Source organism: Acanthochromis polyacanthus, chromosome 3 (assembly GCF_021347895.1).
Source record: "Acanthochromis polyacanthus isolate Apoly-LR-REF ecotype Palm Island chromosome 3, KAUST_Apoly_ChrSc, whole genome shotgun sequence".
NCBI lineage: Eukaryota > Metazoa > Chordata > Actinopteri > Pomacentridae > Acanthochromis > Acanthochromis polyacanthus.
The window spans coordinates 2,291,669-2,868,384 of NC_067115.1; the positions used below are offsets into that span (position 1 = coordinate 2,291,669).

Consider the following 576,716-nt stretch of genomic DNA (forward strand, 5'->3'; position numbering starts at 1 on the left):
ATTTTGGGCTGAGCTGCGTCTACATATGGCACTGCATTTGAAAAGTAACATCTTCTAACTTTTATCTCGCAGCATAAAGTCGCATTCCTGCTTCCAGACGTGCCGGAGAGAAGTCACAGATGATCGTGTCACCATGTCAGAAAAAGGTCTCCATCTGCTCTGATGTCAAACTATCCGAATTAAAACCTGCCTCAGCGTGACGAAGCCGAGGGTTTGTGACATGAACATACTAGCAACAAAGTAAGAATGATGGATTTTTTTATTAGCAGCTGCTTGATGATCAGTATAAAATCATTTTCAAAGTATATTAACATATCGGCAGAAACAAGAAGGTTACACTTATTGCACGTCAGGCAGTAAGAGTTGGCACAGATCAAGTATAAAAAAGGATTTTCTGTGTATCAAAAATGAATGTGCTGCAAAACAAACAATAAAAACTCCACAAAACTGTTTCTGGGTGTGCGGTTGGATGATGTTTTGTACATTCTGTGCATCTTAAGTGAGGCTCATGTGCAGACAGTCAGTCCTAAAAAAGCATCTCACAATCCAGTTTGCTTTCTGTTGCTGTAAAGTTAGAAATAACATGATCCTGATGTGATTCTGGAATCCCTGCTCAGGCTTGTCACTCACTCCTGCAGCATGAATGCAGCCTCTTATTTTTTATACACAGAACCCTTTTCGTCCTTTTTTTTTTAAATACGTGCACATTTCCAAACAGTCCTTATTGCTCAAATCAACTCAAGCAGGATGCCACACAAACTTCATTACACTGATAATTTGCTGTTCATCTGAAGCGTGTGATTGGCTATCTGAGGTGGACTCTGAGGAGGAAGGTTCGGATCTCCATGGGCCTCAAGGTCACCTCCCACGTGGAAGGGTCTTCAAATGTTTTCAGCAGGGGCTTCTCACCTGAAAAACAGCTACAGTGAGTAAAAATGACCAGAAATGGCACTTTTTCCCCCCAATAATTATCCAAAAGGCCCCTCACAGAAGATATAACCAGCCAGAGGAGTCTTAGTAAGGCACTAAAATAGCCCGTAGTTTACGATGAATCCATGCACCATAACAATGCATTTATGACTCATTATACTACACCGTCTGCTTAATCAGGCGCCTGCAGGGAGACGGCCTGAACCCTTAGGTTGGCTGTAATGGAGAGCTGATTACCACCACTGCAGATTTAAAGGCGTCAGTGGATTTCTCTTTTAAATCTACAGTTTAACACGAGCGGACAACTTCCAGCCAAGCGCTCCATCAGTGACTGGCAGGCGGCCGGAGCTGGTGAGCTGCCAGGCGAGACAAGTTCTCCAACATATGGCTGCCTGCTGGTCATCTGTGGTGATTTGTCAGCTGGATTCAAAGCACAGAATCTCTTCTGATCCCCTTCAGCAGGAGGCTAAAGGCCGGAGTTAGAAGTCGCTTCGGGAGCTCAGCTGGTCTTTGAAACGCAGCCAGGTGATGTATCCGGACAATCAGCAGCGATGCAGAGTTTTGGAATGAAATCATTAAAACTGCGTCAGAAAATACAGAAAAGAATATTTTCACAAGAGACCTGAACCCACTGAACACAAATCTAGTTTAAACGCTTCATTCTTCTTGCCAAAGCTGCTGGGAAATGTGCATTTTTGGGATTGGAAGTCTGAATCCCCTCCCTCACACAGAAAATGAGTTTATCTTAAAACTCCCAAACCTTTTATTTACACTTAAAGGTTTTTTGGTTTAAAGCGAAGTGCAGAAAAGGAAACCAAATACACATTTTGGGTTTGTTTTTTCTTTTATCCTTTCACTTCATTTACTTTTGCTGTATTTTTCACCATTTTTTTTTTTGATTGTGTTCTTCCTGCTATACTTTCGCCAATAAAACATCAATTTTGCCCACAAGATGCTGCATGTGGTACCTGATAACACGCTTATATTAACATATTACTGATGAGCAGATTCAGATACAAAAATACATATGCGTATTTTAAAAATAACACTTTAGATTGAGAAATATATATAATAGCTCTAAAAATATTTTTCTTTTTACAAATACTTCTGTTTCTTCAGCAAACAAAGCCACATTATTGGGAAAAATTCAGATTAAAATCAGCAACTATGTGACCAAGTAAATATGTCAACAATGTTTGGGATCTGACCGCTTGTTTTTGATGCTTGGTTGAGCATTTGTCTTGTACTTCAGCCGTCTTCTAACCCTGCTGCAAGCTTTTAAACCGGTCTCTCCTTGCACTCATTAAAAACAACAGCACGTTTCAGAGCTTCTACAAGGAACTTAATGATGGATTTGAGCGTCCTGTACCTTTCTGAGGTGTCCAGTCAAAGCGCTTCATCTCGTCTTTCCACTGATTGGCCGACAGGTTTAGCTCAGACACGCCCAGAACATCCAGAGTGGAAAACAGCTTCTGCAAGCACAGAAAAGATACGGTTAAGAAGATAAACACTTTAAGCTCATACCAGGAAATGACTGGATAAAGCCATCAAACTGGCTGGAGCAGCTGTAGCGTGCATTTGAACGCCTCACCTGCAGGTTGACGGTGACGGGTCGCGAGTTCACTTTGCTCTCCCAGCTCTGGAACTGATGCTCCAGCCTCAGCAGCACCGAGTCTTTGTCCCACTGACTGAGTGTCAGGAGGTGGACAGCAGGGGGCAGCGCAGCCTGAAGCCCTGAGAACTGCACAAAGAGAGACCACCAATTCATTGTGAGCCCGGTCGGACGTGCCACTCGGTCCGTTCACAGCCCGTTCCATTTTGATTGATCTGTTTGCGTGGCGTATTTTGATCACCTTCTCTGTGTAATTACCATGAACAGGTTAATATTATGTTCAGCTAATTGCCGGCTCTGAAAACATGTCAGTGCAAGCTGGAGCTAAAGGCAACTCAGCTCCCCGGAGATTCAGTAAAATGATGCCTGAATATGCAAATAAATACACAACAGGAGAGAAAAGGGACGGAACCAGCAGCTGAACAGGAGTTCATGCACAGGACAGATGGAGACAAGGACTGAAACAGACAGTAGACGGTCACAAATGCTGCCTTTAGTGTCTATAATCCAGATCACAGCAGCAAACCAAACTATTCTTCAACCATAAACAGTTTAAAGATGCCCCGTGGCGTCTTTACACGCCGTGTTGCTGTCATGGATGCATTTGTAAAGCTGATTTTTTGTGTACCATCAATCACTCGTCGTCTTTCCTGTTTTTCCTGGAACATTTGAATGAATGTGTGTCCACAACAAGCACCAAACAAACAAAAAAGATGCACACTCACACAAGAAAAGCTCCACAGCACTTCCAGAATCCACAAAAGAGCTTCAAGTTACCTCAATTTCATGTTAGCCGGTGCAGCTTTTTTCTTGATTAATCACGATAATCAAATGCCAGTGCTAGTAGCAGCTTTCAAATGGGTGTTTTTGTGTTTTACATTCTTTTGGTCTGCTACGAATAATGAATTAATCATTGCAGTTCTACTGGGTTTCAGGTCTCAAAAAGGTCTGCACACTTCTAGGCTTCAAAAACGTGATTTTATTTTATTTTTAAAGGCATGTTTCGCTCTAAAAGATCAAAACATCGCAGCTGCTTTATTTGTAGCGCAGCACCTTGAAAACATTTGTTTGGATATGCTCATATTTGTGACCTCTCTCTACTATTTTTAGTATTTTATAAACATATGTAGACGCCATTTGTGAAGCAAATACAAACTAGGAAGCAGAATTTAAATTTCTATCGCTATTCTTAAATACTTGACTTGTACAAACAACTAAAGCATATGTTTTTTCCCTCCTCCTTGCCAAGGCTGCACACAACCTAACAGTTGCTGACGCTGAGTCGACTCACCTCCAGTCGAGTGTTTGGGTTCAGATCTCCATCGGTAAACGTCAGAAGGGGCTGTAGCACGACTTCCTGGGCCAGGGGACGGTGTGCGTCGGCGGCGTGGGGTGGGCGATCCAGAGAAAGCAGCAGGCGGCCACGGACCACAAGACCCTCAGGGAAGATGTCCGAGGTCTCGTTGAGAGGCTCAGCAACGCCGCGGACGTCATCGTACAGCAGCCGGCGGTGGAGCTGAGGCCGAGCAGAGAAACGGCATTAAAGCGAGCAGAGCGTTCACGGGCCGTACGGGTTTGTGTCCCAACACGCTGACGGGCGAATTTATGCGTCTCACCATGATCTCCAGAGAACCGTTGCGGATGCTGCCTCCTCCTTGAGAGCGATCCGTCACCACGGTCAGCTGGTCCACGTCATCCTGAAGACACACAAACACACAATGAACCAGGAGGAGGTACACACTTTACACCCCAGGGTCACACAGGCCGCCTGGATGGTTTTATTTGGGATGTAAAAGAGTCAACCTCAGCTTTCAATATCTGACAAACTATGACTTTAGACAATGCAACAATAGTTTAAAGTGGGGAAAAAAACTGACTTGGATTTTTCAGGATTTTACTAAATTAGGAAATGGAATTGAACAAAATATTAGACAACAAAAATGCAAAATATGAACTATAATAAATACTTCCAAAGTTTTCTATTTTTACTTGTAAAAAGCGGTGCTGCAACCCGTGGGATTTGTGATGGACGTCGTTGCACGCGATTCCTTTAACATACCATAATACCCCGTAAAGTGCATCTTCTCTTCTTTTAGGACCAGATTGAATTTTCTCTCCGGTGCAAATGGTTGAGCGGTTACGGTAGTTTAACCCTCCTGTTGTCCTCATTTACGGGTACCGAAAAATATCGTTTCCTTGTCTGGAAAAAATCCAAAAATTCAGCAAAAACAATTCCCCAAATTTCTGAAAATTTGCAAAATCTTTAGGAAGAAAATTCCAATAATTCCTTAGAATTTCCCTTAAAAGTTTTATTTAAAAAAAAAAAATCCCCTAAATGTGGAAAGATAACTGTAAATATTTTCAAAAAATGAGTAAAAATCTTCCCAAAAAATATCTAAAATGATTACAGATATATCAGTAAAACTTCTATTTTTTTCAAGAACATTCTCAAAAAAAAAAAATCCAGAGAATTTCGTTGGACTTTGATTGTTTTTTTTGTGAATGTTCTTGATGAAACATTTTTAACATTTCTTTTTTTCCCCACCAAAAAACGCTCTGAGGTTTCCCAAAAAAGTTGAAAATGTGGACATCAGAAGTTTCACTGTGAAAATTTATATATTTTCCCACATTTTCAAACTTTAAAGCGGGTCAGGACGACAAGGGTTAAAGAGCGCTCGATAAACGGGAGCAGCGCCGCTCCCGTGGGGTTTACAGGGTTAAAGTCTCTCTCTAGTCACTGGTTTAACCTCCAACAACTCATCTCAGTTTCATCTACCTTTCTCTACTCCTCGTTCAAACTCACAAACTAACTTGTGGCTCTGCTGAAACACAAAGGCAGCTTGTACGATTGGAGTGAGTCCGCCATACATCTTAGAACACTGAAGATACACCAAGCACTTAACCAAACTAGAAAAGCACTTGGAGAGCGCCTACCTCCGCCAGGCCATCTGTCTGTCCGTCTGTCTGTTAACAGCATAACTCAAAAAGTCATGGACGGATTGTATTGAGTTTCAACAGTTTGTGCAGAAAGCATAACATGCATGCACAGTGTAACAGCACAGTGTTTTGCATGCGGCGCCGCTGCACGCACGTACCGTTGCGCGCGACGGTACCGTACGCGTCGCCGCCGCTTCGTTTCATCGGTCCCGACTCGCCCAGGAAGCCCGAACCTGCCGCGGGGGATTCGGCCGTCGCCTGGGATCGTTGCAGCGACCTCTGTCTGTACAATTGAGAGATGGCCGGCGGCCGCCTGGCGGCCATATCTCAATTGTCCTTCGACCTTCAAAACATTCCTGGATCCAGACGGTGATTCAGATCACCTCCAAAATCTAATTGATTCTTACTCGTGCTCTTCCGGACATCCTGTAAAAATTTGGTGAAAATCCGTCCATGACTTTTTGAGTTATGCTGTTAACAGACAAACACACACACAGACGGACAGACAAACAAACTCCGGTGATTACATATCCTCCTGGCGGAGGTAATAAACGAACGAAGAAAACAGCCCACTAGAACGCTTTTTGCTCTCATCTTCCCCAAGAGAGAGACAAAAAACATTACACTTTAAATAATCCAAAGAATTTAGACTTTCATTTGGAATGCTTCTTTCCTACAGGTCAGTAATCATTCCCTCATTTAGAAAGAAAACACACACCTTAATAAAAGCACGAGAGTTGACTGGGTAGTAGTTTCCAGCGACGGGCTCGGACTGTCTCAGCTGCCAGGTGGGCCGGAAGTCTTTCCTGTTGAGGGAAAAAATAAAGATAAAATACACTGAGCTACATGAGTGTCCTTATGGCATTTCCTCTGATTATTAATCAAAACACAAAACTTAAAATGGTTTTACCAGTAGTTATATTTTAAACAACACTGCATCTAACCTCCACCAGATTTTCAAACGGTAACATTTACGTTGCTTACTTCCTCTGCAGTATTTCTCTGCCGTTGGAATCTGTGTAGAAATATTCACCGGTTTGGATGCTGGTGTCCAGACGAGTGATCACCTCCTTGCCCAGGCTGTCACTGAGCAACAAAGAGAGGAAGAGTGAGATGAAGCGATGCGTTTAATCTAGGGCTGGACCCGAATATCCCGAATACCCGGATATTCGTATCCGGATACGTTTCCTACCACCATCCGAATGGCCGGGTGGCTGCTGACTCTGACGTCACGCTTCACTTTGTTGCATAAACACAAGACAAGATGCTGAAGACCTCCGCTGTTTGGGAATTCTTCAGTTTAACTGAAGACAAAACGATGGCTAAATTTGGACCCGGGAGACCAGACGAACGGATCCGACGGACGTTACGGGGCGGAACGAATAGTCGTCTTTAATAGGGCCCGAATATTCGGAGGCCAGAAACCACTGTTCGGGCCAGCCCTAGTTTAATCCATAACAGTCAAAATCAATCAGACGTAGAACCAGACTCACTCTATGGGCACCGGTCCGACGGTCCACTCCAGCTCCAGAGCTCTGCTGTCGGCATACAGACGAACCACCTGAGACACCCACGGAGAAAACCACTGCCTCACCTCCTGCACCACTGAGCCCTGGGGTTGAAGGGAGTAGAACGGAAAATTATTAACATAATATAATCAGATTTTAGCAAGGTAACTATTGAAAGCAGCAATTTAAAATATTTGTTCATGTTTCAAGCATCTTTCTGACACACACAAGTGCCAATTAACGGATCTGAAGTTAAACTAGCTCGTCATTCTCAGTGTCACAGCCGACACAAACAGATGTGACACGGCAGCCTGTTGTTCATTTATGAGCTTGTCAAAATAAAGCTACGTAATTACCGACATGTCGTGTTTTAATTAAACATTTAAAGAAGTCAGGGTTGTTGATTTAAGAGTGACATGAAGAAAGCAGAAAAGCACGTGGAGGGCTGCTCATTCCCACATATTGCACTGTCAGAAATGGAGCATTTTATTATTATTGATGATCAGAAATCACTATAAAAGGTGGCCATTTGATATAGATGTAGCCACAAAGAAAATGAGCCAAACGCAGGCGTGTGGTAACCCCTCATTTACCAAAAAATATTGTTTCCTTGTCTGAAAAAAAAAAATCCAAAAATTCACCGAAAATTTGCAAAACCTTCAGAAAGAAAATTCCAATAATTCCTTCAAAATTTCCCTTAAAAGTTTTATTTTAAAAAAAAAAACTAAATTTGGCAAGAAAATTGTTGTAAATATTTTCAAAAAATGACTAAAAATCTTCCTAAAAATATCAAAAGTGATTCTATGTAGATCAGTAAAATTTGTAATATTTTCTTTAAGAACATTCACATAAAAATCAACCAAAATCCAGCAAATTTTGTTGGATTTTGGTTGATTTTTATGTGAATGTTCTTCAGAAAAAATTTTTTTTTTCTCCTACCAAAAACTATTCACAGATTTCCCAAAAATGCTGAAAATGTGGACATCAGAAGTGTCACTGTGAAAATATAGCTTTTTTTCCCCCCACATTTTTAAAGTTTAAAACGAGTCAACATGGACACAGGACAACACGAGGGTTAAACATGCGTACGTTATGTACACATATCAAACCGTATGACCTATATATGTGTAAACGACTCTTATAAAGGCCTGTTGATCAATTCATCCCTTTTTGCAAGGCTTTGTTTTGCTAGTCTAAAATAACCGTTCCCTCCATGCATTTATTTTGAAGGAACATTTTTTTTCCAATATATTTTTGGCAGCACTCCCGTGGCACAGGAAGTGTTTATCTAGGAAGCAGTTTCTTGACATGACGAAGACTCTGCCAAAAAGTCCAAAAATTCATGTACGGAAAACTCGGAAACAACCCCACAATTTAATCAGTTATTTCTTGTATCATTTCCGACAGGGAAGTCAGTCGTGGGATCGCAATCATGCCGCTGATGTAGCGTTCACGTGTTGTCATGGTTACAGTGATGCCATGCCGCTATCTCGTAATGATACAGAAATCTTAAACGAAGCCGTGGATCCAGACTATAAGCCACATCACTGCTAAAATCTAATCACTTGGTCCTCGTGTCATTTCTGACCTTCCCTCAAAGTTTCATCCAAATCCGTCAGTCTGTTTTTGAGTAATGTTGCTGACAGACGGATTCACAGACAAACGTACGCCAATCGTTGCTGCTTCTCTCTGTACCTGAATGCTCTCTGTCTTGGCTGTGCTGCTGATGATGAACGGGGTAGAGGAGTTGGGTCTGAAGATGTAGGCTCCAGAGGGCTGGATGCTCAGAAAGTTGTTACCGGCGCTGGCATTGTACCTGGAAGGAAGGAAAGAAGGAAGGAAGGCAAGATGGAAAGAAGGAAGGAAAGAAGGAAGGAAGGAAAGAAGGAAGGAAGAAAGAAGGAAGGAAGGAGACAAAGATGGAAAGAAGGAAGGAAGAAAAGAAAGAAAGATGGAAAGAAGGAAGGAAGGAAAGAAGGAAGGAGAGAAGGAAGGAAAGAAGGAAGGAGAGAAGGAAGGAAGGAGAGAAGGATGGAAAGAAGGAAGGAAGGAAAGAAGGAAGGAAAGAAAGAAGGAAGGAGAGAAGGAAGGAAAGAAGGAAGGAGAGAAGGAAGGAAGGAGAGAAGGATGGAAAGAAGGAAGGAAGGAAAGAAAGAAGGAAGGAAAGGAGGAAGGAAGGAGAGAAGGAAGGAAGGAAGAAGGAGAGAAGGAAGGAAGGAAGGAAAGAAGGAAAGAAAGAAGGAAGGAAAGGAGGAAGGAAGGGAAGAAGGAAGGAAGGAAGGAAGGAAGGAAAGAAGGAAGGAAGAAGGAAGGAAGGAAGGAGAGAAGGAAGGAGAGAAGGAAGGAAGGAGACAAAGATGGAAAGAAGGAAGGAAGAAAAGAAAGAAAGATGGAAAGAAGGAAGGAAAGTAGGAAGGAAAGAAAGAAGGAAAGAAGGAAGGAGAGAAGGAAGGAAGGAAGAAGGAGAGAAGGAAGGAAGGAAAGAAGGAACGAAGGAAGGAAGGAAAGAAGGAAGGAGAGAAGGAAGGAAGGAGAGAAGGAAGGAAGGAGAGAAGGATGAAAGGAGAGAAGGATGAAAGGAGAGAAGGATGAAAGGAGAGAAGGATGGAAAGAAGGAAGGAAGGAAAGAAAGAAAGATGGAAAGAAGGAAGGAAGGAAAGAAGGAAGGAAAGAAGGAAGGAGAGAAGGAAGGAAGGAGAGAAGGAAGGAAGGAGAGAAGGAAGGAAGGAAGAAGGAGAGAAGGAAGGAAAGAAAGAAGGAACGAAGGAAGGAAGGAAAGAAGGAAAGAAAGAAGGAAGGAAAGGAGGAAGGAAGGAAAGAAGGAAGGAAGGAAAGAAGGAAGGAAGGAAAGAAGGAAAGAAGGAACGAAGGAAAGAAGGAAGGAAATAAGGAAGGAAATAAGGAAGGAAATAAGGAAGGAAAGAAGGAAGGAAGGAAGGAAGGAAGAAAGAAAGGAAGGAAAGAAGGAAGAAAATAAGGAAGGAAAGAAGGAAGTAAGTAAGACATGCACGTGTCTCGGCTCAGGTTCAGTGTGTTTACTTTCTGTAATTTAGAATCTTATTGTTTTTTTGTTGGTTTTTTGTTTTTTTACACTCACCAATAGAAATTCTGTGCGAGTTTAATGCTCTGTTGGGTCTCCAGGTTGCTCAGGCTGCTCAGAAGGCCAGTGTCAGGGTCAAAGGTCACTTTTAGGAACTGGAACACAAAGACACGCAAAGTTTTCAAAGAGGAACACAAATCAAACAATCACGATCTGCCTTTCTGTTTCTGGTTTTGTTTTTCACACTTAAAATTTTTCATTTTCTTGTCCATAAACTAATATCCAACATGAGGCCCGTGGGCCAAAACCGGTCCTCCAGAGGGTCCAATCCGGTCCTCAAAGTGTAAAAATTCCAGAGAAGACATTAACTGCAGATTATAAATTATTAAAACTATAAATTTAGAATAGTTTCTGTGACAAGTTGTTTTGATCATAAAACACTAGATTTCTCATTGTTCTGTTGTAGTTTTGTCTCATTTTTGTGATATTTTGTCCTGTTCTGATTGTTTTTTTTGTCAATTTTGACTTACTTTTGTTGTTCGTTTCATGTTTTTGCTGTTTTGTTTCTCATTTGTCATTTTGAGTTTCCTTTTTCACTTCGCTTGTGTTTTTTGTCGTTTTGTCAATCTGTGTTTTGCTTTATTTGTTTGGTTTTGGGGTTTTTTGTCTCATTTGTGTCATTTGTGTAATTTTTGTCTTGTGTTTGTAATTTTTTGACAACATTTTTTGTCTTTTTGTGTCTCATTTTTGTAATACGTTGTCTTGTTCTTATTGTTTTATGTCTTTTTTGTCAGATTTGCTGTTCGTTTCTTGTTTTTGTCATTTTGTTTCTCGTCTTTGTCGTTTTGTGTTTACTTTTTGTCCTGCTCGTGTTTTTTGTTTTATTGTCATTTTTTGTTTTGCTTTATTCATTATGTGTGTTGTTTTTGTTGTTTTGTTTCTATTTTGTCTCGTCATCTGTGTAATTTTCTGTCTTGTTTTGTCTGTTTTTTGAGGCTTTGTAACTTTTTCATCTAATTTTTTTTGTGATTTAGTTTCATGTCGTTTGTCCTTTTGCACTTTTTGTTTCTTGCTTTTGTCGTTTTGTCTCATTTGTGTAATTTTGCATTTCATTTTTGCAATTTTTGTCTCGTTTTTGTCTATTTTTACCGCCTGGAAAAACTGCGTTTTCCGGAAGGTATTGTTTTCAGCTGCATGGTCTTGCTTGCTTGTTTGTGTGCTTGTTTGTAACAATTTGGTTTCCGTGCGATACACACGTGGACAAAATTGTTGGTACCCCTCAGTTAAAGAAGGAAAAACCCACAATTCTCACTGAAATCACTTGAAACTCACAAAAGTAACAATAAATAAAAATTTATTGAAAATTAAATAATCAAAATCAGCCATCACTTTTGAATTGTTGATTAACATAATTATTTAAAAAAACAAACTAATGAAATAGGGCTGGACAAAAATGATGGTACCCATAACTTAATATTTTGTTGCACAACCTTTTGAGGCAATCACTGCAATTAAACGATTTCTGTATTTGTCAATGAGCGTTCTGCAGCTGTCAACAGGTATTTTGGCCCACTCCTCATGAGCAAACAGCTCCAGTTGTCTCAGGTTTGATGGGTGTCTTCTCCAAATGGCATGTTTCAGCTCCTTCCACATATGTTCAATGGGATTCAGATCTGGGCTCATAGAAGGCCACTTTAGAATAGTCCAACGCTTTTCTCTCAGCCATTCTTGGGTGTTTTTGGCTGTGTGTTTTGGATCGTTGTCCTGTTGGAAGACCCATGACCTGCGACTGAGACCAAGCTTTCTGACACTAGGCAGCACATTTCTCTCCAGAATGCCTTGATAGTCTTCAGATTTCATCGTACCTTGCACACTTTCAAGACACCCTGTGCCAGATGCAGCAAAGCAGCCCCAAAACATTACTGAGCCTCCTCCATGTTTCACCGTAGGGACAGTGTTCTTTTCTTCGTATGCTTGGTTTTTGAGTCTATGAACATAGAGTTGATGTGCCTTACCAAAAAGCTCCAGTTTGGTCTCATCTGTCCAAAGGACATTCTCCCAGAAGCTTTGTGGCTTGTCAACATGCATTTTTGCAAATTCCAGTCTGGCTTTTTTATGAGTTTTTTTCAGCAGTGGTGTCCTCCTCGGTCGTCTCCCATGAAGTCCACTTTGGCTCAAACAACGACGAATGGTGCGATCTGACACTGATGTACCTTGGCCTTGGAGTTCACCTTTAATTTCTTTGGAGGTTGCTCTGGGCTCTTTGGATACAATTCCAACGATCCGTCTCTTCAATTTGTCATCAATTTTCCTCTTGCGGCCACGTCCAGGGAGGTTGGCTACTGTCCCGTGGGTCTTGAACTTCTGAATAATATGAGCCACTGTTGTCACAGGAACTTCAAGCTGTTTAGAGATGGTCTTATAGCCTTTACCTTTAAGATGTTTGTCTATCATTTTTTTTCGGATGTCCTGGGACAATTCTCTCCTTCGCTTTCTGTTGTCCATGTTCAGTGTGGTACACACCTTTTCACCAAACAGCAGGGTGACTACTTGTCTCCCTTTAAATAGGCAGACTGACTGATTATGAGTTTGGAAACACCTGTGATGTCAATTAAATGACACACCTGAGTTAATCATGTCACTCTGGTCAAATAGTTTTCAATCTTTTATAGAGGTACCATCATTTTTGTCCAGGCCTGTTTCATTAGTTTGTTTTTTTAAATAATTATGTTAATCAACAATTCAAAAGTAATGGCTGTTTTTGATTATTTAATTTTCAATAAATTTTTATTTATTGTTACTTTTGTGAGTTTCAAGTGATTTCAGTGAGAATTGTGGGTTTTTCCTTCTTTAACTGAGGGGTACCAACAATTTTGTCCACGTGTGTAACTCCATAAAATACTGATGTAGCCTCACCATATTTGGTACACAGGTGTACCATAATAAGACACAGGTCAAGTGCGCATTTGGTGACCGTGACCTAATTTTCAAGGTCACAGGGGTCATCTTTGTCGCTGGGCGGTCCAAGTTTGGCAAAACTTCTTGTCGTCATTTTGTAACTTTTTAAATCAAATTTTGTCTTTGTTTTGTTTTGTTTTATGTCCCGTCTCATTTTTTTTCTTGCTTTTTTGGTCTCATTATTGTCGTTTTGTGTCTTATTCTTGTAATATTTCGTCTTGTTTTGTCTTTTTTTGTTTGACTTTTGTCATTTTGATCACAAAGTAAAATATATCATTCAGTTCCTGATACCTGCAACTAAAACTTTTGGGACTTTTTGTCGAAACAATGAGTTGTAATGGCTGAACGACGCCCTGAGCTAAAATGACTTTGCCATCCCTGATCTTATGATCCTACTGATATGTTCAGACCTTGTTCTGGATCACTGTGGGGGTGCGATGCTGTGTGGAGGCGGGACGAGATCCATCCTGAAGCAGGGACACAGAGTAGGTGCTGTAGCCCAGAGGAGGAGCTTGAACCTGGAACACCAGCTCGTTGACGGCGAAGCCTCGGTTCCTCCTCACGTCCTGTGTGGCTTTGGACACTGGAACCACCTTCAACACAGACACAGAGGAGCTGGTAACTGGTTCTGTCTTTTTACATTCACATTATTACATAAACAGTGTACAAAAATATCAGTCCTTAAAGGGAATAAAAGACAACAACTTAGGCAGAGTGGCCAGAGGACTAGATATGTTAAAAACACAGGCTCATGAAGGCTAATCATCCACTGCAGCACCTTGTACCGTCTGCATCGCGTGTCACCATCTGACCTCACAACTGTACTGACCTGGCAGTCCACAGGTTTGCCGTTAGCATCCGATACGGTGTACGCTGTTCCGTTAACCGGCAACCTGACGGGCCAAGTGACGGGCCGAGCGAGAGGGTTGTACACACTGACTGAGAACTGAAAGAGAGCGACAGACAGAGAGACTAATGAGGGGCTGAGCATCGTTCAAGTGTAAAACAATCCTAATTAAGACCAATAGGTTTGTCTGTATTTACGCAGCATGTATTGTAACGTAGCTACAGTGCATTTTTTCAGGTCATACACTGGAAAAAATGCCCCTCTCAAAACAAGAAAAAATAATAATTTCAAGGAACTTTTACCTTGAAATAAGTGAAAAATCTGCCAATAGAACAAGTGAAAAATGGCTAAAAATAAGATATGATATTTAGAACATTGAGATCTTAAAATTAGCTGGAAAAATTTATTTTAATCTATATTTTACCAGGATTGTCAAGATTAGGTGCCTTAACCCTCCTGCTGTCCTCATTTACAGCACCCAAAAATATTGTTTCCTTTTCTGAAAAAATCCAAAAATGCATAAAAATTTGCAAAATCTTCAGGAAGAATATTCCTTAAAAGTTTCCCTGAAAAGTTTTATTTTAAAAAAATCTAAAAATTGCAAATATTTTCAAAAAATGAATAAAAATCTTCCAAAAAAAATCCTAAAAATATCTAAAGTTCTAATATTTTCTTTAAGAACATTCAGGGGGAAAAAAAACAACCAAAATTAAATTTTGGTTGATTTTTGTCTGAATGTTCTTCAAGAAATTTTTTTTTTTAACATTTCGTTTTGTCCCACCAAAAAATGCTCAAAAATTTCCCAAAAATGTTGAAAATGTGGAAGTTTTCACTGCGAAAATATTTTTTTTCCACATTTTTACACTTTAAAACGGGTCAATAAGACCTTCAGGATGACACGAGGGTTAAAACAAGATAATTTCCAGATTGTTTGACTTAAGATATCTAAGATGCATTCTCTTAAAACAAGTCCATCTGCTGAAATGTCTCTTTAAAGTGAATTTATCTTAACTCGAGTGGGATGAGATATTCTGACTAAAAATAAGACAAACAGACTTGGTAAGATTTGGAGTTTTGGCAGTGTTGTATTTCAAACAACCTGGCAGCATCAAGAAAACATAAATAAATCAATCAACTCGTTTACTCTGGGGGTGAGAAGTGCTTTTCAGGTCACAGTGCTCTGAATCAGATTCATGCTTATTCTGTGTGAGAGTGTGTTTTTGCTTCACCTTTTTGCTGGATGCAGTGAGAGGACACACACTGATGTTGAGGTTATCACAGTAGATTCGCTGAGAGGACGAGCCGCTGAGAGCAGCCAGGCTGTTACTGACCAGGACCTGGCAGGGAAGTGAAAGAGAAGCTACGAAGTTACAGGCATGTGACAAATTAAAAGAAAAAAAATATCACATTTAAAGTGTCCTAAGGTAAGTAAAGTGTCCCACCGGAACAGCTTCAGTCTCTGGAACTCTACCAGAAGGTTAAAACATTATTTTCCAAAAGATATTTCCTCATTTGGTATTTGGATGATGGACAAAAGTGACCATTCCTTCTACAGCAGGAGTGTCAAACTCATCTTAGCTCAGGTTCCACATTCAGACCAATTTGATTTCAAGTGGTCCGGACCAGTAAAATCACAGCTGAACAACCTATAAATAACGATGAATTTTTTTCCTGTGTTTTAGTGCAAAATAGCACATTCTGAAAATGCTCACATTTAAGGAATCATCTTTTTACAAAACATTATGAACAAACTGAAATTTCTGAAGAAAATTAAATTCAATTTCAACAACATTCAGCCTCAGTTTATCCTTTACACATTAAATCATCCAGATCACAGTGGATCTACAAAGAAACAACATTTATTCATCTGTATTTTTAGTATCTGGAGGTGAATGATATGGTATTTTACTTTAAAAAAGTCCAAAAACAACAAAAACAAGACAAGATATTATAAAAATGAGATACAAAATGACAAAACATGAGACAAACGACAAGAAATTACAAGAGCGTGAAACAAAATGACAAAAATGAAGCACAAAACAACAATTAAAGAAATACACAAAATGACAATAATGAGGCAAAAAACACAAGAGAGACAAAAAGGAAACAAAGTGACAAAAACAGGAAACAAAACGACAAAAACGTGAGACAAATGGTGAAAATCAGACAAAACAACAGGAAGAAGACAAAATATTACAAAAATGAGACATAAAAAGACAAAAGAACAATGAGCAATCCAGTATTTTACTTTATGGAAAACAATTATGGTCTGGGAATGATTAGAAACTTACAGTTTTACTAATTTACAATTTGCAGTTAATGTCTTCTCTGTAATTTTTACACTTCACAAAGTCATCTCGTGGGCCGGATGGGACCCCCTGAAGGGCCAATTTTGGCCTGTGGGTCGCATGTTTGACACCCCTGTTCTAATGGGAAAAGCGGCATATTCTAATGGCACCCAAATTATGCCCCGTTGTGTCGGCTGAAGAACTTGAAAACGTTACAGCCATTGTGCATATTTACAGCTGTTTATTATGGAGTCATAGGAGTGCCACATCAAAATATAAATAAAATATAAAATATAAAAATGAAAATATAAAGAGAAATAAATAAATAAATAAATGTGGAAATATAAAGCGAAATAAATAAATAAATAAATCTGGAAATATAAAGCGAAATAAATAAATAAATAAATCTGGAAATATAAAGATACATAGATAAGATACATAGATTTATTTATTTAGATTTTGATGTGGCACTCCTGTGACTCCATACTTTATGGACTTCTATTGAGAAATATTTTCAACCAAACATAAAAAAAAAACATGGAAATAGTTCACATTTCCATAGACGTAAATATTATTTTGTAAACATAAAGGTAAACTCTTGCGAGGCTTTGGAATACCTGACAGTGCTGCCAGCCGTCAGCGAGCTTCCTGGCGTAGTCGTTGGCCACGTGCTGCTTCTCTGTGCCCGACACGGCGTCGTGGTGCTGAGCCACAGCCATTGCTTTCTCTGTTAAAAAAAAACAAAAAAAACATACACAAACAAGGAGTCTGTCTGTTTTTTCAATAGGACTGATTAACAGGAACATAGTAATTACACTTAAATGTCTGGCGTCATTTTCTTTACGCAGTGTTTTTAATTTTATGATGGAGGCACCACATAGCTTCAGTAAAACAATAAAAAACAAATCTCACTCAGGGTCTGGCTGTCACCCTCCCCAAAGGGTCCCTTCCTGGAAACTGGACCACCCAGCACCTCCAGCTGGTCACAGGTCTGTGAATGAAACAAAGCCACACCGTTACAGAACCCGACTACCCGCCTTGAAATGCCAACATCCCATCTGAGCGGACAAACAGGTTGAGAAACAGAGCCCTGAACTCAAAACACCTGAACGTCACTGATGCTGCTTACGTGCAGCTTCCTGAGCATATTTGTTCTATTTTATTGGTTTTTATTTCATTTCAGTTACCTCCAATATTGTATATATCTGGCCTCCTGTGCATATGTTGTCAATGTTTTTAACAATGTCTTGTTAACCACGCCTGACGAATGTCAGCGGGGTTACTGCATTCAGTGCGGTATCTGGCTGGGTAAGTATGTATGTATGTGGCTATGTCCGGTCCGATATCTCTGCAACTGCTGAAGTCAGGATAATCAAACTTGGCACTGAAGATCAGTCTAAGGTCCCCTGCTCAGTTGTGGAATTACAGGTCAGCAGATCAAGTAGGAAGGGATATACGTAGGATGATCAAAATTGATACATATTGCATCATTTGTATAGGAAGGACAGGGTTTTCACCAGTAGAGGGCGTGGTTCTGCCCTCTACTGAGGGCTCGTCTAGTTTTATATGTACATTTTATTTTATTGTATGATGACAATGAAGATATTCCATTCTATAACTTTACAACAAACAGAAGTTATTCATTCAGCGTAATGTTGTGAATGCTTCTAAAGTAACTTGCCATATGTGATGTGAATTTTGGATTTGACTCTTCGTACCTTAAAAATCACCAGTGTGTTTAAAATGCATGTATCCGTTTAAAAATAATAATAATTAAATCACTGTAATTATAACATTATCAGAGCCAGATGGTCTTTGTGTGACATCATGTTCCTTTTTGGAAATTAATCCAACTTTAAGAAAACATTGAACCAGATTCTGGAACAAATTCTGCACTTATCAATGCAACTCATAGACACGTGATGAAAATGTAAGCGGCAAAATATCTTTTTTCCCAGTTATTTACAGCATTATAACTTGTCTTGTAGCTTTATATAACAGTGTCTTACAGCTTTGGAGTTGTCTGTTTACTTGTAGCCAAGGCTGTGCCGTTTCTACAGAGGCACTGGACTTTAAGTTGCGGTAAAAAACCACCCTACAGTGAGTAAAAATCTCAGCCCACCTGCAGGTTGCTGTTGCTGATCCTCTCATAACGTTTCAACGCCGGCCGGCTCGTGAAGTAGCCGGTCCAGAAATCGTGAGCACTGTCCGCATAAGGGAAGAAATCATCCGTCTTCAAAGCCCTGGGCAGAACAGAGGACGAGGTCAACATCAGAACACACAAGACAGGTCTGTAGACAGTAATTCTGTGACACTATTAGCCCAAAAACAAGTTTCAAGCTCATGCTACCAGGTGAGGTTAGCTCGGTGCAGCTCCTGGAGGTAACAGGAAGGAGTGGAATAGAGCACGTTGACTTTGCTGCCGTTCGACTGCAGACCGTTGACGTAGCGGATCAGCTTGTCCAGGTTCTTGTACCACAGGTTGGCGTTCTCGTACTGGAAGTCTGAGCCCATGGTCATGATGATGTGGTTGGTTTTATACACCAAAGCCTGAGAGGGAGAAAGAATGAACGCTTACAAAAGACCAGAAAGAGAATGGTCTGTTGTGAGCCTGCTTTTGAATCCTTGAGTATAAATATGAGATGTCAGATATATTGATAAGAAAACTGACTTTTTAGTACGTTGTGTGGACCACTCTTAATTTTGTATTCGTTTGCCTCACAGTAGGGCTGGGCGATACGGCAAAAAAAAAAAAAAAAATCTCGATTTTTTTTTTAGTCATCTTGGACGATTACGATTTTAATAGATTTTTGTTGTTTCTCTGCGGTCTGTTTGCTATGGCTAGTGCTAGCCATGCCGCACTCCCGTAGCTGCAGCACTCTTCCCATTCTTTAGGATGCCTCTGTCCGAGGTGCTGAAAGAGGTTAGTTGTGCTGCTTCTTTTCGTTTTCACAGTACTTTTGCAAACCTTGCACATGACTGTAGTTTGCTCTGCGTCAGTCTTATCAAAGCCGAACCACTTCCATATAATCGATGTAACATGAGGCCCTTTTCTCGCGACCAACTCTTCGTCTGCTGTTCTGTCCGCCATGACGGGGGGGTGAGTGTTTTGGTGGAAGGAGATGAGAGGCGGAAGCAAACGCCAGTGCACAAGTCGTGAAAGGCAGAAGAAGAATCTGTATTGGTATATATTTAAGCTCGCCTCGATTTTACGATTTGGCAAATTTTCAAATCGTCAGGTTTTAAAAAGGCGAATTCATCGAATTAATTTGATTTATCGCCCAGCCCTACCTCTCAGTAGGATAGTGGTAAAAGGAGTGACGGATACTCTCTCAAGACAGCTTTTTGTGCGCCATCATGAGATACTTCTGCGCAAAAGAGCAACGTAACAAGTTAGAATGACTGACATCAACATGAAGCTGCCCAAATATATGCCAACATCAGCTACAGAATGGCTGCGTATGCTATGAATTTCTGAGAGTGGTCACGTTCATGCTAGTGGATGACGATCAGTAGGCTGTTCTGGAAGCAGCTACTGTGTGAGCAATTATGCACTGAAAGGAGCACTTTTCTTCTTCACCGGATCAGTCGGTCTGCCCCTACCTGCACTCACACTGCCTGACGTGCAAAACAATCCAATTACCCGCTCCTGTGTTCCAAAGACGACGCGGTCTATGGCTCATTATTTCAGAAAACAAAACGAGGAGAGAGAGCAAGAGGCTGAGGAGAGGGAGAGCTCACGGGAGGTCCTGACTCGGAGAACGCTGATGATGGCAGACGGGGGCAGGAAGATAGAAAAACTACTACTTTCTATCCCAACAGCTCACTCAGTAATCATGGTTACAGCACGAGGGGAATGCTACAATGCTAACACAGGTTTAGCTTGAAACTCTAAATCTGCAAGACAACATTAAGAAACAACGTCTGCAGAGAACCGAGCATCATCTATAACACAGAGCCCCTCCTCACTTCTTAGTGGGTAACAGAGGAGAATAAAATAGTCATTAAGTTTATCACTGCGTACAACAAAACAGTCATTTCCTTTCATAAAATTCTAACCGCACACTGATGAAGAGGAATGGGTTGAACGTAAATCCTGAGCTCACTTTATGGGAGTGATGCAAGACAATCTCTGGGAGAGGGAAGCTGAGAAAACACAGACATGCTGTTACACCTAATAGATGATCAAAAAAGGCAATGATTCGGGTACGGATAAACCATGAGCTGCTACGATCAGCTGAGACGTTTTAAAGGGTTTGTCTCAAGCCCTGATTAGAAACAGATGCACATCTTTCCTCAGTCAGAAACTAGATTGTTTTCTAATATCGGCAGAATTCTGTTATTTCATTTCATTTGTGATAAAAACCTTCTTTTTATATTAAATCTGTAAAAGACGCTGGTTTAAGTAAAGTGAGCCATTGGATGATAATTTTTTCACGCTGTTATTTTTCGCTAAGCTGTGATGAGTTTATAGAAAGATGCACGATTTTTGCTTATATATAATAAGTTACATTGCACAGAACATCGAGTCCATCCTGCAGTGGAATTAACATGTGTCTGCTTTTATTGTGAAGTCTAACTGGCTGGTGCTATTAACCTTGTAAGACCCAAATACAGAAAAAAAATGAGCAGATAAATAAATAAAATGACCAAAAGAAATAAAATAACACACTAAATAAATAAAAAAATAGACAAATAAATAAATATAGATAAATAAAAAAACAAAAATTGATGTATTTTTGCAACGGTGGGTTTTACCGGGTTAAATCTAATGCTTCCTTAATGTTTACATTCACTTGGCAAAGCAAAAAAAACTACTCTGATGTGTACAGTATGCCATATTTATTTCCATGGAACATTTTCAAACAAAGCTTTTATTCTGAAAGGTGTCCTCTGTTGTCTGAGTTGATATTTAATTTCAAAGCCTTTATTGGCTGATGCTTACGATGATGCTGACATTATAGTGCATTCCTGGCTTATAAATAGATGAGCGAGGGGTGTGAATGCGAGTCAAACCTGATTTTCGGCGATGGCAACGAAGCGCTTCACCACGTCATCGACATTATAGTCTTCCAGATCAGGGTCGTCTCTGATTGGGGGGTCATTGCAGGACTGGTCCCAGCAGAAGCCCTCAGGGGGGTTGTATCCGTTGGGAAGGATTCCTGTTTGTGAAGGAAGCGGAGATTAAAAATAAAATCATTCATGTTATTTACTCAAAGCGGGGCCTGGTGCTGAATGCTGAAGTGTCCCAGCATGCAAAGCGTTTGTTGTTACCAGTAAAGAGGTCAGCCACCGGTGGGGTGAGACTGTCAGAGGCTCTCCACAGAAGCTCCTGCTCCTTCGCCATCATCCTGCGATCTCGGTCCTGGTAGTCCAGACGACCGAAGAAGAAGCCATCGTATCCCATCTGCAGCGACACACACAGGTAATGGTTTGAGCATGTTTTACTGCAAAACTGCATTTCTGTCCCATACATTGTGCCTTATAATGCTGTATTGTAGAGAAAAATATACATTTTCTGTTTGATGGACATCCCCAGAGGTCCTGCCTCCATGCCCTGCTGGATCAGAGGAGTTTTAGTAGAATAAAGCAGACATATCGCCATATTACCAGCCAGGCTGGTGACGTCATATCCCTTATGACTTTAACTGCAACAAGGATTATTCTGCTCTGCTAGAAGAAGCAATCTCCCCTGTTACGGGCGTTGCTGTATTTGGGGTTTCACCTCGTCCTCTGAGTGCTTGTGTGCTGTGTGAATGTGTGGTGTGTGTGTGCATGTCCTGTCACTCTCAGGCTGATGACAATCCGTTTCACCTGGAGCTGGAGTAATTATGAGCAGCTGCTGCACGAGAGCCAGCCAATCCGGTGCCACGGTGGACCAGCATAAAGACGCCAGCCAGCCTGAGGACGAGGAGCTCGCCGCTGTAACCAGCCCTGCTCCTGTGCCTTCGATCAGTGGAAACTCTGCTAGAACTTGGAACTCTGTTGTACTTTAGAACTCTGTTAGGCTTCGGCATTCCGTTAACTCTTTTGACACCTTGTGGATTTGGAGGCACTAGTTTTTCGTTGGTTTTGTCACACACAGTTAGTGTTAGGATTTATATTTGGATTTTGCGTCGACATAACTCTACTTCAGAGTCTCTTTTTGTTGACGTTTGTATTTCATTTTTACATTTATTAATTGTTGCCTCTTTTTTGTTCATTATTGTACCTTTTATTTTATATACATTAAAATCTTTAACGCAGAATTCCATCTGGGCGTATTATGTTGCCATCCTTACCCACACAACGAGCCGGGGTCGTAACATCCCCGTAAATTTACAAGATGTATAAGGGACACTGTGTACTTTCTGAAACTACAGAAAATTAAACATACACTCAGAAAAACAAAACAATATTTCATAAAGACCTGTACTATCGAGATTTAAGTATACCTTCTACGGACCAGGATGAAGAGGATAATAATGAATAATGTTTTTTTTTAATTGTTTTGAATTATTTCTTTCTTTCTTGATTGATTGATTTCTATTCTAAATTATTATTATGGTTCTCACTGATCATCGTTTGGTGTTTTTTTCCTGTTTATTTAGTTTTTTCTTCTTTCTCTATCTTCCTATACTTCCGTATATTTTGCTTTGTCAATTCTTTTTATTATTCTTATGATTCAATATATAATATACATATTTCATATGAGGAGGTTCACTACTGACTATCTCAGGACTTTGCGCATGTATATTCTCTATATCTGTATACTTCACATGAGTCCGTGGATATTCTGTCTGTTAAAGAACAATAGAATAAAGTAGACCAACACAGTATTAGGCAAGCAAAGCTACCTGTGCAAACATGGAGGCGTGTTCACGAGCGTGGCCGAAGGGGTCGATGTGCCAGGCGACGCGAGGACGACCACAAGCTCCAAAAGTCTCGTTGAGGAACCTCAGACCGATGGTCATCTGGTCAATGACGGCGCTGTAGTGGGTGGTGGCCTCGTCGCTCATACACCAGCCGCCGTTTACAAACTCCAGACGCCCTGGAGGAAGAAGAAGAGTTCAGTCAGGAAGCAGCGAAGGCCTCCCAGTGTCACCGCAGCTGTACAGGACGAGTTCATGTACCTTCGTTAACCAGCTGTTTGACCGTCTGCTGCATGCCCGAGTCCTGCCGCTTCCACCAGCGGTAGAAGAAGGCCGTCTCCACGTAGATAAACCTCCTGTCTGGATTCTTCAACAGCTGATCCACCACCGAGTCCAGGATGTACTGAACCCCCGCATGCTGGATGTCATTACGATCTAAGCACGAAACATACAAACTGAGCACTTTACTTTGTAATGGAGGAATCAGAACTTCAAGAAGTTACGAGGATTTAGTCTCTGCAGTAAAAACCTAAAGTTGTGTCGCAGTTTTCCTTCTATATTTATACTTAATCACCATTTCTGAACCTTTTTTCGTTGGGAGAACACTTGTATAAAGAAGCTTTCATGACAACAAAATTGTTTTCTAAATTCTAATCCCTGTGCACTGGAAAAAAATCAAAATCTTACCAAGTCTGTCTTATTTTTAGTCAGAATGTCTCATCCCACCTGATTTCCGATAAATTCACTCAACAAGTGACATTTCAGCAGATAGAGGGACTTTTTTTTAAGACAACGCATCTTAAATAGCTTGTCAAGTCAAACAATCTTAAAATGATCTTGTTTATATTCACAGTGAAAACTTCTACATTTTTAAATTTGTTGGGAAATATTCGAACATTTTTGGTGAAAAAAAGAAATGCGAAAAAAATGTTTCTTTAAGAACATTCAGAAAAAAAAAAAAAAAAATCAATCAAAATCCAGCGAATTTCACTGGATTTTTCCTGAATGTTCTTAAAGAAAATATTTGAAGTTTTACCGATATATATGTAATCACTTTAGATATTTTTAGGATTTTCTTGGAAGATTTTTATTCATTTTTAAAAAATATTTACAATTTTCATTTTTTTATTTTTTAAGTTTATTTATTTTTTAAGTTTTATTTCTTGCCAAATGTGGGGATTTTTTTTAAATAAAACTTGTAAGAAATTTTCTTCCTGAAGGTTTCGCAATTTTTTATAAATTTGGGGAATTTTTGCTGAATTTTTGGATTTTTTTCAGACAAGGAAACAATATTTTTCAGTGCCGTAAATGAGGACAACTAGAGATTTAAGACACCTAAGCTTGACAATCCTGGTAAAATAGAGCTTAAAATAAGTTTTTCTAGCTAATTTTAAGATCTCAATATTCTAAAGAAATCTTACCAAGCCATTTCCACTTGTTCCATTTGTGGATTTTTTTCACTTATTTCAAAGTAAAAGTTCCTTGGAATAAGTTTTTTTCTTGTTTTGTGAGGGGCATTTTTTGCAGTGTGCAAACAACAGTTGTACTGTATAGCAAAATATAATGAAGGAAAAGGTGGATTCATGCAGTATCACACAGATACTGGCTACACAATAACAAGCCACCAGCAGCACAGATGACCTCTGCTCACATATCAATGAAGAACCGATGACAGTCACCTGCACGTTCACGCTAGGCATAAAAAACATGTGATTCCAAGATCTGCAAGCTGGTCACTCAGTAGCACTAAAGCTATAAAACTGTTACTGCTAGTGAAGACCACTGACGGAAAACAGTTCTGCTGATTCAACGAGACAAACTGTTGACCTGCAAATCTTTATGCAACACGGCTAAAATTCAGAAGATTAAGTTAAACTGGGACAGCTGCATTTTCTATGAAGACAAAACGAGTTCTTCAGGTTTCACGGGCAAAATATAAAACACATTTTGTTTTTAATAACGTCTTCATTGTTTTTGTCAAAAGGAACACAGCAACACTGCTCAGTTACAGTATTTGTTTAAGCATCAGATGAGGTGGCCAATGTCTAAATGGCTATAATGTACGTCACAGTATAACTGCAGACTGCTGCAGCTTTTATTGCATGGCATCCCCTAGTGTTCCTGTCTATCCTCAGTGGAGCCATCTAATGAGGGACAAAAATCTAGCAGTTTTAAGCATTAGATTAAAAAAAAAAAAACATCCATTTCTCATCAAGAAGCTGTTCAGCATTTTCTAGATTATACTTCCGTAAGCCTGGACACATCACAAGTTAAATAAGCACACAGTGTCACCATGTCATGAAACTGCAGCGTACCGCCAACAACCTCAAACACAAGAATTCTGACTATCTCACAAAACAATCCAAGAAACCAGTTCTGTCAGCTTGCAGTGTGGGACTTCCTGTATCGCTTCATCATGCTTCTTCTTCAGAATCTTTTTCTTATGTGAACACGTCTGGCTGAAGTTCTCCAATACTGCAACTTTCCGTCGTGCAGTGCGGAGTAATTTTACAGTGTTTGAGCAGAGCTGTAGCTGCAGCAAACGGCGAAGGGGAGGCGCAGACATTTTAAAGGAAGCAGTCGTGTGGAGTTACGTCTAAGCCATTTTATTATGATCAGTTTATTTAAAAAGGGACCATTTACAATATTAAACATAAATGTTTCCATTTGATGCATTGTACCAGAGTTAGATCTAAGCCAATTTTCATCTGCAGTCCCTCAGCAGGTCACAATAAAAACATCACAATATTACAAAGTTATAATAAAAAGTAGATGACACAGTGAAACAAAATATTCCACACACACACTCTCTTAAAAGCACAGACACTCACACAAAAATGCCAATTAAAAGAACATTGCTAGACTAAAATACATGACAGTGAATCAAAACATTACACACACACACACACACGTACACACAGTCACACATAAATGACAATTAAAAAGACATTAATGGTTGCAGTTCTGAGTGCTCTTAAGCAGGGTTTTCAGTTTGTTTTTAAAAACTGCTGATAGAACTTCAGGTCTTAATGTCATCAGGCAGAGCATTCCACTGAGCCGTAGCTTTTACTGAAAAAGATGACTGTCCAAAGGTGGTGCGTCGAAAAGGTATTGCACAGTCAGTGGTGGAAGATATCCTTGTGGATTTAACAGATTGTGCCGAGCGATACTGAACGAACTGTTGCAGCGGAGGAGGGGCCAAACCATTTAAAATTTTAAAGACAAGACACGTATTTGAAAACAACTTAAAATTTTCAAAACTCAGAAGACGATGCTTATCTAAAAGACGATGCTTGTCTATTTCAAGACAGGAAAGGATGAGATTCCTGAAAAAAATCTAAATATGTAGAACTTTCTACACAGAGATGAGTTTTAAGAGATTTTACCAATGACACGCGAGATACAAAAAGACTTCATGAGATTTTTAGTCGGCAGCATTACAGCATTGTTGTTTTAAAAAGGAGGATGCCTGGTAGTAAAACAAGGCTTCAATAAAACTGATTCAGAGGGATCAATACATTGAACCTGAAACAACAGACAATCAACACACAACCTCTTTTCAATATCCTGTCCACCTTCACCTCGTATGTATAGAATATTTGCACTACTTCACTTTGACTTATAAATTTATTTTGCTCATATCTACCCATCTATATATCTGTGTGTATATATGTATACATACATATTTATTGTGTGTTTTTATTTCGTTATTCTTAATGTTTCCGTCTGGAACAGCTGCACAATGCATTTCATGGCACTTTATACTATTTATAACTGCGTTTGTGATAAATAAAAGTCTTGAATCTTCAGTACAAATGTAAGCGGAAACATAAAGCAGATATGTGCATTTTCTTCGGGTGCATTACAGAGAATACAGATTACATGAGAACAGTTGGGAAGTACCGTAAAGTAAATACAGTACTGGTGTCTGTGTGTCTGACCTCCATAGAAGTACTGGTCCACAGTCTTGAGCCAGCCCACGTCGTCATGTGTGTGAGGGACCAGGTGGACATTCAGCATGTCGGGTTTGGTGGCATGACATGACTGCACACACACACAAATACACACTCCATGAACACATACACGACACTGCTCTATTGTTAAGGACAACACTAAAAAATAACAAGTATACGCAGAAATAATCCCTCTTTCAGTCTCCAGGACAGTAACTTCCTCGTTGTTAGAAGTGAAAGTAGCTGCAGCAGCTTTGGCTACTTGCTGCTGTTCTGTTTTACTCATAAACCGAAGCACAAAACTGTAAACAAAGTGTAAAAGCAGCAAAAACCTCGTATCCGCAGGTGACCGTGTCTTTTCTCTCCTGGCCGAGAGGAAAACTTAAAACCCCACCGAGGACAAACAGGAGAGAAACAGCCAGCTTCTGCGCCCCGGCCGCCATGTTGGAAAACAACCCGCAAATCATATGACATGTGTTTATATCAGCTGGGCTCACGTGACAATAATTCCGCTGGGTGGAAACCACATGGACGTGGACGCCATGGGGAGTTCACAGCCCTCAGCTCGGACTGTCAGGCACCACAGAACAGGCAAGGAGGACTGTCTGTGCAGAGAGATGAGTCACTTCAGGAGCAGGAAGCTGGTCGGAAAAAATATGTTTCACATTTTTGAGTTATGAATTTATGTATTAACCCTCCTGTTGTCCTCATTTACGGGCACCAATAAATATCGTTTCCTTGTCTGAAAAAAAAAATTCAGCAAAAAATTCCCCAAATTTCTGAAAATTTGCAAAACCTTCAGGAAGAAAATTCCAATAATTCCCTAAAATTTCCCTTCAAAGTTTTATTTTAAAAAAATCCCCTAAATGTGGAAAGAAAACTGTAAATATTTTCAAAAAAAAAAAGAAAAGCCTTCCCCCAAAAAATCATAAAAATATCTAAAATGATTACAGATATATCAGTAAAACTTCAAACATTTTTTTCAAGAACATTAAAAAAAAATCAACCTAAATCCAGTGAATTTCGCTGGACTTTGGTTGATTTTATTGTGAATGTTCTTAAGAAACACTTTTAACATTACTTTTTTTTCCCACCAAAAAATGTGCAAGGATTTCCCAAAAAAGTTGAAAATGTGGACATCAGAAGTTTCACTGTGAAAATAGATATATTTTAAACTTAAAAGTTTTATTTAAAAAAAATCCCCCAAATGTGACAAGAAACTTCTTGTAAATATTTTCAAAAAATTGTAAAAATCTTTTAAAAAATCCTAAAAATATCTAAAATTATTACACATATCAGTAAAACTTCTAACATTGTCTTTAAGAACATTCACATAAAAAAATCAAGCGAAATTTGCTGGATTTTTTTATGTGAATGTTATTAGAAACATTTTTAACATTCCTTTTTTTCCACCAAAAAATGTTCAGGGATTTCCCCAAAATGATAAAAATGTGGACAACAGACGTTTCACTGTGAAAATATATGTATTTTTCCCCCCACATTTTCAAACTTTAAAAAGCGTCATATATATATATATATAATCACTTCAGTTATTTTTACTCACTTCTTGGAAGATTTTTACTATTTTTTTGAAAATATTTACAAGAATTTTCCTGCTGAATTTGGTGGATTTAAAAAAAAACGTTTAAGGGAAAAAATTTTTAAGGAATTATTGGAATTTTCTTCCTGAAGGTTTTGCAAATTTTGAGAAATTTGGAGAATTTTTTTGCTGAATTTTTGGATATTTTTTTCAGACAAGAAAACAATATTTTTTGGACAACAGGAGGGTTAAATGAACTCTTAAGAGCACCCCCATTTTCAATGCTGTGTAATTCGTTTAGATAACGAGGCATAGATCTTCATATGGAGCTGGTAAGAGACACGAGGATATTGGATTTCTCGGAGCTGAGGCTTGTGGTTTCTTTGCTAAGGGGTTCCTGGATGGTTGTCTGCTACAAATTGATCTTTCTGTTCTGTCTGCTCAGAGCTACAGAGAGGAAATAGAATAAAAATATCAAATATAAAAAAAAAACAAGGCCACAGATGTAGTGCTATCCACTCTTTTCAATGTGTGGTATAAGTTTGCTGAGCCTTGGGCGCTCACAGTGAATCAGATCTGGTGCTGATGTTGTATTTAGAGTAAATTAACTCAGTTACATCTAGTGAGTAGATGTTTCTGATTGGCTACTTCTGTCCCTTTTCACTACAATCCCGTTTTTGTAAAGAAACACAGACAGTCCTGGCTAAAACGAGCCATAACTGTCCAGCCAAGGACAGACTATAAATGACGTGTGCATGGAGAAAACAAAGGAGCCTAAAATACCAGAGGTCTCTGTGGAGTTGTGTATTCAGAGGAGGATAGCTGAGGCAGTTGGTGCTGCATCTTAAACATCATTCACATTCTTTGAGCAGCTGAGAAGCTGTATTTCCAAGAAGTAAGCATCAGTTGTGTGAGGTGCTGTGCCAGCCTCTATAAATAGGTCCATTTAGCAGACACGTCTATTTGAACTCAGCCTTCTAATGTGGACCGTAAATATTGCTAAAGATTAAAAAAAGTAAATGCGAGAATAGATTAAACCATTTAAAAATAGCTGATGGGAGTTGATTTCCTGAAACAGATGCTGAATTACTCAAATATAAATAACTGCAGTACAAAAACATTAAGAAAAATGGTAAAATATGGAAACTGCAAATAAAATTCTGTCCACTTTAGGTGTAGGTCAAGACATTTTAAAAGAAGGGACGTCATAAAACGCGAATTTACTGCACAAATACAAAGTGTGCCTGGAACAAGAAGCAACTGCAATCAATCACTGGATGAAGTCTTCCTGAATAAATAATTTTTCACAAGCATTAATGCTCCCACTCATAAAATAAACCCTGCAGACTGCCAGTATTCAGACCTCCATGGATCACTTTATTGCCAGTAAATGTGAAACAAACTCATGTTTGAAAAAGCAACACTCAGACAAATACAACATATTTTACAAACACACGAACAACAACAGAAGCGCAGTGAGCTAACAGGTGGACAAAAATGATATTTTACAGAGAGTTCACTTCATGTTGTCGTCCTACAGTTTGTGAAATAATGCACTTCATGGCAAACATGTTAGCAGTACACGTAGTATGGTTTCTGTTTGGAAGAATGTTGATAATCTGATGCAGCTGTATGATTTCGTTGTGTCTTTGGAGTTGATACATTTTCACTTTTTAAACAGGTCGGTTTAAAGGCCTCACACAGTGATCGGTCAAGTGATCATAATCATCTGGAAAAGCACCTTTTAAAAAGAAAACGCCAGCACAACAGCGGCTTAATGCAAGGAAGGCAGTGGCTACAATGGCATCCATTCGTAGGGAAGGCAAGGTCACGCTCACACTTGAAATTAATAAAAGTTCCAAGTGGATCCTTGCCCCTTGCCATGCTACAATCAAACTGTTTCCAGAAGGACACAGGAGTCAGGAGTTGAAGATGGCAGAATCAGTGGCACTTAAAATTTAGTGTTTAACCCACATCTGATGTGAAAGTCTTTATGTTCCAAATCTACCTTGACAGAACGGATGTGAAGTGGATATGAAGTACTGACAGGACTAGATGTGAGTAGATATGACTGGATATGCTAAAAAAAAATGATTTGGAAGCTTGCAACGTACATTTATCTGATAGTTTCCTGCTCAGTGCTGCAGTGATAGTATGCATGGTACTGTGCAAACGTTTAGGCACTTAGATGTTTAGATTTCATCCATCACACAGTACAGTTAGGAAAGGCATCTGATCGGTCCCAAATTCATTCTGCAGCATGACAGTGACCCCCAGATACTCAGCCAGAGTCTCAAAGAAGTGTTTTCAGCAAGAAGGAAAACAAGCAGTCCTGCTACAGATGGTATGGAGCGCTGAGATCAGGTTACTGGAGTCATGGAGTTGGTGAAGAAACAGAGACGACTGGGACAGATTAAGTCCACAACAAACGAGCCAAGAACCAAAATCTAGTGCTGGCCATGGGTGATCACACAAAATATTGACTGAAATGTTTTGGTGGGAAAAAAATGTTAAGAACATTCACAAAAAAGATTAACCAAAATCCAGCAAAATTCGCTGGATTTTGGTTGATTTTTTGTGAATGTTCTTAAAGAAAATATTAGAAGTTTTGCTGATATACATGTAATTACTTTAGATATTTTTAGGATTTTTTTGGGAAGATTTTTTTTAAATTTGGGGGAATATATATATTATTTTATATATATTTTTTTTCATTATATTTTTTGTTTGTAACAGATCTGAACTTGCTGGTTCCCCCTGTTTCCAGTTTTTATGCTAACTTAAGCTAACAAACAGGAGAATTGTAGCAATATTCTTCTCCAACTCTAACAAGAAAGCAAAAAAGCACGTCTCTTCTACGTACATCAAACTGTTCCTTTCATTCGCAGTAAACCTCCAATGCGAGGAACACGCATATAAAGGAAAATGATGTCAAACGGCCTAAAAACACGTGACTAACATCACCTAAAGAAAAAAATGCTTTCTACAAAGCTACAATATGGCATTTCATTTGTCTGAATCTGCAGCTGAGGTCACTTTTGCAGGTTCGTGATGAAAAATGGTGTGAGGTTTGGTATGTCACGCCATGTCAGAGCGGGAGATAAAAAAAGAGGAAAAAAAAGAAGCGTCTTTCACAAAAAATGTAGAGTTATTTTCAGCTCAATAAAACCAGTATAAATATTGAGTAGTGTCTTTATATTGTTGATTCAGACTAAAGAAATATGTGAGAACTATTAGCCCGCTCATACCGCTTCAGATCAAGAAAAGAATGCCCACCGGCACAAATCAGAAACCTGTCCCTCTGTCCTCGGACTCTCGCTTTTTTCCTCAGTGACTCTTTGGAATGGACCTTTTTCTCAGCAGACACTTTGACATGGCACAGTTGGAAAAGCATAGGTACAAATATGTAAATGACAATAATAAGGTCAGCATATTGATGTTTTGGATATTGGCTCTTTGACCCAGTGCTCATGTTGGTGACACCGGTGCTTTTCCTGTCATGATGAGTCATAATGAACGCTGTGAAAAATACCAAATGTTTAAAACTCAGCTGTAGTATTCTTTGTACAGCTCAGCCTGACAGTGATCCCAACAGAGCATTTTTCAATTAGAGGAAATAAACGCAGAAAAGACAGAAGAAGAGACCAAACAAAAAGGAAAGGGTTTGATTCCTGACTGAGTCCTGCACAATCATCCCCCTCAGTTGTATTTTTAGAGTTCATATCCGTTATCGGACAGAACAGCCCTTTCCTGCAGCAGATAAATGAAGAGCCCTGGCTGAGGAGGGGGTCACGCTCAGGTCGGATTCCCATTGGCTCTGTCATGGGGGCAGATGAGCAGGGTGGAGTCCAGGTCCAGACGGAAGGCCGGGTACAGCGGCTGAGAGAAGGGGCAACGAAAAGTGTGCAGGAGCAGCATGGTGTCCGACACGCTGTAGAAGGACAGCGCTCCTTTCTGGCGCTCCAGGAACACGCCGATCCTGGGGCAGGGCGGTGCGGCCACAGTGGTCTTACGGTTATCGTGCCACGCGGCGTATCCAGCATGAGTACACCTCAGCCGCCAAGAGTTCTCATTGCGACCGAGCAGGCAGGGCTTTCCACCGCCTTTGCGCCCGATGCCTCGGTAGGTGACGCCTATGTCGACCCATCCCCCGCCCCTCCACTCCACCTCCCAGTAGCTGGCGCCACCAAACTGGCCCTCCCTGCATAGGACTTGTGCCACTGAATCAAAGCGCTGGGGATGAGGGGGGTAGGACTGCGGCTCCTCGCCACAATGGGCACCTTGGGGACCCTCCAGGAGAACCAGTGTGGGGTGGGCTGTATCGGGGTCCAAGGAGAGACGACATGAAACTGGACAGAGCACAGAGAAAAGAAAGAGGACAGTTTAAGGGGCAGAAAAAAGGACAAAACAATCGTGATGGTAAATGGTCTGTATTTATATAGCGCTTTACCTGCAAGGTACCCAAAGCGCTTTACATGATACGTCACATTCACCCATTCATTCACACGCTGATGGCGGAAGCTGCCATGCAAGGCACTAACCATGACCCATCAGGAGTTAGGTGTCTTGCTCAGGGACTCCTTAACATGAGCACGACGGGCCGAGGATCGAACCGGCCACTCTTCGGTTGCAAGACGGCCACTCTACCCACTGAGCCATGTGTTCTGCGTTACACTGATGGAGTTGTTGATTTGTAGTCTGGGCGTTCTCCTTCAGAAGTTCAGAGTTGAGCAGCCAGACTGGATCGTAGCCCCGTCCCAGGAGGGAAGTCTGTTTTGAGCAGGCAGCTGTTTAGCTGGCAACCGGCTCCAGGGCAACCATATGCTATGTCTGAAGTGATCAGCTGTTTGACTGATTAGCATGTGGACCAAAAGGGGTCAACTTTGATTATCACTTCTTTTTTCTCCTTACGCAAACCAAAAGAAAAGAAAAGAAAAATGTGATCTTGTGACTTGACTAATCTTTCACAACCAAATATTCGCTGGTCCTTCCATTTCGAATTTTAAAATGACTTTTTTATTTTACAGTGGCTTTTATTGTGTGAATTAAATACCTAGGCTGCTATGAAAGAAGCTATTTAAAGCTGTAGCCTTGGGCCTTTGGGAAACTGCAAATGCTACTTTTAAGTTCATTCTTGTAATACACTGACCAAAAACATGCAAATATCAAGAGTGTTTTATGTTTAATGCTAATGCTGGGGCATTTTAAGACTGAACAAATGATAAAATTAGACAAATAGGATGTGTAAATCAAATTTAAGAGCTAACAAGGATAAGATTGGGAGACCTAACGTACCAACTGAAGTTATGAGTACACTAAATAATCCTGTGGAAACCCAACTGAAGCCTATGGAGCCCAAATAAGGCATGAGATAGGAAGTTCATGTTCTCTCTACGTCTGCTCTTGTGAGTTGAAACCTAGAGCACGCCGAGCTAAGCAGAAATAATGCCAGCCTAGCAGAAATAAAAAGAGGAGGTGGTCTAACTTTTGATACGACTCCATCATGGGCATCCTAATCTTAAGACGATGGGTTGTGGCTTTCCAGAACGGGAGAGTTGAGTTTAGAATGAATTTGCATAGGTACAAAAGACGATGTAACGCTTTGTGTAGTCAGTTAAAATCTCCAGATTTTTGTTCTTACAGCCTCTGTATTGAATAAACATCACTCGCATCAGATTCTGAGGACTGCTTGAACTTTTTTGAAGACTCCAATCTATTGATCTAGAATAGATTTTTGACAATATGTGTGACAAAGCTGCCTGATCATCACTGACCTTTAGCCGGCAGACTGAGCCACAACACTAACCGGAGATGTTACACAAACACGGTAAACATTACACTTGGATTACATCAGCATGTTAGCGCTCTTATGTTTGCTCTAAGCTCAAATAACTGCTGTTGCCTAACTGCAGCCTCACAGAACTGCTAATTTAGCTGCAGTCTCTTCTGCCTCTGTCCTCCACCACAATGGATTGGAAATGACGAAGATGTTATTAAAAGTTTACGAGAACTGCATGCAGTCTAAAGACGTGTCAATGTAAGCAAGGGATGCCGTCACTAGGCTGAAAAAGCAAAACAGCCCTATCAGACTGATCAGGAGTGGCAAAATCTACAGTTTTAAACATTCCTGAAAAGAAGGAATGCACTGATGAGATCAGCAACAACAAAATGCCTGGAAGACAACTGAAATGGATGACTGTAGAACTCTTTCCTTGGAGAAGATAAACCCCTTCACAAGCCAAGAACACTGTCAAGGAGGTGGGTATATCACTGTTAAAGTCTACAATCATAAGACCCTTTCATGAATGTAAATACAGATGGCTTACATCAAGACACTAACCAGTGGTAACAGTCAAGAACAGAGTGCACAGATCAGACTCTACCAGAGAACTTGTTCTGGTTCTGGAACAAAGTTCTTTGGACAAACGATACCAAGACGAACTTGAAGCAGAATGACGGAGAGAGACAAATACTGAGAAGGAAAAGAGGAGCTCATGATCCAAAGCAGACCACGTCATCTGTCAGACATGGTGGAGGCAGTGGTATGGTATGGGCTATGTATATCTGCCAATGGAACAGGCTCACTGCTGCTTACTGATGAAGTGGTCGCTGATAGAGGCAGCATGATGAAATCTTAGAGCTCTACTTTCTGCTCAGAATCACTCACATGCTGATAAACTGTTAGGACAGACGGACAAAGACGAGAAAACATGCCACCTAAGGGCTTCTTAAGGCAAAATAAAGAGCCTAGTCTTAAAGAGGAAGCTGGTCTGGACCCAACTTTATTGCTTTTCACTGCAAAAAGAGACAAACAAGCAGCAACTGAAATCAGCTGCAGTGAGGACCTGGCAGAGCATCTCAAGGGAGGGAACTCAGCATTTGGTGACATGCTTGGGTTCAAAATGTCAGCCATCATTGATCGCAAAGGATTTGTATTGTAAAAAACTTGCTATTGTGCTAGTTTGCCCAATTACTTCTAAAGAATGTCGCAACGAAGGGACTATGTGACAAAATGACTTTAATTCCTAAACAGTTAATGCAGCGTTTTGTTAATCCCTTCAGTTACAGCTTTGTTTACTTCATTTCAAATTAACTTAGTTAGGCGGATAAGACCGAAATTTGGGGTCGATAGTTCACTTTTTCAGGAAAGCACCAAATTTGGTACAGACATAGTATATGACCATACAATTGATTTAAGAGGAGTACCCCAAAAATCTAAGCCCCCTGGTGGCCACCATCTTGAATTCAAATATGGTCGCCTTGCTAAACCTATTTATGTAATATCTCCCTTAATACGGCAGATACAAAGTTACTTTCAAGATCTACCCCCATTGTTTAAGGGTCTGCAGATTCAATAAAGCCATTTATAACAGTGTTATATATAACAGCCACCAGGGGGCTTAGATTTTTGGGGTACTCCTCTTAAATCAACTGTATGGTCATATACTATGTCTGTACCAAATTTGGTGCTTTCCTGAAAAAGTGAACTATCATTTGACTTATCCACCGAACTAACTGCTGTGCAGCACAATCAACTGCCACAGTCCAAATACTTACAGACCTGAATGTTACCACTGAATACTTTACATACTTCCACAAATACGCAACTCAATTTAAGGAATGGACCAAACACCAGGGGTAAAGATGTGATATCACTTTTTTCCTTGATAGTGTCTACAGATACGGACCCGTACCCGTAGCCTGTGGCCTACGAATACAGCACTTTCCATTTGCCAGACAGATATGGACCCGTACGCGAGTCAAGAAGCTGCTAACCACTGCAAACTGTTGAAAGGTAAGCAAAGGTTAGGGTTAGTGTTAGGGTCCGTACCTGTAGTACCGATGCTACGGGTCCGTACCTCTAGCACAGGGGTGTCAAACTCCATTCCTGGAGGGCCACTATCCTGCATGTTTTAGATGTTTCCCTCTTCCAACACACCTGATTCAAATGATCAGGCTCGTTATCAGGCTTCTGCTGAGCTTGATGATGAGCTGATCATTTGAATCAGGTGTGTTGGAAGAGGGAAACATCTAAAACATGCAGGATAGTGGCCCTCCAGGAATGGAGTTTGACACCCCTGCTCTAGCGTCTACCGGGAGTCACGTGACCAGATCTCGCGTATCTGATTGGCAAATGGAAAGTGCCGTATCCGTAGGCCACAGGCTACGGGTACGGGTCCGTACCTCTAGCAACTACCTTTTTCCTAATGGTTTCCCAGGACTGTCTAACAATTAAACTGGCTCCTCTCAGCTCTGTCACTTTGTCAGGTGTTTCTGTTTTTCCACGTTTCAGAGTCAAGTAGGAGGCAGACTGACAAACAGATGTAAAGACATCCAGTAATTCAGGCAACATTTTGGCACAAAGGAGACAACTGGCACATAGAGCCTTTATCGCCCTCTGACCACATGAATTATTAACAGCTAACAAGGTGCTGGCGCGCTGTCATCCTGTCAGCCGGCTCCTTTGTGTCGAGACGAGGCCCTGTTCTTAATGACTGACCAGGATGTCATAAATACAGTATGACTGCCATCCATCATTGATGAGCTTGTAGGCCGTGCTCTCGGATTTCCCAGCAAGATTCTCATTATCTGTCGAACTCGGAGCAAGAAGAGAAGAAGGAGAAAAGGAAGAGGAGGACAGAGGGTCAAAGAATGAGAGGAGAAAGAGAGAGAGCGTGATAGGCAATGACATGCAGTAAATGGGTGCACCAGAGAGTGGGGAGAAGCGATGCAGAGAGAAGGAAAATTGAATTAAGCGGTGGAGAGTGGAGGAAGTCGAGGAGACGGAGGGGTAGGCTACACGTGAAGAAGCTTCTAGAAAGAATACGCACACTTACGAGCCAAACCCGCTGGAAGAAGGACGAATTACTTACACCTGAGAAAAGCTGCCCTCATCCTCTGATCAGCCAGTTGAAGAGACAAAGAGGACAGTGGGAACGACACTGGCACTGCTGTAAAGGGACAAAGGAAAAAAGAGAGAAGGTGGAGCTGAAAACATTTGACTGCATTATGAAAAACAAAGCTTTATTTTCATGAATTTGAAGTGAAAGGAGCAGTAGTGAGGAAAAGACAGAAGCAAAAAACGATAAGTATGCATGGATGTAAAGGAGCTGAAACACAGTAAAAAGGATGTTAAAGCTTATTATGCACCATAAAACTTGTCGAGGTAATAAAAAAAACACATTAGAGCTTTTACAGGGATGTTCTGAATCAGTAGCCAACCAGCTGCCAGGAAAAGAAAACAATCAAGAACAGCGAGATTTATTCCCCGTTACATGCACAGAAGAAACCAGGGTATCGGATGAAAGGACAACTCATGTATGCTGTTGTCCCTCCATCTTCCAGGCAACAGTGTTAGTGAAAGTTACAGACAGACACGGATAAAGATAAATCCGACCGACTTTCTGCCCAGTTAATTCACACCGTACTGATGAGCAAATCTAGAATGTGTAGAAGTGTTACGACTTAAGCCACTATGAGTAGAGGAAGACTTACTCAGCAGAAATGAGTACACCCCATCGCTGGAATGTCAAATGATTTAAAGCAGCAATAAAGATACTTCTAAGAGGAACAATTAAGTGTCGGTTCTCATGACAAATTCAAAATGAAAATTTCAGGTTTGCTATATTAAAAATACGGACCCTACAGTGGGAAACCAACGCAACAAAAGTCAGTACGTTACTGAGACTCACATCTGTTGGATCTGCGTCGTACACAAACGCCGTCTCCACAGTACTGTTTGCATCCATGCAGCCTTGTGCCATGAACGTCCCACCTCTGAGCTTCACTGTCAGGACTATGCGTTCACTGTGATACTCCTAACCAGGTTCATGCCATAAAATCCAATGAAACACCCCTAAAATTTATGAGGCTTCTTTTAAAGCATTTTGGAGAAGTTTTACCAATCTTCCTGGATCCTTTGAATTTTTACAGTCACACAATCAGATTTCTCAGTTCCCCTGGCAGTTCTTTTCCATGGGGTAGCCATGATGCAGACATGCAAACAGATACATCTTGTAGGTCTTTTAGACTGACTGGAAATCACAGGTATGATTCATTTTTCTAACCTGTGTATCAGTGAACACAGGTGTACTGACTTTTATTGCACAGAGTTCCTACTTAGGGGCCTATATTTTCTATACAGTATTTGTTTTGATAGTTTATAAGAGACTCTCCACTCGTCAGCATCTCATTAGAATCCACACATGGCAGCAAATTAATAAAACTTCAAATCCTACACATAGTGGCTTCAATGCTAATACTGCCCAACTCGCTAAATGTGTCTTTTGGTTAGCTACGGAAGTGACAAAGTTAAATGGTCGATCCTGGTTTGATTTTTCCACTTACCCCTATGGAAATGTTGCCCTGCAGATAGTGTTGGTTGCAGAGGTTTGGAATTCTCCACACTGTGACTTTGGCCACCTCCCCAATGCAATAGATATGAATTATATTTTTTATATATATATATATATATATATATATAGTTTTAAAACAATAATGAACAGCAATAACATGACAACTATTAATTAGCCATTTAGTTAGGAAAATCTGACATCTGGACCTAGAGCAGATATATCCATTAAGCTTTTCCTTTACATGTTCAGCACAAAACATAAATGTGTCAGAATTAGTGCTGCTAAAAAAACAAATGCATGAATTATATAGTGACACTAAACGGGAAGTCTACGGTGCACCAAAGTTATCTGGAGCCATCCTTTGGGGACCATGAACGTCTGTGTAACTTTCACAGCAATCCATCCAATCGTTGTTGAAATATTTCAGTCTGAACCAAAGTTGAGGACCGCTGACTGAACACTGCTGTGCCTAAATGGAGCTGCATCGATTCATGGACTGAGTGTGAACTATTTACATGAATAGTGTGATAATTTATTTGTAAAATCCTTTGAAGAAAAAAATCAACATTGATTCCAGCTTCTTATATTTACATTTTCTTCTGGTTCATGGAATATCTTCGTCACCAAACCACACCATTTTTAATTGCGCCTTGGAGACAAATAAAGTTTTCTGAATTGAATTGAACTGAGGATGTCATCTTTGGTTTTGGGAAGCTGACTGACACATTTCCCCATTTCCTGACATTTTATAGAACAAACAACTAACTGCTTAATCGAGGAAAAATTCAATTCAACAAATTATTTAACGATGAAACCAGTTGCTACCTGCAGCCCTCGTGGCTAACTGTGAAAATGAGAAAACAAACCGGCTTTAATTTAACGTGCTACACAGCCAGCACCTCTCCAAATTAGATCCTGTGGCTGTCAAAGAAAAGCCTCCATAAAACTAAATTGATTAGCACTGAGTTTGATGTCTTCCAGTTAAACTAAAGTGGACAGATTAGGATGCAGCAGAACTGGAGACGAGCCAGAGTGTGTTGTATCACACATCGCTCTGTCCTCCTCAGCATCAATTATTAACACGCCGACTGTCCATGGCAGTGTTAAATGTCATGTCAAAACCTGCAGCCCGCTAAAAATGGGTCACCTCAGACCTGACTCTGCCACAGAGGGCGTGTGTGTTTGTGTATCGTGTTTCTTATGCTTACCTTTCACACACTCTCCACCAGCCACGTAGTTCTCATTAACTGGAAGAGAAACGCAGTCATAGTGTGAAAATGAGCACACATACAGCATAAATGTACTTTATCCAGCTTGAAGCATCATCATGGTGTACGCTCAGAGTTGAAATCGTAACGCTCAGTGTTCATCCTCATGTCTGTGGGCCGTCTGGTGTACCTGCACGACTGATCTTGTCGACCTCCTCCCTGCAGACCTCCTCCATGTGGCTGCGGAGGTGACACAGTGCTCTTCTGGCGCCGCTGAAGGCCTCTGTGGGCAGGCTGAGGGCTCTGGAGTGCCGACCAGTGGTGAGAGGGACGCAGAGCAGTGGAGCCGCCTGAGCCGATAAAGACAAGAGAGTGGAAAATACACCCAGGAGCTCCAGCCCTCCCTCCCTTCTTAATTCCTTGTACAATTGAATTTGAAAATAGTGCTTAGGCAGACGCCGTCTTTTTCCACGAGTCACTGCTGACTCATTCTCTCCTTTCCCCCATTCTTCCTCCTCCATCCTTCATCTGTCGACTAACATCTCCGAGTCTTTCTGGGTTCGCGCTCAGGAGAGTTCTTCTGGCCTCCAGGAGGCACTAACCCTAACGGGTGAATAGGGCTGGGAGATAAATCGAATTAATTCAATTCATTCGCCTTTTTAAAACCTGACGATTTGAAAATTTGCCAAATCGTAAAATTGAGGCGAGCTTAAATATATAACAAGACAGATTCTTCTTCTGTCTTTCACGACTTCTGCGCTGGCGCTTGCTTCCGCCTTTCATCTCCTTCCGCCAAAACACTCACACCCCCGTCATGGCGGACAGAACAGCAGACGAAGAGTTGGTGTCGAGAAAAGGGCCTCATGTTACATCGATTATATGGAAGTGGTTCGGCTTTGACAAGACTGACACAGAGCAAACTACAGTCATGTGCAAGGTTTGCAAAAGTACTGTGAAAACGAAGAGTAGCAGCACAACTAACCTCTTTCAGCACCTCGGACAGAGGCATCCTAAAGAATGGGAAGAGTGCTGGCAGCTACGGGAGTGTGGCATGGCTAGCACTAGCCATAGCAAACAGACCGCAGAGAAACAAGAAAAATCCATTAAAATCGTAACTGTCCAAGATGACTAAAAAAAAATCGAGATTTTATTTTTTGGCCATATCGCCCAGCCCTACGGGTGAATATCAAATGGAAAAGCTGCTCATGTGTTGCTCGTATTGAGAGAGTAAACTTCTAAATAGAGGCTCAAAGTATGTGATACTTCAGTGTCTGTTTGAGCAGGACTTCAATAGTTAGCTGATTTAATTAAGAAATTGATTAAATGACAATCTGCAATGATTTAGATTTTTTTTTTAAACTTTAGGAACAATGATGGTCGCATGCTCTCAAATATCAGAAACTTGTGATTTGTTTTGGTTTTACCTTGTAGTAAGTTTAAGATTTTACGAGTTTCGCACACATATTCACAAAAACAATGTTCTTGCCGAGACCAAATGATTCATGAAACAAGTAATATCTGAAATAATTTCTACTTGCACTTCTAACTACTTGGAGTTTTTGTTAAACTTGGTAACCTGTCTCTATGATGTTTTATATGCAAGCAATAATGACTGAGTATTTCCTCATCGAAACTGCAAAAACATGGATCTAGACAATCCCAGCATAATCTGATTCTAACATGATTTATTCCAACTTTACAACTTGCCAGTGCATACAGTAGAGCAGTTTTACAGTGTCTGAGCAGAGTTACAGGTGAGCTGGTGTGCTTTAGCTGCAGTGGGTGGTGGATGGGTGGTTTACCACAGTCAAAATATTGAGGACCCCTCACTTGGATAATTTTCCTGTTGCCATTTGTTCATACAGACTGATTAAAACCCACATGTTATCCCCTTTGTTCCTCTTCACCTGTAAGAAATGGGCGTTGTCCTCGGACTGCAGCAGCTGGCTGATCTCCTCATCCCTCCTCCTCAGCTCCTCCAGGTCCTTCTCCAGCATCTCGATGTCTCGTTCAGCTCTCCCCACCACCGCTCGCTCCTTCGCCTCTAGCCTGGCTCGAACCTACGAAGATAAAATCGCCACTTTTCACACCGACATGAAACTTATTGCTTTGCTAGCATCGCTAACATCGAACAATTCTCTTAAACCTCCTTTGGGCTGCTCACGTTTTTAAACATTACATCTAACACCTGTAGCTCTTTCTCCTCACCTCTGCCTTGGTTTTCTCTAGACGGAGAGCCATGTCAGCAAACAGAGCTTCACTGTCCTCTAGAACAGCCGACGCTGACACCTGCAACGCACAGACAGAGCAACAACACAAGAGATTAAACACTTAAAGACACCACGGAGCAGAGAATTAAATCCTTTGGAAAAATGTCAGGCAGATCTGTCAAGAAAATCTTTTTTTTTCTTTAATTTTTTAATATCTCTTTGTGTTCACTTTAAAATCAAATCAGACTGTGTTTCCTCATGTCCCACAGTGATGTCCTTTTTCTAAAGAAATCACTGGATGTTTCATAAAGTGAGAAAAGTTGTCATTTCTCCAGGACTTAGTTCCATATGGTCAAACATCATGTAACACCATCAGTAGGAATGCAGAAGACAAAAACTTTAAATTCAGTGTTTACACAAGTGAGGTTTGCTAAAGTTAAGAAATACTTATGATGGCCCAGAATAAGCTGCAAGTTCATATTTTTAGTAGGTCTTAAGGCTGAAAAAGATTCAGATCGACATAGTCGGGAATGAACCTCCACGGCAGAACGAAAAGACAACCAAAATCTCAGCTGATGGTTTAGTGTGCTGATAGAGTGATTTTCCAAGACGCTCGAGCAGCGGCGGGCCTCATGGAAGATGATGATGCTCCAGGGAAGGAGGAGGCTTTCCTGGGAGATGTACTGACTAGCAGACAAAATGGAACATAAATTGGTTTTGCATTGGAATCTGATGCAACAACTCCTCTAAGGCAGGATGTTTGTGTGTGAGGTCTGTGGACGGCTGTCTTCAGTCTCAACAGCTTCAATGTTTTTCAGTCAGGTTTTCGACAGCACCACATCACTGAGACGGCTCTTATTAAGGTAATTAATGACATCCGCTTAAATGCAGACAGCGGCAGGATGTCGGTCCTAGTCCTGCTGGATCTGAGTGCTGCGTTTGACACAGTCGACCACAATATGCTACTTAACCGACTGGAGAACTGGGTGGGACTATCCAGCACAGTACTCAACTGGTTCAAATCTTAGCTAAAGAATAGGAATTACTTTGTGTCTATAGGTAACTTCACATCTGAGCAGACAGTAATTACATGTGGAGTTCCCCAAGGTTCCATTCTGGGGCCTCTTCGGTTTAACATCTATAAACTATTTTAAATTATTTTAAATCTAATTTTACGACAGTTACTTTTAACAGTTATTTTATGACAGTTATTTTAAACAGCCCTTGTTTTCTGACTTCTGTGTTTGATCTTTTTACTGTTCTGACCTTTTCTTTCAATGATTTCATAAATGTTTTCTTTTAATAATTGTTGTCATCTTCTATCTTAATGTCTCTGTAAAGCACTTTGAATCGCCTTGTTGTTGAAATGTGCTATATAAATAAATTTGCCTTGCCTTGCCTCATACTTTACTTAATGAACACACTGTTAACTCCACAGTAACTAAAAATAATGCACACACAGCACCCTCCATAATTATTGGCACCCCTGGTTAAGATGTGTTGAAACTTTTAAAATAAATTAAATTTTTATTGCAGAAGCATACTCACACTGAAATTTGTACAAAAGTGTATTATAGGAGAAGATTAGGTGTTGTTTTATTGGCAAAAGGGGGTTGTACAAAGTTCTAACATCAGGGGTGCTGATAATTGTGGCACACATGATTTGATGTAAAAGAATTATTTCTTAATGTGTGATTTTTTCCCCCACTGAATAAATGCACTTGAATTAAAGGTTGGATTTTCCTCTTTTTTCATCGTGGTCCTACACCATTTAGGAAAAAAAAACAGTTTTATTATTAGAAGCTAAATTACACAAACACAGCAATAATAAAGTTATTTCAAATAGTGATGGAGCCTCGTTTGTGGTTCTTGAAGAGAAGTTGGGTTGATGGTGCTGGGTAACAATTCTATTATATTCCAGGTAAATTCCAGGTGGAGCCACTGATTTAACACCGAGGATTCTCAGCTTTCTGTAGATGATGGGTTTGTTCTCTGGGACTCTTGGCCCATGATGGCATTCAGATAACCAGTGGACAAACACTGACTGTGAGTGTGTCACCTTGAGAGACTCCAAGTTCTGCTGAAACTCCTCCAGCTCTCTCTCTCCAGTCCGGATCCTCCCTTGGACCATCTTCTGAGACTCCTGGAGCTGGAGCTGACAGATGGACGGACAAACGACGACAGACAGACCCAAGACGTGGACAGATGGAGAGACAGACAGCGAGAGAATAAGAAACTCAGATATTTGGAAGGAGCATTTTTACTGAATGAATCTCCATACGGTGAAACCTATGATGACTACATCATGCAATATTAGCGTTTTGCTTTACTGTGGTTGAACTGCAATTACATAACCATTAAAATTACAATAAGCAGTATCTAGAATTAAAGTTTTGACTCATTATTGTAGATTCTCTCTGAAGCATGGCTGCTCTTCCATTCAATTTTTATTTGACACAATCATAAATCAGACAAGACACGATTTTGTATGATTTAACTCCTTCTACATCACCACCTCTTCTCACATTTCATATTTATTGACCATTAGTGGGAAAACAGGCTCCGTCTTCTAGCATGGGCCTGTCAGAGTGTAATTACAGAATCCCTTGAGTAATTAATCACTCTGGATTTTATTTGATTGTAAAAGAAGCTGGCTGATGCGTTCATCTCTAGTAGACTGCATTACTGGAATGGAAAAAGAGCATCAAACAGCCGCAGCTCATCCAGAATGAAAGTTTTCACCAGGACTAAGAGATCTGAGCTCATCAAACCACTTCTCAAACTTCGACACTGCCTTCCAGTCGGTCACAGAATAGATTTTAAAACCCTACTGATCGTTTACAAATCCCAGAATACACCTGTGATATGTTCAGAGAATGTAAACCTATAGACTCAGGTCAGCTAGTCCAGGACTAAACACGGAGAAGCAACTTTAGGTGCAAACAAGTGGAACAATGGGAGATTAAACTTTCACCAAATGTGTAGGGAAAGTTTCATATATGACATAAAAAGGTCATGTTTTAACCCAAACCAAGTCATTTTGGTGCTGAATCTTAACAAAAAAGTGAAGGAAAACTACAAGTAAATCAAAGAAAACCAGAAAAAGAAACTTAAGCTTGAGTTTTGTGGGTTTTGTGGTTGGTGCCACAATCCAACATGGACCTTCTTGGTTTTTCCATCAAAAATTACATGAATTCCAAAACTAAATTACTCTCCCTTCGAAACATAATTAAGAACACAGCTTAGTTCTGACATTTTGTGGAAACTATGTTGTTGATCGTCAAATTTACATCACAGCTTTTTAAACTCACACGTTTGGTTAGTTTTAGCTGCAAAACATCGACTTTAAGCGATTAATAAGCGAATTTCACTGGATGTTGGTTGATTTTTTTGTGAATGTTCTTAAAGAAAATATTGAAAGTTTTATTGATATATATGTGGAGTTACTTTAGATATTTTTAGGATTTTTGGGGGAAGATTTTTGCTAATTTTTTGAAAATATTTACAAGAATTTTCTCGCCAAAATTGGGGGATTTTTTTCAATGTAAAACTTTCAAGGTAAACTTTGAAGGAATTATTGGAATTTTCTTCCTGACGGTTTTGCAAATTCTCCGAAATTTGGGGAATTATTTTTGCTGAATTTTTGGATTTTTTTTCAGACAAGGAAACAATATTTTTCGGTGCCTGTAAATGAGGACAACATTATGTTTGATCTGCACCTCACTGTAATGCTCTTTCACTTGTCTTGGACATGAAGGGCGCCATACAAATAAACTTGCCTTGCATTGATGAATCACATAAAAGTTGATGTTTTTTGGTAGTTTGCGAAGCCTCCCAACTGATATAAACTACGTGAGGCTCAGAATGTGGATTATTAGTCGACAGTAAGTTTGGGAGTCCCCAGTGAAGCCTCCACAGTGTGTCCCGGTACCTGTCTCCTGGCTCTCTGCGCGTCCATGTTGTGCGCTTCTTCCTGGTCGGCTTCGCACAGCAGGCAGTCCCCGCTCCACTCCACCGCGGCCTCCGCCTCCGAGCCGCCCCCCGCCGGCTCCAGCCCCAGCCGGTGCTGAGCGCACAGCCTCTCCGCCAGACTCTCCACCGCCGCCACCAGCTTGTGCCGCCGCAGAGTGCCGACGTCCCGGTGCGGCAGGACGTGGACCTCGCAGAAGGACGCCAGGCACACCAGGCACGACTTCTCCGCCCTCAGCTTGCTCTCCGCCGGGCAGAAGTCGCACGGCACCTCCCCGACTCCCCCCAGGTAGAGCTCCGGCGCCGCGACCATCTCGCTCAGCTTGAGTTTGTCGACGACTTCCGCCAGCACCGTGTTCCTCCGCAGCACCGGCCGAGGGCTGAACGTCTCCCGGCACTGAGGGCAGCTGAAGTGGCCCGACTCCGCCTGGTCCCAGTAGTTGTTGATGCACGCCATGCAGTAGGTGTGTCCGCAGGGGATGGACACCGGGTCCTTGAGGATGTCCAGGCAGATGGGACACCTGAACTGGCTCTCCGTCACCGAGATGTTGGCCTGAGCCATCTCGGGATCTCCGCCGTCCTCGGATGGCTTCCGATGCGCCTGTTGCCTCCGCTCCTGTTGATAAGAAGCTATTTCTGCCTCCAGTGTTGTTGTGAGGGGAGGGTTGGGAGGATCCAGGAATAGCCCTTCCGCAATGTCATACAGCACATCATCGTTGTCACCGTGCCGCCCTCAGTACTGTCTGGCAGGCATGTGTGGCCTCTAAAGGACCAGTTCGCCCTAAAAAGCATCTTTATCAATGCAAACAGACTCCAGCAAACTCTTAATGACTTCTCAGAGATATTTATTTAGCCGTGGAAGATATATTTATTTACTGTTATCTTTCTGTGTCACTGAAGTTTATTATTCTGACATGGACAGACAAACTGTTTAGTCAACTTTTTTGAACCAAGTTTTTATTTAAATTGCTTGTTTTTATACATATTTATATGCAACTCAAAATGGACCAACAAGAACACGTGATAAACACAAACAAATATATAATTCGGCAACACGACAAACTCATGGCATCGTCTCAACCCACATAAAGACGAGAATTACGTTTACGAAAGAATTAGAGAGCAGCAGAGGGTTTTGAGGGTTGTGAAACATGTCAAAATATACATTCCAGATACCAGTATAATTCAAACAAAAACATGTCTACTAGTCTGTTAATTATGTTAAATCAAATTAAATTAAAGCAAGCAATAGCAGGAGCCCATGAATTCATGAAGGAACCAACTTCAAATGGAGTTTTGCTGTTATTTTTTCCATTGAGTACACTTTCTTTAATATCTCTCTCCATTGGTGAAGGGTAGGAGGTAATGGGCTGAGCCAAGACACAGTAATCATTTTCTTTGCCACCATTAGTAGGATATGTAGTAGATATGCCTTTTTATTATCCATTGCTTCCTCAGGAATAGAACCGATTGTATAGTGCAATGGCTCAAGTGGCAAATCCACACCTTAGTCAACTTTTAGTACATTGTCAAGCACTAAATTAAAGTAAGAGGGGAGATGTCTGTTAAGATCTCTCTACAGTCATTGATCAACCTCCTGCAGCTCATCTCTGTGCATCAAAGCTACACATTTAGAAATATTTTCCAGTCTGAAAATGGCCGAGATGTAACTCTGCATCGTTGCTTCCTCTAGAATAATCAGATCTATGAAGTCCCTGTTTCCCTCCATCCTACCCTTCCTGCTAGCTACAGCTCAAGCACACCAGCTCACCTATTACTCTGCTCAAACACTGCAAAAGTACTCTGCACTGCGTAATGGCAGCAGGTTGCATTGTTGCAATAGTTCAAAAATACATGTTGGAACGTGAAACCGATTCTGAAGGATAATGAGAGCGCACCCTGCCAGCTGACGGGACTTTTCTCCCCTTGGTTTGTTAAAACTTGGAAGCCTAAATCTGTGTTTTGACAAGTTAAAAACACAGATATTCATCAGAGTATGTGTGTAACATTGAAATAATCTGAATATATGGAATTTGAAAGCGACACTAGTGTATCTTATGAAGTGTTTTTAGCAGCAGCCTTAACTAAAGCATAAAGCCCCCAGTTCAGTTCAGATCAGTTCAAAAGGAACAGTAATGGATGGCAGTTTGAACACTAACACAGCAAGACCACTGGCCACTTTATGAGATTCTTCTGTTCAATGTCCTGTTAACACAAACAGCTGATCAGCCAATCACATGGCTGCAATTCAGTGCATTTGTTCATTTAGACGTGGTCAAGACAACCTGCTGAAGTTCAAACTGAGCATCAGAATGGGGGAGAAAGGGGATTTAAGTTACTTTGAACGTGACATGGTTGGTTTGAGTATTTCAGAAACTGCTGACTGGGATTTTCACGCACAACCATCTCTAGTTGATACAGAGAATAGTCTGAGAAAGAGAAAGCGATGGATGTGTGGACCAGCATGCCTTGTTGATGTGAGAGGTCAGAGGGGAATGGGCAGACTGGTTGGAGATGATGGAAAGGCAACAGGAACTCAAATAACCACTTGTTACAACCAAGGAATGCAGAATACTATCTCTGAACCACAACATGTCCAGCTTGGAAGAAGATGTTCTACAGCAGCCGAAGACCACATCAGGGTTCCTGTCAGCTAAGAATAGGTTCATCAAAAACTGGACAATAGAAGATTGGAAAAAATGTTTCCTAGTCTGACGAGTCTCCATTTCAGCTGTGACACTCAGATAGTTAGAACTTGGCTAAAACACCATGAAAGTATGGATCCATCCTGCCTTGTATCAACTGGTCAGGCTGCTGGTGGTAAAATGGTGTGGAGGATATTTTCTTGGCACACTTCGGGCCCCTTAGTATCAATTGGGCATCATTTAAACACTGTAAGGTACCTGAATGTTGTTGCTAACCATGTCCATCCTTTTATGACCACAGTGGACCATCTTCTGATGATACTTCCAGCAGGATAATGCTTCATGTCACAAAGCTCAAACCATCTCAAACTGGTTTCTTGTACATAACAATGAGTTCCATGTACTCCACTGTCCTCCACAGTCACCAGATCTCAGTCCAGTAGAACCTTTAGATGTGGTGGAATGGGAGATTCACATCATAGACTTGCAGCCAACAAATCTGCAGCAACTGCATCACGCTATCGACTAAAACCTCTGAGGAATGTTTCCAACACCTGGTTCAAAGTATGCGACTAAGAATTAAGACACTTCTGAAGACAAAAGAGGTTTCAGCCTTTTGCTAGCAAGGTGTACCTAATAAAGTGGCCAGAGAGTGTGTATTGCTTACATATGTACAGTAGATCATAGATTAGAGATGTTGTCAAATTCAAACCAGCGCCCACCAAAAACATAACCGAACACTGATTCTCATTTTCTCATTTTTGTACAATTAGACTGACTATTTAATTATCTAAATGCTGAAGTGTTTGTCCATTTACAGCTGGTTCTAACAGTAGAACTGCTGACAGACACTGGACAGTGGAACATCTTCACTCCAGTTCTTAACCACTTATTTTGTACCTGGACCTGTCAGGTTAGAGAATGTGTTTGTTCCAAACAAAGGACTTTTATTGTTTTAGCTCAAACCTTCTGGAAAAGCTTCCCCTTGCAGTCAGAACCACTCAGACAGTGCTTCAATTAAAAAGCTTTTAAAAACCCCACTTGTACTGACTGCCATTATTTTTTTACAATAATCATATGTTTTCTGCTTCTTTGTTGTCCCCTTTAATGTTTTAATGCTTTTTCTAATATTTTACTGTTGCTCTTTTCTAATGTTTATTTTTTGGTCTTTCCTAAATCTTAATAATCTTTATTGTTGCCCATTTCAGAGGTTTTACTGTCTTTTCTAACATTTTACCATATATTTTTAATGCGTTATCTTTGTAGAATTGTTCTTGTCTTTTCAAATCTATACTTTTGCTTTTTTTTGTGGTACGTAGATACAGTCATTCTCTGAGGAGTCTTTTTTAATTCTGAGAGCTCGTTTAGATCTCTAAAATCTGAAATTACAGGATGGAACCTGGAAAAGTAAATGAGACACTTCATTTTGTGTTTTGCGTGTCTGTCTGTGTCGGCCTCACCTGTCCAGCAGGAGCTACATCTTCTGTTTTGTGTTGCTGTGTTTTGTTTTGTTTTATTTATTTTTGTGTGTGTGACATTCTGCTAAATCAGAATCTGTTTTTAGTGCAGGCAGCATTCTAATCTATGTTTAGCTAGTTTAGTTAGCTGGGCTTAGCTTTTAGGCTGCAGGGTGTTTATAGAGCTGGATTTCAGGTGATAAAATTAATTATTCCTAACTATATTAATAATAAGGCGTTTGTTGATGTTTTTTCTGTGCACATTTAAGTCTAGAATTCTGGGTGTAAACATTCTGGTGTGCGCTTGACCAGCTAGCTATTATGCAGATCTTATGTTCACTGTCTCAGGTTCTTCAGTTTGTTGCCATGGTGACTTACAGTATACAGAACGTGGCTGACAGTGACATCTAGTGGCAACATGCTGTAAGAGAAGACAGCTACACAGCCCCATAACACAGTTTAAACAGAGATGAAGTGATGCAAGTCAAAGATATCCTTTAAATTCAATTTGAACAAGACTTTTTTCCTCTGATCAGCCTGATTCCATTTATCGTGGCGTCTACTGAAAATGCTTTTTAGCATAAAGAATGATGAAGTCATTAAAGAAAAATAGAATTGTTTTTTTTTTCGGTATGTTTTATTGTTTTTTTACAATTATTTTCCCATAGAGACATAAATGAGAGAACAAATGCAAATCACTTCAATTAATACACTCATCCCCGGAATGTAACAGAGCTTTGTTCAGCAAATGCAATAGAAATAATAAATTCACCATTCCCATCCCTCTATGCTACCCACCCACCCCAAGGTTTACATGATGTAAAGCACATTTGAGGAGTAATAAAACACAACTAAGGAAAGGAAAGCAAAAATAGAGCGGATAAAATAACAGATGGGTAAATTTAAAAAATAAATTTGAGAAAAAAAATCTATTAAAAGCTTTTTTGAGACTTTTAACAGGTCCAAGAGGATACAGAAGGTTTATAGCGACCTCTGCTGACCATTTGCTATAAAACAGCCACATCACCTGCTATATATGCACCAATAAAAGCAACTCTGTAATACCTATAAGCCACATTTTAATCCATAATTATAGCCAAAACATGAAAAATATTCTTCTTAACACATTTTTATTGTACATTCTTATTATTTTGAACCACAAATCCGATGTAAAGGCTTTAAGTGAATCAATAGACACAACGGTTTTTACCAAAAGTAGATTCTTTTGCTTTCCAACATGTGTCAGATCCAGTGTCAATAAAATCCATGAAGATGTTTAACATGTTATAATGGATTCCTGTTTTAGCTGGACTGGTTTCAGCTGATGCCTCAAAGACACTAAAGACAGCATGGCCCTCTGACTGGCATTTCTACTCATAAACTCTCTGCAGGGCTTTCTAAAGAATATTCCACTTTGTAGTTTCCATTCATGATGTTTAATTATCGTCGTGTATCATAATAACTGCACCCTAAGATTAGATCAGCCTGGAGCAAAGCAGTCTGGTTTAGAAGAACGACTTTCATGTTATCAATTAAAGGTTGAAATGTCTTATCTTTTTAAATAAATTGCATCTTTAACCTCCTTAGCTTGCAGAGATTGAAGCATTTTTTTCACAGTTTCAAACCCCGATGTGCTCTCTCATTCTGAGAATTGAATTTCAGCAGAAGATTGAAGGTTAAGAGGGGGATTTTCAGGTACTTAAGCTTTGCTCTGACTGGGGCATATCAGAGACACACACACACACACACACACACACACACACACACACACACACACACACACACACACACACACACACACACACACACAGAGGTCATTTTACCTGCCGGTGGAGTTAAGTGGTTTCCTCTTTGGGGTTTAGTCTGTCACCGGGACCCAAGATTAGCGCTCCACGTCTCCTAAAATGCACTGATACAAGATGATTTCCAGCAGGTAAAATGAGGACAGAAACGTCTGTCCCGGTGAGCCCTGCTTTTTGATTTGCTAGAAAAATGACATGCAGACATCTTTGCAGACATTTCACAAAATTTTGTTGAAATATTCGTGTCATAAGGAGATAAACGGCCATTAAAGCATCGGTTACATCTTACAATAAAACAAAACAAAATGAAAAATGCATGTTCAAGCAACTTCTGTCAAGTTTTAATGGTAAATTAATGCTTATTCCACCCTCACAGACTTATTTCCATTATGACTGCTGTTTTCAAAGTTTGCAGCGCTTGATCTTATGACTTCCTCACTTTGTGCATCTGTAATGTTTCTTCAATCCCAGTTCTTGAGTGCGGTCCAAGTCCCTGTCTGACTCAGAGCTCAGAGAGGCAGACAGACAAAGCCCTGAAAGGGGGTCTGGTCCCTCGACTCTCCCTGGCCCTTTGTTCAAAGTGGGGCCAGGATGTACTCGCTGTTTCAGAAAGAGGACTTTTCAGCTAGGCCGTAAGGCGATCCTGGGCCTTTCCTAGCCAGGGTGTGCCCCGGGCGTCTCTGGTTTACCTGCGGGACCAGGAGGGGCGGGGCGGGGCGGGCTGGGGAATAGTGGGGATGAGGAAAGCAGCTGGTCAGTGGAAGAGGGAGAGGAAAGGGGAGGGAGGGATGGATTGTAAGGCGAGAACGCTGAGAAAGGACAAATAAACAAAGGTGGCGATGAGGGTCTGAGGTGAATTAATTGTATCAAGCTCTTTCTCTCTTTGGTGACGGTCTCCAGAGACGGCAGCTCAGGGAACAGGAGACAGAACTGGGCTGCTATCAGCTGAGAGAGACCTGCAGATTCATAAAAGGACACATTCCACGCTTCCTCCCTGAAAGTTCAAGTCCAATGCACAGCTAAACAGTTTGCAATCGTAGATGATGTCATGTCTGGATGATGCCAATGGGTTCCCGAAGCAGGTAGAGTTAAATTTGACAGAGCAGATTTATTCAGAATTCTCCAACTTTAAGACTGTACATTAGATTAGAACCAAACAAACAGCAGTCCAGACAGATTTCTTTAGAGACACGTTGTTTGTGGGATGTGAAATGTTCTGCCTGTGCACCATCAGCCCATCTTTATTCACCTTATTATCGACTGTAACAACTTACTGTGTTCTGCCTTAACCCTCGTGTCGTCCTGCGGGTCAAAATTGACCCGTTTTAAAGTTTGAAAATGTGGAGGAAAAAAAAGATGTTTTCACAGTGAAATTTCTGATGTCCACATTTTCATTTTTTGGTGGAAAAATGAAATGTTAAAAATGTTTCTTAAGAACATTCACAAAAAAAATCAACCAAAATCCAGCGAATTTCACTGGATTTTGGTTGATTTTTTTTGTGAATGTTCTTAAAGACAATATTGGACGCTTTGCTGATATATCTGTAATCACTTTAGATTTTTTTGGAAGATTTTTATTAATTTTCTGAAAATATTTACAAGAATTTTCTTGCCAAATTTGGGGATTTTTTTTAAAATGAAAACTTTTACAGAATTATTAGATTTTTTTTCCTGAAGGTTTTGCAAATTTTTAGAAATTTGGGGAATTTTTTTTGCTGAATTTTGGGATTTTTTTCAGACAAGGAAATTATATTTTTTGGCGCCTACAAATGAGGACAACAGCAGGGTTAATACATCTGAAATTAGAAGGTTACATGAAAGCAAAAATCTATTTTTGAGTGAAAAACTGCTTCTTTTTTTTTTTAGCATGTTTGTCTTATTTTCAGACACTTATGACAATCCTGGTAAAATAGAGCTTAAAATAAGTTTTCCCAGCTAATTTTAAGATCTCAATATTCTAAATATCGTATCTTATTTAAAGAAATCTTACCAAGACATTTTCCACTTGTTCTTTTGGCAGATTTTTCACTTATTCCAAGGTAAAAGTGTCATTTCTTGTTTTGGGAGGGGCATTTTTTTTCCAGTGTACTCTCCAGTTCTCTCAACTCACTGAAGTCATGAAACACCATTTTTAGCCCCTCAGGAGGGGTTTAATGATGCTGATGGAAAGCACTGGCAAACATTTTGCATTAAACTCTCCCCACAGGTGTTTGATTGGGTTGAGTTCTGAGTCATAATGAAACCGTTCAGTGAGCCTTTGTGTCCTGTTGATGGGGGCATCGTTGAGGGATCAGAGAAATGTTTCATCGCTGGATAAAGGTGATTATTCAGAAGTACTTTTTACTGTTTTTACTAGCCACTGGTTCCTTTAATTCCTCACCAGCCTGTAACACACCTTTTTCTCCTTTCAGTTTATTCAGACTGTCGTTATCACTACTTCCTGTAAATCTCACATCAAGCCAGCTGCTTACAAATAAAAAATGTAATTAGATTGTTTGTTCACCTCTTGAAATTGACCCTCCCCATTTCACTCCAGCCTCACGACTGTTCTGAAACTTGCAGAGACACACGAGAGTCGGTCTACTGTCGGGTTTAATCCTGGCAGACAGCTCCCTTTCAAAATTACCACCATTAGGAAAAACCAACATGAAGATATGAGTCATCCCTGTTGCTTTACTTTCAAACTAGCTACGTTTTTGAGGACATTATCTGCTTTAAATGCTTACTGACTGATTTCAGGAAGCGTTTTTGCTGTTTTTGCATAACAGAAGATGAAACTTTAATGACCCCCAAATAAAGCAACCTGTACTTTTGTTTTGGAAACGAAACCCTGCTATTGCAAAGTCGTAATTTTAAACTTCCTATACAGCAGTTTTGCAGTGTTTTTGGGCACAGAGAACCTTCAGAAAGCTGTGTAACGGTGAGTGTGAGCGCCGAAGAGGAAGGAAGAAGGCGGAGAGTTTTGCTGCGGTTTGCTGTTTCTGGCTGAGTGAACAGATGACACCAGACTCACTGGGCTGTGATAAGTTGTCTGCTGTAAGGTTTGTGATTGATTCTTACGCTATGAATTTTTGCCAGATCTTCACACACACGTGCACACACACACACAGACAGACAGACAGACAGCACACTGAGATGAGATAATAAGAGATAAGAAACAGACTGATTGAAGTGAAGTAGCTGAAAAAAGAAGAAAATATCAGCTGGGTAAAATTTTTTGACCTGTTGGTGGTGCCAGGTGTAAAGTTAGCTTCAGGATTCATCCTCTGGGAGAACAGGAGCGCCCAGTCGCTATTGCAGACAGTATATTTTGATTTGTGTGAAATAAATTAAACAAAACACTCACAGTCTTTGTTAAAAATGTTGAGCTTCACAGTCCTACAAACAAGCAGTTGAACAAACGTGTATGGTGAAAGACCAGACAACACGTTGTACATAAACCATCAGATTAAGGTAAGTGTTGGTCCTTAACAAGCGTTGCACGATCAGACTAAAGCTGCTTATCAATGAGAAGCAATATTACAGAGTGTGTACAGTTGTGGCAGACCATGTGTTGTGGTCTTCAGTGAATGTGTGCCATCATCTCCACTGGCTCCCTGTCAAATCCAGACCAGAATTCAAAATCCTCCTGTATACATTCAAAGCCATCCACTACCTCACCCCTCCCTATCTGTCTGATCTCCTCCCCATCGCCTCCTCCACCCGCTCTCAGATCCTCTTCCTCCATCCACCTCACAGTGCCCTCCTAACCCTCAGCACCACGGGGAGCTTTCAGCCGCTCTGCTCCCAAACTCTGGAACTCACTCCCACCGGACATTTGAAATATCGATTCTCTGCCTCGCTTCAAATCCAAACTCATCTGTTCAAGACTATTTATTCACTCTAACCGCCTCTTTCTTTAATTATGTTTTTTAATCTCTTTTTGAATGGTTTTTCCTGTAAAGTGACCTTGGGTGGGCTGTAAAGGCACTTACAAATAAAATGTATCACTGCTATTATCTTGTTCTTTGGGTGGATTCCTTCTTGTCTTCTTGTATGTATGGGTCCAGATGTTTGGGAGCATGATGAGTCTGGAGTAGAAGACCTTGATCTCCCCGCCTCCCGACACATTGGATTGGTCCACCACCACAACTCCTCCTCCCAGAAGGTCCCAGCAATCACCACACACAGCTATAAAACTGCAACCAAGCTCTCAGTCAAGGCGGCTGGTATTTATTTGTGACCAGTTAGCTCTGGCGACTTTGTGTGAGTTGTGTTTGTATTCCTGTGCGGGCCGTCAGTTCCGTAGTCACTAAAGGGTGACTGTGGACAATTTAGAGCTTCTGCTCATGGAGCCTCAAGTCTTAGTGGCTCCAGTCAGCAGTCCACCAACTTCATGAAGAAGCTATTTGGTAATTTGAGACTTCATGTACAGTGTGTTGAATGTATGTAAGGGACCGGTTTTGTTTCGTTCTGTGCATTATTCACTGTTTGTATTAGTTTCTGTTACTTGTGTGAGGTGTTTTGTTTGTGCTAGCTAGGTTAGATACTCTGTTAGCCTTCATTTGGTTTTATTTTGTTCTTTGGATTGGCGACATCCACCGATCTTGCGTGTCTTTCTGATCAGTTTTGTGTTAATTTGCAACTGAGCAATAAGTTCCTTTTCCTAAACCAATTACGTCTGGTTGTTCTGTTACATCCCGCTGAGGTTCGATCGTAACGCCATGTTACTTCTTGCACATTTAAAATCCTGTAAAGTTAATTTTAAATAATAAAACTAACATCCTCCCAAGGAATTTACACTCAGTACCTCACAACATCATAGTGAAAATGGATTCTTAAAAAAATTTCCAAATGCAAAAGTTAGTATCTGTCGCTTGCACCCTAGTGGTGTCTTGGGTACACGGCGAAAAGTAAAGTTGGTTCAGCTAAAATGACGAATGTACTTGAAAATATCAGTTTTTACTCTGCTCAACAAACGTCTTTAGTTGGAGTTCAGGCAACAAAGACTTTTTAGTTGACTATTTATTATTAGAAACCTGCAAAAATGCGTAGACAGCTAATAGAAATCGTAGGTGTTAATGGTCAACTGTTAACTGATTACTTGTCACTAATGAGATAAACATAGTAAAAATTTATAAACCAATAAGGCAGATGTTGATGGACATGTCAAACAATTGAATGCAGACCTCAAAGTTGTGTGAGCAAATTTCAAAGCACAAATTTATGAATTAACTTAACATTTTAGCTTCGGTGAAATACGTTGGATTTGCTTATTTCTACAGCTCAAAATATCAGTTGTTGATTTTGGGAATGATTTTATGTTGTCTCAGCTGGGACTTGGCACTTGAAATATCTTGTATCACAAAAAACCCCAAAGAAACAACAACAAAAGTTATTGAGTTAATGGGAGTATTGTATTAGTTTCGCATTCGTCACCTCAATTATTTATTTTAAATGAGGTGCTTTGATGTAAGTGCAAACCCATAGAAATTTCGTAGCTTAACCTTGCTATCCGAATGTTTTGTTGAGGCTGAACATTCTTGTTTGCTTTTTAGAGACCAAAAGTATAACATGGAACTTCTAAGTTCTTAATTCAGGATCTGGCCAACTTGGCAAATTAGATCTTTAAAAAAAAATAATAATAATTTGAAAATTTCTACAAATATGTTTCATGTAATTTTTATCTGGTCATTTTACATAAATGAATGACGATTGGTGGGAAGATTTATTGATTTAAAATTAAATCTCTACACCACAAGAAAGTAAAGTGATCTACTGAGTTAATTGTATATGTAGGTTACATATAATGTCCTGCCCAGTGCTTGTGCCCCATATTATGTGATTCAGCCTCGAGTAAAGATTTTAACCGGATGTGTTTCACGGTTCCAGCTGCTGTGCTTTATTTTGAAAGCGTCAGGAGGAAGTCGTCCTACTTGAATCCGTGTAACTTGACCGCAGAGAGGGCAGAGCTGCGACAGTAAAGTCAAATATATCGTAGTGGCAGTGGTTTCTATTCAGAAAATGAGAGGAAATCCGTGTAGCTGTGCTTTCACAACAGGCTAAATTCTAAAAACCGGATCAGCTTTATGATTAAAATCACTCTGATAACCGATAATCAATCATGGAGATCATAAAGTAATTAGTGAGGAACTTTGACGACAGCGTTATAAAGAAGGAAGAAGAAGAAGTGATGGAGGAACCGCTACGAAATTAGACCAAAATTAATTAAAAAAAAAACCACGAGGATGACTTTAAAAACGGGGACCAAGAAGATGATTTTAACGCTCTGTGGGATGTAAAGAACTTTTTCTGTTCTACCATGCATAAGAGATGGATACGCCGGAGCTTGCCCCTCTTGATTTTCACCTTCTTCATCATCCTCTACGTGGATTTTCAGCTGCGCGCCACCAGCCTTCCCAGAGTCGCTCATCATCCTTCAACCCGTGCGCCCCTGCGCTCCATCCAGCAGGCTCCGTCCAGTGCCAAGGACGCGCACAGCCCGGCTGGCAATAGCAGCAGCAGCAGTGGTGGTGGCGAAACACGTTTTACTGACGTGAAGGGAGGAATCTCTGAGAGTGCACATGTAACCGAGTCAAAACTGGAGCTGGAGGACATCTACATCGCTGTGAAAACCACCGGGAGGTTCCACAAGACGCGCCTTGCGCTTCTTTTGGAGACTTGGATCTCCAGAACCAAGGCGCATGTAAGTGTTCGTGCTCCCAAAACTGTCACACTTCAGAGTTTCAGCTGCCGTTCTTATCCAAAGTCACCATCCTCACTAAGATAACGGAATATTCCTCAGTGGCACATCATCAGGCTGCATTTGAGCTGGTCATCTTCTGCTGAATCAAACCAAATTACTGATATCACCGTGATTAAAACAGTGATCACGACAGAAAAATCCTGAGAAAAGAGACTGACTTAAACAGTTACACATGTTCTTATTTCACAATCAAACCACAGTTTCTCTGTTTATATAGTTTCACAGACAGTGGCTTTACAGCAGTTAGAGGTCATGCGAGAACACATGAACTCATTTAAAGTGAGCATTTCATTCCTTTACTTAAAAAAGCCCATCTGACTCATCAGGCACTGTGCTGTAGGCCTAATGATGACATGAAAACACTCGCTTCCTTTCTGCTGTGAAGCTGTAGGTCTGCTGACTGACTGATGATTAGTTCTTGAGTGACTGTCTGTTGTGTGGACAAATGTCAATTTACTGGGGGAAGAAATGCAAAAAGCTCAGAGACTAAACCTTTTCTTAATTCCAGCCTGGGGATAGAAACATGTTTGCAATTTTGCAGTGTGTTTGACTTCATCTTAAACATTTAGGGATTGATTTGCAAACTAAAAAGTGCATCTGACGTGACAGTTTCAGGGCTTTAGTTTGATTTAACGGCTGCAGTGAAGATGCAAACACATATTTTAGTGAAAGCGGAGGCTCACACAGAAAGTAGGAAACTAAAAGCCTTGTCTTTGGAGGTATCTAGAAGTAATTTTAAAATATTTTACGACAGATAATCCAATATTTTAAACATGCAAGAGCTGTGGTAGTGGATGCAGAATTTCTGAGAAGCACTGGTCCCTTATTTTGAATTGCAAATAACAGAGTCAAAAAAAAAATTTTTTTTCTCTCTCTCTGTCATAAACACACAAACACACTCTTGATGGTGTTTTACTTGTCCCTTCACTGTCCTCTCAATGAGCAGCATGTTAAAGCACTTGAGGAGGAACATCTGTTTATCTCATAGCGCAGCATCTCTAATCTGCAGAGAGTCCATTTGTCCAGCCTGGCTCCAAATCAGACTTGAGTTAATCTCTGGAAACAACGTGTGTCATTTTGAGTTGGCACAGAAATTATCATTGGCTTACGTGGTTCACAGACACGGCATCTTCAGGTAAAAAGGCTTGTTTTTCAGATAGCTGTATTTAAATACATACCACATATACTTTGTAACAAACATATCTTGTAAATATACTCTCTAAATACAGAAGATTACATTTGGTTCTGTGCGGTGCTTCTTTATTCCTTTCATGAAACAGGTGAAACTGATGATGAAGCATTCATCTGAGAGGTTCCTGTTTTCTGTTCCACAGGCCACACAGCCCTTTTCGAGAAACACAGATAGAAAATGAGACTCTGTTGTACGGCTGAAAGAGGACGATACTTCCTGAGAGTTTCTCGCTCTTCTTAGTGCAAACGCAAAATGCAAGATTTGTTTCCCTTCCTTTCCACACACACACAAAAAAACCAGAGGACCTAATATATATTTAGTCGCATGAACACACAAAAACGCAAGCATGGAGCCTGTAACGCAAAAACGCACACAAACAGACACACAGGAAGCCGTGCAGGCAGGTTGTCTCGGCTGAGGGGAAGCCGCCTCCGAGTAGTGACTCCGTTAACAATACTGAAACGGAAGCTGGTCATAGAACAGGAAGTGGAGAGGCCGATTGCAGAACAGAATGAACCTCATCTCACTCAGACACACACACACACACACACACACACACACACACACACACACACACACACACACACACACACACACACACACACACACGCACGCACAGAGGCAGACACAGGGTGAAAAGTCATTTCTCACCAGCTTGGCAACTGCTGTCACTAAATATTGTCTCTAATCTGCTTAGAGCTGGAAACAGTTTATCATTTCCACATTACAACTTCCAGATCACAGAGTGTCTACAAAGGAACACAACATTTAGTTACAGGTATCTGGAGCTGAATGACACAGTGTTTTACTTTATGATAAAAATGACAAAAGTCAGACAAAAAAACTAAACACGACAAAATTTACAACAACCTGATGCAAAATGACAAAAACAAGACACGAAACGACAAAAAAGGAGACAAGTGACATGAAACAAAACAAAAAAGAGACAAAAAATTAGACAAAAAAATCACAAAGTGACAAAAAAATGCACAAATGCCAAAAACAAGACAAAAAATTACACATATGACACAAACAAGACCAAAATTACAAGAAACAAAATGACAAAAAAGTAGAGTAGCAACACAAGCGAGACAAAAAATCCCACAAAATGACAAAGATGATACAAAAAAGACAAGCAAGACAAAAAGGAGATACAAAACGACAAAACGGGAAACAAAATGACAAAAACATGAGACAAACGGCAAAAGTCAACAAAAAAAACAACAAAAACAAGACAAAATATTACAAAAATGATACAAAAAATGACAAAAGACTAATGAACAATCTATTATTTTACTTTATGATCAAAAAAACTTGTCATGGTCTAGAAATTATTTTAAATTTATAGTTTTACTAATTTACAATCTGCAGTTAATGTCTTCTCTGTCATTTTTACTTTTCAAACGTATCCTGTGGGCCACATTGAACCCTCTGGTGGACCAGTTTTGGCCCGCGGGCCTCATGTTGGACACCCCTGGTCTACAGCAATGCCACGAGGATACTTCAGAAAGTCACACCAGAAAACATCCAGGACGCGTTCTCCTTTAACTTCAGTGCACTTGGTCCACTGATGTTTGTTTACTTTTCATCCTTAATTTTCTTAAGTTTTACTGCTTACGCTGTGGTTTATCATCAGAGGTTTAACTCAGCCTTAGTGGACTGAGCTAAGAGCATCAGAAGTAGATTATTTATCACCAAGATAAAATGAGCTAAATTGCCCGGCTAACACAGCTGTACTCACCACGCATCTTATCAAGGCCCATGTGTGAAAATCTTGTTTGGAATCAGCTTTTGTTGCTTCAAGAAAGTTTGTTTCCCGGTTTGCTGCATTCTGAAAACTTTCCTGACAGATATAAAAGGCACAGGCATCTTTTAGTCTCCAGTGAACCGTCTGCTTCAGAGTTACAGCTCTCCTGGTTGTACAGAGCTAATAAAACGCTGCAGAACGGCAGTGTCAGAGGAGCAGTTACTTATTGAACGGGACAGTTCTTCATGAGGAAAAGCCTTCTCTCAGCACTTGTCAGTTTGAGGTTTAAGGTAGTTACACATCAAAGTAATCAGTCTGTTTAACAGCACTTTGTTAGCCTAGCCGCGCTAGACCCATGTTCTGAAGGCACAAGGGTCTGGGACCGCTCGACAGGGAGGGAGGCGGACTAAAAGGTTGTCTTTCAAATCACTCTGCAGCAATTGGGTAGGTATACAACCAGTCAGCGCAATGAATAGGCTGACGGAGTTCCTAGAGCACCGGCGGATTGTGGCTAAGTCCCATTAGCTTCCCAACCACCGGAGCCAACTGGTATATTAAGGATTTGCCATATCCCGTTGGCATAAGTCCAAATACGTCTTTCTTCTCAATGAAACACTTCAGTGCCGTCCTTTGTTTATCTTTCAAGTTGAATTTTAGCTTCAAATCTTTAAGGGCTGTGGCCAAAGCCGAGTCGAAAGATAACTGTTTATTGTGCGCCGGTTGTTTCTGTCAGAATCGTCGCGCCTCTGTCGTCACTTAGTTACGCCCGCCTTCTGACTCTACACTTCATGGTGATTGGTCCGGCCAGTTTTAGGAGAATCCAGCCTCGAGCCTTATGGAGGGTAACTAGACCCACCCGGGCAGAGAATTAAATTCGTTGCCGTGGGTTGTCTAGCGCGGCTAGGCTAGCACTTTGTTTCTGTGTAGTTTAAAAAAAAAATTGAGACTAAACTCAAAGATTTTATTTGAAAAGAAGACAGAAAAAGAGCACAAAAGCATATTTGGTTTAAGGAAATCTTGGAATCATTGCAGATTTGAATTTACTTCTGCACACGAAGGAAAAATATAAAAAAGCTGAGAGAACTGGCTCTTTAAATATGTGATATGAACATGTACTTGAGCACAATATCTGTCAGTTTCACAACAAATTCTTACAGATGTTATATAGAGTTCACATATTCTTTGGATATTAGAAAGGTTGCTTATAGTTATATAGCTTCCATTTTATGAAGTAAAATTTGTCCTCAATAGCTCAGACTGACTGAGTTATTGAGAACAAATGGAAAAAAATGTAGAAGACAGTTTTCTAAACGTGACAAAAACTAATTATGGATAAAAGAAAGTCGTTAAATTTAAACTACCAGTCAAAAGTTGGTATTGCTGAAAATACTAATAAAGTTAGCAGCTAAAACAATGTAAATAACTTCTTGTGACTGTCAGGATTGATTGAATCCAGTGAGCTACAAGATACTTTTGCGTAGTTGAAATTAAGAAATCATGGAACAATTTTCTCTCAGCACCTTCCTCAGTGGGACACAGGGAGGGTCCAAATGGCAGATTCCCCACCATGCTGCTCAGGAATCACTAAAATATTGATCTTTATTGAGATATATCACAGTCATTTGCTGTTACGGGGTAGTGCAAATCTTACTTAATGGCCCTTTAACAGCGTGAAAAACAAGTTGAGATTTATGCATTCCCACCTGACCTCAGTGAAACGTCCTCGCAAACTATGTTTACGAGCCGCTTCAAGCCCACGCTCTGCCATTTTTGTTCCTGAGCGCCAGGTTGACTGATTTCAGTGCAGGTACTTTGCTGTGAGTTATGACCAGAGGAGAGGAAACTAACTGTGACGGCAGCTTTTTGTCAAGGGGATTCAGAGGCGTAGGTGTTGGCAGTTGTTGTGGTGATAGCGGAGGGGAGGATTGATCCAGGTATCTCGTTACTCCACCTTCTGGTTCAGTGACGGAGGGATGTTTGGGAGGAATGGAAAATGACAAAAAAGTAAATAAACGGGGCCTTCGGGAGAGCAAGTGAGGGAGGGGAGAGCTTCATCGTTATTAAAATGACCAAAGTGAGACAGAATCAAGACCTGATGGATGACTTGGGCTGCTACAGTAAAACGATGTGCTAAACAACACCATAGACTGTATATAAAGATGGACGTAGCATCTGGCTCCAGAATTGAAGCCCACCCGGAAGTGTCAAAAACTTGCAATATCCCGCCGTCCGCTAGGGTTGGCTCCAAAAAGCTTTTGCTCCATAGACCCCAATTCATTTTTGGAAAAAATAAAATTTGATAGACTGATGTTCTACAGCTCAGGATTTTTTTCCCGTTAGTTTTCATGGTCAAAATGAGAGATCAGGTGGCCGATCTTAAAATAAATCAATACTGAATTTTACATAAATCGTTAAAGTTGGCGGAGCCAGGGGGCGTGGCTATACTTGATAGACAGCAACGGAAGCCTCTGCGGTAAAATGTTGGCGGGATAAGAGAGTCCTCAGCTCTCAGTCTGGTCCGCCCATAGACTGGTCCTGCCCCTAGTTGCTCTCCGGTCCAGTCTGTTTGATGACGCTTTTTACATCACTGGCTCCAAAAAATCCAAAATGTCGACCAGGAAGTAGCAAAATCCGGGCTTCATTTTCTCGGCGTTGAAACCAGAGGTGGACAGAGTAGCCAAAAAATCGTACTCAAGTAAGAGTAATGTTACTTCAGAATAATATTGCTCAAGTAGAAGTAAAAAGTAGTCATTCAAAAAATTACTCAAGTAAGAGTAAAAAGTATTTGGTGGAAAGACTACTCAAGTACTGAAAGTACTGAGTAACTGTTTGACTGTAATGTCTGATTTATATCTTTAGAAACGATGTGATCAGACAGACAAAATTTAAAATAATGTGCAAATTCTGGTATTTCCAAATAATAAAATAAAAAATAGCAAAAAAAAAAAGCATACAGCCAGTCAAACAGTTACTCAGTACTTTCAGTACTTGAGTAGTCTTTCCACCAAATACTTTTTTACTCTTACTTGATTAATTTTTGAATGACTACTTTTTAGATCAGGGGTGTCAAACACGCGGTCCACAGGCCACAGCTGGGCCTCCAGAGGGTCCAGTCTGGCCTGTAGGACGACTTTGTAAAGTGTAAAAATGACAGAGAAATTAACTGCAGGTTGTCAATTAATAAAACCGTAAATTTAAAATAATTTCTAGACCATGACAAGTTGTTTTGATCAGAAAGTAGAATACTCGATTGCTTGTTCTTTTGTTGCTTTGTGTCTTATTTTTGTGATATTTTGCCTTGTTTTTTTGGTTTATTGTCTGACTTTTCTTTCACGTTTTTGGCGTTTTCCTTTTCCTTTTTGTATTGCTTGTGTTTTCTGTCTTTTTTAATCATTTTGTGTTTTGCTTTATTTGTTATTTTGTGCATTGTTTGTGTTGTTTAGTGTTTTTTAATCTGGCTTTTGTTGTTTGTCTCGTTTTTTTGTCATTTTGTTTCTTGCTTTTGTCATTTTTGGTCTCGTTTGTGTAATTTCTGTCATTTTTTGTCTCGCCTTTGTCCATTTTTTTGTCACTTTGTAATTTTTTGGTCTCACTTTTTGTCTCTTTTGTTTTGTTCCGTGTCGTTTGTCTCATTTTTTCTCGTTTTATGTCTCATTTTTGTAATATTCTGTCTTGTTTTTGTTGAGTTTTTTGTTTTTGTCTTTTTTGTCTGCGGTTGTCTGTTGCCGTTAGACAGGAAGTGGCCAGCAGCATCACTTCCGGTGTCACACCAAAATAAACCAGACAGTGTCAAACCGTCACAACAAAATAAAGTCCCTATGAACAAATTTTAACTCACAAAAGGAAATATAAGTGGCTCTTACGGAGCCAGAACAGTTTTGAATAGGTGAAATGACTTTACAAATATCTGTAGTTCCATCAGGAGCTGCTCAAGTTGGAAATGGAGACGAATGCAACTTGCTTTTTGCAATGTGAATATTTCACATCAGTTTTCACTTCTGCAAAATTGCCCAACTGGAAGCCTTGCATAACCAACTCCCATTCTCTGATGAACCAAATAGGAAGAATTGTTGTCGTTTTTGACAAATCTAGTTGTAAACTTCATCCTAGAGCTGAGTATAAACTTCAGTTATCAAAGTTACGGGGACTGTTTTTGTTTTTGACAGAGACATTAAATGCGTCACATAATGTAACCTTTTCAGCAAATTAATGGATCAAATATCTCACAATTTTCAGGTCAGAATGCTGCAGAGATGGTTCAGTTATTAGAACTGTGTAACCCTTAATTTTAGCTCTGTTCCAGTGTCTGATGCTGCTGCGCACAACTTCACTGCAGTTGTTGTCTGACAACAGAGGAAGAACAATATATGGGAATTAGGCTGTATTAAAATGTAGTACATGTGAGAGGAGGAGGCAGGGAAATGGATCTAAACACCAGCTGATTTTAGATTGCAGTGAGCCAGAACAATCAACAGGAAAATGCTGTAACCCATTCATTCCTTGTTTATCGGTTTCACAGTGTTGTCTCTGAATGTCCTTCATTTCCCTCTGGCCTGTAGGGATACAATCAAAGCTAATGCTAACGTTAGCCAAACTGGCCACACAGTGCACCGACGCTAAGGATATTTCTGGTGGTGTTGTGTGGTGTGAGAGTGCCTTAAGACTCTTGTGTTCACTCTTGCAGTCAACCACAGACCATTTGGTGTGCTTTAGTGGTGGCTGAGACTTTTCAAAACTAGCAGAAACAGCTCTAGAAAGTAAATAAATGTGGTGGACTGTTGGAGCTGGATGACTGTTGTGGTACTTTGTTGGCTCAGATTGCTTGTACAGCTAGGAGGCTATCTAGTTGGGCTGGGGGAGGAGGTGACTTTATATCTTAATAGCTCCGACCACAAAACACAATAAAAATCCACCATATCGGACCATTAAATCCAGTCAGTGTTAGTGGGTAAGCAGGTTTTTGTCGCCATAATACCCCTACACACAGACACGTCTACATTTAGATATATGTAAGGAACCACTGACATAATGCCTTCTATTGCACTTAAAGATTAACCCAACCCTGACCTAAACATACACAAAACCTGAGGCAAAAGAACACATACGCTACCATTCAAAAGTTTGGGGTCACCCAGACAATTTCAGCTTTTTCAAGAAAATTTCCACTTTTATCCATGTGCTAACATAACTGCTACAAGGGTTTTCTGATCATCAATGAGCCTTTCAGCACCATTAGCTAACACAATGTAGCATTAGAACACAGGAGTGATGGTTGCTGGAAATGTTCCTCTGTACCCCTATGGAGATATTCCACTAAAAATCAGCCGTTTCCAGCTAGAATAGTCATTTAGAACATTAAAAATGTCAACACTGGATTTGTGATTAATTTGTTTTATCTTTATTGACAGAAGACATTTCTACATGACCCCAAACTTCTGAACAGTAGTGTACATCTGGATCACACATTCGCTCTGTCGCCCTCTGCTGGCCTCCATCAAAACACTTCTCAGTCACAAGTTCATTCTCTTCTGGTCTTTAACAATCAAAGACGTATTAAATCAGAAATATTTCAGTCTCACAGATAAAACAGCACATCGTCATCTTTTTTGAAAAGACATCCATGGGTTATGTTTCTGTAATCTCATCATGTAATCCAGGGATTAGCTGGTAGTGCCTGTCAGCAGTCTGGGAAGCTTCTCTTTCACTGCACATCTCTGATTCACACACACATGCTGACACACAAACTGTATACTTAGTGTCTGTCTATGGTGGGAAATTTAGTTTCGCACCACGATCACTTCACACTCTAACCTACTATCTCTTAATGCCACATAACACATATACAGCCCCTGTCAAAAGTTTTGAGACGCTTTCTCATTCAGATAAATTAGAACCCGTCTCAAAACTTTTGACAGGGGGTGTACACGCACTATTCTGCCTGTGGAAAGTCACTTATCTTGTCTTCATATTCTCAAATCCCTCATTTATGTTGTGGAAAAGTATATTAATTTCAATTTTATACATATTTGTGCTGCATTCAGGTTATTTATAGTCTTAAATTATGCTTCTGTAATTGCAAATTATGGCTGAAAAATGACAATTTCCTCTGTTGGACACTAGGGTTGCACCTTTTTCACACTCTGAACTCACTTTTTTGAAAATGCTTTTGATGCACCAAAATATCACCCTCACCTTTAAGTGTGAAAATGTGAAAAGCAAATTTTTCTTGTGAACAAAATGCTGCTTGGAAACAACCGGGAATAGACAACCTTCTGCCTCCTTTAAGTTCCTCTGTGATCACTCGTTTTGAATTTGAATATATGAAATGCAAGTTTTGGTATTTTAATATTTTATCCAACACATGTAAACATTTCTAGGATTTGACAAAAAAGGAATTATGATTTGTGTTTGTCATATTTAAAGGGTTAGCTGTCCCTCTCTGAGGTTGTTTAGTGCCTTACTGGCAGAGGAAGCCGAACACGCTGCTCGTTCAGCCTGAGGGGCTGTGGAGATGGAGTGAGCTGCTTGTTGATTGTTCAGACCCCTTGGTGCAAACCTCCCCAGACTCAGTGACTCATGCAACACACAGATTTGAATCTTTCCAGCCAAGAGTCTGCTAGATGAGACTGGTGCAGAGCTCCAACCGTCTGTGGAATTTATAAAATGTTCAATGAATTTAAAGAAATGTTCAATGATGACATTTGAATAGAAAAAGAAAGGAATATGATGCATTTTTCTAAGAAGTGAACAAATCTGTGTTTTTTTTTCAATCCCACAAGAACAAACAGACAACGATATACAAATACAGTGCTGTGATAGATTTATGCAGATTAGTAATAGATTCATAGATTTCACGTTTGTTTTTGATGACACGACACACAAATGTGACAATTGTAGCTTTACACCACTAGATGTCAGCATCTATCCATCTATCTATCCATCTATCTATCCGTCTATCTATCTATCCATCCATCATCCATCCATCCATCATCCATCCATCTATCTATCTATCATCCATCCATCCAACCATCCATCCATCCATCCATCTATCATACATCCATCCATTCATCTATCTATCATCCATCCATCCATCCATCCATCTATCTATCATCCATCCATCCATCCATCTATCATCCATCCATCCATCCATCCATCCATCCATTCATCCATCCATCTATCTATCATCCATCCATCCATCCATCTATCATCCATCCATCCATCCATCCATTCATCTATCCATCTATCTATCTATCAGCTGTGATAGCAGTAAGATCGAGGTGTTGTGATTTCAGATGTGCTTGACTGATGTATCTGCCAGAGAGCAAATTGACTCAGCCATGCAGTGCTTCTCTGACCACTATGGACCATAAATGTGTGCGTGCTGGTGTGTGTGTGTGTGTGTGTGTGTGTGTGTGCGTGTGTGTGTGCGCGTGTGTGTGTGTGTGTATGTTGTGATGTGTGTGTGTTTGTTGGTGTGTGCTGCCTCTGTGTGCAATGACTCATTGTTTTAGCTCACAGTGGGAAACCTTGTTTTTGTCACATCGAATTTGCTGCATCCAAAACGATATTGATCTCACGACTGTATGACGTGTGTGTGTGTGTGTGTGTGTGTGTTTTCACTCTCTAATGAGAACGCTTTCAGGACAATCTGCCACAGATGTGCAGAAGACTAAGGGTGCAGCCTCATCAGAGTGTGTGTGTATAAATCCCTGTATTTTACTTTGTTTTTTCTGTGTCGTCTGTTCAGACGTTCATTTTCACAGACACCGAGGATGAGGACTTAAGCTCAGAAGGTAAGCAGCGAGGTTTGATCTTATTTACATGTAAAGTCTGAATTTTAGATTTAGACTGAGATCCTAATACTGCGTGGGCAAAAGTATGTGGACATATCACGTGTGTCTACTATCTTTTCACCCAAAACGTCCTCTCAGGTTGCAGCATTCAGCCATAACGTTCCACCATGACGATGACCCACAGAACACATTCAGGCCTTTTGACATTTGGAACAGATTCCCTGGGATGTTCACACTGATGGGATGAGCTGACCCCTAAGCCTTGAACACTACTGCCTCAGCTTTGCATTCTGACTGTGCACACATTGTGCTTGCAACGATGCAGCAGCAGATTTACCACTTGACATTCATAGTAATATCTGAAACAGTGGACGGTCTAAGCAGGTTTCTCATTTCCAGCCGGCTTCTCATTTCTAGCTGAGAAGCCGGCTGATGAATGGCAAATTTAAACGTAGACTCCAAGCCAGAGCTTATCAGCCCACATCAGCGGCAGACCTCATGAATGCTCTTGTGTGCAAATAGCGGCAAATTCCTGCAGTCAGAGTCCAGCAGAAGAATCAAATTCGATTCAGCAAAAGAAAGAAGAAAAAACTGCTTCATGTCCTAGTGTCCACAAACTTTTGATCATGTAGTTTTCTCTGTTTCCAGAACATCTTTTCCCTTCACTCTCACTGTTTTACACACTCAGTCCTTACTACATTCATCTAACTTTCCATTTTTCTGTTTTTGCATCATTTCCCTTCTCTTGTGTCCTTTAATTGACTCTCTCTCATCTCTCTCCTATTTCCTCTCCCCTTTTGTCCTCCTGTTTCCATCGTCGCAAACATTGCTCAGGAGATATAGATAAACAGAGTATTATACAAAGTAATCATCAATACCTGCAACCATGTGCAACACCTTGGATATTGATGGCATCCAACTGTATAAATAAAACAAAAGCCTCTCTCTCTCTCCTTCAGGTTACAACATGGTGGTAACAGACTGCCAGTCAGATCACAGTCAGCAGGCTCTCTCCTGCAAGATGTCTGCCGAGTATGACGGTTTCATGGCCTCCAACAAGAGGTGAGACGGATTATGGTCCATCTATCACACTGCCCACACCGGCTTTAAAGATCAGATGAAGATTACAAACTTTCCTGGTCACCGGTGGGGAATCCGGCTGTTGCAGCAGGAGGTAGTGCAGAAAGAACTCAAAGAAGTAAGTGATCTTTCTGGTGAGAAAGATCACTTACAGGTGAGAAATACTGCAGCCACACTTATTACAAGAACACCTTCACGTTGGATTTATTGACTTTTACTCACACCGGAACAGTAGAACATCAATATTACGTGTTTTTCTGTTAGCTATAAATGCATGCATGTAATTTGTGATGGATAACATAATTAACTGAATAGGCAATCAGTGGCTGTAAAAGTAATCAGAGCTTCTGCATTCACCGTCATTTCTCAGTCATGTAAGTGAAGCATTTTCTGGACTGCCTCAGGCTACGTTTACACGAGGACCATCTTAACAGAAAACGCAAAAGTGGCGTCTTGTCTTCACTTTTTATTTCACGTTTAGACGAGCGGTTTTGAAGGAAATCTGCGTATATACGGTGACTCTATAGTGTGTGGAATTCGATTGGATATGCATGCCAGGCAGCTAGGTGGCGCTGTGATAAAACTCCGCCATGTCTACGCGCATGCGTACTATCTCCCTTTTCGGATCTCCGCCGCGGTAAATGTCAGATGGTGACTAGTAAGAAGAACTTTGTTTGGACAGACGAAGAGGCTGAACTACTGCTTTGAACCACTTTGGACTACAGAGCCACAAAAACATCTTTGTTTACTTCCTTGTACCGGCCGGCAAACCAAAGCACTAGGGCACGTATGTGACGTAATTACGTACACGACGTGGTCAGATCTTGGCGAAGTTTTTTTTTTTTCGGCACAGTTTTGCGTTTTGCTGTTTAGACGGAAACGTAACGGCGGAGAGTTTTCAGCTTTTCCACTCTGGAGGCCGGTTTCAAATTTTTGCTTTTTTACGGCCCCAAAACGCCGTCCTCATATACACGATAGGGTGTTTTGTTGAAATATTTTGAGGTTTTTACCTGCAAGCGTCCTCGTGTAAACAGGGCCTCAGTTTGAACCTTTGCTCCTTAATTGTCGACTGACATGTTCAGGTTCCTTCTTCCTCTTTACAAACAGAAATTATTTAGACCACACCGGTGCTTGACAGCTATTCATAACACATTATAAATACGCTGAGAGTTGAGGGTGATAAGGCAGCCTTAAAACGCTGTGATATCTTGTTTTAAATAACCCAAAATGAAGCCATTAGGGCTGGCCTGAATAGTGGTTTCTGGTCTCCGGATATTCAGACCCTATTAAAGACGAATATCCGAATATTCGGATACCAAAATTAATATCCGGATACCGCGAACGAATATTCAGATATTCGGGATATTCGGGCCCAGCCCTAGAAGCCATTGTACATCCTTATCTGCTTAGTACCAGACAACATTATATCTACATTTTAAAGGTCCTTATTACACCATTTTTTATTAAGTTAATGTGTGTGTCACATGCTGCCAGAATGCTCAAGTTTCACGTCATAATAGTGCACAGATCAGAGCTTGTAACTGCCAAACATACCCCATTGTCCTGTTACATTTTTGTCATGACATCAACTAGGCTAAATGACAAAGCAACTGCAGGATGTAAATATGGAAAATCAGGGAGGGAAAATCAATGTTTGCTCATGATTACAGCCTGATTACGATCAAGTTTTGTGCCTTACTGATGTGTCTGTATTGTGTGTTCTATATGGCAGAAGACATTTAATGAACATAATAAGCCGTTCACACCAATCTGTTTCCAACATAAAACTGCAGTATGCTGATGACAGCCCCAAAAATGAGGGTTCAGACTTCCTGTGTTTCATATGGAAAAAAATCTGAACAACCAATCCTGTCAGCCTGGTTAATGCTTTCTATGTCATTAGTGTTCTTTAGAAGATGTTAGACTGAGTTACTGAGTGTAGAGCAGTTTTATAGTATTAGAGAGAGGGGCAGGGACTTTGTAGATCTGCACATTCTAGCAGGAAGGAGTCATTTTCAAGGGCAAACTACATATGTAATTTTAATAAACAGAGACAAGTTTTTAGGTGTTAAAAGAGGGACTTTAAGGTTGTTGAATGGAGATGAAATAAAAAGGGCGAGTGCAAAGATTGAAGTGTGGAGTTAAGGTGAACACAAGCAGGTGGATCTGTTGGGCTGAAGAGCACTGGAGACTGAGGGAGGCCAGGGCCTGAGTGGGCAGAGTTTTGAACGAGCTGCCGGCTGAGCACCTTTGAATGGCTGTGAAGAGTGAGCAGGCGGGCATGGAGCACGAGGAGAAGTGCGGTCCTAAGATGGGTTGGTGCTTTGGCTGGTGGCTGTTCAGTGGAGCCAGCAGAGAGGATCTGAGCACAAAGATAAGACTGGTTAACACAAGGAGACACACAAACACAGACAGAAACTAGTTGGCGAGGTAGTTTGGCCTGAGAGCGACAGCTGCCACTGAGGGCGACGGAACACGGGCTGGTGACATGTGGGGGAAAATGTGGTCGATAGGCCACGCCCACACATAGATCTATGAACATACAAACAGAGAGAGACAGAGAGGAGAGGGCAAAACCAACAGGAGCACAGGCAGAGACAGTCCCTGCATTCAAAGTCTCATTCTTTTTCTGTTTCCCCTCAGTACACACTGCAGCTGCCCTTACAAGCTGTGTATTGCTGCATACAGAATGCATTTTATTCAGATATACTCCTCTGTCATGTGACCTTAAGCTATGTATGCGGTTCGTTCTCGGTGGCTCAAGCCTGTACGATGCATCTCCTTCTATGCAGGGGTCAGAAAACCATGCAGGCTTTCATACTGCAAAATCCGACCACATGTTGCAGGACACGCTGGTACTTTTAGATTATTGCATTTGACACACTATGTATTGCGACATCGTAAATCTTTTTCTGGCATGTGGAATTTGTACGGCATGCTATTAGTCATGACAGAGTATGCATTAGACAACATACTCACTGTCTGAGGCTGCTGTAAAACATGGTGGACAATGTGTTGTGTGTTTTAGATCTGTGAAAAATAAAGTGAAAATCAACAGCTTGTATTTGGTGTATGACTAAGGCATTGACTACTGTGGTGTTACTAAAATGGCAGAGTAATGTGTCTTCACTTTGAAACCTCCACACAAGTCCCACTGAAGAGGGAAGTGAGGCTGTTTGGTTTGGAAGGAAGCCTTTTGTGTTGTGAGGCAGCCATTGGGATGAATGAGCACTTCAGTTTGGTACCAGCAGCTTTGCAATTTGGACTCTGATGTTGCAGTGGAAATCTTGTTGGTTTGGAGTGAGGCTGGCATCACGTCCAGCAGTTATGATGGCAGAAGAATTAAAACAGCTCCATCACTCACACAGCAAAACAGCAAAACCGTACTCTGAGGATAGAAGGAAATCCAAACCAAGAAAAGCTTCTAACTGGGAACATTTCTATGATTAAAATATCTCAATTCCATGTTCATGTACCAGCCTTTTTCTCGGCTTTTTAACTGTTTCCAGTGGAAATAATACACATTCAATCACAGTAAAGAGAGCCACAGCTAAGACCTCCATCCATGTGATCATTTGTTAGAAGGGATTTTTTCCTCTGGGTGATGATACTTTAACAAGTTAGTTACAAACTAAACTGTGGCCAGTGGAACTGTGCAAAAGAATTAACTGAGATCTTAATTATTATATAAGGTGTAAAATGTCTACATGATTAATACAACATCACAACATACCTGTAAACTGTGATGTGAATTACTGCCAAACAGCCAGATCATTAAAATAATCATGAAACCACTTAGATACTCTGATCCACTGAGGACGGAACTCCACAGACCTCTGAAGGTATCCAGTGACATCAAGCACCAAGATGTTCGCAGTAGATCCTTTAAGTCCTGGAAGCAGCGAGGCTGGGCCATGCATTGGACTTGTTTTCCCTGCATATCGCACCGACGCTCATTCAGACTGAGAACTGTGAATGTGAAGGCCAGGCGGCAATTTGAACTCTTTGTCATGCTCCTCAAACAATTTCTGAGCAATGTTTGCAGTGTGACAGGGAGCATTGTTCTGCTGAAAGAGATCCCTGCAGCGCAGAAATCCTGTTGCCAAGAAGAGGTGTATGTGCTCTGCAGTGGTGTCTAGGTCGTTGGTGTCAAAGGAACATCCACCTGAATGTACAGCCATGGCCATAAGTTTGGACACAGCATGACTTATGCCTGTTTTGATGTCTATTACAGAACATAAGTGTATTGTAAGTGACAATTTTGTGGTATTTTCTAAGATTCACAAGCGTCATGATACTTGTGTCCAAACTTATGGCCATGGCTGTAGGTCCCAGGGTCTCCCAGCAGAACATGCCCTGCTGCCATCTCTTTCCCCTGGAAATATACTAGTTTTTACCCATATGTTCCCAATGTAGATGATTCTGGCTGGATCAACTTTGTTACTCTGACTGTTCTGTGGATATGCTGTTCCATACACACTAACAGTCATGCACTGTATTCTGACAGCTTTGTTTCATAGCCTGCATTAAGGTTTTCAGCATTTTGGGATGCAGTAGTCCTTCTGTGGGATCACAACAGTCCAGTTATCGCTCCTTAAGCACATCCTTAAGCCCCTAGAGCACCCATGGCCCTGTGGTGTGCTCGCCGGTTGTCCCTCTTTGGACCACATAGCGGAAGATTCACCAAGACCTGCTGTTTCTTAGATGCTCTGATCCAGCTGGTACAGGTTGGTCCCTGTGAAAGTTGCTCAGATCCTTACACCTGCCTTTGGTTTCTGCTTCTAACACATCAACTTTAAGAACTCACTGTTCACCTGCAGGTTAATTTATTCCAGCCGTAAACAAGTGCCTCATTGCAATGAGATAGTCGATGAAGTCTACTTCATCTGTCAGTGGTTTTAATGTTGTGGCCGACTGGTGTATCTGAATACAGTTTACAAGGCTGTTGTGACTCCAGGTGTTTTCTCTCTCTGTTCAGTTTAGCACATATGCAGTGAATTTAATGATCACATTTACAAGATAGATAGACTATTAGAAGAGTCTGCATGGCAGTTTGAGCATTTGGTTTGTGCTTGTTGATTGTAAGAGGTGAAGTCTCTCATCAGACTGACGAACACAAACTTCAGGAGATGGATTGGTAGAAATAAATACCTTTCTCTTCTGTCTCTGTGATTGAGTGGATTTCTGTTCTCTAGTCAGATAAAGCATCTAATACTTAGCAGTAAGTGATGACCTCTATTTCTTGAATGCGTATAATGAAGACAGCCTCAGAGGCAGAGCAGGGTTTTAGTTTATAATGCTACACTATGCTGCACATTAAGTCTTAAGATATGATATTTCAATAATGCTTTTGTCCTGTACAATGATGGAAAAACACAGGCACAATAATAAACCATTAACTTTGTACCGATAAAAATGTTAATCTGGACATGATGCATCACTTAGTTGGGCCATGGAACCAACAAAGAGGAAAATTAGTGTTCAAATCTCCGATCTGTTTCTTTGCAATCAACAGGAGGGAGCGAGTGAAGCTCAGAAAACTTACGCTATTAAGACAAACAGCAGTGTTGTGTTTTATCTCTTGCCCTTCAGGTGGTTTTGCCACGTGGACGATGATAACTACGTGAACCCGGACGCCCTCCTCTCCCTGCTCTCGGCCTTCTCCCAGGAAGCCGACATCTACGTGGGCAAACCGAGCCTGGACAAGCCCATCACTGCACATGAGCTGCTGGAGGGCAACACAACGGTACCACGCCGCCGTGCTCATTTACCCCCACCCACTCCTGAGCTGTTAGATTCCCTGGCCCACTGAGGCCATGATGTTAAATGAACACAGCCTCTGGAATTTTTACCTCTCATCTGATGGGAAAAAAGTTGACTGCATACTAAGAAAAACAAAACAAAACAAAAGAACCAGCTTATTAAATGTGGTAAAGGTGAAAAATGTGAAAGAAACAAGACCAAGCAACCGTCTGGGAACGTCCTGGGACACATCATTGTCTTTAATGTGACTTCATAGTTTTATTTCCTGCTGCTCATCCTCCTGAGATTCTTAATCTTTATTATCTATCTTGAATTCTTTGCATCTTTCTTCCCACCTAAACAGACCTATGTCCTTTGCTCACTAGTTGCTACTTTTCTTCATAAAAGCTCTCTTCTTCCTTGCATTCTTTCCTTCTTTTGTTTTTCCATTTACTTGCTTTTACTTTGAAGGATATTCTGTAACATCATACTGTTTGACCGTGATCAACAATGGTTGTATTTTCAAAGTTTTTTTTCCCACCACTGGAAACTGTTTTTGGCGTAAATCTAAGCAATGACACAGGTTTAAAATAACTTAAATTCTTATTTCTGTTTTAAAACAAATATAGGTTAAATGTCCACTTAATGATTACATTATTTAGGACATCAAAGAGCAGCAGAATTACCCTTAAAGGTGTCCTATGATAGAAATCTGGCCCTGGGTTTATCCCGGAAATCCCAGTGCTCTGGATGAAAGTTTTATCGTTGAATTATATCCTCATCCCTCCTCCTGCCTCCTTTTCTACTACATCACAGTCTTACCTTTTGGTGTAAATCTCAGTAAATGTATGTTTCTTTTAGAATGGAAAGAAATATACAGTTTAGTTGTATCAAGTTTTGGAAGACATGCTTGACCAGACAGAGATAAAACAAAATTGCTCAACAGTCAAGACCATGAATCACCACACAGTTAAGATCTCCCATATCATCCAGGAAAACGGACTGAATATGAATACAAACAGCACAAAGCATGAGAGGACTGCTTCTTTATAGAACAAACCATCTGTCTTAGTGGATTTGTGATATTCACAGATACTAGCAGGCCACCTTGAGAATAGCTGGACTCTGTGGGAATTGGTTTACGTGTGTCTGCTGTGGATGAAATTTAATTTAAAAACGAAGTGATTTGCATAATTGTTTCATACTGTCTCTTAACTGAAGGTGATCATGACTCTCAGGAATGTTGGCTGAAACTACTAAAGTCAGTCACAGTCTAAAAAAAGATAAAAATTCTTTCTTTTTTCCTCCTTTCTTACATCTTTCCCTCTTTTCCTCCTACACTGCAAAAACTCCAAATCTCACCAAGTCTATTTGTCTTATTTTTAGTCCAAGTGTCTCATCCCACTTGATTTAAGATAAATTCACTTAGCAAGTGACATTTCAGCAAAAGATGGAGGGACTTGTTTTAGGACAATGCATCTTAAATATCTTAAGTCAAACAATCTTGAAATTATCTTGCTTTGAGTTGAATTTCACAAGAAAACTCAAAACACGTTTGACCCTCCTGTCGTCCTGCATGTGAAATTGATCCGTTTTAAAGTTATGGAAAATGTGGGAAAAAAAAAAAAATTTTCACAGTGAAACTTCAACATTTTTGGGAAATTTTTGAACATTTTTTGGTGGACAAAAAGAAATGCTAAAAATGTTGCTTAAGAACATTCACATAAAAATCAACCAAAATCCAGCGAAATTCGCTGGATTTTGGTTGATTTTTTTGTGAATGTTCTTAAGAAAATATTAGAAGTTTTACTGTTATATATATATAGAATCATTTTAGATATTTTTAGGATTTTTTGAAGATTTTTACTCATTTTTTGAAAATATTTACAAGAATTTTCTTGCCAAATTTGGGTGATTTTTTTTTTAAATAAAACTTTTAAGGAATTACTGGAATTTTCTTCCTGAAGGTTTTGCAAATTTTCATAAACCTGGGGAATTTTTTTCAGACAAGGAAACAATATTTTTGGTGCCTGTAAATGAAGAAAGCAGGAGGGTTAATACATCTCAAATTATGAGGTTACATGAAAGCGAAAATCAATTTTTGAGTGAAAAACTGCTTTTTCTTTATCATGTCTGGCTTATTTTAAGACACCTAAGCTCGACAATCCTGGTAAAATAGAGCTTAAAATAAGTTTTCCCAGCTAATTTTGAGATCTCAAGATTCTAAATATCACATCTTATTTCAAGAAATCTTACCAAGACATTCTTCACTTGTTCTATTGGCAGATTTTTTCAGTTATTTCAAAGTAAAAGTTCCTTGAAATAAGTTTTTTTTCTTGTTTTGAGAGGGGCATTTTTTCCAGTGTATTATCCATCAATCCACTGTTCATTCTTTCCTTTATTCTTTCACTTCTGCTTGATTATTTTGCTCTGCTGACGACATGAAAGAACAGTGAAACAAAGCTGAGGTCTGTTCCAATCGGTTTTATGCCAAAGTGCAGCGCAGCAAGGTTAACCGCTGCCGTTCAAAATCCATACGTTCTTTCTCATTGTCGCTCTCGTCACCGCTGAGGGGAAGCCGGACGAGGGTGTGATTAGGTGTGTACCCATGTGGGGACGGATGGAGGTGCATGAAAGCTGCTGCTCTGTGGCTTTTGTTCACGTCGGAAAGATTTTTGGACGCCAAGTGGATCAATGAGTGACTAGTGTGTGGTTGGGATATCGATTGGTGGGAAAACACGCATGCACATGTATTCAAAAAACCAATGATTGACTTCGGGGAATCATACTCAGTGCTTGTGTGTGTGTGTGTGATTGCTCATAGTTCATCCTGATTTCAGGAAGCTGTCTGAATAACACACCATCCACCGTGTCTCTCTCATTCCACCTTCCAATCTTTCCCGCTCATGTCTTGAAATGACTCCCTCCATCTCCCTTGTGTCACATTCTCCCTCCTGATTGCACCCATTTACAGTGAAAAATAGATCTTTATTAATCCTTGCTTCCTTCTCCTCTCTCTTCCCTTCCTCCTTCCCTTCAGTTCCTGTTTTCTGGATGGAGAAAACACAAACGAATGTCAGGCTCCTCTCTGTCTCCTCGTCTCATTTTCTTACATCTCGCTGCCTATCTTTTTCGATTTCCTGTCACTGTCGTGAGGCAGCAGGGAGAATGAGAGGAGGAGGGAGGGGAAAAGAATGCAAAGGAATGGAAAAAAGGGGGCAGAAAGAGAAGGAAAAACACAAACAAAAGAAGGGAAAAGAGAGAAACAAGCAAAGGAAAAAGGAGGAATGGCAGTGAGGAAAGGAAATTCAGTTAAAGACATTTAGAGGGAAATGATAGCACTGTAAACAAAATGGATGGAAATACAAGAAAACAATCTAAAGGAATGAAAAGGAAGCAAGGAAGAAAAACAGAGGAGCCAGCAACAAGGCAAGGAAATGGGTAGAAAAGGAGATTAAAAAGTTCTGAGAAGAAAGAGGAAGACAGTGATGACAGGAAGGAAAATGCAAAAGCTAAGAAAGGGAAACTAAAGCACATAAAAAGAAGACAAATAAAGAAATAAAAGAAATGCACAAAGTTCTCCCTTCTGCTACTAATAGAGCTCTGACACACTGAAGCAGATTCTTAAGCCCTGGCAGACGTATTTTCCAGCACATTCCACATACGCTCGATCAAATTAAGATCCAGAGAAGCTAAAGGCCACCTTGAATTCTTTACCATGTCCCTCAAACCATTCCTGAATATTTCTTGTAGTGTGGCAGCATTTGAGGGAAAGCTTATTATTTGCATTGCCCCTAGTATCAGCCAGTTTAAGCTATTTCTATCTTTCGTCTTCTCTCCTGCTCCCTGTGCTCCCGTATGCTGCGTTTTAACACAGCAGAATGCTCAACAAAGCTGTTCTCGTTTACTTTTTATTTAGTTTGTGCCGTCAGTCAATGGAACAAGTGACTGAAACATAATCTCTTTTAAGACATTTTTAAAAAAAAAAGCTGCTCAGCACTTCTAAAATGACTGGAAAGTAGTTCAGAAAGTGGCTCGATTTATTCTTATCTTATCAGGGTATAGGCCATCAACAAGAGACCTCCAGTTTCTCCTATCTTGTGCCTCTCTCTCAACTTGATTCCAGGTGGTACCCATTCTTTTGATGTCTGCCTGGAGGTCTCGGCGCCAGCTGTTTCTTGGCCTGCCCCTCTTCCCCTTCCCCTGTGGGTTCCACGTTAGTGCCTATCTTGTGGTACTCGACAATGGCTTCCTTAGAGTATGTCCTATCCATCCCAACTTTCTTCTACCTATTTCTGCTTCTACTGGAATTTGGGCAGTTCAGCGTTCATCTCGGCTGCTATCTGTGCAGCCTTTCCACTTTGGTACATAGTCCTTACGTTCCATGTTGTGGTGTTTCTGGATAGGGAGAGGCAGTTCTGTCGTGTGGCTTCCGAAGTTCTTTGGCTTTCATCACTTGACATCATTCTTCTTCGGAGTGAAGAACCTTCCACATCCAGATACGGAATCTCTTGGACTCTCGTTGGCGTTTCTGTAGCTGGGCGTGTTTTCCGGGGTGAGATAGCTGGCCTTACTCCCAACCCCCAACCTGTAGACCAGGGTGGATTGCCTCGAATGGCTAATGGTTATTCACCAAACCGGGTGTTAGAATCAGAGTTTTCCTTCTCCTAGACGAGCTGCTATCCAAAGCCAACGAGCCCCGTCTACCCGTCGCCCCTGTAGTTTAGCCTGGAGCCGAATGGTATCCAGTTTCCATGTATCGCCATGGGGAAGCACTACATAGGACTTGTTGTGGAGAGGCTACATACTGGCAGAGAGAGACTTACGCACTCGGCTCTCCTTTTCACTAAGCTGAGCTAGCTAGCCAGCGGTGGACCTGAAAGTGAGCTACACACTAGACGCATCACACAACATTGATACACGGCTCGATTTATTGCTAGATGTATTTTTAAATTTGATTTCTATTTCTTAAAGCTGCCCAAGGGATCTGAAAAGTTGCTAAGTGTGGTGGCAAAGTTGCTAAGTTAGCAACAACAGCTAAAGTGAACAACATCTGGAACACTGAGCTGTCACTGAATAATTCAAGACTGAAAAACCTGCCGCTGTGAGAGGTTGGTTGGGAACTGTGAACAAAAAGTCATTCAGCATATCAAACAACAGAAATAACAACGGTTTACATGATTACACATATAGGTTGTTTGCAAGTTGAAAGTATGCCTTCTCGGATGGCATCTTTGTTTTTGCTTCAGTGAGTCGTATTTTTGTTTGATGTTTGATTCCATTAACACCAAACCCTCCAAAGGTAAAAGGGCTGCTGGTCTGGATAATTTTCCATCTTTTAAAAGAACATTTAGGAAGTTTTGGACTCAGCCTAATTGTGTGCCCACTATCCGGGTCTCTAAGTGTGAGTTTCACAGACATTTTAGAACCAGACTTACACCTTCTGTCGCCTTCTGTAGTGAATTATTAAACTACAGATGGTACTAAGCTACAGCAAACAACCACAACAAGTTACCACAGCAGGAATAATTTTGTGCTCCACTGACTGGTCCATGTAGTGCTTTGCTGTATAAAAAAGTTGAGCTTTTTTCTTTCCCTATTCTTCTCTTTTATGTTTGTGGTTTTATTTAGTGCCTTCGAGCATTTTGTATTGTATCTGTACCAACATGGTGCTCAGTGCATTTTGTATTTCTTCGTGTCTGCATGCATATATCTGTTAATATCTGCATATGTGTGTGTTGTCTGTCAGAGGGAGGTGCGCTTCTGGTTCGCTACAGGAGGAGCAGGTTTCTGTCTGAGTCAACGGCTGGCACAAAAGATGGCTCCATGGGCGAGGTATTGACACAAACTTTATCTTCAAAGTGACCAAATGTGACATTTAGTGTGAGAGAAAAAGCTAATTTGCAATTATCAAAATATATTTAATAAGTTTTTGAATGTTTACTACAAGTAGGATTTGGTTTCAAAATAAAGATTTCCCCTATATATAATATGGGCAACATTTTGATTTATTTGGTTAAACTTCCATCATAGTTGCTCTGTAACACAACCCAAACTGCAATTTGAGAGCTACAAATGCCCAAAGCTTTACATTCCTTTGCTTTGTCGTCAGAAAAACAAGCCCAGAGAGAAAGCAATAAACACATCTCATACAAGAAATAATGGGAATTTCATAACTTCTTTCATTAAAGATTGTTGTCTTACTTCCTAGCAAACACTAGAATGCACAGTGTACAAACAGAGACAACAACATATTTTTTCAGCTGTTTTAACCAGCAGCACGGCTTTGATCAAAACATAAAGCTGACGAAATGTTCAAAGTGATGAGTCACCCATGGAAAGTAAATATCAGGTCTGCAAGTTTGCATTTATACTGCTCTCAAACAACTGAGACTAATGGCTGCCCAGGGCTAGATGGTGGCGAATCAATCCTAAAATTTGCAGTGCTCTTTAGAAAAGGTCAGCGGTAAAGTACGTGCAATAAATAGTTAATGGGCCAAAACATGTAAAATGATCAATATTATTCCTTTAGGGTTAAAGTTGGATAGTTTTAAGTTGTTTTGCAAATATGATATGAAGTCTGTTACTCGCAAATATGTCAAGACAGCATGTTCTTGACAACAAGAAAAGTTTGCAGTATTATACAGCATTTGGTTCTGTTTATGGCAGCGGCTCCCGGTTCGAGCAGACATCAGCGACGATCCGTCTCCCTGACGACTGTACGGTGGGCTTCATCGTGGAGAAGAGGCTGGGCATCTCCATGGTCCACTGTCCTTTATTCCACTCCCACCTGGAGAACCTGCTGCTCATCCGCCACAGAAGCATCCCACAGCAGGTAGTAACACACATACACTCCCTGGCCATTTTATTAGGTACACCTTGCTCGTAAAAGGTTGGACCACCTTTTGCCTTCAGAACTGTCTTAATTCTTGGTGTCCTACTTTCAACAAGGTGTTGGAAACATTCCTCAGAGATTTTGGTCCATATTGACATGATAGCATCACACAGCTGCTGCAGATTGGTCGGCTGAACATCCATGATGCTAATCTCCCAGTTCACCACATCTAAAGGTTCTACTGGACTGAGATCTCCTGCTGGACGTAGCATCAGAAGATGGTCAACTGTGGTCATAAAGAGATGGGCATGGTTAGCAACAATACTCAGGTGGTGGTTAAACCCTGATCTGTTGATACTAAGGAGCCCAAAGTGGGCCAAGAAAATATCCCCCACACCATTATACCACCAGCAGCCTGACCCATTGATACAAGGCGGGATGGATCCATACTTTCATGGTGTTTACGCCAAATTCTGACGGAGTGTCGCAGCTGAAATCAAGAACCATCAGACCAGGCAACGTTTTACCAATCTTCTGTTGTCTAATTTTGGTGATTTTGTGTGAACTGTAGCCTCAGTTTCCTGTTCTTAGCTGAGAGGAGTGGCACCCGGTGTGGTCTTCTGCTAGCCTAGCCGCGCTAGACCCATGTTCTGAAGGCACAAGGGTCTAGGGCCACTCGACAGGGAGGGAGGCGGGCTAAAAGGCTGTCTTTCAAATCACTCTACAGCAATTGGGTAGGTATACAACAATCAGCGTAACGAATAGGCTGACGGAGTTCCTAGAGCGCCAGCGGATTGTGGCTAAGTCCCATTAGCTTCCCAACCAGCGGAGCCAACTGGTATATTAAGGATTTGCCATATCCCGTCGGCATAAGTCCAAATACGTCTTTCTTCTCAATGAAACACTTCAGTGCCGTCCTTTGTTTATCTTTCAAGTTGAATTTTAGCTTCAAATCTTTAAGGGCTGTGGCCAAAGCCGAGTCGAAAGATAACTGTTTATTGTGCGCCGGTTGTTTCTGTCAGAATTGTCGTGCCTCTGTCGTCACTTAGTTACGCCCGCCTTCTGACTCTACACTTCATGGTGATTGGTCCGGCCAGTTTTAGGAGCATCCAGCCTCGAGCCTTATGGAAGGTAACTAGACCCACCCGGGCAGAGAATTAAATTCGTTGCCGTGGGTTGTCTAGTGCGGCTAGGCTAGTCTTCTGCTGCTATAGAACATCTTCAAGGCTGGACGTGTTGTGCGTTCAGACGTAGTATTTTGCATTCCTTGGTTGTAACTAGTGGTTATTTGAGTCACTCTTGCCTTTCTGTCATCATCTGCCAACCAGTCTGGGCATTCTGATCTCTCACATCAACAAGACAATTTCATCCACACACCTGCCACTTTCTCTTTTTCAAACCATCCTCTGTAAACCCCAGAGATGGTTGCGTGTGAAAATGCCAGTAGATCAGCAGTTTCTGAAATACTCAGACCAACTATGCCACGTTCAAAGTCACTCAAATCCTCTTTCTTCCCCATTCTGAAGCCCAGTTTGTTGTCTTGGCCACGTCTCCATGCCTAAATGCATTGAGTTGCGGCCATGTGATTGGCTGAGTAGCTCTTTGTGTTCACAAAAAACTGAACAGGTGCACCCAATAAAGTGGATGGAGAGTGTATATACATGGAAGTCCATGTCCATGCACTTATGTTGACTGCTGTGTGTCTTTTCTCCTCTGCAGGTGACACTGAGTTACGGGATATTTGAGAACAAGATGAACAGTATTGAGGTGAAGGGAAGCTTCTCTAAGGAGGACGACCCCTCCAGGTTTGTCTCTCGCTTCAGTAACTCAGAAATAAGAAAATGTGAGCAATGTATCTCCTAAACCTCCGCTTACCTTGACCTATGATAGATTTAAATAAATCCTCCTAAATCTCTGAGAGCAGCACTTTGTCACTTCTGAAGAAAGAAACAACACTTTTGCTCTTTCTTTTACAAAAGAGAAGCTGAACTCGGCAATTAAAACGCAGCCCTCTTCATTTTTAATACACTTGTGGGCTTTGCTGCAATGGCCTGATATGACCAGTAGCCTGTGTCGGGTAATGCTGGCTACTGTTGGTAAAGTTGATGCACGCTTAAATTTAGTTAGCTGGCTTAATGAATCTTCCTACTCGTGCTACTGACACACTGTATTTTAACATCAGCCATTATCTTAATTGGCAATTGTGGCTGTTCAGCAAAAGTTCCAAAGGGACGCTTAAAAAGGATCTTCATCTCTTCGTTTTGTGTTTTAAGCAAGGCTCTGTTCTGGTATTCAGATAATAAAACTACCCTGCTTTTAAAAAATGTAATTGGTGCATTGGTGAGGGCATGTTTCATGTTCCAAACACACAGTGAAAAACACAGAAATGGCTTCAGTATGCTGCTCAGGGCCATTGTGGAGCAGAGTTACAACAAAGATGACGTGTTTCTAACGGCCAAACGTGTATACATCATAACATGCCGGGGCCAAATTTCAACATAGTTTAACTTTGAACATTGTGCTGTTCTGGTTCAACGCTCAAGGTAATCTCTATTAAGCCCGAGGGGCAATTAATTTTGCAGTCAGCAGTACGCCACAGTGATCGAGTTTCATCACACTCTAAAAACACACGTAAAAATAAAACAGATAAAAAAAAGAAAATTATCTTCAACTTAAGATAAAAGGCGTGCAGTCTGTGATAAAATGAAATAAAATATGAGTACGATAAGTTAAAATAAATAAAATGATATAAAATGACATAGTGCTGTTAAAAAACACAGTGGTAAACCTGTTAGTCCTGCACCTACAGAAACTATATCTGCGACCAGAAAGGAGCAACTGAAACTCAAGGTCTGCCAGGACTGACTGGGTCTTTTTAAGGCTGTCTAGGATAAACAGGGAGTAACAAAAATAAAGCAAAACAAACACTGAGTTCCAGAGAGACAGACTTCAAATGTTGAACACCTGATGTAAAATGAACTTAATGACAGATAGTAATGTGGTGTACCGACGTACTGATGACGGGGCCAAACGGTTCATTAGACAACATAATCTGATTAAAATGAAAATGCGGCTGTCAGCACTGATGGCAAGTAGGGCTGGCCCGAATAGTGGTTTCTGGCCTCCGAATATTCGGGCCCTATTAAAGACGAATATCGGAATATTCGTTCCGCCCCGTAACGTCCGATGGGGGGGCGGGGGGGGGGGGGGGCGGACTTGTGGCAGAGACGGCCTGAATATTTGGATCCATTCGTCTGGTCTCCCGGGTCCAAATTTTGCCTTCGTTTTGTCTTCAGTTAAACTGAAGAATTCCCAAACAGCGGAGGTCTTCAGCATCTTGTCTTGTGTTTACGCAACGAAGTGAAGCGTGACGTCAGAGTCGGCAGCAACCCGACCATTCAGGTGGTGGTAAGAAACACGAATGGAGGAGCCGAGATGAGCCGAACATGGCGGGATGAGCCGAAGTGGGCCGAAGGCGAAGGGAAGAGACGAGGTCCGAATATTTTCGTCTGGGGGGAGGAAAGAGTGATCACGTAGACATATGTGTATATGTTTATGTGATCACACCACGAGATGAGCCGATATGAGCCGATGTGCGCCGAAGGCGGAGGGAAGACAGTAACGCCGCAACGCCGTAACGTCCGACCAGCGGGGGGTATTCGGATACCAAAATTACAAAATTAATATCCGGATACTGCCTATTCGAGATATTCGGGTCTAGCCCTAATGGCAAGTTTGGTTTCAAAGATATGGTGTAAGTGATACACATGTTATATGCATCAGATGGAATCATATTAGTAGTTCAGGCTGTGAAAGCTCAAAGGACTGCAAATAAGTACGTCTTTTTCTTCTGAAAAGCAAAACAAAAGGGTCTGTGCCAACCAAAATGCCATCACAGTTTGTGACATGTCAAAGTATGACCTCTTTGGTAGCTGAGAAAAATGCTGAATAAAATCTTTTGGTTAAATCGAATATTGTGGTTGCATTAATTTCAGTTGACATGTCTTGGCCTTTAGGACTTCCCACAGTTTTACCAGGCATAAGAATTATTTGTTTAAAGCAAACGCATCAACACCTTACTTAAAAAACTAATTGTTGCTTATTGCAGTAATCCTTTGTGGCACAATGCTGCAAAATGTTTTGAATTGCCTCAAAATACGATTAAAATGTTTTTGTTTTTGACGTATCACAAACATTTCTGAGACGTGGCTTCACCTTCGCCTCTGACTTTGATTGTGACGAACACTTTTGAAATTCAAAATCCACGTGATGCGTTTGGTGAAGATCATCTGTGAACCTGTGAAGACTGGAAAAAAAGTTGTTGTCTGTGAAAAATGTTCAAACCTTTTTATAAAATCCAATATGGCAGCCTGACATCACTGGATGCTTTGAACTCAGCTTGATCCAAGGAATCCAACTGTGCCTTATTTTTAAATATTGAGCTCATGGATTAAAAGTGGCATGCTTCCTGGCACCCCTAACCTCGACCCACTGGTGCAGCTGCAGTGCTTCTGTGGCAGAATAAGGGGACTGTCCTCAACCAGTGTGCTGAATTTCACATCATTTTACTCCACAGTTCTTAGAGCTGCCAAAGACTCCAAAAGAGAAACACAATGTGGGCTTCACTGCTCTGCCCCAAGACACACAAGCCAAGGGTCAGAAATACAGAATGCATTAGAGCCTTCAAAATGACAAAATAAAAATGTTTTCTTCTTTGGACCACGAGTTTTCTTTTTTGAGCTCTCCTGCTAACCAATGACAGTCACATAAATAGGAGCAAAATCATAATCTCCTTGCCAGAGGAAAAAGATCACAAAGAAGCATAAACACTGCGTTATAATGATATTACTGTATGCAGTCTTCATTAGATGCTCCTGGTGGACTATTTTTAGCTGATGAAACTTTCTCTTTTTTGTGGCTGCTGATAGAGGACAGTGCAAAGTCACAGGTAACTTACTGTCCCTGTTAACACACTGCAAACCAGCAGATGCCCCAGAGCACTGTGCATACTACATAATAAGTAGACTTAAAGTGCTATTTTCCCCCCTCGCCTTTTGTGCTGTGATTTAGCTGTAGTTTCTGTTGTCGAGGCTACTGAGGGTCTGATTCAGTGAGTTTCACCTCCAAAAATCAATTAATGCCACCATCAGCGTGTAAAAGTTCTTTAAGGCTCGCGATATTTAACAAGGAACTAATAAAGAACAATTAGTAAAAAAGCCACCAAATTAGATGATTACAATTAGCAATGGCCAGATTTTATAGAAACACAACAATCGTCCTTCTGGATTTCAGCAGATATGTTAGTTATCTACAGGGTGACACAAAAAACGAGAACTTTTTAACCATCCAATAAAACCAAGAGTGATGGAAGAAAAATATTTGATTCATAGTAATTGAAACCTTAAAACATGCCATTTAGGAAACAATGATGGAATTTTCATTTTGAAATCGACCTGGGGCTATCTCAAGAGTAAAGTGTACACGACTCGACCAAGAACTCTGGATGAGTTAAAACAGAGAATTCAGGATGAAATTCACAGTAACCCAGCTGAGATGTTGCAGCGGTCAATGAGGAATCTCAACAGCAGATTTCAAGAATGCATTCGTACAGGAGGACGCCATCTACAGGAAGTCATTTTAAAAAAATGAAAATTCCATCATTGTTTCTGAAATGGCGTGTTTTAAGGTTTCAATTACTATAAATAAAATATTCTTCTTCCATCACTCTTGGTTTTATTGGATTGTTAAAAAGTTCCCATTGTTTTTTGTGTCACCCTGTACATGTGAGCTGGTTGAACATGGGTGGGCAGGAGAACTATGCTGCTGATGCCGCCAATTTCCACACTTCAGTTTAACCAACATCATCATCATCATGAAGTGACACCAATTAGATAATGCAGCTTCATGAGCTATCTTAATACTCATAACTTTGCTCCCCCCCCCTCCCCCTCCCCCCTCCCAGCTGTGATTGAGGTTTAGCGCAAAAAATTCAAGCATGATGAAAGATTCAGGGTGTTGGTGAAATCCCGAAGCCACACATGTCTGACCCCGGCACTCAAAACATCACTAAAAGTGTCTGCCAAGACGATCAAGCTTGCCTCTGACTTGTTGTTATCCATTACCTCTGCAGGTTTAAGACCGTCCACTGCATGCTGTATCCTTTCACCAGCTGGTGTCCTTGAGAACCTCACAGAAGACGACAACAACCCAACGCACGGGACAAGGCTGGTATCCTGCTGGATGAAGTGCTTTTAATGGGTATTCTGAAAAAACGGATTTCATTTGATGGAGCAGTTTGAGGCGAAAAAGAAAGAAAGAAAGAAAAGAACAGAACGGTAAATGGGTCTGAAGAGGACTCAACAGGAACACATGATGTTCCAGCACATCTTGCTGTTGTTCCTGCTGAGACGGTGATCACATGGACACTTTATCTACTCAGAAGAAAGAATATATAAGGACTCTTGAAGTAAACAAAGTCCTTGCTCTTTACCTCTGTGTTAAAGTCTGACTGCTACATGAAGAAAACTTTTGTGCCTGTACTACTGAGTGATTTTGTTTGGAGTATTTGGTCTGTGAGAATAAAAAGCACTGAAGAAAAGGCCAGACTTTAGAAGTTTTCAGTGCTTGATACTGAAAATTTGTTGTATTTCTGACAAATGTCTAAATGAAAATGAAATAATACAGATTTTTAAAAATTGTGCATACATTTCTATGGACACTGATGTGATTAAAGCTCAATAATATACATATTCTGGATCATTTATTTATTAGCATTGGAAGTAAACGATTAAAACTGCAAAGACACTGCACCTGCAGCGCCGTATTTATTTGAGGTGGTGCTGATGCTCTGTGTGTTTGCTGTTATGAAGGAGATAATGTCCTTGTCCCTCTGAATTTTGCACACAATGAACCATCTTGACCCACATCTCCCTCCTTATCCAAACCTCCCGTCCTCCCTCCATCCTTTTCTCACTTCCTCCCCTCTTCCCTCCACCCCTCCATCTGTCTTCTTCCCTGCCTCCTCCTTCCTCGTCTCTTTGTTTACTCAGTCTTGTCCACATTTGCAGTGCTCCTCAAAGGCCACGGCTAAAAGAAAAAAGGAACTTCCGCTGATTCCCTTTGCCTCAGTTGCATTTATTTATTTACTTATTTTTGCTTCAAATATATAAAACAACAACACACCACTGAGAGAATGAAGGAGATGACGGCTGATGTGCCTGAAACCTGCTCTCCAGGCGGGAAAAACCAGCTAACACTCACAGGCAAATCTCATCAAGATGGACGGATCAGGTTCAGAATACAAATGTCGCAATGATATGCACACAATCAGATATTAGCGTTGTAATAAAAGGCACAGGCCATGAGACAGTACCTGCAGAGAGATGACACCGTGCTGCCGGCTGCCCGCAGGTTGCTTGTTTTCTTTAGATGGAGATGTGATGAATACAGATACGCTGCCTGAAAGTGTCTGGGACTGACCTTCCGTGAAGTGGATGGAAAATGGTTGGGAAAAGTGCAGGAGTGAGTGTGCGACTCTCAGCACTTCTCCACAAAAATAACTGAGACCAATCTGGTTGGAGTAAATAACATGAGCGTTTCGACGCCGACTGGAAGCTCACGGGGAGCGTAAATTCAATTTACCGCAGCGGTTACAGAATGAGGCACGTGTTCATACTTTTCAAAGTGTTGCTGCTTTAAAAAATGAAAAATAAAATGATAAACAGTTTTCATTAGGTGTGTGACTGATGAAGAGATCACCAGAAATATCAACATTCCTCTTGAGGAGGGCATGAATTGCAGTCTATTGAGTATCTTGATGGTGGTGCTACATGAACAGAAAAGAGGATAACTGAACTCATTTGGACACATCCAGTGAACAATAGGGCTGGCCCGAATAGTGATTTCTGGTCTCCGGATATTTGGGCCCTATTAAAGACAAATATCCGAATATTCGTTCCGCCCTGTAATGTCCGACCGGGGGAGGGGGGCGCGTGAATGTTCGGATACCAAAATTAATATCCGGATACCGCCGTAGAGAACGAATATTCGGATATTCGGGTCCAGCCCTAGTGAACAACACAAATATCTGCACAAAAATAAGAGCAGCTCAGTCTTGATCAAAGTATTCCATGTAATGTCTTACTTACTCCTTTAGTATTGTCCATTTTTCCATTTAGTTAAATCAAGTTTCACCATTTTTAGCCCCTGAACGTTTCACAAAATATACCCCCCACAAAAACAAACCAACAAAAAACAACTCTATATACCATATACATATATATTTTGTATTACATTTGATTTATTAGCCATTTATGGCAATTTACCGATAACTAGTCTGGGTCCAGGTCATGGTGTCCGTGCATTCCCAGCATACTTCTCCCCAGCAACATATCAGTGTTTCACATCTCAACAGATTAGATATGTAACACCTGCAGCGGATTCTGAGGAGTCTCCTGTCAGTTGGACACAACTTCTCATTTATCGGGTTTTCTTTGATTTCATGACTGTTTACACTGTAGATTTTCACTGAAGGCATCAAAACTATGAACGAACACGTGTGGGATTATGAAGTAAACAAAAAAGTGTGAAATAAGTCAAAACATGTTTTATTTGCTTTGATTACTGATTTGCACACTCGTGGTCTTCTTTCCATGAGCTTCATGAGGTAGAACCTGAAATGGTTTTCACTTCAAAGGTGTGCCTCGTCAAGAGTTCATTTGTAGAATTTCTTGCCTTATTAATGGGGTTAGGACAATCAGTTGTGCAGAAGTCAGGTTGGTCCACAGTTGACAGCCCTATTTGACAACTGTTAGAATCCATATTATAGCAAGAACCAATCAGCTAAAGAGAAACGACAGCCCATCATTACTTTAAGAACCGAACATGAGCATGTGTTGATGTGTTCATTCAGAGTTTCGATGCCTTCAGTGAGAATCTGAACCACCTCAGCGGTTTTCTTTCGGTGTGTAGATGCGGCGACTCTTCTCCAAATGCTTCACCCTGTCTGTAAGACTGAGCCCAGTCACTATACCAAACACATATTCCAGGATTTAAAGTGAACCTTAAAGTGAAGTCAATGCAGAAGTGCCTTCAACCTGCAGCCTATTTAACAGCCACCAGGGGGCGACTCCTCTGATTGCAAAAGAGAAGAAGCCAATGGATGATATCACAGTGAGGACATCCAGTGTTTAAATGCAATCTACGGTCACACTGTATGTGAAAACGCTTACTGATTGTGTTTATGGTGTAAAAGTCTCAGAAATTAATGGATAAAATATGATGCAGCTGACATTACATGTTGCTGGGCCCACTGAGAATTCGGGTTATTGCTGCACCTACGGAGTGAGCATGATCTTTTGTAAGACAGGGAAAACACGGAATACATTAGATGCATGACATCAGCCTTACATGTCAAAAAAATTAAAACATGTTACTTTTGGTGTTTTTAGCTAAATGGCCACTTGAGCCCGTCAATGACATACGAAACTGACAGACTACTGCCTCATAATGTTAGCATACAATTCCCCGTATCACATATCAGCAGTGAGCGTATCATCATTAGCATTGGTGACGACCGCATGAATCTAAGTTTAATATTCACGCTCCTCACAGCTTTGTTTAGCGCTGAATCTGTGGGTTTATCAGAGCCTGTATTTCTGCCTGATTGCCTCATCAAAGCCGAAGACGTAGATTCAGAAGCCACCGCGTGCGTCTGACAGATGTGAAATTTGTCAGAACAAAATTAAGGCTGGAGGTGGTATGCATCAAGGTTGTGTAGGATGTTTTGATGGTCGTTAAGCCCTTAAAAATGATGTCGAAAAATGTTACCTCTCTCGGCGCACAGCAGCTTTAAATGAGGTCCTGTTTTTAATTGATCTGATTACAATCACTTTAGTTGATATACTTAAACGGCAATTAAATTTGCGTACGCAGTGGAATTCAATTAGCTCAGTCTTAACAAGGTTACAACTTCCAGTAATGATCAGAGAAACCATATCTGCACCAACATGCTTTTGTTCTCCAGGTTTAGTGGACTCTCAGAACAGTGGCTCTTTGTGCTCATACCTCAAAGATATATAAATATATTTACTTTAGAAAGTATATTTGACATTGAAGTCCCCTTTTGCATTAGACGCAGCCAAGACTGAGGCTCAAAACTATGCATAAAGAACACCAGAGGCTTAAGTTATCTTGGGTTATCAACTTCTGCAGTTTAAATTCTGTGTTGGAAATGTCAGTGAATATCACAGTTGTCAAAGTTGCAGACCACACACATCCTCAGCAGCGAAGATTTATCAGTTAAAGCATGTGGGGTTTGGAAATCAAGAATATGCACGGTGACTAATCATTTTTTTAACCATCTTAGCTTGAGATCACAAGTTAATTAGCTTATTATCTCACGACAACAAACCAATGCCTTGTAATTAATTAAATCACTTTCTTGATACGAGTCATTGTTTTGTTTAATTTTCTTTCTTTGTTTCTTTATGTGTAACGGGTGTTCCAAATGAATATTTTGATGCAAGTTAATTGAGTAGAAGAAGAGGTAAAAGCAGTTGAAAATGCTTTTAGCTGCAAAGAGGCATTCTGTTTTGTTCACAACCAATAAGAGGGTGCTTTTAATTAGTGTTTTTCCATTTGCCTGCTTGTAGGCATGGTGTCAGTTAAAATGGAGACAAAATAAGCCTAATGATTTATGGATATTAATCTAGCAAGAGGTGCATCTTCCAAAGTGCACCTTTAATGACTTGAGGAATCTTCCATATATGCTGCATGTACTCATTGCGTATTTGCAGGCAGGGAGCTTGTCTTGTGTGGAAATCATACTCATGTATCCTCCTCCACTGTGTTTGACTGTCTTCCTTGTAGAGTGGATTTATGGCCTCCACTGTTCATAAACAGGACTAACTGTAGTAGCAGAGGATCAGGTCAATTGGAGGCAGAGTGCTACAGCTGTCAGAGAAACGCCGTGTCTCATCTCCTCTGTCCATCACGTTAAATCGATGGGGCCTTGTAAAGGACAGCAGGGCAGAAACGATGCTGGGGAAGAATAAAATGATGTAGGTGGAGAGAGGAAAGAGTGACAGGCAGGTTGATTTCAGCCTAGAATAAAGACAATCGTGTACAGAATGCAGAAACTTTCCATGAACTCAATCAACAAAGTTGACTAGTCCAACAAAAGAACTACTTATTGTTGAATAAATAGCCCATTGCTTGTTTAAAAAGTGAATTATTCAGGTTCTATGCTGGATTTTGATGTCACTGACACCAGTATCATCAACCAGCTAGCATTTATGGTTTTTACCACTTTCTGTTCCACGTCCGGGACTCAAACACCAACTACTGCTGACTGTCAATACTGAGATATTCAACATATCCAGTGAGTGGGTCTTCTTCCAGCTGGACATGCCTGGAACATCTTCAAAGGAAGGTGCCCAGGAGGTGTCCTAATCATTTACCCCAGCCTGGGGCTCCTGCGACGGAGCAGGGTCTCTTCTTCAAACTCTTCCCTTCAGAGAGAACCTATTTCGACAGATTGCATCCTCAACCCCATTCTTTCGATCGGGTTGGATTCCAGACTGAATGGTAAGCCTTTCTTCACCACGACAGCCTGGTACAACACATGCATTACTGCCCCAACGCACCTGTCTATCTCACACTCTATTATTGTGAGATTTATGTGGTTGATCAGACCACAACCTCATTAAACATTTTTGACAAGAAACTAAAACATGTGGTTCTTCCTGCCTGCCAGAAAGATTCAGCAACCTAACTTGGGTATAAAATCTGAATGTCCACACAGTTTGGCCATATAGTATAGATCAATATCATTATTCATCACATGCATCAATAGCTAAACATGCTTTTTTTGTTTCAAAAAGAACTTTCAGTTGAAAAAAATAGAACGATGCATACTGTCCTAATGGAATTGACCTTAACAAGACGACATGGTCATCAATATCCCCCGCCACATGTGATGTCTGAGTCTATATCCAAAATAGTGATGAAGGGCCATAACTCTGTTAAACATTATCGCACAGGTCTCATTTTCGAACTTGATCAAGGTGTCCATGGTGTGAAGCTACACACTAAATTTCGTAATCCTAGCTGTAATAGTTGCCGAGAAAAGCTGTCCCCTTCATGACAGACGCACGGACGGACGGACGGAGGCCAAACCTATATCCTCCTTTTCCACTTCGTGGAGGCGGAGATCATAATCCGTTTTCTAAACAATTCTGGTATAAGTTGATTGCAATAGTCTAATTACAACAAAGTCTTTTTGTTTTACTTTGGCTGCCTTTTTACGCTTATACAGCTAAGATTGGGCTCTGTTCCCAAATGCAAGCGAAAATGATCCCAACATCCACTGCACAAACATTATTAGGCTTAGGAGAAAATGAAGAAAGGCTGGCAGGGCCGCAATCTATAACAAAAAGCAGCTGCAGAGTCCAGGGAGGGAGTACAACAAAAAAGTGGCAAAAAAGTTAAACACACAGCAGATGACACAGGAACACGTAGAAATGTATAGGGAAGTGATGCATGTGAGAAAACAGGGAGGGAAAACAGAAGAACTGACAGGAGGGGTGTATGATAAAGGAAGCTGATAGAAAGTTGTTAATCATGGAAGTTAATATATTTACTATTACTATTAAACTTCTTTCATTTATCCTTTACACTCAAGAACTACATTTAGTTCTGACAGTGAAGTAAAAGTGAAGATACTGTTAGACAAAGTAGTTAAATTAGTGTTTCTGCTCTGATAGATACCGACAGACTAACCAGTTTTCAGATCTGTGTTCTATTGGCTGCAGTACCAACAGTGTAAAAGCAACTGCAGAGGAAATCATAAAAACATATTTATGCATAAATAAACACATGTAGGTTTCTGTGGCACATGACATACTTCCTCAGCTGACCATCTGCATCTCCCAGAGAGAATATCGTCAGGAGAATAAAAAGTAGGAGGGTGGTGCCTCTTATAGCTGATATGTATGAATGCCAAACTCTGAAGAGAAACTCTTCTGTAGCAGACTAGCTGTGCAGCATCAGTTACCATGGTAACCTAGCAGGTTAAGACAGAGCCACCTTCATGACATTGAAAACTGTGTCCTAAGGCTCAACATGCCTCACTATCCCATTAATCTTGCTTCGTAGTGCAGCCCTGTGGACAATAAATACACATAGGACCAATTGAAAACCAAGACACAGGTGAAATGAACACAGAGAGAGAGAGAGGAAGCAAAGACACATAGAGAGACACTAGAAAAACAAGCTGATAGCTGTCGTATATGAAAGAGGAAATGTGTGAAATAAATGGATGGATTCCTTCATTTAACATGTACTGGAGTAGCATCTGCTACTTGGAGATGTAGTGGTGGAGAAAATCAAAATTCAACGTGTTTTTTTCTGCCATTAAAATTAAACTTCTAAAAACATCAAAGCTCTAATACTTCTTCAAAACAGATTCTCTTCATCTGTCTTCCCGTTTTTTTCAGTTTATCAGTCGTGCTTTCTATCCTCCCCAAGGAGGCTTTATTAATGCCAAAGATTAGTAAAATTGCAATGGTCAGTTTGTATGCTGCGTCTGCCTTTCTAATCTCCTTAATCTCTCCATACTTTGTTTGTATTCCATCCTCAGCCTCCTCTCCTTGGCGATTTCTCAATGTCACTCTTTTTATTTTTCCATTTCAAGTTTTGTTACATTCATTTCCATCTTTAGTTTTCAGCCTCAGCTGTTCGGTTGTACACCACCTTGCTGCCTCTATTCCTCTCTGCTTTGGCGTCTCTCCTTTGCTGCATGTGCTGAACTTAACGGAAAGATATCAGGCGTAGCGAGGGTGACTGGGACGCCAGCTACAGTTTCTTTTGTGTTTTTGCGTGACAGAGGACAGATGTGCAGAGGTGGAAAAAACGTCACGCTCATTTATATCTACTCACTGCTTTACCCTGCAAGTTTCAGATTCAAGTGAAAAACATGAATGAAGTTACCGTTAATGTACACTTAGCAAAGATGTCAGACTTTGATCAGTTTGAGCCTCAGGAAAAGATTAAAGCAGTAGGATTTTGTTTCCTAAAACTTTAATTTGCTCGCTGTGTGAGAGTTAGTAAAGATCAATACCTCTCTCAAGTCTGCATGATGAATGGTTAGCTTAGCTTAGCATAACAACTACAAACAAGAAAAGTGCTCAGAGGGTGCAGTACTCTGCCAAGGCTGCTCAGTCGTTGTGTGATTTCCACTGGATAGGTCCTAATAAGTCCGCAGCGGTGGATTTTGTGCAATCATGTGATCATCAGCAGGCAGCTGTTGTCATGGTTACAGTGATGCCGTGCCGCTATCTCACAGTGATACAGAGATCTTTAACAAATCCATGGATCCAGACTGTAAGCCACATCACTGCCAAAATCTAATCAGGTGGTCCTTGTATCATTTCTGACCTTCCCTGAAAATTTAATCCAAATCCGTTAATCCGTTTTAGAGAAATGTTGCTAACAGACAGACAGACAGACAGATGAACGTACGGTGATTGTAACATAACGTCGCGCTCCTTGGCGGAATAATAATGAGAATGGCTCCCTCCAAGGTAAATGGCACATGCTGCAGCATTTTAAAAATGCTGCCTTACTTGATGTGACGGTTATTAAAAAGCTAAAAAGAGAAATGAAATATTAAGTGTGATTGATAGGAGCTGTGACAGTTCAAAGAAAAAAAGAGTGTAAACTGTTCAACTAAAGGTGTGTGCTGCTGCTCCACCTGAAGATGTTATTATCAGTCCACCGGGAAGTGGGATATTAGAGCTGCACTGTAAAAAAAAAAAAAAAAAAAAAGAAAAGAAGAAATGAAAAAAGCAAATGCATAAATACAGCATGGATGTTTCTTACCAAGTGCAAGATGCAGCTTGTGGCCAAAGCCCTGCAGCCTTGTCTGCTTTCTGAGGACAGCAGCCTTCATCATGTTCACTACAATGTCTGCTGTGATACTGATGTCTGTCAAACACGCTTCAAAGAGACAACACTACTCTCATCCCTGTTGCCATTTTCTTCCTTGCTGTGTGCTAACGGCAGCTTTGCAGTTAAAAGTTCTGCGGTTGGACCACAGATCTGAAATGGCTGCACAATATTCCACTTGTGACACTTTGTTTCAACTTTCCCATACAGCTCTGGGATGGCAACTTGAGAAAAACAGATGTATGATTGTATTCTTAAATTGTGTAAAGTGAGTAACCCTTGGGATAATATGCCTGACTTTACATCAGACATCCTTTGATGTGACTACTGGATATGCACACTGTGGGGAATATTCATTTTACATATCTATTAAACTATCATGTTTTTATTGCTTTCTGCTTATTACTTATAATCATTTTAATTACTCTTTTGCTTATCAATTACAGTCATCATTTTATTACTTTTTTACTTACCACTTATAATCATCATTTTAATTACTTTTTACTTATTGCTTATGATCATCATTTTATCACTTTTACTTACAATCATCATATTAATCACTTTTGCTTATTACTTATGATCATCATGTTATTACTTTTATTCATTACTTACAATCATCATTTAATTACTCTTTTACTTATTACTTATATTCATCATTAACCTTCGTTGATCATATTATGTGTGTTTGCAACTTGTATTAACCCTATAATCAAATATATTAAAGTGCTTATGAATGCATGTTTGAGTTCTAGCTCATAACCTGGAAAAGTGTTGATCTAAGCAGGTTGTGCAGGTTTCAACATCTAACTTAAAGGAAAGTGTGTTTAAGGTAAATGCTTGATGCTCCACTTGACTAAAAGGCTTGTGGTTACAACTGACCTTTCAAAGAGCTGAGGGGAAAACTCTCCCCCTCGCTTCAAAACTAACAAACTGAAATAAGAATAGCATCTAGGATGGCAGTTTAGTGTGGACAGGTGACAGTTTTAAAATAAAAGTAAAGAACATCCGTTAAAACTATGCAATACCTGGAAGAAAGAGGGGGGTCTGCGGTTACAGAGATGTGCAACTTGTCACGTACTCACAGAGGACAGAGACAGGGCAAAAGGTTCAAACAACAGCTAGATGTTTAAACAAGGATAAAAGTTAAAGTATTAAACCATAAAACAATATTGAGGAATTAAGATTAGAATATAATGTTCATAAGAAAAATACTTAAAAGAAAATGTAATCAACAATGTCTTAAATTAACAGTAAATTGGGGACAGGCATAGAAATCTTATATTAACCTATGAGGATCCTAGAGTAAAATAGGGATAAAATCAGATTAATCTGCCTTATACAAATAATTAAATTATTGATATTGTTGTACTATTATGAAATATAAATTTAATAAGCTGAATTAATAAAACTCAAAGCTCAGCATAAATTGAGCAAGAAGCTCAGACCTGTTGTCTGCAGAGAGCTGAGTTGTAGTCTGTGCAAAGCTCACAGGAAGTCACACCTCAGGCAGCCACATACACACACATGCAAAGTACTCTCAATACAGGGTGAAGACGGCGGTGGTTGGACGAAGACTGAAGACATCCGGCAGTGTGAACCAATCAGAAGACAACAGCTTCTTAGTTAAAAACTCATGTAATAGTTTAGAATTCGCTCTTTGTTGTGAACAGCTGCATGCAGAGGAATATTGTCTTAGTTTTAAGTCAGATCTGATGTCAGCTAGATCAACATGGAGTCTGCATGCATGCATTTCTGTCCTATCCAATGCGTTTTTACTAAATATTCTTAAATGAATATTTTGACTCTGGGTCATCCTTGTCTCCGAGTGTTTTTTCCTCATTAACAGTACCAAAGAATCCGCTCTGACAACACATCAAAATGTTCCTACAGTCCAAGCCCTAATTCAATAAACTGTATGGCTGGTGGTGAAACTTCAGGGCAAAGGACACTGGATATGGATCAGAGTTTAAACAGGGTGACCGCTCTTATATCAACTGTCGCTTAAGTTCTCATATGATGAGGCACGAAACATAACAAAATCTCCTTCCATAAGAAAAAAAGGTTATGAAATGATATGACTGACCATATCAGTGAACCAGGCCTGTGGTAAGTAGCAGTAACATTTCTACAACACTTCCACAAACACTTTGAATAATAGATAAGTCTGAAATGGAATTCTCCCAGTGCAACAGCACTAAAAAATAGTCACAGCAGGAAGCAGGAGCAGCAGCTTACAGTCCACCATGCTCCAAAGCTGAGGCATTTCAGGCATGCACAGTGCAGCACGGATCAAATGAAAACCCTGGCTTCTCTTTGTCTGATCAACACATGAAGATGCTGCTTTGACAACAACAAAAAGGGGATTATGGGGTGATGTAGGAGGAGAGAGTGAGAGATCAAAAGACAGATAGTTGCAGTGTCCCAGTTCAAATCACACAAAATGTGGATAATGATACACAATTATGCACACAGTCTGCATTCAAAGACGTGCACAGAGTTGCGGTTCGTTGTGCACAAGAAAAGTGACAGAAATAATTGTAAAATTAATGCACAGTGCCTATAATTTCTAACCCTGGGTTGGTGGGTACTGTATAAAATGGGTGTTCCGTTTGGATGGGAAAGTTACTTCAAGTTGTTTGATGCAGCCCTCCTAATGCAGACGCTGGAAATACGTAGGTGGACGGCAACCTGTTCTCATTCCCAGAGCAATAAACACTGTTGGTCTGTCAAAGCCACTGGCGACTTAGAATACATGCAAGTTGCTAAACAACTTTGCCATCTGCATCAATATGAAATATGACTATCCTTACTGAGGAACTTCTCCTCCTCCACCTTCTTCCCTGGATGCTCCACTTCCCCCTGACAGTCTGGGAACATGCAATGCAGGGTAAATAGTGTCTCAAGCCCCATCCACACGAAGACGGCGTTTTGGGGGTCTGTAAACGATCATTTTTGAAAACGGGTTCCAGAGTGGAAAGATTTTGAAACACCGCTTACGCAGCTCCGTGTGTACGGGCGATCCGCTGATTTTCAGAAATGCTTGCATCATAGTTTCGTATCTTCATTGACACGCATGCGCCACACGCGGCCACGACAACAACAATGGCGGCGTACAGTGTAGCAAATGTGCTGAAGAAGCTCTCTGTTTACAACTTTTGCCGCAAGCGCGCATGCCCACAGTTTTTTTCTTCTGTTTGCGCGTGTTTCCGTCATATCGTTACAGCGCCCCTAGAGGTCTGGCATGTGTTTTACAGCATTTCCAAGCGTATCGAGTGCATTCGTGAAGACGCATACATTTTCTGAGACGCCTTCGTCTTCACGGCGATTGTTTTTGAAACTGTTCAGCGTTTCGTCTTCGTGTGGACGTGCCGAAATATGTAGATTCGTATGTGTGAGAATGCACGCTTGCTTATCTGACTTGTGTTAGACCTGTGATACACCGACAACCTGACCCCCCTACCCAACATCACCTGGGAGAATGTGGGCATCGCTGATGAATGGATGAATGGATGGGTGAATGGATGGGTAGATGGATGGGTAGATGGATGGGTGGGAGGGAGGTGTAGGTCACAGTACCCTCACCCATGACACCGAAGCTTATATATCATGTCAGAGCAGCGTTTATTTCGTCCTAGTTTTATTTTATTTTGTGATAAATTACTTTTTACTTGCTTTTTGGGTAACTTAGGCTGAGGTTTAAGCACCAAACTTGATTGAAGTTAGTAAAGGACAGTATTTTGGTTCAAAATACCCAAATATCCTTTCAGATTAATCACGATACAAGGAAAACTTAACATTAATGTCATCTATTTCTGATGTTCACTGATTTTTGCAGGTTCAATGAAAATTTTGCTAAAGGGTGCCCATTTAAATATTTCGCCAAAGTGGCAGTATGTGATGACTCGGAAGTGAGACTTGGCTGTTTCCAACAAAAACTGCCTCTGACGCATATTCAGGTCTTTACTTTCACTTGATGTCAGACTAAACATTTGGGGTCGGAGAATAGCAGAATAGCTTTCTGGGGGGCGGCATGGCTCAGTGGGTAGAGTGGCCGTCTTGTAACTGGAAGGTTGCCGATTCGATCCTCGGCCCGTCGTGCTCATGTCGAGGTGTCCCTGAGCAAGACACCTAACCCCTAATTGCTCCTGATGGGTCGTGGTTAGCACCTTGCATGGCAGCTTCCGCCATCAGTGTGTGAATGTGTGTGTGAATGGGTGAATGTGACGTATCATGTAAAGCGCTTTGGATAAAAGCGCTATATAAATACAACCATTTACACACGTGGACAAAATTGTTGGTACCCCTCAGTTAAAGAAGGAAAAACCCACAATTCTCACTGAAATCACTTGAAACTCACAAAAGTAACAATAAATAAAAATTTATTGAAAATTAAATAATCAAAACAGCCATTACTTTTGAATTGTTGATTAACATAATTATTTAAAAAAACTAACTAATGAAACAGGCCTGGACAAAAATGATGGTACCTCTATAAAAGATTGAAAACTATTTGACCAGAGTGACATGATTAACTCAGGTGTGTCATTTAATTGACATCACAGGTGTTTCCAAACTCATAATCAGTCAGTCTGCCTATTTAAAGGGAGACAAGTAGTCACCCTGCTGTTTGGTGAAAAGGTGTGTACCACACTGAACATGGACAACAGAAAGCGAAGGAGAGAATTGTCCCAGGACATCCGAAAAAAAAATTATAGACAAACATCTTAAAGGTAAAGGCTATAAGACCATCTCTAAACAGCTTGAAGTTCCTGTGACAACAGTGGCTCATATTATTCAGAAGTTCAAGACCCACGGGACAGTAGCCAACCTCCCTGGACGTGGCCGCAAGAGGAAAATTGATGACAAATTGAAGAGACGGATCGTTGGAATTGTATCCAAAGAGCCCAGAGCAACCTCCAAAGAAATTAAAGGTGAACTCCAAGGCCAAGGTACATCAGTGTCAGATCGCACCATTCGTCGTTGTTTGAGCCAAAGTGGACTTCATAGGAGACGACCAAGGAGGACACCACTGCTGAAAAAAACTCATAATAAAGCGAGACTGGAATTTGCAAAAATGCATGTTGACAAGCCACAAAGCTTCTGGGAGAATGTCCTTTGGACAGATGAGACCAAACTGGAGCTTTTTGGTAAGGCACATCAACTCTATGTTCATAGACTCAAAAACCAAGCATACGAAGAAAAGAACACTGTCCCTACGGTGAAACATGGAGGAGGCTCAGTAATGTTTTGGGGCTGCTTTGCTGCATCTGGCACAGGGTGTCTTGAAAGTGTGCAAGGTACGATGAAATCTGAAGACTATCAAGGCATTCTGGAGAGAAATGTGCTGCCTAGTGTCAGAAAGCTTGGTCTCAGTCGCAGGTCATGGGTCTTCCAACAGGACAACGATCCAAAACACACAGCCAAAAACACCCAAGAATGGCTGAGAGAAAAGCGTTGGACTATTCTAAAGTGGCCTTCTATGAGCCCAGATCTGAATCCCATTGAACATATGTGGAAGGAGCTGAAACATGCCATTTGGAGAAGACACCCATCAAACCTGAGACAACTGGAGCTGTTTGCTCATGAGGAGTGGGCCAAAATACCTGTTGACAGCTGCAGAACGCTCATTGACAAATACAGAAATGGTTTAATTGCAGTGATTGCCTCAAAAGGTTGTGCAACAAAATATTAAGTTATGGGTACCATCATTTTTGTCCAGCCCTATTTCATTAGTTTGTTTTTTTAAATAATTATGTTAATCAACAATTCAAAAGTGATGGCTGATTTTGATTATTTAATTTTCAATAAATTTTTATTTATTGTTACTTTTGTGAGTTTCAAGTGATTTCAGTGAGAATTGTGGGTTTTTCCTTCTTTAACTGAGGGGTACCAACAATTTTGTCCACGTGTGTAGCTTTAAGGTCCTCGAAGGAACGCTCAAAAGGCCTACTCACATGCTACTTAACATCACTCCTCTGTTTGGTTACGTCCAGAATTGCTGGTTTTCACATTAATGGGATGTGGAGCAGAAGTGCTTTGGCTCTGTTTGCAAATACAAGAAATGTAAGACTTCTGAGGCCTTTTACAATGCAATGATTACCAATAAGAGGCAACACCTGTGAGACGGTTGAAAACAGAGGAGATGATGGAGGCGAAGGTGGAGATAGGGAAGCAGTCTTCAGTTGGGAAAGGGAGGACGGTCCCTGAGACAGATGGTGAGGGGGTGCAGCAAGAATTCTTTTCCTATTATGAAAGCCCCACGAAGCACAAAACTCCAGCTGCGAACGGCACCAAGCGTACCAGCAGCAGCCACCAAGAGGCAGCAGCCTGCCAACAAACACCCACTAATGAATAGAGAGGGGGAAAAAAAGATTCAGAGGCACAGACGAGCACACGTGGCCTCGTTCTGATGCACGAAAGAGGCTCGTACGTGCTTGTCTGCAAATGGTCACGGTGAGCTCCTGTGTGATCGGAGGATTGGATAGATTTAGAGACTGATCACCGGTGACGGGTGGGAAATGGAGGGAGTGGATTTCTAGAGATTTCTCGGGCTGCTCTGGTGAAAATGAGGGAGGGCAGGGGAGACAGCAAGGTGGAGAATGACAGAAACGGAGCCATGCGCAAAATGGAAAAACCATAAAAAGATTGGAGAAAGACGCAAACAGGGAACCGGGAAAGGGGCGAAGGATGGAAGAAGAGGAAAACAAGATGGGAGAAAAGAGAATGAAGACAAATGTACAGACTCACTACAGAGAAACACAATAATCAAAGAAAGGTTAAGAGCACAAATTGGATTATCCCAGCCCACCATCACCAATGCAGTCATGCTGTTTGTCCTAATTTGCTCCAAGTATTTTCAGCCTCACAGTAGGTCTTCGTTTCCCCCCCACTAAAACTAACGTTTACATGCCATGCCAGTCTGGCCTCTCCTTCAGGGAAAAACCAACTGGAGAGGACGGGCCAAGCTGTGTTTTTGTGTACTGTATGTGCCCACTCCCCACCTCATTTAGCACCGAGAGGGAGGCGAGTATTCAGCGGCCGAGCCAATTTCAGATTTCATTTTAGCTCAAATTAATCCAGGAGCAGGAGAGTCTAGTGCAAAACACTCAGATTCTGCTGGATTTTCAAGGATTAGCCTCTGGTTTTGTTTTGCTCTGGCAGCTTCACCTGAGTGGTGCTCGACCAGGAGAGCTGAAGTAACATCCCACTGCTGGCACCAGCTTTCACTCAAGATTAGACGAAAAGAAAAGAAATTCCGTATATTACAAAAAAAAACCAAACATTTTACTTTATATTCTAGAATATCTATATAGTACATTTGTTTTTTTAGACCTTTTCAAATTGTCCTCATTTTGTTTTGCTGCAGACTGAAAACACATAATTTTTTGTGCCACATTAGTATAAGCAGACTGTGTTTGTCTATTGTTGTGAAATAGATGATGATCAGAACACATTTCATGACCAATACATGCAGAAATCCAAGCAATCCCGATGACTTCACATACTTTTTCTTGCAACTGTAGCGTGAAGAGTTATGAAGACCTGCTCGTCTCCTCAGCAGTTCCCAGCTCCACAGATTGGATAAAAACATCTCTGTAACTAGGTGTACTACACACTGCCTCTGTTCCTTTCGTTTATGGGCGTTTATGAACATCACAGCCAATGATAATTACTGAAGGGTTGAGTTAGGTTGAGTTCATTTAAGCCTCTGAGTCCTGCACTACCCATGCTGTGACAATAATTCATTATTGCTGTTCTCATTGTGTATTTCTTACCTGTCAAAACATGACATCACAGCCTTTTTTGAGGTTCAGGAAGAGCAATGTAATTAAACTCTGTAGTGCTAACTGTCATTTAGAAATGCTGGTCATGACTTCTGCTGTTACTATGAAGCTGATGCAAAACCTCAGCGGAAATCTTTGGTTTCTTTGGCTCATAGAGTCTGACACTGAGCTGAAAACGTGCCAACCATCCGAGGATTTGAAAACATAACAGAAGAAAGGAGTCAACAGTGTATGGATACAGGTGCTTGGAGGACATGAGCTCAATAATTACTCATCCACTGAGCTTAAATTTGTTTGTAGGAGACAGTGAAGGTCTTGCATTATTTTTTAATACCTTTGTTTCCTAATACACTTTGGTATGGTGGAGACTAAAAAATATTTGTCAGTGTCATTCAGAGAATGTTTATTTTCAGTGCAGAAGCCTGACTGGACGAGAGAAAAACACCAATGAAGCCTTTCCGGTTACACTATAATTTCAAGATTCAACATTGCACAAATGAATGTTTACGAAACAGGGAATGATAACTAATTTATTCTAATGATGGCTATTTAATCACAACTGTGTAAACAGAAGACAGTCCCTATAAAAGATGTAGTCTAAGCCTGAATATTCATTTACCTTCAGCCTCACATTGAATACTATCTCTTAGTCCTTGATTTGTATGTTGCAGTTGTTACATCCTCAAGGTGTAAACAACATTACATTCAAAGAATATGAAGGAGTAGCAGCAAGCTAAAGGGGATTTTTGTACAGCTTATCTCAGCAACTGCAAACTGACAAAGGGTTCTCAAAATATGAGGAGCACAGAGACAGTGGTTGTGCCAAATAAAGGGAATAAGCATCACAAATGTGGACCTGACTAATCCCTACCTCTAAAGAAGCACAAACGGAATACTTAACTTGCTTATCTTTAAAAAATGGCTAAAACAACGACAGAGGTGACGCCAACCGATAACCTACCATCTCTAGATAAACGTCATGAACAAGTGTAAACGGTACTCTGACTTACCTGTCAGATATCAGACGTATCAAATCATAGTTTGGCTTTTGTTGAGAAATACTAAGTGGACTGGTGATGAGATTGGCATAACAGCATGTATTATACATCCATCCACTATCTGTACACTGAAGTCTATCCCAGCTGACTTGCGGTGAAGGCAGGGGACACCTGGACAGGTCACCAGTCTGTCACAGGACTACACATAGAGACAAACAATCACATTCAGCCCTATGGACAATTTAGAGTAACCAATTAACCTCAGCATGTTTTTGGACTGCGGGAGGAAGTCAAAGTACCCAGAGAAAACCCACGCATGAGAAAAGAGAACATGGAAACTCCACGCACAAAGAAGGCTGAGACGCAAACCAGGCATCTTCTAGCTGCAAGGTGAAAGTGCTAACCACCAAACCACTGTGCAGCCCATATATTAAACAGGGAAATATATTTTATAAAACAATATGAACAAAATTAACAAGGCTCAGCTCCAAGGACCAATTACCTGGACTAAACAGATGAGCACAGATGAGCGCAGATGAGCATGAGCTACACAGTACATTAGGCTTGCAAACAAAAAGCAGGGGGCAGGGATACCTAATTTATTCATACATGTATTCTTCTTATTCTGCTCACATAATGGTTATCTGTTACCATGCAAACACTTGACAGTTCAAGAACATATCTGCACCATGATGCCTGGAAAGAAGAAATAAATGGCTTGGTGCTAAATTCAGGCCTTTTTGTACCTTATTAGCTGCTCACGAAGACAGTCATTGACAAGAAACGGTAATTGGTTGAAAATAGGAAAAAGATTTACATCTACCTTGGTGATTTGAGCTCCTAGCGTACATACTTACATCCACAGGCACAAGGTTGGGTACGGTTTGCCAACAAATGAATAGAAGGCATTTTGTGAGGTGTTATATGGGGGACTATGTTTTAAATAGGAGCAGTGACTTCCTGAAGTTTGTTTTTATTGATAGGTTGCCAGGTAACCAGTAGAGACTCCTGGAAAGACACTACTTCTGTACAGATTAAACCAATGAGATAAAAAAGTATTCAAACCCCTTTGCATTTTCATTTAATTTAAAATGAAGCTGCAATAATTTTTGAAGACATCTTTTCATTTAGTTTCAGAATAATGGCACTAAAGGTCACACAATTAGTGAAATGGAGATCATCCGAGTGTAGAAAATGCATCACCTGCATCTAAAAGGTCCAGTCACCGGTGAATCAGGACTTCTGGCTATAACTACACCATGTAAATAAAAGAGCCTTCCAAACAACTCCATGAAAATGTTACTGAAAAGTCCAAGTCAGGGACAAATAGAAGAGTATTTCCAAGTGACTGAATATTCCTTGGAGTACAGTTAAATCCATTATTAAGATATTGAACAGATGTGGTACATGTGTGAATCTGCATGGAATAGGCTTCCTTCAAAAACTGAGTGAGATTGGAAGAAAGGGAAAGCCACATCAAATCTTAATTAAGTTCACGAGAAGGCTAATTGAGACTCTGAAGTCAACTGTAAGAGTCATCACAAACACACACCCGACACAATGAGGCATGGTAGTGGCAGCATCATGACGTGGGAACGCCTCTCTGCAGCAGGCCCTGGAAGGCTTGTAATGGTAGAGGGCGAAATGAATGGAACAAAGTAAAGAGAAATCCTGGAGGACAATCCGATGGAGACTGGAACAGAAGTGTGATTTGGAAGAAGACTTGTTTTCCAGCAAGACGACTACCAAAAGCACGCCGCCAAAGTTAATGAGGAATGGTTTCAAGACAACAAGGTGAATGTTCTGGAGTGATTGAGGCAGAGCCCAGACATCAACCAAACTAAGAATTTGTGACTCTGCTTGAAAAGAGATGTTCCACTCACAAGCTCTGTGTAACCTCACATAACTTGGTGTCTTGCAAAGAAATTGCAACGTCCAGAGGTGCAAGACCAACTGAAACTTATCCGGACAGGCTCAATGTTGTGGCCAAAGGTGCATCCAATAACTACTGGAACATTTCTAAAATCAAAGCCTCACAATTCCTTTGTGATCCCATCCTCGATTGTCCAAACTTAAGTTGGAATGTGGCACAGTCACAAGTAGGGCTGGACCCGAATATCCGGATCTCGGCCGTGATGGTGGCATCCGAATATTTATTTGAGATCTGAATATTCTGATTCCCCCACCGCCTTCGGACGATGTTGCACCATCGGTATTCGACTTGTCAATTCATCTGTCGATATGAACCGAACCGATCTGAATATTCAACTCGTTCCACCTCTCCATTGCACGTTACGAACCGACTCGAATATTCAGCATTAATCGGGGTTGAATATCCAGAGCCCAGAAATTGTTATTCGGGCCAGCCCTAGGCACAAGTAAATATGTAGCCGTCCGGTTAAAGCCCTGCTCTGGAGATGGTGGTGGTAGGAATCCTATCCAAGGCCCCATGCAGAGGAAAATGAACAGAGATGTGGCTTCATACAATGTAACAAGCAGCCATATGAACATGCCTGAGCACACACTCGTGCTTGCAAACAAGTTGGCAGGTGGAGGAGCAGCAAGCCAGTGAGGCATGAAGACACACACACCTACAAATCCCTATCCCCTTACACACTGACACACACAAAGCTGTTTCCACCATACACACACCTACAATCTTTGCCATGTCTCCAGATTGCTTTGCATCCTCCATTTCTTCCCCTCCTCCCCTCCACTCTAATCTCTCTTGACATTTTTTCGTTTCCCCCGTGGGCACACGCTCCGTTCCAGCCCCACAGAATCCCAGCTACCCGGCTCTTGTGTTTTGCAGTTCACTCACGTTCCTGTTGCTGGGGTGACGATACATCTGGACCGTCCGGCCATGTGCCTGTGGAAAAAGGTTCTGAGGATCCGCCTGGGATGACTAATGGAGTTTAGGGTCAAGCAGGTCCGTGGCCACCCTGCCTGCTGTACATCCTGCTGGGAGACACTCTATTAAGCTGTTGCCTTTTTTCCACAGAAGAGGAAATCTTAGTCCAGGGGTTACCTGCCAACAAAAACTAATGCTAGAAAAACAATATGCTGCTGTCTGTGAGAGGCAATAAGGTTTATTGCTCCATAGCTCACAATAATATACTGAATCTGGGAGGTTTATATGGTTGTTTATCAATAACAATATAACAAAGTGATTAAACTTACTGTAGCCTCAACTTTCTTTGTGACCTAAAACGCTGTGCCAGACTTTTCAGACTCTCTTAAAAGGTTAATCCTTTGGTTTTGTATGTTTCTTCCCTTTATCAAAAATCACACACACCATTTGCCATTTGCCATGCTGTTGGGTTTTTCCCACGGTTACGTGAAAGTATGAGAGAAAGAACACATCTTTTCAAGTGAGTAGACTTCAAATCAAGAAAGCTAGAGCGGCACAGACCAGGATACTCTTTCAGTGTTGAATTCTGCGGGTTTGTTCAGGCACATGGTTTTTTCTTCGAGGTAAAGCCAGTGATCCACTGACTGTTTCAAATAATCAAAAACAACATATTCATAAAACAGTCTTCCACATCCATCCATAGCACAGGAGACAGTTAATGTCTGTAAACCATGACCAGAACTGTCCCCAAACTTCAGCCGAGTTTTTATTATTGTGACCCCAACAATAAAGCTCCTAGCCTTAAAGAACTTTTTTAAAAAAAACCTGAGCCAAAGTGTAGGAGATTAAAGAAAAAAGATTCTCTTCATGAATATCCTTCAACTAACTGTCTTAAAATAAGTAATGCAAAAGAACTACATGAGGGCTACACAATACCAATGTGCTCTGCTACATCTGCAAAACAGCAGACATAACTTATGAAAAATAGAAAAACTAAACAGCACAAGGTCAAAAATGTTAACTGCAATGGCAGTTAACAATGGCGAAATACATGTAACCCACTTCTGAGTATGTACACGTCACTACCTAGGTTCGTAGGAGCTGGAAATAATAGCAATAAGCACTGGACACAGGTATATGTTGTTATTGTAAACTTTTAGTTTTAGACAACTATTTAAACAGTGCACAACATCAGTACAGTACAATACCTATGGCCCCAATAAACTGAGAAAATAAAACATAAAATGTCCATTTGAGGTATTCCAGTGGAACTAGTTTGTTGTGGATCCATTCAAAGTTCAAGTCAATAAGTCAGGGGAGTAGTCAAAGTCAAGGAAAGGTATCCAAATGGGCTCTCATTGGTGTCGGGAAGTGGGACTGACGCAATCCTACCACAGAATCCGCTGAATGGTGTAGTGGAGGCTCAAAGTTGGACTGGGAGGCTCGCCATCGACTGGATCACCGATCAGCCTCGTTGGACACCAGGACTGGAGCTTCACATTTTCCAGACATCAAATAAGACCTAACCTGTATTTACAAAACAGGTCTGTAGTCCAGGTTCTAATGCAGGATCATTCAATGAGATTCACTCAAGGTGTTGTACAACATTAAACTGTATCTTTTCTGTTAGGAAACAAAATACTATAGCTCCAAATCGATAACCATAGTTATTTCCAAAATGAATGTTTCACAGTGTCAGAATATACCATTTTAACCAATTATAATTACAGTAAAGTGCAACTGTATTAGCACATTTTACCAATGAAGTCATTAATCTATAAAGGATACATTACCCTTTAAGGTAAAGTGAATCACTTGCATTCTTCCACGTGTATTCTGTCTCTTTTTAACACTTTTGAGCATAGGATTTGAGATTTTTAATTAAACAAATTAATTACATTGTTTTTAATGAACAACTTTAACATACTCTCTCTTAAAGGAATGTGTGTATCTGTCACGGGTGTGGAAAAATGGAATTCCTTGGAAAAAGATGTGAAACAATGTTCAAACATTTTGCTGTTTAAATGTAAGTTTAAAAAAAATATTTAACATTTATGCAAAGGAGCAATAACAATGATGTAATTGATTTGTAGATTGATTGTGGCCATCTGATGGTTTTTTTGTTTTTCTGTTTGAGTTTGGAAAAAAGACTGGGGTAGGAGTTGAAAAAACTTATTCTTCATCCTACTCCTGTTCTTGTACATGGGATGTGTGTATTCTGTGCTTTATAAATTGTATTTATTTGTTGATCTTTCATGCATTACCATGGAAAAAGAATAAATGAAATGAAATAAATTACAGCTTTGCTGCTTTTATCCATCTTAATGGACTGAAAATGACATTTCACCTTTATGCTGAGTCTAACTGTCAGTCACATATTGGGACAGTAACTCGGTACTTCACAGTGTAAAAGTCTCACAGTGTGCTTATTTTAGCAATACAGGATGGGTTAATATGAATTTTCAAGTCAAACTATCAAATAAATGCTTTCTAGTATTGCATTCTTCAAAAACAACATAAAATGTGCAAGGCACTGTAGCACTGTAGCTAGCATGCTCACCACATACACACTCATTAGAAAACAAGCAGAAGCTAGCGAGCTTACCAAGAATGCGGTTTTCATTTGGAGAACGCAGGGTGATTAAAAGTGCGTCTTCGACGGTTCTCCAACCTCTAAAATGGAATTTCAATCAGTTCATATAATCGACTTAGTAATTTCTTGGTTTATCATGCAAGACAAACAGTTTTTCATACCTTTTTCTCTCATTTTCAACTCTCACATCAGCAGCATTAGCGACGTTAAGCTAAGTCGAGTGTTTTAGCGCACTACTTCCTGTCTCATCCAAAAAAAACGTTCCGGTTTCCAAAATAAAACCCACAATACTTAAAAATGTAAGGTGGAAAGAAGTAATGATCAGAAATGAATACAAATGGTTTTCAACCCTTCTTTAGGCGGGTTACATACAAGTTACGTATTGCGCTTAAACTGGAAGTTGTATGCCTCCACAATATAGTCAAGCTGCAGTTTACATCCATGTCTCCATCTGATGGTGTTGAATAATGGACAGAAAAGCGTTGGAGCGGACCACTCGGATGTTACAGTGAAGAGGATCTTTGACCTTTTAAATAAAATGGTCATCAATTCATCTGTTTGTTCGATGAGACATGTGTGGGAAATCTGGTGAAAATTATCATCTAAATTCCTGAGGTATAGCCAGAAATGTATATGTGAGGTCACAGTTATGCTGACCCTTGACCACCAAATTGTAATCAGGTTATCTTTATGTGCAAGCAAACATTAGTTCCTGCCAGGCATTCCTGATATGCAGCATTCAGAAGAAAGGTACGGATGTGAGGTCACGGTGACTTTGACCTTTGACCACCGAAGTCGAATCAATCCAGTTGAACATTTGCACCAAATTTGAATTAACTCCCTCAAGGAGTTCATGAAAATGTGACAGATGGATGGGCAGACACAAGCACAATGCCTCCAGCCAGGAATAAAAAGAGACACATGCTGACCAAAAACCTGTAGTACATGTTTTGGAACAAAAATCACAATGAGTTTTCATTCGGTTCTCTATTTAATATCAAAACTTTTGTCTTCACCTTTAGCCATTTCTTTAAAAATCTGACCTTCGTTTCTATTTAGTCTTGCTACGCTCATTGATTAGGCCCTTAAAAACTCCATGTATCAAAATTATACTTTTAGATTTGTTTCCATGAATATGACGTCCTCTTTCCTTCACATTCTTCAGTTGTGCTGTTTCTTCTAGAATGTGTGGTTCTACGAAGTCTCTCCCTTTCTCTCCCTCCATCCCTCCACCACTTAGAGGGATGAGACCACCAGCTCATCTACGACTGTTCCAACATCGTACAAGTACACGGTGCTAGCGTGCCGTGAAAAGTTCTAATACCGGAGCAATTCATCCAAACATCTTGGAACGACAAACCCATTCTGGAGAAGAAGAATAAAACAGGAAGTCCCACCTTGAAAATTCACAGCATTGGTTCTTTTGTTTGGTTGCATATAAAACCCCAGAAATCTTATTCTGTGTTTGTGATAAAGTCATTAGTAGTTCTAAGTAGTTTTAAGGTGGAAGTGCTCAACCATGGTGCTTATCAACCATCACTGCTTATTTTACTCATCTTGTGTCTTGTAGTACAGGAGGCAACACGTGGTTCAATCTTTTCACCCTGATAGAAGTTGGTATCACAAGACATTCTGTTGGCTTTAAAAAGCTGCAGTCGACACACAATTAGGCTTTCATTTCCTCATTCTACAAGGTAAAAATGTACGGCTTGGTTTTCTGTCATATAAATTGACTGAAGTGCTTAAACGTCACTGTACCATGGATGATGTTTGAGTCATAAACAAGCAGCCATCAGGCCAACTGATGGATGCAGGTCAGGAAGTAACTTAAGCAAAATAACAATCAATGCAGAAACAGACAACAGATTATGTTTCATATTTTCTCTTAAGTGGATCAGTGATTCCAGAACTGTTTTCCCAAGACATACATCTGGCATGACATGGTGGAAAAAACTAGCAACCAAATGAAAACCAGAGCACAGGAGTAATATTAGTAACAGAGATGAAAGGCCTCCCACAGCTTGACCCCAAAAGCCAACAGGCACATCTGCAGACTGGGGTTTCTGGATCGAGACAGTTTACCCCTGAAAAGTGGATAGGGATAAAACATTTAAAGTACAATCTAAATAGATGATCTGTTTATTTAAACTGAGTATACTACTGATTTGAACGAGGCGTTGATATGCTTCCTATTTAGGAGCTGCTGGCGACAAGAGTTGTGTTAAAGCATTTAGAGGTAAATTCCCTGAGAATGTGTGATAATGCTGGAACTGACAGTGAAAGCCATCCTACATGTCGAGGGACTAAGAACAATTTCCCACAAGCAGCTTAGTCTGAATCAACGAACAGTTTAACTGAAAGACAAGGTCCTAGTTCTTGAACTTGGGTGCAGACCAAGAATGAGGTCTGACATTGTTCACATTTGTGGTTGAACACTGGAGATACTGGAGATGTCTTGAACCAAACTGGATTAATGAAGCCACAGAGGTGGACCCATTTGGTTTCAGATGTGTATGTATCTCACACTGTTCTTTCATTTCATTTAGATCTTGTACTACTACTACAAGTTTTCAGAAATGATATGGTAAAATATGGAAATTAGGTATCATCTAATAAAAAGTGCTCTAATATGCCTACCTGCACAGTGGAGATACTGGAGGTCAACACCATCGCCTCGCAGCTAGAAGATCCCTGGTTTGCGTACCAGCCTTCCTTGGATCTTTCTGCATGGAGTTTGCATGTTCTCCCTGTGCATGCGAGGGTTTTCTCCAGGTTCTCCAGCTTCCTCCCACAATCCAAAAACATGCTGAGGTTAGCTGGTGTTGGTGTGTCCCTGCCTTCACCCCGAGTCAGCTGGGATAGGCTGCAGGATTGAGGATTAAGCAGTGTATAGATAATGGATGGATGGATAATATGCCTAGATTTCCATAACAGAAATGGATCAAATCAGCTTCAAAATTCTTGCTTCATTTCGTTGACATATTGAAACCAATTGTTTGTAAAGTGGGATTTTAGATTTCACTTTTTATCACACCATAAAACTGAAAATACCGTCAACAGTCAGTAGAAACACATTTTTCATAGTGTGTTTAAATGAGGCTATAAATGCTACATCAGGGGTGTCCAAACTACGTCCATTTTTAATTGGCCCGCAAGAAATTTTATAAATAGAATAGAATATGGCCCGCACTTCAACTTTTTCCTGAGTTTATTGCACTTCTTAGTTTTAACACTAGGGGGAGCTACTGTTGATCAAGGCAGTTGCTCAACCAAAAAGGACAATCACAAAAGAAATTTACCCCAAGTTACTAAACATGGCAGAACCAAAGAAGCGAAAAGTAGAAAGTGAGTGCAGAAAATTTCAGACACGGTGGCAGAGTGAATGTTTCTTCAAAGAATTCAAGGGGAAATGTGTCTGTTTGATCTGCACTGAAACTGTGGCAGTTCTGAAAGAGTATAATGTACGATGTCATTATGAAACCAAACATCAGGCCTATGCATTCTACACTGGTGCTGAGCGAGAGCAGAAAGTAAAGCAAATGGTAGCTATCCTGCAGGGTCAGCAACAGTATTTTTTACGTGCTCAAAAAGTCCAGGAAAAGGCTACAATAGCCAGCTACGAGGTCGCCCAACTCATCGCAAGACATGGCAAGCCCTTTTCAGATGGAGACCTCATAAAACACTGCCTCGTTAAAGTTGCCGAAATAATGTGCTCGGAAAAAATGCAGGACTTAAACAACGTCAGCATGTCCAGAAATGCAGTTGTGCGACGCATTGAAGACTTGTCAGCCAACTGTCTGATAAAGCTTGTTCTTTTGATTTTTACTCGATCCCATGTGATGAGAGCACTGATGCCACAGACACCGCACAGCTGCTGTTTTTTGTTTTTTTTTTTGCGGGGAGTGGACGAGGACTTTGGTGTTACAGAGGAGCTGCGCGATCTTGAGAGTCTAAAAGGCACAACAATGGGTATGGATATTTTTGAAGCTGTGTCAGACTCAATTGACAAAATGGGACAAGCTGTGTGGAGTTGCAACAGACAGAATAAGCATGCATGTGCAGGTACACATGCGACAAAGCATCAATTCTGTCACTACCCTGCTTTTACGCACCACTTTCTGATATGCGTTTTTCTTGTCAACACACAGAGTACACACCGCTGTGCACAGCGCACACACTGCACACCCAAAGTCAGCTGATCTCATCTGATGCAGATTTGCTTCTTGATCAAGTGACATTTGTCCGGATTTTTGGCACGAGTGGCGTCGGATCAGCACCGCAGCTGGATGGCCCGATTTACATACCCAGCGCAGCTGATACTCACCAGAATAATTTACTAAAATTATACGCACTCCTGTTATTAAGTCCAGTTCAGTCTGTTAATGTTAACCGTTTCAAACGAATGTTAATAGGTGTGCTGCTAAGCCTAGTAACTTAAATAACAAGCTTGAAATTTACCTGTCCCATTGTTTGTTTGTTTGTTTTATTAAGTTCCCCTATTAGCTTTTGCAAAGCAGCAGCTATTCTTCCAGTCGTTCCCGATCAGCAACTCCAAACCGGAGCCCGACACCAGCAGACGACTAAGCGAAGAAGACTATTAGTCCCCTTCACTGTCCCTAACCCTGCACCCTGTCTGCTTTTACCTCCAGCAGCTCTTTTTGTATCCCCTTTATTATTTTTTTCTCTGTACTGTAAATCTTCTAAGAATAAATCTGAGGCTGCTGTTCTGAGAATGAGCTACTAAAGCTTTTTCTGAATAAATCAATAAAGATCCATTTATGGAAAGCTGTGATGATGTTTTGTCTTTAATTATATTCAACAATATAACATATTTGACCACTTTTAATTGATTATTCTAACTTTACTAGACTAAAGTTAAGACTATATACTTAATTTCTAGTAAGTGGCCGAGTCCCTCCTATATTTTCATGTATGTGGCCCTCAGTGAAAAAAGTTTGGACACCCCTGTGCTACATGAACACAACCCTCCCTACAGACAACACAGTAGTCAGTCACAGCATTAAAACCACTGAGAAGTGAAGTGAAGAACATCGATTTAAGACAGTAATGTAATGTTCTACTGGGGAACCTTGGATGATGCATTCATGTGTATGCTACTGAGACACAAAAGACCCACCTAAACATTATTACAGACCAACACACCATCACACAAACTGCACTCTCTGATGGTAGCGGTCTCTAGTCCTGCCACACTGCAAAACCTGCTCAGGAACAGCTCAAGGAACACAACAAAGACCTCAAAGCACTAACCCGGCCTCCAGACTCCACAAAAAGCAAACAAATCGAGAGTCTGGAGTGAGAGGATCTGTCAAAAAATCCCAAATCCAGCTACAAACAACAAACGCATGTATAAACAACTTTCCTCACATCAGTGTTCAAACAACAAATATACATTTTCTTTCTAGTAACTAGGTAGTCACAATATCAAAAAAATATTCTACTAGAATTAGTAACAACAAACCAAATGACAATAAACAAGCACTTGAAAAATATTCGCAGCACTGTATATAACACAGCCCTGTTTTTGATATAAATAAATTTCAAAAACACAGAAAAACAAAACCCAAACCTGAGCATGTTTGTCCTTTTTGTCAATACAAGCAACATACCGCTGCCAGAAGACACTTTTGTCTAGCTGTTTATTAGACAACTCATTTAATCATTTGAACTCAGAAGGCTGAATAAAACCCCTCACAGTTCACTCAGCACATTAATGAAATACATTTAAACATCTTGACAGTCACATTTAATACAACTCATACCTGAAGAAGGAGAAAAAATGCTCAGGACAGCGACGCTTCCTCTGGTAGCTCCAGCTGGCGGATCACCAGAGCTCTACCTTCCAGCCTCCGCAGGCATGAGCAATCAATCATGATCATTAATCTTCAAGTCTGAATAAGTGGATCAAAGATTGTGATAACTTCAGTTTTTAAAGTCTTTCCAGCCCTTTTAAAACAAGCATTAAGCCTCTTTTACACAATCATATGTTCATACTCCTTTTTGTATTTAAGCATATTTCTAATTCTGTTTTTCTGGGGTTGTTTTACATGAAATTCAATTTATAGATGAACTTCCATTGTTTCTATTGCTTATTTATGAAACCACCAGCTTCTTCACCAAAATCCATGTCACACTGACGTCACCAAACAGGAATCCCACCGGTTCTTTATTGTTTTAATCAGGCACAAACCAGAATAGGCAGAAACATCTCTGTATGTGTGCAAGAATCACCTCCAAAGCAGCATGGCAGGTGTAATAACGTATAACACTGTCTGCTTCCAATGCAAAAAGGCCTTAAGTTGAAACACAAATCACACTATCATCATTATAGGCAAGAGCAGACTCGTTTGAAAGGTCAGGTAGAAATAATTACAAAGAGACAGTATACTAAACACAAGTAACTACCAGTGAGTCATTTTAGACTTTAGACAATCTGACAAGAAGCAGTTGCCCATTATAATCTTCTTCTTCTTGACATAAAGCCAGCTGATGTAACATTTCTGAGCAATGGCAACAGTGGCCTCTGCAGCTGTTGTTTGCTTAAAAGTAGTTGCTGGGAGCTATTGTTACAGCGACAGACTGATTAGCAACAGGGGAGGACCTTGCCTCAGCAGGGGTAGCGGCTGCAGCCACGTCAGCGGGCGATTAGTGAGTCGACCAACATGTGAATATGTTACGATATCTCTGAATCTGGTGGCTTCCAGCAGCTTAGCTCTGTCAATGAACAGCTAGTCAAAGATGCAATCTGAGGGCTGGAAGTCTAAACTCAAACAAGAGACGTTGCATAGCAAGCTGACATGCACAGTTCATTGAAGGGGCTAAGAAATTAATTGATCTGAAAGTGACGTCCTACCACCACTCTTATTTTGAAACTTTTGTTAACACATTTTTCCTCAGAAACACAAACAATGGGATCCCTCTCCTAGCACATCCCAAAGGTGGTTATACTCCACTTAAAAAAGTTGTAGGATTTGCTGGATAAAAATAATGTTATTTTTTGGAAATTTAACTTTTGTCACTGAGGAATAATTTACCTTTAGTACATTTAAGAGTAGCATGGTTTTACTTAATTGGACAGCTGCTGTTAATTGGATACCCAGTAGCTGAACATTTGGTTTCCCCTGTGGAACACAACATGAGCTAAAACTCAGAAGCTGCATAACATCTGCATTCTGAAATTACAGAAAACTGTGAATTACAAATGAGGAACAGATCCTGCTTGGCAGTTTAAAAGCTGCGTGTTTCGTAGTTTGTATTTTAAACACTGAACTTGAGCTCTGTGTGGGACTGTTTTCTTAATCCTACTCCCTCTGGATTTCTGACCATTACCGCACACTCCTACGATGTGTGTCCATTTCTGCCTGCACCTGCAAATCATGCATGCTTAATATAGACTTCCACTGATTTTGTGTCCTCTCACATCCCACAAAGACAACATGTTGTTTTACTGTGCAGTTTGAGTAAAGACATGCACAGCTCCCCGTAAAAACGCTGCAAAATTACAACTGCATTTATTAAAATGAACTGCATTTTAAGGAAGTAAGCAACATTTCATACATTTCTTGCTGATTTGTTGCTTAACTTGTGCAGGAAGCAGAGCTTTATTTTTAAAGAAGCGCTTACTTTGATCTGGGAGAACAGAGCTGCTGTCACCTGAACCCAGAGGTGACAAATCTCTAAGCGTTGCATCAACTGAGAAATATGCCCAAATGTCACAGTTGCTTTGCTTTTGTAATGTATAAACTCTCTTTTATCTTCATTTATTTTCTCTATCTTTGTAGTTAGCAGAAAACCCACAGTTTATTTTTTGACTGCCTACAGCAAAGTTAAAACCACCCACTCCTGTGAGATTTGCCTTTGGTTCGGTGGGGAATCCCAATCCCCAAGCAGCCTTCTGGACTGAACACAGACCAAGATGTGTCGATCCTCTCGAGATTTACCTTTGAGGTAATGAATCATATCTTTAGAATTACAAGAAATGATGAGGATCAGAGTCAGTGTGAGACAGAATGGCAGAATTCCGGTGAGTGATGACTTTATAAACAAAGCATTGGAAAGATAAAACACACTGGAGCCAAGCAGGGCAGCATAATGTTGTTCATCAGATCAGCTCACTCACATTGATTAGGATCAGGCTACTAATCGTGACACTACGCCTCTTTGCCCTAGAGCTCTGCTGTTGAAGCAAATTCGAAATTTGCTTTGTAATTTGTCACTGTGTTGGGGACATTTTTATGATGCTCACAGTCATTTCTGCTGAGCTACTTTACATTTAGCTCCTGCTGGAGAGCATCAGAGGCTGCGTGTGATGCATTTCTGTTGGCACCGCTGTGGTAAAAAGGGTTTTTTCCTCGTGTAAACCACTCAGCCATTCTGATTCATGAACTGTAATGCGCTGGTCGTTACTTTTGCAGAGGCACTGGTGCAGGTTGCACGCTGAGATCAAGATGTAGAGCCTTCTAGCATGAAAAACATCTGCACCTCAATGAACAGATGAAAGCAAATGTACACAATACGGTTAACAAGTAAAAGTGAAATATATTTTTAAACTTCCTAATGTTGAGAATCAGACTCATCCATCCATCCATCCTCTATACACCGCTTTATCCTCACTTGGGTGGCGGGGGGTGCTGGAGTCTATCCCAGCTGACTCGGGTGAAGGCAGGGGACACCCTGGACAGGTCACCAGTCTGTCACAGGGCTACATATACAGACACACAATCACACTCACATTCACACCTACGGACAATTTAGAGTAACCAATTACCCTCAGCATGTTTTTGGACTGTGGGAGGAAGCCGGAGTACCCGGAGAAAACCCACGCATGCACAGGGAGAACATGCAAACTCCATGCAGAAAGATCCCAGGCCGGGATTTGAACCAGGGATCTTCTTCCTGCAAGGCGAAAATGCTAACCACTATGCCACTGTGCAGCCCCGAATCAGATTCATATTGAGCACAAATTGTTCCTGATTTGATGGTCTATTTTGACTTCCTTAACAAATTCGTGGATCCAGATTATAAGACGCATCACTGCCAAAATCTAATCACTTGGTTCGACTTTCCCTGAAAATTTTATCCAAATCTGTTTTTCAGTTTTTGAGCAATGTCGCACACAGACAGCCTAACAGAAGGACAAACGTAAGCCGATCGTCACGTGACTCCGCCATGTTCCTTGGCAGAGTAATAATTAAATTCTTAATCAATTGTTAAACGTAAAGGTACGTTCAAAATCTTATGTTTAGTCTCTGAGTAGCCAGCAGAGACAGCTTTGTTTAAAATCCTGTTATCTAAGTCGATCTAGGCGACCTTTGTAGCATTTTGTGTTTTTGTTTGTCTTAACCAACGGCGGTTTGTCACCGGCTGCAGTGGAGCAGCTGTGAGGAAGTACAGGTCTGGCTTTCCGAGGTGCAGCTCCCAGATGAACGTGTTGCTATGCATGTGCTGGAAAGGAAAGGTTAGACTGTGTGAATCCCATGATGTTTGCCAACCAAAAGAACAAGTTCAGAACTCCAGAGAAAACAGAGAACTTGAAATGCGCAGACGCACACGACGCCGCTGAACGCGTCCGTGTGTGAAGTAGCCAGTGGTCTCCTTGCCGTCAATCCATTTTCATCTGGAGGAAGAAGAAGACAGATGCAACCAGGGACTGAGATCAGCTGTCCACTAATCTCTGTGTGAGAGACATAAAGAGAAGCTGAGATCAAGAAAGAGCGAAGCTGCCTGTCTGCTGCTCGTCTTGCCTCGCTGCTGTTACCATGACAACGGGCTGAACCCAGGAGTGCAGCGTTTCAGATTCTCCTGTTTCCCCCTTCTCTCTCTCTCTCTCTCTCTCTGTCTTGCTTCTCTTCTTCAGCCTGTCTCTCCCGTTGACCCTCCCTCCCTTTGCCCACCTCCTTCACCCCCTGCTGAGCCGTCTCTAATTTACCTTGGCTTCTCCATTTATTCAGCCCTCCCATATTCTCTCCTCTTCATCACCTTGTAATATTCCCCTCATTTTCTCATTCTCTTCTTCCTTCTGTTTTTTCCCCATTTTTCTCAGCTTTATCAGTCAAAAACACCCCTTATTGTTACATTTCAAACTAAATGTCAAATGTTGCTTTACCCTCCACACTACTGACAAAGCCGGTTCTACGAGGTGCATTATAGCCTCAACTGCGTTTCTCCTGATGAAAGACAGGAGCAGCGATTGCTGTGGTGAATAGAGCAGATTTTCGATCAATTGCAGGGTCGGTTGTTCAATCCCCTGCTCTGTTTGTCCACATGCAACACACCGAAAGCCTCCTGATGGGAAGCGAGTATCTTGCATGGAAACTCCGCCATCATTTGTGTTTGAGTTGGTGACACAATTTTTGTTCAAATGGAAAAAAACTGAGATAGGCTTTAAGTTTAGCTACAGACTAAGTTGACTTCATGACAAAGTTTAGTTTAGCAGTGCAGGCGGTAACTGACTGATACGTTTTACCCCTCGGGGCCCATTCTAGCTGTATGGGCTTGCTGCTGAGACTGCTCATTACTACAAACCTATATACTCCACTTGCCTCGGCTCCAGCTCTCATACAGGCTTTCTGTACCCTGACAAACTGCAGTCTGTGTGCTGAAAAATACTGAAGAGGCCATTTGATGGCTTCGGGGCTGGCCAGATTACTCTCATGTAGAGTCACGGAAGGCTCAGTACTTGTTGCCAGTGGAAATTATTCCTACTGCCTGCAGAGTTTAGTCAGACTTACTGTAGACGTTTGGTTGTCAGTTAAGAACTTGTAGTGCCTCCAGTGTTTTGCATTGTAATTTAACTATCTCTTTACTTTGACGTAAGATCCTAATTCTACTGTACATTTTTATCCATCCATCCTCTATACACCTCTTTATCCTCACTAGGGTCATGGGGGGTGCTGGAGTCTATCCCAGCTGACTCGGGTGAAGGCAGGGGACACCCTGGACAGGTCACCAGTCTGTCACAGGGCTACATATACAGACACACAATCACACCTATGGGCAATTATAGAGTTATCAATTAACCTCAGCATGTTTTTGGACTGTGGGAGGAAGCCGGAGTACCCGGAGAAAACCCATGCATGCACAGGGAGAACATGCAAACTCCATGCAGAAAGATCCCAGTCCGGGATTTGAACCAGGGACCTTCTTGCTGCAAGGTGAAAGTGCTAACCACTCTTCCACTGTGCAGCCCATACATTTTTATTTACTGTAAAAATATATTGCACAATTGCAATCTTTAAGTTAACTGAAAACAGTTTGTGATTCGTGATGAGTTTATGGAGCTTACAGCTTAATATTTTTGAAGGAAATTACCTTAATGCTGTCTTGTTAAATGAAACAACAGCAACAAACTCCAGGTATCATGAACCCTTCAAGTTTTGGTGAGGGTTTGGATTTTTTTTTCAGTCAACCATCCATTCCAACAACAGCTCTCCCCTCTTTCCATGCAACTATCCCACCAAAACAACGCTAACCTGCTGCACCCAGTGTGATTACGATGGGCTTAAAGAAATACAAACAAGCCAAAACGTTTTCCCCATCAGCAGAATGATAACGAGGTGTTCTCGAGCCATTCTGCTGTAGACTGATCTTGCTATCAATGGACAACTTACAGTCAAAATGTGAACTCTCTGCTACTATAGAAGTCCTGACCCTGGGTGTATCAAAATAAAATAGCACCTGAAGCTCCAACACAATCCTATCATAGGCTTGGGTTTTTCTTTCACTGAACATTTAAATGAAAAAAAAAACAACAACTCTGAGATGTGAGTTCAGACATGAAGGCCAAACAAGCTCAGTGAACTTTGTCACCGTTTACTATATGTGAACTCATTGCTTGGTGAAGCATTTTGTGATTCCAGGCGATGCAACACTAACAAGTGACACAAAAAAGGGAGAGGTCGAGAGTTGAAGAAAGTTCAACTGAAATGACAGCAACATTCTCTTGGTGTTTGCACAATGAATTGCCAAACAACTGACCATGAAAACAGGTGCATCAATGGGTCAGGGAGGTTAGCTTTAACCTGCTGTGGACAAAAGTCTGCTCAGGATTTACTTGAGTTGCTCCTTTGGATGTCCCTTGCCTTTGTTATTGCAGATGCATACAGAAACAGTGCTCTTTAAAATTCAGACTAGATTCAAAAGCAAAAGAATACATGTTCTTCATAAAACTCAAACATCTTACCTGTATCATACAACTGAAAACTACTGCTTTGGTTCTACAAATGACAACAAAATCTATTAGCAACACAAAGCAATGACCAGTTGAACGCTGAGGTGTATGACATCACTGCAAAAGAAATGAATGAAAATATCCTTATTTATCATAGACATTCTTTCTGGTGTTTGATGTAGAGGTTAAACTGCCTCATGTTGTAATACTTATGTGCTGCAGATTAAACACCCACAATAAGGCCGAGGCGGTGACTGATCGGACAGTGCAGATATGCTGGACAGAAATCTTCACTTCCAGTTCATCTTCCACTGATAGACAGACAGATCAGCTCTTTCAGCAGTTTATTGCCTCCTTTCTTAGTATTCAAAGGTTGCATTTCTTGACATTAACTTCATCTCTGCCCATCAAGCAGACACACAGAGTAAAAACATTTACACATTGCATGCAAGAGCTTCATTATTACCCTTTTGCATGTTAAAAACTACGCTACTTAATATTGTTGAACTGGAAAGATGTGTAAAAGGATGCAATAAATGGATGAAGTAAATAACGTGCTGCACAGCTTACATTGACGCGTGAATATTTTACAATCACGAGACAAGTGTGCATGAAGACAGAAAGGCATAAAAGTGGGTGGACAGAGTGTCCTCAGGCTCTCGCTGCTCTCCAGGTCTGCCGTCTTTTCATAACATCATCTCTTTTGGCTCCAAAAGATTCAAGATGGCAACCAGGAAGTAGCAAATTCCCTGCTTTCACTTTCTTAATCCAGGAATGGGTGACATCTATCTTTCTTACGCAGTCAAAGGGTTAAAATCAGCAGACAATCATTATTTAGATTGAAAAAAAGATTAGTTTTCTAGTCAGGACAGTTTGTTCTCTGCCTGGCTTTCTGTCGTTGCCCTTCTTCTTCCTCCCTCCCTCTTGTCTTCTCAGCCCATTCCTCGGCTGTTGAACCACTCTCCTATCATCACATCTCTTTCTCGAAACCCCTTTCTCCTTCTCACTCTCAGCCGTTCCCTCCTGCTTGCTTCTCTTCCTCCTCTCCCTTTTGCCTCACTTGCCCTTCTCTCCCTCTTTGCAGAGGAAACAGAGCTTTCCTACAAACTGCCCCTTCAGCTCTCCGCAAATTAAAGCATATTTCATCCACCAAGGAATCTAAAATGACCCAATAAACTGCAGGGCTTCCCCGGTCCTTCTAGCGCTTACAGAGAGTGTGTTTATATGTGAGTGAATGTGTGTGTGGGTGGCTGGGTTAGATTATATGACAGCAGCAGGCCTCTGGGTTATACAACCAACACAAAATAAGGCAATTTGAAAAAAGAAGAAACTGTTTTTTTGTCTCCCTTTCGCTCCCTGCTTTTCTTTCTTTCATTTGCTCCCCTTCTTCCTGTTTTCCTGCCTGAGGAGGTCGACATATAGCACTTCCCCTGCAGGGTTCACCCAGACTTCATCACTGACATGTTCACCTCCTCCTCTGTTTTAATGCTCTTTTCTTTGCACTTTCTTACTTATGTTTCGGTTTCATTCGGTTTCTTTCTGCCATATTGCAGACTAATTAGAGATTTTACTTCTTTTCTCCTCTCTGCTCCTTGTCATTCTCCCTTGGCTTTCTATGTTGCTCTTTCAAGACCATGTGCCACCTCAGTGCTCTCCCCAATCTTTGCTGTTTCTGATGGTAGCATGTCAAAGGCAGCTGAACTTGCTCTGTACTTTGGAAATCTTTCATCACTCATGTGAGAGGTTTGATTATTCTGCTGGATGATGGGAAGTTTCCTGGTGTTAACCCTCTGAGACTGATTCCTTCCTTTATATCACACAGTGTCTGTTTTACCACTTGTTCTGCTGGTTAGAACGTCACATCAGACAGATTACATGAATGGATTCTGCTTGATATTCTTTACTTATTCATGACCCATATGGTAGCTTTCTCTCGGAACTATGTGTTGTTTAATTAGCCTTGAATGGGAAAGAGGTGTCTGTGTAAACTGATGTTACTTTGTTTGCTGACAACATGTAAACCTTAATGAATGATAGCGTTAGTGACAATCAGTCAATCAATCAAGGATTCCGTCTGCAAATGAGGTAAGCATACGTGAAATGATTTATAATTACAATCACCTCTCAATAATTCCATTAATTCTGTGTTGACAAGTCAGGTATTTTCTCTGATGACTATCAAAAACACATAATTCTCTCTCGGCAAGGCTCGGCAAGGCAAGGCAAGGCAAGGCAAGGCAAATTTATTTATATAGCACATTTCAGCAACGAGGCGATTCAGAGTGCTTTAAAAAGACATTAAGACAGAAGATGACAACAATTATTAAAAGAAAAACAAAAGAAAACATTTATAAAATCATTAAAAAAGGGTCAGAAGAGTATTAAAAGAAAAACAGAACAGTAAAAAGATCGAAAACAGAAGTCAGAAAACAAGGGCTATTTAAAATAACTGTCATAAAATAAGAATTAAAATAACTTAAAATAATTTAATCGAAGGCAGCTGAGAACAGGTAGAGAGTTTCAGCGGATCTACAGTTTTCTGGGAGTTTGTTCCATATATATGGGGCATAGAAGCTGAATGCAGCTTCTCCGTGTTTGGTTTTTATAAATATATAAATAAACAGACTGCATCGAAAACCCGGGCCTCGAAGTAGAAGCTCTATGCAACATAAGTGGATACACCTGAAACGAAACTGAGAATGCCTGGGATTTCCAATTGGCCCGATTGTCTACAAAGTGGTTAGAAAATGAGCTAACATTCTCAGTTTTGGACCTCTGGGTTCTTTCTAACTGATGTCTACGTCGTGGCTCCACATGGAAAAAACTTAAATTGGAGGTACTGAAAAATTTGGTTGTGAGAATTCTCAAGTAGGAAACAGGAAAAAGATACATGCAGATCTGTGACCAACAGCAGTAATAAGAAAGTAAACATATTGTATGCTGCCTGATGCTTTCAACCATCACCTGGCCAATTCCTGCGGTCCCTTAATGTAGCACTTCATTCATTCTGTTTGTAAACTTCATTCAGACAGTGATTACTCTGCAATAGGGGAAACATTTAATGATATTTGAATGAAGTTTCTGGGGGACAGCGCTGGACCCAACAATAGGATTTTAAAGAGTGAGAGTTCCTTCGTCTCCAGTGGAAATTGTGTCCTTGAAATTAATTTCAGTTGTCACTTTAAATATTCATTATTAGCTAGCAAGTGTATTAGTGGAATGTGTCTTAGAAATTTGAGTTATTTTCCACTGTGAAGCTGTTTTATATTCTTAGTAGTTTTTATTATTGACTATTTGTCCAACCCACTAGCCTAGCCGCGCTAGACAACCCACGGCAATGAATTTAATTCTCTGCCAGGGTGGGTCTAGTTACCCTCGGTAAGCCTCGAAGTTGGATGCTCCTAAAACTGGCCAACGAATCACCATGAAGTGTAGAGTCAGAAGGTGGGCGTAACTAAGTGACGACAGAGGCGTGACGATTCTGACAGAAACAACCGGAAACAACTAGCCGAGCCGTGCTAGACAACCCACGGCAACGAATTTAATTCTCTGCCAGGGTCGACAACAAAAACGACAACAGTCGCTGAGCTCCATTAGCACCGACTCTGAATAATCTTTCTGTTAACATTTCTGTAATATACTTGAGCTTCACCCATTGACTGTATAAATAAGGCTTCACCGAACTACCGCATCCTCTGATTTCCGGCACTCTAGGAAGTCTGTCAGCCTATTCGTTGCACTGATTGGTTGTATACCTACCCAATTGCTGCAGAGTGATTTGAAAGACAACCTTTTAGCCCGCTTCCCTCCCTGTCGACAGTTCCTAAACCCTTGTGTCTTCAGAGCTGGGTCTAGCTAGGCTACCAACCCACAGTATATATACATTTCTGACATGGTGAGCGGATCAGCCCATACTCCAGTTTTCAGTTTATTCAGGAAGAGTCTGGTCCTTAGTTGGTGAGGGTGATGATAGCTTGATTCATTTTGAGACATTTAAATAAAATCTTCAAGTTGTAATTGGTCTTTGTCTGCACACAGAATAGATAGCTAACGTAGAGTTTCTCCATGAAATCAATATATACTGATGCTCTCTGCCCGGCAGAAAGCTGAATAAATGTTTGCACTCATTCTGCATTCAAATTGCTGCTTGTATGAAGGCTACAAGTGTCATTTACTTTTCTTTAGCAGTTTCCCTCAGTTTCCCCCAGTGCTATATTGTAATAAGTGTCTTGTAGTTCATTCACTCAAAAGACCCAGATGTCTTTTTTCCAAGGGATCCTGACTTTGCACAAAGACGTCATGTCTCACATTTAACATGCAAGGCCAGGTTTACCACTTAATGTACGCCAAGGCCAAAAAACAAACAAACAAACACTATCCTAACAGATCTTTGCATTTGTTAATGGCTATGTTATGCTGATGTCATTTTAGTGTCAGAGCACAGTGATAATTCACAAAGAAATGATAGAAAACTACACGACAGGTGTTCCCCTTACAAAAAACAAGAAAAAAAACCTATTACATTATCTTATATTCAAAGAACCACTCTGAAACTGCAGAGAAATAACAGAAAATGCCAGACTTTTATCTTTAATAGTTCCTGAGATATTGTTCTTTAAACGCAGCACAAAACACAAAATTTCTCAAACATCTTTTTTAAAAAAAAACAACAACCCATATCTCCTACTTTAATTTTTGGGCAAATCAGAGATGGTCAAGCCAAAAATGTTATAAAAATTCCAAATATAGTTGGTCATATGGGTCATTTTGAATGGTAATGACAAAGAACCTTTCACTCGTTCAGGTATTAGGACTTGTTGCTCATCACACAATAATAACTCAGCAAATTAAGTTTGTTTGTGGCATGTTCCAAACATGCTTCTAATCAACATATAGCTGCCATTCATTCAATTGTTTTGCTGTCACTGCTCTTCAGCAAATTAATTGTATAATAGATGGAGCAGACTCATCACTCTGCTTCAGTTTGTAAACATGTTGTGAAAGGGTCATACTTTAACCCAAAATGTGCTATTTCCCTGAACCTAACCTCATAGTGTTGGTGCTTAAACCTATCCAAATGGTGAGTTAAATTCAGGACTAAACACTGAGTAGAAACAAAACTTATGAATAATGATCCCACTGGGACATCCTTGGAAACCTTTCCTAATATGTCACATTCCTAATTTTCGAGGAGTAAATACTTTTATTTTAAAATACAAATTAGAATGAAGTTTACTTGATCAGTAAACACAGTTATTCTGACTCGTTGCTGAAATGGTGTCTAGAGCTCTAATCTTAAGCCAAAGTGGTTGTTAGCAGGTATTTATTCTACACGCTTCTTGATAGAAAAAGTGAAATGTGACTCTGCCATGAGCTCATCATCACATGCTATACATAGGATCTGTGTGCAGGTGGATTGAATCAATCAGCGGCACATAACAGAATTTAACGTCAGATGTGATAATAGATGTATTACAGTAATTCCCTCGCAGCTAAAAGACATAGAACTACAGATTCCATTTCTATGCCTCTTCCCCAAACACACACACACATTTGTATGGCTGTCTTTGTGAGAACATTCATTGATATTATGCATTACCAAATCGCTTATTTTAACCTTCACCATCAAGTGCACAGCCCCAACCCTTGTCCTAACCTTAACGTAGACCTAAATCTAAACTTAAATGTCAAACTGCCCTTTGAGGGGATCTGAAAAAGCAAGCCCTCCTCGCCCTTATTTGCACTCCAGTGGTCTAAAACTCAAACTGGTGCTCACAGAGATACTGGATGACCACTCACACAACCACACATGCGAAGTGAAAACACACATGCCATCGGTTAAACTGCAAGATGTCGAGCAGTCCTAAGGCGTCCAAATCGCATGGCTGATGCTGAATGTTAAATGCATATCAATACACACTCTGTGAAGGGCAGGGAAGGTCCTCATCAGGGATAACGCATCCTGCCGAATAAAGAAACCGTCCGCATGCACTGTAGAAGCTCAGCATCAGTCACTGCTGGGTTGAGAGCCTGTAAGAGTCTTGACTTTATAAAGCACCTCAGAGGGCCGCCTGAGTGAATTCCAGCAGTACGACACCGTGTCAGCATTAATGGGCCCTCAGAGTACTTGGTGCTCCTGTGGAAGCTTATAAAATATTTCACTAGACTTACAACAGAATGAGATGAGTTTTTATTTGACTGCTTGTTAACATCAATCAGACATCTCTGATATTATTAGGGTTTCCTCTTAAACAAGTACAATATGTGTACTAATAAATTTAGAGATAGAAAACTTAAAATAGCTAACATACAGTATAATGATGCATATGATACTTTGACTTCCTGTTTAGTACTTTTGCGTTTTTTTTTACTTTCAGCCCTACAACAGAGAATAAGTGATTGTTTACATGCAAAGAAATAAAGCTAAACTGTAAACAGTCTGTGCTTATATTGCACCTGATACAATATGCTTTACAAAGCATTTCTCATTCACCATCCATGCACCTCATCCATGCACAGTGCTTGCTTGTCAGTGCCTTGTCCGGGAACATTTTTGGACGTGGATGGACAGAGAATCTTATTATTGGTCTGCCAAATGAGCATGGCTGCCCACTAAACTGCTGTAATTATTTTTCTGTAAACAACTGATCTGATGTCTGTGTGCAATGTGAAATGTGTCCTCTATACAGATGTAGCTGCTGTAAAAGATCCCCTGACTCTGCAGTTCCATCAGCTCTGCGGAGGTACGGTTGGTTTTATGGCCCACAACTTCAATATTTTGACTGAATCCCACGACGCTCATGAACAGACACCAGTACGCGCCTTTTTTTTCCTTCAAATAAAAACGTCCATTAAACTTACTGTACTCATTCAGGAATTCCTGTCTCCAAAGAAATTATCTTCCTGTATGGCTAAGCTGCATTCTCAAGCACGTTTTGACTGAAATGTTCATCAACTTACTGCATTTAAGTGCAACTATTTTCCCAAACTTAGTCACATAGTTTGGTGCCTAAACCTAATGATGAGTAAAAATGTTTCCTTATAGTTGGCCCATCGGTAAAAGTCCTGTGCCGGACTAATGCCAGAACCACTCCGCTGTCCTACTGATGTAGACTCTGTGGCACTTTGTGAAAGCAGATCATGCTGTTGCCCTATCACTGCTGTCTTATGTTAAAATGTAATTGTGAATGCAGGGTATTTGGAGACAGTGTTGCTTTAGTCCTGCACCAAATCGCAGCGAGTCCAAGTTAAATGGCTGGTGGATAGACAACACAGTATATCAACAAATTAATGACCAAAAAGAATCTATCAATGCAAGTTAAAAGATGATTTGTTCAAAATGTCACCCATTACTTTTAACAATCACAGACATGACTTAAGGTCTTATGTTGTAGAATTGAAAGGCCCACCTTTCAATGAAAATCCATTTTTTTTCCCTTGATAAAACATCCATATAACGTTTTCTTTATGCTTGGAGACTCATCATGAGCGAAATAAGCTGTCAACGGCATTGCTCAGCATTTCAACCTGCACTGATACGCATCGATAGCGGTGTCAAGATTCAGATTTCCAGGGTTTCATAGAGAAGAAAGTTGCAGGGTTGGGCTGTCAGTACAATTATTCCTCTTCAGACTTGGTTTCCAGTTGGAATATGTGTGACTTGCAAACTTACAACTTGCCAAAGAGTGACACAGAGTAGTTTTACAGTGTTTCAGAAGAGCTGTCGGTGAGCTGGTGTGCTTGAGCTGCAACAAGCACTGGACATTTGAGTGGATTTCATAGATTTGCGCATTCTAAAGGAGACAAGAGTGTGGTGGAAAATCTAAGCCATTTCAAGGCAGGAAGAGATTATTTTCATGGAAAAAAAACTCTAAATCTAAATATTTAACTTTGATACAGACATCCATTTTGTGCATCAAAGGGTTACAGAAAGGTTTTACTAAATGTTCATGCAAACAGTTTTTATCTACACATGAGAGTATTTTAGGGCAATCGTTACAGCTGACAGTGTGTATTTTTAAAACGCAGCTGGAAATCTAAAAGTGTCTGATTACTATAATTAAATTTCACATATAAATGTGCTCTATGTTTTAATTGAAATGAACTTACTCATTAAATACTAAATACAAAAAAAGACAGTCCTGAGCTCTGCTAAATCCTCTCTCATTGCTTCCAGTTTTTATGTTTCCTTCAGACTCGATGAAGCATCTTTTTGAAGGTTTCAGACTGTATGCAGTCATATAGTTGCAGCTGCCTTTGACTCATTTTTTTCTATTTCTTACAGCTTATTTTTTTGTCAGCAAGAGCGGGGCAATATTTGGACAGCCCCCGACCTGTGCTGATTGGTTGATTCATGGTTTCGCGAGCAGGTAATTGGATGATGACAGTGGGGTGGACCACTAGAGGGCGATGATTGATTGCCTGCGCTGCCTCAACTCGCCTTAGCTAAGATGTATGTTGTGATATTGTTTGTGTGTGTGTGTGTAGGTGTGTGTGTGTTTGTCGAGACACGCTCAGGCTCAAACATACTTTGAATTCTGGTCCTGCTGACTGAGTATCTCGGATCGGGTACAGTTTCATTCATTCTTATTTATTCATTTAGAAGCGGAAAACAGTCAGGAGGTCACAGCTAGGAACGAAGCTCTCTGCTTGAAAGTCTTATGAAGTCTCAGAAGTGACATTTGTAGTACTTAGTGACTTCTCATTTCTCATTGTCAGATGTCCACTATTGTCTCCAAGATGACATTAAGTTGAAGGTCATTCCATCTCAAATAATCAAATTTTTAGAAAAACATCTGATTGGCCATCATTGATTTAAAATTTTACAGCAAAACATATGAACATTTAGAAAAAATGAGTAAAATTTAGGTGTAATATATCAAATAATTTTTGAGATACAAAGCTGCAAACATATTGAATCCTTTTAATAATGTATTAGTTGCTGGCAAAAATGAAAAACAAAATTTAATGGTTCTCCAAATATGACAAAGAAAATATACATACAGTTTAAATATTGGCAAATTGACTATTTTCAAGCCCCACTTTATAAACCTTCAAAACACTTGGCCTGCAAGACTAATTTCACAAGATGGCATATGAACAGATAGTTAAAGCCAAAGTACATGCATATTTATGATAACTGCTGAAGAGTCTGGCTTCAAGTATGTCTTCTATAAAGTACATGAACTGAACAGGTATAATACATAACACTCTGCTTCTCCTGCCCAAAGAAACCGTTTAACGTTTTTAACTTTTGACACACAAAGACCTTCACATTAGGAGATATCACATTTCTTCAGCAAGACAGACAGCAAGACAGACAGACAGACAGACAGACAGCAAGACAGACAGACAGACAGCAAGACAGCAAGACAGCCAGACAGACAGACAGACAGACATTATATGAATATTGAGCTTTGACCAGAAATAATTTCTGTAAAAACTGCAGTTAGTCACATCATCTCCTCACAGTGTCTACTCTACATAAAAATGTAGACATTTTGTTTTCCTTCACCCAGTGGGAGTTTCACTGCAGCAGGATTTACTTAGTTTTCATAAATCATGTCAGAGCACAGAGTGTGTCGACCAAAAAGAGAAAGCAGGGAGCATCAGAGCTGGACATGAGGCCAACATGAACAGACAGCAGTCCTTTGTGGGCTGCTGCTTCACTGTCAGCCTGCAGTGCTGCTCCCTCATTTGGTGGTCCCTCTTCGAACCTGGACATAAAACACACAAGTCTCAGTGGAGCTGCATAGGAGCCCGGCTGGACTGCCTCAGTCTCCACAGTTCTCATTGTGGGCTTCAGTGCAGCCTCTTGCTCTGAGCTTTATCTCGCATCGCCATAAGGAACACAAGAGAAGCAAAAAAATGGTAGAAGTAGCTCCAGCTCCAGCTCCATCTGCTTTCCAGCCAAAGCAGCCAAGAAGAAGGCTTCCAAACACAGGAAGGTGGGCCCCAGCATCAATGAGCTCATCCTAAGACTGTGGCCGCTTCCAAGGAGCAAAGAAATGTGACTGCAGGTGGTCTAAAGAAGGCTCTGGCTGCTGGAGGCTACAACGTGGACAAGAACAAGGCCCACATCAAGACTGGCATCAAGATGATGGTGACTAAGGGCGCTCTGGTCCAGATCAGTGGGTCTGGTGCCTCCAGCTCCTTCAAGATCAATAAGAAGCAGGCTCACAGCAAGGCCAAGAAGTCCACAAAGAAAGTCACTGCTAAAGCCAAGAAGTCCAATGCCAAAAAAGTTGTAGCGACCAAAAAGCCCTAGACGGCGACAGCCAAGAAGCCATCGGCCATTAAAAAGTCCCCCAAGAAGGCCAAGAAGCCTGCAGCAGCCAAGAAAGCCACTCTGCAACATTCGAACTCCTCAAAGGTTCTTTAAAGAGCTCATTAAGACTCTTTTAAAAGTCTCTTAGATTGACATTTTCCATAATCATAGTATTTTAATGAATGAAGAGTTATTTATTACAACCTTGCATTCTTTACCCTTTGTCTTTTGACTCTTTGTCAAAGTGGAAAAATGTGAATTCCACGCTCTGACTGTCCTTCTGTGGCTACATCATCTCACGTGGAGAGGTATGGATGGACCCCACTAAGCTCACAGGTGAAAAGCACTAGCTGCAACTGCACAACTGCAAGCAACTCCAACGATTTTTGGGTTTTGAAAACTTTTACCCCAATGTTGTCCCTCCAATAATAAACTGCATCCCTGTGCCTTTTTTGTCGACGACTTTTACCGGCTGAATGAAATTACGACATGAGGAACTGATCATTGGCGGTCGTTAAGCTCACACTTGAGGAGTGGAGATACTGGCTAGAGGAAGCATAACAACCTGTTATAGAATGGAGAGATCACAACAACTGTGAGTACCATTTGAGACAGCTCTCTGTGGAGGATTCCTCTGAGCAGCCAGTATCCAAATGGACCAAGACATGGTTACTTCACTCACCTGGGAAATGGAGACCCAAGTTTGCCAAGCTCAGACCCAGCAACCAGACCCAGGTAACGGACAACCAAACTCCATGTTTATACCTGACTTGTTTATTCCCAGGTTCTTCAATGGGCCCATTCCTCCTGGCTGACCTGTCACCCACAAACTTCCAGGACCCTTGGAGTCCTTCAGCAGAAATTCTGGTGGTCCTTTGCCTACCTACCTCATGTTGTATCTACTCTCAGATGTACATCACTTTGGATATAAGGGTCTGCTAAATTAAATTAGAAACAAAATAGTAATTTAAGCCCATGAGAGAGAGTCCTTCCCCCTCCACCACCCAGGATGGTGGATAATACACTGGCCTACACTGTAAGACACCTCTGGGACATTCCTGATGTCTGGGACATTCCTCGTCATCAGTGTGGCCTCCAGTATCTGGTTGACTGGAAGGTTTATGGTCCTGAGGAGTGGAGTTGGATCCCCCGGTGTCTGATCCTGGACCCTACCCTCATCTGGGATTTCAGTTACTGACATCAAGACCAGCTAGGTGGTGCCCATAAGGAGGATTACAAAAGCAATGGACTCAATGGAAAAGTTAAAAGCTGAAAAAATACCAACAGAGTGGCTTCAGCAGATCCCAGAAGAGAAGAGAAAAAACAAATGATAAAGCTCTGTATTGGAGAGGAGGAACAAAACATTTTTGGTTCTTTTCCCGATACTGTGTAGGAAAATTTAAAGGCCACACTCTGGCTTGAGAGTGTGCTCGGTGTCTGGAGACTGTCTGGAAGCAGGAAAAAGGCGAGGTAAGGTGAGTTAAAGTCAGGTAAATGAAGGGCAGGCAACTTAGGAGAGCGTAGGAAAAGACAGAGGAGAGTAATATATATTTTAATAAAACAGACCAGATCAGAATTATACAGGGAGAAACTTAGATTCAGATAGGATAATATACAAGGAATATTGTATAAGAATAGAATAGCATCGGGAAGGATAGGTGTTTAAAATGGATTCTATTTTGCTTAAGGAGAATTCCCTATGACATAATGCCTATCTGGTTGGCTCTACATTCAAACACAAACACATTATAAAGAGAAGAAGAGAAAATTCCACAACTAAGGCTAAGTGAAGTGGTGAGGCTTGTCACTTTAAAACTACAGTTCGCTTCTATAGATTTACTAATGAGTTTGACCCAACTGATGGGCAGCCTGCGCATGTGTGTGTGGAAATATCTCAGGGCATTATAGCCCACCAGAATCTTTTTCCTGAAGAATTCCTGAGGGAATGAGCTTTGCCTTAGTCTCTTCCAGACCCGACTGCATGCCTGTGTGCATCCACATGTATACATTTCCACACATGAGCGGCTGTGCGACCTAGCAGGAGGCCAGCATGAAAGGAATCTTCACCTTAGATATGCAGCTTGAGCTTTGATTGGCAGGAGATGTCATCCGTACGCCAAACTCTGTTTCCAGCGGAGTGAAGGTAAGTGAGCTGCAGGTGGGAGGAAGAAACTCTACACAATTTCAAATGAACTAGACGAATTTCAATATTATCGCAGAGTAGTGGAAAAACGTTGCTCTCTGTAGGCACACCTGCACTCGTTCTCGACAAGAAGCGGGCGTATTGGATGACAAGGACCCCGTGAATAAACAAGAACCCCGCCCACACTTGAAGAATCTGACTCTATCTGCTTCTACAGACAGAAAAATCAAGCAGTACACAATCTCTAAAATGTTGTACATGCAATTCTGTTTATGTGTGATGAGTTCAGCTCAGAGCAGAATGATGAGCAAGCCTGCGGTCATCCGTCACGCATGATGTCTACAACAGACAAGTAGCCCGAGGACGACAGAGAGCTGTGATGGAGTGGAAGGCCTCGACACAGCAGCCTGCAGACTAAACAGATGCGTGCAGTGGTTGAAGGAAATCATCTGTCATAAAAGTGAGGGAAGATTAATGTCCTTTCTAAAAAGCTCCATAAACTGCCCTGTAGCTGCTTTGGGATGCTTTGCATCCACAACGAAACACGATGGAGATTCCATTATGGCATAGGCAAATTTGTTCAAACTGGTGGTATAATGAACACAAAGGTCTACCACAACATCTTGGTGCATAATGGAATCCCTTCTCGACTGAATTTGATTGGTCATAGGTTCATATTGTCACGCCCCTCTGGCTGCAGCAAGCAGGCTCATTAACCACGCCCATCGGGTACGTCGGCGGGGTTATTGCATTCGGTGCGGTATCTGGCTGGGTAAGTATGTATGTATGTATGTATGTATGTGGCTATGTCCGGTCCGATATCTCTGCAACCGCTGAAATCAGGATAATCAAACTTGGCACTGAAGATCAGTCTAAGGTCCCCTGCTCAGTTGTGGAGTTACAGGTCAGCAGATCAAGTAGGGAGGGAGATACGTACGATGATCAAAATTGACACATATTGTATAGTTGTATAGTTGTATAGGGAGGACAGGGTTTTCGCCAGCAGAGGAAGTGGGTCTGCCCTCTACTGAGGGCTCATCTAGTTAGTTGATGGTGAACGGCTGTGCAGAGACACGCAGCCGGGAGAAATTAACAATCAGCACCGCATAAAGCCTGGCGCTCTCCACTACTCCGACGCTGCACCATTGAAGGAACCTCCCTGCTGCTCCACTTCCCCAAATACTCGTCGTTTCACCGCCTGCCGTTTATTACACCCTGGACTCAGTTTTTCCCCCCGGATTACCTTCGCTATGCCCTGTTCCTCGGACCCTGTTGCCAGTTCACAGTCATCGTTGCATTCTCCGCCGGCTCTGTCTGCTCTGCCCTTTCCCGTCCTCCATAACCCGGATAATCTGTAAGCCACCGTCCCCTCTCTTCAGTTAGTTTGTTTAGTTTTACCTCGGCCTTCGGGTACGTCCTTTGTTTAGTTAGTTCTGTTTTATTTTATAGGTTTTACCCTGGCCCTCTGGTCCTCCTTTAGTTGGTTAAATTCGGTTTAGTTTCCCCTCCTGCTTTCTTCCCTACTGCCTTGTTTAAGATGAATTTCTGTTTGATCTACCTTCTTTAATTTAATTAAATCATTATTAATTCATCTTGCTGTCTGCGCCTGCTGCATGGGTTCACACACCCCGTTGCGTGACACATATACCAAGAAGACAATGATCTCAGTCATACTTCAAAGCTGTGCAGAGACTATTTAAGCAAGAAAAAAGAATCTGGAGGACTGGAAATGATGGAATGGCCAAGTCAAAGTCCAGACTTGAATCCTGTTGAACAGATCTGGGATTTATTGAATTCAAAAATAGATCACACAAATGTTTCATCCAAAGCAATTCTCTGGGAACAGCTAGAAACTATTTGGAACTCAGTAACAGAAGAGACTGTTAAATGAAGAATGCAAACTGTTATCAGGGCCAAAAGAGGTCATGCAAAATATTAAGATTTTTGGTTAATATATATGAATTCATTAGCCTAATGAACAGCAATACAATTCTTAGTTTAAAACAAGTTTTTGACAGATTTCTAAAATATTTGTTTTCTTGTTTATACAGCTGGCCCCATAGCACTGTTATATTAGAAAATAGTGTGCGTGTATCACAGTGGTTTTAACACAGAAACAGAGGGTTACTAATGAGTTATATTACTTTAAAATCCAGAAAAGGAAGCGCATTAGCAGGGCAAATGTATCGCTCACCTCTCCAGAAGGGGTTCAAGCCTCAGTTGTGGTTCCTCCAGCTTAGTGTTCCTCTCAACACAGCTGGCTGCTGGTTCTGAGCCAGCGAGGGATCAAATCGCTGTAACTCCAACAGTGACCTCAACTGGCTGCTTGGAGGAGCAGGGGGTGAATCTCCCGGTGAAGCTGGGGTCATCCGCTAATCTCAGGGCTGAAGCCTCCACTCACAGCTCCTCTTGTTCAAGGCCAAGACTGTGAATCCTAACACAACACCACAGGAAGACTTCAGTTGGACCGTTTCTGGAGGGGAAAGGCGGCAGGAGATGATTGACAGGAAAGACTGATGAAAAAATACACTGTGATTCCATTATCGGGTGGATTCTACAGTTGCATCCTATAAGGGTGGCGTTGAGGAGGCGCTGTCTTCTGGGAGGTTTAGGGCTTTTTTTAATATGTTGCACACCAACAACAATATTTATTCTAAATTCCTTCAGAAAAACAAAGAATTGCACTCATTAATCTAAAAATAACATTCTTATCTGTCGTAGTTTGTCTGATGTCCGTGGTGTGCAGGTGGAGAAGAAACGTCCGTTGACACTGACTCGCTTAATAATAAGTTATAAGGAAGCAGGGCTGGCCGCTGACATAAACACTCTATGCCGTTGTTTATAGCCACATCCACTAGAGGGAGCCCCACCCCAATAAGTGTGTGATTCGCATTTTGTCCCTGTCTGGGATACATTTTAAAAAAAGTAAATATTTGCTGTTAATCATGTGCGTGTGTGTTTTAACCCAATTACAAGCTGTGCATGTGATTTGGTAGTTGCCCTGTGCATGTTTTGGGGCCACAAAAAAAATCTTGCTTAGGGCCACCAAAGTCCTAGGGCCGGCCCTGTAAGGAAGAACAGCATCGATCAGACAGAGAGACTGTCTGGGAGGATCCAGCCAAATGAATCTCCCCGAACAGCAAACGGAGGTCACTTTTATATGTTTTAAACAAGTGGAACCATGTCACCCCATGTGATTTGTATCAGAAGACCAAAAAACAAGAGCCTCATTGATAAACTCCACTGCAGAATCCATCGGATATTTTCCTAGACAAAGGAACTACTAATACAACACTGAGTTCTTTCAACAAGAAGATACAGTCCGTAGAGCACATGCTTAGCAACACGTCCAACATCACATGTCTCAAGTCATAAGAATCACGTGTCTAACAACACGTCTGGCCTCACAGATCAGATACTACATATCGAAAAAAACACTGGTAAATCTAAAAAACGACTCTCAGTAGACGGGCTGCATTATGGTCAGGTTGTGCATCACATCATTGTCCATCAACAATCAATACAGTAGCAGAAAGTTTGAATTTTAGTGTTTTGCTTTTTAATTAGCTAGTTAGGATGACAAATTTATTTTTTAAAAACACATTTAAGAAAACTGAATGACCAACATCAGATAATTATTCTCCAAATCTGCAGAATGGATAATAGGTTGTTTTGCAAAGCAACTCTTCCGGTATCTGAACACCTGCTCTGTTTCACCTTGATCGGTGTTTCTCTTAATGGGCTTGGAAGACAAATTGAGTTCTCTGGTCCACTGTATTGAGTCACAATGGTGGCACACCTGTGTATTTTCAATTTCCCCTGGCTCTCTGCTCCAGCAGCTCAGCGCAGGGGCAGCAGAGACAAACAATATTGGGAAGCTGCCACAGATGTGACACTGGAGAAATAATGATGCTGCTGACCAGAGCATGACAATTGGGTGTTGTTATCTGTGACTGGGTGACTATTGACTACATTAGGAGATGGATTAGTAATAGGACTGCTGAAGTAATGAGACTTCATGTGTCCTGATTTAGACGGAGGCCTTTGTAAGCAGAGGAAAGCAGGAGGTGTGTTGTCATATTGCAGTCAGCCCACACATACCAGTAGGCCTTCAAAAAATCACTGTTTTATTTTCAGGCCTATTACTTAGAGCATGTGCAATCTACATCTACACTTTTATCCACTGTCAGTTGATTAAAAAAAAGTTTTCAATTCATTTGCGAACACTTTCCATTCCCTATCAAATCAAGAGGCAGACAGGAAGTCCCATATAGGATGTCTTTGGCTACATGCATTTGGAGGTGTTTGAAGGTTGGACTAGGAGGAACCCCAGGGCAGACCCAGGACACTCTGGAGGTATTAAATCTTCCAGCTGGCAGGGAAGTCCTCAGGGATCCTGTTTGAAGAGCTCCAGGAAATTGCTTAAAAAGGTTGTCCGGGCTGCAGATTGCCTCGCTCCTGTTACACTGATCTGGGTAAGTAGTCAGGAAATGAATGGATGGATTGATGGAATTAAGACTTTGCAAATAAACAAGCACTCATGTTACTTTTATTTATTTATTTTTAGCCATTTAAGTGGATTGGTTGATTGCAATGTGTTTGTCTGCACAGGATCACAACATATACGGACTCTCTGACTGTCATCTACAGTAGATTTGCCAGCAATTAAAAGTATTCACTTGTGCTGTGAAGTATCTCAATTTTTACTCAATGGACTGGGAAAAAAATTACAGAGATGTTCATAGTTTCTGATGAATCCAGCTAACTTTTCCTACAGCACCAGAATGCTTGTTTTTTAGTGAGTTATCTTGGATTGATTGTCAAGAAATATTGAAGGTCCCTCAAGGATAAATATTTCTGCTTTTGTTTATAACGTAACTGCACAGTAACTCGTGTGACTCGGCAGATGATTGACAGGTGCTGTCTTTACCAGAAACACTAAACCATTACAGGCTACGTCCTGCTACAACTGTGCAAACACTGGCTGCATATTATTGGAGCAAAGCTCACTTGTGTTGCTGTCCGGTTCCAGATTTCAAACTGGACCAACAGGGGGCAGCCTATTGTGAACGTTTCTCTTATATTGCAAAAATAGTTCCCAAAACCTGTTTCTGGAACGATTTGAGGGGGATAAAAGCTACACAGTTGTGGAATCAGTTCTAATTTTATATCCAAAGTAATTTGTTCAAAAGTTTCCTTTCACAGAGTTTTCTAGTTTTCAGAAACTAGCCTAGATGTCAAATTTATTAAAATGAAGAATGACACCTTGTCCCTTGAAATGCCATGAGGTGGTTTCAGAATGTACTGGACAGCTGATTACACAGAAACATGTGGGAATAACATGTCCTGTGGAGATGCACCATTAGTCTTTTGACAAATTAAACAGCACTTAAAGGTGTTTGATGAAGAGATTATGATAATTTTAATGGGAAGGGACTAAAAGACTTTCTTCTGTAGCAGGTGTTTCCATCACCGTGTGATCCCTAAATAGTCAAGTCTTACACACTTATTCATGCTTACTATAGCTCCTTCTAAGTTTGGATCTTATCCTCAACTAGAATCCTAATCCTGAGCACCCCACTTTGAAAGCAAACCTTCAAATTCAGAGGGCATTCACTTTTGCCTCAGTGTTACAGCACATTGTGGAGTTTCAGCCACCCGTGTACCCTCATCTATTACAAGATTAGAGCTGCCTCCTGAAAGTCGATGCTTCAAGGCATCAATCAAAGATCGCTGACTTGATTCAGATTCTTCAAGCTGAGCATTCATTTATCACTGGGATGGCATGTGGGTAACCTGTGGGTAACAGAGGTCTAGTGTTGTGGGAAGTGAGTGACTATAGAGTGTAAAATAAAAATAATGGCACCTGCACATAGCAGCAGCCAGTGGAGAGTGCATGCAGACAGGGATCATTACGTCATTGCAATCAGCTATAAAGTGTCTAGATATGAGCTAGGAGATATATGTCTAGATCATGTCTGCTACCCTAAGAAAGAGAAAGTAATCGTTGTGTCTCTATTTGGTCCAACTCGTCGCTATACAGTAAAGTTTACCAGCTGATGAAGCATATACTGGGATCTTTGTAGTGGATGGCAGAAGCTGTGTACCTACACCAGATGGAGTCTCTTTCTAACATATATGACAGTTCTCAGTGGGTGAATAAGTGTAATGTGAGACAGTTTTAGTTTCTTCTTAAACAAGCTGCATAAAGGTATTTAAGGTGTATCTCAGTTCAGCTGGACAACTGCTGGATAAAAGCCTGAATTCTACTATTTCCAAACTGTTAGTAACAGTTCTGTTCCTAGAGGACTGCAGACCAGCAGGTCCAAAAGGTAAATCCACCTAACACATGGTTTTCTAACATGAAAGGCAGATTCTGTGAGATGAATTACTGACACAGTTTATAGATGAACAAATACTCAGATTTCTTACTCCATTCATTACAGCTCAGCATTTTTGCAGTAACTTTCCTGTAAAGTCCGTTTCTTTTTCTTTTACATAACGTAAATCAAAAGGATAAAGAGTACAAACCACAGATATGGACATTAATCAAACATGATCAGTAACACCATGCTTACCACATGCTGAAGCTGAGTGCACTGACCTGTCTACCAATTATCTGAAAGGCCGGACGCTCCACCTGTTATAAATACTGATTGATCCATAAAATGGCTCATAATACTCGATATTCAATTATAAAAGTCAATGTCTGAACTACAGTTGTACAAGTATGGCCCTTTTGATCAGGAAAATAGCTTAAGCTTGGTCTAGTTTTCTTTACAAATATAAATTCTTGCTTCCATGCATTTATCTTCTTCTATGCATATTTAAAACTGTGGATAGAAAGACATGAACACATGCTTTTCATTTCATCTGTGTCATATATTCCCCTGCCAAAACATCAGAGCCTCTGCTGACCAGCAGCTGCTTGTTTTGGCACCGTCAGACTGGTCTCTGTTCATTTGTCCTTCTTACTGTTCGCTGCGATTTTGACTGGCGAATAAAATGAGACATTCCTTTGGAAATTAAACAAACAGGTTGTATGTGATTAACACATCTCAGCAAGGGATGGTTTGTTTGCTCAGATATAATCATGCATGTCATAAAACGCCATCACTTGGATTCATCAGGAGGGAGATGACAGCTCAAGGAAGACTGGCAGCCGTAAGGGAACCAGACAAACCAATTTTCATCAATCACCTGCACAGTTTGCAGCCTTCAGTGAAAGATACACAGGGCTAACAGGTGGCAAATACAATCATTTACTGAGTACGTGTTTCAACATGTGATCCACAGTCTTCATATTCATTAAGGATTCATGATATGCTGAATGTAATTACAGAAAAACGTCTAACAAGTTACATTGAATCAAATTATTTCTCTAAAGTACGCATGTACTGCCTTTACACTTTAAGATGGAGGATCACAACTGACAATGATGTTGTTGTTGAAGCCAGTGCAAAGCTTTTTTTAGTTGCTGTTCATTTAATAGCCTGTGAGTAGTGGCTCCATGCAAACTTCTGCGATAACTTGCAGATTTTTTCTTGAAAGTCCAGCCTGTATGCTGATGCTCACATATATTTGGGTACTCGCCAGATTTGTTCATGTACCAGAGCCAGTGTAGATTTTATGTTTGCTCGCCTGTGGACACGTTCACACTTCATCCGCCCGCTGCACTCGACTGACAGTCAGGCAGCTTATGGTGCCAAGTTTGTATATTGCATTTTGGAAAAAAACTACTTGTACTGTCTCCAGGTCATTTCTGCTTTCATGAAACACCATGCCTGTTAGTTTTTAGAGTTTTATGCACGGTAAAGATAACACACAGCATCAACACAATCATCACAGCACGTAAAGACATTATTTGATTTCATAAGTTATCTGCTTTATTTAAAGGTACAGCTTAATATTTTGATGAAAATAATATTGTTTTACTCCCACTGTACAAACAGTATGTTAGTATGCACTGCGGCCTGAAAGAAGAACAACCGATTCTTGAATATTCAATAGCTTCAGACTTGGTCTTTATCCAGGGACAAAAGCTCTTGCATCTCCAGGCACTAATACTAAAAGTCATGTTCATCCATCAAACACCTCACCGTCGACCCCATGGGGACACTGGATGACAGGTCATGTGATCATCACGAGAGTTCTTTCTCTGGGGAGCCTTATTTCAAACAATTGTGAACTGAAGCCTGACCACCACTGCTGATCATGGCGTTCTGAGATTAGCGTGTACAAGGGTAAGCAATTTTCATTCTCCTGATGTCTGTCTGTATACACTGATCAGCCACAACGTTAAAACCAGCTGCTTGGTATTGTGTCTGCCTTCTAAGAGCCGGTGATGATCAGGCAGCTTTGTCAAACACACAGCCAAAAATCAACACTTGGAGTCTTCAAAAAATTTTCAAGAAAGAGTCTTCAAGCAGTCTACAGAGTCTGATGCAAATAATGTTTCTTCAATACAGAGGCTGTAGGTCTCCCAATCTTATCATTGTTCGCTCTAAAATTTGATTCACACATCCCAGTTGTCTAATTTATCATTTGTTTAATCTTAAAATGCCACATGTCACCCTCGTGGTCTGATCCTTTGGACTTTTAACAGGATATCTTCAGGAATCCTGTAGTGTCTGGTACCAGGGTGTTGGCATTGGACCCGTTGGGTCTTGTGGGTTTTGGGGGGTACCCCGTGGATTGAACTTGATCTGGTGGATCCTGCAAATACCTGATGACATCTGGGGAGTCTGGAGACTGGATCAACACCTTGGGGTCTTTGTCATGCCTCTCAAGCCACTCCTGAGCAGCTTTTTGTGGGAGTTGTGCTCCGTCTGCAGCAGAGTTCAGACGTCAAAGTAACATCCAAAGGAATGCCAGGACCAAACGACTCCCAGCAGAACATTGCACTGTAACAAGATGATCAATGCCATCCACTCGTCCTGTCAGTGGATTTTTTTTCGTTGTGGCACATCAGGGTATTTGAGAAAGTGTTTGCTTGGTAGGAAGGTGCCACAGCCACAGTGGTTGTGACTCACTCATTCCACCTCAGATCCCTCCAGGTTTCACCCTCTTTGCCCTAGTTTCCAGCATCAATATGTGCAGAGTGGGTGCTGAGAAAGCAAATTCTGGCTTCGGAGCATCTTGTAAGAAAATGAACATCATAGACAGCAAGTTCACGGTTTTCTAAGCACACAGTTTGATGAGCTAGACAGATTTAGTGAATAACCCTACATGTTTAAACATTAGCAACAGCGAATTGAAAGGACGAGGCATCACAACATTGTTTGAGTGACAAAGAATTTCTAGCACCATAGAAATTCTGACGCCATTAAGCACCCAAAATAACAACCTAAAAAAAAAAACCCCACCACTTAAAGGAGGCTGCCAATTTAAAATGCTTTGTTATGTTATTTGCAGCTGTTATGTGATTTAATTGTAATCAGCACTGCATTCTTCAAAAGCTCTCAAAGTCACAAGTAGTTGACTCAGTTTTGATTTATATTTCTAATTAAGGCACTCCATAATTAATCCAATATGCACTCACTGGAGTCACGCACATTAGATAAATGATGGATAATTTGTCAAATGGTTATGGATTTGATTGTAGTCAAATAAAGTACATACAATTGATTCCATTTTGAAGACAAACATTTCCAGATTGATGCATGAACAGATTATGATCTAGAAAATGCAGAGCAACTCATGAGTTTTTCAACAAAACATCGTCTGAAGAGACGGATATTGTAGCTCAAAAGGAAACGTCAGTTACTGAGGAGGGAGACGAGCCAAATAAAGCCAGCAGCTGTCGTTTGGGTTCTTTGAAGTGGAGGAGGAGAAACACACATGTTAGCACTTTTCCCTCAAGATGCCAGATTTATTTTTTAACAATCTCCTCTTACCATCTCTTACTCTGTTGTTTTTATGTTTTCTTCAGAGATTTCCTCTCTTTGGTTCATTTCATCATACTACATGTGTAAGAAAAATATCACACTTTTGTTTTATAGATTATAGAAATGACTAATTATTATCCATAAAGAGCTGAACCAAAATCTAAGAACTGCAGTTGTGTTAATGAGCAGCTACAAATGTGAAATTTTAAAAAAGAGTATCGTGACAGGTCTGCTTTGTCCAAAAAGAGGGATGCAAAGAGAGGTGTCACTGCAAAAAAAAACAAAAAAAAAACACTTTTGATTTCCTCTTGATACTGGCATTCCCTGAGGTGAGTCTCTGTAACGAGGCTGATCCAATATGCTATGAGGCTTTTATGCAATCAGAAGTCATATATGATAGATGTGAGGCCTGTGTGGCTGCAGAACCATGTGCTTTGTACCTGTCATTGTATCAGGAAAGAATGGAATTACCTTTATATATCAGATTAAAGATTGAATATAAAAGATAAAAGCAATTATGCATTAGTTCCCAAGCTGTGAAAGATGAAGGTCTATCAGTTTTTAATTATAAAGGCTGTAGTAGTGAAAGGACTGGTGAAATTGATTTGTGAACTGGAGCCCACAATGCATCTGGATATGGTTCTAAGTGCCACTATACAATGTCTTCCTCCTCTTGATGTTTTAATGCTACTGTACATCCACCTAATGCATGCCATTAGAATCCACTGTCTGGATGGACTGAAGCCGATACAGATAATGAAAGAAGCTGATAAAATGTGCAGGAGAATATGTATTCTTGTTAATGCCTCCTGTGTGGTGCCTGAACAAACCTTCCTCAATGAATAGACTCCCACAACAAGCATCACCCGTCTCATTAAATGCTGCATTTTACTCACCGAATACAAATTACTGTGGTGGTCATCTGCTCATCTGTGATACTGATCATCATGTCAGAATGCAGGAGAGAAATACGACTAGTACCGAAATGTTTCGCTGTAATGGACTTTACTGCACAGGAATAACTTTTTAAATTAATGGGTGGAGAATAAATTTCAGTTAACTGGTGGAGATGCTTTGCTATTGGTGGTTTCTTGCTGAATTGTCACGGTTTTAAGGATTTTACGTCGAGGTGTGAATGAATCATGGCCGGAACATGACTCCAGTGAAACGATGATTCTGTGTCTGCCGGATGCATAAACAGGCATAAATTGGTTTGGGTCGTAAAAACTTTCAACAACTCTGATTTACAAGACAGTCAATATATCAGTGATGTTTGTGTTTTTGCTTGCTGTACAAGTTCTCTGCCCCTAGTGGCTAAAACATGCCCTAATGCAGTTTTCAAACCTGGGAGCAAATATGTTTTATGGATATTTTCAAATGGATTACATTTTATGACGTGCTAGTTCACCTTGGCTAAAGGCATACAACGGTAAAAACTATTGTGTTTGAGACAATTCCTGGCATTGGGACTCTCTCCTATGGAAGAATGAAAGGTTTGTGTTGTCAGCAACATGTGAAAATGTGCAAAGATAAACTGTGTACATTGTAGTCATCACGAACCAATGCTGCTACTCCCCACTGCTGTGAAAATCACATTTGTTATCGTGAGAAAATATGTATTTTTTTCTATATTCCAGAAGATTTATCATGAAGGAAATGCACAGACATGGCTGAGCACTTCCACTTTGATATTTCACCACATCAATGACAGCCTCAAAATAACAGATTCAAATTTGTGGAATTTCATCTGTAACAATCTTAAGAAATCGCTCCTGGCAGCTTGTGGGTTGGGACATTCTGTGCCATTTTTCTTCTGCAGAACTGGTTTCTGGCTTGAACACGTATGGATGAATTGCAGAAACATTATGACTTGCCATTTTGTGATGTAGAATAGTTCTGCCGTGTTTGAGCAGAGCTGTGGAGAGAGGCAGGACTTAATAGATGTACATTCTATAGGAACAGTGTGAAGTTACACCTGAGTTTTTAGGAGCTATACCAATGACCAGAGAGGGGTTTTTAAGTTTTTACATTGTTTTATATAACCTGCTGCATGTGTCGTCACAGAGACCATCACAGATAAAAGCACTGCTATCAAAAGCTAGAAAATGCATCTGAATAACTTTGCCTTTCATGATAGTTATCATAGACTACATCTGAAAATATTTGTTAGAGGTTATAATGAACATTAGTGGTGGGGCCATTAGCTTGCCCCGGGCTTCTAACAAACAGCAGGAAGTTATTGACCATAGCTATCAATAATTGCCTTTCCATTCCCAGCTGCACAATAATTGTTGTAAAATGCTTTACATTGAGTGCAGGATTCCTGAGAAATGGGACAACTTTGTGAAAGACCCAACTTGACGATTGTGTGTATTATATTGAGAGTATGCTGAGGGCTGACAGTAGTTGGGTTTCCATTACAGTTTTTCGCGAAATTAAAGCGATATTTCTAAAATTTCGACTAAGTATATTTGCGCTTTGAACGTGTTTCCATTGAAGGTTGTTCTGGGCAGAAGCATCGTAACTCTCGTAAAATATCATCCCGTGAGATTTCACTGCAGGAAGATGGACGCTTCTATCTCCTTCTAACACTCTGCATTCCTCTGCTGTTTGCTGTCTAGTATGGCAGTGATGTTTTTCTCAAGAATAATGGCAAGAAAAGTCTGGGTCTCCTCTTCTGTCCACACGTACCGCGCCATGTTTACTCCGAGAGAACTGGTCATGTGACCAGGTACGTCACGTCCGATGACGTATAATTGCGGAAAAAGTGTTTCCATTGCGCTTTTGCGATATTTTTCAATATCGAAACGTCTGAAAAACCACCTCATGAGAGCGTAAAAACTTTTTTTTTAGTCCTTTTTCGAAATTCAGATGTTTCTATTACCAGTTTTTTATTGCGCTATTTACATTTTGCGCATATTTAAGGGTAATGGAAACGCAGCTAGAGTAAAAAAAGACAGATTTTATTTTATTTTTAAAAGTTTATTTAGCCGGGACAGTGCATATTGATGGACAGTACATACATGATGTAATGTAAATATGCCCGAATTAGCATGCATGCTAAATTTCATCCGTATCATCCAGATAATGTTGCCTGGATGCAACACAGAACAAGACTGAGCAGTAACACCGTACGGTTCCGTCAGACACAGATCATGCCTCCAAACCATTTATCTGTACTCGTGTGTTTTCTGAGCCGACATATTTCTCACCTCCACTGAGGTCAGATGACTCCTGCCACCTCACCCTCCGTCTCCTCACCTCCCTGCTCGCGCCTTTCGCTGGGTTAAGAGTTCAAAAAACACTTCAGCGACTCTCCCTTACTCTCCCCCAGAGCAGAGGAGGAGATTGTCGGTAGATTTTTCAGGCGGACACAAATCGGACAAACTGCAGCGAGGAAAAATAAGAGAATTATCTCTCGTCGGTGTTTGTGCGAGGAGGATTTCGAGGAGCTGAGCAGGGGATTGCAGTGAGTGATCTGTAGTTGACTGTGTGCGAGGCATGTGTCTTCTATATGTGTTTTGTCAACTATGCCTCATCAAGGGATAAGAAGGTTTATGGTCTCTTTAAAACCTCAATATTGCTATGAAAGTGATTTTTTGAGATAATTTCTTTGCGAGTCATCTTTCCAAAACTGAATATATCAACTTGTTGGCAGTATCCCATTTCCAAGCCCTCTTTAGAGAACTGCACAAGTCTGAAATTTTGCTTTATTCTACCTGGATTCATTTTTGATCTGGCACTCCAAGCTCTTTTTGCTGCCCTAACAGTGCGGCTTTACAAGTGACAATGCCGATTAGTTGGCTGGGTTGTTGGCAAGTCCACCACTTTGGATCAGACAAGAATATCTCCACAACTATTGTGAAAACTGCCTTACAGGTAATATGCTTTGTCCTGACAGCTTTAGAAGCCACTGACTTCTCATTGTGTGTCTTCTTGAGTTTTGATATATTTTGGTTTGACAACTATCGGATGGTTTGCCATTAAATTCAGATGGATTCACATAAACCAAATCATACCCACCTCATCATATATTCTAACAACATTTAATCTTGCACCATCATCAGGTCAAAATATAAACATTACAAAGCTGATGAAATTCCCATGAGCTTCAGTTGTTCTCAAAGTTAACAAAATCACACGTAAATGCAAACATTATGCAAGAAAACTGAGGTGCTCACATACAACATCAAAGACCACCTTCCTCTCAAAACGATCTCTGGGGCAAAACTTAGAAGTGTGGAGGACTTTAAGTACCTACGATCATGGGTTGAATCTACAGATAAAGACCTGAAAATCAGAAAGGCACTCGCTTGGGAGGTGTTCAACAAGATGAGGAGCATCTGGAAGTCTAAGATGTTGCGGGATACCAAAGTCCGCCTCTTTCAGGCGACCGTGGAATCAGTTCTACTCTACGGATGCGAGGCTTGGACAATGACATCGGCCTTAGAGAAATCCCTTAATGACTGCTAAACCCATATGTTGGGGGCAATCCTCGATATAAAGTGATTTCATCACGTGCCGAACAGCGAGCTATATAAGGGAATGAACAAAGTTGGAGACACGGTGGCTGGTTGGAGAATGCAGCTGGCAGGGCATTGCTTTCGTCACAAAGAATTACCTGCCAGTGACCTCATCCTCTGGGCACCAATGCATGGGAACAGGACAAGAGGGTGGAGAAGAATAAATTACATCAATATACTGAAGATGGATACTGGAGTTGAGAGTGAGGGGGAGCTGGACACGTGTATGATGGACTGCGATGTCTGGAGGATCCATGTTGCAGCCCGGCTGAAGACGCCATAGTAGCAGTAGTTGTAGTAGTAAGGCAAACATTACCCCTGTTAAACATCAGGATGTTAGCATTATCACTGTGAGCATTTTAGACTGCTGACAGGTGCATTCAGTTCAAAGTGTGACTATGTTTAAATCCAGCTTTACAGAGCCACTAGCATGTCTGACTTTTAGTCCAACGCCTGAAGCCAGTCTGTCAGTCACTTTCATACATTTCTCCAAACAGATGCTGGTAAACCATCGGCTGGTCAGCCTCTATATTGCAATGAAGCTGCTAGTGGTAACTGGGATGTCATGACACAGAAACAATGATTATATAGCTAATGTACAATTATAGCTTCAGGAGAAAAAAATGCATGTACCTCACCACTCTGCTACAGAGCATCCTGAAGCAAAAAAGAAATGAAACCAAATGTAAACTCTGCAATATTATCAGAATGAAGCAGATGAACGTAAAAGAAAAAAATCTGAAATGTTGCAAAGGAGTGATAATGTTCGCTTTTTTCAGGCATTTTATTAGTTTTCATTCTGGGCACGCGAAAAGCCCACTGTTTCTGTTTGTCTTCTCATACTATGAGCCTTTTCTGTAAAAAAAAGAAAAAGAAAAAGAAAAATCATGGATACAGACCATCACCATAAGCCATACAGAGAGGTTCATCTAGATTTCTGTTCATGTTGCGCGTTAGCTCACTATTGACTGAAGGGAAACTTTTTACAGGAGACATGAGGTGAAGCAGTGTTTGATCGGCCTGTCTGTGCTGCTTGCGTTTGGCTTCGTGCTGCAGAAAAAAAGGCAACACCTTTGTAGGGTGAACCCTTTGATAGAGGTGTCCCTTGAAATGGGATCCAGCTGTGATGTTCCCAGTGAGACCACAGTATTTACCGCAGGGTATCTGCTCACAAACAAACGTAGAGTTGCTCCACACATGCCTGTACCCATCTAAAAAAAAAAACCCTTCTTTGTGGCTTTCTGCCAGCTACACTGGTTTATAGTCAATCCAAGTTAGGTCTCAAGTCAGTGGAGACAAGCCCTGATCATGTCTCAAGAGCTTGAGGGAAAGTCCAAGTGAAATCATATGTGTGTCCATCTTTTGCCTACCTGTGCATGCATGCATCTCTGTGTGTGTAGTAATCCCCGGCGGTGAAGTAGACCACTGAGCTCCATGCACTAGTGGCAATAGTGAGTCCAGTTCATTTCTCCAGCTGTCTATTTGCAAGGCAGTCAATGAGCTGCACTCCCAACCGTCTCGGTGTCCCAAACACCTAACCCTGCCATCCATCTACCTGACACAAACACCCCTGTCTTTTCTTTTTTTTTTTTACAAAATCCTTTTTGTTTATCCAGCGAGGGTTTGCTGAGCCGGCAGCCTGCTTCTCAGCCATGCCCTGTTTCATACCCATACTGGTCAGGTATTCCCCATCTGAGAACAATCGCACAGTTTGAATGCTTCACCTTGCTTTGTCAGTGTAATAGTGAGGGTAAATGGCCTGCTTGTAAATGTAACATTACACATAAAAGTGATTCCTATTGTTTCATAAACTGTCCACTGAGACTCTTGACAATATAGAATGTAAGAACACTAGAAAAGCAACCCTCTAGTGTTGAATTTAGAGTCTGAAACAAAAGCTGAAATGATGATGACAGTGACCTAAGAGTTACCAACTGTCAAACATGAGCTTCCACTCAACGCCCTGCACAGGACTGACATATACAGAAAATGGAAAGATAGGCAATGATTGGATGATTGATTAAAGTCATAGGTGTGGGCGCCAGGTTTTATTTGACAATTGGGTTCCCTAATGCCATTAAGTGCTGGAGGTTTTAACATTTAAAGTCCCCTTCTGGTCATTGATTAAACCCCTTAAAAACCCATCTCTTACATATTAAGATTTTTTCCCCTTGTGAAAGTAAGTATTTCTTGTCTTAAAATGGGTTTTATCATTCTTCTTCTGGAACATGCAGAAGCCTCTCTCCCCATGCATCCCTGCAGCTGGAGCACACCTGCTCACCTACAACTGCTCAAACACTGTAAATTACTTTGTGCTAAACAATGGGAAGGGCTGCACAGTGGAGTAGTGGTTAGCACTTTTCGCCTTGCAGCGAGAAGATCCCGGTTCAAATCCCAGCTTGGGATCTTTCTGCATGGAGTTTGCATGTTCTCCCTGTGCATGCGTGCGTTTTCTCCGGGTACTCCGGCTTCCTCCCACAGTCCAAAAACATGCTGAGGTTAATTGGTTACTCTAAATTGCCTGTAGGTGTGAATGTGAGTGTGATTGTTTGTCTGTATATGAAGCCCTGGGACAGACTGGTGACCTGTCCAGGGTGTCCCCTGCCTTCGCTCAAGTCAGCTGGGATAGGCTCCAGCACCCCCCGCGACCCTAATGAGGATAAAGCGGTGTATAGAGAATGGATGGATAAACAATGGGAAAAAGTAAAACCGGAGAAATTCAACCATACGTGTTCAAACCAAAAACCAGTTCTGAAGAAGAAGAATTATACAGAAAGACCCACTCTGCAAGTTAACAGGATTGGTTCTTTAGATCTGTGTTAACAAAACGAAACAAACAGCTGTCATCAGTAGACTGCATTCTCAACGTGGAAAAGCTCATCCATGGAATTAACTGATTATTTCACGCATGATGTATCTTTTGTCTAAAAAACAAAACAAAACAAAAAACACCAACTGATAAACACACAACTGATAAATTAATCTTAGTTTTTTCATTTCAAGAGCTCAGAAACCCAAGCTTATGTTGTATATATCAGTACTTGTTAAAGCAAATGTAAAATGATTGCTCCTCTCACTCACAATTTTCGGGCCAGTTTTGTTTTTTCTATTATTTGCCCCCGCATCGACTTTTGACTCAGAATTCAGACACTCAAATACAATAGCAGTGAGTAAATGAAATGCACTGGGCAGAGTTCGGACACAACTTTGGAGAATGTAAATGTTTCCAGATGAAATGAAATGCTACTTCCTAAAGCACACACATTAAAAACAGCAGTCCTTCAACAAACACTACCCTGTGAAGCTTGAATTGTTCAGTTTTTGTTGAAACTGTGTCAGCAAGATGTTAGTTTGACAGTAATTTTAAGGGCTTATTGTGTCGTTTTATTGAATTGCATGCTTGTTCTGTTAATACAACAGAACAGTCGTGTCTGGCTCCTGTATACAATAATTCAGATCTAGAAAGCATACAAGGGTTGAAAACAACTCACTTGCTCCTGGAGCCTCACACCAATTTCTGCACAGGTCCTTGGCAGTGTGGGATCCAGACACTGAGGTAATCCTCGCTGATGGAAAAACAGTCACCGTCACAAAGCCCTCTGTCTGCCTGCTGAGCATGTGATGAGATTGTGAGGAGATTGCCAGGGATATTTGGAGAATTTTTTTTTTCTCCGCTTTGACAAAAAAAGGGCACCAAGGAGCACATACAACGAAGGAAAGGTGACAGGTGGCTCTAGCTACAATCTGGCACTACTGAAACATAACTTAGTTTACGTCATTCAATGGGTGAGAGTCAGGCTGTGCTGGCTCGTTTACCACTTGGGATCTCTCAGGTGATTTCTCCAACACCACTGCTCCTTGGAGGTCACAGGGAGGGAGTTTAGACAAAATCTGACAAATTACCCTTCTTGGGCAATTTGTATTCGATCAAAACTGAAAAAATAAGCAGTATTGAAAGTTCTTCTATTTGTTTTGTTAATGGCCAAACCAGTGGTATGGATTTATGAATGACAATGAAAAAATACAGCATCTCAACTTTTAAATTGACTGCCATGATATTTTATCTAAATATTCATAGTTCTCAGATGATGAATTCCAATGACTTTGGTGATAGCCCGCCTCAAGAAAGCCACAACTGCAGGGTGTAAATATCCTAAATGAAACTGGATACCAGAATTTAAGTTTATAGACTCGAGCAGGGAAGGAAGTGGACAAGAGTTGAGCCTGATTATGTTTGGTAAAATGTTGGAAAGACAGGCGTGCAAGAAGAAATGGAGCACAGATGTCACTGAGAAGCACTCTAAATGGTGGCTGATGCTTTTTTGTCACAAAACATGATGATTGTTTCCTCTACCATTTATCTTCCTGCAGGAAGGGGAATAGATCATACCAGATGGGTAGGCTGCAAGCTAGTGGGCAAGGATGGAAGCCCCTTCTTCATTTACAAAACATTAGTTATTAAAGAAGACCACCAAAACCAGATAAGAACCTCGAGATGACCAATGATTCGAGTGCGTCACAAAAGAAGGTTCTACTGAATCAGTGTCAGTATAGTGGTGACTCGCTGTGAATCTGACCGCGAGTCTTCATGACAACATAATGAGCAACTTATCCACAATTTAGAAAGGTTGAGAAGTCTAGACACAAAGATCTGCCTTGGAAATGATTATGAATGAATGAATCTAGAGACAAAGTCAAGTTGTCAATAATATAACGCATTTAAAACCAAAGCTGTTGTACCAAAGTGATCTCCAGTAAAGAAATATGATTGGAAGTACAAACTACCCAACAAGTGTAAGAATTCTGTTTGAGTCCCTGTAGATTTATTAGGGTGTGAATTTCCCACAGTAACAGTAGTGGTTTAAGCCTCTTGAACTTACACTCAACAAAAATATAAATGCAACACCTTTGTTTTTGCTCCCATTTTTTATGAGATGAATTCAAACATCTAAAACTTTTTCCACATACACAATATCACCACACCTCTCAAATACTGTTCACAAATCTGTCTAAATATGTGATAGTGAGCACTTCTCCTTTGCTGAGATAATCCATCCACCTCACAGGTGTGCCATATCAAGATGCTGATTAGACACCATGATTAGTGCACAGGTGTGCCTTAGACTGCCCACAATAAAAGGACACTCTGAAAGGTGCAGTTTTGTTTTATTGAGGGGGGTCCACTCCTCTTCAATGGCTGCGTGAAGGAAACTGGTACACGATGTCGTATACACCGATCCAGAGCATCCCAAACATGCTCAATGGGTGACATGTCCAGTGACTGTTTAAGAGAAGAGTGAAATAGTGCATTCTGGTGTCAGAACTGTCAAAGATGACCAAGAACCTGTTTTCCTCCAGCCGTTATCTTTGGAATGTGCTGCAGTTAACAGCTTGTTTTAAACACCAGGCGAGGACAGACTGACAGAGCCACTTAAGTTACAAAAGTACTACTTTTCACCAATGAAGCTGGTTCAGTAGCTGCCCACAGCTGTTGGAGCTACAACAAAACGGCTTTGCAACCACTTGAAATTTCAACTTGCATACTCTAAAACATTTGATTCCAGTCTGGAGCCCTGATGAGTGGGACTGTTTGTGCATGAAGCCTCTGGCCATGAGGAGCAGATGAGCCCATGATCAACTTTACTGTCACAGACTAATTTTAGTTTTATGTATAAGCTCTGAAGCTAGCTTAAACACAGTAAATAAAACATCCTATGACAGTCTCGAATAATAATCTTGAGAAAAACAGATATTTCAACACAATCACCAACACTTTCCCTTCACAGCCAAACCCAGATGAAATCAACAGAACTGAACTTGACTGATAACATTACCTGTCAGTACATGGCTACAGAGGCTGCATGGGTCACGGCGCACAGGTGGATCGGCTATGACGTCACTCTGGTGGGCGGAGACAGCGGATTTGAACCCGGAAGCTTAACGGCAGGTAACAGTGTGCAGAGAAACCGATGGATGCCTGGAGAAGACATGCCGATGGGAGGGTGGATGCGAGACGTTCCGGACCTGGAGCAGGATTTAGATGGTCAGATCTGGATACTCCCGGAGGAGCTGGAGCCGGTGGACCGACGGGGTGGGCGGAGCTTGGGACGCCGATGTTAAAAGATGTGGATTTGAAGTTGTGAACTGAAGTAGCCGAAACAAACCAAAAGTTCTCGATGACCTGGCCGCTTTAAAGTTGGATATTACTGCTAACAGCTCTTAGTGGATTTTAAAATTGTCTGAGGAGGATGAAGGGATTTTTCCAAGCGATGTCATCTTCTGCAAGGCTGGTCTGCTTTAGCAACGCTGCGATCCTACACTGAAGACGGATCAGATCATGAGCACAGTCACAAGGTAAGAACGCATGTCCCAACACTGAGTTCTATAACGAGAGACCTCTTAAGACGAGATGAACAGCGGGGGTGATTTGATGGCTTGGGTGGGCTGATGACCAGTGAAAGCTGAAGCAGAGGGACCAGAATGAATGAATGAATGAATGAATGAATGAATGCATGCACGAATGCACGCTGCCTCGGTTGTAAGGCACGTTTACTGGGAGGAGTGAACTGATAGGACAGCACAGAACCTCCTGACTGGCCTGACTCCGTACCTGTATGAACAAGGGCGAAGCTGGCGTATTTACACTCACCAATCAATTTATTAGGTACACTTGCTCAGTTGCTTCTTAACGCAAACAGCTGATCTGCCAATCACATGGCTGCAACTCTGTGTATTTATTCGTGTAGATATGGTAAAGACAACTTGTTGAAGTTTAAACTGCGCATCAGAATGGGAAAGAAAGGGGATTTAAGTTACTTTGAATGTGGCACGGTTGGTTTGAGTATTTCCGAAACTGCTGATCTACTCGGATTTTTACACACAAACTTCTCTGGGGTTTATAGAGGATGGTCCGAAAAAGAAAAAAAATCCAGCGAGGAGCAGTTGTGTGGACCAAAATGCCTTGTTGATGTGAGAGGTTAGAGGAGAATAGGCAGACTGGTTGGAGATGATAGAAAGGCAACAGTGACTCAAATAACCACTAGTTACAACCAAGGAATGTAGAATACCATCTCTGAACACATCTACGTAATCTTGAAGAAGATAGACCATAGTAGCAGAAGACCACACCAGGTACCACTCCTGTCAGCTGAGAACAGGAAACTAAGGTTACAATTGGCACAGGCCTCCAAAAATTGGACAATAAAAGACTGAAAAAATGTTGCTTGGTCTGATAACTCTCGATTCCAGCTGCAACAATCAGATGGTCAGAATATGATGTAAACACCATGAAAGTATGGATCCATCCTGCCATCTATCAACTGTTCATGCTGGTGGTGGTGTAATGATGTGAGCGATATTTTCTTGGCACTCTTTGGGCCCCTTAGTACCAACTGACCATGGTTTAAACACTCCAGCCTACCTGAGTATCATTGCTAACCATGTCCATCCCTTTATGACCAGTCAGACAATTTTAAAATCCAGGATAAAGCACCATGTCACAAAGATCAAATTGTCTCAAACTGGTTTCTTGAACATGACAGTGAGTTCACTGTTCTCCAATGGCACCAGATCTCAGTCCAGTAGAACCTTTGGGATGTGATGGAATGGGAGATTGGCATCATGGATGTGCAGCCAACCAATCTGAAGCAGCTGTGTGATGCTATCATGTCAACATGGACCAAAATCTCTGAGGAATGTTTCCAACACCTGGTTGAAAGTAGGACACCAAGAACTAAGACAGTTCTGAAGGCAAAAGGTGGTCCAAGCTTTTATGAGAAAGGTGTACCTAATAAAGTGACCAGTGAGTCTATATGTTCAGCTATATTTTGTGTTTAATACTCAGAAAAAGTCAGCATGCTAACTCACTAAGCCAGAGTAGTAAACTCAGTAAATAAATATTACCTGTTACAGACCAGCTTTGAGTCTGTTAGCATGATGGTGTCAGCATTTGGCTCAAAGCACCTCTGTGTCTAAATACAGCCCCACTAGCAGAGCTTTGTTTTGTTCCTCATCACCGTCTGGAGTATTCTCATCCCCACCCAGTACACATTCAGACAGAGCTCTGAACTAACACATGAAATATTTACATCAAGCTCATCCTTCACATATCCCACATTTGGTTTGAAAGTCACAGTTACAAATATCATAATCAAGGACAAGTGTAACAAAGGAAGAAAAAGGAACAAAGATTAATGAGATCACTGTCATCTCATAATCCTTCTGTCGCATTTCCCTGAGCTCCAGTTGTTAGATATTCTTCAGACAGAGCATGTTTACAAGGATAAAGCTAAAAAGGGACAAGTGTAAAACGGATAAATGCATAAAAAAATAGAAGATGCAGAAAAAAGAAAGCAGTGACAGGAACAGGTGGAAGGAGGGTTGTTATTTTGTTGAAAGGGTATTGCTTGTAGGAAGGAGTTATGTTCAGTTTGTTTTGTAACTCAGGCATTGCGCTATTGATACCATTAGTCCGATTTTGTCAAAACATGGAGGGATAATGCGTTGTGCTATGCTCTCTTGCACACTACATTACACATTTCAGCCTCATTAACAGCCTTGAGAGGCCATAATAACTCCAAACAGCAGTATGTTTTGAATGAAACCTGCACAGATGATGGATTTTGTTTTCATTCAGCTGAAAGGGTTGCTGCATATTTAGTGTAGGATGAGATGTTTTTGAAGGTTTTAGCCTTTAGCACGTATGACCTGAGGAACATCTATCCATCTAGCTAGTCATTGTATCATAAAGTCATCATGCTACCACTGCATGATCATGGAATAAATCATTTCCAGATTTAATTAAAACAAAATACTTCAAAAAAGTGCAGACACAAACAACAGAGTGGGAGAGAGGACAAAGCCGCAAACATATGAATGGCCAATCAGATTCTCTCTCCATCGTAGTTTACTAGCCCAGGCACCCATCTTGCTTACAGGGCAAAGGGCAGACGTGTGGGGAGTTTGAAGAATTTAAATGCATTGAACTCTGCAGACGGCATCTATATCGGCGTTGTCAGAGCTGTCGATAAAAGTAAGAAATCCAAACCCGCACAACAATCCGCCAATCGAACCAATGATGGTTATGGATAAGGACGATAAGTGATTGTCTTTATTCAGCTCTGGCTCAGTCTGCATCCCTGCAAACAGGAGGAAGTCAGTACATATCCCACAGAGAGCAGCAGATTTTCCTCGGATATTAAAAGGTAGACATGCACATATAAAATTACAAGTCCAGACAAAAAAAAAAAAAAGCAATGAACTGGAAAAAAAACCCACCACCTCCTCATGCTGTTTACTATTTAACTGTAGCGCTGTGATGTGCCCAAATTTATATTCCCCTAAAATATTGTTGCTCTGGCAGCAAGTCTTTGCCTCAATTTCACGGCAGAGAGGAACATAATGAAACCATTTCTATTTGTGTGGATTGTTTTTTCCATTGCTGTCTCCATCAAATTGTGAAACAAGCGTTTAATATCATTTCACGGCATTACAAAGAATAAAAGTAACCCACCTAGTTGCCTAGTAATGAGCAGAGATCGGGTTTGTTTGTCGTCTTATTATTGCAAATCACAAGTGTGCATTTATTTATTGGCTGACAAAAACATTTTGGAAAAAGATGATGGCATGTACAGAGTTATTACACTGTCCAGCAGTTTGACAGTAAATCTTCTCTAAATAATTTGTGTTAAATTCTGAGACTGTTTGAATTGTGGTAGTCAGAAGAAACTATTTTTGCATTCTATTATATTGAGAATCTCTGGGCACTCAAATAAAACATCATGCACTATGCAGGACACTATGAAGTGATATCTAACGCAGCCTTTCTGACCTTGCTATAGCATGTTCTCACCATGCATATATGTATGTTGGTGCACAGCAGCGCAGCAAGCTGAACAGACTTCCAGTAACGTTTGAAGTCAAAGAGTTTTCCTGCAAAGTTTTTATGGAAGTAATGCAACAAATTTTGTGACAGCAATTACAAATCTGAAGCAAAAGTTTTCTGAGACAAAATGATTTCAACCTAAAGGTTAACAGACATGCTTGATTGATTGACACAAACATGTCTGGTTCCCACCATGGACTGCATATGGACATGGAGGCAGCGTACAAGAAGAGCCAAAATAGACTTTACTTCCTGCTAAGGTTAAGGTCTATTCATATCAGCAGGCCTCTTCTATGTACATCTTACCAGACTGTGGTGGCCAGTGCTTTATTCTTTGGGGTTGTGTGTTGGTTAGGGACAGAAACCGGCTGAATAAGCTGATCAAGAAGGCGAGCTCCACAACTGGTGCTGAGCTGGAATCAGTCCAACAGGTGTCTGTGGTGAGAATGCTCAGGAAACTGAACTCTATCATGAGCAATGCTTCTCACCAACGACACAATCTGGAGGTGTTTCAGCAGAACACCTCCAGCCATAGACTCATCGCCCCTCAGTGCAGGTCTGAGCGCAGCAGGAAGTCCTTCCTACCAGCTGCAATCAGGCTTTTCAATTCACATTCATATTTGAACTTTATTGCTGTGCATATGTTTTCACTTCTATCATTTTTTTTTTATCTTAAGTACTACGTACATGGTCATACTGATGACTGTTAGTGATGGTGTTCTGTCAGACGTGTGGGTTGGCTGCGTGTTAACATGCTACTGTAACAAAGTATTTTCCTGTAAATCATCAATATAGAGATACAGACAATTGCATGCACTCCATGATGTCATCCATGGAATTTGCAAAGAATTTTGAAGCTCAGTGTGATGGCGTCTTGACACTGCCTGATTCCTTCTAAGAGGTGGAGTGTAAGTAGATCTGAGGCGATCTGTGCAAACATCTCTGGACCATGAACTATCCTGTGACTGTACCTGCCTGTCACACAAAGTGACCCCGCCTTTCAGAACTTTTAGTCTTAATACAATTTAAACTGGTGAGTTACATGAACATTCATCTCTTGTACAGTTGTCAAAAACAAGGAAATCAGCCACAGACACCAAATGTGTTTTGTATCAGCCTGTAAACATGTTTTATGTCTGTTGTACAGCTGGAAATTTTACCATGGGTTTTTGTGGTAATCAGTCTTGCTTTGTGAGCCCATGCTGTAGAACGTAATAGTCTGACGGCACCTCAGTGTTGTTCTGCAACAGGGGAAAAATACTCTGGCTTGGTGGGCAGCACTGAACAAAGGATGCTGCTTTAACATTCCCTGTTAACAGTGAGAAGGTTACATTATGTATAATAAGTTACACTTGAGCAGAAACTTTTGAAATGATTCATGTACAAAACACTTTTTTAAAAATCTTTGGATTTGAATTTCAGCATTAACACTGTTTCATGTGTTGTCAGAGGTGGAGAGTGCAAATTTAGCATGAGCAAAAGAGCCACAAAAGCCACGTTTATGGGTAATATGCCGGGAGGAAATAAACTACAATGTAAAGTAGAAACTAGAACCTGTCTTTGAGAAAAATGAGGAGGACAAAAACTCTTCTAGAGCTACTTGACAAGAATTAGAACTGGGACTTGTCACCCTAATAACCCAGAAAATGGAGGGGAAGCTTTATAAATGTGATTTATGTGGTGAAAGGGTCTATTTCAAACATCCATCCATCCAATAGTCATTCACTGCTTAATCCTCTGTAAGGTCATGGGAGGAGCTGGAGTCTATCCCAGCTGACTTGGGGCGAAGGTAGGGGACAGGTGACCAGTTTATCACAGGACTTAGTGACAGACCACCAAGCACAATGACATTAACACCTACAGAGAATTTAGAATCCCTAATTAACCTCAGCATATGTTGGACTGGGAGAACATGCAGACTCCACACAGAAAGACTCCAGGCCAGGATTCAAACCCAGGATGTTCTGGCTGTGAGTGCTAACTACTCTACCACGCTCGACCCCTATTTCAATCAAAACCATGTTATTTCCTAAATCCTAGCTGAGTAATTATGGTGCCTGCCTACACCTAACCAAGGGGGAAACCGTCTGTTTTGCAGTTCTGTGTGGAACCTATGCCACCATTGCCCCTCTGACCTCCTCATGCACACTTTGTGGCTCATTGAAAGAGGAGATATTTTCTACAACCACATGCTTTTATATGTTGTGCTTTTATATGCTTTTTAATATGTTACCTTGATGACATAGTTGAGAATGCGATTTAGTAGTGCAGAAGCAGAATGGCAGCATTTTATTCTCATATCTGCAGATTTCTGGCAAAATGTAGAAGATGACATTACATTAAGACATCAGCAGAGGCTAGTTTAAAGTACCAGCTGCAGTAAAATGAAATTGCTGTTCATTACCAATGCATATAGTAACTCACAATTCATTGCAACAGTGTTTAGTCACATTTGTATATTTTTTTTATTCTGGGAAAGGTATCATGTTCACATTTGACTGAGGCTCACATGCACTGACCATCACAGATTAATAACACTCTTAGCAGGTGGTACAGATAAGCTGATTTCTTTCATGGTGACTTTCTGTGACACTGTCCATTTTTAAGGGTGCTTCAGACACCAGCTAATGTGAGACCGAGCCCTCTCCTCCTCCCTGCATTCATTTATCAGCAGCAGCTAGGAAGGGCAGGGAAATTACCCCCGTCACTAGACAAATGTAGAGGCCACGAAACGCCTCTCCAGTCTAATTGTTCACCTAAAACAAACAAATGCGTAGCAATTACACTATTAATCCATATACCATGACAGATGGGTCCAAATAAAAGCTGAATATTATCTGTGGTAGTGAACAAAAATGAGTGAATGCTGCAGGTGCTGTACAGAATCAAAGTGGCCCGTGTAGTTTACTGCAGGAGGTCCTGCACTGTTTTTTTGTATTTACAGCCTATTGACCCTGTCACTCGGTCTCTAGTGGAAAAAATATCTTCTGGTTAATATATATTCTCAAGCAGATCAAGCCTTGTGTGCAGAATTCACATAGACTCCTCTAACTCATTTACCAGACATATTCCAGTAACCTTTAATTATGCAAGGCTGAGTTATATAACAAGATAACCTACAGCTGGACTCATGACTAAACCAGTTAAGAACACATGAAGGAATGTGAACACTAGAGAAGGGAAACTACAGCAAAGAGTTCCGGGCAAGTTTTCATATTTCAAACGAAAACTGAGGTGGAAGTAGATGGTCAGTACTTTTGATTAGAAATTATTTCTAGTGAAGAGGAACAAATGGAGTAAACTGTCCAAGGTGACTCTGTGGATTGTCCTGAATGAAGTGAGCACTGCAGAAAAGCAGATTTGTGCAAGATGATAGGGGGTCCAGGTGTTGCCCAGTGTGGTTCACACTGGTCACCGTGTTCCAATCCACTTTCATACTCTGGTGTTTTGTTTTCATCAAATCCAATGTTAGCAGTGAGATTGCTTTATTGCAATCAAACTATATGCTAATATATTAGGTGCTCAAATTGTAGATGATAATGCACGACTCACCAGTAGATACTGTACTTTAGTTGTAGGTTACCAAAACCATATCGCACAGGGTCTGAGGCCCCCAGTACAGCTGCACCTGAGCAATCAGTTGAGCCACTAAAACTAAATTATCTGCATGGTTATATGTGATTAAATGTCTGTTTCGGTGTTTGATTTAGCAGAACATTTTATGATTATTGAAATGAACTTCTCTATTAACACGCCGGCTTCAAATTCCCACAACTATGGAAATCTACTCACTGTTAATAAGGAGTTCTTTGTCATCACATATGATGTATTCAGGCAACCGTGGCGACTACATGAATGATGAGAACCTGGAGGACTGAGGGAGCTGCGGAGTCAGTGCTGCCCCGTGGGGCGCTTCATTACTGGGTTGAGAATTGAGAGACAGCGGGGTGGTCTGGGTGCTGTACAGGAATCCTGACTTCTCTGTCTCCCTGTCATCTCCTGTGTGTCTTTCCCTTGATCATACACACGACCAAAAATACTCGTGCACAAATTACACAGCACCGAATCGATACCTCTCGTGCTGACCGCCAATGACGTCAGCTGCACAGTTAGATCTCCCCTCTTTTCCCTCCACACTTGTCTTTGAATCTATGTCTGTGTGTGTGTGTGTGTGAGAGAGAGAGGGAGCCTGTCTGCCTGCCCCTTCACACGGGCGCGCACTTTTGAGGCGCGTTGCTACGTGCCCAGATTGGAAAGCAGCTGCGCGCCACTGCTCGGAGAGGCAATAAGTTGCGCAAGTGATGGAGGGAGATAGAGGCTAGTGAGTGGCCTCCTAGTTTCCCCCGAAACCCCGCACACTGTTTGAGACCAAACATTATGAAATTACAAACTCGAACCTACAGACACGAGTGGGCTGTGGCGCACCCTGTCATTGATTGGAGCCAAAAAGGCGTACCGCTTTCATCTACATGTGCCACAGAGCTGAAACTGATGTCGAAACCGAACTAATACCGCGCGCGTGTGTGTGTATGTGCGTGTGTTTGTGTGCTGGCAGAAACGGAGGTTCACAGATGCGTGAAGTCCCACTGGGAATATTACTGTGATATTTAAATCGGGCTTTTCTTGGCATTTTAACGATGCGCTCCCGACATTTCTGAAGTACTGATGGCTGGCCCAAAAAAAGAACACACACACACACACACACACACACACACACACACACACACACACACACACACACACACACACACACACACACACACACACACACACACACACACACACACACACAGAGCCGTTTCATCCTCCTTTCAGTGCATCCTGCAGGTAGTGCCACTCATCAGGAGCGGCTGTTACCCCCATTCAACACCACCCCTCTGTCGGACTGAACCACCCCCTCTCCCTCTCTTTCTTCTGTCAGCGCGCCTCTGTCCCTCATCCCTCCTCTCTCTCTCTCGCTCTCTCTCTCTCTCTCTGCTGGAACTCACGTCCAGGGATAATACTCTCGCTTTCTCCGTCTTTGCTGCTGCAGAACGGACCGTAAAGCTGCATGCTGCCTCTTCCTTCCTCTGCACCGGACCAGGACCCCGATCAAGGTAGGACCAGTGAAACGTCCCCGTGTTGTGTCCACGCTGGGTCTGCCTGTCAGTGATGAGGGGGAGGCTTCTGCACTTGTGGGTTTACTGAGATCCATGTTGTGCGCACTGGAGACACACGCATGCTGCCACGTTGAGAGGTTGTGGTCCGTGGATCGCGAATATGTGGCCACTCGTACGGTCTGCCCCGCTGGAGATAGGGTCCACTCCGCAGATACTTATGTGACATAGAACAGAGAGTGAGTAGAGGGCAGAAGAAGAAAGATGGAGAAACACTCCGAAAAAGGACGAACAAGTGTGAAGAAATTTGGGTAAATTGACTGGCAGTCATTGCCATCCATCCTCTGTTCCAAAGGGCAGTTTTATCATTCTCGGTTCACAGCGTGTATGCTGTATATTCTAGTGGACAGGACAGCTGTTGAACAGAGAAGGGTGGTGGAGAGATTAGACAGACCCTCTGGTTTGGAGCGGCTGCCTGCGGATCAGCAGACCTCGGGCTGATCCACTCGTATCGTGGAGGTGGTGCTGGAGTTGCTCGGTACAAAGGGGCTGCTGCTACTTGTGTGTGCGCATCGGCTTTCTCTGCATGTGTGTGTGTGTGTGTGTGTTTTGGTGAAAGTGAGATGGTGTGCAGCAGCGATCTCGGAAGGTGCGCGCGTACGGTGCCTGTGCTCGAGTTATCAATTTCCATATCAAAGTGGTTGTTGCGATAGACTGTGCATTAGCAGGGATGAAGAGAAATAAGGAGGGAGCCTGTTTGGTGTCTTTCAGTCCTGTAACTCAACCCACGTTCAACAGCAGCGCTGTGCGCGTTTGGAGACGGTGGGAGAACAGAGAAGAGAAATAGATGAGAGAGGCGAAGGGGGGAGAGGGGTTGAGACGGGAAGTGAGAGAGATGGCGCCCTACACCAGCGCTTTCTGGCAGTCATTTGATTTATCGCCTCTCCAATGCGCACTGACGCACGGAGCTCCGGGTCTCCCGCTCTTATTCGTTGTCATCTCACCGACTGATCAGGATTATGTCCAGAGTGACGGTCGTCGACCCATTTGGCCACCAGGAACACACCCTCACCCAAAGACGACACCCCCTCCACCTCCTCCCTGCAATTACCGGGCGGCCCCCACAGGCAAAGCACACGTTTAGACATGACGGATGATTGCTGCCGTGAAAGCAATCATGACTGATGCATTGTGACGAGCGAGCCAGTGGGCATCCAGCGGTGATATGTTTTGACTGGGGATCTGAGATTTCCTCTCCACCTCCCAGTCGCAAGTTGGATAAATTCGTTTGTGCATCTCATTGTGATGATGCGTGCATGACTCATTTGGCCGCGCAGTGTTGGGACAGAGGAGGCCGGAGCAGCGCTGCAGGCTGTGGGAGAGAGCGCCAAGTGTAATAGGGCTCATAGGAAATGTTAGGACAGGACAGTCACAACACAGACTTGGCTTAATTGCTTTTAACCATACCGATCCCCATGCTGTCATCGTGTGTATGCATCCCCTCCTCCTCATCATCTTCTCATCTGGTTATCCACATCGTTTCCTGCTTTTCTTCTCATCAAGATGAGTATCCTCACCTCATCAGGATCCTCCTCATTATGCCTGTAACAACTGGCATAAATGTTATAAACCTGCAACCTTTATTAAGTCATCATCATCTACATTATCATTGTCTTTACATTTGCCTTCAGCATTGCAATTCTCCTCCTCTGCTTCTACATTAACATCTTTCTCATTTAAAAAAAACAACTGCTGTCATTTGCATTAACATCGTCACCATCATCATTCTCTTCTTCTTCATTTCTACTCTCATCACTCAAAATTCTCATTATTATTTCTCATTTTCATCACATTTTGTTCCGTCATTGTCCCCCTTGCTTTGACTGTCATCATCACCATTTGGAGCTCGACTATGTTGTGGATTCTAAGATACAAAATTTCACATCCTCTCCTCTCCTCTTTGAAATACGACACACTATCAGCCAGCAGAGGTCCATTAGTGCCCACAGGCTTGAGATCTCATTCATAAATCTGATGCGGGGGGCAACAGGTGAACAGGCATTGCCCTGGAGTCAGACACGTGAAGACGCTCAGACAGGGGAACGCCAGCAAAGATGCAACCGTATTCGACAGAGATATAGCTGGATGTGTTATCGTGGTTTTAGGTTGGCTCACGCTTGTGTTTTTGTCTCGACAGAAAGCATCCTTATGTCTTCATATAAAATAATCCAACAACAGCCTGAATGAAAATGCCAGACATGGCCTGTTAGCAAATGTGGCCTCTATTTTGAGAAACAACTGGAAAAATAATCCTTACATCTAAAAAAAAAAAGAAAATGATGCAAAACAATGAACATGCATTAATTTGTGTATGTATAAAAAGTCAATTTAAAACCACACCACCATGGCAGGGATCCACATTGTGTGTGTGTTGCTCCAATAATATGTGTCTTATCATAACTGAAGCCACAATACAACACTGGGGGGAATACGAGCAGTGGATTGCATTTAGGGTCCCAGAGGGCCACATCCAATTAAATGAAACTGTGAGAAGAGCAGATCAGAGAAACGGGAATTAAAAAGAAAGAGGTAGATAAGAAGGGAGAAAGGGAGGAAGTGGGGGAATGAGATGAGTAGGGAGGGGAGAAAATGAAGGAAAACGAGAGAACAGCAAAAAACGTTAAATACTGTATCTACAGGCCCCACAAAGCTAAATTCCCTTCTGGCAAATGCCTTTTAAAGTTACTGCAAACCAAACCAAAAGCCCCTGTGCTCATAAATATGGCCAATGAGAGTTGTGAGACTGAAAATTGCTGGATGAAAAAAGACACAGAAAACTACATTTTAAGGGACGCAAAACCTAATATGTACGGTCAAAAGAATAAGAAGCAAAGGAAGAACAAGCAAGTCATTTGAGGACAGTGAATGTTGTGGCCTACAACAAGCCTAAGGACATCCATGAATAGGTTTAATCAATAATCTGTTGTTCAAGTTTTCAAAATCACTCATTGTTTAATTAAATGATTCATTCTGATGTGTGGAAGTAATTATTTAATTCATGTATTTTCCACTGTTATTCATCTTTAATGCAAAACAGTTCAGTCATGCACTTAGCCATAAGCACAGTAATAATCAAAAAGAATCAGCATTTGTGCCTCCAATTCACGTATTGCCTCTTTCTTAAAATTTTTCCCTAAGGTTCTTGTTTTCTCAAATCCAGGTATCAAAGAACTAATAAAGTCTGCTGCTGTGTTTGGCTGCTATTAGTCCAAGCTGAACACTTTCTGCTGCTGCTCTTAACCAGCAAACCGCTGGAAGCAACAGTGTTGATTTAGTCATCAGTCATGTGACTGACAGTTGGAGCCTTGATCAATAAAATACCCATCTACTCATTTAGGTCTTATACTCTAGCAGACTAGAGTTTCTCCAACTATCCACCAATGGGCCACAGCATTACCACAACTGACAAGTGAAATGAATGGATTACCTCGTCACAATGCATAAATGTGGCAGAAGTTATTTCTGTGATGTCATGTTACAGGTTTCGGTTTGGTTTCCTTCCTTGTTACTTTGACATAGGGCTGGGCGAAATGGCCAACAAATAAAATCTCAATTTTTTTTTTTTTAGTCATCTTGGACGATTACGATTTTAATTGATTTTTGTTGTTTCTTTGCGGTCTGTTTGCTATGGCTAGTGCTAGCCATGCCGCACTCCCATAGCTGCAGCACTCTTCCCATTCTTTAGGATGCCTCTGTCCGAGGTGCTGAAAGAGGTTAGTTGTGCTGCTACTCTTCGTTTTCACAGTACTTTTGCAAACCTTGCACATAACTGTAGTTTGCTCTGTGTCAGTCTGGTCAAAGCCGAACCACTTCCATATAATCGATGTAACATGAGGCCCTTTTCTCACGACCAACTCTTCGTCTGCTGTTCTGTCCGCCATGACGGGGGTGTGAGTGTTTTGGTGGAAGGAGATGAGAGGCGGAAGCAAACGCCAGTGCACAAGTCGTGAAAGGCAGAAGAAGAATCTGCATTGTTATATATTTAAGCTCGCTTCAATTTTACAATTTGGCAAATTTTCAAATCGTCAGGTTTTAAAAAGGCGAATTAATCGAATTAACTTGATTTATCACCCAGCCCTAGTTTGACATGAACAACCCACCACCTATACACACGTGGACAAAATTGTTGGTACCCCTCAGTTAAAGAAGGAAAAACCCACAATTCTCACTGAAATCACTTGAAACTCACAAAAGTAACAATAAATAAAAATTTATTGAAAATTAAATAATCAAAATCAGCCATCACTTTTGAATTGTTGATTAACATAATTATTTAAAAAAACAAACTAATGAAATAGGGCTGGACAAAAATGATGGTACCCATAACTTAATATTTTGTTGCACAACCTTTTGAGGCAATCACTGCAATTAAACGATTTCTGTATTTGTCAATGAGCGTTCTGCAGCTGTCAACAGGTATTTTGGCCCACTCCTCATGAGCAAACAGCTCCAGTTGTCTCAGGTTTGATGGGTGTCTTCTCCAAATGGCATGTTTCAGCTCCTTCCACATATGTTCAATGGGATTCAGATCTGGGCTCATAGAAGGCCACTTTAGAATAGTCCAACGCTTTTCTCTCAGCCATTCTTGGGTGTTTTTGGCTGTGTGTTTTGGATCGTTGTCCTGTTGGAAGACCCATGACCTGCGACTGAGACCAAGCTTTCTGACACTAGGCAGCACATTTCTCTCCAGAATGCCTTGATAGTCTTCAGATTTCATCGTACCTTGCACACTTTCAAGACACCCTGTGCCAGATGCAGCAAAGCAGCCCCAAAACATTACTGAGCCTCCTCCATGTTTCACCGTAGGGACAGTGTTCTTTTCTTCGTATGCTTGGTTTTTGAGTCTATGAACATAGAGTTGATGTGCCTTACCAAAAAGCTCCAGTTTGGTCTCATCTGTCCAAAGGACATTCTCCCAGAAGCTTTGTGGCTTGTCAACATGCATTTTTGCAAATTCCAGTCTGGCTTTTTTATGAGTTTTTTTCAGCAGTGGTGTCCTCCTTGGTCGTCTCCCATGAAGTCCACTTTGGCTCAAACAACGACGAATGGTGCGATCTGACACTGATGTACCTTGGCCTTGGAGTTCACCTTTAATTTCTTTGGAGGTTGCTCTGGGCTCTTTGGATACAATTCCAACGATCCGTCTCTTCAATTTGTCATCAATTTTCCTCTTGCGGCCACGTCCAGGGAGGTTGGCTACTGTCCCGTGGGTCTTGAACTTCTGAATAATATGAGCCACTGTTGTCACAGGAACTTCAAGCTGTTTAGAGATGGTCTTATAGCCTTTACCTTTAAGATGTTTGTCTATCATTTTTTTTCGGATGTCCTGGGACAATTCTCTCCTTCGCTTTCTGTTGTCCATGTTCAGTGTGGTACACACCTTTTCACCAAACAGCAGGGTGACTACTTGTCTCCCTTTAAATAGGCAGACTGACTGATTATGAGTTTGGAAACACCTGTGATGTCAATTAAATGACACACCTGAGTTAATCATGTCACTCTGGTCAAATAGTTTTCAATCTTTTATAGAGGTACCATCATTTTTGTCCAGGCCTGTTTCATTAGTTTGTTTTTTTAAATAATTATGTTAATCAACAATTCAAAAGTGATGGCTGTTTTTGATTATTTAATTTTCAATAAATTTTTATTTATTGTTACTTTTGTGAGTTTCAAGTGATTTCAGTGAGAATTGTGGGTTTTTCCTTCTTTAACTGAGGGGTACCAACAATTTTGTCCACGTGTGTATATTGCTACAGACCTGGCACCCCTGGCATGGCTTGTCCCCACTGCTAGTGGACTCACTCAGTGGGATCTGATTTGCAGGATGTGCCTGAGGCCCAACCCCAAATCACACGACTTAAAAGATTTGCTGTGATTGTCTTGGTGCCAGACACCAAAGGACACCCCAGAAGCCCCCACATCCATGGCCCGACACAGGGCCGCTATTTGGGCCGCTACTTTGGCGTCATGAGTGGGACCTATGAGGAGGTTTTATGCTGTGGCTGATCAGTGTATGTAACTGCCGTGCAATTAGAGAACAACTCAGAAATCTTTTTAAATGGAACATCTGAGTATCCAAAAGCTTATTGTGTAAAAATCCAACCAATATAAGAACATTCGCTGCCCTGCTGCCCTGACCATCACTTGGCTGACAAATAAGCTTTCATTGCGGAAAAATAAACTTCTTGTAGGAGGGATGTAGACTCTTTTTAAACCTCAACACTTAAACGTGAGTGTATTTCGAACCAGAAGGCAGCAACAGTAGATGGAAGGAGAAGGATGCAGGAATGTTTGACATGACGGACAGCATGTGATTGTACCCTTAGCAACTGATAGCCTCTGTACTCCACAAAAAGAAATTTATTGTTAGAAATTGATCTGGAAAAAAAGAGAAATTAACACCTTACCTTACAGAAAAATGGGTAATTCCAAATATTTGTCAGGCGTTAAAGGGAGACTTCTATCACAGGAGCTATAGAATTCTCAGCGACCCTCAGGAACAAGGGTACGAGTGGCCTTCAGCACGTTACTTTTACTGATCAGAAAAAAAGGACAAACGCACTTTCAACACATCTAAGCTGGTTACCAGCCTTTCTGCTGCTGGGATCAGCTCCAGCTACACTGTGACCCTGGACAAGAACATGTAGAGATAGATGGCAGAGGTGGTGTCTGGCAGTTAATGATAACAAACTAAAATATTTCATTTGCAGCCTAAATGCATCTCAGTTTTTATTTTACACTTCCCTGTCCGTCTTTGTGTCTGTGCACTCAAGTGTGCTCGTATCAAAGCTGATCTGTGAATCAGTGAAGTGACAGGTTTGCTGCATGTGTTAATCCATGTAGTTCTGCATCTCCCTTCCTCATTTTCATTCCTCCCTCAACAAAAATATGAAGGATGGAGAGAAAGATGGAGGGTGGTGGGAGAGACGGATGCTCTCAAGTGTTAACTCCGCTGTTTGTCTGCAACAATAACGGCAGCAACAGAGAGGACAAATCTTATCGCTTCCCAAATGTTTATTTTTTGCCATTGTGAAACGCCAGACTGTGGCTGGTGGCGATAAGTTAGGGAAGAAAAACACCATTTGGCTGCTTTTTCACATGAATGCAAAAAGGAAGAAGAAGGGAGATAGTGAAGTGAGGAAGAGGGATGGCCTGAGGGCAAGACAAAAAGAGTTTCAGCCTTGCTGAATTGTTGCAGTGCATTGCTGGTATTCAGAACTGCTGCAAGCCTTTCTGGAGATATGCTACGTTATACAGAATCTCAACAATGACCAATAGTTGTCGCAGAAAAGATCATTTTATACTGGAACCGACCCAGGTTGACAGTTATTTGTGGACACTGAATAGCTGTAGGAAGCTCACTTTCAGCTGGGGCTACGGTCAATAGAAATGTAAACCTTACCTTCTGCCGTGTTCCAGCAGTTTTTGCGGTGTGTCGGGGTGTATCGTCCTCCTGAGGGTGTAAACTGCCGTCAAGTACTGCTGTTGCCACGAGAGGGCTGAGGGGTTGCTTGGCCTGCAATGTTTAGGTGGGCGGTACATGTCAAACATCCACATGAATGTCAGGACTCAAGGTTTCCCAGCAGAATGTTGAAGTATAGCAAGATGATTGAGGTTATTCACTTCACCTGTCAGTGGTCAGGATGTTGTCAGTTCTGAGATGAGTAAGGGCTTATTCCATCCCAAAACACCAAATATTCAGGAAGGTGGTTGCAGCTCCATCTTCAGTTTTACTGTGGGTGCTGGTGGTGGAAGATCATGATCAAAAAGCTTTGTGTGCAAAATTACAGGCTTATACTCCCAATAAATTTTGAGTTATGGCATTTTCAAATTTTAATAATTCAGGCCAAAATGCCCTCCCCCCAATCCTCGCCTGGAATTTGTAGGTTTTAAAATGCTTATATCTCTGCTTCTGGGTATCACAGAGACTTTAAATTTTTTCTCCAAGCTCTCTACATGTTTGTGATGTCCTACAACACACAAACTCAGGAGAAGTCTCTACAGAGCAGGGGGACTTGCCCAAAATGTATAAATTATTTGTAAAAACCACTCGCGAGTAGGGTTAAGGGTGTTAAAAATACTAGAAATCTTACAGATTAATGTCTTAGCACCATTTAGCATTGCTCTAGACCAGACTGGCTTATAACTTATACAGGGGGAGCCCTCTAGGCACATTATTTAGAGAGATATGGACTGCTGAACATTGCCCCCCATGAAAAGTGCCTAATTTTCAAGGACCCTGAAGTCAGTGTAGCACAGGTGGCAGAGATCTGCAAATTTGCACAGAGACTCATCTATCCTCTTACTATAGCCATGCAAAGTCCCAATGTCTTGCCATCACTGCATCATGCTCAATTTTACCCCCAAACTAGGCCATTTCCAGGCGAGAATTGGGGGGGGCATTTTGGCCTGAATTATTAAAATTTGAAAATGCCATAACTCAAAAACTACTAGGAGTAGATGCCTGTAATTTTGCACATAAAGTTTTTTTATCATGATCTCCCACCACTATCTTCCAAAGCCAAATTGAAAATGGTGCTGCAACCCCCGTCTGTGAATTCAGACGGAATTTGTCTAAGGCATTTTATGCATAGCTACTTCTATAATCTGTACATATTCACTATACAAATTAGATATGAATACTTTGAATTTATATTTGCATTTGTTACGGCCACTGGTGATTGTGTGCCGTCTCGCTTCTCTGGTGGATTTCTGGAGCCTTGGTAAGGTAGATGGTCTGTGTAGGTCCATCTGTGGCTGGATTGAAAGCTCGCTCCAGAACCCCAGCTGCCAGTCATCTCAGCTGATCATCCTGGATGCCTTTGCTCTCCCCACCTCCCGACTCGTCTGATTGGGTCACCACTCGGTTCCCTCCGCCTTTATCCAACCAACCGCAGCCAACATCACACCTGGAGTGTATAAAGCTACCACCAAACTCTCAGTGCGGCTGGCTGGGATTTAATGTAAACGGTTTGCCCTGGTGTGGTTTGTGTTTTTGTACAGATTGTAACTTCGGTTAGCTGCTGTCCCATTAGTGAAGAAGTTGCTCATCTGTGGAGTTGTAGCTTCGGGTGGTAGCTGTTAATTTAGTGGAGAAGTTACTCCACTACTCTTCTGTGTGTTCTGCAGCCACTGAGGGGTGGTGGTTTGCATCTTGTGTTTTTTTTTTTTTTTTTTTGTTATGTGTGTTTTGAGGCACTTGTTTTCCGTAGTTTTTTTTTCTTGGTTATGGGCGTTGCTGTTGTGTTAGTTGTGTTAGGAGTTAGTTGTGGTGTTTCTGTGTAGCTAGTTTGATGACTCTGTTAGCCTTCATTTGGTTTTATTGGGTGATTTAGCAACATCCACCTGCCCTGTTTTTCTTTGTTTATGATAATTTTTCCGTTAAATTCGACGCTGAGCGATAAATTGCTTTACGCCAACCAATGACATCTTTTTTTTTGTTGCATCCAGCTGACCCCGGAGGATGGGTCATAACACATTTAAAAATGTGAAAAAATGATTGTTGAAATTTAATTTAAAGGATGCATCTATGTGCTATCTCAATGGCCGGGCAGTGTCACTTTGTAATTTGCAAGAAAACAATGGATGCATTTTTTTTTTTTTTGCAGAAAAATCCGCCACAACGCAGCCCTGGGATGGTGATGGCAAAGATGTCCTTAATGTTTCTCTCTCTGTGTGTGGTGTTGTGTACAGCCTGCAGAAAGACTCCAAGTTTCTGCTGCGAGTTCGTCTCAGTCTTAAATTTATTTATGATGATGGCACTTGAATCCATCGGGAGTTGGTGATGTGTTGAATAGAGTTGTTGTATGGCTTCCGGACTCTCTTAAAAACACACAAACACACACACCTTCTCTTTGTTCTGTCTTTTTTTTCAGTTTTCTGCCTGAAACTTTGCAATTTCTTGCCACGTTGCCGACAGTGCTGACTGAAAAAAAAAAAGTTGAAATGACTGAAAAATAGAAATGCAAATCACAGTGGAGTAATAAAATGAAAGGATGTGTATTTGGAGCTGAGGAAAAGGAATTTGGCCCAAAGAAACTTCTTCTGACAGAGCACCCTTTTTTATAAATCTCATTTGTCCTTACTTTGTTCTGGATTTCAGAATACACAAAATATTCATGATTTTTGAAGTCCCTTTTACTGACATTACCCTGCATCTGTCTGTCTGTAATGGTACATTCCTTAAATGTTATAGTTTTGCTACACAAAGCATTTGCCTCTCAGACATTTCATAATGACTTCTGAAGGCTGGAAAGGAAACAACACTTGATTCATACAGATAACTCCTGTTGGGGACAAAGTCAAAAGACAAGCGTAAGTTCAGCAAGAGTGCAGTGCAACTTCACAATCCAAAATCTCCCAAGCTCACCTGTAGTGATGTGAATCATCTTTTTTGGTCGGCAGACCCAGTCTCCAAAGGGTCTTTGCGTGTTTCCCAAAAGTCAACCAGGCAGCCGGGTGGTGGAATGAATATATAAATGACAACTTTAGATGGATCAACATAGTAAAAGCAGCAGAGCTCAAGGCATCGACCCCAAACATGCAGCAGCAGGAAGAATGATCCTGCAGCAGATGGCATCGCCCCTACAGAGCCCTGATCTCTGCATCATTCAGTCATTCTGTCATGTCGTGAAGAAACAGAAGACAATGAGACAGATTGAATCCACAGAAGAACTGTGACAAGTTGTCCACGATGCTTTGAACAACATAGCTTTGTGTAGAAGCTACTTTTCTTTTAATTAATTCATTTGACAGTCACCATGTAAGAACGTTAAACACAAGGTGAAGATGCTCTGTGTTAGAGTTGAACTTGTAAATACATTTATCATAATCAAGCCCTAGGGCATTAACTGTCTGTTCATAGTGTTTTTACATGTTCATTTTTATAAAATACCCGCACACACTTCTCGCTTCCCTAGCTTCCACATCTTAGCACTTTTCCACTCTTTCAGCTCCTCAAATGTTAGCGCTCCCATTTGTGTAACTTGAGCTACTTCTTATCTTATGCAGCCATGTACTCACACCTGCTTCTGTATAAATAAACCATGTATGGGAACAGTGCTTTGTAGCTGGCACTGTGCTGTTACCCTTGCAAGTAAACGACTGGTCTCCGTGTGTTTTCTGGTCTGGTGAAGATCTTCTTATGTTATGTGAGAGCTCTTAGCGGAGTTTCTCCCTGACACTCTGTACCGGATTATAGCGTACTGGCTGGTTTCCATCTGCAGTCCCCGGAGCAGACAAAAGAGAAACAAGAACGGCAGAAAAGCAATACGTCATTTTTAAAAAAGGATCTCACATTCACACGGTTAAAAAAGTCTTTTCAAGGATCAGTTTCTCCAGATCCATTTTTTCTATTCTCTGTCAAAAAGTCTTTAAAATCTGTTGTAGGCTTTAGTTCAGTGGGGAGCTTAGTCCATTCCATTATTGCTTTGTAGGAAAAAGCTAATTGTCCAAAGACAGTTTTACATAAAGGGATACAACGGCGCCACCTATGTGAAGCTCTTGTTGTCCTGGTATTGTTTCCAGAAGTGCAATTAATAAAAAATTTGAGGGCGCATAACCATGAGGAGCCTTGAAAACCAACCGTACATTGCATACACGATCATGTTTTCAAAATTTAACATCCCATGTTCATCCAATCCAAACGGTGGTGTTGGTGTTGTGTCGTATCCTGGATTTTAGTGGTTGTTTATATGAGGATTCGAAAGGTTTCAGAGTTGTTATTCAAGGATTTATCAGCATTTACTTTAAATGCCTAGCATTTTTTTTGCACAGTATTATATATATTTGCTTATAATTCAGTTTGTACGAGTACCAGCTGTCTCTCAACCAGCTAGTTAGAAGACAAGTTCTTCTAATTTCGGCAGCCTGATAAGGGAACAAAACCGAATTTTCTCCCAACCGTCCTTTTTGAAGCTGCAGCCAAAGCGCCTCAGTAGTTCAACAAAGCAAGCAGCAAAAAGTGGGACTTCTACAATAGCTACAGAGCACAAAGCAGAACATTTCTTTAGAGGATTGTTTTGCCCAATGAGTCCCAAAATTCTCTTTCAGAATTTCGCATGCCAGAATAACTCCAAAAGCACCACTGGGAAGCTGTATGAATCACTGTCTACCAAGCAGAGATCATCACATTACGCTCCGCTTTTGTCTCCACATTCGCCCATCTTTATTCCTGTGTTCGGTTAAACTCAGCGGGGCAGCAGCTTGGATGTTTAAATATGTAGGGGACAACTTCTTTCAGCGCGCTGTCTGTGCTACGGCTTGGAAGTGTGCTTTTACACACCTGAGATCTTCAAAAATTCAAGCTGAAGTGGTGCATTAGCGTGCACCGCAGACTGAGGCCGGTGTTTATCGAATATCTCAGACTCTGTGTAGTCTGGAGTGGCTCTTGCTGTCACTGTGAAGCAAATGTGATGTTCAAACACAGCCTCATCATCAATTTAAAATATGTTCCAGTGCCCTGTGAGAGACGCTCCTGCTCTGCTCTTTTGTCATGTCTCTCTCTCACATTTCTCTGGTCTCCTCTCCTTGACGCAGATGAAAATGTGCCTTCAACCTGCCTTGGTCCTGTGCGGTTGAATGGGCGGTGATGAGCTAACGTCTTTAAAAGAGGTTTGGCAGGATTTTAGTGAATGTTCAGCTCTGCATGTAGATGACAAATGATGTGTAATTACCTCAAAGCAGTGGCATGCAGAGATTCTCTTTGGGAGAGGAATGCCAGTAAACAAGCAGCAGCGTTTTAGCGCACAGTCTGTGGGCGAGTGGCATTTTTGCTTTAAGGTCAAAGGAGTAGCAGCTGGGCTAAGTGCAGGGACACATGGGGCAATCAGGGGCATTCAGACCAGTCAGAAGGACACTTGGGGCAAAAAAATAAAGAAAAAACAAAACAGCACTTTGTCATTCGGTGAATATATGTTGTTGTTTTGTAAAGGGACTATAGCAAGAGAAATAAGTATAATATGTTTACATCTGTATTTTGGAAGAGGTAAATCTTCAAAAAAAGTGAGGCTGTTTTCCCATAAGAACAACAACTTTGGTTCAAGCACTGTTTAGTTTTTCCTGCCATGTTGCTTGAAAATAATGTTGACCAAAGTGTAAAACTTCAAAACCAGACGCAGTGGTTTAGTTGTTATCTTACAAAAAGTCAATGTTGGTTTCTATTAAAGGCAAAGCCACCTTTGTTTAAGCTAAAACAGGCAGAGAAAAAACAGAAACAGAAGTGATGAATTTCATAAATAGTCACATTCTAGTATTTTGTCACACACCTGAATGAAGACTCACTGGAAAAAAACAACCCCATCTGGTACAAGTTCTTCAAAAAACAAATCATGCTAACATGTCCATATGGTGGTTTTTGAATGCTAAAAGACAAATCATGAAAAAATAAGTGGTCAGCGCTGTGGCTGAGCATTTATGCCTTCAAACTGCAGTAAACCCGAGATGGTCTCTGTGGAGTGAAGGTCAAACCTTAGGAATCAATCCTGTTGACTTGCAGGATGGGACTTTATTCATCATTATTCTTCTGCAGTGCTGCAATATTACAACATGTCATTGTGTTGTGTAGAGTTGTCGATGAGTTGGCCTGCTTGAGCTGCAGTGAGTCGGCAGCACTAAAGGGCATTTTGATGGTCAAAAGTTACTCTTACAAAAAATAGATCACAAATGGTTGGGATCTTGGTCAGTAGAACATTTTGGACAATGACTCTCATCCTAATTTAATTTCGTTGCACTTGACAGACTGCAAAAAGAAAAAAAAAGGAAAGACAAATCCTATTACCTCCCGCGCTGCCTGAAGGCATCAAGGTCCTATCACACTTGAACTTGTTTTATTGCACTTATCCAGGTTGTTTTCTCCTGACTAAATCCTTGCTTGTGCTGTATCTACTCCCAAAGGTGCGTCACTTTGGATAAAAGCTAAATGAAACTCTAGAATTGTAATCTGACATGTAATTATGTAACAAAAATGTTGACATCTATGGTACATCTGCTGTAATAAGACAATTGTAAAAACTTTGTTTATTCACTGGAATCTCTGATAAAAGCTTCTCAGTTCATACACTCAGCATGAACAATTACATTTCATTTGCCATTCTTTCCTCTCATTCAGACGGATACTCGCCTGCAGGCAGACCTGAACAGATACAGCAGTGGGTAATTACATTCTGAATAGCTGAAGAACACGAGGCGTACTTTATTTATCTGATCTGGCTCACTGGATGTTTTACAGAGAAAAACGATTCCTGCTTTCCGCTGCTCAGCGGGTGAAGAGTGAAACATGATTGGCCTTTACTTGAACTATCTGATCTTAGTTTACACTGATTGGATGCCTCGCAAGAAAATGCCATTTTCCATTTTGACCCTACAGCTGGTGGAGGATGAAGACGGATTAGTTTCCACCCGTGTCTTTTTCATCAGTCCTTATTATGGCTTTGCACTTTGACCAACCATTTCATTTGTTGTAAATGGGTGCAAAGGCGTTCCGGTGCCAGCTAGCAGTCACTTAAGACAATAACTTTTGATCCATACACCACATTGAAGTACTTCTGTTTGAGAAAGTACAGACCCTGACTTCATTCCCACTTCAATCCGTTTTTTTTCCCCTGCTCTATCACAGCGCTAAAACGAAGTAAGCAGAAAGGTCCGACTATGGAAGACTGACCTTATCTTGCAAATGAAGTGTCTTCTACTTTTCGGCTCTGTGTGAAGATAACTCAGGAACCATTTCCTTTACTGCTCCTTACTCTAATTCAGACAGATACCGTTAAACCTGCAAGGAGAACTGGGACAGATTGTAACTAATTACCTGTCGAACACTTCAAAAATCAAAAAGGATGTCTTGTCAGCCTCGTATCTAGCAAGCAATGCATCTACATTTGAAGCCATTTATGCGATTCCTAATAAATAGATCATATTCCTCAGGCATTTGACATAAGATATGGAGCAGATGAGAAGCCTCATGGGTAACGAAATACAAGATGGAAACCTATATGAGCTGCTCATCTTAATTCCATTGTATAGTATCTATTGCATTTTTAATTCTGATCTCAGATTTGACTCTGTCCCTGTCAGCATTTAATTATGTTTTTGGCTCCAGCAGTGTCCCAATTTCCCAGCAGGGATCATTAAACTTTCATTTCATCTAATCTAAGAACCATGTAAACTGGATTTGGACATTTTCTAGCCAACCACTACACTCGAAGTGCTATATTCTATCCAAATTATTTAGGGTGCTGATGTCTTGTACCTTCTGAACATACCGTGTGTGATTACTGGGAGACACATGCAGCTTCACTGTGGCTCATGGCCTCAGAGACCTCATGTTTCATCCCCAATAGTGGTCCTGTGTCACTGTCAAGACATGTTTAAAATAATGAATTCACTCAAAAGTCTCGTGATTAATTATCGGAAAGTAGTACCTGGTCTTTTCTGTAAGTTCTGTAAGTCAAACAGTCAAATTAATGAGCAGAATGGAATAAATGAAGGTGGAAATAATAGACAAAGATTAGTAGGACACAAGGTAGTCATTGATAACCAAAACAGCACTCTTAAAAACTAAAAAAAAAAAAACACTAGGGCCTCTGTACAAACCCTCTGTACTCTTGCCCTAGCATAGGTGGTATAAAGTTAAGAGAGACCATTTGTGCTTTGTGCCAAGCAGTAAAACTCAACATACCTGATGCCTAATAGGGTTGCTGAGTGGTTGGCAAGGATCAAGAAGTTGCCCATAGTCCATTAGTGGCTGCATGAGCATTGCAGGAGTAGTGACTAATTAGAAGTAGCCACTTGATTCCTGGTTGTGAAGTTGATATTACCTGAGTTAGATCTGGGCCAGTGTAATTTAGAGCATTGCTATGGTGATGGGAGGAAGAGAGAGGACAGCATCTATTCTGGGCTAACCCTGATGTGGCTACAGAGACAACTTTCTGGTCTCCACTCCATGCATATGGCACCTTCCCAGTGTTTCCTGTTGAGGATGTAAACATTTAACGGTGATCTTCCACAACAGCTGGGCCAACAATACATTGACAATTTGATTCACAATGAAGGGACATTTCATCAAGTCATTGACAAGTTAAATGCTCGGGTATCTGGGGACAGCCGGGGCGACGGCATTTGCAGGTAAACCTTTAGTGAATGAATGTTCACAGCAATTATTTGTCGGATAATTGTTTCACATGCATGGTGGATTAAATTCAGCACAACCCCCACACTGTGTATTTGTATTAGTCGTGTATGTGTCAGTTTGAGGGAGTCTATTCAGAAATGTTCAGTACAGTAGAAAATAACTTGCAACTTGTAGTACAGGAGCTTAAGTATCCTCAGCAGAAAAACCCAGAAAACCCCCCAAAAATCAACCGGTACGAGGTGTTTTTCATGTCAGTTTAGGTGGACATTTTAATCTTCAACTTCTATGTCGGGTACAGTGGAATTTTGAGTGGAGTAGAGACTTTCTTTTAGCTGTCTAAAGCCTCAACCGTAAATGTCAGTTGTTGTTTTTTTTCCGTGTCAGGATCTAATAGCACAAGTCTTTTCTCTGCAATCTATTGTAGTGATGGGAGAGAAACCAATCTCTTCACCATTGTAAGGTGCAGCTATGATGATAGATGTTTCTCACTTGTAACAAATTGCTTCAGATAGATTGCAGTTGAACAGACTACAGCAATTTCATATACAGACTAGTGACAAATTAAAGAGGAAACCTGAACGCTTGACCCTGCAATAAGGGCATCTAGGAGCTCTGTTCTGCTGTTGTTGGCATTTTGCCCACATGGTTTGGGTCCCCTTACAGGGAAGAGTAACAGCAAATCAATACAATTCTTTAGTTTGTCAGTCATCTGTGTGCTCTTTGTAGACACTCAAATATTATACTAACTTATGAGTTTAAGTTTGCTGCTTCATTTCTAATGGGACGTCCTTGAGATGTCATGCTCGTATTTAAAGTTTGTGTTGCATGTTGGATGGTTGAGTGTTAGCACATGTACAAGCAAGTCAAGCTATTCTACACCAAAGAAAGAAAACAGTTTCGTTTTGGAGGTGAAAAATGAAAAGAACTCCCTCAAACTGTCGCCACAATGGTAGAAGCCCGCTATTAAAACCGAATATAGTGTTCTGTGTGAAACTGAATCTACAGTGAATTAGGGCTGGCCAGTCTTGCCAACTCTTCAGTAAGAAAGGTAGATGTTGGCTGTCCGAAAAGTCGCTAGAAGTCGCTAAATGATGTCATCATCTAATTTGCATAATTTCCAGTTTGCATGTAATTGTAATCAATGTTGTAGGAGAGAGGAATAACGTTGTGGAAGAGACACAAAAAGTGAGTATAAAACACCCAAAATATGTTTTTGAACTAGAGGCTAAATGCAGTGATTTATTTTAGTATGACAGTGAAGAAACGTTTTCATTCACATCCCCGCTTAAGGCCAGTACGGGATTTGCAGCGACTTTGCGCATGCGCGATTCATCTGCCGTCTGGCCGCGGAGTGATGTGGGTCTCCTCTAAACAGACAGTGGGATGCAGCGGGGCTCCTACACGGACCGCCTGCGAGAGCTTATTCGGGCCTTGTGGCAGAGATGGCCCGAATATTCGGATCCGTTCGTCTGGTCTCCCTGCCTTGGTTTTGTCTTCAGTTAAACTGAAGAATTCCCAAACAGCGGAGGTCTTCAGCATCTTGTGTTGTGTTTATGCATCGAAGTGAAGCGTGACGTCAGAGTCGGCAGCCAACGGCCATTTGGGTGGTGGTAAGAAACAGGAATGGATGAGCTGAGATGAGCCGAAGTGGGCCGAAGGCGAAGGGAAGAGACGAGCTCTGAATATTTTCGTCTGCGGGGAGGAGGGGGTGATCACATAGACATATGTGTATATGTTTGTGATCACACGACGAGATGAGCTGATATGAGCCGATGTGGGCCGAAGGCGGAGGGAAGACAGTAACGCTGAATTTTCTTTCTGCCCGGTAACGTCTGACCGGGGGAGGGGGTGGGGCGGAGGGCGGCGGCGGCGAATATTCGGATCCCAAAATTAATATCCGGATACTGCTTTAGTGAACGAATATTTGGATATTTGGGATATTCGGGTCCAGCCCTACAGTGAATATGGAATCCCTTTTGATTCTGTATGGCGATCAAAGAAATGAGATTATTTTTTAAATGTAAGCAAATGAAAATGTTTCTTTACCTGAGAGATTTTGAGTCTCTCTGAGAGTTCTTGTTTTCAGCTCTGTAACCACCACAGCAGATGAAGCTTTAAATAGAAAGCAGTCACATTTTCTCTCACACACACAAAAGTGATATGACAGGCCACAGCAGAGAGAGAGAGAATTCATCGGAAACCATCTTCAGAATGAAACTGAAAGCTGTTAGTCGCTGAGTTCAAGTGACCTTGACAGGTGACGCCAATTAACTGACATCTCACCTTATCTCTCTCTGCAGTTTAATTTAGGTGGCAGGTAACTCAGGGGAAAATCATCGAGAAAGGTTGTTCTCTCTGTCTCTTTGCTGCAGAAGAAAGCGATAGCATACAAAAGAGACTGTATTTGCGTGCGTGTGTGTGAATAAGCGAATGAGTCCCTTTTTGCTCGTGTGTGATCCCCCCTCGATTTCCCAAATGCTCCTGCTCTTTGTTATTGCATATTCATCAAGTTTGGGATATTGGGAAAGGAGCCTAAAACTCTGCTCAACAAATCACATTAAAATCTGCTGTATCTCCGCATTTTGTGCTTTCTTTTTAATCTCTTTCTCTATGCTTCTGAGCAGTCATGTATATTTACCAAAGCCATTCATCTCTGTGATGCGTGCATGGCTTCACCTCGGCCCAGCAGGTGTCTCAGCCGGCCTGAACATGCTGTTCGATACATCTTTGCAACAAAAACATCTCCACAGTTATAATTCAGCAGACAAAGATTGGCTTAGCGATGAGATTGCCTTTTAGAGGTTGGGTCCCTGACTGTTTATATTCTCTGCAAAGCCAGGTAATCACCGTGGTTGACTAGCTCAGGCGCATTTGCAGCAATTGTGAATGTGCTTTCTGAAATCCTCTCCCTGCCAGATGTCACGCTCAATCTGCAAGTAATAAATAACCTGCAACATTTTCATAGAAATGAATTTCAGTATCAAGGCACACTGTTGTTGAATGATGGAACACGGCAGGGATGCATCATTTACCCAAATCAAGAAAGCTTCAACATTTGATCTTCTAAAAACACTGTTTTCAACAATAATGACTTGTAGCAAGAACATCAAGAATCTTTCACTGACAAAAGAAATTCAGACTTCATCAACAGAAAATCTACAAGAATATATGGCTTTAGGTATACGACTAGGAGAAGAACAAAGAAGGAAATAAAAAAGAAAGTTCTCTCACCCTGCTGAATGAGGAGGTAGCAGTCTGAAGTTTGAAGACCTAATTAATCAGAGGTCTTGTCAGGCCCTTGACAGATCTGTCTTGCTTTATGCGGACCAAAACCAAAGGGATGAAAGAGGTCAAAGATCTAAAGTTAGGGAGTTCTGGTTTTTCTGCAGCATTTGCATACTTTTTATGACAGTTTGGAAAACGTAGAGGCGAAGCTTAAGTGCAAAATCCAGTTAGAATTTCAAATGGGCACAGTACAGACCCATTACATCGGTTTTACATTCCAACAAGAAAGACTTCATGTAACTGTGGCTGGTGATATAAATTAGACAACGCAGTGTTTTTAGCATCCATTAGAGCTGGAACAGGCAAAACAAGTGAAACCTTATCTACTTTGAAGATGGCAGTGTTAATGTGACTGACACCACTGTTGTGTCATCTGCTTATAGAAGGCTGAGAATGATGCAAAAACAAACCAGAAAAAATGATGATAATCTCTGATTTGAAGGATGAATCTTCAGTTTCTTTTCAGAATGCACTGCTCGTTAAACTTTGTCTAGAATGTGCATCAACAGTTAAGCGGGCTGGACCACAAAGCCTGACGTTTTTTCTTCTAAACATGCTCTTCCATAGACATCTAACTGTGAGCGCTTCCAATTGCTTTAAAGGTGCAGTGTTCTCACAGCTGAATTGCTTTTTTGTTGCTTTTAGATGGAAAATCCTCAGCAATAATCTGCTGCAAGTAGCTATCTAATAAATGCTAAACTCAAAAATGTATGCACAAGACTGAATACTTCGTCTGGTTATTTCTTTAGAAGGAAGGAAGGTTGAAGCATTTAGATGGACAGGACAGACATGCTGGTCTGTGTGGGTTCATGAGATGTTTTTGTTGGATGGTTGGTCCGTGTCGTATTTGTCAAACCCATCCTCCGCTGCGATCGGACAGTTGTGCTGCCATTTTTAGCATGAAGTTAACACAGAGTTCTCCCATTGCAAACAACTGAAAAAAATGCTGGCCTCAAGAAAGAATGCTTTGGTGGATATCTCTGCTAAAGCTGCTGCTGTCAGCTGACCAGAAACATGGATCCACAGCGGGCGACGTCGCTGTGCCACTGAGGAATGACGTCAAGTTGTTTGTTTGGCTCAGAATCTGTTTGATATCGACAGAACAGGCTCAGGGTGGCTGTGAGATGGTGTGGTGGATTTTAATGGCACCCGTTCAGTGAGAACACTGGGACAACATGAATGCCTTCTGGTAAAGAGTGTGCTCTTATCTCTGTATAAAACTGATCATTGAATCTCATCTGTTTCAATGATGGCCAGCTTTGAGCATGGACTGTCAGTACAGCTAAACATCTTTGTTCTGGTCATCTTGGTCTGATGACATGTCATACAAGCCAGCAGATCCTTTTGTGCCCCTAATACCTACTGTCATGATGTTTCAGTGGCATGGTGTGTCTCGACTGCATCTCTAGTTTGTCCATTCTCGCATTACAAAGAACATCTGCTGTGAGTTTTACTGGCTCCGTCGCCTGCACAACCCTGATTCACAACCCTACTGACCATCTTTAGGGCGAGGTGGAATCGGGTAAATGTGGCGTCACTGTTCAGCTTCATTTTCAAAGAAATATGTCGACATGATTGTTACACAATGCAACAACCATCTTGTAAGCTAATAAACTGGTGAACCAGTATGAGTGAATTTATGGTGGCTCTGCAGCGCTCGCCTTTGTCGCAGACCCTATTTCACTTCCATTCAGGCGTTCAAGCAGTCAGTGAGAGAGTCGGGGGAATAGTGAAGAAAGAGAGTTCGAGACGTGTATGTACACAAAAGCTGACGGTGACAGGAAGGAAATGAGGATGAGAAGAATTTAAGAAAGGAAGTTGTGATCATGGATGATTGACATAAATGACAGAATGTGAGGGATGTTAGATGAACAGGAAGAGAGAACAAAAGAGGTGAATGTGTGTGAGTGGTTTGGATATTACTCACACTGTGGAGACTTAAGTCTGTTTACATGGTTCATTTTTAAGGTGAAGACGTGTTTTAAACATGCAAAATGTAAGATTTTGCACATAATTATAACATAAATATAGCCGTAAGTGTCTGTTATGTAAAAAAAAAAACATTAGTGGAGTAATGTTGTCCTTAGCAAACAGTGAACTGTGTAGTAATCCGACCTTCTCTGTTCTAAGTTTTGACAGCGGGGGCCCGCTTTGAGTGCACGTGGGTCCCTCCAGTTGAAACTGTTGACCCTTCCTGACATTCATAAACACACCAAGAGTGGCATCCTACACTATAGTGGGAAAAGTGGAAGTGCAGTCCAACGTTCTGTCCTAAAAAAACAGACAAAAAAAACATTAAAAGCAACTAATGAAATGTACTTCTTTTGTGTGCACTGGTTTAGTTATAGCTCAGTGTGAAAGGCTCGAATGCATTTTGTTTGTGGGTACGTCTATATTACATGGACACATTCTATGGTGCTGTGATTTCTGATCATCAATGACTAATAAAAAAAATGCTGCTTTCTGTAAAAAAAAAAAAATTGATGTATTTCTGACATGAACAGCCTTGGAGGAGTACTGTGCTCTCAGTGCTTTTCTAGTTTATTGCACATTACAGAGCTAGCTTGAGCTAATGGTTAAGAAGGGGTAGTGGTGGTGGTGGGGTGGCTGTGTGTTTTGGTCTGAGATGCTGGTGGCCTTGTGGCATCCAGTGATTCTGCAAGGTTGCACACGGAACCTTAAAGGTGAGGGTTAGACGAGTAGCAGTCATTTGTTATTAATTAAGGTTAGGGTGAGTCTTTAGAAAATGAATGCAAGTCAATGTAATGTACTCTGAAGAGATGCATTTTTTTTTTATTTTAACCGTGGGTGTTTATGTGGTAAAGCACATCCATGACTGGAGGAGGTTTAAAGGCTCAGTGACAGCTTTAGTGAGACAAGCAGCAATTAGGGTTATCGATCCTGTGTGCACGAGACTCTGTGTGCGTTTGAGCGAACAAGGTTCAGCCCACGACAGCGTAGTTAAAAATACACTAGCTTGAGTATTGATTTGTGCATGTGTGTGTTTTGTTTGGTTATGTTCTGTGTCTGTGTGTCCAGTTCATTGCAAGAAATACCGAGTTCATTTATTTAAGGTCGTAAATGTTGAATGGCAGCTTTGCTACTGTGCACAGTGTGTGCATGTTGTTTCATGTGCCTGTACATTCGTGTACTGTCCATGTGTGGTATTTATGGATCTGCACTGACTGTAGAATTGGAATTGTGCGATAAAGTAAAAACTCTGACTGAGCGGGACAAGTCTTCTGACCTCAAGCGTTTCATGCAGCAAATTTCTGGAGCAAATATGCAATTAATGTATTTTTGAAAACGCCCCCCTTTTCTCAGCTGTCAGAGTTTGTCGTCACATTGTTTTGTCTCGGATTTGAAAGGTGTTGAGCCTCGCTTTTATTCGAGTTACTTGTCAAGAGCGAGTGCAGAGTGTTTATCAGACCAAAACAGTCTCCTGTCATTTGCTTAAAAGCCAAATCCATCATCCGAAAATAAGCTGAAGTCTGTCCTCCACTGGGAACTGACACGTGAGAATGAAAACTGCTTTTTATAGTGAAATTATCCAACAGAGCTGTCGATCAAGACGGGAGATGATGTGTGAGAGCTAAAGACGAGCTCAGAATGCTTTCTGAGTCTTAGCTTGATTAAAGTAAGGAAACATGGACATTAAAATTGACTTAAAATATATTTAAAACATTGCAGCTTTGCACTGATTTCCCTCTTATCTCCATTGCCTACCTCTACTTGTATATTTTCTTGCCTGTTGTAGCTCTACCCGATTTCTTTCCATTTTTTTCCCCAGTTGCTTGTTTTGCTAACTGCTCGTTTCTGATCTCCTGCCTTTTCTTTCAATTACTTCTTTTTTGCTTTGATCTTCTGAGATATTCTCCTGCCTGTTGCCAATATTTTATACCTGCTTCCGGCAGTGTTACATTAATAAAAGTCAACCATTTTTATGAGTTACGTTAAGACACATTTCCATTTTCTCACTAGATTGAAAGATTTGTCAATATAAGAAAACAAGACAGACTACAATTCTTTTAGGAGACTTTTTTGGTACAGAATGCAGGATAAAATGAACCTTTAAATTTAGGATTAAAACGTCAAACAGGGATCTGACGTCTAATCTTGACACTGGGGAGAAGAAAAGTCACTTTTATGGAGACCAACATTAACCGTTTTAAATCTGACAGATGGTATCTGAATCTTCCTCAAAAAAATAATTGCTGAAATTGCCATTCTTTGAAATCAATCTCGTGCTGAGACGTGGTTTATAGATTCCTTTTTTCCATGTTTCTAGCTCTGAGTCGAATTAGCTCAGTACTGAATAAACCACTGTTTTGATAAACACTGAATGGTGCCTGGTATCTGCTGGTTTTCTCCAGTTTTTCAGCCAAGCCGAATGATTTAACAGTTCGGACTGCAGCTGCGGCAGTTAGACTCGACGTGGTGCCGGCTTTTTTGCTTTTTGCCCGCCGTTTTCCTCACCGAAGCTGAGAAAGCAGTAACGGTCTTCTTCACTATGGTCTGCCACTGTGATACTTTGACACAAAATGGTGCCCCGCCATGCAGTGTGTTCACACATTTACAGAGAGTTAACAGTCCCATCGTCGAATCCTGCAGGAACTGAGCTCGACGTGGCTGTGACACCCTCAGATCTGAGCGAATGTTAGAATGTTGTTCGCCCATTTTTAAGGGAAATGAATATTTGGCATGTAGATTTATAATTTTTCTGAGAATGAAGAATCAAGATTACAAGAATTAAGGCGTTGAAACCCACTGAGACCAAAGTAAGCTGTCTTAAAGTAGCCAATAAGCCCTTTCTGTTGCATGTTTAATGGTAGAAACATCAAACAAAACGCCACCGACTACCAGTGAATGACTTTGCAGCATCTGGCAATGACAATAAAAAACATCTGCTTTACCTTTAAGTTGGTGTAGAGTTTAAATTATATTCCAAGTCTGATTTCTGTCACAGTCCAGGTAAGAACAGGTTAGACAATCCACTGTAATGAAGCCTTTCCTGAATCACAGTAACTTTGCTTTGCCAACATTTAGTTTTATCGACGTTTGTTGGGCTCAGGTCAGAATGCAACAAAACTCAGAGCGGAACTTTAGTATTTTTTTGTAATCTCCAAGGCAGACCAGTGTCTCAGCAATGAAGACAATGAAAACAATAAACTTCACACAACACCCTGGCTTTTAGAGAAGTTAATCAGAAAGTTTATTAGATAGACTCTACCAGTACGGTTTTCATCAAACCCAGCTGCACTATAACTTAATTCTTTTATGTTTGCATCCCATTTATGAAACAAGTACAAACATACACCCACACAAAAACTCACAGATAGCACAAAGACTCTATCAGTTTTATAATATTCCACTCATCAGCAGCTGGTGATGGTTAAGGGCCAGGCACTGCTACCCCTCAAAGCTCCGTCTCCAAAAAATGATATTGCTGTATTGTCAATTAAATTTTTAGCTAAACGTATTTTTTATTGGATTATATTTCCTTGTAATGTATCAAAAATGATTTCAATCAACATTTTTTACCGATGTTTTTACCTATAAATAACCACAACTCCAAATTTTTCTTTATTTTACTGCAAGAAAAGTACATTCTGAAAATGTTCACATTTAATTAATTCTCTTTTTCCAAAACATCATGAACATCCTGGCATTTCTTAAGAAAAATAAATTCAATTTCAAAGATGTTCTGCTTCGGTTTATCATTTAAACATTACAATTTACAGATCACGTGTAGAGTGTCTACAAAGACACAAAACGTTTAGTCACAAGTATCTGAAATTGAATGATATAGTATTTTACTTCATGATCAAAACAACAAAAGTCAGAAAAAAAAGATAAAAAAACAACAAAACCAAGACAAAATATTACGAAAATGAGACACAAAATGACAAAAACAAGACAGAAAATAACAAAAAATGAGACAAATGACACGAACGAGACCAACAATGACAAAGCGAGAAACAAAACCGCGAAATATAGATGAATTATGCAAGCAACACCAAAAAACCTACAAAAACAAAACACAAAATGACAAAGTAAGACAAAAACTCAAAAAAGACAAAAAGAAACACAAAACAACAAAAATGAGAAACAAAACGACAAAAACATGAGACAAAGACAAAAAACAGCAAAAACAACACAAAAGAACAATGAACAATCTAGTATTTTACTTTAGGATCAAAACAACTTGTCATGGTCTATAAATAATTTTAAATTTATAGTTTTACACATTCACAGTGTGTAGTTAATGTCTTCTCTGTAATTTTTACACCTTATAAAGTCGTCTCGTTTCACATTCCTGTCTTAGATGTTCCCAGCTGGTCTAAGTAGGAAAAAAACACATGGCTCCTCTCTTTAACTACACGCTTCCTTTTTCTACTTGGCCTCCGTCTAACCAGTAACCAGAGAAACTGCTCCGCCCACTGAAGTTTAACTCTGCGAGCTTATCTCAGCCTCCAGACACGCTCTGCCTCAGTGTTTGCTGTCATGCTCCAGTGTGTGGCGTATGTGCGCACACGCTCTCATACATACAGAATCATTTCTTGATTGCAGTTTCTTTGTTTGCTGAAATCCACAGTTGCTCTGTCCTGTGGAATAGGTTTCATCACAGCAAAGCGGCATCATTTAAGAAGTGGTATTCCACCATGTCGCGCTCTTCCTGGAGCCAGTCGGTGATTTAGCCGAGCTCTGGGCTAAATAATCTATCAGTGAGTGTAAGGAGAAGTGCACTGGAAATTATCCCTGAAAACAACCATCTGTTTAGCCACTTTAGGTTTTATTTTACATGTGAATCCTGACTAAAATGTTGTACGTGAAGTGAAATGTGACTATAATTGCTGTGTATAACGTGTGTTTCCACTGTAACATCCATGTGTAATGCATGCTTTAAACAGAAAACAACCAGCAGCAGCTCCCTTCATCTGTGATTTACATTAATGAACACCAAAACAAACGGCCTTAATTATCCCTCACATCTGAAACTGCAGCTGACAGCAGCGTTCTAGTTTCTCACGGACCAAATACTTTGAAAATGACTGTGTGCGATTTCTGCTCCCAACGTTTGAGTCACCTCAAAAGGCGGAGAGGCGGTCGATCAATACTCGGAGAATGTCTCCCAGCGCTTCTCCTCTATCTTTGTGATTTCTTTGCAGCTCTCAAGAGAAACAAGATGCATCACATGCCCTGAGCACACTGCACATCCAATAATAATTTAGGTTTGAGAATTAATCTTAGAGATCATAGAGCAGGCCACTCAGGACATTCGGCACATGTTATCATGTGGTGTGTGGGAGACTCAGATTCAAATCCTCACATCCCTTTTTTTATTGCAGTGAATCCAGATAAATCCTAATTCCGGTGTGTATTCTGACCTTGTCAATCTGGACAGAACTGTAAGTGTAAATACATCTTTGTAATTGACTTCCCCCTCCCACTTCAGCAGTGCCCGACTCATACCAACTTCAGCTAATTCAAAAATGAGCAGAGAGGTTGAGATTGAAGCTTCTGAGGCGAGCTTTTACAAACATCTTATGATGGGACCAACTTGTTGGTGAAACTGTCTGCATTCTCAGTTATGCTGAACAGTTGTCATAATGTAGAAATATACCATAGAGACCAAAACTCTTTTTTTTTTTTTTTATGCTGGGCTGTAAACATGTACATATCTCCTTTGAGGAACTGCAGTTTGTGTTTGCTTTACTTTCACCCATTATTTGTGTGGGACTGATAATTTTAGACTGAAGTTTTATTTTCACTTCCTGTTTAGTGAGGGTTCCCCACCAAATTTACTGGTTTAGTTTTGGGAAAATATCATGATTTTAGAGAAAAGATGACCCTTTCACTGCACGCTTGAAGCTTCTCCACCACTGTCAGGGTTACCACGGTGATGACTCCATCCCATCTGATATACGATTGGTTGGCTGAGAAGAAATGACAGTTGGACAGGAATGGAATAAGTGGCAAAGATATGAGTTAAACTGAAAATGACTTGCATTAAAGGAAAAATGGGCTTTTGAAGGGGCATTTTTGATAAACACATGCGCTCAGTGCTAACCTTTATGACAAGTAACACTCAACTCCTCTGACTTCTTCTAAATAAAGTCTACTCTCAGTTTTGAAAGCTAAAGCTGGAGCCTGAAACGAACAAAGTGTTACATGAAGAGGTGCCTACTGAATCTTAATGCGTTGGATAGCAAATGCTGCACAAAGAATACATAAAATTGGAGTTTGAGTTGCTAAAACTCTGAAGGATTGTAATTTAAACATTTAATTTTCCAAATTTGACATTTGATAAGCAGTCACATTTAAAAGCGTCATCAGTGAAGTTGAATAGATCCTGATGGGCTGTAAAAAAAAAAAAATAAAAAAACAGTCGTCCACAGCAGCAAACCAAATAATCAAAGCTAATACAAACAAACAGAACCAAAACAATAAAATCTTGGAATAATAAACAAGGTGAATAAAAAAGAGATCATTGTGCATGGAAAAGAAAGCTTGTATTATTAATGAAAACAGAAATATTTTTCTCTTTGCCCATGAAATCATCGAAGATTGCTTCAAATTCAAACCTTGGACCACCTCTTTTCTCTCTCACACAAAAAGGAGACGATAACGTACAAAGGGCCCTGTGCACAGGGATCCTCATGGAAAAAGGACAGGGCCACGTGTTTTTGTTATGCTGCAGATGAGTGGAGGATTGAATTGTGTAGAAACACCCCGAGGCCCCAAGAGTTTATTATAGAGTTGTGTTTTTTCTGGAGCTGTCCGTGGTGCTGAACAAGGATCAAGGTGAATTGAAGCCAGTCAGCAAGTCTCTGCGCTTAACGCGACAGTGTTGGAGAGAGAATAAAGATAGAAAAGAAAATGCCCAAAGCTCTTTCACTTGGGCTTGCTCTCTACAGGTGTAGGCCTTTTCCTGTAATTTGATGTGTATCACAACTGAGTAGACTTCTGAATAGTAACACCAATGACTCTTTCTTTCCAATCTTTCTTTTTCAGTCTTTGAATACAATTGAATTTTCTAAATGCTCCCCCAAGGAGCACAACACAAGACTTTGTGTTTCATGTTGCTGGATATACACAGAATAAGAAGAGTGTAGTCAGTCAGAGAGTCAAAGGCTCAGTCAGAGTTTTCCAGGGATGTTTGACATCAAGTTGTAGGTTTACAGCCAGCTAGTGAATGTTTCATGGCCAGACAGACCAGTCTGGTTGTGTCTGGATCTCAGAGGTGTCACTTTGTAATCGTGTTTTTGTTCCTGGCAGGGAAGCGGCTCCAAGTCATTCATGAATTAGTGAAAAAGATGCTTCTGTTTTTGTTTTTTCTTTATTTTTAAGCACTCAACTCAAACAAGACCTAAAACATGTTTAGCTGGATTTTTGGAAATTATTATTTTTACATAGTTACCCAATGGGTCAGACTCCATATCAGTGGTTTATAATGCAATTTTAGGGAAAAAATAACTAATAGATATTTCCATAAAACTTCCCCAGCTGATTAGTTAAACTAAGATGATTATCTTTTGTAATATGTTAAGTTTAAATGTGAAAAAAAATCCACAAATTTCCATAAACCTCCAAAACAAATAAATTAGCACTGGACAGGATCAAGATTTCTGTCGTATCAAAAGCCCTCTTTAGCACTCTTTAAATAAGAAAATGCTGCTGTGCCGACAGCTAGAAAAGAAATCAGTTTTTGGTAAACCTTCAGAATAAAGATTGAAATACAAGTGGAAAACTTGGTGTATGTAAATGCTCTTGAAGCTGGTTCAGAGTAATTCTTGTGAATAATTGTGGTGTAACTAAAGGCTGAATAACTGTCCTCTGTAGTGACGGCATGCTTGAAAAGGCTGAAATGTAAATGAAGTGTAAATAATGTGCATACTATACAAGTTAGGGAATGAAAAAGTCTTCTTAAGGTTCTTTAAAGTTGTAGTTTCTTGTGAGGAAAGCAAACCCAGTTGAGATGTGACCATTTTCCAATCAGTGCTTTGGTTGCACATTTAATTACCAGGCCTCCCTGTGTGGATTTTCCCTGTTATGCTCATTGCTGCCTGTTTTCCACCCACATTCCCAACACTCTCCAGCTCAGGTGGACTTCAGGCCTTTAACTGCCCACAGGCATGATTGTGAATGTCAGCATGTGTTTGTTAGCACCCAGATGGACTGGTGGCCTGTCCAAAATGTCTCTCTGCATTTTACCAAATAGGCTTTAGCTGTCCACGACCCTTAAGGAAAAAAAAAGAAAAAAAGAAACTGGAAGAGAGACTGAATAAATGAAGTGTGATGTTCTGAAAAGTTTCCCAGCAAACTGGAGCGTTCACAGCTGAGTGTGAGTGTGTCTCTGTCCAAGGTGCTGAAAAATCTTCACGGCCAGATGAGCTCAGCTCTGCAGACATCTGTCCATGGTGCTGAAATCCAGCAATGAGCTCTCAGCCACGAGACATGCAGCCACAGATGTGGCCAGTTGGAGCGTGAACAGGGAAGCATGAAAGCCTCTAAATGCTACACTTTAGGAACTGAAATGCTCTGACAATTAAAAGTTTCAACTTCACAAACAAATCATGTACATGACGTGCTTTGCAGGCAATTATTATAATCGACTGTATGTTGGCTGCTGTTATTTTAACAGTTTGAGTCTTATTTAATTAGCTCCAGATCATATGTGCCTGTCTAATTTTCCACTCTTCATGCTGCATTGTCTCGTTTATTATAATAATTATTTTTACAGTTCAGTAACTTCAGTATTCTATATTCTAAGCGATACTGCTGTGGTAAACTTGTAAAAGTCAGGAAGGTATATCCCAAAAGATCCTAAAGTAAAATCATATTTTTACAAAAGTTTGTAGAAGCATTAATATATTTTTCCCACAGTTCCAGGCGACCATTAATTTCTTTCCCCATGGAGTCTGATAAACTGGCACACTATTCAAACTGTGCACCGTAATTTATTACACCAGTGTCTGGAAAGTTTGCATTGCATTTCTTTTTCTTTGGGTGCTCACAGTTTTTGTTCTAAAAGTCTGTCTTTCTCCCTGTTTCCAGAGATACACACAAATCACATTCTGCATTATGAAATATTTTTCATAGCAGCTTCTAAGCAAAGATTTTTTTTTAGACTTGATCGGCACATTTTCTACACTATGCTGCATATTACTACACAAAACTGATTAGAAAAGAAAGGATAAAGCAAGATGGGAATCCTTCCTCTTGCTTGTGTTGCTGCCTCTAATGTGGAAGGTCACTCTAAATAGATGTAAAAAATCTGATGTGTTCACTGTAATGGACTGTTTGACTCAAGCAAACTAGTAGATTGAAACTAGTGGAGGTCTGGAACAGAAGAAAATCATTAAAATGATTTTCTAAGTGCTTAGTTGAAGTGAAGTAAAGAATTTATAAATCATTTATTGTTGTTGAAAGTTAACATATTTTAGCAGTAGTTCATTGTTTTCATGCGCAACAAATGACATCATCTCCACATTTTTTAGTAAACAGGTTGCATTTCAGTATCCATTGATGTCCTTGGGATTATTGGACTAGAAGCTCATTCTTGCTCCTGCATTTAAAAAAAACAAACAAAAAACTGTGACTGAAATCCTCACTGAAATGCTTTAACAGTAAATCTTTCCATTTCTTTAGCCTGAGAGTCAAAATCTTCCGATTCACTTTCAGCCATTTAAGAGACAACCAAAGTCAGGGTTTCGACAGAAGGGGATTTTTGTGTTAAATCTGTTCTTTCTGCCCTTCCTCTCTGTCCTCTCAAATTCTCCAAGTCCACTCTTAAAATCCTGAGCTGCTGTTATACACGTAAAGACAGATATTCTAGTAGTGTGTGTGTATGTATTTCTACATATGTGGGATAAACTATCAGGGACAATAACTTTGATCTTCTATTTGCATTTCGGCAATTTAGTTTCCAAGTTGAGTGTGTGACCAGCTGTATCCCTACAGCTTTGTGTGTGTTTGTGGTGTGCTCCAGTTCAATCTCTATGTGAGTCCTCGCCAAGCCACAGATATAAATAAACCATAGCTACGGCTGATACCCCGGCTGAGGCAGGCCGTGTGCTCAGGCAGATGTAGCTGACAGCTGAAGTGTGCCGCTGTGTGTGTGTGTGTGTGTGTGTGTGTGTGTGTTGATGCGAGTCTTTGTCAATGCATGTATGCCATAGGAAGAGCTTGGTCAGGGTGCTATGGTTTTATAAATATAGCCATTTCGCTGTCTTGAAATGTGTGTGTGTGCGTGTCCGAGAGAAAGAAAGATGGATGAGATGGCTTTAAGCACTTAAGCTAAATTCTGTATTCTCTGCAACTGTGCCTCAGCATAGATGAAGTGAAAACACACATACACACACTCACGCACGCAAATAAATATCCCAGTCCTGACATGTTTTCTCAGTACTGCAAGATGGCAAATTTGTTGCTCCTAAATTCATATTCAGCAGGAGCGTGTGCTCAGCAGTGTGCGGCTTGCTAAATATTCAGTGCTAAACACTTTATTATTGGTCTGCTAACTCATCTGTAGCAGCCAAAGACGTACACATGAAAATCAAGTGAGTGGAGTGACGCTTTAGGCTCTGCTGAAGCTGCACTTGGTGTTTGAAAGGAAAGCATCTTCCTTCCAACCATTCAGCTGAAATGCTTCACGTCGAGTGTTCTATTTTCTCGTGTGTGATTGTTTTATTTTTAATGGTTCTGCAATCACCACATTACATGTAGGTGAAGGATTTTGGAGCTACTCTGGGTATGACACCAGGTGGAGTTTTAGTGTCTCCAGTGTTACTATTCAACAGGACAAAGCTGTTAGTTTGTGCCACTTTCAATTTCAGTCGACCTCAGTTGTAAGTGGTGTAACTTAAAGTCTGTTCCAGTTGATCGTAATATCCTTTCTCTACTTCTGCAGAACAATGTTCCTGACAGTACTGTGGAAAATTCAGTCCTGTTAACAGCTTCCTAAAAAATGTATAATGTCTTCAGAAAAAAAAAGTACGCTCCTTTTTGCTGCACCTCTGCTTTGTGATAAAGATGGGCGAGACTTTAACTCGACTTGTGCAAATGCAGTCTCATATTTTCGTACTTGGATAAGAGCAGTGGTCTCACAGTCTGATGTCCTGTTATGAATAATGTTTTTGACTGGAGTTAAATCATCTTTGCAGTATGGGTAAAACCTCATACGTTTCAGGTTCAGATTTTTGCTCACATTTGATTTAACCAAACCACTCAGTCGGTTCAACATCGAAAGGAAGTGTTTAAGTAAAATCATCAGAATAGACACATTACAGGAACTTTTTCTATTGGAATGAGCTTAATCAATATTAAACATTTGCTATGAGCTGCTGGGAGTGAATCTTCAAGTCACAGTTTAGTAGTTTGCAACACATGAAACACAAACATTACTGACATATCTGTGTTTTTATGAATAAAAGGACCAAATGAAGAAATCTTGTCTCCCAACATTGATGCTCTGAAGCACAAACATCGCATTCACATTTACCTTTTGAGAAATGTATCAACTTTCCAAAGGTAAACCTACAATGTAGTAGAAAAGGCTTCCTGTTTGAGGGAAAACCTCATTCTTTGCCTGACACTTTTACAATAAAAACTACATTTTAGAAGCTTGGTTATGTTTAGACACCAACTTGGTTTGGTTTAGGATAATATCAGGGTTTGAAGATGTTTGAAGCTTCCCCTCCTTTATTTTTGGGTTACCTCGGTGACGAGTCTCGCCTCATCTGATGTGTGATTGGCTGGCTGAAAATGAGTGACAGTAGAGGAATGAAATAAATGGCAGCAATATGTTGATTTGAAGCATAACTAAGATACTTCACAATCCAACAGACAGTAGATCTCCATCAAAACATGTATAGCAACGTAATTTTTGGAAGTCTGGGCTGAACTAAGTTCATGTTAGTCTTCTATTAGCTTCAGCTTTTTATGTTGTATTTTCTTTTAGATTGTTTTGTGCTTTTATGATATCTATACATTCCTTGTCCTTGCATACCACCTGCATTTTTCAGTGGACACTATGAGGCTAACTCATCTTCCAGCGTTTGTATTTTCTGGGCAAGAATAAAATATAAACATTGAAAACTGCATGTAGTTCAATAGGACTTATCAGTAAATAGTCATACATCTTATTTTTGGTGGAATGAACAGATGTTTATTTAAATTTTCTTTCTCAGCACTTGTTAAATATTACTCCAGCAGTTGCTGGGACTGTATTCAGACAGTTGGTTCTTTAACTGCTGGATGCTCGACTGTCATAACCAATCATTTGTTTAGTTTGTCTCTCAGGTGTTTGTGCTGGACAGGTACAACTTATCGTACAACTTTACGTGGAAATCGATAAGATCTGTTGGAAATTTACAACGGGGAGCAGCGTGAGCTCCACAATGCTGCACATGGAAGCTGATTCTCTGTGGGATGTTTCCACCCATTTGAAGCTTGCTGACACAATGTGGATTGATGGAGCTTTAGCTTTCCGTCATTTAATAAAGGGCATTTCTTTGGGGTTTATTTTTGCAGGAGCCTGACTTCTACTTCATTTCACCTGTTGCCATGCCAATTCTCTTTGTGTTCTCTCTGTTTTTCTTTTCCGTCTACCGTCGCTTTCCTCTCCCTCTGTCTTCATTTAATTCATCTTTCATTCTTAGAGGGCAATGCAAGCTGTTATCTGGCATTCACCCTGTTTTGACAGGTACAACACCTAAACACCCACACTAACACAATAACAGCAACACCCAACACACAGAGCTGTCATGCTCCTATCTGAGCTATATAATTGATAGAGACAAATTCAGAGCTGTAGACGGACAACGCTAGTGACACCAAAACAAGCGCACACAACGAATACAGAGTAGGTTTCACCTCCGCACCTGTGTGTGTGTGTGTGTGTGTGTGTGTGTGTGTGTGTGTGTGTGTGTGTGTGTGTGTGTGTGTGTGTGTGTGTGTGTGTGTGTGTGTGTGTGTGTGTGTGTGTGTGTGTGTGTGTGTGTGTGTGTGTGTGTGTGTGTGTGTGTGGGGAGGGGGGGGGCACTTCCTGACATTCTGCATTAAGCATGAGGCCAGGTTTTGGACACACAGACATGTGTGAGTCACACTGATTAGTCAGTCCTGCACCGGTCTGTGAAAGCAACCCAGCCGCTGCCTAGTTTGTATTCTGTGCATGAGTGTGTGTGTGTGTGTGTGGGCTTGTGTGTGATGGGCAGGTAGAGTATTAGCCTGCGAGGAGCTAGGTCCTTGTTAGCAGGCGTCTGGCAGGCAGGTAGATGTAGAGTGACAGAAAGGTTCACGACATTCTCACACACACACACACACACACACACACACACACACACACACACACACACACACACACACACACACACACACACACACATAGAAAGCATCTCATACTCTCCTGCCTGTCTTGCTGCTTGAATGCAGAACTAACAATCCGTCAGGGGGACATACACCTACAGATAGCGCCAATCATTCACAAGTGGTGCTACATAGCGGGATATGAGTCACATTCTCAATCAACATTTACATACACACAGTAGATCTATATGCAATGTTTTGACTCTTTGCCCTCTTCGGCCTGTTTCCAGTTTTATGTAGTAATGACCGCTGCACTGATGGCTGGATGGCATTTACCAAGACATGCACTGTTAATGCCAATCTGAATTTAATATTAGCAGGCAGATCATAGAGCAGAAACGACAGAACCAACAGCTCAGCAGCTCCTTAGTGTCCTTTAGCGTGTTTAGTGTTAACATATGGTTCAGTCTCACAGTTAGCAGCTTATCCCACGAGAAAACAACAAATGGTCCAGCTAAACCCACTTTATACTACATGTATAGAAAGAATTTTGACATGAAGTTGGAGAGCGGCTGATGAATGCAGTTAAACTTCTAGCTCTAAGTGACCTTTTCCTCAGAGCAGGTGGAGACCAAACCAAAGGGAAAAAGTAAACATTAGACCTTTATTCTTCTGAAATCTTGGTCACTGTTTCAAATGCATTTCCCCCAAGGATTGAAACTCCGTTGTTACCAAAATGCACCAATGAGTCACAACATCAAAAACCCAGAACTATTACTGTATTTTTTAAAACTTTGCTTACATTCTCATATGACATGTTTTTGGTCTTGAGCAGCCAACACCGTGTCTTTCCACCTTAAGGCTGCAGTCTGCTGATGTCACTCTCGCGGGTGGATATCAATCATAAGGTCATCTAGTGGTTTGATAAGACTTGCAGTTGAGTGAGTAGAGAGGGGTGGAAAAAGAGAAGGGCAGGGACTTATATCTTTGCATTCTAGAGGAAGCAACAGTGTAGAGTTAAATCTAAGTCATTTTAAACCAGGTGGGGAATAATTCAATGGGAAAAAAACTACTTTGATTTACAGAGATGCATTTTTTGGCTTTAGTCCACAGAGAGGGACTTGAAACCCACCTGTCCAACATTGTGAAGTTCCCTCCTTGTGCTGCCTAAACAGCTCTGACCCGTCGGAGCACGAACAGTTAAACCTCTGGGGGTGTCCTGTAGTTCTGGCACTGGGATGTTGGCAGCAGATCCTTTGGGTCCTGTGGGCTTCAGGGTGGAGCCTCCATGGATCTGGCTTATTTGGATGCGTCCCTTGAGTTATCTGTCAGATTCCACATCCTGTTTCTGAGCAGTTTTTGCAGCGTGTCCTGCTGACATCGGTGCATATTGCAGGTGTGGATGGGTGTGCTTGGTCTGGAACAATGTTTAGGTGGGTGTGACATGTCCAAGCAACATCCACGTAAATGCCAGGATCCTGTGTTTCCCAGCAGAACATCGCATTGTAATGAGAAGATCAATGAGATTCACTTCACCTGTCGGCGGTTTTAATGTCATGGATGATCGGTGTATCGTAATTATGTGCTTCTCTGGAGGCATCTTAAGCACAGTACGCTACAAATTGGCCACACAAGAGAAATCTGCTGTGAAGACTGATGTCAATGTTGCAACAAAGGTTATCTGCAGCAGTTAAATGGTTCATTACCAGAGCAATCTTTTTCTCGACCTGTTTGTGTCACGGCCACCAGTGGAATGATGACATATTTCTGTTTTGAAGGAGGATATTTGAATCACCACCGTGTTTCCTGTGATTGCAAATTTATGAGGGTGAGAATGGAGGGTGAAGGGAGATGAACAGGATGTGGCTTTTATAATCCAAAAAAAAAAAATCCAGACTCTGACTTCAAGGTCTAATGATGAAAACATGCCCAGGAATGAAATATTAGCATTTGCGCTGTCATGCGATGCTGCACTGCACTTTTGACTTCATGCCTTTGACTGAATGTAAGAGTGTAACCAGATATTCACACTTTACTCGGCTCATGACACCGCACCATCTGTGCCCATTAGAAGCTGTGACATTCCTCCCGCAGGCCTCACAGGGATGGTAGTGGGAGGCAAGGGGGGTGACCCAGCCAAGGTCTGCCCGAGTGTGAAGCCTTCCCCTGGGGTTCGGTGTGACTGGCAGTCCCCTGTCAGGCTCCAGGTCTTCAAGGCCTCTGAAGAAGGAAAGGCGATGAGGGATTCAGGGAATTGCCGTGCTGGAAAGTGATCTAATTTTGACTTTGACATTTCCAAGCGAAACAAATGCCTCCAAATACTGAGTCATTATATTCAGATGATAACTACTTTCTGAGTCTATTGTTATGTCTTATAAAACGTCTATAATTATCCTTGTCATCTAATTTTGAAAGATTCTTATTCTGGGAAACTTGCATTCCTCACTGAAACAGCTCTTTGTTGTTGCTCATCAAAGTAAAGCGGCTATTGTAAAACGTTGTTTATCCAGCAAAATTAGTGTTTATCGGCGGTTTTGCTTCTGGCCACTTTAGAACACACATTGTTCACCAGCTGTTGGGGCGAGGCAGGTGGTTTGCAGTGGTTTGTCGAAGAGTTATTTGTTGAAAACAGTTGCCTGCTGTGGTTGAAAATTAATATTAAGAGCTGTGAGACTAGAAAAAAACATCACAGTGGCAGGACATGAAACCAAAACAACAAGCTGTAAGGATGTTAAAACTGCACGGACCGATTGTTCTCCTAGCTATGAATGACACCAATCACAGTTGAAATAAGGATTCGAGCAGCCTTAAATGCAGTTTGTTCGGTCTTTTCCTAGTAACAATCATGTCTGCCTTACTTTTTTTTTTTGCTGGATTTTCAAACCATTGAACATGTAAAATGAACATCAAACTGTCATTTAATGAAACGTCAGTTAACGGTTTCATACATGGCTGTAGCAGCAGTGTGCAGGGAGTTGGGCTTTTCTCAGAATAGTAGCAGAAAATGGCACACAGGATCTGGCCTAGTTTGTTGGACTCTAGAGTTTACAAACCAAGAAGTGGCATAAACAAACCAATACCTCTTCTCAGTCAGGGATGAAACTGCAAACTTGTGCAGTGAGTCTACATTCCATTTGCACATATTTGGCTGATTTACTGCTTGAGATGTAACTCATCTCCTGCAGCACTGATGCTTAAGGGTGCTTCATTTATTTATTTTACTTTTTTCGTTCACGTCTGTCTCTGTTTGGTCCAGAGCTTCTTAAATTTCCTAGAATTTTAAGGTAGCCAGAGGTAAACTGCACTTCTAACCCAGGCAGTGTTTGAGTCATGCTCCATCCATTAAGCTGCTCTACGAATAAAGACCCTGATCCCAGTTGTTAAGCATACACCAGTGCAAGTCAACAGGTACATTTGGTGCTGCTTTTACAGGCACACAGGTCCTGTGACTCATAGCGGTTTCTTATATGTAACTGAGGTTCTCTGAGGTAATTAATCCAATAACAGTCAGCCCACCGGTCTCATACGACCAGGCAGAGGCAGTGTTTAGAAAGAACTTGTGATGGTAGGTATAGTTTGGAGGCTTTCTTTCTTTTTTTTTTTTTTTGGAGAAAGTAATGAATTGTGATGATTGTCTCACAGAGCCTTGGGGGTGACGATACCCACAGGTTGAGTCTCTGCTTTGTAGGGGAGCCCTGTCTAGTTTAAATATCATTATTATTTCAGCTGAATTTATGTGCGATGCAGTAGTAGCCTGTGTAGGAGTATTAACTGGTTTCTGGGGCTCTGGGCAAAGTACTATAATGATGCCTGTACATAGTTTGCTGTGTGCACGATACATGGTGGGGACTGTACCATTTGTAGAGAGTGGAGGAACGGTCAGCCAACAGGGGCCCACAGTTTTTGTCCAAGAGTGAAATATTCATTAGCATAAGTTTTCACAATGAGTTAATCTTCAGCTTTTCAAGTGTGTGTATTTTATGGTGTTGTATCTTTTATGCAGTTGTGAACAACTTTGGAGTGTGCTGTTGGTTGTCCAAAAAAAATTAAAATCAGTTCAACTTTGACATTGAAAACCAAAGAGTTTATAGATATTAATCTGCTAATTGAAAAATATTGATTGGGAGACCAATAACTTTATGTATTTGGAAACGGCTTAGAAAGCTGCTTTCCACAACACTCAAATAATTGGGGAACAATATAAGGAACAATAGCTGTTATGAGAGCTACTAATTACTAGGAATTATCTGCCACGGGTGAAAGGGTGAATTATTCATCTGCCACAACATTAAAATCGCTCATCTAGTGTTGTATAATCCCTCCTTGTGCTCTGACCTGTCACTGTCCACAGGCGTCTGAAGCTGTCCTGTGGTATCAGGCACAAAGATGTTGGCTGCAGCTCCTTTAAGTTCTGTAAACTGTGAGGTTGGGCCTCCATGAATATGACTTGTTTTTCCTGCACATCCCACAGATGCTTTATTTTTAACAGCCAACCCCTTGAACTCTTGGTCATGTTCTTCAAATCTTTGCTGAACATTTTCGGTGTCTGGCAGAGCACATTGTCCTGCTGAAAGGGGCCACAGCCACCAGGGAATACCCTTGCCACGATGTGATGTCTGTGGTCTGCAACAATGCTTAGGTAGGCGATGTCACGGTGACCTTCCCACTTACCTCTGAATGCAGGATCCAGGGTTTCCCAGCAGAACATTGTCCAAACCATCATGGTTTCTTTGCCAGCTTGCCTTTATCTCAAAGTGCATCCTGCAGCCGAGGTAAGTGATGCACATGCACTCAGCTGTCCACATGATGTAAGAAGGAAAGGGGATTCATCAGACCAGCCCACCTTCTTCCATTGCTCCATAATCCAGTTCTAAAACTCACATGTCCCATTGTAGGTCTTTTTGGGTGGACAGGGGTCAACATGGCCGCTCTGATCTCTCTGCAACAACACAGCTCCACGTGCAGCTGCACTGTTTGCTCTGACACCTTTCTATTACAAGTACTTACCACTGTGTTCCAGGAACACCCAGCAGGCCCAGTTGTCTCGCCATCCCACTCTGGCCCTTGTCAAAGTCGCACACATTTTTACAGATGACTATATTTTTGGCTTCCAACGCATCAACTTCAAGATGTGACAGTTTGTATGCTGAGAAGTTCCACTGCAGTGAGGTCATCAATGCTGTCCACTTCAGCTGTCAGTGGTTTTAATGTTGTGGTCGATAGATGCAGTTTAAATGTATTTTTTCCTTTGCGGAATACTTGTCGTTTTTGTTTTTGCGGCGTTGATGCAGGAAAAAGGACTGCAGAGAATGCTGTTGTACTGTATCAGAGGATGATAGCATAACTCTTGGAAACTGTACCTCTGTCAACATTTTAATTTCATTTCAATTAACTCCAGAAGATGATCAGTGGGGCTTTTCTTGCTTTGCATTGTTATATCCCGTCATGTTGTTTGCACAACTATGGAAATGTCATCATTTTGTTTTTCTTCACAGATTTGACACAGCAGTAGCTCTTCTATTGCCATGAACAGACACCACCAACCCTGTGCTTTCAATCAGCTTTCACTGTGCATACCGTGGTCCCTCTTCCTCTGTTGCCATAAATGCGAATGCAAACACTGAGCACATGGATAACACTTTATCTCTCTACATGCTTGGTATGGGGACCTGTAAGAAGCAGCAAAAATGTGACATTTAAATATACACAAGAGGATAAAAACAACAGAAACACCTCGCAACATATAGTAGTACAGTGCTGTCAAAAATACCACAATTTCAAAAATTATTTCAGACATTAATAAAACACTGAAAAGCTGAAAAGGTCAGGTACAGTACTGCAGCAAAGGTATATTGGATTGTATCTAATTATCCAGGTTTAATAAAGTTTCGACCCCCTGCTTGGCTGTGTGTGTATTCATACGCATAGCAGCAGGTGGTGACATTTTAGACAGTAAACAAACATGAGCTGGCTGGCTGATTTCTGTCCTTGACTGAGCTGCAGAGAGAATACCACTTTGGCATTTCGTGTTTGCGACTATAAAAACTTACTGCTCAGATCGACGCCCATACAGGTGTTTGCGGTTATTGGAGTGAATTTCTTTTCTGGCTCAAATTGCTCGAGGGTACAGTAGAAATGTGGTGAAGTCATTAAAGGACATGTGTTATTAAGAATAACAAAAGATGGATGGTTGGGTGGACAAAGGGGTGTCTGCAAAGACTAAATCCATTGTTTTGATCACTGGTAGCTGCAATCTCTCTAAATACAAGTCTAAATTAAAATGAGTGGCACACATACTGTGGAGTTTGCAAGTTTTAGGCACTTTTGATGAACATGCAAGGATCTTTTTCTTTCCTGTCATTTCTATGATGTTCAAAGATTCCTCACTTTACTTTAAAATAAAATAAATAATAAGCTTGTTTTGTAAAAAGCTGTTTAGATAACCTTTAAATTGCATTTTACAAAGGAAGGTTGTTAAATTACATGACGGTAAAGCAGTACTAACTGTGAAATGCACATACTTGTCCATGGATGCTGTTACTTGCTTTTACAGTAGGTTTATTGAAGTAACTTCATTATTGGCAGTTATTCTACAGTTTGTAATTCTACACTTGCTGCTCTTACATGATTGATTATTTTTGCCTGGTGTATGTCAGTAGCACCTAATTTACATATATTTTGAAAAGTCTTTCCTAAGGCATTTACTAGCAAAGACATTTCTTAAGTCTTAACTGTGTAATTTAGAAAAGGCTGCTGAAAACCACCTTGCTGAATGCTTCGAGCTGCAACCAGATTTAGGGACATAAATCATAAATGTTTTGAGTATAAAACCTAAATTATACTTCTGGCTTGTTGCATTTCATTCCACTGCTGCAAAGGACTTGGTTTTGACTGAAGTTCTGCTGCAATTTACTGATGTTCTCACAATTACTGTGACCTGGATGACTGATACAGACATTTGTATAGAATGCACATTTGGAGACAGTGTTGGTGAGTTTGTAAATGGGGTTGTACGAATGCAGTGCAATCACAGATTAACCAGAGAAGCAAGGTGAAAGCTAAAATGGATACGAATCTTTGTAAGCCCAATGATAGACAGCCTTCAGACTTTTTGGTATCTTTGGAAAGACATCTGAAAGGCTTCTCCTTGAGTTACAGTAGGGACTTCTAGAGGATTTCAGTGATAGATGCTGGACCTCTGCCATGCAAGCCCTTGTAGGTAAATGAAAAAACAATCTTAAAACCAATTCTTAAATGTACTTGGAGCCAGTGCTACAAGGATACAAATAGGAGTAATACCAACAGACAGCTGGGTTTTAGTTAAAAGTCTGACTGAGTGCAAAATGAGCAGTGGCTATCAAAGGGATGTGAGCTGGCCACAAAGCACTTTTCATACCTGTAATGATGAGCTGGACTTTAGGGTTAGTTTGACCCTAGTTTTATTCTTTATACTGCTCTGGATGACGTTATTTTGTTTTGGTTCTCTGGTTTTGAGCATGAGGCCTGGGAGTTTTGTGCTATTGGGTGCTTACTCATTGCACTTCTTTCCGCCGCTGCAGAGGAAGCCGTGTGTGAAGGATGAGAAGGGGAGTGTTTGCACATTTCATTGGCGAGGGAGTGTTTTCTTTTCCATGACAGCCTACAGACCTGCCGCAACTGCTGAGTCACTGTCATCGATCAAAAACCCCATCAAGGTCAGACAGATTATGGTCATTTTGTGCAATGGACCAGGACATTTTTTACTTAGTTTTCCTCAAAATAATCTCAATTGCACACACACATATACTGGCACCATCGGTATGCCTGAGATGGAACCCCAAAAGTGATGCGAGCGCACTCTCGGACGCCTACATGGCCGCCTTTCTAATTTGTCTTTGCATTTGCAACATGCCACTTCAATTTTTCTTCACTGTCTCGAACACACACACACTCGCAGAGGCACACACCTGTCTCACCGAGAACATCTGCGGTGTTAAACTGTTTAGTCTCTTATCCGGGGAGCTGATAAATGTCTGAGTCCATGGTTTGAGTAGCAGCACTGAGCCTTTATGGAGGACTCTGTGTAATTTAAAAAGCCATGAGCAAAATAACAGGATGTAACACCTCATAATCTCTATTTCACTTTGGTTCACTCTGACATGATTTATTGGCATGAAAGTAATGTATAGCCTGGCAAGATGTCACGGCGAGAGAGGAGCATTTGCACACCATGTCCCAATTTCCCCTTTTTGTTTTTGTGCGTTTGTGTGTGCGTGGAAAATCACTGACTGTGTCTGTGCGTAATGGCTATCTGAATAAAGAGTGAGGGTTCACTGGAGAAAGACAGAGGGAGAGAGTTGGTGTGTGAGTGAAAGAGAGAGCATTTTTGTTTGTCATTCAGTGTGTGTGTGTGTGTTTATGACAGCAGGGGCAGAGAGCAGAAATCCCATTAACAGTATGAGTTTGTGGATGGAAAATGAAATAGTTTTTTAAAGGCCTCTTTATCGAGTCGAGCTGGACAATTACCATCTTCCTCCCGAAATTGCCTCCCAACATCCTTCCACTCTGCTGCCCCCCTCTCTCTTCTCCATTCACATGCACCTTTCTCTAAATTCCCTCCTCCTCATTCTCTTCCAGTTTAAATTTAAGGCTTCTCTTCCTCATCTTATGAGTCCACCTATAAGTATGCTTCTTCCTTCTGTCCTCCCTTTGCCCCTTCCTCCATACATTACCCCAATTCTCCTCCCTCCGCTCCTCCTGCTCTCCACTTAGGCATTTTTCTATCCCAACTTTGGCCCTAATTTAATTTTCTGCACCATTAATACTAAGCTAAGGCCTTATCGGCACTGATTTGCAGCACACTCAGAGAGAAGAAGGCGAGTCTTTTTGCGCGGGCCATTCCTTAAATCAAAGTGGTGGTGCGACCCAGCCGCCTGATGGGAAGAGAAACTGATGGATGGTGGCAGAGACAGAAAGAAATGGGTAAATATAAGCTCGGCACAAAGGACGACACACATGCACGCCCACCCAAATACACACACACACAGACACACACACACTGATTCTGCAAAGCAAGGTTCTGGCTGAAGAGAGTGCTGGTAATTGACAGTGGAGGGTGCAGCCATCAGCCTTCCATGAAGTCCAAACTACATTCTGTCTGTAACAAACCTGCCTGAACCAATACACTGTGTCAGTGCTGCTGCTTTAATTTAAACTGGCATTATATGACAGAGAGGCTCAGTGCAGATGTCAAAAGTCCAAACATCCATTTTTTGGTAGATTTCATACTTTCGATACGATTACTCCAAATCAAGCTGTACACAGCACTGCTTTAAGGTCCATTCGTGTTTTCTGCATACATGTTTGTAAGGGTGTGCAGATCTTGAGGGTCCACGAAGAGCTGTCTGCACTACAAGCGCTCCACCTCTGCATGTGAAAGAAAACAAGTGATGCATGCTTAAAACGAATGTTTGGTATGAGGAATCTGCACACCTTCATAACTCATTATTACCAGAACTGTAATTGTTGTAGAAATCAGGATGAGCCGTAGCAAAAGCAGTCAAGGTGCAATAGATATAGCATCAGTCCTTCGCACAGCACAGCTTTGCTTTTCTAATGGCGACAATAGAGGCTCCTTTGTCAAGGAGTCTCACTGTCTTGATGTTTTTATACCTTGATGCTTGACGCTGCTCACAACAGAATCACATGTCACAACAAAATAGTAGAAAACATATTCAAGGTCAGGTTTGCTATGTGCTCTGATTAACAGTCATGCCCAGGCTTGTTTGTGATCATCACAACACAGTTAATCTAAGTACAAATGAAAGTTTCTCTACAGAAAATTACTTTTTTTCACTTGATATTTATGTTCAGGCATCAAAACTACTTGGTTAGGTTTGGCAAAATGTCATGGTTTGGTGTAGAAATTAAGCCGCTGTGGAAGTCCTCATGGCCACTTGACACTGCCACCAAAAGTAGATCAAACCCCAAAAACAGCCATGTTTAACTGTCCAGCTTTACAGCAGAATTTTTCACGTAACTCTCATCACTCAGGCTTAAATACAAGCTTAAGATTTGAAGGACAGTTTGGTGACATCACAGGACAGTTCACAGCACATAAATGTTGACAGGGCCCAGCTCGGCTCCAATCGTGTCCCCCTCTTTGCTCATTTTTGGATCAGTTGAGCTTTAAGAGGAGCACGGTCATGATTTCGACAGCTGGAGCCACCCAAATAAATTTTAAAATTACTTTGCAAAAACCTGTGTGTGACAAAGTGGAGAGTTTATCTGAGCATCAAATACGGCCTTTTTACAACATGTTTGAAGCTTCTCCTTTTCCTGAGTTTACAGCTTTACTTCATGACTACGTGGCTAAAAAGGAGCGAATGAATGCAACCTAGTTCCATGGAAATGTAATTTTTTGAAGCGTGGGTTCTTTTTTCTGAGATATTTTGGTGCAAACTCTTGAATCTTTGCCTGACATCGGCCTCACTAGACTCACACCGCTGGCCTGACTGAAAAGCCCATGATTCATTCATTTTGATATTGTTTTGTGAGCTCCTTCTTCAGCCCGCAGTACAGTCGTTTCTTGTCTTTTCCACCACTGGCCTGCTCAACAGTGGCCTTCACCCACAGTGAATAGTCCAGGTTAGAACCTGAAACAGCCCTGCACACTTGTCACACCTTCTCCTGTTGATGTAAACAGCAGTCTGAAGGTAAACAGTTTTTTAACCTGGCGTGTTTCCTCTAATTGAGTCTAACGTAGTGTCACGGAGCAGAGCGGGATCTGTGGGCTGAGCTGCGTTTGCGGGCTTGACTGGTGCTCTGCTCCGGCTCTTTGATGCCGCACTGTTGATGTCATGTTGTGAGCGTTGCCGAGGCACTTGCCCACAGCGGCGGCCTTGTCCTTTGTAACATCATGTGTTTTGCCTCTGAGGCATTCGAGGCACTGACGGAGAGATTGAAATTGAGTTTACACTTTAACATCATCAGCAATAAATGATGAGTTCAACCCTGACACACAATTACACATGACTGCGCAGCAAAGGTTGAATAATGAATGAACTTTTGGTGTGAATGTAACACAGTGAGGGTTTTTCAAGTAGCATGCCAGCGAACGCCCACTGGGATTTTTTTCTTCTTTGAAAGAGAGGGATAATGTACAGTGCAGGGCTTAGCAGGAGATGCTGGAGAAAAGGCACTAGAGCGACTCGATCCCAAGCCAGCAGCCTACATGAGGCTCAATAGATAGTCAGACCCTTTTGTTGATTTATTCCAGTGCTGGGTAGTTTCACCTACTAGATATCACAATGCGGTTAAACACTGGGTACACTAAAGAAAAAAAAATTAGAATTTTTTAGTTGTGTAATTGGATAAAGGGAAAGACGGCAAACCTGCTTTCTTTAACTTTATTTTTTTATTTCAGACAGAAGAAAAAAAAGGGGAAAAAATGGGCATTCACAATGTAAAGGAAACATAAATAACAAAACAATTCACAGGTACAAATTCACATCTTGTCAATGTCTTTATCGAAAGATTGTATATAACTGTCCCATTTTTCCTAATATTTTCTCCCCTTATGTTGTTGTAGGCGGAGGCTGAAGGTCATGAACTCCATTGTTCTTATGTCTTTGACAGTTTGAATCAGAAGGGCCACTGAGGGAGTGTCTCTTTTGAGCCAACATTTTGTGATTGCTTTTTTTGCAGCAACAAGAATTATCCTGAATAAGTATGCATCCCTTTGACTGATTTCCTCAGGGGGTATACAAAGGAAGAATGCAGAAAAAGAAATTTCCAATCGAATACCAATCACAGAATACATTAGATTTATCACCTTCTTCCAAAAGTCAATTATACCTGGGCATGACCAAAATATATGGACTTGATCCGCCTGGGCAGATCCACACTCTCTCCAGCAAGGAAACTGGATCTCCAGAAATTTAGATTTTCGTACAGGAGTGATAAAAAAACGGATCAGGCTTTTCCAACAAAAGTCTCTCCAGGTAAGCGAGTTAGTGGTACGGCTCTGAGATTTCCATCCCTCCAGCCAATGCTCTTCCTGTTATCCATTTTCAAATCTTTCTCCCATTGTTTTTTAACATAAAGGTACATTTTATTATCAAGCAAGTTTAAAACCTTATATATGTTATCAATATTTTTTTGTTACTAGATCCTTTATAGACATCCAGAAAAAAATTGAACAAGGTTAGAGAGGGTTTTAGTTGGGGCTTCTTGTATTTCCTTAACACGGCAAACCTGCTTGATGTGATGTTTAGCGTGAGTTGTAATTTCTGGCGTTTGATTTCCCTCGTGTTTGTTACAGCTCCCCGCCTGGCACCTATTAGGGCCTCTGCAAACATTAGGGCCTCTGCAATCACCAATCACATAGACTGGCACAAATGGACGTACTCTGATACAGTTTCTTTTTCAAATTTCTCCTCTCATGCTTCATCTTATATTTACTCACAGCAGTCCTCACCTCCTGCTCCATGCCTCATTCCATCCTTCCCAATGCCCAGAAATAACTGACATGCTCCAGTCGAACTGCTTATTAAATAAGCAACACATCGCTCAAAGTGGGCTACCTCTGCTCCTTGCTGTGGGTTTAGACCCACAGCTCCTGTGTTGTGGCACCTTCAAGGTTCTATTAATCAGTCAGATGTAATTTGTGCAGATTGCCTAAGTGGATAGTGTGCAAGCAGACGACACTGTGATGTGTTGTTCCTGAATAATAGGGTTCATTTGTTGTATTTACCGAGGTTTATTTACACAATTGAAGTTGTCTGATCGTCATATTCTTTTATGGATGTGCTTGACCAGATGTCAATGAACTGCTCGTAGTGTGGAGGCTCATTTCCATGTATACAGCGTTTTGGAGGAGTCGGGCAGAATTTAACGGGCCATCTGTGATGAGAGTTGTACATCTGATAACCTGGGAGACGTGCAGTCTTTTCCACCTGTCTGTTGCTTAATACCCAGCCTTGTCTTGACAACAAACCGGTGCTCAGCTGAGTTTGACAGCAGAGCAGGGAGCCAGGTGTTGTTTTTCAACCAGTTCTTATCCAGGGAATGGACATGGGAGCTTTAGAGAAATATTCAGCTTTACCTTCACCCACGTCCACACATGAGACTTCTGCAGTTCATCTGCAGTCTTCTGAATTAACACAGCAAGAAAGTGCAGGATCATACTTTGTTTTAGCATCACAAAAGTCAGACTTTTACTACAGGGGCCCTGTATGAATTCCTCTCAACTGAGAGATACCTGTCTGACCTGTTTCCTTGTTAAACGGGTAGAGGTGAACTTTGGTCTTCCTATTCTGAGGATGAGAGTAATTACGCAGACTCCACTGATGCGTTGAGACTTAGGCCTTAACCTCAATCATTTTCTTCTTCTGTAAATGAATCCATGGGCTCCACCAACGCACAGCTAAGTTTTGTAGCTCACTTCATTGCTGTCACTATGGTTGCTTCCCACTTCAGCTCTGGCAAATCAATGCTAGTAACAAAAGACAGGATGACTGCTAACAGACTAGTGCAGGAATGTTGCCACAGAATCAAGATGTCAAGCTTTGGTATATTGTAAAATGCAGAGAGATTTATCTGGTGGTAATGAGCCTAATAAGCAGGCTTAAGCTGTGTTAATTCATTTGTCATTTATATGTAAGTAAGTGAGTATACATGTAAGTGCTGCACTCCAGTTTTAACCCTTTGAACCCAGAGCAGTTTCTCACTATTTGTTTACTCTTGTCACCATTTTATTCAGTATGGACTCACTTTTCACTGCAACATAAAGTCCTGCAACTCCATGGAAACAGAACAACATAGAAGCAGTTATAATACCGTTCATCATAAAACAAGTTCCTTTTTTTAAACGTCATTTTACATAAAATTAAAAGAAAGTGAGATATTTCTGAATGCATTTTCCAGCAACTTGCTATCAAAATGTTAGTCTGTAGCCTGTTTTCGATCAATGCTGCATTTATTTTGCTAATCAAGTTTGTTTTAGTTTCCTCTTCATCTTTCCTGTCTCTGGTTTATGCAAACACAAATTATACACATCTGTAATGTGCACAACTATGGCCACTATAGGTGAGAGAATTTCTTTATCCTCCACCTTGTTAGCATTTTTAAAGCAGTGGCTCCTTCTTCAGTTACGACCATCCTCTACAGGTGACACTAAAGTTTGACTGTTTATTTACAGAAATTAAAACCAATCTAGAATCACAGAAGAATTTACAAAATGTGTGAAAACTATCACCCTAAATGTTTAAAATGTGTGTCCTATCCAGCCACATTTTCATAGACTCTGGGAGTCTGTCATCAAAGGTCATTAAATGGCGGTGCCGTGGCAACTCACTGCCATTTCAGCTAATTAGCTGAACGTAATTGCACTCTGTGAGCGTGTAAAATTCATATAGCTGTCAGATGACTGTCGGCATACTTGACACTGAGGAGCGACGGAGCAGATGGCAGCAGAGACAGGATGATGGAGTGAGGGAACAAGGTCGAAAACAAAGGGGAGACAGAAGATGGACAAGGTGAAGGGGAGGCGGCGGGGAAGGAGGGAGACGGCGGTGATGACAGAGACTGATCAGGGGATGGAGAGAGACAAATGGAGATGGGGAGAGAGAATCGACAAACTTTCTGTCCTGCTGCGCTGTCTGCAGACGAGGGGACAGCACTTTGAAAATGATGGAGTGGAGGAAATAAAAGACAGTAGGAGAAAGAGGGGAAAAACAATGTTGACTCTAACATTGTAACACACACACACACACACACACATTCATACAAACACCATCTATATGTTGCATGGACTGTTGCAGACATTACTGTACACCAAACACCATTTAACATTCACAATGTGCCCTCATATGCAGGCGTACAAAACCCTCATAATTACTATAATGGCTCGTATGTCTCTGCTGCTGTATTAAATATGATTTGTAACTAAATTATTTAGAAACACCATCTGGATTAAATGTGTTTGTTGGTTTTCAAAAAAGTCCATTCATTATTTGGGGTGTACATTTGGTGATGTGCCGGTGGAGCTGAGCTTCGACTGGCGCAGTACATTCTTTATTTGCATGAAAAAAGAAAACTTTAACTCCGTTACACAGTGTGGTGCACTTCAGTTAAGCCTTTAAAGGTTCTGAAGTCCTTCCATTTAAAATGCTTCTACTTTGCTACCATTGTTGAGGTTCTTGTTTCATTTTATGCCCCTTGGACAATTTTCCTTCTGTCGGAAACTTATTAGTTAACCACATCCATGTGTATCCAAAGTAGTTTAAATCAATCCACTGGACTTTAAGAAAGTTCCTTGAAGATGTTTCACCTCTCATCCAAGAGGCTTCTTCAGTTCTGGTGGTGGTTGGTGTTGCCTCAGGAAGAACTGAAGAAGCCTCTTGGATGAGAGGGGAAACGTCTTCAAGGAACTTTCTTAAAGTCCAGTGGATTGATTTAAGCTACTTTGGATAATCATGACCTGGATGCATGAGAACCTACACAGACACATCCATGTGGATACAGATGTGTTTAAAACATGTCTGAAGTCTGGGCATTAAAGACTGGATTGAAAGCCTCTCAAATGTTCATTTCAGCATACCCGGTCTCACTACAAACTCATCACATTCTTCTGCTTTGTCGGCATGCCTTGGAGCCACATTTGAAGAATATTGAATATCCTTTGTCATTTTTCAGAAATCCTTGGGTAGTCGATAGACTGTGAATATCACAAACAGACACCATGAGATTGTATTCACGTTCTCTACTAATGTCGTCGCTGTCGCTCCTTTTCTGGTAACAAGGATTTCGCTTTGTAACACGTAATGAATATTTTAGAGAGAAACTTAATCACGTACTTTTGGAGCCTAAACTGAAACAAGCAGTAAGTAAAAATGAGGTTGAGTCACAAAGTTAAAGAAAGTAAAGTAAAAAAGGCAACAACAAAAACATGAATCTAAGTATCTTTGGTGAATATCCTGTGAATTACACCACCCCTTCATGGAGCTTTCTTGAGCTGGAAAAACAGCTATACATCCATAGTCATTGAATTTTAACACTGGTGACATCAATACCAAAGGGCATGTCTGAGATGCCTTCAGCTTCCACAAAACAGCACTATTTCATCATGTGGGAATGAGAGCGAGCTGTTTTAGCACTTTCACCAAACTTTCCAACACAATTTTCTTGACAAAGTGCAGAAAATAATTTTAGATGCGAGTTCCACAATTCTACAATTTCATTTAGCAGGCGCTTTTATCCAAAGTAACGTACATGTGAGAGTCAATGCAACACAAGCGAGGATCTAGTCAGGAGGCAACAACCTGGATAAGAGCCATAAAACAAGTTCAAATGTGACACTAGGACTGTGATCTATGCAGGATCTGGTCTGCATCGCTTTAGCATCAGATTTAAATGTTTTTTCAAAGCCCAAATTCTTCACACTGATTCTGTTTATTCACTAAGCGGTTCAGACCAACAAGAGGCCATGTTTTCAAGCAGTTTAGAAAACCTTTTTCTTGCTTAGTCGCTGCATTTTTTAGCTATTATTCAGCGAAGTCCTCTGTGGACATCCATTATGTCACCAGCTGGTTACTAACTGGAGATTTGTGAGCTTGCCTCTAAACCACTTAGCAAATGTTATTTCTGGTAAAGACTCCATGCCAATTATGCCATTAAAATAAGATATTAGTGTGATTAAATAAGGGATGAGAGGAAAACGGTGATTGGTTGAGAGGAGCCGAGAGACAGAAGAGAGCAGAACGAGAGGCATCGAGAGGTGAGATAAATCCTGTTAAGGTGGTATTAATGTTCTTAAGCATACTGATAGCTGCTGTGCATGTCTGTTAGTGTGTGTGTGTGTGTGTGTGTGTGTGTGACTGTGCAGCGGTGCTATAGGCTCATTAGGCTACAGGGGAGAATAGCTAAAAGGATTAGACTGACATGGATTATTCACGCATGGAGTACTGGAACCAAGGAGGTAGAGAGAGAGAGAAACAGAGAGGGGCTGAATATGTAAGAGAAGTTGAGAATATAAATATGTATGTCTATAAGAATATACGTGGTGGAGGGATGAAAAGAGGAAATGGCAGAGAGAGACAGACTAGGATGAGAAAAAGGGCTCGGGGAGTGGGAGAAGAGAGAGACAGAAAATATGAGGTCTGAGATTTAAGATGGAGCTTGAGATTGAGAAATCTGCCGAGTGTAACGGAATGAGGAAGTAGAGATGGAGCGAGATAGAAAGGGAGAGGAGAGGATGACAGATTGGGATATAAACTTAAACAGAGAGATGAGGTGGTGGATGGAAGCAAAGCAGCATGGGAAAAAACAGGAATGAGAGAGAGAGAGAGAAGACAACAGGAGCTGAGAGAAGTCAGATGGAAATAAAGAGGAAAGCAATGAGTGATGGGAGCGGAGGGAGGAGGAAAAAATGAAGAAAGAAATAAGTGAACTGGGGAATAGAGCTAGAAATAAGGAAGAGGTTGCAATGCAGGGAAGATGAGAGGAGAAAAAAGAAGAAAAAATGGAGATGGCTGTGTATTTCAACTTTTCTACGAGCAGGTATTTAATCACACAAGTTGATGAAGAACCTTTATAGAAAAATCATGCGTTGTCTCCCACAACCATCTGCTCTCTCCCACATAGCAGTTCCACTGTCAAAACTAAGCTGCAAATTCTCATTATTCTGCTGTAAAAATATATATTTAAGTAAAATTTGAATGCGGACAAACATAATTAAAAAATTCAATTAAATCATCATAACCCTGCTTTGTGCTGAAAAAACGTGAACATTCATTCTATCTTTTTTTTGTTCCGTTTGCAAAGCTGTGCCCCAAAAGATGATTGTAAGATAATAGTTTGGCATAGTAGGAAGCAACATCCAAATTCAAAGAGCCAAAAAACCAACATGACAAGGCTGGAAGGGTGGTGGTAGGAGGTGGTATAAATACCACAAAGGACTTTCAGCTAGGAGACTGGGCTTTGCTTTCCATGTGGAGCTAATACACTTAAACTCCTTCGCTTGTTGAAGCAACTCCCCCCCCAACTCAGAGGGACCAATCCACCAGTTTCCATCAGAGAACCATGGCCTTGGACTTGCAGGTACTGATCCACATCCCTGTTGCTTCACACTCTGCTGCAAACCGCTCCAGTTCTGCTGAAGATCACAATCTGAGGAAGCCAACAGAACCACATCATCTACAGAAACCAGAGATGCGATCCTGAGGTCCCCAAACCGGACACCCTCCTGTCCATGAACACCACAAACATGATCGGAGACAAGGGGCAGCCCTGGCGGAGTCCAACACCCACAGGAGACATGTCCGACTTTGTGCCAAGTATGCAGACACAGCTCTCACTTTAGTTGTACAGGGACCGAATAGCTCGTATCAGTGAGCCTGAGTTGGAGGGGAGCTGCTTCCCCAAGTATCTTGGGATCTTGTTTACGAGTGATGGGAAAATGAAATGTGAGATGGTGAGGCGGATCGGTGCAGCGACAACAGTAATGTGGACGTTGTATCGAGCCATTGTGGTCTCAATTTCCCAGTCCATCTACGTTCCAACCCTCACCGGTGGTCATGAGTAGTGACCAAAAGAACAAGATCAAGGATACAAACGGCTGAAATGAATTTCCTTCGCAGGGTGGCTGGGCTCAGCCTTAGGGTGAAAAGCTCAGACATCTGGAGGGACGTCTGCAATGACCTCCTTCGTCTGTTGCCTCCGTGACCCGGCCGCGGATAAGCAGAAGACAATGGATGGAATAATACAGTTAAGACTTAAGTTTACTTTCACTTCCATTAACTGTTTGGACAAATTTACAAAAATATCATGATGTATGTTCAAGTGCAACCCTTTCACAAAATGTTTAAAACATCTACTTATTTAGTTTTTTTTTTTTTTTTAGGTTACCGGGGTGACAGCTGCCACCCCATCTAATGGTCAGATAGACTTGGAATCCAATACAATAAATAGCAGAAATATGTTGGGTAGAAGCACATCTGTGATACAAATAAACTGACTATACGTGTCCTTCAGCAGTTCGTTGTACAGCAGCGTAACGTTTCAATATAATAATTGTTTGATTGATGTTAAGGAACACATTAGTTTGACTCACTGAATGTAAAATTCACGTCAAAGTTTGCCATTTCTCCCGTGCATTTCAAGCAGCTTCATCTCCTCTGCATGTCAACTTTTTTGAAATCCCTTTCACTATGGGAAACAATGACATGTACAAGTGGGAACCTGAATTTTGCCAGGCTGCTTTGGCTGAAGGTGGGCCTGCTCTTCTGCTGAATGAACCTTTAATTGAGTGTTTACCTCCCTTTGTGTAAATATTCCAGCACAACACAACACAACACAGTTTTTCAGGGCACCAGCACTGTCCTGGGTTTAACTCAATCCCAGACAACAGCAATTCATAAACAGAGATACCAGCTTGCTCAGATGTTTTCATAACCTCATAGCAGAATGATGATGACGTTGATCCAAATCATTTTACAGCTCTGCCACGGAACTGTGGAGATGCATTGTTATAAATGTTTTGGGGAAATAAGTCCTCTCAAAGATCTGCAGTTAATGTTCCCATTGTCATGCCTCTGTGTTAGCCATAGCTGAGACTGGAGGTATTATGTTTTCAGGTTGTCTGTATGCCCATCTGTTGGTCCATACCTCTGTGCAGTCCTCCATCTATTCTCATGAACGTCATGATTTCTTGAAGGCCTGGAGGTAATCTCTTCAAATTTGGCACAAACAATCCAATGGACCCAAGGACAGACTTAGACTTAATTAGTCAAAGGTCATTGTGACCTCACCAAACAATATTTCTTACCAAATCTCAGCAATTCGTACACTAATTGCACCACCATTTCACACACATCTGGTGTAATATAAGGAAGAAGTAATGACATTTCAGTCTCAAAGGTCAAGTCTGGAGAGACATGAATGCAAACTGCAACAAGGCGGGAATTCTGGTTATTAACCAATTTTCAAGGTGGTCTAATAGTTTTACCTCTACCCAACCCCACAATATATCTGTTGCCATATCCACCTTTTGTGGAAAGGCAGTAGATTCAGTAGAACCATCCTATATGCTGCCTGGTCAGTGTTAAACTGTCACATACCTTTCCTGCTTCTGAACTGTTCGCTTTGAGCCACTAGCACTTGATCACCTCTGCTTGCGCCCAAAATCTGGCCTCTTCTTCCTGAAAAGACATCAAACAGCTGCCCTTCAACTGAAACAGCTGATTTCTCTCTGTCTAAGAGGCACTTGTCCAACCTTGTTGACTTCATCCTAAAAAACACGGTCGTGACTGAGAGGATGGGAGTTTGTCCAAATTCTGAGCTCGCAAACCTCTGGTCTCACGCTCTTTCAGCCCTGACGCCTGTCTGGTCTCGGTCTTTGCCATGATTGCGTAGAGTTGCTGCCCTCAGGGGCTTGAAATCAGAAGTGTGGGAATAACTGCGTCACATCACGAAGCTAGTCGACACAGCTGCGACTGAGATAGAAAGGGCAGGGAAAAGGAGAGGGAAGAGGGAAGGAGAGGAGGAAGGCGTACAGAGTGATGCATTGCTGAAAAGGGAGAGGTGAAAAAAGGAAAGAAATAGAGGGGCAAGAGGAGGAAGATAGTGGAATGAAGAACATGGCAGGACTGAAGATGGAGGGAGAGAGCAAATGGGAAAAAAAGGAGAGATGTGAGATGCAGAGAGCTGGAGAGGCGCTGAAGTCAGGAAGTCTACAATCCACTGAATAAAGATGAAGGAGAACAATAGAAGAAGTCGGGTTGAGGAAATGGTGGTTTTAATAAACAGGGGTGAATGGCATCAGAGGAGAACAGGTTATGGGGACAAACACACACAAAACATGCAGAAAAAGACCAATGACATGGTCACATATTTGGAGAGAACAGCCGGAGAAGCTGTCTGTCAGAGCGACATCACCGAATGAATGTGTTCAACCCTGACATGCAATTATGTGGTTTTGGATGTGGTTCTACATAAATGCATGTGTGCAGTGAGACCTACATGTGGATAAATGTGTGTGTGTGTTTGGTATGTGGACATTCACATCTCTGTTTATATGCTCAGAGACTTTTTCTGACTCTAAAATCCACTAATTATTTAAGTGGATCTGGCTGATGCTGCTTTTCATGGCTTGTATTTTTGAAAAGAAAAGCACAACAAGCAGCACTTTTTAAAAATGTGTTTGTTCTCACTTCAACATCACAGAGCAGATGTGTTTGTCCTTTTATTTGTGTCTCTATAGCTCTCGCTGTCTCGACACAGGAGTGTTTGAGCTGCAGCTTCTCTGTGTGCAGGGTGAGTTTATGTTTGTCTGTTATTGTGTGTGTGTGTGTGTGTGTGTGTGTGTGTGTGTGTGTGTGTGTGTGTGTGAGGACAGTTTTTGTTGTTGTGAATGTGACTGTGTTCTTATACTTATATACTTATATTAGTGAGGACCAAGTTTTAGACCTGAAAGGTCATGACATTTTAGAACTGTAGCACGATTTTTACAAACTTTAAAGTTTCTGGCAGACTCCCACACATTGTCTAACTTGCAGAAATACATTTATTAGCAGCAATTTGATGCTTGACCTTCACCAGGCGAATGGTTTGTTGCAAAAGAGACACTATCTTAAACGCTATAACACAGCCACCAACATCTACCACTGAAACTGTTTTTGCAAGTTACAAAGTATGTGGGACTATGATAACCCGTTTTTACACACCTGCCCCATGAAACAGATGTGTAGGGAGTTCCTTTGTCTTAACAGATGCCAGTCGTCACAGGTTCATTCAAAAATAATAATTTTGAGGGTTAAGGTTTGGGGGGATTTGTATTTTAATGATCTTTTCTGACCAAATAGCCCCAGGAACTGTGCTCAGTTTAAATCAGAAATGAAGTTTTTCACTGTTTCTTCTTTGTGTTCACACTGAATATCCAAAATGCTTCATTAAAGGTTCTGGGTTCAACACTCAGAACTCCTGGATGTCGGAAGAACATCACCATCTCAGATCAAAACAAATAGGCTCACATAAATAAGGTAAATAACATAAATAATACAATACAACATAATGATTCTTTGATGTTTTTGGCTAGAGATTCCAGCTGAATGCTCCAGACTGCACTCTCACTTTTGAGTGTCAGTTTATGGGCTTGAGGAGGATCAACAGTTTCAACGGAAGAGACTCACATGCACTAACATTTACTAACGTGCACATGAGGCCAGATCAGCTGACGAAACACAGAAGTGGTTGTGACTTCCTTTTCTGTTAAGGACACTGTTACTCCACTGTATCTTTTCTACGTGGGCATCTGTAATAATCATGCACATTGCACCTTTAAATAAAGCTGTTAAAGGTTTACGAATAAAGAATAGAACAGATAAGTTGGGATTGTTACCAGTCTGTAGCTGGGAAGCATCGAGTATGGTGTTAGCTCACTTCAGCTTAGCTTGGCTTGCTGCCGTGTGTCAACTATGCTGCTGTTTTTATTACTCTGCCAAGGAAGTAAATGAAGAGTAATGCGACGATCGCCGTTGAAGGTCAGAAATGACGCAAGGACCAAGTTCTTAGATTTTGGCATGATGCGGCTTATAGTCTGGATCCACGGATTTGTTAAAATCAACTGTTGCAGACTTATCGGGACTTATCCATCGGACATGATGCAAGGAACAACTGATTAAACTGTGGGGGTGTTTCCCATCAATTCCCACCGGCTACATATTTAGGTCATGTGATACGGTATGTCTACATAACGTACACATGCAGAACACACGCCTGTGTTGTTTGTGGATACATCTATATTAAATGAACACATTCTATAATGCCATGATTTCTGATCACCAATAACTAAAGAAAAGCTGCATTTCTACAAAAAATGGTGCATTTCTGACAATGCCCTAGAGAGGAATGAACAGCCTTGGCGGAGTACTGCGCTCTCTGAGTGCTTTTCTTGTTACTACTGTGTGTACTTCCTGTGATGTCACACACATAACCAAACCTGGAGCTCATCTCATTAAAGGAGGCAGGCTTGACTTGCAACAGGATGATCTACAGTGGGACAGTGCATTGCCATCCCAGGTCACCACGTTGGTGTTAATTGTTGATGTTCAGCTCTTCAGACTTCACTCTGGTGGCTCCTAGCACATCAGAGAGCACAAATTACGGAAACTTCTGTGAAGCTTAAGAACAGAAAATTCACAAGTTGATAAGAAAAATGTTGCGTGTACCAGTGCCATGTGTCTACATAGAGGTTATCTGTATGTTTCTTTGTATGAGGAGTCTCACACTCCATTCCAAACCTCAGATGCTGCCTGTCTTGCACATTTTCTGTTATCGCTCCATTCATCCTCAGACTTTCCTCACTTCTTTCAGTCACATTTCCTCTGTCTATTTTAGGAGCAGTGTGTACACTAGCTTCTGAGGGCAAGTGATTAAATTGCATCCCTTGAGGAAATACATTTTTATCACATTTATTCACCTCTGACTTTCACATGGAACCTCTAAATTAAAAATTGTATTAAGTAATTACAGCTGTTCAGAGAGTGTTATATCAGTGTTGGAATGCAAATTTGAACCCACACTAATCAAACACATATTGATTGAAGAACTTACTATTTTGACAGTACTTTTTGTTTGGTATTTGCTGTGGACAGATTTCCATCATATATATCTTCAAAATTCCAAGTCATAAGTGCCTGGTCTAAGAATTATTTTCTATTTATTGTCTATTTATGTTGACTGAATTTAACAGATAGATGCTACTCATCTGTCTGTTTAATAGATGAATAGCATTGATTTAGCAGATGTTTTTATCATTTTACATGATTATGAAGTTTAAAACCTTAGCAATGCAAAGTAAAGGATTTGCCAGTCAGCCAATATTTAGCATCAGAAGAGCGCATAGATGAAACAATCCTTTAGAAGGGAGCGACCGATGAGCTGCGCTGCTCGCCACATGATCGCAGCATTCGGAGAAGTGCCAAGGGGAGAAGAAGCTGTATGCATGGCAATGTGTGTTTTGCTGAGAGAAGGACCAGTTGGATTTCGAGAGGTATAGATGAGCTGCATTTTAATTCTGGATTTAGCCTAAATGTAATCCAACTCTTTCAGGTGTAGATGCCTGGTAATGTCAGGTGGGAAGGAGACCTGCAATGAATGGAGAATAAGGGCATTCAGACTGATTCAGATAAATGTGTTGAGGTTTTTCATTGTTGTTGTTGGTAATTTAAAGTTTTATTGAATTCACACCCCCGCATCAGATTGAGGCTTCCATGGTTTGTGTGCGCATAAGTACTTTTGAGCCTTAAAGAGGTAAGCTCTGCATTGCGTGGTGCTATTTATGTACATGCGTGTTTGCATGTGTCACTTACACAGCGACAAAAGAGCGTTTGCCATACTGTTTGGATAGAAAGCACGTATATACTGAGCATTTTTGTGCCTGTGCGTGTTCCTCTTTCTGCCTTCATGGGTGCTTCCTGAGGTTAACCATCCCAGTTAAGCAGAGAATCACTGAACTTGGCTTTCCGTCTCTCAGGGGAATGTGTCAGTACGTGTATGCATGTACAGGTGCTCTTGAGTTGGTCACCTACACCCTGAACAGGGAGAAGTGCCCCTTGATGGATCAGAGACATGCTCTAGTTTGCATCTTTGTGAGTGGAAGGATTCCTCCACTTTCATCTGACCTAAGCCTCACTGAACCTTAACGGGGACCCTTGAAGTCTGAGAGCATTGAGAGCCAGCTGTCATTAAAGACCCTCACCAATTATCTTCAAGAGTCTCATGTCCTAAGGATGTTTTTTCTATGCTAGAAGACATATGTATGAGTGAAATAAGCAGTCACCACCGTGACTGTACGTCACCTTCTTGAAACTGCAGTGCAGAAATGACAGGAAGGAATGAATCCCATCAGCACTGGTGGTTGAAGTCATTGCTTCACACAAACTGTGAAAGGATCAGGTGTAAAGTAAGCCATTTTAATGCTTCGTTTATATTAAATGTAGAAAAAAATCTAAATATGTAAATTTCATGGTTATTTTTAGGAATTGAGGGACTTTAAACCAATGGTAAAACTTAGAAAATACCAAGACATTCTTGAATTCATATATATTTTTCAGGGATTCAAGCTATCATTCAAACTGTTCAGCTGATATTATTTGATGAAAAATATATTTGCATATATATTATTATATGAAATATGTTTTATTAAATTTAGGATGAATTAAAATCGGAGGCATCTTTCCCAAAATTCTCAGATATTTCGACTTCACTACATATTGCAATAAAACTGTTTGATGGCCTTCTCAGCCCATTTTCTCAGCTTTATACTTTAGGCCCCCAAGAATACATTCTGCTGATCGCTGTGATGCTGAGAGTCTTGGCACAGCTCAGCAGAAGATCTGTGCACCATTTGATGAAAATTTGTGTTTGTTTCAAGGCATTTTGAAATTGGCAGAATTGACAGTTAGGCTAAATGTGACTTCTCTTGTTGTCAAAGACAGAAAGTAACGCTTCGCTGCATCTGGGCGAACAGTCCGCTCACACTGGTTCTCGATGCCAGTGGCGGATTATAAAACTGAGAGTTCCAAAATCAAAACACCCTCAGCTGTTCACAGGATCCCATTTGGTTTGAAATGCCTCTGCATTCTCTTCAGACAGCCATCCTCATCAATCTCATGCCATAATCCATCATTATGAATGCAGAGTGGGAGGCTGTAGTTCAGGGAAATAGCCTCTTTTGTTTTCTGATGAAACATAACCCGGTGGCTGTGACTTTTCTATAGCAGCCGAGTGATGTTTTTGATCTAAGAACAAAGTACCAAGAACAGTATTAATCACTGTTCAACTGGTAGGCTTGAGACAAATAATGTACAGCTCGGTGGGCGACCTTTTTGCTTCTTCAGAGCTCATGTTGGACAGATTTTAACTGTCTGTGGGACAGGTGACATCTCTTAGCAGCTCTTTTATAAAAACTTTTTAATGCAACAGACCCCCTCAGTTCTCAGCCCTGCTGAAAGTAGCATGTTTTTTGTAGTAAAGTCTCAAAAATTTTACATTTTTAAAGTATTGATATGCTTTAACAGCATTCCTTCCAGCTGCTGCAAAAGTTTTACTCTAATACATCCAACAAAATGCACAAAATACACACTTCATCCATCCATCCATCCTCTATATACCGCTTTATCCTCACTCGGGTCGCGGGGGGTGCTGGAGCCTATCCCAGCTGACTCGTACTTCATCAGGGTTAATTTTTTTAAATCGGGTCTAAAACATAGAATGTATTACAAAGATGACTGGACCCTCTAGTCATCATCCACTGGTTCCTGAAGAGGGGTTCTGAAGCTCAGTGTGGTGACTCTGGCTGCTGCCGTTTGGGCACCTCCTGACTCTGCCTAACTTCTGTCTTATCCATGGTGGTGAAGCATAGGTTGAGGAAGGCAATAAAAATGTCTCTGGGTTATGATCTGCCCTTTGACTGCACCTGTCACTCAAAGCAGCCATGCCCTTAGTAATGCATTTATTTAAGTCTTAATGCTGTTTAAACAAGTGCATCATATAAAAACTTACCCCGGTACAGCATGAATTGGGAAAATAGCAATAGAGACCAAAATTGTTTTGTAGCACCAGGCTGTGTCTTTCTGCGGTAATGTTAGACATTTTAGCGTGCCTGTCTTGCAGATGTAGTAACCTTTGAAGGGAGCCTCAAGTGGTCATTTACGGAACTACAGTACTTAACACTTTCACATTCGCTTTATGTTTCTGCCCTGGAGTTTATTGTATGGTCTAAAACCATGTACAGAAAAGATTTTGGTTGTTGTCAGAGTATTTGGGGTCATGGTTTTTACTGATTATTTATTCCTGTGTCCTTGATGGCACCGTTAGTACAAGTATAGGGATCTATTCCCTTATGGTTTATCTCAAAGCTCAAGCCTGTAAACAGAGTAGTTATCTAAGGCTGTTACCACAGACAACTTAAGTCAAGCTGTCAAGAAGTTGTCTCCTCTACAGGAAAGAAAAATGAACCTTGAAGAAAAGTTCAGTGAACTTTGTAATTCCTGCTCTACTGCTCTGGCCATCACTGATGGGGGAGGAAGTTTTAAAGATCCAGCACAGTTACTGGAATTGTTACATTATATTACTCAAATTCTTGATTCGCTGTTGATGTCTTGAAGCTTAGGGAAGTCATTTCCTGCCAGACAAAATCAACAAACATTTCTTTTCGTCCGCCTTTAAAGGGTATTAATGCATATCCTTCCTCATAAACTATTTAAAGGCTGTCTTCATAAATATTTGGAATCTGCATTTATGTTCAGTACAGAGCAGTCTGCTTCCTCCCTGTTGCTGAGACATTGCTAACTTTAACACACACATGCTTAATTGAGGAGATAGCCTGAAACCAAAGACGGGATGTGAAATCACCCATATGGGTTCATGTACATCCTTGCGGGTAAACATTCTAAACAAAATGGACATCCTCTTATGATGGTATTGCTCCATTGCTCTACTAGGATGCTCCACAGGATACCTTTAAGGCCTCCACATACTCATAGTCCATCAACGTGGATTTTCACTCGCGTTGCGTAACTGAACCCCTTCTCTGATCTGTGTGTGTGTGTGTGTCTGTGTGTGTCTGTGTGTGTCTGTGTGTGTGTAGACTGATGTTTATTGACAGCTGGAAGTTTTGTGGCGCTCATTGAGGCCTGCAAAAAATAATGTGAAACTGCAGTGCCCAGATGTGTGATGTTGACTGAGACCTGTCCACACAGGATCAATACTGTAATTACGACTTACTGTAAGGTGCATCCACTAAATACTGACTTGAAGTGGGTGAGTGCTTATGCAATCACACTGACATTACTTTACAGGAATCTGTTTTCACCTTGACATGAAAGAGTCTTTTTGCAAATCCTTGTCAAAAAAAGTTATGATTCAGTGTTGAAACACAATAAAAAGGTGAAAGCTTCCAAGGGAGTTTAATGCGTTTTACAGCCACTGCATATGTGGACGAGGCTTTTATTCACAGCGTGCCTCAACAATAGTGCTCTCATCAACCAGAGTAATTGAAAACACCTGTGTGAGCGCAGCGCATTTACAGCTGAATGAGAAATGTTTGATGGGCATGCATTCTCTTTGTACTCACTCCCTCAAAAAGTCCATTGAAACTTTTCTGCCCCACATCACAGTGACAGAGATGGGAGTCAGCCTCAAGGTAACTGGAAAACTGAATAAACTAAAATAATCCTCAGCTTACCCAGAGCAGAGAGGTCAAGAGCAGACAGCATCATATTTCTAACTCATTCCCCCTTCAGCCATCTTCCATCAAGACGACGTGACTTCTCTTGTGTTTTGGGGATATAAGTGACAACGCTAGTAAAAGGCATCTATCTGTGAAAGAAGGAACAGTTCATCCAAAAGAGTTATCTGCACTAGACTTGTCAGCTACACTTAGAGCACTTATGCTTGACGGTTATTATCTGAAACATGTAATTCTCTGGAAAGCAGTTTCACACAAAGGATTGCTCACATCTTCAGAGTGGATGCTGTAGATTTTAGCTGTAAGCTACACAGTCAGACTTTTGATTTATTTATTTATTTCTGCTACATTTTTCAATGAGAGAAGGAGACTATTAAAAGAAAGATTTCTGCCTAGAAATCCCACATCTTTCCAGCACTAAGTACAGCATTATTCTATGACATTAAAGTCATTTTTAAGTGAATAAGTCTTGTTTTCTTGAAACATGATACAGGTGAAACCAAAATGTCTATTAAAAAAATCAAGTGGCACTGTGGCCTTTGTGAGGTAAACACACACACACACACACACACACACACACACACACACACACACACACACACACACACACACACACACACACACACACACACACACACACACACACACTTGTGCATCCTTAACCACTGTAGTGACTTCCTCTTAAGTGTTAATAGATTCTCATGGTTGCTTTATGACTTGTATCAGTATTCAAAGACACGCATGATCCTACCTATCTAATCAAGCGTCCTGCCGTCTGGCTAGCATCCTTAACAAGCTCTCCACATTGCTAATGAGCTAATTAAAACACCATTATAATCAGACCAACTCTGGCTTATTGCAGATGAGACGTTAGATTAACACTACACAAAATATTGCAGAGGGCTGAACAGTGGAGTAGTGGTCAACACTGTCGCCTTGCAGCAAGAAGATCCCCGGTTCTAATCCCGGCCTGGGATCTTTCTACATGGAGTTTGCATGTTCTCCCTGTGCATGTGTGGGTTTTCTCCGGGTACTCCGGCTTCCTCCCACAGTCCAAAAACATGCTGAGGTTAATTGGTTACTCTAAATTGTCCGTAGGTGTGAATGTGAGTGTGATTGTGTGTCTGTATATGTAGCCCTGTGACAGACTGGTGACCTGTCCAGGGTGTCCCCTGCCTTCGCCCGAGTCAGCTGGGATAGGCTCCAGCACCCCCCCGCGACCCTAATGAGGATAAAGCGGTGTATAGAGAATGGATGGATGGAAAATATTGCAGATATGGAAGGAGAAGGTGGAGGACATCATTTAGTTCAAGGAAGAGGAAGAACATGAGGAGCTGGAAGGAAAGTCGGAGAAGCTTGACTTTGGACATAGTTTGTAGAGCTCCAATCTGGATCTTTCCGAAACAAATGGAAAGAGCCGGATTGGAGCAATAAAAACACCCATGCAGCCTCTTCACATATGCAGGTCTAGCTGTAGCACTAAGACAATGTACTTCACTGTGTGACTTAACACATTTATTTTAACTTTATAATTTCTACTGTATGCATACTATCTCAATATCAGCACTGACTTGTTTTTTTTGGTTTTAAAACCTTGAACACACTCAAAGGAGTATAGAACAGATATAGACGGTATAAAGGATGGATGAGCCACCATCATGTATGTTTAACTTTGGAATTTGGCTGTTGCCATCTTGCACTTTAAAAACTTTAGGTGCACTTTAGGTTTTTATGTGCTCCATTTCTTACAGCTTCATTGATTTCAGTGCTGCGTTACCATATCTGTAATCTGATATGTGCATATTATGTATAGCACACTTTTTTTGCCCCCATTTCATTTTCATTTTTCTGTTTGGAGATCTATGAACATAATCTAAGATAAACTCATGATAGGACCAGTGGTACACTATTTTCACTTGGTATCTGCATCTGATTGTGGGTAGGGAGACCATGTGTCTTTGCATTTACAGGCACACATATCGCTGTGGAATTGGAAAGCTTGCAGACTGTAAAAACTACCGTGCATCTCAGGATAAATACTGGAATGCTGCAGTAAGTGGTTCACTTGTTTTTCCTTCCTGTCAACGAAGCGGTCATGTAGCTTTTTGCCAGCCATGCTTGAGACAGCAGCAGGAAGAGAACGAGGTGAAGTTACGTGACCTTTCAAGTTGTTGGGCGTTTTGTTTTCTCCTGAACGTGGCCAAACTTTGCATCTGGCTGGATTCCAATCACAGTGTGAGCCAGAATACCTCCAGATGTTGTTGTTCTGATCAGCTAGTATTCTGGTAAAGGGTTTTCATTGCTTTTTAATGTGTTTTTCCTTTGCAGACAATATATTCTAGTATATATTGCATGCTCCTACCTGGTGTCAGTAGGGTATGGAGCAGCAGTATGCAGCAATTTTCTGAAACATTTCTCTGGAAATGACTTCACTTTTTTCACTTTTAAAGGAAAGAGCCTCCCTCCTCCATTCTCCACTTTGAGCGTCATATTTTTGATCCACTTGTTCACTGATTTTCAAGGTACTTGGCTGGTAGGTTGTTCCAAGCATCCCAGAGAACTTGCTACCATCTGTGGATTTAGGTTGTGTACCTTGCTTCTGTTTCTTCATGTAATCCCAGACTGACCTACTGATGCTGAGATCAGGGCTCTGTGGGAGCCACTCCATCTGTTGCAGAACTGCTTGTTCTTCCTCTTGCTGAAGATAGCTTTTTTTTTTATGACACTGAGCCATGTTTGAGGCCATGGTGCAATTTGACCGGTCAGAACCCTCCCACCCCTCATGATGGAAGCCTTTTTCACAGCAGAAATTTTGACCTGTCACAGCAAGAGAAGCAAAACTGAAAGTAATTGCAGAGTTTCGTGAAGTGTCCTGATGCGACGTGACAGTGAAACAGTAATGACACCAGGAGGATTTAGCTCTTCTGAATCAAATCCATTACATCTATGATTTTCCTGCTACGACATGCCAACATCTCTGCTGTGGAACCGGTCTGCTTGATGATGGAAATGAATTTAGACATCTTAAGTGCCCAAAGCCTTTTACTCTTATGGTCCTTTTTTACTGTATGTTAGTGGCTGAATTCAGAAACAGTCTGTTGCAAGTTACACTGTTGGTGGATCTCTCAGCTCAGTGGTTCCTGAAGTGTGGGTTGGGATCCCTCAGGAAGTTATGAAACATCAACAGGGGCCCTGAGGGGATTTTCTCAAATCAATGAATATTCAAAAATGATCAGAAACAGCATATTTTAGCCATCATTGTTATTGACATTTTAAATTGTTCTTAAATTAAATGCAAACGAAGTTAAAGCCAGAATGGATGCCCTTCTGCCTAATTAGATCAGTTTAATGTTGAAATGAAAATGATAGCAGCAACAATATAGGAGTCTGCTGTGTGTTTGCTCAGTGGTAGAATCCATCCATCCATCCATTCTCTATACACCGCTATATCCTCACTAGGGTCGTGGGGGGTGCTGGAGTCTATCCCAGCTGACTCAGGCGAAGGCAGGGGACACCCTGGACAGGTCGCCAGTCTGTCCAGTGGTAGAATTTAGACATGAAATTTGCCGTATTCTGCTACTAGCCTATATTTAGCTACTCTAAGATAGTTTTGTGGTTGTTGGACTGTTGAGTTCTTATGTGTTTTCATTCTGCCCGTGTTTGGATACCTGCAACCACCTCCAGGGATAGAGCTGGTGGGACTCTGGCACTGTCACTTTGGTGATTGAAAAGTTTGGAAACCCCTGCCTTAGATGACACCATAAAAACCTCCATTGTTTTCATTGTCTCCTGACTCACAAGCAAACAGAAGCCTTTCCTTTCCCCTCCCACAGTGTCAGGCCATCTAGCTCTTGCTGCTTGCATCTTTGAGTTGCGCAGCATCATTCAACACTCCTTGCTCCCTCTGACCTCTTGTTCTCTCTGTTACTAATGATGCACACATGTTTCTGCTGTGAACTACAGAATAAAAGCTGCCTTCACTCATGAATATACAGCTTGCTTAGATGCTGAGGTTCTATCTGGCTGACAAAACTCAGTAATCAAGCCACCTCTTTATGCCTAATGATACGCCTTCCTCACCAAAATCACATCTGCGATCCTCCTCTCATTGTGCATCCTCTCAGCTTTTCATGTCCCTCGCTCTGCTCCACCCTCCAACCCTTTGTGATGCATCACTTCTCGCTTACTGCTTTGTTTTCCACCTGCATGTTGCTGGATTTTCCATCTCTGACAGGCTCTTTCAGTTTTTAATATGACTGCCAGTATTGGACATGTTGTCACCTTGGCAGCAGCCTCAGTGTTTGGCTCTGCCATTAAAGCCTGTAGATTGTTACAGATGTAAGGAATTTGTCTGTTTCGCTTCACGGAGAGGTCCATGTGAGCTGCTGCAGGGCTCCGAAGCTATCTGCATCGAGTACGGCGGAAAGACTTAGAAACGGCTGATTAAGATATTTTTCACTGCTCTGTATGAACAAAGCATGTTGCTAAACATTAGAAGACCAAACAGGATCATGGGGACAAAATGAAAGGATTTGTATGGGTCAAATGTATCTGTTTTACAGCAGGTTTAGACATATTCACTGATAGCAGATTTCTTTTTATTCCGATCTTAAATCTAAGTGGAAATAACAGAAAGCTTTCCTGTTTCCAGAACTGATCTCTTTAAATGCAGCTTCACATGTTGGTGCAAATAGAAATACAAATATTTGTGAATTGTACTGAAAGGATCCAAAACCCCAAAATACACATTAAAATGCTACTTTCTCCCAAAGAAATAATCCCTATTAAAGTGTTTTCAGTCGTGTATGTCTGTTATCCAGAGCATTACAATCTCTGCTACTGTAAAAATATGTTGCTGTGCAATTTTTATGTAAGTGAGAGACCACTGAAGATCAGAAATTTGTGAACTGGGACATAAAAAGCTTAAATAAATGAGCATTTCCTTTTGTCTTGTTGATCTGATGAGCTACTGCTAATCTGAACAGTTTAAACAATACGCACAAGCGGAAAATGGAACTATCCAAGACAAATCACTTTATGGGGCTAAAGGTGGCCTCCAAAAAGTTATTGCTGTTCTGTTAAACTGTAGTCTTTTGCACTGAGACCTCTGTTTACATCGGACAAAGCAATGAAGTGTTTACAATCTTGTAGCCAATGTGTGTAGAGATACTGCCAGAAGCTCATCTATCTCTGAGACAAATCCATGTCCTCCATCAGATGCCTTTTCTGTCCCTACAGTCAAAATTAAGTTGGGGTCAAATGCAGCTGATTGTTTTTGGTTTATTGAGTTTTGGAAAAGCTGACTAAGAACAGGGCAGGTGCTCCAAGAACCAAACCATTCAGACCTTAAAAATCAGCAGAACTTCATGTAGTTTAGATTATACACCCCCTGTCAAAAGTTTTAGGACGTTTTCTCATTCAAATGAATAAGAAAGCGTCCTAAAACCTTTGACAGGGGGTGCATTTATGGCTACTAAAAAGGCATCTTGCAGGCAGAATTTACATCCAGTCAGTCCAGGATGAGAAATCCTAACACTTTTAGGAGTTTTCCATTAGAAATCCTTTTCAAGCATTGATTAGAAACCAGTGAGAACCAGTGTAGAGAGTCTCAAGCAACTACTTAGTAAACTGATGCTCAAATAACTCAGCCACAGGAACATGTAAAGAAAACAAAGGCACAGATTCAAACGGTTGATAGATTACACTGCACAAAGATAAATGTCACAGTGTGAAGAGAAAATCCAAAACATGCACACATTATAAAATGACACAAGATAAAATAAACTGTAGGGGAGAAAAGTTAGACCAAGAAATACACAGCGTCATAAAACGTAATATGTATGATGAATGGAATTTAATATTAAAACATATTTCTTTGTCTGCTGGAAAGATACTGCATGGGGCGGGCAGTTACTGAGTATTTATTCCTTATTGCATTGTCTTCACTGTCTGAGAGAGGGTGTTTTGCTGCTATGACATTTATAGGGTTAGCAGGACTTTGCTTATCAGTGTGTAAGGTGTAACTATAACACTGACTGTCTCAGTTGACTTCAGCTCAGTTCACTTCTGATCTTCCTTCCAGGTTCCTTCAGTTCAATCAAATCCAAGTTAAATTTCTGTACCTAAAATACATTTAGGGCATTTATTATGAAATCTTTCATTTAAATCAGCCACACAGCAAGATTCTGTGATAGCACTGATGGTAGGCTGGCAGTGGGATTTATTTGCCATCATAACCATCGTACTGTGGTGAGGCTAATTAATGAATGTGGAATGGAATAAATACAACAACAAAAAAATAAATGAATCATGAAAAGCTTACAAAAATCCTTATACAGAAGAATTAATGCATAATTAAAGAAACATAATGTAAAGAAAAGACACATTAATATTTCACACTCCTCATATTCAGTTAAAAGTGTGGCCTGCTGAGAATCCTTTCAGTTGACAGAATATAAAACGGCAGCTGATGCAACACAGTGTGCTGTGGGTGGTGTGTTCTCTCAAATTAAACCGGGGTTTTTCAAAATAAGTGATGCTGAACTGATGGTAGAAGAAGGGCTGCTGAACTTCACTGTAGTCAAGATGGGAACCCTGAGTTATGATGAAATTGCTTTGCTGCATACAGCTTCAGCTCTAAGCGAATAGAGTTATTAAAGAAGATATTGTTTGAGGTGTGGGCGAACAGCACACAATGCTGTGTTTCATTGCACTGCTCTAAAAGACATTGGTGCTTAATTTGAAAACCAGACTCCACTCTATTCATGTGTTTTATTGATGCATCCAAGATTCACGACAGAATTAGTCATGAAAAGTAAATTCTGAGATCCTGATCTTCTGTTATGCACGTCAGGCAAGGTTAAATGGGAATATGGTGGCAGACAGTGGTGTCTGGAGTCCTGTTTGGTTCAGTGTACATGGATGACCTGTGGGAACAACTGAATGGGTGTGGGAGCACATCAGCTCATCTGTGACTGCTCAGACACCGTAAAGCTACTCACTGCTACACAATCGTAGGTTGTACAACTGCAGTAGAGCCACACATGTTCAAACTGAAAGCTGATTCTACGAAGAAGAATGATTTGATTCAGGACTTATTCCTGGAAGTCAGTACACTGCAGCTTCAAGGAAACACTGCTCTGTGACTGCTTATTTTGTTCCAGAATATGAAAAACACCATATGGACATGCTAACAAAATAAAGAAAAATAGATTTTATCCAGAAGAGGTCCTTAATGAGCCACAGGAACAGCTGCTACGCTCAGCGTTTACCTCAGCTCAGAAAACACCAACATGCAGATGAACTCATTTTAAATTGAATTAATTGTGTGGTTTTATCTTGTATTACTTTTTATTGTTATAGACCCTCTTGTCAGTCTGAAATTAAGTTTAAATTGAATTGAATACACACTTTATGGTAATAACTGCATTTAAGAAACTAAAATATCCTTAAAAATGTACATAGATGATCAGCCCTGATGTTGTAACCTAGCCTAGCCACGCTAGACAACCCACGGCAATGAATTTAATTCTCTGCCAGGGTCGGTCCAGTTACCCTCGGTAAGCCTCAAGGTTGGATGCTCCTAAAACTGGCCGACGAATCACCATGAAGTATAGAGTCAGAATGCGGGCGTAACTAAGTAACGACAGAGGCGCGACGATTCTGACAGAAACAACCGGAAACAACCATAGAAACAAGGATAGACAAGAAGATTAGCCTAGCCAATGAATTTAATTCTCTGCCAGGGTCATCTGGCAGACATTAACATGTCTGTAATATACTTGAGCTTCACCCATTGACTGTATAAATAAGGCTTCACCGAACTACTGCATCCTCTGATTTCTGGCACTCTAGGAACTACGTCAGCCTATTCGTTGCGCTGATTGGTTGTATCCCTCCCTAATTGCTGCAGAGTGATTTGATAGACAACCTTTTAGCCCGCCTTTCTCCCTGTCGAGAGTTCCTAGACCCTTGCGTCTTCAGACCTGGGTCTAGCACGGCTAGGCTAGTTGTAACCATGATTTTAAAATAAAATTGTTCAATTAAAAAGAACTATTTAATCCAGACGAGAGAGCTTTGTGAGCTACACTATTAGAGATGTAACCAAATTATTTCCTTACTAATAAAGCATATTTGAATTTAACTGCCGAAAACAAGCGTACCTCCCGTGACCCCTGAGCCTGTTTTCTAACACTTGCATGCTCCAGTCCAAGCAGTGCCAGCGCTGGCCATATTGCCCATCAGTCTAGCCGGTCTCAGTGTGTTGACTCATTGGCTGCAGCCTCCTGCCATGTTTGTCATGCCAGGACCGAGAGGACAAACAGTGTGTTGTTGGCGGATTGCTACTGTCGCTGGCTTGGTCCTCTTGGTTTACCCGAGGGTCAGTGATCTGTCAGAGGGCGTGGAGGAGAATCTGGATGAGGCATTTCTGATCAACATAGAATGTCAATGTCATCACATGTGTGCTTGGTAAAGTGATGACATGACTGCAGGAATCGTCCTGTGTTGAACCACATTTTAACCACTTGTTTCCACACCTGCAACAGTTTCTCTCCCCACTTTCATGCAGTCGTGTCCTACACATGAACTAACTACACAAATATGACTTCAGATAGGGTTGCATTCCAATGTGAATGTTAAATATCATTGAATTTAATGACGAATTATCAGCCAGGTCATTACATTTTCCCTTGACCTTCCTTAAGTTGCCAAAACAGCTTTTTGGACACAGGACCTCTGTGGGTGTCCTGTGGTATCTATCAGCTTGTTGTTGGCAGCAGAGTTGCAGGGTGTGGTCTGTTTGGAACAGACTTGTTTCAGCTTATCCTTTGGACGCTTGATCGGATTGGAATCTGGAGAGTTTGGAGGCTGTGCCAACGTCTCTTTGTCATGGTGTTTGAGCTGCTCCTGAACAGTTTTTGTAGTGTGATGGGATACAGTGTCCTGATGGAGAATCAATGTTCTTGGGCAAGGCTGTTGCACAGTATTTGGGTAGCTGTTGCATGTCAGCTTTATGTCTACTTCAATGTCAGAACCCAAGATTTCCCAGCCATGGGTCTGTGGTTTTAATGTTGTGGCTGATGGTGTGTATGAAAACCATAAAAACCTCCTAAACAGCAACCTGCAGAATCATCCATCTGATTGCCAGTCCCTTCAAGAGCACTCCATACTGATCTGTTCATCTGGGTTTTGTCGTTAGTATGCAAGGAATTCATGTACTTCGGCCTTCAATACATTCAAACTCTCAGGTTAAACTGTTACTAACAATAAAGACAGGAAAGTTGGTCATATTTAAAACACATTAGTTATTTTCCCTGTTTTGTGGGGAAACATTTTGGCATAATTTGCACTTACTCCCATGGAAAATGCAAACCTTTTGAGAATACATACTGACTTGTCTTCTTGCTTTGAGTGATTATGTTGTAAGGAACAGGGACCCAGCCTCCACTACACCATGTCCAGCTTTATTTAGAACACTCCTGGAGAGAGTGTCAGCTGTAATGGAAGCCCACTTTAAAGTGTCCCATGCTGCATCACCTTCAGGACTCAGGATAGGTGTTTTAACTCTGCAGGGAGTGAAAAATCCATGCTGACAGTGTATAACTGCCATTTACATTCAAAGCGTGAGCTGCTGTTTTTTGTTTTTTTTTAGCAGATGCACTCAACATGAAACTTAGCCACTCGTCACCTAATGCATGCACATGACGGAGTCAGCACATGCACTACTTCCACGTGCACTTGGCAATCACATGCACACATGCACACACACAAAGGCTACTAAGCAGGACATATGCTGACACTTTTCCCTGGCGCTTCGTACGAACTGCACACGTGCGAATAGACACAAACACATATATCACATTTACATTTAGCTGACGTTTTCATTCACAGTGACTTACAATGAATGTAAGTACATACGCTTTTATACACATTGACAAAGAAACAGTGACGCACACATAAAACTAACAGCCAAAAGGTGGACCTGCTTTTGTGCTTTTCTCTCGACATGATGCTCTGTATCTCCAGGTGGCCCAGATATGAACGTATGCAGGTCCCTTTGTGGTTTATGGAGAGGCAAAAATGACGCAAGTTGAGAATGTGTGTGTGTGTGTGTGAACAGGAAGGAAATGCTGTGGTTGGCAGTGGTATACAAAAATAGAACAGTTGGTTCACTGATACTTTGTTATTTTTGGTGCTTTCATGGTCCTATTTATGTGACGGTCAAAGAGTGTTCTCGCACCTTCTGCACACAATATGATGGCCTCCATTTAATTGAAGTGTGATGCACTGCGGCATAAAAGAGATACAGCTATTTACTGTCATTGTCTTGGAGTAACTTGTGTGTGCCTCAGTGTAAACCGGAGTGCACAGTCAGTGGGTGACAGCGGTGTTTATCCAGGATGTCGTCCAGGATTCTGGGCTCTGCAGAGTGAGAGGACAGTAGCATGATGCAATGAAATGCAACACGCTGTCATACAGCACAGAGGCCATCAGGTGCTGCAATGCAATATCAGTAATAACAAATACATTATTCTGAAGTGCAAGCAGTAGTTGGAGGAGCATGATTTGGGTGGGGTGGATGACAGACGTACAAAGAGGACAACTCACGCCAGAAACTGGGTTTTGCATCCACAGTTCTGGATAGGTCTGCAGGACAAGAACAATTTGTTAAAGGTTAGGAAGAAATTGTGTATTAACTTACACCAGTGGTGTCCAGGCTTTTTTTTGGGCACACACTATATAATATATGAAAATGGATGAACTCTCTGTTATGTCATCCATAGATGCAGACCATGCGGGTCATGAACTGTTCCATTATGGCACTCACCTGACATCACCTTAATTATGCGTAACTTTCGGCCCAGTACAGTTTAACTGGATGAGTTATATAGAAAATCATCCCCTGTACAGTTATCTTGAATGAGAAATGTAACTGCAAAGACCAAAACTGTTTTTGTACCACGATCTTGACATGTTTATTTCTGCTGTAAAGTCATACATTTTAACATAGAATTCTACTGGGACTTTTTGAAGGCAGTCTTAAATGGACATTCCAAAAAGTTCATCTCTACAGCCAGGCCGTGATCTTTCCCTAACCTTAAAAAGTGCTGTGTTCTTCCTATACGTAACAAGTTTAAGCGAAGAAACAAACAAACAAACAAACAAAAAAACAGTCTTACCTTGTAAAATCTCTCATAACTGCTCCACATTCCTCTGTACAGACTGATGCTAATTTTTTCCCAAACAATTCACACTACTCTCTCTCAGGATACATACTATAGTTTGACACAACACTTATTCTAATGTGCAAAATACTTTTCTATCACTTGTCTCCCAACAGAAAGAACTGTCAGTTGAAACACAATGGTCTATAAACACTGACAGCAGGTAGCATAATACAGTATGCCTCTATTATCTTCGAAGTATAACTAACTTTAAAAAAGGAAAGTGTTTATTTTCTGTTTTAAATACCCACTTTCTCATTGCCGTTCTATTGAAACGATTGTGCTGTATACAACTGCTGTCACAGAGTTTTGTCTTTTGCCATTTTTGAAACAAAAAGTAACAGTAAATGAAACAGAAGTAGTTATAATGCCCTTCAAAACCACTTACCATCATACAGTCTATGCCTACAATGCATGTTCGTTATATTTACAGGCTGCAGATATAGAAATGCAATCCTGTCTCCTGTATTTGGCCATGAGTTTTCATTGAAATTGTCGTTTAGTGCACATCGACGCAGAGTGCCAAATCCAGCAATGTAAACATGATCATATCTTTAATTAAGTTCATTATGCAGCTCTTGACAAAACGCATTTCTTATCATTGAGAACCAAATTACTGTTGGTGTCACCTGGCAGGTAGTTACATTACACAAAATGATACAATGCAGCTGAGAAAAACAGCACAGAAGAAGTGAGGGAACAACAGGTAAGCACAACAACATTTTTCTCATCTATAATTCATAAAACGCTTCCCAAACTACTTCTGCACCGCGATCCCATGGCGCTACAGTCATGCCATAAACTAAGAACATTGCAGCTTTTAAGATCGTTGACTGTAAGTTTGAAGCAGAAATAACCGACAAAAGCAAGATAAAACCATGCGCAATTAATTTGTTCTTGAATGAAAAACGAGTACCGAAATGAATTCATCATTATATAATTAACTCCAGGGAGAGTTAAGCAGTAGGATTAATGCAGCAACCGCACTGCTGTTAAGTATTAGATGAAATAACTGACTTGTCAAGAAGGAAGCAGGAAAACAGGCACGCATATGTATAGAAAGCTACAGTTTTCTCACGCACGGAGCTCTATGTCTGTCCCATAAGATACCTCGAGTCTCTGCTCTGTGTTCCAAATACATGTTAGTGAATCCACCGTGAACTGTAATCTGTCGGTTATGTGGTTGTCCTAAGAGGGCGAGTGGATTAAGGCGCTTTATGATAGCACAGCTCCAATTTCACCCCCCACAAAACTTTTCTGCCAATCCCCTAAACTCACCCAAATCCAGTTTACTGACTCACGTATAAAATTGCAAAAGGTGTCCAGGGTGATATTAAAGCCGCTATCTTCCTTAGTATAATATATCGATATATATTTATTAAAAAGCTCGAGGGGGGAAATTGAATCTTTCCGGCATTGTATGCCAAGAGAGGTTAAATGAAACTTCTCCATCTGCAACTAGTGCTGTATTAAATCCACTATGTAACAAGGGTACAGGTGCAGAAAGCACCCAAATTGACATTACAAGACTATAAACTGAGCCTTCCTCCTGAATTGGAAGCGTTAGTCTTGGCTGTCCTTCACAAAGACGGTGAGTTAATATGAGATATTACACGTAAAAACAGTTTCAGCGGGGTGTTTTTCCAGCGCTACTGTGAGTCAAAAGATCACTTCAGCGAGTAATTTGAGATGGAGAACTTAATTCGAAGACTCCCGAAGAATACAGGGCTCAACAAGCAGTCTGGTTATCATCAACAAAGCCCAACAAGGCGTCATTTGCTGTGGTTATGGGCAAAAATGCTGTGATAAACAGCAACAGTTCTGGCAGCAATGAAGCCCCCCCATAATCACAGAGAACAGCTCTTTCCAGGGTGGAATGGCTTTTGTATAATTGTTATTGACGCAACTGAAGCATTTTCTTAAAGCAGTATGAAAGCATAACAATAAAGAAACAGGGACAAACAGGGTTTCATCTTAGCTGCCTGGTTACCACATGAGCTGCCATAGCAACCGATGTTACTCTCATAACTTGTGTTTCATGGGATTTTATAGCACGGCTGGAATGAATCCTCAGACAATGATATTGCTTCACTGAATTAACCATCTGTATGAAGCCGATTCATTTTTAGACATCACCTGCAGAGAACAATGGAAGAGATTAAAACTTCTGCTGGTTTTAGTCACACAAAATGTGTGTGTAGGAGATGCACAACCTGAAGACACAGACAGGTAGGGGGGAAAAAAGGCCATTCTTGTGCACTGCACTCCACTTTGCCGTTACCCATCCTTCACGTTGAGCGATGATGGCGTAAGTGATCGGAACACACCTTCCATATGTCACCAGTTAGCGAAACCGACTCGCAACCAGTTCACTGATGGATAACGGGTGCCGGTCGTTGTTGCGAGAAGCGAAGCGTATCATTGGGTGGCCCAACCCCATTAAGCACAGGTCGTCCAGATGAATGATTAAACAGGCGGAAGGGCGCTCTGGCCAATCAGCAAACAATCAGCCTTTTAAATGAGTATTATGCAAATGAGGCCTCGTGAATGCATCAAAACAGTCGTTTAAAAAGAACGCCTTCGGTGATGGTAAGTAAATGTGCTTATGAGTGTGCATTCATGGTCTATGTAGATGCAGCGGTATACATAACAGTAGAAGGAAACAGGACATATTCCATCCCAAGTGTCATGGGTTATTCTGCACCACACAAAAGACAGCGCAGGCATTGATGAAGGGGCCAAACATGTTTAACAAAGGTATGGTAGATGATTTAGACTCCACAGGCGTGATCATATATGCATGCATATGTTCTGTGCGCTTTTATGAGAACTCAAAAATGTCTTTTGTGCATTCTAACACAGTAGTAATGCTATAAATCATAATCAAAGAAGAATACACAGATAAAAGGCAGTACAGATAGCTCTGTATCTGTAAAAAACAGATTTCTATTTCATATTCCTCTAGCATTCTCATTTATGTGTAAAACAAGTCTCATATTATGCATTTCATGTCCATTTTTTGACAGTATGTGATTTATTCATATCCTACGTCATTATCTGACCTCTAGAGTTCTCTGTGCTGTTGGAGTCAGTCGTGTTGTGCTGCCCCGACTTCAGCAGTTTACTTGGCAAGTCAAATGTAGATTTCCCAATAAATAACCTGGTAAATTAAATTCTGTGCTAATTATAATTATATACGGCATATGTAGGAGTCTGTCATGGCACCCTCAGTGCAATGTTTAGTCAAAAATGACATAGATGGATTACTTTTTGCTGTTTGGCATTTCTTTTCATATTACATATGGGGCGGCATGACTCAGTGGGTAGAGTGGCCGTCTTGCAACCGAAGGGTTGCCGGTTCGATCTTCGCCCCGTCGTGCTCAAGGTGTCCCTGAGCAAGACACCTAACCCCGAATTGCTCCTGATGGGGTCGTGGTTAGCGCCTTGTATGGCAGCTTCCGCCATCAGTGTGTGAATGGGTGAATGTGATGTATCATGTAAAGCGCTTTGGGTACCTTGCAGGTATAGTAAAGCGCTATATAAATACAGACCATTTACCATTTACATTTGGATGATCCATTAATCTAGTATAGATCAATGACAAACAAACAGAAATGCATTCAAAGCTTTCCATGATACGATATAATCCAATAAGCCTTTCACCCTTATAGGAAATTAGCCAGCTTAATGTGATTAAAGCTGCTCGTGATGTAAACACGCAGACCGTGCGGCTCTGAAAGCTCAGTGGCTTGCATGCTGTCAAAATAGCTGAAGTTCTCATAACTCAGACTCTCTTTTGAAGTCACTACAGATAAGAGCACAAGTTAAAACCCTAAACGCTGAATTCCGAATAGGCACTTTGACAACTCAGATATGGAGCAGAGACAGAAAAGAAAGCCAAGAAGCCCATTCTTCCCTGCTGAAGCCTTTGGGCTCAGCAAGCATTTTGCCATCCCACTGAGTCAGTACTGTGCTCTGGGCTGTTGCCCACATTTGTGTCTTTAAATAGTTATCATTTCATTTAAAACTTCAACAGAAGCTCCCCAGACGCCCAACAGGTCCCTGATCACGGCGGCACAGTCTTGGCAGCAGTAGACCAGCGAGGCAGCAACATTTGGGACATGAATACCCAGAACACCAAAGACATACAGCTGTGGATAACAAGCACAAACACCCTTTAGAAAATCAGTTTTTTCTACTTGTTGTACAGCTTTTAGGTAAGAAAACATGCAGAACCTGGGCTTGAATTTCAGTTGTAAGCATTTGAAGCAGATAAAGCAGAGAGGGCTTTGCTTGAGGACCAGGAGGATTTTTGAAATCAGTTCGAGATCAATAATTATTATTTTTGAATGCAGCATTTAATTTGCGTACTGAAACTGTATTATTGGAAGGTGCTCTGAGCAGGAATCACTCAAGTTCTCGTAACAGTAGAATTAAAAGGGAAGCGCTGTCCCAAGGCTTTACTCGTACTAAAACATTTTTTCTCACTTTGACGAGATCCATTCAAGTGTCATTTAAACTTTTTGCCTTTCTAACAACCTTGGCAGTATTAAATCTGTATTTATTCACGGAGGATTTGCTAACCTTCATGGCCTTTTCCAGCAAACTCTACTGCAGAAAATCTTCACATTCATAATTCTGCTGTAGGGAGTGAGCTCTTTCTAACACTAAAAATGATGAATACATACTTGAATGGCCAGAGAAGATTTTAAAACTAATTAAGAAAAAATGAAGTTAAGATGCTGTGCGTCCTCTTCAATCTGTTTCTCATCCTTCTCTGCAGAGTAAATGTTTTCTTAGTGACTGGGGAGAACCTTAAACAACCCCTGTGGCTTTTATTGACCTCTATCAGCAACATAACAGCAGCAGCATCGGCAATAGCTTTCCGTTAAATGAGATAATCTTCTGACTAGAACCGCTGGCCTACTGTTGCTCATTACAGACGACATCTCATAATAAAACTTCCCATAATACCAGAGTTGGTATGCTCTGTCCTCACTGTTGCTTGAGATCTAAACTTCTTACGGTTCAGATGAAGGTCTTTAAATTTGTTCTGGTTCCACCTCCAAAGCCTGTGCTGCACGTATCCCACCCACTCCGCGCTGCCAGGGCTGCCATATGCTTTTTGACTCTGTTTAGGTTTATGCTTTTGTTGTTGTTGTTTTCGTACGCTGTGGTATTTATATTCTCATCGCCCACCATATCCTGCCCCCCCACTGACACCTTGGCCTATCGTGTGGGGTTTCCATGCCAACTCCCACCCCAGGCAGCAGCCCTAATTGGACCTCAACCATGTTATGGTGATTTATGAGGAAAAAAGCACAAGACTAACGAGAAAAAAACAAAAAAAAAAACAAAGTCATTTATCCATGTATTTTAGCGTAATTAATGAGGACACAAAACAAAAAACTGTGCACAGATATAAATGGCCTTAATGGTCATTTGTAGGAATCCATTTTACTTTATTGTTCCCTTGTTATATTAATGCACCCCATTTGACTCATTCTTCATTAATCCATGCCTTGTGACTTCGCTTCCTCGTATAATTGTGTGTGCACGAATGAGAGGATGTGTAACTCTGTATACACACTTTTAAGTGGCACATCCCTTTGAAGTACGCCTGTATTCAAAATGTTTTTCAGTGAACATGCACGGAATTAACCTTGATGCCATCAAGCCCAAACAAAATCAGATGCAGCAGCCACATGCAGAGACTAATTAACTGTATTTGTGAGAGTTAATGAAACTAAGTCAGTTTTAGGGAGAAATTTAGAATCTGCTCTCTTCCGTGTTCGATCATTTCCCAGCAGCTAAATGCAGAGTACATACTTATTATGCTTCCTTGGCACACCTCCAGGCTATGAATAATAGTGTGAGTCTGCTTTTGTGTGTGTGTGTGTGTGTGTGTGTGTGTGTTTGTTGTGCTTGTGTATGCAAAATTTCCTTGAAGACTTTGAAGGTTACTGGCACACTTTCTTACATCTGTGAGCCCAAAGATAGAAACAGACTCCTGATTACGTGTAAATGTTTGTCCTCGGTGCTCTTGAAGGAGCACATGTTGGGAAATATGCTCTCCAAGATTTATATATAGGCACACAGGAATCAAAAGACTTTGCGTTGGGGTGCAGAGAAGACGTGGGGATGTATTTAGTCTAGCTTAGCAGGCAGAGTTGAAGGAAGCCAACTGCCTGTAATGGAAATAGGAAAAGCTGCCGGGGATTGGACGGGAGGTGTTGGTCTATATGACCTCAGTCCTGAGAAGCTCAAACTACTGTGGACCTATAAATATTTGATTATTACATAATGCTTATTTTGACAGGTCTATCTTGCAGTTTTGTATTTGAAAAATTGATAAATTACACATAACAGCCTCTGGAGAAGTCTGGTGGATGAGGAACATAGAGTACTCCCTCTGACTGGTCTTGGGCAGCCTCTCACTTCTCTGGTTTCTCTTGATGCATATTGCTTAGTGTCACTGATTCCTCTGTGACTAATGAAGAAAACCCAGGGACAGACGGTGCAGTTGGCCTTGTACACATTGTCGCTCACGCATCCTAGCAATTAGTAATCATTTTCCCATTCCCTTTGGTAGTTCTGTATTCTCGTCTTTGCTTTAACTGCGCTCCTCAGTTGTCATTTGTTAAACCCTCACGCTGCTCTCAGGCGTATCGTACAAACTCTGACTGCACTCGTGACCAATGAGAAACAGAGAACAGAGAATTAATTCTGTTTGGGTAGAGGAATGAAACTTGGCAGGCAGGCTGAGGAGGAGCAGGAGGGTTTCCCTCTGTCTCATACAAATCACCCTGCCTTCATTCTGTAATATTTCTCTCCCCTAGATTTTCACTGAATAAAATACAGAGCAAACGCTTTCTGTATTCGGGTCAACACTGAACCCGTCTTTTAGTGTCGAATTATAGGATGATTACATGTTTTGAAGGATGGCTGGCAACTCTAGAAGCTGATTCTGATGAAAGTGGGAAATAAAAAGTCGTAGAGCAGTTGTGTGTTAAATCTGTCACACAAAAAATCTTAATATCAAACTATTTCTTTATTGTATTCAAAGGGAGACTGAGCCAGAGGCGTTGTAATGGTGAAACTCAAACCTAAAGAATTCTGAGTAGAAATCCGTGGGGGAATTCTGTAACACCAAAGACGGCGGTTGTGTGATTCATATCCTGCCGTTTTGCTCAAAAAGAAGCTTTGTGACAGCTGAAACAGGAAGCATCCATGTTGTTACACCGATGCAAGTGTGGTGTTGTGGAACTGCACACATGTATAGTGCAGATAAAATTTGTAATGCACTTTTTTATGTTCCAGTGGCCATTGAAACTGCATTTATGTCTCTCTCTCCATCATTTAGATAGGGCCTGACCATCTTGTTAGACTGGAATAACTACTCCAGGGCGTTACCAGGATGGCTGCAAGACTTGCCGATAAGGACTCCGACTGAGCTGTGTGTATTTTTTATGGGACAGTAGTGACAGAGTTATAGGAACTGCCTACAGTCTTCCCAGTTTGCACGGGTTTTCACTGAACTAGACACCTGTCGGTTATCATTTGGGACTCCTGAAGCTGTGAGGGAGTAGAACAGTACATTCATGCTCGTATGAAAAACCTAGATCTGTTGTGTTATCTGCACCTGTTACCTTGATTGTTTTTGTTTCTATTTAATATCAAGCTAAATTTAAGTTGTTACAATTAGATGGTAGTTATGAGATTATTTCTTATAGTTTAGCAATGAGGACAGTCTTTGAGGGTTAGTTTTGATTGATTGGAGTCTTTCTACATTCTTCTTTTTTAATTCTATCTATCGGATGGCACAAATTCAATTTTAGTGACAATTTTAGAATTACGAATATTACCTTATCATCTGATTGTCACACTCAAGATGCTGCAGTTATTGGTGAAGACTGTTTTGTTTTTTTATTGGACCAGTGAGAATGGTGCATCATTTATATGCAACTTGTGAATGATTGCCTTGTTGAGACAGAATGTACTGTATATAATCTATGACGGATGAGAAGTAAAGAGAGAGCAGGAAGCTGCTGTGGAGACCAGTCTCTTCTGTGGGTTTCTACTGTCTAATCCTCGTCTTGTTTATCAGCCCTGTCTCCTTTTTCTTCCTCTTATTCTGTTAGAAAATGCTTATACATGACCAAACAGAGATCAGAATAAAATCCCCTTCTTCTTCCTGTGTGTCTCCCTCCCACTTTACATCTTTCTAAACATTTTGTGTGTGCTGGCTGCCTTAAATCCTTCTTTTTACCCCGTTGAGTCATCACTTTTGCTGTGTTCCGAGTTCACCCAAATAGTTATGCTTGTTCCTCCAACACCCTCCACGCTCTTTAGCCCGTTTCTCCCCCATTTCTCCCTCCCTTCTGAGGCCCAAATCTCCCTTTGTGCTCCTCCATTTCTTTTCTCTGTCTCCCTCCATCACCATCAATCCTGGCTGTCACTGGCTGATCCTATGATTATGAGGCAGAGCTAAATAGACAGTGATGGCGTGGTGGTTAATAGTGTTGGAATGAGATGGGTTGTTATGGATGGGGTGAAGAAGAGGACAAGGGGAAGCCGCTGGGCTGAGTAATATTTTGGCTCATTTGTGTCTGTGTATCCACAGGGATGTACAGATGGATGACAGAATAAAAGGAAAACCTAAACAAATATACATACCCCAAGAGAGTGGTACAGAAGTGAATACCGGAACCCTACCATGAGGAGATCTGTTAGAACTGTTGGCATGGTTCGTCTCTGCTTGTCAAAGTGGCTCTGAGTGATCACCATTATCTTGTGAAGAAACATTTCTGTCCTAATGGGAGTGTTCTCTTCCAGAATGACAGTACTCCCACTGGTAGGTCACTAAATATGATTTGAATCAAATGCTTTTGCCCGGATCTCAACCCAAACGAACACCGATGGGAGACTTTGGACCGACGTGTTGGACAGAAGTCTCCTTCAAAATCATGAAAACACCAAATGAGTGAATATATTTTTGGCAAAATGGTGTTCATTCCTCCAGTAGAGTTCAGAGACTTGGAGAATTACTAAGACACTTAATGCAGATTTTCCTTTAAATTCCATCTATCTGTATCTGAATGTATTTTTGTGGGTATGGAAAGTCTATGGAGTAGCTATGATGGAGCAGTAGCCATTCTCACGTTGACATGTATTCCAAAAGTAGCTTCATAGCACCCCAGATATGTTATAGTGGAAGGAACCAGCGGCCATTAAGAAGATGCACGGCTCTTAGTGCATCATTAAAGCACATGCTTCAATTTTCAGCATCTAAACAGCTCAGATAAAGGACAGTTATCACACGCAAAAAATGTTTTCTGAGCTTGATTAAAGACTTGAAGAAATGTGATCCACTGGAATAATTGCACAGTCCTCGAAGCAACAGTGATATTTCCTCTTATTCTCTGTCCTAGAAAAGCATTACATTTTTTTAAACAAATAAAGACTCCTTGTACCTCTAAGGCAGAAGTGGAATTTTCAGAAATAACTGAATGAACAGCTAATAGAGCTGAAGGGTCTATTCACATAATGTGGCATTTTATGTGAGAACCAAGGTGAGGCTTTTTAGCTTAAGTAGCAGAGCCAGCTCAGCTTTAATTTAATATTCTGCATGCAAAACGAAGGCAATAATCGTTGACTCTGCACACTGGTGTGCTTGGGATGTTGTAACTATTAGCACATAAATAAATGCAGTGATTGTAACACGAGGGTCAAGCTGAGACTCGATGTGTGCTGTCACATGACCTTAATCCCACTGGCTGACTCAGAATGTAAAACTGATAAGCTTTTCTACACCACTCGACCATAAAAAGCTCTGTGGTTATCTTGTATGTTAATTGTGAGACCATATACAGCACTTCCATATATGCTGTATGTACATATTTAAAAAATGCTGTCTTACACTGACTTCCCAAAATGGATCTAATCTGTTTAATTCTAAATGACATTTTAGCCTAATGCTTAGTGTTTGATAATGCGCTGCTCTGATACCGCCACATGCTGCTCTTTGCACGGAGCCGCCTCTCATTTTCCATGGAGTGAACAAGCTATTTTTTTTTTTTGTTGTTTTTGTTTTTAACATATTAGTCATTTGTTCAACCACCGGTCTTTCATAATCTGAGAAGCTGTGCTGCTGGAAGGACAGCTGGTTGAGGGGAGAGCAGAACAGAATTTGCAAGATGTGTTTTGGACAGATGGACACTTCTGATGTGAATTCAGGGTTGCTCTTTTATTTATTCAGGGCCGGAGTACTGGGTTCACATGCTTACTCATTCACAAGGAATAATTTTCACTGGAGCCACCGGTTAGATTTAATGCCGTACTGAAAGGAGAACATTTGTACTTTTCCCAAACTGATTTTCCACATTTGCTTATGCGATAAATGATTGTGTTTTTGTTTTTTGTGCAAGGCCAAGTTTGCCATTGGTTTGGGTGTTACAGAAAGATGAGGTCAGTGTTGCCCTTGTGTGTGTGTGTGTGTGTGTGTGTGTGTGTGTGTGTGTGTGTGTGTGTGTGTGTGTGTGTGTGTGTGTGTGTGTGTGTGTGTGTGTGTGTGTGTGTGTGTGTGTGTGTGTGTGTGTGTGTGTGTGTGTGTGTTCTTGTACTTGCTACATGGTGAGAACCATTTTCTGCATTTAACTATCAAAGTGAGGACATTTTTACAAAGTGAGGACATTTTGGCCGGTCCTCACTTTCAAACAGCCATGTTTGAGGGTGAAGACTTGTTTTTAGAGAACAGGTATGAATTGAGGTTTGGTTAGGGTTAGGGTAAGGATTAAGTTTAGGCAATCAGTTGTGATGGTTAAGGTTAGGGTAAGGCTCTAGGAAATGCATTACGCCTATGGATGTCCTCACTAAGATAGAAGTACAAACGTGTGTGTGTGTGTGTGTGTGTGTGTGTGTGTGTGTGTGTGTGTGTGTGTGTGTGTGTGTGTGTGTGTGTGTGTGTGTTAATCAGCGTGTTGGTGCGATTTTGTCCCCACTGATGAGCCAGTCAGTTAGCGTGCTGGCTGGAGGAATTTTAGCGGCTGGGTTAGAGTGATACACTGTGGGTAGTGGCAGAAACAGCGGGTTCTGGCTGTGTGGCGGTCATCCGAATGTCATCCACACACCCACTCAGACGAAGACAGCGGGAGATTGAATGGTACAAACAGGGAAGGAGAGGATAGTGTTTTTTTTTTTAAAACTTAAGTCCCTAAGAATGGGGGAAAAGCAGGATGAGGAGGGGCGAGTTTGGGAGCTGGGAAGAAGATGATTTTCATTAGGAGGAAAAAGTAATGAGGCTGCAGAGAGATGCTAGCAAAGCTGCACTACTCTGGCAGAGATCAAATAGAAAGAAAGATTGTCGGGGGCAGTGGGGAGGAGAAGAAAACAGTTAGTATGTGCATTAAAGAGATGTAATTTGGCTTGCAGTGAGAGAGGAAAGGGGAGAGAAAGACAGTATATGGTTGCCAGGGACAACAGACTGAATGGAAGCATGCGGTCATCCTCTCAACCCCCCCCCCGCCTTCCACTCTTTGTGGATGTGCATTTGATCCACCTTCACCTTTAAAGCCTACGTTTTCTCATCCTCCTCGGAGCATGATTTCTTATCTGTCACTGCTTTCAGTCGCCCTCCCTATTTACATTTACATGCAAGGACATACTGTATATGTGTTCATGGTCATTCTACCTCTTCCAATATTGGTAACTATGTACCCTACCAACTGTTTTACTTTCTCATTTGTCCTAAGTGAAGTTAAGGAATTCACCAAAAGAATGCAGCAATGATGCTAATTTTACAAAGAAACCATTGCTTTAGCCAAACCGACCAAGTCAATTAAGGTAGACGGTAGCATTATTACACAACTGTGACTCACTGCCTGCTTCATCTTTGACCTATCATCGTAGCTGTGTCGGCAATTACCGGTTAGTAATGAGACTGCTGAGCATAAGTGCATCTCAAATCTTATTAGTATGCAAACCAGAGGATAAAGCTGGGACATGGTGGACCATTAGCGTGGTTGTGAGTTCATGTGCCTGTTCACAAATCATAAAATAATGATCTCCTTCCCATTATTTGTCTTTGAAACATAAAATTAGAGACAGACCGCATTTAAAAACAAATGAAGCCTCCATGACGTCACCTATAGGTTTCCTAAAGGGAGTTTTAAAGCTCAGCGTGGCGGCTTCAGATTATATCATCTTGGCAGGACAGTCCTGTGATGACACTCAGAACAGCCATGCACTTAATTATGAATAAATGTACTACTTAAAGAGACTAGAACAGTTTTTGTACAAGGCTATGAACATGTACATTTTTGCCATTAAAATGGGCATTTTAACATGCGGCTCTATAAGGACTGACTACTTTTGGAGGCAGCTTCTAGTGGACATTAGAGGAACTGCAATAATAGGAGACTTCCACACTGACTCCATTTTTCAGTCCCAGAGGTTGGTGGTTGACTAGAAAGAGAAATGTTGAAAGTATGTTTTGCTTGTGGCAACTAATAGACTTGGTTAAGTTAAAATCAGAATTAAATACTGGCTTGTTGACAGCCCTCCTGACTGTCACACTTCTGTCTTGATTTTTTTTTTTGTGTATTCATTTCGGTTTTTTTGTTGTTGTTGTTTTGTCTGTTGAACTCACTGCAGCTGCTGAAAAACAAAAAAAGCCTACAGTAAAAAAAAAAAAAAATACAAAAGCAAACTATTCATTCATCAGTTATATTAAAAAATAAAAAAGCAAACTATTCATTCATCAGTTATATAAAAAATAAAAAAGCAAATTATTCATTCATCAGTTATATAAAAAATAAAAAAGCAAACTATTCATTCATCAGTTATATAAAAAAATACAAAAACAAACTATTCATTCATCAGTTATATAAAAAAATACAAAAGCAAACTATTCATTCATCAGTTCTATCTGCTCCTTGGTTTGAGCGTCATCGGAGCGCTGAGGTCTATTTCTGTTGACACTGTGAGAAAAATTCGCTCCAATCAGGTCAGCAGTCAGTCGGATGCTCACATTCAGACCTAATTAACGCGTTAGCAAGCTAAAGCATATGACATGGAGCAGCAGGTCAGGCCATTAAAACTCCCATCCTCTACAGAATACTAATAATATTTAATGACATTTAAATAAAATGTCCATGAATATGCAGAACACATACCATGATCACTTCCTAGGTAACTTTATTTCACAGATCGATGCTCGATTTCAACATGTCAACTCAGATAATGTCAAATTTGGATAATTTGGTCAAAATTATTTTTCTCTTTTGTGTCCTCTCATGGGCTGTGCGCCACCACACATCAGAGCCACATAATACCAGATAGGAGGATGTCACCTACACAGCCACTGCTTTGCTTTGATTGAATTCACGGAGTACAGGAACTACATTTTAGACCACAGAGTTTAATGACTTTATTTGAATTGGTTTGAAGTGCTATTCTCTCCTCCTATCTGAGCATTTGGCTCCTAAGTGTAGCTTATCATGACTTGACTCTTCTACTGTGTTAGTGTCATTTGGATTTAAAAAGACACAAGCCATTCTATCATGCACATATGTGGAGTTAATGCTCCGTCTTTGTAAATTATTTAGTAGCTGTCTGTGGGGAACCATATTCATTTTAATCAGTCTACAGCTACCCCTATTCAATATTCTGCTACTCTTCATTCACCCCGAGATTCTCTGCAGTTCATTTCTGTCCATCTTCTCTTTCTTCCGTCTAAAGTTACTATATCTCCCCATTTTCTTCTTTGTTCGGTTCCTTGATGGATTATGGCCTCAGGCAGACTGCAGTGGATCAAAACATCATTTTTACTCATATATTTTGGCCTGAATCTACATTGTCTCTTTCTCTTTTCCCCTTTGCTCCAGTTCAGAGAAAAAAGCTGGCCCATTTCTCTCGTCCTACGCCCACAACCACCTCTCTCACTTATTAAAACCTACTTTCTGTTTATTGCACTTTCTCGAGAAACCTGCTGAAGCTTCGTTTGTTGCTCAACTCTTAATTCCAAAACACACTTACTGAAACCATATAAAGGACAAATTTCTCTTTCTTTTTTGTTCTCTGTCATTCAGAAAACCCTTTCTGCTGTCCTTCCCTTATTCTTAAAACCACCATCTTCTCCAGGTTATACTCAGTAATCTTCCATTTCTGACATTTAACTTATTATTCACTCCATCTGCTGGGCTGATCCTCCTTCTTACCCCTTTCTCTTGGCTTTCTCGCTTTCTCTCACAACACTCCCTCGTCTAACCTTTACTTAAAGCCAGAGCATTTACACATAGATGGAGGAAAAAGATATTCAGCTCTGTTCTCTCCTGAAACCACTTCATACCTCTCCAGCGCTGCTGTGGCCCCACCCTTTTTTCCACCAGACCAGTTGGCGCTGACCTGCATCGGTGTGCTCTGACATTCGAGTGGATTCGCTTTTCTGTTTTACATCAGATGTTTAATGCGTTTGTACAGCAGTGGTTATTCCATTTGTTTCTTTGTTTCATTTCATGTGGACTTTATTGTGTGACAGAAATGCTACATGCTGAAGGTCGGGCAAATAATAGGTATCAGTAAATCAGACCAAGTTGGGCAAAATGCAGCTGTCTTTAGGCCAGTGGCTTTCAGTTGCTGTGAAAGCCTCTGGCCCAGGCAAAGTCCCAAGATATAGATTTAAGGGACAGTGCTCTGTTGTGGTGACCCATCCTGATTGACCGACCCCTATCATGAGGCTATTTTCCATGGCAGAAGTTGTGGAACCTCTTTCAGAAGAAAGTACCTTCTCCAGGGCATATACTTCTGAGCATCCCTGAGAAACTGCTGCACAGGGTTAAACTCTGAAGATAAATTTGGATTGTTTAAACTCACAAATGACAACAAGCACCATTTTTTTCTGCCTCGATGTCCGTGTTGATTAGCCTAGCCACGCTAGACAACCCACGGCAACGAATTTAATTCTCTGCCAGGGTGGGTCTAGTTACCCTACATAAGGCTCGAGGCTGGATGCTCCTAAAACTGGCCGGACCAATCACCATGAAGTGTAGAGTCAGAAGGTGGGCGTAACGAAGTGGCGACAGAGGCGCGACGATTCTGACAGAAACAACCGGAAATGACTAGCCTAGCCGTGCTAGACAACCCACGGCAACGAATTTAATTCTCTGCCAGGGTCGACAATAAAAACGATAACAATCGTTGAGCTCCATTAGCACCGACTCTGAATAATCTTTCTGTTAACATGTCTGTAATATACTTGAGCTTCACCCATTGACTGTATAAATAAGGCTTCACCGAACTACCGCATCCTCTGATTTCCGGCGCTCTAGGAGCCTATTCGTTGCGCTGATTGGTTGTATACCTACCCAATTGCTGCAGAGTGATTTGATAGACAACCTTTTAGCCCGCCTCCCTCCCTGTCGAGCGTGCCTAGACCCTTGTGCCTTCAGAACATGGGTCTAGCAGGGCTAGGCTACGTGTTGATAGCCGTCTTTTGCTCTCCAACACTGTCATCTTCAAAATAAAATTCACCTAAAATGGCTAATATAACAGATGTTCATTGTTCTGTTTTCCACGTGCTCATAGAACTGAAACTATGTAGAAATACAGACTGCTTGTTGTTATTTTGTTGCATTCAAAGGCAACCTTGTGGCTGAAGCTGTTAGATCCTGCAATGGAAACAGAAAAGGGCCATTTTGGGGACCGTACCTCTAAACGTGCCGTCACAAGTTTCTGCAATGGAAAACTGCTTATGGATTATTTAACAAAGCACGAGCAGTTCTTTCAATCCAAACCAGATGGAGAAACTGCTTTATCCCTCCAACTGTGATTTGAAAGAGTTTTTCAAGTCACCCTCAGGTCAGAAATCACTGATGTGTGTTATTTAAACTACTTTGGATGATGTGTGTACAGTCACAAGTGATGTATTTGGCAATTTAGTTAAGGAAATTGTGGCTAAACATTTAGGCGTTGATCAAGTTGTTATTCAGATTAAGACCCTGAGGAAACCCTCGTGAAATGGTATCACCACTTACTTCATGCAGCGCATTTTAAAGTGGATGTTTCATTTCTAACCTGTCTTAGATTGAAAGGTTTCATTTGGTCGGATGAGCAGAAAGGTGGCAAGGTTCAGACGTTTGAAATGACTTAATTGGTTTGACTTTTTGATCATGTCTACTAGTGTGCCCTAAGGTCACCACTAATAACTCTCACTAGTTTTCAAGCAATTTCTAGAGAGCTGACCGAAGTGGGACCCCTACATGGGACAGAGATGATAAAATAACCTTTATGTTGGCCAGCTAGACAACTTTTGCTGTGTGCCTTTGATAAGAGACCATTATTTTACAGTCATTAGAGCCAAGTTTTAGTCTTACAGATTTAACCTGATTCATTTATTGCTTAAGTTATAGCATAAACGAGCAACTGTTTTTCATGTCCGTTTCAGTCATTCACATGCAGGAACAGTTACAACACATCTTTTTCCAGAGAAAACATTTCAATATGTCGCTGTAGGCAAAGCACAGATAGAACTGATGATGGCTCACTTCTATTAAATGTCTCAGTAAGACTTAACGGTGACCCAGCATGCACAGAAACAAGAAACCCCTGTGGAATGCAGCCATCAGGAATAGATCTGTGCTTTCCCCACAATACGTCTGTTCTGAAAAAATTATGATAACATGACTGCATTGTCAGTCAGTTTATCAGAATGCATAATGCTCCTTTTCTGAATGATAGAAGTAACATAAAAATCTGCGCGTGCTGTCTGAAACAATAAGTGATCTTGCGTTTTGAACAACCTTAAAGTCTGTTTCTGCTTAATATGGGGAAGCTGTGCACTGATCTCAAAGGCGCCGCCGTCTTCACCGTCTATCATTCAAACACAGATGCAGCGCCTGCATACATAATCACACACAATCTAGTTCTAATCTGGTATAGAATTTGCTAATAAATATTTGGACATATTTGACCAAACACAATTTTTCAGTCAATCAGGAAAAAGACTCTCGGTATGCGCACCTAATCGAGGCTGTCTGGTTAATTTAAGTTTTGCATTGATTTGATCTCTATCTCTGCCTCCCTCTCCCCTTGCATGTGTCTCTGACTGAAATGTAATTTAAAGTTTTATTAACTTGTCCTTCCCTCTCTTTTCTCTCCCTCTTGTTTAGTTCTACATCTTCTTGCTTTGGCCTGCGGAGAGAGAACAATTTGCAGGGACGACGCCTGTTTCCCTGCCTGTGTGGACGCAGGGATCAGATCCAGTTGGACCACAAGACGCTAACATACACCACCATTAAGACTACGATTTATAAACCACCTGGGAGCAACACATCATATAAAAGGACACATATACTTAAAAGAAACCATCGCCACTCAGATCCTGAAGGCTCTGCTGACACGCTACCCACTGGTGTCCTCGAGTGGGCAGGACTTCTCTACCTTCTGAGCTTTGGAGTTCCCTTCATCCACTAAAGTAGAGGTGAGTTAGTCACTTCACACTGTCCTCTCTAATATGAAAATCCCTCACATTCTAGTGCAGATCAGCTGTCATTTTAACTCCTATTCAGTTCTAGTGAGGCATGGACTTTCTAATAAGTGCAGCGCTTCGGGCATGGTTTGACAGGGCAGCCAGCCTGAGCTGAAGGCTCACCCACTGACGCTCTATTCAGCAAGAGCACTTGACAGTACCCAGTGGCATTTAACTGTGAAAGGCATCGGTATGCGAAGGATTTTTTTTCCTTAAATGCTACGACCAATTCCGGCCAAGCTAGCCTGGCCGGCAAAGCAGGATGTCTGTTGCCATAGCAGCAGGTGCTAATCCATATGCATGACCGGAATGAGATTTTTGGAAAGGTGTGTTGAACTGTGCAGAGGGAGAAGGCTGTGTAAGACTGCTCGGGTTTAATATATTTCTCGGATCTGTCATTTTGGCAGAAATGGATGTGTGGCTTTGGCTCAGTGTCAAGGTTAAGTTGAAGTTTGGGCTGTTGTAATGCATGATGATGAAATCTGCTGCCATTTAGGAGAAACTACAGCAATATCTGTATCATGTTTTTAGCTACGGCCCATATTCTGCGGTTATTTCTGTTTTTGGCTGAGCATCCTGTGTCCTCTATGATTCTGTCCCACTTTTGGTGCCACGCTGAAAGTTCTACAGCAGGAAGTGTTCTTGTTTTGAAGACATTACTGGGTTAAAATCCTTCATCACAAATGTAGGTTCTGTCCTAGTTTTACAGCGGGGAATTTATTTTTTCTCATTGTTTTGTGAATGTTAATGAATAAGTCTGTCTTCAAGTTATACAATCTTTAATTATCTTTACCGAATAGTTACTGAAAAGCTCAAACATATGCTAAAGTAACTACACGGAATTCTATGCATGCAGCATCCCAATTAAAATCAAAGGCTTTCACACACTTTCAAATGTGTCTGTAGATCTCTGTAAATAATCGTCACATCAACATTATGCAGATATCAATATGTTATCTACTTTGATAGCGAACTTAGTCGAGCTAATTGGGTATTTTGTATCAGCTCAAATCAGCTGCATCATAGATTTTGTCAATATTAAAGAGTCAAGATGTTTATGCATATTCTACACATATCTTACAGTTTTTCATAAGAAAAGAGAGAATGCACACTTTTTTCTATTCAGCTGTTCATATTATGTAGCCCACATTCTGCTGACATTCAGTGTTGTGACTTATTCAAACAGACCATTGATATCTGGTCTAATATATTCTAAATAGTTGCTCACAAACTATTATTCTGACATGTCGTAAGCAAAGCATTTTAAATTGCCACTTTTAGTCTGAAGTATGAAAAAACTGGGATAGTTGCAGCAGTTGTGCTCAGTAAATCCATCCATTCACACACACTGAAGCTCACTGCAGGCATTTAATGGCAGAGGATGTTTCTATAAGCAGATTAGTGCCATGAATTCTTTAGGACTTTATTTAAAGATGCTATTTGTTATTATTACATTTACATTTTGTGTTGACCTTACAACAGCAAAACTACCAGCTTTTAAAAAGAATATACTGCAGGTTGACCTATGAGTGCTGTTGACACGCACAAGTTTAATTATTAAGGAAAAAATTACATTTAGCAGAACTTTAGCTGCATTTCATTTTCTGTCTGGCTTCTTGTGCAAATTGAAACTCGTGTGAAACAGCAGCTTACATTTCCGCCTTTCAAAATGTGTGAACATGTTGGCTCATATTCTGGCACCTCCAAAAGCCGCGCGTTTCTTAACTCGCGTCGCCTCTTTATTTTTCGGAAAGCTTATTAAAAAGCTTCCAGTCTGCTTGGAATTCACTTTTTTCACGGCACTTTAATGAACGCCTCCATAATTCAAGTTTAAAAACTCATTAAGATCAAAACACCTCATAATAAGACTCCTGCCACGCCACTTTGGGCTGTACATATTTTAATAATGTGCTGAGGAACATTTTTACTCAATATCAGTATGCTGAAGCTCTTCATTGTGGGGAAAAAAAGACGGTTTTTGATCTTTTATTGGAATGACACCAGTACCAGAAAGGCCTTCTCCTGCCATGTTCAACAACTAATTGGCAACAGATCAGTCTCATCAGGGGTTTGGTACTAATGGATCAAGATGGTTTGGGACTGAACTGCATTTCAAGTCTCACCAAAGCTGAAATTCCCTTTCTGTTGAGGACATGGGACAACCAGCAAGTGTAACAAGCCCCTAAACTTGATCAAATGTACCTCTAAGCTCATCTGGCACGCAGGAGCAAAGCAGCTTAATTACTTGGAACAACAAATGTACTTTCGTATAACACAGTCCTTTAAGCTCTCTTTCTAAATCTCTTGATACTGATCATCTGCTTCTGCCGTTTCTCCACAAAAACACCATGTTGTCAATATTTATAAAGTAAAAGCTGCGGCAAAGTGGTTGAGAACTGTCGTTTCTCCTCAACCCTTGTCCCTTCATACTTTCATGCTACACAATACACAACATCCGTTTGTGTGTTTTGCTTTAATTTAACCATGCTGTCCCATGTTTGTTTGTGTTAATTTTATGTTACAGTTTGCATCCATCGTACGGAGGATTAAAGGAAACCACACAGCCAGATTTAGTAGCAGTTATCCTTTATGAAGCTACAGGTCAAATGTGGTTGAATTGTTTGTTCTTTTGTTCAAACAGACCTTTCTTTGTTCCCTTTTTCTGGCTCACCATGCAGGACTAGTGCTTAGGAGGAGGCCGGCCCAGCACTTCCTGACTTTATGGTGTTGCTGATGTCAGAGTGACATCACTGGAGCAGACCAAGTGGAGGTTTTTTTTCCTTTGGATGAATGTTTCTTTTGTATTAAACAGCATCAGTCAGTATTGGTTTTACATGCTTAAGTTTTGGGGAGATATTTAGAAAGGCCTACAAGTTTGTAGTGTGCACAGTGAAGCTGTTTACAGATTTGTTTGTGTCGAGGTTAAAGAACAGGTCACCATGCTGTACGATGGTAGAGCTGAAGTGAGGAGGTGTGAATTGAACACCCTATATAAAGAGTAGAGAGCAGAGGGGGGAGAGGCTGTGCTGCTGCAGTTTGACAGTTTTTTCCTTTTTGAGTACCTTCGAATTCATTTTGAAATTGTTTTTATATCGAAGCAACAATATATAAATATATATTTTTATTTATATTTTTAGTCTGCTGAGGCTGTCTGCCTGCCACCTTCCTCGACCTTTTTGGCCAGACTACTCTACATACACAACTGATGTAAGCTTGCTCTGCATACAGATGTAATATCATTCATCTAAGGTCCTTGATCGAAATGTAAGTTTGCAGAAAAGCCAGGCTCAGCGCTGGTGTTAACTAAAGAGTGAAGGTTAGTGTACATGCAGCAGCTAAACTGCTCTTCCTAATGTTTTGGGCTTTCTTACATTTCACTCTGAGGTTTAAGGACAAAAAACACAGACGCAAAGTTGTGAATGAACACGGGTTTATTGATAAGCTTTACAAAAGAAACCATATGTGAATTTTTTGACATCTTTGCTGACATTTCATTTAGCATTTAGCTGCCACTCATCTTCATTTTTCACTTTGCTGTAACCTCTGAATGTTACAAAGCCATAAAATTGTGATGCCTTGATTCCATTTGTTAGGGTTTTACTCCATTTGTTAGTCGATGGGATTTTGCTGTCTGATCATCTTTGTCGTTGCTGTGACTAAAACCATCCTTAGTTTATTTCTTTTAGCAGGTGGTTAGAATATGTTGGCTGAACATTGCAGAATTTAGGAGATTGGACACAACCCGAGTTTCCAGAACCTGCTCCTCTTTTCTTACAAGTCTTGCCTGCTTGTGATCTTGTTGGAACTTTCCATCTTCTGAGCTCTGGTGTTCACAGAATTTCCTCTTGAAACTGTTTTTAGAGGCAGAGCCTGCCCCCCCCCCCATTACTGCTTTCTCTAAATTGTTTGCTCTGCAGAACTGAAATCATAGCACATCTTTCAGCTTGTGACTGTAGCTCGTACCAACTCACATGGAAGCATATGAATCAATTTTATGTTTTTGAGCTGCTGCATAATTTGGTTCATGCACCCTACATAAACTTTCCATTGCTGCTATAGTATACCTTTACTGCACTTTTTTTAATTTATGCATCATAACCAATTGAAAGTAGAGCTGGGTTGTAGTTATTAACTGCTTTGGTATAGGCTATAAATTCATTTATACTGTAGAAAAATTTGTGTAGAAAATTAAAAACTAAATGTCGTCCTGCTGTATGACAATGACAAGAAGAAAAAACAACACACACTGGGTTTTCTTGGCATTTAAACATAATCTCTGCCTGTAATTCTATAGCAGTACACGGTAGTTTGTTGAGCATAAGTCTTTATCCTGTCAGTGCTGTAGTCTACCATAAATGGATATGAGTGTCATTTAGATATAGAGCACATGAGACATTTTGGTATTTTAATGCTTCATATGAATATTACAACAACATGTATCCTTGTAATGTTGGTCATTATCCCGATGAGGGCCAAGATTTAGTGACTCATTAACATGGATGAGAAGACTTTATGTCAAAGACATCTGGTGTGGGCCATAAATTCATTTAAACTGGAGAGAAATTTGTGTAAAAAATTAAAGACTAAATTTTCCTCATGAAAGAAATGTCTGTCTTTGAGCATATGTGAAGTGCAGAGCAGACGGGTGTGAGCTGCCCCGTCTTTTTAGTATGCACTCTGTCGGTGTGGTCCTGACGTGACTTGATTAAATGGTTTATCCTCCCAGAGCCAGAGGTTAGTGCACTCAGCGTTCACCTTGAGCAGCACACAACACATCACCACTTATCTATCCGACTGTGTCAGCCGTGTGTGTGTGTGTTTGTGTATTTGTGTGGCTTTGTGTACACTGGCTATAGGTTAACTTGTTTTGGTAGTGAATAGTGTCAGGGAGAGTGCATGGGGGGGCTGCAGGTGGCAGGTGTGAGTGCAGAAGTGTGTATGCTTTTGGAGAAAGTGCGTGTTAAATATGTACCTTGCTAGCAGATGCACTGTTGGTCTGTGTTTGTGTAAAGATCTACAGGGTTGTGTGCATGTTGTGTTGGAGTACTGCGGTTATAGTGCAGCTTTAAAGAAACGCAAAGTGTAGCTGTGTGTTTGTGTGAAGTCAAGATCTCCTCTCAAAGCATTGCTGCTCACTTCACATCTTCCTGATCACCATGGTGATAGCTCAGTCTGACGGCACAGCTGTATTTGGGATGAAAAAACTGGAAGTTTGCTGATAAGGATTTCTGCCCGTGTGTGTGTGTGCATATGTGTGAGCATTCGAACCTTGATAAGGTAAAAGTGGGACATTTTCTCCTTTTCTACTTGCTACTTTCTTTCTGATTTTGACTCTTTTTTTTCATTGCTTCCATCTTTGGTCTTGTTTTGAGAAATGCATCGTAATTCCAAATGTGGATTAAAAAATCTTTAGGTGTTTCAGGCTGAACGATGGCTTTCTGTTGACTGATTTAACACCAGTGAGGGATAGCTGTGAACCAATGAGTAATATATCTTTAAGTTAAATGGAAGTCTTAGAGACCTTCGGGTAATGCATCTTCAGCTCACTGATAGATTTACAAATCAGCTGATTTGACTGAGAAATCAATCAGTGCAGTGAAGGATTACATTCACTTAATTAGAATACACTTCAGATCTCAACACAACTTGAGGACACAGGATGTAAGCTAGCAGTAATCACGCTGTTTGCACTTCCTGCCCTTGAATCTCTTTGTTAGTCTTCCTCTCTGCATGTGTGTCTGTTGGTTCAGTGCTTGCATTCATCACCAGCTACTCCTAATGTCTGGGATGTATCATTTTAAGCTTATCTACTGTTGCCATTTTTGCACGTCATGTCAAATAAGAGCTGCTGCTAGCTGGGTAAACGGAAAATTCTGTGTGTGAACGTTTGCTTTTAAAGCCAGTGTTTGGAGAAATGTGTTCCAGGATTTGACTAGGCAGGCTCAACAATAAGCCCCCAGGAGGGTGCGCTAATCTCTTTCATCACCTCTACATCCCTCCATCCTTCAATCCGTCCAAATTTTTTTTCCCCCCACTTTTTCCCTTCCTCTCTGCCAGTGAGTGGAGTGCCAGGTTCTACCATTGCTTTTCAAACCCAGGGGGAAGTTGTGGATGGTTGCCAAACGCTCCTGCACCCCCTATGCAATGTTCCCCTGCACAAACAGAAACACTTGTCATGGACCAGATTTGATGAAGAGGCTCTGCTCGCTTAGCCAGCTCATTCTCACCGCTGCCCCGCTTCACCTGGGATGCTCCCTTCTGCTTTGGCTCGTTTTGGTATGGCCCAGGTGGATCCGGGGGCTTTCCTAGTTCAGCCGCCCTGCGATCAACCCACGCATCCCGAGCATCCTCCTGCCATGCAGAGTGCCTGCTGAGAGCGAGAGGTAAGGTGGTAAGGAGGGAAGGAGAGCCGTGCACATTAGCCATGCTAATCTCATTAGTGCGGCCATGATTGAATCCTGTAGGAATCTGCCAGCGCTGCCAGGAGAGACGGAGGAGCTTGTATATTATTAAAGGGTTTGCTCTGTTGTAGGGGGTGAAGAGGTTGGGAAAAGGGAAGATGGGAATAAATTGACAGAGAGGCAGAGACCAGACAGACAGACAGATGGACTGAGAGTGAGGGAGGGTCAAATGAGATGGAAAATGAGAAGAAATGCACATCGTCGCACTGGAAAACAATCAAATTTCCACCAGAAACAGAAGAAACAGACACCGAAAAGGAGACCGAGATGTTTCCTCCCACTATACCAAAGCTGTCTATAAAAGACAGTGAAACGTGAAAAGAAAGAGCTATAAAGCGAGGATAATGAGAGAAAGTGAAAAACAAATGAAAAGTACCTGTAAAAAAGATGAAAGGCATTATCTCTAATTGCTCAATTACAACAGGACTGACTACTGCTGCTCTGAACATAAACGTAACAAGAGCAACAAGCAGCATTATCAACCAAAATTAAACAATAGAAAATTGCGCATTAAAGCAAACAGCCTTGGGTGGAAGGGAAGTGTGGCTGAATGTACGACTAGCTAGAAACAAGTACTGAAACCACAGGCGAAAAAAAAAAGTGAAATTGGAAAAGCAATCCTTCAGTGCACTGCATGGCGGTAATGAAAATGCAACAGCAGCACAGGGAGCTGATGCTTACTCATGTGACAAGAACAAAACAGAATATGAAAGACAGCAGAGCATCAATTTAGGTTACTGAGACAAAATGAGAATAGGCAGGAGAGGAAGGGACCAAATGTGAGATCTGAAATACATCAAGGAAAGAAGAAATCGCTCACATTAATGAATTGAAACATGCCCGTCATCCTGAAAGAGGCCTCACTACCCTGCCAAAGTAAATGCTTTCCCCTCAGTTTCGGTAATTTATCCGCCTCCCCTGCCACTTACTGGTCACTCTGCCCTTCTACAGCCTCTTATTTCCAACCACAGTACAAGATCTTTAAATCCTAATACTCCGTGTCTCTCTAAACTTGTGACCATCCAAACTAAACTATCTCTTTTCCACATCGCTCTCCTCCTTTGTCTAGTCTTCAAAACAACCCATCTTCTTATTTCTAGCCTCCCCCTCTGCTGGTCAACCACTTGTTTCTCCAACTATTCTTCATTCCTCTCATGTCTTTCTATCCCCCTTCCTCCACTTCTATTTCCCCTGAGTTTTTGCTCTATTTTCTAATTTGCTTCCATCTCCCATACCCTCTGTCTGCGCTGCCTCTCCCACAGGAGTTTGATGTTGTTTTTGCTGCTGCACCAGTGGCTTCTAACCCATGAGTCGTGGAATCGTTGTCTAAGCAGATTGTTGTTTTACTGTCTATGGTTCGTCGGTGTCTGGGACCCCGACGGTTTCACTTACTGTTTCAGTTTGAAATGTTTGTGTGTGAGTGAGTGAAAGTTCCACTTTACACAGTGTTGCCTCTGTTTGTTGTGATATAGCTCATTAACGAGCAAAAGTCTAAATCTCATGACAACAACATTTAATGGCCGCCTGGCTGCCTAAATCCTGCTTCCCCTCATTTTGCCTGTTGTTTTCTGTGTCTTACCTAAACGAACACAGCATCCAGACAGTGTTTAATGGTTAGTTTATTTAAATAATGATCCAGAGTCTCTGCCCAATTCGCGTCATAGGCTGTAGCATGTTTGACTTGAGGTATTACTTCCCAAATTTAATGACTCCTCTGTATGGAGTAGTTCTATCTGATAACAAGTGATGCTTTAAGCTGATTTGTCATGGCGTACTGGGACTTGTAGCAGCTTAACATTTTATCACGACATCAATCTGTCCACCTTTCTCCAGACTGAACCACCTGAACTGATGCTGGATGAATGGCCCTGACATTTAGTGCAAATATTCATGTTCCTCAGTGAATGACTTCTATAGATTACTGAATGCTGTCAGTATTTATCTCAAAGCTGTGCATTAGCAGCCTCACAAAGTTGCTAGTGTTGCTGTAGACTCTTTGTCTTGATAAATCTCTTTGGCCCCTCTGGTTTTTCTTTCTCTTCATTTTCTTTGTCATTGTCTTTTGTTCCCAACATCACAATTTTCCGGTTTCTTAGATTTTTGTGTTTTCCCCTGGCTATCCTCCTCCCTCTTCAGGTTTCCTTTTCTTTTTTTTGCCTGCGCCCGGGGCAGGTCTAGCTCTGTTTATTTGCTTATCCATGTAGTCTCGTCAGAGTCACCATCCAAATCGCTTTAATGCCAAAGACATGTGACACAAGCCAGGAATTTGTCCCGGTGGGCGGGTGCCATGCTGTTCAACAGACCTCTCTCAGATCCACCCGATTCCTCCTCTTGTCACACGGCTCATCTTTTGTTTCTCTCTTCGTTTTGTTTCATTTCCGTGGTCCTCGATCTCCTGACTCCTTACCACTTCCCACTTTACCTTGTCTCTTTTCATTCACCTCACTTTGTCACACAAATGACCTTTAGCTGTGTCCTCGATTCTCTGTCTGCCTTCTGCCATTCCCGTTTCCTCTACCCGTCCTTTGATTTCCTCTCACTCTGTGTTTGTTTCTTCCCTGCGTCTTTGTCTCAGGTGCATTGCTTAGGATCTTTCGGTCTCTTTGTGTCGTTATCTTTTAGAGGTCAGTGCAGGGCTCCATGCTTATCTCTGGCCTGCAGTCATGCCATTATGGAGCTGCAGTGAGGTGCTCAAACCTCCACTCTTGTGAAGCTTGGCCTCCCAAATATTTGATTTTTTTTTTTTTTTTAAAGTGGGAGATAAAATAGGCTGTCAGTTTTTACTTTCTTTTTCTTAATGTCAGATTTATGATGTCTGATGGCATTTTAGAGATTGCTAGAGACGGGGAGTTCTGTCTGTGTCCTCCTAACTCTTTTTTTGTGTCACTTGTTTTCCGTTTTACATCTTTGAACCCAAATTTTATTTCCTGCCACCGTCGCCTATAAATATCTGCCTGGTTATTCTTCAGTCATTTTGATTATTCTGTTGTGTGATTGGGGTCGAGATCTGAGATGTTGAGCTTTAAGAAAACTGAATTTGGGGAAGATAAAATATTACCTGAAAGGAATTGATTGACTTTAATGTAGCTTTACCTACCCAGTTCAGCAGAGTTTCTCCTCTGCTTGGCTGTGTCATTTATGGAGGCCCATCTATGTGAGGTTCACTTTAGCGTGAACTTTTTTAAGACTTGTAAAAATTAAATCCGACAGGGATTTTAGCAAAGTTCATACCAATAGGAGTTTATGCCAAGAGGGAGAAATGAAATGAGAAAATGAAATGTCAAAGCGATCCATCACAACAATTTTAAATGTTCAGTAAATGTGAGTTTTGCCACTCTGTGTGTGTCTCTGGTAGGACGGAGAATGAAGTGATCATCAAAGATATACAGCCCCTGTCAAAAGTTTTAGGACACCGTCTCATTCAAATAAAGTAGAACCTGTCCTACAACTTTTGACAGGGGGTGTATTTCATCATATGGATGTGATCAGGGCAGGACTCTGATCATACATGTAAAGTTTCAGGCAGATTGGAGCATGTTCAGGGCATTTACACAGCATTTGAAATTTCATGGCGAAGAATCAAAATTCCAGAGGCCGCCACGGACACACCCTTTGACTTTGGAAAAAGATTTTAATAACTTTGGATCATTGAGGCCTCCTGTATGTACTGGCCCAATTTGAGGTGAATTAGAGTTTCCCCATGGGAGGAGTTCGCTCTAAAAAAAATGAAAAATGGGCAAAATCTGACATTCAACGCAAAATAGCTCACTTCCTGTTGGGTTTGGAATGTGGCTGTCACTGACTTTTTTGTTCAGCCTGATGTGCTGCATATGTGTACCAAATTTGGTAGATACACCCCCTGTCAAAAGGTTTAGGACAGGTTCTACTTTATTTGAATGAGAAAGTGTCCTAAAACTTTTGACAGGGGGTGTATAAACCCCGTACCGCACCAAGGGGAAGTTTTCTGGAGCACAGAGGAGCAAGACTTTATTTAGAAACATGATCCTTGTTAATTTCTTTCCATCCACAGTATTTGTTTGTGTTTCTTTTGACCTGATTTGATTTCGAGCTCCTCTCTGTCTGCCTGCCATCACACTGCTCTCTCTTCCTCACCTTTCTCCTGCCTTTTCCCTCATCTTATAGTGCTGCTTCTTCTTGTCTGTCATTTTACCCTGCCGTCATTTTTCTCTCACTCCTTTTCTCCCTTCTCATTTTCTCCCCGCCTCTATTTTCTTTCTTTCTTTTTTCCATCTTTTACCCCCTCCCCTGACTGATTAAGGGATTCATTCATCCAGCCAAGCATTAATTCACATCAACATAATGATTCACCAAGTGCTCTCTCTTTCTCTCCTTCTTTCTTCCATCTTATTCCATCCTCATCTTATTTCACATCATGCTTCAACTCATATCTGAGCTGCTAATCATTTAATCCTTCCCCTTCCTCATATCTGGTCTTTCCTGTCTCATTGTAAATGTTAAGGTAGTCAGCCACGAACTCCAGTGTATGACACTGAGGTGTAGAAAACACAATCAAATTTGATAAAGACTTCAGCGGTGGTTTGTGTTGAGGTCTCACTGTTTAGCACTTCCTGTCTTTGAAACTTTGGATGCAGCTGTTTTGCTCTCTCTTGAATCACTCGATTCACAGAGCAGTCATGTTAGCTAAAATGCCTCCCATGTTTGGAAGAAGCAACAGAACACAATGAGATCATACTGGCTTCATGCAGCTCCGTTTTGACGTTTTGTCTCTTCAGCTGTGGTTGCTGTTGCAGACGGTTAAAACTCAAATCAGAAATGTTGTTCCTTGTTAGTTTACACATCTAACTACTAGTTTATCAAAGCTGCATACACTGGTTCAGGCTGAAGAAGGGGTCCAATGACCTGACATTACAACATTCACTGTGGATAGTTCTACGGCCAGCATTTTCTGGTAAATTGTAGAACAATCTCATGAAAAGAAACATTGTAGCATATTGTTGATATGAGGCTTAATTTAAAAGAGAGCAGCAAACAAACAAACAAAAAAGAATGAAAGCCTAGCAAGTATAAACATATCAAACAACGCAACATGTACACCCCCTGTCAAAAGGTTTGAGACGAGTTCTAATTTATTTGAATGAGAGTCTCTCAAAACTTTTGACAGGGGGTGTAGATAGTCAGAGTTTTGTTGGACAGAGACTAATCACGGAGAAGATAATAACTAGAAAGTAGATAAACATATATTCCACTCAAATTAAGCATTTATTACAGAAAAACACCAATAATCTGATTTTATTCTTTAAAAAATTTAATCGTAATAAGACCAGTTTTAAGAGCAAACTTTTCATTTTTTAACAAATCCTAGAATACACTTAGAACATAATGACATCTAAAAAAACACATTTCTACTTATATTTTCATACTTATATCTTCTTCGATGCTTGGGACATTGTTTGAAGCAGCAGTACAACAAAGCCTTTCCCTTAGAGATACAAAATCATCATTTACACTGCCAGCTGCTCAGTTTTTGTAGAATACATGCTGTGATATGAGTCTGGATGCTCGCTTTAAAAGGCACCTGATCAGAGGAAAATGTTAGATGAGCATCTGCTGTATTTGTACATTAGTCTTGTCCTTGCGTGTAGGGGGTGGTGGGGTAGCAGCTCCTGTAGCTCCTGGAGTCTGTCCAGGCACATAAACAAACACTCGCTGATCTCATCAGTTTTCAAACTTTCAGCTTTCTCATTCCAAAGAAATGGAGAAAGTTACAGAGTGAAATATGTTATCGCTCTCGATATTATGAGGCACGTGGAGTAAGGTGAGATAAGGTAATGTAAGACAAGATAGGATGCTAATTTTTACAGCTCCATACAATGGATAGTCATTTTATAAAACTACAGAACTTTGCACAGAACAGGCATACACGTAAGAGCACCTTATGAGTTGTAAAACACAACAGTGCTTCTAAAAAAAAAATGGGATCCAGAGATAAAACCTTGTGGAACCAATGTTTGCTCAGATAAATCAGGAGTTCGAATGGAGTTGTTGTTTGTTGCGAAAATAAAAGATATTTTAAACTTTGTAGAACTTAAAAGTAGTATTCCTAGATTTTTTTTTTTTTTGCTTAGGCTACACAGTGGTTTAGGGGACAGCAACTTTGTCTTGCTGCGAGAAGATCCCTGAAGATCTTTCTGCATGGCTTTGCATGTTCTCCCTGTGCATGTGTGGGTTTTCTCCGGCTACTTTGTCCCACAGTCCAAACACATGCTCAGGTTAATTGGTAACTGGTTAATTGGCAGATGTGAATGTGAGTGTGATTGTTTGTCTGTCTATATAGCCTTGTGATAGACTGGTGACATGTCCAGGTGTCTCCTACCTTCACCCTAAATCAGCTGGGATAGACTCCAGCCCCCCCACCACCCTAATGAGGATTAAACGATGTATAGACAATGGATGGATGCGTCTTTTTTGTTAGGATAATGAATAAACTCTTAGTTAAATCTTGAGAAGATATTTTCACAATAACATCTGATGCTGTTTTCTCCCAAATAGTGACTTTTTTGGGAGAATAGCAAAATGCAACATCATGACTTTGGCATCACCCTCCTGGTGGCCGTGAGCTTCTAAAGCACAGACAGAGGTGGGGATCTGAACTGTTAAAGGAATCCTTGACCGACAAATTTAAAAATAACTGTGCTATTTCCTCTTATCCCTACTCCTAGTTTCCCATCTTGCTTCATCTTGTACCTGGCCTCCTACATTTGTCTGTTCTGCTCTGTGTTTTCTGTTTTCATGCCCCTGCTTTCCTCCTCTCATTCCTCTCTTGCTGACTCCTGGAGTGCCCCACTTTTTCTTTCCACAAGCCTCCTCTTCATCTTCCTGCTCCTCCAGGGTCACTGCCATCCATCTAACAAGCAGCGGACTCCTCTTGTCCTGGTCGCCCCGCAGAGAGAGGCAGAGTGTTTGTGCAAGACACCCGTCCAGACTTCCCCTTGGCATGAAGGCTGAAGACGTGTGTTTGGGTGGAGTGTGTGAGAACTTGTGTAGGCGCTCTTTCAGTCCTTTAAACGAGAATGTCGCATCTGTAAAATGACAAATCACACTGAGCAAAATCATTAAAAAGAGCTGGAGGCATTGGCATGTCAGAGACAGAGAGACAGAGGCAGTGGTTAATGGAGATGACGTGTTTTTGCGTCCACAAGGACACATGCATGTGTGCATATATTTACATTTTTAAATAAATGAACCAAAGGCCATTCGGTAAAAGAAATGGCATTTAACAGTGCATCACACAGTGCACAAGAAAAACCTTTCATCTTAACCAGGAAACAGATCTGCAGCTTTGAACCTTTAATTTTCAGAACACAATAAGCCCACCGGTTTGGCATCTGGTGAGGAGATGTTTCAGCTTCTCAGTCTGTTGAGGGAGGTTTAAGGGGGAATCGTGTACAAAACAGGTGGCAGAAGGGGAAGACGAAGCTGCATGATAAATAAAATATTGTGGGAAGTGTCTATGTTTGATAAACTGTTGTGCAGATTGTTGTGTTGCTCAGTGAGTGTGGGACTGATAGTGCCTGACAGGCTGTCACGGTGAGGCCATGTTTGAGTTATCTGGCTTTACTAGTCCCAACAGTGATCATCCGCAATGACTGATATCAAACATATGGTTGGAAAGCAGCTTTGGAAGCACTGAGTGTATCCAAATATGAGCTTTTTCCCAGGAAAGAGTAGTGTTTTTTATTGAGTGGCCAATCTGGAATCAAGAATTTAAAATTACAATAAATACCATAGATGTAGATAATGTATGCAAAGATATTTTACATGCGGTCACACAGAGAGGTAACATAAATAAAAAAAGCATCAGATGTAGCTTTTATCCAAGGGTGCTTTAACTAAATGGTAACCAGCACAACACAACACAACAATAACAATACAACTACAGTACTTATTTCAGTAAATCTACTTTTTTTTTCATTTTGTGTTTCTTCCAGGGCAGCCATATAAAACAAATGGAAATTGGAAATCCTAAGGAAATTCACACAGCAAAGTCTTATTGATTATTAATAAATGCATTCTATTTGTTATTTGCAGTCGGTTGCGTCCTGCTGTTGCAAGGTTGCAAGGAATCTGCCTTTTGTTAACAGAGAATAGATCATGAAAGCCTTTAAAGCCTTTTTAAGACAGGCAAAGTTTAAATGCTGTGCTCTTGGTCATGATCTTCACGTCAGACCATTATAAGTCCCTTTGGAAAAAAACAAAAAACAACCAAGCAAACACAAACAAAACTGTTGTAAAGATGCAAAGAGCATCGACTCTCTCCTCTCATAAAATGAACATGTCGCTACTTTTGACAGGTGCAAGAAAAAAATACAATAATTTTCAACATTACAATTTCAGTGGGGAAAATAAGAAAACATGAGCCTCCTACAAAATAGAAATAAAATAAATGCTGTATTCATAATTCTACCACATTTTGAACTAAAACTGTTAGCTTTCAGCCTCAGAGGCCTCGTCTCCTGGTCCATGTCCATGTCGGAGCCTTTATTGATGGGTATTGATAAGGATGCTGATGTGAGGATAAAATGACCAAAGAGAAGAAGAATATGCCTAAATTTACATTTTAATTTGCAAGATATGCAAGGCTTGGAGGGAATCCATGACGTCAGCGGCATTGATAAATTCATTTATGAAGATGTTTGAGAGCAGGAGGACAGAGACAGAATTCATAAAGTGAAAGCTCTTACGGTGATTGCTAGTCCAAGGCCGACTTCCAGTAAGAGCACAACGCTGCTCAGCATTTGTGGAAGGCTATGTGAGCATCACCATAACGCACTGAGCACAGCCGTATTAATCATTCACGAATTCACCGTATGTTCTAGTAGTTTTAATAAATGTAAGCATGTGTATGTTAAGATCAACAGAGAATAGACGCACAAGCTGTATGAGAGAAGTGTAAGAGGGAAGTAGGAGATAGCAGAAAGGGGTAGCAGCGTAAGATAACTTTTTCAAACGTGACTGAACTTTACCAAGATGCAGTATAACTATCAACCAAAAGATTCAGAAACCGTGACTTTTCCATCAAATGGCATCTCTCCTTGACAAACAGTTTGACTCAGCAGCTTGCTGATGAATCTTTGGACTGTGTGCTCACACCTTAGGCAATCTGTGAAACCAGTGGTATGACAGAAGTGTTTGAATTTTCCAGTCAGCAAAATGTGACAAGAAAGGATGTGTGATGTTGTGCAATGATGTAACAACAGCTCATCACATTCCGCTGGAGAAAACAGGTACTTTAATTTGCCCTCTTCCATTCTGAGGCGGTCCAGTGTCCCTGGACTGTAGAGGTCACAGTCCTGAAGATTCTGCATTTTAGTCTTAACTCAGAGGAGTGATGCATTTCAGTAAATGCTGCCGTCTTTCTACTCGGGCGTATTAATGCTTAGAAATGATGCATGCTTCTAAAAGGATTAACAATGTTTTGTATTCACTCGTTTTTTCTGATTTGACCTGATTTTCTTTAACCACCAGGTCTTTTACTAATCTCTGCTCTGTATGCACGCTCTAGTCTGATAAGTGAGAAATTATCTCTGCTTCAGAACACCAGCGTTTTCCACATCAGTCGATGAGTCAGTCTGTTTCTTATTCATGTCTGTGTTCTGATACAACGAACATCAGACTGTACAGCTGGAAACTACTGACCTTAGGGAGTCGGCTTTGCTGAGATAAGCACACCATATATTTGATTGACAGTATCTCTGAAGATTTCATCCTACTTTGTTCTACTGATATCCCAGTCAGAAGCCAGTTTTTAGCTACTATGCAATTTTTGAAGTACATTCAAGTTCTCAAAACAAATGTGCAGTATCCAGCCTGACAACTGAATATCGCTGCAATGTATTAAGAAAAAAAAATCATGCATGCATCCAAGCAGTTTCCTTAAGGTAACTTTGGTGGTCACCAACCTTGTCTTCTGTTATGATTGGTGACCTGTCCTTCTCTATTGCCTCTTTGCTTTGCGGAGTTCCCCAGGGCTCCATCTTGGGCCCTTCGCTTTTTTATTGATTGATTGATTATAAATCTCTGGTAAGGCACTGTCGTGAATGTAGTGTAGAGAAGATAGGATTTTTGCTCCACAAGCGCTAAAAGATGGTCAAAGCCTGTATTCTCTACATGTATGTCCAACCCGGTCTCACGGGGATTCGGGAAACTGTCACGTAAGTTTTAGTTTCGGTTTCGTGCGCACCAACACGATTTCGTCATGTTTTTCGTGCCGCTCACCACGAAATGTTTTTCGCTGTGGTAATCACATCTGAAAGTGGTTTATACCGGCGGATTCATGACGATCTAAGCTGTCCATCGGCGTATACTGCTTGTGTGATCGCATTTGCGGCCGCCGGCCGCCGGACATTCTTGAAATTCCTATGCAAATTGGTAAGTGTACCACCGGCTTATGGTTAGGTTATGGTTATGGTTAGGGTTATGTTTAGGGACGATGTCATGCAAAATATAGCGTTGGATTCGCCGCGGTTTTACATTAAAAATATAATATACACATTCTTTTGAAATACGTTCTGAGTGGCACGAAAAGTCCGCCGTTTAAAATACATTGGTGTGCATTTCGTGGTGAGCGGCACGAAAAACATGACGAAATCGTGTTGGTGCGCACGAAGCCGAAACAAAAATTTACGTGACAGTTTCACGAATCCTCGTGAGATCGGGCTGGTATGTCAGAACATGCATTGCATTTCTAGATGTAGTACCTGGTTGTGCCACCAGGTGAAGCCTCTTATTGTTATCACTAAAGCAAAAAGAGCAGCGGATCATTGGACTACAGGCAGTTCTGTTTTGGCAAGCAGAGGGCATTGTGGGAGTTTAGTCAGCACACAATGACTGAGACTTCCATGATGCTTAATGCCCTCTGTCCAGAACTAGTGCATTTAATGCAACACACCACAGCTTGTACTCAGTCTTCTAGCAATAGTGCATGTCTACAGCACTAGAAGCTGCACTTTTAGGGCCACATTCAGTCCTTTGTTTTGTAAACAACACCACCTACCATAACTGATGATTGCTGAAGTGTGCAACTTACAGTTTTAAAGTTGATTCCACCTTAAGTGCTGCCTATCAGTGGTTTATCCAAGGAGTATTCCTCATAGAATGAAACTGAATGTCAAAGTGCTTTTAAAGACTCTTCCATCTAATAGACTACATGTAATTTTAAAGGTTTTAACCCTTGATGCTGATTGTCACAAATTTGCATCGTACCACTTTCATTCACTCTGCAGCCCAGACTGTCCATTCCCCCAATACCAGTTTGTACATATTCAGTACGTACCTCGGAACGTTTTGCAAGCACTGGTTTCTCATGGGACCAATCAGACTGTCACCTAGTTATTATACATCTGCCATTATTATTATATATCTGTTCTGTGTGTAATAGACACATTAACAATCTCCACTTAATTTAACTTCAGCTGGAAAGCAAAAACACAAATCATTTCTTTATATATAATCGTAAATAAATTCTAGAATCAAGGGGTTAAACAGCAGTACTTTCTAACCTATGGATTCAAAAGTTTATTCAAGACAAAATATTGCTTTGTGTCCGAGTACTTGTAATTTTAAATGTTTACTTCATCCAAAACAGTATTTTCTGCATTTTCATTTGCTTGCTCAGAGTTGCATTTGAACAAATTGTGTAATTCTCATAATTAGATCTTTGAGGTAAAACAACAACCGAATCATATGCTATGGTATTTAACAAAATTAAAACAGCATAGAAATAGATTCATAGAATTACAGTGATCAAATTTGTACATGTGAGTTCACAAACTGGCCACTCAGTGTGGCTGTGCTGTTAGCGAGGACCTGACACACTGCTGACCAAACGCGCCTCTAAATTCCTCAGAGTGCACAAAACACATTCTTTACACTTTGCACATGTAAACACCTTGGTACAACAATGTGTACTGCTTTTGAAACCAATAATATAATAAAATAATTACAATAGTGATTTGGGGAAGTTTCTCGAGCGAGGACTTTTACTCTGAGGAAAGTGATTCCCTGTCAGTAGGTAGGCTAAGATTACTGTATCCAATCTCAGACCAACAGACTGAGGCAGATCACAGATTCTACAATCACATTAAATTAAACAAACACAAGAATGAAGTTCACAACTGTTTTCAAGCATTTGAATACTGTTGAATTTCTACCCATTTTATGAGCTTTTTAACACTGTTTTTTAGATTTAACACCTGCATTTCTGGATATACCACAATTTAGCATTAATGATGTATCACAGTACACAACACAGCCTGTCACATGTGCATCATTAAGGCCAACATGAAAATCCTTGCACTCTGTGGTTACGAGTCCCTGGAGAGACCAAAGTTTCACCAGGCCAGAGTAAGATTTAAAAGCAAGAACTGCCCTTTTTACCGCTGCATAATTTAGACTATGAATGAAAGAGTAAATAACAGCCTTAAAACAATGACTTAGTGACACTGATGTTAGTAAAAACATTTAGTTCAAAATGATCAGCTGCAACAGAAATGAAGAGCAACAAATGCTCTACCCAGTTCAGTCGTAGCATCACTCTTCAGTGAATGTGCCACGCTTGGCAACCTTCAACAAAAAGGCATGAATTGCATTTTTGTAATAGACACAGTCTCCAGTATAGAAGCAGTTAAACCGTTACCTGCTTTCCGTCTCTTTTTTTCTGCCTCGTAATGTTTGACTGACTCCAACCTAATGCTGGAATCAGACAACAAAATATCAGCCTGATAATGGCCTGACCAGACAAATGAATACAAATGAGCACTGGCAGCAACCGTGGCCTGTTTTATCCTGTGCAGTGTGTCACAGTGCAAGAGAAGCTAAGCAGCATCTGGGCCACGACCTCCTGAGCATGTCTTTCAGTTAGAATGTGCTGTTTCATTTTATTTTTGCCGTCTTTTGCTTCATTTGCAAACACTGCGTTCTTCCACCGTTCCACTGTCCTCCTGTGCACATACTGGGTATTTAAAAGCTGCACACTCACTTCTCATCAACTTTGGTTTCAGGTTCCCTTTGATTCTGTGGTTATGTGAACTTTTATTGTTGGTGCGGTGAGGTGGAGCAGGGAGGTTGGCTCATCCTTCCAGATCATCTTTGTGCTGTACATCACGCAACATGTCACGGTCCAACAACTAATCACGTCAGGAATTCATAGTAAGCATTTATTGCTCAGTGTGACAGTGAGCACCTGGAAAATATTTTGTTGTTCCTCTCTTCTTTGCCTCTCAAAACCGGTTCTGATAGTTCCTACAATAACTGCATTCTTTATTCCAAGTAAGGATATTCTGTTCCCTCCCCCCCCCCCCCCTCAAAAAGATAATATTAAACGTATTAACATTGGGAGCTTAGTTATTATGTCCTGTTCTTTCTGTAAAAAAGATAGTAACAAACTTATCAACGTTGGGAACATGGCGAGATAAAGTGGTTTGTCAGGGCAGATATGTAAAAATGATGTTTTCTGTGACTAATCAAAAGCAATAAAATGAAGTAAAAACACAATATGTCACTCATCAAATGAATTAGTCATGCATGTAGGCGATAATTAACTTGACAGGACGAGAATGATCTAAAGTTATCATATGCAGTGCACCAAAAAACTCCATGGTTAGGTTGTTAATGAGGGTACACAGCTCCTGTTTGACTCATGCATGACTCATCATCATTGAATTCATGAATAAATACATCTCACTACTTCAGCTACATATTAATAAATGGTCAGTTTATGGGATTACTGGACCTTTAACTTCATCAGACATCATCGGTTTATGAACCTGGAGATACAGTTCACTCATAAATTAGCTGTCATAGAATTAGTTGGAAACAAATTAAACACACTTCAACTGTACAACCTAATTGCTCTCTTAATGCACAAAGCATGATCAACGTGATAAGTCATACAGTTCATGTGGTCGCAGCATCATTTATCAGAACTGCTGATTAAATATAAAGTGTCACAGTCTAGTCTCTCAATATGCAGCTGGATGGTGCTGAGATTGTCCACCACCTGCATGTTGCTGTCGGTTTGCCAGGAAAGGATGAGAGGCTGAGAACAGTCGTGGTGAAAAGATATGTGGATGGACCGAGACAAGGATAGAGATAGTCAGAGATGGAGGCAGGAAAAGAGGGATAGGAAGGAGAAAGAAAGAGAGATGTCCAGTAAATTGGTGAGGAACATCAGCCATCCAGATCTAATATGGACTGTGAGCCTCCAGGCTCACCGGGCGCAGCCTATCAGATACAACATAACAAACAGTGGATTACTGGCATATGTGTGGATGTGTGTGTGTGGACATATCTGTGTGTGCGTGTGTGATTATCTCTTTGTGCTGGACAGGCTCACTGTTTTCCAGGCGAACTTTCTGGCTTGCAGACTGTATGGCAGATGGAGAGTTGCAGAAACTTTGACAGTTGAAGTTGTGTTCTTTAACAGGATCCTGCGTCTCATAACAAAACCGCAGAAAAAGTAATTAAAACTCCATTCTGCATCTCCTGACTTTCACACGTTTTTACAAACACAAACAATGACACACAGGTGTGTACTGCACAATGAAACCCACACAGCTGGCAGAACACGTCTGACATTTAAATACAAACTGCAGTATTGCACATATTGGCTTGTGTAGCCCCGAGCTTTAATTAAGGTGGCTATATTTAGGGACGGGGGGGCATCCATGTACGATACAGATGGGGTCACATGACATGACTTTTACACAGTTTATTACACTTGCTATCGATTCAGAAAACGTGACCTTTTCAACAGCCGGTAGGGGTTTCTAATAGGAAATTACAAATAGGCTAAGCCTGGCTAAAGGCTGTTAAAAAGCAGCTGACTAAAGGCTGCCTCCAGTTTAACATGAAGCAAAAAATAAAAAATGAATCAACCTGTGAAAAAGTTCATGGAATCGTGTTTCTCTTCAGCGTAATGGATGTTCACTCTGTGGTATCGCTTCAGCAGGAACACAGCATTTAAACGGAGCGAGCAGATGAAATGTTTAGTCATCATAAACCACCACAGTGTAACCAGCAAAAGTCAAACTCAATCATTGCCATCATTAACAACAACAAATGCTGGAACACACCATAACAATTGGTGACAAATTACTTTGAGGGTGTTAGCTGGAACTGCACAGCAAATGTACAGTGTAAATCCTGAGTGGCTATATAAAAGGCTTTGGAAAATCGAGGAAAATGGGGAGAAAAGCTTCACCTGTCAAAATATGCACATCAATTTAAAGCAAAAAAATCTGGTAACAATGCTGCTCTAGCAGGACTATTTATTATGAAGGACTCGTCTATCTCTATAGATTCTCTGGTTGGGTAGAGTGTGTTCGCCCTTGGGCATCGATTAGAATGCAGATGACCATGAAATTGATGAGGACCATTTAATCTCTCCAATTGACGTGTGGTTTCTGTAATAAACAGCATACAGACAAGTGTGACTGTCATTGCAAATATACATGTAAACACATATACTATATTGCAAACATGTCTAATAAGAGAAACTATGCCACTGAATAAGAGCTATTTCAAATAAGTGTAATGAATCACAAAAAATAAAGAGCAGCTCCGATAACCATAAACCTCCACATCAGTTAGCTGCCCAGATATAGGTTCAGCTCGCACCTGTCTGCTCATTGTATCTATAAACAGCAGTGGGCTCATATTAAGTGAACAGTTACAAGCTCAGCCAAACACAGCAATACTGGTCCCCTTAAACGGAAGTGCACACATGAACATGAACTCTAGTTTAACCCGGATGTAACCAACTGCACTTCGGAACGGCCGATAGCCCTTTATGATGCTACAACGCTAGCATTAGCAACCTGATACTTAAGCTCACAATACACCAGAACACATCGCGCATCATTCATAATCTTAGGAGCCAACTTACTGCGTCATACACGCACACAGCCGTTCTGGAGTGTGTCGTAGGTGAACAGATTGCTCTGGAGCATGTTATTAATAAATATTAAATGAATTAACGTTACGAAGTAAGCGTCTCTGAACGGAGCTTTCCTCTTCCGGTTTTTCTTCTCGCGAGATGTCGCTGTAGTCTCGCGAGACCTGCTGAGTCTCAGGCGAGGAGGAGAGGAGACCGTAGGAGAGACGGCAAAAGAGGGCGCAGTCTTTCTAACACTATTTATTGCTACTCTGTTGCCAGTGCAAAGAATGGGAATTTCAGAATTAATGTTTAGAAATATCAGAGGAAAGCCACCAGTGTGAATACGAAAATATAGAGCACCTCATGGTTCATGCTTACCACTAAAGTCAGGATTGAAATAGCCATTAGCTGCTTCATTCCTCTGCTGGCTGTCCACCAGCTCACTTGTTTTAGTCAAATCCTATCCAATCACGAGTCAAACCGTATTGATTCAGGTGCACAACACATCTATTACAACCCTGCACTCACTATTTACTGCTGATACACTTTTCTTTTCTGCTAAGTTTTGTATCATTTTTCAGTTCGATAACAGAAGGCCGAATCAATAAACCCAATCGATGTGTAGGCGCCGCGGGCAGCTCTGCAGATGAATTTGTGCATTTGTGTGATTTAAGTTGAATTGTTAAGTTTCAATTTAAACTGTCACGCTGCTCCCCTAGTCACTTTCTGAAAAGGTAATTTGGCATCAGGTGAGATACCCTACAGAGCACAAAACCGCAGCTCTTTGTATTTAAGGCACTAGTATTACCTGAGGATCTCTAGTGTTTTGTAATAGTTGCAGAGGTTCTCTCTGATCTTAGTCTTGTGTCAATCTGCCGTATCTGTAATTTATAAAGAAAAAAAATCTTCACCACAAAGTACCCACCATATTTCACCAAACAAAGGGGTCTTTTTCTTTCTTTCTTTTTTTGTCTGCAGTTTTTTTGTTTTGTTTTGCTCTTACTTTCCCCTCTGACTAGAACAATGGAGGCTTCACTGACGAGAAAATCTGGAGCATTTTGGATACAAATTCAGCAGGCTCATGTTGCTGCACAGCATGGAGAGCCATTCACAGCAAGCTCAAATCCATCAGAAGAGTGAAGTCTTGAAGGGTGATTAAATGAGCACGCAGTAAGGAGCATTTCGCTGTCTTTCCACATCCTCGACAGTTCAATTCGTTTTGATTAGTTCAGCGAGAGTTCACCTCAGGCCTTGCCTGTCCGGAATGACGGCCTTACATGAAGCTCAGATGTGGGCGTGCCATTCTCTAAACCACATGAAGTTCCCTAGAGCTGCATAGATAGTGTTAGCAAGCATTCATAATCAGAAGCACTCCTCTTTCCTGCCTGGCTCACCAGTGACTGAACCGACAGACCACCAGTGAGCAGAGCAGCAGACTGAGGAATGTCCTCACTTTGAGTGTATCCCATTTTATTTTACAGTTTTGATTTGTTTTTCTTCATGTGTATGTGCTCTTTATGTCATTTACAGACCTATTCACAGATTTATTGTTACGATCATTCCATTATTGTGTGTTCCATTAAGTTGAGTAATTATGATTCTAATTGGATACTTCACTGTATCTTATGAATCTGATTCGTAAGAATATTTTAATATGATCTATTTTGCTTCATTGGAAGATGGTGTCTCAATTTTTAATGGAACTGACCTTTTTTTTGAGTTGACTTTTTCACGGACTTTACTAATAGTAAGAAAACTGACGGGCTAATCCTTTAAGTTGTTGTTGGCAGGTGTTTCACTGACTCACACTTGATTTCCTCTCCTTTTTCTTTCTGTCTTTATAAGCATTTAGGCAGGATTTTCAAACCTTAAGCTGCTCTGTCTTTGCCCCATCATTGAGTCGATGCAACTTCATAATGACTACAATTCTGCTGACTTTTTTTTTTAAGCTTTGAAAGGTCTTGTAGTCGGCAGCAATCTTTAGAGAAGCAGGAAATATTCTCGTTCAGCTTTGCCGCTGTATCCAAAAAGCCTTATAAACTTTATGACTATTTTCCCGCTGGCTGGAAATGGAAATAAACTGTAAAAGAGAGAAGCACACAGAAATTGTGGAAGCATCAAGAGGGGGAAATTGTGAGCAAGATGAAGATATACACAAAGAAACACTTTCCTTAGAAAACACATAAAATTGACTTCAGAAAGAGGAAAATAAAACACCCAAACATGCCTTTTTAATCATCCATCACCAGCTCCTAATGGTCTCCTCCAGTTCTTTCTCCCTTCTTTTCCTTCTTCCTGCTTATTTCTGTCAGATTTCATCAGCTGGTCCTTCCTGGTGCAGGTCTCTTGCGTTCAGATTACACTACTCCCCAATGGCCAGGCCGTCCTCTATCATCTTCCTCTGTTTTTCTTCCACTCTCGTCTGTCTTTGGCCCTCATGGGAACCAAATCTTTCCTCCGTCCTGTCATCTCATGGCCCAATCTCCTCTTTTTTCCCTCCTTTCTGCCTTTAAAGACCAGACCCAGACCTTAGCCCTCTTCTGCACCCTCCCCCAAAAAAGTTGAAATAAAAGTTTTCCATATAAACCTACTGGGTCACTGCATCAGCAATAAAGATCTACAATGAAAATTGGTAGTGTTACATAGGACAAAACTATGTAGAGGGCGTTTTTATTAATGTTACTTTGTATTTACTGCCAGATTGGTGTCTAGCTAAAATTCCCATCCAGTTTTGAGATTATTGTTAAATAGACAAGAAGAACTAAATTCCATTTTCCATGGCAGGAACTTGCGGTCCATTTTAGGGTGGCCTAAACTTCTGTGCGCATTCTGACCACAAGAGCGGTCCCTTCAGAACCTCATTCAGGGGGAAGAACAGGATGTTCTACAAGGGGAGAAAAAAGTACAAGTTCTTCACAGGTTTGTCCAACAGTTAATTAAAAAAGATTCACTTTCAGAGCATGTTTCCCCCAAAATAACAAATACCTCTGACACTATTCTGCTGCCTACGATGATTGTTACTGTTTTAAATAAAGACAAACAAGTTTGAACATTTTTCTTGCTATAAAATGTATGGAATGATAACGGGTGGAGTCAGACCATGATCTAGCAATGAGACAGCGCAATGATTGTATTGCACTACTGTAAACATGATGATGAAGTTGCCCTAACTTTAAAGAAGAATTTGAACTTGGACCATACAGTAGTCTTTTCCCAAACCCAAAAAAATAATTTTAAAACTACAGAACTGATTTGCAAAACAAAAGAAAAATCTAATATGTGGCCCTGCTAAGACAGACATCATATCAGGAAACATTATAACTGCATAAGTGGTTCTTCAGAGAACTTGGTAAATGGTCTGCACTCATGTAGGGCCTTTTAACCTCTGTGATGTTCAGTGTGTTTCTCATTCACTTGTTCACACCAACACTTAAAAACTACTGATGGCAGAGCAGCCATGCAAAGTGCTCGCCTGCCATGTGGAGCATCTGAGGGTTCAGCATCTTACCCATGGGCACTTTGGCATGTGGAAGGGACAGGGCTCAAACCACCAACCTTATGATTAGTAGACCACCCACTGAGCCATGGAACCCCAATGGCACAGACAAACAACTGTTTTTGCTGTTTGCTTGGAGGATTTTGTTTTTTTGGAACACTTTTTGCTGTTGGCATTCACCACTCAAAAAGACAAAAAGTTGCTTTTGTGTTCCAACTCTGTCAAATAATGATTGAGCTAAATATTTACCAATTAGCCACAATATTAAAACCACTCAAATCATCATGATGCATTGTTCTCCTGTGAAACGCTGGGTCCTGGCATTCGTATGGATGCTACACTGACATGTATCACCCACCTTAAACATTGCTGCAGACTAAGCACACCCCCTGATGACACTGGTACTTCCCAGTGGCCTCTTCCAGCAGGACAATGCATCCCACCAAACCATTAAAACAAAGCGCCAAAGGTGTTGACTCAGCCTCCAAACTCCCCAAATCCCAATTCCACTGAGCATCTGCACGGTTGCTTTAAAATCATAAAATTACTTTCTAGCATTTGATGCATGATTTTGTACATCTTTTATTTTTATTTTCAGAAAAGAGACCATGCTAACCAGGACAATGCTCTTTTTGTTCAAGTGTTTCTATATGTAATGACCAAAGTGCCATTAATATAGTGACAGTGAACATCAGAAGATTACGATGCACAAAATAGTTGTGCTGTTGGGTGATATGGGAATCATATGATCATCATACCTCAAGACGCTGTCACTAGCCAAAAGAGATTAAATCTTACAAGCAAGTCAAAAAAAAGAAAGTGATATTTGTGATCAGTCTGACTTTGATGTGATTTAATCTGTTCTCTCCTCTTGTGTTGGTGTTTCTCCATCCAGTCCTCTCACCTCTTTCCCTCTCCTACCCATTATTCTCATCTGTTCTTGAGTTTTACTCTTTCCTACTTTTTCATTTCCGTCTCCTCTCTTCTCTCCTCTCCCCTTTGTCCCCATCCTCTTCCATTGTTTCTTCTCCTATCTCCTACAGTTTTCTCATTCATTCCTTTTTTTTCATCCCTGCCTGCTAATTCCATCTCCAAAGAGAAAAAAATATATAATTTCAAGAGGTGGAAAAGTGCAATGGGAAGGACAGAGATAAATGAAGAGAGGAAGGGGTGAAAGGGAGCGATACATTACTGTAGAGAAAGAAAACGAGTTTCCATTTGGTGTCTCTTTTAGCCCAATGGTGTGTTCTTGCTGGCTCAGCCCTCAGGGCACATTAATGACCAACATTAATGAAGCTTCCTATCTTCATTACACACAGCTGTACAGGCAGGCACACACACACGGACACACAAAACCACGAGTGCCTGTGCTTATATCCATTTCTATCTTTTCTTTTAACCCCCCCCCCCCACACACACACACACACACACACACACACACACACACACCCGAGGCTCTCAGCGTTATTGAACATGATGCAGGTTTGACATGAAGCTGGTGGAGGCTGAAAGCTTTTAAGAGCCAGTGCAAAGCTACAGTGTGTCTGTGTGTGTTTGATCTCCCCTGCTTGCAATGTTCCTTTTTTACTCATGAATGCAACTTGTTCAAACTCAAATTTGATTATTTAAAAAGGCAAAAAAATATTGTTTTCAGGAAAATTAGTCATGCAAAGGTGAAAAAGCAGAATTTAAGATTCTCAACGCTGAATGAAGATTTATTTATTTACTACTTCAGCAACTCAGAAGAGACTTTGTTCCATTTGGAATTTCCTTTTTGATATATTGAAATATTTTCTGAGCTCTAAAGTGGTTCTTCAAAAGGTAAATACACGGTGGTGTGGTATGTAGGAAACACATTTGGTTCTATGGCTCTTACTGTTAACAAAAAATGTGTTTGGTTATTGGAAAAGTAGAAAACAACACCAAGAAGAGCCACTCTCCAGACACTGATAAGATGTGTGGGAGGTTCTAGTGTGTTTTTATGCATTTACATGCAATCTTTAGGACTTGGTGGATGCATACCGTGTGGGCATGTGTGAGTGTGTGTGTGCATCTAAACCTTTGTTCTTGGCTCCAAGGTTTAACAGCACATGATCTGCTGCCCCAAGGAAGAGCTACATCCTCTGTTCTCCACTGTAATGGGGACCACAGGGAGTGGACAGGCGAAGGAATACAGAAAGGAAGGAAGGAGCTATAGGGTTTCTGTGAACAAGAATTAATTGAAGACAGCGAGAGAGAATGATGGAGGGAGAGGGAGAGTGGGAGGATGATGGATAGAAGGATCAGACAGAAAAAGGGAAGGAAGTAGCCTAAAAGAGCAGATGTTGAGAAGACTTGAATCGCAAGCAAACAGAGAAGTGCATTATACTGACTGTAAAGCAGGTTCGTGTTGGTGACATGTTTGTCCAAGTCTGTAACCTACAAATTATTCAAGTGCTAAGTGTTAATGATTTATATTCAGTGACAGTGGCCAGCGCCAGGATTTGGAGTGACATTTATGCAGTGAAGAGGAAAGGATGTCGAGATCCAGCTTATTTCTATTTGCTTTGACACGACTGGACAAGAGACCAGTTTGTGTGTTGTCTAAAATCAGACATTAAGATTTATGAAATGTACCTGCAACAGTAATCTTTCTAGATTTTTACAGAACATGTTTTGCTTTCTTATAGCTGCACACACACTGTAGGGATAGTCAGCTGTATAATGTCAGAAGTTTATACAAAATCAATGTTTGGTTTGAGATGACAGAAAGAGTCATGCTGCAAGTGCCACTAGAGGTAAGGAATATTACTCTCTGTTTGCTTTTTCTCACAATAATCAACTTAAAGACAGTATTTACCCATACTGGAACTTCACAATCAGCCTTTTTTGCTAATTTTAGGAAGGCCAGAAGCAGTACACTCATTTACAATGAGGAAGCCTGAAAAACAAATGACTAAGTTATCCAAATAGCTGCAGCTTACAGAACGATAGCAAAATTGAATGTAAAGAACTTTGCAACAGAACTACGAGTAGCAACACAAACGGATTAGAGTAATAAATGCATTTCAAACAAACTCAGTTCAACAAAGGTCTAATGGAATCCTTACAATCTTCAGAGGCATAATAAGCAAAACCAACATGCTAGATCACGGAGAGAGGTGGAGATGAAAGAAGAGAGGAACTTTAGAGCATAGGTAAAGAGAGAAATAAGAAAGGAGCAGTAATACAGAGGCACCGGGCAAACGGAAAAAGACATTAGTAATGAGGGAATATAGCCAGGAGCAGGAAATTGAAGGAGAGACTCAGAAAGGTTGACGGAGAGGAAAAGGAAAGGTTTAGACACACTGAGACCTGGATAATTAGCCTGGGAGGCGGAAGAGTCTTCTCTTAAATCACCATACCATGCCTTATTAGCTCAGTATGGTTCCCTTTAGATCCCCGCAGCACAGACACACATCTTATATCCCGCCGCTTACATACAAAATATGGCTCTCAAGTGCAGTTTACCACATTTTCTTTCACTCTAGAGTTGGTGGAGCAATTAATTCAGAGGTTCCTGGACAAACCTCAAGTTTTGGCCAGGTTACCGACATCTGAATCATTAAATACGAATAGAAATCTGTTATTCACAGTCACTTGTTGTGGATCGGGATTATAAATATATATATATATATATATATAGATAGATAGATAAATAGATAGATAGATATAGATATACACAGTACCAGTCAAAAATCTGGACATATTTTTCCATTCAAATGAATGGAAAAGCATATCCATATACACCCCCTGTCAAAAGTTTTGAGACGCGTTCTCATTCATTTGAATAAGAACCCGTCTCAAAACTTTTGACAGTAGGTATATATATATATATATATATATATATATATATATGTGTGTGTGTGTGTGTGTACCTGTTTCTGCTATCTTGGTGGGGACTCGTGTCACGGTGGGGACCAAAAATGAGCTTCCCACGGGGGGAAACAGTGTTTTTCTTGGCAATGTTGTTACTGAAAAAAGTAAAAGTGGAAAAACGTTTCTTTAGGGTGAGGCATTGTTTTGGTCTGGGTTAGGGTTAGATATGAATGGGAGTCAATGGTATGTCCCCACGGGAAGTGTGTGTGTGTGTGTGTGTGTGTGTGTGTGTGTGTGTGTGTGTGTGTGTGTGTGTGTGTGTGTGTGTGTGTGTGTGTGTGTGTGTGTGTGTGTGTGTGTGTGTGTGTGTGTGTCTAAAGCTAATCATTTCATCCAGATCCGTCCGTTTGTGAGTGATTTTGCGAACAGAGAAATGGACAAATATACGCACATAACTCCACCGTTCCTTGGTGGAGTAAATGTTGCTTGTAATATATAAAATGTGTTACTAAGTTAAACATAATCTTTTAATCTAGAGCCACTGTTTGCTGACCCATTAACGACAACTTCGGGCTGCCTAACATTAGCTCTAGCGGCTAACAATAATATGCAAGAAGGCGTTGAGAAGTTACGTGACCCTGAACAAGACAAAACTATAGGGATGCATGATAACTGGACTGTTGCTGATTTCCATCTTGCCAGTATTTTCAAATTCATTTTAGCAGATTGGTCATGCAGATATTTATTCCACCTAATTGTACATTAATATACATATAATATGTATATTCAAACCAGAAACTGATTCAGTAAATAATGATATGAAAAGCACCACTATGAAACCTCAGAAGTGTGAATTAGTGTCTTTGAGAGTGTCACTGGAGCATCAAGGTGGAAATGCTCAGCCACTGCATATTTGGCTCAGCCATCATACAAAAAAAAAAAAAAAACATCCATCAAGAGATGTTAACAAGGTAAAAAACTCGAGTTTCACCAGAGGGAGGCTTTATCACATCGACAGGCAGTGGTTCCTTCGCTGTTGTCAGTTCTGAAGAGGATATAACACTAAAAATATCTGCTCAGGGTCAATAAGTGTAACCCAGCAGAGACTCCCAAAGACATGTTTTATTAACAGGGTCAATGGCTTACGTAAAATAAGCAACCTTTTTGATTAGTATTTCCCTGACCTTTTTGGGTGTGTGCCTTAGAGAATCACTCAGGATTTAAGATTCTCATAGTTGTTCTGTAGTACAAGTGCAGGGCACCAAGCAAAAAGCTGTTCTGTCTCTGATGGTTTGAGTTACATGTGAACAAGATGGATTGGCTGTTTTTAAAAAAATGTTTGGCATCTTTGGCAGGCTGCATAAAACAAGCCAAAAGCTGATACTTTGAAGAACTTATCCATTGTCATGAATATCTGAATGAATAATGTCTTCTGAGTTACATGCAGGTTAAATCCAGGAACCTGACTAATATATGTTTGTCACAGTGAGATTGTGTTGGTCAGACAGAGGATGCTGTTGTCTGCAAGCGAAAATGAAGGCAGAAGTTGAAAATTATCAAGGCAGAAGTAGCTAAAGTAATTATAATAATGACACAGAAACATTCAATCTTCCTTTACTGAAAAAGATTGAAAGCTATGTAATGCTCCACAATTTGTGTTGACACTAATGCTCTCACACTGTTTGTGAATATAAAGCTGCAACGATAAACATCTTCCCCAACGACAGCAAAAACAATCAGGGGCCAAATATTTGAATGAGAAAATGCCATAAGGTGTAAAGCTTCAGAGGAAATCTTGTGAGTGAAGTTTTTTTTTTTTCCTTTTTACAGCATAAGAAATTCAATTATGTTTAACAAACAGGCAGTGTTCCCTAATGGGCATGCTTCAAAATTGCATCTGGATATGCCCAGACTAACCGTTTTTAGAGCCGATTTAATAGTAGAAGGCTCATGCGGCATACTGAGAGTACCAGAAAGGAAAGTTACCATTTCAAATCCCAAACAAGATGTGAGCCAATTATAAAGTAAAAGTTAACGAGCTGTATTCTCTTCTGCTTCAGCCCCTCCTTGTCCCAATGGCGTGTCCAAAGACGGGAGATGTGCTTTAAGGCTCCCAACTGGGACTAGGGGGTAATGGTATGAATTTAAATTAGAGTGTGTTGCTGAGCAGTCCCCTCGAGATAGATGGGGTATTTTTTTTTATTCCTTTTTGTTTTCTTTTAAAACATGGTGTTGAGTTACCCTTTTATCCACTGAAACTCGTCAAGAAGTCATCTGATGATTCAAAATGCATTAACATTGTGTGGTTTTTTTTTTAGATCATTGCATTTACATAACCCACAATCATTCAAATCCGGTCAGTCTGGGCTCTGGCTAAACTTCCACATGTTTATTCTGCTTTATGTTGACTCCACTCATTTAGTACTGCTATTTCTATACAGCTGGGAAACTTGAAGAAGCTACATGTAAAAAAAAAAAATACAAAGAAATAATAATATAGAGTCTAGAGAGATGTCTTCCACATCTCAGTACTGGTTTGAGCAGATGGCAGTTGGGCTGTTGTAACTTTTACTCTATGCGTAATGGTTAGTAGTGGGTGAAGGTGAAGCCAAGGGACTGACTTGGACTATGGAAAGACACATCTGGTGCTGTAGTGTTTCAGTCGCTATGGCAATATGATACCTCTGTGAGCTGTTGCAATGGGTGTTTGGGTGTTGATCAGTGCACATATGTGTGTGTGATATGAGGACGATTGGCTGGACAAAGCAGCGAAACCAAAGACAGAGAATCTGATCAGCCAAAATATTGTGTAGGTCATCCTTTGAGCCATTGGTCCACAGATGCAGGCCTACCCTCTCCCTCTAAAGATGTCCTGTGGTGTCTGGCTCCAGGACATTGGCAGTGGATGCTTTGGGTCATGTTGGTCATGAGGTGGGTTCTCGTTCTGGTGCTTCCTGTGGATTTTCAGTGGGATTTATATCTGAGTAGTTGAGTCAATGCCGTTGGCTTTTTGTCATGTTTTCGAGCCATCCTTAGCAGTTTCTGTGGTATGGAAGGACACATATATGCTCTAATGGAGGGAGGTTGCGGGGGTGGGGGTGCTTTTGTGATTAGCCTGGTGTGTTTGGTCTGCGACAATGTTTGGCAGGGTGTTGTTATTCACTTCATCTCTCACTGACTTTAACATTGTGTGTGATCGGTGTAAATCGATTACCCATGCTGCCAGATGGCATTGAACCTCTGTTACGTTCAACTTATTCCCCTTCTTGTTCTTTTCGCATCCCTGTAAATACCCCATGGCCCTTATCAAAACTTTACCATTGAACCAACTACGATTTATTCCGTCTTTATACTTCAAGCACCACACTTAACGCTTGTGGCTACCTGTTGAGGTACGTGTCCACAGGATCCGTCAACTTTCTCGCATCCCATTCATTGTCTACATGAAATGCGCCGCGTTGCATGCTGGTTGGGTTGCAGGGTTTTGAGCTGCATACAGGTGCATTGCCGAGCTAATTTGCATAAATTAGTTTCATTTCTACTTTATGCAAATTTGGTGCAGCGTGTGGAGGTCTGATGCATCGCGAAACTTTCCTTAAACGTCTAAACTAGTCGATGTTGAACTAAAAGGAGGACAGATTCAGCAGCTTATTTCTCGCTTAAAAGACTTTCAAGAATACTTTTGGCTGAAGTGATTTGTAATAAAGAGAAGTCTCTAGGGCTGTCATGTGACCAAACGGGTGATGTTCAGATGCGGTGTGTTTCCATGCGAGAAAAACGAGTCCCGTGGACACGTACCATTAGTCTTTAGACTTTAGAAAAATAAGTATTGTTGGATGATTGAATGCAGCGCTAGAAAAAACATTTCCCTCCACTTACTCCCTTGTTTTTGTTTTGTCTCAGTACATCTCAGTAAGGAGCAAATTTGTTTTCTAATTGGAAGGCAGTCAGTTAAAACTGCACAACAGGACACATTTAAGAAAGATCCAGTCAACAGATGAGCCGATGTTCGAAATCACTATGCAGTCTTCACACTTCCTTCCTTCTACTTCATTTAACCATTAAATGTCTTATTGAGATTAACATCTCTTTTTAAGAGAGACTTACCCAAGAGAGCAGCACAAAAACAGCTGTAAGTACAGTACAGACCCCACAAACTGTCAAAGATCAGCTCAGAAACGTCGATTCATGGCTTGGTGGAAACGACATCCCACACAGACAAAGAAATGTAGAGGCTTTTATTATCTATTTGTGGCAAAATGCACAAACTCAGCAGGTTCTGAATGATTCCAAACAAGCCTCTTTTGCTTTATACTCTGATGAGCGAGACCACATCCTTATCTGTTCACAGTAGAGTAAATGAGTGTGTGTGTGTGTGCCCTGCTTTACAGTGCTGCTTTCGCATCAGGCCGTCTCATTGTGTTTCATCATGTAGCAGTACAATATGTGTGTGTGTGTGTAGGTTTATTTTGTGTGTGTGACTCTATTATTATTCCCCTTGTGCAGCACCTGCCATACTTTCAATCTCCTTTGTGTGTCAGGGTGACACACGAACACACTTTGTTCCACTTCATTGTGTGTATGACTTCCTCCCTTTTGACACTCCTATCCTCGCCCTCTTTCTTTCTTACCCCCATCGCATTATCTTTTATCATCCTTTTAATCTCTGTTTCTGTCTTTCACACCACTTCAATCTGGCCTTTCGCTCTCTTACCCTTTTACATTCTCTCTGCCTTTCATGTTTTTTTCCTCCTTTCACACTCAGAAAAGAAAAAACATCCTCCCGCCACTAGGAAAGGAATATGGATGTAATGAGTCCCTCAAAGAGGATTGCAACATCGTGTGTACAAAGCTAATCTTTCACAGTGTTTATGTGTAGGTGTAGGTGTGTGTATTCTTTTGTGTGTTTGTCCGTGTGCATGCATTTGCATATCTTTACAGAGTAATACATGTCTGTATTTGCATTTACCGGTTGTCCTCTAGCTGTTTCTTTTAAGATTTTCACTCTTTTACTTTTGTCATCAGTTTCTCTACTAAAAACAAAGAAAAAATTCCTTGGTTGCATTTTTGTTGTTGGTTTGTTTACACTGGTTTTCAGATTAAACATTTGCTGTGGCTGCTTATTTTTTGCTATATCTGGTCAGCGTTTGATTAAAGTTTCAATGTCCATATTGCAGCAACTACACTCTCCCTGTGTGAACATTCACATTAGTTAGATGTTAGAGCAAAACAAGACAAACGTCTCATTTTAGCTGCATCATTTCCATAGAAACTTTGTCAAACATTAATTACTACTCATCAGCTGTATTCTGACACTGCATTCTGTAGGATAAAGACACAAGGTTCTCTGCATTCATACATGAAATTTGTAATGCTTAAGCAGGTCTAGGTAACAGTGGCAGAGGTGTTCCTAATCCAGATGGGATTTGTAGTCTCTCCAAGAAAGCCTCCAGAGGCAGACATCCAAGAGAATTCCTAATCAGGTTTCTAAACCACCTCAGCTGACTTTGTTCAATCCAAAGGTTGCTGCAGCTCCACATATCTGGGATGTTCTTCCCCTCTTCCAAAGAGTGATCCCCACCACCCAAAGAATAAATTCACCACAGTTGCTCATATCTGTAATCTCATTCTGCCATATGTGACTCATTTGACTGACAGCTTCTCTTTCAGGCTCAAGTCCCTTAATAACACAGTAGTCTGCTGCACCAGTCCATCTTATTCATTTTACCTACATTTGTGAACAAGGCCCTGAGATGCTTCACTTTAGACAGCAGCTTACCCTCAGCTCTGAACAGAGCAATTCAAAATGTACCAGCTGCGATGGTGATTTTGGTGCTGGCCTCTTCACACCTGGCTTTAAAGCACATCTTTGTTTGTGTCTGCTCTGGTCTTATGAATAGGCTAAAATCTACTGATTTAAATTCAGATGTCTCTGTTCTTACATGGTTAAACAAACCAGATGAAAAGCCAAAGGCTGCATATTTTCATTAAACCTTTCTAAAGTTGCAAGGTGTAGAGCATTACATTAAAACTTGCCTTAAACATATGAATTGAACATTTTCTTCCTCTCACATTTTTTGTGAGATGTTTTTCTCTCCCTTACAGCCACTTCTAATGCTTGTACAGGTCTTCCCTCGTCTTCTTAACACCTCTGTAATGATGAATGTTGTTTTATTTACAGTACATGCATTGATTTTGTCTCCTACAGTGTTTGTGACCGCTGCAACTCTCACTCCTAATTCCTCATAATGTCACATATTTCAAGCAGATTCTGAGGTTGCCCTCATTGTCAGCTGCTCTGCACTAGATACCAGTTTCTGCTTAATGAATACAGTGTAAATGCAATCAAATTCATAGGATGGTGCTGGTGCTGATGTTAAATTTAAAGAGATAATTTACACATGGCAGTCTGTTTCCTGTGCGTCCCGTGGTTAAGAGTGTCCGCTTCATTTCATCAATGACTTAAATTTGTTTTGGAATATTGTTTTATAATGGATGTGAAACGGAGAGTTTGGTTTTATTTCTTGCATCATTATCGAACGCTTAAACAGAAATACCCCCTACTCTGAAGACGTGGTGTGAAACCCTAAAGGTTACTGCAGATTCAGATTTGGTTGCCAATGTTTTTTTTTTTTTTTTGCTTTGTTCTGGGCAGTTTTTCTTTTTGGGGAGGGCTCTTTCATTTTTAGTTCATGTTTTCCATCATTTTCAGTTGCTATTTGCTTTTTTTTTAATACTACAAAACTATGTTTTTAAGGCAGAAAAACCACTTGGTGAATAGATTGTAGTTTGAAATGCAGCTATAAAAGCATTAAACACAAAAGTTCAATTGTTTTCTTAATTACTGCATTATTCCCATCCCAGAAATAGTTTCAGAAAAACACAAGAATCTTATAGTTTTACAGCCATTTTTTGTGAAAATGTAACAAACTGAACTGTGGATAAGTGGAAGTTTTACTGTAGGTCAGAACAGAACACTGTGTATTATTTCTTGGATAACACAGTTTCCAATAGACATAAATATCTATAAGCAATTATATTACACACATGGATATTTTCCCAGAAACTAAGTTTAGGTTTGCACCATTGAAACTCCAACGGATTAAAAGCTTTGCTTATCAGCACTTTAGTAACAACTCTTAAAAGAAATTAGTTAGCCTCCATACTTCTCCATACACATCCTCAAGCTGCTCTGTGTAATCAAATCGGTGCCCTTTAGAGTAACACCATCCCCATAATTATTATTCTCACTCATTGTTCTTTTCCCTCTGGTATTCCTTGTTGAGTTTGTGAGCTGTTGCTTCCCAAAGACTTCCAATTACCACCCGTCCAAATAAATTAAAAGTCATCTGTCGTGCCAAATAGCCAATTAGTGAAACTGGAAGCGCTGATCCAATCAAAGAGCTCTCTCCCCGAGAGTAACAGGGTCATGAGGGGAAATGACTCGTGGGTTGTGACTCCAGCTCCTCGGGCTCCCAGGTTGGCTCTGGACAATAACTTTTTAAGAGTGGATACATGGAATGTGTGGAAACGGAGCACCTGGTTAATGTTTGTAAAGGTCAGGATTAAAACAAATAATGTTTCCCAGGGGCTTGAATGTTTGTGCAGCCAAATAATGACTCAGATCCTTTAAACGCTGGTGTGCGGATTGCGGTTTTTAATCCTTTAAATAGGCCTAATCTTTATTTGTGTACATGCATGCGTCTCTGTGTGGTTATTTGTGGTCGTACATGTGTTCATGGGTGGGTATGTTTTGGTACAGCCGCAACACCACCACTGTAAATCAGATTAGAACAATTCATGTGTTCCTTTGCTGCATACTTAAGGGTATATCTGGGCAAGTTCAACTAACTGGTGCACATTAGCAGGAGGTTATGATTGTGGGAGTTTATTCTTGCACTTCTTGAGAATGAATACATGTCAGTTGATATCAAGTTTGTCCTACAATTAAATTTTAAAATATATTTTTACTGATAATACTGCTAAACTATCTTTTATATAGTTGTACATCAACTGCATGTGTACTTGTTTTGGAATTAAACCATCTTTATGTATCTCAGCTTGCATTGGACAGCCTGAAAGTAATATAGCAGTTTGTGTCTGGTGCGTGCATGACAAGAATAGATCAGGAGCTAACAAATACTCTCTTCATCACCAGTCACTGCACATCCTTTTTTCCTTCCCTCAGTCTGTTTCTCTGTCACCTTAATGAGTTTTTAAAACAAACAAACAAAAAAAACTTCTGATTGCTCCGTCAAGATTATTTTCATATTTGAGTCCATCTTTTGCTTTCTGCTCCTTTGCTGTCTTATTTTCTGATGTTTTTCTCTTATATCCTCGTCGCTCCCTCGCTATCTTTTCGTTGCCAACTCCATATCTTCTCATCAGTTTGTTCAAAGAAATGTTTTTAGTAAAAGTAAGTTTTGTTGCCAGGCAACAAAGCCACTGCATGTGGGTAAGCTGCATGCTGGGGTTCGCAGCCAGAATGTGCACATGTTTATGCATGTGCTTGTGCAATTATTGCCTCAGGAATCTTGTTTGTTAGAGTGTGAATACATGCAGTAACACTCTTCATGCATATGTGTGTGTTTAAACACTGATGTCGTTATGACTTGTGCTGAACCATTGGCAGATCAGCAGAACTACTGACAAAGAGAGATGAAAGACTGGCTGTGTTTCTCTACAGTGAGGGAACATTGATTGGACTGACTTTTACATAAGTAATTAAACTTTGACTACTAACTCTGAGGAGAAACGGAAGAAAAATTAGACAGCAGATGAAAGACGCAGATATTGAGAATAAAATGCAAAAAAAATAGATGTAGTTTTATCATAAAAGAGGCTGAAGAATTACTGTTTCAGTTTCTATGGTTGTGATTTGTCTCAGCGAAGCCTTGCTGTCTGTGCGTTTTGGCTTCAGAATTTGAAACAGGTGAACTCCAGATTTTATTTGTTGCTGGATGAATGGTCTCTTGACATCTGAAAGTATCTTGAAGGGGTTCTGTATCTCCACAGTCTGCCCTGTTCTTGACATTTTTCCTTTTAGTTAGATGAATAAAATGCTACTTTTCTCCATCATCTGAATAGTAATATGGAGGAACACACGCTGAAGATGAGAGGGTTCTGTTGTCCTTGACTTGGCTCTCCTGCATTTACCAAGCGTTGAATGACAGGATGTTTTAACTTCTATATGTGAGAGTCACATTCTCAGCTTTTCTAATCATAGATAGAAAGGACATGACAACAGGATCAATCTCAAAAAGGATCAGTCTATGTTGATGAATTGGGATTATGTTCACACTGAGGTTATGCAGTGGCAAAAAACTGCTTTTCAAGAGGCTACGTTTTTACGGCTAAAGATGCAGTAAGGAGAAATGTGGAATAAAAGGGCAAAAATAGTCCAGCTAAAGGTCAACATAATCTTGTGACTTAACGTGGGATTTACACACGTGGACAAAATTGTTGGTACCCCTCAGTTAAAGAAGGAAAAACCCACAATTCTCACTGAAATCACTTGAAACTCACAAAAGTAACAATAAATAAAAAATTTTGAAAATTAAATAATCAAAATCAGCCATCACTTTTGAATTGCTGATTAACATAATTATTAAAAAAAAAAAACTAATGAAATAGGGCTGGACAAAAATGATGGTACCCATAACTTAATATTTTGTGGCACAACCTTTTGAGGCAATCACTGCAATTAAACGATTTCTGTATTTGTCAATGAGCGTTCTGCAGCTGTCAACAGGTATTTTGGCCCACTCCTCATGAGCAAACAGCTCCAGTTGTCTCAGGTTTGATGGGTGTCTTCTCCAAATGGCATGTTTCAGCTCCTTCCACATATGTTCAATGGGATTCAGATCTGGGCTCATAGAAGGCCACTTTAGAATAGTCCAACGCTTTTCTCTCAGCCATTCTTGGGTGTTTTTGGCTGTGTGTTTTGGATGGTTGTCCTGTTGGAAGACCCATGACCTGCGACTGAGACCAAGCTTTCTGACACTAGGCAGCACATTTCTCTCCAGAATGCCTTGATAGTCTTCAGATTTCATCGTACCTTGCACACTTTCAAGACACCCTGTGCCAGATGCAGCAAAGCAGCCCCAAAACATTACTGAGCCTCCTCCATGTTTCACCGTAGGGACAGTGTTCTTTTCTTCGTATGCTTGGTTTTTGAGTCTATGAACATAGAGTTGATGTGCCTTACCAAAAAGCTCCAGTTTGGTCTCATCTGTCCAAAGGACATTCTCCCAGAAGCTTTGTGGCTTGTCAACATGCATTTTTGCAAATTCCAGTCTGGCTTTTTTATGAGTTTTTTTCAGCAGTGGTGTCCTCCTTGGTCGTCTCCCATGAAGTCCACTTTGGCTCAAACAACGACGAATGGTGCGATCTGACACTGATGTACCTTGGCCTTGGAGTGCACCTTTAATTTCTTTGGAGGTTGCTCTGGGCTCTTTGGATACAATTCCAACGATCCGTCTCTTCAATTTGTCATCAATTTTCCTCTTGCGGCCACGTCCAGGGAGGTTGGCTACTGTCCCGTGGGTCTTGAACTTCTGAATAATATGAGCCACTGTTGTCACAGGAACTTCAAGCTGTTTAGAGATGGTCTTATAGCCTTTACCTTTAAGATGTTTGTCTATAATTTTTTTTCGGATGTCCTGGGACAATTCTCTCCTTCGCTTTCTGTTGTCCATGTTCAGTGTGGTACACACCTTTTCACCAAACAGCAGAGTGACTACTTGTCTCCCTTTAAATAGGCAGACTGACTGATTATGAGTTTGGAAACACCTGTGATGTCAATTAAATGACACACCTGAGTTAATCATCTCACTCTGGTCAAATAGTTTTCAATCTTTTATAGAGGTACCATCATTTTTGTCCAGGCCTGTTTCATTAGTTTGTTTTTTTAAATAATTATGTTAATCAACAATTCAAAAGTGATGGCTGTTTTTGATTATTTAATTTTCAATAAATTTTTATTTATTGTTACTTTTGTGAGTTTCAAGTGATTTCAGTGAGAATTGTGGGTTTTTCCTTCTTTAACTGAGGGGTACCAACAATTTTGTCCACGTGTGTAAAGATTCTCGGGTTGGTTATGATTAAGAGTTATTGTCATGGTGCTAGATGTTGCATGATGTAAATGAGAGTCCATATTAGTATTGCAAAGGTTATTGGGCCTCATAAATAGCAGTCAAATAAACAGATTTGTTCGCAGTTATTTCAGATTTTGTCATAAATAGCAACAATGTTAGTGATCTAATGCTGTGCTTAATTGAACTGAAGTGCTATTTTGTAACAAAAATGTCTCTATGGTGTAACTCTGATAGTATAGTATATCATAGTTTGTTACAATATAGAATAATATCATGCACTTTCAGTGAAAGCTGTATTGTAGCAGTGTACCGAAAGTTCTGAACATGTCATGTTTTCCTCTTTTTGTAAATCTTTTTATTTTACTTTTATGAATGAACATGTGTCTGAGCTAAACTCTCAAGCTTCAAGAAAAAAGGGAACTCCAGTCAACTCTGCATCACCCTCACTATACTTGTTATGCTAACTTACATACTGTTTGAATTTTACTGCTAGCTATATATGGAGTATGTTTAATGTCAGAGCCGTACATCATCAGAGTAAACTATGAGTCAGTTTTCAATGTTAGCTTATACTTTCTTTGTGTCACATATCCTGTCATACATGTATCCAAATGTGTGTTGTGTTTTCTTTGCTTTCCCACCCCTCCCTCTTCTCCCATCCCTCCCCCTTGCCCTCCTCTGTCCCTCTCAACCCCCCCGGCCAGCAGACAGATGGGTCCCCCCTATATAGAGCCGGGTTCTGCTCGAGGTTTCTTCCCTGTTAAAAGGGTGTTTTCCTGCCACTGTCGCCTTTGGGCTTGCTCTGGGGGTCAGGCATATGGGTTCTGTAAAGCGTCTTGAGACGATTTGACTGTAATTGACGCTATATAAATAAAATTGAATTGAATTGAATTGAACAACATTTTTTGAATAAGGATAGCCTACTAAGAATGAGAAAAGTTGAGAAAATTAAAGTCAGACTGGAGGAACCTTTGTCTTGAATGCAAAATCTTATTTGAGTGAACTCTAAATATTCAGTGCACTCACGTACAGTGTGTGTGTGTGTGTGTGTGTGTATGTGTGTGTGTGTGTGTGTGTGTGTATACCTTATTTCTTACCTGTACCCACTGTCTCTTGACTTTTGCAGGATACCGCGGCAGCAAAGATAAATTGCTGATCCTAAACTGGCAAATGAAGTACAGATATTAAAAGTAGAGTCAGATATCCGTCTTTCTCCTTCTCTCTCCCTACTTTTTTTCCCTCCATGCTACTCTGCTCCATCAGTCAATCCTCTCCATTCTCTTCCTCACCCTTTGGTTCTTTATCTGCTGTTCAAAGAACCCTATTTTCCCCTTCATCATCCTGCCTTCTTCTGATTCCCATGTTTGGCTTACCACACCGCTCCCCACACCCCCTCCCTCTGGTAGCATATGGTTTGAGGTCTCCCTCTGGTTGGAGAGTCGTGCCAGTCGTGTTCTGGACAGAAGGTAAGGGAGTGGAAGAAAAATGAAGGGAGGTGGGTGAAGCTGTGGGGAGGGGGTTCAGTCACGACTGCAGAGAGGATGGGGAAGAAGAGAATGGGAGGGAGATATAGATCGAGAGGAGGTGGAGGCTCATTGAAGTATGAAAACAAACAGGTGAGTGGAGGAAGAAAGGGAGGGCATAGAGGTGAAAGGAGGAGATGTAGAGGGGACAGAAGGAAAAGATGGTGGAAAGCTCTGAAGAGATAGAGATAGTTCTCCCATGCATTAAGCACAGAGAGAGGTGGAAGAAAAAGAGAAAAAAAGTCAATTAGGAGAATAAAAAAAGTTTGAATGCATGGCATGTAGAATGGAGGTGGAGAGGGTAAAGCGGACACATATAAGATAATACAGACACACCAGTTTCAATTGTCTCGGTGCGTATTGATCTGCCCATCAGTGATGGTTTCATCGGGTCACTGGTTCACATTACATCAAACAGACCCTATCAACATCTGGACAAACTGGTCCTTGCATGTTGCCCGGCACCCTGTTCTCATCTTTAATTACATGCTCAGTTTGCGCTTTGCAGGCAAATTACTGATCCAGTCGACACAAAGGCGTCATTAAAGGCATTATGGAGGATGTTTTTTTTTTTTTGTTAAATTTGTCTGATTCACATAAAATGAATATACTGACCTTTAGTGGACTTGTATGTATGGTCTCTAAAAGAATAAAAAATAAAAAAAATAACTGTGGACATGGCAGGACCTGAAAAACATCAGCCAATCAACGCGCTCGGACCGAGGCGTTTGGTTTGCTCCCTTTCCTGTCAATCAAAAATCTTCCGGCTCAGGCCTAGTTACGTAGATTACGTACGCCTTGGACTTACGTGTTTTCTGTATGTGTTGCTTTGGTATAGCTTCGTAGTTAGCTGGCGACTTGTTTTTTTACATAATGGCAGATAAAGATCCAGGGGGACCCAGCCGTAAAAGACAACTTCACGAGTGCTACGCAAGTTTCTGGAGGGGGGCGTTTCTTCGTAAATGTTAAGAGGGGGGAGGTTAGAGGGGGGTGAGGGAGAGGTTGTATGTGCGCATGCGCATGCTACGTTCAAAGTCGTAGGAAATTAAATCTCCTCTAATGCCTTTAACCCGTGGGTACTCCACTCACAAGGCGTGGGCTGGTCTGTGTCATCATTTTACACACAGCCTGGTAAACATCCAGCAGTCCTGCTGAATTATCATTCGACACAGTTTGCATCATCTTCAAACCAAATGTGTCATCTACTTATTGCTTGCTGGTTTCCTACTTTTCTTCAAATGATATGGGTTAAGATGGTATTTTCGCTCTATTTTTGGTTACAACCCTGCCACCAGTGTTGCCAGTCATGTTTGTCTGTCGGTTAACAGAGTATTTTTAAAAAAATCGCCTCTTTCTCAGTCATTTTTGTCGGATGAAAGCAAGCCGAGAACAGTCGAGATTCAAGAATAGGAAGAGGACATGAGTGAACACATCTTTTTTGTTGAATTTACGCAAAAGCTTCATTAAAAGATAAATAAATAGAACAGCAACAGAACTGCATCCTGTGGGTCAGGTCATAACATCTTAAGCATGAGTTGTCAACGACTTTCTTTCACTGCATCTTTCCAGGCAAACGAGAAAATATCAGGTTTTATATTTTGTACTGTTTTCTGACATGTTTGCCAAAACGATCCAGACATAAACAGCCACAACATTGGCTTCCGAGTTCGTAGTTAGGTTATAACCAAACTCTGTCAACTGGACAGAGTTGTTGTAGATCTGTTGTTTTAGCTGTTTCTTAGTCAGTGCACATTCCTGAGATTTCATTGTTTGCATAATTCAAACTGCTCAAACTGTCACATTAGGTAAAGCATTCTATTTCATTTCAACTCAGAAAACACATTGAGGAAGAGCATTGACTTTCAAGGGAGTAGATTTGTGTACAATAAATGCAGGCACATCTAAAATCAAATACCAGTGAAAGAGACGTGGATCATTGGGTTGGAAAGTAAAAGTTTTGAGATTGACAATGAGACAAATAAGAGTAAATGTATAGTAAAAGCCTAGCAGATAATCCTTGGAATATGTAAACGGTATTAAATACATTTTTGTTCCAAGTATAGTGGGTACAGTGACAAAAATCAACCCAACTTTGTGTGAATTTTTGGCAGCTGCAGGGTGAAACATGTCTGTGAGCGAGTACAATGACTACCACATTCCAAGAAAGCCGGTCTGAGAAATGGGGCAGAGCTTTTGTAAAACAGCTGCGATTCACTCTGCAGAACGACTTATCCAAGTCAGCCCTATTCAGCCTTCGCTCAGTTTTGTGCACTCCTTGTTACTTCTCAGACTCTCTTGTGATTTACCTGGCACGCTGTCGCTGACCATTTTTTGGCTATCTCCAAAGCTTTGCTACCATTAATTACACAGAGCATAATCAAAGTGTTTATGAGGCCAAGGTGTCTCTTGTTCTGCTGATCCAGGCAGTGACAGATGGTGGCAGGTTAAACAGTCAGTTTGCGTCTCACTGCAGCCAGCTTGGCTTTTTCTTTTTTTTTTTTTAGAGAGTTTCTGTCTGAAAATGACTGCCATTACACAGTGCATTGTGGGCCAATTCACCCAAAGCGCCGAAGACATCTGTTCCTACAGGGGAGTACATATTGCTGCTGTCCTGAGCAAACCACCCTGCTGTAAGGTTTTGGGTGCTGGAGTTAAGATGTGGTGTTGTATCTGGTAACAGGGACAATCCGGTTGGGCGTCTGGGAACCGCTGAGATGCCCCTCAGAGAAGCGGTGAACTCCATCTACTCCAAAACACTCAACATACATCTCCGTTTATACATGGAAGATGACAATGAATAGCACAAAAAAAAAGAACGCTTGTGCTGGACCATTTATTGTCTGATAAGAAAATAATTATTTGTTCACTCAGCTGACAAATTATGGTCTGCACTCCTCTGCTTGATTGGGTAAATTCCATGTCTATGTGTATGTTTCTTATATTTTGGTACATAAAGCTTTAAAACATCAGGATCTTATGATTTCATTCCACTGGGACATGTGTTGGTTTGTCATTAGCTGTCCTGCACATATAACTGAACGCTGCATAATATAAATATGAGATACTGTATTGCAAGAATGTAATGAGCAGCAAAAAACAAAACAAAACAAAGACATGCCATTAGTTCTTCACTGTGGTTGGTGGTTAAACCATAGACTGTATATAAAGCTGGACGTAGCATCTGGCTCCAGAATTGAAGCCCACCCGGAAGTGTCAAAAACTTGCAATATCACGCCGTCCGCTAGGGTTGGCTCCAAAAAGCTTTTTCTCCATAGGCCCCAAATTCATTTTTGGAAAAAATAACATTTGATAGACTGATGTTCTACAGCTCAGGATTTTTTTCCCGTTAGTTTTCATGGTCAAAATGAGAGATCAGGTGGCCGATCTTGAAATAAATCAATACTGAATTTTAAATAAATCGTTAAAGTTGGCGGAGCCAGGGGGCGTGGCTATACTTGATAGACAGCAACAGAAGCCTCTGTGGTAAAATGTGGGCGGGATAAGAGAGTCCTCAGCCAATCCTACTCCTAGTTGCTCTCCGGTCCAGTCTGTTTGATGACGCTTTTTACATCACTGGCTCCAAAAAATCCAACACGGCGACCAGGAAGTAGCAAAATCCGGGCTTCATTTTCTCAGCGTTGAAACCTGTGACGTCACCGTTAGTTTACGCCTGGGTTAAACACATTGAATAATCGTTGTTTCCAGGCAGCAATGACCTCAAATTTATGGATCTTCCATTCATGGATGATTTATGAAGTATCTTCTTAACAATGTGTTTCACTGTTTACACAAGTAAATGTTATTGGGATTAGATTGTTGATGAGATCCTCTGAGTTTAATGACTAAGCAGGCGCCTTTTTATGCATGTGCTCATTTCTCGGCCTGGTGAGACGTGGTGGCTGTCCTCTGACCTGCCTCTGAATGGCTCTCCAATTGTTCTAATCAATTGGAGCAAAACAGATGCTGCATCAGTTATGGTGTACAATGCTCCCATTGAGCAGTGGAATTCAATTTCTCTGTTTAGGACCCAGAGAAATGGTAATTTAGCTCAGCTGCAATGACAGGTGTGAATCAGCATTGTGGTATAGAGGCACAACAGGAGCATCCTCTTTGCCAAGGTTTGTGGATGTAATGAGTAAGGAGACAAAAAGTAAAGTACAAAGAGAGAAAACACTGAAAACGCCAATTGGGGTGTTTGGCATTGCTTTGTTCTTGAGAATGAAAATGGAGGAAATGATTTTAAAGTGTTGTAAAAGTATTTTAACCTGAAAATAAATTCTAATCCTTAACCTAAAGACATAGATTTGGTACCTAACCTTTACCAAACAGCAGCTGAGTTGTACGCAGAGTAAATCTAAGAAAAATAGTCCCACATGGGATGCAAACCCTTTACTCCTGCCTGAAAGTCCCATTGCTGACTTTTGCTGCCGCTCTGCCTCCTTACGGAGAGTTTGCTCCACTTTTAAACCGGAAACTTTCACAACTCGGTCTCCGTTTTACCTTCAGATTAGAAAATATGCTTCTTTCAAAATGTAAGAACAGAATTTTTACAAGACAAGTCTGCTTTTCAACATCTAGTAAAGGCTGCATTGTTTATCTTGATTCTGGATGCCCTAATATACTGTATCATCTTCATTTTCCTGCTGAGAAAAAGACTAGAAGACACCAAACTCTCTTTACACTTGCTATGCCAACTTTTTACCTGCAGTAAGAAACCTAAACTAATCATGATTTATCAGTCAAATATCCGTTCAGCCTTGATATTTGAAATTAGTGTCTCATCCCCAGAGCCGCCTTAACCTAATGGTAGGCCCTGGGGCTGAGAGGTTTTGTAGGCCCCCCTACTCCATCGTCCCAATCTACATAAAAAAAATGCATCAGTTTCTTTTACGACAAACAATTGTGAGGTTTCCTTCTTTAGCCAGAAAACACCAGCATACTTTTATTGATCAACTTACATGAACACAAAATGCACTTGTATAACATCAGTACATGCTTTACTTAAAACCAATATGGGTGAAAGATTGAAAATCTCATATGGAGATCACCTGACATCACATGTGTGATGTCAGGTGTGGAGTCCACACTGATAGCAAAATACTTTGCTAGTTTTACTCTGCTGGTAATTTCATCCAGCCCCTTCTGTCCCATCAGCTGTATGAATTCCTCACACACATTCAGAGAGAGATGGGATGGATTTCCTTTGCCAGCGTTTTCATGTTTTTCAATGTGAGCTTTTAAAAAGGGATCAAACTGGCTGATCAGCTCCATGCTGCCCAAATAATTTCCATTGTTGATGTCTCCAAACTTGTGGCTGTCTCCCCGGAAAGCTAGTCCCCTCTCAGCTAAATACTTCACAACAGTAACAACCCTCTGTAGAACCTGTGCCCAATAATCACACTCCTCATCAAACTGTTTTCTAAGTTCTGAGTCCACTGTCCCACCCTCAGCTGCTTGATTGACGTAAGCAATCATGGCTTTTCTGTGGATGTCAGAGGTTTTATGTTCTGATATACGATCACCTGCATGTTTCCAGACAGAGAAACCCCCAAAAACAAATGCAGACTTTTCGTTGCTCTCGCCAAAAATCTTGAAACCAAAACAAAACACGCTATACTGATGGTTAATAATAAAGCCACTCTCTACTTACATATTTCCCGTTACTCAGTTTGCGGTGGAAATATGTTTTTGAGAAAAATCTTCTCTGGTGTTTGTATGTGCGCTCTGATGCACGGAGGTCGGCATTTTTATTTTGACACGTCTCTGGTCCCATTTTCGCCCAGTAAGCGCGCGTCTGCCGGTCAATTTTGTTTCCCCAGAGGCCCGGGTCGCTGCTGTAAGGGCCACTGCCGGACTCGTCTCCTCCTCCCTGATCCTTCTCCTCGTCTCCTCCTCCCTGATCCTTCTCCTCCTCTTCCCCCTCGTCTCCTCCTCCCTCTTCCTCCCCCGCTACTCCCTCTTCCTCATCCACCGATCCTCTTCTCTTTTCCTCTCTCACTTCTACCTGCGCGAGCCCCGCCTCGTCTGCTGCCTCCGGTAAACTCAATGCCGCTGAACAGCCACCACCATCCGTTTCGGACGGTTTAAAGAATCCTGTTAGCTTTGGGATGCTCTTAAGTAATTGCTTTTTCTGGGTTTCTTTGTCCCGAAACACCTTTCTTTTGTGAGCGCCGCTCTCAAATTTCTTTTTCCCCGTCATTTTTCAGCTGTCACTCAAGGGGGGAAAGTTAGGTGGACTTAACAACAACAGTAATCAACGAGAGCGGGGCGGGTCTTACCAGCCACGAATGTGAAGTATAAAATGATTGACAGAGAACTTGACAAGCAACAAAAACAATGCGATTTTTCCAGCTCATTGATAGGCCCCTGAACTTGGTAGGCCCCTGGGCTTCAGCCCAGGTAAGCCCGTGCATTAAGGCGGCCGTGCTCATCCCAAGATATTTCTTCAAACTAAAGCTAGTGTAATTAATGGAATTTTTATTATTATTACTTGTAAACCACAATTTATTCGTGCTATGGCTTTTCTTAAACTTTCCTTGAAAGCTCAGGGTGGTTTGACATTACAATCCAGCGCTCAATCCAAGATCTACAACCAAATGTTTTAGTAACCTAACCCTATGACTGAACAATACTCTGTGCAGCACAACTGTACTGCCTTTCTCACACATTGTAAGAAAAAAATATATATTTTGAATATTAAAACAGTGTATTCTAAACAAGTTTTGGGTTAAAATCATTCACTATCGATGTTCTTGTGTGACGCTACAGTCCAAATATCAAATTGTTGAATAACTGGCCTTTAAAAGAGACCGTTAACCTCGAATGTAACCCTGGAGGCAGATTCAGTGAAGCTGGATTCTCCTCTTTAAGTGACCTCCTCATTCAATTAAGAGATGTAAAAATAAGACCGCGAGAGAGTCTGAAGGTGGAGGCAAAGGAAAACGAAGAAGATTTACGCCCAGATTGAGAGAGGAAAAGAACAAAGATGTTTGCTCGTGCACTTGATACTGCATGTTTTGCTCTATTTATGCTTCAGATACAAATTGGCTTAATGCTTTTCAAAGGGAATCAAAATGAGATCAAAAGGAGCATTCGAGCAGATGAAGATAAAGGAAGGTGGGGAGACAATATTTAAATATGAAAACAGAGAGTTGATGTGATGAGACGCTGAAACAAAGAATTCCGTGTTCCTTTTAGCTTAAATTCCATATTCGTGATCAATGCTAATGTCTTTCTAAATTTGAACACGTAATCTTGCGCTATGTTTTCTTAACATGGGTTCCTCTCCTGCAGTGTCAGTACAGCACACCTGAATTTAAATAAATTCAGCACACAGAGGAACACCGAGTCACTGATTAAAGAAGGGTTTAACACATGCAGGCGCACACGGAGGCAGAGTCGTGCACGGTTGAGGCGATACCCAAAAAGAACCAGTTCATTATTTCCTTCTTTTTAATCAATTGGATGTTTTAGCGGTACCTTTGATCAAACATTAGCTTCAGTCGAGTAAACTGGATTGAGTCAAATTGAATTGACCCAAAGTGCTCAAGCGAGAGACGGAGAGACAGAGAGAGAAGAAAACAAGATGGTGGAGCGAAGGGAGGTGGAAAGACAATACATTAGTGAGACAGACAGTGATAAAAGCTGAAGGTAAAAGATGTTTAAAGAGAGAGAGATGAGTAAGAAGCATTGAGAAGCTCATGATTGAGATGATGGCAGAAGTCTAGGTGGAGAGAAAGCTGCTCTGTCAGATATGATCAAACGGTCTTTATGTGAATCATGCAGCAAGACACAGCATTCCTCAGCAAAGCTAGAAAGCAAAATGGAGGGAACAGGACAATAAAAGACAGTTTAAAACATTGCCTCTTGCTCAGTCTGCCTCCATGATTGGTACCTCCTAATCTCGTCGCCCATCTCAATCTCAATTCTTGTCACCATCTTCCCCCCCATGTCAGTCTCAGCAACTTTTTTCTTTCTTCTTCTTCTTTTTTTTCTTCATTTGTAGCCAACCAGCGTGCACTGCTTCCCTCCACTCTACAGGAAGATAGAAATTAATTCCAACTCCCATTAGAAAAACAAGCTTTTGGATGGTAATCAAGATAAATCCGGGCAGGAGCGATGCTATCAGCAGACAATCTTGATTGTTCATGGAGCACTTAGGAGCCAGGAGAGTGTTTGAAAATAGAGATGAGGCGCTCCCAAAACTTCTTATCTTGTTTCTGTGTGAAAAGTGGAAGGAAGCATCCACCTGTGATGAGAGTTCGGGATTACAGGGACAGAATCCTAATGGGACAAATTACACAGACGAGTGATAAGAAGGCATACTGATACTGGAGCACTCCAAGTCATACTGAACTCATAAGAGAAAAGTCCAACGGTAATGCTTTATGTTGTTTGGTTAAAAAAAAATCAAATAAAATGAGTGGAAAAGTTCACTTCTGAATATGCACAATTCTCAAGAAGAACTTATTGCATTACTCTGGGATTCCAAACAAATCCTCTAACTTGAACAAACATATAAACGATGTGATTATAAATTTCCAAGACTGTGCATATAAAAATCAAACGCACAAACTTTTTTTTTTTTAAATTTTGTGTTTACTTGGAGACGACAGAAAAGAGTACAATTTCCATAACTCTTATAAATATAGACACTAAAGTCCTTCCATTTTTCTGAAAAACAAACAAATAAGCAAAAAACAGAACTATAAAAATGAACCCGGGGGTTGACTGCCACTGCCTTAAAAAAAAAAAAAAAAGTCAATTATCAAGCAAGAGACTTTAGGTTACAAAACAATATTGCCAGTGAGATTAAATAAAATCTGCTCTTTTGGGGGTACAAATATAATCCATTTGTTCCAGATCTTATAAAATCAAAAGCACAAACTTTTAAAGAAAATCATCCATCTTTCCTTTGGGGTATACGGTGCTCCCAGCGCTCATGCAGCGCTGTGGCGCTCCTTGGAAAATCCTTTCCGTAAACACGATCGCCGAATCTGTCCAGACATTGACCTTTCAGCTTGAATTTTACTTTGACAAAGAGGAAGAAACCAAATCTAATGGTTAGGGGTAGCTAGGGGACAGTAGTTGTGTCATTATGACTGAACAACCCTTGCAAAGCCGCTGCTCTGTGAATGGGCAACTAATGGCATTGTACCACATTTCAGGTTGTTTATGCCTATTGGTGTTATCTCAGGACATTACAGTGGAGCCCTGCTTTGACAATCCAACCATGTGAATCTGGTATATAAAATACCACTGATTGGAAATCCAGTAGTATTTCAGACTCGATTTCTGAACTTACCTTACGTTAAGCCTTTTTTCTATTATTATTATTTATCTGTTGTTTCATCGACTCTCCCATTGTTAAAATCTCTTCTTCATTTCAACTTATATCGCTGATTGTTGTCGATTTCCAACCTCGATGCACCTTAAATCATTAAGTAACAGTACCCTATATACTGCAGTCAATTCTGCCTGAAATTTCTAAAGGTTAGAGTTCAGCGGCCATTTTCAGAACAAAAGATCGCTAATATGTTATTTGTAAATAAAAATGTGAAGAGGAATACAGGGAATATGGGACGCACAGCGCGAGGTGCACGTGCACGAAAACTAGCTATTTGTGGATTGTTTACTGATTTCAAGACATGTTTTGGACAAAATAGTTTACTGGCTTGTTTCGTCTGGATGTCTAAGGTTGGATTATGGCCGTTTTTTGTGGAATATTTTCATCTGTGACGAGTTATGAGGATTCAAAGGTGAGTTGTGCTGTTTACATTATTTGCTGTTTGTCGGACAAATGTGTTTGTATTACCCGCTGTGGTAATCACATCTGAAAGTGGTTTATACCGGCGGATTCATGAGAATCTAAGCTTTCCATGGGTGTATAATGTTTCCATCATCGAGTTTGCAGCTTCGGTAAATTCAGCGAAATACTTTTGCACATCTCAAAACGTCCCGAATGCGGGCCACTGAAGTTTACCTGCTTAAAAGAAACATTGCACAGAATGACATGGAGTGATGCTGAATCTCTGTCAGTCCTTAAAAACAGCAGACAGAATTTCTGAAAGGACTCTTCTTTTTGAGGATTAGTTGCTTTATGGAAAATTAGAGGTCTAGGCTCCCCCAATAACCCAATAAACGTGTTAAGCTGTTCTTTGGAAAAGGATTACGCAAGAATTGGCAAAGGCGTTTTTCATTTGGATTCAGCCGAGACGAGTCAATCCAGCAGGCACATCCAAATTTAGATTTTATTTTTTAATTCATTCCTAAACATCTCCAACCTGTCAGTTCACAGCGGCAGAAACAGTCGCTGTGTAAAATTTAGACTGATGGAGTGAAACGTACCAGCGGCGTTCCGGTGTGGTTGTGAGGAAAGCAGCCATTAAACAAGGCCTGTAAACAAAGGTCACACAGACTCACAAGTCACTCATTTATTGAGCAGCGGTTTGTTAACCTGCCATTCTGCCTGCTTTGGCATTTTCACAGTGAGGGGGGGAGTCGACCTCAATCTGATTCCATCTCTTCTAACCCGGACTAAGCATGATTGACTTACGAGCGCGGTTCTTCGGGATGTTCGAACCGGCTCAGGACACAGGAGGAAACAGATGAGAATCAGCAGCAGTCCAGATTTTAGGTTACCCTCAGATGACCTTTCTGTCTAAGGCTTTGTGGAGCAAAGAGAACTGCTTGCAATCTGATATCAGCCTTCATTTCCTTTCATCCGAAGAAGCGTGCATTTTTTATCCCTGTGCTGCATTTGCTAAGAAGCATGAATGGAATCTGTAGCACTATTTTAAGGATTGTCCTCATTGGCCCAGATGCATACTGAAGGGATAAAGACACGAGAATTTGACTAAACCTTAATCATTTTCTAGTGGTTGAGGTGGTTTTGTGTGCTGAATATGTTCACGCCAAGATAGAAAGGGAACAGCCGTCAGAACTGCCCGGTGCAACCGTAGCTTTCTGCCATTTGATAATGAGCAATTGCACAGAGTTGAGGAAAGGAAGACAAATTGTTATTTCTGTCCATATCGCGCCTTAAAGTTTGCCAGCTGGTGTTCAACCTGTGGGCATTTTGGCTGTGGTCCAAAGTACAGTAATAAAGATGCTCAATTAAACAACTTTTGCATTCCTGTCGCTGTTGTCCCAGATTAACCGCTGTTGCTGCCTGCATAAACATTAAATACATCATAATCAGTGCAGCAGTGGACTATCCTCAGAGAAAGAACAAAACTGAGTTTATATATAAGCACTGAATTATTAACCCTGATCCTACCAACATGTTTAAAGTATAAGGACCACCAACCGAGGTCCCTCAGACCCTAAGGATGAAGAACTTTATTGAAGCAACATCACTTCAAAAGAACAGCCTATTTCTTCTCATAGCATCATTAATTATAACTGTCATCATAGTTTTCTGTAATACAAATAATCTTATTTTTTATGTATCCCAAATGTAATTCATAATAGTACTTAAAAGCGTATTTACCATCCTTTGATTTTGGTATTATTTATTTTTCAGTCATTATATTAAACATTACTTAGGCTACATTTGCATGCCTTTAAATTTTAGCAATGCCTGAATTGTCCAGTTTAGATCTGCTCGACATTGCTGCCTGAAACATCGACACAGGTGTTACTGTAGATGTGCACCTTTTGTCGACACAGATCATGCTCTGACTCCAGATCAGCTATATGCACGACACACTACTTTAGGCTGATCTTGTGCAACATTTAATGGTATCTGCGTTAAACATTTTTTCATTAAATTACATTTTATCTTTTAGGAATTTGAACAGCATCTTTTTTTTGTTAGAGCAGAATATAGGTTTGTTCAGACAAAGGGTAAAAGAAAATCTCTGTCTGGCAAAACTGCATAAACAATATTGGGTGCTTTTGACTGGGGGCTTCAAGGACCTCGGTGTATTGATATTTATTAAAAACACTAATTAAAACCGAAAGAGAAAACAATGGCATGAAGGACACCTGTAATATGTTAAAAAAAGTCAACCTTTAGGGATACACGAGTTAGTAAGAAGTATAATCACTGATAAAGTAGAGAAATAGACATTTTTATGCAAATCTTCGCTGCTGTGTAAAGAGAAAGTTGCACCATGACTGATGGCAGTTCCAGAACTTGAAGCCATTTCTCTGGCTGGCCTTTTCAGCTGCCTCCTCAGATAACCCCAACAGAAGACGGCTGACAGTCAGCCATCCATCTTCCCTCTGTACTGTATATCTGCAGTCCTCCTCCCTTTCCTTCTGTAAAGAAGGCAGACAACATACATCACTGTGGAGCTTGTGAACATAAAGTCTGAAGTCAAACTTTAAACTTCTTGTTTTGTGATGAATGCTCAGTCTGCCCCAGTCTTTATGTCTCCAAACCAAAGGATGGTTTATTCAGCTCTGCCTGCAGTCTGTTTCCACTGTCACCTCACCAATTATTGCTTTCTCTGCAGGTGCTCATTACCTGGTTTACTGGTAAACGCTGTCACCTCCAGGTGCATGTGTGAACACAGGTAAGCTTACACACACCTGCATACAGACACTCTGCTTTACCTTCTGATAAAACAGCGGCGTAGTATGCTGGGGGACATTCTCAATCAAAGAAAAAATGTTTCGAACTTAATATTATAAGCAGATTTCTGTTTGATAATTTGGATAACTCTCCTCAAATTTCCTTACTGAAACCCTGGCTTGCTGCCTGGGCCCGTAATTAAACCACTAATTGTGAGAGCTGCTGCTGGATTTAGTTTAGTCAGATAGAACACAGATATTAAAGAAACATTAGGTCAACTTTGACATCTTTTGGCAGCCACTATTGCAACAGCAGCAGCTTCTTTCTTCAGCGGTCATTCTGAAGAACAACTGTGTCACATTTTTACACTGAAGACAAATAAGCAAGCTAATTGGCTGAAGCTGAGTCCATAATTTGTCTATAATATTTCCTTTTCTTTAAATTATGCCAAGTCCAAGTCGTGATGGTGGCGGCTGCTGGGAAAGCTCCAACTTAACAAATGTCAGATGTCACATAATGTTACATGTCTGAAAGTCAGAAAATCAAATTCAGAAGACAAACACTGAGGCGCTTTTAAGGAAAGGGGAGTCCTTCTGCCAAAACCAGAGCGTACAGCAGAAGTCAAATACAAAAACGGTTGACGTGGAAGTCACTCATTCCTGGAATTCCTCAGCTGTGTCAAAGCCCAACACATATAGCATGTGCCGTGTGCAGTTGGGGAGAGAAAAGCTAGCTAATATCCAGGCTTTAAAGAGGGATTTGAGCAGTGATGTGTGTAATTATTTAAAGTAAATGTGGTGATACTACAGAGCATCATCTACCTTTGCTTTATGCTGATGGATGCTACACCAATCTGCCGTGATCATTACACTTCATTGTTCACACATCTCCTCGCCTGCTCAGCTGTGCAATATTCTCACAATATGCTTAATTAAACAAAAACGGTGATGGTGATACAGATGATGAATCATTGTGACATAATTTACCACACTTATTCTCATTCTGTTGTTTGGATTTGTATAGACAAGGCCCGCAGAGATCCGTTTAGTACTGAATGCCTCTAAAAAGAAAAAGAAAAATGCCATCATCTGAGAAATATTTACCTCTGTAAAGAGTTTTAAGGAGGAATGTGCATACAGTAAACATGAGTAAGCTTTGTGATGCTTACTTTGTCACAACCTGACATGCTGACCATGACGTAGATAAGAAACTGACACCAGATTTCACTAAAGAATAAAGGTTTTATTTCAATAGGTGAACATTTTAAGTTAACACACGAGGTAGAAGTCAAAAATATAAGCAGACATCAGTGCAAGATGAGTTTGAGTAGCAAGAGTGTGATGACAAAGCAAGCCTCCCCATGCAGGCGTACCGTATATCCACTGCTTGGCCAAATCAAAGCCTGAGCACAAAACCCTCACAGACTTTACTCCAAGTGGTGTCAAAAGGAGGAGTGGGACAAGCTAACATGACAGCACATAATATATTCAAAAAGTCAACTTTGGCTGAAGTTTAATTCTCTCTTTGTTTAAGGTACTCAGTTGATCACTCCTTGTTTGTCACAAATGGAGAAGTCAGTGTGGACATTAGACTGAAAAAAACAAACAGCTCTACAAACATGCGATAAGAAAACACAACAGTGAGCTAGAAGCTTTTACAGATAAACCTCCAAGTGAACGCCTTTCCTGAATCTTCCATGCCTGGTGTGTGTACATTTTGTGTGGGGGCGGGACAACCACATTTATACACCACTAATTATAACAATTACAGACAAGTCCATCAGGTCTAATGCTGATTTGACAGTCCCTAAGCCCTCATGTTTTGCAAAGTCTGTGAGACTGTGAGTATGGAGATTGGTCACTTCCCTGGTGTGGACATTTAAGGACATGGAGCCCGTGCACAGTCACAAAAACTCTTCCACTGCTACTACAGGAACACTGTGGTGAAACAACACAGCTAGCTATACTAGCTAATGATCACCTGGCCTAAGTGTCAGCTGCCTAACAGTGACTGATGCCACATTATTAGGTTAGAGTTGACCTTCCATTACTGTACACAGAATTACATAGCCTGTGGCGCGAGACATAATAACTTGTTGATTTTGACAGCTCCTTTTAAAACGGTCATTACCTTTGATGATGTATGTTTGAAACATTGTGACATATTGTCAGTCACATCAAGGCCCTTAATGTGCTTTCTGCTGTTTTATGCATCTATAATCTGTGTGGAAACCTTGACATAAAACCAATCCTGGCAGAGGTTGAACCTGGAACTCCTGACTACTGGTTATGTAGACAGGTGGAAGAAATGTCACTGTGTAAAGTAAAGAAAAATTGACAGGACTGACAACACTTAGTCTAGCTCCTTGTCTGAGTAGGTGATGCAATTAAAGTTGCAGGAGCAGCTCAGTTTTCCTTCAGGTTATCTGCAGAATGCATTAAGGCCCAGTACTGGAAGGCTGCGGTCTTGGTTCAGCAGTGCTGTATATACAAACATTGAGTAAAATCCGGAAAATTAAACGTGTAATGTATAATTATGCATAAGGTAAAGAGTATATGCATGAAGGCCAGTGAGAAGTGAACTATTACATAGCTGGGGTACATGTCTGCACCACTTTAACTAGCAGAGCATCAGGCAGACGCACATAAGGGTGCTTTCACACCTGTTAGTCCGTTAGAGTGGTTCGTTTGGACCCAAAAGTTGTTACAATGTTGCTATTTTCAACTGGTTCAGTTCGCATTCACACCAGTGTTTTCGCAGTTGAACCAGCTATGATGAATGTTATATCTCCCCCCAGTCGTTTGGCGGCGCTGTTCACAAAATAAGGTGTTTTAGATGACGTAGGTGAACGCTGATTGGCGCAGCATGTGAAGAGGGAAAAATCCCGGAAGAAAACAACAGGCTGTGTTTATTCCATGGATCGAGGTTTATTCGTAAACAATGAACTATGCGCTCCTGTTCGTTCTTGTTGCCATATATTCGTATCATTGCTTTATGCAGCAAGCACAAATACTGCTGTTGTTCCAGCATGAAGCTCGCATTCCGTACGAGAACATTACACAGTCGTTTTTGGCTCGGAGAAGATGCATTGCAAGACGTTATCGTTATCCCAAAATTCCCTGTAGCTCCAGTAGACCAAAAAGTCTGCTGCGCCATCAAGCCGGTCCGAATGGAGACAGGTTTGTGTTCTCACCAGGAGCGAACCGAACTGGAGTTCACATAGAAGCGGACCGAGACCACCTCCCGAAGGTGGTCTAGGTCCAGTTCTTTAGTCCGAACCAAAAACATCTGGTCTGCTTTCACACCAGCCCAAACGAACTGTACTTGCAGGTGTTGTGGACTCCAGTCTGCTTTAAGCGGACCAAAAGGCGTATGTTTGAAAGCACCCTTAGACTGACAAATGGACACATGGTCTGTTTTGACAGACTTTTAAAATTCTGGTCATCTCTTCAGCCCAATAAGTTGCTTTCTGCCCCTTTGAATAATGACTGAGCTTCTTGTTTTGCTCTCAGCAGAGATACTCCTGGCCTTCACTTGTCTTGAAACGTGTGGTTTATCCTCTTTTTTTTGCTGTCCATTCTCTCTTCCAGCCAATTTACAGCTCTTCTTACCCCTACTCTCTTCTCTGTTCTACTCGCTCAACCCACCCATCCTTTTACATCTGTTATGCTCTCAACACTCTTCTTATTTCCATTTTTTTCCATCTTCTATGAATTTTGGCCTCCTCAAGACCGTCACTCTCTCTCTCCCACGCAGTATCAGTCTCCTCCTGTTTTCTAACTTCTTTGTCTTACAGGCTCTCCTCCTCTTTCTTTGTAGTTTTTTTTCCCCTCTCTTCCTATCCATATGTCTCTTGCCCACTTTATTGTTTTAAGTGTAAATGCATCCTGCAGGGCTCCTTGGCTAATGAAGTGTTGGGGGCTGCCATAATCGGCTGCTGAGACCGAAAGAGATGGAAAGGAGAAGAAAAAAGTGTGAGAAAATGATGAAGTCATATTCAGGAAGAAAAATTAAAAGCGCAACGCCAGCTTGGAAATGATAAGAGGACAGAGCGAAAAGATGTGCGTCTGTGTATCCCTTGCATAAAGAAGAAAGAAAATTAGTTTTAGAGAAAGTAAAACCAAATTACCTCTACCTTTACATCAAATGAAAAATATAGCTATTGACCGAAACTGGATTCCAAGGTCGCTTATTTTAAATGTTGTGAGAGTTTTAGTTTGTCCTTTTTGCCCCTGATGCCAGTCAAGCGTGGTCTTATGTTATTTTCATCACAATAGAGCACAACAGTGGTTCAATAGGTTCAATTTCGCATGTTTATTTAACAGTAAATTAAATATGGCACAGTCTGGAGATATCAGTGTATAATCCAAATGTTAGTCTCATAAAATAAAGTCACAAAGACCAACCAAATGAAAATGACAATCGACAGAACTAATCAGCTACAACATTCAAACCGCCTGCCTGTCACTGTGAAGGTGACTCATGTCCTGCCGAAGCTGTTTGACCTGTTGGGACGTCTGGGGGTGTCCTGTGGTGAGTGGCACTGAGGTGTTAGCAGCAGATCCTTTAGGTCCCATGGGTGGTGGGTTGGGGGCTCTGTGGATCAGGCTCGTTCCGCTGTATCCTGATCGGACTGGGATGTGGGGAGTTAGGATGTCGGGCTAACATGGCAAGCTGCTTTAACATTTCATGAGTTTGATGCAGAATTGACAATCTGTTGCGTCAAAATTGCAAGTAAGCATTTTGAACTAACCCAAATTACAGTTGCAAATGTGTCAAACTTCGTTATGACTGCATCTAAATGAAGCTTCTCATGTGAGGCTTACCCCCGGATTTTTGTCCAGTGAAGCATTTGAACATGTAGTGATGATGTAGTGGTAAATCATTAGAAAATCCCATACAACAGAAGAAGTTTTATCAGCAAGGAAATTATAGAAAGCATAAGTTTAATTGATCAGAGACTTGTGGTTCAACTTTACTAAAATGTTGACCTCTGGCTCCTCTGGTTGTAAAACGCTTTGCCATGTGCAGTTCCAGTGTCATTTTCCATTCGAAAAGCAAGTTGCCTCTACTTCCCACTCACCGTAGCTTCCTATGTCACAACAGACACCTGCAACATTATTTCCCCTTGTCAAAACTCTAATTCACGATATCTGTAATTACATTTTGACGAGGCAGAATTTTAGTTCAAGATATCTTCAGTGTCATTCTGACTAGCTCAAACTTATTTTAGATTTCTAAAAGAGACAGTGTAGATATCTTAAATTTGGTAAATTTGGGGGAATGAAAGATATCTCAAATTAAAATGATGTGTATGTGCAGCTGAACTGTAGATATTTGCAATGAGAAACCCCACACGCTTGAATGGTAAAAGGGACAAAGGAAAAGGATGATGTAAGTATCTGAAATCACCACTTGAACTAGAAAAAAACCTGAAATATGGATATCTGCAATATATATCCAGTCTAGCTATTAAATGTAAAACTATTTCCCGTTGGGTTAATGCCTCTGTGTTTAGTTGAGCTGTTCCTGAGTATTTTTTCTGGTGTGGGTGCCACCGGAGCGTGCTGTTTCCGTTGGAGGTGTGTTTGGTCTACAACCAGATTTAGTCAGATTAAGTGCCAAAGTTGCATTCACATGCAGGATCTGAAAGTTTCCCAGCAGAACACTGGATTATAGCGAGATGCTCAGGGTTAATATTCACCTCACCTGTCAGTAGTTTTAATGCTGTGGCCGACCATTGTGTCTACAAATTGTTTTACAAGAAACTCATGTTCAGGATGGATTTGTCTCCTAGTTTTAAAGAGACACTGTTCCCAGGAAAAAACACTTATTTGGTTTCTGTTTGGCTATTATTTTTAGAAGGCATGACTACTTCCATCTCTCATCCCCCCCTACTTAATGTGTTCTCTTTATTGTTACTCCACTTTGATGTTCAGGCTTTTCTGAACACGGTGACATATGTTCCTCAAACCATAGACGGCTGTTTCTACATCCATCTGCTAAAAGAGGAAAGTTCCTCTTTGTTCTGTGAGACTGTGAGAGCACAAAAAACTCACGATCTTGTGACACCCCAACTAGTTGGGAGTTAGTGGTGGTTTGATATGAAACTTGCATACATGTCATTTGGAGATGCCAATGCACAATAGTGTATAATCCATCTTCTGAGTGGGCTATCAGTGTTTATAGAGGCATTTTACAACCTAATGTGTGCCTCACTGAGACACTGCTTTATTTGGTCTTAGCCATTTTAATTCCCTTACCTGCAAGGGCGTCAGTTTGTTGTTAAAAGTGGGGGGGATGGAGACCACAGCACTTTGAGAAAATGTCGAAGAACAGCGGCAAAATGCCACAAGCTGGGCTCGAACTCACAACCACCGCACCAAAGGCGGAGGCTCAAGCTGTTGAGCTATCGGTTCATGCAGGTAGAGGGGTCTGTGGGCCGCTATAGTACTAATTCTCCCGGGCCGAAATTTTGCCCCTGCACGCCTCTGGTCGGAACTTCCACTTGGCAGGGGCGCAAATTTAGCATCTGCACGTTTTTTTTAACCTCACGAAGGTGTGCTGCATGTCTGTGCAACTCTCGGCCGAGTGCGGATGGTGCGTTCAGGAGCGTCGGAATTTTCTATACTACTGAAAATAACTGGGTTTACAACGGCTTACATGTGAAGAATTTGAATGTGTTGGAGACAAAATGACCCCTGACAAAAAGTGGGGGGACACATCCCCACCGTCCCCCCCTAAACTGACGCCTATGCTTACCTGTACTCCTTATCCCTGTTGCCTATTTCAGCCAGGACATTCCCGAATAACTCATTTTTACCTTCTGCTGGAGGACTCCTTCCTACATGTAAAAGACGGCTCTTTATGACTCTGGCTGTATAATGTTGTCATGTGGCAGACTGAAGTTGAGAGCAATCAGAATCCACCCTGATGGAATTGCCTATAATGGAAAAAGATCTAGGCATCTCAAGTGCCTATATAGTCTGCACATTACCATTTGTGTGGAAAACGTGGCTGCTACTCCTGAAGTACATACCAAGTGAAAGTCAATCGGTCGCCTGGTCCCACTTCTGCTGTGGTCAGTGGTGGATCAGTGCAGCACAGTTCCCTCTGAGGGGGTAGGATGGATGCACACAGGAGGGAAAAAAGAATGACTGGCTGAGCGTCTGATGTGTTGCTGGGTGAATTCAAGCGAATGAGGGGAGGAAGACAAGAGATGTGAGGGGGACTGAAGCTTTCCAAGTGTTCGGGGAGATGGAAAAGGGACTTGGAGAGATGGGACCCTGAGGATGAAGAAAGGAAGGGAAGACATGGGCAATCAGAAATCTGACGGACCCTCATAGAACTTAAAAGAAAGAAATGGTAGGGAGAGGTAAAACTTTCCCACAGAGAAAGTATGAAAGAATCATTTCAAAGGCAACTGAAATGTTGAAATGCTTAGTCTAACAGTGGATTTGTGATTTTGTCATGCTGACATGGACTTTGAAAGCCGACTGCACACAGTGGATGCATATGCGCATTTCAGACTGGCTTTTAATACACAGTAATTTTATTTTATGCTATTTTATCTTATCTTATTTTATCTGGTTTTATGTGATTTTATTTTCCTGCTATGCTCTATTGTTGCTTTCTTTTAATCTGCTTTTATTTCTTATTTTAATGTTTGTTTTTAACTGGAAAGCACTTTGGTCACCATGAGTGTTGTAAAGTGCTCTATAAATAAGTTTTTGATTTTGATTGATTGCCCCTCACATTGAACTCAAGAATACACACATTCTCCTGTGGATCTTTCTAAAAGGTTGTCTATGACTTTGCACTTTTTACATGAAAGAGTCATTTGTTCCAGATTTAACTGCAGCATTGTAGCAATGTGATTATCCCAGAGATGTGCCAGACATAGCACAGGATTTCTAGAAAAAATGAATTTTTACTGCATTTGGCAACTGTGGATGGAAGGTAGGTAGCTACAAATCAAAGCACCTCAAAAGTCTGGCAGAGACTACTTCACTTTTAACTCCTTTAATGATGAATCATCAGCCTTTCTTTATAACACTCATTTGCTCGAGGCATTATTTGTTTTCCTGGGTCTCGTGCAGTTGGTAAGTTTGCAGTGCAGACAGTCCATGTGATCACTAATTTTGGGCTGCAGATAGATGACCACATGGACCCTCAGACTTGGTTAAATGGCAATGTTTACACCACATGAACCCGTCCAGACCCTTGCTAGAGAGAAAAGCAGGAATTGGCCTTGAGTATTGGAGAAAGTACAGAGTTGTCAACAAAATCAATTTTCACACAAAGAGAATTGCAGGAAAATAAAGTATTTGTCGAGATTTATGACTCAAGTCCATTTCTGCAGTGCATGCTCTTAATAAAAAGACAATTTGTACAAACTTTTACCAAAAAAAAAAAAGCTTTTAGCCGCTATTAACACTGAAGCATTAAGTACTTTGCTTACAATTACTAAATTTGCTTTTGAAGACTCTGAAAGCTACTAAACCAGAATTATCCTCAGGCAAACAACAAGCTTTAATTTGTAGCTAGCCGTTAGCTTATAGACCTGCAGACAGCAAACTTTAATCCATCCCTATACAAGTGCTCTTAAACATAAAAGTCATACACTTTAAGAAATATAGGAGAAATAACCCCATTTTGTTCACACTAAATGTAATAAAATGCAGTATTTTGACTGCAAAACGTGCAGTTCTACTCTGTGAACACACAGGGATAAGATGGGATCACCAACCGCTACAACCCGATGATAAAAATACTGAGGTTTAACATGACATACTGCCTGCACTGTCCTCCCTCCCATTGCTGGGGAAAATCTCATACAGTATACAGTGGGTATTGTCTGAGCTAAATGTAGAAGAGAAGGGAGGATGGATGGAGATTAGAGAAGGGGACTATGAGGGAGATGCAACAGAATGCAGGAGCAGGATGAGAAAAGTCAAGAAAGAGCAGAGCCGTGAGAGATTTGTGGCCGCAATGAGGCGTGAAGCTGGAACAGAGGAGGGGGGAGGAAGAGAGGGAGGCAGAGAGAGGCTGAGGATGACTCGAAGAGGCTGGAAATGGAGAATAAATGTGAAGGAGCGAGGCAGAGGGGATAAAGGGATGAGAAGTGAGCGGAGGAGCGAGAAGTGAGGAGGATTGAGGAGGGTGTGTGCAGTCAAAAGCTGCTAAAAAGTGTCGCAAAGTTATGTAACTTGACCCTACTCCACTCCTAACAGGGGGATTGTATAAACTGCAGTAGATTGGGCACAGTAGTAGCGTGTTCACACCTACTGCTGGGAGGATGACAAAACATCTTTTAAAGACTCATGCTGCGCAGACATACTCTGATTGTCTGTCTTTGCAGAATTTACCTACAGAAAAATGATTTAATCAGACGGAAAGCTGCTGTTTTGCTTTAAACTGTGTGATATCATCTTATCATCTGCTTCTGTTGGAAATAGTCAGTTATATAGCAACTATCCGTGCAGTTGGTGACAATTAGCATCAGTTTGTTTTATTCAAGTGTAAAGCATTCACTCATGTATTACAAAGCAGTTCCAAGACTAAAAGCCACACACATGTTGAAGCTAAACACAGATCTTTTCATAGTAATGATACTGGGTGAGGTAGGGCAGAGGTGTCAGCACTGGAGCACAGGAGACTTTTAGGTTATTGCTTTCACCTGTGTTTGGGATTAAGGTCTGAAAGGTGCAGAACAGCAGCTGCTTTGACATTCTGCTCTCTGCAGAATATTAATAAGAGATTTTGTCAGTAATAGTGGGATTTAGTTCTGTCTGCCAGCCTCCTTGTTATTCATTATTTTAGAATTTCCAGATTAGAATCTATCCATTCTCAGACATTAGTATGTTACACTGTTTATAGACCCAATAGTTCAGATCCATAAATGTTTTGACCTTTCTGACAGATTCTACATCTGTATGAGCATTTACAGCTTCTGTCTGACTTATCTCACCCTTATGTTAGTCTCACACTACCGTACTTTCAGGCTAATGTACCCAGTATCACCACTCCCTGCAATTAAACATGGGGGCTGCACAGTGGTTCCTGTTCTGTCTTTCTGCACGGAGTTTGCATGTTCTCCCTGTGCAGAAATGCTGTGGTAGCCATTTAGGTTCAGGGTTCCTGTCTCTCTGTCTCTACTCAACAGCATATAAAAATCCTGTGTGATGAAGCAAAAATTTCAAATTGTGATTCATCAATCCATAATACCGTCTTCTAGTCTTCAGTAGTTAATTGTTCTTCATGGCCCAGGCAAGCCTCTTTTTCTTATTCTGATGTCTTAGCAATGGCTTTCTTGTTACAAGTCCAAGTCTTTTCTTCACTGTTGAAACTGAGAATTCTTACTTGAAGCTGTTGTCCTGTGAGCCCTCTCAGAAACTTGTCGTCTTATTCTGTTGTGGTTTTGAGTCTTCCAGATCTTATCCTGTCACAGTTTTCTCCAGTTACTGAGCCTTCTGATGGTGAAGGAAATTGTACTCACCGACACCTTGACTTTCTTTGCAGTTTCTTGTAGGAAAGACCTACGTTTTTAAGTGTATGATGGTCTGTCTCTCTTCTATTGTTAATTGCCCTTTCCTCTCCATTTTTATAGCAACACGCTACTTTTTGCAGTTTAATACTGTTCAAATGCTCTGGAGGGTATGGTTCTATGGTGTGTTCTGACACTACTTTTATGCAGACAGAGGAGGTTGGAAATAATCAAGAAAAGTTGGGACACCTGTAGGATTTGGTAGCACCAACTGTCAAGGCTTGACCAGTCTCCATTGGTGCAGAACACCTTTAGATTGTTAATCCATGCCTTGTTCCCTGGCAAAAGGCCTTTCTGTATAATTCTGATATGTACATTATTATTTAGTTTTGGTTTACCTAACCTTTTTTTTAACCTCTGGCAATTCACCACTTACTTTTGTTCCATTTCAAGCTATTCATTGCACTTGAACTACTTGAATTTCAACATAAAACTGCAAAAACTGGGGCATTCTAAAATTTTTGACTGGTAGCGTATGGAAAAATGTTCTTGCCTTTTAGAATCCCCTCTGCCTCACTCATGCTGAAGTGGCACTCTGGAGGCATGATGATGAAGCGTCAACATAAACACACAGTGAGTGCATGGTAACAATCCTAATCAGAGTCTGAGATGCAATAGAAACAATTTACCAGCACCGAGTGAGTTGAATACTTTATGCGACGGCTTTCTAGCTGAGGACATTAGAATAAAGTGAGTGTAATATTTTGATGTTTGTCTGATTATGTTCTAAGTAAAGATTGTTTCCAAATGGTGTGCTTGTAATTCATCATAACTGACTTATGGTATACAGGCTCTCTATTGTGTGTGTGTGTGTGGGTGGGTGATGATAGCAAAACTGAGAGGACAGTTGTGTATGTCACATGCTTACGTAGACGTTTTCTAGACTGGTGGAAAGTGTGACAACATGAGTGTGTGTTGTGTGGGTTGTTGTTTATGTGAAACACTATAAAGAAGCCGCTGTTGTGCAATTTGTCTGTGGGGGGTCCTTCAAGTTCTACAATATGGTTGCATACGTCTTGCTGATATCTATGTGTGTATTCCAACTCATGATAGCGGTGCTTAATATTCACTGTACACGCTGCTGTTGTTCCTGATGCGGCTGTAGGGAGCGCTTTTGTTATTTCTGCTATATGAGCTGTTTATCTGGAGAAGACTTGACGCAGGAAATTCCCACCGCCTGTTCTCTATAAGAGCCCTGGTCCCTGACTGTATCTGATTTCCATCTTAACACCAGGCTATTTATAAAAACAATGGCTGCTCTTCCCCCACTCTTTACGTCCAAATCATATCACACGTCAGATATTATTGGTCTCTAATGTACACAGAGGATTTTTATTATTGTTCTTAGTGAGAGGAGAGTTCCACCCTTAGTGCAGTATGCCAGCAAAGATGGAAGTCGCATGCCTGAGAAGGTGGCAGAAGTCTCAGATCTGCATTATTAGAATGCAGTCACAGGGTTAGAAAGCAATAAAATGCCATGAATAAGAAGTAGTTGTTTTATTAAGTTCGGCCATGCAGGGAATCACTTAAGGTGACCTCCATATATGATGTGCTTACATATCTGCATTAGGTTTGTAGTTTGAAGGCTGTCAAAGTGATTCTTACAACCATCTGACTGTCGGAGTTTACCAGTGGGGAGCTCTTCCACCTTCTTGTTAACTCATTTGAGCATTGTTACCCCATTAAATGTGGAATATAAGCCAGCATGTTGAGGCTAGAGGGGCTGGTGATGATGCAAGGCAGCCGACTTTCACTCAGTAGGCTTGAATTTGAATCTGGTTCATCATTATTTCAACTCTGTTTAAATGTGCTACAGTTTGTGTTTGTTTTTTTCATGGAGGCTACTTAGTTATGGCTGGAATGCACTCTTCTGCTGCATTTACCACATGTTACAAAGCTCCACTGTGCTTGTCTCTGGGGCGACTCCATCAAAGATTTCTCATGCACTTTTTTCACATGACCGCATGCAGTCGCATTTGCTATCAGAACTACATTCAGCTAATCAACGATCAGAATGGATGATAACACCTTCTGGCCCGCTAGAAGGCAGAGAAGGCACCTGTAGGCCTACATGTAAGGGTATGATGTGTGATGATAAGAAGCCCTTTAATGGGCTGATAACATCTAAATGGGTGTTTCTGAGAAGTGGCCACCTATTTTACACCAAAGAACCCCTCAAGGTGACACCCACTGCAGTGAAAACTATTTTTTATATTCTGTCATTGTATGGACACAGCAAACCAAATAAAACACCTTGAGCCATGGATGAAGTTAGTTAGAAGAAAAAAAAACAGCAAGTATCTGCAAGGATGCACTTCTTTGCATTGATACAGAATTTGAGTATATATTGGAATTCATTACAACAAATAATTTGAGCCATCTTTTCAACCGGGTTGCTCTAACCAGCATGCACTGCGTTCAAAATCAGTAGAATACTTTGCCACATTGTTTTTTAAACATAAAAGTGCAACTCTTTGGTGCTATCATCATAAAAGCATTCTACACTTTGTCTTTACTGCAGTCTGCGCAAAGTTAAGTTACAAAGCACATGATTTAGACAAAGACAGTTTGGAAACAGGACACCGGTGTCTTTGTTCATGTGCAGTGCTTGGGCTGTTTATTTTCTACATTAGCTCTTTATTTCACTCATACATCATTAATGATGTTTGTTCTGTCCTTCCTTGTGTTTAGAAGTGTTTTGATGGGATTTATTTGTCTATCATTCACGAGTCCTCCTTTTCCAGGTGAGTTGTTTTAGTAAGCCCAAAGGAATTTTATTGTTTATGTTTGTTGTATCAGTTTCATAATGGTAAATATACTTTAGTTTAAACTCCGTGGATTCTGAGACTTAAGGGTGAGCGGCAGAACAGGGCCATTGCGGGAGAGATATGGCAGTAATGTAGTCAGCAAAATGAGAAATAGCTTAATAAAAATAGCGTAAGCAGGAGGTGGAGGCAGAGATGGAAACTTGGCTGATGCTGCAGCGTATGCATGAGTAACCAGAGGGGATTGCAGTGTTATTGATTAGCCTATTACAATATCAATCAGCCACACTGCTAATTTACTAATGACACCTTTACTACAGGATAATGGTAGGAAGGGAGGGCACTGCTGCTTTCCTCTCACTTTCTGGAGAAGCCCTGAATTTTTCGATGATGCATCGGGCAGATGTTGTTATAAGTGCTCATCATTTCCTAGAATGAAAAGGCGAATTGTGAGAATCTCATCAAGAATGCATTTCTTGGTGGAAAAAAATAGCATGTAAAGCAGTCTTGGATAAACACACCACCGTTCAAAGGTTTGGGGTCACTTTCAAATGTCCTTATTTTTGAAAGAAAAGCCTTTTTTAAATGAAGATAACAATAAATTAATCAGAAGACATTGTTAATGTGGTAAATGACTATTCTAGCTGGAAATGTTGAATGGAATATCTCCATAGAGGTACAGAGGAACATTTCCAGCAACCATCACTCCTGTGTTCTAATGCTACATTGTATTAGCTGATGCTGTTGAAAGGCTCATTGATGATTAGAAAACCCTTGTGCAGTTATCTTAGCACATGGATAAAAGTGTGACTTTTAATGAAAAACATGAAATTGTCTGGGTGACCCCAAACATTTGAAAGGTAGTGTAGCTCAGCTTTTTCAAACACAGTAGATGCAGATAAGTATATGCAAACAAACACGTGTAATGCCATTCATTCACTCAGTCTCTGGTGAGTATTTAGAAGTATAACAGTCTTGTACACAGGAGCCACAATGATGCACAGAGTTAGACTTCGGCTTAGTCAGAGGCAGCGGTGATTAATCATTTTTCGCCCTGTCACTTGTGACAAGCCATTAAAGAAGCTGTTTGCACTGAAATACCAGCACCTCGCCCTGAGCTACCTCATTTGCATGGAACTCTCATCTTTTTGCACCTGTTTCCCTACAACCGTGGTACCATTTCCATTGTGCCATGCCCAGGTGCCTTTATAGGAAAATACCAACATCCATCCATCCATCCATCCATCCATCCATCCATCCATCCATCCATCCATCCATCCATCCATCCATCCATCCATCCATCCATCCATCCATCCATCCATCCATCCATCCATCCATCCATCCATCCATCCATCCATCCATCCATCCGGTATTTGTTGGTATAAACCTACAAGTATTAGCACTAGAATGTAGATCTTGATGGGACCATGAAGCAGCAGAGTCCTAAAAAAGAACACTGATGTGTAAAACTGTACATCTGTCACCTTTCTGTTTTAGATATAACACTCTCTATACTTGGTAAGAAGTCAGACTTTGTCAAATGAGATTTTCATTTTAGAGAAACGGACCCCATCAAGACTAATTTTAACAGTTCCATTCATTTAGATTTCCAACATGTAGTGGCACTATTTAAACTAACATCAAGGTTAATGTGATCATATCAGATCTACAACTGGAAGATTTGGGGAAAATAAAATAGGATCAAAATAATTCGTCTTTCATAATTACTTCGTTCTGATTCATTAGAGGCTCATTTGGTGTGTTCATTTGTTGTTTGGTGAATGCAGACATTGTGTTACACTTTACAGGTTGTGCTTGAAGAGAAATACCAAAAAGAAATTCATTTTATGGGCTAATACTACTCATTGTTTCAAGCAGATTTCAAGTAGAGATTCTGGAATTTGGTATTCCAAGAGACATCAGTAGACACTACACCACCAGTGAGTTGATCCTTTTGTAGCATCAGCAGAACTGTCCTACAGTGAAACAAATACAGGTATGCAAATGTCAGTGCACAAGAAACAATAATGATAGGTTGCAGAATGAAAAGAAAAGCACTCAGAGAGCACAGTACTCCACCAAGCCTGTTCATTCCCCCATATGTCATTGTCAGAACTGCAGCATATTTTTGTAGGAATGCAATATTTTTTTATTCGAAAAAAACTGGTCAAAATGACCTTGCACTGAGCACAAGCGTGTGTTATATATGTGTATGTTATACTGAATCATATGACCTAAATATGTAGCAGACGGTGGGAATTGATGGGACTTGGAAACACCCCCACAAAGTCCTCAGTGGTCGAGGATCACAATCATGTGAACATCAGCAGGCAGCGGACGAAACATTCACTTGGTGTCATGCTTACAGCAACGCCGTGCTATATTCGCAATAGGAAATCCTTAACAAATCCGTGGCTTCAGATTATAAGCCAGATTACTGCTGAAATCTGATGAGGTGGTCCTTGTGTCATTTCTGACCTTCCCTGAAAATTTCATCCAAATCCTTCAGTCCGTTTTTGAGTAGCGTTGTGCACAGGCAGATTCACAGAAGGACAAACATACGTTCCATCATCGCATGACTCCGCTGCATTTTTTGGCGGAGTAACAATAGATGCAGAAAGATTTATGGACACGGTTGTATCTATGGATAAGTCTACTGGAATGCGGTGAAGGAGGCATGTAGTCGTTTTTCTTGAGCCCCTAAAGTGGTTAAAGAGCTTTCTCCACACAGAAAGAGTTCAGACTGGGATTCAAACCCAAAATGTTCTCGCTGTGAGGCAACAGTACTAACCACCGCAACACTGTTCTTCTTCTAAATGCAGATATATGTTGACTAGAAATACATTTGTGATACATCACAAACAAATGCAATCTGGCAGAAATAAAGTCTCCCTCAAAAGGTTTTACTGCACTAGAATGTCATTTTTGGGACAGATGACTGTTTGAGTTTGTGAGGCTGCCAATATTCAAAAAAACTTCCTGGTCAAATAAAGGTAAGGAAGAAGTGTATGTGAGGATTACCAACCAAAAAGCTGCATGTTCGTTTTGGGAAGCTTCACTTCCTATTTCTGATAATATTCCCTTTACGTTGTGTAATTTCCTGTCAAACATAATACCTCAGATATTCAACAGAGCTGTAATGATGCCCTCTGAGTGACAGCTTAGCATTCAATTATAAACAGGAAGGGACTCAAACCCCCAGTGGCTTTGTACCTTAAGGGAGAGCTGCGTTCAATACCACCAGTAATCTCGTAAATGGTTAAAAGTGGCTAATCCCTGTCGTAGTAAGGCCTTTATGTGGCCGTTTACACTTGCTGTTCGCTTAGAGAGAAATCTCAGCTGCGACACGCCTAACTGGATTAGACAGCACAGCCTGTGCAGAATGGCATAACACTGCTGCGAGGTAATGGAGATGTTACATACAGAGCTCCATAGACACCACTGCGCATGTGCTTTGGGCACGAGATCACACGTGCATGTGCAAGAATAATAAAGAGGTAGAGTTGTTAAATAGAAAGCTTCTGTTGACATGGCTGGCTATATCGTGTGTGTGTGTGTGTGTGTGTGTGTGTGTGTGTGTGTGTGTGTGTGTGTGTGTGTGTGTGTGTGTGTGTGTGTGTGTGTGTGTGTGTGTGTGTGTGTGTGTGTGTGTGTGTGTGTGTGTGTGTGTGTGTGTGTGTGTGTGTGTGTGTGTGTGTGTGTGTGTGTGTGTGTGTGTGTGTGTGTGTGTGTGTGTGTGATACTATTGGCAACAAATAATGCCTTTTAAATGTGCTCCTATTCAGCTGCAGGGATTCGAGTGACAGTGTGTGTGCTGGTGTATGAGTGTATGAGCATTCACAGCAGGGTTTCTGCTGCTGAAAAATGTCTCCTCTTGCGTGCGCATTCGTGTGTGTTTTACTGTTTGAGTGAATTCCCACCATAGTCGTAACTGCCATGAAATATGCTCGTGTTACTGTGTGTGTGTGTGTGTGACTTGTCTGTTTTTTGCTGAATGTGTGTGTGATGCTGTGAGGTGTGTGTGTTGCTTCCATGTGCTGGTTTGCGTTTGCGTTCCCAGCACGGCCCCGAGTGCTCAGAAATACTGCGAAACCAAGTCATTTTGTGCTTCGGTGTATTTCTGTGTAGAGCTGAGCTAGGCTAAATGGATTCCCTCCATCTTAATGGAGCCGGAACCACGAGGTTAATGAGCGAGTTACGGCCAGACGATGCTAGAACACCGTGACTCCATTCATCACCATGTAAACCAGCAGTATGTAGCGTGTTTCTTTTGGTTTCTTTGTGAGAAGCAATTTCGGTTTTGGAACATGAGAATGGGAACATTGTTGGAGAGACTATTCTAACCTGAAAATGAAGGCAGTGATTGCTGGAAAAGCTGCCTCATGAGCCTCATAAATAAGGTCCAATGAAAACTTGATCATCTGCAGTTGAGCTCCTGGCTGGGTGGACTGTTGCTGCATGCCAAAGCCTCATGTATTGTCTTGTCTGTCACTACTGTGGCCGTTTCAAATGTTGCAATGTAAAAGAAAGGAATGTAAAACAACCTGTGTGTGTTCAGTAAAGTCCCTCTGGTTAAACCCTTAAAAACTCATCTCTGTGTACCAGGCTAGCTGTAGCTGTAAACCAGTGCTTCCCCTTCAGAATGTGTGGCTCTATGAAGTCCCTGCTTCCTCACTTACTGCAGCTCCAGCACACCAGCTCACCTGCAGCTTTGCTCTAACACTACAAAATCACTCTGCGTCGCACAATTGCAAGATGTAATATTGAAGTAATTCAGCCATGCATGTTTAAAGAAGAATGATGCAGAAAGTCATGTCCTGCAAGGTGACTGCTTCCTGAAGGCTTTTACGTGTAAAACTGCAGAAGTGTGACATTTGTTTGCTGCAGTTTTAACGTAGAAATGCTCAACCGTTACATTGACTGCTTAATTTGTTCATGATGTGTCTCCTTGCTTTAAAAAATGCAAACAAATAAAAGCAATACATAGGCATTATAACAAGGTAAAATTCTAACTAGAGGCGATTTTAAGCAACGATAGCCATCTCTATAGTTAATAGGAAGGGCATCAACACTGAATAAATGAAGTACTGAGAGAACAAAGTGTCCAATTTTGAGACAAGTAACCATGTTTCACATCCCAGCTCCTATAATAATACTGTAGTTCACCTAACTTTAAAGCTGCGCTCCATCAATTTCACACATCAGATTAATTCAGTTGTACGACGACTCAGAAGCACAGAATGCGAAGTCTCCAATGACTGTCGTGATGGTTTTATCAACATTATCCTGGCTTGTGCTTTGAGACTCCATATTCATAACAGAAAGCTGTGTTACAAACCGGAGATGTAGCGTTTGAAAGCTGTGGGTGTCGGAGCCTTTTTTTTTTTTCCTTTTTTTAAGTACTGTTAAGCAAAGATTAGAAACAGGAAAAGGCAAGGGGCTGAGGGATAAATTATGCCACTGGGGGTCCTCACAAGTGCAGAAGCACAGAGGTTTTGTTCTGTTTTTGTGAGTGCACACATGCGAGTGCCTTATGAATATAAATGTTTATGTTGATGCAGATTTCTGTGCACCTACAGTACATGTTGGTGAACTACTCAGAGATTTACAAGCACTCCAGAGAGCCTGTAAAGTATTTCATCGCTGACTGCATGCTGGTGTGTGTATGTGTGTGTTACTGTAAATGTGTCAGTGAGTGTTAGTAGGAGCTGAGGCCTTCTTTCATGTGTTGACATGCATCTGAAGCCTGCAGGAAAGATAAGCCCCAAGTCTTTCTATCTTTCTTCCTTTCTTCTTCACTGCACTCTCTCTCTTTTTCTTTCCCTTTGGCTCTCTCTGCCTCTCCTTGTCTCTTGAGTGACTGCAAAGGCAATCTTTTCTTATCATGAGAAAAGGCCTTAAATTTCCAGTCGCCACAGTAAACCATGCTTCTGCATGACTATCACATCGCTAATTACTGATCATTCCCTGTTTGGTTGCCAGTGTTCAGAGAGGCAGGAGCAAAGTGAGAGAGCATGTGAGCTTGCGCGCATGAGAGAGAGAAAGAAAAGAAAGAGGGGTGCAGTAGAAAAATGGATTCTATTCCTACTATAAGCCAATTTGGTGTAATGGGTTCCCACATGGAGTCGGGGTGACTCGACCACTTTTAATGACTCTGCTGCATTAAACATTGAAGCTGCAGCACAGGCTTTTCATCCACTTTCCTCCTCTCACATTCCTCTCTGCTCGTCATTCCTCAGTGTACCCCTTATTTTCAGCCTCTTGCATGTCAGCATCTTGGATGAAAAAAAACAAAAACATCAGAGTGAGGGGAAGGACAGAAAACAAGAAGGAAGAGGAGGCAGGAAAGAAAGCAGAAGACAGAGATGCAGTGGCTCTTGGCGTTTTACTATTTAACTCTCACATGGAAATTCTTGTGTCAGTCAGTTACTAAATATGACTCCAAGAGATCAGCTCTTGCTTCATCACTATTTCATTATTTTGTCATTATGTCACAGCCACAGCACGTCTCCCTCCCTACTCCTCTTTTCTCTGTTACATTCTCCATTCTCTGGTCCTTTCTTGTTCTCCCCTCCGCTTTTTCTTAAAACCGTTCATTCTTGATGCACGCTCACGCTGAACGTGCAACAGTGACTTTGGTCCAAAATACAATTTTTTTTCTGCCTTATACTGCCAACACCTGTGGTATTTTCTCTTTTACCTTAATGCACTGTACAAAATCGACACCATGCTGTAGTTTAACGTTTTGAAACTAAACCTCTTTAATGGAGAAGGGTTATTTCCTCACAGACTTCTATACAATTGAACTTGCTACGAGACATGTTGTCCCTTGCTGGCTATTAAAAGCTGATGTAATGCATGCAACAACCATTTAAAAAAAAAAAAAAGGTCTATGCTTAAACCGCAGGATGTTCAAATTGGTAGACTGGGTTTTGATTACCATTGTTGTGTTGTGCCACTCTCACTCGTCATGTATTCTAAATTTTCATTGGTATGTTGTTGTTTTCAGTCGCTTTTTGTATTTGTATGCCATGAAACTACTTTTTAAAGCTTTGGCACCAAAACTGCTGGGTCAGGTTTAGGAAAAGATCATGGTTTGAGTTAAAATACACAACTTGTGCATATTAGCAAGTCTTGCCTCATGAATAGCTCCGAGAAAAAAGTTTTTAATATTTTTTTTTGTTAAAGTAAAACGCCTCACATTGTAGACCAGATCAACTATGGCACATATTTGTGACACTGTGCTGTCGTTCTGTCTACTCGTCAGCTTATTTAAAAAATAAACCCAGACACAGGAAAAAATAATAAAATAAAAAGTTGCTTGGCTTGAGGTGGAATAATTGGCAGGCCGAGAGAGAGAGAGAGAGAGAGAGAGAATGCGATAAAAAGGCTGACGGAAACAGATCGATGAAATACGTCTCGACATTGTGATACCTGCTTCTCCTTTTTCTGCTGTCGACAAATTGCTCATATTTTTCTGCCACTAACCATTGCATGCCTCCACTCCACCTGACAATCCAGCTAGCATAGAATCAAAAGAATAGGAGTTTAATATGCTCGCAGTGTGTGACTGCATTTCATCACGCTGACATTCCTGGTAGCTTGAATGTGCCTAAGTGGTTAACAGATGAAGCAAAGCCTGAAAACTAATTCAGTCAGTCAACTATTGCTCTCCACTACGCTCAAATGACACGTTCTTTTCACTGCAACATGCATCCAGTGGAGTCTGTTCATAATGGCAGTGCACTTATGCCATCAGCTCGCTGTTTCGCTGCATGTCAGCTACCACACTACTCACCTGAAAACAATGCTGTCACTTGCCACTGCTTCTGCTCAAGTAGCATTTCGTCAGCCGTGCTACCGACCCCAGCATCAACCTGTAGGCTCTCAGCCCATGTTCTCCTCGAAGCGACGTTGTTATTGTCACTCTCCACTCCATGCTGTGCTAGGCTTGTTGATTTGAGAGTCTAGATGCCACATCAACACTGTCAACAGTGAAATTTCTGCCAATAATTCTGTCTGAAAATGCTGCAGAATAGGCGTGCTGCTCTAAAGCCAATTCTGAGCAGTGACACGGTTGAAAACTTTCCTGAGCTGTGGAGTTCAGCAGCTTTCCATAAGTGTTAATTAGATGGTAAGAAGACAGTTTGATATTATTTTAAAAATTAGTAGATGTATCATAAAAAAATGTTTTTAAAAAAGTGTCAAAATTTCATGTTGAGAAGGTCCAAATATTCCCGTTTCTCTTGTTTATTCACACCACAGTAGATTTGCACTTTCACATTTTTTGCACAGGGCCTTCATCAGTGCATTGGAGGATTACACATTTTTATTAGTTGTCCAGGTTTGCAACAACAGTGAAAAACACTGAGTTAAAACTATGACTGAGAAAAAACAAACAAACAGAAAAACATGTTTCTGTCCTTACAAGAAAAATGATCGGTTGCCAAATACTTGGGTCCAACTTTCAACTGTGGATTGATGTTGCATTACAAAAAATGCTTTACAGCCTCAAGCTAACAATTGTATTCATTTTATAAGATTATTATTATCAGTTAGTGCCAATTAAAACAATGATTTACCTTTTGCAATTCTAAAAATCCCAAAAATGTTCTCAAATTTTGCCCATCACAGTGTGGAAAACGTATCACTTGTCTGTCTATGATGCGTCCTCTTGCCATTCTGCTCTCTGCATGTTCCCCCTCCATCAGTATCACTGGACATATTGCTCTCTCTCTTTGTCTGCCACCATCCATTATCGCTGTCTCTCCCTCCTTCTCACTGCATGTTGCTTCTCTCTGTTACAAAAACGTGCTCCATCTCAATTTCCTCGCTCTTCAGGCTGTTGGAGACGCCTACTTTGTTTTGGTCGTGTTTCTCTGTCCCGCCGTTCCTGCTGTCCATTATCTGCTATCTAATTCATTTAGCATTCTTTATTTCTTTTGCCTGAATATGCTGACAGATGTCTGTCCTATGGCTGACTGCTTACATACCATTTGTTCACATTTTACTAACTGGAGAACTTCATGTCGTATTTTATCTAATTTCTCTGTGTGTCTTCAAAGCTATGTTACGATCAGACAGTAACGAAAAGAAAGCGAAACAAACGGTGAGTTCCAGAGCGATCGGCTGGGATTTATTTTGAAAGGGGGTATGCACAACAACACAGAAAGCAAGGGGATAAGAAGCAAATGGGTGCTGCTGAAATAAAGCGAAATATACACCCCCTGCCAAAAGTTTTGAGACACTTTCTCATTCAAATAAATGAGAACCCGTCTCAGAACTTTTGACAGGGGGTGTACATAACATAAAGCACCCTTCTCTATAAAGTTGATGTTACCAAACTGGGAGAAAATAAAAGATAACGGATACAAAGAACACGCTAAACCAAAATGCACGGCGGCAGTAACCTTAACTGAAACTAACAAAGAATTCTCTCACAGTGTTTCTTCACTCGTCAAAGGCTTTTACCCCCACAAGCACAAACGTTCACAAAGGGTCACCGGGCAACTCAACTTCTCCTAATAAGACCTGCCGCCCAATGCTGCATGAACGAGCCTTTTGAACGCCTCCTGGCACTGTGATTGGAGGCAGCAGTCTCTTCTGGACCAATCCAGCTTCAGCTCCTTAGATTCTAGGCAGGGCAAGATCACGGAGGCGGGATGGACGAAGATGCAGGATCACACGGTACAGACTAATACAGGAGGTGGAGTGCAGCGGCTACAAAAACAAATAAATAAAATTGAAATATTATTTGAAGATTATTTAAAATCATTCGAATTAGATTTGTTTTTGTTTCAAGTCTGTGATAGAGAGAGATTTATAATGAAATTACAAAATGATCAGCAACCCAGATGAAGCATGATTAGGCTATAAAGAAGTCAGTTTGATCAAAAGGTAATTAAAGGTCATACTGAAATGGCAGCTTAAATGAGGACAAATTAGTCGAGTGATTAATCGTCCGTGTGTCCCTAAACATCACTGGCTGAATCCCCAGAATGCGGTTTTGAGTGCCCTAGTGAATAATGTTCAGTCCAAAAACACAGCTAATGTGGTCATGTAATGTATTCATGTGAGAAACCGTAAATCATCCTCAGAATCTATACACTGATGTCACAGCAGATTTCTGTATCATGATCTCTACAAATGGTACCAGCCTGTAAATACTGTACACAGTGTTCTATGGCATTAATTGGCTTTGCATCTCCTGCAACTTTTTATTTTCCTGCAATCATCTGCTATTAGTAATGTCAGCTAGAATGTTAACATGAAGCCCAGAGCTAAAGTCACAGTTGTGTGACTCCACGGAAGCAGACTGTGGGCATAACGCTGCCTTCGCCTGTATATTTCTTGTGTTATTCCCACACTCTGCATGCTGTTGTTTTCAAAATCCCCTTCAATACAGGAAACAACAACAGCAACAGTAGCCGTAGAGCAGCAACGTCTACACTGAAAATGGCAAATTTTGACAAAGATTGATGGAGCATTAGGGCAGGCCTGCTCAGTTCATTCGGTGATTGAAGAATAAATTTGCAGAATTGGCTGTCCAACAGAGACGTTCCTGCACGTTCGCCTGCAGGTTGGAGAAGAAGCTTAATTTTCCAAGCAAGTTCCCCTAAACCTGTTATACAGTCAGACAAGCTGAGCATAAATTACTGCTGGGGTAAATTTACTGATGAAAACTGCAACATTTTTAAAATGTTTTCATCACAACCACCAGGTGTTCTGAATAGATGTGTTCGTGCAAATATGGGAAACTTTAATTGACATGTCTGCAGAATCTGTTGGATGTTTGCAATCGACACATTTGGTTAAAATTGATTGGATCTTCACTTTCAGAGAGTTCTTGGCCCTCAGTTTCCTTCTCAGATCCTCTTATGCACAAAATGCATTCTTATGGTAAGCCAAAAAGCGTGAGGCTGCAGCTACATCAAATTTAGGTCAAATAAAGTTAAAATCTTTGTGGATGAAATTTTATTTTGACCGTGTTGCTTTTTTCATCCTTCCATCTGCAACTTCAGAAGATGTCAGAAATGTTATATTAAAAATGAATGTAGCTCTGTGAGGCATTTTGTGCTTTAAAAGGAATTCCTACACTGAATGAGCGCTGTAGATTTTATCTCTTTATCGTTCTCTATGACCTCTTATTTACAACGTGCTTAACCTGTTTGGTTAAACTGGGTATAATTAAATCCAGCACGTAGCTTGTGGTAAGGTTTCCAGGAATGCTGCCAAATCCGAGCTTTTGAATTGGTAGTAAAACACCTTTAATGAGATATAAATAATGCTGGAATTGTTAAATAAAAAAGATTGTTATTTAACAGTAAAGCTGAACAAATGGCTACTCTGGTAATCACTTTATTTCCATTCTACATTCACTCATCTTTTGTTCTTTCATCGCCTTATTTACCCAGGAAAGGATTTTGCTGAGCACGTATTCTCTTTATTAGATCTCTCCTGCTTTATATTCATGTAGTTAACCCCACTCTCACCTGGGGCCTGCCCAGTCCAACCACAGCCTTCTGCTGATGGCCACAGAGAAGCTCCAGCTCACCTCTGTTCTGTCATGAACGTTCATGACGGATGAGAGTAGAAATTAATTTCAGCTGCCTGGTGTAGTCGGTATTTATGCAGCTCTCTTGTTTCAACAAGACCACTGTCAGTCCCCATGAGTGCAGAATTTTGGAAAAAAACAAAAACAAACCCTTGACAATGAGAGAGCTTAACTGAATTTAGTTTACAAAACACAAAGACCAACGAAATCGCAGAGGGATATTTGGGTCAGTCTTGCATCTCGTGGCTTGGGACCGAAACGACAATGTGAAAGATAATAGAATTAACCCACCATGTCAGAAAATGGCTTCTAGTCAGTGAGGAAGAAACACCAGGCTCCTTTGCTTTAGCATTTTGTCGTCTCCATGGCACTCTGTGCTTCAAGGATATCTCTATATGAATATTTTAATGCATTATTGTGCTATGTTAGATAACTACGGATATGACAGATTTGTACCTATTCATGCTGCCATGCTTCAGAATAGACCTGATATCCACCTGCATTGTGTCTTACCTCCCCCTTGTATAACACCAAGCTGTCACAGTGAAAGAAAATGTCTGGTTTGATATGAATGAAGATGAAAACACTTGTCTTTGTCTGTCTTTATTCCTGGCTAAATAAATTTCTTTTGAAACAAGCAGACTCTCACTTGTATTGGTAATACAAGGGAAGATAAGCAGGATTTACTAAGGCATGCTATTTTTCAAATCGATCAGGCAATCAAATGATTTAATCCAGCCCCAGCTCAGTTTCTTTAGTGTTAGCAGAAAGTTAGTGGACATGAGAGAGACGGATCAAACATATACAATCAAAACTCATGGTCAAGCCATTAAATTCCAAACAATACATTTCTAGTCACTCGAACAGAAGACATGAGGTGATTCTATATCAATTCTTCAGGGTCTAACAGCATCTTCAAAATGAGTTTGTGTTCCACAGTTAAACCCAGCATACATTAACTATAGGTTTAATCGGTGTAGTGGCTCCATCTTCTACGGTACCCGACTCCACACTCCAAAAACAAGCAAAGCGGTGGAGCATGAGTGGAGCTGAGTCAGGCGCTGGACTATCCTGTGATGTACCCAACTCCTCCGCAAAACACCCACGCCCATAATTATACATAACTTTACGTCTTAGTCTTTAAAAGTCTTAACCTTTTGGACAAGGCAGTCACTGCTGTTTCAAGCTGCTACTGCACTATTTAACCCCTGAACGCCTGAATTTATTTACAATTATATATATATATATATATATATATATATATGTATGTATGTATGTGTGTGTGTTTTGCTTTCCAGCTGATGTTAAAATAAGTAGAGGTTATTAATTTGTCTGTTATAGAACACATATATAATAATAATAACAGATATATAATAATTAGGTCCCACTTCGACTGGTCCTACCAGAAACCAGTGCTTGCAAAAGGTTCCGAGGGACATATTAAATATGCACAAACTGGCATTGGAGGAATGGATGCGCTACCTCAGCTGCAGTCTGAATGAACGTAGTATGATGCGAATTTGCGACAATAGGCGTCAAAGGTTTAACTGCTGCTATATAGTTTTTATTGATATTAATTTATGTTTTAGACGTATTTTTAAAACTGATTTTACCAGTCCGATGGCAAACAAATGTACCGAAATTTTTTTAAATGTGCACCAACTATGTATGTCATGAATGACAGTGAAGCAACTATTCTATTCTATTTTAATATCATTTAAATTGGCTAGTTAAATAAAATGTTCTGACTCTATTTGATAAAGTTATGTTTACTTACTGAGTTGATAATTCATATAACACAGTTAATGTGAGAAATCGTCATTTTAAATCAGCATGCACTTTTATTTGAGTATTCACACAAATAGTGAGTCAGTTGAACTTTGGGACTCCATTAGCCATGATACTCGGGTTCAAGCAAGGAATTTTGGGAGTTAACAGCACATACAGGCGCAAAAAAATGTTTAGTTTATGCTAGTAGCAAGTTATACTGTGTCATGAGCTGAAGCTGCTGTTTCCTTTGTATTCACTAAAGCAGTAAACGAAAAGAAGTTCAGACTCTTGTCTATTTATGAGCATTATTGTGAAGGCCACTACACAAAACTCTGCTAAGTCCCTATTGTCCTAAAGAGGTAATTAGCTAAAGTGACCAAAATCATTTTTTCATACCAGACTCTAAGTACTTTTTATTTCTGCTGTAAATCTGGTCATTTTTTCATCAGCTTCTTTAGGGATTGACTTACTTCTGGGGCCAACCTGAGAACCTTGAGAAACTGTTCTAAACCAGTCCAGGTGGTGCAGGTTCCAGCTAAACTAATGACCTAACTCTTTGGGGGGTCCCAAGCTGGTTTGATATGAAAACTTTCAAATCTGACTTTTAATATTCTGCATTGTTGCAACCGGTTCGGTCATTTCCTGTAAAACCCGATAGCACAGCAGCAACTATTCAAATCATCCCATATTATTACACAACTTTATTGCAGCACTAGTATCAAGCATTATGCACAGCAGAGTGCTTGCAATTTCCCCTTTTTGCAATTTACACCTACCTTTGTGTATGTTCGCCAACTTGTGTGTGTGTCCATTAATCTCGGTTGATACCAACAGAGAAGTTGCTGGGAGATGCAGGAAGCATCCATAAAGCAGAGCTGAGTCTCATTAGGGTGACAGCACAGAGGCAGTATTACTCACACCTCACTCAAACTCCGCCTGCATTTCTTTTACCGTCTTCTATCTCATTTCCTTCTGCATCCTTTCTCTCCTCCAGCGTTCCTCCACACATCCTTCCTGTCAGACACCATCCTCTCAGTCTTTCCTCTCCTGTAACTTCCTCACTCACTGTCTCCATCACTGTGTTTGACTCCAAACATGCTCTTTTGATCACCCCATCCCTTCGCGCATGCTGTAATTTCTGTCCCCCTGTGTCAGCTGACACAAAGGTGGCAGTAATGAACCCCCCCCCTGTCAGCTGCTTCTCTCCTCGTTTCCTTTCTGTCTCTGGATCTCATTCCCCTCTGTTTTGTTCAGCACTGAGTCATTATAATTATTTACACCTCTTGTCTGATGCCACTCTGCTCTCTCTTTCCCCGTCGCTCTCGGTCTCTGTTCCCATCTCCGTTTATCTCCATCTCAGTGCTGCAGCCACAACTCTGTGCATGACGTCACCTTTCTCATTACCGCTCCTCTGTTAACCTATCCATCCCTCTTCCCTTCTGTAGTCTCTTCCTTCCTTTTCACTCCACCCTTCTTGTGTTTTCTCTGCCCTCTGTGCCTCCTTTTCTCATTTCCTGTTCTCCATTTGTCTTTTCCTCCCCCTCCCTTTGAGTCTGTTTCATCTCCTTCCTCATCTCTTTATTTTTTTTAAATTCTACTCTACCTTCTCTTTCTTTTCTTTCTACCATATATTATCTATTTCTATCCCTGTATCTCTCTCTCTTCTGTCTTTTCTTATCATCTCCTTCTCCATCTTTTTATTGTCTTTGCCCTTTGTTTACCTCCACAATTAAGCCTTATTTTTTTCTATTTTCTTTCCTTCTTGTGCTGCGTTTTCTCTTCTGCTTAGATCTCCTCTTCTCTCCTACATTCATCTCCTCTCCTCTCCTCTTCCTTCCCTCCTCCTGCATCCTTCTCCCATCTGTTCAAACCACTGCTCCGATCATGTTGCGTGACTGCCTCTCTCTCCGCCTTCCTCTTGATGTGGTCGCCCTCTTCGTGTCCCTTCATTCTTTTATCTGTGGTGCTACCTATTTATCAGTTCTCTTTCTCTCCTTGTACCATCCTCCTGTGTTTTCTCACCTCCGATCATAACCTCCCTCTGTACAGCTCGCGTTAGGATCGTGTTCTCTCCTTCTCCCTTGTTTTTCTGACCTTCATCTACACGTCTTTCTTTCTCTCCCTTTTTTCACAATCGTCCTATCTCCATCCTTTCTGTCACTACATTCTGTTAGATTTTTCTTGGATATTAATGGAGGTCGGTGACACTGTCATTGCTGTCAGAGGTTGACATCACTGGAAAGGTTCATTTTTCTTCTACCTAGACGCTAAAGAGGTTCCTTGAAGTGGAACACAGTAATGCACTGGCTGCTGTCTTCATCTGTTTATGGCAAGCTGTCAGGACATATGGACAAAGAGCCCATCATTGTTTGGCGAATGCTGCCGTTGCAGTTTCTTCAGGCAACTGCAGTCCTGGGCCTTTAATGCTCACAAGTACGCACTGGGTTTGATGAAAAGATTATGTGGGATAGCCTTCATTGTCTTCACTGTCAGGCTGCCAGAGATCCAGCATAGACTCTGGAAAGTTGGTGCACCTGACCAGAAGGAAATGCTTCCAGCACACTGCACCTTTTTGAAATCACAACTTGTTGATTTCACACTTTCGTACACTGGAAAAAATGCCCCTCTCAAAACAAAGGGAAATAACTTATTTCAAGGAACTTTTACCTTGAAATGAGTGAAAAAAATCTGCCAATAGAACAAGTGAAAAATGGCCCGGTAAGATTTCATGAAATAAGATGTGATATTTAGAATATTGAGATCTTCAAATTAGCTGTGAAAACTTATTTTAAGCTCTATTTTACCAGGATTGTCAAGCTTAATTGTCTTAACCCTCCCGTTGTAATCATTTACGGCAACAAAAAATACTGTTTCCTTCTCTGAAAAATATCGAAAAATTGAGCAAAAAATTCTCCAAATTTAAAAAGAAATTTGCAAAACTTTCAGGAAGAAAATTCCTTAAAAGTTTCCCTTAAAAGTTTTACTTTTTAAAAAAAAAATGGCAAGAAATACAAATTTAAAAAATTTAATACATTTCAAAATTGTAAATATTTTCAAAAAATGAATAAAAATCTTCCAAAAAAAATTCTACAAGTATCTAAAGTGATTCCATATTTATCAGTAAAATTTCTAATATTTTTTCTTTCAGAACATTCAGAAAAACATCAACCAAAATCCAGCGAATTTCGCTGGATTTTGGTTGATTTTTTCTGAATGTTCTGAAAGAAATATTTTTTAAAAATATATTTCTTTCTTTCCACCAAAAATGTTCAAAAATTTCCCAAAAATGTTGAAAATGTGGACATCAGAAGTTTCACTGTGAAAATATCTATATTTTTTTTCACATTTTCAGGATAAGACAAGGATTAAAACAAGATAATTTCAAGATTATTTGACTTAAGATATTTAAGATGCATTGTCTTAAAACAAGTCCCTCCATCTTGCTGAAATGCCATTTGTTAAGTGAATTTATCTTAAATCAAGTGGGATGAGACATTTTTACTAAAAATAACACAAATGGGCTTGGTAAGATTTTGAGTTTTTGCAGTGAAATGGACACTGCTCAGTGGAGCTCGTAGTAACAGGTACAGTGGATTGTATTTGTCCTCATTCTATAGGCTGTCCTGTTTTATTTCTGTGTTAGAATAAATATATTTTCTCTCCAAAATACAAGACTGTAATGTTGTAAGAAACAAAGTCCACATTATTCTTAAATTTATGTTTTATTTTCACTTGCTGTTAGGAAAATACCATTGTTTCAGTGAAAATGTGACCCTTTCATAGCATGTTTGCAGATTCTTCTTCATTTCCTGGCTTTATGGGAGGATGAGTCCTGCCCCATTTAGCACATGGTTCGTGGATGATCGAGCAGTACAATAAACGGTGAAGATGTGTTGCTTCAAATCCTTTTCGTCATGCATCACAAATCAACATAATCTGGAAGAAAATGGGATTTAAAATACGATTAATCTGGTAATGCATTTTAGCTAAGCTGCGATGTCAGGTTGAGGTGTATGATTTGACACAGGATGCATACTTTTTCCCTCTGGTGATTTGTTACCATTTAGTACCTTTGATGGTTCACGTGTGCAATCAGTATAGCTGCCCGTAGCGGGGCAACATCCCTCGCCTTGAAACAGAAATTGAGGCAGTTTCAGCACGGACCTAAACATTACAGTCCCTTAAGAACTTCTCAGGCCAGCTTTAACTTCAATTTGGCTCAAATGACAACCAACCCAAACCAGCCAAAAGTAATCAAGCCCTTGCCCAGTCTAAACTGCAGCCCTGCAATCCCAGCTATGTGCAGAGAATTCCCATTATCACCGTTTCAGCCCGGACTATTTACAGAGGTGATGTTTCAGAGGAAATAATGTTTTTACTCCTCAATAATTCATGTTCTTGGGGGAAAAGTACATTTTACGATCAAATATATGTGTCAGCAGAATCTTTTGTCTTGAGGGATTTTTGAGATGGGGCACTTTTTGGACATCCCATCATAGAACGATTGATGCAGCTGTTTAAAGGGAAACATCTGTGTTCAGGGTGTCTCTGTAGAAATCACCTTTCAATAGTGAAGAAGCCTTTTGAGCGTATTATACAACGCACCCTCAGGTCATTGTGAGTTAGAACCATGCTGCCGCTTTACCCGATGAACCAGTCAATGGAAAACTAATTAGCAAACATGATAATGCCTGAAACAGCTGGTCAGTTTAATTTTTAAAAAATCTGATTATGTAAGTCAGTAGCATGATCACTGGGAGTCTGTGATTAAGCCCCACGTTGAAGGGCAGCTATCGTGTAGAAATGCACTGTGGCAGATGAATTATGTAAGACTGGAGAGTTAATTAGACTGTAGACTAACACGTATAGCAGATGCTGAATGTATGTGCAGATGGTCCATGGTGCATAGCCCAGCATGAGAGGTACATTTAAAGGGTACAGCAGAGTAAAGTGGTCCAGTGTTGCCGGAGAACAGAGTGCTGCCACCGTCGACGTCAGGAATCCTTATGGCCTGAGGTTCCTCCTGGGCCTCCCTGTATAGCGCCTTACGACTTTGTCCATGAGACTTATGACAGTCATTTGCCTGACTGCAGCAGTTGGCAGTTGCTGGGCTTCTTAAATAACTCTCTCTCGCTCTCTGGGTTCTGCACTGCCTGGTGTAGATATCCTGCAAGTTGGGTAATGTTTCTGTGGTGCTTGGCTCTAAATAATGCAAATGCTAAAGGTCCTTTGAAAGGATGCCATAATCCCGAACAGCCTAAGGTATAGGGCTGGTGTTTATGTGGCTGTTTGTGTGAAATATAGCATTTGGGTCACTGGTGGTGATGATGTTGTAGCCTCATGTCCTTCTGTCAGGTTGTGTGGGACTTGGCAATGCAAAAGTCACCAGACTTCACCCCAATTATGACGTCTAATTAACAGCTTACAACGCCGTGATTGTAAAAACCAAACTGTGTGGTGCAGTTATATTTGTAGACACTTTATGTAGTCACAAAATAACCTCTGTTTTGGACTCCCCCAGTAATTGCTAGGCTGGAGGAAAGTGCTGTACATCGGCCCAGTGATACTCTAGTGTGCCAGCCTTGGGAGAATATTTGTTCTGTTTGCAGGCCATATTACAATATTCTACCCACGTGGACAAATGCATAATTGCTCACATAGAGACAGGCAAGTGAACAGGTTCAGCAGGTATAAAACAAACACAGCATGCTTAGAGGCGACTTAATAATCAAAAGCCCTCCCTCTCTGCCCCCCTTTGTTTTGCTTTTTTTTACTCTTTTATTTCTATTTAAAAGGGCCTGCTTTAATCCACATCTCAGTCAGCTTGTTTTGGTTCAGCCCTATCTTTCTCCTCTTCCTTTCCTCTCAGTTATCTCACTCCATTGGTTCAACTTGGATCATGGTGGTGAATAAATTGCACCTCTTTCTGTGCCTAAAACAATGTTTAATGGCCTTGAAATGCTCCTACTAGCATAGAAAACATTGCAAGGTTGCCTATCATTTTTGCTAACAATGCATGGCTGCGTTGAAGCACTTGAGCGTGCAAACACTAGGATGAAATCACAGGGGATAGTTTAATACGCCTAAGCAAATAACAGCGTGAGTCTCACCGATTTCCTTTGCTCCAGCACAGATAGAAATCTGAGAAAACCTTTACACAGATGAAGAGAGAGTTTGGAACGCACCGTCTCGTCTCACTGTGGGGACGGTGTACCTGTGGCTCCACTTCACCTGTCGATTTCGTGCTATTTGTCAGGGACAGTTTCCTTTTGTTTTTCTTGAAAGGTAGAGCAAAAAGTGTGTGCATGAAAGAATGTGGATTTGTGATACTCATGTTGTGAGGGCGGGGCTTTTGCTTTGCAGCAAGAAGACCCCCAGTTCGCATCCCAGCCTTACTGGGATCTTTCTGTTTGAAAGTTGCATAGTTCTCCCTGTGCATGTGTGGGTTTTCTCTGGGCTTTCTCCCACAGCCAAAAAACATGCTGAGGTTAACTGATGATTAATGAGGATTAAGTGATGCATAGATAATGATGGATGGATATTGTGAAAGCATAAATCTGTTACATTTTTTTGGGAGCAAAAAACAAGTCCCTGTATCACAAATCATCAAATTTAAGCATGAAAACTGGATATGAGGTTGGGATAAGAAGAGGAGTTGTTCCAGGATGAGTGAACCTGATCTCCTCAGATTTCAATCACAGTCTACAAAGAGCAATCCTTCATTAACCCCTAGAGCTTGACGGAGGCGCTATGCATCCAAATTGACATTCCTTATTCTCAGCAGAATTGCTCTTGAAGTATTTATTGCCGGAAGGTATTGTGCATATCAAATAAAACTACTCATTTTCACACGCCTGCTTCTCAGCAGAAGCAGTCTTAAAGTCCCTATTGTTTCATAACATAGGCCTAAGCTGTGTTTCCAGCACAGAGCTGATGTTACATTTTCACTTCAACTGAATAGAAAATGAATAATATACAGACAATGGATTTGTTTTCACTGCAATGATTTAAAAGTTGTGGTCAAGATGAGCGCAGGTCAGACGCACTTCCACATTATGAGGGGGTGAGATACATTAAAACATTACAATTTCCTAATAATATATTTCCCCCATATATAAATGCTAATGTAAAAATCTGCATCTATAATCAAGTCAAATGATGTGAGAACTGGATAACCTCATCAGTTCTAAAAGGGAAGCTACAGCTCGTATTGCTCACCCTGATAATGACCAAGATGAGAGCTCAAAGATAAAGGTTGAGAAAACAGCTCAGGGATCATGAGGTCAACTGCCTCTGCAGTTAGCTATGTGTGTAGAAAGCTTCACTGCAAGAGTGTCACTGTGAGAAGAAAAATGTCAATAACAATAAAAACCAATGAACAGCCAAAGCAGACTAATCAGAATTTGTTTAGTATTAACATGACAGCTGCCCCAGCCTGAAATGTTTTAAACATATTGATTCTTTTTATATCTTATATTGATTTACATTGAGACAGTCTGTGGCTCACATTTCTGTACTATAGTTATACAATCCTCTGCAAAAACACAATTAAAAAAGGTCATTTGTCTTCCATGCATACACTCCCTCTTCATCTCCTGTGCTCTTCTTCAGGAACATGCACCACCTCTGCAGTCACCAACATTTATGCGTCATTCACATGTGAAGTTTCTCACCCACACACCAGTCGTTAAGTTCCAGCTGTTGTCTTTTCCGCGCAATTGACTGCAGGTAATTCTGCTGCTGATAACAGGTTTTGCTTCTCACAATCAGGAAAACGGCTCGGTGGTGGTGGTGATGGAGGGCGGTCCTAGAAAATGGCATGTTCGGCTTATTGAATCCTGAGAGGTGCATCCACCTTAACCTCATCAACACACATTGATTACCGAGAGGAACTGCATTGATTCAGGAAGATATGTGATAGTGCACTCAGGAGTGAAGCCACACATTATGCATGCCAAAAAATATATTTAAATACAATCAAATAACATAATTCTAAGTACTGTATGAACGCACACAAATAACACACAGAATAACACACATACACATTTGAGCTGTCAGTCAGGTCAGTGTGTCGATGGCTTGCGTAAACACATATTCCCTCTGGCGAAAGCTATCACTGAACCAAAACAACCACCTATACTCAGTCATTACTTCCCTGTGGGGGTAAATTGAAAATGCCTGTCTTCAGCAAATTATCACAGTGAATGTAAATCAAACGGAAAGACACCTGACCTATGCATGTGCAGAGAACACATATCGATTTGTAGTGACTCCCCCCCACCCACACACACACACACACCCACCCACACACACACACACACACACACACACACACACACACACACACACACACACACACACACAACAGTGAGTAGTTTACTGTTGTTCTGGTGTTATTAAGCATCAGTGGCATCTAAAACTATAGACGGGCAATAGAACTGTCTTGGATTTAGTGCCCCTCTATTGGTGGACCCTAAAATGCCCATAATAGTCCAATTACCAGTCCCAATAGAGCTTTTTCTGCCTTTCCTAATCCATTCCTGTGTGATGTTAAGTGACATTAACATCACACAGATTGAAAGCAGCTACCAGCACATGAAACTGTAGCGTTTCATAATAACAAACCACCTGTCTCACCTTGTTGATATCGACTTCGACCTTGTTCTTTTTTTGGCAGTACTGAGCTGTTAGCTCAGAACGTCTGTTGCATGCAGATAAACTTTGCTCCAACCAAGAGAGCTGAGAACAGAACTGTGCATGGGTTGAGCAAGGTGATCATATTCTCACACTGAAGAAGTTCTGTTGGGATTTTAAAAAAAAGCAAAAAAACAATGCTCCCTTTTAGCAATCTTGTGGTTTATTTCAATAATCGCAGACTGCTAGCTGACAGACACGGAGAGAAGAGGGAATCTCTAGCCTGAAGTCAAAGCAATATTTCATCATATATATATATTTGTTATAGGAACCTTCAGAACTTCACATCTCTATCTAGCAGGTCCCATGTAAGCTGGAGAATATTGATTTTTGAGAGCGAATGTTTATTGTTTATGTGACTGACTTTCCTCACATTCTGTTTGTCTGCGTTTGTCTCAGGACCATTACATTTTTTATGTTTGTGTATATATGCATATTGAGTACACCATCCCGCCTCCAGCCTGTGTCTGTGTAAACAGCTTAGACCAAAAGAGCGAACCAGCCATGCGAAATACGTGCATGCATTTCATCACTGTGCCTCTCAAACGTCGAGCAGCGCCTCTGCCAGAGAGGAAAGATTTGATAGATTACAGGAGCTGGGGACGGTCTGTGTGTAAATGTCATTACTTAGCTGGCACTTCTGCACTATTGTGCTCACTGCAGATGAGTACCATTTGCAGCGCGAAGAAGAGAGGTGGGCGGCTTGTATCAGACTGTTTGATGGACAACAAAATGAATAGAGTGGAGGATGTGATGAAGAGACAGAGAGACGGAGATGTGAGTGGTTGTTCAGGAAGGAGCCCACATGCACACATTCATGCAAGAGAAGGAGAAAGTGAAGTTTTTGGTGGGAGGGAAAATCAATAAACGGGCCTGTGAAAAATGAACCGGCTTCCCAGAAAATTCTATTTCTTCTTTTTATTCCTCAGACGATGGTTCTTTTTCGGGCATGATGAAAGTGCATTTCAAGCAATTTTGAAACAAAGTCATGCCCTGCCCTTGAAATCTATCAGTCATTTGTTGTTTAGTGATCACTGAGTATCTGACAGCACCGAAGGAAAAAGAAATAGATAACGGACTGAACTGTTGGCAAAGGTCAGCCGAGGTCCCACCTGTGAGCACATCTTACACTGCAGTGGAGAATGTGAGCCATATTCACCCTGAAAAATGAAACAAACTTTACTCAAGGTTTTTAAAGCTCCTGTCAATCTTAATGTAACGCAGTAAAATGCTTATTTGTCTGGGTCCACTGACTAAATCCAAATTAAGACAGACTGGAGGCAGTTATTTAAAGGAATTAGACACAAACCAGATTTGTGGAACTAATTAAGTACCAAAGTTTGTGTCAGAGATTTTGACATTACATGTTGCAGCGGGGCGAAAGCATGACGTTGAATAAGCAATGATTTACCTGTGACACATGAGCTTCATTGCTATTCCAGAAATCTGAGCAAAAGCTGAGATTAAAGGGTCTGAGATCAAAGTGAAAGGCAAGATATCGAACCAAGAAAGAACTTCATATCAGTCAGCAGTTTGAAAACTGATCAATACAAAAGCAGCACTCTTGTGAAATAATAAAGTAAGAAAACAAAGAATATGGCAACAAGTCCATGATACTGACAGTTCTCTGAGGTACATTAAATTGCCTTTATTTGATTAAAATTCCCCATATGTACGCTCAGGAACAAGTGCTATTGATTTGCACGTCTCAGGATCAAATCCATCTGTTCATCTATGCCATCTTTTATGGTTCAAGTTGGAAAAGCACATCAGAATTTGACCAACAACAAATTCAGACCGCTCCAGAATAACACAGTCCCTGATATTTTTCAAAATGTGGCCATTCACAGCAGTTTCCCATATTTTCATCGGGTCACAGAAACCCCAGTCTGTGAGAGGAGGAAAATATTTATAGCACAACTTTCAGCAGGATCTGTTTGTGCTGGCCCCACAAGCTTTGTTTATTGTGGAAAGTGCAGCGATGCAGGTACTTGCTGAGATATCTTCCGAGGTTTTGACACCATTTTTTTAGGCACGGGGCTGAGTAGAGTGTGGTAGTTCTCCGCCTGTCTGTCGAGCTGTCTCCAGTTCGGCACAGGCGTTTCCCTCCTACATCATGTTTCATCTGAAAGTCACAGCAGGAATGACAGAGATAAATTGATGATATATACGCAGCCATAAACTTATGCTGACACGTTCTGTCACAGTTCTGTCACATGTGTGCACACGAGTGAGGATTTAATGCGCTCTGACGCTGGTGCCAGCATAAACGCTAAATGTAGAGAGCTATTAGCTGGCCTTAGTGGTCTGACCCCAGATCAAGATGGCCGTGTGGTGATGTGTGGGTCAAGAGACACAGATGAGGCAATTTAATAAGACATCACATTGTAAAACAGATACTTTTTGTCAGTTCATTATTTACTAGGTTAAGGTGTCTTCAAAATTTCATCAGTGATCCCTGATGAGTGTTAAAAATGCAGAATTATAGAGAAACTGGTCTGGGAGTGGACAGCAGCGCCTGTAATGACTTCTCCAGAGTCCTGCCCTAAAGAAGTCAGCTGTCAGTGTGTGGTGAAAGACGGCCGATTGAAATTTACAGCTATATGCCGATGTACACCAAGTGAAATGTAGTGAAAAGATTAGGGTGAAAAAGCTCCACTTGAAAGTGTGGAGGGGAAATTTCTCTGCAGGAGGCATCGGTAGTGTATGGATGGTTTTACAAGGAGCACACTTTGCAGTTTGTTCTGGGTTCCAATCTCTTCTCTTTATGTCGCTGTCAGATGGAAATCTGCCTGGGCGAATTTATTTTAGCCAAAAGCAAAACGGGGGTAGGCAGCAGCATGGGTAGGCTTGTCAACATACACCAATCAACCACACATTTTGTGCAGGTTCCCCCTGTGCCTTCAAAACAGCACGAGGCCCCTGGAGGTGCTCTGTGGTGTTTTGGTCCTGGAACAGTAGCAGTTCAGAGGTCCATGTGTTGTTAGGTGGGACCTTCACGGCTCAGATTGACTCGAGTAAATCCTATGTAGGCTTGATTGGTTTGACACTGAGCATCTGTGGAGTTCAGCAGCTGGTCAACACCTCCAGTTGTCTCTTGTGCTCATTCTGGTACAGTTTTTGTGGTGTGGTGGTGCTCACTGTCCTGCTCAGGAAGGCTACTGCCATTGAGGAGAGCTGTTGTCACAGGGTAGCGTGCTTGGTCAGGACAAATGTGTAGGTGAATGTCAAAGTATTATTCACGAGTGGCAGGATCCAACCGTTCCCAGTTGAGCATTGCATTGTAACAAGATGAACAAGTTTTACACTGCACTTGTCAGTGGTTTTGTTGATGTAGCTGATTGGATTAAAGTGTCGGAGCTCACATGGATGGTAGGGTGACAACAGAAATCCATAAAGTTTTAGATTAAACAATGTTTTGTGAAACTGTCACTGACCTTTGTCTCTGTATTAGCACCACAGTCAAAGAGCATCGCGTCTGCTCTGCTTCCTCGTAGCATTTTGCTTTGCAGTCATTAAATTATAGACAATCTTCTTCTTCTGAACGACCACATCCGTCTTGTAAACAGGATGGATGCAGCCCCAGCATGTCAAAGTTCAGTCCAGCTGAAAGAAGAATCTGTGAGTCTGTGCTGTCCTGCTCCACATAGGCATGAATGGGGAGAGGATTTTGGAGCCTCACTTAAAGTTGTCGCCGCCGCTGGTCGATGGTAATCTAATTAATATGGAATCATCCAAAAACTGACAGCTGAATGTGTTGGATTAGCAACAGAGAGCCAGTCCCTATAGCTCCCCGCCGTCTCTCAGTGTCCATTAAATGCCTCACATTGCAAATGCAGCCACAGACTCCATCCTCTCACTCTCTAATTAGGCTGTAATTATGAAATGCAGTGGCTGTAATTGAAAGTGTCAACTAATTTTTGTGAAATGAATGCAGTGACTGTTCCAAAAGCAGTGAGTGACACTCTTTTTGAGCCTCTCCTGAGTGTGATGACTGGAAATCTTCCAGACGTGCGTTGATGCCGCCGCTGTAAAAGCACGCGGCTCTTGATAAGCCTGACCTTTGCATTGGTGGCTGTGAACAACAAATACACACAAGCAGAATCACAGCGTGCGAGTACACTCATGCATCCAGTCAGCCTGAAGATGATTTATGGCCCGAGGCTGCCTTCAGTGAAATATGTAGCAAATTTCACTGAAAGCGCTTGCGTTGGCCCGGCACCCAATCAGCAGGTTTGTGTGGAGGGGAGTGGAGTCTAACGAGGACTGAAAGCTGATAAAGAGGCACAATATTGGGGAGTCTTTTTCTTCATGAAAGGCGGAATGATAAAATGATTGGAATTATGACAGCCCATTTAAAAGGAAAAATAAACTAAACACAAGTTTTGCATTTTTTTATTTACCACTATTAAGCCTCTGTATTGCCTTCACAACCACAGTCTTCATCTCTATTCAGTGGACCACAGAGGAGCTACATTTCTATGTTGCTTTCTGCTCTCAACAGTTTTGCTATAAACTTCTTTTCAAAATAAAATAAAAGGTCATCAGTCAGTGGCTCTAATCCAAGTAATATTAGTGCGAATGCTCTACCTGTCTGAGGTGTTCAGAGACTTCATTTCCTCTGTCGTATCTGTTCGTCCAACTAAATTATGTCTCTGTGCTTGTATGTGGATAGAAACCAGATATCTAAAATGCACATGACTGAGCATCATGGATGTTGTTTGATGCATATGGAGATAGTCTTATCAGTAGGGCTAAAATCCTCTTTCTTCATGCTGGTTATCTTGATATTATTTAGTTTTCTTCTGGATAATATTTTGTAGGAGTGTGTGCTGCAGTTGCTAGTTTCACCAATTGTTAAACTGAATGTGGTTGCCATCTGCTTAAAAAATCATGAAATACTTGATGGAGTGTTAGTGGAAACTTAAGTCAGTTGCATGTAACATTGATAGAAACCACATGTTAAATCTTATATTGATTGATAATGGCTAAAAAACACAATATAGTACATATTATTTTTGTTGGAGAAATTTAACACATGCAGCAAACAGTTTCTCTTCTTTTTTTTGTACATAGGTTGCAGGGGTTTTAAAGCAATCCGGCTACCAAATTGGGCTTTTCAGACTGATGTGAATCGATTTGAAGAAACGTAATGGGTGACGCAGAGACACTTTTTATCTTTCTGAATAACAACAGAGAACTTCCTGATTCCATTTCATTAGCTGCGCTTTCCTGAACAATGCTTTCTTACTCTGGTACATTCCTAAACTGTAAAGTCGTGCAGAGGGTTTGGATAGCTCCTGTGGATTATTCATTTCAATGCCTGGGTGGAAATGTTTCACCTTCCCAAAACAACTGTGATTGATATAAAGAAACACAAACAAGTCAGATCGTTTTATTCCATTTAGCAGAATGGAAGGTGCAGCCAAAGCATCATGTTCTGTGGAATAGTTTGGCATTGTGACACTAACTAAAGCATGAATATCATTTATTCAGACATTGTCAACTAGGTAATGATATTTTTTAGGTATTGTCAGCTCAATACAGTAAAATAGTGTGGTTTGTGAACAGCTGTAGATCTAACTATTGACGTGACGCAAAAGATAGATGTTTTGTTTTCCAGTATTTAATCACAGCAGAACATTTCCCCAACCAAAGAAGAATAAGCATGTGAGACAATAAGTCATTCTCTTCCTCTTCTTCTTCGTCGTCTTCGTCTTCTTCTTCTTCTTCCTCTTCTTCTTCTTCATCGTCTTCTTCTTCCTCTTCTTCATCTTCTTCTTCTTCTTCTTCCTCTTCTTCTTCTTCGTCTTCGTCTTTGTCGTCTTCTTCTTCTTCCTCTTCTTCTTCGTCGTCTTCTTCTTCTTCGTCTTCTTCTTCGTCTTTGTCTTCGTCTTCTTCGTCTTCTTCGTCTTCTTCTTCGTCTTCTTCTTCGTCTTCTTCTTCGTCTTCTTCTTCGTCTTTGTCTTCGTCTTCTTCTTCTTCGTCTTCTTCTTCTTCGTCTTCTTCTTCTTCCTCTTCTTCTTCTTCTATTCAGCTCTTGAAATAACATCTTTTTGTTCCTCATAGTTCACATGACATATGCAGCCCGTAGTCCACACTATAGACATGCAAATATAAAATGTCTTAAATGAAATAATCAGATCAATTTTGATATCCATGGCATGTGATATAATAGATGTATACAGGGTGATTTGTGAGGTTGGAGTTAAGCCTGAACCTGTAGGTTACAGTATAGCAAGAGCTTAATGTGGAAGGAGATAATGGAAGAAATAATGACAAAGTGAGGAAGGAAGGTAAAAGGAGAAAAGCAAAGAAGAAAACAATACCGGAGGCTGTGGCGTTTAATGTACCCTGTAACCGAAAAAGACAGACACAGTCTGGAAGAGGAGGGTGGGAGCAGAGGAAGGTCAAGAAAAATGTGGAGGAAAAAAGAGCAGTGACAGAAAGAGAGCAGAGGCTGAAGACTGATGGACTATTAGTGCTGAGAAGAGAGTCTGGTCAGAGAGGAGGCGAGAGGCATGGAATATATGGTCTATTTGTTGCTGAGACGGAGTGAGAGGGTTCCATTTACTTGTCAAACAACAGATGCACACGTATTTTCGCAAGTGTGTGGACAGTGAGGCTCACAGATTCAGACAGACACAGTCGTGCTCACAGTCTCTCCAGGATCCACTCAAGGTGGATGGCAGCCTAAAATAACTGTTTAAAGTGTTTTTTTTCCTCGTTCAAATGTGATGAAATTAAAACTACTGCATGTCCGCTCTTAAAGAAAACATATGACCAGTGCCAATGACAAATGATTATTCATAGTCATAACATTTATCATGTTGTAAAGTAAAGAGAATGCATCTCTAGGGCCTGTTTGACACAGTGACAGTGAGCAGAGCATCGCCCAAGAGCTGATTAATGTAAAATTCTTAATATTCTATGACTCTCTAATAGCTAATCGCGATTTTGTATGTGTGTGAGTTCACTGTAATTCCCATTTCCTGCCTTGTTTGATGACACATTTTCATTGGATAAAGCTCTTCTACTCAAGATGCCAACTACAAATTGTTTCTGGCTGCACAATCTGCCATTTTTAAAACCTGTAGCATCTAAAACAGGCGTAGGGATGGGCATCTTATATCCTTTGGCGACTCAAGAGTTTTTGTCCCAAATTTGTCCCTGACAGGGTAATTGCGGCACAATTCTTGTAGTCTGCACTGACCATGACACACTAATGATGGTGTTTGCTTGGATTTATGTAACATGTCAAAACCGATGGGAGAAGGAATGACTTCCTGTCTAAAACTTCACGTTACATATTGTAGATCTGGTTGGACGGGGCTGTTTTGCAAGGTTTTAGCATATTGCTATAGAAGGTAAATGTGATGTGTGGATTTGTACATGTGGAAACAACAAAGCTGAGAGAGAAAGCTGCACAAAGATGGACATACAGAATAAATCTGGGAACTGATAACTGGCAGAATTTCTGAACAAAGTCAACTGGATCTCGACAAAAGCATTAGCATGGCGCTTAAGACTTAAACCCCGCATGTATATGTGTGTTAAATATTATAGAATGCAGTGAAACAAAGCGTATGCAAACACTATCAGTAAAAAGTTTGGACACACCTTTCCATTCAGTGGTTTTTATTTATTTGTATTATTTTCTACATTATAGATGAACACCCCCTGTCAAAAGTTTTAGGACGCTTTCTAATTCATTTGAATAAGAACCTGTCCTAAAACTTTTGACAGGGGGTGAATATTGAAGATTAACACTTTTTTGTCTACAACATAATTCCATGTGTATTCTTTTATGGTCTTGATGTCTTCAGTACCACATTGGGGGCACAGAATTCTGTTGAAAACAATAAAAACTGGATTTTGAACAACATTGTCCCTTTAAAGTAATATAAGTGTACATTGCATGGGTGGTTAATAAGGCATTCGATCTGATGCACTTCAGTCCTCTGAAATTATTGCATAAAGATGTGTTGCATGGCTCTAAAATATACCAGTTTCTGACAAGCTGACCGAGCTTGTAGTCATAGAAGACACACAAGACCAGTTAACAGGTCAACCGTGGCTCTGCACTATGTTTTTAAAGGCATGTTCAAGGTTAATTGCAACGGTATGAGCACAATACTACACACTGAGATGTTCTAATTTACTAAAATGATGCTTATCGTGGTAGGAACAAAGCCAGAGCTCAGTACATCCTCACAGCACAGCCGTCCAAACACACCCTCAGATGGTAGAATTTCAGTCTCTGGGTGAGAAACTACATTTACCCAGAGAGGGTGCTGAGCTGAAACTGTTGAACTGCTGCCCTGAGGGAAAAACACCGTTGAATTCCCCTCTAGACAGCGGCGGTGATTAATGTTTGTGAGCTGAACTGGTGTGTGTGTGTGGCTGTGATCATCCCAGTGTATGTGTGTGTGCTGTGGGAGGCGTGACGGGTGGCGACTTACACATGAACCAGACAGCTAAATCGGTGGCTTCCTTTAAAAAAAAAACACCCGCATCCATGAAACCACCTTGTAGCTCCATCAGATCTCCAGCTTCCTGTTACTCCTGTCGTCTCTCTTCTTCTCGGCCACTTCTTTCTTTCTCCCTCTTCCGCCTCCATTTCTTTCCTTCATTGACCCATGAATGGTGCCATGCGCGCTGCTCTCTTGTGGTCTGCCCCTCTTGTCTGCTCTCATTGATTCAAGCTTTAAACTTTCACTCTCACTCACTTACCCAGGAGGTGAAGTTGAATTACAGTCATTACCTTGCTGTTTCTGTGCCTGCCTCAGCTTTAGACCTCTCTGCTTGCTCTTAGGGGCTTCCAGGACTCGATAGCGTTCTAGTCTAGCACTCACATTTATCGGTGGTGGAGGGGCTTGTGAGCTGGGAGCTTCTCGTTGCCATTACCACCGCCACCCATGCGGCCGACTCATCACCCAGCATGTCTGCCCCGCCGTGTCCTCAGGGTGAATCTGTTTGAGGAAGAGTTGTTTGTGAGCTGCTGTTGCTATGCAACTAAAACCTTGTGTTTAAGCTTGAAGAACATTTTCTAATCATCTGATTTTGATGCTCTCGCTCCTTTAATGGACTGAGCTGAAGATCCTCGAGCACAACAGGAAAGCAATTTTCGTCTTTTGTCATATCTGTTGAAATGCTCTATTCTTCAGGTTTACTGGTTATGAGGTTAAATGTGTGTTGGAAATGTCTGTGATGTATTTTATATTTTTACACTGTTTAAATAAAATGATCTCCTCAGTTGTAGCTGAAATACCAGGTGGAAAGAAAATGTAAAACTTTGTGTCCACCCACATAGAATCTTTTAATCCAGCAGCAGAAACAGACACTTGTTTATTGTCGTAGCTTCTCTTGTTTGATATTTTCTTCGTAATCCCACTGAACCATCTACATATTATGTACAGTGTGTGACTTTTGGTGGACGGATTGCTTTGGTTAATGTCTGCACTGCTTCTCATAAAAGCAATATGAAATGACACAGTAAATATACAATAACCAGTTATAAGAAACACACAGGTACTATTTTTTCAGCTGTTATCTTTGCTTACTTTCTTTAAGAAATTAAATGAATAAAGTAGCATATGAATAGGAGTCATTATATCTGAATAGACCTAATAAAACCAAACAAATAAACAATACAAACGTACTTTCTGTGTTTGTTAGTGGGCCACGTTGCTGGAAGAAGTCCTGATCTGAATCCCACAGCATAATGTAGATCTGGATGAGTAATCAGCTTCTTGTCTTTTTCTCAGGATATTCCTACAAAACATACTAATTTGTCTTTTTCACACAATGAAGACAAATGAATGTTTCTGCGCCTCTGCTGCTCCATCTGTTGTCAGAGAGGAGGAAGTCTTTAAACTCACAAGTCAAAGCGTTTGTTGTTGAGGGTTAAAGTTAACAGATAAACGTGTGTGTGTGTGTGTGTGTGTGTGTGTGGGGGGGGGGTGATGGCTCGGTGAAGGAAGAAACACTCTGTGGGGGTTCAGGAGTTTGAGTTTGACACAGTTTTCTGCTGGCATCTGTGTGACGTTTGGCTCTGTGGGACATATTCTATAGCCGGCTTGAAACGTCTTGTGCTTGTTTACGGTGAACAGTGGTTCAGGTTGGTTTTTTTAACAGCAAACACTCCAGAAGACACTTTGAAGTGCGAGCATTTCATGAAATGTGCATTAACTCCGAAACATAGACTACATGTTGTGGGCGTAAATAATCATAAATTTGAATTCTACTGTCAGAATTATGTCACTTATATCACCCAAAAGAGCAATAAGTAAATTTCTAAATGACTGGAAACAAAAACACATCAGGGTTTAAGTGGAAGCACAACTCTGTATGCATTTTGTTTTCTATTTATCTGTTGCTGTAAACATGAGCCACCAGTTCTATTATTCATTAATGTTTGTCATCAGAATTGCTAAACAACAGTTTAAATCATTTTCAGTCAAACTCTAAGTAAAATTATTTTGCTTATTCCTCAAAAGCAGCCTCTCTTGTTCATGAGAGTATGCTTTTTGTGCAGATCTTTTGTGTGCTTGTAGCATCATCACAGGTTTCATCTGCTGAAATCATTCCTTCTCTATAACTGATGAGGAGATCGTCCAAAGTTCCAACCTTTAATAACCAGATTCCCTTTTTGTCTTTCATATGTGGTGGCGAGACAAACTTTATACCCATCTTTTACTTTGCAAAATTGCACACCCCTGAATCCAGCAATTTGTGTGAGATAAACGCTGGTATGTATTTTTACACAGCCGTTGCTTTTGTCCGCCACCACTTACACTAAAAGTATTTTACTATGGGAGCTCCTAATGGTCAGTAGAAATAACAGAATGATTGCAGCAAGTCAAAACTGCTGTAATGCAAGTATGAGCACATGTGAATTGTGCAGCACTACAGCACAGGCTCTGTCTTGTACTGTTTTCCTTTAACCAAAACTATATTTTCCTAAGCTTAGGACAACTGGTTTGAATGCTGTGGCTGATTTGGGCAAGTTTAATGGAAGGCATTTATCTGCAGACTATATCGCCACTCAACCAGGAACTTGTTTTGAAAATCTCAGTTTAACTTGATCCAAAAACTTATAATAAGCAGTTTAAATATGATTTGAACCAAACATGTGTATAATGGCTTTTTGAAGATAACGGACTGCATCTCAAAAATATCTGCATCAGATTCCATCCCATTTCCCTTCATGTTATGTACCATTTAAAGTGCATGTTTCGCAAATCAATTGCAACCCTTTAATCAATCATATCTTTTAAAACAACGCTAAAAATGGATCTAATTTTTGCATTTCACGCCAAGCTGATGATAAATAACGGGCTAAACAGATCTTGTCAAATTAACTCAAAGCTGAACTCAGTTTGAAAACAGGTCATGGATTTGCATAATTACAGTCCACTAGAGCTGAGAGACGGTGTGGTTCATGCACGAGGATTTGTTGGAGCTCTGTCCAAATCAAGGGGGAAAGCATCTCGATTTGCAGATGGGTGGAATTCAATAGACTTGGCAGATACAAGACGTGGAATTAAATGTTTGAATGACTTGGAATAGATGAGCTGACTGTGAAGGACTCAACATAATAACATAATGTTTTACCAACTCCTCAATGTTCAGGTGCACTAAAGGAACATTTATTCAGGAGTCATGCTGCTCAGGTGTCCTTCTGTACTTCAAACTCAATCACATCTTTTCTATTTTAAATGTTTATTCATGGTTTGATTTAGTTCTTGCTCTGCTCTTATTTTTCCTCGATTTTTTTTTTTTTTGTCATCCTGATTTCCGTTAGTTCGTTGTTACTGAGGTCTTCATAAACTCACATGATGCTTTTTTTTAATGCTCTCTCTTTCTTTTCTCCTCACTTTAAATGAGCACAGAAACAAACTCTAAACTCAGCAGAGGTCCCTCAGTTGTCCTTTTCAAAGACTTTGGAGGGGGAAAAAGCATCTTTGAGGCATGCCAGCTAACTCCAGTATCACCCACTTTCGGAGGTGTGATTTTCATTTATTTATTTATTTTGTTAGACGGGGGGAAAAAAAATACTTGAAAATACTCGGTGGTTGAAATTCCTTGAGTGGTGGTGTGTGAAGGAGCAATAGGGCATCCGCTGGACTGTAGATAACAGGCTATGATCTAAACCATCGCCCAGGATGAGCTGCTCCACACCTCAGTTACAGTCTGTCTCAGTTGTTTCCTCTCCTGCTGAGAAAATTCTCTTTGTGCCTCCATTAGCTGGAAGCTACTTCAGGATAGCAGTGCAACATTTTGCTGTGTGTATCCCTTCAACACTGAGGTTAGATACAGCAGACTGAAAGAGCCAAACGTGAGAATGTGGGAAAGTTACTGTGTGTGGTGTTCTGCTTCTGTTCCTGTAGCGTTGTTTAGGATGAGCCTTTGGGAAACAACTGTAGTTTATTGCAGTTCTTCTTTTTTTTTCATCCTCCACAGATTAACGCTGACAAGCAACACAGGAATTGTGGATGACACTAATGTTTGATGTTCATTTAAGAACTTTATGTATGAATGCATGCTGGAATGAGGAGGATTTCACTTGATTGTGGTTCAGTCCAGTTATATTTCTCCAACATAATTTGCTGCATGCAATAAAAATATTAGACTTATTTGTGTCTCTTATGAGACGGTGTAATTATTTAGCCACTATAATGAAATTCAAACAAAATAATCAGTGTTAAATCCCTGCTGTGACAAAACAACAGGTGGTCTAATAATTATTTCCAAAGCTGTATTAATACGGCTTTAAGCTGGTAATATTGCACTTTCCTCACGTTGGGAATCATCCAACAAGTCCTCAAATTCATACGACCACATCGGTCGTATGTAACGTGCACCGGAGTACGACCCATGAGAGCGTATTTACATTAGTGCTCCTACGGGGAAAAGGAACACATTACGGGATTTAATTCGAGAAACGGCTTTTCCCTCGCGTAACGGCTTTTTTCCTCACTTTCCCAGCACGGGGTTAGGGTTAGGGATAGGGACAGGGATAGTGTTACATAAATGTTTGTTCATGGTGACGTTTCACCTGCAACACCGGAGTGTCGATATTTACTCAACCGCCAGAGGTCACATAGTCAAAACGTAACACTGGGTCATAATGCGGGCGTGTACAGACGACTTATGTGGTCGTTTTTGGTTTGAGGACAGGCTGGAATCATCACAGACAGACTTTCATATGATCATGAATAAAAAATCACTCTAATCAAATAATCATAATAAAAGCAGCAGTTATGCAGTGTTTCATTAGACCCACTTCTGTGTCCTAAATACCCAAATCTTTGATAGTCTCTGTTTGTAATGCCGTCTATAAATCTCCCTCCTGTCTGTCCTCAGCCTCTCATGATAGAAACACAGCCATGTGTACGAGCTTCAAAGGCACCAGACCTGTTAGCATTAACGTGTCACTTCACACAGTCTTTGAACCTCCTTTCTCTTGAGTCATAGTCTTCTATCCCTCCTGTTGTACAACCATCTCCATCTCTCACTGAGGACTTTGTTCCTGACTATACTCCCTCACCTGGAAAGCCTGTTATTGTTTGAAGACTCCCATCATGGGCTCGATTTTCTACAACACGGAAACAATGCCTCTCAGACCACTAGAATTACAATATGCTAAAGGTTATTGTGACACCATTTAAAAACAGTGTGGGCTGAGATAACTTTGATGCCTCTATCGGGGTTATTTTTCAACATTTGGAAAGCTTCCTGCAGAACTAAACAGATATTCTACAGCTGCTGGCAGGTAAACTGTCTTTTATATGTGAAATGAGTGGATTTAATTGCATCACAGTCTCTTTCTTACTTTGACCAAAGCGTTTAAAGAGTCTAACCATCACTCACCAGGTTTGTTGTGTCTGCTAGCACCCCAAACATGGAGTTGACTAAAAATATATAAAGCTGTCCGTAATTTTTGTTTCACTTTCAGAGCACAGGACAGCAGGATTTAGTCATTTTAGGGCTGAAAACAAACTCTGTCCAACTTTATGTTCACTGTTTCTCTGACTTTGTTGTTGGTGTTAGTGGTGGAAGAAACACTTCAGCTGTTTTGTTCACCAAACTGTTAAAATCACACAGTTAAAATTACTGTCAAATTCCTGCGTTAGTGTTATATTGGAAAGTGAAGAGCAGACCAGGTTTTATCAGCACAATGCTCTGACATTTACTTCATGTCTGTTCAACATGGAGCTTTTAATTCTGATGTAATGTTTGACAGCTCATTGAAACGCATGGCAGAATGTTTTATTTTATGAGTAAAAGCTGCGGGGCTGTCCACGGTGCTCTGGTCATCTCATCAACACAACATCAGGGTCTATTTAAATTGTTAATTCATATTCAGTACATATGAGACAATGAAGCAATCTTTATTGTGTTCATAATTCGTCTTCTTTTTTCTCTTTAAAAAAACTAAAAAGTACCAATAAGAACACTGTGAAAGTACCGGATGGATAAGCAGTATTGGTAAAATAAGGAATACCGTTAAAATCTTGACAGCAACCATCCCTACTTGCCAGTATAAATGGTAGTTGTGCAGTTAGGTCTGAAAAACAAGTGTGCCTGTGTGTGTGTGTGTGTGGGTGGTTGTGTGTGTGTGTCTCCTTCCTCTCCATTCACCTCCATTCATCTTGTGTTTCTCCAAATCACCAGCATGTCGACTTCACATCTAAGTCCAGTGAAGACAAATGAAGTCAGCATTTACTTCCACTCAGTTTAACCTGACGAATGAGCTGACAGATGGTTGATTGATGGCTGATCGCTGATTCCAAAATGGACCCATTCATTCCCAACATCCCTCACCGATAACCTGTTCCGTTCCAAGGCAACATATGTGCAATTAATGGAGTAACTAAAACTCCAACATGGAGCAAAAATCCTCAAAATACAGACACCAAAAATGTCTCTTGCAACCCTCATGTGACATAATAGAAGTAGAAAAATTGTTGCATTACTGTGTACAGAAAACATCTACCTTCAGAGGGTCCAATCCGGTCCGCGGCACAACTTTGTAAAGAGTGAAAATGACAGAGAACGCATTAACTGCAGATTGTAAATTAATAAAACTATAAATTTCACATAGTTTCTCGACCATGACAAGTTGTTTTGATCAGAAAGTAGATTGCTCGCTGTTCTTTTGTTGTTTTGTGTCTCATTTTTGTAATATGTTGTCTGGCTTTGTGTTTCATTTTTGTCTTGCTTGTGTTTCCCTTCATTTGTTGTTTTGTGTGTCGTTTTTGTCCTTTAGTGTTTTTCTTGTCACACTTGTGTTGTCTTTTTTGTTATTTTGTTATTTTTTGTCTCATTTGTGTCATGTGTGTAATTTTTGGTCTTGTTTTTGTCCATTTCTTGTTACTTTCTAACTTTTTTAACCAAATTTTTTGTCTCTTTTTTTGTTTTGTTTCCTGTTGGTTGGCTCATTTTTTGTCATTTTGTGTCTAATATTTTGTCTTATTTTTGTTGTTTTTTTAATCTGTTTTTTTGTCTGACTTTTGTCATTTTGATCATAAAGTAAAATATATCGTTCAGTTCCAGATATCTGTGACTAAACGTTGTATTCCTTTGGAGATAAACTGTGATCTGTGAGTTCTAATGTGTTACTGATAATCTGAGGCTTAATATTGCTGAAATTGAATTTATTTTTCTTCAGAAATTTCAAGGTGTTCATAATTCCACAAATGTGAACATTTACAGAATGTACTTTTTGGTCCGAAAACAAAGGAAACCTGTGGAGTTGTGGTTATTTATAGGTTATTGTGCTGTGATTTTACTGCTCTGGCTCACTGGAGATCAAATGAGGCTGACTGTGGAACCTGAACTAAATTGAGTTTGACACCTGTGATCTAACTCATGTTTGACTTTCTGGTGTTTTTTTTTTTTTTTGACTGAAACAAATATTTAAAGCTCTTTTGGAAGCAGTGATCTGTCATTTGATGTATTGTGTGCCCCTCACCAGAACATATGAGAGCCTTGAGTTTCTCCAGAATATAAGTATTATGGTATTTTTGATGTAAGCATTACTTGCAGCTCTAATGACGAATTTTTTAACTGCATAGAAAATGATGTGGTAACATAATAACTGCACCCTACTTGTTTTATTTATTTTTAACAAATAAGAGCTTATATTGAGGAACTTCTTTTTTTTTTTTAAATGTTAGAATAAAATGCTAATGCTTCTCATATTGGCTTTAGACCACAATCTGTCACAGCAATTATTCAGTGTCTTCTTCTGGATGCTGTTTTGGAAGCTGCCAACTCCAACAACTACATGCTTAAGAATTTATAAGTAGGTTAATTCAGTTATAATGAATCAACATTGTGATTTGATTCTGTGATGCTTAATGTCTGCTGCTGGAGTTCACTTTCTCTTCCAAGTAGTCATACACTGCCCCTTTGGACACATGCTGTACTGCAATATCTGGTTAGTGTCATAAAGGGTTTATTTTAACTCAAATTATGATCATTTCCACACATTACCCAAGAAAATGAAAGTCATAAAATAAAACTGAATTCTCTGTCTCCTAGGGAAACATCTTGTGCTAAAAACCACCTCCAACCTCCTTATGAAGTGCTTTTAACCTGACTCTTTGACACAATGGCAGTATTTAACAAGCTGGGGATCATAATGGGTTGACTGCACAGCATCCAAGTGCAGAGGTTTTTTTTCTTTCTTTTTCTTTTTTTTATTTGTAAAGCAAGCTATGGTCTGAAATGACTAAAATTGACCCTTAGTGTTTTGGCCATTTGCTCCCACCAGGGGGGTTTCCAATTCACTGGAGTTGAAGCAGCAGCAGGATCAGCACCCTGGACAGCGACTGTGACACTTTGAAGCATTCACAGCGCAAACAGCTAACCTCCCCCGTTAGCAAGCTTCAGCCCAAGACAACGCTCACGCCTTCAGCCCCATCATCCCTTCTTATCCAAAATAATGTACAGTACAGGAGGACAAGTGAAGTGTTTTTAGGCTTTTTTTCTTTTGCCCTCTTGCTCTGTGCCACACTGATCCCATTACATTGATTCATACCCGGGAGTTGCTCATTGCTGCAGCAGCCTCATACTGAGCACTCAGATGGTGCTTGTTTAGGAAAGTAACACAGCTCCTCAGCATGCCTCTAAGTGGTTCTTACCCCATATCTGCATTTTTCTAACCACTCTGCTACCCCAGCCCCTCGTTTCTTTCATCTTACATTAATGTGCTCTTGATAATGAAAAGCATCAGGCTGTTTTTTTTTTCTTCCAAATGTCACAGGGTATTATTAAGCTACTGGTTCACATATGAGCTGAATCTGTTATGTGAAAATCTTGATTGTGGCTTTCTGTTTTGTTCCTCCATGTAAAGCCTCCCCGGCTGCTTCATTTTGCACTTGGCTCTCTTTGATGCAGACAAATGCACCAATCAGGAATACTCCCTTCTAGTTTTCTTACACTCTTCGCTGTGTGTCAGGCAGAGACCTGCCCCTTCTTTGGTGAATGAAACTCCTGCTGGATTCAGCTTGTTTATTTATTTTTCTCTCCTTTTCTGTTTATTTCAGGCTTTCGGCACTGACAACTATCAGATGATCTAAGAGCATCAAATCAAGGTAATTATTCTCATTGTTTTATGCTCTGTAGCTGATGCATGTTGATGACGCACGCACACACACACACACACACACACACACACACACACACACACACACACACACACACACACACACACACACACACACACACACACACACACACACACACACTTGTGCACCTTAAAGGACATATTTTGCCATCTATAGGAAGAGTTTTAGTTCAAACAGACACTATGTTTCCATGGTGCACACACTGGTACTGGTATCAGCAGGTCAGTGCCGATGGTAGCCAGAGAGTTTATCTTTGTCACTGTGTCCTTGACCAAAACACACGGGGCTGCAGCTGCTCAGAGGGCAGTGATTCCACAGGCTGCTGGTGACATTAATAACAGGCTTGTGAGAGTTATTACCAAAGGCAGAAAAATGCAACTTTGCACCTTTTGTTCACATTTACAGTTGTTAGATGTTGCAAAGAACTGCAGGGCACAAAAATCTCATTACAGCAGAGGTGAATTAGACTATTTCCATTGTTTATCTCACAGGTTTTAATTATTTCACAATCGGGGAAACACAAGAACAATACACTTGAATTTAAAAATACATTATTTGATTTTGACAGAATATACAAATAATTCAGCCTCTTATTGTTATTGCTCTTTTCGTGTGTGAGTGTGTGTGTTTGTAGGGATGTAAACACTGTACATCATTTTCCTTGAGGTAATTGGAAATTTCTAACAAAACACTTATTATATATAACCAACTGAAAAGGATGTTTTTCTCCCTTTGTGCAGAGGTTTTCTATTACTTGGGGAAGAAAATTTTTTTTTAATTACAACACTTTTTGAAATAACACTTCGATAAGTCCTTCTTTTCTTAAATATTTCAGTGCCTCTGACAAACCTTGGGTTTTATCTGTGGCACTAAATAGCAGACAGTTATTGTCTGTGTGGCCAGCTGGTTACCCATTTTGCTTATAGTGGAGTTCTCTTGGCGTTAATATAAATTTTAATATAAACGAATGAGTCAGCTGGTCCAAAATGTTCTGCTCTTATATTTAAATAGCTTGAATAGAAAGAGATGGAAGTTTCAGAAGTGGCCCTGACTGTGTTGTGCAAATATCACAGAATCTGCATGCTTCACTGCTGCCACATGATTTAGTGCTTTAAACGAGCACAGTTCTTTTCTTTTACAATCTTAGTGCCTATGTGATAAGTGAGTCCGCACAACAAACCACATGAATGTAGGACCGAATTAAGACTGCAGTCTAATTACGACGTAGATTAGCATTAGAAAAGCTTGCGATCTTTGAGCCCACTGAAATGCAGACAGTGTTTCTGTCCTTTCAATCGAGGAAAAAAACAAATTTAATAAAGTATTAGATATTCCGGTGGCAGGATCACCCTCAGACATACATACACTGTGGTGTTTGTGTCAGAGAAACATCGGAGGTGAGTGGGCAGGTAGAGCGCCTGCAGTCTGTTTATCTGTAAGAGTTGATTGTAAGAAACTAATTAAACTCACACAAAGAATGAAGTTCTCAGTAGGGAAAAGCGCACAAACCTAATGATGAGATATATATTGTGTAACTGAAAAACTCATGCTGTAGAACAATGTCAAATAATAGAGACCAGAGACTACAGACTCCTCTATCACAAGTCTTTAGAGACGTCTGTAAAACACGCCGTATTTCCTAAAGAGCCTTATGAAGTGATGCTAAAACAACTACCATACTTTTTGGTGGTTTGTTACATCCATTGGCTAGAGGTGGTTTTAATTCCAGATAACTGTATCAAGATGTTTGTTCTAAAGCCTTTGATTTTAAAGCACCAGGTGTCCTTTTGAGCCCATAGATAGGCTCTATGATAGGCCCCTGTTGAACTCCCTCAGTGTCTAAAATACATGCCAGTAATGAAACTTTCTCTGCTGGTGTTGTCATATTTATTCCTTTTCAGGCAATACATCATATTTTAGATGGGTATGATGGTATTAAAGAAAACGGAAAAGGTTGCTGCAGATGAGAGAAGCTGCTCTTTAGGGTTAGGGTTAGTTTTCCCGAAATCATGATCCTTAACAAAGCCTAACCAAGTAGTTTAACTAAATCTAGCTAGAATGATAAGCAAACTATGGGACACAAACCCCAGTATCCTCTCTGAAGGTGGTGTGTTTTATTTATGCTGCCACCTGAACCAGCATCTCTGTATAGCTTTGGTTTTACACTCCCCTGTGGAAACCGCTGATGTGAAGTTGTTATTGTACTACTTTTCTAGTCTGTGGGAGTCGAACTCAGTTGTTGTCCGTCCAGATGTCCATCACATTCTCATGAACACGGTGTATTTTGAGGGCCTGAAGGGCTTTGAGGATGAACTGATTAGAATTCAGTGGTCAAAGGTCTTAGACAAAACATTTTTTTGTCCTCAAGATACAACTGAAGATTTAACTTATAGTACGGTCCATAAATTTTTGGAGTTTGAGACAGTTTTCAGCATTTGGGCTCTGTGCACCACAGCAGATTTGAAATTAAACAATCAAGATGTGCTTTAAGTGCAGAAGCTTTAATTTGAGGGTATTTACATTCAAATCAGGTGATCGGTGTAGGAATTCCAATGCATTTTATATGTGCCCTAAACCTTTGTAAGAAATAAATAAATGTGGAAATATAAAGAGAAATAAATAAATAAATAATACTTAAATAAATAAATGTGGAAATATAAAGAGAAATAAATAAATAAATGTGGAAATATAAAGAGAAATAAATAAATAAATATGGAAATATAAAGAGAAATAAATAAAAGGAAAAAAGATAAAAGCAAAGACAAAATTTTCCTTTTTATTTATTTCTCTTTATATTTCCACATTTATTTATTTATTTATTTATTTCTCTTTATATTTCCACATTTATTTATTTATTTATTTATTTCTCTTTATATTTCCATATTTATTTATTTATTTCTCTTTATATTTCCACATTTATGTATTTATTTATGTTTTGATGTGGCACTCCTGTGACTCCACAGTTAGCATGCTAACATGCATTAAAATTTATATGACGGGAGTGCATAAATGACTTTACAAAATTATTTTTTTTTTGCAGTCCATTTATATTCACTAATTCCATGCTGATGACGCTGCTAAGCAATTATGTTTCTGCAGAATTTTATAGCAATCCCTCAAGTAGCTGCTGTGATTTTCCACTTTGGACCAAAGCGGTGGACTGACTGACATCGCCACATGAATAGCCAAAAGAAAGACACCTGAGATAATGTGAAAAATGACAGCTCAGAAAGCTGAACTGACAATTTTTTTCCCCAGGCAAGTTAAATATAAATAAATGAAATGAAAAGGACCAAGTCTGTACTGGTCTCTGTGTTTGATTGACAAGTGATCATTGGGGAGTTAAGCACAATGTTGCCAAAATGAAAGAAGCGAGAATCACAGATTACCGCTTCAAATGTCAAAAGCAGAAAGGAGCAAATTAAGCGTAATGACCTTCTGGCCTGCCAATAATAGATATGTAGCGTTTTAGAACGAGTCTCTTTATACATTGATCTCTGTAATTTTCTTTCCCCTTGAAGCAGTGACAGCATTCGTCACCTGAGCTGACAGGCCTTCTGTTGTGTCACGTTCTCCGCTGTGACAGATCTGTGCTTCGGCCCTCGGTGTGCTGCTCCCAGTAGGCGGCAGAGTGCCATTGATCTGCAGCTATTGAGCGCCGATTGCACTAATTAGTGTAGGTTTGAAACCATCCGCTCTGAAAAGGACAGTGAGGGAGAGACACAGAGAGAGGGAAAGCTTTCAGCCATTAACCAGCAGTGTCCGATCAGATATTCATAAATGAGAAGAGATGAGAAGAGCCCATGTGTACGTACCTTTAGTACATACAGACCTAAATACACCTTTTTGATGTTTTCTGGTGTCAGAACATCATCCAGACACTGACATCTGCTCCAGGGATCTGTTCATTTTCAGCTGGTATTAACAGGATTTCTTGTTATAGGATCTCAAATGTAAAATAGTGAGAAGAGGCTGGCTAAGTCAGCGACAGCCACGGTGCATGTCACATGAACATTTTTCCTTCTTTTGCCGTCTTCACATTGTTACTGCCACCTGTAGATAGTTTTATTTGATTAGAAAGCGAGTGTTTTTTCTTCAGAATGTGGCCGTGCTGTACAGATTACATTTACTCCTGTCTCAGATCCAATAACACTGCTAATCTGATCCCAATTCTAATGCATTCTGCATGCATTTCCACCATGCATTACAGGGTATTTTCATTGATCTAGATGAATGATCTGAACACAGAAGGCATGTTAAGACCAGTTGTAAGCGAGCAATGAGCTTTTTGGGAAATGCTAAGAATAACTACCGAGTGGACGGGCTCAGCACAAAAGACATGTAAAAATATCATCATGGCAGCACTTTTGGCCAGTTGCAAATTTCACCACCAGCTGGGCAATAACTAAGTTGTCAAACTGACAAGCATTACATAATCGAAAACGTCTTACATAATTGTAAGAGAACCGAATGTGAAGACATGGCAAAGGCAGTTTTATTTATATATCGCATTTCATTACATTCAAACTCAATTTGCTTTTCTTTGGCCAAGACAAAAATAGGAAAACATAGATATAAATACAAGACGCATAAATATAACAAGATTAACATGAATACGATCATGTACCTGATTCAAGTGTAAACACACGTGCATGAAATATACCATACAACAAGAAAAAGTAGAGTTAAATGCGGGCTTTACATCACAGACTTGTATTTTTTTTTGTTGGTGAAATTAATACTAATCATTATCAAAATTCTTTTTATTTCCTCACAATGCATCTCAAGACATATGTTTAATAAGAAATACATCACAAATACAACTTTTAACTATAATTCTGCATGTTGTGATGTCTGCCAGTGCTAATTTGTTAGTAATAAAAATCCAATTCACAACCGCTAATGATCATTGGTGCTAAGAAAATGTAAGCTGGATGTCACACTTAACGAATTTAATGACATCAGGTTGTTGAGCAGCTGCATTCACTCAATTCCATAATGTAGGCTCACACCGTAGCGCTACACCTGCAAGTAAACACACAGCACTTTTAAATATTCATGCAAACAGATGCGCAGAAATACATTCATACTAGTTACACGTGCACACACACACACTCCTCCTTTAGAGGTGTGACAGGTCAGCAAGATCTGAGCGAGTTAAGAAGAGAGAGACAAAGGAGAAAAAAAGGAGAGGAAAAAATGGAGGAGCAGCCTTGGACAGAGGGAGCGACAGAAAGAGAGGGAGGGAGGGCGATTTTCTTGTCGGGCTGCCATCATCCTGCCAAGACAACTCGGAAAATTGCTCTGTCTATATTTAGCAACAAAAGATAGCTTCAGCCTAATGCACACACACATACGCACACACGCTCCTCGGCGGCGACGTGATTTGCAGTCGACCCGTGATCAAAACAGTGTGGTCAGCTGTATCTGCACGCACACACACACACACACACACACACACACACACACACACACACACACTGGTGGTGGCTGGTTGTTGACAGTTAGGTCTGAAGTGGATTGTGCTCATTAGGTGGGGTTGCAGATTGGCTTCTATTTATAGCCAGCAGCAGGCTCAGCAGCAGCAGCATGGAGGTGTTTGAAGTAGCACAGGTCTCCAGTGGGCCGTGCTAACGAGATGCATCCGGAGCTGATCGCTCTCGAAGCGGCGGGAGTTCGGCTCTGAAAGTTAGCCTGGTGTGGCTTAGTGTGATTCAGGCACTTCTTATTTATTATTATATTATTTTGTCAGGATCCAATGACACACCATATATTTACACACACACTAATCAGCCAGAACATGACGACCAATCACAGGTGAAGTTAATAACATCGATCATCTTGTTCTAATGCAACGTTCTGCTGGGAAACCTTGAGTCCTGACGTTCATGTGGATGTTTGACAAGAACCACCCACCTAAACATATCAGGTCAAGCAACTCCTCAACCCAATAGCTCACATGTCAGCAGCAGCCCTTGATGCACAACAATAATAATAATTGTTATTATTTGACAAATGTCGTCCTATCCTTGAGCTAACCACATAGTTTATGTGCTTAACTACTTAGGAATGACTGAAACCAAAAGTGAAGTAAACAGAATCAAACCTAAAATAAATGATCCTTCCTGGAAACCTTGGTCTCTTGAAAGTTCAGCGTTTATTTCACCACTGATTCCTTTTCCTCCTAATGTGGATTTTGACTCTATTTCAGCTGACAGTCATCAGCGTCTGAGCCACCACGAGTCCACGATGTTTAGATGTTTAGACAAGGAGCAGTAAATGTTAAATATTCATAAACAGATCTGTTAAGGTATGGATAATGGCCTGATTGTTGGGCTTAAAAGTGACTGAAAAGTTTTCAGTGAGTGTAAACACTATAAAAAAAAAAGCAGTAAGAACAGCAGAGAATTCTGTTAAAATGGACATAATGTATTTTTTATGTTAACATGTAATTCAACACTTTTTTCAGCATATTTATGAATGCTTTTTTAAATGTATTATCAGTAATCTAACAAAACATCTTGAAAATAACAGTTAAAAATGATTATTTTCCAGTTTTGTATAATAAATTTCAAGGCAAACGGCTAAAAATAATGACGGTGATATCTTACAAACGCTGAAAAAACAGATTACTATTTATAAAAATACAGATTTTTAATGTGGACACTGTTTACAGTTTTGGCTCTTTGTTGGTGTTGACATGGAAATTATTCCATTTTCTTGTGACTTTTGTAGTTATTGTCTGTAATTTAACCAAACTGGGAAAATCTGTAAAGTAATTGCAAATTGTTTAATATCTTAGAGTTAAAAACATCACAGGCCAGCTGGGTTTTTGGTTTTTAAGACTTAGAAAAGAAATACATTAAAAAAAAAAAAGGAATAGCAAGGATCAGAGGTAAACTAGCAAGAATCTTCATGTAGAAAAAGACTGAAAAGATGGAAGCTTGGCATGGTATTTTCAAGACATAGCAACCATGACCTTAAATGAAGCACAAACAAACCAGAATGCTGCTGTCCAAGTCATTCACACTACTGACAGAAACAACCAGGAGCAGCACTGGTCATGACAGAATACAGTCATCTGCTATTAAAAGCCTTCAGGCTGTATTAAAAACACACAGTAAGGGCCGCTGGTTACAAATCAGGTTCTTTCAATTCACACGAGTTCAGCGTTTAATAGGAACAAAGCAAGAAATAATTTATCTCTATCCTACAGTATGTTCTTTGAAATTCCTGGAATTGCACAACGTTTGACAATTCCATGTTTTCCATGAAAAATCACACTTTTATCCATGTGCTAACATAACTGAACAAGGGTTTTCTAATCGTCAATGAGCCTTTCAACACCATTAGCTAACACAATGTAGCATTAGAACACAGGAGTGATGGTTGCTGGAAATGTTCCTCTGTACCCCTATGGAGGTATTCCATTAAAAATCAGACATTTACAGCTACAATAGTCATTTACCACATTAACTATGTCTTGGCTGGATTTATCATTCATTTAATGTGATCTTCAATGAAAAAAAATGCTTTTCTTAAAAAAATAAGGACATTTCTAAGTGACCCCAATCTTCTGAATGATAGTGTATATCCTCATAAAACTATTTACATGGCATTTCCATTCAAATTATATCTAATATATTTTAAACTTTCATAATCCATCAGAACACACAAACAAGACAGCAACCCAAACTTCTGAACAGGAAGCAGACAGAACCTGAGAACATCTGCCCTGGGATTTCATTCCTGCATTGGCTCGCTTTTCCATTTTGCCCCCTGGAGCCTCTGTTTGGCTTTAATGCCTGCCAGTCACCACGGCCTAGGGCTAGATACTATTTTAAGATAGACTGCTGCTCAGGATGAGTGACAAGTGTTGGTTTAGAAGCGTTACGACGGGCGCTCGAATGCATAACTCAGGGAGATGAAGGTGGAGTGATCAAAACAGGGTGCCGCTGACTCAAGGTGAAAAGTTGAGCTCTTGGAAAACATTGTAACAGCTGCCAAAGCATACAGGAGAGAAACAGGAGAATACAAGCATAAAAGGTTAGTAAAGTATCACAATAGACGGTGTGAATAGTGCATCCTCACAATAATGTTGTGTGAGGCGGTGCACGTTATAAGTCAGCAGCTCGTATTCAACTCATAGAAAAGATCTGGCATCACCAATGTGGAGCTTTTTTTTTTTTTAAAGGTAAGGCCTTGGAAATATTAAGAAAAAGATTCAGTATCGCCATCTACAATGCTCACAACTGAGGCTGCTTAACCCTCCTGCTGTCCTCATTTATGGACATCAAAAATATTATTTACTTGTCTGAAAAAAATCCAAAATTTCAGTTAAAAAATTCTGAATATTTGCAAAAGCTTCAGATAGAAAATTCCAATAATTCCTAAAAAGTTTTATTTTAAAATATCCACCAAATTTGGCAAGGAAATTCTTGTAAATATTTTCAAAAAATTAGTAAAAAATCCTAAAAATATCTAAAGTGATTACATATATATCAGTAAAACGTCTAATATTTTCTTTAAGAACTTTCACAAAAAAAAAAATCAACCAAAATCCAGCAAAATTTGTTGGATTTTGGTTGATTTTTTATGAATGTTCTTAAGAAACATTTTTAGCATTTTTTTCCAACACAAAATGTTCAAAGATTCCCCAAAAATGATGAAAATGTGGACATCAGAAGTTTAATTGTGAAAACATATTTTATTTTCCCACATTTTCAAACGTTAAAACGGGTCAATTTGACCTGCAGGACAACATGAGGGTTAAAGGGAAGACTGCTTTGTCAAACACCAGTCTACAGCCACTTGTTTTGCTTAATTAAAGAACTGAGCAACTGCCAAATGCATTACAAGCGTTTTTTGATATCTGGAAAAAAAAAAATACAAATAAAAGTCTCCAAAGTGTTGTACAGGACACACTTCACCCGGTGCACGCTTCACACAGATACTGTACACTGAATACTACAGCAGACTGCATTCAGGCCACATGGTTCTGTCCAACTCATCAAAAATTCTGAAAAAACATTTCACTGAAACTGTCACATTCTAGGCCACAGCATCCCATTTATCCCATCTTTATTGATCTGGAATCAGAAACAAACCACTTTGATCTCTTCAATAACTGCCTAGAAAACATTCCTACTCTACAGGAATACGGGCCCTACAAATGTTTTCAGAGTATTCTGTTATTTAAAAAAAAAAAAAAAAGGCAAATTGCAGCACCAAGCAAATCAGATTCATTCAATGACCTCATCTTTTGTGAATCATACCTACTTACTTGCACATGCTGCAGCTAGTGTACGACTTTAACGGCACCACAGATATTACATCTGCAATAGAACCTTTCTGTATTTTAATTGGTAGTCGAGGGTAAAGGTGCATCCTCCAGAGGCCGTTGTTGAGTGCAGGGGGAGCTGCTGGAGCTGAGGCCTCTTGGCGGTGCTTGAGTGGCTTCTTGTGGCCGGTCGGTGCTGCCCTGGTGGGTGGAGGTGCACACATGCCAACATCGAGTCTGCAGGCTAAAGCAGAGCTGATTCTAGCCTCCCTGGGGCCTTAAGTAAAATTCTGCTAAGAGGGCCTCCTACCTAAGCTGACCTATGAGTCATGTACACAACTCGCCTGCAACACAGTCACACTTGACACCCCAGAGCTCCCACTGCAATCCACTCTTCTTTAAAATAGTCGGCTCCGTGTGTCGGTGTAAGAACAAGTCAAAATCAATACTAAAGACTAATTCCATCAACTACATCAGGCTTGTTTCTCCAGATTTCCTTTAAATTCACAAATAAAATAAGTAATAAATCATAATTCACGCCGTGGTTTGGGTGAATACTTCATGGTTATTATTTACAGGGTAATGTGTATCTACATTGTCCTGAATGTACTTTAAATTCAAAATGTAATCAAAACTCAGAGTCATTCGATTGTTTTGCATCTTACATAAGCTCAGAGTCTAGAGACAGCAAAACAGCAAGAAGCCTACCAACAAAATGCTTCAAGCTTTCTTCTAGGACATGGGTACTCACGTGGGCTCCAAGCAGGCTCTCAGTTTGCTTTTGCATCGGGCCGGGTCAGTGCTGCAGATTTTAAATGAGAAAGAAAAGCTAAACTATTAGCAGATTTGTTGGTTCTCCATAGAGGATACGCAGGATTTTGTTATTGAGGAAGGCTTGTTTTTACTGTTGTCTATTCATTTACTTTTATTCTTCTTTGATATTGCTGCGATTTGCTTTGTTGCTTTCTTATTGTCTCACTGACCTAAAAAGAATCCTAGAAACATTGTTGCATCTGGCATGTGGATACAACATACAGCAGAAGTGACCACACCGCTGTGCAATATCACTTGAAAGTCAAAGGATTCCAAATGAAATCAACTCTTAATAACTGCATTATTTTGAAGTGGAACAGTAGAATATTTCCTCTCATAAACAACCAAAATCAAATGCCTTTAAAAGACTATATTGAAAATACAATCTGTGAAGTAAAAACATGTGAACACCACAGACAGTGTGCTACTTCTACAATCTAGCTGACGCACAGATGTTAAACCCTGTATAGGGGCTGTCAGTGAAAAACAGAGTCAACTGAGAAGCACATCTGAATATCCTTAACCTTTTTCTGTGTTCAGCATAAAACCACAAAATTCCACTTTTCTGAAGAACATGGCAGGAAGCCTGGTGTATATCTGAAGCACATCCTGCTGTGAAGAGTGAGCTCCTTAACTCGGATAAGGTCGAGCATGTTTGGCATGAGCTCTACCACAATGAATTTATAGTCCTGACAGTGAAGCACAGAGGTAGGAGTTTATGGAGTTAATGACCCTGAATATTCTAAAATACTTGCTGACAAGATAACTCCCGGTCTGCAGAAGCTCGACAGAAGAGGAATACTCCAGCACGATAACGATCCAAAGCACACTGCCACGGAGAGTTTCTATAGAAGAACAAAGCAAAAACCATGACCTGGACAAGTACTATGTCATGCACTGGAAGAAAATTGGACATCGATAGGGTATTTAAAAGAGAAGTTAGAGCAACACAACCTCTCCAGGAAAGAAAAGCTGAAAAAAGTCTAAGGAATGATAGAAGATCTCTGCAGACATTTGTTATCTTCCATGCTGTCTGTCATCTCGGTAATAAATCTGACTTTTGTTGCAACGAGTTCCTACTGTGTGACATGCATTTTGCATATAATAATTAGATTCTGTTAGTTTTTCATTTGACTTCAGAGCAAATAGAAGTAATGGAGTTTTTGTATGGGGAAGCAATTTCTAATTATTTAACAAGTTATTTAAGTGATATTGCACAGCTGTAGGCTGTTATATGCTGCCACACTAGAGTGGGCATTTGAGGGCACTGGCCATGTTTGTTAAATATGAATTTAATATAAACTCTAAATCCCTTCAGTAGCATTATTTCATGATACCATGTGTGATCTCCCAGTATAACAATCCTGCCCTTTTCAACATTCTTGGCAGCAGGGTTTTGTCACCCACACTGCAGCTCATGTTGACACGTAGAAGTGTCAGGGCCCAGCGGTACAACCTGTTAGCAAAAAACACCAGCCGAACAAGCCAGAGAAGTGGTTTTCCACGATAGTTGAAAGTTGTGAATCAGGCAAAAAAAGAAAGAAGTCATTTTAAGTATAACTGACACTTACTAAAAGGTATGTAGAATGCACCCAAATACATAGATACTTCATAAATCTTGTCTAATAAGGACTTTCAACTGTTTTACATCCAGGAACTTAAAATATAACAGTGCATTTCCTTATCTGTCAAAAAACATGGTGCAACAAGACAAAACAAGGTATGAGTCAGCGTTTCTAATTCATCATTTGCATGTGCTTTTTGCAAGTATGAGTCGGTGTACCTGTTTGGTGCAATGATTTTCTGTTCTATTCAAAACTCACCATCACCTGCCGTCTTTTCCCTGAATGCACCTTTTCATTCCCATCTTACTGAAGTAATTAGAAAGCCAACATTTATTCATGCCTTACTTCTTATCGTCACACAGCTGCTCTGAAGCGCTGTCACACGGATATCTGTAGTCACAGCGACACCTTGAAAGAATAAGTCACAGCATTGTTTGAATGCGTCCATTCACATATTCAAGTATCTGCTGTGGCATTTCTTGGAAGGAACGCCAAAAGTCTTTCTATACTGGTGCCCGTGTTTCATAAAGGAGAGAAAGTCCAAGTAGACATTTTAAACTCTACATTCAAATAACATGGAATCCAAATTTTATAGTCCCTATCAAGTCAACGTTGATGCAAATACTGTAAGTCATCCACATAATGTACTATTAAGATCAATGAAAAGTATGAAAAATAAGCTATTTTCAAGAAATCATCAAATGATTGAACAGTAATGACTTCTTTCATTTAAAAATAACTTTCAATGATCTTAAACATTTTTTTAAAAATGCAAACAATTTTATATATTCTTTCGAAGGAAGAAATAAAAATACCTTAGAAATAGTTTTTCCAGTTGTTTTTTATGCACTGCCAAACAGCTTCAAGACATGATACATTGATGCTAAACACAATCACATTTTGGTTGGAAAAACAACAACAACAAATGAATGGAGATTAGAAGAGGATTTATTTTAATTTCTCAATTTGATTGCTAAAAAGAAATGTTAAGTTGCAAATTATTCTTCTGGCTTCATGAAAGTTCAGCACAATTTTTAACCCAAATGAGTGACTCAGAAGGAATTGCTTTCATGATGTAATTTATCTCTGAGGGTCAAATTTTTAACAAGAAAAGCAGTCAGAGAGCACAGTACTTCGCCAAGGCTGCACATTGGTATTTCCTACGGCTGAAATCTTGAAAAAATTTGTGGCAGAAATCATGGCACTATAGAAAGTGACCGTTTAATATAGATGTACTCACAAACAAAATGACCTTGCGCTGAGCACAGACGTGTTATTCATGTGTTCATTATGTACGGATACAGAATCATGTGGCCTAAATATGTAGCAGGCGACGGGAGCTGATGGGACTCGAAAACATTGCCACAATTTAATCAGTTGTTCCTTGTATCATTTCCAATGGCTGAGTCCCGATAAGTCCTCAGAGTGGATTTGTAGCAGGATCACAATCATGTGATGTAGCGTTCACTCGTTGTCATGGTTACAGTGAAGCCGTGCCGCTATCTTGCAATGACACAGAAATCTTGAACAAATCCGTGAATCCAGACTATAAGCTGCATCACTGGCAAAACTGAATCAGTTGATCAATTCTGACCTTCCCTGAAAATTTCATCCAAATCCGTTGCTATTAGACAGACAGACAGATGGACAAACTGAACAGAACTCCGCAGTTCCTTGGCAGAGTAAAAATTGAGAACAAAGAAAGTCTTAGTCACAGAGCTTTGTGATTTCACAGGGTCCCATGAATGAAAAAGAATCAGAAAATCCATGACATGAACTTGAACGGGCAGCTAAACTGCCATAGACTAACCCTTAGCATATTTCATAAACATTAAAAAAATGTAATTTCTCTAAAAGGTATAAAATCCCGAGAGGTGGCCTTGTGACTAATGGTGACTGCATGTCTACTACGGGATCATGGGCAACAGCTGTGTTTTTGTGTTTCGGTGTTTTAAATTTGACCTCAACTAAACCACAACTGTCTCTTGAGATCTGAAGTTTCACAGAAAGGCTGTTTAGTTCCTGACAGCAGATGTCTGTGAGGTGTTGTGGGCAGCTGCCAACTCCTTCAGGTATGTCTGAATGAATAAAAGAAGATGAAGGTCAGCTTTTTTTTTTGATCTGTGTCTCTTTGCAAGCAGCACAGAGGACACTGGGCCAATACTTGAGACAGTGCAAACTATATTAAAGCTAAAATATTCCACAAAATACATTATTAACTGCATAAACAAAAAAGTACAAGAAGGTACATCAAACATTCTTTCCAAAGTAAAACAAGGGCACATGGATTATGAATTATTCGACATATATTTACATGAACACAAGTTCGTTTATTTAAAACACTTACTGCTAACCAAAGGATAATAACTGTATAAAAAAAAGAGGGATGTCTGCTTCTATAAAGCCAAAAATGTAGCTTTAACATTATCAACTGTACTCTTCATCATATAAATACCGTTGCAATTTGATTGTACATCTGACACCAAGATTAGGAGTCTGCATCTCGATGATGCTGTAATCAAACACTGCTGCGCTTTGAGCTAAATTTGAATCTCAGCATTATCATCTCATCATAACGGTGATAACATGGTGATATTTAGCAAGTATAATGTTCACCATGTTTGCCAGCTTTGCTTTTGCTGCATATTTGCTAATTAGCACCAAACACAGAGTAGAGCTGAAGTAAACGGGGAATGTGGTAAGGGTTCCAAAGTACTGGACAAACTGATAAATACCATCACTGAATGTCATAAAATCAATACCACGCATACCAGAGAACACAAACGACACACATTTGTGTTGCCCACAGAATGAGCTGTGCATTTTTTTGGCATTTTTGATATTTCACTAAAAGCTAAAAGTGTCAACCTCACAGTGATCCACGAGGAAAAGCCAGGGGATCAACACAGTCACGAATGTCTGAAGAAAAATCAGCGACAATCCATCCAGTAGACAAAGATATTACAATGGGAAACAAAGAAATTGACCAACACTGATATCTCTCACAGCTATGCCTCTTTCTGTACACCAAGAGCTTTGTCTAATAGTGCAGTGATAGAACCAGGTGTGAACTAACCATGACGTCACCCGTTGGTTTCAACGCCGAGAAAATGAAGCCCGGACTTTGCTACTTCCTGGTCGCCGTTTTGGATTTTTGGAGCAAGTGATGTAAAAAGCGTCATGAAACAGACTGGACTGGAGAGCAACTAGGGGCAGGACCAGTCTATGGGCGGACCAGACTGAAGCCAGACTGCTGAAAGCCTCGCCCTAAAGGATCTGTCAATCATTCCAGACAAGACTGTCTATCAAGTACAGCCACGCCCCTGGCTCCGCCTACTTTAACGATTTATTTAAAATTCAGTATTGATTTATTTTAAGATCGGCCACCTGATCTCTCATTTTGACCATGAAAACTAACGGGAAAAAATCCTGAGCTGTAGAACATCAGTCTATCAAATTTTATTTTTTCCAAAAATGAATTGGGGTCTATGGAGAAAAAGCTTTTTGGAGCCAACCCTAGCGGACGGCGTGATATTGCAAGTTTTTGACACTTCCGTGTGGGCTTCAATTTTGGAGCCAGATGCTACGTCCATCTTTATATACAGTCTATGGATAGAACAGACAATTTCTGCAGCGTCCACAAACTTACAGGATCATGCCTGTACTTCATTTTTATTAGGTTAGGAAACAGTGTTGTCCAAGCCAAATGTGATAAAAGACAAATAGAATACTGCCTAAATAGAGAGTTTAACACGGCACAAATCTACAATCCTTTAAATCTATAAAACGTTTCAAAATGATGCTTTTCTAAAAATCTGGGACTGTTGATAATTTTAGTTTGACTTTCAACATGCTTGCTGGTGCCATAATAGATGTGACTTATCCTGATTTGCACCCAGTGAGGAGTGTTTTTCACTGTGACTTAAAGCTGGAGCTGGCAGGTCTTTGGAGCCACGGGTAATAACTGGTAAAGCCAGTGTTTCACTCTGATGACATACTTGCACCTAGCACTTTCAAAGTTCTTGAGCTTGAGTGCTCTTATTTTTGGATTCATCATGAGGTCTGTCAGTGCATCCTGGGTGAGGGCATATTGTATTCTCAATGGCGTTTTATTAGAGCACTCTTACTCTAGCTGAAAGTGAAAAAGAATGGAGCTTTTTTTTTTTCAGCTTTGCCCTTTGGAACCAGGGGTATCTTGACGTCAGTAAGAGCCGGGGCTCGGAAAAGGAACATTTGACATCTTAACCACCATGAACTGACAGTTTTCCACTTGTACAGCTCCCATTCTTTGTGTCTTCATCTTTATGCTTCATTTTTTAACCATCTACCAATTAGCTTCCAATTTCATGTTCTATGTAATTCTTTGTGCTTCTTGTCTTTACACGTGTCCTCTCCACCCTCCTGTCTCCCTCTTGAGTTGACATCAACGTAAAGCATTCACACGGTACAAACTCCAGATCTGATACAAAGCTAGAGACCAGATAAGAGTGTAGATTTTACAAGGTATTAAAGTTTTCCTCCGTGTCCTTCTACTGCTCTAACCCTCTCCTCTCCAGGACTTGTTAATCCCTGCTCTCCCTCCAGGCCTGATAAGACATGGGATAGGAGAGAGGATAAGAGAGCTCCACAGTCGAAGAGTGAAGAGAGAAAGAGCCAAAATCACCTCTCAAAAGGACATTTTGATCTTCATTTTCCAACATTAACAAGTAATTATTAAATCTAATAAACCAACATTATGTCGACTATCTCTATATACTTTCATCTGTAATTAGTTTACATATATTATACAGAATGATTATACTGAAGTCTGTAAAAAGATACACACTTTTTAATTACAAATTATGTGAGATTCCCAGAATCTACATATAGATAATGCAGCACAAACCAGCACACTGACCAGCTTCAAGACCAAACACCATCATTTAGAGTGGATGGTTTTAATGGTTTTCTTTTGATGATGTTCGTTTAAAAAGAAAAATCCTTTCCACGCAGTAACAAATGTGCTTTTTGAGAGCTGCTAAGAATTCATTTGGTTCGACCCCACAGATGAAGCTTTTATGTTGTTTTGTTTATGTTGGTGTCCAGTTGTAATTTAAGGTATTTTTAGTCAGACATTTCAGGTCTCATATGTCGCACATCTACGGATCCGTCCGGTTTTCCTCATCATATAGCTGAATTACTCCAACATTCAAAACTGCCTTCGTTCTTTTACGGCGTTTGAGCAGAGCTGCAGCTGAGCCAGTGCGTTCAAGGTGGGAGGGGTGGGTGCGCAGAAAAGCGGAGAATTTACCGTTAATATAGCACAGAAAGATTCTAAAACTGTATTTTTGACACACAGAGATGCATTTTTAGAGGCCATATCAGTGAGTGGAGAGAAATCTTTGAAAGTGAATGAACATTTTACGACTAGAGCGGCACAGTGATGTGGTGTTAGCACTGCCACCTCACAGCTGGAAGGTCTGGCCTAAAGTCTTTCTGTGTGGACTTTGCATGGCCTCCCTGTGCCACATGGGCTCTCACCAGGTTCTCCAAGTTCCCCCACAGTCCGAAGACTTGCTGATGTTGTCTGTCTCTGTGTGTGTGGCCATATATGAACCTTCCACCTAAGTCAGCTGGGATAGACTCCAGCCCCCAAGCTACCCTGCAGAGCATTCAGCAGTGTATAGATAATTATTATAACTAATACTGTTGGCTAAGATGCTGTTTGCTTTAGTCCCTTTAAAATATAACCAACTTGCTGCAGTATTATTGTTGATATATAACCCTTCATCATCTCCATAAATGAGAATGCAGCGTACACAGCTGACTGCAAAACACAGGAGGTCTTGTATGGACCATTACAATACAACAGAAAATGTCTGCTTTATTCACTTTGAAACTGTATCTTTGCTGTAAGTAAATATATGTGAATTAAATTGACAACACTGAGCAACAAAAATATCTCTTGGAGTTTAGAGTGAGCTGTTTCTTTTGGTTTATTTCTCCACTTCCTCTGCACTGGCTGTCCTTTCTACCTGTTTAGCTTTCAATGGGATGGCAGCCTGAGCTTCAGACTCAGTTTGCTGCCCTTCTTTAGGGGTGGTTGGTGGAAAACAACTTTGAGAACATACTGCAAAATGTGCAGCAATCTGCAGCAGAATCTCCAAAGTGCGTAGATGCTGGGAAGTTGTTCCCAAAATTCAGCACTCAACACCGGTAGCAGATCAGGACATTGACATTTAAACCACACTTTCCTTATGCATCTGCTATCATTAGAGCAAAAAAAGCAAGAACACAAGAAAGTACTGTGAATGCTCTTCTCACTTGGAAATGAATGTGTTAATCTCAAAGGACAGCAGCTAATCTAGAAACAACGAGCCACCGAGATGAGATCGGGTCAGCTATAAATGCATCTGTATACCATCACTATTTGCTTTAGCCTTCGTTTCTCCTTCTGTCCCTGCTCTTCCATCATTACTTTTCTCCAGCACTGCCTGCAGATATACTCTGCCCTAGTTTGGTACAAGTCGTATCCCTGTTCGAGAAGCAGTAGCCATGAGCGACACGGGGCAGAGGAGAGAAAGCGCTGCTTGGCAGTTGCCTGGCAGCGTTGTGTTTTGACAAAGATTCAGGGGGGAGATCTATTCAGTGTCACCAACAGTGCTGGAAGGATTTGGGATGGTTTACTGTGTGAACATGCCTCTGGTCTTTTAGAGTTACTACACTTCTTTGTAAATTTCAGCCTTGTTGTGTAGTCCATTGTGGTTCGAATTTAGCAGTTTACCTTTAGGAGATTTTATCAGTCAACATTACAGATAATAAACAAATTCATGCACATTTTCTGTCAGTTTTATGTTCAGTTTTGGTGACTGCAAATGCTAAAATAACTCCAAGTGTCTTCAGTGTTTCAGTGACAGAGACAAGGAGGCGGCTAGGTCATAATCCTAGTAATTAATAACTCTGCAGTGTGCACATAGGGAGTGAGAAGACAATGACATTAGGAATTATGAGGGAAATTTTGAGCAGCGAACAAGTAAAAGCCAAAGGTTCCCTGCTGTATGACAAGTCTGACAGGAAAGAGGGCTAAGTGGAAGAAAGAAAATGGCATCTGAGATGGACCGAAAAAGGAGCAATAAAAGAAGAATGTGAAAGAAAGAAAGACAAAATTGGAAGCACAGAATATGGCATAAAAGGGCCAAGAGGGAGAAGAAGGCATCAGCCAGAAATGTCAGTTGCCATTGTGTGAAATACCAAGAGAGAGGAAAACAGGAAGGATGGACAGAGGGAAGGCGCTGAGAGCTGAAAGAAAAGAGTAAAGGGGCTGTTCGACAGGCAGGCAATTAAAACGAAAAGTGTTAGACGGATTAAAAAAAAATCTGACAATGATAGGAGGTTGAAAAAAGTAGAGAAAGACTTGAGGACTGATCGAGGAAAGAATGGAAAGAGCAAAGACTCAAAAGAGGTGAAGAGAGAGGGAGGGAGAGAACAAAGAAAGAAAAGAGAGGAATAGAAAAAAGGTCAGTGAGCGACTGAGAAGCAGATTGAAATGTCAGAACGGAGAAAGTAGAAAGGAGAGGGCGCATCTCTGAAACCCAGAAAACCAAAATCCCGTTCAGTCACTTTTCCAGGATGAGAGAGAGGAGAGGAGGAGCAGAGGAGGACGAGAGCAGCGGATAGACAGGGAAGAAAAAGAAAGAACATACGACAGTGTGTTCTCAGAGAGCAGACCACCAGTCCAAAGAGTCGCGCAAAAGGCCTTTCTTTTGCACTGCAGGAACCCCTTTCAGCATCTACTCTGGCAGATTCAAAGCACACTCGACCACAAGGCAGCTGACAGAAGTAAATGAGTGTGGACTGTATATTAAACCCTCCAGAAAAATGCGATTATGCGATCGCATGAATTCCCGCATTAATCACCAAAATGCCGCTGATTATGCGGGGGTCAGTTATTTCCCAAAAGGCCGCATAATCCGAGCAAAACAGCGCATAATTCCTGCAAGAATCTCACATTTCCACGAAAAAAAAAGAGAAATATGCGGGTCCCGCTTGATTTCACAATTTCAGCATAAAATGAGAAAACTATAACAAATATAAATGGAGTTGTGAGTTTTTATGTGACACCCGGCCTGACGACATCAGTTCACGCATTCACACACACACTAGAAGCACGAGCTGATGCGGAGTGGCGCTCAGAGACGAAAAACAAGAACGGCGAACGCTCAAAGATCACATTTACCTACGAATATTTCAGCCAGAGAGCGGGCAAAACAGTACCCAGATTTACTGCACGGAAGTGGGGGAAACTTTTTTGCACCCCGTGCAGCATCGTTCTGGAGCACCGAAGAAAATCAACCGTGTTGCAGCACTTCTCCACAGCAAAAGCTTTGCAGAACACAAAGATTGAAGAATGTTTAAGTCCTGCTTAAGCTGATAATAAATGAAACATTGGCAGCACTTACTGTGATGTGTCTTGCATGTAGTATGTCTGTTTATCTTTATTTTGCTCTTTTTCATTCAGTGGTAGCCTAGTAACAGGATGTAGGAGAGGAATCACCTTTTTCCCAGTTCTTACATATTTCGCATCTTTTTTGCATATTTCACAACTATTCGCATACTTTGCAACTTTCCGCAATTTCCCCGCATAAACTGGCATAAAAACCCCGCATATTTATTCGCATAATCAAGGATTTTTGCCCGTGTTTTTCTAGAGGGTTTAGTATATTAAAAAATCACTAATATTCTGATAAAATGTGTAATTCTGGAGATATGTCAAAAAGAACATACCTTTCAAACCTACTGATGGGTTTTGGGGTTCAGGTTTGAACACCAAACTACACATCTCGCATGGCGTAACAGTTTTTCACAGCAGCTCTCATAAAGTGCATAAACAATGAAAGTATATTAAATAATTAGAACATCAAATTGTGGTTCAGTTGCACAACTTTCACCATAAACACTGCTCAGTTACATCCCATCAGCTGTGTTGATTAAAATAAATAAAGATAGATTAAAATGCGCGGCTGCATTGTGATCTTTTTAGGCTCCCCAGCTGCTGCCTACACTTCCTCCTCTTCAGCAGACTAATTGTTGCATCTGTCTGCTTGTATTAAGAAGCATGTCCCTATTCCAGTCCCTTTCAGCTCTCAAAGTTGTCTCCCTGAATGGATAGATGAAGGTGAAGTTGGCAAACAAAAAGACAGATGACAAAAAGGGAGCTGCAAATCTCCACTTGTTTCCTCTCCTTATCTGTCCCATTAAATGTCCATTCAAATCTGAAAATCTCCTTGAAGAAAAGTATATCTATTGGAAACCTTTTTTTTTTCAATTGTAGATGAGTTAAAATAGTGCTGGCTTATATAGATAATGCCCATTTAACTACACATCTGGTAGCAGTGACATCACCAATAAACCCATAATTATAACAAATTCTCAAGAGCATTTAACTTGCATTGCATGCCACCAAAACAGTTCAGCCTTGGGGGAAAAATGATGAAAATAATGTCCCAAGAGAGCAGATCTTTGTTTACATCTGTGGATGGTTGAAGGGTAAAGGCAGAAATAGACTAAGACAGCTGCAAGGACATGTTGCCTTTACATGAGTGTGTTGTGCAATCGTGTCACTTCACATTCACGCTGCCGGTATTATAGCTCTCAGGGTAGTTAAACGAACCCTTTTCATGATTACAGAATCACTCGAACAGGCGTCCTTCGAACCGTGTTTGCATTTCATGTCCTTTCTCGAGTTCTCTGTGCTAAAATGACAGTGAACCAACACTGTGATTATGAGCAAAGCCGACATATTAATTAGTGCAACAGGATCGTTTAAACAATGACAAGAATGTCCATCAGCTTTACTGCTGTCAGAAACCACGTACGGATGCCAAAAGCCAATCATTTACTCTTTTTTTATGCCCTATTATTAACGATACAGTTTTCAACATGTGTAATTCTCCACTTTAGGACACCAATCTCACAAACTTAAGTTAACACAGGTATTAATACCTGTGGTGTTAGCTTATAATACTGCAGTCCAGACTGCAGGATTGGTCATTAGTGTTTAACCTTTCTTTATTTCCACACTAAATTCACACTGGAAAAAATGCCCCTCTCAAAACAAGAAAAAAAAACTTATTTCAAGGAACTTTTATCTTGAAATAAGTGAAAAAATCTGCCAATAGAACAAGTGAAAAATGGCTTGGTGAGATTTCTTGAAATAAGAAATGATATTTAGAATCTTGAGATCTTAAAACTACCTGGGGAAACTTATTTTAAGCTCTATGTTTACAGGATTGTCAATCTTAGGTGTCTTGAAATAAGCCAGCTATGCTAAACAAAACAATAATTGCCGTTTTTCACTCAAAAATAGATTTTTATTTTCATGTAACCTCCTAATTTGAGATGTATTAAACTTATTTTGAATTTTCTTGTAAAATTCAAGTCAAAACAAGATAATTTCAAGATTATTTGACTTAAGACATTTAAGATGCGTTGTCTTAACCCTCCTGTTGTCTTCATTTACAGGCTATAAAAAAGGTTTCCTTGTCTGAAAAAAATCCAAAAATTCAGCAAAAAAATTCCCAAATTTCTGAAAATTTGCAAAACCTTCAGGAAGAAAATTCCAATAATTCCTTAAAAGTTTCCCTTAAAAATTTTATTTAAAAAAAAAATGGCAAGAAAATTCTTGTAAATAGTTTGAAAGAAAAATAGTAAAAATCTTCCAAAAAAAATCTTAAAAATATCTAAAGCGATTACATATATATCAGTAAAACTTCTATTCTTCTCTTAAGAACCAGTCTCTACATCTTGCTGAAATGCCACAATAAAAGCAGACACAATAAAAATGATATAAAAGGTCCTCATTTTGCCTTTACATCACTTGCATCTATTCAGGTTTGGTGACAGACTTCATAAAAACTGGGATTATTGTGAGAATCGTCAGCAGGGTTGTAAAGAGTTGACAACTTGCACTTCTGGCTCAAAACACCTACATTATAGGTCCAGCATTGGTCCATAAACATCACAGAGTCAAGAAGATGCATCTTTAGTGCGTTTAGTTACAGCACGCTTGCACAAATCTGTACCATTGTGAGTTTTGCCTTCTTCACTGGTCACATCTATGACACATTTAAATGTCAATAGAAATATCTGCTGTGATGAAAACAGTCTGTAAAAGGTCATATTATTCATGAGACACATCAAAAATGAATGAATGAGTTTAGATTGTTGCTTCCAGCTGTTTGTAGGGGTCTTTCCTCAGAGTCTGAGTGTCTCATAACAGAGGGAGTCATGCTCTTTTACACACATGGCACAGCAGCTGTAGCTTTATTAATTAGGCTAATTATAGTTCTAAACAATCCCAACAGGGAGACAGAATTGATAAGAATCGAACGGTAAATGACACCGTGTACTTCACTTCAGAAAGATGAGATGTCACTCATTTTTATCTTAATGTACAAGTCTGGTCTGTTAACCGAAGTCACAAATAGGATTCTGTTATGTTTAGCGCTAAATAATGAGATTTTTACAGTGACAGTGATGTTATTATATATATGGATGTTACCTAGAATGACATACATGAAATCTCTTTACAATGGAGTAACAATGGAGACACACTTTGTGGTACTATAAGTTGCTGTACTTAGGAGTTTTAGGAGATGTTAATTAAACTAATAAAGACAGCTACAGTCAGTTGATTTGCCCTGATTATAAATTATTATTTATTTGGGGTGTGTTTGCACAATGTGACTTTGTGAGTAAAATATTTATTTTCCTCAAATACCCTGCAGCATCTCTTTTATTGGCCTATTTCAAGGATCGGCTCACAAATTACAATTAAGTGAAGCTGCTATTAGAAATCAGGGAAAACAAGAATATTCCACAAACACACACACAGAAATCTGCACCGTTCAACCCCCTCACCCCCACAGAATCTCACAGTCAGCAACCCAGCCATGCATATATCCACACATTACAGCGGGTCCTCGGTTCACGGCATCCTCGACCTACGGCGTTTCATTGTTACGTCAGAACTGGTTACGGGTGGGTCCTCGGTTTATGACGTACAGCGTTTCGTCGTCAGAACTGGTTACGTGGAAGTAGTTGGCGAGCAGAGCGAACAAATACGTCGTCACGCAGCAATATAAAACAGCTTTGTTTGCTAGTTGTATACCACCTTGGATTGTGCTACATTCACCAACTTTTTGCCCTTCATTATGACTTCCAAGTCGGACTCCATCTCCATGGAAGTAAATTTAGATATAATAAAACGCTCAAACTGTAACGGTGCAACATATTCTGTTATCTTCTTGTAAAATGACTCATACACGCATTGATAATTGGTATTCATGACTTATTAAAATCATGACGCACATAACGGCTTTGTTTACATTTTCACCAGAGTTCCAACTTGCAGTGAAAATTGACTTACACCAATCCATAGGAACGGAGCTCCGATGAAAGTCGAGGATTTGGGATTCTGTTATATCTGGTGTTTGTGAAGGGTCTTGGATTTGTAACTGGTTTCAAAGGTGTGAATTAAAGAGCACAAACAAACAAAATGCACCTTTTCTCTCAGAACACTGTCTGTGGCTCACTTTTTGTCTGTCCTGTGTGTGTTTTATGTTTCATTTGTAGGAAACAGTGTGAAATAAACATGATAGGTTAATTTGCCATGAGGGCAGGTGATGGTCACAGTCACAAATAAGAAAAAAAATTGCATGCAGCTTCAGTAATGACACCATGGCTGGTTGGTGTCATTTTTGAGCAGATATGCAGACAAACAAAAAAAGCAAGTCAAGGACCCCCGGTGTAGTAAAAACTTAAGTCAAAGGTACTTTATTAGTATTTCTTTCCTCTTGTCCTAATTTGAATATTTGAAATTCTTTTTGATTACCATTACACGGTATCAGTTCTTTAATGATAAAGGATTACTATTACCAAAAGTAATGGTAATCCTTTATCATTACCTTTGGTAATACAAAAGTAATGGAAAGGAATGAAGGTATATTAATGTGATAATTGTACCAGAACACTTTTTTTTAGTTGTCTTCACAGTCCTGTACCTATAGGCCTTTATCCTCATAAAAATAATCTTACTCTTTTGGAAACTCTGTGCAGGATATGCATGATGTTAGTATATCAAATAAGCTGATTTGATTAAACTGTCAACCACAGTTTAGAATGCCAGTTTATCATTAAACTGTGCTTTTTTGCATTTTTCAGAACTAGGTGCTGTTGGAAATGTTGCCAGTTTACATATTTTTACAAATCTCAGTTAACCAGTAAGTTTAAAACTATGTATACTTCCCCGAGCTTCTGTCTTTGTTTCCGATAATTTGTCTCCCTGCTCCATCTGTCTTTGCTTGCTCTGCCTCCCACTCACTTTCTCAAGGGCAGCAAACCAACGCAGGTAGACACATGTACTGCGAGATACTACGTAGTTTGGCTGCCACACATCTATGCTGAGTATTCCCAGATGGTACACACTCTAGCTTAAAGACAAACACGTTACACTCCAAAGCTTTTCCCACTTGTACGTCTTTGTTCAAGATGAGTTGGTAGTGTGAAGTTGAGACGTGACCGCAGAGGGAAGTAAAGCAGAGCGAAGGCCAGCCTCTTCGAGGGTTGAGGTGGAAATGTAACAACATAGCAGATGTCAGACGTGTCCATTCTCACACATGACTTTTAGTGGGTGAAAAACATGTTTCTCCAAAATGTCATCGTTCAAGAAATTCTCCCGAAACCAGATGTTAGCAGAGGGAAGGCAGTCTGTTACAAACACAACCCTCCATGATTTTGTAGGTATTACTGTCATATTATTATTTTAATATTGCATTACACCCCATCTTATTTTATGTCTCTTCTGTATTTACAACACTGGAGGCCTGTAGTTTTTCTCCGTTGTCACTTTCAAAACAGGATTGGACAGCAAAGTTTGACAATGTGTTGAAAATTCAATATCAGTTGTTCTAAAATGACTGAACTGCTCCGCGCTTAAGCTGATTTCAGACTAAGTTAGTGCTGTGCTAACAATCTCTTGCATGGATGTAATCTTTTCTCTTGTGTTCAACTTCCGTGGATGATTCACACCATTATGTTAATCTTTTGAAATTATCGTTCATCATGCTTTGAAATACCCACTGAAGTTAAACACAAGAGATTGCCTATCAATTCAGGCAGAAATGATGTCTCAGACGATTGGGGAAGTTTTTCCCCCCCACGAAAAAGAAGGACAGGTAATCATCAGTGGTCAACACAGGGCAGGTGGTAATTCTAATTGATTACCTCCTTTGTGAAGTGGGACTCGTCGATGAAAGCACCTGGTGGAGTCTCTGGTTGGACTAAAGACCTGGGCTGCATTCCAAATCACAGTATGCACTCCAGCTGCTTTTACAACATGCATACTGTTTCATTCAGTATGTATACAACCGGGACATACTACTTCATCATAGCATTGCGCCTTGAGCTTAGACTATCTTGCTCGTACACCAGTCCCTAATGTGAAATGGGCCGTCATCATTTATTTGCCTAAACTTGTTTATTCCTGAGGGAGATAGGTATACATGCCATATCTTGCACTGTGCAGAGGATTGTTAGTGGGAATAGTCGCAAAAACACGCTAGCTTGGATACTGCAAAATAGAACTGGATGTAATAAGACAAAACAGATATCTTTGGCATGCTGCATTTGACATAGTATACATTGGGAAATGCTAAACCTTTTTTCTGGCATACTATCCAGTAAAGTATTATAGATACTGGAGCGCACCCCTGCAGACTGCTGGCTCTCCATGGTTCGTGCTTGCTCATACCTAAAATAACAGGACACACAAATTGCACATCTCATGAATTCCATGTGATCTCAGACTTCGATTTCAGGTTAAAATATCTCTTGGAAGCAAAATGCTCATCTCCAAAGTATCAGCAACTTATTCACTGTCGTTTCTTTGTTTCCTTTCAAAGAAATAGTCCTGTTTTGATCATGTTTAGTGAAAGACCCAGATAAATCTCACACAGTCAATCACTTGTACTCATTTTCTTGTCGTGGTGATATTTCAGCCTGTAGAAGCAGATAGGGAAAGATAAAATTAAAAAATGGAAACAGTAACTCAAGACAGGACTTGTTTACTTTTTCCTTGTTTTGTAACCTGTCCCTCAACTGTATTAAGGTGTTGTAATAAATAGACTGTTAGTCAAAAGATGGACAGTACCCCTTGGTTTGTGGAGTGCCATTTGACATTTGGCTGTTGCTATCCTGGTCTGTAGAAATCAGATGTAACAATTTAGGGTTAGGTCTTACTGCGAACTTCAGGACACTATGCATGCTGACATGGCAACGTTACAACGTAGTCCATCCTTACACACACCCTACTTAGCTGTCTATTTGTCCATTTTAAATAAATACAATTTGCTAAATAAACATCATGCTGTGTTTAAGGAGGCATGAAACTATTAAGTGGTAGCATAAGATCATTAGGAAAGTGTGCATGAAGGTAATGAATCATAAGAAAAGTAGGGTGATATTCTCACAGACTTTTATTCAATTGGAGTTCATGTCGCAACCAGAGGAGTCACCCCCTGCTGGCCGTCAGAAAGAATGCAGGTATATGGCAGTTTCGCTTTGGCTTCACTTTTCAGATCTGGAATCTGCAGTCTGTGTTCATGGCTTTTCAGAGAGAGAACAGTCCACTCAGTCTAACTACCTGTCTGAGCTCTGCAAGGAACCAAAAATCTAGCAGGATGTGAACTCTCTTTTGAAATACATGGATATATATTAGTTATGTGGGAATGATGGACTGCTGAAAAACCTTATTACTTCCATCCCTTTCCTGTCCAGTAGAAAATTTTTCATGGCCTGCGCTGGCGGCTGGGGGCCACGCCAGAAAGATTTGCTGTGGACAGAAATCATTCACCTTTCCTGAGAAAAAAGTTGTGAAATGCACATGATCTCTGAATTCCAGACCCTGAGTGCAGGTGTGTGGCAGGTTTTGTTTTACTCCGACTGTTACTGAGCTGCAGCTGATCAGGCAAGTACAAAACTCTGCAACACAGCGACTCAAGGACTGGGAAGAACTGGTATGTAGCGCCACAAATGTGCTTAGAGTAGCATAAAATGAGCTTGTTAGGAAAAAGTTCACAATTCCCTTTTGAACGATGCTCCTTTGGAATACTGTACACGTATAATCAGAGCGCAGTAGCTGCATTAGGTTTCACCAATTTTTGTCTCTCGTCAGTTTGAGAGCTTGTTAATGATCGAGGCTCTCATTAACAGACTCTTGTGCACTGTATACTGGAAAGTGTACAGTGCTTTCAAACAGCAAAAGCATTTATTTTAGCCTCATTAAACTGAGGTCCAGGCCTGTTATCTCAAATCTGATTACCCACCCATCCCTGCTGACTATTAGAAAATTAGGTTATCAGGTCTGGTAATAAAATTAAACAGTTTAGAGTTTGTTTATACAAATGTTTTTATCAAATCCCAGTGATGTAGATGTTTAGAAGAACTTGTGAAAGTACATTATCCCGTATTTCACAACTTCTAAGCTGTCAAGAGAAACTGAGATCTGATAGCTTGTCTGTTGTACTGTTTGCACTTGCTTGGATTACGTGTAAAGTTTTTCTGATATGCTGTATGTGTATTTCAAATGAGAAAAAAAAGGTTTGACATTTTAACGACTAAGTGAAGCGAAGACTTTGAATACCCAAAACTCACTCAACACCTCTGACACACATCAGCTGACAGGCTTATTTGAAACTTCTATGGTTCACTGCAGGTGAGAGATTGGAAGACTCAAGACCAGAGCATTCACAGAGGAAGGCAATATCCTGAATAAGATCTCCTCCACCTTTCTTTCACTTTACTTGACAAGTTTTATGCGAAACCAGTGTGAGATTTGAACAACTTATGACTTCTGACGGTTGAGTTCTGAGCATCGAATTGCAATGCCTCACACATTGCTTTTCAATGTTGTCTCCCCAAATAACTTACCGCTGCCAGCTGGGTTTGATTTTCTAACAGTATACGATATCTTACATTTTTTAAGTTAACTGTCGAGCTGTAGATGTGAGGGTTCTGACTCCACCATAACATATCTCCAATAAAGTTTTTTTTCTTTTCAGTCTATATGCACATTTTAGTTCTGTTTTTATTTGGTCAGATCACAACAGTACGGTCAGTCCTATGAATTTAAACTTCTGCCTCTGCAGCCTGGTATGTTCTTGTTCAACTAAACCGCACTGTCAACTAGACCAGCCCTCAGTAGATGGCAGAACCACGCCTAGACCTCTAACTCCACAACTGAGCAGGGGACCTTAGACTGATCTTCAGTGCCAAGTTTGATTATCTTGACTTCAGCACTTGCAGAGATATCTGAACGGACATACATACACATACACACGTGGACAAAATTGTTGGTACCCCTCAGTTAAAGAAGGAAAAACCCACAATTCTCACTGAAATCACTTGAAACTCACAAAAGTAACAATAAATAAAAATTTATTGAAAATTAAATAATCAAAATCAGCCATCACTTTTGAATTGTTGATTAACATAATTATTTAAAAAAACAAACTAATGAAATAGGGCTGGACAAAAATGATGGTACCCATAACTTAATATTTTGTTGCACAACCTTTTGAGGCAATCACTGCAATTAAACGATTTCTGTATTTGTCAATGAGCGTTCTGCAGCTGTCAACAGGTATTTTGGCCCACTCCTCATGAGCAAACAGCTCCAGTTGTCTCAGGTTTGATGGGTGTCTTCTCCAAATGGCATGTTTCAGCTCCTTCCACATATGTTCAATGGGATTCAGATCTGGGCTCATAGAAGGCCACTTTAGAATAGTCCAACGCTTTTCTCTCAGCCATTCTTGGGTGTTTTTGGCTGTGTGTTTTGGATCGTTGTCCTGTTGGAAGACCCATGACCTGCGACTGAGACCAAGCTTTCTGACACGAGGCAGCACATTTCTCTCCAGAATGCCTTGATAGTCTTCAGATTTCATCGTACCTTGCACACTTTCAAGACACCCTGTGCCAGATGCAGCAAAGCAGCCCCAAAACATTACTGAGCCTCCTCCATGTTTCACCGTAGGGACAGTGTTCTTTTCTTCGTATGCTTGGTTTTTGAGTCTATGAACATAGAGTTGATGTGCCTTACCAAAAAGCTCCAGTTTGGTCTCATCTGTCCAAAGGACATTCTCCCAGAAGCTTTGTGGCTTGTCAACATGCATTTTTGCAAATTCCAGTCTGGCTTTTTTATGAGTTTTTTTCAGCAGTGGTGTCCTCCTTGGTCGTCTCCCATGAAGTCCACTTTGGCTCAAACAACGACGAATGGTGCGATCTGACACTGATGTACCTTGGCCTTGGAGTTCACCTTTAATTTCTTTGGAGGTTGCTCTGGGCTCTTTGGATACAATTCCAACGATCCGTCTCTTCAATTTGTCATCAATTTTCCTCTTGCGGCCACGTCCAGGGAGGTTGGCTACTGTCCCGTGGGTCTTGAACTTCTGAATAATATGAGCCACTGTTGTCACAGGAACTTCAAGCTGTTTAGAGATGGTCTTATAGCCTTTACCTTTAAGATGTTTGTCTATCATTTTTTTTCGGATGTCCTGGGACAATTCTCTCCTTCGCTTTCTGTTGTCCATGTTCAGTGTGGTACACACCTTTTCACCAAACAGCAGGGTGACTACTTGTCTCCCTTTAAATAGGCAGACTGACTGATTATGAGTTTGGAAACACCTGTGATGTCAATTAAATGACACACCTGAGTTAATCATGTCACTCTGGTCAAATAGTTTTCAATCTTTTATAGAGGTACCATCATTTTTGTCCAGGCCTGTTTCATTAGTTTGTTTTTTTAAATAATTATGTTAATCAACAATTCAAAAGTAATGGCTGTTTTTGATTATTTAATTTTCAATAAATTTTTATTTATTGTTACTTTTGTGAGTTTCAAGTGATTTCAGTGAGAATTGTGGGTTTTTCCTTCTTTAACTGAGGGGTACCAACAATTTTGTCCACGTGTGTACATACTTACCCAACCAGCCAGATACCAAAGCGAATGCAGTAACCCCGCTGACGTACACGTCAGGCGTAGTTAACAATGTTTTGAGGGAAATATATTTCTCCCACATAAAATATGTTTGTCACACAGACTTAAGCCTTCACCTCCCCTCCAACAGTGGACTTCCAAACTGGAAATGTTTTGCGCATTGTCACAGTCTTAATTCTTTGGCAGAAAAAAGACTATTTCAGATGGAACTGAGAATGCAGGTTAGTTGTAAAGAACCATCATTCGGAGAGGCAGATTTGGTCCGAGTCTGGACGCCTGCCTTGTTGACGCTTCACCATTGGACAATCAAGTGTTAGCTTCCCCATTCACTGGTGCTGTTTGAAATAAATTAGCACGGACAGTGCAGCTCATTCCCAATTTATCACATGTTGAACAGAATATTCCTGTAATAAATTCATGATCTAACCATATACACGATTTTTTACAGAGTCTTGTATGTTGGGGGTGGCGGTTACTAGATTTTTCTGTAAATTAATTAGGATACTGATGGAGTAAGACCTGCATCAGATTCATAGCTGGACATGCCACCCTCCTTTGAGGTAGGCTGCCTTGTCCTGTAGCTAATTAAGGAAATTTTGATTACTGCAGCAGCCATTTAACAGAACGGGAGGACAATGTCATGTGGAATGGAGAGGTGGCAAGTTTATCCATCAGTAAACCATCATTCATCAGCATGGACAACTATTAAAACGGCAACCACTGTTGGGCACATTTTCCATTGTGAATAAGTATGAATAGACTCTTACTGTGACTTTGCAATTTATAAAAACACTTAGGATTTTTACTGAAGAGAAAAGAATAACAATTGTGTATTCATTCATTTTTAGAGTACAAAATTCAACTGGGGAGCATTTGAGCTACTTTTCAAACCTACCTCCTCACCTAATTAACCCTTACCAGGCCATGTTTCTGGAGAAGTACATATCCTAAAACATATACTAAAACCACTTAATCCATAAAAATACCGATCAAGTCTTGCGAGGTCTCATTGTCGTAGACGTTCGCCATTGTGAATTTCGGCCGTGTTATTACGGTACACGCCCCGATAAAAGCTTCGTAATTGCGGCTTCGTTATAACGGCTTGTACGGCTTTATCGTTTGAAATAAGCACATTTGGGGCCAATGTTTATATCTCACCATTGGCTAACTTAAACATACGGGTGTGTGCATATTTTATGTTAATTAGCGAGCCGAGAATGTTCGGTTTCGGCTGAGTGTGCGAGTAAGCGTGAACCGAGTATACTCGGTCCTGGCTTTTTAAGGGTTAACAATCACCAACCAATTAGATAATAAGAACGCTGTATGTGGGGTTCTTAAAATGAATTTAGTGGTTTTATTTTCTGTTCACTAAAAGAATCAATTTAAATCACTGCTGTTGAACTGTTAAAGAATTGGTAAACAATGGCTCCAATACACACTGGCTTTGCCCTTAAGAGTGTGTGTAAATTCTAGAATGCATCGAAGGGGCTATGTGGATGTTTGAGCATTTGGGAAAGCTGATGTGGACTGCATTTGTTTCAAATTGCTAAACATACATTAAGTCGTGTAGATCTTTTTAGGTGCAGTTTAGTTGCAGTGTCACTAAAGATGATAGATATGGAACAATGGTGGTTTGTGTGTGTGAGAGAGAGAGTGTGTGTAAGCAATATATTGTGTACAAATTGAACTGCAAGTGCCAGAGTACGGGCAGGTGAGCTTGTGAAGGGTGGCTGAACGGATGGATGCCTGGGTGACTGATGAATTGTAAATATGGAAAACGACAGAGACACATGGAGATTTAATAGGCTACTGAGATGGATGGATAAACAGATGTTTAGCTCACCACAGGGATAAGAGATAAATGTTTGAGGAGGTGGACAGATAGATGGATGCGTGATAATGCTGAGACAGACGCATATGGCGTTGTTTGCAAGTTTGACAGTAAGGGAGAGTTTGTGTGACATCCAAAACGTGTGTGAGTTTGTCTACCTGTCTTGAAAGAAAACTTGATGAGAATTGTAAAGATTTATGATGCAAGAGAGTGAGTTTTGGAAGAGAGATCAAAGTGTGGAGAAAGATGAAAAGGACAGACAAAGTTACAGAGACAGACATCAGGATGAAGTGGATGATAAAGGAGGACTGTCCAGGCCTAGGACTCTGGGTTTGGATGTCCTGGAGACGATGGGTTTGAATACGTTTTTTTTCTCTAAAGGCAGCTGATTTATTTCTGCTCGGGTTTAACATCATCGCCTGTTGTAGCCAGACTCGTAAAACAAGTTTAAAAGCAAATATAAATCCACAAAAAGAATGTAAACAACAGTAAAGATGCCAAACGGTAACTTAAAATCATTAAAGGAGTAACAACAACGCTGGCATCTCAACCAGCCTCCAATAAATGTTCAGAAAAAAAAAGAATTACTGGCATAGGGATTGAAAACCTGCGCATATTTTATTGGTGTGAAGGTTTTGTCAGCGGGACAAATCTGCAATTTACCATCAAGTTGATTAAAAGAATGAATTAAAAATTAAAAATCAGTCAGCTACATACTTGCTGACTGGTCATTGCAGGGTGAATTATCCACAACAAGCCTAAGCTGCAAAAGAATGAATGAAAAGATATCATCTGCAAACATTAAGACACCATTTGTATAGGAGTGGTGCCTGTATAGGACTCATGCAATTTAGACATTACCTCCACATTTGCTCAGGATACGTAAAATCTACGTTGAACTCTAATTTAGTAACGTTTTTCCTGGATATGATATCAGGCTGCCACATAATAGCTGTTGAGCGAAACAGCAAGAGGTTCCTTACTGCACGTTGCCATGCAGGTGATCCATCTAATTATCCTTTGAGATTTCATTCCTCTGATGTCTTTGAGTTTGCTCTTTCTGTGAATGGTCTCCACAATGTGCAGGGAAAAGGTAGAAGACTCTTGAATTCGCACCCAAAAAGCTCAGCACTTTCGTTTCTAATTGCCACAGCAGCCTCTACAATTCTCGAGCAGAAAAGACACAAGAATTAAGGAGCAGAGATGACAAAAGCCTCGCAAAAATATCACCAAGATGCCAATTTGTGCAGCTGGAACATTAAAATAGGACCTCTGTGTTTGGTGAAATACAGGAGATAATTTGTGGAAATGTGGCTTGACAAATTATGGGTATCTCAGGATAGAGATCAAACACAACCTCCATAATTATTACAAATTCCTGCAGGTCCGCAGGTAATACTGGTCCCATGTGGAATGGGCTTTAGAGTCCAGTCTGCACAGTGAAAACAGTGTCTGGAGGTAACCGAGCAGACAGTAGTTTTGTATTTTAGTAATGATTAAAATAGAAAAAAAGGCAAAAGGTACTGCAGAAGAAACTGGCACATCTTCTAATATAACCTACATTTGATGTTTTCACACACTTCAGCTGCTGTTGACCTGAAAAATAGTCGAGTTCATTTCAAAAGTGGTCTGAGGTTTGATCCCAGCAAGCTCTGGCACTCCAATTAAACTTAGGATCATGGTCAAGAAGCCTGAGCGAAAACACCGACACGTGTAATAAGAAGCACAACACAGAGACGAATGAAAAAGACCAGCAGGTTTTTGGGTTATGCAGAAAACATGAGATGCTGAATAGGACGCAATAGTCAAAAACTTACCTTCAGCTTTCTTTAGCATTAAGTCATTGCCAGATTGGCAAATTGGTCTGATTAAGACAACCCCAAAGTTAGGAAGACACTGTTTTCACTTGTGCATTTGTGTTAACCCACATTAAACGTTTTAATTAGGCTTTTTGCATTCAGCTAACTCACGCTGTACAGATCAGTCCACCATTCAAACTCTGCTGCTTATTGAACAAAAACACAAAACAACTCCCATTAGGTTTTGTCAACTGAGAATTTTTCAAACAAAACAACTGCATCCTTGACACTCAGAGAGAGAACAGCATGACTTTTGACAGTTCTACTATGTGCAGAAATAGGAGTAAGCTCAGTAGATGTTTCAGAAAATGCAGACAGAATGATTTGAATCTTCTACAGGCAAGTTCGACTCTATTTCCATCACAGCAGGGTCTCAGAGTAGACTACTGTTTTAGCCAAAATATGCAAAAAATCAATTGGAAATTTACAGAATAAGACATGATGTAATCAGATGTCAGGGTCCTTCTCAAACTAAACAACAAACTGGAAAAAAAACAAATGGTTCCAGTTCTAAAATTAGCTGAGATGGTATATTAAGGATTAAAGTAGTGTGTGTCTCACTTTATTCTAAAAATAGCAACAAATTGTTGCAGCAGCAGAAGATGGTGCAAAATGTACAGGCATATGTAGACAAATAAAGAAGAAATAGACCTAAGTACTGTTAATATGGCACAGCTGCTCATATATGTAGACATTCAAGATACTGCACAGATTCCTCCAAATGTAGAAAATAATGTTATGGCGCTGGTTTGACATTGATTTGGCTTGGATTCTTCTATGAGTAGAGAATACGAACATTAAAAATGTTTATAAAGCACAGATACTGTTGCCATCGCACGTATTCTTTGGTGAGTAGAAAATACTGACATTGCACGGATTCTTGTATATGTAGAGAAAAGAATTGTATTATGCAGAGGCAGACAGGAGGAAGGATTAAGCTAGATTAGGTTAAGATACATAAAATGACTGCAGAGCTGACGTGTGAAATGCGTACAACAGAGACAGCGGCAAACATGTTGGAGTGACGTTAGCAGGAGGACGAGAGCGAGAAACAACTGCTCAGTTTTTCTCTCCAGGATCTTAGTCATGCAAAATAAATCAGGCCTTACGGGTTTGAAAATAAACTGGCCGAGGCAACGTGAAATTACATCACTCAGTTTTGTACGACGCTGTTATTCCTTCTATTGTTAGCTGCTGTTAATAAATTCAGAGAAGTGTGGTGAATTTGTGAAATTTCAATCTGAAGACACGACGTTCTGTTCCATCACAGGCGCATTGTGAGATTTCATCTGGCAGGAGGTTTTGAGAGAAAAACGTTGTCATTTGAATTTCCAAAATAAACATTCAGTCTGCATATTTGCATTCAGAATAATGTGAAACAGCGCTCTTATCCAACCCCCCTCAGTCTCTCACTCATAGCTTGATATGAGGGATTACGAGGCCAAAATAATTCCACTCGACCCACCACATCTGGCTGTCCATGAGTGCAGTGTGATCAGGTTAGTTACTGAGTGTGAGGTGTGGATTGCTGTATTGGCATCCATCGCCCAGCAAAAGTTCATATTAGGTTCAGCCATGATATCCTATTACTGTTTTAGGAAAGGCATTTTCATGGTCTGCTTTTCACTGTATTTTTCTTGATGTTTATTGGATGCAGGAAGGATTTTCTAGGTATTTTTTTTACAGCTTCTCACTGATGAACCCCCCTAAAAACTCATCTCTATGTGTCAAAGTCTTTCTTAGAATCATACTTCAGTTGGCAACATTGCGTCTGTCGTGGTTTCTCTCTGATGTCCGTGATGTGCAGGTGAAGGAGAAGTGTCCGTTGACACTGACTTGCTTAATAATAAGTTTATTATAAGGAAGAACAGCATCGATCAGACAGAGAGACTGTCTGGGAGGATCCGGCTAAATGAATCTCCCCGAACAGCAAACGGAGGTCACTTTTATATGTTTTAAACAAGTGGAACCATTGTCACAACATGTGATTTGTATCAGAAGACCAAAAAACAAGCGCCTCATTGATAAACCCTGTGGCAAAATCCATAGGATAATTCCGTAGACACAGGAACTACTAATACAACACTGAGTTCTTTCAACAAGAAGATACACTCCATTCTGACATATAGCGCATGCCTAGCAACACCAACATCACTTGTCTCAAATCATGAGAATCACATGTCTAACAGCACATCAGATCAGATACTACACGTCCTTTTAAAATATGCAACTCCATGAATTCCCTGCCTGTCGATACATCCACAGCTCCTCAGTCTCTGCAGCTGGAGCACACCAGCTCACTACCACCCTGATAAAACACTGTTCAACTACTGCATGTCACACAATGGGAAGTTGCAGTATTGGAGTAATTCAGCCAGACTTCTTAGCTTTGTTGTGGATGAAATCTTGAAAGTCTGAATCTGTGTTTTTGATACACTGCAGTTTCAGGGTGGACATGCTTATCCGTGGCTTTGGCTGCTTATTTCACTGCTGAGAAGTCCCCACATGGACATGTTACACGGTAAAACAAACAACAAAAAAACAAGCCTTCACTGTGCGGAGCGTCGGTCTTCCTCAGACATTAAACTTTAACTTTCTTACTTCCCCAAGGCAGATTTTAAGATTTCATGCAGCTGTTCACTAACTTTTCTGCAGCCACCATGTTTTGAAGAATGACTCTAAAGCTTGACATTGCTGTTTTGGTTACTTTTTTGACGAGTAGTGTGTTCCTCCAGCGCTAGAAGCAACTTTTGCCGTACACAGCTGCGCTACAGTATGATCTTTCACCAGTGAAGCGAGGGCTGCGTGTTCCTTTCAACAATCAGACTTGTGCTTCTAAAAGTGAGGACTGACAGCGATAAGCCGGGCTGTGCGTGACGACCAAGAGCTGGACACCACAGGGAACAGAGGCAGCTGAGAGAAAGCAGTGAGGAGTTGTTGGTTTAGGAGATTCAATACACAAAACAGCCTGCAACAGAAAGGATTTGTTTTTTCATAGTTGCACAAATATGCATTGACATGAAATAAAAAATCAATACGCTTGGAAGGGAAAATGCATGCCCACAAACACTCCTGAAATTCCTCCTTCCAGCTGGTAATTGACCAGCAGGATGGTGACGAGCTCTTACGCTGAAGGAGCTGTTGTCCTAATTAGCTTGATAGCCAAATCAAAATAACACTTAATTAGCGTGTGCAAGACTCAAAAATATGTCTGAAAGCAAGAAGTGGAAACAAGAAAAAGCAAAACAGGAGAGGAAAAGGAGGAGACAGTTAACCCCTCACTAACTGCACTTTTAGCATGTTATTGTGGCTTGATAGTGTATTTTATTTACAGACGTATATGTTGCACATCTTGTCTAATCTGCCTCTACTGTGAATGCTTTGCCGGCTTTTTTATGTAAATTGGGGAATGGGATTTTACAAATAAATGTATTTAAATGACAGATATAAGGGGGAACAAAGCCGACATTGAATATCAATGATAGAAAATTAGATGATAAATAAAATAAATGCTTTTTAAAAAGCTACAGTACAAATAAAGAGGCTACAGCAGGTCACAGAGAAAATGTCCTGTACCCACACAGTTGTTTTTACTTATGTGGCTGATTAGATATCTGCACTTTTTCTTTTTTTATAGGGTTATCTTATGCAGGAATTACATAGGAAACAAACAGACCAACATAATTAATGACAGGGTCAGAAATCAGTCAGCCGTACTCTTGACATCCTGCACAGTCAGGAGGAAGACTCTAATTAAGATAAATATGTGTGAAATACCGAAGCAGCTTGATCGTTGGCATGAAGGGGCCTTTAAAGTTCCAGCCCCTAACATTCAAAACCTTGTCATTCGGATTTTGTTCCACTGACTCCTTCCATATCAGTGCTGTATTAAAGTGCTGTCGAGGAAAACATTTTCTTGTTCAAAAATAAAAATCAGTCAACTGGCAAAACACTTTTATTGTGAAGTGGTCACAGAAAGTGCCAAAACTTGTCGGCACTATTCACAGGCACGTTCTCTTGAAACAATGTTTTTTTTTAAATTACACCATTTATCAAAGCCAGAAACTGTAAAAACAGAATTCAGAATCATCAGACATTCATTTTTTCTGAATGTTTGTGAACGGAACAAGATTGACTCGTGGTTCCCTCACAAAAAAATAACTAAAAATAAGCTTAAAATTTGGATATTTCATTAAAATCACTTCATCCTTCATGTCTCATTCAGAAATTCACTAAAAGTAATACATTTGCTCAAGATTAAGTTTAAAAAAAATAGCACAAGACAGATTTAAGAAGCAATGGCTGACTCAGCTACAATCAAAAATCACAAAAAACAAACAAATAGTGGCAAAAACAGTAAATTTTCAGTTGAACTGCAGGCTGTGTGTGTCGGAGACAAGAAACACTGAAACGAAAATAAATTGTACTTGATCAATAAAATAATTCTAGCATGACTCAAAGACAATGTGTAAAGGTCCAAGTTAGTTGTCAGCAAGTTGTCAGAAGATACAGCCAGCATGGTGAAATGTGTGGAGTGGTTTAAAAAATGCTGAGAGGTAGAGGTTGTAAAAATGTAAATAGGTCTAATCCAATATCCCATATATGCATGTGGAACCCCCATTATTTTCCTGCACTGGTAATAACTGTGGGCACCTGGACAAATGTTGCACATTTTACTTCCATTTTCATAGTCAGAGAAATTTAACTTTTGTGATTTATGGCATTATAAATGTTTTGAGTTCCTTCTAATTCTACAGCCACTGTTGTGCTGTTTCCATACAATTCTACAATTTCATTTAGCAGATGCTTTTGTACAAAGCGACATACAACACGAGCAAGAATTCAGACATAAGGAAAAACCTGTAGTACAGTGGTCGGCAACTGGCGGCTCGCGGGCCAAAACTGGCCCGTCAGGAATAATATCTGGCCCACCAGATGATTTTGAAAATTTGATTTGGCACAGAACCAAGCCAGTCCGGCACCGCAACACGAAACTCTCGTGTTCGGCTGCTGCCAGGCATTTCCGCGTTTGCTCTACTGGTTGTACACGGTTGTAGCAGCCACATTTCACTGAGCAACAGTGTGTGCAAAACGTGTGTGTCTCAGGAGTGTTTTTTAATACATCTGTGATCAGAATTGAGACGTGTGTCCCAAGCAGCAGCGATCAGCTGTAGAAGCTCCACTGCTCGCGGTATCGGACCGCAACCCCCCCCCCCCCCCCCCCCCCCCCGCAGGTTGGCCCGCTGTTTGATTGTTTACAAACTTTTTGGCCCGAAGCCACATCTACTTGCCGACCCCTGGTGCAGTAAGTGCAAAAAGTGTTTCAAGTCTGATTGGTCAAAGGTGTTGCCATCAAGTTGCAGAAGAAGTGCCAACCCCGCCTTTTTTTTCAACTTTGTCAGCGCTAAATAAGTGCTGGGTTTTGGACCACCTGACTTATTCTACCCCTAAGGTGGAGTCAGATTAAGTGCCTAGATGTTCTCTGAACAATTGAGTCTTCAATTGTCTCTTAAAAGTAGAAAGGGACTCAGCAGAACGCACAGAGTTTGGTAGTTTGTTCCACCATTTGGGAACAACAGAGGAAAAGAGTCTGGCTAGAGATTTGGAGCCATGCTGGGCTGGAAGCACCAGGCGTCTCTCACATGCAGAGCGAAGTGGGCGTGAAGGGGAGTAGACCTGGATCAGGGAATCCAGGTAGGCTGGGGCCGTTCTTGTAAATGTTTTGTAAGCCAGGAGGAGAGTTTTGAATTTGATTCTGGCTGCAACTGGAAGCCAGTGAAGGGAGATGAACAGGGGAGTGACATGAGCTCTTTTGGGCTGGTTGAAGACCAGACGTGCTGCTGCATTCTGGATCATCTGTAGAGGTTTGACTGTACATGCAGGGAGACCTGCCAGAAGAGAGTTGCAGTAGTCAATGCGTGACATCACAAGAGCCTGAACCAGAAGTTGTGTGGCCTGTTGGGTCAGGAAGGGTCTGATCTTCCTGATGCTGTAGAGGGCATAACGACAAGATCAAGAAACTGAGGCCACGTGATGCGGTGAAAAATCAGCCCATAGTGATTAGAAATGTGACAGATGCAAAAGACATCCAGAAACTGCTCATGAGGCTACTTTACCTTAAAAATGACTTTCAAAAGATGCACAATACTCAAGACAATTTCTTTTTCTGATACACAACCATCTGACACAAATTGAACAACATGTTGTATGAATAAATCTGCTTTTTATTTGCTCCAAGAATATCAGGAAAAGATTACCTCTAGCTGGTCAATGTTGGCAGGATGTAGAAAGAGAGAAGAGAATTTACACGGCGAAGGGTTGATTAACTTAGATTTATATAAATAATGGCCAGTCTTTGTCACATTCTGCCACCCACTGCGTTGGGTAACTACAGAAGTGTTCCCTGTGTCTGCTTCCTCCGTCTGTACTTACAAAATCCATCCACCATAACTGACACCAAACCTCCAACTCCGTCTCTCTGCCAGCCAGCCTCGTTCATCTTACCCAGTAATGAGACAGGGAGCACTGTGTCAAACCAAGCCCACAGTCTGAGACCTTGGCTGGGGAGAGCATTCCCAGCACTCCTCCCATTTTTTTTTCTGTGATCTTTATTATACCAGAGGTCATCTTTCCATCTTTCTATCGTTCTCCCAGGTTGGTGTCATGTTCACCTTAATCAGAGTTACTGTTAAATATGAGTAAAAGTTGAGTAATCTGTTTTCATACCATCTGCTGTAATTAACTCCTCTCTCACACTGTCGCTATTTTTCTGGAAAGGTAATCTTGACTTTTGCTTGTTTTTTTATCAACTACCCTAATAGTATATCATTCACCATCTGCTATGCAAAGCTGCTTATTTTTTCCCTCTTACCTGCCAGCAACCTCTATATGACTATTACAGTCCTTTTCCACCCTCTTTAATTCTCAGTTGTATCTTTCTGAGATGAATTTCTTGCACTTTTTCTCCTTTTTCTTTCGCTATACTTTCTCTCCGTAGTACTCTCTTGTTGCAGGCATTTGATTACTTATTTCTGCCTCTCCTTTTCTAACAGCAGTTCTCTCTCTCTCTCTGTCTCTCACGTCTTTTCTCTTTAAGTCTTTCTATTTGTTGGGTGTGACGGAGCGTTGAGAAGCCATTGTGGATCTGCTGAAGGCGGGCCACACCCGGGGGGATTTGAAGAAAGGCGACGGGGGTGGGGGTTTGTGTCAGATGAAGCCATTCATGGCCAGCCTCACATATCTAGCAATCGAAGAGATGATATCGAGAAGTGACATTTGAATGGCAGCACAGTTAAATTTAGGTGCGGTTCCATCAATGTGCAATGAAATTAATAAGTCCGTCATGAAGCCAGGAAACTGAACTCTGAGAGCGATCCAAAATGGAGTCTCAGCATCCAGCATATATACTCTGAGATTATTATGTTCCTGTTTGGCTTTGTACTGTTTATTAGACTGGATTAGAATATAGATACAGTTTCATAATGTCCCCAGTACATAATTCCGTTTCACAAAGAAGTAAATAATGCTTATTACACTAAACGCACTTACTTAAGGGTGTGTATGATGCTCCTGAAAAGTTAAGTACCTCTCTAGGATTAGCAGCCATTGTGATGTGTGGTTCATTTAAATAATACAATGCTGGACAGAACATTTAGAGATGAATACAACAAACATCTTCTACTCTTATTTGCCATAGCTGCAGTCATTTTTGTTGCTATGGTTGCCCTCTGTGTTGTACTTTCTTAAAGCGCTTACTTAACAAAACAGTTAAATGCATTTCGTAACTGTACAATTCAAAGCGTTAGTAACACATATCGATATCATCTGCATATAGAGATATCTGTATGTTTGGAGCAAAAATGAAATGCATTGGTAAAAGCAGAGAAGCAGCTCCAAACTGTGATCCTGTACAACTTCAGACAAGGCAACAAAGGTCAGAATTGTTGTAATAATTGTGTTTAGGTTCTTTGTTTTTTCTTTGTGTAGGAGTGCCAGTGCAGTCAAAGCCTGCTTTTTGTTTCATTGTTGTTATGTCAAACATTACCTTGCCCTGTTTTCTGTTGGATCAATACAGACACCACTTATGGTGTCAGTAATGGTTGCATTTCACATCTTATGCTAAATCAAAAATGCACACACAGGGATGCATTTTGTGTAGAAACGACACAATATTTTCGGACAACATGCCTGCAGCCGTCTGGCAGGTTTCTGTAGAATGTGCAGGATAATAACTGGAACCCTGGACTGTTTACCTCTATAACAGTGCTATTCATAGTAAACAGTAGGGCTGGCCCGAATACTGGTTTCTGGCCTCCGAATATTCGGGGCGCGGCAGAGGCAGCTGCTTGTGGCGGAGACGGCCCGAATATTCGGATCCATTCGTCTGGTCTCCCGGGTCCAAATTTTGCCTCCGTTTTGTCCTCAGTGAAAGATTGAAAAGCTGCAGGGATGTTTATAATGGATTAAAGGTAGCGTCGACGTTGATATCAGATAGCCAGATACTACTTGTGCTTGAAGAGCCAATCATTATAAAATGACCAGTAGTTACAGCATTTAGTTAGTGTCTCAGTATCTAAGTTAAAGCGAGATCAGGTCTGGTTTCATTTCATCAGCACCATCCTTCTCCAACCTGAGCACTGTAGTAGCAAACTTTTTCAGGACTCTACCAAATAAATTTGCAAATTACGTTGACATCGTGATAGGCCAGAACCCAAACTGACAAAAACTTGTTTGCTACCCATCATCACTGCCAGTCTTTTGTCTTTCGTCATTGATGTGACTTCGCTATGATTTCAATGCCTGCTAATGAGCATCAATTGAGCTGCTGGTTATTGCTCTGCGAAAATTCATTACGCAGGCATGAATATTGAAAGCCACCCCCTATCCTTGAGCGCTTGGATTATTGATAGGTTGCTCATTGGGCTTTCTCTTTCTAGTGTGACAGCTTCACAACAGCTTTACCTGAGCTGTCTGCTGGATGAGAGAAAAAAATACCAAAGCGTTTTTATGATAATGTCTACAGTAGAAAGTTGTACCAAAAGATTACAGGTACCGCCCCCTCCATGTCCAGCACATCTCCATCCACAACCCTGAGCTCCTTTCATGGTTGTGTTTTTACATGCACTTAATGTTGCCTCAGTAAAGAACTGCAGCTGATTTTAATTTAATACCTTCTTTTGCTTGTGTAATTGATCCCCCTGAGGAGACATTTTTTGCTGCAGTATTTAGTTCACTGGATAAATTATGAATCAGTTCAGCGAAATGCCCTTTACACAGTCTAATGATCCTTTATGGATATAAGAATTATTCTCATTCACTGTCGGTATGAATGAATTTGGAGTATTGTCCACCTGTTGCCTCGGGCAGTGTCTTTACGTGAGCCGTTCACACGTACTTTCAGGAGCAGGTTGACTTTGAAGATTTCATGCTAGCTGGATTAGATTTTAAACAATCTGTGATTCACTTTCACATCTCCAGGGCATATGACTGGACGCTGTGTGTGTGTGTGTGTGTGCGTGCGTGCGTGCGTGCGTGCGTGCGTGCGTGTGTGTGTAGGAGGGCTGATGTCCACGCTTGGTGTATCTGATGCCTGTGTGTGTGCATTTGTGTGATGTGTGTGTGTAAACATGCTTACGAACAGATTTGTGTTCATGTGTTTCTGTCGGTTCGAGCATAAAGATCATCTGTCATGCAGCAAATGTCTCCTATAGCACACACAAGCTGTGAATCACTGCCATGCTAATGATGTTGGCTCTTGTATAAAGCCAGATCCAGCAAGAGAAAAAAAATTCACATCATGCATTTGTTTGACGGGTGTTCATCTCTGCTAAACACGTGGTCTGCTGTTTGTCTGCACCACTGGCGAGATGAACTGGAGACGTTTTAAGCATATGCTGTTGCTCACGCATGCCTCAGAGAAACATCAGCAACACACCTGTATGCAGAAACAGACACGCACACCCTGTAGCGGTGGTGTGCAGCTACATCTGAGGGAATGTGATATTTTCAGATCATCTATTGCAGGGAGGGGCGGATATAAACATGGATGGATGCGCTAATGTCCCATCACGGGGTTTACGCTCTTGGATCGTCCCAGTTTCAAAGTAAAAGAGGAAATTATCCATTTTGAGGGATGCTTAATGCTGCCCTCCTACACACTGGATAACGACTCAATCCATATGAGATTTTACTGAGTGTGCTCAGTGATCTAGCCACATATTTCTGTTTGCACTGTAATAAGGAAAAATGGACTGTGATATCAATAACAATTGTTACGACCGAGAACATTTGCCATGAGGATAAATTCACTGCTGCTTTCAGTATTTGCTTTTCCATGAGATTCGTTAAAAATAATATGAAAAAAATTGACATAGTGCCAGCTTTATTATTAAAGGGCCTCTGCAGAAGAACACAGGAAATCAATCAAGAACAGAGCATAGTAGCCAGAGTCAATACAGCTCACTAACATTCAGTCAGATTTGGTCTGACATGACACAGACGGTCTGTTTGTTGACCTCAGTAACCCACATTCATTCATTTTAAATGATGCACGAATGTAAAGTGTCTGAGCGATCCTATTATAAATATGTTGTGCAAGATGTTTCCTATAAAAATCAGTTAGAATGGAAAGTGGCTTTAATGCTATGCTAATATTATACATGCATATATTATAAATGTGCATGAATATCATAACGCTGGATTAAAATGAGAGACTGCCAGGCTCAAGTGTATACAATACTCAGGGAGACATGCTGTCGTAAGGAAAGTGTAGAAGAAAATAACATCAGCATAGTCCTTGGCCTGTGTCCTACAGCGTGCTGCCTATTCAACCCACAGCAGTGATATTTTCAGGAATCAGATGTGTGGTGGAAAAACTTCCCCCACTGCTCTGACATTTGAACGGCTGGCTAATTCAGAGAAAGCTCACCTCAGGCAATCCAGGCAACAGCCCTTCAGCTGGTCTGTCCTAAAATACAACCTCACACATACCCATGCGTATATATGTGTGTGTGTGTATATACATATATATATATATATATATATATATATATATATATATATGCTCTTACTGCAAAAATGATGCACTGATGATGGTCCCAAATTCAGTGCAAACTGTCTGTACTGAATATGCTGAAGATAAACGTCCTGGCTAGAGTTGCGGTACTTTTAAGACAAACTGCTCCAATCAAAATTGACACAATTTAATCTTTAAATTAACGTCCTATTTGTCCTCTTTTAGGACTTAATATGCACCTGCTATTTTGTAATCTCCTTGTTCTGTATTTACCTCCATTCCCTGTCTGTGTTCACCGCTGAGCTGTTTAAGAAGAAAGATGACAGAGCCTTTGGTCTCTGGCTTGTTTGGATCATTTTCTACAATTACCATAAATATTGCCGCAAATTGCAAAGCATTTGTTTGCCGAGCCATTTAATGTGAAGATCCCTGTTATTTTGTAAATTCTCGTCACTATCCGTGATTGTATTTGCACAAATTGTCAGAAGTGCAATATTGCAAATGCCTTAGAGGCTTGCAATCTTGTCTCAGCTTGTCAGAATTACAGTTCAGGCATGCATTTGTACACATTTCTGTCAATTATGTGCAAAGATTAAGTGCAGAGACTACAGCACATCCACTGACAGAAACACACAGACGGGCAGGCGCGCAGACATCTACACTGTACATGCATATACATCCACTGTGTGGTAAACATTCACACCACCACTCTGGTGCAGGCAGCAGACCCATGAACACTGTGCTCATACATTTAAATTCTTTCACATACATCATATGTGTCAGCCTGTGTCTTTCCATATTCATGATAACCAACAAGTAATGCGAGGCGGTGTCTGTTATACTGTTCACACATGCCTTACAGATGAATCAGTACATTACGGAGACACACAAACACACACAGAGCACGTGCAAATGTACGTTTAATATTTTTTGCACAAAACATAGCTGTCAGTTTCATATGCATTGCCATGCATTGCCATGCTTTGTTTCTTTCACTTTTTTTTTCCTTTTTTTAGTTGATCTCCCCCTCTGCTGTGCGGGTGCAGAGGTCCACAATGCAATGCCGTTGTGGCAGAAGTTCAGTTCCAAAGTTTTCAGCTAATTTTTTGGTTCTTCTGTTCTTTAGATTAAGATGATAATCAGCAATCATCATCAGTCAGATCCACTTGTTTTTCTGCACCCAGTTTGAGGCCGGATAATTAGTGATGTCCTGATTAAGGTTTTTGTAATTGTCTCATCGTCATCTGTGTCAGTTAATATTTTAAAGGTCCCATATGGTGAAAATCCATTCTTATTGTGTTTTGTGTGCCTTGTAGACCTGTAAAGTAAAAGTAGAGAGAATATGAAGGTGCTTACTGCTGCTGTTCTTCTACTTTCTTTCTTAGCTTATGCATATTTGCATACAGATGAAAACACACATTTCATAAAACAAATACTCACACCCAGCCATGTGTGTCCCAATATATTTATCTCTCATGCACAAATACCATTACAGACATAGAACATTTAATTCACAGTGCACATCCACATGCCGCTTTATTTATTGGTGTCTTACTTGAATGAACTGGTTTATTTAACTGGGCTACAGTACAAAACAATCCTTGGAGAAAGAGCTGTAGCAGAGAAAGTAAAGAGCAACGGAAGAGGTTTACAGCCTGCTGAAGAAGAGATGCTACAAGGAAATAAAAGCCATCCAGTAAAGCTGTGTATGGAGCACAAGGACAAATGCTGAAAGACTTCAAGAACATGCATGAGATGTGACAAAAATAATCATAAGAGCAAAGCAGAGAGGTGTCAGGGCAAGTAGTCTTCAAGATCACTTCACAGCTTCTCAACTCCACTTGTTTGCTGTCATCTCCTTCTGTCGCTCAGTCGCCGTCTCAATCCTGTCCCTCTTTCACACGCCGTCTCCAGTCCAGGCTTGTCTGTGTCCTTTTCCTTTTCCAGACAGCTGTTCATTGTTCAGCCTGACACCTCTGAGGCCATGGCAGCCACGCATGTTTAGGAGTGAATAAGAGTGAGGAACACGGGCCGTTTCTTTTAAAATGAAATGAATTCATATATTTCCACTTACAGGTTGTGCACATACAGCACATCCAGTAATGTAAATCCCCATTCTGCATCTCTGACATGCCCACCCATGCACAAATAATGAGCAAATCAAACAGTTATAAGAGAGCTAAGAGCATCAGTTCATCTCGCAGTTCCACACATGTCCATGTCACTCAGTTCATAATGAGCATGTCCCACCCTGGGACGCTCAGCCAGCAGGCCATTCATGCTCATGATAACCTCTGTTTTGGATCTATCAGTGCGAAACGAACAAATAATCCACCCTGAACCAATCCTTAATGTACCCTGTGGTCTTAGAGGTAAAATGAAAAATGTAATGAGAGGATTTCTCCTTAAGTCTGCAGCTTTTTTTAAATGTCTTTTTTTGTTTGTTTGATTTTTAACGTGGGATGAAGGACTGATGAGTGAGCTAGGCTGTCAACCAGGTACTACTGCATTTCTCATGTCCAGGTATGATCGAGATGTGCTCAGTGACTGTAACTATCAAAGAACCATTTTAAGGCTTCTATAGTCACATAATCTTTTTGTCTTCTTGAACACTGCTGCTGTTTATATTTTCCAGTGTCCAACTTCAAACTGTACCAACTTGGAACCATCAGAAGTCAGATCTAACAGATTTATATTTTGGTCAAGACATCTGAAAAGTACTGAGGAGCAAGAGAGTTTAGAGGAATAAAAATGTGTACAGAGATCTGACAATGACTGTGGAGTACTCTTGAGATTCTGGCTGTCGTTTGGAATTTAGTTTAGTGAGCAGAGCATAAACTCCATCATTGTATCATTCCACGTACTGAAGAACAACTATATATCAGTCACTGGGTGGCTTATAAAGGGACAGCTAGCACCCATTGTTCACCAACGCTCTGCCTGACAAAAAGCTTAAGTACAAAACTGCAACTGAAACAGCGATACATGACAAAGCCTTCCTCTTACTGCTGCCCCACAACAGCAGGAGTAACTTTCAGGAATGGGAAAATATAATCTTGGCTGTCATCACATTGGTCATCCAGAGCACGATTCTGTGGAGTGATGCGGGCGGGGACTCCCAGGCCTTGTCAACAATCCTGGACAGCAGCCCAGAGGACCTGTTGTTGGTGACATCCCTCAGTATGTTCAGTAACAAGCAGCTTCTTACTGGCAGGCCACAGAGAATTGGAGATCCACTCTCTTTAGCTCCCAAGTTTAGTTTTTCTTTTCTTTTTTTTCTTTTAATCCTTTTTAAACTTGTAGTTTTTAGCCCCAACTAGTACTAAAGTTCTAGTAAAAAAAATTGGTCAGAACTGCAGTGCTTGAAAGTTTTTCAGCTCTGCTCCGGGTATTTGAAAGTCATTCATTCCTTCAATGTTTGGTGTTTTCATGTTGGTAAATGAGTGTAAAAGAGTAAAGCGTGCTTATTATTATCGCAAAACTACATCTTCAACATGTTTCCATATATACACACACTTATGTTCAAAAGTTTGGGGTCACTTAGAAATGTCCTTATTTTTGAAAGAAAAGTATTTTTTTCAATAAAGTTGACATTAAATTAATCAGAAATCCAGTGTAGACACTGTTAATGTGGTAAATGACTATTCTAGCTGGAAACGTCTGATTTTTTAATGGAATATCTCCATAGGGGTACAGAGGAACATTTCCAGCAACCATCACTCCTGTGTTCTAATGCTACATTGTGTTAGCTAATGGTGCTGAAAGGCTCATTGATGATTAGAAAACCCTTGTGCAGTTATGTTAGCACATGGATAAAAGTGGGAGTTTACATGGTAAACATGAAACTGTCTGGGAGACCCCAAACTTTGAATGCTAGTGTGTATAATTAAAGGAATCAACTCTATATAAAAAATTACGTTGTTATACAACCAAAACACATTTTAATGTACATCTTGACAAAAACATATTTTGCCTCCACAAAGGAAGGTTATGATGCCATAAAAATTGCTTCCAGTGTTAAGGATTTACAAAGGTTGAGTCGGGTGGAGACAAAAGTACACAACAGGACTCTCTTCTGGGAGACTGGTTCATGTCTACACGTGGGACTATTTTTCTTAAGTTTAAATTCTTTAGCTGCTGTTTGGTTAGATTCAAGCAAGTCGAACTTACTAGATGTAGGTTGTGGGTGTAAGACTGCTCATTTCAGTTGGCTTTCGCTTATCTACTGTCTGCATGCTTCCATTTTTATGAGCCACTGCAATGCAGGAAACGACGACCACTAGACAACAGCTTACCAAAATACACTGAGGATTCCTTTCTGCAAATGTTCCACCAAATCAATTACTCTCTTAGCTCCACCCAAGGCACTTGTGATGGGCTTTAAGAAATACAAACAGGCCAAAGCGTTTCCTTCCCCCTATAGCAGAATAAAAGCCAGGTGCAATCAGAGTGTTTTGTTCTAGAGATGCACTGGCAAAATGAGACCTGGGTTAATCAACAAAACAACTTGGTTAAGTTGAGAAAAATATAATGGTTTGAGTTAGAATGTTTAAAGCTTCTCCATTTTAACACTTACTACTGCGATTAGGCCCACTTCCTCTACTGTAATGTTTTATATAAACATATTTTTTCATTCTAATAACTATCAGTACTAGTGAGTAGTTACTAAAAATGTATACTAGTAGTGATACCCATCAATAGCCCCAACTAGCATCATTTGAGGAATCAGAATTCACACAGTTCCCTTTGGAGCCACAAGACTTTAACTTCTTTCCCGTAAACACCTGCCCCTACATACCACTCTCCTACAAACTCTGAGTTTTGTGAAATCAAAGTCCCCCCTTAAGAATGACCAGAATCCAATTTGGAGCTTTTTCATTGTTCTCAATCCCACTGGGGTATAAAAGCAAGCAGCTGGGATCCAACATTGTCCAGGCTGATCAAGGCTGTGCCTTTGTGGTGCACATACAATAGAAAATCCAATCTGTTGCACAGAATCAGCCTAGGTTACAGAGGGCCAGAACTCTTCCTCTGTGTAACAGCTCGAGCCGGTTTGCTTCGATAAAGATCTGTTTTTAAAAGAAATTCTTTGTATCTAAAGGTGAATTCCCAGATCTGCACACCTCTCTTTCCACATCCAAGACTGCTCTGCAGACTGGGAACTGCTCCTACAACCTCTATTAGCAAGTCCTCAATCTTTCTCCAGTTTGTCTTTGGCACATAAGGCTTTTTCATACACAAGCAGACTATCAGTTAAATCCTGTAGGGAGAGAGAAGATGAGGAAGAGGGTTGCAAGAAATAAAATGTACAAGGGAAGTGCACCTACTACCTGCTGAAGTGAACAAGAAAGGGGAAAGCAAGAGAGCTGCTCTTCAATAAATGTGTGTGTGTGTAGGCAGAAAGGATGATTATGGATGTTGGAGTTTGATGTTTAACATGGGCTATACAAGGCAGAAAATGGATGAGAATGCAAAATACTTCAGACACGATAGAAACTCCAGAAAAAAGGGTAGTTGTTGTTTGACAGCATGGCAGTTCAGCTACTGATGGTCAAATAGGAGTAGATATAAAGAGAGAATAAGAAGAGATTCTGTGTCCTGACACCAAAGCTATGAGAAGAAAGTTTCTTGGAGAAGCTGTGGGGGGAAAAAAGAAGTAGAAGGCTTAGAAAAGAGGGACAGCAGAACAAGGAAGTGTCACGAATCTCGAGGCAGAGAAAGTGAGGGAAGAGGCTTTCATGGAAGCTGTACAGGGATGAAAGAAAGAGAAGAGAAGGCGTAGTGAATCATGGGGTCAATATGTGAGGAGAGAGGAGGCGCTAGAAGAGTGAGGAAAGTCAGGAGGAGGAGTGAGAGAACCCAAATTGAGACTGAGATGAAAAGAGTGGTTTTTTTGGAAGCTTTGAGAGAATAAAAAGAAATTAAAAAGGAGGGGAAAGAACATCATGAATCGAGACTCAGATGGAGACAACGGGATAATTATTAAAAGTGAGGAGGAATCACGAAAAAGGAAAATGGAGAAGAAGCAAAGGAGTCTTCAGGCCAAGACGGAGGACGTAGGATGCAGAGAACAAAAAATAAAAAGGGGAGAACCTAAAGGAGGAGTGGTGAATCTGCAACTTCCCATCACTTTTTCATTTTTGAGGGGTCTTCTTGTTTCTCCTTAAAAGTTTGGCTCAGACTTAAGATTGTCACAGTAAGTCAGAGTGCATGAGCATTGGCCATGTTTCTAAAATGTAAATGGAAAAGGTGCATTCAAATGGTGATGAATGAACAAGACTTCAGTTCTACACAGAAAGTTTTTTGCACTCACTGGAGCAGCTGTTTCTGCATCTTTCATTGTCATTGTACTGCTGGAAACACATGAAGGAATAATTAGAACTTCACCAACTGAAAACAATTCCCAGATACTTCCGTCTATTTTTACTGCAGATGGCAAATGTTTTATCTCTTCTTCTTTTTCAAGGTTTTTAGACATTTTGCAAAAAACTGCCTTGGATTCCAAATTTTACTACTTTTTCTTCACTTTCTTTTTCCTCTCAGTATGCACTCCAGCTGTCCTTCCAAAGAGTGCACTGCTGAATGCAGTATGCATACAAATGTTCTTCGCCGTAGTACCTGAAGCTTTGACTGGCTTACTTATATATCCATGAGTTTGCAGTGTCAAACCACCTGTTGCACTCTTGGCAGCTCAAGTTTGTTATTGACACTGATATACACGACCAGTCAACACCTTCTCATTCAATGCTTTTTATTGTTTTCTACATTGTAGATTAATACTGGAAATTAGCACTTTTTTTGTTTACAACACAATTACTCTGCCAAGGAACGCGGCAGAGTTATGTGACAAACAACGTACGTTTGTCTTTTCGTCTGTGTGCAAAATTACTCAAAAAGGAAAAATGGATTTGGATGAAATTTTCAGGGAAGCTCAGAAATGACACAAGGACCAAGCGATTAGATTTTGGCGGTGATGCGGCTTATAGTCTGGATCCACAGATTTGATAAGATTGTGAGATCATCGTGAGATAGCGGCACGGCGTCACTGTAACCATGACAACAAGTGAACACTACGTCACATGATTGCGATCCTGCTACAAATCCACCGCTGAGGACTTATCAGGACTTATCTGTCAGAAATCAAGAAAGACTGAGCAGTCTTGGCACAGTACTGCTCTCTCTTGTTCCAAATGCATTTTTTTTAATCTAGTTTTGATGTCTTCAGTATTAATCTACAATGTAGAAAATTATTAAATAAAAAAAATGAATGAGAAGGTATGTCCAAACTTTTAACTGACGTAGTTTCTGCTGTGCTGTGTGAGAATGGCTGACTTCTATCTAGCAAAACAAGACTAGATGTAATAGGACATCCTTCTCACAAACGGTCTGATGACACGACGCGACCTAATTTATTCACATTCATAAGCACTCTTCCAACATTTGAAGTTAATTTTAATTTCCTTTGACAAGTACGGTATATGGAAACACAGCTACTGAAACCGTATACACAGATTCAGTACATGTACAGGCTTCTTTCACACGGAGTCCCTGTATTATTTACAGTGTAATGATTAAACTATTCAGTTAACTTCTTGTTGCTAAAGAATTCATGCATCACCATCCATTGAAAGATTTATTTAGACATTTGTGAAAGGAGTAAATGGCTGAGAAATGCAAAGGCCAGCTCACGGTTCTCAAATGTGCCATGCAGAATTTGAAAGCACGCATCTCACTTTGTATTCATTCTACAGCAGGTACACGGCGCTCTGCTGTGTAGATGGTCGCAATGCCCCTCATATCAACATGTGGTGGATGTGTGTGAAAGGCTGGCTGTGACTTTGTACTTACTACAGGATGCAGCAGCTTTGTATGTACAGACTGAGCTGTAGCACCATCTTAGTGTTCTGAGCACACTGTGTGCAAATACATGGAATTTCTGCAGGACGTATAACTCCCTTTTATGTTTGGACATGGTCAACAAAATGCATGCACTAGTCAAAGCAGCTCTGAAGTCACAGATATCTGCAGAAAGATCCATGCACTTGGGTGGATGATGAAATCTAAGCATACCCTTGCAGACACATAGACACAGAAAGCATGCATTGGCCTTATTGCAGATCATTAAAACGTTTGACATCTGTTTCTTTAGCATTCAGTTTCCTCTTTAACTTTATCTTGCCCAACCCATTTGTTGTCTCAACACTTTCATTAGCAATGTTCAAATGACAGTATCTTTTCCCAGCTGCTTTCATTATTTTACAGACTGATCTTTAAGTCAGATTGTGTTTGTTTTATATTTGGCCTTCTGAAACGTGCACATGTCCTGCTTGCCTGTCTCTCTCTGTACTTTCACATGATCCCTGATTGAAGCTGCAGTGGTGTTTACCTCAATGTCCTGCGCTCATCACATCCCAACCATGGATACACACTCTCCCATCTCCTACAACCTTCAGGTTATGGATCTGTAAATCAAAGCCTGTTCACTTTTACATTATTTACTGAATCACCTTCTGGGCAGTCCTGTCCTTTTGCAGTTCTACACCTCAAACCCTGTAACATGGGTAGTCATCTGTACAATACATGTTAAAAGAACCAGAAAGAAATAAGGTAAAAAAAAATATATATATATATATATATATATATATATATATATATATATGAAAGCGTGCCAATTGTGATTGCACCCTGAATCATTAGAACTGTGGTGCAATTTTAAGGAACTACATAAAATAAATGAGTTGTGTGTACGTGCACAAAGTGGATCATCAGTGCAGATGGGAAAAAAATCACTTCATACACACCCAATGTCTTCCTGTTCTAATCAGAGAAGCATCATTGTGGAAAGGCCAAACGGGGTAGCACTGATATTGATGGTTACATTTTTAATGATAATGCAAAAAGAGATTCCATCATGTTGCCTTCTTTCATCTGTATGGATGGAACTCTGTAGGAGGAGGGCTCGCTGTGTTTCTGCCTTTTTGTTCTTCTCTTTTTAAAGATTGGAATCAAACAGACAAAATCAGAGATGTGTTTTTTCTTCTCTGAATACGATGTTTTTTTAATGTTCGACACACACACAAAAAAAGATTAAATGGAAACTGGGTAGCATCTGGGTAGAATAGGCATTCAGATGTTGCTGATGAGAAAAACAGAAAGGGCATTTTTCCAGACCCTGTCCTAAATAAAGCTAAATAAGACACATACTATTTTAAAACAGTGCGTCAGCAAGAAGACCCTGAAAGCAGCAAAGACCATGGCCTGATTCTTTCTTTCTCACCACACTAACAACGCCATAAAACATTTTCATGATAAAACAGGCGATGCAAATGAAAGAAAAAAATAAAAAAGTGTTTATTTAAAAGTGTTTATTGTGCACTTGAGGACTGTCTAACTGTGAATAGGAAACTCAAATTTGTCTTTAAAAGAAGCTCTGAGAACCGATGAGTATTTGGGTGACGGCAGAGAGACGCCTCCAAACACAGGACACACATTTAACAACAAAGATGTTCTCTATATGCAAAACCATTTCATTTAAACCCAAATGCTGGTGGAGGGCTTCAGTCAGAATTCCAGAAACTGTGAATCAGACAGTAAAGCATCTAGAATTCTGTTTGTGCTGTTGCAGATGGGAATCTGATGGAAAACTGCATCTTAGTAGAAGCTGCCAGCGCCCTCGATACAGCAAACACACTCCTAGAAACACCCGAGCTCACAGCACAGCTTCTGCCTGACGCACTTTGCTCACTCCAGGATGATTTTGTCTTTGTAGTTTTTAACTCGGTTTTTGTGAGGGTGTGTGTGGGTCATGTTGGGTTTCTGCTTCCACAGTGCACAGCTCTATTTGTCTCTTTTAATCTGCGTCTGCTTATCTCTCTCTCACAAATGCACACATGCATGCACACGGATCGTTTCACCAAGCTGTTGAATCGCATAAAATCAAAGGATCAGTATTTTCACGTTTGCACTACTTTTATGTCTTATTTTTTTTCATCTTATCTGAGTCACATATCCAAGCAGGTTCAACTGAACTGCTTTTGACTCCATCTGACTCCTTTTCAACAAATATTCTTTTGGTTAGACGCATTTAAAAGCATTACTACATCCTTAAGCACAGCTGGTACATTACTGAAGGTCAACATGACAGGGAAAGGCAGATCCACGATGTAATGCAGGTCAAAACAAGGTGAACAGCCATATTAAAGCTGTAGAGACGAAACAGAAAAGTGCTTGTTTTTTTCTTCAGAATTGACTTCCATCTTGACTAATCTAATATTCTGCAGTTAAATTTTGTTTATGTTCCGACAGCAGGATTTTAGGTCAAGTGGAAGAAAATTGCATTTATGGTTGAAAGCAAAATTATCACCAAACAAATTAAAAACTAAAAATAACCGTACAGATTCAAAAGACGAGTTTTAAATGAGGATCTAATGGAGAGTTTTTGTCTGCATGTTTCACATTTGTGAATTAGAAAAAAAACTAAATTGGACTAGAATCACAGATTGTAAAACATAACAGTGAATCTGTAAACAAATGTGTAACAGCAGTTCGCAGAAGGTAGCAAACGAGCCAACACACAACACAACCTGTAAACAAGGGATTTGTTACAGAGCCCACTTACGAGTGCTGCTTACACATCGATTTCAGACGGTGCCAGCATCCTGTTTCACAAAAGATAGTCTTGCAAACAAATAGCAGAGTACGCTTACATGAGGCACAAGTTTTCTGTCTCTTTTGGCTAGTTCAGCACGTCAAAATTAACGTGACAGGAATTTATTTTACCAGTCGCAGCTTGCATGTTGCAAATGCACCGCGGGTCTCTTGGATTGAAGCAAACTGATTGGCTGATTCTTCCGAGAGGCAGGTTTGAAAATGAAAAAGATCAGCTCGAGCAAGGTATAAAAGCCAAGTATGAATGAAACAGTCAGTGCACATTGTGATACATGATAATTCCAGTTTGTCAGGAGCCGGGGGAGCTATAGCCTCTCCTACTGGCACCAGTGAAGGGTCTTCAGGCTCCATTTGGGTGGAGCTGCCAAGACGATGAGGATAAATGGCTGTTTCCTTCACAAAGACAATTATGAAGAGACAGGGAGAGATCGTTATGCAAAACAGTCACCAGATCCCTGAAGGAAACATTGAAATTTGTGGTAGACTTACAATAGGAACAGCTACTGCTTTGTAGCGTACTGAGGAGCGGGACATCGGTTTGTTACCAGACACATTCCAAAGCAAAACGCAGAGAATCCAGAGACCCTTTCTCACAGCTGTCAATTTACTACCATTTAAAAAGACTTTCCCCCCAAACAAAACCTCTGCATATCAGCTGTGTAATGTAGAACGACCATTTTTGGCCCTCTTGAAGACAACAGGATGTAATTCTGAGGATAAGCCCACTCTGGAGAAGAAGAGGTCGCATTCTTCACTGGGATCTTCTGAACGTCTTCTCCTTCTAACAGCCACAATTTGCTAGTTTTTCTTTATTGATCAAAGGTTTAGGTGGAATCTAATATGATAAAGATATTTTTGTATATATTTATTTACAAAAGAGACCTCAAGGACATTCTTTGCCCGACTTCAAAGGAAAAGTTTACACCTAATACTTAAGCTTCCTCTCTATAACACCTTCCCTTGCCTTGTCCTCTCAGACCGATGTAGTCTTGGGAAGAATGATGCGTTTCCATTTGTTGGTGTTGTACATTTAGCGGGACAAGACAGAACACCTCAGTCTGTTTAAATGCAATTACAGTGACTGATGACTTTCCGCGTGCACCCCATCGGGCTGTGTCTACTCGTGTCTCCCGCTATATCTACATGTCCCTCTTTCTGAGCTTGGGAGTGTGAAGAAGTGGAGATGTACATCTAGCTTTAGAGCTGTGTGTCTAGCTCTACAGTTACCCCCTGATTTGACTGTATGCTCACCCTTTTTCCTGATGAATTTGACTGTTATCTGTGGTTGTGTGACAGACCAAAGCCATCTCTTCAACCCCTCTGTCCCCGGACGACTTGATTTACGACAGACGCTCAGTTCTACAGTGCAAGCTGCTCGTTTACTGTAAGAGTGATGTTTTTTGTTGACAGGTGATGGTGTACAATTGACAGAATACTGTACTTATGCAGCAGGCAGTCAGATGACAATGGAGCACACCTTGGAGACTGACTTGAATATTTAGTCTTTTCTTTCTCTCCTGAAATACCTCAGAAAACAGTTTGCCACAGATATTTACACATCTAACTGCATCACCAAACAGCAGATTATTACCTAAAGAGGTAAATTAAGTCATTTGTTAAGTCTTATGCATACAGATCTAGAAGACTTGTATGGCTTTTCTCTTTAGGTAAAGGAAAGATTTTTTTTACTGCAGGCATTTTCCAATGAAAACATTCACGTCTGCCAAAAATAAAAAATTAGCATTTTCTTATCTGATACCACTGTAGTTCAGGTTTGATTGCATTAAGGAAAGGGACAGACTGTGAGCATGGTTTCCAGAAACCAACACTAACTGTTGGTAGTGAGTATGGAGGTAACAGTGGTTCCTCTCCCACTACAGATATTTTAGTCACCCGTCCATCCAGCCTCCAGCACCTTGTGGCACCAGAACAGATTTTCTCCTTTCATCCTGATGGTGCACGTGTCATATTTCCTACAGCTGCCAGACGGTTTTATCACTTGAATGTCAACATGAATCTTTTTTGAATATTTGCTAAAATGACAGAGGCAGGTTTTTTGTTGTTATTCCCAAAGAAGTACCATTAGTTTTTGTGTTTACTCATGACACCATACACAACTTAGGCGCCACCATCGCCTGTAAGAGAGGATGATCTTTATTCACGCATCTTGCAATTGTCAGCCTACAAGAAAAATCTAAGTAGTTTTATTAACTTAAACTGAATACCAAAGGAGTCATTTTCCTAGTGTGGAGAGTCTTTTGTAGCACTGCTTTGACGATAGTAATTGGTGTTTCTGAATTGGGTGAACCGAGCCTTGAAATTGGCAGAAAGCAAAAATAACAATTTGCCAATTTTTAGCATATCTTAAACCAAACTGTGCAACATTTCATTACACTCGCAAATAAGCAGATCCTGAGCCAGGCACTGGGACCTGAGCTTCCTGCCAACGAAGAAGAAAATGGCTTTTAAACTGGGCAACTTCCATGTGTGAATGTGTGCATATGTGCAGCCATCCCTCCGTCTGGTACCGCTGGAAAAATGCAGAGGAAAGTCGCAATTCATCACATATTAGTGAGGGATCTTAACAGAGACGCTTCTGCTTCCCGAGAACTCTCCTTATCTTCCTTCCCTGGATTGAACAGGTTTCACTATGTGGTTTCTCTCAATTTGCCAAGTTTAATAAAGATTAAAAGCTGCTCTCTTCATGTCCCCTTCATCGTGCTGCCCCTTTCCCATCCTCACTGCTCATTTCCATGTAAAGGTCAACCTTGAAAAAGAGATGCGAAGCACAGTGGGGTTAACCTGTTGGAATGACAGAGAAGAGGAATTAAAACTGACGAATTCATCCATGCTGCAATCCCGCTTCTGCTCCTCCTGCTCATTTGCTATGCCCTCTCTTTCCTTCTATATCCCACTAACTTCTTTCCCTCCTGAGCAAGGAAGCACTTGCTGCTCCCAGAGTGGCCTGTTACTTCAACATACCTGCTGAGTCGAGCTGAAGGGGAGAGCTTCTGTGCAGGTTTTAAAATAATTAAGACACAGAGGTATAGCAGACTGGCACATGCACAAGCCTACATATTGTACAACCAAGCACAGAAACCCACCGTAATAAGAGCTGTTTCAACTGTGCATTTGGTTTTCATGGCTTTCATGTCATACTGAAGGATTATCAGCATACTTTTGTAAACATGTGCATGCTCGTTGGGCAGATCTCACAATTTATACAAATCAGAAAAAAAAAAGTCTCCATGAAAACTGTTCAGAATGAAGCCCCACGGTTATTTCAAGAAACAAGGACACTTGCTTTGAAATTGTAACATGTAGCATTTTCAATGCAGTTGCCATAAACGAATCGTCTGCACTGCTTGGGTTTGAGGCTAAAATCAGAGGGTGATATCTCAAAACATATACTAGTATGAGACAAGACGGTTTTTTTTAATCTTTGGAGAAGGTCACTGTGTCAGATTAGGTAATAATAGTCATAAATTCTTGGGTACCCATCGGACCCTGATGAATCGCTGCTTGCAGTCTGCCACAACGTATGTGATGTACAAACAGCAAGTGACTGAAAAGAAGGTGGTAGCGAAGCCAAACTGTCCTTTAAAACAATAATTACTGGGAAAGAAAGCATGCCTTATCGTCACCGTTAAGGTTTGAAATGCATTTGGTGCTCAGACACATCGTACAATACAAAGAAATACGCCCTGCCTGCAAAATTCTCTCTGAGTCATACGATTAATGAGGAAAATGGCCTTGGGTTAAGTTTATCAGGACAAGCATGTCTGAGCCTCTTCTGGAGATGCATCAGACTGGAATGGACTATCACTGTGTCCATGGTGATCAGCTATTGAGCACAAACAACATCCAGGTTTCAAATTAAGAGTGAAGAAGCATCTTTAAAAACTGCAGCTCAGCACTGGTGTGAAGAGCTCTTATCTCTGCTGAGATCCCATGCCTTCTCAAATGTAATATAACCAAATGCTAAACATTCATTATTGGTCTCTAGGCGTCGATGAAAGTTGTTGTAGGAAATTAAGGAAATCACGGACTGGGGTTGAGGTAAATATGTCAGGTTAAGTTTGAGTAGGTAAGTCAATTACTTGGAGATGTTTAATAGTCCACCCAAGGACTTAGGGGGTAAAGTTCAATGAGATTACTCTAAGCAGAAACTACTCGCCATGCAAATTGCACACGGTTGCCTGCTGTTTCATTGACTTCTATGATTTTGGGGTGGATACAGAGTTTACAGTTTTAGACCTCAGCAAATGAAAATCAAAATACTTGGTGAAGAAAATGTGTTTTCCAGATTTTGTGAACTGAACTGCACAAAGTTTCAAAAGGTAGAAGCGTTTTAAGACAGGAGACAAAAATGTAAACCTCCTGTGCTGGTGAAACACCTTCCCTAGTCATTAATTTAGTCCCTAAAAACTCCTCTTTGTGCATCAAGGTAAGTAAAAAAAGAATCGTTTCCCACAACATGATGTAACTATGTACTATTGCTTCCTTCCACATGTGCAGATTCAGAAAGTTCTCACCTTTGTCTCCACTCACCCCTTCACCACTTATAAGTCAAGCACACCAATCCAGTTACAACACTCAAAGACTGCATTCAAACTAGAAACTGATTTTAAAAAGTAATAACGGTACAAAAGACAGGACTGATTCTTTAGGTTTGTTATGCATGAAACTGAAATGCTCATCCATTTCTTTCCCTACCAACACACACACACACACACACACACATGTTTGTTTTTCTATACCGGTGGGGACTTACCATTGACTCCCATTCATATCTAACTCCTAACCCTTACCCTAACCCTAACCTTAACCATCACCAAATCAATGCCTAACCCTAAACAAACGTTTTTGCACTTTTACATTTTTTATTAACAACAATATGGCCAAGAAAACGGTGTTGCCACCCGTGGGGACCTCATTTTAGGTCCCCACCATAAGACAAGTCCCCACCTTTATAGCAAATAGTCAGGTCAAAGTCCCCACCGGAATAGCAGAAACAAGTACACACACACACACACACACACACACACACACACACACACACACACACACACACACACACACACACATAAAATACTGTATGGATATGCCAGCATGGTAAACAAACAAACAAACAAACAAACTTGGTTTTCACTAGCAGAGCTCTTAAAAAAATATGTTTTTGTTGCGAAAATCATGTTCATCAGTATTATAGCTGGTCACTGTTGCACTGTGCAGTTTCCCTCCATCTCTGTCAAGCAGCCTTCAATGCACTCCCATGATGCTCCTCTTTTACAGTATATTGGCAAAATCCAGCCAGCTTTCACAAAACATAGCGAGAGGCTGAAAGCACTCAGTGGCTGAAAACTTCCTCTGTGGTCTGCTCTCCCTGTGGGAGCATGTTTGGTAGACAGCAACAGATGTTACACACCCTCTAAACAAAAGTGGAAAGATTTCGATGTACAGGGAAGGACGAGAGTAAAAAACAAAAAAAAGAACGGATAGGTTGAGCTGAGAAGGAGAGGGGCTTGCCTGGAGGAGGAGGATTGAAAAGGTAAACAGGAATATCATCCCTTCTGGACGCTGTGGACACCACGGACGCATAGTTGCTGCTATTACACTACTTTCTACTTTCTAGACCACTTAGAGTCTGGTGGGAGGAGTCTTTCCCATACATGCACTGTGGGTTGTACTGCATATTCCACACATAAACATTACTTCCAAACAAACACACTACTGCAGTTTTATCATATTTTGGGTGGAGACCACTACTAAAAAAATCTATGACTTTAGCTTTAAATGTTGTTAAAGAATCTGTTTCTATGGCTATGTTGTCACACACTATTTGTGACCAATAGCTGATGACCAGTGATGCCCCATGACATACATACAAGTTTATCTGTATAAAATATATAGCAAAAGGGGAAGACGTAGACTGGAAGAGAAGTACACAACCAGACCAAAAAAAAAGTAAAAGCTTGGAACTGACAGAGAGGAACTGAAATTTGAAATAAATTAACTTGAGAAAAACAAAGTAGACATGGACAGAGAAAGAATATACCGTTTGCCCAGGATTTGAAAGAACTGTGCGGCAGCTTCACTGAGTGTTGAAAGGAAGAGAGAGGAGAAAGAAGTAAGAAAAAGGAATTTCAAGAAGTGTTGCAGCAGCTTTGAAGCAGCCTGGCACTCACAGATAGTGCTAATAGGAATAATTCCCCGCTCTACTTCCATGGTACTGCCCATACTTATTACCTGGCTGGAAAGACTGACTAGTTGACTGACTGGTTGACTGGTGGACTGACCTGCTTTCTGGCTGACTGGCTTGGTAATTGATTGGATCACTGTCGGATCTGGTGACTGGATTGATTTAGCTGGCTGTCGCAGTAAGAACCTGGCTGGCTAGCTGGCTGATCTTCTGACTGTCTGACTGATATCCTGGATGAACAGCTATGGTCTGTTGGATTTCCGAATCACTGGCTAATGTGCGGCTGGTTCACTGGACAAACTGGAAAAAAGACATCTGTTGGGTGTCAAGTTCAGTGATGATGTCCTCTGTCTAAACTGTCTGTTTTCTGCCTCCTGTCTGTCTGTCTCTCTGTCTTTCCTTCTTTATATTTCAGTGACAATGTTCATGACCTGGTAACAGGGTAACTGTGCTACTCTTGTCTTTCTTGTTATTGTCCTCTCGTCAACTCTTGCAGCTCATGTTCATGCCAGAGACAGGATTTCAATGAGCACCACTCAGACAAACTGGTGAAGACAATGTTGACTTACAGTCTTTCCCCTGAGGCTTGTACTGACTATAACTTCTAAATACAGTGTGCTGCAAAAGTGAGTAGAGCCCTGTGCAACATCACTGAGATATCAGATGATTCACAATTGTACCACCTCTGAAATTGGGTTGAAGGTTATAATTGGATTACCTCAAACGTTTTCTATTGGACTCAAGTCAAGTAACATACTTGTCCTGGTCCCAAAGAAACTTAGAATTTTTGTGTAATTTTGGCAGTGCTCTATGGATTGTTATTATGCTGGAATACCCTCTTCTGTCAGTATTTTGGGTATTTATCCAGTCTTTCCTGGTCCCATCTATAAACGTCATGTTCCCATCACCTTTTGCACTCATACAGCCGCATATCATCACGCTCCCGCCTATTTACTTCACTGATAGGACTATGCATTCACCATGCTAACACGCCTAATCCCATTTGAACCAAACAAATTCACGTTGACTCAACAAAGAACATGTTGTAAATGTAACGGCTTCTTTTCATGTTCATTAGCAAGTTTGTTTGGTGTCGAAGAGAAAGCAGCTTTTGTCCCTTTGGAGGCCATCAGCAGAGGTCGACATGATGTTCTTTACACTGATGAGCTGCCACAAAAACTCAGATTTTCACTGATAACCACAGTAAAGTCTGAAGCACTTGTCCGTCTGTTTTTCAGAACTACATTGTGACAGTAGCTGAATGTCGATGGCTTCGTTTTTAGAGGACGTCAACTGCGGCTCTGATTAGTGGTTCCACGGCTCTTTCTATGCTTCCTGATTGCTGCTGTAACTATGTTTTGACTGAATTTTAGTTGGTCACCAATCCTCCTGTGTCTATCTTTGTCCATTCCTCTTGCAATTATTTATCCATGTGGAGCATTGATGCAATCAAGCAGACAGACACTGCTCATGGGAATCAGTTCTGGTGTTCCCAGGTGATTTTATGGCCATGTTCAGGTTTTCTACCTCACTTTTGTTACGCTGAGCATTTGCTTCCTTTTGAACCCCTCACTGGAAACGTAATGAGGTCGTTCAAGTTTTCTGTTAGACTGTGCTGTCAGTCAGACCCACAGTAGCTGTGTCACGAATGACAAGAATAGACAGAGCTCAGTTAATATGGAGAGAAAAGGAAGGTGACAATGAGCAAGCAAGGGAACAACTCCAGCTACAAATCTCTACAAAGTTTTCACATTCTTAATGAAATACAGTTGGTAGTCTGTCTTTTGGTCCAGGGCTTTACTCTTCAAATCTTCGCTAATATTAACTGAAATCATAAAGCCTAGAGGTAAAAACTGAGTGCTGAATTAGTTGAATGTTTAATGCACAAAATTAAGGATTATAGGATATTTATGTATTTAGTTATTTGCAGATTAATTGTACTTTATAAATTTATGACAGTTCTTCCTTAAGGGGAATTTAAAGGCTGACTTTTCAGTTTATAAAGATGGTTTATATTTTGAAAGACTGGTCCGTATCATTTTCAGTGATCTAGTGCTTTTCATTGATCAATGACCAATCAATAAACTGTCACGATAATCTTCTTATATGTTGTGTGCAGAATAATATATTCTCTAGTTGCATGGCTCAGGAGATGTTGATCGGTAAACCATTCCGCTTCAACCTGCAGATGTTCACATTCACCAGAGGCTGACCCACAGACATTGGTGATCCTGTTTATTTGTTGATACTTCTACCTCTGCTTGATCAGTTTCCAAAATGTCCTTCCAGCATTCTTGGTTCACAGGCAATCCGCCCCGATGACTTTAGTGATCCGCTGGCCTTTCGTCTAATGCCATCATGAGGTTCATTTGATTTTTCGTGAAATATCTCAGCAAATGTTGGATAGATTACTATGAAATCTGGTAAGGAAATGTGTGTGCTAACATGCTAAAGTATGATGGAGGAGATGTAAATAATTTGTCTGCCTTGAATCAGAATATAACAATGTCATTTAAGGGCTTGTTTGCTCTTCTTAAAGAGCGTCCACAGATAAATTTTCCAGTGGTAACTCAAGTAGAAAAACACAAACACACACACACACACACACACACACACACACACACACAAAAAAAAAAAAACTTTAAAAGGAGCACTATCTTGTCTGTGTTGGTTAAGTTTGGTTGAGTATCAGTTCATCAGTGTTGAAAATTCAGGGATACTCACCCAATACGGCTTCATCTTTATTCTCTTTTATGCAAAAGAAAAAGTAACTTTGCCAACTGTCCACTGGAGTCATGTTTCTGTACTGACTGCCTTGTGAGCACTAGAAAGTCAAATAATGCCTTTGAGGTTTTTATATTATTTTCTGAAGATGACACGATGCTTTTTGTGCAAGTTGAAGTGTCTATTCCACCACAGGGCATCATGAACTGATAATAATGACAAGTTTTCAGTGTCAGAGCTTTCATTGCCAATGCACACTGAATCGCTGTGTCTTTATAGAAAGACTTTTGGTTACAAAATGCATATTATTACTTTCAATATCCCTTTTATAAACCCCCACTCCATCCTGGGATTTTTCCAGTGAGGTCAAACCGCACCCAAAGCACATTTGTTTTTCTCAGAGACCCTCAGCACTTTGTGGTCTTACTTTGCTTCGTGACCTGACATTATTAGTGCTGTTTGTCACAAGCAAAGCTTTAATTAGAGCCCAGCTATCAGGGACAATAATTAAACACAAAGAGACCTCAATTTGAAGAAGAAAGGGAGGAGTAAAACAAGGCTGTCTCTTCGTTTGGCTTTGTGTCAAAATAATAATAAAAAAAAAGAAATAAAGGCATGAATATGATTTTTTTTAAGCGAGGAAGGGATGTGATAGCACACAAAAGGTGTCAGGTTGTGTTTTGGCAATGAAGCATATTCATTTGTATTTCTAGTTGAAAGGCAGCGGAGATAAGGAGGCTTAAAACAATGCAGGCAGGAGAACAGGATGGACAAAGAAGGAGGCAGGCAGTCAGATAAAAAGAATTACAGATACAGACAGAGATGGGAAAGAGAGAGACGGGAGACTGACCCACATGGTGAGATCGAATGGAATAGTTTGGTCAGGATCATTACAGCAATAGAAATAAAAAACCACTGTGTTCATCTAAGTTGTTGTGACTGGACTCTGCAGTAAACAACCAAGCTTTCAAGTGGGTCTTGACTGACTTGTCTTTCATGTTTCTAGAGCACAATAAATACCGTGTCAGACTGGCAGTCATTTTGTATCAGATATGCTGTAAATATGAGCTCCCGCCGGCGAAAAACAACCCAGCGGTAATCACATGTACGACACAGTAATTTATTGCGCTTTCCAAAATCTTCTTAAATTGCAGAAGGTTTCCTAGTGACTTTGTTGGTACATTCCCTTAAAGCCTAGCAAAAAAACAAAACAAAACAACAAGATTATGGTGGATTGTGGCGCTACGTCGTGATATCAGCCCTGGAGGTGTCTTCAAAGAGCAAAGCAAATCAAAAGCAGGATGAAAGAAGCGGAATGACAATCTGTGTCAATGCAAGCATGGCATTATGATCAATGTCCAAATTGTGGGATGATAAATATTTCAGTTTGCTTGCCTCCTTTCTTTATAAAATGCTATGAGCTAACCATTCATACGCATGCAAATCACTGAACTGGATCTGCTTTAAAGCTGAAAGCAAATGATTAATGAATTACTTTCATAATTATGTTGTTGAAAATGGGTTATGCATGCTGTTGTTCCACTGTGGTAAACTTGTAAATGGCTGTGCTTCATATTTTATGCTGAAAGGATGGCAACCATGCTGGGTCAAAATCAGGTGAAGGCCTGCGTTGGAGGAATTGAATTGTCCATATCGGTTTCATGGAATAATTTGAGGCGAGGACTCAGAGCTGTTTGGGGTGCGACAAGACAGAAATTAGATGACTAGAAGGCTAACTGAGATGTGCAGAGCGACAGATGATGAAAAGGAGGAGGAGGAGGAGGAGAACTGCCTTTTAGGTGTGGCTCACTTTAGCAGAGGCATCCACAGCTGGCTCCCATTACTCCCGGGTTGCACCGTGTCATTGCTTTTTTCCTTCCAGCAGGTTAAATTCTCTTCATCCGCCTGAGACAACCACAAAAGCACGAAGGCAGATTCACTTGGAAATGAGAGAAAGAGAGAGAGAGAGAGAGAGAGAGAGAGAGAGAGAGAGAGAGAGAGAGAGAGTACCGAAGAAGTGTCTGTTTCTCAGTCGTTACTGTGAATTCACTGTCATTCATGTCTCGACCAGATTATTTGTCCCTGGGAGGAAATCAAAACTTTGGAAACAAATTAAAAGAGTGGGTGCTGTCGTGATGAGATACATAATATTTTATGCTGGATTAGAGCCTAATCCATGGTTAATCCTCTGAGAAAGGTAAATAGCTAAATGTCAGCTAGTATCCTGTTAAAACATGCAAATTACACCAGCCCTTCTCTGTTTTCCACTTAGCCCATCTCTCCATTTTCACCTCTATATAACTGCAGCTATTAAATTTGTATTGTTTCATTATATAGCTCAAAGTTGAAATAATACAACTGCAGCTGCAAGCTGGCAAACCTTGTAAACATTGACAAAAACAGGAGAAGCCGCGTGGCTTTCACACAGTTGGCGATTTGCATTTTTATTGGTGCATCATATGCTAATAGCTGAATGGAAGAGCTGCAGTTTCTTCTTATTCGAGGCTGTGAAAAAATTACAGGGTGTGAAAAGTCTGGTTTCGTTTGAAAAGTCTAAATATATTTTGCTTGACTTTATTAAGACTTAATGAATCATCATGGGTGTTAATGGATTTATTACTGTGGTGCATTACCTTGAAGGGATTGGGTAGCATGGGTATTAGAGTCATACCTTTTTATATATATTTTTTCATATATTTTACAGTGCTTTTAGAAATGAGACTGATGTTCTATTAATTCAGAACCATCTAGGGATATATATGTGGACTGTATTGCAATTTTCTGCCTACTCTTAATCATTTTGTTGTTATACCTGTTTAATGTTAACACTCTACCTCCCTTCCTCTCTTTCTCTGTGTTCTACAGGCATTCTACCTTTCCCTGAGAGAGAGCACTTCCTCGTCTTTGTTGTCAAGACGTCTGATTGTCGGGGGGCCATGAGTAGCTGCTGGGGTGACAGTTTCCAAAATCATTCGACGTGGAACACTTAAAATGGGGACAGGACTGGCTGCCATGCTGCAAGCTCAGCTCTAATTGCAGAGACGAAGCCCTTCTGTTCACCTTTCTCTCTTCTTAGATTTGGCCTGCTTGCCCCTCACCTGCAGCCTTTCCAGCATTGAATTTGAACTGTTGCTCTTCACCTTCCTCCCTTCAGCTCCTTTCTTTTTTCCTCCTTTCTACTGAGGGAACCTCAAGCGCTCCTAATCCAAACCATGGCCAGCAGACTCTGTTTGTCCTCCCTGTCTCCCTCCTTGTGTATCTCCCTCCTGCTTCCTGCACTGTTGCTCCTCCGCCTGCCTGGTATGGTGAAAGGAGACTGCTGGCTGATAGAGGGGGATAAAGGCTACGTTTGGCTGGCTATCTGCAGTCAGAACCAGCCTCCATATGAGACCATCCCCCAGCATATCAACAGCACGGTCAGTATAAGTTTATTTATGGGTAGACCTTTTATACCACCACAGACAGCTCTATTAAACCATATTCCTCCATGCATCCTGAGCTGTGACAGTGTCAGCTAAAAAGCTTGTCAGTAATTGGGACAGGGACTTTTGCAAAATTGCCGGAGAATTTTAACATGACTCAGTGTAGTGCTTCTGGTATACATTGTGTCATTGACAAGGTTGTGATTATATGTTTATGGGCTGAAGACATAAACAGCAATAACGGCTAGATTGTTCTGTGATGACAGTATTAAAGCAATTAATTAAAATAACTGGATTAGGTCGGTTAAGTTAGTGATTTAAAAGGGGTGCATTGTTTTGAGAACCCTTGGCTACCTAAGTATGAATTGCTGGCTCAGTCAGCTATGTCTAAAAAACAGCATCTGTATCGAACGAGAACAAACTTAGGGCTAAAGTATACCCTACAAATGAATTATTGACTTTTTAAACTCTAAGAGCCAAGCGTTTCAGTTAACATAACCATCTGCAATTTGCAATGTAAATGATTAAAACAAGAAAAGTTGACGTAATTACACACGTGGACAAAATTGTTGGTACCCCTCAGTTAAAGAAGGAAAAACCCACAATTCTCACTGAAATCACTTGAAACTCACAAAAGTAACAATAAATAAAAATTCATTGAAAATTAAATAATCAAAAACAGCCATCACTTTTGAATTGTTCATTAACATAATTATTTAAAAAAACAAACTAATGAAACAGGCCTGGACAAAAATGATGGTACCTCTATAAAAGATTGAAAACTATTTGACCAGAGTGACATGATTAACTCAGGTGTGTCATTTAATTGACATCACAGGTGTTTCCAAACTCATAATCAGTCAGTCTGCCTATTTAAAGGGAGACAAGTAGTCACCCTGCTGTTTGGTGAAAAGGTGTGTACCACACTGAACATGGACAACAGAAAGCGAAGGAGAGAATTGTCCCAGGACATCCGAAAAAAAATGATAGACAAACATCTTAAAGGTAAAGGCTATAAGACCATCTCTAAACAGCTTGAAGTTCCTGTGACAACAGTGGCTCATATTATTCAGAAGTTCAAGACCCACGGGACAGTAGCCAACCTCCCTGGACGTGGCCGCAAGAGGAAAATTGATGACAAATTGAAGAGAAGGATCGTTGGAATTGTATCCAAAGAGCCCAGAGCAACCTCCAAAGAAATTAAAGGTGAACTCCAAGGCCAAGGTACATCAGTGTCAGATCGCACCATTCGTCGTTGTTTGAGCCAAAGTGGACTTCATGGGAGACGACCAAGGAGGACACCACTGCTGAAAAAAACTCATAAAAAAGCCAGACTGGAATTTGCAAAAATGCATGTTGACAAGCCACAAAGCTTCTGGGAGAATGTCCTTTGGACAGATGAGACCAAACTGGAGCTTTTTGGTAAGGCACATCAACTCTATGTTCATAGACTCAAAAACCAAGCATACGAAGAAAAGAACACTGTCCCTACGGTGAAACATGGAGGAGGCTCAGTAATGTTTTGGGGCTGCTTTGCTGCATCTGGCACAGGGTGTCTTGAAAGTGTGCAAGGTACGATGAAATCTGAAGACTATCAAGGCATTCTGGAGAGAAATGTGCTGCCTCGTGTCAGAAAGCTTGGTCTCAGTCGCAGGTCATGGGTCTTCCAACAGGACAACCATCCAAAACACACAGCCAAAAACACCCAAGAATGGCTGAGAGAAAAGCGTTGGACTATTCTAAAGTGGCCTTCTATGAGCCCACATCTGAATCCCATTGAACATATGTGGAAGGAGCTGAAACATGCCATTTGGAGAAGACACCCATCAAACCTGAGACAACTGGAGCTGTTTGCTCATGAGGAGTGGGCCAAAATACCTGTTGACAGCTGCAGAACGCTCATTGACAAATACAGAAATCGTTTAATTGCAGTGATTGCCTCAAAAGGTTGTGCAGCAAAATATTAAGTTATGGGAACCATCATTTTTGTCCAGCCCTATTTCATTAGTTTGTTTTTTTAAATAATTATGTTAATCAACAATTCAAAAGTGATGGCTGATTTTGATTATTTAATTTTCAATAAATTTTTATTTATTGTTACTTTTGTGAGTTTCAAGTGATTTCAGTGAGAATTGTGGGTTTTTCCTTCTTTAACTGAGGGGTACCAACAATTTTGTCCACATGTGTATATATAATTAAGCTACCCAGTGGTAATGTTATGCACCTACATTCCACTCCTGGACTGCTCGATACCTCAGGATAAATGTACAGCTGCTCGCAAGCATGCTGTGATTAACTAAATGCAAAATTAGATCAAATGTGTAATTGGCGAAATTATTCATTAGACAGCAAACTTCTAATTTAGGAAGTGCAATATGCTCTTGGCAGCTATTTTTGGCCAAGAGCTTAGGTCTTCCTCTGTGACTGCCAGAGGCTGCAATGCATCACCTGAAAGTCATCTGCTCTCTTGTCTCTCTTAGGTTCATGACCTGAGGCTGAATGAGAACAAACTTAAGGCGGTGCTCTTTATCTCCATGTACCGTTTCACAAACCTTACTGACCTCAATCTAACCAAGAACGAGATCAGCTACATCGAGGATGGAGCCTTTGCTGGGCAGGCCAACCTACAGGTCTGCAACATGTTTTAGTTGTTCTATCAGTTTTTATACATTATTCAAAATGTATACAAGTGTGGTTAAAAAAATTGTGTAGCCTTTTTCATTTAAATCTCATTTATTTCCCAAACCAATGCACTGTGTATTTTAATGTCCTGTCCTGCATTTTTTATTGACTTTGTTGGAATGATTTAATATCTAAATTTTTGTTTCGAGAATGCATTGCAATATTTTTGAGCACGCTGGTACAATACAATGACCCAGGCTTATATTCTGAAATCACTGGGACAAAAACTAAACAGGCCCCCCAAACCATTAACAGTTAGTTTATTTGTGTCATATTCAACTGAAATTTTCAAGGGGCAATTTTCCATTTGTGTCTTAGGTGCTCCAGCTAGGCTACAACAAGTTGACCAACCTGACTGAGGGCATGTTGAGAGGTCTGGGTCGAATGCAGTGCCTCTTCTTGCAACACAACCTCATTGAGGTCATTGCCACCAATGCCTTCTGGGAGTGCCCCAACCTCAGCAGCCTAGACTTATCTTCAAATAAGTTGGCCCGTCTTGACCCGTCTACTTTCACTGTCCTCAGCAGACTGATGGTATGTGAACTTGCAGGAAACCCGTTCCACTGTGGCTGTGAGCTCTACAATTTTCTGACCTGGCTGGAGGAGTTTAATAATGTCACCCACACCTATGACCGCCTCCAGTGTGAAACCCCTTCAGAAATGACTGGTTATCCACTCTTGAGCCCAGTGTCTGGACATGGAAGAAATGCTCGTTACATTCTTTTATCTGTCTGTCGTGATGGTGTGATAATTTCAGGGATGACCTCCCAGATGCCAGATCCAGACGGCTCAGGTATGGTTTTGGACAACCTAGATCAAGGCATGTATCACCAGCCAACCATATCATCTACTGCTGACCCCAACTATAATCATCAGATTTCTATGAATCTTCAAACAGTCTCCCTCTCCACTGCTTCTCTAGTGGTGCAGATCCCTCGACCATACAGTAAGATGTACGTCCTCTCCCAGTACAACCACACTTATGTTGGAGACATCAGGTCCCTCAGAAGCAAGAAGGAGACAATAAATTTGGACAAGCTGAAACCACACACAAACTACACTTACTGTGTGACTTCTGCAAGCAAATCTCAACGCTACAACCATACCTGTCTGTCTTTCACCACTCGAGCTATGGGACCAGAGGACCACCGAACCAATCCATCCACAACTACCCACTACATCATGACCATCCTGGGATGTCTGTTTGGCATGGTCATTGTGCTTGGATTTGTCTATTACTGTCTCAGGCGGCGACGCATCCAGGAAGAAAAGGAGAAAGCTATAAGTGTGAAGAAAACGATTCTCGAGATGAGGTACAAAGAATTTAAAATGTTTTTTAAGGAAAGTCTAATTGCCCTTAAAACAAACCTTTCTTATGCATCTGGGATGGTTTATCCACAACAGAAATGACAGCTGCTACGTGTGTCGGGGAGTAACTGATTGCTTTGGAAAAATTATGTTTTGGGCTTCAGTTAGTCAGTTCTTTTAGTAGTTTTAGGTGCAATGCCTTGTTTTGATGTGAATATCTCAGAAATCCAATTTATTCTAACTACAAGCTATAATGTAAAAGGAAAAAAATAACCATACTCTTTATTGAGGCTTGGGGCCAAGCTATTTTTTTCACAATTTTTTGGGCTTTAATTAAAACTGCAAGGATTCTGTTTTCTTTTGGGATCACTGAAAAGGTACACAATATCACACCAGATAATGAATCAAAGTGTGCTGTGCATTCTAAAGTGAATCTTTCCCTCCTCAGGTATGGCCCAGAGGCGGCTGCAGCAGTAGCTAACGACCCCGGTGCCATGCAGCGTCTCCAGGAGCAGGCTCACCACCAACACCACCATTCAGGGGCAGGAGGCAAGCTGCCGCAATCTGCCACTTCTAGCACAGGCATGCTCCATGGCTCAGCCAACACCAGTTCCTCCCGCCTCTCCACCTTGCCGCAAGTGGAAAAAATGGCCACTGCTTTCTCTGAGGCAATGGGCGGAAAGGGCAACTACATGGATGTGAGGACAACAGGAGTGGCAGGAGAAGGCAGGGACGGAGTGATGGCGGCTGGAGGAGCAGTGGTAGGAGGGGAAGTAGTTGTGGATATGCGAGGTGGGGCTGAGAATGGGACAGAGGCTGGGGAGGATTCGGATGACGATGGCCGTGGCTCAGCATCAGAGATCTCTACCATCGCCAAGGAGGTAGACAAGGTGAACCAGATCATCAACAACTGCATTGACGCCTTGAAGCTGGATGCATCAGCTAATGTTGTGACCACAGCTGACAATGCCAACTCTATGTCCACTGGCCAGCCTCCTTGTATTGCATCCCTGCCCCGCAACCTCTTGCCCCTCTCTCCAGGCCACCCGGGAGATCAGATCATGGCCTCCTCTCCAAAAGTGCATCCAAAGTCTCACCCTCAGCCTCACCCTCAGCCTCACCCTCAGTCTCACCCTCAGCCACATCCTCAAGCACATCCCCAGTCACATCCTCAGCCACATCCTCAGCCTCATCCACAGCTACATCCACAACCTCATCCACCTTCTATGGCCCCGGTGCCCCTGGTCATGCCACTGTCTGAGCGGCCTGGCATCAGTGGTGGAGGGTTTCTCTCCCCTCCTTATCGTGACCCACCCCCAGCAAATGCGGTGCGCCCCCTTCAGAGGCAGTTGAGTGCTGACACAGCTGTGGTGAAGAACCGTTGTGGTGCCCCTGCTGCAGGATCTGTCAAGAACACAAGAGTGTACAGTGTGGATATTCCTGAGCAGCGCAGCGATCCTCCCAAGTACCCAACAGAAAAGGGTAGCCCTGCAGGTTGTGGTGGAGGAGGCGGAAGTGGAGGAGGTAGTGGAGTAGGAGGCTGCAACGGCAACGGAATGGGAAACATGAATGGTGGTGGTGTGAGTTTGAATGGGGGTGGAATGGGGTGTAATAACGGGAGTGGAGGTGGAGGAGGGATGGTTGGCCCTGCACAGCAGCAGCACCACTTGGAGGTTCAGCCAGACTACCACAGCTCCGAGCACCGCCACTCCTTCCCCGCACTCTACTATGAGGGTGGCAACGAATCGCCCTCACCGGCCCAAAAGGCGTCCTTTCTTAAGCCACTGGGGCGCACCAAGAGGGATGCCACAGCCACTTACTCCCAGCTCTCACCTTCTCGTCACCACAACTACAACTCTGGCTACTCCTCCAGTCCAGAGTACTCATCTGAGAGCACACTGCGAATCTGGGAGCGATTCCGACCATACAAGAAAAGCCCCAGAGAGGAAGCATCCTATATAGCAGCAGGTCATGCCCTGCGTAAGAAGGTGCAGTTTGCCAAGGACGAGGACCTTCATGATATTTTGGACTACTGGAAGGGTGTCTCGGCCCAGCAGAAGCTGTGAGCTGAAGAATCAAAATCTAATGCCCTAAGGGAGATTGCGAGGTGAACGCCAACAGCAGACTAACAAGGGGATAGATGTTAATGTAGCAAGACAGTAAAATGATGTTTCCTCAGAGGTGTCTAGTGGCATGGGTCATTCAGTCGCAGGATCCAGAGTTTAAAGAGGTATTGTCTCTGGGCAAGTTTTAAAAAAAAAGTGATTCTGTGACAGTTCATTGACATTTTAAGAGGTTGTTTCCAGGGTTGTTTTTTTTCACCACAATACTTAGTGATATTTACCAAGAATCAAGCTGTTCACCAGACTGCCTCATACTGGGCACTTTGGTCCTCGCAGGCTTCAGAGACCCGTTGACTCCCTATTAATGAGCAAAGCAAAGGTGGTGACAAGCAAGTGTCTTCTACCTCATTATTGGCACAGTGTAGCTCAGCTATCTCACCAGAAACAGGACCCTTCATGACTTAAGCCCCGTTCGTCTTTTCTCTAATCCCATCAAACCACCATTCACAAAAAAAATCATTCCATAGCACTGCCGGCACCTGCACTCCTATAGAAGCATCATTTACGGTGGTAATGAGGGAGCAGGATGAGGAATTAGGTGCGTTTGTTTTAGAATAGCCTGAATCCCTCTCTTTGGAGGAACACATTAAGTGATACTTATCAGACTAATTGTTCTTCCTGGCAATTAGCCATTGTAAGAATAGGTCGGGGAGGCTGTGTGTTGAGCATGCTTATTGATTTGAAACGCCTAACTACATATGTTCAGTGGTGTGTGGACATGTATATACAGTTTGTGCATGCTGATGTGAATGATTACATGTGGGCGGGACAGCAGGGTTGGATTGTTGCTGAGCTGTTCATTATACTCAGGCTCTTTCATGGTAGCAAAGTGGATAGCTAATAGATAGGTAGTAAGCCAGTGGGGAAGCTGAGTGTGTGTGTGTGTGTGTGTATTCACATGAATGTGTGGTTTTGCCCTGCCTGCCTGTCTATCTAGATAGCGTGAAGTCAACCCTTTCAAGACCTGCAGGCATTTTTGTCCTGCAGCCCATTTTTTATGTACCGGTGTAGCATATTTCTTTTGATAAGGGAAGCTACGAGTTGGGAAATTTACATTTCAATAGTGTGAGTCATGCAGAAATTACATTAGGGTGGGTTATGCAGGTTGGCAAGACAGGTGTTAGCTCTTACATTAAAGAACCAGTAATCACATTTAGGAATAGAGGCAGATTGAGAGTAGGTTAGAGGTTTGCTGTAGCTGCATCTCATTTTATATCCTGCCAGTGTTAAGGAGACGAGATAAGGGAGCGCATTTTCAGCTATAGATGTATCAGCTCAAGGCGAGGGTGCGTAGAAACTAAAAACACTAAATGTCAAACGCTCCCTACAGTACACAGTGAGATGTAATGAATGGTAAGGAGAGTAAGAGCCCTGTGGATATATTCTGCCTCAGACTGGATGACTCCACACTCAGTATATATGACCCTGTTGTGCTCTGGGTGGTAGCTGGCTTAGCGTGCTCTGGACCAAAGTGCCCTTGGGAGGAATGATTTTGAAGGTTTCTATTATATTTGCTTTTCTTTTCCAGTATGGATTAACGGAGCATAAGAAACAAAGGAAAGTAACTGTCTTGTTATCATTTGGTTTATTGTTATTTAGGATTAGGGTTTAAATTTATAGGTGTGGAAATGAAACAAAAATTAATAATAATAAACATAAATGGTTAGAACTAATAGGAGCAAGGCTTGGTACTATTGCGGACCAAACAAGAGACTTTAATGATGCTATTGATGCTTTCTCACTTCCATCAGTGTGCATAGCATCCAGATAAACTCAAAAGCTGACAATTCTAGCTTTACAAATTTATATTCAAAGCTAGTCTTTTTCCTCCTTATAAATTATCTTCATCCGCATCTACGCTGTCAAAATATTAATTTCAGCGGATCTTTTATTTATTTGTTCGCCCACTCTTCCTATCCTCACCACTGTCATCCTGACCTCTTGCAGTTCTCTGCTGTGTTGCATCTCAATTCAGAAGTTATGAATTCTGTTTTAAAATTCATTCCCATCCACGTTTTTTTTTCTTTGCCCACCACCTCTGTCCAACCTAATGGGGTAAATTAATGACTAATTTGCAGAGGTTGATGTTGTACCGTCTTCTGAGGTCAGAAGAGCGTGCTGATATTATTAATTCTGCCAGACTAGGAGCCTGATTGAAATAATGACAGCTGCCTTTGTTTTCCTGTCTTTCTTTCAGTTCCTGCCTCCCTCAATTAATGCTTAGCCATGTTCCTCCTCCCTCTGTTTCCTCTAACGCTGGCTGCCAGGAATGATTTTCAAACAAATGGTGTGAAAAACTAAAATCAGATTTACCCTAACTGTGCAGGTCAAGGTGAGCGACTCTAGAATTTATCCTCCTGGGCATCATTCTTTCTCTTCGACTCTGATTGTTCAGGACTGGTCAGTCTCTAAGGCCTGGAAGGCATAAAGTTCTGTTTGGTTTTCCACTGGGTTAGCCCCTGATATCATCGTTTTGACAGGGCTTGAATTCACCCGCTGTTCGAGGTGTGAGTTTGATGGGCAAAATGAGAGCGGAGGGTGGCATTTACTCTTTGACCTATAAAGATTTCTGTCTTGAGAATAGGCTGTATTGAAAAAGGTCAGCTAGTCGGAAATAAATCTGTTTTGGAGAACAGAAGTATATTGTGTTAATGCTCACAAAGAGTTTGACTTATTGGACTTTATACCTAAACAGTGCAGTCTGTTTCATTTTAATATTTCACTGCTGGAAAGCTATCTGAACAGCCAGATACGTTGAGAGGTGGATGAAAAAGAAAATATGTTTATTACTTCAGTGAAAGCGTAGTTTAATTATGCAGTAATGACAGAGTGTCAGCTTTTATTCTCCCTCCTATTCACTGTTTTTGCTTTTGATATTTCGTTGTGTTTCATATTGAATAATAGCTTTCCCTCTGACCTTTCTATGTCATCTGTGGCAACCAGTCCAATAGACCCACTAGTGTTCACAATGGAATGTCAAAGGCCTGTCATTACTTTGCAATCAGATCAATAGAACTTAATTTGGGTGACTGGGACCAAATCAAAACACAGAAAATTCCCTCAGGCACTCAGTTGGATAGCCTCCATTTTCATTTTTTATTTTTAAATAAAGGGTCTAGTGTTCTATTTTGGCCTTTTGTTCAGATTCCACTGGCAGCCCCCTCCGTATTAGGTCCGAGTAAGCACCAATCAGTTAGTTTTAGATTAGTACCATGGTCTATGCAGGGGTAGGAGCTTTTTTTTTTAGAAATAATGGCTTCATTTGGAAGAACAGGGGAAATCGAGCTGAGGCTACCTGCATGCACCCTCAAGGCCTATCTTTAGGAATAACATTAGCTCAGTTATTCATAAGCACAGTGTGTCCCATTGCCATAATTTACACTTAAGAACATTACTCATTTCTTTCCGGCAGCCCAGTGTTCTTTATGCTTTTATGTAATTCTATAAGCTTACTCTTTCATTGACTTGTTCTCCAAACAGACTTAATTCTGCTCTGTTCTGTTTGTGTAAAGGCACATACTATAATGCATTTCACTTTTAACAGTCCATGGTGGCCAAGCCTTGCTCCTCTTCCTGAGTTAACATGTTCACTTCGCATCCACAATATGTATTAATCTACAGCAGTTATTTTTACCCGACGGCAATGTTCTTAATCTCCCTCCGTTACAGTGTGGGGGCTCCGTCTCCAGCCCTCAGGGGCCAGAATCAACAAGTTGAGACTGATGGATGTACAGATACTGTACCTTGGGGATGGCCCGTGTGTCTTCTCTCCAGCCTGCCCAATTAACTATAATGATGAATCAATGCGAGGAAATCGCTGCCAGTCTTAGGCGTCCATGAGAAAAAAAAAGTGACAGGAAACAATTGAGATAGCACAACTTGTGGCAGTCTCCGAGGAGTAGAGTCAGACCTTTTCTGTTCAGAAGTGTGAATCCCAGGAGTACATTGGAACTGGTAATCAGGCATGCTGTCTGCAGTGAACAAAATAATAAAACCACTCACTGGGCTTCCTGGTTTTACTGCCAAGAAATGTAAGTTAATGTCAAGATTATAGTCATTGCGATTAACGGTTATTCTGGGAGAAACCGCTGTGGTGAATAGTCAAGAAGCTTTTTATTAATCTGAGAAATAGAGAGACGGTTTCTATATGCTTCGACAAATTCATGGGGCTTTTACACTGTTCTGGACGATATTGCTAGCTGCCTCGGGGACTCGTTGCTACACAAGTTTGGTTTCTCATTTTGTTTTTGAAGTTCAGGCTTATTGAAAAACACAAATCAATAGTCAAGGAAAATCATGGAACAACCCTCCTGATTGCCTCCCTTTAGAGCTGTAGCTGCACTCAATGTGAACCTTGGGCACAGAAACCATGCACTTGAAATGGTTCCCTGGGAATGGCAGCGAGGTCTCTTTGCTCCTGTTTAATTAAACTCTTGCATCTACACAATGAGGTCTGCAGTGCAAACATTGACTTTGTTCTAATGCTGTAAACATTAAGACATTGTGGGGAGAGAGGCTGGCTGCTCACTTGCAGATATAAACCCAGAAGCATTCCTCTACCCATCCCCTTATGTCCCCTTCTTCCTTACCATTTACAAGTTAATGGACCACAAAAACCTGAGCTGTGAATATAACTTTTTGTCACTTCTCCTGCAGTGTAGAAAATGGGAGTCTTGGGACAGAAGTTATGCGATAAAGGGAATTCAACAAAACATCCGTAGGATTTAATCTCAAATCTTGCCCTGGGCACATTTATTCCCCCTTACAAAATTGTGCATTCCTCTCAACAGAGTAATATATTTATGTTGTAAACATGTAAAATATAATACATTTTTACATTAGATACATTTCAGAAGCTGCAGTTTGGTGCAATTTGGAGACAGGTATCTTTGTGCTTAAGTGTGGTATAGTGGGGCAGTCCTGCTTTCTGCTTTGGAGCTATACAGTGCCAGGATTAATTTAGAGTTCATTGAAGTTACTTCATTCAGAACTTTCTCTCACATCTAGATCTAGTTTTAATCCATCCTATATTTTAATTTCTCAAGCTGATTTCTTCAGATCTTATAACAAGACCGCTTTTGGCTAGTATTTAGATTTTAAGGTCAAACGATGAGCAGTAATGTGTTGCCTCTGTCTGTCTCTTTTTTTTATTGGTAAAATGTACATTAAGTTCTCTTTTTCTGTTCTCCTGAGTAGGCCTGTTCGTGCTATTAGTCAGGTATTTTCCATTTATTCCAGCGGAACTGCTCCTGCTGCTGGTTTTGACTCATTTGTTCAAAAAACTTAACCAAATATTGTACAGAGTCAGTAGTAACAAAACAGTAGCTCCAGATTTTTGTGACATTTCAGTGCCGTGAGCATTTTAAAACCCACTTGTAGTTTGATTTAAACAAACAGGTATGCAGAGCTGTTGTGCTTGGAGGCAGACGTCTCATGTCTTGTCGTGAATCTTAATAGACAGAGTCAAAGATCCAGGAGTCTTGTCTCGGAGGCAGATCTCACTCTCAGATTATAAGGAAGCTGGACTGAAAAGCCCTCAACCTGTCACGGCCACAGTCACAATCTGAATCACCTAGGATGTTTGATTTAAAGGAGGTTACTGAAGGCAATATTCAGACCTGGGGAAAATACAGGTTAAAGGCTCTGTTTAGAAGACAAGCTTTTTTTTCAAGAAGCACAGATTTTGTCCAGCTAAGATTCTTGTGGTTGAATCCCAGTGAGCAGGGCAAGAAGAAAGATAAGGGTTTATTATTATTGTGTTTCTAACTGAAACATAAAACTAGTGAGAGTAATTACCTTCTCAGTACAGCTTGGTTGAAGTTGCTTCAGAGGCCAGCTAACTGTAAGGTTGTCAGCAGGTATGTCATTCTGTTATTTTTAGGAAATTCATTCTCATTTCATAGCTCTGCCATTTCAAATTCAGTCGTACTTCATTTTATATTTGACTATTAGCTAGTTTGACTTCTCAGAAACTTTTTTTCACAGCCACAAAAATATGCTTTCCGCCAAAGAAAAGCAATTAAAATAATTTATGTCAGTTTAAAAGAATTTCTTAACATCAAACAGCTCATTTTATAAACTTTTGAACTGTATTCGAAAGAAAACTAATCTGGAGCATGTATCTTAAATCTGTTATCATACCCATTGTTCACATTCTTTCATGTTTTTTTTTTATTAATAAGATAAGAGATTTGGAGAATTGCACAGCCTTGGCAGAGATGTGAGCTAATGGAGTGCTTTGAGGGCTTTAATTTAGATTTTTAGCACTGTTAAACTGTTTTGCTCTTTGGCTCTGTCTAAAAAATATTTTTCCCTCCAGAGATGCCCTCTGACTGTAAGCTCCGTAGCAAATTCAGCCTTTTCTTTTAATCTGTTTCCTCCGAGACCACCTGAGTTGACCCTGTCCCTGGCTGCTTGCACTGGCTCTACAACGGAAGCAGGACTGTAATTTAAATGCACACAGTGCCGTCTGTCTGCTGTTGAGGTTGAGTTGTCAATACGTTGATTCATTCGTGGGTCGACCTGATCCACTGATATTTTGAGTCATCGTCAGCCAAATGAGAAAGACTGACCGAGGGAGTTCCCTTGTGAAACGAACACACAACAAAAGCGGAGGAGTATCTACCGGTGGCCAACTGTGACAAACACACACACTTTCACACAACCGCACACACACACAAACAAATACACACAGACACTAATGTAGAGAATCAATGAATATACTGTATGTGTTTGAATAGTTTAGAGTTACACTTTATGGACATGAAATGTAAGAACACACTCGACATATACCTTCCCACACATAACACACATTAGCACATGCACACAACATACCACATTGACACCTGCCTACACAAAATATGGACGGAAAATTTCTATCCACGTTTACAGACACAAATGGTCTTACAAGTGCCAAAACGGCCAGTTTTATGTGCAGGCGGAATGGAACCAAACATCTGTAGAAATGAACTCAGTGTCTTTACGGGCCCGACAGCCTAAGTGTCTTATTTCTGTTGTCGATGTTATGTATTTACATCTGTATGATTTATGTGTTCTTTTCCTCAGCTGTTCACACTTTTAGTGTTATAGTCCTGCTTCAATCTGTTATCCTTGTGTAGAATGAAAATGACTTGCTGTGAATGTCATATTTGGAGTTCTCATGGGTCCCTCTGATCTGTCTGACTTTGAGGTTACAACTCAGAGCTCTCACGTATGTGCAATGTATATTAGAGTTTTCCTGAAAGTGCAGAGGCTGATTCCTTTGCGATTCAACACACAGATTAACTCAGAGCACAATTTGTAATCAGTTAAAATAAGCAGATTTATATGCAAATGTTTAGGATTAGCTTCAGCTTGGGGCTAGGAAAGTTTTAAAGGTTTTGTAGATTTCTCACCTTCAGCTTTACAGATACAGGCACACACACACACACACACACACACACACATTCAGAGGTGTGTTGAAGAACTGATAATATGCCTCTCACACTGAAGCTGTTGTCACCACTGGCCTTTTCAAGGACCTTGTTTCTTAGTCACTCTTTCGGAGAGGCAGAGAAGAAAACAGCAGGAGAGTCTGAGTACGTCCTTTTGGGAGATTGAACCGGCACTGCTGCTGGGATTGGTATCATCTTGAGGATGAACATGACCGCGCAGAAATTTTAGGCACTAAAAATCAGGAGAGAGAGCTTTCAAAACGAATGTCATGAATAGTTTATTTCTTATTGTTGCCAAATAAGTTAATACAGAGTTATCTAAGTAGAAAAAAATACCAAAAATCAAGTCAATATTTGGTGTTACCGCCTTTTTCCTTTAAACTAGCAACCGTATTTCTAAGTACACTTGCACAAAATTTTTCAGGTAGGTTGTTTCAAGAATCTTGGAGAACTTCCCAAAGTTCCACTGCCGACTTAGGCTGTGTCACTGTCATCTTTATCTTCATGCCATCACAGATGTTGTTACAAGACTCTTTGTTCTTGTCATGAATTTAGTCCTTGGGGAGGGAACCAATCACATGCCTCCTTGATGGTGGAAAAGGATCTAGACGTCTAAAGTGCCTAGAACTTTTGCAAAGTAATGTACGTGTCAGTGTGTGTGTTGGTGCTGTCACAGTGACAGTATGCATGTGTGCATGTGCATTTCATCTGCTTTCAAACGGCCTGTTGTCTTACAGTGCAGCTCTGCATTTGTCCATTCTCAACATGAGACTGGCTGGCGTTCATAACGGTAAGAGTGTGTGTTTGTGTGAATATGTGTTTGAGGGATTCTGTTATGAAGGTCCGTTCTGTCGAGGGAGTGACAGCTGAGGCTGAGTATCTGAAGCGTTTTTAATTAATCTGCCTTTCATTCTGCAGGGCTCTCCAATAAGGCTGTGCTCATTCACTCGTTTCCTGTCACTCACACTTACACACACAAATGTGTGTAGGACACACACATAGATTATAACTGCATGTTGCCCATGTCATGCACACTGTTTTCATGTATGCACTCTGAGTGGCAACAATCCGGCATACACGTCACATATGTCTCATACAAGCAGTGACTCTTGTCTGTGGCTCTCTAATTACACACTTACTCATGCATGCTCCACACACAGTTAGACACAACTAATCCTCCTCTACACATCACTGCCATCTCATCATACTCTTAGCTAACAGAATTCCCCTTCCTCCCCATCAGCAACACTTCCACTCTGACCCTGCTGCCCTTTGTTGCCTGATTAGCATCAGCGCAGCAGGTTAGCTATTACTCTCACAACTAGGGTGGCATGTTAGTTGCCCTAACTCTTGCTCTGCAGCAGGGGGCAGGGGCAGAAAACAAATGCTGAGAGCTTGGTTAAGTAAAGGGGAGGCTTTAGATATCACGACTGTGACTGTATCACAGCTGCTTTAGGTTCAGTGAGTCAAGAGAGAAGAAGAGGAGGAGGGGAGATACGGACAGACTGGAGGAGAGAAGAGCAGTGAAATAGAAAAGAAAGCAACAAAATGTATTGAGAAGTGAAGCTTATCTAACACCTTAAGGCTCTGACACAAGTCCACAAAGTGAACTGTAGCACCTCAAAGCCGGCGCTTAGATGCTCATCTTAATCTCCCACTGTCAAATCCCTTTGTGTAAGTGACCTTGACACACAGTGCTGCAAAAGAGAAGCAGGATTATACATAAGGAGTGTACAGTTTGACTGTCAAAAACATCCTTGAGCAAGGCACTGAAGCTGAAAACGTCTATGTTGCACTTGCGCTTTGGTCAGACCGTGTCTGTGCTCTACAGGTTCCATCATTCTACGTAGCTGCCATCCGCAAATTTGCTGAATAGACAGAAAAGAATTGAATATATATTCAACAAACAGGGGAAATGGACAGAACCGTCTGGTGTGCTTTTCTAGGCCACCTCGCCTGGTTCAAAACTGCACACAGCAGGTCACAGAACAGAGTGTCTTATTGTTAATATGCCAGAGTTTAATTACTGTCCTTCGCCACAAGCTGTGTGTTGCTTACACCATCTCCAATATTTTAGATGTGTCCAAACAGGACAGTTTTTTTTTTGTTTTTTTTTGCAATGTGGTGAATGTGGCTTTTTGAAAGCTGACTCGTTCTAACTAAAGGACTTTATGCTCAACTCTGATTGTCAGTCGATGATGTTTGGCGAGAGTTACAAATGTGTATCCAGATACTAAAGGACAAAACTGTTTAATTCACTGGTCCATGTCAATGCACTGTAGAAAATTTGGAATCCACATACATGTTAATCTGCACCCTGGTGTTTTTTTTCCTTCAAATCTCAGTGTGTTGGTTCTTATACTATTCTGGTAAAAATCAACATTTAAAAGCTACAATTCTCTAGCAGATTCCTGTTAGCCAGAGGGGGTATCCACGTGGTGAAAATTTCAGAGACACCACAAAATGCTAACAAAAAGGCGGCATTATCCAATTGTCTGACAACACCGGAGTCATTCTGTCCCAGCAGAATGGAGCACGGCACATTAAAATATTAACAATAGTAGAAACCAGCAGCGGTACGCTGCGCCTTGTTTCTTGTGCATCACTTAAATAACAATTGCTTTGGCAATTACTGACTCCAGAACATGATCTGAGGGAAATGCGTTCCTGCTTTCTGTTGCTCCCTGGGGCGAGCATACACTGTAAATTTAATAACAGGCATCCACACAGAGAGTGGTGGAAGGCAGCTACAGACCAAGGAGTTCTCTGGGTTTATAGAGCATATGATATTTTGGAAAGCAGGCTGCAGTGGATGGTAGTATATCTTAGAACTGACTGTATGGATATTCTTTGGATAACCTTGATTCTTAATTTAGAGGATACCATTATGTTTCTTCATTTTATTATTTCTAGTCTCCTTTTAAATAACTTAGTAAATTCTTGAATTTCACTTAATTATCTTTACTCCCTTTATAAAAAATTGTCTGTACTTGTGTCTACCTGGTACTCACACTGATGCACCGATCAGCTACAACATTAAAGCCACTAAAAGGTGAAGTGAGTGGCTTCATCATCTCCTTATAATGCAATGTTTTGCTGGGAAACCTTGGGTTCTGACATTCACATGGATATAACTTTGACATGCACTTGGACATCGATGCAGACCAAACACACCCTCCCATGGCAACGCCGCTATCTAATGGTTGCAGATTCCCTCAGCGGGACAACGTGCCCTGCCACACACACAAAAATAACCCAACAATTTGCTGAAGAACAGTCGGAGACTTTAACAAAGAGACCCAACCTCCAAAACCCCACAGATTCTGATCCAATCAAGCATCTGTGGGATGCAGTGGAAAAGTCCAATCCACAAAGGCCCCACCTAGAGAGCACCCAGAGAACATCTGTCCAAAACGATAGCTCGTGAAAACAGCCTGACATTTACCGTAAACATTCTGCAGTCAATCCTTTAAATGTTTTGTTTTCTCTGCTGCTAACCTCCACTATAGCTGAAAACATCATACCATCTTATCTGTTGATCATACCAGAGATATTTTACTTCTCCATCCCTCACAGCACCACAGGTCAGTGGTTCAGTTTGATGTCAAGCCCGGCAATCGATTACAGGCAGCAGCAGCGGTTGCCGGGGGCGACGGGTGGAACAGTGAAGGTTGCTAGGTAGCAGATAAGAACGCAGCCTCTCATTAATTGCCTTCCGCCGCTGTGGTGCCGAAGATACAGGATAGGAGATATTGCTGTGGCATGCAGGCAGCAACACGTGCACGTACAGTGCATGTATACCTGCAGGCACATCACAGTTAATATTTAATGACCTTTCTACACCAGCATTTACCAAGTGAGCACATGAGAGGAGAGATCAAATTAAATAGAACATGAGAGAGAATGACAACATTGAAGAGTTGCATACAGTAGAAAGATCAAATTTTTTGCCAGATGTACATGTGTTATTCAGGGTCAGGGGGATGACACATGACACTTTTGTTCCACTACAAGCAAAACATAATGGGACATTTTCATCACGTTGAATATATATTTGGTTATTTCTTCTCATGGATTTTTTAACATTCATCATGATTGCATGGGTCATGATTTAAAAAAAAAAAATGGTAAGAAAACATGATCTAACATTCACTTCTGCCTGTTTGGTGACCTGTCCAGACAGCCATGAAAATGCTCAATCGAAATCTCAAAGAGGTAAACATCAAACGTTTCATCCCCCGGGGCAATCCTTTCATTTGGAAATCTGTTTTCGTGCGATGAAAAGTGAACGTCGTTACCTTTACACTTGAAAGCTAATTTGGACAATTTTCTGGAAAATTGCAGCCTCAAGGCAGCAAGGCATCATCTCCGGTCAGAGACATCATCTAAAGGCTCCTCTGACAACCAAGAGAGGAATAGTTTGATTTGATATGACAGTCTTTGTGTTTGTGTCCACCACTGCAGATTTCTGCACGTACAGGACTTGAATTTACAAAGCTACCTCATTAAATAGGCAACACTCCACATCTGCCTACTCTTAGACCTATATTATGTGAAAGGCAGCCTGATTAAACAGGCAACTTTCTTGTTTTACAACCCTCTAATGTACAAACTTGCAGGATTACATACAACGCATTATACTGGCTCTCCTGTGTAAACCACCTGATTAAAAGTGGAACACCTGCATTTTTAACCATCCTTCAGTATGTGTTTAACATGGAATCAGAGTCCATTTTCTGAGCTTGATTTGTTGCACTGCGTCGATCCAAACTGCTCTCTGGTTCCAACTTGTTGAAAATGAATCATCGGTTCGTGACCCTCGCATTGCCTATTAAAGATGCAGTTGTCTCACACAGCTCAGTGTTGCTTTGTGGCTGGATAAAAGCTCAATAAAACCTTTTAGCTTGAGCTCAGAGGGAAGAAGTTAAGCCCCCAAGACTAGTGTTCTCGGCTTACAGAGGGGGATAGCAGAGTGAACAAGGAGTGTGCGGATGTTGTGTACCTATACACAACCGCATGTGCACAAGGCTTTGCCTGAGTGATGCTCTTAAATACTGTTAGGCTTGTTGTCTTTCTGTTTGTCACACTCTCTCTATTTCACCCATTTCTGTTTCTGACTCGTTGATGCCAAGCTTTGCGTAAACCTGAGACTGAGATGTGAGTGGTGGAATGCAACAGAAAAGGGTGTCCAGGGTTTGAATCGAGGGATTGAAAGGACAAAAAGGACCACAGATAGTGTGGGAGAGATTAGGGTTAAGAGGAAGAGACAGAAATAAGTAGCATTTAGGTTTTAAATTCAAATGGACAAAGACAGAAAGGTTAGAGTGCAGAAGTTCATTTGATGGGAAGTTGAGTGTGAGATGAAGAGATTAAGGCTAAACTCTGAACCCTAACTAAACTGAAAAGAGAAGGCGAAAGAAATGAGTGATTGATCTAAGTATGACAACTAAAGACAGGGCTATGCTTCAGCCCTTTTTCTACATACAAATGTGTTTTGTCCAGCTATGTCTGAAGACATAATAGTCATAGTTAAACAAGACCAAGTCATGACCAAGACCAGAGCATACCGAGACCCTGCAGGTATGTTCTTGACCAGTGTTGAAACAAACTCCAGAGTTCTTGTTGGCTTCCACCAAGAGCCTTCACTTTAAATATGGTCTTGAGAACAAGACCTATCTCAAGTACTACAACACCACTAAAGACAAAGCAGTAATTCTGAAATGATACACTCGGAGGCAGAATTTGAAACCTGCCGTTATACAGGTGGCCAGAGTAAATGCATTTATACAAAGGAGAAGGCATTTGTACACTCATAGACTTGTAGATTCCTTCATGCAAAAGAGAAGGCATTTGTACACTCATAGACTTGTAGATTCCTTCATGCAAAAGAGAAGGCATTTGTACACTCATAGACTTGTAGATTCCTTCATGCAAAAAGTGACATGAAATGTAAAAGAAATGGTCAATCCCAGGTGATATATGAGAATATTTGTTGGATTGTTCATTGAGCTTCAAACGAGTCCCAAAAACTTTTATTCACACGCCTAAGTTTGCTTGTAACAGATCAAATAAGTGCAATTCAAAGAGAATCAATTTTTATATCCGTAGTTTAGATCAAAGCAAACAAACAGTAGGTGTGTCTCATCTTGAAGGCAAAAGAAAGGGAAGAAGGAGGTTGTGAAAGTGATGGTGTAATAGGAATAAAGTGAAAATAACAAGGGGCTGGATGAGAGAGATGAAACGAGGAAGCAGACAGGAGGATGGTGAAAAGCATTTAATGGAAGAACGGCTGTGAGTAAAACGCGAGGCAGGACGTCAAGCTGAAGAGCATGATTGCAAAGGAAGATACTAAGAGTGGCGTCAGACTCAAGGCGCCAAGCTTGGAAATCACTCCTGAAAGATAAGGGTGGCAGAAAGAGTGGAGGAGGGGATGAGGCAAGGAAAATCAGAGTGAGTGGAGGATAGTGAGAGATGAGAAGATTTAACGGATACTCTGGTGGATATCTGTGTAGAGAAGAACATAGGAACACAGCAGAAGCATGTGAACAGAAGGGTATGTAATCTTGAGATTGAGAACATATTGGAGAATCTCGGCACATCAGCCAGGCTAGACGTTTTTCCATCTGTATATTTTCACTGCTGTTATTCCCCTTTGGATACCACATAAGATCAAAGCAACTGGAACATCCAAGTAGCCGTGACATTTTCCTATAAATCAATGTCCATTTTGCTGCTGTCTAGCTACACAAAGGTTACGAAAGGCAGTTTTGTTTGAATTTTATCTGGGTAAATCTTCTTCCACACACAGTGTTGTATAAGGAGCTTGACTTTTCTGGCAGTGGAAGATGAAGAAGAAAGAAGAGTACAGAGAGAGCACAGAAAATGTAACTTTATCAGCAGAAAAAATACGCTCAACTGATTAAGTGCAACTGCTGTCCGCTACAGTGTGCTGTCATGTAGATATCATATGTCATTCAGTGACATCTTTTGCACATGAACAATCTATGTCATAGCCAAAAGTACTGAGTAGCTGAGACCGATCTTGTGAGCAAATGAGGTAAAACTGCAGCTTCTCAGGAGCTTTGTCGTGGATAGTGAGAAGCTGACATGAAAGATGCGCCTGAAGACACTGCCGATATGTGTTGCCCTTTATGCTGCCGTAAGATACGTCTGCATCTGAAGAAACACATCACTGATCAATTTCTTTGAGCACATTCTCTCAGAAGCAAAGGCAGAAGCAACATGACTGGAATGTCCTAAGAGGAAGATTGTTCCGGATGGTTCCCATGCAAGTCTTTGTTTCTTATCACCACGAGCACAATGTTTGTTTCACTGCTCCACGGTAATTCATTACTTAGTAACACGTTACAGTAAGGTGCTTACTTTTCTCAGGAGCAAGTGTGAGGGATTACAGTTTAAAATCCAGTTATTACACCGCAGTTTGTAATCCTTGTAACGCTCATTTTGGCATTCTGGGGACAGACTTGTTTGCTGTGTAAACTGAGTTGGAAGAAGACCGTGTGTGTGCAGTAATTACAGTGGTTTGGTGTAGTTGTCTGGTGAGAAGACATGGTTATTTCCCAGCTTTTTGAAAGAGTAAGAAATGTGACTCACGGCATCCTATTGGCAGGATGAACATATATATATATATTAGGATGGATATTTTCCAATATTTTCTAACATTTTACAGACTTAATGAGTAATTGGTAAAAACCAAGCAAATAAATAAATAATGTAAATCATGAACTTGCATCTTTAACTAGTGATCACATGTTTAAGTATCTTGGAAGAATGGAAATTACATACTTGGTACGCAAAGAGAAGTGGCCCTTCAGCCCGTCATGTAGGTACGACAACTTTACACGTAAACATGCAACTCATGCCTTTTATTAAGTTATCTGTTGACGATTGATATTGTTGAAAGAAATGTATTTCGTCAAATCAATTTCCACTACAGAGGAAGGTGAGGGCCAGACTGTCGGATATATAGACAGACAGGAAAGCAAGCATCCAAGAATTCAAAAACGGAAAAGCATGTAGTGTATTATGAAGTATGATCGAGGCAGCTTGTCACGCTCCGGGCAGAATAGCACACTTAGCATGCAGAGAGATGGCCGGTGATGGCGGAGAGAACGAGTGAGTGAGAGGGCAGGACAGTTACTTGGAGACAGACGGAATGAGATTTTCCTGAATGATTCAGAGCGCTGCACGGACAAGCATCAGCCTCCCGCACTTTCCCCTGTCCCGTCTCCCTCTGCTCATCTCTGTCACTCCTTTCTTCTCCTCAGTTGTCTTCCCCTGACTTCCCGTCTCCTCCCTCACCCATATGCCCGCCTCCTACTTTGTGGCTGGAACGACGCTATGTTTCTGGAACTTCATCTGAACGTGCCTGGCATCCAAGAGGGAAAGGAGAACATTGTGTATTTGTAAAACTGGAAGTGTGTCCACAGGAACAACAGGAGCATGAGGACTAATGTGGGTTTATATGGCCGCATAAACCGACTCATTTCCATGTGCTAATTTATGAGTGTATGCAAAAAGATACAGCAACACGTACTCTTTATTGCTTGTGCTCAAACAGCATGTCAGTCAGTACCTTAATGTGAGTAACGTGCCCATCACAGGAAGACGCGTGTGTTTGTGTGTGCCTTCTGAGTTTCCTTCTTTTTATGAGTGCGTGCATGCATTTTAGTTGATCAATGATCATCCCCTCCATCCTGACACAGGGCTTGTTTTCGTAGCCACTTACTCAGATTGGACTAAATGAACAGAGGGAGAGGGAGAGGGAGAGGGTGGGACAAAGGGAGGGAGAGGGGCTCCTGAGAGTCAAAGCTGATAAAACTGCAGGGCGGTGTGCTGTGGACTGCAGGCCGATCCATCAGTAGAGGTTGTTCAGGGGCAGGAGAGAGATAGGTGAGTGATGTCTTAAAAACACCACTGCACACACACTTCTGTCCACTAGAGACACAGAGATATAAACGGGCCTACTGAAGGTCATTTAGACCTGGGGATAACGGCATGCTAAGCACGCTATGAATCCTTCAACACAAATAACAAAACGAGTAATTTGTCCCTACCTTTGATGCCTGTCAAAGCCAGTTTGAGCTTTTTCTGATCTGGCTGATGTTTGTTCAGGCTTAGGCAGCTAAAACTACTTGGCATCCCGCCCGTTTACAATGATGATTATGATAGTACAGAAGCAGACAGGAAACTGGGTGAGCCAGAGGAGTGTGACATGCAACACATGACTGCAGTCATAATTGAATCATTGATGTTGTGGTTGTGTGGGAAGCACCTCAACCACTGAGCTTCTGTGATGTCCCACTTAGGTGCTTCGTACTCCAAGTATGCACGTGGGCCTCACCCCTAAGAAATCTCATGGCATTACAGTAACGTCAGGGTTGCTTGTCACAGAAGATAGCCGCTATTTAGCATTTGACCAGAAAGAAAGACCAAAAGAAAAGAAAAAGAAAAAGCATTTGACCAAACAAAAACAGTGCTCTTATTGTGCTGCTAAGGACAGTAATCAGACACAGTAAATGGCCTGGAAAAAAATACATATAAAGTCAACAAATCATAAGTGTAAAACAAGCATTGCACTGCCAAATCAAAGTAAATTAGTCCAGCGGCCTCAGCCATCATTAACAGCGTTAGCCACAGCTGTCACTTGTTAGAATGTGATGTCTCAGCTCTCCACTGGGATCACACCACAAGCAAAGCGTTCCCCCTGTTACCTCTGCCACTGACAACGTGTGAAATTACATTTTAGTAACATGTCAGTTAGCATAACAGAAGACCATGCATGTCTCAATGACAATAGAGTCTGAAATATGTTGGGAAGCTTTTGGGTGAACGTCGTCCTGCTGTAGCCAGTAACCATGTAATCGTGGTACAAAAGTGTGGATGCAGCAGAAAGAAGAGGATATCGCATCTTTATTATTATTCGAATGATCATATGTTTGGAGAAAATCAATTGATTTATTGTTCTTTTTCAAATCCCCAACCAGCTTTTCTTTTTCTGATATTATGACCTTCAGTCCTTCACTGAAATTATGGTGAAACAGCATGCACTGAGGAGGTTAAAAGAACCACAGGAGCCACTGTTGGTGCAGCTACAGTCTCAGAGGAGGGGAAAAAAAATCATAAGTGCAATTTCTGTTGTATGCTGATTTGGAGGCAATGGATTGGCCATTAACTGACAGTACTCTCACTGTCACTTGTCAACTTTAATGTCTTTATAACCAGGCATTATTTTACAAACTACTCCCTTCTATTTCCACAGCTATCCTCTCCAAGAACATATGTCTCATAGTATAATCGCATAATTGTGTTTCTTGAGCTATCGTATGACCTTAATCACATAAGCCTAATCAGTCCATTTTGCTCGCATCTCCAGCTGTTGCCATGGCAATAGCCCCAGGTGGCACCCTGCGGATTCCAAATCCACCACATTTTCTCACGCTGCTGAGCAATCATCCCCATCTCAATTAATGGCCCACAATGGTCTTTCTGAAGTGGTCATTTGCTGAACAAACCAGTCAAAACATTTCCCGACCTACGTCTTGGGGGACAATTGTCTCTCTTTGCCAGCCATTCACAGCTAATTCTGCCTTTTGAACGAGCAAAATGGCCGCTAGCTTTCCCCCGCTGTTCTCCAGCGGAGTCACGCTCCAGCTGTCCACTCGCCTCCCCTTCATTTCCTCCCCTGTGCTTTCTGGCTTTACGCTTCATCTTCAGCTGTGGAAAAGGCAAAGCACTGCTGCCATTTTAAAGTTTAAAAAAAGTAATATTTCAGCTCTCAGAATGCGTTCAGTATCCAATTCAGCTCAGTTTTCTTTTACCAAATCGTGCAATGAAGCAGTAGTTTGTTTCTTTTTCCATTATCGCTTCTGGTTGAGGCCACTCACAGCCAACATCCAACCATCTGAAATGAAATCACTCACTAATCAAAAACACACATTCACACTTGAATATACTTTGAAATGAAGCTTTCAGATACACTATGTGGGCTGTCTAGTTTAATACTGATCAACTGCTGAGTTTGCACTCCTGACAGTTTTTTTTGGGTGTTCAATTGTGTAAGGACAGATGGTGGACCAAACAACTGCACAAGGGTGAGAGTTATGCCAATATATCCCCACTTATATTAATTTTCTTTAATAAAAACCTATATTAAGTGGACATAATGAACTACAACTTAGGATATAATGTGCACAAAATTGCCCCTTCTTCCAGTAAGGTGTAGAAGGGTTTATGTTGATCACTGCATTTGCATTTTGGGAGGTTATTCTTGCTCTGTTTATAAATGAGGGAATGGCCGACAGTTTCAATGTGAGGGACTCACATGCACTAACATGCATGCATGGCCAGCCTGGCTGACAAAACTTCAAACACAAAAGCAAAGATTACATAGCAGATAGTTACTACATTAATGCTACAGTTATGTTAATTTCTTAGTTCATTTCATCCTCTTGCAATATGTGTTAATGAAAGGCATTGGGGGTGGAAGAAACCACAGGCAAAACGAAACATCACCCCCAGTGATTTCCCCGCTCGAGGGAAGGGAGACTGTCGACAGCGCAGAGAGAGAACAGAGAAAGAGGGGAATTTTGAATCACCTAAATGGTGACTGTAATGTGACCGCGCATGTGGATGATGGAGGGTTATTACAGGCATTATATTAATGATGTAATGCATATGTGTTTGACTTAATTGCACTAATCATAATAACTATACGTAACTGCTTGTATGAGCCATTTTGTGAGCGAGTGTGTGCCTGCAACCTTTCACACACATCGCTGTGGCTTTGTTGGGACCTCATAGCTGTGACATTAGTGTGGGACCTTTCCACTTTCCACAGTTCACACGCAGGCGACAGAGCCACAGAGCACAGCACACAGGTCATGCAGTGGGAGACCAATCAGCTAATTGTTCATTGTTGTCATGCGGTAGGAGACTGTACACACATTGTGAGCGATGCCTTGCTGGATGTTCGTCTGCCGTCATCAACATCAAAGTCCCCGTAAACAGATTCAGGCCCCATCCACACAAAGACAAAACGCTTAACAGTTTCAAAAAAGATCGCCATAAAGACAAAGGCGTCTCAGAAAATGTGTGCGTCTACATGAATGCACTCGACACGCATGGAAACACTGTAAAACACATGCCAGACCTCTAGGGGCGCTCTAACGATATGAAGGAAACGCGCGCAAACAGAAGAAAAATCAGTGGGCATGCACACTTGCGGCAAAAGTTGCAAACAGAGACCAAGCCGGGAAGCATGAGTGGGCCGTAATGTGTCCTCGATAACTGTTTGTTCAACTCGGTGGTGATTGAGAAGAAGGAGATTTTGCTGCAACAGGGATAGTAGGGTCACCAGCTTCATCAGCACATTTGCTACACTGTATGCCGCCATTGTCATTGTCGTTGCCGTGTGTGGCGCATGCGTGTCAATGAAGCTACAAAACTATGACGCAAGCGTATCTGAAAAGTAGCAGAGAGCCAGTAAACACGGAGCTGCCTATACGGCTTTTCAACATATTTCCACTCTGGAACGTGGTTTCAAAAATGATCGTTTACAGACCCCCAAAACGCCGTCTTCGTGTGGATGATACGCAGATTTGGCAAGAAACTTATGCGTTTAGACCTCGGTGTGTCTTCGTGTGGATGGGGCCTTAGATTCAGATGTTTGTTCATCCAACAATGCTGTCATAGCTGTGTGAGTTTTAACATATGTAATGAGACGGACAGAGACAACAGTTTCACCAGTGAGTGACTTCAGGCGACAAAAGGCAGGATGTTTGTGTGTGTGGCGTTCAGACAGTTTATCTCTTGAATGTAACCCAAAAAGGAGAACAGAAGAAAGCAACACGTGATCATGATAGACTACAATGACGATAGCCTTTATTTAATGAGGTAATTTTTTTTTCTTAAAAAGTGGAGTACCAGTATGTATAAGATGAAGCTTGTCATTCCATCTTTCTGAGGAAGATTTTAGCACACAGGAATTGTCATTAAGTTTTGTTCTTGGTTACTGTGAACCTCTCGTCTTGCGTTACTATAATCACAAATTCTCCACGTGTAAATAAGAATTATCCAAGTGTCATAAGCACAGTTAGGCAGGCATATTGCCTTTAAATTTCTTGAGCACATCCTCATGCCCCAGAGGATGAACCCTCAAGAAATCAGACAATCCATGACTTTTCCTTTTAGCATCACTCTCATGCCTAAATCCTAACTCTGTCCATAAGATATACCGTGATGTAACAGACTAATTGTCATAAAATTAGATGAACAATTACAGTCATTCTCTCAGGGGCATAAACCTTAATGACTTGTATGACTGCTCAGCATTTTCCCCACTCCTTATTACAAGTAATAGTCAGCCCCTCAGTATGTTGTTCATTATTTCCAACAATTACCCACAGTTTAGTGTGACGAACATTTCACCTGCAAGGGACCATTAGTGGGATGTAAAGTCTTATTGATATTCTTTACACCCACAGTAAATGCCTGGGGCTTTGTCTCACGCCCAACTCATCACATATTGCTGTTTTGTCAGGACCACTTGGTGCAACATTTCAGCACATCAGTTACCCTTTAGCGTCATCTTTCAATGCACAGTGTAGTCCAGTAGACCTGTGAAATTTACTGAACGTCTGCTAGATGCCAGGAGAAAGTAGACAAATGTTTTGAGCTGAGCTTTCACTGTCGCCTCCTAACCAAGTAGGTTTGATATCTAAACTTAATCAAACAGCAAGTGACAACCAAGTGAAGTGAAGAAGTTATTATTCAATACTGAACATAAACTTTTTTTTCCCAAACTCCTCATGCTGTTCTTTTACATTCAAAGCTCCTACAAGTGTACATCTATCCTGTTAAATAGGGATGTGGGTGGAATTAGGGGACACTTCCTGAATATCTTTCCGATGCCAGTGGCTTTGACAAAACAGCAGCTTATGACATCCTTGGAATGACAATGAGTTGCTGCCTGCATGAGGAGGTTCGTATCGAAACGTTGTGACGCTTCTTTGTATAAGAAACATTTCATAAACAGTGATTCACTTCTGAAACACAATCGTTCTGCCAGCAGACGTGAATTATTGAGTAATTCAGTCATCTATTTTCAACATGCAGATATCTCATTTTGATACGAAGCTTTTTTTGTGTACGAACATGTTTTTTTTTTCTAGCACCGTCTTACAATCAATATACACTGTCAGTAGATCAAGAAATTATGATTGGCAACTCCCAGCCATAGATAAAAAAAGTAGAAAAAGGCACACTATATACAATAAAATTTAAAAAAAATACTTAAAAAATATAAATATGTAAACAAAAGATGTAAATATGTAGATTTATTTTTATTTTTTTTGTTCAAATATACAGATCTTTCTATTTAGTCAAGATCAACGCACAGCTTCAAGCCACATTCTAGACTCACATCTGCCCAGTTTCTGATAGATTATACCCCAGTTCATATCTTCTGGAAGTACTTTCAACTCCTCACTTTCAGACAGGTCGTTTAATGTTTGTCCTGTCCCATCGCTTCCTTTCCCCTAACATTTGCTGTGGCTCTCAGTCTGATGAGCTGTCACGGGGCTAAGTTTGAACAGGTCCTGTGCGATGTGACCTTAACTTTATCTAACTTTTCTTTCCTTATTGGTCTCTGATCACTGAGACTGCAAAAACAACAGATTTCTAAGCACTGGAAATCCCATTTTCAAGCAAATCAAGCATTTTAGTCCTGGAGACCCAAAGCCTAAAACTAAACATTTCTTAAATCCTATTTATTTCTACTTCTGTGTCAAGTAAGCTTGTATATTTCCGCCTTTTGTGTCTGGATCCTGGGGATAAAGGGGACAGAAACTGTGCTCTGCTGATCATCTTGTTGCTTTCCTCTTCTTGCTCTTGCACTTTCAGGCTTACTTTTTTTGTAAATCACAAATTCCCAGGGAGCAAAATACAAGACATTATCACTGACACATCTGCAAAACAACAAAGTCACAGCCATCACTAAAAAAGGCTTTTATTCGTGTGTCAGCTGTTATTAATTTAGCTTGATATGTGAAGTGACAGATCAGAGGGAACCATGACTCCGTGGCGTGACGTGCACGGAGACGGATGAAATTCAGACAATGAGCTGAAATGTGAGCATCATCTATCTTCACTGTACTGCGCCCGTGAACAGACTGACTGCTGTATTATAATTCGCAGACCCATATCAGCAGCGGTAGCTATTCATAGCCCGCCTATGTTCGGTTTTGTTCTCGTTTGCTTTATTTTGTGTACTTTGATCTATTTCGGGTGTGATTTTACAGCAGTTTGGTTGCCTGCTCGAGAGGCGGCATGTACACTGAACGAAGAAGGCAAACAAACAAGATAAATCTGTGAATTTTGTACAAACTGTAGGAACAAATGACTGTTTTTCTACCGAGCCTGTTATCTCTATATGTTTCTTTGGTGGGGGGGGTTGGAGGGGTGGGAAGAGAGGGATGATGCTCTATACGTGCAGGGTGGGTGGACTGAGACTTTTCTGTAAACGGTCGGGGACTGTGCAATGGCTACTTGTAATTATTAAGAGAATCCAGAGTATAGAGGTGGAAAAAATGTCCCTTATGACAAATGAAATAAAGTGTTATATTTGCATGATTTCCTGTATTTTCATCGAGCAGATATTTATGGTTGTGTATACTAAATGGATGTATGTCAACTTAATAACTGTTTAATTATGAAAATGGAAAAAAAAAAAAACTGTCACCTTCTTCTGTGAATATAAATATACAATTTTCTTAGCTCTTTTATGACTAACTTAGCTTTTGCTGAATGTTTTTTGTCACTCGCATTCGTCTTTATCGTGCTTCCATTCTTGTCATGCTGCTGCAATATCTGATCTTTTTTTCCCCCGTCAAAAAATTCAATTTCTTTGATAATCGAAATACCATGCCGGGCTCCCTCTTATAGTATACTTTATTTTTATGAGCCACTGGAAAAGCCTGCTCCTCTGAGCTTTCAAATGACACCCTAACAAATCCCCCTTTCAACACTCTCCCATGAGAGACAGATTTACATTTCTAAATCAAAGCTTCAAAAGCCACCTCCTCACAGAAAAGTCTCTAAATACACCACGCCAGACCTTTTCCTTTTAAAATGGCTGCCACAGGGGGGGAGTCCTTCCTCGACAACATTCAGTCGCTGCATCCTAAGTGGAACTGTGCTATACAAATTAGTCTGACAGGCTGACAACTTTTGCCATGTTTAAAGTCCCAAAATGTGAAGACAGCTGTGGAAGCTGAAAGAAAAGCCAGAACAAGTGGCTTTTGATATGAAAAAGAAGGACTCCTGAGGTTTTGTTCCCATTTGAGTGTAGGTGAGCATGTTTTTCCCCTATTTTTTGTCCTTGACTGTTCATTTTTAATGCCTTTCTATGGACAAACTTTAGTTCTTACTGTGCTTAAATTTCATACAAACAACAGATGAGAAATGGCTCAGTCAGAATCAAAGCACTGAAAGCTGTATTTACAGTAGGGCAGCATTCTGATGCTTTGTATTCAAAATTCACTGACAATAACTGAAGCATTTGGGAGACGCTGAGTGTAGATCTTGTTGTTTTTCATGTGGATCCGACACTGAGTGACTAAAGAGTAAAAGGAGAAATTTAGGTATCGGCAGGGAAGCAATGAATGAACCGAGACAGTAATGTAACCATTACCATTAAGGACCCCAGGAAGAATAGCTAACCGAAAGGTATAGCTAATGGGGATCCTAATAAATAAGCAATAAACAATAAACTGATAAGTACAGTGTGAAGTAAATGGCAGAAGTGAACCAGATTCACTTCTACCGTCACTTCTCACTTCTAAATTCATAAGACTTTAGGAACAACAAGAGCTGATAGAGAGGACGACCACAGTAAAACGTAAACACGGCACAACACTTTCGATTTTAACTATGTATTGAACTGTAATATATAGTAATATGTACCAGGTAAGTACAGGTATGATGTATATCAATACAGAAATGAAGACAAAATAAACTGTGCACACTTAAAAGGAACAAGCAACAAAAAACGTAAATTTCACAAAGTCTTTATAACAGTCACTGTTCTTTGTTTAGTTCGGTGTGTAGTTAATATAAACAGAAGTAAATTGGTTATCTGTTTACAAAGCTTTAATTCTACCGTCCTCAAGGTAGGTGGTGAATATAGGTGAGTTCTTTGGTTCACAGAAGTCCTGCTACAGGCAACCGGTTCAAAACCTTGTGGGCTGGGTTCATCATACAGTACTTGACATTGTTCTCTGTAACAAAGCTCAGCTCTCATCAACAATAAAGAGACTCCTGAAACTTTCTCCGTTCAGCTTAACTGGCGTAGTTAGAAAGTGGACACTGGCCAAAGTAAACGTAAACTACTTTGCTTTTTTGTTACTCATGCTGATCACATGAACAGTGTTTTTGTTTTTTTTTAAATCTGAGACTATATTCATTTTATGTGTAATATTAAATAATATGTCATTCAATTCAATTTAATTTAAATTGCAATAATTACAATTATCTTATGAGACTTTACAGAACCCAAATGGCCTGAAACCCCCAGAGCAAGCCCACAGGCGACAGTGGCAAGAAAATAACTCCCTTTTAACGGGAAGCAACCTTGAGCTTAATAGGGCCTTATTTGCATTTGCTTAACACCCAGTACAGATACTTATTTTTTTTCATTTTATTTTTGCTCATCTAACATCTCTGGTCTACACCCACGGTAAAGAAAGTTGTGACACTGGTGCAAAAGTTCTGATTAGTAGGAGGAAAGATCCAGAAAAGTGTGTCGATGGCAGTAAACTTCAACACTGCATAAAACTTAAATCCAAAAATTGTTAAAGGAGTTTCTCTCCACTTATACGCCTATACACAGTATGAATACAGGCACTCTACTTGCAAACTAAGACTGCTTTATGACCTAAAATTGCACTGAATAAAAAGAAGGGGCTGCATTGATGAGGGTTTATTGCCATATCTTTCATCCTAATGATTGCCAATGCCATGTTGAATAGCGTTGCACTGCATTGTGGCAGAGGATGAGCTACTAATACAATGCTGTTGAAAGGAATGAGGGAGGATTTTTAAACCACAAACAAATCAGTTTTATGATCCAAGGACTAAAGTTAGCATCTCTTACTAAAACTATTGCATTTATCAATCATTATGAAGCAAATATTTTCTCATTGTTTAGCAGGACCCAGACAGAAACAATGCACCAAGCGTGTATTCACACACTTCAAAAACACCAAAGTCAATACAAAACAAGCCAAGCTCAGCAGAGAAAGGCAACAGATTTGAACACAAATGTTATGATGAAGTAAATAACTGAACAAAGGCAGAACTGATTGGATTGAAGGTAGCCTGGCTGTGGTACCTCAAAGACTCGGCAACCCGGACCTGAAACAACAAGGTATTGTTGATGAGGCCGCTGATGAAGTGGATGAGTCCAAGCAAACCACTGGTAATCATTCCTCATCAGCAGGATTTCAGCCTGCTGGCAGCTGCTGCGTAACACCCAGGGCACCTCGACAATCAGCACTCTGGACAGCAGGCACACGTCCAAAGTGGAAAACACAATTGAAATGGAATTCAAAAGTAATGTGCAGATAAAGCAGGATGTGATGCCGCCACTTCTGCAACAATTACAATTAATGTGCAGACACTAGCCACACCGTTGGACAGCTCCACTCTCATCAGGAAAAAACTAAACATGTTCAATATGCAGGTGAGATACTCCAGCAGTCTGAACTGCACTTTGAGCAGCTGTTGGGCTTTGAGAGTTTTGTTTTGCTGGTGTGAAGCTGCTGGAAACAACACCGGTGGCCTGCAGCATTAAACAGAGATGGGCTGCTAGATGTGAGCACTTGACTCTGCCCTCCTCCTTGATGGGAACTCATTGTGTTCTGACCTATAAGTTCCCTCGGTATCTCCCTCCATGTCTCTCTCTCTCTGCTTTCCTCCCTCCTGCTATCTCGCCGCGAGGGCTGGGGACTTGACAACTGATTTGAAGCACTGTAGCGGCAACAACGTTTTCTTTAATGATTTCTCCCCCTCTCCTATCTTCTTTTCTTTGCTGAGTCTGTCCTAATATGTTCTGTCTTTCACCTCTGGTTCTCTCTCTGTTTCTCCATTTTACTGCCGCCCATCTCCCTTCCTCCATCTCTCCTCTCTCCTCTCTGCACTGTTTTAATGAGAGTGAAGGGAGCGTGAGAGTTACGTATCAGTATGCACAGCGTCCACCCCCTCTCTCAGCAGAAACCTGGTATCTGGGCCACAGAAACAATGGCTGCTCAGGGCGATGGGACTAAGGATTTGAGACAGAGACGGTCCACTGGCATTTCATATCAGTTCCTCATAAAGAGACAGAGGGAAACGCAGAGACAATGGTACAGTCGCAGGCCGCTTCTGAAATATCATGTTTAGTGTACCATTTCATTTCTTTCCTTTCATCAGCACACCTAGTAGCTATAACTGTCCTGTAACCTAGCGTTCTCTGGAGTAAAAATGCGAACTGGATTTCCCCAAAGGATGCCAAGTGGAACTTTTTTTTTCCCATGTGATATTTGGAATGTGGCGTGATAGCATGGCTGTGTCCGAAATGGCATACTAACGTACTACTCATACTAAGTGGGACGTCAAAATAAGTATGTAGTGTGTTCACATTAGATAGTATGAAAAGATTGAGTACGCGAGAAATACCCAGATGTATACTATTTCCGGAAATTCCGAAATTTTTAAGTATGCGCGGTGACCACACTAGTCATACTCAACCGCCCCATAATGCTTTGCGAGCTGCCCACCGAGCCTCCACGGGATCTGTGGCTGGACCGGGGCGATTTTTATTTTATTTTATGTGGTTAAGTAGTCATCCTAATCACCCCACAGATTTGAGAAATAGGCGTTTTCTGACCAACGTTTTAAATTTGTCAGACGCCTCACAACGTGCTACTGAATGCTAGCAGCTAGTTGCAGCAGCTCGCTTTGCATACAGAACAAGTAGCAGCTACCTCCAGTAGCCTGCAGCTACAATTGAAACGATTCGCATAATCTGGCTAATAACTGCATGAAGAGTGCCGGCTTGAAATTGCCACATTAATTATGCGACTGTTTGTTAGCGTAAAATCGACCTCAAGCCGGCATTCAGCCGAGATATTTGATAGCCGTACTTCCGGTTTTTGTCGTCGGAGGTTTGAAATGCATTATGGGAAACGTAGTAGTATACTACAGTGTGAACGGTCGGCATTCTAATCATGCTTATAGTACGTAGTATACAGTATATACTCATTGAGTATGTAGTATGTGGTACGTTAGTATGCCATTTCGGACACAGCCCATGTGTCTCACGGCCAAAGCGTGAGAGTTGGCATCCCTGACATAGCCACACCTCCGCGTTTCTCCGAGGCTACAGTCCTGTCCCCCTGGAGAAGAGAGCGCTCAGTTAGCTCCACCGCTGCTTCTGGGATGTTGTTGTCCAGCCAGGTCTCGGTAACAATTGCCACACAGCTGTTGATCTTTCCCGAGATGATCCACAGTTTCATCTCGTCCATTTTGTTGGCAAGCGACCTGGCGTTTGTGAGGAAGAGACTGGGAAGAGCCGGTCTGTGTGGGTTAGCTTGTCGCCTAGCATGCAGGCTTTTGTTTACGGTTTGGCCACATGGGGGGGATGGTGAAAGCCTCGACGGTCCTCTGAATCTCTTTAGTTTTTACTGTTTAAAAATGTTTAATTTCTGCTGCAATCCCTCACCAGCCATTGATTTAGCCTCTGACAACTCATCTATGTGAATAACCCTTACATATTTAAAAATTCTGTTTCTAAAATAATCCCTATCTTAAAATGTTTTGGATGTAACTCTGTACTGTTGCTACCAGTGGAATGTGCAGATCTATGAAAACTCAGCCTCTCTCTGGACCCACTTCCTCCCACTGGCTTCAGCTGAGCACACCAGCTAACCAACAACTGTAACACCGTAAAACTACTCAAGTCAAACCTAAGGGTTCCAATAGGGTCTTCATACCATTCTGAGCTTGGACCATAATAAACATGAGCACCAATGCATCCTCATGTTTGTGATGCACATTTTACCACACTGACAATGACTAAAACGATCAACATGTCCTTTCTCTCTCTCTCTCTCTCTCTCTCTCTCTCTCTCTCTCTCTCTCTCTCTATATATATATATATATATATATATATATATATATATATATATATATATATATATATATAATTTGATTCTAGTTAGTTATGTAAATAAACAATATTGTTTCAGTTTATTTTAGAGTCAAGTTTTTATTTTTCTTAACAAAACTGCCTAGTTTTAGTTTATACTTTAGTTGCAGTTAACTACGATAACCTTGTTTTGAATGTGACCCAGAGTGTTTTTGCATGGCTGACATGTTCACATGGTCCCCACTTGGGCTCCTAGCTTTTTTTTCTTTGCCCATCTGTTCCACACAGGCCCCATGTGGGTCCATGTCCACGCTACTTTTATCAGCAGGCAGTCATGGGGAATAGGTGAGCCATGAGGGGGACTATCTGTATCCATCTTCTAAGTTTGGATTTGGACAAAACAAGGGGGGAAAAAAACAGCCAAAAACGCTGGGAGTAAAACCTGACGACAGATGAAGCGAGGCCACAGAGGAGCCGAAGAGCCATGGTGAGTTCAGACATGTCTGTCATAGCAGAACAGAGACAGCCAAACAGTGCGGATGGATTAAGAGATTACAGCTTTAAAGATGTGAAAACGACTTCAGAAGAGGGTGGATATCAAGGTTATGAACAAAACCAAGTTATCGTGGATTATATTGGCTGGTAAATTTTAATGGCCGCTGCAGTAATTGTTGTTCAATGGTAGACACAAATTCAAGACTCAGTTTGTAGTAGCAAGAGCTGTCATAAATGTCAGTTTTGACTACGGGTAGTAAACCCTAAGAAACCGCTTATTTAAATAAGAATTGTACAGTTTGAGACTTCACTGAACTGAAAAAGCCAAGGAGCTAGAAACTGTGGTATCAGGGTTTGTTAGGGTTCCAATAGAAAGCCTGTTTACACATTCCTATTTGTATCTCTTCCACATGTCCTTTTCCTACCTGAAATTTGATCTTCATGGAGCCGATTTCTATCTGAAGATTCTATCGAACCGCTAACTCAATGTTTTTCTACAGTTCAGGAGTTCAAGCAGAAGACTTTTCCATTTGACAGTTTCATAACTCAGCTCACTTATGACTGCCTCTTCTTTGGACTGTCTACCAGAAACGCAGCAGCCTTATCAGACCAAATCACAAAATTGTGTGTAAACATCCTGTCTGATGGAAGAGCTTTAAGTGTTGCTATGATGGCGATTTCCTCATCCAGTAAATTACAAATCAATACCATATAAAAGAGATCAAAAGTAGCAACAAACAGTGAGTGCCCAATGCACAGAAAACAGCTTTATAGCTTTTGCCTTTTGTAATATTTGATGTATAAACATGCATTCACTGTATTAAACGCAACCCAATCTGACACCAAAAAAAATGTAATTGCTATGTTGGTATGCAGTGCGAAAGTTAACAGCTTGACAAAACAGGTTGAAAAATCCTGAGAGTTTTCTGTTTTTTTTAGGGAAGGTTTTTGTGGCAGGACTTCAGCAGCCTCAGAAAACAACAGGAGCTTATTTTAGGCCAAACCATGATATTTACCTTAACCTCACCAAGTGGTTTTGGTGCCTCGAGTTTTTTTTTTTTTAGCATAAATTAAAGCAAAATGTGACTGAAAATGCAGCAAAATGTAAAAAAATATGATGTACGTATGAGACTGAAACACATAAAATACATCTTGATTGATGCCATCAAGATTTTCCAGTCATTCAGATCAGCTACCCTAAAGTTTACACTGAGCACTGATATTCAAAATAAGATCGCAGTTTAGTTCTCAAGCAGCAGTGAGTACCGTGGTGACTTTTGTAAACACATTGAAGGTGCTTTTGACACGCTGCAGTTCTGTCTCTTAAATGTCTGCACACTCTCCAGGTAAACCACTTGCAATGACTGTATTTTGCTATGTCTGTGTTTTCTTCTTGGCCTGGCACAAATTGGTCCTTTAATAGCCCCCTTCAGAGAGCTAACAACACCCCTAAGAGGTGTGGGGACCTCAGTCAACTCCAATCATGTGTCCTTACACTGCCATTATTATCTACCTGATGTGAAGAGAAATAGTCCCAGAGACTTGATTTATACGGTGGGCGGCCAGACAAAAGAGATCTATTACTGACTGCCATCAGCTGTCATTTATTTGGCATTAGGGGATCATTAACCTATTAGGAGAAGAAAAAGGAGAGGCTTTAAAAATAGCCTTTAATTCAGGACATTGGCCTGAGTGACCCAGAAAGAATTCTTCAAAGAATCACTTGTGTCAGTTGATTGCAGGCTGTGGCTCAGTCTCAAAATCAGCACCAGGTTCAGGTCTTATTGATGTAACAAACTGCAGCTGGTGAAAGCAATGCAATGAAAGACAAGTCAGTAATTGTGTTTCGGTTGATTTGAAGGAAATTACACAGGGATCAGCGCATCTCATCTATAAGTACTAGCAGACATTTGTTTGATTAGTTTTACCTTCATTTTCTGCTGTTTTACTCCAACTGTAATCATTTCACAAAAGCTTCATCTATCATCGCTGTAAGCATTTGTATAGTGCAATACCACGTAATCTTTCTTTGCACAAAATGATCTTTACATTACATTCTATATTTGCAGTAGATTTTTATTCGGAAGAGCCCATTTTCGATTGATTGTCCTCTTTATGTTCAGTTACAGTTTTATGAAGAGCTGTAAATGTGCTGAGGATGTGCGTGTGACTGTGGGCAAGATAATGTGTGGCTCTATTACATGTTGATTATTCTTCCATTAAAAGCCAGGCATTGGTTTATACGAGATATACAGACGCAAAGCCACCCTGGCTCTGGTAAAGTGAACCGTGTCCGTCTCACTTTATGGGAAATGCATACCTGAACATTCACTAAGCTGTGTCAGCAGCTATAAAGTCAGACACTGAGACATATAATGTGACCATCCGACCGCAGTGACCACACACTGAAAATTGCCCCCACCGTGAAAACAGGCATTATATGAAAAGTGTCATTTCAGAATCCGTCTCAGGAAATAAGCTGCATTTTCTCTCACTTTCCAAGTGAGAGAAAATTGGTATGAAAAGAAGTCATTTATGCACAATATAGAGATGTTATATTTCCCTTTAAAGCATTTACTCTGCAAAGTGCTCATCTTGTCACATTGCCCGGTAATGTTTTACTTTTATTCAGCATTGCACATCCTGGGTGAAGCTAATGCATTTATTGAGCTAGACATTAAACACTTTGATGAAACATTGCGTAACGTTTTTTTTTTTTTATGCACATCAGCATTTCAACAAAGCAAAGACAGACAGATTGATCTAATTCCCAGTGAGTGTTCTGACAACAAAGTACATTCCACTTTGAGTATTTCTACACAAATCAACAACAAGAGTAAAACCGTCCGTCTGATATTAGCCAATTACAGCTCTGACATGTTGTGGCATGAACATGAGAACTCTCAGGGGCGTTTCCTGTGCATCGGGTTTGTTCCTGCACATAATGTGGATGATGCTTGATCGGGTTTTGATTTTGAGGAAACTGGAGGTGTGGTTAGTGCCTTGGTTGTGTTCCTCAAGTCGCTCCTGAACAGTTTGTGCAGTTTGCAAGCTAAGTTGTCCAGCTGGGAAGGCCACTGTTGTCGGGAAGTGCTATTACCTTGATCTGCAGCAATGTTTAGGTGGGTATGTCGGACAAACATCCACGTTAATACCACGACCCAAGGGTGCATGGCAACAAGACGATCTATATTATTCCCTTCACCTGTCAGTCACTTTAAATTTGTGGCTGATTGGTGCAAACTTTTAATCCAGGTTTCAATAAAATGCAGGACTTTTCTCCGTAGTTAAGTAGTTTTACACAGTGTGATCCCCGCTGTTACTGAAACCTTGATTAACCCGATTACTTTGACAATGGCGAAGCATTTAAAAATAACGCCTTGACATAAAACTTTAGAAGTAATGTAAAGACAGTATAATAATCACATTGGAAGCCAGCTGCCTGTTTATAGAACTGGCAGACACAAAACAAAAGTTGCATTAATGAGTTTTCCCTGCCATCCACGTTCCTTTCAGCTCTGTTTTGGTGCCCAACAGCTCCTGAGGGAAATATCTTAATCTTTACCTGCTGAATGCATCATTTTTCCAACAGCTAGAGGGTAATTTCTTTGTTGTGTTCTTTGGCAGTGGTCAGGTAAGCTCAGTTTTAGTTTGTATGTTTTAGCTTTGTATGGAACTAAAGCAGTAAAATAAAACCAGAACAGCTACCCTGAAGATGCTGAAATAATGCAGAAAAATAAGAAGTGCAGTGATAATTTCAGGCAGAATGTGACAATGGCACCACTGTGCTCTGCAACCCATTATTTCCAATTGCTTTTGCCGGAAAATTACTTTTAAGGGCCGCATCGAGCTAAGTTCTGACCAGCAAGCTTGCTCAGGTACAGTGGTTAAAGTTTCATTTAAGTGAATTTGGATCACTTTGTGCTGTGATCAATACCTACACGCTCAATCGAACCGAGGTGTGCAGTCAATGATATGTTTTCTTTTCTAATGAGACCATGGGAGGTTCGTTTTACCCATTTTACATACAGTCAGTGGTTTTAGTTTCTAATAAAGCCATAAGACTTCCTAACTTTTGAGCATCCTGCTGGTTACAATGGCAAAGTGCATTTGATTACAGCAGAAAAGGTGTCAGTGTGTTCTTACTGGTGGGTTTTTCAGGTCCTGACAGTCAATCCGTCTCTCAGACGACAGTTTTTGGAACAGGTGGCTGTCTGGCTCTGCAGGGTCAGTTGCGAAACTCCTGCCCTTTTTCGTCACCCTTACCGTGATTCAGTGCTTTCACTGACAGCAGCTGACAGGTAATAACCGCCCAGCAATGTAGTCAAACACAGAGCTCGTCCTTGGAGTGACAGGAGGCAGAGGAGGAAGTTTCATCGCCAAGTCCTCACCAAGGATTCCATGGACAAAGTTCATATATGATGCACAAAATAATCCATTGTTGGCATCTTTATTAATGTCTATGCTGTATGCTATAGTTGCATCCACATGCTGTTAGGACTGTTGTTTTTTTTGTGGTTAGTTGTGGTGGAGTACTGTGTGCTTCCTACTCGTGTTTCAACAGTGCCGCTCCTCGTGTAGACAGTGAGTGAGTTTTTTGAGTTTGCTGTTGGAGAACTTGACTGACCTCCCTTTGACCTCAAAGCCATCTGGCACCCAGCTCTGGGATGAACTTTCTGGCTGTCAGCCGGGCCTTATTGTCTCACATCAGCACCCTGAAAGAGAGCAAATCACTGCAGCTAGTTTCCAGAATTTGCAGAGTTCAGGCTGTTAGAGCCACAAAAGAGCGATCCTGGAGCTGAAATGAGGTGTTGAACAGTCACGTGTAGGTCATTCTTTAGGAGACTATGGATTTTTGACTGTGGAGTGTAAATTTTGTTTTTGTGTGCTATTGCATGCTTCAGCACTATGGCAGGGCTGTGTAGGTACCCACAAACCACTTAAGGTTGACTCACACACATACACAAACATACACACTTTAATCTGCCGCTCATACACACCGAGCAACTCATTACTTATTAGTACAGCCATTGACCTGGCTGTGCGATCAATTCTACTACACACAAATGCCACACATACACATGCAATGTGTGCACACCCACACACTTAAAAAGACACACACAATCACAGAACAGGGATTAATCAGAACTTTGACCCAAACACTAATTGCAGACCCAGCAGAATTTCCTGCTGATTTGTTATCTCTTTATTGTGCAAAGTCTGTTCTTTTCCCCCTAAAAGTAGACTTTCCATGCAGAGAGAGACAGAGTGAAACATTGAGAGTAATACCAATCAGGGGAAATCAGTTTGGAGTACGTCCTCCCATCTTTCACTCCTGTCCCCTCTACTCGTTTCCTCTTATCTCTTCTTTTATTATCTTCACCCCGCACTCGACAACTCTTCCTCATCCTGACTCCACTTTAGCAGCAATTACCTCTCCTCTGTCTCCCACTCTGCCCAACTGTGCCCTCATCTCTTAACAACGAGGGTGTTCATAGAGTCAAGTGTGTTCATGGAGCCCCTTGTGTGGTGGGCTGCTTGGATGAGAATCCTCCTAAATTCAGGCGCTCAGATGTTACTGATCGTCAGTTTGGTTCAAGTTTTTAAAATAGTCCCATCAGATTTTTGGAAAACAAAGATAAGTGGTTCACTCGTCCTCCACACCCTGTGTCCAGTCTTTTATGGATCCTTACATTAACAGAGGATATGAAACATTTCATTTTAAAAGCATATACATCAGTCTGCTACCTTAAAAGGCCTTGCACCAGATTTTAGATCCTGACTGGCTTTGGCCAATGATGTTGGGTGATAAACTTTCAGTTTACTCTCCAATTTAACGCAGAGCTTAAATCACCTGTAGTTCCTGCCGCCTCCTTCATGCTATTGGCTGGATAAGACTGCAACCACTCACCATCCAGGAGGTGTTTAAACCATAAGGACATGCACTTCGAGGTCTCTTGACCATTTCTTGCCACCTGCTTACAGCTAAAATAATATTTTGTGCTGTAAAATTGATCTCATCCATTGTTCTTTGCCATCTTGAAGTCTTGCCTGTAAGTGTTGTCGGGGGCAGCTGCCATTTTTGCTGGAACCTCTTTTTCTTCTGGTCTTTTTCAGTTCAGTTAGAGTTGGAATTGTATGATTTGCTTTGAAGTAGTTTAGTTGACACTGTGATTCCTAAGTACTTATGTACGTTTGATTTCTTTTGGCCTTAGCTCTCCTTGAAGTCTGTTTTCTCCCTGAAGCTTCCTGCATGGGCAATAAAAAGACTAAAATGCTGAACGGCTTGACTCCTGAAATCCATCCTGTTGTTGTATGCTACTTTTAACAACTGGGTTAAGCTTAAGTTCTTCTCCAGAATACTGGGAAAAACATCTTTTTATCTGCTATGTTTTTTGTTAGTTTTTTTCATGTTGAAACATGAAGGAGTTGTCAAGCAAATTTCAAGCACACTATTGTCTGTAATATTAACATATTATTGTATGCTGTTGCCTATGCTATGCTATTTTTTTTCTTTGCTTCATTTTGTTGTAGTTTTTGTGCATACAAAAAATCTGCAAAATTTGAGGTCCAAGCTTTTCTGCTGTTACCCGTCTGCATATGTAACACGCTTGCACAGCCCCAGTCCAGTGTCTGGTTTGGACTTCGAAAAGGAATGAGCGTCTTACTTGCAGTCCACCGTTACTTCCTTCCCAGAGCTCCATCCCAGTAGTCAGAGTAGTGGGGTTACAGTATGCCGACTTTTTGTTAGGACAGCCTAAAGAGACCAGGGATGCAGCAGAGCATTTGAGATAGAGGGTGAGAGGAGGAGAAATGCACAGTATGAGAAAAATAATGTGTTTTTTTTTTATATATATCAAAGCATGTAAACAAACTCATTTAACATGCATAATATAGTTTGTTTGATGTTACTCTGATGACAAACATCCTGGTAGTTTAGCTATTTTTTTAAACTTAAATAAGGCCTATAGCTAAATTTATTTCTACAAAATAAAGCTGGCCTGGCTTAGCAATGACGTATTCATCATATCATCTCACTCTGCGGGGATTTGTTTTGTTGTAACTAAGGAATCAAAAAGCAGAGGACAACAGCTGGATTTTGTAAAATATTCTTTCAAGGTATAGAATGAAGACAGTAAAAAATGCATTCAGTTCTGCAGTCTGCCTGGCCAGCCTAAAAACTTTACTCTCTTTCTGCTAAACTTCAGTCTTTCTGTATTTATAGTCACTGTGCAGATACTATACATCACTGAAATAGATATTCTTGTGTTTAGTCTAAACTTGAAGGTGCTTGAACAGTACTTTCTGGCTGAGGTGTATGTGTGAAAGAAAAGCCAGAATTTATGCTCCTGCAGGATTTGGAGTGTAAGTTTATTTTCTTTTCCACTGACATTTTAGACGCCCTGGTTGAGAATATAAAATAGCTATGGGATAAAAGCCATAAGAGACGCAGACAATAACACATACTGAAGGCCTTTTTAAACATTTGTGCTGACAAAAAAAATAAATCTGAATGCATGTTTCAAAACTTGGATAAGCTGGAAGTTTCTACAGGTCTCACTGCTAGAAAAGGAAGTTTGTGCTGAGAAGCAACTCATGGGAGCGTTCTGCTTTGGGATGTTTCGAATTCAGTGCTAAAAACTAGCAGTGGGACAAGGTTTTTCTTGCCCAGATGCCTCAGAACCACATCTGTCTTGGCTTCATAGGCTGCCACTGGCAAAAGATTGTTTTCAGAAAAGCTTTTACTGAATGTGGATTGATTGTTGTGGTAGTTTTCAGTTATGACAGCTGTCAGTATGAGTCTTAGTCCTGATCAACTGGACTCCATGCCATTTACAATAGGTTTTTAAAACGTTTTAAACATGAAAAATGAAACTTCTTGAGCCAATCTTGCGGCATAATCCACTGGTCTTTCCGTCTGTACGCTCCATTTGTTTCAGTCAGATTTTTGGCATGACTGAGCCAAGCTGCTGTACAGATGTACTGCTGCTAGAGTCCATTGTAACCAGCACTACGACTGAAATAAAACGACAATGTTTGTAATGAATGTGATAATAAAGATGATTGAAATTCTTCTTAGCGCAATTTAAACCAATACTGAATATGAAAATGTTTGATTTCGGCACAGCCCATTACAGCCGATGAAAAAATGGAATCCAGGGCACCGAGACGGCCTGAAATGTCTCATTTGATAGATGCAATAATCAAAAATGAAAATGGTTTAATTAGGTCTGAATGTTAAATTTCATTACCGCGGCATTTACTAGTGTGTGACAAAGAATGATGACGGTTAATGAAAGAGACTTTAAATAAAACGTTTTCCCTCAGCTCAAGCCAATCATGTAGATTATGCATCATTTTCAGTTTGTGAAATGAGACGAGACACACAAGCACTGCTTTTTTTAGGTTTGGGAAACAGAAATGAAATTCCTGCATTTGCTTCAGTTAAAAGACAAGCTAAAGCCATTCCTGTAAACATGTTCTCCCTCTTCTTTACCTCTGCCCTCACCCGATCCTCTGGTCCACACCTATAACTAGCTGCATTCCATGCGCAAAATGTAAATAGCGCAATAAAAAAAATGGTAATGGAAACACCTGAATTTCGAAAAAGGACTAAAATATTGCTAAAAAGTTTCTACGCTCTCATGAGGTGGTTTTCCAGAGGTTTCGATATTGAAAAATATCGCAAAAGCGCAATGGAAACACTTTTTCCGCAATTATACGTCACCAGACGTGACGTACCTGGTCACATGACCAGTTCTCTCGGAGTAAACATGGCGCGGTACGTGTGGACAGAAGAGGAGACCAAGACTTTTCTTGCCATTATTCTTGACAAAAACATCACTGCCATACTAGACAGCAAACAGCAGAGGAATGCAGAGTGTTAGAAGGAGATAGAAGCAGGTTTTGGGCGTCCGTCTTCCTGCAGTGAAATCTCGCGGGATGATATTTTACGAGAGTTACGATGCTTCTGCCCAGAACAACCTTCAATGGAAACACATTCAAAGCGCAAATATACTTTGTCGAAATTTTAGAAATATCGCTTTTATTTTGCGAAAAACTGTAATGGAAACCCAACTACTGTCACCATCCACCTCTTTCTCTCTGGGTCAGATGAGGCCTAATTAGTGTTTGGCTGCAGCAGCAGAGACTCAGCAGCAGCACGTTTGATCTGCCCTAAGAGTCACTGAATCAACTTACCAATTAACTTCTTATTATCCTGACAAACTATTACCCTTTATTTAGATTTATACCTGTACACGAGTTCTAAAAGTACAGGAAGAGAAAAACTCTGACGGAGACTTTGTGTGTGAATGAAAGTGAAATGAACCTTTGTGAGCATGTGTGGGATGCGCAGGCCAGATTGTGTGTGAGGAAACATTTATGCTTCTCGGGAGATCCATGTAAACGTGAAGAGGTGTTATGGGTAACTGTAGCTCACAGAGGAGACAGTGTGAACACATGTCATGCCAGGTGATTGGCTGATTTAATGCCTACTGTGATGTGGGTTCAAAATAGAGATGAAAAACAAATGTAAGTGTACTACTTACTAAAAGAGACACACAAACATATGAGTGACCCCTGTGCCTGTTTCCCTACATGCAGCTTTTTAAAGTATAATATACATCGCCCGTCCAAAACAAACAAAAAAAATCACACACACTAATATTTAATTCGACACTCTTTACCTGTGAGAACAACACACATTCGCCGTGGCATTGCTTTGATAAGCCTCTGCAATGTCACAGCATTTATTTCTGTCCAGATGTGCATTAATTTTCTACCAAGATCTTCTTACCGCTGCCCAAATTCTTCTCCAGCACATCCCAGAGATCCTCAGCGGGGCTGAGGTCTGGACGCTGTGGAGGACAATCCTTGTGTGAAAATGACATCTCATGCTCCCTGATCCACTCATTCTCAATCTGAGCCCCATGAATCCTGGCATCTTCATCTCGGAACATGCCCATGCCATCAGGGAAGAAAAACTCCACTGATGGAAAGACCTGGTCATTCAGTATCTTCAGGTATCAGCTGACCTCATTCTTTGGGAACATAACGTTGATGAACCTGACCAACCCCAGATCATAAGCTCTAACCCCCACAGGCTGTTAGGAAGTAGCCATGATGAGTGCATCACTTCATCCACCTCTCTTCTTACTCTGATGCCTCCATCACTCTGGAACAGGGTAAATCTGGACTCATCAGACCACATGACCTTCTTCTATTGATCCAAAGTCCAATCTTTATGCTGCCTATAGCCACTTGAATTCTTTTTTCTCTGATTAGCGTCACTGATCAGTGGTTTTCTTAGAGCTACAGCTGTTCAGTCCCAGTCCTTTGAATTCCCTTCACAGTGTGCGTGTGGAAATGTTCTTACTTTCACTATTAAACATAGCTGTGAGTTCTACTGTTGATTTCTTATGATTATCTACGAGTTTGTTCCGATCACATTTGTCCCCTGAAGATGATGGTTCACCACTATCCTTCAGGATTTAATAACAGTTCTTAACCTGGTTTTAGTAGTTTCAGAAATCTCCTTAGTTGTTTTCTTTGCTTGATGCAGGCCAATAATTTCACCCTTCTGAAATTGATTAACATCTTTTACATGATGACAGGATATGTCTTCAGACATGGTTGGATGACGCTGCATCAGCTAGGGTTAAATAAGTTGTTGTAGCTGAAACATATTCATCGCTGCATTAATTATTCAATGGAAAGCTCTTACCTACTTGTTTAGTTAACTCTGTGAGAACAACATCCAGTATCACTGCATTAAGATATTACAAAATAGAAACAACAAGGAATTAACCAAAACATTAGCTAATCACAAAGATGAAAAATTACCTTTAAATGTTCAGATAAAGTGCCTTGTTATTTTGATCTGCATAGTTGTTTTTGGGGTTTTTTTTACATTCATGAGTTCATGAGTCAAGTTCAACTTATCATGACTTACTCTGAGAATAAGATTTGTAGGAACATTATTACCTTTTGCATCAGTTTGACTCCAAACTGTAGCTGGGAGAACACTTTCACCATCAAGGAGACATGCAGGTACAGCTGAGCCCAGTGTTTTGTTGTGTGGATAATGCATGTTTTATTTGCATCTTATTGTATGTTTCTTATGTACAAATAAACCTTCCTCAACAGGCTCTCATTTGAAAGTTAACATTTCTTGGCGTTTGCTATTTCTAGTTGTTGGGTTTTTTTGTAGTTCTGCTTTTAAAAAGTGGTGAAAAGTGACAAACTCAGCCACATGAGATGTGGAGGGGACAGCATTCACGTTGTAAACAACACCTTTGCACTTTAGCGCGGCAACATCCGCTAATTAGCTCTAAATACAGAAGGCTGATTGCAATGTCATTTATTTTGCAGGAACTGAACACATTAACATTTTGACCTTTTGCAGTTCATCTTATTGGGAACATAAATATCTGTATTATGGCAATCAATCTAAACTGAGCAACATTTCCTTTCCCAGAGACGCACCAGTGGAGCGGCTAAAAATACCCAGATTGACTTGTCATCATCAGCGACCAAAAAAACCATCTAAATGACAGCAATGAGAGCAACTTAGGGGACAGTGCCTGTCACATACACAACGGGAAAATCTATTTTAAAAGTCATGGGACGTTGCTTAAATATCAGTTGGGATAAACACAAGTCCATCTGACAGTTTGTTCCACCACTAGAGGGGTAAAAATCCACATTCTGATGGAAGCAGGAAGGGGGTGATGATGTCTAATGTTGCGATGGGTGATGGATTTGTTGACGTGAGACTGTGTTCGTTTTGTGTATCTGTGTCTGTGCGTCTATGTGCGTAAATCAGTTTGTCCACAGAAGCTGTCAGATCTTCTCTCAGGGCAAAACCTTTCAACTCTATTTTCTCCTCTCTCTCTCCTCCCACCTGTCCTCCCTTATTTATCTGAATGAGGTGCTGCTGTGTTTTCTGCTGGAGGAGATGACACACTGAGGACATAAACTACATGTTTACGGCATGAGCGTGAGTGTGGGCGGTGTTTTCGGTGATAGATGACACGATTTTAGTGCCTATATATTCAATAAGTTAAAGACCTCCCCTCCCCCTCCTGTCAACTTGCAGGGTGGAGCTTTCTGTGTCATTATTTTTCTTCAAAAATGGTTTCTAGTTTGAATATCTGTGACTGAAATATTACACCTCGTCACTGTGTAGCGCAGAGTAGCTCTACACGAAGAGAGTCGTATGTGAGCTGGGTTGCTCGAGCTGCAGCAAATAGAGCTGATGACTTCATAGATCTGCACAATGATGCGGTGTTACATCTGAGCCATTTCAAGACAGGAAAGGGTTAGTTTCATGGGAAAAAAATGATCAGAAAGAGAATGTAAACGCATTAAAAGATTTTTTGAAAGCATTTCCTGTTGTCGAAACATGCACAAGGTCAGGATTCAGGTGGTAAAATATGATTAAAGACATTTAATGGAAATGTAATGCTGCTCTAATGATATTTCTAACTGTCAGCAGTAACTGAAACATCTCAGATGCTGCCTCAGCAGTTTCATTCTCCAACATTTTCCGTTTAGTGTTGGCAATCTGAGAGTTGTCACCTGCAGAGTCATTCTTGGGATTGAGTTGATTTGCTTGAGCTTTAAAGGGTACTTTCTGATCAACATAAAATGAATGTGATGGAATTTTGTAAGTTTAGTGGGTATTCTTTGAAATATATTCTATCAGCAGTGAAACATTAAAAGAAAACAAAGAACCAGACTCATGACTGATTTTATATTAGCAGTACTAGACTTTTGGCTTCAGCTTGTTTTGTTTTGTTTTTTTTTCCAACATAACAAGAAGTCATTTAATTCTGCTTGAATGAAGTGCAATTTTCTTTTAGTCTGTCCAGTGCTTTTCAGTTTTCACTTTCTTGCTATTTTTGCAGATCATAAAACTCTTTTCTTTATACAATCTGCCTCTACCTCCTCCTTTCCTTCTCCTTTTCTCTCAATCCATCTGTCTTCTTTTAGTCCCTCTCTCTAGTTCTTTCAGTCTAAAATTCGTGTTACTTACACACCCAGATGTACTCATGTTTGTTGTTGTTCTTGCCTCGTTTTGATTCTCTGATATTTGTCCACCTTTTTGCTTTCTGTGCTTCATTCTGCCTCTTAATCTGCCCTGTTCCCTCCTACAGTTCTCTCCCCCCTACATCCCTCTCTCTCGCTCTGTCTTCTCTCTCCATTCTGACCTCTACATGTCCATCTCCATTAGTTTACTACCAGCCCGCCCTTCTTCATCTCACAAACTTGCCTCATCTTTGTGCTCTCTTCAGAGCCAACTTGACAGCTTAGTTTTTTCACTGCCCCGATCTTTTCCATCTCAGTCTTTATCAGATTGTCTTAGCTCTTCCTTTCCTGGTTTTGTTCTGTTCCATATGAAACATCTGTCTGTCTATCTATAGCAACATGGCACTTATGGGTTTTCTGTTGTGCTTGCAGCCTCTACAGAACCTTCCAAAGCAACAACACCCTAAAAGATAAAGGTGTTGTTTGAACAGGGTGATCAGAGGCCAAATGTCTCTTCTTGTCACGAGCAAATTGAAATGCCTTTACTAAACATCTCCTCCCTGTGAACAAACCTTTTCAACGTTTCTTACTGTGAAGATCAGTACTTGCCAGGTGGCATCAGCAGCAGCAGCAGCCAGCCTGAGTTTCTGACCTTCTTAATTAAATTTGCTTTCAAGGCAGTTCTCAAATCTAGCAGAAAACTGAGTTATGGTGATATCCTCAGGCAGATAACAGGCTACTAATTTCAGCCACCGGTTCTTTTGCATTTTCCTCTCATTAGATTTGACATCTGAATATAGCAGTGAGTGCTGCAAAAAGATGCTGCAGCATTCTTCAGCAATGCAGAAAGGCCAAATGGACTGTGGAAATGATGGATGTGCAGTGTTACATGTCTAACAGAAAGACGTAAGGCTATCATCAGAGTGACTCTTCACTTCTGACTCATCCTAAAGACATCAACCCACAGCAAAGGGCTTATCAACTACAGACAGGTGACAAATTAATGGAAAAACCTGAACCTTTCCCTGATACAGTGAGAGGGTCATGATTTCCCGTTTGCTTATGTTCCACCAAAAGAATTCTAACCATTTCTATTTTGAGGTAGCACCAGAGTTAGTCCCTGTAAAGAACAAGAAATCAACATCCAGCTTGAATCAACTCAACTCAAACCCACAAAGTCTGCCAGAAACTTAGGCGTCGTGATCGATGTTCAACTATCTTTCAATGCTTATGTAGCCTCTCTTGCTCGGTCGTGATGATTCGTCATCATCTGTCGTCATTATTTTGGAAACACATAGAATCAGTGCTAAGGTGTACTGGAGTTTTTGTGCTCACATGTGGTGGCCAAAGACTAATTACTTAGGCCCCATCCACACGACGACACACTGAGGTCTAAACGCATAAGTTTCTTGCCGAATCTGCATATCATCCACACGAAGACGGCGTTTTGGGGGTCTGTAAACGATCATTTTTGAAACCAGGTTCCAGAGTGGAAAGATTTTGAAACACCGTATATGCAGCTCCGTGTTTACTGGCTCTCCGCTACTTTTCAGATACGTCATAGTTTCGTATCTTCATTGACACGCATGCACCACACGCGGCAACGACAACAACAATGGTGGCGTACAGTGTAGCAAATGTGCTGATGACGCCAGTGACCCTACTATCCCTGTTGCAGCAAAATCTCCTTCTTCTCAATCACCACTGAGTTGCCCACTCATGCTTCCTGGCTTGGTCTCTGTTTACAACTTTTGCCGCAAGTGCGCATGCCCACTGTTTTTTCTTCTGTTTGCACGTGTTTCCGTCATATCGTTACAGCGCCCCTAGAGGTCTGGCATGTGTTTTACAGCGTTTCCATGCGTATCGAGTGCATTCATGTTGACGCACACATTTTCTGAGACGCCTTCCTCTTTATGGCGATCGTTTTTGAAACCGTTAAGCGTTTTGTCTTCATGTGGATGGGGCCTGAGACAGATAATTGTCACACCCTCAACCTCAGCTATCCAGTAGGAGCAGATTCTTCTCTACCAGGTGGCGTGTGGCATGCGGACAGGTGCTGTCTATCACAATCAGTGGCGAGCAGGTGGGAGTACCTCTCAATCTACACCGTTCTTCCATAAAAACCAGACGCTGCCACCACACTCTGCTGGAACTCTGGCTGTCTATATGTAAGTAGGATGGGAAAGTTGGGTTTTTTTATTTTTATTTCTATTTTTAATTGCATTTATTTATTGTCTTCTTTGTTTTTAATTGCTTGTGAAGCACTTTGTGTTGTTCTTACATGAAAAGTGCTATACAAATAAATAAAGTTTGAGTTTGGAACGTCAACAATCATCCTCGGACTCCCACCTGCTCGCCTTCCAGCTCAGCCTCCCCTGGAATCCCCATTTCACCGTCAGCCTCTCAATACAGCCAGCACGCCATCGCTGCAGCTCCTGTCTGTTTTCCCTGCCTCACGCCACCTCTTCAGCCCTCCGTCTGCTCTTTCCAGTCCACGAACAGCCAAGTTCCCTGCCTCTCGTTGAGCTACAGTAGCGCTGACATTGCTTGATGATTTTGCATTCTTAGCATTAAGCTTCTTGTAAAACGTAGCTGATAAATAAACACGATTAACTGCAAACTTGTTCTGCCATGTCTCCTTGCCTGCAACTGAGTCTCTGATGCTGTAGCATCCTGTAACAATAATGATGCAAAATTTGTGCACGTGACTGTTTCTGACAGCAAAGAAAAACAACTGACTCTTGTTGTTCCAGGATCCAAATAAACGGCATCATTCTGCACTTTGTCTTTTAAAAATCATCTAATTTGCAGTCAGACTGCAAAACTGGTGAACATCATTTCAAAGCATTCATAAGGACTGAAGTAAAGGAGTCTTTTTTCCAATAATAATCATTTGAGAAATACAAAGAAGCCACTTTTACATCAAATGAACAAACACAATGATTTGATGAGAAAATTGGCTCCTTAATGGAGCTGTAAAACCTTTAAAAAATAACAAGATTTTATTTCCTGCTGGAACTGCTTCACTGACTGATTAACACCAGTTTAAATGAAAAAAGCAGACCCGAATGCTTGAAAACATTTCGCCTGGTTCTGCATCTTATCTTTCTCCTCGCAGCGTAAATAGGCCTGTTTCTATAAGCGAGTCTAACAACCCTCCTTTCCTCGTCCCACACCCTTCCTCAGCACGAAGCGGTGGGTCACAATGTCAACAGTCATATGAATATTAGAAGAATAGGATGCAGAACTGAGCAGTGATAACCTTAGAATAAGAGGAACAATCCACATCACAGCCACGAGCAAAATGAGTCCGCTGCTCTTAGTCAAAGGCTAAAGGCCAGTCGAGCTCTCACCTCATTTAATAAAGTCATATGATATCAGTGTTGACCCCCGAGACCTGGAGTTTGTGACTCTGCAGCTGAAGGTCTGCAGTATTTGAAAGGTAAGACTGGTTGTCCTGTGGATATTAAACAAAAGAAAAGTCCTAGCATATGGTGCTATGGTCTTATAAAGAAAGATCTGTATATATGTGGTCATTTTAAATGTCAGCAGTACAACGTAAATGTTACCCAGTTAAATGGAGTGCCTGCAGATTAAGGGGCTTCATAACATCACAGGATCTTTAAAAAGAAATGCATTTTTGCACTACTGGCTGTAGGGTGTCATAGGAAAGGTATGACTCTTATAAGTTTAAAAAAATGTAAAAACTTGGTTATTGGTCAATAACAGGGAGAAAGACATTTCTTTTCCCTCCAGCATTTATAGTATAACAGTGAACAGTTCAGCTATTTTCCACCGATTTTTACTACGTGTAATCTGTGGACTTCACCATATTAGAAAGTCCTGGTTTACTGGAAACATGTTTCTTAAAAAGAAATGAGGTCTCCATTTTTGATGTTACTTGTGAAACACACACGTCACATACTGAAAGCAGCGGCCAGCTCTAACCTGGAAGAATATTAGCATTTTGTTTGTCTGGAAAGAGTGAACATATGAGTATTTGATTATATAGAGATTTTTACTGTACATATCCATTCATCACTGTAAAAAAAATAATATTTACACTACTGTTCAAAAGTTTGGGGTCACCCAGGAGATTTCATGTTCTCCATGAAAACTCCCACTTTTATCCATGTGCTAACATAACTGTACAAGGGTTTTCTAATCATCAATGAGCCTTTCAACACCATTAGCTAACACAATGTAGCATTAGAACACAGGAGTGACGGTTGCTGGAAATGTTCCTCTGTACCCCTATGGAGATATTCCATTAAAATCAGCCGTTTCCAGCTATAATAGTCATTTACCACATTAACTATGTCTAGGCTGGATTATCTTTATTTTTAAAAAAGCTGCTTTTCTTTCAAAAATAAGGACATTTCTAAGTGACCCCAAACTTTTGAATGGTAGAGACTGACTCCAAAAATCTACTGTAAAGGCTGCAGACCAATCAGATCGCCTCATTTCTTTCACTTTAAAGAAGCTGCAATCAGTCTTTTTACAGAGATTGGACTGCATGACTCTACGGTTTATTTCACACCTGTGAGGATTTATGAAGGGAACTTTTGATCTTCTTGTTTTCTGGCATATTTTTCTTTTGTTGTTCAATTTCAACACTCTAGGAGAACCAAAAACCTCCAGAAGAGATAAACCCTCTGCATGCAACCTGCACAGCTTAAAATTTCACGCAACAAAGTCTGCATTTAGCAGCTGACAAGACAAATACACCTTAGGTATGATGAGCAAAGGGAGAGTCAAGGTCGCCAGAAATGCAAATCGACAGAAGTGCAAATGTTGCTTCAACGTTTGAAGAGACAACTGCTGTGCCAGTGACAGAGGAAGGGACCAAACTGGACACAAGAAAAAAAAATGAGGCTACCCAATCGAACCACATGCACTGATTACGTAGACTTTAACCAACATACAAACTGCTGCATGTGGGTACCCGTGGCAACAATCAACAGTATTAAGCAGTACCAAACTTGAAAGGACAACAACCACCACCAAGCAGCTACCTAACACACTCAATATTTGCTGTTTTGCAGAGTATTTGAATCTTGTATCAAGGGAGCCTTGCAACTTTTTATGGTGGATTATTCATTTTAATGACAGTGCATGATTTCCTGTGTGTTTATGTTCCACCAAAACAATTCTAACCATTTCTATTTTGAGGGAGCACCAGAGCCACTTCCTTTGCTCTTCACTCTTAGCACCAGCAGTGCGTATTTCCCCTTTTAGCAGGAATAATAGCTTTCGTATAGCTGTCCACCAGTCTTTTGACCACTCTTCCACGCACTTCGCTTCACTTGTAAGATGTTTGAGGGTTTTCTTGCAAGTTATGCCAGTTGCAGATCTCCCTACAACATTTCAGGGGGATTCAGATCTGAGCTTTGACCGGGCCACTCTGTGACCGTCCATTTTCTCTCATCTTTATCCTGCTGAAAGGTCCACTTTGAGATGAACCCACATTATCTTCAAGTGTTCTTTGATACGATGCAGACTTCACAGTTGGCTCAGTACTGTAGGTTGCCGAGTCTCTAAGGCAGCAAAGCTACTGCTCCAAAATATTTCAACCACTGTGCTTAACAGATGGTGTGAAATGCGGTGTTTGCTCTGCATTACTGTTCCAACTTTATCTTTGATTCATTTATCCAGAGCACATTATTACAGAAGGTTTGCTCTTCGCCTTTATATTCACTGGCAAACTATAGTTTTGCTCCAATGTTTGTTTGGGGGTTTTTTGGACAGCAGAGTCTCCTTCCTGGCACATCGCTGAATGTACCTCAAATTATGCAATCTCTCCCTGACTGCAGAAGCAGCACTTTGATACCAACAGTTGCAGATTTTCCCTGAAGATTCTGAGATAAAATCTTGTGGTCATTGAAGAGTCATTTTTGCATCAGATGCTCTCATCTTGGGCTGAATTTGCTGGGGTAGCCAGTCATTGAAAAAAAATGGCAGTAGTTTGCAGTAGACCCTATAAGCTAATGATTTATTCACATCATTTGGAGATCTTTTTAAATCCCTGGCCAGACTCATTATAGACATCCAAAACTTTTGTTCTAAAGAGAGTTGTTTTCATATGACACCACACCCTTTACTAGCAAAGAAAACAATACGTCAGAGGATTAAATAAGACAGGATCCACCTTTCACTCTCTAAGGAAATTCAAATCATTTACATGTAAGCTGAAACCCCTGGAACCACCTTTATTACTAGGCACTGTTTCATCCATCCATCCATTATCTATACACCATTTAATCTTCTGTAGGGTTACGAGTGGCTGGAATCTATGCCAGCTGAGTTTAGGTGAAGACAGGGGACACCTTGGACAGGTCACCAGTCTAAAACAGGGCCACACTGAGAGACAGACAATCACACTCACACCTACAGACGATTTAAAACCATCACTTAATGTCAGCATGTTTTGGACTGTGGAAAAAATGAGGGAAATCAAACTTACCACAGAAAGAGCACGGCACTGTTTCAAAGAGATTCCAGTGTTCGCTTGTTCAGATATGTTGAAATCTTCAGCTGGTTCCACGGAATATGGTTCCTTTTCTAACAAGGAAAAAATCCTGCGTCTTTTGCACACTGTATTTTACCTTTGGTGTTTCCTCCTTTCTGTCATTCCACTGCTAATGTTCGGTCTTGGCTGACACCTGTGCCCCAGCAGCCAGGTTCTACACAAATCAGTCACTAGAATAAAAGTTGTCCCCAGAACAACTTTGACCGATCATGGCTTTAGATCTCTGGAAGTGTCCTGTGTTGTCTACAATGTTGGAAATGAATCTGTTGGATCCTTTGGGTTGTGAGGTGGCACCTTCATTGATCAAGCATATCCTTTGGATGCTTTTCTTGATTTGTATTTCGGCAGTTTGGAGGCCAAAGTGACGCTTTTGGATCTTTGTCAGTTTCGTAACAGTTTTGGAGGTATGGCAGGACCTGGTATCCTACTGGGGTTGGACACTACTACTGTTGGGGATGTTTTTGCCATAAAAAGGTGTGCTTGGCCTGCAACAGTGTTCAGATGTCAAAAGTAACATCTACGACAGGCAGAACACTGTACTGTAACAGGAATAATTTTGTGGCCCTTTATGACTGTTAGCAGACCCCGCTTTGAGCATTGCTTTTGTTAGGATGTAGGATATAATTTTTAGATATGTTGTTGTTATGGGTTGCTACAAGTAGATGAACTGTTAGATGATTCTATTAGTTCTTTAATGATTTTTGTTTTACTGTGTGAAATATCCGGTGCTTCAAGAAAGACTTGAAAAAGAGAGCTGCCATTTTTGTTTCTCTCATGTTGCCAGGAACCTTGGTTTTAGTTTTGTAAATGTTGCTTTTGCCTAGTTTGGATTTATTGGCAATTTTATTTCTGCTCATGGTTGTTTTATTTATCAGCGTGTGAATGGGTGAGTGCGACGTATAATGTAAAGCGCTTTGGGTATCTTTCAGGTATAGTAAAGCGCTATACAAATACAGACCATTCGCCATTTTTATTTGTTGTTTGACAGAAAGTGTATTCATGTCCTTATCATACATGTCACAAAATATTTCAAACTGGTCGTCATATTCTTCATTTAGTTACTCCCATTTCCACTACAGCAATTTAACATACTTTGTAATCCTAAACCTATTAAGATAGAAACTCACACCCTTATGAAATCAGGAGGTTTAAAGTGTTTATAGACTTCCCTCCTGGTTTCCCCTGTTGGTTGATTATGTGGCTCTACCTCCACGTGTTTGGCTTCCTCTTTCAAGTACAAAGAAATCTAACAGGAAGGAATTAAAAGACTAAGAAGAAAACCATCTGACCACTGCTTGGTGTGATTTTTGTAATCCTCCCTCTTGTGTGTGTGATCATTTATTATTTTGTGTGAGGATGGCAGTACGTCTACTGATTATTGGGAGTCTAGTAGGCTAATAACGGGAGTGGCAACCAGAGTGAGCATCCACAGTGACTAAATAGTGATGGATGAATTAGTAATAAAATCTTGCATCAACTATTAATGGTTCTGCCTTGTTATAAATCACCGCTGTTCTCCTCCTTGTGTGTGTACTGCATGCATGTGTGCGATGAGGGAGAGCTCTCGTCATGAATAACGAACATTCAATTCCCGCCTCGACTGGGGATTTCACACCTTTCAGACCAGGGCCGGCCCTAGGACTTTGGTGGCCCTAAGCAAGATTTTTTTTGTGGCCCCAAAACATGCAAAGGGCAACTACCAAATCACGTGCACAGCTTGTAATTGGGTTAAAACACACATGCACATGATTACCAGCATTAACAGATTTATGTTTTATTGGAATAAAGACAGGGACAAAATGTGAATCAAACACTTGGTGTGGTGTGGCCCCTTTAGTGGATGTGGCTATAAACACCGGCATAGAGTGTTTATGCCAGCGGCCGGCCCTGTTTCAGACTCTCAGGAGTGCTGTGTGGATCCGTACATGTGTGAGAAGAGCGGATAAAAACTGGGATCCAGCATGCAGATGTGGTCGTCTACATTGTGTGTGTAAGACTGAGGGAATGGAGGAAAAAAAAGAATTGAAATCAGCGCTGGTCTGAGTTATTACCCATTTATGTGTGTGTGTCCGTGCAGTACACGCTCAGGCCTCTAACTATGAATCACGCTGAAGTGTTACTGCATTATTTAGGCGGCAAGCAAGAGGCTGGATGAGCTTTTACCTACATCGTGGTCTAACGATTATGTTTGGATTCACGTCAGAATGACAGACTCCCAAATGAAGAAGCATCTTCTCCTCATTTCAACTTGTTTCTCCTCCCTGCAGATAGAAATGCACACCGCTGCCTGCCATGCTGGGAGTCCATTATAGAATCAACTACTGCTGTTCAGAGCCTGCCGGGGGATGTAAGAACACCCATTATGTCATTAACTTAAGTAAAAATGTTGCTTTCAGTCTTTCTCTAGTTGCTTGTTCTTTTCTTCCTACTGTCTTCTTTCTATTTTGGATATTTTCTTTTACTATCCTGTTTCACAGCTTATCTTTTATTTCCCCCATCCCTGCCTGTATTTCTGCCCTTGTTGTTATTGTTAATAATTTATTATGTATTTGTCCTGAATCAATGAATTGTTTGACAGAAGATAAACTGACAGTTTAGCCTTTTGAATTATTAATCACAATAAAATGTCAAACATTTGCCGTTTACCTTCCCAAAAGGGCTTTTCTTTATTCTGTATCTTATCATCCAGATCTGAAGTTTGCGAAGACCTTTAAAAATGATGTCATTATATGATGGTGTGACTGCCAACGACCCTCACATCTCTATTCTATTCAATTAAATGCTCTATTCAATATGCATCAAATAGATTCATTTCTTAGTAACTATTTTAAGCCTCTTAAAAACTCTGAACAGTATTTGCTGAAATATTTCTGTCAAACTGACATGTTGACAAGAGTAGTTCTTTAGTAAAAGTCTGGTAAAATGTCCCTTACTTGTTTTCCCTACTGACCCAAGTCAGAAATCCAGCTGAGAACACATACCTCATTTTCAGTTGAGTCTGAGGTCATTTTAATCTCCTTCAGGCTGAAATCTGGTGTTTTCGCACCACCCCTGACTTCTACACTGATTGATGACCTCTGTGGGAAAACTATATGATTCTTGCAGCGTTGAAGCTGTGCTGTTTGGATTTCTGAAAGAATGATACAAAAACAAGCACAGAAATAAAATAAGCAATATTAGACACATCTGACGTTAGAATGTGGTGCCAAGAAAAAAATAGAGGAAGTAGAAAGAAAACCAGTGAAGATGAGGTTTCAGACAGAGACAGAATATTACAGTTACTTGAAAACTGTTAACAGGATTTTTATTTTTATTTATTTTTTGTATTGGGACAGATGTATTGGCTCATTATCAGTGGCAGATGTGTCATTGCTACCATCCCCACGGAAATCATTTTAAAATGTTAAGAAACGTCATTACGGATCAAGACAAGAACGAGTTAAAGTCAGGCAATTTTCAGCAGTAATATTTTACCAGACTTTCACCATCAGCCACACAAATAGAGTAAATGTAGATTGACATGCAACTCAGTTCAATGATTTAGTGCAGGACTACAAAGAAACCTCAAATCTCAAAGTGAGACAGCAGTTCTTAAAGTGCAACATTTTTTTTTAAAGCTGCACCATCTTAAAATGATGCAAACTCTAGAATATCGATATAAAGTTTCTATTTACGTCAAGCCAGCATTGAAAGAAGATCAAAAGTTTTTAAACTTTCTTTGTCACAGTTTTAATCTCATGGTAAAACAAGGTACAAACACTCAACATATTCTGAGAAATGTGCAAATTTCAGAAATAATGCCTTTCACTTTAAACTTTAAAAAATGCGGGAAAATGAAGGCTGTGCAGCTTCATATAAGCAGAAATTCATGTAAAAGATAGTTAAAGAGCCGATGTGTAGGATTTAGCATCATCAGCCAGTGAGGTTAGAAACTGAAACCGGTTTCCAAAAGTGTAGAAGAACCTGTCAGTACAACTTAAAAACATGAAAGACCAGCTCTAGAGATAGTGTTTGAATTGCCACGGTGTCCTGCCACACCTCCAAAGCTGTTAAAAAACTGCTGCAGGAACACTACAAAGAGCCAAAAGTGTCACCCTGGCCTCCAAACTGTGAAAATACCGACCAAAAAAAAGCCTCCACAGGACAAGTCACAACTAGCCAGATGAATGAAGAACCCAAAGCATCAAACAGATTCACCTCCACCTTTGTAGCGCCAGACAGCACAGGACACCCTCAGGAGTCCCGTGCCTTGATTGGTCAAAGTTGTTCTGGGGATGTGGCGCTACACATCCAACTCCACATAAGAGGACCCACTCTGGATGATAGTTTTCTTGTGACTAATGAAAAACACAATGTGAACATTGGATTTCGTGTCTGCCAATACACGCCACTAAATCCTAGAGGCTGCTTTTTTACAACTGAATTGGAATGATTAGAGCACCTCACAGAGTGCACTTATCAGACTTCTTTCATGTCAGCTAAAAAATATCCCACTATGACAAACCTGATAATCAAGTTCATGTTGTAACTGACAAGATTATGTATTCCTGTCTTTACTAAAATGCAAATTTTAGGTTTAAGCTGTTACGATCCAACCTCTTGGGGGTGGCTGGATGTAACATAAAAAAATAGAATGTTGTTGGTTTAGGTGAAGGGATTTATTGCTTAGTGGCAAAGGAACATAAAAGTGACAACAATGAACACAAGACTGGTGAGTGTTGCTAAATCAAAGAACATAATGTAACAAAACAAAGGCTAACAGAGTTTCCCAAACTTATCTAAACCCAAAACAAAGAAACTAAATTCCTTAGTCAAACTTAAATACATCACCAGTAACAAAAACTAATACAACTGTGCAAAAACAAATTAAACAAAACTGGTGCCTCACACTCACTGGTTACACAGTTCACAAAGACTCTGAACAACGAATGGCTTCTTCACTAAGCCCACAGTGTCTGTAGCACTTACCACAAGTGTCTACAGACCAAAGTGGTCTGCGCTACCCACCAACCCAACCACATGTACCGACAGACCAAAACTCATCAAAATACGAACAAACGATCACACACAGAGAGGCACCAGGGCGGACTGGTCACAGACACCAGTCGCCCCAACTAACAGCATGGTTGCAGGTATACAGCCTGCAGGTGTGGCAGTGGCTGTGTTTGGTTGGTCAGAGGTGGAGGGGAGCTGGAGGGTGGCCCAATCAGGAAGGTCGGGATGGGAGGCAGGGAGAGCAGGGCTGCAGTGTAGGTCGTTAACTCCAGAGTCGTCAGTGGGAATGGCTGGCAGCTGGGGTGCTGGAGAGACTCAAACAGCCACAGCTGAACCCACACATGCAATCTCCCCACCAAAAGGCCCAACAGAAAACCACCCAAAACCAGACGGCACACCAATAACTGGTGGCCGTGACAAAGTTGACAAAAATCCCCGTATAATTATTACAGTGCATACCATAAATGTTTAATTCCTGGCTGGGTGGACTGCTGGCTACATGTCACTGTCCATATTTCCTCTCACTCTCCATTGTCACTATCCAGTAAAGGCATTGGAGTGAAGGGATCTGGTGGCTGTGTTATGCTGTTATGCATTTAGCTGATATGGTCTGAGTTCACCTGTCCCATCGAGGAGAAGGTGACTGCAGATCAGTGCGCAGTGGTTCTGAGTGATCACCTTTAATGTTTGATCAAACATTTGGGTTCTGATGGGGATGGTCTCTTCCACAATGACAGTGTCACTGGGAGTCAGGGAATGGTGGACGAGACTGGAAATGATGTGAATAATATTCTGTAGCTTTCACAGCCACTGGATCGCAACACAATTAGACACTAATAGGAGATGTTGGGCAGATGTGTCACACATGGTTCTATTGCACCATCAGCTACTATTCCTTTACTATAATAAATGCAAACATAGTCAAATGACTGACTTTATGAACAGTTTATGAACAGTTTTATCATTTTGAGAATCTTGTTAGCTGTGACAAATACTATATCAGTCAGTCAGTTTGTCATCTGTGACATGGACAAAGTTCTTCCTCCAGCTCCCTCTGTCCAGCATTGCAGTCAAGGGTTCTTCACCTTCCAGATCAGTGTCTTCTTCTAGCACCTTCTCTAATGTTGTGCTCGGTCTGCCAGATCTTCTGATAGTGTCAGGTTTCCATAATAACAACGAGCTGCTTTGTTGTGTCTCACCACATGTCCAGCTAGGGTAAGTATACGCTGCCTAGTGATGGTTGACAAGCGTGGATGTGACCCATACAGCGACTTGTTAGTCAGGTGTGATTTCCAGGAGATGTTTTGTACCATCTGGTGTCAGTCCCATCAGTTCTTTTCGTCATTAGTGACCAGGAGTCGGGTCCATAAAGCAAGATGGATTCCACTGATGCCATGAATACTGTCATTTTGGTTGCGCTGTTTTGATTGGACATGCCCATATTTTTGGCAGATAGTGCAATGCTTCCCAAGCTTTACCCATTTTTGTTTCTGTATAATGTGCTGTGTTGGTGTAGCTGATACAGAAAATCATCAGCTTTCCCGATTTCGATTTCTTTCATCAGATGTTGGGCTACGGTGCATGAACTTCGCCTTTCCAGCATTCAGGAAGATTTCAAATCAATCTCGTTTGTCACTCTACTCGATGCAGAAGGTCTTCTGCTTCTTTGAGAGCGTTTTCCAGAAGGGCAACGTCATCTACGAATGCAAGTACTGGTAGGACTTCTTCAGTGTGTCTTCTACTGTATATATGCACGTCAGCATGAGCAGATTGTGTTTTAATTGATTGCATTCGCTTATTTCTGGTAAGCAAGTGAAGCTGCATTCAAAACAATTATTGCAAAGGAAAGCTGCAGTGTAGACAGAGGTCAGGCATCATCAAAGAGGCTCAGTGATAAACGCACAACTCAGAAAGCTGTCATTTCCTGCACGCATTGTGAATGCAGCACAATTTTAGGAGGCTGGCCTTGTAATGTTTCTTTGTAAATGCATCATAAAGAAAGAAAGCATTTGAACAGTGACTGCAGAATGAAAGGATGTTTTGCTGCCCTTTTGTGTTTACTAGTTAATGTTAAAAAGAAAGTTTTAAAAATGTTGCTACCGGTTCAGGTGGAATATTTTCTTGCATATTGGTCAGTGCATAAGTTGACAGTGTGATTCAATCAATACAAGCTAAATGTCAATACAATGTTGCATGCACATTCAAGTTGCTTTTATCGACTTTCTTGTGTTACAAATGTTGCAATAATGACTAGATTTTAAAGCATTTTGTAGAAGTGTGTATGAGTTTTATTGGGATTATACCAAATATTTAGTTTCTTCACCTGGAGAAAAACACTTTGGAGCGCTGTTCCAGTGTGCTCTGGCACCACTATACCTATGATCAAAGCATGGAATGAATATATTATAGAATAATGGTGCTTCATTCCTCGAGTAGTGTTCCAGAGACTTGAAGAATCAATGCCAAGGCGCACTGAAGCTGTTCTGGCAGCATGTGGTGGCCGAACACCTTACTGAAACGCTTTATTTTGCTTTTGCTTTGAATTAGAAAAAAAAATATGAGAAAAGAGAGCATGTGTTTGGAAACCAGCCCTTATGGCACCTAAACAATATTTCCCTCTAATTAAAACAGACGAATTGTTAGCTGTTAGTGTGAAATTATGTGGTACACTAACCCAGCAACTTCTCCTGCTCTGCAGCCTGTAGTCATTGGAGAAAGCTAACACGCCTTAATGTCCTGGCATCCACCATTAACCACCACATTTTCCATTAACCCCATGCTGAAGGAAGTAGCTGAAGCAATGCAGCCTGCAGCATTCTGAGGCTAAGTGGCAATAATGGCACTCACTACAATCAACAGACACGTCTTCTGTATTGCGAATATAGTTTGATTCACTACACAATATGCAATGTGTAATATTAAACAACACACTCTTTTATTAATGGTTTCAGCACATACCTGCCGCATGTACAGGATACATCAGCCATGACTGAAGGGAGGAACAGTTTGTTTGTATTTTTCAGATAGAATATTACAAGATTGCATCAGTCTTGCATGAACTGCATTTCTCACAAAGAAGCTGTTTTTCCTTTGTTAAAAAAACGCACAGACAGCAGTTTCAGTGAAGCACTTTAGCCTCTAAATCAATTAATCCAACTGTATAACTGTAATTAATCCTCGAATATAAAGCTATATATGCTTAATTGAGTGCAAAGTAAAGGTCCATGCAGAATACTTTGTGAGTAAACTGTGTGATTCTAATGATTCTTGAGGACTTTTTAGCTGCGCGAGGCACAGCAGGATTTGGTTGTGCACATACTGTGGTTAATAATCACAGCAAGGAACAAAGTCTCCAGGAAATGAATCTACAATGAATAATGTACACACACTATCTCTTTGAATTTTACCTTGTGATGTATTCAAATCAGGTTCAGGACCTTCTGCAGTTGTGTCAGGTTTCTTTAAGTGCACAGTCACCTGAAAACAATCCACGCTCCACAAGGTATTCCATATAACGGAAATACCTGATTACAGATTCTGTGTCTTGGTAAATAATTCATCTTACAACAGAATAAATGATCACCTATTTCCATAATGCTTATTACGCAGCTAGAAGCCTCCACCAAGCCCTAACAGTGCCGTGAGAACTCCAGTGAGATTTAAGTGAGTAGTGTAGCAGCTTTTCCTGTGGTTTAAAATGTGTTTTTTTTTCCTGGTTTAGATCTTATTTTTACATTTCAAACTGCATAAAATTCATCTTATAAAACAAAAACATGTATTCAAACTGGCGTCTAACATTTGTTCACATTTATGCACAGAGCAGATAGTATAAGCTGATACTTACCATTGTTACTCTGCTAATACGTTCATGTCTAAGCTTATCACCAAGTGTTACAGGTTTATAATAGGGATCATTCGACTCCCCAGAGATAGCCTTTATTATGGACTGAAGTAGGTAAAGTGTCTTAATGAAACTGAACTAACAGACAGCTTAAAGTAGCAAAAGCTTCACTGTTTAAAAGAAGTTCAAAGGTCAAAGGTTCTTTATTGTCATATCATTCCACATTTTCACATGCAACAATACGGACCCTGGTCCCGGTTTCAGCCATAAAGACAATATAAAACACTTCCATAAAAGACAATATAAGTATAAAAAGACACTACTAATATATACAACCTACAACATAAATAGATGTGCAATGAGACCATCACTTAGTGCAATACACACTGAATTCATTGGTTCATTGAATAGATGGAAATATGAGTTTCCCTTTAAAGGCTGTGTGTGACACACAGTTGCGTATTCAGATAGATAGATAGATAGATAGATAGATAGATAGAGCTATTATATACATTTCTGTAGTCTCAGGCCCCGTCCACACGAAGACAAAACGCTTAACAGTTTCAAAAACGATCGCCATAAAGACGAAGGCGTCTCACAAAATGTGTGCATCTACATGAATGCAGTCAATACACATGGAAATGCTGTAAAACACATGCCAGACCTCTAGGGGCGCTGTAACAATTTGACGGAAACACGCGCAAACAGAAGAAAAAACAGTGGGTCCTTTTCCGAGGTGTATCCATAAAGTGCCGTAATGTGTCCTCGATAATTGTTTGTTCAACTCGGTGGTGATTGAGACGAAGGAGATTTTGCTGCAACAGGGATAGTAGAGTCACCGGCTTCATCAGCACATTTGCTACACTGTACGCCGCCATTGTTGTTGTCATTGCCGCGTGTGACGCATGCGTGTCAATGAAGTTATGAAACTGCGCATGCGTGTCAATGAAGATACGAAACTATGACGCAAGCGTATCTGAAAAGTAGCGGAGAGTAAACATGGAGCTGCATATACGGCGTTTCAAAATCTTTCCACTCTGGAACCTGGTTTCAAAAATGATCATTTACGGACCCCCAAAACGCCATCTTCTTGTGGATAAATGGTTGTATTTATATAGCGCTTTTATCCAAAGCACTTCAGATGATTCACACACTGATGGTGGAAGCTGCCATGCAAGGAGCTAACCACAACCCATCAGGAACAATTAGGGGTTAGGTGTCTTGCTCAGGGACACCTCAACATGAGCACAACGGGCCGAGGGATCGAACCGCAACCCTCCGGTTGCGAGACGGCCACTCTACCCACTGAGCCATGCCGCCCCATGGACGATACGCAGATTCGGCAAGAAACTTATGCGTTTAGACCTCGGTTTGTCTTCATGTGGATGGGGCCTCAGAAGCCCTTTTGACATATTTCACACTCTATCTGAATGTTCAAATAAGCACTTTAGTTGCTTTTCCATTAGACTCACAATTTTAATCTTACTGTGTTGGATGGACTTAAACCATTTTTTGACATAGCACAAGTCTGAGCTGCATGCAGTCACATCAATGGATAGACAGTGTGAAATGTTGTGAAGTTATTAGAAAAAGACTTTGGAAAAGTTCTCTACCAAGCTCGTAAAAGACACGCACAGTGTAGCAATGATTACAAACTGAACTGTCCATAAAAATTACACTTTACAGCATTAATGAGACTCACTAATAATGCAATCCAGGTTTTGACAAAACGTTAACAAGAGCTGAAGCTTAAATCATTGCTTCCTTCTGTTTTCATCTGAGCTCATTAAATTTGTTGCATCATCAGACAGCAGCAGGATCCATATGGGCGGTTCCACATGTTGAACACAAACAGGCACGCGGAACAGCAGCAGTACCTTCATTAATTAGTTATAATCAGAACAACATGGAGGCAGGATTAACCACAATCTAATTTCAACTCACGCAGTGTATTTTCTTCACTACAGACAGGTGAGCAGAGTCATCAGCTGCAAATCATCTGTTACATGTCGGGTTGAGTCCTGAACTCCTTCACAGCTATCAGGATATTTTTATCTGACTGTTGGTAGAGTGATAATTATGTTATCATCGCACATGGACAGAAATGTTGAGTGTTTAAGAAATCATCACTCAACCGAGCTATGAGTAATTTGGATACTTTGACAACTATTAGTTCAGATTTAGAGTTTTTTATAATATATATCACCTGATGTACTCTCCAACCTTATGTATGATAAATATAGAAACTGTGGTTCTCTCCAGTGCTGTGGTGTGTATGTTTGACTGAAGCAGGGAGAAACATTTACGCAAAAGTGGTCGATGTATGATGTACATCGTGTGAAAAAAGCTATACAGATGTATGTAGTGTAAATAAATCGTAACTTCAGACGTCTGTATGCTGCCTACTCGACTCCATCCCCCACTAATGAGGCTGGCCTGACTGAGTTGCTGCTTTGTAATAGCTGTAATGTGTTTTGAAATCTCAGCATGAGGCTGAACAACTGCTGTTACTGCTAATGATTACATTCCATACATTACATAATGTTCAGTTATGAATGAGACAGTAAAGCTCAATCAAAATTAAATCAAGGCTCTTTGAAAAGCATTTTTTTCTTTCTTCAACCTTGTATGATTTTTTAAAATTGAATTCCCACACATATGGTGCACAGACTCCCCACTTTACTAGCATGTTTTGGACCCTGTATCTAATGAGCGGTCCCCGGTCTTTACGGCTGTATTGGACAGCAGGGTCTCTGTATGAAGAGTCTATTGATCCCTCTGCAAAGGAAGCGAGTCATGTGGAAAACCATTAAAGAGCTGCTCGATTCACTCTGTAAATCAATGACACGGAGAGAGACGCAAACATTTCACGGAAACTAATCAGAGAGGAAGTAAGACTCGTATGGGTAGTGTGTGTGTGTGTGTGTGTGTGTGTGTGTGTGTGTGTGTGTGTGTGTGTGTGTGTGTGTGTTTGAACTACAGTTCCTGCTGTAGCTTGAGAATAATCTATAATGAAAAACGAGTTAGTCATGTGGAGAGAATGGGTTTCTCCCCACGCCTTTACACCATGATGGTTATTGCAATGTGCACTTTTTTTTTTTTGCTGGGTTCAGTGTTAGAAATTGCATCCGTGTACTGTAAGGTTGTTTTTATGTACACAGTTATGAATGTGGAACATGTGCCAGCTTTTGTAGGGTCTATAGATGCCTGACTGCGTGTATTTGTGTGTGTGTGTGTGTGTGTGTGTGTGTGTGTGTGTGTGTGTGTGTGTGTGTGTGTGTGTGTGTTGGTGCAAACATGTGTGTGTGTGTGTAATCATATGTGAGTAGGCGTATGTATGAAGAAGAAGGTAATTGCTTCTAGCCTGATTCCTCCTTCCTTCCATCCATCCATGTCAGAGTGCCATCCAACAGAAGAAGAAGGGCAGCTGGTGCAAAGAGTCGTTTGTCAGCCATGTTGAAATGTTCCTAATTGGATTTCCTTGGCAGCTGCAAAGAATGGTAGGGAGGAGAGCTGAAGAGAGTGAAAGAAAAATGAGACGAGTTAATTTAGTCTTCTTGGGACGAACTTTTTCCTTTGTGACTTTGCCCCATTTGAATATAAATTAAAGTCCACAAACTATGAAAAATTGCCTCGCATGTTGTATCACATATGAACATTTCATTCTCGCCGCGTACTCGGAGTTGCAGAACTGTTGTGTTTAAATGACTTTTTTTTTTTAAAAACCCAAAACTATTTTTAATTGACTTTTCTTCTGAAAGGTAGAGGCAACAGAGACTTGCTTGTCACGTTCAACATGACTAAGTTTGAACCATTGTTATCAGGATGCAGAGCCTCCATTCCACCAGTCTAATCAACGATTGATTCATCGTTTGCGCTCCTTGTGAGCACAGCTGGGTGTGTGATAGAAGAGAACAACAGCTGTGATACCCTGACTGAGGAATAAAAGTCAGTTTGGATGACCTTTCCTTTTTCCGCAGCAGTTTATCATGATCATTTGAGTTTCATCGGCTCCCTGCACTTAGTATGAACACGATCAATAACATCCAGTGTGAGTAAGACATCCCAAGGCTTGAAGGTTTCTCATTCGCTTGAGTGTGGCTCCTGAGTCTAATTAAAATGTACTCCGAAGCTGTTTCCCCAAAATGCTGTTCCTATCCAGCTAAACTGCGTTCTCATTTACATTTTGAAAAAAAAAAAAGTTTTGCCCCGAAAGGTAACACCTGGGACGAAAGGCTTCCGTTTGGAAAGAGCCACAAAATTTACAAAAGTTGGTAGGAGAGGAGACAAAAGTTAACGAAAGGACTCTGACCCCAGAGGTTATGTGAGTTGAAGATTTGTTTTCAATTTTTACATTTCCATTCAGTTTTCATTCATTGCTTGGTTAGGTTTAGGCACTTTAAGTACAAGGTTAGGTTCAAGAAAGCGTCACATTTTCATCGACACTTTCACAACAATAGCTACTAACTAGACACTAGGTTAAGTTTAGGCACCAAAGTAAGGCAAAATAGCACAAATGGGTTAAAATACGATCCTTTTCCTCCGTGTTTGAAGCTTTTCCTGCATTTTCTGAGTCCCGCTTTATCTTTATTGAAAAGAGTAAACAGTAAAACAATTTAATTAAAGCCAAAGATATCGATTAAAGAAAATGATTGTGGTATATCACAAACAAATGCAATGCAGCAGAAAAGTTTTCTTGAAAACTTAATTGGGAATGGAGTTTAGTTGTACGGGAAAGTCATTGTGGCCAGACGGGGATGCCGCATTCCACCTCACAATACTCATAATATTCTTGCATTTTTACATTCCCCTTTAGGACTGTAATGACCAACATGCAACAAGCAAATTTATATTGTTTTGGTCACTGTAAGAGCTCATTCTCGCTCTCTATCTCCCAATGGACATTATAATATCCTGAAATGTTTTGCTGTTAGTTTTTTTTTTCCCTTTTACAACTCAGATCAATGCCAAGACCAAAGCCAAAGGGCAGAGAGTGCGAGTCCAAACAAACAAGACAATCTAACACAGACAGGAAGCCAGACAGATTAACAGCACTGGCATAATTAGCTCCTAGAGCTATGTGCATTGTTTTATTATGCCTGCCAATGGACAGAAACGCAAACAGCGAGCTGCCGGGAGAAAGGTATTCCGGTAAAATGGCTGGGCTTGGCACTCTCATCTGAATTCTCTGGGTATTACTGTTGCTGCTGTCTGAGTGGCTGATGAGACTTACTGCGTGTTTCGTTGCAGAAAACTTTTTTTACAGCTAAAGTTTCACAAAGTAAATAAAATACTTCTGAAATTGTCTAACTTAGCAGAATCTGTACATGTAATGGCAGCATTAAAGACACACAGGGTTTATTTTTCTCATGTTTTCAGACCTGTTTTAATAAGAGAACATATGAGTTGGTAAAGCATATGGTTTTACAGTAATAGGCAGTTATGAATGGTAAAATATTGTCTCTAACATAGAGCTATTAGCATCGGTATGATTAATGCCATCCTTTGTGAAATAAATGGAGGGTAATGCAACACACTGCTTTGCTTTGCATCACGATCTTAGTATATGTTGTCAGTGCCTTTAGCGCAGGCTCACTGCACACTTATTAAAGCACATTAATCACTGAATACGAGGTCAATTAATTATAATACAGGTGAACAGTCTGAACAGCAACAGAAGCAAACTGTTGGAGCATTTTCAAGTTCAAGTTTGTGTGAGATTCAGTTGTACATGCAGTCCAAAATGCCGTGCAGGAAAATGGAAAGCTGAGAAACACATGACGTAAACCTTGAGAAACACGGACTGTTTGTGATTTCCAAGGTTGTCTTTTATCCGTGCTGTTTGGTAGGTACTGCTAACCTTGTGATTACTACAGATCAGGAAGAGTCTACTTCAGGGGAGACAATAAATACGCTTCTTCATGTCACACGAATACATTGTGCTGCTGGACATGGCCAAGCCAAATGTGAATGAAACGCCTGAGATGTTGGAGTTATTAGCGTCTATTTCCGGCGTAAGGATTAGCATAAAGAGGCGGGCAGTATGCATGCTGATGAAACTCTCTGGAGATCCGTGCACTGTTCAAAGCTCCCACTCATATACTCAATCACAGTTTGAAATCAAAAGCAGAACTCCGAAACAGCTTATTTATTTGACTGTCAGGTCTCATGTGGGCGGATGGAGTTTATGGAAATGTGAAATGCAAAAGCTAACATTGTCAGTTGGTTACATACTGTATATTATTACTTCATACATAAAATAGCTGATTTAGTCAACTTCCATGTGGCATAGTGCAGAAAAGCTCAATTGCACATTATTGCATGACTCCAATGCTTTCTGTACTTCAGAGAGGTTGGTTTCTGGTGTAATCTGCACACATAAGCGAGGAGCCAATCTTTGACAGTGAAGTCAAATGCAGTTGATCACCAAAGTGAATTTGAGCAGCATATCTGCATAGAAGAAGGCTTATGCACTGGAAAACATGCCCCTCTCAAAACAAGAAGAGAAAACTTATTTCAAGGAACTTTTACCTTGAAATAAGTGAAAAAAAATTTGCCAATAGAACAAGTAAAAAATGGCTTGGTGAGATTCCTGGAAATAAGATTTGATATTTAGAATATTGAGATCTTAAAATTAGCTGGGAAAAATTATTTTAAGCTCTATTTTACCAGGACTGTCAAGCTTAGGTGTCTTAACCCTCCTGTTGTCCTCATTTATGGCACCACAAAATATTGTTGCCTTGTCGGGGAAAAAAATTCCAAAAATTCAGCAAAAAGTTCCCCACATTGATAAAAAAATTGCAAAATCTTCAGGAAGAAAATTCTTTAAAAATCTCCCTTAAAAGTTTTACTTTAAAAAAAATCCCAAATTTGGCAAGAAATAAAAATTTTAAAACAATCTAAAAAAATTGTAAATATTTTCAAAAAAAGAATATAAATCTTCAAAAAAGAAATCCTAAAAATATCTAAAGTGATTCCATTATATCAGACAAAGTTCTAATATTTTCTTTAAGAACATTCGGGGAAAAAATCTACCAAAACTTAGTGAAATTCTCTAGTTTTTAAAGAAACCCTTTTTTAAACATTTCTTTTTTTCCCCACCAAATAATGTTCAAACCCCCTCCCCCCAAAAAAACAAACCAAACAAACAAAATAAATAAAAACGTTTTCACTGTGAAAATATACATTTTTTTCCACATTTTTGAACTTCAAACCGGGCCAATTTGACCCGCAGGACGACACAAGGGTTAAACTTATATTGAGATTTCTGGTAAAATTCAACTCAAAACAAGATAATTTCAAGATTGTTTGATATTTAAGATGCATTCTCTTAAAACAAGTCCCTCCATCTGCTGAAATGTCTCTTGTTAAGTGAATTTATCTTAAATCAAGTGGGATGAGACATTTTGACTAAAAATAATACAAACAGACTTGGTAAGATTTGGAGTTTTTGCAGCGTGGAAGGCAAATGGCAGGGTGCTTTTACTGGTTTGCTGTAGCAGTCAACAAAGGCTGGGTTTTTCACGTGTTGCCATCATATTGCAATCACCACACCCCGGGAACATGAGGCAGGCTTTCTAATTAGCTAGCAGCCTCGTATCATCTTTCTTTCTGCAGTATTTTTTTCTCACTGCTTTGGATAAGCCATATTTGCTCGTAGGTTTGTTATGAACGAAGGCTGATATTTCCTGGATAATTTATTAAGCTCATTATTTGATTATTCTGGACTGGAAAATCTTATCAAAGCATGATAATATTACCCTTCATGAGACCGTTAGCTATGAAAAACGACTGTACTGAGCTGCTTTGTGTAGTTCCATGATTAAATGTGCTTTATCAAACTATGACTACACTGAAGAGCATCCTCTGTGACTTGATCTGCTCATGGTAACATTTAAGTGGTACCCTGAATAACGTGTGCACTCTGGAACAATTCAAAATAATACCAATTTTGGTACATGTACCAAGTTTGCCAAATTGTGTTTTAAAACTACTGCTTCCTACATAAAACAATGAATGTCTTTTTGCATCATTTATTTTTTTTTTTTTACAATGAAGCTGCTACTTTTGTGTGACAGCCAGCACAGTCATACACATAAAACTTTTTTTTGTAGTATTTAGAAACTCATTTTAATGTGATTTTTAACTGCAAACCAGCTAAACCCAGTGAATCTTTGTGACACACATGCCGGTGTTAACTTCTCCACCCTGTCTGTGCAGAGGAATGCTACCGGTCTTATTAATGAACTCTCTAGTAGAAAATTCCCATCACGCCAGTTTCCTCTCAATGACCTCTCAATGAGTGATTAGCAGCTGTCTGGCATCCTCTTTTGAATCAGCGCTGGGCTAATGGCATGTTGGTGGGCTCAGTGCAGGGAAATGGCCACTTGAGTCTCAGCAGAAAAAGGGTTTTTCAGACCATGAAGCAGATGCTGTTGTCATTCTCCTTCTCAGTGTTTTGACACATCCTGATAATCCTTGGGCTTCATGAGGACTTAGGAGTGTTTTAATGCAGAATAGAGTTTGGACATATTGGCAGGAATGCAAAGGCGTGTACTCTGACATGACTACAAGCAACACAGTGACCGTGGAAGTGTAGAGAAGCCGGATGAACTTAGTCTTAATGGCATACTTCTTACATATAACTATGTCATGCTTTGTTGTTTGGGGTTTGTTGTTTTTTCAGGTTCTTTCTCAAACTGAATTTCCCAACATTGGAGGTTTCATTTGGTATAACTAACCTTTTTTTTTTATTTTACCCTCTGCTATCCCTACCCAGATCCCAAATGTCTTTGTTTTTCCTTTTCCTAAGCCTGAGCTGCCATTGGCAGAGCAGCTCAAATTAAATTTCATTGTATATGAAAGTGTGCAATGACAATAAATGATTGATTGATTGATTGATTGATTGATGTAGTTTGCTCGAAAACTGTTCCACTGTTTAAAGCTCACAGTTTATCACTAAAAATTTCAATTCTCTAAAATAAATTCTGTTTAAAGATCATTTTTTTATATTTCTCCAAAGCCAGTTGGAGTCAAAAACAAGAACGGCAAAAATGAAGAAAATTGGCAAATAAGAAGTTCAGCGATGACACAGCATGGTGTGTTTGCTTGTGTGGTTGGCCAGAGGCCCTTTGTGCACAGAGACTGAGTCATGATAAAGAAAAAAAGAGATACGTTTAATCATCAAAACAACTGCTGATACCTCCTTGGAATTTGCTCTGTAAATAAAGATATGAGTAATGTTTTAAAACTGAGAGAAGATCTCTTAATCTAGCCGAGAAAGCCCTGAAATATAGAGTAGTAGAATTCATTAGAAAGCAATGCTGTCTCTTAGAAATTCTTTTTTAAAAATACTAGTAAATTGTTCTCCCCAAACATTGCCTTGACAAAAATAATTACTAACCGGCCAATGAAAAGAGGCAGTGTTGTTTTTCTTGCTCGTTTGTTTTAATGAATGAAATGCTGCATTTATGACATGTACCAGAAGCTGTAAGGCGGTGCTCGGGGTGGATGGTGGTGAATGGTACCAGAAAAAATACACATATCAACTAGTTCACAAAGAATCTGGAGCACCGACTGTTTGATGTGAGACGGCTAGTCAGGTGAGATCTGAGTCAGGTGAGAACTGATGTATTTGATCTGTGCTAGTACTACAATAGCAGCTGTCAAAGGATGGAAGGAAGCAAGTGAAGAGTCAGTTCTTGAAATCGATGTGCTGGAGGAAAAAAAAATTCAAATGTAAGAATCTGAGGGATTTTGACAAGAACCCAATTGTAATGAATGACTGGGTCAGAGCATTTCCAAAGCTGCAGGCCTTGTGGGATGTTCTCATATTCAGTGGTTAGAAAATGCAGTGATCCAAGCAAGGATGATCAGTGAACCAGCAACAAGGCCATTAGCTCTGAAGGTTCACTGATGTAAACAGGAAGTGGTCCGATCCCACAGAAGAGCGAGCGTAGCACAAACTGTAGACAACCTTAACGCTAGCTATGATATATAGGTGTCAGAATATACAGAGTAAGACATTTTGCTGTGTAGGGAGCTGCATAGCTGGAGAGGGATCAGAGCACCCATACTGACTCCTATCTACTGCTTTAAGCCTACAATGGATATATGAGCTTCCAAATTGGACCATGGAGCAATGGATGAATGTGGCCTGGTCTAATGAATTGCATTTTCATTGTTACAGACTAAATACACTCTTTCATAGCAGCGGTATTTCCGAATGGTAGTATCCTTTCTCAGCAGGATGATACTCCCTGCGATGCCACAAAAAAAGTTTAGGAATCGTTTAGTGAATGTGACAAAAAACTTCGAGGTTTTGACTTGGCCTTCAAGTTTTCCAGATCTCAGTTTAACTGAGCATCTGTAGGATGTACTAGAAAATGAGTCCAATCCATGGAGGACACACCTTACAACTTTCAGGATGCAAATTTCCCCTTGTGGGACTAATAAAGGATATTCCATTCTATTCTAAAGGATCTACTGCTAACATCTTGTGCCTGATTTCACACAGCACAATTTCAGAAATCTGTGAAGCAAACCCCTCCAGTCAGAGCTGTTTTGGCTGCATGACGGGAACTAACGCAATATTAGATAGAAACCTGAAATTATTGATTCACGTCAGATACTTCAACCACGTCAGACCTGTCTGTATTGTGAATAATTTAGAATAAAAAAAATCAAACTACAAAAGCTAACACCAACTGGAATCCAACTTGAAAATATAGATGTTGGAGTAATGTTTTCTGAAATGTGAGAAACTCTCTAAATCCAGCAAAGAGAAACCTCTCAAGTCCTGCATATATAAATCCTAAGCGCTCTTTGAAAGAGCTCAGGTTCCCAAGGCACTTTCACACAGGCACGTATGGATTAAATCAATATGTTGCTTTAAGTTATTCTATAACTAAACATTTCTGAAACTCTTGCCAGCTCTTTACATGTTTTGTCCACAGACAGGTCAGTCTAAACCTGCGCACACATCGCCCAAATAAATCCAATGAATAAAGCTTCCCTTCTTTGTCAGTCAGCTGACTCTCATCCTGTCTGCTCTCTCTCTCCGTATTATTCCATTACATCTAAAACACATCTGTCTGGTTACTCCTGTCCCTTCCTTTATACTTCATTGTCATGACCTTCAGGTATTTCTCGCCGGCGGGATCCGAACCTTTGTCCTGTCGGGTAAGTCAGTTTTACTTTGTTGTGTGCAGTTGAATCCTCTTCTTTGTGACCATGTTCCTGCACTGAGACATATATTCAATTTTTTTTGGTTGAAATCCAGAGCTTATTAAAGTATTTTGTTATACAGATCCTGACAAAAGTCTTGTCGCATAAGGATATAGTAACCTTAAATGGCATATAACTATATTTCTAATCAATCAGTTCTCACAAAAACGGTTCATTTTAATGTCAAGGGCTTTCACATTAATAACTGGGTGCAAACTGAACCCGTCATAAAGTGTCCTGATGTTCACGTCTTGGTAAAGCCCATGACATCTGTTTTTGCAAGGACAAAAGTCTTGTCGTGTCTTTAAATGATTCAACAAATCACAGATTAGAAGTTCACCTGTGACAAATACTGCAACTGACACATTCCCAGGTGTGTATAAAAAGAAACCCAAGACACAAGACCTTCATATGAAGCCCAACCTGACCCTGACAGCATGCCAAAGATCCAACCACAGACCAAAGCGCTGATCATCAAGACCCTGAAGACCAAGTCTCCTGCTGAGGTGGCAGACAGCGTTAATGTATCCAAATGTCAAGTAGAGAGGATAAGAAAAAGATCTGAAGAAACTGGTGATGTTTATGACAAGCCCAGGTCAGGCAGACACCTATTGGAGAAGAGCATTTGTTGCTTTGACAGTCCAGGGCCAGCCTTTTTTCAAATGCAACAGAGTTACACGTGAACTGGTCGCCAGAAATCCCTGTATCTACAAGAACAGTTTGTCAAATTCTCTCACACGGTGTTCTCCATGGTTAAATTAGTGCATAGAAACCAGCATTAAACAGAAGACAACAAAAAAAGCGTGTTGCATTTGTCAAGGTCCACAGCTTGCAGGAAGGATGGACGATGAAAAGTGGCAGAAGGTTGATTTTTCTGATGAATCATCCATTGAACTGCATCCCAATCAACGCAAATCCTGCAGAAACCGCACTGACCCACTGATCCAGTATAATCTAGAGGGCTTTGTCATTCATATGAGCCATTTCTGATTCCAATTGATCAACTACAAGTCCAGTTGTTATTTGTTCTTCCTACAACTTAAGAGAAGCGACAAGACTTTTGTCAGGGACTGCATATGTGGTGAAGTCTTGATTGCAATAGATGACACAGAGGAACAAGTTTCAGTTGTGATGTTGCCTTCATAAGACTCCTACTAATTAGAAATAATCAGTGGGAAAATGCGGTCCCCTATTATACTTTATGTCCATCCAAATAATCTGATGACATAGTGGTCTGTTGCTCTGCTCCAAGCACACAAGAGAACTGACAATAGTTTTGACTAAACTTGGGGTAAATATGACAAAAAGAAACTTTTCTGAGTTGGTTCAGAAGGGAAATAAGTGAAATACTGTGTAGCAACAGAAGTGCATCGTTTCCTACAGCGACACTAGAAAGCAGGTCCCCCGGTGGAACACATGTTCCACTGGACAGATCTGACTATCTCCAGGAGCTACAATCTCCCTCATAAAAGACTCATGCGCCCGTTACTGTCCTCAGCCGAGCAAGGCGATAAGAGGGCTGACATGCTGTAATGATTCCTGAGGCATGATGGTGGAAAGAAGGCCTCCTCTGGGGCCGTGGAATAGCTATAATGCTACAAAACACGGATATCACATTATTGAGACACGAGGGTGGTTGGAAAGAGGAGATGGAGAGAAAATAGGCAAAGAGCGGAAGATGAAGGTGGGAAAATCGAGGTAGCCAATCCATCAGCAGAGAGAGTTTGTTGTTTCTTGTGCGAGCCTATGCATGAGTGTTTGTGTGTGTTTTACGGATCAGTATTCTCCGAGGAGAGCAGAACTCTGGGAATAACTCTGGTAGGACGAGACAAAGGGAGATGGAGAGTCGGCACCGGAAAGACAAGCGGTAAAAATTGACAGCAAGTGTATGTCGTGTGGGCACACATGCAAGAGTGTGTGTTCTCATGTGTGTTTGCGAAGCAGTTTATTCTCAGCGGAGATGAAAACCGAGAGGAGACAGAGAGGAAGAGACAAGCGAAGGCAATGCAGGTGATGGGAAATAGATGCGCGCGTGTTAAAGCGGAGTAAAGCATATCCTCCTAGGAACAAGAACTGCCAGCAACCAAGAAAACAAGAGATAATAGAGACCGAAAAAGAAGCGAAGCCGTTTGGCAAGAGGTAGATAGAAATCTGACGTCAAGAATGCGTTTGTGTGAATATTTGCATGTGTGAGTGTTACGGAAGCAGCTTGGCGCTACATTAATCATATATGAAACGCTTCCACAATTATACAGTGCCTCGGTGTAATTCTAATTATCCATTCAAGGACAGCGACGACTCACCAGTTCGCCGCAGGGCTGAAATCAAAGACGACACCGAGAGAGAGGCAAGAGGAAGTAATGAGGGAGCGAAGAAAAAAGGCAGGCGAGCAGAAGAAGAAGAAGAAGAAGAAGAAGGCGAATCTCACAAAGAAAACAATGTGTTAGTTAAATGTTAATTAACCAGAGACAAAAAGCAGCACATAGGGCACTGTATTATGAAAGCAAGGATGAAAGAAAGGGGATGCATTCAGAAATGGGGGGGGGGGGGGGGGGATGAGCAAGTGCATTCACAACAAATACATGAAGGTGTAGAGGAAGTGAAGGCAGTGGGGAGGCTTAAGGATTAACCTATTAACGCAGCAGGTTTGTCATGCTGTAAGCCTCTTAGGAGGACCTTTCCAAGCCGAGAGGCGGTGAGAATGTCAATTTAGGCACTTTCTCTGCTGGTAATTACGCTCTATCTCTCAGCTAACGGCTTATTTTGCATGCGGACAGACGGGGGAAAAAAATACTAAAAAGAAAAGATATTCAGGCGGAGGACACAGAGGAGAGAAAGGACTCCTGCAGGCAGTGTAGACAGCGGCTGTCTAATTCATTGACAAATGTTGTAAATGTGCAGGAAATTAGCAGATAAACTCCTGTGAATTGTCTGTCATTCACCAGAACGAGTTCTTTTTAAGTCCTTGAACCGCTGAAGTGTTTTTCAAAAATAATATTTCATCTTGAAAAACGTTTAAAGCTCCAAAATGCTGCATAGTAGTAAATAAAATCCCAAAACAGCTCATGAAAGATTTCTTTATTTGTCTTATATTCTGCTACTAAAATTGCACCGCTTGAAATATAACTTGCAAACATGATATTTTCAGAACTTCGCTCAGTTTCTAGTTTCAAAGTACCTTCTAAATGTGCGAATCATAAAAGCCCTTTTTGATCCTCGGTCATGTTTTAGCTCAGGATCAAAATGAGTCAACATAACTTATGGGGCCACATCAATGAGAATTTTTTACAAGATATTCTTCAAAATTTACCTCTGTGGTGATGCAAGAGTAAGGAAATATATCAATTACCAAATTTTTTTGTTTTATAAATTCCTTATTTCCACTTTATTATGCCAGAAGCGGTCATTGTTGCCGAAGCAGATTCTGAAAGGGCTGAAGTTTCCTTTGTTCATTTCAATATTTGACGTGCAATGCTGATTAAAAGGGCTGAAGTCATCCAATTGTTTAGTCCTTGGATGGCCCAAACTTAAAAAAACAGTTGATTCAAAAAAGTTCCTATAATGCAGCTCATCTTTCATTAGACCAGTCCTGGTAAATAGGCTTGTTTGAGATGAACCAGATGTGTACAGAATCACTCAATGGCCGTGTTCCAAATCCCATCATCCGTACTGTTTCAGGCCGTATGCATGCATTGGTGACATGCTACCTTGGCCTTAAACTTTGACCAAGGACCAAGAATTCTGGGTCAGAATGGTTGGATTTGAAGGTTTATTATGTGAACAGATCACATATTGTGTGTTTAATTGTGATGTTCATTGGTCAGAGAGGCTGAACACATTCTGATTATAGACTATGAACTGCAGAAATCACATTTCTGGTAGGCCATTATTACACACACACACAAAAACAACTTCTGTGAGCGTCTCTACTGATGTTTCAGCCCTGAGTCTGAATACCTCACGTATTTGACTATTTATTAATGCTTTCGGTTAGTTTGAGAGCGACACATCTGCTCACTGATCTAGTGCATGAGAATTCATGTAAAATGGATGTTGAACCATGATCGGAGGCCACATACTGGCTATAGCATTCATATTTTATATAGCAGGCTATCGGAGAATGAGCCTCTGTTTTGTTTCTATGGGCTGCACAGCGACTTGCTGGTTAGCACCTCCAGATCTCCAAGTTGCGTCCCGGCCTGGCCCTGAAATCTTTCTGTGTGGGGTTTGTATGTTCTCCCTGTGCATGCGTTGGTTTTCTCCAGCTTCTCTGGTTTCCTCCCACAGTCCAAAAACATGCTGAGGTTAAGTGATAAATCTAAACTGTCCGTATGTGAATGGGCGTGTGATTGCTTGTCTCTACGTGTGTCCCTGTAACAGACTGGTGACCTGTCCAGGGCGTTCCCTGCCTTTGCCCCAAATCAGCTGGGATAGACTCTAGCCTATCTGTAATGAGGATTAGCCAGTGTGTAGATGATGGATGTTTTGTTTCTGTGCTATTTGTGCTGTGTTCACTGCATCATTTCAGATGCTCCTGATCTGAAGTAATCTCAGTCATCCCCGTCTTTTCAGTCACGAGAGTCTCCACCCCCATTTCCTCACCAGCTCCCCACTTCCCTCATCAGGTCCATCAGTATGTATACCAGCCCGATTCCACTCATGTCCAGCCAGATTGTCTTATGTGCTGCAACTTCCCAGTCTTTGTATCTGTTATTTGAATCAGCCTGTTGTGACTTGGGTTGCACAGTGGAGTAATGGTTACCACTCTCGCCTTGCAGCAAGAAGATCCCCGGTTCAAATCCCGGCCTGGGCCTGGGATCTTTCTGCATGGAGTTTGCATGTTCTCCCTGTGCATGCGTGGGTTTTCTCCGGGTACTCCGGCTTCCTCCCACAGTCCAAAAATATGCTGAGGTTAATTGATTATTCTAAATTGTCCGTAGGTGTGAATGTGAGTGTGATTGTGTGTCTGTATATGTAGCCCTGCGACAGACTGGTGACCTGTCCAGGGTGTCCCCTGCCTTCACCCGAGTCAGCTGGGATAGACTCCAGCACCCCCCGTGACCCTAGTGAGGATAAAGCGGTGTATAGAGGATGGATGGATGTTGTGACTTTGTTTACTTGTACTGCCGACGTCACGTCTCACCACTCTCCTTTGCCTGCCTCTGTCATGGTACAATCCCTTGGCTCTCTGTTCCTTGTGTTTCCTCCCTTTTGTCCCCATTTGTCCTCTCTCTCTGTTTGTCAGTATGTTTTCCTGTTTGTCCGCCGCCTCTCTTCATAGTACTTGCTTCCTTGTGTAATCCTGAATCTGACCAGCAAGTCTGGTCCAGGTGACTACTCACCAGCTCGCTCCAACAACCAAGGCTCCGTCTGCAACCATCAAAACCTCCGTCTACAAAGCGTTCTGCCAGCCACCTACCAAGCCACATGCTACTCTCATTCATCAGCCTTCAGATGCCACCCACTACAGGATTTCCACACCAGCCATTCACCAGAAACAGAACCTCATGTCTGGTTTCCCACCGGAGTATTTTATAATAAACTTTCCAAAATTGCGCACTCTCTCTGTGTTCTCCAATTGGATCCAGCAAAAGTGTTAACCAGAACAGATGCGGCCTGCATTACCGTTTGAAAAAACTAAGCTGTGACACTGATGAATAAATGTACTTTGAAATATTCTGTCAGCTTTGCAAAACGGACAAATATTAGCATGTAATATTTTTGTTGCACAAATTTAACTCAGAAATCCAGCAACGTCCCTGAATCCAGCCTAATTTATTACGCTTTGTGTTGATGTGCTGTTAATACACTGTCAGGTAACTGCAGAAGAAGAGTGCACTTCAATTTGAATAATAAAAGTCAAACTGCTGAGATATCAAACCTGATTTTAGTAAAACAGGGTTCTTCAAACCCTCACATCTGGTGTCATTGGATTGTTTAGTCTTGTTAGCGAGCTCAGTGAAGATTTATGAACCTGGCACCATCAAAGAATATTGCTTTTAAAGTTCATTACTGCTGTATTTTTCCCAAAACGTCATTTTTTTTTCTGAGTAAACATGAAAGTACAACGAGAGCAATTTAAAGTGATTTGGAGATACCAGATGTTACTGTTAACCCAGCAGGAGTCAGTTATCTTAAAATAAAGCCTCTGACAAGAAGGAGCTGCTTATTAACCCCAGTGTCGCACCGATCCACCTCTCCACTCTCTTTTCCCACCAAACTTTTAAGCCACACTCATCCCAAAGAACACTGATTATACTGTCCTGCTAAATATACACGCATCCCATTTACATATTGTGTTTATTTGTAGTTTAATGTTTGCATAATGTCTCAAATGTAATGCAGCATTTGCATTCTGCTTGAGTCGATATTGTTCAGTGCATAATTTTTGCACTTCCACTGAGTCATGTAAATCACGCTCTTCTGTCCTCTACAAACACAACCTTTACTGATTCTGATTGCAGTTAATTGCAGCACTGTTCCTGTTTCAGCACGTATAGGGGGAGTTCTGAGTCATTCTTACTGGCTCACCTTTGCACGGAAGCCGGTTCATGATGTTTGGGTAATTTATAGTATGAATGACGCAGCTCAAGGAATGTTTTAACTTTAATGTAGTTTCATATCTTTTCTCACCTGAACTGCTCTGTGTGGTCCCTCCATTCTGCGTTTGATCTGTAGTAACTTTAACAACCCTGATTAGGTGCAGGAGGGAGACGAATTTAAGGCTACCTGGGCGCCGTGCACTTTCAATTGGAGCTGCTTCTACAAGTTTATAGAACTCCACTGAAGGAAAGAATCTTTTCTCTTTTTTTTACAGTTATGTTTTGTGGTATTTTTATACCTTTATCAGAAAGATGACAGAGAAAACAAGACAGCAAATGCTTTGAAACAGACCCAGCAGACCCAAACTGGGGACTTCAAGGATGTCTGGTTTATTTTCACCTGGCTTATTTCCCATCAATGTGGCTTTTAGGCTGAGCCGCTCCACTAAAAAAGAGAGAAGATGTTACATGTTTTGTTTAAAATATTTTTTTACTAAAGATTAACAGAAATCAGTTGCTTGGATTTGCCATTTGCGTACATGTGCCATCTGGTCGAATTACCCTGTAACAACTCATATGCACTGGCAGATTACCCCCATAGGTTATCATGCAGAAATAATGTTCAGTTTGATGAGTTCACTGATGAAGAGCTTAATCAAACAGAAGAAGATGGAGGGTGGAGGCCGAACAAAAAGACAACAAGATGCCCTCAAAGACAGCATACTTTGTAAAGCTGTGCTGTTTCTGCTCTGCTGCCAGCTGAGGAGGAAAACAAAGTGTAAGCCAGCCAAAATGGATCACTCTCCAGTAGTTTTGTTGGCTTCTGTTTTCAAGCTGCTGAATGAATGGTGAGACGTGCAAAATAAAATGCTGCCGCTGAAAGTCGACTATGCGTATTCATTCATATTTGAAAGAGTTGCATTTTGATAGAGAAGTTTAGTTACGGTTGATCTCTGCACTGTTGTGATCAAGATGAAGTTGCAGACAGGTTTGTGCACTTGTGGTTTTATAATTCTTGCTGAGCTTAATAGTGTCCATGACTGCAGAGGACAAGCCGACTAGTACTGAGTCCCCTCTTGGTTTAATAAATGAGACTCTTTGTCTGTTCTTGTGTGAATGGACAGACCCTGCAAGCTCCTTAGAGACCTCATCTATTTTTCATAGTTAGATAAACCTGCCTGCTTCTGTCATGTAAATATTTCATCTCTCCCTTATCGTGCTATCTCTCAAGGCAGCTCCCTCTAACTTCTGCTGGGCTCTGATCTTGTCTCGGTCGCTTTCTATCTTTTGCTCACTAAGCACATGAAAACTCACATTTCCCTCTTTTGGTGAGAAAGTTTCCCTCTCATGCACAGGTTTGATACTTTGCCATATTTTTCATGATCGAGCGGCATCCTTATTGGCATTCGTAGAACATGAACCATCAACAAACCCTCACACCCCCGCAATGACCTGTGATTGACAAAAACGCGTAAAACACACATAAAGACACACACGAAAACCATACTTTTTTCTTTTAGATTAACCATCATGGGGTTTATATTAAATTGCCACAGCAATGCAAACATTATAAACCATAACTGGACTGAAAATAAATGATTCCAGGCACCAGGCATCCGAAGCGTAACAAAGGGCTACTTGGTGCAGCTGTTTTCAGGGACATGGCTTCAGACTATACTGTTTATCACCAGCCATCCTGTGCTTAAGGACAGCTTAAACATGACTGGACACAAAATTTTAATACTCATATGCGTCATATATCGAATGGTTGACATGTTTGCCATGCTTCTTTGAGGTTTATTATGAAGTGTCAACGCACCACTGTGAGGTCTAATCTCAGGTAGGAATTCTGCTTTCGCCACCAGAAGGATCCGTCATAGGTATATTTTCATATATAAGGCGATACTTGAACTACTGCCCACCTACATTTGCTCTTTGTTGCTTTCTGTTCCGTATGTTTGTACTGAACTGGGTAAAAAGGTTTTTGTTTATTCTGCACCTTCTGCCTGGAATATGCTGCAGAAAGACTGGAAACTAACCGAGTTAATCTCTTTGAATGCTTTTAAATCTCAACTGCGAGTTCTTGCGGGCATTTCCACAACATGCACTTGTTTTTTAGAACTTGTGTCAGGGCCTCCTCCTCCCCCTGTCCCTCCTGACATCCAATTCCCTTTTTCCTATCTCTCTCCCTCTCCCTCTCTTTCTCCTCACGGCTGGCTCCACTTGACAATCAGCGTCCCCACAGAGTCCGGGCAGCTGCGGCTCATCCATGTGATTACACCTCCTGCAATAAAAGACCGGTTCCTGCGTCCAATCTCCGCCAGATCGTAAACTCTGTGCATGCAGTCAGTTTCCTTCTCGCTGCTTCATCCAGTGTGATAACCTGTTTGATATTAACTTTGTTTATCTTCTGCTTCGCCTAGAGCAACCCAGCCGCCCGGATCTCTTCCCGTCCTGCCTTCCCCCTCATGCTCCTCTCTGGATTCCCCTCCTTGGTTCCCTCCCTGGACCCCCGGACCCTCCATCACCCCGGACCACCTGCGCCTGGCTTCCTACCTCTGACGTCCCAGCCTTCAGTCTTCCTGCCGCCGCGAGCGTCCTCCCACTCCCGACCGCTGCACTCTGTCCCTCCCGGATTCCCCGCTGACCGCTGATCCCCGACCCCACCGCTCCATCCCCGGATTCCTCCTCGCCGCACCCTCCTGGATCCTCCTCTGGCTCCTCACCCCCTCCGTAATCCCCCCGCCTTCCCTCAGTAAACCTTGCATTCAGCCTGCCTCTGCCTTGGTTGTGTGGTCTCTGCTTGGGTTTGCCAGTGTGTATCGTGACAACTTGCTTGTAAATTTATGTAATTTTGGGGTTTTTTTTTGTTCGTATTTTAACTATGTTTTAACTGTGTAATTTTCTACCTGTCTTTTGTATTAGCTACTGCCTACCTTGACCAGAACTCCCTTAAAAAAGAGGTTCTTAATCTTAACTGGATTTATCCTGGTTAAATAAAAGTTAAACAAAAAATACAGGCTATGATACAAAGAGATTCGAAAAGAAATTGGAATATTAAATCTGGAATATTCAAAATGAATGAGTGCAGTCACTTTTTAATCATGAGGAATAGTTTTGACATAGATGGTGCGGCCGTGTGAGGTTAGATTTTGCTACATTCAGGGCCGGACTGGGAAAGAAATTCAGGCCAGGAGATTTCCAATCAGTCAGGCCACTTCTGCCACCGCAAGGGTTGTGTCACGTGGGATAATGCACCAAAATTTTGTTTTTTTTTTCCTTCCAAAAATATGCCTTTTACAGTTATGTTATAGCAATTACAACACTACTAAACAGACAGTAAGTCTATTAAACACAACCATAACGACAGCTCCATACAGTCCAGTACTTTTCTCTTCTCTAATCTCTTCACTACCCTCACCAATTTTTCCAATGTTTTCCTTTTCCTATTATTTATATAACATGTGGAATTAAAAATATATATATTATTTTGTCAGCAAATCATTTAGATGTCAGCTGGTCATAGCTAATAGTATATGCAAACACCAATGTTCATTTTATAACTGAAAATTGTAAGTCAACTGCCTATCCTACCTGAAGAGGGGGTCTCAAACGTTTTCAGGATTCCTACAACCCACCTGACACCTGTGGAGCTTATTTGGGTCAGACATTTTTTATTATATTTTGGCCTTTGAAGTCTGATGATGCATTTGTGAGAAGAACCGACCGTTTGTAAACTTACTTGAAGTAAGAGTGCTCCATAATCTTCGCTCCTTCCACTCTCTGGCCTCACTCTCATATCACCGCTCTGCAGTGCATGCTTCCCCGTTCTTGCTATGAAGGGGCGGGCCATAAAGCAACTAAACAATCATGGCACATTTCTTCTAAAAAAATGTCACTTTGACCAATCCCTATCCTTCTGATTTAGAGCTCAGAGCACGTGCTTTGTGTGAGTGACAGGAGGGTGGGCGTGTACTCTGTAAGGCTTCGAGCGCTGCTGTCTCTGCCTGTCTGCCAAAAAGCCGATCAACTTTTTATCATTGGCCTGCCAGTCTGTGGCTGGCCTGTCCAGGCAGGCCAATAAGGAGGCAGGCCACCGGGAAAAGTCCCGCCTCTCCCGATTGCCAGTCCGGGCCTGGCTACATCCTTTATTGCTTCTGCCTCATAGAGACTATTACGCTACACTGCAGTCGAGTCGTGTGCAGTAGAGTCTTTGAGCTAAATCGCTGCGTGATCCTGAAATCCTTCAGTCATGAATAGAGCCTGATTAGTGATTGAAGATTTTTTTTTTAAATAGCTTCATGTCTGTGTGTTTGTGTGTGCATATGTGTGCATCATTCCTGTTGGACAATCAGCTAAATGTGAACACCCATCAGGGAGCGGCTCTGTGTTTAGTGCTGTGACCTGCTGCTCATTCAGCCTTTGTATTTTTCAGACTGTATCACAGTGGAGGGTTGTGCAGTTTCGCACATTCTGTTCTGTCTTGTGAGTGTAATCTGTCTTTGGTGCCTTGTTGTACTTGGTTCTGTTCATCCTTGGTATTCTTAGTGTTAGCTGTACGATTCGCTCAGCAAATTTATATTTTTTTATCTGTTGTAGGCTTCTGTATTTCCAGCGTAATCAACTCACCCTGTCAGGACTTTTTCCTTGCCACTCCTGTGTAGTAATTCACCATTCATTCCCCTTTCCCTCACCTTACCTGTACATCTTGTCAAATGAAACATTTTTATATCATTTTGCTTCTCTGTCTGCACCTGAGTCTCCTCGTGACACATATTTACTGTAAATGGGGAGCTTTGCTAGACTGACATCCCCATTGTTAGAAAGGATTTAGACTTAATTTCATTAATAGCTCTCTACCAGAGCTCACTGTGCTGCAAACATCTGGATTTGAAATAGTAGGTTGTTCCACCACCAACATAGCAGCTTTAAACAAAGAGCTTCTGGCTACAGCTCAAACCATTTCACATGAGCCATCTCTAGTTATGCTAAACTGAAGCATTGCTGTCTGTGAACACAGGTACTGAGGAGCAATGCAGCTTTTGTTCTGTTACTCTGAGGCCAAGCAGCAGCAGCAGTCCTATAATTGTCTCACAACTAGCATGACTTGCAGTGGATCGATCTGATAAATACCGTACAATTTTCTTATTTTCTGCTGTTGTCTAAATGCTGTACCAGCAGATATAATCAAAATTATATGAATACAAACAAAATCACATTTTGCAGTTTGTCTAAAATGTCCATTCCAACATGCTAGAAATGACACAAGAAGCTGCTTTAAAGAAAAATCAAAAGCCTTGTTCAGGACTACAAATATGTGAAGTGATGATATGCCAGAGGACACCATGCAGGCTGCTCAGGAGCTTCAGGGCTCTCCATATTTCTTCATGTGCCGCAGTGAGACAGCAGGCTCAGAGCATCGCTGCTGCCTGCAGTTGTTGATTTTACAGAATCTGTTTGCACATGGTGTATTTCTGACAAATTTATAAATGAGGCATGTAGCAGAAAATAAAAATATTTTTGGTAAAATATCACAATTTAAAATGTAAAGTAGATGAAGCTTTCCAGTGGAATGACATGTCACAGATGAGTACGTGAAAAAGCGCCGGAAAGTTGAAAATTCAATGATTCTTTCTGTTTTTGTCGATTGTAGCTGTGATAAATTGTGTAATTTTGGCAAAGCTGTAAATAAAACACTCTACTCTGTAGTAGAACATAACGTGAACATCTAATTTGTAAAATACCTGATGTTTTAGAAGTTACAATCTGGTAATTTCTATAGGGAATAAAAACATTTGACTATCCGGCGACCATTGTGACGCTGCAACTAAATACAAGTAGCACAGGCTGGATACTGTTTCTTTATGCCTTTCATGTTCTGCATCCGTGCCCTCCAAGGTTTTTACCAACACGCCTGCATTACAACACTGCAGCTCCTTTCATTTTCTTGCCGCGTCATTCAGCTCCTCCCTGCAGCCACTCTTTAGTTTGGGGCTTTAAGTAGTAGCAGTCGAGCCATTCTCTTTCAACCATTCATATAATGACATAATCAGAATAACAGGAGGTCACTGCGAGGATAACATGGAGACCGTAGCCTCCAGTGTTGAGGCTGGTGGGGGAATTTATTTTACTGCTGTACCGGCACTGTAACTGTGCTGGAACAGTGAGTGTGGAGCACAGGCTGCACTCCGACAGAGATGCTATTTAACGCAATCATCTGCCCTCCAGGCCAAAGATCTGTCCGTATTATGGTGAAGAGGTGAACACAGGCCAAAAGCAGTGTGTGTGTGCATGTCAGTGAATTTACTCTGCATTTATATTTCTTTGTGTTTGAACGTGGAAGTGCACATTGTGTATAAAAATACATATTTATGTGTCGTATCCTTGTGCATCTCATCACATCAGTTGCTCTCCTTCAGTCCTGTGTGAAAGGGCACCGTAATTCACAGAAAAGCAAGGATCGGGCACAGTCAGTTAGAGATGATTATTGTGTTATTATGGAGTCAGCGGCAAAGCGCTGGGTCTCTCATTTCTAAATGGTTGATGGCAAAATATCTAATTAACGGAGTGGCCATGGAAACTGAGGAGGAGGCAGGAGATAGAGAGAGTTGTATGACGTGAAGTGTGAAAGAAAAGAGAAACATGATGTGCAAATGGAGAGATGAGTAGATGGAGGAAAAAGTGAGGGAAAAATGAAAACGTGTTATTTATGGTTTGACAAGTCCTTGTCAAAGATAAGGCTATATGGTGGTATATTTAGGAGCAAATATACAGTAGAAACACGCATGTACATGAAGCTAGCTGATTTCTCCCTTACTATTAAAGAGCAGAGTGTCTCCAGAGAGAGCACTTTTTGATGTCTGGAACACAATTAGGAAGAACTCTCTAATTGGAGCAGCAGTGGAAGTTACTTTGCCCTACCTGTATACTGAAGTGGGTCAGTGGGGGCTTTTGTGCTGAACACAACACCTAAAGACTCTTCTCGCATTTTAATTAGGTACTGCATGGGGTTTACCAATTAGCTGCACAGAGGAGTGTGTGTGCGTTCATTTGTAATTTAGGTTCTGTGGAAGTGTACCTGAGAACAAGCGTTCACATACATGTAAAGTTTATCACAGAGGATAGTCACCACACACGCATATTTAATCCATCAAATCCGAACAATGACGCATTCAAATTGGAATTTCCCAGCCGTCAATGTTTGTATGAGTTCATCAGCTTCTTGATATGGATGTGATTGGAGCTGACATGAGTAATCAAACATAATCTGTCTCTCTTTCGACCTCCTCCCTTTTTCCATCTCACTTAATCACCTCACACCCACTTCCATCTCACGCTGCATGTGAAAAAACAACACCGCAGTCAATGTCAGAGGATTTGATCAGCTGTGACAGAAGACCACAAAATGCGACCGTGTACACCTTTGACACCTGGGGGGTTTCTTTATATGAGAGATCGGTGGCAGAGGGAGCTATGTGCCAATGGATCAAAACCACATTGTGTTGTCTGTGGTCATGAGTCACCTCCTCCATGGTTCCATGGTTTATTTCAAGCTGCAGAAATCAGTGTGTTTCAGTTGATTAAATAACCATGTGCAGTGTGAAAGAATCCGCCACTTAGCAGTGTCCCTCAGCCTTACAAAGCATTTTAATAACTTCCAGCTCAGCTTGTTTTGCTTCTAGAACAACAACTTCATGTTTTGTTTTGTTTTATTTTATTTTAGCAGGTTAATTTATCCAGCCTGTCCAGCTAAGTAGTTATGGAAGCATCTTTTAAAGTGACTGCTATAGAATAAACCTCATTCCCTTGCAACAGTTACTGAATGCTCCTTGAGGGTTACTCTTGAAAAAACATTATGGAGCATTTAGGGAACATTACCTGAGCCTTCTCTAAAGGATATTTTTTAATAAAAGACATTCAAGTGGGCCACATTTATGAACCCAAAGTAACAGACAACTGAACAATGTATAATAAGAATAAAAGAAACTTTTTTTTTTAGACAAAGAGAATAGCGAAATGGAAGAAGCTCTGAGGACTGCTGATGTAAAAGCCTCTTTTATTTTCCACTGACTGTTGAAAATGAAGGGCACTCAGAGCACGACAAAATGAAATAACTTGACCCCGCTTTAACCATCAGTGGGTTATTATAAATATATCAACAACAACTGTTGAAGTTCTGCAATAGTCTGCTGTGCTGTACTTGAGCTGTCCTGTTGAAACATTTAGAGCATTTTTTAAGTGAGTCCTAAGATTTCAACCAAAGAAACTGTAAATGCAATGAAGTTCAAATGAATAAATGTCAGAATAATTAGTGTGACAAAGAATGTTGAGCTTCAGAGAATCAAATGCAGTTGGAAAATAACAACAATGTTAATAAATAAATCATTTTAATAAATACATACAAATACAAAAAAAACTTGCATAAAACTGAGAATTCATGTAGCCTATTTAATTATGCAAGTCTGACTGGTAGGCTGATGAAGATGGTGAGTAAGTAGTCTTTACATGTCCCATTTAAAAAGAAAAAAACCTCATTTTCTTAATGATGCTTCTGTTGACTGCTCGTTCTTTTGGCACTAAACTGCGCCATTCAATTTGTGAAATATACAAGGGAATGGCATTATAGAACTGTACAGAATGCATAGAAATACTGTTTTGAATATGGGCTGCAATAGTAGAGTGGAGGCGATGAAAGCAGCTGGCTAAATGCGGGTTGGGTCGACATGTGTTGGAGCTGTTCCTACCCCATCCGGAAAGCTGAACCTGGACACACGGCTAGAAAGTTCATCTGTTTTTTTCAGGCTGCTCATACTTTGAGCTCAGAAATCCAGAAACGGCTCATAATTTCTTCTCAGTCATAAAAAAACGCAAGGTTGTGGACGACCTCATGAGGGAGGAGGCTCATAAGCTTAGTGACATTTTCTAAAACACAGGAGAGAGCACGTATCAGAGCGTACGCTTAGAATAATCTGGACAAACTGTTGACAAACTGGTGCCAAAGTAATTGCAAGTAGAAACTTTGTGTTTACTGCTTGTTTATAATTGATTGAAACTTGCAAATTGTGTGCTTGGAATCATGCATGTATTAGTATGGAGATGAAAACTTGCATCAGACAATTGAGAGTTAATTAACCATTAGGACATTTGGCTTCACCTGTCTTTTGGCACTAGGAAATTTAATTTGGAAATTGCTACAGTCCTTACTTAGATAGGCACAATTACAATGCAGCCAGGTACTGTGTTAAAAATAAAAATGGGAGGATTTGTATGGAATGAGGCCAAAACGGTTAGTTAAAGGCCAGAAGCTAAAATTTCACAGTGGTGTACAAGGCCCTGGAAGCTTTAGTTGCTGATACCGTGCCAGGTATTATATTCTCAAATACAATGTTTAAAGTAGGACTTAAAGGTGTACCAACAGACAGGGTCAAAATCTTTGTGCTACCGTCTTTGCAGTTGTTTGTTCAGTACAGTACATTATTGTGTATGGAAACTGCTCCTGACCACAGGCACGGAAATGCTTGAGGTCAGAAGTATAACTGTAATGAAGCATATCTAACTGAATATTCAGCTGACTTTTTCTTCATTATACCTGTCTTTATGCACCAGTACTAGGTCTCATGTGTTGGTCGAAGTTTTGCCATCTCCCTTCTTTTTTCCAGAATCTGATCGTGTCCACATCCACTCTGTGTGTTGGAGATTTGCATTTTAAAACATTCGCAGCTACGGCATTTTATTAGTCTCAAAACCTGCTGAGATTAAAACTAGACACGTGCATGTGATACAAGCACACAGAACAATACCTGTGAGAGGAAGAACGTCCTCACGAGTGAGTATTTTTGCTCAGTGAGAGCACATAGCAGTGTTCATAAGCATTTCTGCTCCCTATGCACATTGTCCCATGAGTGCATTGTTGTTTTCTATCCAGTATGTTGGACCAATGTGGGTTTCCACAGCTGGCTTAAGCAAAGAAAGTGGAAAAAATATGTAACTTAATATGCCAAAATGTGGTATAAAACAGGAATAAAACAAAATGTCCAAAATGTCAGAGCCAAAGTCATGAAGGTCATTTAGGATCCAAAACAGAGTATTCATACAAATTGGTCAGAGTGTTAGGAGGCAGACAAAGAGACCGTGTTGGTTAAGGATGGCAAATCAGCAGAACAAAGCTATTTGCCACTGTCCCCAAATCCAGAGCCCCAAAAGTTAACTTGACAAATGACTAGATGTTAAGCAGTTGTGAGTAAATAGGGAAAGTCAAGCTCAAGTCATAGCTGTGTGCATGCAGGGCCAAATCTGTGCACACGGATCAGAAACACTCCCTTGTGAGGATGCTTCTCCGCTCACGAATAATGTTCTGTGTGCTTGTATCACCTGCAGGCACCTGGTTTTTATGTGTGTTTGGAGACCAACTAAATGCCATAAGCAGCAACTTGTATTTGTGTGTGTGTGTGTGTGTGTGTGTGTGTGTGTGTGTGTGTGTGTGTGTGTGTGTGTGTGTGTGTGTGTGTGTGTGTGTGTGTACTTGTACTTGCTACATTGTGAGAACCATTTTCTGCATTTAACTATCAAAGTGAGGACATTTTTACAAAGTGAGGACATTTTGGCCGGTCCTCACTTTGAAACAGCCATGTTTGAGGGTGAAGACTTGTTTTTAGAGAACAGGTATGAATTGAGGTTTGGTTAGGGTTAGGGTAAGGATTAAGTTTAGGCAATCAGTTGTGATGGTTAAGGTTAGGGTAAGGCTCTAGGAAATGCATTACGCCTATGGATGGATGTCCTCACTAAGATAGAAGTACAAACGTGTGTGTGTGTGTGTGTGTGTGTGTGTGTGTGTGTGTGTGTGTGTGTGTGTGTGTGTGTGTGTGTGTGTGTGTGTTGGGGGTGGGGCTAATCCTTATTAAAAAAACAGCTCGATTTATTTCACATTCAAGGGAAAAGGTGGCCTTTCTAGCGCAAAAATGATTATGTATGCATGTGTTTGGTTACAGTGTCTGAAATCTTTGTGCGTGTTTGTGCACACAACTATGCATGACATAATCATCTACATAAAAAGGAATATACGGTAAGCTGTGGGGTGTGTGAGTGTGAAGCATCTCCTTGCTCCTCCACTCAACTATCAAGATGCCCATAAGAAAACCCCTCATCTCTCAGCTGCTCTAAAAGAGCTTCTCAGAGCCTGGAAGTGTTTGGTTATTCTCTTCGCTATACGCATGTGAGGATCTGACTGGGACGCTCAGTGGAGGCACACAGTGTGTAGAGTACGGCGGCTACCTCTTGCAGCTAAGTGCGCAAAGGACCCAGCATAATTGAAGATCGTTCAAAAGAAAAGTACACCCCCTGTGCTGTGTGGATTGCAACTTTGACACAACTTCTTTACATGAATTTGGCTGGGCTTCTGCTGAACGTTAATTGCTTGGCTTAAGGCTTCAAAGGAGAGCAGCTAGAGGGACTCATTAAAACAGAAAGAACAAGGAAAAACACACAGAATAAGATGAAGGGGACGAGGAGGGTGAGTGATGGTCAGGAGGACAAAGGCTTTGCATTCCCTTGTTTGCCATGTTAAGGACAGAAGGGAACAAGTCTGCCAACTGGTAAATCCTGCATATCCTGCATTACGTTGTGGCGGGGCGAAAGGGCTGGAGGTAGTGTTTTATTTGTTGAGGGAGAAAGTTTGTTTAGGACTTTTTATTTTTTCTACAACACTGATAGAATACTGGACAGTCAGTCCAAAACTGAGTTTCCCAAAACATCCAAAACTTGTTGCTCCCAAAGAACAAACAAGTCACGTGTTTTTCACATTTGTTTCGTGACTCCATGCTGTTCAACCGACGTGCATGGGTAAGTTTGTGCCTGATGTTAGTCTACTAATTTATTCTATGTACTGTACACATGTCAAAGAATGCAGCATGAAATGATAAAAGAGCGGCTTAAGGGATTCATTATTATACTGTATGATCAATATTCAAATAATGCATCATACATGCTTCATGATTTTCACAACAGATTTGCAATATTTCCTTAAAAGCAACTTGTAGGCTGGAGATGTCGGTGAATTAATGTGTAGGAGGACTGAGCGGATTTTTGACAAGCTTTGTCTGTGTGTGGACTGCAGTAACGTTTAGAGGAGTTTTTATGATGAAACTTTGTGCCTGACTCAGAAAAGTTGGTTGTGACGCCATCATGTCCAGGAACAATGATGCAGCAGTGATCTTTTAGTCTTAAATGACCTCAAAGTTAGACGTGTTTTGAGAGGATGATTGTTGAACATGCACAAACACAATAACTGACCATGATTAAAAACAAACAAACTGTGAAATACAAAGTAATTAGCAAAAGAGACAAACTCTTTAAATCACGTTTAGAAAATTAAGAGTCCCCCTTTAACCATCAATTGTTTGTTATAAACTTATAAATGACCTTTTGTTGATTTCTCATAACACATACAGAATCGTGTATTCATTTCCAAGAAATCTAAGTATAAATTTAGCTTTCTTGAGCTTTGAATCCCATATCTAACGGTTTCACATAATGCTTTCATGCAAAGCGTTTCTAACAGATTTCTGAAGGGTTTTATATTCTTTTCTCCTAGTTTTCATTGGATACTGTGGTAGAGTTGCTGAAGTAATGCTCTGCTTTATGCAGTTCCATAAAACCTTGATTCAAAGCCAAACTTTTGTTGTAGTGTTACTGAAGATTTGTCCAAATTGGACCGAGGAGGAGAAAGACAGCATATTGCAAAAAGCAAATATCATCCAAATAAAAGTAGTGTGAAGCTAAGAATGTGTCAACAAATAACAAAATGCTATCTTACAATGCTGCTCTTGGCTAAAATTGGACTATTTGAAGATATAAAAACTGTCTTATTGCATGGAAGTCTTAATCTAGGTGGTGGCAGGTAAACGAGGATGGACACTGTGAAGAGAAGGGATGCTCTCTGTGGTCCTGTTTGTTTTCTCCTGCCTTTTCTGTCTGTTTGTGTAGGTATATCTCTGCTTTCCACTCCATCATTGCCTCATTGCTGACCTCTCCAGGACTTATCGCTAGACTTTTCTGTAACCTACAGCAGCAGTGGAAGCTCTTGGGCCAACCTACTTGTGTCGTTCTGTATTGTTCGTTCTGCTAACTCTCCTTGTGCTCAGTGCCGGCTTGCTTGCTCCTCTCAGCAGCTGGCTAACTCACCCGTCAGCTCACGACCACACTTCTCTTTATTCTCTACCTCTATTCCAAGCTCCTCAGACAGCACCTCACTCCTTCCTCTGCATATTCAGCGCTTCGTCTGCTCAGCCTCCAGTGATCTCCAGCTCAGCAGAGTCCCCCACTAAGCATCCACCTCCACTAAATGCAATGAACCCTTTAACTTTCTTTCCATTAAAGTGTTTTCAACTACAGAAATGAGAGACAGCAGGAAACAAACTGACCATATTGGACATACATTAGTCTTAGGTCTAGCCCACGTTAATGCAGAATTCATCCTTTTACAGAATATGCCCATATGCCTGACAATGCAAACATAACTACAAACTGTGTAATAAGCATGCTGATCTAGTCTGCATTAACAGCACGTCTAATATAAGAGAAGAACATTCTTTCATTCTGTGGTGGATGCAGACACATGTTTTTGTGTGTCGGTTAAATGCTGCAGCAATGCCAAGTTGTAAATTTGTAATTGTTAGTGCCAAACAAACTAAAAGAACTCAATTTATGCAAGCACAATTGCTTCAGGTACGCAAATTACACAACTGAGACGACATAACTGCTTTCAAAACTCAATTTTCCATGTCCACACAATACAAATGAACACTTGAATGTGAACAGGAGGTGTAAATGTAGAGGTAGATTTTAATTTTGCACCATATTCGTAATTGTGTGAACATGTTAGTTCATACTAATATCATCTTAGTGAGAGATGATGAAGCACAGAAAGTTTTACAGTGTTTAGCTATGACCATAACACAAATCAAACAGAGCTTTTTGTTACGATACAACCACTAGGGGTTGGCTGGATGCAACAAAAAAAAAAACAACAGATGTTATTGGTTGAGGTGAAGGGATTTATTCCTTAGTAGCGAACGGAACATAAGAGTGACAATACAGAACACAAAAGTGGTGAGTGTTGCTAAATCAAAGAACAGAATAAAACCAAATGAAGGCTAACAGAGTTTGTAAACTATCTAAACACAAAACAAAGAAACTGAGCTCCCTAGCCAAACTTAAATACATCAGCAACACCCATCACCAGTAACAGGAACTAATACAAAGAGTGCACAAACTAAACAAAACTGGTGCCTCACACACACATTCTCTGACCACACAAGCCATGAATGAATGCTCCAAATCTGAACAGCTTCTTCATTAAGCCCAAAGTGTCTTCAGCACTCACCAAGAGTGTCTACAGACCAAAGCGTCTGTGGTAGCCACCAACTCAACCAGGGGCAGACCGGTCACAGACACCAGCCGCCCCAACTAACAGCATGGTTGCAGGTATACAGCCTGCAGGTGTGGCAGTGGCTGTGTCTGGTTGGTCAGAGGTGGAGGGGAGCCTACCCAATCAGGTAGGTCAGGAGGCAGGGAGAGCAGGGCTGCAGTGTAGGTCCTTAACTCCAGAGTCGTCAGTGGAAACGGCTGGCAGCTGGGGTGCTGGAGAGACTCAAACAGCCACAGCTGAACCCACACATGCAATCTCCCCACCAAAAGGCCCAACAGAAAACCACCCAAAACCAGACGGCACACCAGAACTGGTAACACTGCTTCTTTCTTTCTTTCATGTCAGCACCCCTGGATAGTGTGACTGCCATTTTCTGCCTTTATAAGGTAAACGATGTGAAACATGATGTGACCGTGATGGGGGTTCAGTGTTTTAGTTCAATGCATCCCATTATGGAGTCAATGCTGTGTTTGGCTTAATGTTTATTTCTGCCTCTTCAGCTTCATAAGGGAAAAGCACACTCAACTTTTAAAGCTTCCGCTTTGTATTAAGATCCTTTTTCACGTCGCAACTTCGAAGTATTGCGATAAGTACATTTTGATGTTTGCTCAAAAGGCCTGTATTTTCATTTTGTTTTAATAAAAGCACCTATTGATGAACATCATTGGCTATTTTTTTGCAACAGCTGTTTTTTTCTTGAGTGAAACAACTTTCGCTGGTTGCTTTGCCTTCTTGCTGAACTCAGCAGCAGCTGAATGGCAAATCATCGCCCACAACCAAACATTTACTCCAAGTGGGACCTTGGTGTTACTATATGCATCACAATCCAAGAGCAATTTCCCTTGAAATGTTCTCACACCATGTAGATAATCAGGCCTTGATTGCGAGCGATATTGCCTACCACTTACCAACAGTCACGGTAAAAAAAACAACCAATGGCATGAGCAATTATCTACAAGCACCCGCCGATGAACGTGTGCTCTGAAAACAGGTGGTATATTGTCGAAGCAGACAAAAGGCTCAGCTTCCCTCATAACAGCTCAGGAAGTACGGAGCAGATGCAGGGCATCCTCTGCCATGATTTCAAGGCCTTGCTTTTGTGCGCACGTTTGAGAGACAGAAAAGCAGGAGAGCGAACGACTTACAGGCATTCATTCATTCTGACGTTTATGTCGGTTACTCCGCCAGCCTCAGCAGGCAACACCGTGAGATATTTGTCAAGGTAATCAATTTACAATGTGCTAATCATGGCCCTCGTTATGGTATGCTAATGTGAATGTGGCAAAATGCACAAGTAAGTGATTCCAGAGAGCTGTGGAGGGCCAATGTGCCGCAGTTGCTGAGCCGTGTGTGGTAAATGAATGACTGAGAGAGAGGACTGCCGCAGGTGTGATTTATACAAGAAAATAAAGCTGGCACTTCTGATTAACTTCACAAACAAGTACCTGTGTGTTAGAAACCCATTTGTGTTTGGGCTGCTACCATGTTGTTATGTACATGTGTCTCTGTGATGGATTGAAATACCTGTAATACCAGCTGTATTATTTTTTAAACCCTGATCATTGAATTCTGATAATTGAGGGCACCCAGTTCATTCCATTGTTCATTCTGATTTAATGTTTATTGTTGATCTTAGTACAGTAATTGTCATGCCATTATGCTTTATGTCTAAGATAGGATTGTAACAGCAGTTACCGGAGGACTCCAGTTGAGGCCTTAGTGTTTTGGTGTAATGGCTTGCACACACATTTTTCAAACGCTCATCTATACTTAAACACATGAAAGGGTCGGCACATGTTGCATCAAAGGTGTCTAGTTAATCTTACTCTAAACAGAATACAAGTATAAACCTGAAAATTGGTTCTGGACACTTAAAAGCCCACAAGAGTCAAACCATTCCATACATCAAGTCAGCTTTCATAAAGACAGTGTAGGTTAAAAACATTTCTAATGCACGTTTCACCAGGTGGAAGCATAACCCTAGACAATGTTTTTAGATTTACTTTAGTCGTTTATTTAGCAACTTCTGGACACTTTCCAACCCCAAGCGTTTTATTTTTAATTTCACCAAAGCCAAATAAACCCTGACAAAGCATGTCGAGAACTTGTAAAGAGGGCTGCGTGCCAAAAAGACTTTTGATGTTCACATCCCTCGAGCTGTAAGCTACACACTCAGAAATAAATAGTGTGCTAAACTGTCATCGCTTAGTGGGGGAATCGAAGCGCTAGCAGCGGCCCCTTTGCTGCTGTCTGACGGCCGGCTTAAACCCACTGACGTACACCGATCAGGCGTAACATTAATACCACCGATAAGTGAAGAGAATAACGCTGATTATTTCCTTATCATGGCACCTGTTAGTGGGTTGGATATATTAGGCAGCAAGTGAACATTTTGTCCTAAAAGTTGATGTGTTAGAAGCATGAAAAATGGACAAGCGTAAGGATTTGTGTCAGTCTGACAAGGGCCAAATTGTGGTGTCTAGATAACTGGGTCAGAGAATTTCCAAAACTGCAGCTTTTGTAGGGTGTTCCCAATCTGCAGTGGTCAGTATCTATCAAAAGTGTACCACCAATATCATACACCCCCTCCAACACAACAAAAGTCCCAACATCCAGATGCAAACAATCTTTGACTTTACTAGAAATTGGATAGCTGGTGAACTGAACATCTAAATCAAAGTAATATCTAAGTAAATAAATCTGGAACTGACCATCAAACCAACCATAAAAAAAATCTGGGTGGGAAGTTTTGAGCTTTTATTTCCATTCAAAGTCAGGACCAGGACAGTGGAGGTGGTGGACAGGACAGAGATGTTTTCTGGCATCAAGTCTTAGAAGTCTCTCCTTATATCTCCTCCATCATTCAAAAGGATGGGTGTTCCTCTCCACGACAGCCTCTTTCTGAAGATGCAGTAGCTTAATTTATGGTGAGCTGCTATGAGAACTTTAATATACAGAGTGCTCATTAAAGTTGGAGAGGTGTCAGTCTGAACTAGCTTTGTTCTTGTATTTTTGGGGGATACCACTAGATCTGCTGTTTCCTCATTGTCTTCTGAAGTTTTGTACGCAGCTTCTTCTTCAGCCAATCTTTTGCCTTCTCTTCTATTTCTGCTGACAGGAAGCCTTTGCCCTTCTAACAGGGATCAAGGGCAGCTGCTAACACCAAACACTTTGTGTCCTCAGCCTCGAAGAATTGCCTTGTCAGGCTGTCGAGGATGGTCTTCCGCAAGGTTTTGAGGCCTGCTGAAGATGGACCCTCCTGTTGCTTCAGTTTCAGAACAGATACAATGAGAATTACACATTAGTTGCATGTGGCTCATTTCCAGTGTGACTTCCTCAAGTGTTTCCAAGTGCAGCAGACTGACAGCTGATGTGGCTGTGTAGTGCAGTATTCCCATTCACTACACACTGCTGCTCATACGTCCTCTGCAGCATATGGAGCTCTGAGTTCCAATACGTCTGAACAGCTTGGATGATGCTATGTGTTGGGAGGCCAAGCTTCTCTTGAATTGCTCTCAGCCTTTGTTTGGAGAGGACAGATTAAGCCAAAGCGGCCGACATAGTTCATCAATGTGGCAGTAATGTCCAGCACAGCTCTCTGACTGGACAGGCAGTAGCTGAATACAACCTGTAGTGAGCATGTCTGAGCAGAACAGCTTCAGTCTGGATGCTGAGTAAGCCTCGTCTCTCACAGTGTTGGCTCCACCGTACCTGAAAACAAAGATCCACTTAGTCTGTGTTGCTTTTCCAGAATGCATTGTGCCGCATGTATTCAGTGTTGGTCTAGATATATAAAACCTGCTGTCTGTTCCAATCATTGTGGACAAAATGTCCCGTGAGGTCAGTCAGATGTCAAGTCTACATATGGTGTCTCTTCAGAGTGTTTTGTCACAACCTCTTCATAGTTGTGCCCATGGTTGCCAGCAAAACAGACAGCATCCTTACCACAGCAGCAGATATCCTCTTTCCAACGCAGTAATAATGTCGTAGTAGAGCCACTAACATTGCCGTACTCATAGTTTATTCACAAAGCTCTTTCATTTAAATAGTAATTATCTCACTTACACAATGACATTACGTTGACTTTGTGTGTGGAGCCTCCTTGCAGAACAGTTCTTCTAATACTGAAAGTGTGAAAACACTCTCTTGGTCCGAGCTGATTAATCAAGCAACCTCTTGTCACTTAATTAGTGCTTATAACCTCTGTAGAAGCATACCGGACAGTTTTACATGACAGAGACTTTAAACAAAATCTAAGCAGAAGTCAGTCTGTGTTTAGGTGTCATAGTTCGTATCAGAGGAGATAAGAACAGAATCTCAATTTTTATTGGAAGATTGGAACTATTTCTTTAGCTGTAGTTGTCAGATTTTGAGCGAAGAAAGTCTGATGTTGGTTGTATCGTATCTTGTGATTTAAAGCAGATATGAATTTAAATCTACTATACATATTAAACCACAGTGTGAAAGGAGTGTAACCATAACCACAGAAAAAATTTAATCATGCCTTTTTGTTGCAATTGGATTTTGTTGTCAGCGATATATTTGCTGCTCTACATTAGTACCATGTAAGGATTGGATTTAGTCACTTCGATGGATGTGGTGTAATTGCATAAAAATAATTTTTTCTCCAATGACAGATTCCTTTTAGTGCTTAATCTTCATCCACATAAATAAGTCTATTACAGAGTAAGTAACTCTTTTTCAGTTGACACCTCTACTCAGCGACGCATTGGGGGCTTTGTCGAACAATAACACAATTGTGATAAAATGTCAGGTTTGGTGAAGCCAGAGTGCTGCTGTGGCGTGCATTCACGGTAGCACTAGCATGACGCAGCTCAGTGATTTCCATTTAAATTTCCCTTGGTTCTCTCAACATGTCTCCTTTAACTGCTGCCGTCCCTGGTGGCTCTCCACGGCAACACTTAATGGATTTGGGAGGTCAGTGCTGTTTTAATAGCCTCTCCACACTCCGACAGAGTCAGCTCAAGGGCTAGCTGCTGGTGTAGTGTTAACCTCGCCGGGCAGCAGGAGGTTGAGGATGAGAAGGCAGATTGTCCTCCAATCAGAGCTGAACTGCTTATAATCCAAACAGCAGAATTTCTGCTCTGAAATATTCGAGGTTCGAAGAAGAGGCTGCATTAGTCATGGTTTTGAGCTTCTGTATCATACACCCCATTTCTTACCTACTCCCACTACAATCACCATCCTAAACCAGTTAATGGAGAGTGGAAATGAGCTCTAAAGGCCTCAAACAGCGAGGCTGAATCCATGCTGACTTCATGACAACACCGTATTGTGTAGAAGATGCTCGGTCAGATGTAAACTCCTTGTATGTTTACTCCCAATCTGCTTAAACTGAGTGACTTTCAATTTTACAGTTTAAAGTCTCAGTGTTTATTATAAAGTATACTAAATCTATTCTTGAAAAAGATTGTAGTGTTAGTGTTTGTAAAACTCAGCAGCTTCTTAAATAAAAACAGTAAGATGAATACAAGCAAAAGAAATGCCACCAAAGAAACTGGGGAATAAGTTTTGTTTTTCTCCGTATGAGAGGGGAGTTCATTGTGAAGTTTGCTGCTGTACTTTTACCCCACACCTAAAAGCAGGATGCTTCATACAGCTGTGAGTGTGACAGTAGAGTTTGACTCCGTGATGGAGTGGGAGTCTGGAAGGAGCCAGGTTCAGAAAGGCCAATTCTCTAATCTCACTTCAACTGTTTTTACCAGTTCCCATTGCCTACACACAATAGCTGGGACCTTTTTTTTTTCTTATGAATCTGAGTGATTTTTTGGGAAGTATCTATATGCTGTGCTGGATCTTTCCACTGTTTGTTGCTTTCTTGCATCAGATTTAGCTGCATTAAATAACAAGCAAGTAAAAGAAACAAAGTGATGAGATACAGTGTTTTCTGTGAGAATAATGAAATAGTGTACATTTTGTCATAAATACAGAAATGATTTAGTTGGCATGAAGGCTGTGAGAGTCCAAAACTTTTTGGATACAGTACCTTGAAAGTGCTTGAAAAATGCTAGGATCTTATGCTTAAGAGGCAGTGTCAAGTCCAATATTGTGTTACTGACATTGCTTACATTGACTGCATGGAAATAGAATGTGTGTATTAATTTGTTAAAAGCAATGACAAGCAGCCACAAAACTGGCAGGGTAGACAAAGGCAGCACAGTTCTTCAAATACTCACAATTTCAACTTCCCACAATAAAATCAACATCATCAATGACAATATGAATGTTTAAAATGCTCTGCTTATAGATAACAGCCCATGAAGGGAAAAGCATCTCATTTTGACATGGAGCGCCTTATTTCACTCTTTTCAAAGTAGTTCTTGGTGACACACCTCACTGACTTGTAGTAATTGAGTGGGGAGACTAGAGGTAGCTCGTAGATGTTCCACAAGTGAGATGCTCTGGATGGAGTAGTGTTTGTATTGCCTCTAGCAGAAGAACTGAGCTCAGGTGAAGAAGAAGCTTATTCTAAGTCTGACTTTGAAGCCATGTTTTGTACTTTAGCAGAAGTGTAATGTCTGCCTATTAAAAGTCAAATAATCATGATCTCAATATTGAGCTAAAGGCTCGGGGTTGTTATCATTTAGCTCTAAAACAGCCTTTACTAAACCCGTTGACCGTTTATTCTTCCCCAGCTGCGCTTTCCGTTAACATTCTCTTCCCCGGGATATTAATCGGAGTTGAAGAATCCCCCGCCGGCACAGACACCAACAGTGGTGAGGCAGCAGCAGCTACTTGGCCACCGTTAAATGCAACACATGAGGCACTTGGGGAAAGGCCGTCCATTCTGTGTCCCACCCTCATTGCCGCATGCTGAGTGCCAAACCATGACCAGACTGCTGCTGCTGAAGCTGCATCCTCTTAATATGAAGAGCCTTCACAAATGTCCCTCCCTTCTTAGCACAGCTTGTGAGGAGGAGTACTTGCCCTCCACCTGCTCCCCACCGCACACTAAAAGGCCTAAAAGGAGTGGGAGCATACTGGCCTTCCTCTAAAAGCAGGCTGAAAGGGAGGAAACAAAGAAATCTGCTCTGTATGGTACCTTCCAGTTCTTCCTAAACTTGTTTTGTTTAAATAACACATATACAGTCCTGTTGTTTTAAAAAAACCAAACACATCATATAAAGTGAATGGAAAAGCAACACACCGCTTCTGTTCAAATGAAAACCTAGCCCATCTGTCTGCTATCTCTGAACACTTTTTGCTCCACTGTCAGCCTCACTGTACTGTGTAAGCCTCTTCCTCCGACCTAGTACAAGATGCTGTACATGCAACATCATGTATTGAGGTTTTCAACATATGCTGTACAATTCTTCTAATCTTGTGAAATATACGAGCTAAATATAATCACCACACAAAATGAGTCATGCAGCACATGTACAGCAGGCAGGCCACAGTCAACATGCTGTCCTGTTTTGCAAATACTTACATTTACATTGAGACACTCTATTTATTATTTGAAATAGTTCAAGCAGTTGAAAGGTCTTTGTCACCAGCTTTATAGAGTTATAATTACAATGTTTCTTCAAGCAGCCTTCTGCATTTATTACAGAAAGATCATTTGTCATAAATATTACAACATTTTGAAGAAAAAAAACAATTCTTGATTTATTAATTTGGAAACATAACTGTTGAACAAAAGTTCTTGAATCACTGACTGAAACCAAACTGCAACAAGAAAGCTGCTGCGGAGTTTACCACCACTGGTTTGAGGCTGCCAGTCTGGATTGGATTCTGTTCCTCTGCTCTCTCCAGGACGTCCTCAGCAGTGGTGCAGCTGTTATGGAGCACACTGCGATGACATTTGGAGCAACGGTGTGATCCACCTTCAGGGCTTTGAAGAAAAGACTAAGGGTGACTGGTGAAGTCAGGCATGGGTGTTCCCCACGATAAGGTAACCAGCTGGTGGGTAACAGCCCCTGACAAACACTGGAGTACTTCTTAGCCCCCTGGTGTTATGGATGAATTGCAGATTGCCTGAAGCTGATGTTGGCCATGTTTGTGTGCTTTGATGAGGATGCGGTAACCAATAATGGCAACAATAATACAGTGGCTTGAGGGATGGAACATCAGTGCCTCAATAGATGGTGTAGAATGCGGCTGTCTGTGTGTTTCAATAGTCAGGTCAAGTCACTGTTATTTATATAGCATATTTAAAGCAACAGCTTTTATGCTAAAGTGTTTTCAAGTCAAAAAAATATGAGTGTTGCAATTTAACCAAACAAATATTGGAGTTAAGACCCTACAGTGTTATTTAAACTCAAACTTTATTTATTTGTATTGCACTTTTCATGGAAAACAACACAAAGTGCTTCACAAGAATTAAAAACAACGACGACAATAAATAAATACAAAAAAACAAAACAAAAAACACAGACCCATACAACATGACATCATCACGACATGGTGAGGAACCGAGGCTAGAAGGAAGACACTACCTTGAAGAGGGGGGGCAGCCACACTGAGAGGGTCGCAGACCAGTGGGGGTTATAGGGGAGGGGGGTGGGGGCAGTAGGGGAGGGGGTATGGGGACCAAGGGTTAACACCCCCATGGACAGAAACAACTCCCCGTGTGGGAGCCCCCCCCACCACCGCCGGGAAAATTATTATATTATTATTATATTAATTTACCTGAATGATTTACATGTACAGAAATGATTTATAATACTAACTGACTGTAATCCACAGTAGGCTGCAACCCTATACTATCATTAATTATGACTATAGAGCTTAGTCTAATTTAAGTATAAGGCTAAGATCCTAAATTTAAGCTATAGTTAAAACTCTACAAAAACATACATGAAAACCCAACAAAAGCAAAGGTTCCCTATATCTATTTTTATTCATTATATGTGTCCTAGTTTTTGTATATATTAATGGTGGAATGTGCTCCATAAAATGATCTAATTAATTAGAGGCTTTGTAATTAATTAATCGCAGTTAATTGCATTTTGTCAAATAACAATATATAATATTCACAATAAGCAAAGTTATTCAACTTAAATAAATTTTGATTGACTGAATTGATGAATAGACATATGCGCAAACTCAAACAACAAAAACGTTTGTTTCATTTGCATTTATCGCTAATATATTCAACATTTCAAGACTTTTTATAAACTCAAGCACTTTCAATGCGCTTGGTCTGGCTACACCGTTTGCCGGTACCAGGACGTTCGTAGCTAACGTTAACTCTGGTGCTCACAGCAACATGTTTTGCACTGAGGTGATGCTGTCGGCTTGAAGTGATGCGGTGACAAGAAAACTCTTTGTTGCACAATTTGCACACATCCACGCTTTTATCCAAGCTACCATTGGGAAGTTTTTTAAAGAAAACTTTCCGTCCAACAAACCCATCACTGTTCATTAAACTTTCTTGCGCTCTGACATCACTCAGTGCATCTTCTCTGCAGCTGGCAATCAGACTTTAGGTTCATTACCGCCACCTGCTGGGCTGGAGTGTGCATCAGTGTTACCGGTGTGCCACAAATTAGGGAACTGAGGAAGGTGCAATTAAATGCGTTATTTTTTTATTGTGTTATTTTTTCTGTAATTACTGAATGAGCGTGCTATTTTTTGCATGTCTTGTTTTCGTTATTTGCTCCAGCATATTATTTAGACATGCTGGAGCAATTTCACTGATGTCATACCCTCTTCCTATGTGTCTTGATTTTGCTTGTAGCAAAAGCAAGCTCCATATCTCCCATTTTCCACTATAATTCTTATACTCCCCAGCTGCCCCTTAATATGCCAATGATTAGACTCATCAGGATATATACTTCTCAGATGAGTAGATGGGTTATTGCCATGCAGTGGTTGCTGGTCTCTTGATTATCTGATAATATCAGTAATATCACTGGGGGATGAACTAGTTTGTCTCATTACACATCTGCAGACTGCATCATCCGTAACAGTTTTAAAGCACAATCAAGTGAACATTTGAAGGTCTTTAGTGAGTCATGTGGGGGTTCTGAAGACATTGCTTATAATCTGATTGGAATCAGCATATTAACAGAGGAGTCTGTCTTTAAAAAGAAAAGCATATGAGACATTTTAAATTCAACAGTGTTACCACCTAATGATATGTACAGCAGTAGATTTGTAGACTGAACACCTCATGTCTATCTTGCATAAATTTAACAACTAGTAGTTACACCATGGCAGACCTTTACCAACACCTGCTGTCACTTAATCCTTCGCCCAGTTTAAGTACAGTCGGTCTTGCGGAGCCTTGCAGTTGTCTCTGAATAAGTTCTTACAAATTCTCGTTCGCATCTGTCCATGATCTCATGATGTTTTCCGGTGAAATCAAAAAGGTAAGGTATTCAGGGAAACTAAAGACTGTAACCTATTGCTCTTCCTAAGCAACACATCTTTTGTTATCTTTTCAAATTCTAAAAGTTGGTTCTGTCATATTAATGGTCACAAAGATATCAAGTTTCATGAAAAACCTGGATGTGTTTCTCATGTACTTTACAATGCATTCCTCGTTTTGTTTCTGCTTGCTTACATTTTCTCTTACTATTCGTGTGTCTATTCATTTTCTTGACTGGGAGGCAAATTAGGAATATGTGAAAACAAGAAAGTGTGATTGTGCAGTTAATATGTCAAACTAAAATCAGTTTGAAGCTACTTCATCTATAGTCTGTTGTGTGCTTCTGATTTCTGTGAAATATTCCTTACAAACTATAGGTAAATATTCTGTTTCCTCTGTTCTTTGTCCTGCTCCATTCAATGCCATGCTTCTCATTTGCTTTTAACAGTAAGATTTTCCAAACAGATTCTCAAAGGCCTTCAAAAACAAACAAAAGTCTTTCGACTCAATCTAATGTGGCTACATCTGAATGTTTTCTCTGGATGTTGCCATGAAAGAAAATCCTCATCTGTACAGTTGCTATGGTGTTGAACTTTCTATTCTGTAAAAGCAAATCCGTTTCCCTAATGCAAGTATTTTCCGTTCTTCTGTTTTAACCCTTTCCACCCTGGAGGCACCAGGTCGTGTTGTTTATTAAAACGCAATCTGCTTCCATTCCTTTAAAAGGTTGCCGAGCGCAGCACATTCACTGAAGAGGCCTCTGCTCCTCTAAAATGGAACGGGCATCATTGTGCTTTACTTCTGTTGTATGAAATTTGGTAGAATTGCTCTTAAGAATTTTAGATCATATTTAATAATGTCAGTGTTTCCTTTTGATAAGGCTCTTATTTCCCCTCTACTTTACAGTTTTAAATAGGCAGAAGTAACATCGTCGGTGGCGTAAAATATCTCAATAATTAGATGTAAAATGTAGCCTTGTTAACGGTTGTCACTTGGAATCAATATTTATGCCGGATCATTGAATCTGCTCAGTCAGCGCTGACAAACGTGAATAACTACAAACAATCTGTATATGTGATTTAATGGCGTTCTAGATCACAAAGCAAACATCTGCCACACTTGCACACCTTTCCTTTGTAAAATACCTGCTGAAGACTACTGACTAAAGAGCAAGCTGTTGCATGGTTAATACAATCAGCTATTGACTGAAAATGCATGCAGCTTTGCTTCATCAGCAGGACAACTGACAAAAACACATGTAAACATCATGCCATGCCTCTTACAGCTGTTCCTCCACAGCTTCTCTCCTGTTGCATCGCTCCCTCTAACTGACCGCCTGCCTGCCACATCCAGCTTACCACCTGTAAACACTCTCGTTCGACGAATTTCTCTTATCGAGTACCTTCTGATCTCTTTCCGTCAAACCGCCGCATTCCTCAGATTCACTGCAGGGACATGGTTGATGTTTAATCAACTCCATTAGTCCTTGCTCACACTCGGCAGCGTCTTTGTTCTGTGTTGTTTGTCCCTTTCTGACTCTCAGCCCTCCCTTCGCTGCATCTCCTCTCCTGGTCTCCCTCCCTCCCTCCTCTCCCCCTCAAGACCTCGTGGCTGTGAGCTGTTCGTGTTTGTCAGACCCATTAAGAAGAAGGCGCGGTAGAAGGCGGGGAGGGGGGGGGCAGCCACCTCGGCATTTGACCCGCTTTGCCCTGCCCATCACCAGGCGGCCTTGGCAGAGCCCTCTGGGAGGTTGTGGATGCCTGACTGGGTTCTCGTGGCGTAAGCTTGCCTAGACAGTAATTGGCTGGCTCCGAGCTCCACGTTGGGGCTCTCTCCTGACAGCTGGTGGGTGGATGCTGCACACCAATTAGAAAAACACGGAGAGACAGAGGGCGAGAGACAGAAACAGGGGGAGAGAGAGAGGTGCACTGTGTTTCTGTGCTTACATGAGAAAGTGAGAGCTTCCGAAATAGTGAAGAGACAAGAGAGTGCAGTTTGCACTTTAGCCCCCTGTAATGCAGGCTGGTTGATTGCTATAAATGAGAAAGTGACAAACAAAATGCAGACAATTTAAAGTCACACACATACATATACACGCACACGCCAACACACACACGAGCACACGTGTTTTTTCAGTGTTATTTTCTGGTACCTGTGCATAAAGTGTATTTTTTCAGTAAGGAACCAGTCTTGTAATTTTCTGGTACAGACACACATAAGGAGCTTGTTGCAAACTTGTTGAAGATGAACATAAACACACAACTGGACAGCATGTTCATCCATCCATCCATTCTCTATACACCGCTTCATCCTCACTAGGGTCATGGGGGGTGCTGGAGTCTATCCCAGCTGACTCAGGTGAAGGGAGGGGACACCCTGGACAGGTCGCCAGTCTGTCACAGGGCTACATATACAGACACACAATCACACTCACATTCACACCTACGGACAATTTAGAGTAACCAATTAACCTCAGCATATTTTTGGACTGTGGGAGGAAGCCGGAGTACCCGGAGAAAACCCACGCATGCACAGGGAGAACATGCAAACTCCATGTAGAAAGATCCCAGGCCCACCCTGGGATTCCTCCAGGATCTTCAGGAACGTGCTAACCACTATTCCACTGTGCAGCCCTACAGCATGTTCAAGAAAAAGAAAATAGGAACACACACACTCATAAAGATCATTTGGCTTAGAGTGTAAAAATCAAAAAATCAATGCTGTGTTTATGGAAGAACAATTGGAAACCATCCTTAAGTAACTCAGGTGATGCTTTCTTAATGATTATGAAATATAATCACAGACATAATAATTCTAAGAAAGATCTGCCTGTCATGCTTTTCTGTTTTTATCATGGACCTTTTTTGACAGTTCAGTCTGGTTTATTTTGCCATCAGAGCTTTCCATGCCACTCACTCTGTATAAAAGATGGATTCATCAGCCATTGCCGTGGATGCTATTTTGAAGCAAAACTGGCATTTGCCATCTTTATTTCTGATATCGGATGTATCAAGTGAGAGGTGGCTCTGACTGAGAACTCGTGAATATTATGCATGGTGATATGGTGGAGAGCTGTCCCTAAACATACCCTACTTTACTGTCAGATTATAAAAAAATGTTTAATGAGGTAACAAATCAAGTAAGAAGTAGGGTCATTTTCTTACAGACATCTGTGCGATCAGACTTCTTTTTGCAACCAGAGAACTCGCCCCCTGCTGGTCATTAGAAAAGATGCAGGTTTGAGGCACTTGTGCGTTGGCTTCACATTTCAGACCTTTTCCCATCTTGTCTATACTGTCTACCCTCCATGCCCACTCTCCTGCCTGCCATGAACACCTCACCTGCCTCAGTTCTCCAATAAGCCCACCTACATCTACTTTCATGATCCCTCGGTATATTTATCTCCACATCTTCATTGTTTTCCAATATTCACAGTGTGCGCCTTGCTTAGTTTTATTTTCTACATGTTTGCTGAAGCTTTGCCTCAGGATCCCCCCTGTGCTTTTGTGTGCATTGTAACAGACCTAGTAGCAATGAAGAAAGAAAAGTATTCTAGATTGAAGAACATCACATAGGAAGGAGATTGAGGCGTGCAGACGGATCAACAAACTGTGATAATTTCACCGAGGTAACCCCTGTTGGCTTCTCACAGCATGACAGTGATGGTTTCCAAAATGCAATTACGGATTTGTTGTATTAACAAAAATAAATCAATACACACAAAAATGTTTCCCTGACCATAACAAGGTACTATTATGGACAAAACCAAGATCTTTCTCTAAACCTGATGAAGTCATTTTGTGCCAACTCCAATTTAAGTAGCGTTTTGTTTCATCATGACACCGATGATCTTTCAATAGTTTGAAAGTGCAAAGAAATTACGAACAAAACAGATGTCTAGTAAGATCGATACTTTCCAGAGGGCATGGATAAACCAGCATTGTGTGGTTAACGCAGAGGGCTGAGCTATTTTCTTGCTAATTAAGTACAGCCTGTTTGTGCTGTATTTGAAAGAGCGGATACTCTTTAATTGCATTACATTTCAAAGAGTATACACGCCAGATGGGAGTTAGCACCTGTCAACACTGTTTACTTCAACAGTCCATCTTTCATTGTCTGATTATAGGAGTAACACTCATTTGCAAATTCAGCTGAAAGATTCAGTTTCATGCAGTTTCAGACAGAACCCGAAAACGAAAAAAAAAAAATGCAAGTAAACGCTACACAAAACATAAAAATGAACATCTGCAACTATATGCAATTTATAGGAAGCAACAACCTAATTGAAAGTAGCACTGCACAGATGCTAAGTTTACCTTCCAGATCCATGCTGATGGGCTGCATTCGCTACATATGGGAAGCACGGTGACAGCACACACGCATTCACAGTCAGTGAGGTTCTGTAGTACAGAGTGTATCCTGTCACTGAGGAGCTAGTCATACTTTAAAATGGAAAGACTTTGCCTGGTGCAGACACACTCACACACACTCTCTAAAGTTCCTCCCTGTAGATTCACTGTTTTCTGTCACAGAGGACCTGGGTTGCATTTCAAGGCAGAGAAACATTCTATTTTATGGGCACTACACACAAGCAATCGCACAAAGCCATACAGCAGCTCTAATTGATTACCGACTCCCTCTTTGCTCGGTCCCTTGTCCTCTCTAATGTCTGCATTATAGATCTGAGTCACTGCTTTAATCTCTGATTGAAGACACATTTTTTCCGATGTAAAGATCAGCTCGCTCTGCTCATAAAGAAACAGACTCCATTGGACCTCACTATGTCGTTGTTCTTGCATTGACTGTACTGTGAATTATTGCAGCAGCTTCCTGTTCAGGGAGACGCTCAGTAACAGCATTAAATAACATAAGTGAACATGTAATTTATTGCTAATTTGAACCTAAACTAACTAATGTCCTCATAATTTGTGGCTGTTTGTACATGTTCATCATTAGTGATACTTTGATGTCTCCAATTTCACTACCTGGTAAGCTTGTATTTTATTTTATTGTTTTTATTTTTCACTTTATGACATGTACCAATAGCACTAAGAGTAAAACCACAGCCATAACGTGTGTGGATCCCATCTTACACATATAACTGAATTATTAGAGTTAAATCAATACAATGATAGCAGAAAATATAGTACTGATAAAAACCTTTTTTGAATTCTTTTCAGAATCACTTTAAATGTTAAACTAATGAGTGACTGACAGGATTCTAATATCTAAGCTGGTATTAATTTCACACAACGATCATTTTCAGGGAAGGTGTCATATTTTCTGATGATTTTTTTTGGAGTGAAAACCTGGCAGATAATTTACTGACATGTGCTTTTGGCAGGGACATCTGGTATGTACTCAATAAGACGGCCAACTTTTTTGCGGAACCGTCTTCATTAATGGTTTCAGAGTGAGAGAATGTTCTTCTTAGTACATATTACTAGAAGGCTGAATTAATGATGCACTTTTGCTTTACAGTATTTTGAAACTTTTACAATGCTCTCATTCAGAAAGCAATATTCATACCATGTGGCATGGAAAGATACATTCTGTGCTGAACTGTAACAGTTTTGCTCACTGTGGGCTCATTAATCACAATATAAAGTCTTGCACCTCCAAACAAACAGCACAACAACAGAAAGAGTGAGAGAGAATTTAAAAATGGGAATGCAGTATAAAGTCACGGTTTTATTATTTACAAAACTGGAATAAAAAAATATATGTAAAAACATTTTTTGAGTGATCACAGGTGTTACCCACACTGGAAAAAATGTGGCTTCAGGTACTATAGATACTTTACTATTTGCATTTTTAGAACCTCCACTGACTTTTTCACACTACTTTGCACTTCAGCTTGTCAAGGCTCGGGGGTGGGGGGGTTTGAACTCAAAATGCAGACACACCAGAGGCAGACAGATTCTTAGAGATGGACTTTTAATAAAGAAACACAAGACTACTGAAGCAAACCAAACTCCATGCAAAAATCGGTGAATTTAACCGAAACAAAACAGAGCTCACAAATAAACAAGAACTGCAACTAAACTGGCCATGACACGGCCTGAAAACTTAAACTAAAGGCTAGATTTACAACTAAATATTCCAACGACAATATGGCGACCGCACGCCGGGGCTACCGACGTGCGGCTGAGTCAGGCGGCTGCAGGAATGCAGCGAAGGAGAGCCGAGGCAAGGACAGAGGGGGGGAAGCTTCAAAGTCAAGCCAGGCAGGGTTGAACCCGGAGCCAACACAGACGTGGGGAAGAGTAGCTGGTGGGAGAGCCAGCGACAGCAATGATCCAGCCGGGAATGACAGGGTGAGCCAGGCTTTAACTGCTGCTGATTAATGATCAGACACAGCTGCGCTTCTTCAGCAGCTGTGTCTGATCGGCTGGGCTGTCAGCTGGTCCAAGACAGCACAGAGGAGGGAGGGGCCATGACACAGCTCTTGAAAAACATGTCACCAAGTGGAATGTGCCTTCGAACAGCTTGCTCCTCTGTATACCATTTTTGAGCATTGGTGCATTTATTTTATTGATCAAGTATGTTTTAATTCTCCATCAGTTTTCAAAAAGTCACATTTTTTGTGAGAATGTGGTGTAGATGGTTTATTTTGGACTAATTTTTGAATAAAACAATCACATGTGATTAGTTCAGGTGCTTTTGGAAAGTTCAATCTCACAGTGAGCCTTGGGGTTCAGAGGTTAATTAATAAAAGATGCAACTCTTCTGTTTACTGTGTCACTAGACAGGGGGTCCTTGACTTACATCGGAATTCCGTTCCTACGGCACGATGTAACTCAATTTTCGCCGTAAGTTGTAAATCACAGTGTGGTGTATGTTGCATACAATCGGCGAATGTAAACAAAGCCGTCTTCCTCGCATAGCGCCGCGTAACGACATATATGTCTGCTCTGCTCGCCAGCTAGTGCCGCAGGAAGTTAGTTTAATGTCGCAACGCTGTACGTCGGAATGATGGACCAAGATTTTATAAATTTATGAGAGATGGCGACATGACCACGAAACGCTGAAAATCAATTACATCGTAAACCGAGGACCTACTCTAGTCTGTTGTGTCAACTCCAGTCACAACTCCTCTCCGTGAGGCCAGTTTTTACTTTCTTGGTCTTCCGTCATAATTGTTTCCAAACTATTCTGTTTTTCCTGCTTAACCATTTCCACTGGGAACCCACAGATGGATGGTGAACCCTTATCCCCCAAAGACAGCTTAAAATCACTGTGTATTTCCCAGCTGTCAGGTCTCTTTGAACAAGTTAATGAACAAGAGGTGCACTTCTTTTCCTTCAGTGGGGCCACAAGCGGGTGAGAAGTGATGACAAGCAGCATGGGAGGAGCATACCTCTTAAACGGAGGGGAAACTATTAGCCGGATGGAGGAAGTGTCATTTTAAAGCGTGGATCCGTCAGAGCGATCAGGGTTTATTGTGTTATTAAAAGTTGACAAGATAAAAATGCTGCAGAGAAAAAATGAAACCTGCAATCACCTGCTGGCTGCTGCGCTCTGTGTTCAGTATATTTTACAGTACATAGCGTAATAGATTAGTGCAACTCTCCAACTGCCTGCCAATCATTTAGCTTAAAACAGAAATAAACAGCATGTACAATGTACAGCTCAGCTTGCATTGAATTAAGCAGATACACCAACGTTTTAGCTTGGCATCAAGACTTAACTCATCATGTGCCATGTGCTGGAGAGACGGTGTATGCCAAAGATGTGACGAATCTTCCACTAAGTATAAAATTTAAAGTTCAACACAGGCGATTTACCGTTGGTGGCCCGGCTGTTAACAGGCTTTGTGTTCAGTATTTAACCAAAAATGAGCATTTTCAAAGAAGATAAAGAAGCACAGCAGAAAGAATTTTGACAGCAACAGTATGCTTTTAGCTGCTTTTATCATAAGTGTGGAGCAAGTAAAAAAAAGAACACCCACCGAGTCAGGTTTTAAAAGGATAAATACGATGAAGCACTCAAGGTGACAATAATTGCATAAAAGGAATTTTTTGGATCCAGCTGAATAAAAAGGTCATAGGGAGAAGCACTCAAAACTGCCATCCTTCTTTCTCCTGATCTGTGTAATTGCTTTTTTACTTTTAAGTCTGACTGATGTATGTGTTTAGTGTACTTTTTGTGTGCAAATGTAGACAAAGAGTCTTTGCTCTTCTTTCCCAATATGTCAGCTTAAATTATAGTCCCCAGAGCACTATTTAATGTAAAATCTTTGGCTATGCGTCTGCTGTTGAAGTTATCTTCTTGCATTTAACCTATTGTGTATATCAATGTTGCATCAGTACTCCAGTCAGCTAAACTAGTCTTTTTCTCTCTCTTCTCTTTTATGACTTGCACATGGTATATGCATTATTTTTCATTTTCATTTTCACAAAAATATTAATCTCAGACAAGCTCCAGGGTGCTCTGATAACATTGGTCACACTGTGAGGTAAACATCTCACTGATGTTGGACTGCCTCTGGCATTTTAAACACTTTTTGGACTGCTGCTGCATTTTGAACTTTGTACTGATCCATTTTAAGGACATTTAGTGTCGTACAGAATAGCATTACTAGAAAGGTATTGCAGTTCTCTGCTAGACTGTTTCATTTAGCACTGTTTTTAAATCTAACTTCCCAGTCTGGGAAACATCTCTATCTGCTCTTTCACACTGGTAAAGCTAACTTTATTACAGCTTGCAAGATGGTAAAAATCAGGCAATCACAAGTATGCAGATCAACACCAGTTATAAAAAAGAAAAGCACCCAGAGAGCACAGTACTCCACATTTGTGACAGAAATCACAGCAACATAGAATGTATCCATTTAATACTGATGCACCTTGCACTGAGCACAGGCGTGTGTTCTGCATGTGTATGTTATGTACAGATACCAAATCGTGTGACCTAAATATGTAGCAGGAATTGATGGGGCTCAGAAACATCCCCACAATTTAATCACTTGTTCCTTGACTCTTTTCCAAAGGATAAGTCCTGATAAGTCCACAACAGTTGATGTTTAGTAGGATCGTCAACAGGCAGCTGATGTAGTGTTCACTTGTTGTCATGGTTACAGTGCCGCTGTGCCGCTATTTCATAATGATGCAGAAATCTTTAACATATCTGTGGATCCAGACTATAAGCTGCATCACTGCCAGAGTCTAATCACTTGGTCCTTGTATCGTTTCTAACTCTCCCTGAAAATGTCATCCAAATCTGTTTGTCCATTTTTGAGTAATGTTGCTAACAGACAGACAGACAGACAGACAGACAGACAGACAGACCAACGCATCCTTGGCGGAGTAATAATCAGCTGAATAGTGAAAGTTGTTGATTAGAATGTGCATTAAATTACTGCTCACAAGGACTGTTCTGTTTCTAAGCAGGGGACGGTCGAGAGACGAGAACATATAAACCTGATCTATAGGATGGTTGTATAAGAAAATATATGTCAACATATATTATGGTACAGTTGTTTCACGTTTTCTTTTCGCATCCTTCACACCCTGACATTGACATTGTTAAAGTTGTTCTTTTTTGTTGTTGTTTTTATCCATTATTCCGTTACATTTCCAGATGTTTCAGGTTTTTGCTGTGGGGGTTTTATTGGGTATGTATGGATAGGTATCTTACTGAAGCCAGTATTGTGACAAGAATTCACAAAATGAAAATGCAAATGTGGTAGAGCATAATTGCATCATGCTTCAATATAAGTGAAATGAATGTGATACAAGCAAACTTAACTGATCACTAATTTGGCTTAATTTGTTTCAGCTGACTGACTAATGAGGGAAACATCTCAGCATGCAAACATCGCATTCACACTGACAACACTGACTCTACCGTAGATGTAAGTTGCTAAACATCAGCAGATCATATGTACTGAGTTCAACAGCACCATTTATGATAATAGTTATATCAATAAAACACAAACGATCAAATCATGCAAGGACGTGATGGGGATGTGAACGTAGAAAGTCCTTTTATGTCTTTTTTGCCTTGTTGTGACATAGTAGAAATATTGTTATTATTAAATATGAAGGAAGGGAAAGCATGTTCTGCTGATGTTTTTAGTTTGCTGTTTGTGTTTTTCTGCTATAGTATTATTTATCTATGTAAACAGGTGTCATATCACCTTCTTTTTCATTTTTTGGTATCTAATGCTATGTGTTCTTAACAAGCATCAGTCTGACCTTGAACAAAAATAACTCTCCTCTTGAGTGAATTATTGTAAAAGTCTAGAAGCCATGCACATATTTAACTACATAAATGTCAATTCACGGATTTGATTAAACACACTCAACTGTATTCTTTCCGTTTCTACGTGTAATTATGTCCCCTTTGATCCAAAGCCAACACAGCTTGGATGATTAAATCCTCCGTAGATGTTTGCACAACATTTTTTTTTAATGAATACACTTGCTCCTGTCTTGTACCAGCCATGACTTGGAGGTTTAAATCTAGTTGACTTAGCATCATTTCATACACCAGGCATAATGAATAAAAAAGCCTTGGGACCAGGCTTGGAGGCCTCACATCAGAGGAGGTTGTGGAGGTGGTTGACAGCAGCACTTACACACAAACACAAACCCGTGTGTGTGTGTCGAGTAGTTCACCTAAAAATGTAGGCAGCAAGTACAGCTCATTGAGTAGTTATATTGTTGTGGTCGTATCACACAGCCTGAGCTCCAGGCAACAGATAAGGATGAGGTCAGAAAGAGGAAGATGGAGTAACACTAAATTATATTTTAAAAAACGGTGAAGTACTTTCCAATTTTAAATACAGTGTATAAATAGTATTTCTTCAAACTTAGGTCAGAGGTCAAAATGCTGTTTCTGTCTTTTTTTCCTATATAAAAATAACAACTTCCCTGAGATGCTGCAGTTACCAGAACTGTAGAAGTTTATTTATTTTACTTTATTTCAACACAGCACATTTGTGTACAACACATCTCAGAGTACTGCTCAGATGGATTTCAATCAAGCTATTAAAACGCATTAGGCCATCAGAACATCAGAACAGATAGCGGAGCAGTCATTACTACTGCACAGTCAAGATGAAACTGAAGGCAGCAATCAGGCAGCTGAGTGGTGAGAGCAAACAACATGAGTGCAAATGCCCCGAGCAGCAAGCACCAGGCTCCTCAGACCATTTGCTGCATGTCATTCCCCTACTCTGTATTTCTCAATTCTGGGAAATTGAAATTGGACTTTATGTAGAAATGCCAGCAGTGTGGTTGACCCAGTGATCTAGAGGGGAAAGCTGTTCCAAAGTTTCAGAATTGCCAATTTCAAAGCTGTAAGTTACTAGCCAGAGGACTTCAGCAAATAAAGTGGGACCATGCATGTATAAGTATGCAACAAGGTTTTAAAACTAAGCCTATATTGAACAGGAAGCCTAGCTGCAGCATTTTCAACCAACTGCAGCTGGGATGTCAATGTCAGCATGCAATAAACTGCAATAATCCAGTCTTGAAATAGTAAAGCATTAGTGATAATCTCAGAGTCTGTAAAAGAAAGGAAGGGTTTGATCTTAAACTCTTCACTAAAAGATTTGGCTATGATTTGATCTGCAAGCCTAATTTAAAAGAAGGATGTGAACACTTCTGATTAGCAAAATAAATGCTTTAATTCTTTTCTTCTTGCTTTCACCAAACAGGTGGAGGCATTGTATCACGGTGAATACTCATAGGGCTGGTTGGTGAACTACTGAAGCTTAATGTGAAACTCTCGCAGTCCGAACATGCCTGCACTATCCGTTAAAAGACCTCCTTGACCTTCTTCATTGTCTTTGTATTGAACTATTTAGTCCCTGCTGGCATTCAGTTCTCAGGATTTTGCACATCATTTCATTTAATAAAGAGTTACTGAAGAGGTGCATAAGCTCTGCTCTCTAAGCTAGACGGCTCAGTCAGAAGCTCACACAAGCCATTGGTTTGTACATAAACTCGATATCATAGCCGTCTGCAAACCATGCCCCTTATGTGGAACAGACGTAAGAGGCTAAATAAAAGTGAATGGCGTAACAGATTTAATAATCTCTTTCTTGTTTTTGAGTCTTGTTGTCAGACGGAGGATGCACATGAATGACCTTTCCTCGAGCTGTATCTGAACTCCGCAGTGGCTCCTACAATGTTTATGTGAGCTATGTCTAGTTTACCGACAGCATCGTCTGTCTGCTGTGTCTCTTGCCACCGGGACTGATGATATTCTGTCTTTATATGAAATTAAGGATCAGCAGGAGCATAGAGGCCATCTCTTCAACATGACATTACATTAAGTGCTGTCCTGATCTTTCTTTCTTTCTTTCTTTCTCACTTGTTCTTCCTCCCTCTCCTCTTCATCTCCCTTGCTTCACTAACCAATCACTCTCCTAAACTGCATTCCATGGTCCTATTATGAATGATGACAGGGCCCCGAGAAGACCCGGGCCAAGGAACAGCTTCAATCATTGAAAATGCACAGGAAACGCAGTAAAACTCCTGTCTTCTCATACAGGCTCTCAGCTGAAATCAGGTTAGCCACCAACTAAGTGACAGATATTGGTCAGGCAAACCATTCTGGCATGCCGCCGGGAAATATATTGGCAGGTCATTCAGAGTGTACCCACATGGAGCTCAAAAGATCCATTTTGCTTTCTCGCTATCCTAAGTATTGTTTTCTTCTGTGATTTGACACACGCATGTGAACTTTTCCCTACTTCCCTATCCTACTGATCAGCTACATCTTGTTAATAAATACAACTATGTAACGGGGTTAAGAAGGGGTGGAGGAGAGAGCTGGTTGGAGCTGTGCTAGAATTTAGTAAACTTGTTTGTGATACCTGGAGACTCTCACCCCAGGAGCTATCGTATCAAATCCACACCACCGCATCAGTCATTCACCGGTCACACGAGTTTGTTAACCGAGTGAAGACAATGACATAGTTCAAATTATATTTACTGGATAACTGATTAGATTGGTTCAATGCTGGACGTGTAGAAGTGTCTGAGAGAGAGTAGCCTGAAACAAATACAGACTTAATTGAACTGTATCCCACTAACTTTGGGTATCCTCTGACATTTCTATCAGAACCGCTGTGGGGTAGTTGTGTTTTTTTTAAATCCAAATGCATGAACAACTATCAGATCAATTGCTGTAAAGCTTGGTGCATACATTCAAGATTCCCACAGGATGAATGATGAGAACTTTGGTGATAACCTGGCAGTAGCCAGATTAATAATTGTGTAGAACTTGATAGTACTCCACAATATCAATCTGGGACCGCTCCATGTAAATCCGTTCAGAGGAAAGACGCACGGATTGGACAATGCAACAGTATGTCCCGCCTCTGACAGGTTTGTTTTTAGCCAATCGCGGGATCTTCACAACGAGCGGAGCCAATAGGTAGATTAAACTCTTACCAAAACCCGTAGGTAAAAAAGCACAAACATCTTTACCATCCAGAAATGCGCAAAGAGCCTCTCGTTGTTCTTCCTTCAAAGAAGCGATAAGAGATTCAGCTAAAACTGACTTAATAGCAGCATCTACACGATCGTTGTCCTCCGTTGCCGTGTTTGTTTTGATCTACTGGCGCTTGGTGTCGTCTTCACACCCGGATATCCCGCCCCACACACGAATACTGCTGCGTGATTGGCCTGTGCCAACTTGGCTCTGTACGAACAGTGAATGCGGGAGCGGTGCAAGATGGTTTCTTGAGAGATTTGTGAACTCACAAATATCGCGAGAAATCAACTTGCTGGCAAGGTTACTTTGGTGACTATTCCCTAAACAACTCAAGCCAAAAGAGACAAAATTTTAATGTTTCTAGAGCATAAAAAAGTATTAAGCTAATCATATCTTTGTCATTCTCACCTACTGTGACAATGTGTATGTTGTTTTTGTGCTAAAGACCAAAATCAAGTGAGATTTAAAAAACAGGCAAACAAAAAAAAACTTTCAGGTGACTTCTGAAAAATTACACGCTCAAAACCTTACTGACACCGTGATCACTTGGTTGTGGATTCCGCTCAACTTCTGCATGGCACAGAAATGTTGCATTCTGACTTGAAACAATGGCTCAGTTCAGCATAGCAAAAAACCCAAACCCTACATTATCCTACAACATACTGAGCAACAAAGACGCGTAGGCACATATACATCACCCAAGAGTCCAAAGGGAAAAGGCATTGTGTCTGCCAACAATTCAAAGCTGTAAAAACATTTAGGTTTATCACACAGCCACTTTTATCAGCTGGTGTAGATCCAACATCTTACCAGCTTCCTCATGAACCATCTGCACCCTGTTTAAGCGGCTTTCCCTGCATGTAAACAACCGGCACAGCCAAAATGGAGCACAGCCGCAAAAACTGTTGCACCTAAATGCAGCCAAACGGCTGTAAACCCTTCATCTTTTCCCTGTCTTTCACTCTGAATGACTCCAGAATGCCTAAAATACATTTAAACAGAAATTGCATGAGTTACACAACGAAATGCTTGTCTTAAGGGAAAAAACATTTTAAAGAAACAGATTTTTTATTCATTGCTGCAGTTATATCTGTCTGTATACAATGCAAAATTTAAATGAACTGTTTTCAGGTTACAGAGGACTATCTGCTTTCCTGAAATAATAGGGTGTAAAAAAATAATAACATGTCATTGTAGAAGGGCTTCAGTGCCAAAAAATAATATAAATGATGAATATTCAAAGCACAGAGGGCTTGACCTTGTCCAATTATTTTGTTAGCAAAACGGGTGCTGTTTTAAAACCGATACCAAGCGTCATACCATTAGATCATTCTACAGGCAAAGGTGACTTTTGTTTATCTGTTTAGGTTGGCTGTGGTTGCTCAAATGAAATGCACAGGTTCTCTTCATCTGCGACAAACACTGACTTGATGGATGATAATGGTTAGGCACACTCTCACTTTTCCTCAAAGGCTGTCTTAAGAAGCTACAGCTTTCCAATTAAAGTTAAAGCTTGGTGTTTTCAGGCTCATTAGTCCTAGAAAGTTATTGTCGTCAGAAAGAGATGGAGCGGAGACAAAAAAACAGAGGGAGAGAGAGGAATCCCTTTGAAATGGCAAATCTTTGCTCCTCCCATCACGACACCCTCTGTCCCATCTCCAAACTATTTTTGTTTTCCACCGGGATGATGATGCCTGCAGCATTTTCAGAGGAGAGTTATAATTGAAAGTAGAACCAGCAGGTGTATTTATGCTGTCATAAATCAGTTTGATTTGAGTTTTTTTTTTAAATCAGAATATGCCATATGGATAAGTTGAACAATCACTTCCATTTTTCCAGTTTCATTGATTTCCTCATCACCACTACCATTAAAAATCTACATTAATACAGGTAATGACATGAGAGTTATGTCTATAGTTTTATCCAATAAATAATATATAATTTGTCAAGTAATTATTTTGTGTGTGTGTGTGTGCATTTGCTTGGGCTGTGGTGTCCAGATTAACAGGTCAAACATCACAGCTTAACAATCAAAATACATGTTACGTCCCTGAGAACCAGGGGATGAAGGGAGTAACAAATGCACAGAAAGCCGAGTAAAGAGGAAGAGAAGACCGATGGTGTAGCGGACAAATTATTTATTTTACAGAATGACAAGGTTCAGCACAAGGCCAGCATATTAACGCCAAGCTGCTCCAAAATCAAAGCACCGGATTGTAGCAGAACGCGAGACACCAACACCACGCTTTGACAGCTGATCTGGCCCAATGGCCCCCATGATCAGGTTTTGCTCATCATTTTAACCATTCCTGGCTGATGGTATGGAGCCACAGCTGCTCCGAGCCACTCCCACTGGGCATAACCTAAGACATAGAACATAAAAAAAGAGGGGAGAGAACAGGAACAAAAACACAACCTACTCCACCTGCATACAAACGCATCAAGGAACGTAACAATACATATCATACAGATCATCTATAAACAACAGGCTTTTTTCCCTGCATTATCTGTATTATATTCCTACTCCTCATGCTTGAGTCACCACCGGTTGATAGCTCTGTTTTCAGAAATCATGTGAATGTTGATAGGCACACGTTGGTGTGCACCTAGTTTGGTATCATCTACGTATAAAATAAAGCTGGTTGAAATGATTGAATGTGCTGCAAATTCTTTTTTACTAATGCTGGATTCCCACCACAGAGTTGAAATCGGGTTGCATGTGCACACACTACAAGATTGGAAAATATGAATACAATAATCAATATCATTAAATTCAACTCAGAAATATCAAACACATTTGACATGAATCAGGGTGCTCCAGATGAGTCTGTAGGCAGATTGAGAGCTTTAAGACTCGATCTATATACTCCTGAAATTACCAAATAATCTGAGCCAAACATCCATCAGATCAAGATCCCAAACCAGATTTCTACTTTGACTGTAAGGACAGATGATATATGGGGAAATCGTCCCAAATCTTCAATACTGCAGGTACTGTATATCAATTCAGACACGACACTTTGTCAGATTTAAGCAGTTTTTCAGAATGACATGCATTTGGGGGAGATTAACGGATCTGTGGACTCTGGTGTAGCAGCGATGTGGTGAGCGTAGAGCGGACGGAATGAATCAATCAGTTATGAAGCACACTAAGTGGATGGGCTGGACTTGAGTAGTAAACGACTGGACAGAAAATGGCCTTGTGATGCATTGATACTGTGCCTGTCTGAACTAACTCAAAGCTACATTACTGTCTCAACAAAAAGATTACAGACTGACATAGAACTCATTTTGGAATATGGAAATGCTTCACAGTTAATGAGCAGGAGTTAATGATAACAGCAGGAAGGATTTACATGTGAAATTGACAAAAATCAGGAGTTGTATTCAAATATTTTCCTTTATATGCGTCCAGCCTTTATCGGAAATGGTTAGAATTGGGAATCAAGTTGAATGTGGATGTTACCCCCTTGTTTGCACAGTATTGTGACACACAGATTTGTGACTGGGGTTCAGTTGTTCACTGAATAATATTCTGGGCAGTGTTATTCTTTATGAGTTGTGTTTTTATGCAAGCCCCAAGGGTTCATTTTCAGACACTGCTGACCTTTTGCAATGACACCAGTTGAGCCTGGCTCATTTCTTGAGGATTTTAATGCTGTTTAGAATTGTTTTCATTCATCAAATTTTGAGAGCTGGAATGACCTTTTAGAAGCCTCTTGCATTTTTGGGATCAGGCTAAACAGTAGTTGTAGCTACCGTTGTAGTTGTAGTTGGAAGGTTGATTCTCCACTCCTCCATGTGTTGAAATAGGCAAGACATTGAATCTGAAGTGGCTTCCAATGGCACGTGATCACCAACGAATCACCATGAAGTGTAGCGTCAGAAGGCGGGCGTAAGTGATGACAGAGGTGCGACGATTCTGACAGAAACAACCGGAAACAACCATAGAAACAAGGATAGACAAGAAGTTGGCTGCGCACAATAAACAGTTATCTTTCGACTCGGCTTTGGCCACAGCCCTTAAACATTTGAAGCTAAAATTCAACCTGAAAGATAAACAAAGGACGGCACTGAAGTGTTTCATTAAGAAGAAAGACGTACTCCCGCATCCTCTGATTTCCGGCGCTCTAGGAACTACGTCAGCCTATTCGTTGTGCTGATTGGTTGTATACCTACCCAATTGGTGCAGAGTGATTTGAAAGACAACCTTTTAGCCCGCCTCTTTCCCTGTCGAGAGTTCCTAGACCCTTGTGTCTTAAGAGCTGGGTCTAGCGCGGCTAGGCTAGGAAACCTTCTGACCTGATCTTCTAGGATAGATAATGTGTGGTAATTTACACAAGGGATTCCTGCAGGTGTCTATGTTAATCTCTGCCCCCAGACTCACAGCTTTCTCCAAATCAACCTGAAATACAGCAGGCAGATAAGCAGAGATCTGGTGAGAGTGGAAGTCTGTCTCCTTTCACGTGTCGTTATACTGGCATGATAAGCTGATAAATAAGAGCTACTGTACATCCTACTTTAGTTAACTCTATTCCTGAGATGAGAGCCTGGTGTTTGGTGTGTGAGTGAGCTGTGAACAACATATTTCATTTAGCAAGTCAAAATTATTCTAATGAGGTTACATTGATTGCATGTCCTTGTAGATGAGTTAATCTGCCACAAGACTCACAAGAAATATTTCTGTTTCATTAATCAAAACACTGTGTTCATCACATTAATGCTGCTGCATAATTCAAAGCAAGAATGCACCTTTTTTAAACTGATGAGAACCATCACTGTAAGTTTCTCTCTCTCTATTTAAACACTACTTTCAGCTGGGACAGTGTTTCTCCCTTACCCTGATATTTATGTAAAATTCTTATAAATGCCACCAGGCCAATATGTTCTTAAATGTGTTTTACAATTAATGCAGCAACCAAGCCGTCCTGTTATAGTACTAAATCAGTGTACTAATATGCTATCACAGTCATGTAAAGCTCATTAAAGCTGCAGCGAAACATTTAAAGTCTGCGTTGTGTAAGTTAAATCAGGAGCAACCTGATTAAACTCACACTGTACATTTCTAATCATAAGATTCGACCAAGTAGCTGCTGCTAAAACTGAGACATCTGACAATCTTTGAGGCTTTTTTGGAGTAGCTCTCTCATTAAAAGCAAAGTGTGGTATTTTCAGGCTCATTAGTTCTTTGAAATCTGTGCCGGAAGACATAAGTTGAATGGAAAAGTGTGTGTTTGTGTGTCTGCACATGTGTGAAGGAAAATAATTTGTTGAAAAGCAAGCATCTACATCTTGTCACATAATTTCCACAAATTCCTGAGAATTTTATTCTCTAATATTTATTTCTGTTTGTAGTAATGTATGCAGATTTTATTATTTTTTCCCCAGAGTGGAGGCTTATAATTGAAAGTGTTGTGCTCTCTGATAACAGCAGGCATCTCTTATTTCCTTCCATTGATCCTGCTGATTTGAGTTCCTGTTTTGAGAGCTAATGGTAAGCCATATGCTGACACTGAAGACTTATGTTGGAAGCTTAACAGCATCTTTGTATTATAATGGAGCAAAAAGCTGCTTCAGGCAGCCAATCCATGTGTTCAGCTCTGCTCTACAATTCTTAAATGCAGTGAATACCAGCCACATGTAAGAAGACATCTGCTGTAGTTTGGGTGAAACTCTGCTGCTGCTGTTGCTAATGAACCCCGCATCCAGCTGTTGACTCAGTTCCTGCAGAGAGCGATGAGGTCAGAGTAGAAATGTCAAGTGTGATATTTATATACTGATCTTTATGTAAACCAGTCAGTCATGACACTATAAACACTGACAGGTGAGTGAATCATGTCATTACAATGAAATACTCTGCTGGTAATTACCTTCAAGATTCAAGATCCAAGATTCAAGGTTCGTCATTGTCACATTGGCACAAAATAAGGTACTCAGGTCCTGGTTATAAGGCACAGAAATAAATAAAGAAAAAAGTAAGAAAAATTAAGGGAATGAAAAGCACTACTAAAGCAATGTAATCAAGTGTTTACCAGTGATAAACAGATAAATTGGCATGTGTGCAAAATGCAGTTGACCGGCTGTGCTGTGAGGTAGGTCCATTGGTCTGTACTGCACATGTATAAAATGTTTGCAGTTGCACAGAGGGGGAAAAGCTACAGAGCACCTCCAGAGTTCAACAGCCTCCTGGAAAGAAGCTGTTCCTCAGCCTGGTGGTCCTGCCCCGGATTCTCCGCAGTCTCCTAGCTGAAAACAGAGGAGCAAAGAGTAAATGTCCAGGGTCTGAGGACGTCTTCATGATGCAGACAGCCCTCTTTCTGCATCTACTGTTGTAAATGTCTGTGGTGGTTGGTTGGCTGCTCTCAACAATCCAGTCTTACTTATCTCGACTGGTACCACACACCTGAACGTTGTTGCAGACAAAGCACACCCCTGTAGCAATGCCAGCCCCCTCTAGCCCCCTGACACACTGTAAAAACTGCTCTGGAACAGATCAAGGAACACAACACAGAGCCCACGGCATTGACCCAGCCTCCACATTTCCCAGGTCACAATTCAGTCAAGCATCTCCAAGATACACCATAAAAAGCCAGATCTAAGGAGTCCAAACCCTGTGAACAAAAAGACCCAAAGGATCTGCTGCCAATGCCTCAAAGTCAGACCTCACAGAACACCACAAGAGGTCGAATGTCCGTGCTACGTCAGCCCAGTTTTGGTGGCATAAGAAGGACCTTCACAATATTAGGCAGGTGGTTTAATGTTGGGGCAGAACAGGGAAAATATACTGTATGTCAAATATCAAATATATAAATTCATTTTCAAATGCTTCCAAATAATACAACTACTTCTAAGTTAAATGACAAGCTCAGATTCAACCAAATTTGGCTCCAAATAGAAGCTAAGGTCATCACTGATTGGACCCCACAGTTACAGGGTTTCATTCCACCAAAGTCTCTCTGTGGACAGCTGTGAGGTCTGTACTGAAACACCATAAAAAACCTTGTAAGCTCGTAAGATTGGTTTATTGGGTTTATTGCACATGAAACTTCGGTTACACAAATCTATGCTTCATCAGTACTCTGTAGTTTTAAGGTGGAAATACTCACCCTGACTGTTCGTTTCACTCATGTCACGTTCTCTAAAATATAGAAAAAACACCATATGAACGTGTCAGCAGTGTACAAAAATGCATTGTAATATTTTTGGAACATTCCATTCTGACCGCTTTTTAGTGCACCACATAGTTGTAAAAGAGCTTAATTAAAACAGGTCAAATAAAGCATTCAAGGTTATTGTCCTGATTTTCAAAACAGCCACTTTCTTTTCCCTTTTTCACTGCTAAGATCATCCACAAGACCGAAGCACTCAAGTCTTAATCCTCTCAGAGTTGGAATTGTTTTTCTGGAATTCAGTTCTTGAATTCCTCTGCCAGCTTCTCTTGTAATAGTTGTTTTTGAATAGTTTTGACAGATTTCTGTGGTTTTAGTGCATAGTTGCGAGTCAGTCGGAACCAGTTGGGTGCTTTCCAGACAAACTGTGATTTGTGTTCTGGAGTAACAAGTTAGCTCAGTTCATAATGGTAATCACTTGATTCTTGGTTAGTGTGTAATCTCCATTATATAATAATGCACTTGTGTGCAATAGATTCACAATGATATATTATAATTATATTGTATATTGAATTTCAGCTATACAATATGTAAAGCCAATGAGTGTGAAACAGCAGTCACAAGTGGCTGATGTAAAGAATGTGTTTTGTGCCAGAATGTGTGTGTGAGGGAGTGTGAGTTGAAAGAAACACTCGAAAGTGTTTTAAATAATCAGATTGAGTTAAACAAGTGCATAGAAGCAGCAATTACACAGAGGAAGGAGTCTACGACACACACACACATGTATGTACCAATACAGACACATAGGTGACAGGAAGCACCACCGCCTGTAATCATTCCAGTTGTTAATTACTGTGCTTTCTAAGTTGCATTTTATCAGCTGCAGAAATTGCCCCTGTAGCGTTACGAAGACACAGTTAACAGTTACAGAAATAAAGCCAGTTCTGTAATGAATACCTCTACCATAGTTTGCAAGGAACATCTTCATTTAAGTATTGTTAAGCCCAAAAACAACAAGGTAAGAAAGCCAGCTAATTTAAGGACACTGTTACTGTCCAAAACTTACACATGCACCTACAATGTACTGCTTTACATGAGGCTAAAAGAACAGGCTGTGTAAAAAAGGAAACCAGGTTTTTCATTTAGCAAATTATTACATAATTTAACACTGCTTAATCATACTATGTGTTGCAGAAGGTAGCTCTTGATACTATAACTCGGGCTGCATGTTTGGGGCAAATCAGATGCCTCCCTGATGGTTTTGTGTGATGTATAAGAATCTAAACATCTAAAGTGAAAACTCCGCGCAGCTACATAGGTGCCTTCAGTTTTTTTTTGCTTAATTAGAACTCTTATCCATCCATCTTTAACCAAGCAGTGGAAAAATCTACAATGCACAATCCCACAAACCTTGGAACTGGCTGCTCTAAATGGAATGCAGCCCTCATTAATGTTACTTCCAGCTGTGCTTTTCCTCTTTTGACAAGTAAAAGTGTCTGCCATGAAAAGGGTCTATTATTAGCATACCAGAAAGACACCAAGACAGGGAAGGAGTTGACAATACATCTGTGGGGTCAGTGGGTTTGTTGAGCCATTAAAAAAAACTAAATGATCTTTATCAAAGAGTGAGCGTGTGACTATCGGAACTTTAAAAAATAATGATCCATCATTTTATTTACGCTACCGTTCAAAAGTTTGGGGTCACCCAGACAGTTTCATGTTTTCCATGAAAACTCACACTTTTATTCCAACACGGTCTCACGGGGATTCGTGAAACTGTTACGTAAATTTTTTGTTTCTTTTTCGTGCGCACCAACACGATTTCGTCATGTTTTTCGTGCCGCTCACCACGAAATGTTTTTCGTGTTGCTCACAACGAAACCCGCTGTGGTAATCACAGCTGAAAGTGGTTTATACCAGCGGATTCATGACGATCTAAGCTGTCCATCGGCGTATACTGCTTGTGTAATTGCGTTTGCGGCCGCCGGCCGCCGGACATTCTTTAAATTCCTATGCAAATTGGTAAGTGTACCACCGGGTTATGGTTAGGTTATGGTTAGGTTATGGTTAGGATTATGGTTAGGGTTATGGTTAGGGACGATGTCATGCAAAATATAGCGTTGGATTCGCCATGGTTTTACATTAAAAATATAATACACACATTCGTTTGAAATACGTTCTGGGTGGCACGAAAAGTCCGCCGTTTAAAATACATTGGTGCGCATTTCGTGGTGAGCGGCACGAAAAACATGACGAAATCGTGTTGGTGCGCACGAAACCGAAACAAAAATTTACGTAACAGTTTCACGAATCCTCGTGAGATCGGGCTGTTTATTCATATGCTAACATAATTGTGCAAGGGTTTTTTAAGCATCAAAGAGCCTTCCAACACCATTAGCTAACACAATGTAGCATTAGAACACAGGAGTGATGGTTGCTGGAAATGTTCCTCTGCACCCCTATGGAGATATTCCATTAAAAATCAGCTGTTTCCAGCTAGAATAATCCTTTACCACATTAACAATGTCTAGACTGTATTTCTGAATCATTTAATGTTATCTTCATTGAAAAAAAAAAGCTTTTCTTTCAAAAATAAGGACATTTGTAAGTGCCCCCAAACTTTTGAATGGTAGTGTATATACAGTCATGGAAAAAAAAAAATTAGACCACAGTTGTTTTCTTCAATTTTTGTTCATTTTAATGCCTGGTACCACTAATGGTATATTACCTTAAGAATACAATGAATACGACGAATGATTCCAAATACTTTATATCCTATTTGACACATTTCAGCTTCATTGTATTCCCAGGGTATGAAATTCATGTCATAAGCAGCACTTCACTAGAGTGGTTTCCTGCTTACATTCAAGCCATAGTACAACTCAGAAGTTGTCAGCTTTTACATAATGCCTAAAACTAAAGAATTATGTGAAGCCACAAAGGCAGCCATCTTTGCACTGCTGGAAATTGGCATGAGTGAGAGACAGGTAGCAAAAAAGCTTAAAATCCCCAAGACAGCTGTTCATCAGACCAAGGAAAAACAAGCCCAACATGGTTCTACCAAACTGCTAGCTGGTCTCGGCAGGAAACGTCTTTCTACCCACCACATGACCGTCACTCATCCGTTCCCGTGTCAGGAATCATCGTCAGACCTCCAGGTATCTTACAAATGAGAGGGCATGGTCGAGGAATTTGACTTGTCCAGCATGGATAGTTCAAAATCAACTTCTCGAAGCTGGTCTGAAGTCACACAACCCACGGAAGAAGCCCTTCATCAAGGAAAAGCAGAGGAAAGCCCGGTTACTCTTTGCTAGGATCACAAGGATTGGACTGTTGATGATTGGACTAAGGTTCTCTTCAGGGATAAATCCAATTTTCAGTTGATGTCCACTCCAGCCAACTTACTGGTTAGGAGGAAGCCTGGAGATGCTACAAACCAGACTGTCTGCCCCTACAGTAAAACATGGGGGTGGATCAGAGACCATCTGGGGTTGTTTCAGTCTGGGTGGAACAGGGCCAGTGAACCAGGTCATGTACAGGACGACTCTTATAAACAGTCTTCTTCCATCAGCTGGAAAACTCTTTCCTGCCTCCAGTGACAAGGTCAGTTAAAGTCTGGATGGAGAACCAGAACATTGGAACCATGCCTAGCCTGCTCAATCACCAGATCTAAATCCAACTGAAAACTTGTGGATAATCATCACACGGACAACCACAAGCCCAAAAGCAAAGCAAATTGGTTTAAATTAGTGCAATAGAAATGGACTGCTGTGATCAGAAGTTGGTGGAGAGCATGCCAAGACACATGGCTACAGTCATCAAAAATACTGGTTATGAAATCAAGTACTAACTACTGTGTGTATCATGTGACTAAAACAGACAGAAAAGAAAACATGGAATTCCTAAAAGTACTGTTTTTGGCAGTGCAATGCCATAGCTGTTGATGTAAGAACTTAAGTGATTTTGGTTATTATCAAGAAAACCATGGAAAAGGTCTCAATGCCAGCTCTGAAATTAAACTCTTATGAGCTATTTTTGCTTTTATCATTATATTTGTTCAAACAAATGTACTTTTAGTGGTACCAGTCATTAAAATGAACATGAAATTGAAGAAAACAAGGGTGGTCTAATCATATGTCCATGACTGTATATTTGTATACCCACAGTTATATAAAATATTTCATAACAGTGCATTTCAACCTTGACTGTTACTGAACTGCTGATGAAGTTACCATGTAAACATATTTTATACACTATGTGAAAATAAGGTCAATGATGCTTAGCTACCACTAGAATGGTCTCTGTTGAACCTCTTTAAGCTGTGTCAAGTACCTACTAGTAGGCAGGTACTTCTGAATGGTGCTCTGAGAAGACAACACTGATTGGTTAAACTCAGAGGTGATAATGAATGCTACTATTTATGTCCTTGACAAGTAGTATTCTCCTCTCCAACATTGTTTTATTTTCATACTCCCTCGTAGAACTGGAATTATGTTCAGTAAATGGGCTGTTGAAGAAACAGAATGACAGTCAGAGCCAAATGTGAGGCTGTTCCTATATACAGTGCCATGAAAAAGTGCTGATGTCTTCTATTTTTTCATATTTCTCAAGCTTAAGTGTTCCAGATCATCATCTAATTTCAATATTAGACAGAGATAACCCACAAAATAAATTTTTTAATCAAAATAAATAAATGCAATTGAAGATTTATTGAAAACCTACATCACACCTGTGAAAAATTAATTGCCCCGTAAACCTTAGAATGGGTTGGTCCACTCTTGGTAGTAACAACTGCAAAAACTTGCAAAAACTTGTGACCTTTTACATTGCCATGGAGCAATTTTGGCCCACTCTTCTCTACAGAATAGTTTTAATTTGGCCACATCAAGTGGTTTTCAAGCATGAACTGCAGTTTTTAATTCTGGACACAGCATTTCAATTAGATTCAAATCTGGAATTTGACTTGACCACTCCAAAACCTTAATTTTGTTCTTTTTGAGCCATTCAGAGGTGGACTTGCTTGTTTGCAATGGGTCTTTGTCTTGCTGCAGAACCCATTTGTGTTGAGCTTTAGGTCATGAACTAATGGTGGATATTCTCCAGGAGGATTTTCTGATGGAGAGCAGAATTCATGGCTCCGTCAATTGTGATAAGTCGTCCAGGTCCTGTGGAAGCTAAACAGTCCCGAGTCATCACACTACCACCACCATGTTTCACTGTTGGTATCATGTTCTTCTTGTGGAATGTAGAACTGGCTTTACACCAGATATAACAGACCCATTCTTCCAAAAAGTTCCACCTTTGACTCATCAGTCCATAGGATGTTATCCCACAAGTCTTGGGGCTCATCTAGATATTTTTTGCAAATGCCAAACGAGCCTTTATGTTCTTTTTGCTCAGTAGAGGTTTGTGCCTTGCATCTCCCCCACAGATGCCATTTTCTCCCAGAGTCTTCCTTATTGGGGAATCACGACCTTAATTTAGGAAAGTGGCGGGTGAGGGCCATCTTTTGATGTTTGTCTGGGTTCTTTTGCGATCTCCTTGATTAGATATCATCACGCTCTTGGAGAAATGTTAAGTCATTGGTCCACTCCTGGGAAGATTCACCATTCTTCCATGTTTCTTCATTTGAGGATAATATCTCTCACTGTGGTTCTCTGGAGTCCCAGAGCCTCAGCAATGGCTTTGTAACCCTCCAGACTGATAAAAGTCAAAGACGTTGTTCTGTATCTGTTCTTGAATCTCTTTAGCACATCATGTGCTGCTTTTTGAGACCCTTTAGCTACTTCACAATGCCAGATAGGTTCTATTTAGTGATGTGTAGATTCAACAAGCTTGGCAGTAATCATAAGGGTGTGTGGCTGGCGAAAATGAACCCAAATGCCAAATGAATTTGATTAGTAGCAATTACTTTTTTACATGGGGCTGGACAGCAATTTCCTTCAATAAATGAAATCACAATTTAAAAACTGCTTTTTATGTTTTCTTGGGTTATCTTTGGCATGATCATCTGAGACATTGAAGTGTGACAAATGCACAAAAATAGAAGATATCTGTAGGAGGGCAATACTTTTTCACAGCATTATGTGGATGCATCACTTCAGAACTTCCCCAAGTCCCTGCAATGGAAAGCTGCCTACTAATGCAGACCAAGCACACTCCGCCATGACAGCATGACTCTCAGACATGAATATGCTCTCTTAGCTGGAACAAGTACACAGCTACACCACAAACATTGTTCCAGGATGGCTTAAGGAACATGACAAAGTCACCAAGGCACTGGCAAGTCAATCAAGCCAGCATTCACTGGATATGCTGGAGCAATGAAGATCAACGGAGGTCCCACCCCATAACCCACAGGAGCCAAGAGATCTGCCACCAACATCCCAGTGCAACAGGACACTTCCAGAGGTCCCATGTCCACACCCTGACAATTCAGAACTGTTTTGGCAGCATGAAGTGGGCCCAAACAATATTAGGGAGGAGGTTTTGATTGGGGCACCTTCCTAACCAGTGAAATTCCACAAACATTACTGATAAGTTTTTGACTACATCATTTAATAGGCTGCTGAATGTCTAAAAGTTTGCATAAACACATTCCGGTAGCCACTTAATAGATCATTTTCTTGTCTCATGATATTTTTATGCTGCACAACGGTCTGTCCATAGGGAACAAATAAAGCTGAACCTTCAAACAGAACTCATTGCTTTTGCAACATTTCTCAAGGATTAAACCTTGCTATACCTGAGCCACTGCAGTGAGAGACAGCAGGAGCTGAGACCTGCTGAGAAAATCTGGGTGGCAGTTGACTGAATAATGCATGTAGTCTCCTCTGTCAGCAACCAACCAGATGCCTTTGAGCAAAACACTTAAGGATAATACCTGTCTGTTTCAAATTTAAGGGGTTTGTTTTCCACAGTTCAGAAAAAAAAACACATTTGTGGCTCATCAGTCTTTAAAACGGAAACAACTTCCAATGACGTGACAACTGCCTTAGCTCTTTGCATATTTCTTTGCAGCTTTTATATCGCTGTGCATAGATTGTCAATCACTTAAGAGGAGCAGGAAGAAATGGAAGTTTGTGTAAAAACATAATCCTCAGAAAAGCACTTTAGAAAACTTTGTCAGATTCATGTTTTTATATCTAAAATGATGCTCAGCAGGACAATTAAGTATGACAATGCAGTACAAGAGCAGCAGTTTGAGGTTACTCTTTGGCATTCCCCTGATCTAAGTACACTGCAGTGAAAAGTAGTGATGCTGAAAAGGCCCTTGCATGCTCATCAAATCTCTTAGTATATCAAGGTTAACAGACAAATGAAAAACAGCTTTGTTCAGACAGGTAAAGATGAAAAAGTCAGGCATCAATAAACTACAAAGGCAAAAGATTCAGCAACACTACAGTCTTAAAAAAAAGAAATCTGAAGGTGACCTGAGGTGCACCAGAAAACGGGGGTGCTTAACTTTAATTCATGGATATTGCTAAACAGCTGAACATAATATTTTAGAGCAGTAACCTTCACTGTAGCCTTGTTGTTATCCCTCAAGATAGAGTAACATTAATCTGAACCTCTCCTTAGGAGTAAAATCTGGGGGAAAGTGGCTCTATATTCAAAACCTTGACGTTCCAAGATCTTAAAACCAGTTAATTAAAAGCATTTTCTTACATCTCTCCATGTCCTGGTGGCCAGCAACTGGGGGCCAATTTACTCAAAGTACAAAATGAAAAGCTCAGCAGTCAGTGAACCACACTGACCTTAGTGGCGAAATTACTTGTACTGCCTGCAAGATTGGCCTATGACAAAAGTATTAAAAAAATAGTTGTTTGCTTTTTTGAGTGTACCACTGGCATTCCATTACTATCAATTTTTAACCAAATTGTTGTATTGTTTAATGAAAATTTATAATTTCCTTAATCATTATGATGATATATGTCAGTCTAGCCAAAACTGTTTGTAACATCTGTATTTTAGAACTAGAGCCACCCTTACACAATATCAACTATTTGTTTTTGTGCATGTTTAAAGGTTCTGAATGACACAAACAGCATCAGTGATTGAAGTTCTGAAAAGTTGAGTTGGTCACACGTTCAGTATGGTTGTGAACACAAGAGAAAAGATAGGACTCAGAGAGTGCCAAGGCTGCTCAGTTCACTAAAACGTCATAGTTCAGAAATACAAAATTATGAAGTATTAGTGATAATTTGGACAACATATGAAATTATGACTTTTTTCACTATTTGGATGACATACTAAACTATGACGTTTTTGTGCATTTTTGGATGACATATTAAACTATAAAGTTTTTTGTCCATTTCTGGACGACGTACTCACTTTGACGTCTTTTGTCCATTTTCGGACGGCACACTCAACTATGACGTTTTTGTGCATTGTTGGACGACATACAAAACTATTAATTTTTTGTCCATTTTCGGACGACATACGCAACTATGACGTTTTTTCCATTTTCGGACGACATGCTAAACTATGACGGTTTTTATCCATTTTTGGATGAGATACTAAATTATGCTGTTTTTGTCCATTTTCGGATGACGAACTCAACTATTGGGTTTTTGTCCATGTTTGGATGACATGCTAAACTATGACTTTTTTGTCCATTTTTGGACGACATGATAAACTATGATGTTTTTTGTCCATTTCGGACGACATGCTAAACTATGACGTTTTTTGTCCATTTTTGGATGAGATACTAAATTATGCCGTTTGTTGTCCATTTTTGGACGAGCTACTAAATTATGACGTTTTTTGTCAATTTTCGGACGACCTGCTAAACTATGACGTTTTTGTCCATTTTTGGATGACATACAAAAATATGAGGCTTTTTGTCCATTTTTGGACGACATGCTAAACTATGACGTTTTTTGTCCATTTTCAAACGACATACTAAACTATGACGTTTTTTGTCCATTTCGGACGACATACTAAACTATGAAATTTTTGTCCATTTTCGGACGACATTCTAAACTATGAGGCTTTTTGTCCATTTCGGACGACATGCTAAACTACGACGTGTTTGTCCATTTTTGGACGACATGCTAAACTGTGACGTGTTTGTCCATTTTCGGATGACATACTAAACTGTGACGTTTTTTGTCCATTTCGGACGACATACTAAACTATGAAATTTTTGTCCATTTTCGGACGACATTCTAAACTATGAGGCTTTTTGTCCATTTTTGGACGACATACTAAACTGTGACGTGTTTGTCCATTTTCGGATGACATACTAAACTGTGACGTTTTTTGTCCATTTTGGACGACATACTAAACTATGACATTTTTTGTCTATTTTCGGACGACATACTAAACAATGACTTTTTTTGTCCATTTCGGACGACCTGCTAAACTATGACGTTTTTGTCCATTTTTGGATGACATACTAAACTATGACGTTTTTTGACAATTTTTGGACGACATGCTAAACTACGACGTTTTTTGTCCATTTTCGGATGACGAACTCAACGATGGCGTTTTTGTCCATGTTCGGATGACATGCTAAACTATGACGTTTTTTGTCCATTTTCAGACGACATACTAAACTATGACGTTTTTTGTCCATTTCGGACGACATGCTAAACTATGACGTTTTTTGTCCATTTTTGGACGAGATACTAAATTATGACGTTTTTTTGTCCATTTCGGACGACATGCTAAACTACGACGTGTTTGTCCATTTTTGGACGACACACTAAACTATGACGCTATTTGTCAATTTTCGGACGACCTTCTAAACTATGACGCTTTTTGTCCATTTCGGACGACATGCTAAACTATGACGTTTTTTATCCATTTTTGGATGAGATACTAAATTATGCCGTTTTTTGTCCATTTTCGGACGACGAACTCAACTATGGGGTTTTTGTCCATGTTTGGATGACATGCTAAACTATGACGTTTTTTGTCCATTTTTGGACGACATGATAAACTATGATGTTTTTTGTCCATTTCGGACGACATGCTAAACTATGACGTTTTTTGTCCATTTTTGGATGAGATACTAAATTATGCCGTTTGTTGTCCATTTTTGGACGAGCTACTAAATTATGACGTTTTTTGTCCATTTTCGGACGACCTGCGAAACTATGACGTTTTTGTCCATTTTTGGATGACATACTAAACTATGACGTCTTTTGTCCATTTTTGGACGACATGCTAAACTATGACTTTTTTGTCCATTTTTGGAGGACATACTCAACTATGACATTTTTTGTCCATTTTCAGATGATATACTAAACTATGAGGTTTTTTGTCCATTTTCGGACCACATTCTAAACTATGATGCTTTTTGTCCATTTTCAGACGACATACTAAACTATGACTTTTTGTGAATTTTCGGATGACATGCTAAATGATGTTTTTTGTCCATTTTCGGACAACATACTAAACTATGACTTTTTTGTCCATTTTTTAGACGACATGCTAAACTATGACGTTTTTTGTCCATTTTTGGACGACATACTAAACTATGACGCTTTTTGTCCATTTTTTGACAACATACTAAACTATGATGTTTTTTGTCCATTTTTTGACGACATTCTAAACTATGAAATTTTTGGCCATTTTTGGACGACATATCAAAGTGATGCTATTTGTCAATTTTCGGTCGACATACTAAACTGTGACGTTTTTGTCAATTTTCGGACGACATAGTAAACTATGAAGTTTTTTTGTCCATTTTTGAACGACATGATAAACTATGACGTTTTTTGTCCATTTCGGATGACATGCTAAACTATGACGTTTTTTGTCCATTTCGGACGACATGCTAAACTATGACGTTTTTTATCCATTTTTGGATGAGATACTAAATTATGCCGTTTGTTGTCCATTTTTGGACGAGATACTAAATTATGACGTTTTTTGTCCATTTTCAGACGACATGCTAAACTGTGACGTGTTTGTCCATTTTTGAAAGACATACTAAACTATGACTTTTTTGTCCATTTTCGGATGACATACGAAACTATGACTTTTTTTGTCCATTTTCGGACGACGAACTCAACTATGACGTTTTTTGTCCATTTTCGGACAACATACTAAACTGTGATGATTTTTGTCCATTTTGACACAACATACTAAACTATGAAATTTTTGTCCATTTTCGGACGACATTCTAAACGATGAGGCTTTTTGTCCATTTTTGGACGACATGCTAAACTATGATGTTTTTGTCCATTTTCAGACGACATACTAAACTATGACGTTTTCTGTCCATCTCAGACGACATGCTAAACTATGACGTTTTTTGTCCATTTTTGGACGAGATACTAAATTATGACGTTTTTGTCCATTTCGGACGACATGCTAAACTACGACGTGTTTGTCCATTTTTGGACGACATACTAAACTATGACGCTATTTGTCAATTTTCGGAAGACATTTTAAACTATGATGCTTTTTGTCCGTTTTTTGACAACATACTAAACTATGATGTTTTTTGTCCATTTTTTGACGACATTCTAAACTATGAAATTTTTGGCCATTTTTGGACGACATATCAAAGTGATGCTATTTTTCAATTTTCGGTCGACATACTAAACTGTGACGTTTTTGTCCATTTTCGGACGACATAGTAAACTATGAAGTTTTTTGTCCATTTTTTGACGACATTCTAAGCTATGAAGTTTTTTTGTCCATTTTTGGACGACATGATAAACTATGACCTTTTTTGTCCATTTCGGACGACATGCTAAACTATGACCTTTTTTGTCCATTTTTGGATGATATACTAAACAATGACGTTTTTTGTCCATTTTCGGACGACATTCTAAACTATGAGGCTTTTTGTCCATTTTTGGACGACATACTAAACTGTGACGTGTTTGTCCATTTTTGGACGACATACTAAACTATGACTTTTTTGTCCATTTTCGGATGACATACTAAACTGTGACGTGTTTGTCCATTTTTGGACGACATACTAAACTGTGACTTTTTTGTCCATTTTCGGATGACATACTAAACTATGACTTTTTTGTCCATTTTCGGATGACATACTAAACTGTGACGTGTTTGTCCATTTTTGGACGACATACTAAACTGTGACTTTTTTGTCCATTTTCGGATGACATACTAAACTATGACGTTTTTGTCTATTTTCGGACGACATACTAAACTATGACGTTTTTTTGTCCATTTTGGATGACATACTAAACTATGACGTTTTTTTGTCCATTTTCGGACGACATACTAAACTATGATGTTTTTTGTCCATTTTCGGACGACATATTAAACAATGACTTTTTTGTCCATTTCGGACGACCTGCTAAACTATGACGTTTTTGTCCATTTTTGGATGACATACTAAACTACGACGTTTTTTGTCCATTTTTGGACGACGAACTCAACTATGGCGTTTTTGTCCATGTTCGGATGACATGCTAAACTATGACGCTTTTTGTCCATTTTTTGACATCATACTAAACTATGAAATTTTTGGCCATTTTTGGACGACATATCAAAGTGATGCTATTTGTCAATTTTCGGTCGACATACTAACCCGTGAAGTTTTTGTCAATTTTCGGACGACATAGTAAACTATGAAGCTTTTTGTCCATTTTTTGATGACATTCTAAACTATGAAGTTTTTTTGTCCATTTTTGAACGACATGATAAACTATGACGTTTTTTGTCCATTTTGGACGACATGCTAAACTATGACGTTTTTTATCCATTTTTGGATGAGATACTAAATTATGCCGTTTTTTGTCCATTTTCGGACGACGAACTCAACTATGGGGTTTTTGTCCATGTTTGGATGACATGCTAAACTATGACGTTTTTTGTCCATTTTTGGACGACATGATAAACTATGATGTTTTTTGTCCATTTCGGACGACATGCTAAACTATGACGTTTTTTGTCCATTTTTGGATGAGATACTAAATTATGCCGTTTGTTGTCCATTTTTGGACGAGCTACTAAATTATGACGTTTTTTGTCCATTTTCGGACGACCTGCGAAACTATGACGTTTTTGTCCATTTTTGGATGACATACTAAACTATGAGGCTTTTTGTCCATTTTTGGACGACATGCTAAACTATGACGTTTTTTGTCCATTTTCAGACGACATACTAAACTATGACGTTTTTTGTCCATTTCGGACGACATGCTAAACTACGACGTGTTTGTCCATTTTTGGACGACATACTAAACTATGACGCTATTTGTCAATTTTCAGACGACATTCTAAACTATGACGCTTTTTGTCCATTTTTTGACAACATACTAAACTATGATGTTTTCTGTCCATTTATTGACGACATTCTAAACTATAAATTTTTGGCCATTTTTGAACGACATATCAAAGTGATGCTATTTGTCAATTTTCGGTCGACATACTAAACTGTGACGTTTTTGTCAATTTTCGGACGACATACTAAACTATGATGTTTTTTGTCCATTTTGGCACAACATACTAAACTATGTAATTTTTGTCCATTTTCGGACGACATTCTAAACTATGAGGCTTTTTGTCCATTTTTGGACGACATACTAAACTGTGACGTGTTTGTCCATTTTTGGACGACATACTAAACTATGACTGTTTTGTCCATTTTCGGATGACATACTAAACTATGACGTTTTTTGTCCATTTCGGACGACATACTAAACTATGACATTTTTTGTCTATTTTCGGACGACATACTAAACTATGATGTTTTTTGTCCATTTTCGGACGACATACTAAACAATGACTTTTTTTTCCATTTCGGACGACCTGCTAAACGATGACGTTTTTGTCCATTTTTGGATGACATACTGAACTATGACGTATTTTGACAATTTTTGGACGACATACTAAACTACGACGTTTTTTTGTCCATTTTCGGACGACGAACTCAACTATGGCGTTTTTGTCCATATTCGGATGACATGCTAAACTATGACGTTTTTTGTCCATTTTCAGACAACATACTAAACTATGACGTTTTTTGTCCATTTCGGATGACATGCTAAACTATGACGTTTTTTGTACATTTTTGGACGAGATTCTAAATTATGACCTTTTTTTGTCCATTTTGGACGACATGCTAAACTACGACGTGTTTGTCCATTTTTGGACGACATACTAAACTATGACGCTATTTGTCAATTTTCGGACGACATTCTAAACTATGACGCTTTTTGTCCATTTTTTGACAACATACTAAACTATGATGTTTTTTGTCCATTTTTTGACGACATTCTAAACTATGAAATTTTTGGCCATTTTTGGCCATTTTTGGACGACATATCAAAGTGATGCTATTTGTCAATTTTCGGTCGACATACTAAACTGTGACGTTTTTGCCGATTTTCGGACGACATAGTAAACTATGAAGCTTTTTTGTCCATTTTTGAACGACATGATAAACTATGACGTTTTTTGTCAATTTCGGACGACATGCTAAACTATGACGTTTTTTATCCATTTTTGGATGAGATACTAAATTATGCCGTTTGTTGTCCATTTTTGGACGAGATACTGAACTATGACTTTTTTGTCCATTTTCGGACGGCATACTCAACTATGACGTTTTTTGTCCATTTTCGGACAACATACTAAACTATGATGTTTTTGTCCATTTTGGCACAACATACTAAACTATGAAATTTTTGTCCATTTTCGGACGACATTCGAAACGATGAGGCTTTTTGTCCATTTTTGGACGACATGCTAAACTATGACGTTTTTTGTCCATTTCGGACGACATGCTAAACTATGACGTTTTTTGTCCATTTTTGGACGAGATACTAAATTATGACGTTTTTTGTCCATTTCGGACGACATGCTAAACTACGACGTGTTTGTCCATTTTTTGACGACATTCTAAACTATGAAGTTTTTTTGTCCATTTTTGGACGACATGATAAATTATGACGTTTTTTGTCCATTTTGGACGACATACTAAACTATGACATTTTTTATCTATTTTCGGACGACATACTAAACTATGACGTTTTTTGTCCATTTTCGGACGACATACTAAACAATGACTTTTTTTGTCCATTTTGGACGACATGCTAAACTATGACTTTTTTGTCCATTTTTGGACGACATACTAAACTATAACGTTTCTTGTACTGACTAAAGTTTAAAAAAAAATGAAATCTGATCCATTCAGGTTTTCACGGCCTATTTTACATTATTTCATTATATGGCGTGTTTTTACAACATGTTGACAAAATGGCATTTTTTTCGACATTGTATTTACTACGGCGTTTTTTTTTGGACAAAAGTCATGATGTTTTTTTTCAACGAATACCACTCTCCAGTGTGTTTCACGGCCTACTTTACATTATTTCATCATATGGTATGTTTTTTTAATACTTTATTTTTGCCTGTATAAGATAGTGGCAGTGATGACAGATAGGAAACGGGGGAGAAGAAGAGTGGGGCGAAGACATGCAGAAAAGGGCCGCGAGCAGGAATTGAACCCTTGCCGCTGCGGTGGAAACCAGCCCTGAGACACAGGTCACCCGCTTAACCCGTTGAGCTATACAGGCACCCTATCACATGTTGTGTTTTTACAACATGTTGAAATGACTGGTTTTCTCGACATGTTTTCTTGGACAAAATTCATGATGATT

The 576,716-nt window shown here is 40.7% G+C and overlaps 5 protein-coding genes and 2 long non-coding RNA genes across 12 annotated transcripts; 4 read left to right on the forward strand and 3 right to left on the reverse strand.

The window, feature by feature from the left end:
- Positions 1-241: 241 nt before the first annotated feature.
- man2b1 (mannosidase, alpha, class 2B, member 1) lies at positions 242-27,413 on the reverse strand. Of its 3 annotated transcripts, XM_051945086.1 has the most exons (23): positions 27,257-27,375; positions 26,913-27,015; positions 23,233-23,406; positions 22,957-23,150; positions 21,395-21,527; positions 21,137-21,282; positions 18,471-18,670; positions 18,243-18,363; positions 17,033-17,111; positions 16,738-16,847; positions 15,062-15,169; positions 13,815-13,931; positions 13,396-13,578; positions 10,085-10,182; positions 8,683-8,803; positions 6,973-7,091; positions 6,464-6,565; positions 6,198-6,285; positions 4,159-4,239; positions 3,834-4,058; positions 2,522-2,671; positions 2,300-2,402; positions 242-909 (listed from the first exon to the last, which is right to left on the reverse strand). In XM_051945086.1, exons 1-23 carry the CDS (start codon positions 27,365-27,367, stop codon positions 806-808), a joined length of 2,970 nt encoding a protein of 989 aa, XP_051801046.1. In that variant the 5' UTR covers positions 27,368-27,375; the 3' UTR covers positions 242-805. The 3 variants fall into 3 exon arrangements, with proteins under 3 accessions (XP_051801046.1, XP_051801047.1, XP_051801048.1); XM_051945087.1 differs by lacking the exon at positions 26,913-27,015 and having other exon boundaries at positions 27,257-27,413; XM_051945088.1 differs by lacking the exons at positions 242-909; positions 2,300-2,402; positions 2,522-2,671; positions 3,834-4,058; positions 4,159-4,239 and adding an exon at positions 5,810-5,905.
- A 2,407-nt stretch (positions 27,414-29,820) lies between these two features.
- On the reverse strand, positions 29,821-47,412 carry LOC110970956 (E3 ubiquitin/ISG15 ligase TRIM25-like). Of its 2 annotated transcripts, XM_051945099.1 has the most exons (9): positions 46,169-47,412; positions 44,297-44,392; positions 42,236-42,316; positions 41,935-42,087; positions 40,218-40,377; positions 40,028-40,066; positions 38,812-38,886; positions 37,338-37,415; positions 29,821-32,813 (listed from the first exon to the last, which is right to left on the reverse strand). In XM_051945099.1, exons 1-9 carry the CDS (start codon positions 46,766-46,768, stop codon positions 32,260-32,262), a joined length of 1,836 nt encoding a protein of 611 aa, XP_051801059.1. In that variant the 5' UTR covers positions 46,769-47,412; the 3' UTR covers positions 29,821-32,259. The 2 variants fall into 2 exon arrangements, with proteins under 2 accessions (XP_051801059.1, XP_051801060.1); XM_051945100.1 differs by lacking the exon at positions 38,812-38,886 and having other exon boundaries at positions 46,169-47,410.
- A 10,619-nt stretch (positions 47,413-58,031) lies between these two features.
- mfng (MFNG O-fucosylpeptide 3-beta-N-acetylglucosaminyltransferase) lies at positions 58,032-89,991 on the forward strand. The gene is made up of 8 exons (XM_022205530.2): positions 58,032-58,795; positions 69,542-69,587; positions 70,547-70,649; positions 76,260-76,413; positions 82,159-82,244; positions 83,079-83,244; positions 84,964-85,049; positions 89,375-89,991. Exons 1-8 carry the CDS (start codon positions 58,412-58,414, stop codon positions 89,424-89,426), a joined length of 1,077 nt encoding a protein of 358 aa, XP_022061222.2. The 5' UTR covers positions 58,032-58,411; the 3' UTR covers positions 89,427-89,991.
- A 20,968-nt stretch (positions 89,992-110,959) lies between these two features.
- Positions 110,960-122,239, reverse strand: LOC110958825 (uncharacterized). 2 transcript variants are annotated; one of them, XR_007940631.1, is made up of 4 exons: positions 118,200-122,239; positions 115,054-115,279; positions 112,429-114,500; positions 110,960-111,350 (listed from the first exon to the last, which is right to left on the reverse strand). It is a non-coding gene; the product is annotated as an uncharacterized LOC110958825 (long non-coding RNA). The 2 variants fall into 2 exon arrangements; XR_007940630.1 differs by having other exon boundaries at positions 112,429-115,279.
- A 12,234-nt stretch (positions 122,240-134,473) lies between these two features.
- LOC110958838 (histone H1-like) lies at positions 134,474-134,987 on the forward strand. Its single transcript, XM_051945896.1, is given in 3 exon segments — positions 134,474-134,506; positions 134,509-134,581; positions 134,584-134,987. Coding segments are annotated over 3 exon segments (510 nt in total).
- Positions 134,988-165,991: 31,004 nt separating this feature from the next.
- On the forward strand, positions 165,992-463,747 carry LOC110951183 (protein phosphatase 1 regulatory subunit 29-like). 2 transcript variants are annotated; one of them, XM_051945089.1, is made up of 8 exons: positions 165,992-166,405; positions 257,804-258,114; positions 312,953-313,012; positions 365,899-365,946; positions 433,831-434,381; positions 436,868-437,017; positions 437,388-438,382; positions 438,826-463,747. In XM_051945089.1, the coding sequence occupies exons 5-8, from the start codon at positions 434,178-434,180 to the stop codon at positions 440,441-440,443; spliced, it is 2,967 nt and encodes a 988-aa protein (XP_051801049.1). In that variant the 5' UTR covers positions 165,992-166,405; positions 257,804-258,114; positions 312,953-313,012; positions 365,899-365,946; positions 433,831-434,177; the 3' UTR covers positions 440,444-463,747. The 2 variants fall into 2 exon arrangements, with proteins under 2 accessions (XP_051801049.1, XP_051801050.1); XM_051945090.1 differs by lacking the exon at positions 312,953-313,012.
- A 47,202-nt stretch (positions 463,748-510,949) lies between these two features.
- Positions 510,950-518,880, forward strand: LOC127533416 (uncharacterized). The gene is made up of 2 exons (XR_007941172.1): positions 510,950-511,123; positions 518,222-518,880. It is a non-coding gene; the product is annotated as an uncharacterized LOC127533416 (long non-coding RNA).
- The last annotated feature ends 57,836 nt before the right edge of the window (positions 518,881-576,716 follow it).

Excerpts from the sequence above, each read along its gene's own strand:
- mfng (XM_022205530.2), top strand. The coding sequence starts at position 58,412 with ATGCATAAGAGATGGATACGCCGGAGCTTGCCCCTCTTGATTTTCACC. Across the intron at positions 83,245-84,963 it reads ACAGAAGCATCCCACAGCAG|GTGACACTGAGTTACGGGAT; the intron begins GTAGTAACACAC and ends TCTCCTCTGCAG. Across the intron at positions 85,050-89,374 it reads AAGGAGGACGACCCCTCCAG|GTTTAAGACCGTCCACTGCA; the intron begins GTTTGTCTCTCG and ends TTACCTCTGCAG.
- LOC110970956 (XM_051945099.1), bottom strand. The coding sequence starts at position 46,768 with ATGGCTCAGGCCAACATCTCGGTGACGGAGAGCCAGTTCAGGTGTCCC. Across the intron at positions 40,378-41,934 it reads ACAACGCCCATTTCTTACAG|GCGGCTCCACTGCTCTGCGT; the intron begins GTGAAGAGGAAC and ends TTATCGGCTCAG. Across the intron at positions 37,416-38,811 it reads AGGGCAACATTTCCATAGGG|CAGTGCCAGTGTCGTTCCCA; the intron begins GTAAGTGGAAAA and ends GTCCCTTTACAG.
- LOC110951183 (XM_051945089.1), top strand. The coding sequence starts at position 434,178 with ATGGCCAGCAGACTCTGTTTGTCCTCCCTGTCTCCCTCCTTGTGTATC. Across the intron at positions 434,382-436,867 it reads CCCAGCATATCAACAGCACG|GTTCATGACCTGAGGCTGAA; the intron begins GTCAGTATAAGT and ends TGTCTCTCTTAG. Across the intron at positions 438,383-438,825 it reads AAAACGATTCTCGAGATGAG|GTATGGCCCAGAGGCGGCTG; the intron begins GTACAAAGAATT and ends TTCCCTCCTCAG.
- man2b1 (XM_051945086.1), bottom strand. The coding sequence starts at position 27,367 with ATGGCGGCCGGGGCGCAGAAGCTGGCTGTTTCTCTCCTGTTTGTCCTC. Across the intron at positions 18,364-18,470 it reads CACCGAGCTAACCTCACCTG|GGCTTTGAAGACGGATGATT; the intron begins GTAGCATGAGCT and ends TGTTCTGCCCAG. Across the intron at positions 4,059-4,158 it reads ACGGTTCTCTGGAGATCATG|CTCCACCGCCGGCTGCTGTA; the intron begins GTGAGACGCATA and ends GCTCGGCCTCAG.